The sequence below is a fragment of the Tenrec ecaudatus genome (assembly GCF_050624435.1).
Source record: "Tenrec ecaudatus isolate mTenEca1 chromosome 5 unlocalized genomic scaffold, mTenEca1.hap1 SUPER_5_unloc_4, whole genome shotgun sequence".
Taxonomy (NCBI): domain Eukaryota; kingdom Metazoa; phylum Chordata; class Mammalia; order Afrosoricida; family Tenrecidae; genus Tenrec; species Tenrec ecaudatus.
The window spans coordinates 94291-671006 of record NW_027457602.1 but is presented as its reverse complement, the minus strand read 5'-3'; the positions used below and the strand labels follow the sequence as shown (position 1 = coordinate 671006).

Below are 576716 nucleotides of genomic sequence, written 5' to 3'. Positions count from 1 at the left end.
TGGTAAGGGCATAGGTCAGGGGTTGAACCTACAAACTTCTCCTTGGTAGAAAGATAAAACTGTTCTCATAAAAGACTTGTAGGCTGGCTTTGAGTTGGAATTTTGGGGTCATTTAGGATTTTTTTGTGGCATGTGATTTTTAGGGCTTTAAGGTCATTTGGGGTCATTTAATTTTTTTGCGCATTAGGGTGGTTTGGGCTTTAAGGGTGTTTTATAAGGTTTAAGGGAGTTTTTAAGGGATTTAGGGGTGATTTTTTGGAGTGTATAGGTATTTTTTAGCAGGTAGGGGTGTTTTTAGTGATCTTACAGGGTTTCTTAGAGATTTTAGGGTATTTTAAAATATTTTATGTGTTTTTCCCCAGCATTTTATGTTTTGTTGGGGCTTTCATGTTGTCTTCAGGGCATTTATGTGGTTTTGGAAGTTCATGGTTTGGGAATCTTCTAGGGATATGATTTGGAAGTTCCACATGTTTTGGGAGGCATTTAGTGTGTTATTTGTGGCTTCAGAGTGTTATTTGAATTTTAGGGAATATTATGGCTTTTCAGACATTTTAAGGCTTTTAGGGTGATTTTAGTGTTTAAGGGTGTTTATTAGGCTTATATGTGTTTTTATGGCTTTTAGTGTTTTGTTAAAATTTTAGGGTGCTTCTTAAGGCCTTAGAGTGTTTGGGGGGATTAGGTTTTGGTTTTCAGGGCTTTAGGGTTTTGTTGGATTATTTTTTGCTTTCATGGTGAATTCATGTCTATTAGGCTGTTGGACTTTTACAGGGTTTTATAGTGCTTCGGGTTGCTTTGTAGGGATGTTCTTGGGGTTTTAAAAGACTTTTAGCATGTTTTTAGGGCTTCACGTGTTCTTTATTTTGCGTTTTAAGGCATTTGCATAATATTAGGGCATTTATTATGTTTTCGGGACGTAAGGAGTTTTTTTTTAAGACTTATGGCGCATTAGGGTGTTTTAGAAAGCCTTTTACCATGTATTTAATGGTCTTAAGATGTTTTAGAGAGTCTTTAGGTGTGGTCTTAGCATTTTAGAAATATTTTAGACGTTTTAGGGTTTTTAAGGCATTTATAGTGTTTTTACGACTTTTAAGGTGTTTTTAGAACACGCCTGACAGGTACACACTATTTCAATCAGGCTCTGGTTAGTGCCTCTCAATCAATTGGTGACATGGGAGTCTGGATAATGGATTACCTTTACTCTGCAGATGAGAAAACTCACTCAAAAAGACACAGGTGTTGACCCACAGGCACACAACTGGTTAACAACAAAGACATATTCACAACCAGTGTTGGGAGCCAGAGCCCTAAGCCCCACATACCTGTCCCCAGCCGAACAGTCAATCTATCCTGAACCATCAAATGATCTGAGCAGATCCTCCCACCCAACTCACCTTCCCATGCCAAATATTTTATTTCAGAAGGTGGCAGTGAATCTGCAGCTCTGAGAGAGGGACATATCTGATCGGAGCACATGGAGCAGATGAAGGGGGAGGAGGGGAATGTGGAGCACATCCAGGCACACCAGGACTTGAGGATGATGTTCCCACTCAGAGAATCCAGTCCACATAGAAGACCACATGGCCAGCCCCACGATGAGACAAGACACCCCTCAAAGACCCATAGCCTTAGAGGGGACAACACTGAAGACACAGTGTGGGAAATGCGCCCGAACTAATCCTGCCACACCGAGGCATAACACTAAGGGGGTACAGCAGAAGAGCAAGAAAACGAAGCATCGAGGTCCCCAGGGAATGCCAAAGGATGACTTTGGGGCCAGTACTTGGTACACCAACAGACTGGACTGGAAAACACTCTTAAAGGCCAACAAACCGACCTTGAACTAACGATGAGCCACTTCTTTCTTGTTGAGTTGTTTTCATTCATTGTCATTGGATTTTGGTTGTTTTGTTGCTTTTAGTGCTTGGTTTTGCTCTGTCTTGTTTTGTGTATGTTATTACATCTACAGGTCTGTCTAAATAAGATAGGCTGGATGAACAATCTGGAGGAGAGAAAACAGGACCAACACTTCTGGGGAGACATGGGAGAGAGGGAGGTGTGGGGAAAGGTAGTGGTGTTAAGAAACCCAGAGAAAAGGGAAGAACAGGTGATGCAAATCGGTGGTGAGGGGGATGTAGGAGGCCTGGTAGGGAGTGATCAAGGGAAATGGAACCAATGGAACCAAGAGGAATTACTGAATTACTGAAGCACAAATGAAAAGTGAGCATGGCAGTGGGCCCAAGAGGCAAATCAAAGGGAATAGAAAAGCAAGCTAGGAAGCAAGGGTCAATTATAGAGGTTTAAAAAAAGGCATGTACATATTTAAATATATGAGCATGGGGAAATAGATCTATGTCCCTATATTTATAGGTTTTGTATTAAGGTAGCAGATGGACATTGGGCCACTGCTCAAGGACTCCCTCGTTGCAAAAATACTGTTCTATTAAATTGGCATTCTATGATGCTCACCTTCCCTACACGATCACTGAACACAAAGCAGGTACATAAGCAAATGTGGTGAAGAAAGCTAATGGTGCCCAGCTATCAAATATATAGCATGTGAGGTCTTAAAGGCTTAAAGGAAAACAAGCGCCCATCTAGCTCAGAAGAAACAAAGCCCACATGGAAGAAGCACACCAGCTTGTGTGATCATGAGGTTTTGAAAAGATTTGGTAGCAGGCATCATCAGAACAAAAAAAATCTTATCATTGCGAATGAGCGGGGAGTGCTGGGTACAGACACAAAGCCCATTTACAGTCCTCTGGACATCCCTAACAGAAGGGTGTCAGGGAGGAGATAAACCAAGACAGGTACCAGATAATAACGATGAAACACAGCTTTCCCCTAGTTCCTACATGTTTCCTCTCTCCCACTATCATGATCCCAAGTCTAATTTACAAATCAGGCTAGACTAGAGAATGTACACTTGGACAGATAGGAACAGGAAACATGGGGAATCCAGGGTGGATGAGCCCTTGAGGACCAGTGTTATGAGTGCAGACTCGGGAAGGGTGGAGGGAGGGTAGGTTGGAAAACGGAAACCGTATACAGGGATCTACATTTAACCTCAACAGAAAAGTGGGTGAAGGAACACCAGACAGTGCAAGATATGAGAAAATAATTAGTAAATTATCAAGGGTAGCTCGAATGGAGGGGGAAAAATGAGGAGCTGAGGCCAGGGGCTTGGGTGGGGTGGAGAGTGGATATTTTGAGAATAATGAGGGCAATGAATGTACAAATGTGCTTTACACAACCGATGTATATATGCATTGTGGTTAGTGTTGCATGAACAATTTAAAAAAAGGTCTGGACAGAGGGCACATGCAAGGATGATCTCAGGCTGGATTAGATCAGCAAAATCACCTACTGGAGTTGCCTCACCCTGTGTCTATTCCTGAGTCAGGCATGAAGCTTAGGGCCCATAGTCCCAGGAGCTGGACAGGGAGGGAGGCGGGGTTCTGAGGTCATTCCATAGGGGCAATGGCCCTCCTGTCCTGCCCGGCCCACCCTCCTTTGTAATCCTGCTGGCTGGAGCACGGCTTTCATGGAGTCCACACCATGGGAGCTCTACTACTCATGGGGGATTGGCAGGAAGCCTCTGCTTATGCGCACACACCACCACCTAGCTGGAGGATCTCTGTGAACAATGCCTGAGGCAGACAACAAGCCCACTAATTGATGCTGTAAGAGATACAATCAGCATCCAGAAACCTGCAACTGGGAGTAAGAGGCAGCATACTTGGCCCCAGCCACTCCCACTGCCATCTTCAAGGAGTGACATTCTAAAGCAGAGGGTTTTCAAAAGGCACTGCCAGGACTGTGGAATGAGCAGCTCATTTGTGGACATGGATACTGTGTGATCCAGAAGTATTACCTCTTCCTTTCCATTCAGGTGAGACAAAAAAAAGTTCCAAATAGAAAGCCATGCATCTAAACAGTATCCAATAGCCACTCATGTGCAGTGCTGCCGCCTCCAAAGAGCTTTCCTAGGTTTTTCTCTCTGTGGACAGATATACCTTGGTCCTTGGCTCTGCATGAGAAAGAATTCACGCCAAAGCCAGGTTTGTGATCCAATTGTGTTTTAGGAGAGATAGGGAGGTATGGTAGGCAACCCTGGTGGACCCCAGTGGCTGAATTGAATTTACTTGGCCTAGGTGGGTCAATGTGGGTGCAGCACCCACCCAGGTGTACCTGGCCTTCCTGACTGGAAACCTGGACCTCTGAGCACGCTCGGTGTGCCACTCTTTCCTGGGTGGCTAGCTTGGCCCTCTGAGCATGCATCATGGACAACCTAGTCCCTATGCTAGCTACCTAAAATTTACACCCTGAAGAGATATGGACCCAAATCTTTGGGGTACAAGGCGACGACATCTTTAGGTACTTCCTGCTGGCAAAAGGGTGAAGTCCATACCCTTTCTACTCTGCTGGGAGGGGTTGTCCATTCAGGTCTAGGATGGATAAGGTTGAGGTGGTCCAGGAGATGGTGGTCCTAGAGGTGGCACACTTGGTTCAGAGGGCTTGGTAACTTGAGAACTTCTGGAAAAACAAACAAACGGACAAAAGGGTGAACAGTTTAACTGAGACAAGGCTAGGCTTGTGAGGTGGCAGTGCCCTTGAAATTAGGTGAGTGTCACAGGAAACAAAAAAAATCCTAGGATTATCAGGCATGTGTGTTTGTTCGTTCTAAGTATAGGCACGGGAGTAAAAGCATCCACAATTTCCCCTATGAGGGTACAGGGTTTGGGAACTACTGGGTGCACTGAGATCACTGTTTCATTTATGATCCTAATGTTTGGACCCACTGATAAGAACCATGCTTCTATTTAATCCTATTATCCCTCAATTATTAACTTTGGTCAAACAAATTTTGTTTTCATTAATTACTTTCATAGTTATCTATCTATACACACACATTTAATTGAATGGAATGAAAAGGTCATGCGTTATAGCGTTAAATTGTAATATTGGAATACTACAGCGGGAGTCAACAGGGATCAAAAGAAAGTAAGTGTCTGAGTCATTTTTAATTTTCTTGGCTTCAAATTGAATAAAAGACTTGTAAATTACCCAGAGACCAAATTCCCATGGTGCCTCCTACAACGGGTAGAATGTTCAGGGATGTTTCAGGGCTGGGAGATTAGTAACCCCTAAGTCCAGGATCCCTTAGGGCAGGGGTCCTCAAACTGTTTACACAGGGGGCCAGTTCACTGTCCCTCAGACCGTTGGAGCACCAGACTATAGTTAAAAAAAACCAAACTATGAACAAATTCCTATGCACATTGCACGAATCGGCTACTAAGTAGGACATGCAGAGGCAGCAAAAACACCCTGAGGGTGGGATAAATGTCGTCAGGCCACATGTGCCCCACGGGCCACAGTTTAAGGATGCCTGCCTTAGGGGTTCCTGGGTGCACTGGGGATGAAGGTCTCTACTGCTCCTCAAAAGGAGAAATGCTGTAACTTCTGGCATTTCGGCCCACTTTCCAATCACTTTACAAAACTGTTCCAGGTGAATCAGGGTTAGAAGGGAAAGTGTACCATTCTCTGGCCACCATTCTCCTTTCTCAAATAAAGTTGCATAGTGTATCAGCTTTTGTTTGTCTAGCCTCTGTGTCAACTCTATCCCAATTGGACAGGATTCATGCAAGGGGGCAATTCCTGAGTATGAAGCTGCTAAGTCCCATCTAGAAAGCACAAAAGAAGGCTATGTAGAGCTTGCTGCCTCAAGGTCAATAAACCCCACTTGAGAGCGAGCCCTTTATTGCCCTGAATCTGTTGCCTCAGGAAGATGCCCCAGCAAGAAGTAAGGGATCAAAGACAACTCACTGAGGTCGACTTTAAGTCCAACCATTATTCTAGACAAGCTAGGAGAACCACTGCTTGGGATGGCCCCATGGCCCTCCAAGATGCCTGCTGGCGGGAGCAGACTCTCAAATCTCTGAAGGGAAGGGGCATCTGGAAGCTCAGGGAACCTTAAGGGAATTGGAATTTCTGTCTGGAACATCGTGGCAGTGGAACTGTGTATTAAGAGCTTTCCCCAAAAGTGCCTTAAGCAGCAACACTGAAAGCCTAAAGGTAACAGTTACACAGGAAGGGTTCCATATGCCATTGGCCTAAGCCTGGGCCACGGAAAACCAGCCTGTAACAAGGAACAAACCTACACTGGTAGAACACTAACACTATAACGCCTCAAGTTTTAAATTCAGGAAATAATTTTAAACATTTTTATTCTTTACTTTCATAGTTATCAATATGTATATATGGCATTCAAATATATAAAACGTGCAATGTTTTTGAAATGTAACCAAATTGTCACATTGATAATTTATAAGTTTGGTACCAGATAAGTTTCAATTAAATGCTATAAAAATGTTGTGCTGGGCATTATAGGGCTAAAGCAGCTTGTTTGAAAAGCCAGGAGAAAGGGAATGGAGGGGAAAAGGGAAATATTTGGCTCCCAGGACAAGGCAGGGCTAACTCCCAGGTCTATTCAACCAGCTCCCTAGGCAGTGCCCTTCCACATGTTTGGGCTGGTGGGCACCATCTTGGCCAGGGTCACAGGCCCCGTTTCCCCATGGCCACAATGGCGGCTATATAGGATCTCTGGGAAAAGCTTAAACAGCCTTGACAAGAGTGAAGCCATTATGAGCTGACAGAAGGCACCATGTAAAGTAAATAAAGTAGCTATGAACTGTAAATGAACTAGCTGATGTAGGGGAGGTAGGCTGTGCAGATGTGCCCAAGGGAATGTCCCAAAGGATATGGATGCTCAGAAGATTCGCGAGAGCGACCAGAGCAGTCTTTGTTCAACTAAGAATGACTAACTGCAACACCCTGCTTCCCTACTCTGCCTGCTTGCACACCTGCACATTGCAAAAGTATAAAAACCTTTGGACAATTAGACTGGGGCTGCTCAGGAAAAAAAACTTTTTCTGTTGAACTTGCCAGCGGTCGGAGTAGTTTTCTTTCTGGGAATGGAGACTGGCTACAACATTTCGAGGTGCACCGAGATCCAATTGCCACTGTCTGGGCTTGCTTAGAAAGGAAACCTCCTTAACAGGAGTGCTCTCCCCAGAACTACGGATTTCTGATTTCTCTAGGCCAGGGGTCCTTAAACTCTTTAAACAGGGACCAGTTCACTGTCCCTCTGATCAGTTGGAGGGCCGAACTATCGTTTCAATAAAACTATGAACAAATTCCTATGCTTCCTGCACATACCTTATTTTGAAGTTTAAAAAAAACACACAAACAAACGGGGCACAAACACTCGGCGGACAGGATCAAGGTCCTCGGCTATCCGCATGTGGCTCACAGGCTATTGTTTGAGGACCCCTGCTCTAGGCGCTCACAAAGAGAATGTAGTTTCAGCCCTAAAGCCTGGAGACTCCGCAATTTGTTTAAAGGTGATTGGACAGAAGGAGTTCCTGATTTGCCCATGCAAGACTCGTTTTCCCTTCCCCTATTTCTCAGAGTTCATAGTTATGTTTATGGGGAACCAGGACATCCCTATCTGATCCCTAAAATTGATGCGTGGAATGACATTGCCACTAATAAGCCAGCATAAACAAAAGACTTACTTCCTCCTGCAACAGAAAGGGTTCTTGTTTCAAGATTTCAGGAAACATGGCAGGACCAGAAAAAAAATAGACCCAAGGTCCTAAAACCACTAAGGTGGAGGCTGCCCTTCCCCAACCCCTCCCCATACCCCTCTGTCTCAGCTTTATTCCTTTTTGCAGGAGGACTCTGGAAGTGGGAGAACTAGCTTACGACCTTTCATTATCACTGCCACCCTGTCAGGTGCATGGGGCTGGAGAGAGAGAAATACTCATAACTCCTTTCTGAGTCCACACCCCAACATACACTAGGGCTGGTAGGGGATCTCGACCGCCCCAACCCCCAAGAAGGATAATTCGGCAGCAGCCATTCTACACTCAAGGCAAGCAGCCCCAACACCTGGGGAAGACCCCTGAGTCCCTTTTTGGGTATATATCCCCTTGTATTCCAGTGATTTGTATAATTGGAATCAACAAAATCCCTTTTTCTGACAAAGCAGGTCTGATTCCTTGATAGAAACGGTTTTCCATATGCATTAGCCCACCTCCAGAAATTGCCAGCAACTTCTCCAGGTGCTGTTCACAACACAGGTACAGTAGCCCTGCCAGAGAGAGGCCCAGTAAGCAGTCAATGGACATGATGGTCAGACAGCAGGCACTCCCCATGTGAGGGAAACTCTTTTTGCCACTGCATGAAAAATGTGAGATCCAAACTCCTAGCAAGGCACAGAAGGCCTAACCAGGTATCACCAGTTTCTCTTGCAGGCCCTCAGTGGAACAGCTAGAAAACCTATGAATTTATCTAAGGTCAGTGAGAATTTTCAGGCTCTTACAAGAGAATGTCTGCGTGCCTTTTTAGAGTGACTGATGGAAGCCTACGGGCTTTATATCCCTAACGGCCTGGAGGCCCTGAGAACAGGAGGGCAATAAGTATTGCCTTTATTACTCAGTCTGCCTCAGACATGAAAAAGAAGTGGGAAGGGTTTGACGGGAAAAATCTTAGTGATTTGGTACAAGTGGCTCAGCGGGTGTGTAACAACAGAGATGATCCTACCACGACAGAGACAAAGAAACTAGTTAAAATACTAGGAATTGCCATGAGAGACCCCAGAGACTCAGGAAAAGGAGAGCATGGCCCACTTACGGAGAGACTGACCTGTGGGCACCGCCAAGCCATGGGGCAGGATCAATGTGCCTACTGCAGGAAAGAAGGACATTGGAAAAATCAGTGCCTTGAATACCCCAGGAGAAGCAGACAACCCTCCAATAGAGAGGACGGGCCTCATCCACACCTAGAAAATCCCAAGCAAGAGACAATAATGCTTGAAGAAGCTGAATGAAGGTGTCCGTGCTCTGTTTCACTTGGTCCCCAGGATCCCAGGCTAACTGTCCAAGTAGGAGGCCAGCCAGTCAATTTCTTAGTGGACACAGGGATTACCTTCTCAGGTTCAGAAAAGAGTACAGGCAAATTGTCAAAAGGAAAGATTTGAATTACTGTCAGCATATGATTGCTTCCAAAAATAACTCACACCAGAAGATTTGCATGGAGGTTAGGTGGGTTTCTCAAGACATCATGATAAAAAATATCTGTCTGCCCTTTGTCCCAGTTAGCCATATGATTTTTATGGCACTGGCCCCTGGCTTGGCTGTTGAGCCAGGGAAACTGTTTTTGCAGGACGTGAGGCGGTGGCCTGTGGCCATCAGTGGAAGGACAAAATCTCCACAGTGGTCTTCCTGTTTCAATATGGAGCCACCTATATCACCTCTCGGACATTATTGTTGTCCTGGGCTCAGAATCGCCACCCCAGGTCTAGAAGGCACCTAACAGATCCACACTATTTGAATCAGGCTCTGGTTAGCCCCTATCAATCACTTGGTGACATGGGAGTCTGGACAATGGAGTACCTTTACTTTTCGGATCAGAAAACTAACTCAAAAAAACACAGGTGTTGACCCAGAGGCACACAACTGGTTAAAAACAAAGCCAAACTTACAACCATTTTCTGGAGCCAGAGTTCTGAGCCCCTCGTGGCTGTGCCCAGCCGAGCAGTCCCTCTCTCCTGGACCCACCAAAGATCTGAGCAGATATTCCCCACAACCCCTCCCAAAGATTTTATTTCAGAGGATAGCATTGAATTTGCATCTCCTGGACAGAGACATTATCTGATCAGAGCACACAGAGATGAAGGGGAGAAGGGGAGAGTGGAGCACATCCTGTCCCACCAGACCTTGAGGATGATGTTCCCACTCAGAGAAGTCAGTTCACATAGAAGACCACATGGCCAGCCCCACGATGAGACACAATGTCCCTCAAAGACCCATAGCCCTAGAGGGGACAACACTGGAGACACAGTGTGGGAATTACCCCCAAACTGATCTCGCTACACCGAGGCATAACACTAAGGGGGTACAGCAGAAGAGCAAGTAAAAGGAGCAGCAAGATCCCAAGGAAATGCTAAAGGTGGACTTTAGGGTCAGGGTTTGGTGCCCCAAAAGACTGGACTAGAAAACACTCCTAAAGGCCAACACATAGTCCTTAAACTGTCTATGAGCTTTTCTATCTTGTTGACCTTTGTTTTCTTTTATTGTCATTGGATTTTTGTTGTTTTGTTTATTTTGCTGCTTGGTTTTGTTCTTTCTTGTTTTTGTGCATGTTATTGCCTCTACAGGTCTGTCTAAATAAGATAGGCTGAACGAACAATCTGGAGGAGAAAAAAAAAACGGGACTAGCACATCCTGGAGGACATGCGAGAGAGGGAGGTGGGAAGAAAGGTAGTGGTGTTAAGAATTCCAGAGACAAGGGAACAACAAGTGATGGAAATCGGTGGTGAGGGGGATGTAGGAGGCCTGGTAGGGCGTGATCAAGGGTAATGTAACCAAGAGTAATTACTGAAACCCAAAGGAAGACTGAGCATGGCAGTGGGCACAAGAGGAAAATCAAAGGGTATAGAAGAGTGAGCTGGGAAGCAAGGGCCAGTTATACACGTCTAAATAAAGGCATGTACATATGTCCATATATTAACAAAGGGGCATGGGGAAATAAATCTATGTACAGATGTGTAAAGATTTAGTATTAAGGTAGCAGATGGACATTGGGCCTCTGCTCAAGGACTCCCTCATTGCAAGAACACTGTTCTATTAAATTGGTATTCTATGATGCTCACCTTCACTACACGATCACTGACCACAAAGCGGCTGCATAAGCAAATGTGGTGAAGAAAGCCGATGGTGCCCAGCTACCAAATGATATAGCGTGTGGGGTCTTAAAGGCTTGAAGGTAAAGAAGCGGCCATCTAGCTCAGAAGCAACAGAGCCCACATGGAGGAAGCATACCAGCCTGTGTGATCACAAAGTTTCAAAGGGATAAGGCAACAGGCATCATGAGAACAAAAATATCTCATCATGGAGAATGAGAGGGGACTGCCGGGTATAGACCCAAAACCTATTTGCAGTGCACTGGACATCCCCTTACAGAAGGATCTCAGAGAGGAGATGAACCAAGACAGGGTATGAAACAGCAAAGATGAAACACAACTTTCCTCTAGTTCTTAATGCTTCCTCTTACCCCACTATTATGATCCCAATTCTACCATACAAATCTGGTCTAACTAGAGAAGATACTCTAATACCGATAGGAATTTCAAACACGGGGAATCCAGGGTGGATGGGCCCTTTAGGACCAGTGTTATGAATGGAGATACTGGGAGGGTGGAGGATGGAAAGTGGGAACCGATTACAAGGATCTTCATTGATCTAAAAGAAAGGTGGGTTAAGGGGGACACCAGACAGTGAAAGATATGACAAAAGTATTACTACATTTCCAAGGATTGATGAGGGATGGGTGGCGGGCATTGAGGGGGCGGGGAATGAGGAGCTGAAGCCAGGGGCTTGGGTGGAGAGTGGATATTTTGAGAATAATGAAGGCAATTAATGGTCAGATGTGCTTCCAACAGCTGATGTATATATGGATTGTGGTTAGTGTTGTAGGAGCCACTAATAAAAAGATCATAAAAGAAACAAAAATAATCTGGGCAGAGGGCTCATGCAAGGATGATCTCAGGCTGAATTAGACCAGTCAAAACAGCTACTGGAGTCCCCTCACCCTGTGTCTATTCCTGAGTCAGGTATGAAGCTTAGGGCCCACAGCCCCAGCAGGTGGCCAGTGAGGGAGGTGGGGCTCTGAGGTCATTCAACAGGGGGAATGGTCCTCTGTCCTGCAGGGCCCACGCTCCTTTGTACACCTGCTCTCTAGGGCACGGCTTTCATGGAGTCCACACCATGGGAGCTCTACTACTCATGGGGGGTTGGCAGAGGGCCTCTGCTCATGCGCTCACACCACCACCTAGCTGGAGGATCTCTGTGAACAAAGCCTGAGGTAGAAAACAAGCCCACTAACTGATGCTGTAAGAGATACAATCAGCATCCAGAAACCAGCAACTGGGAGTAAGAGGCAGCATACCCTGGTCCCAGCCCCTTCATAAAGCACTGCCAGGACTGTGGAATGGATACTCTGTGATCCAGACGTAGTACCTCCTCCCTTCCAGGCAGCTGAGACAAAAACCCTTGCAAGCAGAAAGCCATGCATCTGAACAGTATCCACCAGCCACTCATGTGCAGCCCTGCTGCCTCCAAAGAGCCTTCTTGAGTGAGAGAGAAATCACGCAGAAGCCTGGTCTGTCACTCAAGTGAGTTTTTTGAGCGCTAGGGAGGCGTGGTGGACAAGTCTAGCCGACCCCAGTGGCTGAATTGAATTTCTATGGCCTAGGTTGGTCACTCCAGGTACAGGACCCACCCAGGTGTACCTCCCCTTCATGGCCAGAAACCTTTAACTCTGAGCATGCACAGGGTGCCTCTCCTAACTGGGCTCTTATCTTGGCCCTATGGGCATGCATAACGGATGCCCCAGTCCCTAGGATAGCTACTTAACATTTGTCCACCTGAAGAGATATGGACCCAAATCTTTGGGGTACTGGGCGACGACATCTCTAGCTAATTCCTGCTGGCGAAAGGGGCGTAGCGGGGCTTTGGATCCACACCCTTCCTACACTGCTGGGAGGGGTTGTCCATTGAGGGCAACTTAATACAGGATGGATAAGGTTGAGGTGGTCCAGGAGGTGGTAGTCGTGGACCTGGCACACTTGGTTCAGAAGCTTTAGTCACCCGATAACTTCTGGGAAAAACAAACGGTCTAAAAGGTGAACAGTTTGACTTCGACAAGGGTAAGCTGCTGTGGTGGCAGTGGCCTTGAAATTAGATGAGTGTCACAGGAAACAAAAAAAAATCTTAGGTTTACCAGACATGTGTGTTTGTTCATTGGAAGTACAGGAAAAGGGATAAAATCATTCACACTTTCCCCTAGGAGGGCACAGGTTTGAACACTACTAGGTGCAGTGCGATCACTGATTCATTTATGATGCCAAGTCTTGGAACCGCTTATAAGACCCATCCTTCTTTTTAACCCTATAACGCTTCAATTTTAATTTTGGGAAAAAATTATTTTCTTTTTGTTGTGGACTTTCATAATTATAAATATATATACACATATTAATATATACATTTTTTAAATGTTATGAAAACATCATGCTCCGCGTTATAGAGTTAAATGGAAATAATGGGCTAGTACAGGAGGAGTCAAAATTGACCAAAATAGTGTAACTACCTCAGTCATTTTGAATTTTATTGGGTTCAATTGGAATAAAGGCTTGTAAATTTCCCGGGGTCGAAATTCCCTTGGTGCCTCCTACAACGGGTAGAATGTTCAGGAATGTTTCAGGGCTGGGCGATTAGTAACACCTAAGTCCAGGATACCTTAGGGCAGGGTCCTAAAACTGTTTACCCAGGGGGCTAGTTCACTGTCCCTCAGGCCATTGGAGGGACAGACTATAGTTTAAAAGAAAAACAAAAATTACAAACAAATTCATGTGCACACTGCACATCTTCATTTGAAGTTCAAAAAATAAATAAATGGGGCACATACACCCGGCAGAAAGGATCAATGACCTCGGCTGTCTGCATGTGGCCCACAGGCTGTAGTTTGAGGACCCCTGCTCTAGGCGTTCACCAAGAGGATGTGGTTTCAACCCAAAACTTGGAGACTCTACAATTTGTTTAAAAGTGATGGGGCAGAAGGAGTCCTGATTGACCCACGCAAGACTAGCTATCCCATCCCCAATTACTAAGAGTTCATAGTTATGGTTATGGGGAACCAGGACATCCCGATGTGATCCCTTTAATTCAAGTGTGGGCTGAAATTGCCACTAAGAAGCCTGCAAATATAAAAGACTTACTCCCTCCCTCAAAGAAAGGGTCCTTGTTTCCAAGGTTTCAGGATATATGGCAGGACCGGAAAAACAAACGATCCAAGTTCCCAAAACCACATAGGTGGAGGCCATCCCTCCCAGTCCCCCTCCCTCACTCCCTCCCTCACCCCCTCACTTCCCCTCCCCTCCCCTCCCGATCTCTCTCCCCTAATCGGCTTTATCCCATTTTGCAGGAGAACTCTGGGAGTGGGAGAGGTGGCTTCAGACCCTTTGGTTCCACCCCCGCCCTATAAGGTTTCTAGGGGCCAGGAATAGAAAACTTCTAACAGGCCCTTATTGAGTCACTCCCACCCCCACCGGGCCCCCAACCTCACTCCTACCCCAACCAGTAGCCCCCCTACACACACTAGTACTGGTATGTCTTCCATACTCATCAGCCCACCTGGAATGATTGCCAGCAACTTCTCCAGGTGCTGTTCACAACCGAGGACGGGTAGCCCTTCCAGACAGAGGCCCTGTAAGCAGTCAGTGAACCCGATGGTGAGTGAGCGGGCACTCCCCACTTGAGAGAAACTCTTTTGGCCACTACATGAACAATGTGGGATCTCAATTCCTAGCAAGGCCCAGAGGGCTTTACCAGGTATCACCCGTTGATCTTACACGACCCTCTGCCTAAGAGCTAGGAAACCTATGAATTTATCAAAGGTTAGTGAGAATTTTCAGGCTCTCATAAGAGATCATCCGCCTGCCTTTCTAGAGTGGCTGATGGAAGCCTACGGGCTTTATACCCCTAAAGGCCTGGAGGCCACGAGAACAGGAGGGCAATAATTATTGCCTTTATGACTCAGTCAGTCTGCCTCAGCCATGAAAAAGAAGTGGGAATGGTTTGAAGGGAAAAATGTTAGTGATTTGGTACAAGTGGCTAATTGAGTATATAACAACAGAGATGACCCTAGCACGACAGAGACAAAGAAACTAGCTAAAATAATAGTAATTGCCATGAGAGACACCAGAGACTCAGGAAAAGGAGAGCATGGCCCACTCACAGAGAGAATAACATGTGGGCACCGCCAAGCCATGGGGAAGGATCAATGTGCCTACTGCAGGAAAGAAGGACACTGGAATAATCAGTGCCTTGAAAATCCCAGGAGAGGTGCACGACCCTCCACTAGAGTGGACGGGCCTCATCTGCACCAACAAAGACCCAAGCAGGAGACAATAATGCTTGAAGAAGCTGAATGAAGGGGTCAGGGCTCTGTTTCACTTCGCCGCCAAGAGCCCAGGCTAACTCTCCATGTAGGAGGCCAGCCAGTAAATTTCTTGGTGGACACAGGGTCCACCTTCTCAGGTTCAGAAAGAAAGGCGGGCACATTTTCAAAAAGAAAGATGTGAATTATTGTGAGCCTATGATTCCTTCCACAGATAACTCACACCAGAAGGTTTGCATGGAAGGTAGGTGGGCTTCCCAAGACAACAAGATAACAAATATCTATCTGCCCTTTGTCCCCGCTAGCCACCTGGTTATGATGGCACTGGCTCCTGGCTCAGCTGCTGAGCCAGTGAAGCAGTTATAGCAGGAGAAGACTAGGTGGCCGATGGCCATCAACGGAAGGACCAAATCTCCACAGTGGGCTTCCTGTTTCAATATGGAGCCACGTATGTTACCTGCTGGACACCATCTCTATCCTGAGCTCATAATTACCATCCGAGGTCTAAAATGCAGCTCGCAGGTACACACTATATGAAACAGTCTCTGATTAACCCCTCTCGATAACTTGCTGACATGGGAGTCTGGATAATCCGGTACATTTACTTTCCAGGTGAGAAAACTCACTCAAAAACACACAGGAGTAGACCCAGAGACACACAACTGGTTAACAACAAAGTCATATTCACAACCAGCATCTGGACCAAGAGCACGGTGCCCAAGAGAACTGTGCCCATCGAGCAGTCAATATCTCCTGGACTCTCAAAAGATCTGAGCTGATACCCACCCCCCCCCACATCCTTGCAGCCTCCAAAGACTGTATTTCACAGGATGGCACCGGATCTGCAGCTCGCGGAGGGGGACATATCTGATCAGAGAACACAAGGCAGAACAAGGGGGAGGAGGGGAGAATGGAGCACATCCTGGCTCAATACACCTTGAGGATGATGTTCCCAATCAGAGAAGCCAGTCCACAGAGAAGACCACATGGGCAGCCCCACGATGAGAAACGTCCCTCAAAGACCCATAGCCCTAGAGGGGACAACACTGGACACACACTGTGGGAACTGTGCCCGAACTGATCCTGCCACATGGAGGCATGACACTAAGAGAGTGCAGCAGAAGAGAAAGAAAACGGAGCATCAAAGCCCCCGGGGAATGCCAAAGGTGGACTTTGTGGTCAGGGCTCGGTGCCCCAACAGACTGGACTGGAAAACACCCCTAAACTTCACCACACAGTCCTTGTACTTTTCTTTCTTGGTTAGTGTTGTTTTCTTTTAGTGTCATTGGATTTGGGTTGGGTTTTGTTTTCATTTTTGTTTGTTTGTTTTCTTTTTGCAGCTTGGTTTTGCTCAGTCTTGTTTTGTGCATGTTATTACCTTTATAAGTCTGTCTAATTAAGAGAGGCTGGATGAACAATCTGGAGGAGTAAACATGTGACCGGCCCTTTCTATGGGGCATGGGAGTGAGCACGGTGGGGGGAAAGGAAGTGGTGTCAAGAAACCCAGAGACAGGGGAACAACAAGTGATGGAAATCGGTGGTGAGGGGGATGTAGGAGGCCTGGTAGGGCGTGATCAAGGATAATGTAACCCAGAGGAATTACTGAAACAAAAAGGAAGTCTGAGCATGGCAGTGGGCACAAGAGGAAAATCAAAGGGTATAGAAGAGTGAGCTGGGATTCAAGGGCCAGTTATAAACGTCTAAATAAAGGCATGTACATATTTCCATATATTAACAAAGGGGCATGGGGAAATAGATCTATGTCCATATGTTTATAGATTTAGTATTAAGGTAGCAGATGGACATAGGGCCTCCGCTCAATGAATCCCTCATTGCAAGAACACTGTTTTATAAAATAGGCATTCTACGATGCTCACCTTCCCTACACGATCACTGACCACAAACGGTTGCATAAGAAAATGGGGTGAAGAAAGCCGATGGTGTCCAGCTACGAAAAGATAAAGCGTGTGGGGTCTTAAAGGCTTGAAGGTAAAGAAGCGGCCATCTAGCTCAGAAACAACAGAGCCCACATGGAGGAAGCATACCAGCCTGTGTGATCACAAAGTTTCAAAGGGATAAGGCAACAGGCATCATGAGAACAAAAAAATCTTATCATGGAAAATGAGAGGGGATTGCCGGGTTTATACCCAAAACCTATTTGCAGTGCACTGGACATCCCCTTACAGAAGGAGCTCAGAGAGGAGATTAAGGAATACAGGGTATGAGACAGCAAAGATGAAACACTACTTTCCTCTAGTACTTAATGCTTCCTCTTGCCCCACTGTCATGATCCCAGTTCTACCATACTAATCTGGCCAAATTAGAGAAGGTATTCTAGTACCGATAGGAATTTCAAACACGGGGAATTCAGGGTGGTTGGGCCCTTTAGGACCAGTGTTATGAGTGGAGATACTGGGAGGGTGGAGGAAGGGCAGGATGGAAAGTGGGAACTGATTACAAGGATCTTCATTGACCTCAAAAGAAAGGTGGGTGAAGATATGACAAAAGAATTAGTACATTTCCAAGGATTGATGAGGGATGGGTGGCGGGCATTGATGGGGGGAAAATGAGGAGCTGAGGCCAGGAGCTTGGGTTGAGAGTGGATATTTTGAGAATAATATGGGCAATTAATGGTCAGATGTGCTTCAAACAGGTGATGTATATATGTTTTCTGGGTAGTGTTGTAGGAGCCCATAATAAGAAGATCATAAAAGAAACAAAAATAATCTGGGCAGAGGGCTCATGCAAGGATGATCTCAGTCTGCATTAGACCAGTCAAAACAGCTACTGGAGTCGCCTCACCCTGTGTCTATTCCTGAGTTAGGCATGAAGCTTAGGGCCCACAGCCCCAGCAGCTGGCCAGTGAGGGACGTGGGTCTCTGAGGCCATTCCACAGGGGGAATGGTCCTCCATCCTGCAGGACCCACCCTCCTTTGTAAGCGTGCTGTCTGGGGCACGGCTTTCATGGAGTCCACACCATGGGAGCTCTACTATTCATGGGGGATTGGCAGGAAGCCTCTGCTCATGCGCACACACCACCAACTACCTGGAGGATCTCCGTGAACAAAGTTTGAGGCAGACAACAAGCCCACTAACTGATGCTGTAAGAGAAACAATCAGCATCCAGAAACCTGCAAGTGGGAGTAAGAGGCAGCATACCTTGGTCCCAGCCCCTCCCACTCTAATCTACAAGGAGTGACATTGCAAAGCAGAGGGTTTTCATAAAGCACTGCCAGGTCTGTGGAATGAGCAGCCTCATTTGTGGACATGGATACTCTGTGATCCAGACGTACTACCTCCTCCCTTCCAGTCAGCTGAGACAAAAACCCTTGCAAGCAGGAAGCCATGCATCTGAACAGTATCCACCAGCCACTCATGTGCAGCCCTGCTGCCTCCAAAGAGCCTTCCTGAGTGAGAGAGAAATCACGAAGAAGCCTGGTCTGTCACTCAAGTGAGTTTTATGAGCGTTAGGGAGGCGTGGTGGGCAAGTCTGGCCGACCCCATTGGCTGAATTGAATTTACATGGCCTAGGTTAGTCAATCCAGGTACAGGACCCACCCAGGTGTACCTCCCCTTCATGGCCAGAAACCTGGACCTCTGAGCATGCACAGGGTGCCTCTCCTAACTGGGCTCTTATCTTGGCCCTATGGGCATGCATAACGGATGCCCCAGTCACTAGGAGAGCTACCTAACCTTTGCCCCCCTGAAGAGATATGGACCCAAATCTTTGGGGTACTGGGCGACGACATCTCTAGTTACTTCCTTCTGGCAAAAGGGGCGAAGTGGGGCTTTGGTTCCATACCCTTCCTACACTGCTGGGAGGGGTTGTCCATTGAGGGCAACTTTATCCTGGATGGATAAGGTTGAGGTGGTCAAGGAGGTGGTAGTCGTCAACCTGACACACTTGTTTCAGAAGCTTTGGTCACCCGATAACTTCTGGGAAAAACAAATGGTCTAAAAGGTGAACAGTTTGACTCCGAGAAGGCTAAGCTTGTGTGATAGCAGTGACCTTGATTTTAGGTGAGTGTCACAGGAAACAAAAAAAAAATCTTAGGATTACCAGACATGTGTGTTTGTTCATTGGAAGTACAGGAAGAGGGATAAAATCATTCACACTTTCCCCTAGGAGGGCACAGGTTTGGGCACTACTAGGTGCAGTGGGAACACTGATTCATTTATGATGCTAAGGTCTTGGAACCGCTGATAAGACCCATCCTTCTTTTTACCCTATAAAGCTTCAATTTTAATTTTGTGAAATAATTATTTTCTTTTATGTGGACTTTCATAGTTATAAATATATATATATATGTATTAATATATATATTTTAAATGTTATGAAAACATCATGCTCCGTGTTATAGAGTTAAATGGAAATAATGGGCTAGTACAGGAGGAGTCAAAAGTGACCAAAATAGAGGAACTGCCTAAGTAATTTTGAATTTTCTTGGGTTCAATTGCAGTAAGGCTTGTAAATTACCCGGGGTCCAAATTCTCATGGTGCCTCCCAAAACGGGTAGAATGTTCACGGATGTTTCAGTGCTGGGAGATTAGTAATCGCTAAGTCCAGGATACCTTAGGGCAGGGGTCCTGAAACTGTTTACTCAGGGGGCCAGTTCTCTGTCCCTCAGGCCATTGGAGGGACAGACTATAGTTTAAAAAAAAACAAAAATTACCTACAAATTTATGTGCATACTGCACATCTTGTTTTGCAGTTCAAAAAAAATAAAGGGGGCACATACACCCGGCAGAAAGGATCAATATCCTCGACTGTCTGTATGTGTCCCACAGGTTGTAGTTTGAGGACCCCTGCTCTAAGCGTTCACCAAGAGGATGTGGTTTCAACCCAAAAGCTTGGAGACTCTACAATTTGTTTAAAAGTGACGGGGCAGAAGGAGTCCCTGATTGACCCACGCAAGACTAATTTTCCCATCCCCTATTACTAAGAGTTCATAGTTATGGTTATGGGGAACCAGGACACCCCGATCTGATCCCTTTAATTCAAGTGTGGGCTGACATTGCCACTAAGAATCCTACAAATATAAAAGACTTACTCCCTCCCTCAAAGAAAGGGTCCTTGTTTCCAAGGTTTCAGGAAACATGGCAGGACCGGAAAAACAAACGGTCCAAGTTCCCAAAACCACATAGATGGAGGCCATTCGTCCCCCATCCCCTCCCCCTCCCACTCCCTTTCCCACCCCTGCCCTCCTGATTTCTCTCACCTAATCGGCTTTATTTCATTTTGCAGGAGAACTCTGGGAGTGGGAGAGCTGGCTTCAGACCCCTTGGTTTCACCCCCGCCCTATAAGGTTTCTAGGGGCCAGAAATAAAAAACTTCTAACAGGCCCTCATTGAGTCACTCCCTGCCCACCCGGCCCCCCAAATTCACATCCACCCCCAAACAGCAGCCACACCCACACACTAGTACTGGTATGTCTTCCATACTCATCAGCCCACCTGAAATGATTGCCAGCAAATTCTCCAGGTGCTGTTCACAACCGAGGAAGGGTAGCCCTTCCAGACAAAGGCCCAGTAAACAGTCAGTGAACCTGATGGTCAGCGAGCGGGCACTCCCCACATTAGAAAATCTCTTTTAGCCACTACACGAACAATATGGAATCTCAATTCCTAGCAAGGCCCAGAGGGCTTTACCAGGTATCACCCGTTGATCTTACATGACCCTCTGCGGAAGAGCTAGGAAACCTATGAATTTATCGAAGGTCAGTGAGAATTTTCAGTCTCTTACATGAGAATGTACGCCTGCCTTTCCAGAGTGGCTGATTGAAGCCTAAGGGCGTTATACCGCTAACGGCCCAGAGCCCCCGAGAACAGGAGGGCAATAAGTATTGCCTTTATGACTCAGTCAGTCTGCCTCAGACATGATAAAGAGGTGGGAAGAGTTTGAAGGGAAAAATCTTAGTGATTTGGTACAAGTGGCTCATTGAGTGTATAACAACAGAGATGACCCTAGCACGACAGAGACAAATAAACTAGCTAAAATACTGGTAAGTGCCATGAGAGACCCCAGAGACTCAGGAAAAGGAGAGCATGGCCCACTCACGGAGAGACTAACCTGTGGGCACTGGCAAGCCATGGGGAAGGATCAATGTGCCTATTGCAGGAAAGAAGGACACTGGAAAAATCAGTGCCTTGAAAACCCCAGGAGAGGTGCACGACCCTAAACTAGAGTGGACGGGCCTCATCTGCACCTAGAAAGACCCAAGCAAGAGTCAATAATGCTTGAAGAAGCTAAATGAAGTGGTCACGGCACTGTTTCCCTTCGCCGCCAAAAGCCCAGGCTAACTCTCCATGTAGAAGGCCAGGCAGTAAATTTCTTGGTGGACACAGCGGCCACCTTCTCAGGTTCAGAAAGGAATACGGGCACATTTTCAAGAAGAAAGATGTGAATTATTGTGAGCCTATGATTCCTTTCACAGATAACTCACACCAGAAAGTTTGCATGGAGGTTAGGTGGGCTTCCCAAGACAAAAAGATAACAAATATCTATCTGGCAATTGTACCAGTTAGCCACCTGGTTATGATGGCACTGGCTCCTGGCTCAGCTGCTGAGCCAGTGAAGCAGTTATAGCAGGAGAAGGCTAGGTGGCCAGTGGCCATCGACGGAAGGACCAAATCTCCACAGTGGGCTTCCTGTTTCAATATGGAGCCAAGTCTGTCACCTGCTGGACACCATCTCTATTCTGAGCTCAGAATTGCCACCCCAGGTCTAGAATGCAGCTCGCAGGTACACACTATATGAAACAGTCTCTGATTAAGCCCTCTCGATAACTTGCTGACATGGGAGTCTGGATAATCCAATACATTTACTTTCCAGATGAGAAAACTCACTCAAAAACACACGGGAGTTGACCCAGAGACACACAACTGGCTAACAACAAAGTCATATTCAAAAGCAGCGTCGGGTCCAAGAGCACGGCGCCCCACAGAACTGTGCCCATCGAGCATTCAATATCTCCTGGACTCCCAAAAGATCTGAGCTGACACCCACCCACCCACATCCTTGCAGCCCCCAAAGATTGTATTTCACAGGATGGCACCGGATCTGCAGCTCGCGAAGAAGGACATATCTGATCAGAGAACACAGGGCTGAACAAGGGGGAGGAGGGGAGAGCGGAGCACATCCTGGCCCTCTACACCTTGAGGATGATGTTCCCAATCAGAGAAGCCAGTCCACAGAGAAGACCACATGGGCAGCCCCACGATGAGAAACGTCCCTCAAAGACCCATAGCCCTAGAGTGGACAACACTGGAGACACAGTGTGGGAACTGCGCCCGAACTGATCCTGCCACATCAAGGCATGACACTAAGAGAGTGCAGCGGAAGAGTAAGAAAACGGAGCATCAAAGTCCTCGGGGAATGCCAAAGGTGGACTTTGTGTTCAGGGCTCTGTGCCCCAACAGACTGGACTGGAAAACACTCCTAAATTTCACAACACAGTCCTTGTACTTTTCTTTCTTGGTTAATGTTGTTTTCTTTTAGTGTCATTGGATTTGGGTTGGGTTTTGTTTTCATTTTTGTTTGTTTTTTTTCTTTTTGCTGCTTGGTTTTGCTCAGTCTTGTTTTGTGCATGTTATTACCTTTACAGGTCTGTCTAATTAAGAGAGGCTGGATGAACAATCTGGAGGAGTAAACATGTGACCGGCCCTTTCCATTGGGCATGGGAGTGAGGACGGTGGGGGGAAAGGAAGTGGTGTCAAGAAACCCAGAGACAAGGGAACAACAAGTGATGGAAATCGGTGGTGAGGGAGATGTAGGAGGCCTGGAAGGGCGTGATCAAGGGTAATGTAACAAAGAGTAATTACTGAAACCCAAAGGCAGATTGAGCATGGCAGTGGGCACAAGAGGAAAATCAAACGGTATAGAAGAGTGAGCTGGGAAGCAAGGGCCAGTTATAGACGTCTAAATAAAGGCATGTACATATGTACATATATTTACAAAGGGGCATAGGGAAATAGATCTATGAACATATGTTTATAGATTTAGTATTAAGGTAGCAGATGGACATAGGGATTCCGCTCAAGGACTCCCTCATTGCAAGAACACTGTTCTATTAAATTGGCATTCTACGATGCTCACCTTCCCTACACGATCACTGACCACAAAGCGGCTGCATAAGCAATTGTGGTGAAGAAAGCCGATGGTGTCCAGCTACCAAAGATATAGCGTGTGGGGTCTTAAAGGCTTGAAAGTAAAGAAGCAGTCATCTGGCTCAGAAGCAACAGAGCCCATAAGGAGGAAGCATACCAGCCTGGGTGATCACAAAGTTTCAAAGGGATAAGGCAACAGGCATCATGAGAACAAAAAAATCTTATCATGGAGAATGAGAGGGGACTGCCGGGTATAGACCCAAAACGTATTTGCAGTGCACTGGACATCCGCTTACAAAAGGAGCTCAGAGAGAAGATTAAAGAATACAGGGTATGAGACAGCAAAGATGAAACACAACTTTCCTCTATTTCTTAATGCTTCCTCTTGCCCCACTATCATGATCCCAGTTCTACCATACTAATCTGGCCAAACTAGAGAAGGTATTCTAGTACAGATAGGAATTTCAAACACGGGGAATCCAGGGTGGATGGGCCCTTTAGGACCAGTGTTATGAGTGGAGATACTGGGAGGGTGAAGGAATGCCAAGATGGAAAGTGGGAATCGATTACAAGGATCTTCATTGACCTCAAAAGAAAGGTGGGTGAAGATATGACAAAAGAATTAGTACATTTCCAAGGATTGATGAGGGATGGGTGGCGGGCATTGAGGGGGGAAAAATGAGGAGCTGGGGTCAGGGGCTTGGGTGGAGGGTGGAGATTTTGAGAATAATGAGGGCAATTAATGTACAGATGTGCTTCAAACAGCTGTTGTATATATGGATTGTGGTTAGTTTTGTAGGAGCCACTAATGAAAATATCATACAAGAAACAAAAATAATCTTGGCAGAGGGCTCATGCAAGGATGATCTCAGGCTGGATTAGACCAGACAAAACAGCTACTGGAGTCTCCTCACCCTGTGTCTATTCCTGAGTCAGGCATGAAGCTTAGGGTCCACAGCCCCAGCAGCTGGCCAGTGAAGGACCTGGGTCTCTGAGGCGATTCCACAGGGGGAATGGTCATCTGTCCTGCAGGGCCCACCCTCCTTTGTAAGCGTGCTGTCTGGGGCACGGATTTCATGGAGTCCACAACATGGGAGCTCTACTACTCATGGGGGATTGGCAGGAAGCCTCTGCTCATGCGCACACACCACCAACTAGCTGGAGGATCTCCGTGAACAAAGCCTGAGGCAGACAGCAAGCCCACTAACTGATGCTGTAAGAGATACAATCAGCATCCAGAAACCTGCAACAGGGAGTAAGAGGCAGCATACGTTGGTCCCAGCGCCTCCCACTCTAATCTACAAGGAGTGACATTGCAAAGCAGAGGGTTTTCATAAAGCACTGCCAGGACTGTCGAATGAGCAGCCACATTTGTGGACATGGATACCCTGTGATCCAGACGTACTACCTCCTCCCTTCCAGGCAGCTGAGACAAAAACGCTTGCAAGCAGAAAGACATGCATCTGAACAGTATCTACCAGCCACTCATGTGCAGCCCTGCTGCCTCCAAAGAGCCTTCCCGAGTGAGAGAGAAATCAAGCAGAAGCCTGGTCTGTCACTCAAGTGAGTTTTATGAGCGTTAGTGAGGCATGGTGGGCAATTCTGGCCAACCCCAGTGGCTGAATTGAATTTACATGGCCTTGGTTGGTCAATCCAGGTACAGGACCCACCCAGGTGTACCTCCCCTTCATGGCCAGAAACCTGGACCTCTGAGCATGCACAGGGTGCCTCTCCTAACTGGGCTCTTATCTTGGCCCTATGGGCATGCATAACGGATGCCCCAGTCCCTAGGATAGCTACCTAACATTTGCCCCCCTGAAGAGATATGGATCCAAATCTTTGGGCTACTGGGCAACAACATCTCTAGCTACCTCCTGCTGGAAAAACCGGCGAGGTGGGGCTTTGGGTCCATACCCTTCCTACAATGCAGGGAGGGTTTGTCCATTGAGGGCAACTTTATCCAGGATGGATAAGGTTGAGGTAGTCCAGGAGGTGGTAGTCATGGACCTGGCACACTTGGTTCAGAAGTTTTAGTCACCCGATAACTTCTGGGAAAAACAAACGGTAGAAAAGGTGAACAGTTTGACTACGACAAGGCTAAGCTTCTGAGGTGGCAGTGGCCTTGAAATTAGGTGAGTGTCACAGGAAACAAAAAAAATCTTAGAATTACCAGACATGTGTGTTTGTTCATTGGAAGTATAGGAAGAGGGATAAAAGCATTCACACTTTCCCCTAGATGGGCACAGGTTTGGGCACTACTAGGTGCAGTGGGATCACTGATTCATTTATGATGCTAAGGTCTTTGACTCGCTTATAAGACCCATCTTCCTTTTTAACCCAATAACACTTCAATTTTAATTTGGGGAAAATATTATTTTATTTTTGTTGTGGACATTCATAGTTATAAATATATATATATGAATATATACATTTTTATATGTTATGAAAACATCATGCTCCACGTTATAGAGTTAAATGGAAATAATGGGCTAGTACAGGAAGAGTCCAAAGTGACCAAAATAGAGTAACTGCCTAAGTCATTTTGAATTTTCTTGGGTTCAATTGGAGTAAAGGCTTGTAAATTACCCAGGGTCCAAATTCCCATGGTGCCTCCTACAACGGGTAGAATGTTCAGGGATGTTTCAGGGCTGGGAGATTAGTAACCCCTAAGTCCAGGATACCTTAAGGCAGGGGTCCTGAAACTGTTTACCCAGGGGGCCAGTTCACTGTCCCTCAGGCCATTGGAGGGACAGACTATAGGTTAAAAAAAAATTACGAACAAATTCATGTGCACACTGCACATCTTGATTTGAAGCTCAAAAATAAATGGGGCACATACAAACGGCAGAAAGGAACAATGTCCTCGGCTGTCTGCATGTGGCCCACAGGTTGTAGTTTTAGGTCCCCTGCTATAGGCATTCACCAAGAGGATGTGGTTTCAACCCAAAAGCTTGGAGACTCTACAATTTGTTTAAAAGTGATGGGGCAGAAGGAGTCCCTGATTGACCCATGCAAGACTAGTTTTCCCATCCCCTATTACTAAGAGTTCATAGTTATGGTTAAGGGGAACCAGGACATCCCGATCTGATTCTTTTAATTCAAGTGTGGGCTGACATTGCCACGAAGAAGCCTGCAAATATAAGACTTACTCCATCCCTCAAAGAAAGGGTCCTTGTTTCCAAGGTTTCAGGAAACATGGCAGGACCGGAAAAACAAACGGTCCAAGTTCCCAAAACCACATATGTGGAGGCCATCCCTCCACGCCCACCTCCCCCACCCCCTCTTCTCCCTTCCTTTCCCTCCCCTCCCCTTCCGATCTCTCTCCCCTAATCAGCTTTATCTCATTTTGCACAAGAACTCTGGGAGAGGGAGAGCTGGCTTCAGACCCTTTGGATCCACCCCCGCCCTATAAGGTTTCTAAGGGCCAGAAATAGAAAACTTCTAACAGGCCCTAATTGAGTCACTCTCTCCCCCACCGGCCCCCCAAACTCACCCCTACCACCAACCAGCAGCCCACCACACACACTAGTTCTGGTATTTCTTCCATACTCATCAGCCCACCTGGACTGATGGCCAGCAACTTCTCCAGGTGGTGTTCACAACGGAGGAAGGGTAGCCCTTCCAGACAGAGGCCCAGTAAGCAGTCAGTGAACCAGATGGTCAGCGAGTGGGCACTCCCCACTTGAGAGAAACTCTTTTGGCCACTACACCAACAATGTGGGATCTCAATTCCTAGCAAGGCCCAGAGGGCTTTACCAGGTATCAACCATTGCTCTTACATGACCCTCTGCAGAAGAGCTAGGAAACATATGAATTTATCTAAGGTCAGTGAGAATTTTCAGGTTCCTATAAGAGAATGTCCGCCTGCCTTTCTAGAGTGGCTGAGGGAAGCCTACGGGCTTTATACCCCTAACGGCCCGGAGGCACTGAAAACAGGAGGGCAATAAGTACTGCCTTTATTACTCAGTCAGTCTGCCTCAGACATGACAAAGAAATGGGAAGGGTTTGAAGGGAAAAATCTTAGCGATTTGGTACAAGTGGCTCATTGAGTGTATACCAACAGAGATGACCCTAGCACGACAGAGACAAAGAAGCTAGCTAAAATAATCGTAATTGCCATGAGATACCCCAGAGACTCAGGAAAAGGAGAGCATGGCCCACTCACGGAGAGACTAACCTGTGGGCACTGCCAAGCCATGGGGAAGGACCAATGTCCCTACTGCAGGAAAGAAGGACACTGGAAAAATCAGTGCCTTGAAAACCCCAGGAGAGGTGCACGACCCTCCACTAGAGTGGATGGGCCTCATCTGCACGTAGAAAAACCCAAGCAAGAGACAATAATGCTTGAAGAAGCTCAATGAAGGGGTCAGGGCTCTGTTTCACTTCGCCGCCAAAAGCCCAGGCTAACTCTCCAAGTAGGAGGCCAGGCAGTAAATTTCTTGGTGGACACAGGGGCCACCTTGTCAGGTTCAGAAAGGAATATGGGCACATTTTCAAGAAGAAAGATGTGAATTACTGTGAGCCTATGATTCCTTCCACAGATAACTCACACCAGAAGGTTTGCATGGAGGGTAGGTGGGTTTCCCAAGACAACAAGATAACAAATATCTATCAGCCCTTTGGCCCAGTTAGCCACCTGGTTATGATATCACTGGCTTCTGGATCAGCTGCTGAGCCAGTGAAGCAGTTATAGCAGGAGAAGACTAGGTGGCCGGTGGCCATCAACGGAAGGACCAAATCTCCACAGTGGGCTTCCTGTTTCAATATGGAGCCACGTATGTTACCTGCTGGACACCATCTCTATCCTGAGCTCATAATTGCCATCGCAGGTCTAGAATGCGGCGCGCAGGTACACACTATATGAAACAGTCTCTGATTAACCCCTCTCGATAACTTGCTGACATGGGAGTCTGGATAATCCTGTACATTTACTTTGCAGATTAGAAAACTTACTCAAAAACACACGGGAGTTGACCCAGAGACACACAACTGGTTAACAACAAAGTCATATTCACAACCAGCGTCTGGACCAAGAGCACGGTGCCCCACAGAACTGTGCCCATCGAGCAGTCAATATCTCCTGGACTCTCAAAAGATCTGAGCTGATACCCACCCCCCCACATCCTTGCAGCACCAAAAGATTGTATTTCACAGGATGGCACCGGATCTGCAGCTCACGGAGAGGGACATATCTGATCAGAGAACACAGGGCAGAACAAGGGGGAGGAGGGGAGAATGGAGCACACCCTGGCCCAATACACCTTGAGGGTGTTGTTCCCAATCAGAGAAGCCAATCCACAGAGAAGACCACATGGGCAGCCCCACGATGAGAAACGTCCCTCAAAGACCCATAGCCTTAGAGGGGACAACACTGGACACACAGTGTGGGAACTGCGCCCGAACTGATCCTGCCACTTCGATGCATGACACTAAGAGAGTGCAGCGGAAGAGTAAGAAAACGGAGCATCAAAGTCCCCGGGGAATGCCAAAGGTGGACTTTGTGGTCAGGGTTCGGTGCCCCCACAGACTGGACTGGAAAACACTCCTAAAGTTCACCACACAGTCCTTGTACTTTTCTTTCTGGTTAGTGTTGTTTTCTTTTAGTGTCATTGGATTTGGGTTGGGTTTTGTTTTCATTTTTTTTTGTTTTTTTTTCTTTTTGCTGCTTGGTTTAGCTTAGTCTTGTTTTGTGCATGTTATTACCTTTACAGGTCTGTCTAATTAAGAGAGGCTGGATGAACAATCTGGAGGAGTAAACATGTGACCGGCCCTTTCCATTGGGTATGGAAGTGAGCACGGTGGGGGGAAAGGAAGTGGTGTAAAGAAACCCAGAGACAAGGGTACAACAAGTGATGGAAAATGGTAGTGAGGGGGATGTAGGAGGCCTGGTAGGGCGTGATCAAAGGTAATGTAACCAAGAGGAATTACTGAAACCCAAAGGAAGACTGAGCATGGCACTGGGCAGAAGAGGAAAATCAAAGGGTATAGAAGAGTGAGCTGGGAAGCAAGGGCCAGTTATAGACATCTAAATAAAGGCATGTACATATGTACATATATTTACAAAGGGGCATGGGGAAATAGATCTATGTCCATATGTTTATAGATTTAGTATTAAGGTAGCAGATGGACATAGGGCCTCCGCTCAAGGACTCCCTCATTGCAATAACACTGTTCTATTAAATTGGCATTCTAAGATGCTCACCTTCCCTACACAATCACTGACCACAAAGCGGCTGCATAAGCAAATGTGGTGAAGAAAGCCGATGGTGTCCAGCTACCTAAAGATATAGCGTGTGGGGTCTTAAAGGCCTGAGGGCAAAGAAACAGCCATCTGGCTCTGAAGCAACAGAGCCCACATGGAGAAAGCATACCAGCCTGTGTGATCACAAAGTTTTAAAGGGATAAGGCAACAGGCATCATGAGAACAAAAAAATCTTATCAAGGAGAATGAGAGGGGACGGCCGGGTTTAGGCCCAAAACCTATTTGCAGTGCACTGGACATCCCCTTACAGAAGGATCTCAGAGTGGAGATTAAAGAATACAGGGTATGAGACAGCAAAGATGAAACACAACTTTCCTCTAGTTCTTAATGCTTTCTCTTGCCCCACTATCATGATCCCAGTTCTACCATACTAATCTGGCCAAACTAGAGAAAGTATTCTAGTACCGATAGGAATTTCAAACAAGGGGAATCCAGAGTGGATGGGCCCTTTACCAGTGTTATGAGTGGAGATACTGGGAGGGTGGAGGAAGGGCAGGATGGAAAGTGGGAACCGATTACAAGGATCTTCATTGACCTCAAAAGAAAGGTGGGTGAAGATAAGGCAAAAGAATTAGTACATTTCCAAGGATTGATGAGGGATGGGTGGCGGGCATTGAGGGGGGAAAAATGAGGAGCTGAGGCCAGGGGCTTGGGTGGAGAGTGGATATTTTGTGAATAAGGAGGGCAATTAATGTACAGATGTGCTTCAAACAGCTGATGTATTTATGGATTGTGGTTAGTGTTGTAGGAGCCACTAATGAAAAGATCATAAAAGAAACAAAAATAATCTTGGCAGAGGGCTCATGCAAGGATGATCTCAGGCTGGATTAGACCAGTCAAAACAGCTACTGGAGTCGCCTCACCCTGTGTCTATTACTGAGTCAGCCATGATGCTTAGGACCCACAGCCCCAGCAGCTGGCCAGAGAGGGAGGTGGATCTCTGAGGCCATTCCACAGGGGGAATGGTCCTCTGTCCTGCAGGGCCCACCCTCCTTTGTAAGCGTGCTGCCTGGGGCAAGGCTTTCATGGAGTCCACACCATGGGAGCTCTACTACTCATGGGGGATTGGCAGGAAGCCTCTGCTCATGCGCACACACCACCAACTAGCTGGAGGATCTCCGTGAACAAAGCCTGAGGCAGACAACAAGCCCACTAACTGATGCTGTAAGAGATACAATCAGCATCCAGAAACCTGCAAGTGGGAGTAAGAGGCAGCATACCTTGGTCCCAGCCCCTCCCACTCTAATCTACAAGGAGTGACATTGCAAAGCAGAGGGTTTTCATAAAGCACTTCCAGGACTGTGGAATGAGCAGCCTCGTTTGTGGACATGGATACTCTGTGATCCAGACGTACTACCTCCTCCCTTACAGTCAGCTGAGACAAAAACCCTTGCAAGCAGAAAGCCATGCATCTGAACAGTATCCACCAGCCACTCATGTGCAGCACAGCTGCCTCCAAAGAGCCTTCCTGAGTGAGAGAGAAATCATGCAGAAGCCTGGTCTGCACTCAAGAGAGTTTTATGAGCGTTAGGGAGGCGTGATGGGCAAGTCTGGCCGACCCCAGTGGCTGAATTGAATTTACATGGCCTAGATTGGTCAATCCAGGTACAGGAACCACCCAGGTGACCTCCCCTTCATGGCCAGAAATCTGGACCTCTGAGCATGCACAGGGTGCCTCTCCTAACTGGGCTCTTATCTTGGCCCTATGGGCATGCATAACGGATGCCCCAGTCCCTAGCATAGCTACCTAACATTTGCCCCCCTGAAGAGATATGGACCCAAATCTTTGGGGTACTGGGCGACGACATCTCTAGCTACTTCCTGCTGGCAAAACGGGCGAAGTGGGGCTTTGGGTCCATACCCTTCCTACACTGCTGGGAGGGGTTGTCCATTGAGGGCAACTTTATCCAGGATGGATAAGGTTGAGGTGGTCCAGGAGATGGTAATCGTGGACCTGGCACACTTGGTTCAGAAGCTTTAATCACCCCATAACTTCTGAGAAAAACAAACGGTCTAAAAGGTGAACAGTTTGACTACGACAAGGCTAAGCTTGTGAGGTGGCAGTGGCCTTGAAATTAGGTGAGTGTCACAGGAAACAAAAATAATCTTAGGATTACCAGACATGTGTGTTTGTTCATTGGAAGTACAGGAAGAGGGATAAAAGCATTCACATTTTCCCCTAGGAGGGCACAGGTTTGGGCACTACTAGGTGCAGTCGGATCACTGATTCATTTATGATGCTAAGCTCTTGGACCCGCTGATAAGACCCATCCTTCTTTTTAACCCTATAACGCTTCAATTTTAATTTTGGGAAAAAATTTTCTTTTTGTTGTGGACTTTCATAGTTATAAATATATATATATGTATTAATATATACATTTTTAATGTTATGAAAACATCATGCTTCGCGTTATAGAGTTAAATGGAAATAATGGGCTAGTGCAGGACGAGTCAAAAGTGACCAAAATAGAGTAACTGCCTAAGCCATTTTGAATTTTCTTGGGTTCAATTGGAGTAAAGGCTTGTAAATTACCCGGGGTCCAAATTCCCATGGTGCCTCCTACAACGCGTAGAATGTTCAGGGATGTTTCAGGGCTGGGAGATTAATAACCCCTAAGTCCAGGATACCTTAGGGCAGGGGTCCTTAAACTGTTTACCCAAGGGGCCAGTTCACTATACCTCAGGCCTTTTGAAGGAAAGACTATAGTTTAAAAAAACAAATATTACGAACAAATTCATGTGCACACTGCACATCTTGATTTGAAGTTCAAAAAAAAAATAAATGGGGCACATACACCCGGCAGAAAGGATCAACGTCCTCGGCTGTCTGCATGTGGCCCACAGGTTGTAGTTTGAGGACCCCTGCTCTCGGCATTCACCAAGAGGATGTGGTTTCAACCCAAAAGCTTGGAGACTCTACAATTTGTTTAAAAGTGATGGGGCAGAAGGAGTCCCTGATTGACCCACGCAAGACTAGTTTTCCCATCCCCTATTACTAAGAGTTCATAGTTATGGTTAAAGGGAACCAGGATATCCCGATCTGATCCCTTTACTTCAAGTGTGGGCTGACATTGCCACTAAGAAGCCTGCAAATATAAAAGACTTACTCCCTCCTGCAAAGAAAGGGCCCTTGTTTCCAAGGTTTCAGGAAACATGGAAGGACCGGAAAAACAAACGGTCCAAGTTCCCAAAACCACATAGGTGGAGGCCATCCCTCCCCATCACCCTCCCCCGCCCCTCCCCTCCCCCACCCCTCCCCTCCCTCACCCCTCCCTTCCCTCACCTCTCCCCTCCCCTACCCCTCTCCCCTCCCCTACCCCTCCCCCCTCCCCTCCCCTCCCCTCCCCTCCCCTCCCCTCCCCTCCCCTCCCCTCCCCATCACTCTCCCCTAATCGGCTTTATCCCATTTTGCAGGAGAACTCTGGGAGTGGGAGAGCTGGCTTCAAACCCTTTCTTTCAACCCCCGCCCCATAAGGTTTCTAGGGTCCAGAAATAGAAAACTTCTAACAGGCCCTTATTGAGTCACTCCCTCCCCCACCGGCCCCCCAAATTCACCCCCACCCCTAACAAGCAGCCCCCCACACACACTAGTACTGGTATGACTTCCATACTCATCAGCCCACCTGGAATGCTTGCCAACAACTTCTCCAGGTGCTGTTCACAACGGAGGAGGGTAGCCCTTCCAGACAGAGGCCCAGTAAGCAGTCAGTGAACCTGATGGTCAGCGAGCGGGCACTCCCCACTTGAGAGAAACTCTTTTGGCCACTACACCAACAATGTGGGATCTCAATTCCTAGCAAGGCCCAGAGGGCTTTACCAGGTATCAACCATTGCTCTTACATGACCCTCTGCAGAAGAGCTAGGAAACCTATGAATTTATCTAAGGTCAGTGAGAATTTTCAGGTTCCTATAAGAGAATGTCCGCCTGCCTTTCTAGAGTGGCTGAGGGAAGCCTACGGGCTTTATACCCCTAACGGCCCGGAGGCACTGAAAACAGGAGGGCAATAAGTACTGCCTTTATTACTCAGTCAGTCTGCCTCAGACATGACAAAGAAGTGGGAAGGGTTTGAAGGGAAAAATCTTAGCGATTTGGTACAAGTGGCTCATTGAGTGTATACCAACAGAGATGACCCTAGCACGACAGAGACAAAGAAGCTAGCTAAAATAATCGTAATTGCCATGAGATACCCCAGAGACTCAGGAAAAGGAGAGCATGGCCCACTCACGGAGAGACTAACCTCTGGGCACCGCCAAGCCATGGGGAAGGACCAATGTGCCTACTGCAGGAAAGAAGGACACTGGAAAAATCAGTGCCTTGAAAACCCCAGGAGAGGTGCACGACCCTCCACTAGAGTGGATGGGCCTCATCTGCACGTAGAAAGACCCAAGCAAGAGACAATAATGCTTGAAGAAGCTCAATGAAGGGGTCAGGGCTCTGTTTCACTTCGCCGCCAAAAGCCCAGGCTAACTCTCCAAGTAGGAGGCCAGGCAGTAAATTTCTTGGTGGACACAGGGGCCACCTTGTCAGGTTCAGAAAGGAATATGGGCACATTTTCAAGAAGAAAGATGTGAATTACTGTGAGCCTATGATTCCTTCCACAGATAACTCACACCAGAAGGTTTGCATGGAGGGTAGGTGGGTTTCCCAAGACAACAAGATAACAAATATCTATCAGCCCTTTGGCCCAGTTAGCCACCTGGTTATGATATCACTGGCTTCTGGCTCAGCTGCTGAGCCAGTGAAGCAGTTATAGCGGGAGAAGACTAGGTGGCCGGTGGCCATCAACGGAAGGACCAAGTCTACACAGTGGGCTTCCTGTTTCAATATGGAGCCACGTATGTTACCTGCTGGACACCATCTCTATCCTGAGCTCATAATTGCCATCGCAGGTCTAGAATGCGGCGCGCAGGTACACACTATATGAAACAGTCTCTGATTAACCCCTCTCGATAACTTGCTGACATGGGAGTCTGGATAATCCTGTACATTTACTTTGCAGATTAGAAAACTCACTCAAAAACACACGGGAGTTGACCCAGAGACACACAACTGGTTAACAACAAAGTCATATTCACAACCAGCGTCTGGACCAAGAGCACGGTGCCCCACAGAACTGTGCCCATCGAGCAGTCAATATCTCCTGGACTCTCAAAAGATCTGAGCTGATACCCACCCCCCCACATCCTTGCAGCACCAAAAGATTGTATTTCACAGGATGGCACCGGATCTGCAGCTCACGGAGAGGGACATATCTGATCAGAGAACACAGGGCAGAACAAGGGGGAGGAGGGGAGAATGGAGCACACCCTGGCCCAATACACCTTGAGGATGATGTTCCCAATCAGAGAAGCCAATCCACAGAGAAGACCACATGGGCAGCCCCACGATGAGAAACGTCCCTCAAAGACCCATAGCCTTAGAGGGGACAACACTGGACACACAGTGTGGGAACTGCGCCCGAACTGATCCTTCCACTTCGATGCATGACACTAAGAGAGTGCAGCGGAAGAGTAAGAAAACGGAGCATCAAAGTCCCCGGGGAATGCCAAAGGTGGACTTTGTGGTCAGGGTTCGGTGCCCCCACAGACTGGACTGGAAAACACTCCTAAAGTTCACCACACAGTCCTTGTACTTTTCTTTCTGGTTAGTGTTGTTTTCTTTTAGTGTCATTGGATTTGGGTTGGGTTTTGTTTTCATTTTTGTTTTTGTTTTTTTTCTTTTTGCTGCTTGGTTTAGCTCAGTCTTGTTTTGTGCATGTTATTACCTTTACAGGTCTGTCTAATTAAGAGAGGCTGGATGAACAATCTGGAGGAGTAAACATGTGACCGGCCCTTTCCATTGGGCATGGGAGTGAGGACGGTGGGGGGAAAGGAAGTGGTGTAAAGAAACCCAGAGACAAGGGTACAACAAGTGATGGAAAATGGTAGTGAGGGGGATGTAGGAGGCCTGGTAGGGCGTGATCAAAGGTAATGTAACCAAGAGGAATTACTGAAACCCAAAAGAAGACTGAGCATGGCAGTGGGCACAAGAGGAAAATCAAAGGGTATAGAAGAGTGAGCTGGGAAGCAAGGGCCAGTTATAGACGTCTAAATAAAGGCATGTACATATGTACATATATTTACAAAGGGGCATGGGGAAATAGATCTATGTCCATATGTTTATAGATTTAGTATTAAGGTAGCAGATGGACATAGGGCCTCCGCTCAAGGACTCCCTCATTGCAATAACACTGTTCTATTAAATTGGCATTCTAAGATGCTCACCTTCCCTACACAATCACTGACCACAAAGCGGCTGCATAAGCAAATGTGGTGAAGAAAGCCGATGGTGTCCAGCTACCTAAAGATATAGCGTGTGGGGTCTTAAAGGCCTGAGGGCAAAGAAACAGCCATCTGGCTCTGAAGCAACAGAGCCCACAGGGAGAAAGCATACCAGCCTGTGTGATCACAAAGTTTTAAAGGGATAAGGCAACAGGCATCATGAGAACAAAAAAATCTTATCATGGAGAATGAGAGGGGACTGCCGGGTATAGACCCAAAACCTATTTGCAGTGCACTGGACATCCCCTTACAGAAGGATCTCAGAGTGGGGATTAAAGAATACAGGGTATGAGACAGCAAAGATGAAACACAACTTTCCTCTAGTTCTTAATGCTTTCTCTTGCCCCACTATCATGATCCCAGTTCTACCATACTAATCTGGCCAAACTAGAGAAAGTATTCTAGTACCGATAGGAATTTCAAACAAGGGGAATCCAGAGTGGATGGGCCCTTTACCAGTGTTATGAGTGGAGATACTGGGAGGGTGGAGGAAGGGCAGGATGGAAAGTGGGAACCGATTACAAGGATCTTCATTGACCTCAAAAGAAAGGTGGGTGAAGATAAGGCAAAAGAATTAGTACATTTCCAAGGATTGATGAGGGATGGGTGGCGGGCATTGAGGGGGGAAAAATGAGGAGCTGAGGCCAGGGGCTTGGGTGGAGAGTGGATATTTTGTGAATAAGGAGGGCAATTAATGTACAGATGTGCTTCAAACAGCTGATGTATTTATGGATTGTGGTTAGTGTTGTAGGAGCCACTAATGAAAAGATCATAAAAGAAACAAAAATAATCTTGGCAGAGGGCTCATGCAAGGATGATCTCAGGCTGGATTAGACCAGTCAAAACAGCTACTGGAGTCGCCTCACCCTGTGTCTATTACTGAGTCAGCCATGATGCTTAGGACCCACAGCCCCAGCAGCTGGCCAGAGAGGGAGGTGGATCTCTGAGGCCATTCCACAGGGGGAATGGTCCTCTGTCCTGCAGGGCCCACCCTCCTTTGTAAGCGTGCTGCCTGGGGCAAGGCTTTCATGGAGTCCACACCATGGGAGCTCTACTACTCATGGGGGATTGGCAGGAAGCCTCTGCTCATGCGCACACACCACCAACTAGCTGGAGGATCTCCGTGAACAAAGCCTGAGGCAGACAACAAGCCCACTAACTGATGCTGTAAGAGATACAATCAGCATCCAGAAACCTGCAAGTGGGAGTAAGAGGCAGCATACCTTGGTCCCAGCCCCTCCCACTCTAATCTACAAGGAGTGACATTGCAAAGCAGAGGGTTTTCATAAAGCACTTCCAGGACTGTGGAATGAGCAGCCTCGTTTGTGGACATGGATACTCTGTGATCCAGACGTACTACCTCCTCCCTTACAGTCAGCTGAGACAAAAACCCTTGCAAGCAGAAAGCCATGCATCTGAACAGTATCCACCAGCCACTCATGTGCAGCACAGCTGCCTCCAAAGAGCCTTCCTGAGTGAGAGAGAAATCATGCAGAAGCCTGGTCTGCACTCAAGAGAGTTTTATGAGCGTTAGGGAGGCGTGATGGGCAAGTCTGGCCGACCCCAGTGGCTGAATTGAATTTACATGGCCTAGATTGGTCAATCCAGGTACAGGAACCACCCAGGTGACCTCCCCTTCATGGCCAGAAATCTGGACCTCTGAGCATGCACAGGGTGCCTCTCCTAACTGGGCTCTTATCTTGGCCCTATGGGCATGCATAACGGATGCCCCAGTCCCTAGCATAGCTACCTAACATTTGCCCCCCTGAAGAGATATGGACCCAAATCTTTGGGGTACTGGGCGACGACATCTCTAGCTACTTCCTGCTGGCAAAACGGGCGAAGTGGGGCTTTGGGTCCATACCCTTCCTACACTGCTGGGAGGGGTTGTCCATTGAGGGCAACTTTATCCAGGATGGATAAGGTTGAGGTGGTCCAGGAGATGGTAATCGTGGACCTGGCACACTTGGTTCAGAAGCTTTAATCACCCCATAACTTCTGAGAAAAACAAACGGTCTAAAAGGTGAACAGTTTGACTACGACAAGGCTAAGCTTGTGAGGTGGCAGTGGCCTTGAAATTAGGTGAGTGTCACAGGAAACAAAAATAATCTTAGGATTACCAGACATGTGTGTTTGTTCATTGGAAGTACAGGAAGAGGGATAAAAGCATTCACATTTTCCCCTAGGAGGGCACAGGTTTGGGCACTACTAGGTGCAGTCGGATCACTGATTCATTTATGATGCTAAGTTCTTGGACCCGCTGATAAGACCCATCCTTCTTTTTAACCCTATAACGCTTCAATTTTAATTTTGGGAAAAAATTTTCTTTTTGTTGTGGACTTTCATAGTTATAAATATATATATATGTATTAATATATACATTTTTAATGTTATGAAAACATCATGCTTCGCGTTATAGAGTTAAATGGAAATAATGGGCTAGTGCAGGACGAGTCAAAAGTGACCAAAATAGAGTAACTGCCTAAGCCATTTTGAATTTTCTTGGGTTCAATTGCAGTAAAGGCTTGTAAATTACCCGGGGTCCAAATTCCCATGGTGCCTCCTACAACGCGTAGAATGTTCAGGGATGTTTCAGGGCTGGGAGATTAATAACCCCTAAGTCCAGGATACCTTAGGGCAGGGGTCCTTAAACTGTTTACCCAAGGGGCCAGTTCACTATCCCTCAGGCCTTTTGAAGGAAAGACTATAGTTTAAAAAAACAAATATTACGAACAAATTCATGTGCACACTGCACATCTTGATTTGAAGTTCAAAAAAAAATAAATGGGGCACATACACCCGGCAGAAAGGATCAACGTCCTCGGCTGTCTGCATGTGGCCCACAGGTTGTAGTTTGAGGACCCCTGCTCTCGGCATTCACCAAGAGGATGTGGTTTCAACCCAAAAGCTTGGAGACTCTACAATTTGTTTAAAAGTGATGGGGCAGAAGGAGTCCCTGATTGACCCACGCAAGACTAGTTTTCCCATCCCCTATTACTAAGAGTTCATAGTTATGGTTAAAGGGAACCAGGATATCCCGATCTGATCCCGTTACTTCAAGTGTGGGCTGACATTGCCACTAAGAAGCCTGCAAATACAAAAGACTTACTCCCTCCTGCAAAGAAAGGGCCCTTGTTTCCAAGGTTTCAGGAAACATGGAAGGACCGGAAAAACAAACGGTCCAAGTTCCCAAAACCACATAGGTGGAGGCCATCCCTCCACATCACCCTCCCCCGCCCCTCCCCACCCCCACCCCTCCCCTCCCTCACCCCTCCCTTCCCTCACCTCTCCCCTCCCCTACCCATCTCCCCTCCCCTACCCCTCCCCCCTCCCCTCCCTCCCCTCCCCTCCCCTCCCCTCCCCATCACTCTCCCCTAATCGGCTTTATCCCATTTTGCAGGAGATCTCTGGGATTGGGAGAGCTGGCTTCAAACCCTTTCTTTCAACCCCCGCCCCATAAGGTTTCTAGGGTCCAGAAATAGAAAACTTCTAACAGGCCCTTATTGAGTCACTCCCTCCCCCACCGGCCCCCCAAATTCACCCCCACCCCTAACAAGCAGCCCCCCACACACACTAGTACTGGTATGACTTCCATACTCATCAGCCCACCTGGAATGCTTGCCAACAACTTCTCCAGGTGCTGTTCACAACGGAGGAGGGTAGCCCTTCCAGACAGAGGCCCAGTAAGCAGTCAGTTAACCAGATGGTCAGCGAGCGGGCACTCCCCACTTGAGAGAAACTCTTTTGGCCACTACACCAACAATGTGGGATCTCAATTCCTAGCAAGGCCCAGAGGGCTTTACCAGGTATCAACCATTGCTCTTACATGACCCTCTGCAGAAGAGCTAGGAAACCTATGAATTTATCTAAGGTCAGTGAGAATTTTCAGGTTCCTATAAGAGAATGTCCGCCTGCCTTTCTAGAGTGGCTGAGGGAAGCCTACGGGCTTTATACCCCTAACGGCCCGGAGGCACTGAAAACAGGAGGGCAATAAGTACTGCCTTTATTACTCAGTCAGTCTGCCTCAGACATGACAAAGAAGTGGGAAGGGTTTGAAGGGAAAAATCTTAGCGATTTGGTACAAGTGGCTCATTGAGTGTATACCAACAGAGATGACCCTAGCACGACAGAGACAAAGAAGCTAGCTAAAATAATCGTAATTGCCATGAGATACCCCAGAGACTCAGGAAAAGGAGAGCATGGCCCACTCACGGAGAGACTAACCTCTGGGCACCGCCAAGCCATGGGGAAGGACCAATGTGCCTACTGCACGAAAGAAGGACACTGGAAAAATCAGTGCCTTGAAAACCCCAGGAGAGGTGCACGACCCTCCACTAGAGTGGATGGGCCTCATCTGCAACGAGAAAGACCCAAGCAAGAGACAATAATGCTTGAAGAAGCTCAATGAAGGGGTCAGGGCTCTGTTTCACTTCGCCGCCAAAAGCCCAGGCTAACTCTCCAAGTAGGAGGCCAGGCAGTAAATTTCTTGGTGGACACAGGGGCCACCTTGTCAGGTTCAGAAAGGAATATGGGCACATTTTCAAGAAGAAAGATGTGAATTACTGTGAGCCTATGATTCCTTCCACAGATAACTCACACCAGAAGGTTTGCATGGAGGGTAGGTGGGTTTCCCAAGACAACAAGATAACAAATATCTATCAGCCCTTTGGCCCAGTTAGCCACCTGGTTATGATATCACTGGCTTCTGGCTCAGCTGCTGAGCCAGTGAAGCAGTTATAGCGGGAGAAGACTAGGTGGCCGGTGGCCATCAACGGAAGGACCAAATCTACACAGTGGGCTTCCTGTTTCAATATGGAGCCACGTATGTTACCTGCTGGACACCATCTCTATCCTGAGCTCATAATTGCCATCGCAGGTCTAGAATGCGGCGCGCAGGTACACACTATATGAAACAGTCTCTGATTAACCCCTCTCGATAACTTGCTGACATGGGAGTCTGGATAATCCTGTACATTTACTTTGCAGATTAGAAAACTCACTCAAAAACACACGGGAGTTGACCCAGAGACACACAACTGGTTAACAACAAAGTCATATTCACAACCAGCGTCTGGACCAAGAGCACGGTGCCCCACAGAACTGTGCCCATCGAGCAGTCAATATCTCCTGGACTCTCAAAAGATCTGAGCTGATACCCACCCCCCCACATCCTTGCAGCACCAAAAGATTGTATTTCACAGGATGGCACCGGATCTGCAGCTCACGGAGAGGGACATATCTGATCAGAGAACACAGGGCAGAACAAGGGGGAGGAGGGGAGAATGGAGCACACCCTGGCCCAATACACCTTGAGGATGATGTTCCCAATCAGAGAAGCCAATCCACAGAGAAGACCACATGGGCAGCCCCACGATGAGAAACGTCCCTCAAAGACCCATAGCCTTAGAGGGGACAACACTGGACACACAGTGTGGGAACTGCGCCCGAACTGATCCTGCCACTTCGATGCATGACACTAAGAGAGTGCAGCGGAAGAGTAAGAAAACGGAGCATCAAAGTCCCCGGGGAATGCCAAAGGTGGACTTTGTGGTCAGGGTTCGGTGCCCCCACAGACTGGACTGGAAAACACTCCTAAAGTTCACCACACAGTCCTTGTACTTTTCTTTCTGGTTAGTGTTGTTTTCTTTTAGTGTCATTGAATTTGGGTTGGGTTTTGTTTTCATTTTTGTTTTTTTTCTTTTTGCTGCTTGGTTTAGCTCAGTCTTGTTTTGTGCATGTTATTACCTTTACAGGTCTGTCTAATTAAGAGAGGCTGGATGAACAATCTGGAGGAGTAAACATGTGACCGGCCCTTTCCATTGGGCATGGGAGTGAGCACGGTGGGGGGAAAGGAAGTGGTGTAAAGAAACCCAGAGACAAGGGTACAACAAGTGATGGAAAATGGTAGTGAGGGGGATGTAGGAGGCCTGGTAGGGCGTGATCAAAGGTAATGTAACCAAGAGGAATTACTGAAACCCAAAAGAAGACTGAGCATGGCAGTGGGCACAAGAGGAAAATCAAAGGGTATAGAAGAGTGAGCTGGGAAGCAAGGGCCAGTTATAGACGTCTAAATAAAGGCATGTACATATGTACATATATTTACAAAGGGGCATGGGGAAATAGATCTATGTCCATATGTTTATAGATTTAGTATTAAGGTAGCAGATGGACATAGGGCCTCCGCTCAAGGACTCCCTCATTGCAATAACACTGTTCTATTAAATTGGCATTCTAAGATGCTCACCTTCCCTACACAATCACTGACCACAAAGCGGCTGCATAAGCAAATGTGGTGAAGAAAGCCGATGGTGTCCAGCTACCTAAAGATATAGCGTGTGGGGTCTTAAAGGCCTGAGGGCAAAGAAACAGCCATCTGGCTCTGAAGCAACAGAGCCCACATGGAGAAAGCATACCAGCCTGTGTGATCACAAAGTTTTAAAGGGATAAGGCAACAGGCATCATGAGAACAAAAAAATCTTATCATGGAGAATGAGAGGGGACTGCCGGGTATAGACCCAAAACCTATTTGCAGTGCACTGGACATCCCCTTACAGAAGGATCTCAGAGTGGAGATTAAAGAATACAGGGTATGGGACAGCAAAGATGAAACACAACTTTCCTCTAGTTCTTAATGCTTTCTCTTGCCCCACTATCATGATCCCAGTTCTACCATACTAATCTGGCCAAACTAGAGAAAGTATTCTAGTACCGATAGGAATTTCAAACAAGGGGAATCCAGAGTGGATGGGCCCTTTACCAGTGTTATGAGTGGAGATACTGGGAGGGTGGAGGAAGGGCAGGATGGAAAGTGGGAACCGATTACAAGGATCTTCATTGACCTCAAAAGAAAGGTGGGTGAAGATAAGGCAAAAGAATTAGTACATTTCCAAGGATTGATGAGGGATGGGTGGCGGGCATTGAGGGGGGAAAAATGAGGAGCTGAGGCCAGGGGCTTGGGTGGAGAGTGGATATTTTGTGAATAAGGAGGGCAATTAATGTACAGATGTGCTTCAAACAGCTGATGTATTTATGGATTGTGGTTAGTGTTGTAGGAGCCACTAATGAAAAGATCATAAAAGAAACAAAAATAATCTTGGCAGAGGGCTCATGCAAGGATGATCTCAGGCTGGATTAGACCAGTCAAAACAGCTACTGGAGTCGCCTCACCCTGTGTCTATTACTGAGTCAGCCATGATGCTTAGGACCCACAGCCCCAGCAGCTGGCCAGAGAGGGAGGTGGATCTCTGAGGCCATTCCACAGGGGGAATGGTCCTCTGTCCTGCAGGGCCCACCCTCCTTTGTAAGCGTGCTGCCTGGGGCAAGGCTTTCATGGAGTCCACACCATGGGAGCTCTACTACTCATGGGGGATTGGCAGGAAGCCTCTGCTCATGCGCACACACCACCAACTAGCTGGAGGATCTCCGTGAACAAAGCCTGAGGCAGACAACAAGCCCACTAACTGATGCTGTAAGAGATACAATCAGCATCCAGAAACCTGCAAGTGGGAGTAAGAGGCAGCATACCTTGGTCCCAGCCCCTCCCACTCTAATCTACAAGGAGTGACATTGCAAAGCAGAGGGTTTTCATAAAGCACTTCCAGGACTGTGGAATGAGCAGCCTCGTTTGTGGACATGGATACTCTGTGATCCAGACGTACTACCTCCTCCCTTACAGTCAGCTGAGACAAAAACCCTTGCAAGCAGAAAGCCATGCATCTGAACGGTATCCACCAGCCACTCATGTGCAGCACAGCTGCCTCCAAAGAGCCTTCCTGAGTGAGAGAGAAATCATGCAGAAGCCTGGTCTGCACTCAAGAGAGTTTTATGAGCGTTAGGGAGGCGTGATGGGCAAGTCTGGCCGACCCCAGTGGCTGAATTGAATTTACATGGCCTAGATTGGTCAATCCAGGTACAGGAACCACCCAGGTGACCTCCCCTTCATGGCCAGAAATCTGGACCTCTGAGCATGCACAGGGTGCCTCTCCTAACTGGGCTCTTATCTTGGCCCTATGGGCATGCATAACGGATGCCCCAGTCCCTAGCATAGCTACCTAACATTTGCCCCCCTGAAGAGATATGGACCCAAATCTTTGGGGTACTGGGCGACGACATCTCTAGCTACTTCCTGCTGGCAAAACGGGCGAAGTGGGGCTTTGGGTCCATACCCTTCCTACACTGCTGGGAGGGGTTGTCCATTGAGGGCAACTTTATCCAGGATGGATAAGGTTGAGGTGGTCCAGGAGATGGTAATCGTGGACCTGGCACACTTGGTTCAGAAGCTTTAATCACCCCATAACTTCTGAGAAAAACAAACGGTCTAAAAGGTGAACAGTTTGACTACGACAAGGCTAAGCTTGTGAGGTGGCAGTGGCCTTGAAATTAGGTGAGTGTCACAGGAAACAAAAATAATCTTAGGATTACCAGACATGTGTGTTTGTTCATTGGAAGTACAGGAAGAGGGATAAAAGCATTCACATTTTCCCCTAGGAGGGCACAGGTTTGGGCACTACTAGGTGCAGTCGGATCACTGATTCATTTATGATGCTAAGTTCTTGGACCCGCTGATAAGACCCATCCTTCTTTTTAACCCTATAACGCTTCAATTTTAATTTTGGGAAAAAATTTTCTTTTTGTTGTGGACTTTCATAGTTATAAATATATATATATATGTATTAATATATACATTTTTAATGTTATGAAAACATCATGCTTCGCGTTATAGAGTTAAATGGAAATAATGGGCTAGTGCAGGACGAGTCAAAAGTGACCAAAATAGAGTAACTGCCTAAGCCATTTTGAATTTTCTTGGGTTCAATTGGAGTAAATGCTTGTAAATTACCCGGGGTCCAAATTCCCATGGTGCCTCCTACAACGCGTAGAATGTTCAGGGATGTTTCAGGGCTGGGAGATTAATAACCCCTAAGTCCAGGATACCTTAGGGCAGGGGTCCTTAAACTGTTTACCCAAGGGGCCAGTTCACTATCCCTCAGGCCTTTTGAAGGAAAGACTATAGTTTAAAAAAACAAATATTACGAACAAATTCATGTGCACACTGCACATCTTGATTTGAAGTTCAAAAAAAAAAATAAATGGGGCACATACACCCGGCAGAAAGGATCAACGTCCTCGGCTGTCTGCATGTGGCCCACAGGTTGTAGTTTGAGGACCCCTGCTCTCGGCATTCACCAAGAGGATGTGGTTTCAACCCAAAAGCTTGGAGACTCTACAATTTGTTTAAAAGTGATGGGGCAGAAGGAGTCCCTGATTGACCCACGCAAGACTAGTTTTCCCATCCCCTATTACTAAGAGTTCATAGTTATGGTTAAAGGGAACCAGGATATCCCGATCTGATCCCGTTACTTCAAGTGTGGGCTGACATTGCCACTAAGAAGCCTGCAAATACAAAAGACTTACTCCCTCCTGCAAAGAAAGGGCCCTTGTTTCCAAGGTTTCAGGAAACATGGAAGGACCGGAAAAACAAACGGTCCAAGTTCCCAAAACCACATAGGTGGAGGCCATCCCTCCCCATCACCCTCCCCCGCCCCTCCCCTCCCCTCCCCTCCCCTCCCCTCCCTCACCCCTCCCTTCCCTCACCTCTCCCCTCCCCTACCCCTCTCCCCTCCCCTACCCCTCCCCCCTCCCCTCCCCTCCCCTCCCCTCCCCTCCCCATCACTCTCCCCTAATCGGCTTTATCCCATTTTGCAGGAGAACTCCGGGAGTGGGAGAGCTGGCTTCAAACCCTTTCTTTCAACCCCCGCCCCATAAGGTTTCTAGGGTCCAGAAATAGAAAACTTCTAACAGGCCCTTATTGAGTCACTCCCTCCCCCACAGGCCCCCCAAATTCACCCCCACCCCTAACAAGCAGCCCCCCACACACACTAGTACTGGTATGACTTCCATACTCATCAGCCCACCTGGAATGCTTGCCAACAACTTCTCCAGGTGCTGTTCACAACGGAGGAGGGTAGCCCTTCCAGACAGAGGCCCAGTAAGCAGTCAGTGAACCTGATGGTCAGCGAGCGGGCACTCCCCACTTGAGAGAAACTCTTTTGGCCACTACACCAACAATGTGGGATCTCAATTCCTAGCAAGGCCCAGAGGGCTTTACCAGGTATCAACCATTGCTCTTACATGACCCTCTGCAGAAGAGCTAGGAAACCTATGAATTTATCTAAGGTCAGTGAGAATTTTCAGGTTCCTATAAGAGAATGTCCGCCTGCCTTTCTAGAGTGGCTGAGGGAAGCCTACGGGCTTTATACCCCTAACGGCCCGGAGGCACTGAAAACAGGAGGGCAATAAGTACTGCCTTTATTACTCAGTCAGTCTGCCTCAGACATGACAAAGAAGTGGGAAGGGTTTGAAGGGAAAAATCTTAGCGATTTGGTACAAGTGGCTCATTGAGTGTATACCAACAGAGATGACCCTAGCACGACAGAGACAAAGAAGCTAGCTAAAATAATCGTAATTGCCATGAGATACCCCAGAGACTCAGGAAAAGGAGAGCATGGCCCACTCACGGAGAGACTAACCTCTGGGCACCGCCAAGCCATGGGGAAGGACCAATGTGCCTACTGCAGGAAAGAAGGACACTGGAAAAATCAGTGCCTTGAAAACCCCAGGAGAGGTGCACGACCCTCCACTAGAGTGGATGGGCCTCATCTGCAACGAGAAAGACCCAAGCAAGAGACAATAATGCTTGAAGAAGCTCAATGAAGGGGTCAGGGCTCTGTTTCACTTCGCCGCCAAAAGCCCAGGCTAACTCTCCAAGTAGGAGGCCAGGCAGTAAATTTCTTGGTGGACACAGGGGCCACCTTGTCAGGTTCAGAAAGGAATATGGGCACATTTTCAAGAAGAAAGATGTGAATTACTGTGAGCCTATGATTCCTTCCACAGATAACTCACACCAGAAGGTTTGCATGGAGGGTAGGTGGGTTTCCCAAGACAACAAGATAACAAATATCTATCAGCCCTTTGGCCCAGTTAGCCACCTGGTTATGATATCACTGGCTTCTGGCTCAGCTGCTGAGCCAGTGAAGCAGTTATAGCGGGAGAAGACTAGGTGGCCGGTGGCCATCAACGGAAGGACCAAATCTACACAGTGGGCTTCCTGTTTCAATATGGAGCCACGTATGTTACCTGCTGGACACCATCTCTATCCTGAGCTCATAATTGCCATCGCAGGTCTAGAATGCGGCGCGCAGGTACACACTATATGAAACAGTCTCTGATTAACCCCTCTCGATAACTTGCTGACATGGGAGTCTGGATAATCCTGTACATTTACTTTGCAGATTAGAAAACTCACTCAAAAACACACGGGAGTTGACCCAGAGACACACAACTGGTTAACAACAAAGTCATATTCACAACCAGCGTCTGGACCAAGAGCACGGTGCCCCACAGAACTGTGCCCATCGAGCAGTCAATATCTCCTGGACTCTCAAAAGATCTGAGCTGATACCCACCCCCCCACATCCTTGCAGCACCAAAAGATTGTATTTCACAGGATGGCACCGGATCTGCAGCTCACGGAGAGGGACATATCTGATCAGAGAACACAGGGCAGAACAAGGGGGAGGAGGGGAGAATGGAGCACACCCTGGCCCAATACACCTTGAGGATGATGTTCCCAATCAGAGAAGCCAATCCACAGAGAAGACCACATGGGCAGCCCCACGATGAGAAACGTCCCTCAAAGACCCATAGCCTTAGAGGGGACAACACTGGACACACAGTGTGGGAACTGCGCCCGAACTGATCCTGCCACTTCGATGCATGACACTAAGAGAGTGCAGCGGAAGAGTAAGAAAACGGAGCATCAAAGTCCCCGGGGAATGCCAAAGGTGGACTTTGTGGTCAGGGTTCGGTGCCCCCACAGACTGGACTGGAAAACACTCCTAAAGTTCACCACACAGTCCTTGTACTTTTCTTTCTGGTTAGTGTTGTTTTCTTTTAGTGTCATTGGATTTGGGTTGGGTTTTGTTTTCATTTTTGTTTGTTTTTTTTTTCTTTTTGCTGCTTGGTTTAGCTCAGTCTTGTTTTGTGCATGTTATTACCTTTACAGGTCTGTCTAATTAAGAGAGGCTGGATGAACAATCTGGAGGAGTAAACATGTGACTGGCCCTTTCCATTGGGCATGGGAGTGAGCACGGTGGGGGGAAAGGAAGTGGTGTAAAGAAACCCAGAGACAAGGGTACAACAAGTGATGGAAAATGGTAGTGAGGGGGATGTAGGAGGCCTGGTAGGGCGTGATCAAAGGTAATGTAACCAAGAGGAATTACTGAAACCCAAAAGAAGACTGAGCATGGCAGTGGGCACAAGAGGAAAATCAAAGGGTATAGAAGAGTGAGCTGGGAAGCAAGGGCCAGTTATAGACGCCTAAATAAAGGCATGTACATATGTACATATATTTACAAAGGGGCATGGGGAAATAGATCTATGTCCATATGTTTATAGATTTAGTATTAAGGTAGCAGATGGACATAGGGCCTCCGCTCAAGGACTCCCTCATTGCAATAACACTGTTCTATTAAATTGGCATTCTAAGATGCTCACCTTCCCTACACAATCACTGACCACAAAGCGGCTGCATAAGCAAATGTGGTGAAGAAAGCCGATGGTGTCCAGCTACCTAAAGATATAGCGTGTGGGGTCTTAAAGGCCTGAGGGCAAAGAAACAGCCATCTGGCTCTGAAGCAACAGAGCCCACATGGAGAAAGCATACCAGCCTGTGTGATCACAAAGTTTTAAAGGGATAAGGCAACAGGCATCATGAGAACAAAAAAATCTTATCATGGAGAATGAGAGGGGACTGCCGGGTATAGACCCAAAACCTATTTGCAGTGCACTGGACATCCCCTTACAGAAGGATCTCAGAGTGGAGATTAAAGAATACAGGGTATGAGACAGCAAAGATGAAACACAACTTTCCTCTAGTTCTTAATGCTTTCTCTTGCCCCACTATCATGATCCCAGTTCTACCATACTAATCTGGCCAAACTAGAGAAAGTATTCTAGTACCGATAGGAATTTCAAACAAGGGGAATCCAGAGTGGATGGGCCCTTTACCAGTGTTATGAGTGGAGATACTGGGAGGGTGGAGGAAGGGCAGGATGGAAAGTGGGAACCGATTACAAGGATCTTCATTGACCTCAAAAGAAAGGTGGGTGAAGATAAGGCAAAAGAATTAGTACATTTCCAAGGATTGATGAGGGATGGGTGGCGGGCATTGAGGGGGGAAAAATGAGGAGCTGAGGCCAGGGGCTTGGGTGGAGAGTGGATATTTTGTGAATAAGGAGGGCAATTAATGTACAGATGTGCTTCAAACAGCTGATGTATTTATGGATTGTGGTTAGTGTTGTAGGAGCCACTAATGAAAAGATCATAAAAGAAACAAAAATAATCTTGGCAGAGGGCTCATGCAAGGATGATCTCAGGCTGGATTAGACCAGTCAAAACAGCTACTGGAGTCGCCTCACCCTGTGTCTATTACTGAGTCAGCCATGATGCTTAGGACCCACAGCCCCAGCAGCTGGCCAGAGAGGGAGTTGGATCTCTGAGGCCATTCCACAGGGGGAATGGTCCTCTGTCCTGCAGGGCCCACCCTCCTTTGTAAGCGTGCTGCCTGGGGCAAGGCTTTCATGGAGTCCACACCATGGGAGCTCTACTACTCATGGGGGATTGGCAGGAAGCCTCTGCTCATGCGCACACACCACCAACTAGCTGGAGGATCTCCGTGAACAAAGCCTGAGGCAGACAACAAGCCCACTAACTGATGCTGTAAGAGATACAATCAGCATCCAGAAACCTGCAAGTGGGAGTAAGAGGCAGCATACCTTGGTCCCAGCCCCTCCCACTCTAATCTACAAGGAGTGACATTGCAAAGCAGAGGGTTTTCATAAAGCACTTCCAGGACTTTGGAATGAGCAGCCTCGTTTGTGGACATGGATACTCTGTGATCCAGACGTACTACCTCCTCCCTTACAGTCAGCTGAGACAAAAACCCTTGCAAGCAGAAAGCCATGCATCTGAACAGTATCCACCAGCCACTCATGTGCAGCACAGCTGCCTCCAAAGAGCCTTCCTGAGTGAGAGAGAAATCATGCAGAAGCCTGGTCTGCACTCAAGAGAGTTTTATGAGCGTTAGGGAGGCGTGATGGGCAAGTCTGGCCGACCCCAGTGGCTGAATTGAATTTACATGGCCTAGATTGGTCAATCCAGGTACAGGAACCACCCAGGTGACCTCCCCTTCATGGCCAGAAATCTGGACCTCTGAGCATGCACAGGGTGCCTCTCCTAACTGGGCTCTTATCTTGGCCCTATGGGCATGCATAACGGATGCCCCAGTCCCTAGCATAGCTACCTAACATTTGCCCCCCTGAAGAGATATGGACCCAAATCTTTGGGGTACTGGGCGACGACATCTCTAGCTACTTCCTGCTGGCAAAACGGGCGAAGTGGGGCTTTGGGTCCATACCCTTCCTACACTGCTGGGAGGGGTTGTCCATTGAGGGCAACTTTATCCAGGGTGGATAAGGTTGAGGTGGTCCAGGAGATGGTAATCGTGGACCTGGCACACTTGGTTCAGAAGCTTTAATCACCCCATAACTTCTGAGAAAAACAAACGGTCTAAAAGGTGAACAGTTTGACTACGACAAGGCTAAGCTTGTGAGGTGGCAGTGGCCTTGAAATTAGGTGAGTGTCACAGGAAACAAAAATAATCTTAGGATTACCAGACATGTGTGTTTGTTCATTGGAAGTACAGGAAGAGGGATAAAAGCATTCACATTTTCCCCTAGGAGGGCACAGGTTTGGGCACTACTAGGTGCAGTCGGATCACTGATTCATTTATGATGCTAAGTTCTTGGACCCGCTGATAAGACCCATCCTTCTTTTTAACCCTATAACGCTTCAATTTTAATTTTGGGAAAAAATTTTCTTTTTGTTGTGGACTTTCATAGTTATAAATATATATATATGTATTAATATATACATTTTTAATGTTATGAAAACATCATGCTTCGCGTTATAGAGTTAAATGGAAATAATGGGCTAGTGCAGGACGAGTCAAAAGTGACCAAAATAGAGTAACTGCCTAAGCCATTTTGAATTTTCTTGGGTTCAATTGGAGTAAAGGCTTGTAAATTACCCGGGGTCCAAATTCCCAAGGTGCCTCCTACAACGGGTAGAATGTTCAGGGCTGTTTCAGGGCTGGGAGATTAATAACCCCTAAGTCCAGGATACCTTAGGGCAGGGGTCCTTAAACTGTTTACCCAAGGGGCCAGTTCACTATCCCTCAGGCCTTTTGAAGGAAAGACTATAGTTTAAAAAAACAAATATTACGAACAAATTCATGTGCACACTGCACATCTTGATTTGAAGTTCAAAAAAAAAATAATAAATGGGGCACATACACCCGGCAGAAAGGATCAACGTCCTCGGCTGTCTGCATGTGGCCCACAGGTTGTAGTTTGAGGACCCCTGCTCTCGGCATTCACCAAGAGGATGTGGTTTCAACCCAAAAGCTTGGAGACTCTACAATTTGTTTAAAAGTGATGGGGCAGAAGGAGTCCCTGATTGACCCACGCAAGACTAGTTTTCCCATCCCCTATTACTAAGAGTTCATAGTTATGGTTAAAGGGAACCAGGATATCCCGATCTGATCCCGTTACTTCAAGTGTGGGCTGACATTGCCACTAAGAAGCCTGCAAATACAAAAGACTTACTCCCTCCTGCAAAGAAAGGGCCCTTGTTTCCAAGGTTTCAGGAAACATGGAAGGACCGGAAAAACAAACGGTCCAAGTTCCCAAAACCACATAGGTGGAGGCCATCCCTCCCCATCACCCTCCCCCGCCCCTCCCCTCCCCCACCCCTCCCCTCCCTCACCCCTCCCTTCCCTCACCTCTCCCCTCCCCTACCCCTCTCCCCTCCCCTACCCCTCCCCCCTCCCCTCCCCTCCCCTCCCCTCCCCTCCCCTCCCCATCACTCTCCCCTAATCGGCTTTATCCCATTTTGCAGGAGAACTCCGGGAGTGGGAGAGCTGGCTTCAAACCCTTTCTTTCAACCCCCGCCCCATAAGGTTTCTAGGGTCCAGAAATAGAAAACTTCTAACAGGCCCTTATTGAGTCACTCCCACCCCCACCGGCCCCCCAAATTCACCCCCACCCCTAACAAGCAGCCCCCCACACACTAGTACTGGTATGACTTCCATACTCATCAGCCCACCTGGAATGCTTGCCAACAACTTCTCCAGGTGCTGTTCACAACGGAGGAGGGTAGCCCTTCCAGACAGAGGCCCAGTAAGCAGTCAGTGAACCTGATGGTCAGCGAGCGGGCACTCCCCACTTGAGAGAAACTCTTTTGGCCACTACACCAACAATGTGGGATCTCAATTCCTAGCAAGGCCCAGAGGGCTTTACCAGGTATCAACCATTGCTCTTACATGACCCTCTGCAGAAGAGCTAGGAAACCTATGAATTTATCTAAGGTCAGTGAGAATTTTCAGGTTCCTATAAGAGAATGTCCGCCTGCCTTTCTAGAGTGGCTGAGGGAAGCCTACGGGCTTTATACCCCTAACGGCCCGGAGGCACTGAAAACAGGAGGGCAATAAGTACTGCCTTTATTACTCAGTCAGTCTGCCTCAGACATGACAAAGAAGTGGGAAGGGTTTGAAGGGAAAAATCTTAGCGATTTGGTACAAGTGGCTCATTGAGTGTATACCAACAGAGATGACCCTAGCACGACAGAGACAAAGAAGCTAGCTAAAATAATCGTAATTGCCATGAGATACCCCAGAGACTCAGGAAAAGGAGAGCATGGCCCACTCACGGAGAGACTAACCTCTGGGCACCGCCAAGCCATGGGGAAGGACCAATGTGCCTACTGCAGGAAAGAAGGACACTGGAAAAATCAGTGCCTTGAAAACCCCAGGAGAGGTGCACGACCCTCCACTAGAGTGGATGGGCCTCATCTGCAACGAGAAAGACCCAAGCAAGAGACAATAATGCTTGAAGAAGCTCAATGAAGGGGTCAGGGCTCTGTTTCACTTCGCCGCCAAAAGCCCAGGCTAACTCTCCAAGTAGGAGGCCAGGCAGTAAATTTCTTGGTGGACACAGGGGCCACCTTGTCAGGTTCAGAAAGGAATATGGGCACATTTTCAAGAAGAAAGATGTGAATTACTGTGAGCCTATGATTCCTTCCACAGATAACTCACACCAGAAGGTTTGCATGGAGGGTAGGTGGGTTTCCCAAGACAACAAGATAACAAATATCTATCAGCCCTTTGGCCCAGTTAGCCACCTGGTTATGATATCACTGGCTTCTGGCTCAGCTGCTGAGCCAGTGAAGCAGTTATAGCGGGAGAAGACTAGGTGGCCGGTGGCCATCAACGGAAGGACCAAGTCTACACAGTGGGCTTCCTGTTTCAATATGGAGCCACGTATGTTACCTGCTGGACACCATCTCTATCCTGAGCTCATAATTGCCATCGCAGGTCTAGAATGCGGCGCGCAGGTACACACTATATGAAACAGTCTCTGATTAACCCCTCTCGATAACTTGCTGACATGGGAGTCTGGATAATCCTGTACATTTACTTTGCAGATTAGAAAACTCACTCAAAAACACACGGGAGTTGACCCAGAGACACACAACTGGTTAACAACAAAGTCATATTCACAACCAGCGTCTGGACCAAGAGCACGGTGCCCCACAGAACTGTGCCCATCGAGCAGTCAATATCTCCTGGACTCTCTCTCAAAAGATCTGAGCTGATACCCACCCCCCCACATCCTTGCAGCACCAAAAGATTGTATTTCACAGGATGGCACCGGATCTGCAGCTCACGGAGAGGGACATATCTGATCAGAGAACACAGGGCAGAACAAGGGGGAGGAGGGGAGAATGGAGCACACCCTGGCCCAATACACCTTGAGGATGATGTTCCCAATCAGAGAAGCCAATCCACAGAGAAGACCACATGGGCAGCCCCACGATGAGAAACGTCCCTCAAAGACCCATAGCCTTAGAGGGGACAACACTGGACACACAGTGTGGGAACTGCGCCCGAACTGATCCTGCCACTTCGATGCATGACACTAAGAGAGTGCAGCGGAAGAGTAAGAAAACGGAGCATCAAAGTCCCCGGGGAATGCCAAAGGTGGACTTTGTGGTCAGGGTTCGGTGCCCCCACAGACTGGACTGGAAAACACTCCTAAAGTTCACCACACAGTCCTTGTACTTTTCTTTCTGGTTAGTGTTGTTTTCTTTTAGTGTCATTGAATTTGGGTTGGGTTTTGTTTTCATTTTTGTTTTTGTTTTTTTTCTTTTTGCTGCTTGGTTTAGCTCAGTCTTGTTTTGTGCATGTTATTACCTTTACAGGTCTGTCTAATTAAGAGAGGCTGGATGAACAATCTGGAGGAGTAAACATGTGACCGGCCCTTTCTATTGGGCATGGGAGTGAGCACGGTGGGGGGAAAGGAAGTGGTGTAAAGAAACCCAGAGACAAGGGTACAACAAGTGATGGAAAATGGTAGTGAGGGGGATGTAGGAGGCCTGGTAGGGCGTGATCAAAGGTAATGTAACCAAGAGGAATTACTGAAACCCAAAAGAAGACTGAGCATGGCAGTGGGCACAAGAGGAAAATCAAAGGGTATAGAAGAGTGAGCTGGGAAGCAAGGGCCAGTTATAGACGCCTAAATAAAGGCATGTACATATGTACATATATTTACAAAGGGGCATGGGGAAATAGATCTATGTCCATATGTTTATAGATTTAGTATTAAGGTAGCAGATGGACATAGGGCCTCCGCTCAAGGACTCCCTCATTGCAATAACACTGTTCTATTAAATTGGCATTCTAAGATGCTCACCTTCCCTACACAATCACTGACCACAAAGCGGCTGCATAAGCAAATGTGGTGAAGAAAGCCGATGGTGTCCAGCTACCTAAAGATATAGCGTGTGGGGTCTTAAAGGCCTGAGGGTAAAGAAACAGCCATCTGGCTCTGAAGCAACAGAGCCCACATGGAGAAAGCATACCAGCCTGTGTGATCACAAAGTTTTAAAGGGATAAGGCAACAGGCATCATGAGAACAAAAAAATCTTATCATGGAGAATGAGAGGGGACTGCCGGGTATAGACCCAAAACCTATTTGCAGTGCACTGGACATCCCCTTACAGAAGGATCTCAGAGTGGAGATTAAAGAATACAGGGTATGAGACAGCAAAGATGAAACACAACTTTCCTCTAGTTCTTAATGCTTTCTCTTGCCCCACTATCATGATCCCAGTTCTACCATACTAATCTGGCCAAACTAGAGAAAGTATTCTAGTACCGATAGGAATTTCAAACAAGGGGAATCCAGAGTGGATGGGCCCTTTACCAGTGTTATGAGTGGAGATACTGGGAGGGTGGAGGAAGGGCAGGATGGAAAGTGGGAACCGATTACAAGGATCTTCATTGACCTCAAAAGAAAGGTGGGTGAAGATAAGGCAAAAGAATTAGTACATTTCCAAGGATTGATGAGGGATGGGTGGCGGGCATTGAGGGGGGAAAAATGAGGAGCTGAGGCCAGGGGCTTGGGTGGAGAGTGGATATTTTGTGAATAAGGAGGGCAATTAATGTACAGATGTGCTTCAAACAGCTGATGTATTTATGGATTGTGGTTAGTGTTGTAGGAGCCACTAATGAAAAGATCATAAAAGAAACAAAAATAATCTTGGCAGAGGGCTCATGCAAGGATGATCTCAGGCTGGATTAGACCAGTCAAAACAGCTACTGGAGTCGCCTCACCCTGTGTCTATTACTGAGTCAGCCATGATGCTTAGGACCCACAGCCCCAGCAGCTGGCCAGAGAGGGAGGTGGAACTCTGAGGCCATTCGACAGGGGGAATGGTCCTCTGTCCTGCAGGGCCCACCCTCCTTTGTAAGCGTGCTGCCTGGGGCAAGGCTTTCATGGAGTCCACACCATGGGAGCTCTACTACTCATGGGGGATTGGCAGGAAGCCTCTGCTCATGCGCACACACCACCAACTAGCTGGAGGATCTCCGTGAACAAAGCCTGAGGCAGACAACAAGCCCACTAACTGATGCTGTAAGAGATACAATCAGCATCCAGAAACCTGCAAGTGGGAGTAAGAGGCAGCATACCTTGGTCCCAGCCCCTCCCACTCTAATCTACAAGGAGTGACATTGCAAAGCAGAGGGTTTTCATAAAGCACTTCCAGGACTGTGGAATGAGCAGTCTCGTTTGTGGACATGGATACTCTGTGATCCAGACGTACTACCTCCTCCCTTACAGTCAGCTGAGACAAAAACCCTTGCAAGCAGAAAGCCATGCATCTGAACAGTATCCACCAGCCACTCATGTGCAGCACAGCTGCCTCCAAAGAGCCTTCCTGAGTGAGAGAGAAATCATGCAGAAGCCTGGTCTGCACTCAAGAGAGTTTTATGAGCGTTAGGGAGGCGTGATGGGCAAGTCTGGCCGACCCCAGTGGCTGAATTGAATTTACATGGCCTAGATTGGTCAATCCAGGTACAGGAACCACCCAGGTGACCTCCCCTTCATGGCCAGAAATCTGGACCTCTGAGCATGCACAGGGTGCCTCTCCTAACTGGGCTCTTATCTTGGCCCTATGGGCATGCATAACGGATGCCCCAGTCCCTAGCATAGCTACCTAACATTTGCCCCCCTGAAGAGATATGGACCCAAATCTTTGGGGTACTGGGCGACGACATCTCTAGCTACTTCCTGCTGGCAAAACGGGCGAAGTGGGGCTTTGGGTCCATACCCTTCCTACACTGCTGGGAGGGGTTGTCCATTGAGGGCAACTTTATCCAGGATGGATAAGGTTGAGGTGGTCCAGGAGATGGTAATCGTGGACCTGGCACACTTGGTTCAGAAGCTTTAATCACCCCATAACTTCTGAGAAAAACAAACGGTCTAAAAGGTGAACAGTTTGACTACGACAAGGCTAAGCTTGTGAGGTGGCAGTGGCCTTGAAATTAGGTGAGTGTCACAGGAAACAAAAATAATCTTAGGATTACCAGACATGTGTGTTTGTTCATTGGAAGTACAGGAAGAGGGATAAAAGCATTCACATTTTCCCCTAGGAGGGCACAGGTTTGGGCACTACTAGGTGCAGTCGGATCACTGATTCATTTATGATGCTAAGCTCTTGGACCCGCTGATAAGACCCATCCTTCTTTTTAACCCTATAACGCTTCAATTTTAATTTTGGGAAAAAATTTTCTTTTTGTTGTGGACTTTCATAGTTATAAATATATATATATGTATTAATATATACATTTTTAATGTTATGAAAACATCATGCTTCGCGTTATAGAGTTAAATGGAAATAATGGGCTAGTGCAGGACGAGTCAAAAGTGACCAAAATAGAGTAACTGCCTAAGCCATTTTGAATTTTCTTGGGTTCAATTGGAGTAAAGGCTTGTAAATTACCCGGGGTCCAAATTCCCAAGGTGCCTCCTACAACGGGTAGAATGTTCAGGGCTGTTTCAGGGATGGGAGATTAATAACCCCTAAGTCCAGGATACCTTAGGGCAGGGGTCCTTAAACTGTTTACCCAAGGGGCCAGTTCACTATCCCTCAGGCCTTTTGAAGGAAAGACTATAGTTTAAAAAAACAAATATTACGAACAAATTCATGTGCACACTGCACATCTTGATTTGAAGTTCAAAAAAAAAAATAAATGGGGCACATACACCCGGCAGAAAGGATCAACGTCCTCGGCTGTCTGCATGTGGCCCACAGGTTGTAGTTTGAGGACCCCTGCTCTCGGCATTCACCAAGAGGATGTGGTTTCAACCCAAAAGCTTGGAGACTCTACAATTTGTTTAAAAGTGATGGGGCAGAAGGAGTCCCTGATTGACCCACGCAAGACTAGTTTTCCCATCCCCTATTACTAAGAGTTCATAGTTATGGTTAAAGGGAACCAGGATATCCCGATCTGATCCCGTTACTTCAAGTGTGGGCTGACATTGCCACTAAGAAGCCTGCAAATACAAAAGACTTACTCCCTCCTGCAAAGAAAGGGCCCTTGTTTCCAAGGTTTCAGGAAACATGGAAGGACCGGAAAAACAAACGGTCCAAGTTCCCAAAACCACATAGGTGGAGGCCATCCCTCCCCATCACCCTCCCCCGCCCCTCCCCTCCCCCACCCCTCCCCTCCCTCACCCCTCCCTTCCCTCACCTCTCCCCTCCCCTACCCCTCCCCCCTCCCCTCCCCTCCCCTCCCCTCCCCTCCCCTCCCCATCACTCTCCCCTAATCGGCTTTATCCCATTTTGCAGGAGAACTCTGGGAGTGGGAGAGCTGGCTTCAAACCCTTTCTTTCAACCCCCGCCCCATAAGGTTTCTAGGGTCCAGAAATAGAAAACTTCTAACAGGCCCTTATTGAGTCACTCCCTCCCCCACCGGCCCCCCAAATTCACCCCCACCCCTAACAAGCAGCCCCCCACACACACTAGTACTGGTATGACTTCCATACTCATCAGCCCACCTGGAATGCTTGCCAACAACTTCTCCAGGTGCTGTTCACAACGGAGGAGGGTAGCCCTTCCAGACAGAGGCCCAGTAAGCAGTCAGTGAACCTGATGGTCAGCGAGCGGGCACTCCCCACTTGAGAGAAACTCTTTTGGCCACTACACCAACAATGTGGGATCTCAATTCCTAGCAAGGCCCAGAGGGCTTTACCAGGTATCAACCATTGCTCTTACATGACCCTCTGCAGAAGAGCTAGGAAACCTATGAATTTATCTAAGGTCAGTGAGAATTTTCAGGTTCCTATAAGAGAATGTCCGCCTGCCTTTCTAGAGTGGCTGAGGGAAGCCTACGGGCTTTATACCCCTAACGGCCCGGAGGCACTGAAAACAGGAGGGCAATAAGTACTGCCTTTATTACTCAGTCAGTCTGCCTCAGACATGACAAAGAAGTGGGAAGGGTTTGAAGGGAAAAATCTTAGCGATTTGGTACAAGTGGCTCATTGAGTGTATACCAACAGAGATGACCCTAGCACGACAGAGACAAAGAAGCTAGCTAAAATAATCGTAATTGCCATGAGATACCCCAGAGACTCAGGAAAAGGAGAGCATGGCCCACTCACGGAGAGACTAACCTCTGGGCACCGCCAAGCCATGGGGAAGGACCAATGTGCCTACTGCAGGAAAGAAGGACACTGGAAAAATCAGTGCCTTGAAAACCCCAGGAGAGGTGCACGACCCTCCACTAGAGTGGATGGGCCTCATCTGCACGTAGAAAGACCCAAGCAAGAGACAATAATGCTTGAAGAAGCTCAATGAAGGGGTCAGGGCTCTGTTTCACTTCGCCGCCAAAAGCCCAGGCTAACTCTCCAAGTAGGAGGCCAGGCAGTAAATTTCTTGGTGGACACAGGGGCCACCTTGTCAGGTTCAGAAAGGAATATGGGCACATTTTCAAGAAGAAAGATGTGAATTACTGTGAGCCTATGATTCCTTCCACAGATAACTCACACCAGAAGGTTTGCATGGAGGGTAGGTGGGTTTCCCAAGACAACAAGATAACAAATATCTATCAGCCCTTTGGCCCAGTTAGCCACCTGGTTATGATATCACTGGCTTCTGGCTCAGCTGCTGAGCCAGTGAAGCAGTTATAGCGGGAGAAGACTAGGTGGCCGGTGGCCATCAACGGAAGGACCAAATCTACACAGTGGGCTTCCTGTTTCAATATGGAGCCACGTATGTTACCTGCTGGACACCATCTCTATCCTGAGCTCATAATTGCCATCGCAGGTCTAGAATGCGGCGCGCAGGTACACACTATATGAAACAGTCTCTGATTAACCCCTCTCGATAACTTGCTGACATGGGAGTCTGGATAATCCTGTACATTTACTTTGCAGATTAGAAAACTCACTCAAAAACACACGGGAGTTGACCCAGAGACACACAACTGGTTAACAACAAAGTCATATTCACAACCAGCGTCTGGACCAAGAGCACGGTGCCCCACAGAACTGTGCCCATCGAGCAGTCAATATCTCCTGGACTCTCTCTCAAAAGATCTGAGCTGATACCCACCCCCCCACATCCTTGCAGCACCAAAAGATTGTATTTCACAGGATGGCACCGGATCTGCAGCTCACGGAGAGGGACATATCTGATCAGAGAACACAGGGCAGAACAAGGGGGAGGAGGGGAGAATGGAGCACACCCTGGCCCAATACACCTTGAGGATGATGTTCCCAATCAGAGAAGCCAATCCACAGAGAAGACCACATGGGCAGCCCCACGATGAGAAACGTCCCTCAAAGACCCATAGCCTTAGAGGGGACAACACTGGACACACAGTGTGGGAACTGCGCCCGAACTGATCCTGCCACTTCGATGCATGACACTAAGAGAGTGCAGCGGAAGAGTAAGAAAACGGAGCATCAAAGTCCCCGGGGAATGCCAAAGGTGGACTTTGTGGTCAGGGTTCGGTGCCCCCACAGACTGGACTGGAAAACACTCCTAAAGTTCACCACACAGTCCTTGTACTTTTCTTTCTGGTTAGTGTTGTTTTCTTTTAGTGTCATTGGATTTGGGTTGGGTTTTGTTTTCATTTTTGTTTGTTTTTTTTCTTTTTGCTGCTTGGTTTAGCTCAGTCTTGTTTTGTGCATGTTATTACCTTTACAGGTCTGTCTAATTAAGAGAGGCTGGATGAACAATCTGGAGGAGTAAACATGTGACCGGCCCTTTCCATTGGGCATGGGAGTGAGCACGGTGGGGGGAAAGGAAGTGGTGTAAAGAAACCCAGAGACAAGGGTACAACAAGTGATGGAAAATGGTAGTGAGGGGGATGTAGGAGGCCTGGTAGGGCGTGATCAAAGGTAATGTAACCAAGAGGAATTACTGAAACCCAAAAGAAGACTGAGCATGGCAGTGGGCACAAGAGGAAAATCAAAGGGTATAGAAGAGTGAGCTGGGAAGCAAGGGCCAGTTATAGACGTCTAAATAAAGGCATGTACATATGTACATATATTTACAAAGGGGCATGGGGAAATAGATCTATGTCCATATGTTTATAGATTTAGTATTAAGGTAGCAGATGGACATAGGGCCTCCGCTCAAGGACTCCCTCATTGCAATAACACTGTTCTATTAAATTGGCATTCTAAGATGCTCACCTTCCCTACACAATCACTGACCACAAAGCGGCTGCATAAGCAAATGTGGTGAAGAAAGCCGATGGTGTCCAGCTACCTAAAGATATAGCGTGTGGGGTCTTAAAGGCCTGAGGGTAAAGAAACAGCCATCTGGCTCTGAAGCAACAGAGCCCACATGGAGAAAGCATACCAGCCTGTGTGATCACAAAGTTTTAAAGGGATAAGGCAACAGGCATCATGAGAACAAAAAAATCTTATCATGGAGAATGAGAGGGGACTGCCGGGTATAGACCCAAAACCTATTTGCAGTGCACTGGACATCCCCTTACAGAAGGATCTCAGAGTGGAGATTAAAGAATACAGGGTATGAGACAGCAAAGATGAAACACAACTTTCCTCTAGTTCTTAATGCTTTCTCTTGCCCCACTATCATGATCCCAGTTCTACCATACTAATCTGGCCAAACTAGAGAAAGTATTCTAGTACCGATAGGAATTTCAAACAAGGGGAATCCAGAGTGGATGGGCCCTTTACCAGTGTTATGAGTGGAGATACTGGGAGGGTGGAGGAAGGGCAGGATGGAAAGTGGGAACCGATTACAAGGATCTTCATTGACCTCAAAAGAAAGGTGGGTGAAGATAAGGCAAAAGAATTAGTACATTTCCAAGGATTGATGAGGGATGGGTGGCGGGCATTGAGGGGGGAAAAATGAGGAGCTGAGGCCAGGGGCTTGGGTGGAGAGTGGATATTTTGTGAATAAGGAGGGCAATTAATGTACAGATGTGCTTCAAACAGCTGATGTATTTATGGATTGTGGTTAGTGTTGTAGGAGCCACTAATGAAAAGATCATAAAAGAAACAAAAATAATCTTGGCAGAGGGCTCATGCAAGGATGATCTCAGGCTGGATTAGACCAGTCAAAACAGCTACTGGAGTCGCCTCACCCTGTGTCTATTACTGAGTCAGCCATGATGCTTAGGACCCACAGCCCCAGCAGCTGGCCAGAGAGGGAGGTGGAACTCTGAGGCCATTCCACAGGGGGAATGGTCCTCTGTCCTGCAGGGCCCACCCTCCTTTGTAAGCGTGCTGCCTGGGGCAAGGCTTTCATGGAGTCCACACCATGGGAGCTCTACTACTCATGGGGGATTGGCAGGAAGCCTCTGCTCATGCGCACACACCACCAACTAGCTGGAGGATCTCCGTGAACAAAGCCTGAGGCAGACAACAAGCCCACTAACTGATGCTGTAAGAGATACAATCAGCATCCAGAAACCTGCAAGTGGGAGTAAGAGGCAGCATACCTTGGTCCCAGCCCCTCCCACTCTAATCTACAAGGAGTGACATTGCAAAGCAGAGGGTTTTCATAAAGCACTTCCAGGACTGTGGAATGAGCAGTCTCGTTTGTGGACATGGATACTCTGTGATCCAGACGTACTACCTCCTCCCTTACAGTCAGCTGAGACAAAAACCCTTGCAAGCAGAAAGCCATGCATCTGAACAGTATCCACCAGCCACTCATGTGCAGCACAGCTGCCTCCAAAGAGCCTTCCTGAGTGAGAGAGAAATCATGCAGAAGCCTGGTCTGCACTCAAGAGAGTTTTATGAGCGTTAGCGAGGCGTGATGGGCAAGTCTGGCCGACCCCAGTGGCTGAATTGAATTTACATGGCCTAGATTGGTCAATCCAGGTACAGGAACCACCCAGGTGACCTCCCCTTCATGGCCAGAAATCTGGACCTCTGAGCATGCACAGGGTGCCTCTCCTAACTGGGCTCTTATCTTGGCCCTATGGGCATGCATAACGGATGCCCCAGTCCCTAGCATAGCTACCTAACATTTGCCCCCCTGAAGAGATATGGACCCAAATCTTTGGGGTACTGGGCGACGACATCTCTAGCTACTTCCTGCTGGCAAAACGGGCGAAGTGGGGCTTTGGGTCCATACCCTTCCTACACTGCTGGGAGGGGTTGTCCATTGAGGGCAACTTTATCCAGGATGGATAAGGTTGAGGTGGTCCAGGAGATGGTAATCGTGGACCTGGCACACTTGGTTCAGAAGCTTTAATCACCCCATAACTTCTGAGAAAAACAAACGGTCTAAAAGGTGAACAGTTTGACTACGACAAGGCTAAGCTTGTGAGGTGGCAGTGGCCTTGAAATTAGGTGAGTGTCACAGGAAACAAAAATAATCTTAGGATTACCAGACATGTGTGTTTGTTCATTGGAAGTACAGGAAGAGGGATAAAAGCATTCACATTTTCCCCTAGGAGGGCACAGGTTTGGGCACTACTAGGTGCAGTCGGATCAATGATTCATTTATGATGCTAAGCTCTTGGACCCGCTGATAAGACCCATCCTTCTTTTTAACCCTATAACGCTTCAATTTTAATTTTGGGAAAAAATTTTCTTTTTGTTGTGGACTTTCATAGTTATAAATATATATATATGTATTAATATATACATTTTTAATGTTATGAAAACATCATGCTTCGCGTTATAGAGTTAAATGGAAATAATGGGCTAGTGCAGGACGAGTCAAAAGTGACCAAAATAGAGTAACTGCCTAAGCCATTTTGAATTTTCTTGGGTTCAATTGCAGTAAAGGCTTGTAAATTACCCGGGGTCCAAATTCCCATGGTGCCTCCTACAACGGGTAGAATGTTCAGGGATGTTTCAGGGCTGGGAGATTAATAACCCCTAAGTCCAGGATACCTTAGGGCAGGGGTCCTTAAACTGTTTACCCAGGGGGCCAGTTCACTATCCCTCAGGCCTTTTGAAGGAAAGACTATAGTTTAAAAAAACAAATATTACGAACAAATTCAGGTGCACACTGCACATCTTGATTTGAAGTTCAAAAAAAAAATAATAAATGGGGCACATACACCCGGCAGAAAGGATCAACGTCCTCGGCTGTCTGCATGTGGCCCACAGGTTGTAGTTTGAGGACCCCTGCTCTCGGCATTCACCAAGAGGATGTGGTTTCAACCCAAAAGCTTGGAGACTCTAAAATTTGTTTAAAAGTGATGGGGCAGAAGGAGTCCCTGATTGACCCACGCAAGACTAGTTTTCCCATCCCCTATTACTAAGAGTTCATAGTTATGGTTAAAGGGAACCAGGATATCCCGATCTGATCCCGTTACTTCAAGTGTGGGCTGACATTGCCACTAAGAAGCCTTCAAATATAAAAGACTTACTCCCTCCCGCAAAGAAAGGGCCCTTGTTTCCAAGGTTTCAGGAAACATGGAAGGACCGGAAAAACAAACGGTCCAAATTCCCAAAACCACATAGGTGGAGGCCATCCCTTCCCATCACCCTCCCACGCCCCTCCCCTCCCTCAACCCTCCCCTCCCCCACCCCTCCCCTCCCTCACCCCTCCCCTCCCCCTCCCCTCCCCTACCCCTACCCGCTCCTCACCCCCCTCCCCTCCCCTCCCCTCCCCATCTCTCTCCCCTAATCGGCTTTATCCCATTTTGCAGGAGATCTCTGGGATTGGGAGAGCTGGCTTCAAACCCTTTCTTTCAACCCCCGCCCCATAAGGTTTCTAGGGTCCAGAAATAGAAAACTTCTAACAGGCCCTTATTGAGTCACTCCCTCCCCCACCGGCCCCCCAAATTCACCCCCACCCCTAACAAGCAGCCCCCCACACACACTAGTACTGGTATGACTTCCATACTCATCAGCCCACCTGGAATGCTTGCCAACAACTTCTCCAGGTGCTGTTCACAACGGAGGAGGGTAGCCCTTCCAGACAGAGGCCCAGTAAGCAGTCAGTGAACCTGATGGTCAGCGAGCGGGCACTCCCCACTTGAGAGAAACTCTTTTGGCCACTACACCAACAATGTGGGATCTCAATTCCTAGCAAGGCCCAGAGGGCTTTACCAGGTATCACCCATTGCTCTCACATGACCCTCTGCGGAAGAGCTAGGAAACCTATAAATTTATCTAAGGTCAGTGAGAATTTTCAGGCTAAGAGAATGTCCGCCTGCCTTTCTAGAGTGGCTGATGGAAGCCTACAGGCTTTATACCCCTATCAGCCCGGAGGCCCCGAGAACAGGAGGGCAATATATATTGCCTTTATGACTCAGTCAGTCTGCCTCAGACCTGAAAAAGAAGTGGGAAGGGTTCAAGGGAAAAATCTTAGTGATTTGATACAAGTGGTTCATTGAGTGTATAACAACAGAGATACCCTAGCACGACAGAGACAAAGAAACTAGCTAAAATACTAGGAATTGCCATGAGATACCCCAGAGACTCAGGAAAAGGAGAGCATGGCCCACTCACGGAGAGACTAACCTCTGGGCACCGCCAAGCCATGGGGAAGGATCAATGTGCCTACTGCAGGAAAGAAGGACACTGGAAAAATCAGTGCCTTGAAAACCCCAGGAGAGGTGCACGACCCTCCACTAGAGTGGATGGGCCTCATCTGCAACGAGAAAGACCCAAGCAAGAGACAATAAGGCTTGAAGAGCTGCATGAAGTGGTCAGGGCTCTGTTTCACTTCGCCGCCAAAAGCCCAGGCTAACTCTCCAAGTAGGAGGCCAGGCAGTAAATTTCTTGGTGGACACAGGGGCCACCTTGTCAGGTTCAGAAAGGAATAGGGGCACATTTACAAAAAGAACGATGTGTATTACTGTGAGCCTATGATTCCTTCCACAGATAACTCACACCAGAAGGTTTGCATGGAGGTTAGGTGGGCTTACCAAGACAACAAGATGACAAATATCTATCTGCCCTTTCTCCCAGTTAGCCACCTGGTTATGATGGCACTGGCTCCTGGCTCAGCTGCTGAGTCAGTGAAGCAGTTATAGCAGGAGAATACTAGGTGGCCGGTGGTCATCAACGGAAGGACCAAATCTCCACAGGGGGCTTCCTGTTTCAATATGGAGCCACGTCTGTCACCTACTGGACACCATCTCTATTCTGAGCTCATAATTGCCACCCCTGGTCTCGAATGCAGCGCGCAGATACAAACTATATGAAACAGTCTCCGATTAACCCCTCTCAATAACTTGCTGACATCGGCTTCTGGATAATCCAGTACATTTACTTTCCAGATGAGAAAACTCCCTCAAAAACACACAGGAGTTGACCCAGAGACACACAACTGGTTAACAACAAAGTCATATTCACAACCAGCGTCTGGACCAAGAGCACGGTGCCCCACAGAACTGTGCCCATCGAGAAGTCAATATCTCCTGGACTCCCAAAAGATCTGAGCTGATGCCCCCCCTCCCACCTCCTTGCAGCCCCCAAAGATTGTATTACACAGGATGGCACCGGAGCTGCAGCTCGCGGAGAGGGACATATCTGATCAGAGAACACAGAGCAGATAAGGGGGAGGAGGGGAGAATGGAGCACATCCTGGCCCACTACACCTTGAGGATGATGTTCCCAATCAGAGAAGCCAATCCACAGAGAAGACCACATGGGCAGCCCCACGATGAGAAACGTCCCTCAAAGACCCATTGCACTAGAGGGGACAACACTGGAGACACAGTGTGGGAACTGCGCCCGAACTGATCTGGCTACATCGAGGCATGACACTAAGGGAGGGCAGCGGAAGCGCTAGAAAACGGAGCATCAAAGTTCCCGGGGAATGCCAAAGGTGGACTTTGTGGTCAGGGCTCGGTGCCCCAACAGACTGGACTGGAAAACACTCCTAAAGTTCACCACACAGTCCTTGTACTAACTATGAGCTTTTCTTTCTTGGTTAGTTTTGTTTTCTTTTAGTGTCATTGGATTTTTGTTGTCTTGGTTTTTTTGGGTTGCTTGTCTTGGTTTTGTGCATGTTATTACCTTTTCTGGTCTGTCTAAATTAGATAGGCTGGATGTCCAATCTGGAGGACAAAACCCAGGACCAACACTTCTGGGGTGTGGGGCATGGGAAAGAGGGAGGTGGGCGTAAAGGAAGCGGTGTTAAGAAACCCAGAAACAAGAGAACAGGAAGTCATGCATATCCGTGGTGAGGTAGATGTAGGAGGCCTGGTAGGGCGGGATCAAGGGTAATGGAACCAAGAAGAATTACTGAAACCCAAAGGAAGACTGAGCATGGCAGTGGGCACAAGAGGAAAATGAAAGGGAAATAGAAGAGCAAGCGAGGAAGCAAGGGCCTGTTATAGAGGTCTTTAAAAAAGTATGTCCATATGTAAATATATTCATATATGAGCATGGGGAAATAGACCTACGTCCATATATTTATAGGTTTCGTATTAAGGTAGCAGGTGGACTCTGGGCCTCCACTCAAGTACTCCCTCATTGCAAGAATACTTTCTTTGTTCTATTAAACTGGCATTCTATGGTGCTCACCTTCCCCACAGGTACACTGAAGACAAAGCTGATGGTGCCCAGCTGTCAAAAGATATAGTGTCTGAGGTCTTAAAAGCTTGAATGTAAACAAGCGGCCACCTAGCTCAGAAGCAACAAAGCCCACATGGAATAATCACACCAGCCTATGAGATCACGAGGTTTCGAAGGGATCAGGTGTCAGGCATCATCAGAACAAAAACATTTTATTGGGAATGAGAAGAGTGCTTGGTAGAGACCCAAAGCCCATTTCCAGACCACTGGACAATACCTTACAGAAGGGTCTCAGAGAGGAGATGAGCCAAGACTAGGTATGAGATAGCAATGATGAAACACAACTTTCCTCTAGTTGCTAAATGCTTTCTCTCCCCCCATTATCATGACCCCAATTCTACCTTACAAATCTGGCTAGACCAGAGAATGTACACTGGTACAGATAGCAACTGGAAACACAGGGAATCCAGGGTGGATGAGTCCTTTAGGACCAGTATTATGAGTGAAGACACTGAGAGGGTAAGAGGGAGGGCAGTTTGGAAACGGGGAACTGATTACAAGGATGTACATTTTACTTCAACAGAAAAGTGGGTGAAGGGGGATATCAGACAGTGCAAGATATGACAAAAATCAGTAAATTACCAAGGATTGATGAGCGAGGGGTAGCGCACATGGGGGGTGGGGATGGGAATGAGGAGCTGAGGCCATGGGCTTGGGTGGAGAGTGGATATTTTGAGAATGAGGGAAATGAATGTACAAATGTGCTTTACACAACTGATGTATGCATAGAATGTGTTTAGTGTTGTATGAGCCCCTAATAAAACGTTAAAAAAAAAGATCTGTGCAGAGGACTCATTCAAGGATCATCTCAGGCTGGATTAGACCCTTCTAAGTAGAAAGTCCTGCATCTGAACAGTATCCACCAGCCATTCATGTCCAGTTCTGCTGCCTCCAAAGAGCCTTCCTGGGTTTGTCAGATCTCTCTGGGGACAGACAGACCTCGGTCCTCTGCTCTGCGTGAGAAAGAATGCATGTAGAAGCCTGATTGTCATCCAAGTGGGTTTTATGAGCATTAGGGAGGCATGGTGGGCAACCCTGGTCAACCCCAGCAGCTGAATTTAATTTACTTGGCCTTGGTGGTTCAATCAAGTTGCAGCACTCACCCAGGTGTACCTCCTCTTCCTGGCCGGAAACCTGAACCTCTGAGCACGCACAGTGTGCCACTCCTTCTTGGGCTGCTACCTTGGCCCTCTGGGCATGCATAATGGACACCCCAGTCCCTAGGATAGCTACCTAACATTTGCCCCCTGAAGAGGTATGGACCCAAATCTTTGGGGTACTGGGCGACGACATCTCTAAGTACTTCCTGCTGCAAAAGGGGCAAATGGGGCTCAGAAGGGATTGTCCACTCAGGTCCCAGGATGGATAAAGTTGAGGTTGTTCAGGAAATCGTGGTCCTGCAGCTGGCACACTTGATTTTGAGGCCTTGGTAACCTGAGAACTTCTGGAAAAACAAACAAAAAGACAAAAGGTTGAAGAGTTTAAGTGAGACAAGTCTAAGATTCGGAGGAGGTAGTTCCCTTCAAGTTAGGTGAGTGTCACAAGAAATAAGTATACTTAGGATTATCAGGCATGTGTTTGTTCACTCTAAGTACAGGAACGGGGATTAAAGCATTCACAATTTCCCTAGGAGGGCACAGGGTTTGGGCACTACTAGGTGCAGTGGGATCACTGCTTCATTTATGATCCTAAGGTCTTACACCTGCTGATAAGACCCATCCTTTTTAACCCTATAAGGGCTCAATTTTCAATTTGGGGGAAATGTTTTTGTTTTTATTCTTTATTTTCAAAGTTATCTATCTATTTATCTGTCTGTTTATCTATCTATCTATTAATATATACATTTCTTTATATGTTATGGAAATATGCTCAGCGTTATAGAGTTAAATGGTAATATTGGGGTACTACAGGGGGAGTCAACAGTAATCAAAAGTAGAGTAACTGCCTAAGTCATTTTTAATTTTCTTGGCTTCAATTTGAATAAAAGGCTGGTAAATTATCCAGGGACCAAATTTCCCTGGTGCCTCTACTATGGGTAGAATGATCAGGGGTGTGTCAGGGCTGCGAGAATAGTAACCCCTAAGTCCAGGATCCCTTAGGGCAGGGGTCCTCAAACTGTTTACCTAGGGGACCAGTTCTGTCCCTCAGATCATTGCAGGGTCAGACTATAGTTTTTTAAAAACCTATGAACAAGTTCCTATGCACACTGCACGAGTCGGCTGCTAAGCAGGACAGGCAGAGGCAGCAAAAACACCCTGAGGGTGGAATAAATGTCGTCAGGCCACACATGTGCCCCACGGGCCACAGTTTGAGGACGCCTGCCTTAGGGGTTCCTGTGTGCACTGGGGATGAAGGTCTCTACTGCTCCTCAAAAGGAGAAATGCTCTAACTTCTGGCATCTCCGCCCATTTCCCATCACTCTACAGAACTGTTCCAGGTGAATCAGGGTTGGAAGGAAAAGTGTGCCATTCTCTGGCCACCATTCTCCTTTCTCAAATAAAGTTGCATAGTGTATCAGCTTTTGTTTGTCTAGCCTCTGTGTCAACTCTATCCCAATTGGACAGGATTCATGCAAGGGGGCAATTCCTGAGTATGAAGCTGCTAAGTCCCATCTGGAAAGCACAAAACAAGGCTATTTAGAGCTTGCTGCCTCAAGGTCAATAACCCCGCTTCAGAGCAGACCCCTGGTGTGCTATTAAACTGATGCCTCTGACAGGTGCCCCCACCATAGACAAAGGGTCAAAGAGCAGTCGCTGTGGGCGACTTTAGGTCCAACCATTTTCTAGACAATAAGCTAGGAGGACCACTGCTTGGGATGGCCCCACAGCCTTCCAAGATGCCTGCTGGCAGGAGCAGACTCTCAAATCTCTGAAGGGAAGGGGCATCTGGCAGCTCAGGGAACCTTTAGGAAAATTGGAATTTCTGGCTGGAACATCATGGCAGCTGAGCTATATTAAGAGCTGTCCCCAAAAGTGCGTGAAGAAACACCACTGAAAGCCTAAAAGTAAGGGTTACCCAGGCTAGGCTTCTGAACGCCTTTGTCTTAAGACTGAGCAACGGAAAACCAGCCAGTAACAAGGAACAAACCTACACTGGTAGAACACTAACCCTAGAACACCTGAAGTTTTCAATGCAGGAAATAATATTTTTTTGTTTTTATTCTTTACTTTCATTGTTATCAATATATATGACAACCAAAGTATATTTTAAAAGTATAAATTTTCAAAAATATAACCAAATTGTCATATTTATAATATATAATTTTGGTACCAGATACATTTTAATTAAATGTTACAAAAAAGTCCTGCTCAGTGTTATAGGGCTCAAGCAGCTTGTTTTAAAAACCAGGAGAAAGGCAAAGGGAACGGAGGGTAAAAGGGAAACATTTGGCTGCCGGGACAAGGCAGGGCTATCTCCCAGGCCTAAATCAACCAGCTCCCGAGGCAGTGCCCTTCCACGTGTTTGGACTGGTGGGCACCATTTTGGCCAGGGTCATAGGCCCTGTTTCCCCATGGCGGCTATGTAGGTTCTCTGGGAAAACCATAAAGAGCCTTGATAATGGTGAAGCCATTCTGAACTGACAGAAGCCACCATGAAAGGTAAATAAAGTAGCTATGAACTGTCAATGAACTAGCTGATATTGGGGTGGTAGGCCGTGCAGACGTAGCCCAAGGGAATGTCCCAAAGGAAATGGATGTTCAGAAGGCTTTTGAGAACAAGAGCAGTTTTTGTTCAACTAAGAATGGCTAACCGCAACACCCCACTTCTCTACTCTGCCTGCTTGCACACCTGCACATTGCACAAGTATAAAAACCTTTGGAAAATTCAACTGGGGGCTGCTCAGTCTCCTCTCAAGAGGGCTGACAGACCCTGTGCAGAAAATAAAACTTTTTCTGTTGAACTTGCCGGTGGTCGGAGATGCTTTCTTTCTGGGAATGGACAGTAGCTACAACATTTCGAGGTGCACCGAGATCCGAGTGCCACTGTCGGAGCCTGCTTAGAAAGGGGAACCAAGACATCCTGATCTGATCCCTTAAATTCATGTGTGGATTGACATTGCCACTAAGAAGCCAACATATATAAAAGACTTACTTCGTCCCCCAACATAAAGAGTTCTTGTTTCCAAGATTTCAGTAAACATGGCAGGACCGGAAAAACAACCTGTCCAAGTTCCTAAAACCACCAAGGTGGAGGCTGTCCCTGTCCCTCCCCCTCCCTTCCCCCTTTCCCTCCCTGTCTGATTTATCCCATTTTGCAAGAGGACTCTGGGAGCAGGAGAGCTGGCTTCCGACCCTTGGTGCCGCTGCCACCCTATCAGGTTCCCAAGGGGCCGGAGAGAGGGATACTCACAGCCTCTTTTTGAGCCCCCCCACCCCACAACAAATACACTAGGGCAGGCATGTCTTAACAACCCCCAGAGAAAGATCACTCAGCAGCAGCCATTCTCCCCTTAAGGCAAGCAGCCCCCAAACCTGGGAAGACTCCCGAATCCCTTTTTCAGTATATGTTCCCTTTTGTTCCAGGGATTTGTATAATTGGAACCAACAACACCCCTTTTTTCTGACAAACCATAAGGTCTGATTTCTTTGCTAGATATGGTTTTCCATACTCATCAGCCCACCTGAGGTGATTTCCTGCAACTTCTCCAGGTGCTGTTCATATCAGAGGAATGGGACCCCTTCCAGAGAGGCCCAGAAGGCAGTCAAGGGACCTAATGGTCAGCCAGCGGGCACTCCCCACTTGAGAGAAATTTTTTTCCCCACTGCACAACCAATGTGGGATCCAAACTCCTAGCAAGGCCCAGAGGGCTTAAGCAGATATCACCAGTTGCTCTTGCAGGGCCTCCGCTTAACCACTAGGAAGCCTATAAATTTATCTAAGGTCAGTGAGAATTCTCAGGCTCCTACAAGAGAATGTCCGCCTGCCTTTTTAGAGTGGCTGATGGACGCCTACGGGCTTTATACCCCTATTGACCTGAAAGCCCCCTGAGAACAGGAGGGAAGTAAGTATTGCCTGTGTTATTCAGTCAGTCTGCCTCAGACATGAAAAAGAAGTGGGAAGGGTTTGAAGGGAAAAATCCTAGTGATTTGGTAGAAGTGGCTCATTGAGTGTATAACAACAGAGACAAAGAAACTAGCTAAAATACTAGTAATTGCCATGAGAGACCCCAGATGCTCAGGAAAACGAGAGCATGGCCCATTCACGGAGAGACTAACCTGTGGGCACCACCAAGCCCCGAAGAAGGATCAATGTGCCTACTGCAGGAAAGAAGGACATTGGAAACATCAGTCCCTTGAAAACGCCAGGAGAGGTGCACGACCCTCCACTAGAGAGGACGGGCCTCATTCACACCTAGAAAGACCCAAGCAAGAGACAATAATGCTTGAAGAAGCTGAATGAAGGTGTCAGGGCTGTTTCACTTGGCCTCCAGGATCCCACGCTAACACTCCAAAAAGGGGGCCAGCCAGTAAATTTCTTGGTGGACACAGGGGCCACCTTCTTGGTTTTGGAAAAGACTACAGGTGCATTGTCAAAAGGAAAGATTTTAATTACAGGTGCCACATGGCAGACCCAAGCATACCCATGGACAACGGCCAGAATAACAGATTTAGCACAAGAGACAGTTCCACACTCCTTCCTGGTAATGCCTCAGGGCCCCTTTCCCCTAATTGGTCGGGATTTATTACGATAAATGGTGGCCATGATTACTTTCTCATCTGCTGCAACCACCTTAACCCTTGAACTTGAAAAGGCAAAGGTTTTGCTCACCGCTCCACTGCCAGAGGGATATGTGTTTTATCAAAGAGCAGAAGAAACCTCCTCAAAGGAACTTCTTGATAAATGGCTAAAAGATATTCCTTTTGTTTGGGCAGAGAACAACCTGCCAGACCTTGCTGAACATCAGGTGCCTGCGGTCGTACAACTTCTGAGCTCAGCCACACTGGTGAGTGTCAAGCAAAACCCTACTCCCTGGAAAGCACAGGTGGGTATTGCTGTTCACATATGCAGACTAAAGAGGACAGGCATTTTGGTGCCCTGCAAGTCCACATGGAACGCTCCCCTGCTGCCCATGCCGAAACCGGGAACTGAGGACTTCCAAATGGTGCAGGATCTCGGAGAGGTAAATGCGAGGGTAGAAACTGTCCACTCCACGGTACCAAACTCCGAGACCCTCCTGAGTACTATCCCGTCAAACTGAATTTGTTATACTGTTTTGGACTTAAAGGATGCTTTGTTCTCCATACCCTTGTCCTCTGTACGTCAACCCAATGAAGACTTACAGGAATACAAGGAGGAACACCCCCAAACCCCCTTGCTCCAGTATGCAGATGACCTCCTCCTGGCCTCCGAAACCCTGGAGGAATGCCCAAGTGCTACCGAGGACCTGTTAATAGTCCTTGGCCAATTGGGGTCCAGGGAATCTGAAAGAGAGGCTCAACTGTGTGTCAATAAAGCTGTATACCTAGGCTACCAACTGGAGGAGGGAAAACAGACCTTGTCCCCCAGCCGCACTGAGGTAATCCTCAAAATCCCAGTCCCTGAGACTAAGAGGCAGGTGTGAGAGTTTCTAGGATTTGTGGGGTACTGTCCATTGTGGAATTTGGGATTTGAGGGATTAGCCAAACTCCTATATGCAAGTACTGGGGAAAGGAAAAAACTTCAATGGACTGAAGTAGAACAGCAAGCCTTTGAATCCTTAAAAACGTCGTTCATATGGGCACCCTCTCTTCCCCTTCCAGACATAGAAAATCCCTTCCAATTGTCTATGAGGCCAGGGGCACAGCAAAAGGAATGCTAACTCAGAACCTGCAGCCATGAAAGAGACCTGTGGCCGATCTTTCAATCACACTAGACTCTGTAACTGCAGGATGGCCGAGCTGCATGCGAGCTGAGGCTGCCACGGCCATCCTAGTTATAGAAGCTAGGAAGCTTACACTGGGGCAGGATATTGCTGGGGTAGGGGGACCTATGGTTGAGCCCCTCCTAACAAGTCCCCTGGACCGGTGGATCTCGAATGCCAGGATTATACCACAAATCCCCAAGGTAATGGCCATGACCATGCCATCCCCAGTGTTTACTGCCACAACCTACATACTCGGAAAATGATCTAAAGGTAAGCCAAGAGCTGGGCTGCCAAAGAAACTCGGAGCATCCAGGTGGCTGCTCCATCCTGATGGAAGAAGATTCATGCCAGAAGCTCTGGGAGAGATCTGATTCAAGGACTACATGAAGGTATGCACTCAGGATCCTCTAAATGGTCTCAGTTGCTCCTCAGGTACTTTTACATACCCAGGCTTGGACACTGGGTGGCAGATGACACCACTGTTGCTTGCACTGTGCTCGCTCGGGGAAACATCCCTAGAAAAGAAAAGGAGCAACCCCAACCACGAGCTCGAGGTAGTACTCCTGGAGAATTCTGGGAGGTGGACTTTATGGATATCAAACTTAGAAAGTATGGCTACGGGTATTTGCTGGTGCTAGTGGACACCTATTTTGGATGGGTGGGAGCCTTCCCAACGAAGAAGGACACTGCTGCCACTGGGTGTAAATTATTAGTAACTAAAATTGTCCCTAGATTTGGCTTCCCACCACCTTGGGGTCCAACAATGGCCCAGTATTCATTGCTCAAATTACTAAAGTATTAGCAATGCTTCTAAATATTAACTGGAAGCTCTACTGGGCTTATAGGCCCCAAAGTTCAAGGCAAGTAGAAAGAATAAACAGAACCCTAAAGGAATTGTTAGTTAAGTTGCATTTAGAAACTGGCGAGAACTGGATTGATCCTTTCTTTACCTTTTGCCCTACTTCGAGTCCGATGCACTCCCTATGTGAAAAGCACGACCCCGTTTGAATTTAAGTTTGGCAGACCTTCCCCAATCCTCCCAAGACTGAAGGAAGTAGAAGTAATGGAAGTCACTACTTGTTCCTTCATGAAGTGCCTGCAGGCTGTCCAGCAGGTGAGACAAATCATCTGCTCCGACACCTTCATTTTGGGCCCAACCAAGGGCAAGGTGAAGAGGCAGCCCACAACTTGCAACCTGGAGACTGAACGTGGGTAAAGAAGCACTGACCCGAGACCTTAGAACCTAGGGGGACTGGCCCATACTAGGTGATACTTATAACACCAACTGCTATTAAAGTAGTGGGGAAGGGGCCGTGGATTCATCAGTCACAAGTCAAAAAAAGCCCTCCCTGAGCATATCCTGAAAAGATGAACACTCAGAAAGACAGAAAAACCCTCAAAATTAAGGCTTTACAGAACTTAATTGTTTTTGTCTGAGCATTGCTGTCAGCACCCGCCATTTCGCCCAACCACAAACACATCTGTGGACTGCTACTCGAACCTCCAACAGTGAATATGTAACTTCTTACACTGGGTCTGACCCCCGTTTCCGCTTTGATTTGTTTGATTTGCTAGGAAAGAGCTGGCATTCCGGATCCTTTAAAGGTAAAGGGCACAATGGGGCCCATAACCGGAATCCCGTCCTATGGGTGCGGAATACCCTCTTTAGAAAGAAGGCTCCAAACACACCATTTCTATAGATGCCCGGCTCATGGGCTCCCTAACTGCCAAGGGGAGGGACATTGCCATTGTGCAGCTTAGGGTTGTGAAACTATCATCTTCAGGGTGGAAACTTGTTAAAGACGACCCTATTGTTTTTACAAGAATGGGACTCAAGTCGGAGGGGTTTGATCCCACCACGTGTATGGTTTCCAAATGTAACCCAATAAGAACTGGATTCAAGCGTTATTGGGTTCACTGGGAACACATGGGAATTCAGTATTATGTAAATGATAGAGATCCCGGGACAACCTTTACTATGCAGCAAAGTAAAATATGGCAACTTCCTGTCCATAAATAGGCCCAAACCTGGTGATAAATCCTGAAGAGCCACAGCTGGGTGTCATTAAGATTCCTTTGCCGCACCCTCCAGACTCTTCAGTAACTTTCCCGTTCACTGCCAGCCCAACTCAAAGGGCCCTTCCCATTCAGGAGCCACCTCAAGGTTCTGTGTTTGATACTCTGGATGCTGTATTCCAATTTATGAACTCAAATCCTAACCTCGCAACTGATTGTTGGCTTTGTCTGAACCCTGCTCCCCCTTACTCGGTAGGCACGGCTACAAATAGCACTATTGGTGCAGAGCGTAATCCAATTAGAAATGTTAGTAAGAAGGATTACACGAAGCAGCAGTCTGTAGGTGAGGTTAGAGTGGACTCAACTCTAGCTCACTTTAAAAGATTACCAAGGGCGAAGACTGTTTTTATTCATCTAATTATCCCTTTAATATATCAAAATATCAAGATTTTTGCCTTCAAGCTGTTCCTATTGAACCAAATGGTGATCCTTATTTGTTATCTGCCCCAACGGGTACTTGCTTTACTTGTTCCACAGGACTAGCACCCTGTCTCCTTTCCCCAGTATTAGCAGCAGACCCGGGTATTTGTGTCCTAGTGCATGTTATTCCTCAAGTGTACCTGTGTTCTGGTGAAGGAGGTAGGGATAACTTTGGAATTTCTGGATGAGCTAAAAGAGCCCCAATGTCAGTCCCACTGTTAACGGGGCTTGGGATATGGGATTAGCTGCAGTCGGGTCAGTTGCTTTAATACAAGGAAACTTAAACTATCAGACTCTTAGTCAGCAAATTGCTTTAGATTTACAGGGATAAAAATACCATGTTTCCCATTTAGAAAGATCCTTAGACTCCCTTGTAGAAGTGTGTTGCCAAACCGCCGAGGGCTTGACTTGCTCCTTTTGAAACAAGGAGTGTTGTGCATGGCATTAGGAGAAACTTGTTTTATGCAAACCATTCAGGAATCATTAAAGATAGTTTAGCCCTGGTTAGGAAAAGATTAGAGGAAAGAGTCAAGAAAAGAAATGAAGAAACCAATTGGTTTGAAAAGCTACTTAATTGGGCAACCTGGCGAACCACCCTAGTAACGCCCCTAGCCGGACCCCTAATCCTCCTCCTGCTAAACCTCACGTTTGGACCAATAATAACCAATAAGCTAGTGGCAGTCCTCACACAGAAAGTACAAACCATAAAACTCTTAGTGCTGAGCCCACCATACACTGGGCTGGCTACCGCAGATTCAATGATTTGAACTCGGCTAAGAAGAGGAGGGAATGTAGCAGCTCTGGGCAAAGCTTAAACAGCCTTGACAAGAGAAGTCATTTTGAGCTGATAGAAGCCATTATGAACAGTAAATAAACTAGCTATGAACTGTCAACGAACTAGCTGATATTGGGGAGGTAGGCTGTGCAGACGTAGCCCAAGGGAACGTACAGAAGGAAAGACCAGAGCAGGTAATGTTCAACTAAGAATGGCTAACTGCAACACCCTGCTTCTCTACTCTACCTGCTTGCACACCTGCACATTGCAAAAGTATAAAAACCTTTGGAAAATTAGACTGGGGGCCACTCAGTCTCCTCTCAAGAGAGCTGACAGTCTCTGCGCAGAAAATAAAACTTGTTCTGTTGAACTTGCCCGCGGTCTGGGTGGCTTTCTTTCTGGGAAGAGACAGTAGCTACAACAGACACAGGTGGCGCCATTCTGCCTGGGAGTGGAGTCATGTGGCTGGGAAAATGGAAGCCGCAGATTGTGGCCTAGCCGAAAGCCAGCCTGGAGCCAACCACCCAGCCAGAGACCTGCCCAAACCAACAGGGTAGATGTGGGCGCTCCCAGCCATCCTGCTTGGCGGAGCCACAGCACACCACTGTGTCCCAGTCTTGGTGCAACAGACTCCATTTTGAGGCCTGCACCTCCATCTTAGCTCTCAAGACTGACCCCTAACCGACCTCCCCTCCCCTGCTCTACCCCAAATTCCTGGAACCAGCTCGTCCCAAAGCCAGAATGTTTTCTGAATATATGATCACTCCACCCCTCCCTCACATATAGATAAGATTAACGACCCCTCTGAAGCACCTATGTGCGCAGATCCTCCCCAGCCATGATCGAAATACTCTACGGACAACCTTTTCTTTTCTCGCCTCTTCCTGCAACTGATTGCCCTCTGCTAGCTTCGTACCTTCCATACTTGTCCTTGCTCCGCAACCTTCTTAGACAACACGAAAACTCCCCCATCCCTGAACCATCTCCGACCTCTGCTGATCACCAAAAACCAGTGCATCCTGGAAATGCTGTGTTAATTAAATCCCTAGCACCCAGACCCTTAGCACCCCGGTGGGAAGGCCCTTACACCGTAGTGCTCACTACTCCCTTGGCAGTCAAGGGTCTTGGAATAGATTCCTGGGTACATTTGTCCCGAGTCAAGGCAGCAGTGAACTCTGACCATGGCTCCCAGTGGTCTGGCTCAGTCTACTGGTCCTATGTCTCTCCGCCTCACTCGCCTCACCAAGCCAGCCAGCTAAACCTAATATAATTTCCCCTTTTGCTAGCGATTTTACTTGACTGAAAACTATACCAATTACGCCCGCACTAAGCGTTATGATTATTTGCTGGCCACCGCTGACTGCCCACCCACAGGGTGCAGAACACCCATATACTTAAATTTCCCTGACTTTAAGCGGCATCAAGGAAAAGCTGATCCCATTATTTGCTACCTGTATGACCAGAAGGCAACTACCCAATGTGCAAAAGGTGAATACAGAAAAATGTAGGGTGTCCTTGGTCTTCCTGCCAGATACTTTACCTTTCCCTTTGTCCCCAGGGATGATTCTACTACCATAAATCTAAATACACTCTCACAATCCCAGACCCCTGGGATAGCCGCTGGACACCTCTGGTTCCAGGAGCGTGGTGCGCCACTCGCCGAGAGAAATTTCCAGACGCCAAACTCTATGTATGGAGGTCGCTACTCCAGGTCCAATCCACCATCCACTGTAATATTCAGATCCAAGACCTTCAACTCACTAAGCAAATTTCTAAACCTTCTGAGTCTCCCTTCTCCCAGCTTACCCTGCTACAGCAGGGACTGGCCATCGCCACTTTGCTGGACTAGCCAACCTCTCCACCTGCTGCATGCGTGCAGCCCTAGAACGCCCTCCTCTGGTAGCAGTACCAGGTCCTGCCCTGTCATTTTCATCCAACGTAAAGACCACAAAACCCATAACCATCCCCAATATTCCTCTGTACATCCAACCAGAAAACACTCAAGTGCCCTTTTGCTACTCCAATCCATCGACACAGACATGTAATGTCACCCAAATCCCCTCCAAACCACTAACAGCGCCAGAAAAAAATTTTCTTTTGGTGCAACTATACACTAAGCATTTAAACATCAGTTCTACCTTACCCTTTTGTGCCTGCCCGTCACTCTGGTTCCGAAGCTCACTACATACACTCCGGCTGAGGTCCAGGACAAATACATCCAGGTATACAGTCGCCAAACTAAAAGAGCAGTTTTTCTTCCGATAGCAGTGAGAATCTCCTTAGCCTCAGCAGCAGGTGCAGTAGGACTCAGCGGCGGGACCCTTAGACCCTCTATCACCACAGCAGACAAGTTATCCACACGCTTCCAGCTGGCAGTCGATGCCTCTGCCAAATCTCTAGCCTCCCTGCAGAAACAAACAACCTCTGTTGCCCAAGTTGCCTTGCAGAGCCGCTGCACTTTAGACCTCATCACTGCTGAAAAAGGAGGAACCTGCTAATTCCTCCAGGAGGAATGCCGTTATTACATCAATAAGCTGGGAATTGTGGAAACTAGAGTCCAGACCCTCAACAAGCTAAACCGTGAGCTGCAAAACAACAGATTCAGAACAGACGGATCCTCTTCCTGGTGGAACTCTTCTCTGTACTCCTTCCTAGCCCCCATACTAGAACCCATAATTTTAGTAGTAATTTTGCTCTTAATTGCTCCTTGTCTCATTCAGCTCCTGCAAAGTTGACTCCGTGAAATCACCCGTATAGCAGTCCACCAGCAACAACAACCTCTCCACCCTGTGCCAGGCCGCAACTCCCAGTACTCTGCCTGGAAAAGCCCCTCCCCTTGCTCTTCGCCCACTACCCACAGGAAGCAGTTACAGAAATGGACTAATGTTGTCCCTTTTCCCTATAGGGTCAGTCTAAAACGTCCTGTCTTGGCACAACAGACTCCATTTTAGCTCTCAAGACTGACCCCTAACTGACCTCCCCTCCTCTGCTCAACCCCAAATTCCTGGAACCAGCTCCTCCCAAAGCCAGAAGGTTTTCTGAAGATATGGTCACTCCACGCGTCCCTGACATATGTAGGTAAGATTAACGACCTTCTCCCTTCGGAAGCACCTGTGTGCGCAGATCCACCACCCCCCCCCAAGCTATGATTCTCTCCAGCTGTGCCTGCCAGCAGTGGGCATAAAAACGCCGCCAGGATTTTTTCCCTGGCGTGGCTTCAATAGCTCAATACCCTGAGTTGCTGAACCCGCCACAAGTTCGCAATAAAGCCTGCTTCTAAAACTTAATTAATTGGGTCTTTGATTCTGTTTTCGAGTCCAAATAAACTTTTACACTGAGCCTCGAGAAGGCTTTGGGAGTCAAAATCCTCCCAGCCTCCAGGCAGCAGCGTCCCAGCCCCCACCCAAATGCAGCCCGGGAAGGCAGGCACAGAGAGGCACATCAAGTCCCGCACACCAGCAAGAAACGGCGCAAAGACCGACACCAGCAAGAAACGGCGCAAAGACCGACACCAGCAAGAAATGGCGCAAAGACAGACACCAGCAAGAAACGGCGCAAAGACCGACACCAGCAAGAAACGGCGCAAAGACCGACACCAGCAAGAAACGGCGGAAAGTCCGACACCAGCAAGAAACGGCGCAAAGACCGACACCAGCAAGAAACGGCGCAAAGACCGACACCAGCAAGAAACGGCGCAAAGACCGACACCAGCAAGAAACGGCGCAAAGACCGACACCAGCAGGAAACGGCGCAAAGACTGACACCAGCAAGAAATGGCGCAAAGACCGACACAAAAGGCTGGGGCTGCGGCAATACGCTACAAGCGTCCCCAGGGACCTCCACTGTATTGGGTGGGGCGCCACTTGGATTGGCTCACCTAGGCCAGGTGAACTCAACCCAACAATTCTCCCAAGGGTGGTGAGGTGAAAGGAGCCCAGAGGGGCCCACAACCCGTGAGACCAGCATGGGAAGGCCCACTCCTGGGGCCGGCTTACCTCATAGCTTCCAGTCACACAGCACCGCTTCTGTTCGAACATCACCGCTTCTGTTGGACCTCACCTGGGGCAGGTGTGCCTCGGTCCTCGGCTCCACGCCAGAAACAGCTCACGCCGAGGCCTGGTTTGGGATCCTCTTGAGTTTTATGAGCGGTTAGGGAGGCGTGGTCGATGACGTAGTTCGACCTCATTGGCTGTGTTGTTGAATTGAATTCACCTGGCCTAGGTGAGCCAATGCAGGTACAGCGCCCACCCAGGCGTAGCTCCTCCTGCTGGCTGGAAACCTGAACTTCTGAGCATGCAGTGAGCCTCTACTTCATGAGCCGGTAGCTCAGACCTCTGAGCTTGTGTAATGGGCCTGCCAGTCCCTATGCTAGCTCCCTAACAGGTTTTCCAGCCAAAGGTCTGCCTTCTGGGGCTGTTCTACAGAAAGCACTTGGTTCCTGACCCCTACGCATTCGGGGTGGTGGATGCCCTTGCTTCCATGCTTGCTTCTATGTAATTCTGGAATGGTCCTTGTTTCACACGGTCGGCGAGGTCAGGAATTCTGGGCTGGTTGGCTACCAGGCACAAAATAAATAGCCAACGGATTGAAATCTCAACCCCTATATTGGTTTATTATGGACCACACAGACTTGTCTTCTGGAACTTCCCTCCTCAATTTCTGAACCCTTGAACTCCTTGCCACCTCTACGTGGAAAACAAGGATTCCAAACTCCGATCACCACATCTGCCTGCCCCCCCCAGTCCCTCTGTGGTCCCCCTTGTCTTCCAGAGGTGCACTGTCAACCAGCAAAGTCGGGCCTCTCCATTTCTCAGAAGCTGCAGATTGTTACGTGACATCACCCTGTGTTTAAATGTTAGTGATTATGCTATCTAAAAAACAAATCTGAGCCAACTGGGGACAAACAAAACTCATTTCAAACACCAGCTCTGTCTCCCATAAGGTCCCGTGTACAACTGCTACAACACAACAGTGGGTCCTGCTGGGTCTCCACTAGCATCTGGGAGGAAGGCTATTTATTACCGGGAATCCTACCTTGGTCCCTTGGTGTTAATTGCAGACTCACTGGGTGACAGATTGTATGTGACACGCACCATGTTTCCCGCAGCAAACACAACACTTTGTCAAACTCCGTTTGGTATTGCTCCATCCCTCCATCATTCTCCCTAATGACAAAAATAATTAACACATTCATATAAAAGCACAGGATGAGGAGAGCTTTAATTTATTCATCTAGTTCAGGGTCCTCCCTGTTATCAATATATGACAAGTTAATGTCATATATTAATTAAAAAGCAACAGTGAAGCAATTTAGGAAACTGAGGGATTGTCATGGGTCCTGGTTGTGACAGCATGTTTTGGGCATCATGGAAGATTACAGATTTGCCTTCTGTGGTATCTCATATCCATCATCCAAAAACTACCTGCTCTTAAGGGTAGAGAGAGCGAGCTTGTCTTTGAAAAAGGTGCCTGGGTCTCTTTTCCGGTTGCCGCAGCGCTAGGAACCATGAGTACCAAAGTCTCTCGCGACACCCTCTACGAGGCGGTGCGGGAAGTCCTGCACAGGAACCAGCGCAAGCGCCGGAAGTTTTTGGAGACGGTGGAGCTGCAGATCAGCCTGAAGAACTACGACCCTCAGAAGGACAAACGCTTCTCTGGCACCGTCAGGCTTAAGTCCACCCCGCGCCCCAAGTTCTCAGTGTGTGTCCTTGGGGACCAGCAGCACTGCGACAAGCGAAGGCCGTGGAGATCCCTCACATGGACATCGAGGCGCTCAAGAAGCTCAACAAGAATAAGAAGTTGGTCAAAAAGCTGGCCAAGAAGTATGATGCCTTTTTGGCCTCAGAGACCCTGATCAAGCAGATTCCTCGAATTCTGGGCCCGGGCCTGAACAAGGCCGGGAAATTCCCTTCCCTGCTGACCCACAATGAGAACATGGTGGCCAAGGTCGACGAGGTGAAGTCCACCTTCAAGTTCCAGATGAAGAAGGTGCTGTGTCTGGCAGTGGCAGTTGGCCATGTGAAGATGACAGATGATGAACTCGTGTACAACATCCACTTGGCTGTCAACTTTTTGGTTTCGCTGCTGAAGAAGAATTGGCAGAATATCCGTGCTTTGTACATTAAGAGCACCGTGGGGAAACCCCAGCGCCTGTACTAAGCTACGGTTCAATAAACTTTATTGTTCCTGTTAAAAAAAAAAAAAAGAAAGAAAAAAGTGCCTGGGTTTGGTAGCTGCTCACAGGATGGCAGGTGTAACGTATTATGAGAATTTAACAAGGCTCTGAGAAGACGGTTATTGGAAGTTCTGGCTGGAGGGCAAGGCCATGACTCCTGAAAGATTCTGGATCCAAAAGTCAAGTCAGAACTGGATGCCACAGACTTTCTCAATCCAGCCCTCTTTGCCCCTCCCCTAAGGCCAATACATTTCTTTTTTTTTTCTTTCATTATTTATTTATTTATTTTAATCGTTTTATTGGGGCTCATAAGGCTCTTATCACAATCTGTACATACATCAATTGAGCAAAGCACCCTTATACATTCGTTGCACTCATCACTCTCATAATTCACCTTCCACTTGGGTTCCTGGAATCAGCTCGGTTTCCCTTTTTTTCCCCCCATCCCCCTCCCTCCCCGATCCCACCCCTGGTCCCTTGATAATTTATAAATAATTATTACATCTTATCTTACACTCCCCGGCGTCTCCCCTCACCCACCTCCCCCTTGCCAATCTCCCAGAGAGGAGGTTACAAATAGATCTCTGAGATCGGTTCTCCCTTTCTACATGCCCTTCCCTCCTGGTGTCGCCACTCCCACAGCTGGTGTTGAGGGGTTCGTCTGTCCTAGATTCCCTGTGCCTCCAGATCCCCACTGCACCGCTGTACATCCTCTGGTATAACCAGGTCCGCAAGGCAAGGTAGGATTGGGGTCATGATGATTGGGAGGGGAGGAAGCGTTCAGGAACTAGAGGAAGGTTTTGAGTTTCATTGTTGCTACACTGAACCCTGAGTGGCCCATCTCCTCCTCACTACCCCTCTGGAAGGGGGTCCAGCTGTCTACAGGTGGGCGTTGGGTCCCCATCATGCACTCCCCCTCTTTCACGGTGATGTGATTCTCACCACCACCCCACCTTTGATGTTGGAGACCTGGTCTCCTCTGTCCTTCATGATCACCTATGTTGGTGTGCTGCTTCCGTGTGGGCTCGGTTGCTTCTGGGCTAGATGGCCGCTTGTTTGCGTTCAAGCCTTTAAGTCCCCAGACGCTACATCTCTCAGTAGCCGGGCACCATCCGCCTTCTTCACCACACTTGCTTATGCACACTTTCGTCTTCAGCCATTATGTGAGAGAGGTGATCACACAATGATTGTTTTTGTTCCTTTGTATCTGCTACATGGTCCATTCAACACCTTGTATTCGCTTAGGCCGTGTGCTTCTTCTCTGTGGGCTTTGTTGCTTCTGAGCTAGATGGCCGCTTATTTGCCTTCAAGCCTTTAAGACCCCAGACGCTATATCTTTTTTTGATAAGCCGGGCACCATCAGCTTTCTTCACCACATTTGCTTACACACACGGCTGTCTTCAGTGATCATGTCGGGAAGATGGGTATCCTGCAATGGCTGCTTAGCAGGGCGAGGTGCTATTGTATTGGGGGATTATGCATGAGGAGGCCCAATGTCCATCTGCTACCCTACTACTGAACCTATAAATATATGCATATAAATCTATTGCCCCCATAATCATAAATATGTTTACATATGTACATGTCTGTATTTAGGCTTCTCTGTATGCACTTTGCCTCCTACTCCTTTCCTCTATTTCCTTTCGCTTTCCTCCCGACCCATTACCATGTTTAGCCTTCATTCTGGATTCAGTAGTTCCTCTCAGTTACCTTGCTCTTGGTCACTCCCTTCCAGTCCTCCCCTCCCCTCCCTCCTCTGGTTTTGAACCATTCGCTGTTCCCTTGTCCCTGTGTTGGGCGACACCTCCTCCCTTCCCCTACCTCCCACGCTCTCATGTCCCTCCAGGACCGTTGGTCCTGTTGTTTTCTTCTCTCATTATTTGTCCAGCCTATCTTGTCTAGGTGGACCTGCTGACATAGTAATACGTGCATACAAATGGATATGACTTTGACTGCGCCCAAGTGGCCCATAAGAACATGGCTTTGACAGAAGCAACATCGACACGCTGATAAGCAGAAAAGCCACTAACATACAAAATTTACTGGGTAAAAAAACAAAACAAGTTTAAAAAGACTAAACAAAAAGATAGCAAATATTAAAAGAAAAAATTGCTAGTAGTTCAAGGTCCTTTCATTGGCCTTCAGGAGTGTTTTCTAGGTGTAGCTTGTGAGGCGCCACGTCCTGGCCCAGAAGGCCATCCTTTCTACTCCCTCGGGCTCCCTTTGCTCTGCTTCCTCCGCTGCTCCATTGCATGTCCCCAGTGTTTGCCTCAGTGTGGCGGGGTCAGCTCAGTTGCCCATCCCCCATTGTGTCTCAGGTGCTGTCCCGCGTAGGGCCATGTGTTGGTGCAGGATGTCATATCTCGTAGTGTGGTCAGCTGAATGGTCCTCTCTGTATGATGGGCTCTTCTAGCTGGTCTATCGACTTTGGGCTTGGTGGACCCAGGTGTACTCCACTATGTCCTTTCTCCTTCTTTTGTTTCAGCTTCCTTCTGGATGTGGTGTGGTGGGTCAGTTCCTTTCCCACTCCAGACGATCTATTTTTGTTTTCTGTGGTATTCCCTTCGAGTGTGGGGGTCGGCCTAATTCTGGTTTGGGCCGGCTTGTCGTCCAGCCTCTTTGTGTAGACCTCTGTACTTTGCGTTGTCCTCCTTGTTTGGTGTGTCGTGTTGGGGTCCGTATGCATGTTCCAAATCTGTGGGGACATAACCGATACTCTCCCCCGAGTGGGTTAGTACCCTGCCCCCCCCATACCATCCATTCGGATTCTCCCCCTCCCGGTTCTCCCTCTCCCTACCCCACTACCCCTTCTTTATGCTGGGCTCTTATGTACCTCCCTAGGTGTGGCCTGTCCTCCCTCCAACTATCTATGCTTCCTCCCGTTTATTGTGGGATGGATGTTTATTCTTCTATTTCTGTCATGCTGATTGTACTTACCTCAGGGGACTCATGTTGTACCTGTCCCTTTGGGTCTGGCTTACCTCGCTTAACATAATTCCTTCCAGCTCTTCCCATGAAATAACGTGTTTCATGTGCTCATCGGTGCTTTTCAGTGCTGCATAATACTCCATTGTGTGTATGTGCCAAAGTTTGCTAATCCACTCGTCTGTCGATGGAAACTTAGGCTGTTTCAAAGTCTTTGCCATTGTGAATTGTGCCGCAATAAACATTAGAGCGCATATGACTGGTCGTGTTTTATTTGCTGCTTCAACCGGGTATATGCCCAGTAGAGGGATGGCTGGGTCATGAGGTAGATCAATTTCCATTTTCTTTAGGTATCGCCAGATTGCTTTCCACAGTGGCTGTACAAATGTACACGACCACCAGCAGTGGAGGAGGGTTCCTACTTCACCACAGCCCCTCCAACACTTGTTGCTCTCTGATTTACTGATCTGGGCTAGCCTCAGGGGTGTTAGGTGGTATCTCATGGTTGTTTTGATTTGCATTTCTCTTATGGCAAGGGACTTCGAGCACTTTCTCATATGTTTATTGGCCATATTGATCTCCTCTCTAGTGAAAGTTCTTCTCATTTCTTTTGCCCACTTCCTTAGGGGGTTAACTGTTTTCCTCTTTTTGCAGGTCACGATGGTGTTGTAGATTTTAGTAATGAGCCCTTTGTCTGATGTGTCATTACTAAAAATCTTCTCCCAGTCTGTGGGTTGCCTTGTCACCCTCTTGGCAAAGTCTTTCGAGGTGCACATGCATTTTATTCTTATTAGATCCCATTTGTCGATTTCCAATTCACCTGTGTGTGTCCCCTTCCCTGTTGCAGTGAGCCTATGTGCTCCCTGGGCCAGTACTCTGAGATTAGTCCCAATTCCCTCCTTAATGGTCCTGATGGTTTGGGGTTTGACTTCTAGATCTGTGATCCACCTTGAGTGTATTCTTGTGCATGGGGTGAGGTAGACGTCTTATTTCAACTTTCTACATGTGGATATCCATTGTTTCCAGCACCACTTATTAAAGAGGGCATCTGCTTCCCACTTGACATTTTTGGAACCCTTGTCGAAGATCAGTTGTCTATATGCTGATGATTTTACTCCTGGGCTTTCTATTCTTTTCCACTGGTCTGAGTGTCTATCATTGTGCCAGTACCATGCTGTTTTGACCACTGTAGCTGTGTAGTAGGCATTGAAATCAGGTAGGGCGAGTCCTCCAATTGTGTCCTTCTTCTTGAGGAGTTCTCTGCTAATTCTGGGTTTCTTCCCTCTCCATATGAAGTTGGTGGTCAGTTTTTCCAATTCTTTGAAGAAGGTTGAGGGTAATTGGATTGGTATAGCAGGCCAATACATTTCTAAGGGTTATGGATTCTACTTCAGAATCGTTCTCAATCTCAATCCCAGGGCCCTCTTCACCATTGCTGGCTAGACCTGTTCACCTCTTGCCATATATGTGTGTGTGTGTGTGTGTGTGTGTGTGTATCACACACACACACACACACACACACACATATGGGTTTATTGTAAGTCTGGGTCTGTAGGTTTCTCGGGTGGGAAATGTCTCGGTCCTTGGCTACACACTAGAAAGAAATTCACACCAAAGCCTGGTTGGTGATCCGAGTGGGTTTATATACAGGAGAGAAGAAGGTTCCGGCGTTACAGTAAACTGAACACGGGCACCCTCATGACACTGCACACCCAGCCCTGCTGAGCGGAAGGCAGAGAAGCAGCTGAAGGGAAGGTTCCAGCCTTTTAAGGGCTTTCAGCTGTGAGGCGTCAATTAAGCTCTCCTGGCTTGGCCTTGAATTGGTGCATGCCCTTTAGCCTGCATTGGCTTCCAACCTCCTGTAGGGGGCCCCCTAAGCATGGAGAGGAACAACCCCTTGTCTTGCTACCTAACAGGTCTACATTCCTGTATGGTTACATTGAGATGGAAGTAGCCCCTTTAGACAGCCTGTGAGGTTCACCAGGAGCCACAGGCCCCAGCGTTCCCTGTTACCACCTTAAACCTTAAACTACTGTTGGAGTTTATATTATTTGTGCGGGTCTGTGGACATGGAATGTTTCCATGCCAGACCCTGAAGTTGCACAAATAAGCATCCAGAACAGAACTCATACAGGCTCTAATAAGATGCTCAGATGCTTCTTGCTAGGATGAGAATTCATCGAAGTTTGTGAGCAGTTCAGATCTTGTAAGGGAGAACAGGTCAGTAGTGTATCCAGAGAAGAGAGCAAAGGTCAGGGGAAAGGGAGGAGGCCCACAGACATCTGTGCTCTGTGTTTGGCCACAAGACAAGAAACCAGGTCTCCCTGAAAAAGAAAGCAGAACAGCAAGTCCCTCGGAACTAGGACATCTTTAAACCTGACCTATACAACACTCGGCTCAGGGAGGCGCCTTGGAAAACCGTAAAAGCCCGAAAAGAGGGACAAGGAGGAAGCCCAAGTCTTTGGTTTTCCCTGCTGTGCTTTCAGTGTTGAAATGTCTGTGCACGGAGCCTTTGAAATTTCAGAATCAGAGAGTGGATTCATAAGCCAAGCTCCTGCTTTATTCTTCAATGCATTTTAGCCCAACTCCTCCTTGGTGACACATGCAACAGAAATTCTGGACTTAGGAGCCACTTGGTCCTTGGACACTAGGAGATTACAGTGGAATCTGAAATAGGGCTCTAACCACCAACTGGACTGGCCTAGGAAGCCCAAGTATTCAGTCTCCCAAACACCAACCTCCCGTTGCTCTTCATCTGCCTCCACCTTGTTCAGCTTTAGTTGTCCGTGGAAGCGTTTGGCACCCATCTGATGCTTCAGAACCCAGAAAGGTAAAACTGGGATTCAAATGAAACAAGATGTGCCCGGGGCTCCTCATGGCATTTGTCACCTTCAGTTCCCTCTTCGGACGCAGATGTGGCAAGGTTCACAAACAAGCTTTACCAGAAAGAACAGCCTGCTTCCAAGTGAGAAAAAGCCCTTTACACATGAGTTCCTGAGGTCAGCCCAGCCCTGTGCGCCCCCCACCCCTCCCAGAGTCCCCTGCTCTCCGGCGAAGCATTAAAGCAAGTGGAAGCAGAGATTTGCTCAGAATAAAAAATCATTTTTCACAATAGCATGCCACATTCTGGATGGCAATCACGGCTGCACAAACCGTATCCATCCCCAGTCATAATGTTGCCGCCTCAGTGACCACACACACACATTGTGTGGCGAGACTCAGAGTCTATTCCATTTGTGATCAATTGTTTCCTCCCTCTCCACACTTGGCACTTAGGAGACATGCTCTCTGGAGGCGATTAAGGCTTGTCTTGTGGCCAATAATCATCTCCTACGCCTTCCTTTCCAGTCACTAATTTGATGTCTTCACTCAAAGAAATGCCCATAAGTTGAGGTTTCAGAGGAGAGCTCCTTGAGCTCCCCAGACAACAAGGGGGCCGAGTGTCACCGTCATTATCCTGAGCTGGGAGGGAACACTAGTGTTCCGGAGGCTGGGAATCCGTCACTGCCTGCCCATCGCACAGACAGAGCAGGTGCTGGTTATAATTGCTTCTAGACGTCCTGCCATGCTCAGTTGAACGTCAAAGCCATAAACGCTGCCAGACTACAATAAAACTGGAGTACGCAGACATTTCTGCATCACTGCCGGGTGAAAATACACTGAGTGGAGTTGGATGAGATGGCAGCAAGCGCTTAAGGAGGGGGTGCTGTGGGAATACCAACAAGATGACTGCCAGTCTCCGTTTCCTCCTCTCCTCTGCTTTGTGTTTTCTTTCAGGACCAGAAGAAATGATGCATATGTAAGGATAAAAAATTTTCCATTTCCAGAGGAGTTTTCCACCCCCCAATCTACCCGCAGCCTCCTTTGAGCAAGCCAGTAAAAGCTTTTTTTTAATTTTTTTAAACCTGCCTTCTCACTATGGCAATTTCCGGAGCTGCTATGTGGCTGTGTTTAAAAGTCCCCCTTGGGATCCAGAGTGCAATCCATATCACAAAGGCATCCTCCCAGTCCCAAATAGCAATGCAACCTCAATTCAGAAGGTTGTTCTTGTTTCCATAGACCCAGAATGGAGTTTAAGCTGTTGATCTTGACTGTGGTTGTCGCGTCAGCCTCTCATGGGCACCTCATGGGCAGTGGAGCAAACTGTGCCTATCTGTGCTACCACCAGGACTGGGAGAGGAAGCCAACAGTGGTGGGCCATAGGTCAATGTGTGGATGGGGATGATCAGGTCTTTCTTCATTATTCTGTTTCAGTCTGGAAACACCACTGAAGCCTGCTCAGTGTCATAGCAACACACAAACCTTCACTGACAGTCTCGGGCACATTGGCTGCAAATCAAACCCGGGTCTTCCCGGTGAAAGTCGATGAGAGGTCTACCACTGAAGCACCGTGGCCCTCACCTCAAACCAGGGCAGTCATTTCCGGAGTTCAAACCAGACCACAATGCAGGATGACTGAGATTGCCACCAGAATCTGATACTGATGCAGAAAAAAACCTAACTACCATTTTATTGACTCCCAATAGGACAAAGATCTGCCCCTTTGGGGTTTTGAGACTTTAAATCCTTACAGCAGGGGTCGCAACCTGTGGGTCGCGACCCCTTTGGGGATCAAATAACCCTTTAACAGGGGTCATCCAATTCATAACGATAGCAAAATTACAGTTATAAAGTAGCAATGAAAATAATTTTATGGTTGCAGGTGACCACAACATGAACTGTATTAAAGGGTGGCGGCATTCAGAAGGTTGAGAACCATTGCCTTACAGAAATAGACAACCTCATATTTCTCCCACGGACGGGCTAGTCAGTTCAAACCCTTGACCTTGCGATTAGCAGGTTAATGCATAGTCCACTACACCACCAGGGCTCCTAATGATATAATAAGAGATACTATTGTTAGATCTCTCGTGGGAGAAATATACCTCAGTCCTTGGCTTCGCGAGAGAAAGAATTCACTCCGCAGCCTGGATTGTGATCCAAGTGAGTTTTTTGAGAGAAGAAGTTTCAGGTTTACACAGGCACCTCAGGGCCCCTCACCCCTGCACAGCTTGCCTAGAAGCTGCTGGAGAGAAAGTCACTACGTGGGCTCCAGGATCCTGCCTTTTCTTTTTTTTTTTTTTTTTGAAATCGTTTTATTAGGGGCTCATACAATTCTTATCACAATCCATACATACATCAATTGTGTAAAGCACATTGTACACTCACTGCCCTCATTATTCTCAAAACATTTGCCTCCACATAAGCCCTTGGCATCAATCAAGTCCTCATTTTTACCCCTTCCTCCCCGCTCCCCCATCCCTCAAGAAACCTTGATAATTTGTGAGTGGTGATATTGGGAGGGTAGCGGGAGGGTGGATTGGAAAGAGGGAACCGATTACAAGTATCTACATGTGACCTCCTCCCTGGGGGACGGACAACAGAAAAGTGGGTGAAGGGAGACATCGGAGAGGTCAAGATCCTGCCTTTTCAATTCCTCCATAGGGAGGCATGGTTGATGGTCCTGGTCAACCCCATTGGCTGGATTGAATTCACCTGGCCCAGATGGGCCAATCCAGATGTAACACCCACCTAGGTGTACCACCCCTTCCTGGCCGGAAGTTTGAACCTGAGCATATGTAATGGATGACCCAGTCCCTATGCTAAGCTACCTAACAGTATTTGCAAGATGCCGAGCAATGTTCTAAGCTTTTTGTATATAATAATTCAATTATTTCACTTAACAAGCCTATGTGTGGACTCTATTCTTGCCTCATTTTACAGATGAAAAATCAGTGGCACAGGATGATAAAGTCATGAGCCTATGACCACACAGTGAGGAAGTGGAAAGGAGAGATTTGAACCCAGGCTGCAGAGCCCATGCCTTGGGTGCCTACAGCGCCACATAGGACACAGGAAAGCATGGAGCAGACTCGGCATAAGACCTTAGGGAGTTGGGAGGACTGTGCATGCATGTATGTGCTAGGACTGCATGAGAGTAGCTGCTACTCAGATCCAGAAGAGAATACAAGGCTATTGCAAAAATTATTTTTGCCAAAAGAGGGTGGAATTCTGCATCTTGTGCGAAATCCCCCAACCTGCACATGGCACAGCTACTTCAGAAGGTTCCCAACAATGTGTGCTGTGCGGCAAACCAAACTGAGCTCAGGGGGAGCTGGTCTGTGGGTTTTGTTAGCCAGAAGGTGAGCAGTTTGAACTCACCAGCCACCACTCCAAGGGAGAAAGAGGAGGCTTTCTGCTCCCATGGACTTACAGTCTTTGAAGTGGCAGAGAGCATTTCCAAGCGGCCTATGATTAGGATCTAGGAGGGTGAGGGTGGATGGAGTTGGTTGAGACCTGGCTTCAGGGCATTTCCCAGAAGGGCTTCCTGCAGTGACTCTGCCTTCAGGAATATCTGGTGACCCTGAGGGCAGCAAAGTCCTAAGCACACTCAGGCAGTGGTTCTCAACCTTCCTAATATAGGTCCTCTTGTTGTGGTGACCCCCTGACCATTAAATGATTTTCTTGCTACTTCATCACTGTAATTTTGCTACAGTTATGAATTGGACGAGCCCTGTGAAAGGGTCATATGACTCCCAAAGGGGTCGCAACCCACAGGGTGAGAACCACTGCACTAAGGGTTCCCCTTCCGGGCAGCTCTACCAGTGTCTGATGTGCATAGTTCTGTGAGGTGAGAGAAATGAACTTAGTGTCTGCTTCTGGTGACAGTTGATGTGGGTGGGCTTTCTCCCTATGTCAAATCCCTCTCAAGCCATTTGTCACCACAACATAAAGCAAGAAGAGGAGGCAGCATAGCAGGACGGCAAGCAGAACAAAGATTGAATAAACACAATTCACTTCAATCATGAATCGGGTGCCCTTGAGATGTGAGGAAGACCCCAGTCTAGTGACATTAGATCAGGTTTAGGGATTGAGTGATGGGACCCTCTTGGCTCCCCTCAGCCCCTATCTTGCTTTCCCACTGACCCTGCCCCTTACATCGTGATTGGTCCTTATTCCAGCATGATGGTTGGTTTCATAATCACGACATGTGGGAATGTGTTAGTCGATAGGTTATACAGGCACAGTCTCTGGAATGGGTAAGTGAGGAGGCGCGACTGGTGACATGACTGGTGGAATGGATCATGTGAAGTGATTTGAGATCGTTGTTCAGACCTAATAGGTCATCCAGGCCTCTAGTTGATCCTGGCAGTACTCTAGTTTAAGGAAACAGAATGTTAGGCATTTAAGTCATATTTGAGCTTAAATTTTGAGCAATAGGCTGTGGCTCACAGTGAGAGTCTATGTGGAGACCCTAAATCCATTTTGAGGGGCCACACATTCAGCCACCATTGAGTTCCTTCCTACTGCTGACTGGCAGTAGAAAGCTTGTCCATCAGGCAGTGTGCTTGCGTCCACTCCCCGGGCCAGACTCAGCGATATACGGTCGTGTGCACATCCCAATGAAGGTCCCGCTCATGCTCTCACAGGCCCTCCCGCAACTCCATGAATTGATCCGTCTTCAGGGACAGTTTTGTGACAAAGGTGTTTGTTTTCCATGTCTCATTTAAGCTTTCAGGAGCTCAGGTGGTGATGCTGGATAGTGTTGGACTATTAACAGCAAGGTCGCTGGTTCAAAGCCACTAGTCATTCCACAGGAGAAAGATGAGGTTATTGCTTCCTGTAAAAGTAGCAACTTCAGGATCCCTACACAGAGTCACTATGAGTCAGAGTCAGCAGGACAGAATGGGTGTCATTTTATTTAAGTAACTGTGGCTGTGGGTCCTTCCGACACCATTGGGGCCTCATGCGGATGCTCTCCTTCATCCAGAACAGCGGTTTGTGCCTTTTTCTTGTGTAAAACATAGCAAAGGAGTTCCTAATAAAATATAGTTGAATTGGGAGTCTTTTTTCCCTCAAACAAAGTAAATCCATAAATAGAAATGAGACTATGGTGCTAATAACCAGTTGGAGAGTTGAGAGAGCTGAACTCTCAATCCTGGTAGAAACCCATTGTGACTTTAAAAACTTGCTCAAGGTCATCCATAGCCTATGAGGTTGAGTTGAGCAGACACAAAACAGATGTGTTGGGGAGTAATTGTGTACATTAAGTAAACAATTTATCTTTCTAAAGATTCTGTCTAAAACTTACTTTAAATAGTAAGTTTTCCCCTGGGCTAGGGAAAGGTCAGGGAGCTTAACCCCCTAGTATCCACCCCCTCTCAGCATTCATCATGTTAGGCCAGAGGAGCCAAATCACACCCACTACCCAGGGAGCACTGCTTCCAAAAGCCCATTGCCTGTGCCGGGGCAGAGGGCAGGTACCCGGACCAGAAATGCTGACGGAGTGGAACCAGCGGGCTCAGCCCCCAGCTTCCTGAGAGAGCAGCTGTGATGGTTCACTTTTGGAAAAATGTCAATGCATGACTTGGGCAGCACGAAAAGCAGATGTGCAGAGGTTGTTCGCTGTATTCCAGAAGTTCCCACACTCTCCGGAGGCTCCTTGGCTCAATGGCAGGAAGCCGTTGGTGGCTTCCACCTTCAATCCCAAAAGGCCACTGCCGTCCAGTGGATTCCAACCACAGTGACCCTATATGGAGTTTTCAAGACTGTAAATCTTCATGGGAGCCAGCAGTCTCATTGTCCTCCTTGGGACAGGGAGCTAGCAGCCCGTTTCACCTCCAGCACCCCTTCCTCTCTAATTCTGGATCCAGTCCCTCCAAATATCCTGCCCTGCCCTTGTCTAGGCTTCTTAAATGCGTTCCATGCTGCTTATGTTAGTCTGGGTGCCTTAGCGAAACAAATCCACAGAAACGCGTATGTATAAGAGAGAGTTTTATGTAAAGGGTGAGTGCACATCAAGAAAACATGCCCACATTTGCTTATGCACCCGCTTTGTCTTCAGCGATCATGTTGGGGTAGGCTGGTGTGCTTTTTCCATGTGGGCTTTGTTGTTTCTTAGCTAGATGGCCCCTTGTTTATCTTCCAGTCTTTAAGACCCTGGACACTATATCTTTTGATAGCCGGGCCCCAGGGTGCTTAACCAATACACCACAAGGGTTCATTAGCATGTGACTTATCTCCTGCCATTCACACTAGATGCTCAAAATAGCAGGAAACCAGGTTTCTCCTTTGTGGACACACCAGGTACTGACAGAACCAAGAACAGAGACATGCTTAGTTATATATCTTGACTATCATTAGCATATTATATGCCAGGCAATCTGTAAGCCTTCGCTCCCCTGACCTCTCACAGCCTCGGTAAATTGAAGCTAATAAAAGTAGTGCTCTCACAAGCTTGGTAGGAGATTAAACAACTCACATAAGGGTACACAGCCTATCAACGAGGAGGCGAGATGAGGCAGTGTGTGGCTGCTGAACCCACACCCTTCACAACACCTCCATTAAAATGACTGAGGGCTATGAGGAACCAGACAGAAGCAGGTTCACAGCCCAGATTGAGTCAATTTAACTGCCTATTGTGCCTGACCCTTCTATCTCTGATCTTAGAAATGGGGTTAACAACAACAAAACACTGTAGAAGAAATGTCCAGCAGATGACAGGCACGCGATTAAACAACAAAAAATAAATCACTTAAGTTGAAATTCGAGCTCCTGGAAACCCCTCACATGCGTGCAGAGAAGGATTGGGCCCCATGTGGTGTTTCCAGTGCCCCCGTCCTTCCCCCCTAAAATGAGCAGTTGATAAGGTAATGCCTGGATTGTCCCAAGCCCCAGACTGTGGAGAACTAAAGGAAAACCCAGCATTATGAATCTTTGAGCACAGCCCTGCTGGGAAACCGCCCTGCAGTCACTTGTTGAAGACTGGAGGAGGGACAAGAGTAGGGAGAAGAACGAGGACTGAATGTGACACATAAGCAGGGGTGGCCTACATTCCATAAAGGAAAAAACTCAAGGTCTGCTTTTCTGGTGCCGGAAAGTTAAAACCCATCTGGTGCAGTTGAAAAGGTGTGTGTGTGTAGTGGGGGGGGGGGGTGTTAGGGAGGAGGGGCGATGAGTCCAAAGGATGAACTCCATCTGCAATTGTGTCCTCAACTGCTTTCCCCTGCTAGCCACACGATATTTGTGGCTGGCCTGCCCTGCTTTTGTTATCAAGCCCAGAGAGGGCAAGAGACTAGCTCGAAGTCACACTGCAAGTTGGCAGCAGAATCAGGCCGAGAACTCTGGATGCTTAGAAAGCTTCACACAGACCTGAGAAAGTACCAAGGGAAGACCTGTTCGCTAACTGGGCAGCACTCACTGCATGCCAGCGCTGTTCCAGTGCCCCAGCCAGGGCATTGCTCCCTGTGTCCGTGTGTCTTCAGTGATGCACACAGGTGACGGATTGGCTTTTAATAGCATGCTTGGAAGGTTGAGGCCACCCAGCGGCACGTAGAAAGAAGGGCCTGCAAATCTACTTCAGACCAAGCAGCCTTTCAAGACCCTGGGGAGCACAGTTCTTCTTGGACACACAAGGAGGCCAGGAGTTGAAGTTGATTCCATGATGTAGTTGATTCCATGGTTCTAGCTATACCTAGAGTCACATCCACATTCATGTTTATATCTCTTCACTCCATGGGGTGTTCATGGCTCCAACTCTTCTGAAGCAGACCACCAGGATTTTGTTTAAGAGGCCTCTGGATAGGTTTGAACTGCCAACCTTTTAGTTTGTAGCTGAGTGCTAAACAACTTGTGCCATGCAGGGTGCTAAGCTCAGAAACTCAGTCGGTGCTTCATGATCTCAGTTGGAATTATAGAGAGGGTCAGTGATGACCCATTGACTGCTGGGTAATTGTTGATGTAGTCTCCCTGTGCAGACATGTAAAGTACCTGAAAACTTAAAATCCAACTCATTGAGTGCATCATCCTGCCGTGCGCCAGCCCAGCAGCATGCTCTGCTGGGGACATTTGGCCATGCCTGGAGACATTCTGAAGAAGGGAGTCCCACTGCCATCTAGTGGGCTGAGACCAGGGATGCTCGCTTAGCATCCTGGTGCAGGGAACAACACAGCCCCACAAGAAGGATGTTGGCCAAAATGTCAGCAGAGCTGCCACTGGGAAAATGGTCTAGTCCAAGCGCTGACCTTCGTAGGGGAAGAAAGCCAATCCAGAGCAGCTAAGTGACCTGCTGTGGGTTGCACAGCCTGATTCCAAGCCCAGTACTATACCCAAAGCTGTTACCACGCCCAAAATTAAACAGCAATAGCTGCCCAAAGGCCTCTTAGTTTGAGGACCAAGTAAGACAGTAAATGAGAAAGCCCTTTGACAAATGTGGCATGCTGCACAAACATGAGATGTTATTACCCAGGATCTTTTGATATATGTAAATAGATCTTGTACCAGGTCAGTTAATTTTCCAACTGCTCTATCTGAGCTTTCAGATGGCAGCACCTCTGTCCAACCCAGGAAAGGACTCCTGTGCATGCTGAGCAGCCCTGGAAAGCCTCATGCCTGGCTTCTCCCACCCCTCAGCTAATCTCCAAATGATTAATAAGGGCTCTCACTATGTTGTGGCTCCCAGCTGACAGATACTAGGCTATCAATGCATTCGTATCACCTCCTTCATGCCAGAGGGACTCAGTTATTCGAGGGGTTCCAAGGAGGACCCAGCCTGAAAGAGAAACGGGCGAGAGAGAGGAGCGAGACCAAGCAGATTCTTGTCAAGGTCTGAGTTTATTGCTACACAAGCCTCTCTATAAAGGGTGAGGCAAACAAGGGAGTTCAAAGGGGAGATAAAAAAAAGGAAGGGCGGGGGTGTAGAGCACACAGGGCAGGCGGCCGCAAGTCTGCAGTTGGAATGTCCGGTGCTGGAGCAGACAAGGGTGGGCCATCTGGTGTGTGTCAGGGTAGAGATAAGGTTGAGGTGACGTGGCTTTAGCCCTGCTGGGCAGGCAATATGGCCTTGGTTTTGTCAGGCTGATTATGTCCGGTTCCCAACATGAGAGAAGCCAGGAATATCTCCTCTCACAACTGTGCAGCAAACGAGATCAGATCTCCCAATCTGATTTTCAGCCCTCCTGTCTTTCCAAGTGAAGTGGATGGTCCATTTCACGTTGTCTCAAGTCTTTGCACATTGCATGCCAACATTGCGACACAGGGCGCGGCTGTGGGTCTTAGTAGACAAAGCCCCCACCCAGAACCCTGCCCCCAGAGCTCCTTAGTCACCCTTCACAACGCAGGTCCAGGCCGGGCTCCACACTGCAAGGCGATCAACCCTGACCCTCCAGTGTGGCCGTCCTCACACGCTCCCACATCCACCTAGAAGGACTGGAGATGAGAGATTCCGGAAGCTCCCTGCCTCATCTGCCTCCCTCCCCAGAGTGACAGAGCAACTGTAACTGATTAGGCAGGATGCAGCCTCATTCCCAGTCCCCACCCTCTCTGGGAAAGCAGGGCTGTCTGGCACGTCATCCAAGGCCTTTCCCCTGTGATCTCATTACTGAGTAGCTGCTCCTCTACCACCCACCTCCGTCACCTCATCTAAATACAGGGGAGATGAGTATGTCTTCTTTGCTGCTCCTTCCCTGAGTCCACCCCAGGAGCTCCCTGAACAGATCATCAATCACTTCTCATTACACCTGCAGCAGCCGTCAGATACTGCTGAACAGAGACAGGCGCCTCCCCTGCTGCTGCCAGGCTCCAGTGCACATGTGCACACACACGTGCACACACATTGTACAGGCCCACTCACATGGACACACAAGCATGCACACCCATGTGCACAAACTTTGTTCAGAGGTGGGAATTCTGCCCATTTTAGCCTCTAATATTGCAATCAGAGAGTGATAGAACAATGAAAGATGAAGGTGGATGAAGGAAGATCTATTTATTCCCTTACTTGTTACATAACCATTCAGGGCTCTTTTTTTATCCGTACAAACACACCACCACCACCATCAACAATCATCAAGTAGCTGTCATGTATGCAGTGCTGCCCTATTCAAGGCGGTGCTGAGTATGTGAGGAGGATTCTCTCTAAAGCACAGCTCTGAGGAAGTCTGTCTCCTTCGCACTTTTACACACGCTGGGAGAGGAGCCTGCAGGAGGCTCCGTGCGTTGGGTGAAGCCACACGATGAGTGAGGAGACCGAGTGTGAAGCCAGGGGAATGAGAGCGCAGAGTTCACCACTTCACCACCATGCTGGTGTGCACAATCGATGAAAGGGTGGCTGCCAGCTGCAGGACAGAAAAAAAGTAAAGCATGTAACTTGTGGTTTTAGCTCTGGCTTACTTCCAAAAGGAATTGTTTTTGTTGTTCTAAAAAGCTTTATACCAAAAAAAAAAGAAAGCTTTTTACCTCTATAAAAACAAAAGGCTACTGCTGTCAAGCACCTTCAGACTCAAGCCAGAGGAGAGCTCTCCCAGTGGGCTTCCAAGCTGTAAATCTTCACAGAAACACAGTACCTCCTGTGGAGTAGCTGGTTGGTTCAAGCCAGCAACCTGGCAGTTAACAAGTATGTCCCTTGTACCTGTAATACCTGTATAAAGTGTATTAAATATGAACTACTCCTGGTGTGTAATTTTAAATTGAATTATTGTGCCTGGAACTTTTTTTTTAATAGCTAAGAACGGTGAAATCAGACTCCTTTAGATGTTATGAGAAGAATAGACACTACACAGGGCTTGGACCCAACCCAGCTTAATTCAAAGGAAGGCAGATTTATTTTCTTCTGCTTCCCAGAAGGTTCCTCAGCAGAACGTTTAGCTATGGAAATTGTTTAGCTATGGAAAAGAGCAATCTCCTCTTGGGAAGATTCTGGTAGAAAGGGGCTTTGGTTACATATCCAGCTCAACCCAGCCCCAGAGCCCTCGTCATGTTTTATTTTGTTTTGCCCTTGACACTGATTGTCTTGGGAACTGTGGCCCCCGAGCAATGGCCAGGAAGTCAGGTCTTCTTGATGTAAATCCTCTAATATCCCCTACAATGATTTTCAGTGCCAATGGTAAGGCCCGCCTAGTGGCTGCCACATGCCCCTGAGCAGACACGTCAGAGCAGATGAGAGCATGAGACAGCATTTAAGAGAATGGTAGGCTGGCCTTGACTTAGCTGTTTGGCCTCTCCTCAGAAGTCATTTGTGACACTGACTGTCATGGGTTTCATTAAGAACAAGTCTATCTCTACCAAAGAAAACTGCAAGGTAAGAGGACTTTCAGCTCCAGCTACATATGTCTCCAAACTTACTTACATATTGTCCTGTTTTCAGAAGAAAAAAAATTTACTCAGTGCCTCCCGGGCAAATAAAAACTTTGGTACTACAACCTACAATCCCAGATAAAGTGTAGGTATCTGCTTTGGCAGCTCCCCTGGATCGAGCTGCTCCAGTAGCTCTCCACAAAAACCCTGTGAAGAGATGATCAGGCAGGATAGCCTAGTCTGTTCTGCAGAAAGAAGCTACCCCTGGAACCTCAGGGGCTTAAAATCTAGAAGTTTATTCTTGTTCATGCAAATTCTGACACTGGAAGGGCAATTCTACAGGGTGTTTGTCCTGCACACCGTCCGTCAGTGATTCGGGCTGCTTCACAAATATGGTGCCACCAGATCAAAAGGTGGATTCCAGGTCATCACAGAAGAGGAAGAGAGAAGTGGGGGTTGTGGATCAGTCTTTACATGCTTTGACACTTTAGTTGACATAGATCGCTGGATAGGGCTGCTTATATAAAGGTTATCAGTTCAAACCACCTAGCTGTACCACAAAAGGAAGGAGTCATCTGTTTTCATAAAGGGTACAGCCTAGCCAACCTCGTGCAACAATTGTACTCTGTACCACAAGGGGTGAGCATGAGTCAGAACTGACTTGAAGGCAACAGGATTTGGGTTTTTTTTTGTTTGTTTGTTTGTTTGTTTGTTTGGTTGGTTGATTGGTTTGGTTTGGTGAGTGGGAGGTGGTTCTACCTACAGCATATTAGTCTGAAGTAGTCACTTTAGGTTTTTTTGTTTGTTTTTTGAGAGATGTGGAAAAGCTCATTGGCTTTAATGGGGAGTTAACTCTGCCGCAGACGGCCTCCTCAAAATTTCCCTCCCGCTTCAGAAACTAGCAGAGATTTTCAATGAAGGAGCCTGCTGGCACCCGCTGGACATCTCCTTGCAAGATCAGTCCTTTGGAGCCATTGGGAGGGAGAAAAAAGAGACTTTTATTCCTGTAAAGAATTCCAGCCCCAGAAATCCTGAGGGGGAAATTCTGCCCTGTCCTCTCGGGTCACTATGAGTCCGAATTGAATTTATGGCTATGAGTTGAGTTGTAATTCCATTCACTTACTGCTATTGACAGGTTGCTAGATTAGGGCTTGTCTTCCCAAATGCCAGCACTAAACGAAATTGAGCTGTCCAGGCCACAACAAAGGGGTTGGAAATACATCAGGCACACTCATTAGACACCTATGGCAAAATTCAGAACTGAGCATGCTCTGACCCAAGTCATGTAGACCCAGGTGGAAGGTCCACCTGGTCATACAGAATAGGACTTCACAAAAGTGCACCGAAATCAACCAATACGATCGACCAATGTCCTCCAGTGGTGTTGGGAGGTGATAGAAGTAGGCCTGGGCTCCTTGTCACCCTCCCTTGTTCACGTGCTCTGCAAGTGGAGGGTGAGGCCCTTGGGGGTTCCTGCCGTGGCTCCTCAGCTGGTTCTGCACTCCTGCTCAGGTATTCCTCCCATGAAACCGCCATATTCAGCTGCAAACTTTCCCCACCCCTGCCATGCAGCCCGGCGTGCTTTCCGGAGATACTGGGGACTTTTGGGGACTGCGATACCTGAAACTTTCTTCCATAACATTCACTTGGATTTACAAAACTGCTTCTGCCATATGAATTCTTTCAGCGTTGCTAAGCAAGAACTGAGGTCAACCACCCCAGAAACCTAACACTATCAAGTCAATTCTGACTTATATCAATCTAGGGGGTCCTCAAACTATGGCCTGCGGGCCGCATGGCCCTCAGAGGACATTTATTCAGCACGCCGGGTGTTTTTGCCCCGTTTTTTTAAACTTCAAATTAGGTATGTGCAGTGCGCATAGGCATTTGTGCATAGTTTTATTTTTAAACTATCATCCGGCCCTCCAGCGGGTTTGAGGGACAATGAACTGGCCTGCTGTTTAAAAAGTTTGAGGACCCCTGAAAGGACAACGTAGAACTATGCCTGTGGGTTCCCGAAGTTCTAAATCTTTACAGGAGCTGAGAACCGCATCTTTCTCTGTGAGCCACTAGCGGATTCCAACTGGCCGGCCTCATGGTCACACACATTCCACCAGGCTCCTTGAGCCTTAACTTGATAATTTAATGAAATGATACTTCTCCAAGTCACACTGTATCATGGTCTATAATCTTGCTATTCTAATATCAAATTTAAAATAAGGAATATAGTTAAGCTCCAAATCCATAAGCAATAAGATCATTGAATCTCTTTGGACACTATTACTTAAAAAAAGAAAAAACTCTGTTCAATTATTTTCAGCACAGAAAAGCTTCCAGCGTTTACAGCTTAGTATTTAATTGCTTTTTCTCTTCTTCTTTTGCATTGGTGAATCATTTTGAGCTTATAATAATGTCAAAATAATAGTTTCCAGAGCCTCCAGGCATTCACTGTGTAATGATCATTTAAAAGATTTCTTGGTTAGAGGGTCCTCAAAAGAATAAAAAGCGTGTCCGCATCCCTGGTCATTTCTATATTCAAAAGAAGAAATTGCTCATCAAATGCTACAAGCCAATTTCTTTCTTCAGCCAAACTGCCCATTTTAGCATCACTGAATTAAGCAAATGGTTCTACATTTCAAAGTCAACAATGATACTCTTTTCCCTTTAACACGAGCATCTTAAACAGCTCAAAAAGTAGTCGAGCTCTTTATTATGGCTTTTCCTGAGAAAGCTGTTTCGTTGTTTATTTTATTTATTCATCTAGACTTTCATGTTAAGATTTGTGTATTTTAAGTTCTGCTAGTCAGGACATTTTAAACGGAGCCAGATTTTTTTTTTATACTTTGTCTTTTAAAATATAATGAGACTGAGCAGTACATCCCTTAATAAAATATAAAGTCTTCCTATTTCTGTTTGTTTGTAATTTCCCTAAGGATAACTCTTAAAGTAGTAAAACCAAAACCCCCCATAATGAATTACATTTGGTCTACTGGGGGTTGTGGCCAACCTTTAGATAGAAAAATCCAGAGACTCCCTTCTGCATCTCCTTTCCCAACCAAACCCCGGTGGCTGGAGGCCGGAAGGAAGAAAGAGGCTGGGCTGCTGGGGCAGGGTGGGGAAGGGGTAACCTTGCAGATTATTTCAAATTCTACTCTGAAGGCAGAAAGTTATCCCAATGAGATAGCTAGAGATTCACTTCCTTAGAAAAAGATTGAAATTAATGTGTCCCTTAGAAAAGCCAAAGGAAAAAAGTCGTTATTAATTTAGGCAATTGAAGAACTTTGAAAGCCATGTCTAGTACATAAAAACACCTGTCCCTAGAGCCCATCGGCCTAGGAAACTGAATTTTTATACCATGTAAAATAAAGGAAGGTCATTTCTTAGACTTGCTCAACAGAAGATTGTCATTTTAAACCGGTTACTGTAATGAGAAGCTGGGTTTTCGTAAAAAGGACTGAATGCTTGAGTCAGTGTGAAATGAAATTAGAGATGCATGTTCTGCGCATGGCAGCATTTCCGGAGGAGTCTGTGTTCCCGTGACTGCTCTCAATCTGTCTCGTGCCTTCTGGGAAACTCACAGCGTGGTGCCCACATCTAGTCTCTCGGACTTTCTTGCCAGCTTTGGAAAGGTGTTGAGTCTGTTGGATCTACTGCACAGAGACAGCATGCAAGTGGACCCTTCCCACATTCCTCAGAGAGCAGCCCCCCAGTGTAAAGCTGTGGGTGAGGTTTGATGACCTTTGCCCCTTCATCATCCCGCATTCTTTGACGGACCCAAGCGCTCCCCCGAGGCATTACCGGAGAAGCAGCTACCCCATAGTTTCCAGATGGTGGGTATCAGCCTGTGTGCTCATTGGGATTGCCAGAGAGCTGTCCAAAAGACATCTTTGTCCCATCTCCACTGAGTCCGATTTTATTGGTCTGGAATGCAGCCTAGGTGCTTGGATTTTTTTCTCTCTCATAAGTTTTTATTGTGAATTGGGTGAAGGTTTACCAAGATCATCAGTTTTTTATTCAACAATTCATACACATTGTGTTTTATGCCACTTATTGCAATCTCCACAATATAATATGACTTATTCCACTCCCTACTTATGTCTTCTGTTTCCCTTCCTCCTCTCTTCCTACCCTTCTGAACTTGGGCCTTGGATTAATACTGCCCTTTTGAGATCAAATGGTTTGCTGTTTTCAGGTTTGTGTGCCTCACTTGTGTAATTGCTCCCATTATAGACCAATCTATTATTTGGCTGAATATTGAACCACAGGTAGGAGTTCATTTTCAAACTTAGTGAATAAGGACCATCATTTCAGAGGTTCTGTTAGTCCCTATCCAGCCAATAAGCCTGGTCTCTTTTATGACTGTGAATTTTGCTTCACTATCTAGGACCTTTTGATGTGATCCCTTTCAAAGAAGTTGGAATTGATAGTTGGAGATCATCTAGTTATTCTGTGCTCAGAGTCATGAAGTCTAATGTTCATGTGGTCCACTCACCACTCTTTCCTCCAGAGTGAGGGTGACAATACTTGCCACCTAGATGGCCACTTGTGAGCTTCTGAGATCCAGCTGCTACTCACCAGCGTGGATGTCGACCATAGTCTTTACAGTCTAGGTAATGACAATTGTCCTTGGTGTCCTTCACAACTATAATCCCCAGCCCCCAAGCCCAATAAAGCACTCCCTCCAGTTGTTCGGTTATGCCTAAGGAGTTTTGATAACTTCATCTTCTGTGTGCTCCGGAATATTCAATTCCCTGGATGATCAGAATGGTCAGTCAGGGCTCAGAATCTTGGTGTTAAGGCTCCTGGTGAGATCCTGGCACATCAGACACAGAGGTTGTGAGGCTAGAGGATGGGCAGAAGGGGATCATACTGAGTCTAACAAGGAAAGAAAAGGAAATGAAGGATATAAGCAATTAAAAGCAAGCGCATAAATAGATACAAATACACAGATGGCCCTTGCAACATTATTCCCAATCTCGCAAACGTGTCAACGGTCTAAATACCCATCAATAGGTGAATGGATAAGTCAAACATGTTGCCTATGGTATATACAATGGACTACTACTCAGCCATAAAGAGAAATGAACTCTTGACACAGGCTACAAGAGGAATGAACCTCATAAGCATTATGCTGAGTGAAATAAATCAGCTTCAAAAAGGACACATTTTGCTTAATTCCACTTACAAGAAATATCTAGGCTAGGAAAATGAATAGAGACAAACATATCCCAATTGTTTCCAGGGATAGGTAGGAAGGTAAGTATGGTTGTTACATAATGCCATGTCAATTGGACAAATAAGTGAGGTGGAGTCTTTCTTATACCTATATGAGTGTCCTTGGATTTATTTCTCTAGTCAACCCAGCCTAACCCAGTAGGGCCTGGAGGGGAAGTGCCATCCCTGAGACGATACTGAGCTTCCATAAGGGTGATGACATAATTTTGGAATGGGTAAGGATGATAATATGAACAACATGCAGAATGCCACTTAGTTATAATCTTGTAGAGCGTGGAAGTGACGAATGTTTTGATGCATGTATATTTAGTACGATTTTTAAAGAGTGTACGCAAAAGAGCAATATGGCAAGTCTGTGTTGCCATTTGCTGTTGCTCAGCTAAAAGCGATTCGGGCCTGTGTAGTCCAAAGGGAACCACAGAGGCTCAGGAGGAAAGCTGGTACCATCTCCAACTAAGACTTGTCTGACCAAATGCAGAGTCTCCCTTCAAGTAACTGACAGGTCAGAGGCAGCTCATCTCTGCTGCAGAAGCAATGATTTGTCTCAATTCCCAGACCACTGTCACAACCATGTCTTGTTGCCCTCGGTGCCCCCCTTCCCCACCACAATAAGTCACTAGAAAGCCATGCTTCATTTAAAAACAAACAAATAAACCCCTTCTGCCTCCATCCTGGCACTGTTTCAGCTTATTTAGCATCATAACATATGTCATCTGTTTCCCTAAACAATCTAACATGGACATGGCACGATGGGACTGATGAGTTAGGCAAATGAGAACCAGCCTGCCCTCTGAACACACACGATGGCATTTGACTTGCTGTCAGTAGATGCTGTCGCGTTTCTTCTCCTCTTTCCTGGAAAATAAATACAGAAAAGAAAGAGGACATGAAAAGGGCTGCAAGATGTTTAGCTCTGGTCTTTCTAGAAAGTGTAGAAAAAAAGTATGTGACCCCTGCCTGCCTTTAGATGCCCCACTCCTCTGGCTAACAAGGATTGCGCACTGACCATGGACAAGACATCTGGATCTGGGGGGAGGATATAACAATTGCCCCCACCAGCAAAGAGTTTCCAGATTTACGGGACTGCACAGGCCAGGGAGCAGCTCATAAAAAGAACAAGAAGAATCGCAAAGGAGGGTGTGCTCCAGCACCACTTCGTCCAGCTGCAGACACATGAAGGCAAAGTTTCCTTTGCTTTCAGTCAAGTTTATGATTTCCGCGGCATCCCTTACCAACACCTTCACAAAGATCTAGGTTCTTGGGTTGTTTCGTTCCAGGGCGGACATCACCTTGGTAAAGCCACACTCTAAGGACAGCTCATGGTCCAAGAATTCCACCTATATGTTTTGAAAGGGGCCATGTTAAAACCCCTGGCTCAGACTTTCAGGACTGGGCACAATACAGCAAACCCACCATGGGGACAGCAGGATTTGGTAACACTCTCATCTCCATCACAACCTGGACCTGGCAAAGCTATTTTCTTCCACTCACCATCTTTCAATCAATATTTACTCAGCTATTAGTTGCTCCCCAGGCTCAGCATCAGAAAAGTGTTCAAACGTTACCTAATTGTCCATCTAATGGTAGAGGTCTGTGCAAGGGATATGAGAGCAAGAGGCTCAGAGATGATCAGTGGGTAACGAGAGAGGGATTCACCTTTATCATTTGTAGAAAGCCCCTGGCAGACTTTCCCTGGAGCAAGCAAATAAAGCTGCTCCCGGCTCAGCTCCATTCCTGATCTGGTCTTGCCATGAGACTATCCAGGCTTTGTCCCAACCCCACGTTCTGGAAACCACGAGTGGAAGGAGGTGGATCTTGGGGATACCATGGAAAAGAATGGGCATTGCACAACACTTCATTGTACTCATATGGAGCTTATACAAAGGCCAAGAGATAGAACCAGGTGAGACTGTGAACAGGACAAGGTGATACTGCATGGTTTAAAATCAGAAAAGGTGTGCATCAGGGTTGTATCCTTTCACTGTTTTTATTCCATCTGTATGCTGAGCAATTTATACAAGAAGCTGGCCTATGTGAAAAAGAACATGGCATCAGGATTAGAGGAAGACCCAAGTAATGTCATTAGGAACATTTTCTCACTAAAAATTTTAGGTCATGGCATCAAAAAAGTGTCATTTTAACCTAAATGGGTTTTTAGACCAGTGAAATAACAGCGAGAGTGAGTCAGCATTGTGCACAGAATTGAGCGATACTGGTTCTTTGGGAAATTCATAATCCAACACTGACACTGCTGAGATAAAGGATGACAGTGAGGAAGATTCTACACCTGAGCTCTGTGATGGGCCAACGTGGTGCTCTACTCTCTTCAGGAATGGATGAGCCAGCTCCACCAAGATTCCCCTTTACTGGAGCACCTGCTATGTATGTAGACGTTGAACACAAGAACGCTTTGGCGTTCCTACAATGATTTCTGACCGATGAGGTCATCGAAAAATTGATTATGATAGCCCGGAGGTTTACTTTCAGGTTTTAACCCCTCTTCAGTTAATTTCTGTGCATGGGGGAAGGTTTGGGGCTTGCTTCATTTTCCTACATACGGTATCTCAGTTTGTCCAACACCATTTGTTGAGCAAGCAGAATTTGTCCCTTTGGATATTTCTGTGTCCTTTTTCGAAGGCTAGTTTCCTGTTGACTGGTGAATATATGTGTAGCTTTTCTGTTCGAATCCATTGATCTATATACCTCTCAGTGTACCAATACACTGCTCTCCCTTAGGGAAAAACAACAACAAAAGTTGTATGAGCCCCTATATAATGATTTTTTTTAATGGACGATGAACTATTTTCCAGGCCAGCACTATCCTATGTTTGAGCACATTGCTGCAGCCACTGTGTCAATCCATCATGCCTTATAGCCTGCGGTACTCATGTTCAGGTATAGTGTTCTGCCATTCACAAGGTTCACACTGGCCAGTTCTTTCAGAAGTGGAAGACCAGGTCCTCCTCCCTCGTCTCTCTGTCTGGAAACTGCTGAAGTCTACCTGCAGTGAGTGACCCAGCAGGCATTTGAACTACTGGCTGCAAAATTTCCACCATTACAGCCAAATGCAGGCCACCATAGTACAACAGACAGTAATAGCATCTTAACACCACACAAAGGCTCCTCCCTGGGGAGACCACGTGTTCAGGCAATTGCTGCTGTTACACATGTAAGTGGGGGCTACATGAAGTCGCACCATCTCCTGTGGCCCTTCCAGGAACAGGCCATTCTGCTGTTGTTTCTACTGGACTTAGGCTCAGCTGCCAACCTGCCCTCTGCACGCATTCTTCTCCTTACCCTTCCATGTCACCTTCTCTTTGCCCAAGTCAATACTGCTGGTCAGTCACCTACTGGTGGATGCTTGCTTCTGAAGTTTCTGAACCACATTTCCCCATGGTTATGAGACATTGCTGCTGCCACTGCGAGCATTTAACAGGTTACTTTACACCTTCAATGAGAAATCTAGGGGAATAGAAAGAAAGCTTCTTCTTTCTCCCAAGGAGTGGGTGGTGGTTTTGAACCGTTTCCCTTGAGGTTAGCAGCCCAATGTGTAACCCACTACACCAGTAGAGCCTTGGTGGCACTGTCCAGCAATTATTAGACTGCTAAATATGAGGTCAGGGTTTCAAACCTACCAACTTCTCCTTGGGAGAACGATAAAGCTGTTCCCATAAAAGGCTGACAGCTCCAGAAGCCCTCTATAGGGTGGCTATGAGTTGGAATTTTGCGGTCATTTAGGGCTTTTTGGTGGCATGTGATTTTTTAGGGCTTTTAGGTTGTTTGTGGACGTTCAAGGTGTGTTTGGGGCATTCGGGTGGTTTGGGGTTTTTAGGGTGTTTTATAAGATTTTAGGGAGTGTTTAAGGGATTTAGGGGTGGTTTTTTAGAGTGTATAGGTATTTTTCAGCACAATAGGGTGTTTTTAGTGATGTTGCAGAGTTCCTTAGGGATTTTAGGGTATTTTTAATATTATATGTGTTTTTTTCCCCCAGCATTTTAGGTTTTCTTAGGGCTTTCATGGTGTTTTCAGGGCATATATGGGGTTTAGGAATGTTTAGGGTTTGGGAATCTTCTAAGGATGATTTTTGGAAGTTTCACATGTTTGGGTGGGCATTTGGTGTTTTTTTGTGGCTTTAGAGTGTTTATGGGATCCTGTCAATTTGCAGCTTTAATTCCGCAAAGAAAAGTCAGACAGCAAGCCAGAAAGGAGCAGGAAATGAAGGGGAAGCCCAGGCCACATGTTACAGCTGCCAAGTCCGGAGAACCTAGGTGTGGTCGTTGGCTACCTGGGACCGGGAGTGGGGCTGTGCTCCTGCCCAAGGGTGCTAGGGAGTAAACCAATCTCAGCTGGACGTTTGGCTTTTCTACTAATTAGCCGACTCCATGAACTTTCCCAAGGGCAGCTGGCGAATTGCCAGGGGAACCCAGCTAGACCCCCCACACAAAAGCACAGGGATGGTTACAGGAACAGGAGGTTTCACACAGTGGATGTGCAGGGCTTGGGGGCCAAGGTGAGGAAGGGGCAGCAATAAGGCCTGGTCCCAAATAATCAGACACTGAGCAATAAAAGTACAAGGACTGCCAAGAGAACATGGGGACAAAGGATGGCTGGACTTCATTTGATATCTTTGGACGTGCTGTCAGGAGAGACCAGTCCCTGAAGGGACATCAAGTCCATGAAGGACATGATGCTTGGCAAAAAGTGGAGGACGGGCAATAAAACAGCTCGAACCAGTGGCTACACCAGTGGGCATAGTAACAATGGTGAGGATGGTTCGAGACCTGGCAGTGTTTTATTTTACTGCTTGTGTTTTTCTAGAACTGTCTTTCCTGGATGCACGAGGAAGGATAACTGTGCTTGTGGGAAGCAAATGCACAGTGGGCAGCGCTTTGGCCAACATAGGTACACCACCGGCACACAGTGCCCCCTTACTTGGCATCCAAAGTGACAGGGTTTGTCTTTCCCCAGAGCTCTCCAGCCCTGGGGGAAGCGGCCCTGCCTTCGGCGCACCGCCAGGGGGCAGCACTGCTGCTCTCTCACTGGCTACATCTGTGAGGACCCAGAGAGCAGCTCCTTTCTGCTGCTCTCCTCTCAGACTTCTGCCAGAAGCCTTGGCTCGTCCTGGATCCTCCCTTGATTCCCACTCTGCACCTTTGGGGATGCCCAGCCCATTAACTCTCTCCCATCCTTCCTTGCTGCCTCTTGTCCAGATGCCTGAGCTGGGCTTCAAGTAGTTGTAATGTTATGCTTAGGTGAGATGTGTTCAGCTTGTTTACTGTCTGTATACAAGAAAAGAGTGCAGCCCAAGACATCCACCCTTTTGTTCCTCTATGGAAAGCCTGTTACGTGTCATCGTCTTCTCTCTGTGCAGTGCTTTCCTCTGCTGCTGATGCTTTTACATGAAATAGGACTCGGTGTGTCACCGCTACAGGAAATTATCTCTGAAAAAATAATATGCCCAGAACTCAGAAACAGTGTCAGCTTGCATCTGGCATCATGGAAGCATCATGGGTGTGTTTCCATTCATTCGCTCCTGAGTGTCACATGTTAAACTCAGTGCATAGCATAAACAGCAGCAGGCACAAACTGAGACAAAGCACACCCTTTGCTGTGAAGCACATTCCGACTCCTGGCTGCCCCTGTGCCACAGAGTAGAACTGCCCCGCAGGGGCTCCCTAGCTGTCATCTTTACAGAGGCACATGGCCACACCTCCCTTTTGGGAAGCCACTGGGTAGGTTTGAACTTCAGGGTTGTAGTAGTTGATGTTGTAGAGCCCTGGAGTCAGTTCGGATTCATAGGGGCCTGTGCACTAGAGAGAGAAACAAAGCCCAGTCCTGCGCCATCCTCGCACTTGTTACTGTATTTGAGCCGATTCTCGCAGCCACGGTGTCAATCCACCTAAGTAAGGGTCTTCCTCTTGTTTGCTAACCCTCTGCCAAAAATGACGCCCTTCTTGCAGGACTGGTTCCACCATAGTAATATGTCCAAAGTACCTGAGACAACGTCTCCGCATCCTCTTTCAGATCTCCTGCCTTTAGTTTGTCAGCTCACTTCGATGAAGTCGATGCTGAGCCATAGCGACTCTATGAGATCAGAGCAGAACTATCTCTGTGGGTTTCCCAAAGGCTAACTCTATGGGAGTAGAACGCCTCATCCTTTTCTTCTGAGGACTGACTGGTGGTTCCCCACTGCTGACATTACAGTTGACACCCAAGGCATAAGGTACTATGCCACCAGAAGTCCCTTGCCCCTGTGCAATAACCAACACCACCTACACACAAAACCCACCCCTTCTCTGTCAGTTGGATGTATGGTGATGGCTTGAGTTGCTATGAAATTGGAAGCTACTAGGGGGAACCCGACAAAAACTACAATTTTTTCAAAACTATGCATTTAAATTTTTTATCCCCTTCATAGTACTCTCCATTACACTTCACACATTTGTCTAATCTGTGATTACATTCTTGGAAACATTTTTCAAACTCAGCAGTTTGGGTGACACCCTTGTTTTTTCTCCCCCTCTTCTGTGTTGTCAAACCACTGTCCTTCATTCATGGAAACAGAAAGAAGTCACATGGAGTGAGTTCAGGTGATTAGGATATGAGGGACAAGAGAGGCATGCTTTTTGGGGGGATGTTTTCATACTGTTATTTCTTTTCTCTTTTTTTATAATCAATTTTTGGGGCCTCATACAACTCTTATCACAATTGATACATACATCATATTTGTACATTCATTGCCCTCATCATTCTGAAAACATTTGCTCTCCACTTAATCCGCTGGCATCAGCTGATAATTATTCCCCATCCCTCATGAACCCTGAATAATTTCTAAATTATTATTTTGTCATATCTTACACTATACAATATCTCCCTTCAGCCACTTTTCTGTTGTCTGTCCCCCAGGGAGATGGTTATATGTAGATCCTTGTAATCCGTTTCCCCTTTCCATTCCTCCCTCCCTCTACCCTCCTCGTATCGCCACTCTCACCACTGGTCCTGAAGGGATCATCCGCCCTGGATTCCCTGTGTTTCCAGTTCCTATCTGTACCAGTGTACATCCTCAGGTCTAGCTAGATTTGTAAGGTAGAATGGGGATCATTTTAGTTGTGGGGGAAGAAGCATTTAGGAGCTAGAGGAAAGTTGTATGTTTCATTGTTGCTACAGTGCACCCTGACTGGCTCCTCTCCTCCCTGCTACCCTTCTGTAAGGGGATGTCCAATTATCTACAAATGAGCTTTGGGTTTTCACTCCACACTCCCCCGTATTCACAAAGATATTTTTTTGTTCCGATGATGTCTGATACCTGATTCTTCCGACACCTCGTGATCACACATGCTGGTGTGCTTCTTTCATGTGGGCTTTGTTGCTTCTCAGCGACATGACCACTTGTTTAACTTCAAGCTTTTAAGACCCCAGAATGTATAACTTTTGATAGTCGACCACCATCAACTTCAGTCACCACATTTGCTTATGCACCCATTTGCCTCCAGCAATTGTGTTGGGGAGGTGAGCATCACGGAATGCCACTTTAATACAACAAAGTATTTTTGCATTGAGGGAGTACTTGAATGGAGGCCCAATGTACATCTGTTACCTTAATACTAAACCTATAAATATATGCATATAGATCTATTTCCCCATCGTTATACATAAATATATTTACATATGCACATGCCTTTATTTAGACCTCTATAAATGCCCTTTGCTTCCTACCTCTTTCCTTGATTTCCTTTTACTTTCTGATTGTCCCACTCTCATGTTCAGCCTTCATTTGTGTTTCAGTAATTCCTCTAGGTTACATTACTCTTGGTTACACTCTACCAAGCCTCCTACACCCTCCTCACCATCTGTTTGGATCACTTGGTGTTCCCTTGTCCCTGGGTTTGTTAACAGCACTTCCTTTTTCCCTACACCCCCCTTTCCCATCTCCCTCCCCCAGCTGTCAGTCCCATTGTTTTCTCCTCCAGATTGTTCATCCAGCCTATCTCATTTAGACAGACCTGTGGAAATCATAGCATGCACAAAAACGAGACAGAGCAAACCCAAGCAACAAAATGAAACAAAAGAACAACACCACCACCAACAAGCCAATGACAAAAAGCAAAACAAAACACAAGAAAGAAAAGCTTTTAGTTAGTTCAAGGACTGTTTGTTGGCCTTTAGGAGTGCTTTCTCATAGAGTATGATGGGTCAGCTAGCCCTGGCCCCAAAGTCTATTTTTGGTATTCCCTGGGGACTTCGTTGCTCTGTTCCCCTTCCTGTTCTGTTGTACACCCTTAGTATTTTGCCTCGGTGTGCTGGGATCAGATCGGGCGATAGAGGCATGCTGTTTTTTGTGTGTGAGCAGGTGCACTGTCATGGTGGCAAAACCAGTCCCCTGTCTACCACTAATCAGTCCTTTTTATTTTAAATAAATCATTTTATTGGGGGATCTTACAGCTCTTGTAACAATTCATACACCAATTTGTATGAAGCACATTTGTACATACATTGCTATCATCATTTCCAAACATGTTCTTTCTCCTTGAGCTCCTTTTTTCCCCTCCTCCCACCCACGTGAACCACTGATACTTTATACATACTTTTTATTTTTATATTTTACGCCTCTGCTGTATCCCTTCACCCAAACTTCTGCTGTTTGTTCCCCTGGGTGGTGGAGTGGGGCTGTATGTCCATCATTGAGATTGGTTTCCCCTTTCTTCTGCTTCTCCCCCCTACCTTCCCTCGTGGTGTTGCTACTCTCAGTATTGGTCCTGAGGGGTTTATCTGTCCTGGATTCTGTGTGTCGGAACTTCTAGTCAATAGCAGTGTGCAAGCTCTGGTCTAGCCAGACAACTCAGACCTTCTTACACAATATCTTCAGAACCTCTATATAGGAAGCTTGATTAACAGTCTGACCTAGTGCAATGACTAAACTCCAAATGCACTATCACCCTCACATCAACAAAACCAAACAAATGAGCATCTTCTTGAAGTTTGAGTTCACTTGACGAGGTGTATTTGAGTGAGGTGATGATGGCGTCTTACACTGACTTGATTTATGTTTGCATTCTGGCTTGTGAGAAGAGCACAAGGTCTTGTCACCAGCAATGACCTTGGGAAAAAAGTGTGGGTGCACTAGCTCAGAGCAAGTTGCCAGATGCCTGCCCAAACAGGAGAATGTATATTTTGAAATGTGTACCCAGTGGAGCTTTGTACCGCTTGGTTTTTTGGCGGGGGTGGGGTGGGGGTGGGTGGAAGGCCGGCTACTCCTTTGTAGGTTAGATAATCTGAGATGTGCTATTTGAAATTTCCTGGGGCCAGTTTTAGACAAAACTAGAAAAGTTAATTTTGCTGTATGGAAAAATCTGACAGTCTGGAAGTATCTAATTTTCCTCACATGCCATCATTCCCCTAGTAGCATTATTCTTAGTTAAAGCTCTCCTCTGTTCCTCCTTAGGGTTTCCCCCACTACCTGATGTTCCTTTTCTCCTACTCATCATCAAGGGACTTGTGTCCAAAGTGAGGACAGCAAATAATTAAGAGACCCTCCTGACTCTCTGTTAAGAAGGGTGGTCTGGTGCATGCGTGTGTTTATGTGTGCACATACAATCGCATTTGAATTTTGTTGGAAGAGGCTTCATAGAGACAGAGGGTGACATGATTAGAGCTGCTGCACATGTAGAGCACTGTACTCTATGGTGTTCTAATTCAAATGCATGTAAGGTCCAAGAGAGGTAATAGAAGCAAGTGACCAGGGTCAGGGAAGGCAGCAGGAGGAACTGAGGGAGCCTGAATGCCTCACACCCTGCCAGTTTCACTGATTCTTGGATGGGAGAGTACCAACCTAGTGCTGTGAAATCTTCGCAGTTTTCAGAGGTTTGGGAGATTTAAATTTTGTATGTAAAAAATAGACATCAAAAATGCTTGTAATTTATTGATTTCGATAAACACACTGAATGCCAGTACTCAAGTCAAACAAACCAAACTGACAGCCATCGAGTCTTTGCCAACTCATAGTGACCCTATTAGACAGGGTAGAACTGCCCCTCAGTTCAGCTCCCAGCCCTGGAAGCCCACCAGTTCCTCGTTATTATCATGAGGAATACTATTTTCACAAGAGCATTACATACCCCTAGAGACTAAACCATAAAGCCATATAGGCTTTGACCATCAATTCTGATATGCTTTTTCCTCAAACTGATGGGTCATTTGATGGAATCCTTGTATTACTTCCCTAACATAAAAATTAATCAAGCAAAGGAGATTCAGTGCTCAGTACTACAGCCCCCTATTTAGAGATTAACTCTTAAAAACCACCACCACCACCACCACCACCACCGCCACCTTATCTATGTTGATAAAACTTGAGTAGGCTGTATAAATATCTCAAGTATTTAGGATAAAATGGATTCTTATTCTACTGTCACATATTTAGTTTGAGTTATGTGTTTCCATCTGAACACAAATTAAATAGACCTCATTGACATCTTTTCAAAATGCCATAAAAATTAAATGATTACCTTAAAAGATACTCAGTATAATTAGGCATCAGAAAAATGTACATCAACACTAGAGCGAGATAGTGTTTCAACCCATCAAGATGACACTAGCCAAGAATATTAAAAATACCATTGAGTGCTGGAAGAATGAACAGATTTGTGTCAGAAGAACAGTCTGAGAGGTCCTTAGAAGCAAGCACGGGGAGACTTCACATGCTTTGGGTATGTTATCAGGAGATGCCAGTCCCTGGAAAAGGCTGAAATGTTAGGTTCAAGTATAACAACAGTTTTGAAGATGGTGTAGGACTGCGCAGTGGTTCATTCTGCCTTGAGTTGGAACTGACTCAATAGCACCTAATGCTAAAAGCTAGATGCTTTTGATCCTAAATGAAAAGTGGATGGTCCAGCCTCCATACCAGCTACGTGGACAACTGCCCCTCCCCCCAGAAGAATTTACTTTAGAAGACGGCACTGAACCTGTAGCTAGGGGAGATGGACATGTCTGATCAGAGCACACAGGGGCAAATGAAGGGGGAGGAAGAGAGTGGAGCACACACTGGTCCACCAGGCTTGGAGGATGATTTTGGCACTCTGAACAGCCAATGTACAGAGTGGACCATATGGCTGATCCCACTATGAGACATGCCATCCCTTGCTGGCCCAGGGCCCTATGGGGACAATACCGGAGACTCTGTGTTGGGACTGACCCGACTGGCCCTCCAACACGGAGGCAAATCACTAAAAGCATGCAGCAGAGCAACCATGGGAGCAGAGCGGGTAGCCCCTGAGGGAGTACAAAGGACAGACTCTGGGGCCAGAGCATGATACGCCATCAGACCTGACTGAAGGACACACCTATAGAAAAAAAAAATCAGACCTTGATCTATTTACAGGTTTTTCTTTCTTAAAAATTTTTTTTGTCTTTTAATTAATTTACTCTTTTATTGATCATTGGTTTTCTGTTGTTGTTTTTTTGTCATCACTGTGTTCTCACCCATCGCCTATCTTGCTATGGTTTGATTTTTGGTGCATATTATTATCTCAACAGATCTATCTAGATAAGATAGGCTGGAAGAATAGGCTGGAGGAGAAAACAACAGGACCAATGGTTCCCGGGGACATGGGAGAGAGAGAGGAGGGGGTAAGGAGGTGATGCTGACCAATCCAGCGACAGGGGAGCAACAAGTAATCCAAAATCCGTCGCAAGGAGGGTGTGAGAAGCCTGGTAGGTATTCAGCAAGGGCAATGTAACCAAGAGAAATTACTCAAACCCAAGTGAAAGCTGAGCATGATAGTCGGACAAGAGGAAAGTAAAAGTAAATAGAGGAAAGAACTAGGTGACAAAGGGTATTTCTAGAGGTCTACATACTGGCATGTACATATGTAAATATATTTATACAGGAGGGTTCGTAAATAGATCAACGTGCATATATTTATAGACTTAGTATTAAGGCAGTAGATGGACATTGCCAAATACTTACTCAATGCAAGAACACGTTATATTAAATTGGCATTCCATGATGAACACCTTTCCAACATGATGGTTGAAGAAAAATGTGTGCACTAGCAAATGTGGTGAAGAAAGCTGATGGTGCCTGGCTATCAAAAGTTATAGCATCTGGGATCTTACAGGCTTGAAAATAAAGAAGCGGCCATCTAGCTCAGAAGCAACAAAGCCCACATGGAGGAAGCACACCAGCCTGTGTGACCATGAACTGTTGAAGGGATCAGATATCAAGCATCAAAGAACACAAAAATCATGTCATTGTAAATGAGGGTGAGTGCAGAGTGGAGACTCAAAGCCCATTGGTAGGTAACTGGACACCCCCTTCCTGAAGGGATGTGGGGACGAGATAAGCCAGTCAGGGTGCAGGGTAGCAACAATGAAACATGTTTCCTCTAGTTCCTAAATGCTTCCTCCCCCCACTATCATGATCCAAATTCTACTTTACAAATCTGGCTAGACAAGGGGATGTACAGAGAGATCGCCTTGGAGATTGGGTGGATGTTCCCACAGTAGCGTGGAGCCTCACAAGTGGTGGTCAGGCGTTTCCCACAGTCACTTGTAGGACCTCAGGATTTAGGCTGGGGATGCCCCCACTTTTTATAGGGGAGAACAACCTGTGGCTTAGTGTGTGGGAGAGGACCAGCGTGAATTCCCCAGCTGCTTGCCACACCAATAAGTGGGGGGTGGGAGCTCCCTCAGTTGGGCCTTCAGGTTTGCCCTAGGCAGAGGGGAGTGGCCTGGAGACAGCTATTGTCTTGTGATGGGAAAGAGAGTGAAAGGAGAGGAAAAAGAGAGAAAGAGGAAGACACAGACTGGGGCAATAATGCCAACCAGACTGACAACCACTCACCCACAGACAACTAAAATGCACAGAGTAAACAAAGGTGACAACAGTAAAAAAAAAAAAAAAGAAAACAACTAAAAAGGAGAACCAAATCTGTGGAGGCTGTGGTAGGAAGTAGAGAAGAGCTAGATGGAGCGGAGAAAAGCAGAACACCTTTAAGAAGAGCCCAATAAAAGGAAAAAGAGAGAAGAGAAAAGGAAGGAGGAGGAGAGAGTATTTTTTTAAATGGTTAAAGAAATAACTGACCCTGTGTTATGCTGTGTGTAGCTCTGACTCGTCCTGTGTGCAGTACTGTCTTAGGGGTCAGGCTGCCCACTAGGAGGACAGGGTTGCCCTAGGCAGAGTGTAGGGCTCTGGAAACCAGCAGTGGTATGTGCAAGCAATGAGAGGGAGCAGAGAGAATCGTACAAGCTAAGAGAGAGGTGAAGAAAGCAAAGACAGAAAGAGGAAAGAAAGAAAAAGAGAATAAAGAGAAAGAAGGAAATAAATCCAACTGAGTTCACTAAGGTTGGCTGTGATGGTAAAGAGCAAGGAGAGAGAGAAGGAGGAAATAAAGTATAAAGTAGTAGCTGATCCCTGATTGCTTGGATGAGGGGCCAGAGGGGTTTAGACACTGCTCCAACATGGCAGGTCAGTGTGCCCTTTTAATGCCGGGACCCAGTGGTGCTGGGCAGAATTGCCCTAGTTGACGAGATCACCTTAGGGGCATGACGGAGGTTTCTTCAACGGTGCAGCGCACTGTAGGTGTTTGTCCCAGGTGCCTTGTGTGGTGTACAGCACTCCCACACAGGGCAGGCTGGAGTGCCTCCTGCTATTTGGGTTGATTTGCCCTAAGCGGAGGGAAGTGACCTGGAAGCCTTTAGTGGCATATGAGAGGAGAGAGTGGGAGAGAAGAGGAAAAAGAGGGGAAAAGGGGAAAAAAAGAGGGATAAAGAAGAAAGCGAGTAAATAAAAGCCCAACACCAACCTGAGCACGTTGAAACTGAGTGCGGTGGAAAAGTTAGAAGGGCTAGTGAATAAAGTGAGAATAAGTAGAGCAGTGGGTAAGGAGGTAATGATACTTGATCACCTGTCCTTGAGGCCAGAGGAATTCCAACTCTTCCTCAAGGTCACAGGGTCATGGACTTGTAAGGTCTCTCTCTCTGGCCTAAATTCCAACCCCAGTCCTTGGCTCCCCGCGAGAAAAATTTCATGCGGAAGCCGGGCTCGTGATCCAAGTGAATTTAATGAGAGTTAAAAGAAGCTTCAGGTTTTACAAGGCACCCATAGGATTCCTTTGACCATGGGGCCTGGCAGAGACTGCCTCAGGTCATGCAAGGATCTCTCTCCTCCCAGGAAGACGACCTGGACCACCCGTCTCCCTTCTGGTTCCTGCCTTTTCAAGGGTTCCCGGGGAGGCTGGTGAAGGACCCCAGGTCAATCCCATTGGCTGAACTGCAATCATCTGGCCCAGGTGGGCTGCTCCAGGTGCAACATCCATCGGAGCCCACGGGCAGGAAAATCCAGCTTTCCTATGCTGGCTCTCCTGGGCATGCGTTAATGGACTTTCCCATCCCTGATGTAGGGTTCCACAGATGCTGTGTGAGATTACTTCAAAAGCAAGATCGCGCCCGTGGCCAGGGGTCACTTGGGTGCTGGAGTACCTGCCTTGTGCTGCATGTAGCACTGCAGCAGGGGCTGGGAGGGGGCACTGGGGGGCTCCCTCAGCCCCGTCTAGGGCTCCAAGACCGGCAGGGCCTCCCCAGCTATGTGTAGAATCACTGAGAGGGAAGCTTGTTGTCCTATCTAGACTGCTGATGCTTCCTAGATCAGAGGATTTTCTTTTTTATCCCTCTGGCCAGCTAGAATGAAATTGTCTCCCACAGTCTCTGGGCTACAGCTCAGTGCTGTTTAAGGCTGACACTGCTACAGCGGGTCTTTGTTATGGTAAAAGCTGCCAGGCCCTGTGGCTGAGTTCTGGCATTCCTTAGCTAGGTTGCTTCTTATGCTGATTTATGTTAAGGGACTCCCCATGTGGTGCTTGGAGCTGAGCAACCAGACTTGGGTTTGAGTTTTAAACCAATCATTTATGTTTCACCCTTAAAAAAAATTCTACTTGTGATGTGCTCAGATTTGGTGGCTGTCAAGCTGACCCCCAGAGGGGGAGATGCAGCTTATCAGGGGGGTTGTTTACTAGTCGGCCAATTGGAACTAAATTTGCTCCCTGGACTCCCGACTTTCTGCCTTTTTCTCCCACACCATGATCTTCCTAAGGTAATAATATATTTTTTCTTCTACTCTAAATTATGGCTACCCACCACCAACCCCTGACCGTGAGCTCAAGGCATCCAACCGCATGGAGAGCTCAGTGTGGGGTTCCCCTCGTGTCTGAGATTCTGCCCCCTCTCAGGGCGTCCACCTGCAGGGATCCCTGCTCCAGGCAAGGGCATATCTGGCGCCTGCCACTTCGTCAAAATTATAGTGCTGCTTTAAAGCATTCTTGGTTTGCTTTGTGAGTGGAAATCCCACAAAAGAAGGGGTTCAGGAGAAACCCTGTTACCCTAGTTCTAATTTCAGAACTCCACCTCCCCGTTTCCTTCACCTAATTTCCTATTTTTCTGGTCTGGCAGCAGGAGCTCCAGATAGATGGGTCCTATCTGGTTGCCATTTTCTCTGAATCCCTCCATCTATTTTTTTTACACTCTTAAAAAGTACAAAACATTTACTCTACAAGCGCAAAAAGATTTTCAAAAGCAGGGAAAAACCTGAACGTTCAGTACATGGTTCAATCGTCTTTTCATCTCTGCGCCCTAACTATGCTGAGCTCCATGGAACTGCATGGAGGGGAGCTATTCTGGCGTCATCGAGCCAAGTGAGTGTTTTGAATTACCTCAAGTGAATATTTGACTGGAAAGCATAGGGTGTAAAAAAAACCCTGAAATCAGATGGTGCACATCTATCACAAAGAACAGGGCCTTGTACTTAAACCTTTTTTCTGAAAATAAGCAGCCATCTAAGTGAGATGTCAACTAAGTCCGCCCAGAACAAGCAGCACAGCCAGTGTGATGCCAGGGTGATAAATAATAGAATCTCAATCTGCAGGTATGAACAAGAATCAGAGCTTAAGTTCGGAACACCCAGTTTGCAAAAGGACTCAAATGCACATGCGGGGTGAATTCCCTCTGACCACAGCCCATGGACATGAACAGATACAGTTAAGTTCAAATGTAACACCTGATCATTTGATCTCTTCAGACTAATTTTAATTTGGTTCCAGTTTTTAGTATTTTTCACTTTCTGTTCGATTGAGGTTTTTCTCTCTTTTATCATTGTTAGTTTTTCTTTTCTACTTGTTTCTTGATTTTGTTTTGTATTTTTTTTTAATACATATGAAATCCAGGAGAGGCAAATTCAGAGAGACACTAACAGAATTAACAATCTCCTAGGGACAGGCAGGGAAGATTTGGGGGAGTGAGGGGGGGGCTAACAAAAATGAATATAAAAGAAGGAAATGATGTAAACCTGATTGTGGTGAGGATTACACAAATCTTAATATGACTGAAGTATTGAATGATATATGTGAATTATATGAGAATTAAAATAAAACAAAAGCTGAGGTCAGAGATAGGGCAGCAATTTAGCCCTGAATCTCTTGGTGAAGATTGAATGTCATTTTGTGCCAAGAGCCCATTTTTCCACTCATGAAGTTTGGGGAACCGGCCATGCTCCTTCATCACTTTTCTTACCTCAATAAATGGGTACAGTTCCCTCTTCTCCCTTTTCTTCTCTGTCACATACTTTGCAGCAGTCAGGGGAACAGAACTTACAGTCCTGAAAGGGATCCATGAGTGTTAGTCCAGGTAGACTAGAGAAACAAATCCACACTCATATGTGTATAGGAAAGACCTTTATATACAAGAACAGTTGTATATTGAGAAAGCATTCCAGCCCAACCAAGATCAAGTCCATAAGTCCAATATTAGCCCATGTCTGATATCAATCTATAATGTTCTCTTCAGACTCATGAAACACCTTCAATGACCCCAAATGCAGGAAGATCACAGGTCAGTAGTTGCAAAGTCTTCTGCATCCAGTGGTGGTAGAAGCATCTCAGCTTTGGCAGGGTCTCCATGTGGCTCCTCCAGTTCCCAGGGCATGGGTTCTATCAGTGTGGTGCCATGTGTCTTGTTAGTAGGACATCTCTCAGGGAATGAGCAGAAAGATAGTCTCCTGCCTCCAAGGAGGAAATACCAGATTTCCCAGAACCCTGACGGGAAGGCCAGGCCCACAAAGAGGCCTCATTGGCCATAACCCAATAGAGAGACTAGAGTCTACCCCTTCACTCTTAATCCTCTCAAGTCCCAAATTGACACCAGATTGTATAACTACAACAGACCACCCCTTGTCCATTTGACATTTTCACAAAATTCTTTAGCCGTATATAATTTCAAAACAATAATAGAATCATATCAGTATATCTAACAGTACAATATGAAAATGCATACATTTCACTCCGTGACACCCTCCTTTAAACATAATATTCTGTAAGTGATGAAACAAAAATATCCTATGCTTAACAATTGCAGGTAAGGTACACCCACATATTAATCCTATAATTCTATGAATATATTCCAGTATCTATGAAAACTTGTAAGCTAGCCACTTCACGCCTTTATCTGGCCCATTTTGGCTATCCAGTTTCTCTACTGCCTACTTCCATCAACCCAGTGCTCTGAGGAGACAATCATATTCTTCAATATAAAGAGTCTTCATGCCAGTTGGAACCTTGTGAAGTCCACATCCACAAGAAAGTCAAAGCAGGACAGTTCGTCTATACAGTCTGCAGCAGTATACACCAGTGCACAGGCTCAACATTCTTCTCTTCATCTGGTCGGGTTCGGGTCAAGTCAATGTGGGCTCCCTCTCTTGGCCTCACCTCAGTGTCCATTGGTCGCATTGCCTTTAGGCCTTGGCCCCATCACCAATTCTCTACAACTCTAGTCCCCTCAGAGTAGGTCATGGACTTCAAACGAGTCAACCTGCTCTCATCTTCTTCTCTACTGCCTGTAAACCAGGTCCACGAGTGTCAGTGGTCAGAATGAACCCGCTGCTCTATTGCTGCTATTATGCCACTTTCACTCAACAAGCAGATCCAGGTGGTCACCTAGCAATCATTTCAGGCTTCTACAGGCTCCCTTGAATGTTCAGTACTAGAAAGGAATTTCTTCAGGCTTTGAGATTTTTTCCAGTTTCTGACAAAGACCACTATTCAAAATTCAAATATTACAAAAGTTCCCTTTTAATGCACATGAAGCTCTTCCTCACAGTGAGAGCAGTGCACAGAAACGGACCTTGATGCTGGGCTGCTCTGTGCGTGCTTTGGTCAGTTGGGAGCTGCTGATTCACAGATTCACTTCATGTGGATGAAGATGCTTGTTTGCTTCCCCGTGAGTTTATCGCGCTTCAACAGAGAAGAACCCTGTTCTTGGGTTTTGCCTCTGCCTTGCTCCTAGCACCGCTGGAATAGAAAGATTACAAATGATTTTTTTGTTGTTGTTTTAAAAAACAGAAAAGAAATGCCGTGTACCTGTTAGGTAAGTAGAGGCAGAACTGAGGGTGGTTGCTGTGCATGCCAAACCTCCTCCCCATCACAGACAGTTGAAAGCTGCTTCAGGCTGGAAAGATGCACACATTTAGGTCCTTGTGACAGGAAGCAGGTCAACCTGGGTGGGCCCCCATCTAGACCAGGTGGGCTTAATTCAGTCAATGGGGTCAAACAGTACCGTCAGCCATGCCTACTAACAGGGTATGGGTGGGGGCCTCAAACCAGCTGTCATGCAACCCAGCGCGCGTGGGCTGTCCAGTCCGCCCCCACCCCCCACGAGCATATTTGCCTCTTCTATCCTTTATAAAGTCACTTGGATCACAAACTAGGTTTCTGCGTCAATTGGTTCTTGTGTGAAGCCAAGGACAGAGGTACATTTCTCCCAGAGAGAGCCCTCACATAACCAAATCAGATTATAGCCTTCAGTGTTAGGGTTCCAACGAATTTTGGGGGAATATCTCAAGTGGTAGTGGTAAGGACACAACTCAATCCATATTATCTCTTTATTTTGCTCAGCCAGATGCTTGCCCTTTGAGCCTGAATTGTTGCAAGGCTTATTACCCCATCAAGTGTTCCCAGAGCAAGCCCTAAATGGGCAGTAGTCACACACAAGGAAGATTTACAGGGGACACTGTTAAGAATGATTAATGCTTAAGTGTTCCTTGTCTCCCCAAATGTACCATGTGGCAGAAAATTTGTTAGATCACTCTCCTGGGAGAGATATACCTCAGCTCTTGAATAACTCTCCTGGTCATAGAAGTCAAATTCCAAGCTTTTCATCCAACATTCATAAAGCTAAATAAATGTTACATAAACCTAAGTTCTCTACCTTGGATAAGACAAAGTAAAACCATGACTTGAGAAGGTTTTCATTGAGGACAGAGACAACTTCAGATATTCTAAGCCTATGAAATTGGTCATGATTCAGGCAACTTGCCAAGGAAGCACGTAATACCAAGGTGGGAGGTGGAATGAATAAGAACTTGCACTAAGATTCCATTCCATCAGGTGCAGCTGGTGACTTTGGAGGCCCAGAGCAGGCAGTGGGAGAGAGAAGACCAGAGCAGGGGAGGGATGTGATGAGCTGGAGGGTAGAGGGAGGGATTATGTGTTGTCCTGCTGTCACCTCCCACCCCACTGTGACCCTTTAGTGATGTGGGCCCAGGTTTGTGATGCAAGTGGGTTTGAAGCCAGAGGGGACTCAGAGTGCTCAGTTGCCTGAGTGCAACTGCTGTATCCAGAAGATGGAGGAGATTCTCTTTCTGCTGGAACTGAAAAGTGCTTCCTGGCTGACCTACCAATACCCCACCTGGTTCACTGTTTTGACCTTGGGCATCCTGTATGGAGTGGGTTGCTTCTTCCTGGTCCTCCCCTTCCTTCCAAATACTCCACCTGTGCGACCACCCAGGAAAAGGATAAAGGTAAGAAATTCTCAACCCAGCCATAGGAGAGATTGATTTTACCTTGTTTTATAAATTTTTCCTTTCGTAATTAATTTCCTGATAGGGGAAATCTCAAGAAAGAAGAGACCATCAGCCCTGGCTTTGGAATGTTGATGAGGGCTGGTGCGTCCTTACTCACTGTTAGGACTTTGTTCACTGCATTGGTATCATTTTATCCTTGCCGGCTTATGTTGATTTTCATTATTTCTGTTGGCTTTCCCTGTTTGTGAAGCACAGGAGGCGTGGATGCATCATGATCATGGACACAAGGGTTGACAGAGTTGCAGGTGGAGAGATCTCATGGCAGAGGGAGGGATTGTGAGATCAGCAGTGTGGAGAACTTCCCCATCGGGAAGCTAGGGAGTGAAGGGGGATTGATTTCAAGACGAAAAAATGAAGGAGGCCAGAGGGGACAGAGAGCTTTAGACCTGACTGTGATTACACAACTCCTTTTGAAGGCAATTTAACCATGGAGGGGGGGCGGGGTGTTGTTCTAAAATGGATATGGTAATCATTGATTGTACCATTGCCCTTGATCTGATTGAACGACTGAACTATTGACTCGTATGATATGTAAATCATTTGCCAGTAAGATGAGCATTCAAAAATATTTCTCTTTGAAGATCTCAGACCTCCCATCTCTAGTTGTTATAGAGGGCAATAGGTAAAAATCCCCAATATAGTGACGCAGTGGCTAAGGACTAGATGACTAGACATTTCAAAGGGCAGCTCTCATTACTGGTCCTCAGTCTCTTTCCTTGAGCTCCAGTCTCTGGGCCAAGGCTCCTTTTCTGTCTGGGCTAATTGAGAAAGCATGGCTGACCCCGGGGAGGAAGTGGTCAAGGGCTGGCCCAGAGCTTCAGCCTCCATAATCAAAATCTTGCCCACCAGAACACTGAGTGCTGAGAGTGTGTGCTCTCCGTGAGCAGAGGAAGGCTGACGGAAGAAATGCACTCTAGGTCTCACACAGAAGCTGGTTTCTGGGCTTTAGTCATTCCATGGAGATTGTCATTCTTCTAATCACCAGTAAATGCCTGCAGTTTGTCACAAAGAACAGACGCAGGATTGGATTCCAGCCTGACTTCCTCTCTTGTGCCCCAGCCTCAGGTGGAGACAAGGAGAAGCAGCAGGTCAAGGGACAAAGGTGACGCTCTGAAAGGTAAGGTTCTGCCCATTCAACCAAGCTCTGTAAGCTCTCCTGTCCCCTCCTCTGCAGGATGCCAGTGGCAACAGCCCGTCTCTCTCAGGTAATAATCCTGAACAAAAGGATACTGTGGATGGAAACAGAACCCAGATATTTCCCAGATGTACAGGAGGGGCCTAGGATGGGATGAAGGCTGGCCAAGGTAGGACCCAGTAGGGAGCAGTGGGGGTGTCAGGAGCAGATTCTGGTGGATTTGGAGGTGGAACATTGAGGGGTAACTGCGATAAGCTGTGTAACTTTGTCAAGGTTCAGATTGCTCACTGAGACCCCACAGACAATATTGGAAACCGATGCTCCTTGAAATGCCAAAGCACCTCCTGCCCGTGGGAGTAAGCTATCATTTGACCTTGAGCTCTGGAGAGTCCAACGTCCTAAGTGCACAGCCCGTGTGACATTCCTTTCGGTCCTCTGGGAGGGCTGCACCATAACGGTTCTCTTGATTTCCAGTTTTCCGAAGCTTCCTGCAAGAACTATATGGCGCTCAGAACCTGCGTTTGCGTCTTAGGCAGAAGTAAGTAACCTTCCTGCTTCAACGCGGGGTGCATCTTCCAACCAGGGTGCCTGTGTGGCCTCGGGCTGCAGAGCAGCTGGGATGCGCTGGTTTGGGGGACACTTTCAGGGATGGGCAGAGAATGACAGGAGTCCCAGGCAGTGGGGTGGGGCAGGAAGAGCAGGCCATCAAGGCTTGGGGAGGGGCTGAGCTTGCACCGACCCTTGCTAGCCTGCTAGGTCTCTTGCCCCTTCAGTCCTGGCAGTAATCTGGTCCTTCTGTCTCCTGCAGCCACTTGGGAAACCCACTTGACACTGGCAGCTTTGGTCAACAGAAAGCTCAAGCCCTCTCTGGTAGCTGGCGAAATAGAGGTACGGCTGAAGTCCACGTCGGTACGCGCGCCCCACACGGTTCTGCGGCTCATCCATTCCGGACACCTAGGTCTCAGAACTCCACCCTTCCACGGGCCCAGATGTGCATCTCAACTTCTCATGTCTTACCCGCCTTGAGTCAATCACCAGACTGCGCACATTCCCGTGAACCTGACAGTCTTTCACCCACACCACTGGCTCTTCCCTCACCCAGTGCCAAACCCCCGGATTCAAAGGCCTACCTGCAGCCTCCAAGCACTCTCTGGGACTCACCAGCCCCGCACCCCACAGGGACTCCTTCTCAGAATGACTTGTTGGCAAGGCCCAGGCAGAGCCCATCTCCACACAACCGCTGCTCCACACCTGCCATGGCAGCCATCACAAGTCAGGATCCCACAGGCCTCCCTACTGCCTCCCCACCCCAGTGTTGGGCAGCTGCCAAGAACTTACAGCTTCCCTCCTTGGAATACTTTGGGTCTCTGAAAGAGCACTCTACCTGGCACCCCCAAGAAGACACCTTTCGGGAAGGACCCACAAAGAGGCAGGGGGAAGTAGGGAGGCCCACCTTGCTCAACCCCAATGTCCACAAGCTGCTGGAAATAGAAATCACAAAGGCAGAGAAATGGAATATTTGGGAAGAAAAAGGAAAGGGTGTATCAGAATACCATCTGCAGGCCTTAAATATGTTGAAGGCACTCGATGGGGAGCAGATCACTGCACCTCCCCAGCCCTTCTGGAATGCCAGCATCAAAGCAGAGCAGATACCCAGCCCTCAGAAGCATTTTCCACAAAAATTCAGTGAGTTTTTCTGGGGTCTACCTTTTCTGCACAGGGAGTCTCTGGCAGCTGCTCTCAGGGTCTCTGGATCCACCCTAGAGTTTCCCACTGTCTTATTTAATGAAATTCCTAATGCCTTACCCGCTCAAATGCATGCTAAAGAGTACCCACTCTTGTTGCAACGTCACTCCTTGCCCTACACTGAAGGCCGATTCCAACTTTTACTTCCAACTGCATGCCAAGCCCAGGCCCCACCGCCGGCTACAGTCCTGACTCCGCCCGGTCCACAGCCCCGTGGCCCACTCGCAGTACCTTTTCCTCCTCCTCACAAGAGTCCCTGTGATGAATCCTGTCTTACCGTCCACACTAAGTCCCAATCACGCATTCCAAATTCACTTCAACAGCTGGAAAGCCATTTTTTAAAGAAACAACAGGAAAGTGAGAGTTCTTTACCCTTTATGATGCCACGACCCCAGGAAGCTTTTTGTCTTCGCAAACCCACTCATCCCCAGGACAATCAGAAGGTGCAGACCCCAAAGACAGACCCCAAGCTTCCTGGCTGCTTGAAGCAATCGGAGCTCCACCGCCAAGAGAACTTCCCTCAATTGCAGGGGCCCCTCGGCAATGGGACTCTTGAGTCTCTGACACTAAAGCAGCCTCAGGAAAAATGGCCAGGGACTTGTCTGGATATGAAGCAGCCCGAATGCTCCTGCTCAACACCTGGAGACAAGCAGGGGAAGAATGTAATGAAGACGGTGTCCCCAGGAAGATGCACACACCCTGGACCGTCGCTTGCGTGCTGCAGAGCCGGTGTCCAGCTGAGGAACAACTCGGTCAATGGACAAGGGAATTACTTGAGGAAAATATCCAAATGTAATCTATCTCTCTGTGGATCAGGAAACTACTGCCCAAAAGGAACTCCGGGAGCCGACTCAAAGGAGTTAAGTGATTTGAGGATACACAAGGGGATTAACGCAGGAACTTACACCCTAAGGGGTCCAAATAAAATCCTACTGGAAAACACCCTGAATGTCCACATGTGCAGGAAGGTGGAGCAGATTAGAAAGGATCAGATCCCTGGCATTGTTTGCCGTTCATGTCTTGCGACGACCACGCACGCTTTGTCTATTTCCCTGACCCACCCACATGTTGTCAATGTGGCCTCCTGGGGAGAGCTGGAAGATCTGAACACAACGCAGAGCCTTTCCTTTCTCAGCCCGGGCACTCAACAGGTGCTGGACTCGCATATCGTAAGGCTCCAAATGAGGCAGAGGTGGTGCATGCCCCTCAAAGTCCTTGAGCCCACAAACCTCTGTAGGACAAGAAAAGACAACGCAATGTCCTTTCCAAAGTCCACCTGCTTAGCCACCCCTAAGTATTGAACTAACCTAGTAACTGAGGCTGTCAAGGTCCTGGGAGAACCCTGTCAGGCAGACTGGGGAGAGAGAGTGACCCCAAAGAAATCAAGCCCTACCCTGGAGAGTCCTTTTGCTGATTGCTCCCCTACAGAGGAGCCTGTTCAGGGAACCCCAGCCTACCCCCCACTTGATAATGACAGTGGATGCTCATTGGCCCTCAGGCAGCCGTTTCCAGCCTTCATGCCCAGTATCCTTGGCAGAACCTTCCAGAATGAAAGTGTCCAGAGAGAGAGCCTAGAGCAAACCTCAAATCCAGTACTGACCAGCAAGGGGTCAAGGAAAGAGGGTGCTAGTTGTGCCCCAGGAGGCCCCAGATTGGAAGTGAACTCTGAATGTCCATCTTCAAGAGCCAAAGAGACAGGGTTGGTGGTGGTCAAGAAGTCCTCTTCAATAGAGCTAGACGATAGAGACACTTTCAAAACCAGTGTGCTGGCAAAATCTCAAACCAATGATGTGGACCGGGGGTGCTTCGAGGCTCTAGGATGTAGTAAAAGGTTCCTGCTACCTGGAAAGTGTGCTCCAGTTCCTGAAAAGCCAAGCCTTACAGCACGAGTGTGCAGTGAGATTAAGCTCCAGGTGGAGGTAGAGGCAGAGGATGGTTCTCCATGCTGTCCTGTTGACGGGCTCCTTCAGGACTGCACCACTGATGTGCTCACTGCCACCAATGTTTTGCCTTCTCAGGTGGTCCATTGCCGCCCCCAGCATTTGTTCACTGGGGATAAGCCAATATGTCAAGGGCCAAGTGGCTTCGTGGTGGCTAGAGCAAGTTACATGGGGCAGCAGAAGCTCAAAAGCCCCAACCTTCAGGACCCCTCGACAAGGAGAAGGAAGGATGCTGTTCCCACTGACAAGAGGGAGACTCATAAATGGCCCAATCCAGAAGAGCATGGAAAAGGATTAGCGGGAAGAGGCATCTCCCAAGTCTGTGGGTTAAGCCAGCCTGTGCAAGACAAGGCATTGGCTGAGTGCCTTGAGATCAAGTCCTCACAGCTCCCACCAGAGAAGGGACAGCTTCCTGCTGAGGGCCACAGCAAAAAATGGAGGAAGCACTTTGTCCAGTGGATTTGCTCCAGCAAAAAATCTACAGGACACGGTGATCCTTTGCAAAAAGGAAAGCCCGTATTACCCTGTGGTCACAGCCTTGGGCCCCTTCAAAGACAACCAGTGTCTCCTAACAAGGTCACGGAGGCTCAGGTGCTCACGACAGATGTTGGCCAAGTCCTAGAGGGGACACCAGGCTGTCATCAGGAGTATCTTGCGTCAACGTTATGTCCACGAAAAGAAGCGCAGGCCTCAGTTAATGGATGTTCCTCCAGCTGCAGGGCTCCTTTCTTTGTAGAACACAGGAGAGTGGCAAGTGTGAGACCCTGCCTCCACCAGGCGATACCTGACTGCCAGAGCCTTCCCACCACGAGCACCTGTATCAGGGATGTATTCACAAATTTCTGTCCGTTCAGGGGATTCAGTGTCAGAAGCCACACTCAGCCATTGCCCCCCAGGGTGTTTGTGTGCCCAGTCAGCTTGCAGCAGCAGAGGCGGAGGAGGTGGGCTTACTCCAGTTACCCTTACCACTGCCCACGTCACTGTCTTCGAGAATATGTCTTATCTGGCAAATTAGAAGACGCTTCTTCTGCTCTGATTAGTAGGAAAGTATCCATGCCAGCCACTTTAGCCTGTTCTGCACAGGCTAATGGCTTCTCTCAGCCATGATATTCATTGTTCCAAATTGAGATTTTCCCCCTCCTACATTAAAGTGTGACTTCTGTGCTGCATGGCGGGATCTAGAGGGGGTGTCATGTGTGTTAGTCTGTGTAGACTAGAGAAACAAAATTCATACACTCATATTTTATGAGTTTTATATAAAGGTTAAGTGAACATTGAAAAGCATCCCAACCCAGTTCAATCTAAGACCACCAGTCCAATAGTATCCCATGTGTCTGACACCAATCTACAAAGTCCTCCTCACAATCCAAAAACACACGGGGAGACAAGGACTGCAGGAGGAAATTGTAGTCCGTGCGCTGGCAGGTTCTCCATGAGGCTGCTGCAGAAACCAGGGCTGCAACAGGGTAGGTCCATGCGGCTTCTCCTCAGGGATCTCCCAGGAAATGAGTCTTTCCAGCTGCTTTAGGGACCTAACAAATGCATATCCACCCTGGTGGCACTATCAGAGAGCAAGAGACCAGAAAGGCTAGGCTCACAGAGCCATTGATCTCCCTGCCCTTCAATTAACCCCACATGAGTTCATTGACGAGGTTGGCATAATATACCTTTAACTATGTTAGATACTGCGTCTCCTTCTCTGAGTGCTAGCTTTGACTTCTCAAAGGGCAGGGCTCTGGAGGAGGTTTTCAGCAGTGTTTCCCACCCACTTCCATCCCAAGTTCTTCATTTTGCACCTCTTATGATTTATGGTAACACCCCTACTGTGAAAACCTCAGAAGGTCCCAACACAGTGAAGAATGTTCCCTGGTGCCATTACTTTGTCTTCAACGTTATGTGGCTGCAGTTGATAGGTTTTGAGAGGCGCAATCCAGCCAAGAAATTCCATCGAGGGTCCAGAAGAGGTTTAGACCAAAGTAGCGTCTCATGGTACCAAGCAGGCATGAGACATGTGGCGGCCTGTCTAAGTCCCACATGTGCATTTGATGAAGGCTGCCAAGTTTGGCATGGAGGTTCCGCCTCAATACACCTGTCACAAAATGGGAAATGACATATTTTGCTACCTTTGCCTCTCTCCCAGCCTAGGGTAACCTCCAGGATGGAAGTCCCAGGTCTGACACATGTGGGTGGGAACTGCTAGGGAGGCTGCCAGCGGGGGACTCTGCTCACCCACTGCACCAAGGGAAAATCCGGTTCACAGCTCACATGCCTTCCTCTGTATATAAACCCGGAGAAGGAGCAACAGCTTAGGCTGAGTGGTACAGGATGAGCGTCTGTGTAATAACCACTAATGGTTAGGCACCATGGACACAGGGTAGGGAAGGATACAGTGAAGAAGAATATGAAGCGTTGGACGTAGCAAAGGAGGCCAAAGAGCATGAGGATCCCCAGAAATGATGCAAGACACAAGCGGAGCTAACACAGGCTTACAAAGGGGAATCGGCCAGGTGCTTCACCCCAGCTTTAGCTAGCTGCCCCCACAGCAGAACTTTATCTCCTACAGAGAGCACTGGGTTGTATAGCAAAGGCACAGCTTTCAAGCAGGGAAGGTTACTTTCTCAATACTATCTTTAGTGGGGCGACAAACTGTTATTTTACTTGATTTCCATCTCCTGACTGGGGGAAGGATGAGTTGATAGCCAGGGTGGGGTAGAGTGGGGATGAGTCAATAACAGGGTGCCAGGACTCAGGAAACATGACCCCAGGCTTTTGGGCTTCACACATGCATACACACACGCGTCCGCGCTCTAGGAATGTTCTCACGAAACAGGACCCCAGGCTGGTGGTCTTCACATGCACACACACGCGTGTGCACACACACACATACATGCTCTAGGAATGTTCTCAGCAAACATGACCCCAGGCTGGTGGTCTTCACACACACACACACACACACACACACATGCACACACACACACACACGCTCTAGGAATGTTCTCAGGAAACATGATCCCAGGCTGGTGGTTTTCACACACACACTAACGCGCACACTCTAGGAATGTTCTCAGGAAACATGACCCCAGGCTGGTGATCTTCACACACACGCACACACACACACACACACGCGTGCACGTGCTCTAGGAATGTTCTCTGGAGAGAGTGGCTTCTAAGGACTGAGTGCTGCAAAGAAAGTCACAACTGGGAGCAGCCTTCCCTTCCCCTAGAGACTCCTGGGAAATCAGGATGTGCATGGAGATTAGACATCACCTGTCTTGATAAGGGAAACCAGTTCAATAGTGGTCAGTGTTTCCTCTGTGCTTCTAACACAGGGTTTTATTTCCTGGGCACCAGATTATAGAAGAAGGCAGGAAGGCCCCCCAAAATATGATTAGTTGATCCGCTAGAGTAAATTCTCATGTGCTTAAAAGAACACCCCTGGTGGGCCAGGGTTTACTGTTTACTGAACTAAACAGTAAAGGATGGCGAGGAAGACATCCACTGAGCCTTGACCTCCATGCCTCAGTCAGGACACCAAGTGTGTGTGTGGGGTGGGTGGGGACTGACACCAGTGGTGGAGGAGGGAAGTGGACATAGGCCCCAGAGACTGCTGGTACAGCAGCATGATGTTGTTTCTGGAGTCCTGATTGTGCCAAGGCAGCCTCTGGAGTGACTGTGGCAGTAAAAAATCAGATTCTGGATCTGCAGAGCCTGGATCTGGGGCCTCTTGGGTAGCAGGTAGCTTGGGTGTGTTCCTAGAGAGTGAAGAGCTGGACACCGGACTACCCGCTGCTGAACCCTACCGTTCGTGCTAGGTAAGTGCACGGAGATGGAGAGAAGACCCTGAAAGAACAGCAAGGGGTGCATGGACCAAGCCCCTTCCCTTTCCCCTGCCACCAGGTCCTCTTATATGGTGCTGTGAGGTCAAACAAAGGGAAGCCCACTCAGACCTGCAGAGACCTCAGCGAAACACCTGCCCCCCACCCCCCACAATTCAGCAGACATCTCACAAGGACACTCACACATACCCGAGAGAGAAACCTCACACACATACTTCCTTGGAGACTTCCAGAGAGACTCAGAGGCCTCGCACAGAGACTTCATATGAAGTTCTCAGCATCCTTTATGGAGACTTCTCAGAGACCCCACAGGGACCTCACACAAAGCCCTCCCACATAGCTCACTGCCAGCACGGGAGAATTAGCAGCCGCTGTCCACCCCTGAGCTCCTGGAAACTTTCACACATTGTCTGCAGTGCCCCCCATGCTTGTGCATCTTTGTCCTCATAGCCTTGCTTGGGAACAACAGAATCACAAACTGCACGTAGTTGTGTGCAAATTTTTTCCACTGAAACGTTTTCACTAGCCTGAACTCTGAAGTGTAGTTTACAATTGAAATACAAGTAAAACTGCCAACACCAAATGAGAGTGTGATTTTAGATGGTGTGCAGTCAAATGTCGTACGCCACACTTTTACTTTTGCTTCGGACAAATTCTCTAATTGGTGGGGAAGTGACTGACTACTTTGGAAGCAACAGAACAGTCCATCAAATGGGCTTCAGGACTCAAATATATAAATAGACATCTGATCTGAACTCAAACTCATTCCCCAAGGGGCTCATGAACCTCATTTTTTTGGAAGAGTGAAGGAACCCACATGAAAATAACAAAATTTACATCACATTGTGTCTGTCTGGCTTAATTTCTCAATGAAACAGCTGTCATATCTGAAGATATGCAGGGCAACATTCCTTTTATAGCTCTGTCGACATAATTAATATGATTTTTCTGTGAAATGTAATATTTCTAAGTTATGCAAAGTCCTAATGTTTATCTACCACAACAAACTGATAATATTTCGAAGGATGAAGAAATAGATCAAGAAATAATAATTAATGAAATACACATTTTCAGGCAGTACCATTTACAATAGCCAAGCGTAAATGAAAATATCTATATCTATACTTGAATAAAAAAACAACAGATTTATATGAGGAAAACTTCAGAAATTACAAGAAATCAAGAGTGACCTCAGCAAATGGGATAATATCCCATGCTCTTTGACCAGACGACTCAATGTAGTACAGTTATCAGTTCTACTCAAGGCACTAGACAAGTTTAATTCACTCCTGATAAAATTACCCTCATCTTTCTTCAAAGAATTGCAAAACCACTGATTACTAACTTCATATGGTAAGGGCATAGGTCAGGGGTTGAACCTACAAACTTCTCCTTGGTAGAAAGATAAAACTGTTCTCATAAAAGACTTGTAGGCTGGCTTTGAGTTGGAATTTTGGGGTCATTTAGGATTTTTTTGTGGCATGTGATTTTTAGGGCTTTAAGGTCATTTGGGGTCATTTAATTTTTTTGCGCATTAGGGTGGTTTGGGCTTTAAGGGTGTTTTATAAGGTTTAAGGGAGTTTTTAAGGGATTTAGGGGTGATTTTTTGGAGTGTATAGGTATTTTTTAGCAGGTAGGGGTGTTTTTAGTGATCTTACAGGGTTTCTTAGAGATTTTAGGGTATTTTAAAATATTTTATGTGTTTTTCCCCAGCATTTTATGTTTTGTTGGGGCTTTCATGTTGTCTTCAGGGCATTTATGTGGTTTTGGAAGTTCATGGTTTGGGAATCTTCTAGGGATATGATTTGGAAGTTCCACATGTTTTGGGAGGCATTTAGTGTGTTATTTGTGGCTTCAGAGTGTTATTTGAATTTTAGGGAATATTATGGCTTTTCAGACATTTTAAGGCTTTTAGGGTGATTTTAGTGTTTAAGGGTGTTTATTAGGCTTATATGTGTTTTTATGGCTTTTAGTGTTTTGTTAAAATTTTAGGGTGCTTCTTAAGGCCTTAGAGTGTTTGGGGGGATTAGGTTTTGGTTTTCAGGGCTTTAGGGTTTTGTTGGATTATTTTTTGCTTTCATGGTGAATTCATGTCTATTAGGCTGTTGGACTTTTACAGGGTTTTATAGTGCTTCGGGTTGCTTTGTAGGGATGTTCTTGGGGTTTTAAAAGACTTTTAGCGTGTTTTTAGGGCTTCACGTGTTCTTTATTTTGCGTTTTAAGGCATTTGCATAATATTAGGGCATTTATTATGTTTTCGGGACGTAAGGAGTTTTTTTTTAAGACTTATGGCGCATTAGGGTGTTTTAGAAAGCCTTTTACCATGTATTTAATGGTCTTAAGATGTTTTAGAGAGTCTTTAGGTGTGGTCTTAGCATTTTAGAAATATTTTAGACGTTTTAGGGTTTTTAAGGCATTTATAGTGTTTTTACGACTTTTAAGGTGTTTTTAGAACACGCCTGACAGGTACACACTATTTCAATCAGGCTCTGGTTAGTGCCTCTCAATCAATTGGTGACATGGGAGTCTGGATAATGGATTACCTTTACTCTGCAGATGAGAAAACTCACTCAAAAAGACACAGGTGTTGACCCACAGGCACACAACTGGTTAACAACAAAGACATATTCACAACCAGTGTTGGGAGCCAGAGCCCTAAGCCCCACATACCTGTCCCCAGCCGAACAGTCAATCTATCCTGAACCATCAAATGATCTGAGCAGATCCTCCCACCCAACTCACCTTCCCATGCCAAATATTTTATTTCAGAAGGGGGCAGTGAATCTGCAGCTCTGAGAGAGGGACATATCTGATCGGAGCACATGGAGCAGATGAAGGGGGAGGAGGGGAATGTGGAGCACATCCTGGCACACCAGGACTTGAGGATGATGTTCCCACTCAGAGAATCCAGTCCACATAGAAGACCACATGGCCAGCCCCACGATGAGACAAGACACCCCTCAAAGACCCATAGCCTTAGAGGGGACAACACTGAAGACACAGTGTGGGAAATGCGCCCGAACTAATCCTGCCACACCGAGGCATAACACTAAGGGGGTACAGCAGAAGAGCAAGAAAACGAAGCATCAAGGTCCCCAGGGAATGCCAAAGGATGACTTTGGGGCCAGTACTTGGTACACCAACAGACTGGACTGGAAAACACTCTTAAAGGCCAACAAACCGACCTTGAACTAACGATGAGCCACTTCTTTCTTGTTGAGTTGTTTTCATTCATTGTCATTGGATTTTGGTTGTTTTGTTGCTTTTAGTGCTTGGTTTTGCTCTGTCTTGTTTTGTGTATGTTATTACATCTACAGGTCTGTCTAAATAAGATAGGCTGGATGAACAATCTGGAGGAGAGAAAACAGGACCAACACTTCTGGGGAGACATGGGAGAGAGGGAGGTGTGGGGAAAGGTAGTGGTGTTAAGAAACCCAGAGAAAAGGGAAGAACAGGTGATGCAAATCGGTGGTGAGGGGGATGTAGGAGGCCTGGTAGGGAGTGATCAAGGGAAATGGAACCAATGGAACCAAGAGGAATTACTGAATTACTGAAGCACAAATGAAAAGTGAGCATGGCAGTGGGCCCAAGAGGCAAATCAAAGGGAATAGAAAAGCAAGCTAGGAAGCAAGGGTCAATTATAGAGGTTTAAAAAAAGGCATGTACATATTTAAATATATGAGCATGGGGAAATAGATCTATGTCCCTATATTTATAGGTTTTGTATTAAGGTAGCAGATGGACATTGGGCCACTGCTCAAGGACTCCCTCGTTGCAAAAATACTGTTCTATTAAATTGGCATTCTATGATGCTCACCTTCCCTACACGATCACTGAACACAAAGCAGGTACATAAGCAAATGTGGTGAAGAAAGCTAATGGTGCCCAGCTATCAAATATATAGCATGTGAGGTCTTAAAGGCTTAAAGGAAAACAAGCGCCCATCTAGCTCAGAAGAAACAAAGCCCACATGGAAGAAGCACACCAGCTTGTGTGATCATGAGGTTTTGAAAAGATTTGGTAGCAGGCATCATCAGAACAAAAAAAATCTTATCATTGCGAATGAGCGGGGAGTGCTGGGTACAGACACAAAGCCCATTTACAGTCCTCTGGACATCCCTAACAGAAGGGTGTCAGGGAGGAGATAAACCAAGACAGGTACCAGATAATAACGATGAAACACAGCTTTCCCCTAGTTCCTACATGTTTCCTCTCTCCCACTATCATGATCCCAAGTCTAATTTACAAATCAGGCTAGACTAGAGAATGTACACTTGGACAGATAGGAACAGGAAACATGGGGAATCCAGGGTGGATGAGCCCTTGAGGACCAGTGTTATGAGTGCAGACTCGGGAAGGGTGGAGGGAGGGTAGGTTGGAAAACGGAAACCGTATACAGGGATCTACATTTAACCTCAACAGAAAAGTGGGTGAAGGAACACCAGACAGTGCAAGATATGAGAAAATAATTAGTAAATTATCAAGGGTAGCTCGAATGGAGGGGGAAAAATGAGGAGCTGAGGCCAGGGGCTTGGGTGGGGTGGAGAGTGGATATTTTGAGAATAATGAGGGCAATGAATGTACAAATGTGCTTTACACAACCGATGTATATATGCATTGTGGTTAGTGTTGCATGAACAATTTAAAAAAAGGTCTGGACAGAGGGCACATGCAAGGATGATCTCAGGCTGGATTAGATCAGCAAAATCACCTACTGGAGTTGCCTCACCCTGTGTCTATTCCTGAGTCAGGCATGAAGCTTAGGGCCCATAGTCCCAGGAGCTGGACAGGGAGGGAGGCGGGGTTCTGAGGTCATTCCATAGGGGCAATGGCCCTCCTGTCCTGCCCGGCCCACCCTCCTTTGTAATCCTGCTGGCTGGAGCACGGCTTTCATGGAGTCCACACCATGGGAGCTCTACTACTCATGGGGGATTGGCAGGAAGCCTCTGCTTATGCGCACACACCACCACCTAGCTGGAGGATCTCTGTGAACAAAGCCTGAGGCAGACAACAAGCCCACTAATTGATGCTGTAAGAGATACAATCAGCATCCAGAAACCTGCAACTGGGAGTAAGAGGCAGCATACTTGGCCCCAGCCACTCCCACTGCCATCTTCAAGGAGTGACATTCTAAAGCAGAGGGTTTTCAAAAGGCACTGCCAGGACTGTGGAATGAGCAGCTCATTTGTGGGCATGGATACTGTGTGATCCAGAAGTATTACCTCTTCCTTTCCATTCAGGTGAGACAAAAAAAAGTTCCAAATAGAAAGCCATGCATCTAAACAGTATCCAATAGCCACTCATGTGCAGTGCTGCTGCCTCCAAAGAGCTTTCCTAGGTTTTTCTCTCTGTGGACAGATATACCTTGGTCCTTGGCTCTGCATGAGAAAGAATTCACGCCAAAGCCAGGTTTGTGATCCAATTGTGTTTTAGGAGAGATAGGGAGGTATGGTAGGCAACCCTGGTGGACCCCAGTGGCTGAATTGAATTTACTTGGCCTAGGTGGGTCAATGTGGGTGCAGCACCCACCCAGGTGTACCTGGCCTTCCTGACTGGAAACCTGGACCTCTGAGCACGCTCGGTGTGCCACTCTTTCCTGGGTGGCTAGCTTGGCCCTCTGAGCATGCATCATGGACAACCTAGTCCCTATGCTAGCTACCTAAAATTTACACCCTGAAGAGATATGGACCCAAATCTTTGGGGTACAAGGCGACGACATCTTTAGGTACTTCCTGCTGGCAAAAGGGTGAAGTCCATACCCTTTCTACTCTGCTGGGAGGGGTTGTCCATTCAGGTCTAGGATGGATAAGGTTGAGGTGGTCCAGGAGATGGTGGTCCTAGAGGTGGCACACTTGGTTCAGAGGGCTTGGTAACTTGAGAACTTCTGGAAAAACAAACAAACGGACAAAAGGGTGAACAGTTTAACTGAGACAAGGCTAGGCTTGTGAGGTGGCAGTGCCCTTGAAATTAGGTGAGTGTCACAGGAAACAAAAAAAATCCTAGGATTATCAGGCATGTGTGTTTGTTCGTTCTAAGTATAGGCACGGGAGTAAAAGCATCCACAATTTCCCCTATGAGGGTACAGGGTTTGGGAACTACTGGGTGCACTGAGATCACTGTTTCATTTATGATCCTAATGTTTGGACCCACTGATAAGAACCATGCTTCTATTTAATCCTATTATCCCTCAATTATTAACTTTGGTCAAACAAATTTTGTTTTCATTAATTACTTTCATAGTTATCTATCTATCTATCTATACACACACATTTAATTGAATGGAATGAAAAGGTCATGCGTTATAGCGTTAAATTGTAATATTGGAATACTACAGCGGGAGTCAACAGGGATCAAAAGAAAGTAAGTGTCTGAGTCATTTTTAATTTTCTTGGCTTCAAATTGAATAAAAGACTTGTAAATTACCCAGAGACCAAATTCCCATGGTGCCTCCTACAACGGGTAGAATGTTCAGGGATGTTTCAGGGCTGGGAGATTAGTAACCCCTAAGTCCAGGATCCCTTAGGGCAGGGGTCCTCAAACTGTTTACACAGGGGGCCAGTTCACTGTCCCTCAGACCGTTGGAGCACCAGACTATAGTTAAAAAAAACCAAACTATGAACAAATTCCTATGCACATTGCACGAATCGGCTACTAAGTAGGACATGCAGAGGCAGCAAAAACACCCTGAGGGTGGGATAAATGTCGTCAGGCCACATGTGCCCCACGGGCCACAGTTTGAGGATGCCTGCCTTAGGGGTTCCTGGGTGCACTGGGGATGAAGGTCTCTACTGCTCCTCAAAAGGAGAAATGCTGTAACTTCTGGCATTTCGGCCCACTTTCCAATCACTTTACAAAACTGTTCCAGGTGAATCAGGGTTAGAAGGGAAAGTGTACCATTCTCTGGCCACCATTCTCCTTTCTCAAATAAAGTTGCATAGTGTATCAGCTTTTGTTTGTCTAGCCTCTGTGTCAACTCTATCCCAATTGGACAGGATTCATGCAAGGGGGCAATTCCTGAGTATGAAGCTGCTAAGTCCCATCTAGAAAGCACAAAAGAAGGCTATGTAGAGCTTGCTGCCTCAAGGTCAATAAACCCCACTTGAGAGCGAGCCCTTTGTTGCCCTGAATCTGTTGCCTCAGGAAGATGCCCCAGCAAGAAGTAAGGGATCAAAGACAACTCACTGAGGTCGACTTTAAGTCCAACCATTATTCTAGACAAGCTAGGAGAACCACTGCTTGGGATGGCCCCATGGCCCTCCAAGATGCCTGCTGGCGGGAGCAGACTCTCAAATTTCTGAAGGGAAGGGGCATCTGGAAGCTCAGGGAACCTTAAGGGAATTGGAATTTCTGTCTGGAACATCGTGGCAGTGGAACTGTGTATTAAGAGCTTTCCCCAAAAGTGCCTTAAGCAGCAACACTGAAAGCCAAAAGGTAACAGTTACACAGGAAGGGTTCCATATGCCATTGGCCTAAGCCTGGGCCACGGAAAACCAGCCTGTAACAAGGAACAAACCTACACTGGTAAGAACACTAACACTATAACGCCTCAAGTTTTAAATTCAGGAAATAATTTTAAACATTTTTATTCTTTACTTTCATAGTTATCAATATGTATATATGGCATTCAAATATATAAAACGTGCAATGTTTTTGAAATGTAACCAAATTGTCACATTGATAATTTATAAGTTTGGTACCAGATAAGTTTCAATTAAATGTTATAAAAATGTTGTGCTGGGCATTATAGGGCTAAAGCAGCTTGTTTGAAAAGCCAGGAGAAAGGGAATGGAGGGGAAAAGGGAAATATTTGGCTCCCAGGACAAGGCAGGGCTAACTCCCAGGTCTATTCAACCAGCTCCCTAGGCAGTGCCCTTCCACATGTTTGGGCTGGTGGGCACCATCTTGGCCAGGGTCACAGGCCCCGTTTCCCCATGGCCACAATGGCGGCTATATAGGATCTCTGGGAAAAGCTTAAACAGCCTTGACAAGAGTGAAGCCATTATGAGCTGACAGAAGGCACCATGTAAAGTAAATAAAGTAGCTATGAACTGTAAATGAACTAGCTGATGTAGGGGAGGTAGGCTGTGCAGATGTGCCCAAGGGAATGTCCCAAAGGATATGGATGCTCAGAAGATTCGCGAGAGCGACCAGAGCAGTCTTTGTTCAACTAAGAATGACTAACTGCAACACCCTGCTTCTCTACTCTGCCTGCTTGCACACCTGCACATTGCAAAAGTATAAAAACCTTTGGACAATTAGACTGGGGCTGCTCAGGAAAAAAAACTTTTTCTGTTGAACTTGCCAGCGGTCGGAGTAGTTTTCTTTCTGGGAATGGAGACTGGCTACAACATTTCGAGGTGCACCGAGATCCAATTGCCACTGTCTGGGCTTGCTTAGAAAGGAAACCTCCTTAACAGGAGTGCTCTCCCCAGAACTACGGATTTCTGATTTCTCTAGGCCAGGGGTCCTTAAACTCTTTAAACAGGGACCAGTTCACTGTCCCTCTGATCAGTTGGAGGGCCGAACTATCGTTTCAATAAAACTATGAACAAATTCCTATGCTTCCTGCACATACCTTATTTTGAAGTTTAAAAAAAACACACAAACAAACGGGGCACAAACACTCGGCGGACAGGATCAAGGTCCTCGGCTATCCGCATGTGGCTCACAGGCTATTGTTTGAGGACCCCTGCTCTAGGCGCTCACAAAGAGAATGTAGTTTCAGCCCTAAAGCCTGGAGACTCCGCAATTTGTTTAAAGGTGATTGGACAGAAGGAGTTCCTGATTTGCCCATGCAAGACTCGTTTTCCCTTCCCCTATTTCTCAGAGTTCATAGTTATGTTTATGGGGAACCAGGACATCCCTATCTGATCCCTAACATTGATGCGTGGAATGACATTTCCACTAATAAGCCAGCATAAACAAAAGACTTAGTTCCTCCTGCAACAGAAAGGGTTCTTGTTTCAAGATTTCAGGAAACATGGCAGGACCAGAAAAAAAATAGACCCAAGGTCCTAAAACCACTAAGGTGGAGGCTGCCCTTCCCCAACCCCTCCCCATACCCCTCTGTCTCGGCTTTATTCCTTTTTGCAGGAGGATTCTGGGAGTGGGAGAACTAGCTTACGACCCTTCATTATCACTGCCACCCTGTCAGGTGCATGGGGCTGGAGAGAGAGAAATACTCATAACTCCTTTCTGAGTCCACACCCCAACATACACTTGGGCTGGTATGGGATCTCGACCGCCCCACCCCCCAAGAAGGATGATTCGGCAGCAGCCATTCTACACTCAAGGCAAGCAGCCCCAACACCTGGGGAAGACCCCTGAGTCCCTTTTTGGGTATATATCCCCTTGTATTCCAGTGATTTGTATAATTGGAATCAACAAAATCCCTTTTCCTGACAAAGCAGGTCTGATTCCTTGATAGAAACGGTTTTCCATATGCATTAGCCCACCTCCAGAAATTGCCAGCAACTTCTCCAGGTGCTGTTCACAACACAGGTACAGTAGCCCTGCCAGAGAGAGGCCCAGTAAGCAGTCAATGGACATGATGGTCAGACAGCAGGCACTCCCCATGTGAGGGAAACTCTTTTTGCCACTGCATGAAAAATGTGAGATCCAAACTCCTAGCAAGGCACAGAAGGCCTAACCAGGTATCACCAGTTTCTCTTGCAGGCCCTCAGTGGAACAGCTAGAAAACCTATGAATTTATCTAAGGTCAGTGAGAATTTTCAGGCTCTTACAAGAGAATGTCTGCGTGCCTTTTTAGAGTGACTGATGGAAGCCTACGGGCTTTATATCCCTAAAGGCCTGGAGGCCCTGAGAACAGGAGGGCAATAAGTATTGCCTTTATTACTCAGTCTGCCTCAGACATGAAAAAGAAGTGGGAAGGGTTTGACGGGAAAAATCTTAGTGATTTGGTACAAGTGGCTCAGCGGGTGTGTAACAACAGAGATGATCCTACCACGACAGAGACAAAGAAACTAGTTAAAATACTAGGAATTGCCATGAGAGACCCCAGAGACTCAGGAAAAGGAGAGCATGGCCCACTTACGGAGAGACTGACCTGTGGGCACCGCCAAGCCATGGGGCAGGATCAATGTGCCTACTGCAGGAAAGAAGGACATTGGAAAAATCAGTGCCTTGAATACCCCAGGAGAAGCAGACAACCCTCCAATAGAGAGGACGGGCCTCATCCACACCTAGAAAATCCCAAGCAAGAGACAATAATGCTTGAAGAAGCTGAATGAAGGTGTCCGTGCTCTGTTTCACTTGGTCCCCAGGATCCCAGGCTAACTGTCCAAGTAGGAGGCCAGCCAGTCAATTTCTTAGTGGACACAGGGATTACCTTCTCAGGTTCAGAAAAGAGTACAGGCAAATTGTCAAAAGGAAAGATTTGAATTACTGTCAGCATATGATTGCTTCCAAAAATAACTCACACCAGAAGATTTGCATGGAGGTTAGGTGGGTTTCTCAAGACATCATGATAAAAAATATCTGTCTGCCCTTTGTCCCAGTTAGCCATATGATTTTTATGGCACTGGCCCCTGGCTTGGCTGTTGAGCCAGGGAAACTGTTTTTGCAGGACGTGAGGCGGTGGCCTGTGGCCATCAGTGGAAGGACAAAATCTCCACAGTGGTCTTCCTGTTTCAATATGGAGCCACCTATATCACCTCTCGGACATTATTGTTGTCCTGGGCTCAGAATCGCCACCCCAGGTCTAGAAGGCACCTAACAGATCCACACTATTTGAATCAGGCTCTGGTTAGCCCCTATCGATCACTTGGTGACATGGGAGTCTGGACAATGGAGTACCTTTACTTTTCGGATCAGAAAACTAACTCAAAAAAACACAGGTGTTGACCCAGAGGCACACAACTGGTTAAAAACAAAGCCAAACTTACAACCATTTTCTGGAGCCAGAGTTCTGAGCCCCTCGTGGCTGTGCCCAGCCGAGCAGTCCCTCTCTCCTGGACCCACCAAAGATCTGAGCAGATATTCCCCACAACCCCTCCCAAAGATTTTATTTCAGAGGATAGCATTGAATTTGCATCTCCTGGACAGAGACATTATCTGATCAGAGCACACAGAGATGAAGGGGAGAAGGGGAGAGTGGAGCACATCCTGTCCCACCAGACCTTGAGGATGATGTTCCCACTCAGAGAAGTCAGTTCACATAGAAGACCACATGGCCAGCCCCACGATGAGACACAATGTCCCTCAAAGACCCATAGCCCTAGAGGGGACAACACTGGAGACACAGTGTGGGAATTACCCCCAAACTGATCTCGCTACACCGAGGCATAACACTAAGGGGGTACAGCAGAAGAGCAAGTAAAAGGAGCAGCAAGATCCCAAGGAAATGCTAAAGGTGGACTTTAGGGTCAGGGTTTGGTGCCCCAAAAGACTGGACTAGAAAACACTTCTAAAGGCCAACACATAGTCCTTAAACTATCTATGAGGTTTTCTATCTTGTTGACCTTTGTTTTCTTTTATTGTAATTGGATTTTTGTTGTTTTGTTTATTTTGCTGCTTGGTTTTGTTCTTTATTGTTTTTGTGCATGTTATTGCCTCTACAGGTCTGTCTAAATAAGATAGGCTGAACGAACAATCTGGAGGAGAAAAAAAAAACGGGACTAGCACATCCTGGAGGACATGCGAGAGAGGGAGGTGGGAAGAAAGGTAGTGGTGTTAAGGATTCCAGAGACAAGGGAACAAAAAGTGATGGAAATCGGTGGTGAGGGGGATGTAGGAGGCCTGGTAGGGCGTGATCAAGGGTAATGTAACCAAGAGTAATTACTGAAACCCAAAGGAAGACTGAGCATGGCAGTGGGCACAAGAGGAAAATCAAAGGGTATAGAAGAGTGAGCTGGGAAGCAAGGGCCAGTTATAGATGTCTAAATAAAGGCATGTACATATATTTACAAAGGGGCATGGGGAAATAGATCTATGTCCATATGTTTATAGATTTAGTATTAAGGTAGTAGATGGACATAGGGCCTCCGCTCAAGGACTCCTTCATTGCAAGAACATTGTTCTCTTAAATTGGCATTAAACGATGCTCACCTTCCCTACACGATCACTGACCACAAAGCGGCTGCATAAGCAAATGTGATGAAGAAAGCCGATGGTGTCCAGCTACCAAAAGATATAGCGTGTGGGGTCTTAAAGGCTTGAAGGTAAAGAAGCAACCATCTAGCTCAGAAGCAACAGAGCCCACATGGAGGAAGCATACCAGCCTGTGTGATCACAAAGTTTCAAAGGGATAAGGCAACAGGCATCATGAGAACAAAAAAATCTTATCATGGAGAATGAGAGGGGACGGCCGGGTATAGACCCAAAACCTATTTGCAGTGCACTGGACATCCCCTTACAGAAGGATCTCAGAGAGGAGATAAAAGAATACAGGGTATGAGACAACAAAGAAAAACAAAACTTTCCTCAAGTTCTTTTTTTTTTGTTTTTTTGCGCACCCCGCGGGCGCCCGGGGCCGCCCCCTCCCCGGTCCCGCGGCGGCGGCGGCTCGGGGCTGGGGGGGGGGGCGCCAGGGGAGGGGGCAGACACCAGGGGCAGCGGTGGCGGCGGTGGCGGCTCGGGGCGGGGGGGGGGGGGGCGCCAGGGGAGGGGGCAGACACCAGGAGCAGCGGTGGCGGCGGTGGCGGCGGCGGCTCGGGGCCGGGGGGGGGGGGGGTGGGCGCCAGGGGAGGGGGCAGACACCAGGAGCAGCGGTGGCAGCGGCGGCTCCCGGCGCCATCTTGGGCTGATCGATGAATTGAACAAAGAGGATCAATTTCCGATCAAGCGAGTTATCAATGGGGGCCGGGGAGTGAGAGGGACTTGTCCCCGAGTCGGCCCCGCTTTTCCCGGCACCCCCCTCCTCCCCTCCGCCGCGGCCCCCCGGCGGCGAGGCAGCCCGGCGCCCCCGGGGAGGCCGCGACCGCCCGCAGCCCCCACCCCCGAGCGAGAGGCCGAGAGAGGAGAAGCCTGACCTGCAGCTGCTGTAAATCAAAGCGCTTCCAATATTGAAACATCGATCCCACATTGGCCGCCATCTTGAGACATATTGAGACGGAGTGAGAGGCTGATAGAGAGGGGGCTGGAGTTCAGGAGCCGCCAGGAGGCAGCAGGCGGGCGGCGCCAAAACCCGGCCTGGAGCCGGCCGCCGCCGCCGCCGCCACAGAGGAGAGCGGACTCCTCCTCACGGCGCCACCGCCGCCAGGGCGAGCAGAGCCGGAGCCGGAGTCGGAGGCCGAGGGTGCGGCGGCAGCTGGCCCGGCCTCGCGCGCGGCCGCCCGGCCCCCGCCCCCCGCCAGCGGCCGAACGAGCGACCCGCCTGCGACCCCCGCCCCTCCCAACCCCCAGCCCCGGCCGGCGGCCGCCCGGCTCGGCGCGGCCCGGCCCCGAGGGGGCGCTGGAGGGCGGCGAGAGGGCAGCCCCGCGGCCCGCCGAGGCCCAGGCCCGGCTCACCTGGCGCGGGGGGGCGCGGAGGGAGGGGGCCCTGGCGGCGGCGGAGCGCAGCCCCCCCGCCCGCCTCTACGCCCGGGCGCTGGGTGCCGGCGACGCGCCGGGGGTCGTCGGTCGTCCTGCTGGGCGCCCGCCCGCCCGCGGAGCCGCCGCGACCACCTGCCTGAGCCCAGACCCCCGCACGGCGCAGGCCTCAGCGCACCCGCGCGTGTGCCCGAAGCCTTGACCGTGGGCGGCCCCGCCAGCCGGGGCCTCAAGGACCCAGCACCCCAGAGCGCCCTTGCTGGGGGAGGGCAGGGGCGTGGGGAGGCATCAGCCCCTGACCCTCTTGAACTTGCACCCGCCAGCGTCCCAGGCCGGGGCCCCAGAGTCCCCGCTCAACACCACCCGGTGACCCAGGGCCCCCAGCTGTCGCCGCCGACTTTTCACGACCGGAAAAGTCTCGACGCGCAGTCCTTGCAGCCCCCGAGGCGCGTCTGGGGAACAGCCCCGGAAACTTCCAGGGCTGCGGACCCCCTGGTTGGGTATTCGTTTTGAGGCAGACATTTGGGAAACCGAATTCAAAAACAGAAAGCAAGGCGAAAACGGCGACATGGGGACCGAATCCGAATAGCACGATCCCTCTTGATTGGCTTCCTCACGGACACCTGGCAAAAGCATGTTTGGGGATGGTCCTAAGTGTTGACACGCACGTGTGGCTCGGCGCTTCCAGTGGGACACCGCGCCGCGCTGGCTCGCACTGCAAGTAAAGTGCAGTTAGATCAAACCAATCCCCATCTCCAGGACTCGGGGTACATAAACCCTGTAGGGACTCCAAACTAAAATGCATATACGTGGGAGAGCATTCCTTTTCCCACTGGGCTGGGTGTGTGCCACTGATCAGGCGAGCGGGGTCGGCCTGCGTGAATGGATGGAGGAACCAGAAATGAGACGACGCAACATTCGAGGAGCCGCGCGTCCCCACGGTCTCGCGCTGCTGACCAAGGGGGGTCTCTCGTTTTATCCAGCCGCAGGTCCTGCGACACCCCCGCTCGCAGCCCCTCGGGGGGGCCCCGCGGGCAGGAAGACGGTGGGGTGCGCGAGGGCGTCGAGGGGCGCGTCCCGAGTCCCCGCCTGCAAGGCCGCCCGTGCGCCCTGCGGGGCGCTCCCAGCCTCCGCCTGCGCTGGGCGGCCCGTAGCGCGCAACGCCCGGGCCCGCGCACCCAGCGGGCGGGTGGCCGCCTCCTCAAGTTCTTAATGCTTCCTCTTGCCCCACTAACCTGAACCCAGTTCTACCATACTAATCTGGCCAAACTAGAGAAGGTATTGTAGTACAGATAGGAATTTCAAACACGGGGAATCCAGGGTGGATGGGCCTGTGAGGACCAGTGTTATGAGTGGAGATACTGGGAGGGTGGAGGAAGGGCAGGATGGAAAGTGGGAACCGATTACAAGGATCTTCATTGACCTCAAAAGAAAGGTGGGTGAAGATATGACAAAAGAATTAGTACATTTCCAAGGATTGATGAGGGATGGGTGGCGGGCATTGAGGGGGGAAAAAATGAGGAGCTGAGGCCAGGGGCTTGGGTGAAGAGTGGAGATTTTGAGAATAATGAGGGCAATTAATGGTCAGATGTGCTTCAAACAGCTGATGTATATATGGATTGTGGTTAGTGTTGTAAGAGCCCCTAATAAAATGATCATAAAAGAAACAAAAATAATCTGGGCAGAGGGCTCATGCAAGGATGATCTCAGGCTGGATTAGACCAGTCAAAACAGCTACTGGAGTCGCCTCACCCTGTGTCAATTCCTGAGTCAGGCATGAAGCTTAGGGCCCACAGCCCCAGGGGGAATGGTCCTCTGTGCTGCAGGGCCCACCCTCCTATGTAAGCGTGCTGTCTGGGACAGGGCTTACATGGAGTCCACACCATGGGAGCTCTACTACTCATGGGGGATTGGCAGGAAGCCTCTGCTCATGCGCACACACCACCAACTAGCTGGAGGATCTCCGTGAACAAAGCCTGAGGCAGACAACAAGCCCACTAACTGATGCTGTAAGAGATACAGCGAGAGTGAGTCAGCATTGTGCACATAATTGAGCGATACTGGTTCTTTGGGAAATTCATAATCCAACACTGACACTGCTGAGATAAAGGATGACAGTGAGGAAGATTCTACACCTGAGCTCTGTGATGGGCCAACGTGGTGCTCTACTCTCTTCAGGAATGGATGAGCCAGCTCCACCAAGATTCCCCTTTACTGGAGCACCTGCTATGTATGTAGACGTTGAACACAAGAACGCTTTGGCGTTCCTACAATGATTTCTGACCGATGAGGTCATCGAAAAATTGATTATGATAGCCCGGAGGTTTACTTTCAGGTTTTAACCCCTCTTCAGTTAATTTCTGTGCATGGGGGAAGGTTTGGGGCTTGCTTCATTTTCCTACATACGGTATCTCAGTTTGTCCAACACCATTTGTTGAGCAAGCAGAATTTGTCCCTTTGGATATTTCTGTGTCCTTTTTCGAAGGCTAGTTTCCTGTTGACTGGTGAATATATGTGTAGCTTTTCTGTTCGAATCCATTGATCTATATACCTCTCAGTGTACCAATACACTGCTCTCCCTTAGGGAAAAACAACAACAAAAGTTGTATGAGCCCCTATATAATGATTTTTTTTAATGGACGATGAACTATTTTCCAGGCCAGCACTATCCTATGTTTGAGCACATTGCTGCAGCCACTGTGTCAATCCATCATGCCTTATAGCCTGCGGTACTCATGTTCAGGTATAGTGTTCTGCCATTCACAAGGTTCACACTGGCCAGTTCTTTCAGAAGTGGAAGACCAGGTCCTCCTCCCTCGTCTCTCTGTCTGGAAACTGCTGAAGTCTACCTGCAGTGAGTGACCCAGCAGGCATTTGAACTACTGGCTGCAAAATTTCCACCATTACAGCCAAATGCAGGCCACCACAGTACAACAGACAGTAACAGCATCTTAACACCACACAAAGGCTCCTCCCTGGGGAGACCACGTGTTCAGGCAATTGCTGCTGTTACACATGTAAGTGGGGGCTACATGAAGTCGCACCATCTCCTGTGGCCCTTCCAGGAACAGGCCATTCTGCTGTTGTTTCTACTGGACTTAGGCTCAGCTGCCAACCTGCCCTCTGCACGCATTCTTCTCCTTACCCTTCCATGTCACCTTCTCTTTGCCCAAGTCAATACTGCTGGTCAGTCACCTACTGGTGGATGCTTGCTTCTGAAGTTTCTGAACCACATTTCCCCATGGTTATGAGACATTGCTGCTGCCACTGCGAGCATTTAACAGGTTACTTTACACCTTCAATGAGAAATCTAGGGGAATAGAAAGAAAGCTTCTTCTTTCTCCCAAGGAGTGGGTGGTGGTTTTGAACCGTTTCCCTTGAGGTTAGCAGCCCAATGTGTAACCCACTACACCAGTAGAGCCTTGGTGGCACTGTCCAGCAATTATTAGACTGCTAAATATGAGGTCAGGGTTTCAAACCTACCAACTTCTCCTTGGGAGAACGATAAAGCTGTTCCCATAAAAGACTGACAGCTCCAGAAGCCCTCTATAGGGTGGCTATGAGTTGGAATTTTGCGGTCATTTAGGGCTTTTTGGTGGCATGTGATTTTTTAGGGCTTTTAGGTTGTTTGTGGACGTTCAAGGTGTGTTTGGGGCATTCGGGTGGTTTGGGGTTTTTAGGGTGTTTTATAAGATTTTAGGGAGTGTTTAAGGGATTTAGGGGTGGTTTTTTAGAGTGTATAGGTATTTTTCAGCACAATAGGGTGTTTTTAGTGATGTTGCAGAGTTCCTTAGGGATTTTAGGGTATTTTTAATATTATATGTGTTTTTTTCCCCCAGCATTTTAGGTTTTCTTAGGGCTTTCATGGTGTTTTCAGGGCATATATGGGGTTTAGGAATGTTTAGGGTTTGGGAATCTTCTAAGGATGATTTTTGGAAGTTTCACATGTTTGGGTGGGCATTTGGTGTTTTTTTGTGGCTTTAGAGTGTTTATGGGATCCTGTCAATTTGCAGCTTTAATTCCGCAAAGAAAAGTCAGACAGCAAGCCAGAAAGGAGCAGGAAATGAAGGGGAAGCCCAGGCCACATGTTACAGCTGCCAAGTCCGGAGAACCTAGGTGTGGTCGTTGGCTACCTGGGACCGGGAATGGGGCTGTGCTCCTGCCCAAGGGTGCTAGGGAGTAAACCAATCTCAGCTGGACGTTTGGCTTTTCTACTAATTAGCCGACTCCATGAACTTTCCCAAGGGCAGCTGGCGAATTGCCAGGGGAACCCAGCTAGACCCCCCACACAAAAGCACAGGGATGGTTACAGGAACAGGAGGTTTCACACAGTGGATGTGCAGGGCTTGGGGTCGGGATTGGGGGCCAAGGTGAGGAAGGGGCAGCAATAAGGCCTGGTCCCAAATAATCAGACACTGAGCAATAAAAGTACAAGGACTGCCAAGAGAACATGGGGACGAAGGATGGCTGGACTTCATTTGATATCTTTGGACGTGCTGTCAGGAGAGACCAGTCCCTGAAGGGACATCAAGTCCATGAAGGACATGATGCTTGGCAAAAAGTGGAGGACGGGCAATAAAACAGCTCGAACCAGTGGCTACACCAGTGGGCATAGTAACAATGGTGAGGATGGTTCGAGACCTGGCAGTGTTTTATTTTACTGCTTGTGTTTTTCTAGAACTGTCTTTCCTGGATGCACGAGGAAGGATAACTGTGCTTGTGGGAAGCAAATGCACAGTGGGCAGCGCTTTGGCCAACATAGGTACACCACCGGCACACAGTGCCCCCTTACTTGGCATCCAAAGTGACAGGGTTTGTCTTTCCCCAGAGCTCTCCAGCCCTGGGGGAAGCGGCCCTGCCTTCGGCGCACCGCCAGGGGGCAGCACTGCTGCTCTCTCACTGGCTACATCTGTGAGGACCCAGAGAGCAGCTCCTTTCTGCTGCTCTCCTCTCAGACTTCTGCCAGAAGCCTTGGCTCGTCCTGGATCCTCCCTTGATTCCCACTCTGCACCTTTGGGGACGCCCAGCCCATTAACTCTCTCCCATCCTTCCTTGCTGCCTCTTGTCCAGATGCCTGAGCTGGGCTTCAAGTAGTTGTAATGTTATGCTTAGGTGAGATGTGTTCAGCTTGTTTACTGTCTGTATACAAGAAAAGAGTGCAGCCCAAGACATCCACCCTTTTGTTCCTCTATGGAAAGCCTGTTACGTGTCATAGTCTTCTCTCTGTGCAGTGCTTTCCTCTGCTGCTGATGCTTTTACATGAAATAGGACTCGGTGTGTCACCGCTACAGGAAATTATCTCTGAAAAAATAATATGCCCAGAACTCAGAAACAGTGTCAGCTTGCATCTGGCATCATGGAAGCATCATGGGTGTGTTTCCATTCATTCGCTCCTGAGTGTCACATGTTAAACTCAGTGCATAGCATAAACAGCAGCAGGCACAAACTGAGACAAAGCACACCCTTTGCTGTGAAGCACATTCCGACTCCTGGCTGCCCCTGTGCCACAGAGTAGAACTGCCCCGCAGGGGCTCCCTAGCTGTCATCTTTACAGAGGCACATGGCCACACCTCCCTTTTGGGAAGCCACTGGGTAGGTTTGAACTTCAGGGTTGTAGTAGTTGATGTTGTAGAGCCCTGGAGTCAGTTCGGATTCATAGGGGCCTGTGCACTAGAGAGAGAAACAAAGCCCAGTCCTGCGCCATCCTCGCACTTGTTACTGTATTTGAGCCGATTCTCGCAGCCACGGTGTCAATCCACCTAAGTAAGGGTCTTCCTCTTGTTTGCTAACCCTCTGCCAAAAATGACGCCCTTCTTGCAGGACTGGTTCCACCATAGTAATATGTCCAAAGTACCTGAGACAACGTCTCCGCATCCTCTTTCAGATCTCCTGCCTTTAGTTTGTCAGCTCACTTCGATGGAGTCGATGCTGAGCCGTAGCGACTCTATGAGATCAGAGCAGAACTATCTCTGTGGGTTTCCCAAAGGCTAACTCTATGGGAGTAGAACGCCTCATCCTTTTCTTCTGAGGACTGACTGGTGGTTCCCCACTGCTGACATTACAGTTGACACCCAAGGCATAAGGTACTATGCCACCAGAAGTCCCTTGCCCCTGTGCAATAACCAACACCACCTACACACAAAACCCACCCCTTCTCTGTCAGTTGGATGTATGGTGATGGCTTGAGTTGCTATGAAATTGGAAGCTACTAGGGGGAACCCGACAAAAACTACAATTTTTTCAAAACTATGCATTTAAATTTTTTATCCCCTTCATAGTACTCTCCATTACACTTCACACATTTGTCTAATCTGTGATTACATTCTTGGAAACATTTTTCAAACTCAGCAGTTTGGGTGACACCCTTGTTTTTTCCCCCCCCTCTTCTGTGTTGTCAAACCACTGTCCTTCATTCATGGAAACAGAAAGAAGTCACATGGAGTGAGTTCAGGTGATTAGGATATGAGGGACAAGAGAGGCATGCTTTTTTGGGGGATGTTTTCATACTGTTATTTCTTTTCTCTTTTTTTATAATCAATTTTTGGGGCCTCATACAACTCTTATCACAATTGATACATACATCATATTTGTACATTCATTGCCCTCATCATTCTGAAAACATTTGCTCTCCACTTAATCCGCTGGCATCAGCTGATAATTATTCCCCATCCCTCATGAACCCTGAATAAATTCTAAATTATTATTTTGTCATATCTTACACTATACAATATCTCCCTTCAGCCACTTTTCTGTTGTCTGTCCCCCAGGGAGATGGTTATATGTAGATGCTTGTAATCGGTTTCCCCTTTCCATTCCTCCCTCCCTCTACCCTCCTCGTATCGCCACTCTCACCACTGGTCGTGAAGGGATCATCGGCCCTGGATTCCCTGTGTTTCCAGTTCCTATCTGTACCAGTGTACATCCTCAGGTCTAGCTAGATTTGTAAGGTAGAATGGGGATCATTTTAGTTGTGGGGGAAGAAGCATTTAGGAGCTAGAGGAAAGTTGTATGTTTCATTGTTGCTACAGTGCACCCTGACTGGCTCCTCTCCTCCCTGCTACCCTTCTGTAAGGGGATGTCCAATTATCTACAAATGAGCTTTGGGTTTTCACTCCACACTCCCCCGTATTCACAAAGATATGATTTTTTTGTTCCGATGATGTCTGATACCTGATTCTTCCGACACCTCGTGATCACACATGCTGGTGTGCTTCTTTCATGTGGGCTTTGTTGCTTCTCAGCTACATGACCACTTGTTTAACTTCAAGCTTTGAAGACCCCAGAATGTATAACTTTTGATAGCCGACCACCATCAACTTCAGTCACCACATTTGCTTATGCACCCATTTGCCTCCAGCAATTGTGTCGGGGAGGTGAGCATCACGGAATGCCACTTTAATACAACAAAGTATTTTTGCATTGAGGGAGTACTTGAATGGAGGCCCAATGTACATCTGTTACCTTAATACTAAACCTATAAATATATGCATATAGATCTATATCCCCATCGTTATACATAAATATATTTACATATGCACATGCCTTTATTTAGACCTCTATAAATGCCCTTTGCTTCCTACCTCTTTCCTTGATTTCCTTTTACTTTCTGATTGTCCCACTCTCATGTTCAGCCTTCATTTGTGTTTCAGTAATTCCTCTAGGTTACATTACTCTTGGTCACACTCTACCAAGCTTCCTACACCCTCCTCACCATCTATTTGGATCACTTGGTGTTCCCTTGTCCCTGGGTTTGTTAACAGCACTTCCTTTTTCCCTACACCCCCCTTTCCCATCTCCCTCCCCCAGCTGTCAGTCCCATTGTTTTCTCCTCCAGATTGTTCATCCAGCCTATCTCATTTAGACAGACCTGTGGAAATCATAGCATGCACAAAAACGAGACAGAGCAAACCCAAGCAACAAAATGAAACAAAAGAACAACACCACCACCAACAAGCCAATGACAAAAAGCAAAACAAAACACAAGAAAGAAAAGCTTTTAGTTAGTTCAAGGACTGTTTGTTGGCCTTTAGGAGTGCTTTCTCATAGAGTATGATGGGTCAGCTAGCCCTGGCCCCAAAGTCTATTTTTGGTATTCCCTGGGGACTTCGTTGCTCTGTTCCCCTTCCTGTTCTGTTGTACACCCTTAGTATTTTGCCTCGGTGTGCTGGGATCAGATCGGGCGATAGAGGCATGCTGTTTTTTGTGTGTGAGCAGGTGCACTGTCATGGTGGCAAAACCAGTCCCCTGTCTACCACTAATCAGTCCTTTTTATTTTAAATAAATCATTTTATTGGGGGATCTTACAGCTCTTGTAACAATTCATACACCAATTTGTATGAAGCACATTTGTACATACATTGCTATCATCATTTCCAAACATGTTCTTTCTCCTTGAGCTCCTTTTTTCCCCTCCTCCCACCCACGTGAACCACTGATACTTTATACATACTTTTTATTTTTATATTTTACGCCTCTGCTGTATCCCTTCACCCAAACTTCTGCTGTTTGTTCCCCTGGGTGGTGGAGTGGGGCTGTATGTCCATCATTGAGATTGGTTTCCCCTTTCTTCTGCTTCTCCCCCCTACCTTCCCTCGTGGTGTTGCTACTCTCAGTATTGGTCCTGAGGGGTTTATCTGTCCTGGATTCTGTGTGTCGGAACTTCTAGTCAATAGCAGTGTGCAAGCTCTGGTCTAGCCAGACAACTCAGACCTTCTTACACAATATCTTCAGAACCTCTATATAGGAAGCTTGATTAACAGTCTGACCTAGTGCAATGACTAAACTCCAAATGCACTATCACCCTCACATCAACAAAACCAAACAAATGAGCATCTTCTTGAAGTTTGAGTTCACTTGACGAGGTGTATTTGAGTGAGGTGATGATGGCGTCTTACACTGACTTGATTTATGTTTGCATTCTGGCTTGTGAGAAGAGCACAAGGTCTTGTCACCAGCAATGACCTTGGGAAAAAAGTGTGGGTGCACTAGCTCAGAGCAAGTTGCCAGATGCCTGCCCAAACAGGAGAATGTATATTTTGAAATGTGTACCCAGTGGAGCTTTGTACCGCTTGGTTTTTTGGCGGGGGTGGGGTGGGGGTGGGTGGAAGGCCGGCTACTCCTTTGTAGGTTAGATAATCTGAGATGTGCTATTTGAAATTTCCTGGGGCCAGTTTTAGACAAAACTAGAAAAGTTAATTTTGCTGTATGGAAAAATCTGACAGTCTGGAAGTATCTAATTTTCCTCACATGCCATCATTCCCCTAGTAGCATTATTCTTAGTTAAAGCTCTCCTCTGTTCCTCCTTAGGGTTTCCCCCACTACCTGATGTTCCTTTTCTCCTACTCATCATCAAGGGAATTGTGTCCAAAGTGAGGACAGCAAATAATTAAGAGACCCTCCTGACTCTCTGTTAAGAAGGGTGCTCTGGTGCATGCGTGTGATATGTGTGCACATACAATCACATTTGAATTTTGTTGGAAGAGGCTTCATAGAGACAGAGAGTGACATGGTTAGAGCTGCTGCACATGTAGAGCACTGTACTCTATGGTGTTCTAATTCAAATGCATGTAAGGTCCAAGAGAGGTAATAGAAGCAAGTGACCAGGGTCAGGGAAGGCAGCAGGAGGAACTGAGGGAGCCTGAATGCCTCACACCCTGCCAGTTTCACTGATTCTTGGATGGGAGAGTACCAACCTAGTGCTGTGAAATCTTCGCAGTTTTCAGAGGCTTGGGGGATTTAAATTTTGTATGTAAAAAATAGACATCAAAAATGCTTGTAATTTATTGATTTCGATAAACACACTGAATGCCAGTACTCAAGTCAAACAAACCAAACTGACAGCCATCGAGTCTTTGCCAACTCATAGTGACCCTATTAGACAGGGTAGAACTGCCCCTCAGTTCAGCTCCCAGCCCTGGAAGCCCACCAGTTCCTCGTTATTATCATGAGGAATACTATTTTCACAAGAGCATTACATACCCCTAGAGACTAAACCATAAAGCCATATAGGCTTTGACCATGAATTCTGATATGCTTTTTCCTCAAACTGATGGGTCATTTGATGGAATCCTCGTATTACTTCCCTAACATAAAAATTAATCAAGCAAAGGAGATTCAGTGCTCAGTACTACAGCCCCCTATTTAGAGATTAACTCTTAAAAACCACCACCACCACCACCACCACCACCACCACCACCACCACCACCACCACCACCACCACCACCGCCACCTTATCTGTGTTGATAAAAACTTGAGTAGGCTGTATAAATATCTCAAGTATTTAGGATAAAATGGATTCTTATTCTACTGTCACATATATTAGTTTGAGTTATGTGTTTCCATCTGAACACAAATTAAATAGACCTCATTGACATCTTTTCAAAATGCCATAAAAATTAAATGATTACCTTAAAAGATACTCAGTATAATTAGGCATCAGAAAAATGTACATCAACACTAGAGCGAGATAGTGTTTCAACCCATCAAGATGACACTAGCCAAGAATATTAAAAATACCATTGAGTGCTGGAAGAATGAACAGATTTGTGTCAGAAGAACAGTCTGAAAGGTCCTTAGAAGCAAGCACGGGGAGACTTCACATGCTTTGGGTATGTTATCAGGAGATGCCAGTCCCTGGAAAAGGCTGAAATGTTAGGTTCAAGTATAACAACAGTTTTGAAGATGGTGTAGGACTGCGCAGTGGTTCATTCTGCCTTGAGTTGGAACTGACTCAATAGCACCTAATGCTAAAAGCTAGATGCTTTTGATCCTAAATGAAAAGTGGATGGTCCAGCCTCCATACCAGCTACGTGGACAACTGCCCCTCCCCCCAGAAGAATTTACTTTAGAAGACGGCACTGAACCTGTAGCTAGGGGAGATGGACATGTCTGATCAGAGCACACAGGGGCAAATGAAGGGGGAGGAAGAGAGTGGAGCACACACTGGTCCACCAGGCTTGGAGGATGATTTTGGCACTCTGAACAGCCAATGTACAGAGTGGACCATATGGCTGATCCCACTATGAGACATGCCATCCCTTGCTGGCCCAGGGCCCTATGGGGACAATACCGGAGATTCTGTGTTGGGACTGACCCGACTGGCCCTCCAACACGGAGGCAAATCACTAAAAGCATGCAGCAGAGCAACCATGGGAGCAGAGCGGGTAGCCCCTGAGGGAGTACAAAGGACAGACTCTGGGGCCAGAGCATGATACGCCATCAGACCTGACTGAAGGACACACCTATAGAAAAAAAAAAAATCAGACCTTGATCTATTTACAGGTTTTTCTTTCTTAAAAATTTTTTTTGTCTTTTAATTAATTTACTCTTTTATTGATCATTGGTTTTCTGTTGTTGTTTTTTTGTCATCACTGTGTTCTCACCCATCGCCTATCCTGCTATGGTTTGATTTTTGGTGCATATTATTATCTCAAGAGATCTATCTAGATAAGATAGGCTGGAAGAATAGGCTGGAGGAGAAAACAACAGGACCAATGGTTCCCGGGGACATGTGAGAGGGAGAGGAGGGGGTAAGGAGGTGATGCTGACCAATCCAGCGACAGGGGAGCAACAAGTAATCCAAAATCCGTCGCAAGGAGGGTGTGAGAAGCCTGGTAGGTATTCAGCAAGGGCAATGTAACCAAGAGAAATTACTCAAACCCAAGTGAAAGCTGAGCATGATAGTCGGACAAGAGGAAAGTAAAAGTAAATAGAGGAAAGAACTAGGTGACAAAGGGTATTTCTAGAGGTCTACATACTGGCATGTACATATGTAAATATATTTATACAGGAGGGTTCGTAAATAGATCAACGTGCATATATTTATAGACTTAGTATTAAGGCAGTAGATGGACATTGCCAAATACTTACTCAATGCAAGAACACGTTATATTAAATTGGCATTCCATGATGAACACCTTCCCAACATGATGGTTGAAGAAAAATGTGTGCACTAGCAAATGTGGTGAAGAAAGCTGATGGTGCCTGGCTATCAAAAGTTATAGCATCTGGGATCTTACAGGCTTGAAAATAAAGAAGCGGCCATCTAGCTCAGAAGCAACAAAGCCCACATGGAGGAAGCACACCAGCCTGTGTGACCATGAACTGTTGAAGGGATCAGATATCAAGCATCAAAGAACACAAAAATCATGTCATTGTAAATGAGGGTGAGTGCAGAGTGGAGACTCAAAGCCCATTGGTAGGTAACTGGACACCCCCTTCCTGAAGGGATGTGGGGACGAGATAAGCCAGTCAGGGTGCAGGGTAGCAACAATGAAACATGTTTCCTCTAGTTCCTAAATGCTTCCTCCCCCCACTATCATGATCCAAATTCTACTTTACAAATCTGGCTAGACAAGGGGATGTACAGAGAGATCGCCTTGGAGATTGGGTGGATGTTCCCACAGTAGCGTGGAGCCTCACAAGTGGTGGTCAGGCGTTTCCCCCAGTCACTTGTAGGACCTCAGGATTTAGGCTGGGGATGCCCCCACTTTTTATAGGGGAGAACAACCTGTGGCTTAGTGTGTGGGAGAGGACCAGCGTGAATTCCCCAGCTGCTTGCCACACCAATAAGTGGGGGGTGGGAGCTCCCTCAGTTGGGCCTTCAGGTTTGCCCTAGGCAGAGGGGAGTGGCCTGGAGACAGCTATTGTCTTGTGATGGGAAAGAGAGTGAAAGGAGAGGAAAAAGAGAGAAAGAGGAAGACACAGACTGGGGCAATAATGCCAACCAGACTGACAACCACTCACCCACAGACAACTAAAATGCACAGAGTAAACAAAGGTGACAACAGTAAAAAAAAAAAAAAAAGAAAACAACTAAAAAGGAGAACCAAATCTGTGGAGGCTGTGGTAGGAAGTAGAGAAGAGCTAGATGGAGCGGAGAAAAGCAGAACACCTTTAAGAAGAGCCCAATAAAAGGAAAAAGAGAGAAGAGAAAAGGAAGGAGGAGGAGAGAGTATTTTTTTAAATGGTTAAAGAAATAACTGACCCTGTGTTATGCTGTGTGTAGCTCTGACTCGTCCTGTGTGCAGTACTGTCTTAGGGGTCAGGCTGCCCACTAGGAGGACAGGGTTGCCCTAGGCAGAGTGTAGGGCTCTGGAAACCAGCAGTGGTATGTGCAAGCAATGAGAGGGAGCAGAGAGAATCGTACAAGCTAAGAGAGAGGTGAAGAAAGCAAAGACAGAAAGAGGAAAGAAAGAAAAAGAGAATAAAGAGAAAGAAGGAAATAAATCCAACTGAGTTCACTAAGGTTGGCTGTGATGGTAAAGAGCAAGGAGAGAGAGAAGGAGGAAATAAAGTATAAAGTAGTAGCTGATCCCTGATTGCTTGGATGAGGGGCCAGAGGGGTTTAGACACTGCTCCAACATGGCAGGTCAGTGTGCCCTTTTAATGCCGGGACCCAGTGGTGCTGGGCAGAATTGCCCTAGTTGACGAGATCACCTTAGGGGCATGACGGAGGTTTCTTCAACGGTGCAGCGCACTGTAGGTGTTTGTCCCAGGTGCCTTGTGTGGTGTACAGCACTCCCACACAGGGCAGGCTGGAGTGCCTCCTGCTATTTGGGTTGATTTGCCCTAAGCGGAGGGAAGTGACCTGGAAGCCTTTAGTGGCATATGAGAGGAGAGAGTGGGAGAGAAGAGGAAAAAGAGGGGAAAAGGGGAAAAAAAGAGGGATAAAGAAGAAAGCGAGTAAATAAAAGCCCAACACCAACCTGAGCACGTTGAAACTGAGTGCGGTGGAAAAGTTAGAAGGGCTAGTGAATAAAGTGAGAATAAGTAGAGCAGTGGGTAAGGAGGTAATGATACTTGATCACCTGTCCTTGAGGCCAGAGGAATTCCAACTCTTCCTCAAGGTCACAGGGTCATGGACTTGTAAGGTCTCTCTCTCTGGCCTAAATTCCAACCCCAGTCCTTGGCTCCCCGCGAGAAAAATTTCATGCGGAAGCCGGGCTCGTGATCCAAGTGAATTTAATGAGAGTTAAAAGAAGCTTCAGGTTTTACAAGGCACCCATAGGATTCCTTTGACCATGGGGCCTGGCAGAGACTGCCTCAGGTCATGCAAGGATCTCTCTCCTCCCAGGAAGACGACCTGGACCACCCCTCTCCCTTCTGGTTCCTGCCTTTTCAAGGGTTCCCGGGGAGGCTGGTGAAGGACCCCAGGTCAATCCCATTGGCTGAACTGCAATCATCTGGCCCAGGTGGGCTGCTCCAGGTGCAACATCCATCGGAGCCCACGGGCAGGAAAATCCAGCTTTCCTATGCTGGCTCTCCTGGGCATGCGTTAATGGACTTTCCCATCCCTGATGTAGGGTTCCACAGATGCTGTGTGAGATTACTTCAAAAGCAAGATCGCGCCCGTGGCCAGGGGTCACTTGGGTGCTGGAGTACCTGCCTTGTGCTGCATGTAGCACTGCAGCAGGGGCTGGGAGGGGGCACTGGGGGGCTCCCTCAGCCCCGTCTAGGGCTCCAAGACCGGCAGGGCCTCCCCAGCTATGTGTAGAATCACTGAGAGGGAAGCTTGTTGTCCTATCTAGACTGCTGATGCTTCCTAGATCAGAGGATTTTCTTTTTTATCCCTCTGGCCAGCTAGAATGAAATTGTCTCCCACAGTCTCTGGGCTACAGCTCAGTGCTGTTTAAGGCTGACACTGCTACAGCGGGTCTTTGTTATGGTAAAAGCTGCCAGGCCCTGTGGCTGAGTTCTGGCATTCCTTAGCTAGGTTGCTTCTTATGCTGATTTATGTTAAGGGACTCCCCATGTGGTGCTTGGAGCTGAGCAACCAGACTTGGGTTTGAGTTTTAAACCAATCATTTATGTTTCACCCTTAAAAAAAATTCTACTTGTGATGTGCTCAGATTTGGTGGCTGTCAAGCTGACCCCCAGAGGGGGAGATGCAGCTTATCAGGGGGGTTGTTTACTAGTCGGCCAATTGGAACTAAATTTGCTCCCTGGACTCCCGACTTTCTGCCTTTTTCTCCCACACCATGATCTTCCTAAGGTAATAATATATTTTTTCTTCTACTCTAAATTATGGCTACCCACCACCAACCCCTGACCGTGAGCTCAAGGCATCCAACCGCATGGAGAGCTCAGTGTGGGGTTCCCCTCGTGTCTGAGATTCTGCCCCCTCTCAGGGCGTCCACCTGCAGGGATCCCTGCTCCAGGCAAGGGCATATCTGGCGCCTGCCACTTCGTCAAAATTATAGTGCTGCTTTAAAGCATTCTTGGTTTGCTTTGTGAGTGGAAATCCCACAAAAGAAGGGGTTCAGGAGAAACCCTGTTACCCTAGTTCTAATTTCAGAACTCCACCTCCCCGTTTCCTTCACCTAATTTCCTATTTTTCTGGTCTGGCAGCAGGAGCTCCAGATAGATGGGTCCTATCTGGTTGCCATTTTCTCTGAATCCCTCCATCTATTTTTTTTACACTCTTAAAAAGTACAAAACATTTACTCTACAAGCGCAAACAGATTTTCAAAAGCAGGGAAAAACCTGAACGTTCAGTACATGGTTCAATCGTCTTTTCATCTCTGCGCCCTAACTATGCTGAGCTCCATGGAACTGCATGGAGGGGAGCTATTCTGGCGTCATCGAGCCAAGTGAGTGTTTTGAATTACCTCAAGTGAATATTTGACTGGAAAGCATAGGGTGTAAAAAAACCCTGAAATCAGATGGTGCACATCTATCACAAAGAACAGGGCCTTGTACTTAAACCTTTTTTCTGAAAATAAGCAGCCATCTAAGTGAGATGTCAACTAAGTCCGCCCAGAACAAGCAGCACAGCCAGTGTGATGCCAGGGTGATAAATAATAGAATCTCAATCTGCAGGTATGAACAAGAATCAGAGCTTAAGTTCGGAACACCCAGTTTGCAAAAGGACTCAAATGCACATGCGGGGTGAATTCCCTCTGACCACAGCCCATGGACATGAACAGATACAGTTAAGTTCAAATGTAACACCTGATCATTTGATCTCTTCAGACTAATTTTAATTTGGTTCCAGTTTTTAGTATTTTTCACTTTCTGTTCGATTGAGGTTTTTCTCTCTTTTATCATTGTTAGTTTTTCTTTTCTACTTGTTTCTTGATTTTGTTTTGTATTTTTTTTTAATACATATGAAATCCAGGAGAGGCAAATTCAGAGAGACACTAACAGAATTAACAATCTCCTAGGGACAGGCAGGGAAGATTTGGGGGAGTGAGGGGGCGGCTAACAAAAATGAATATAAAAGAAGGAAATGATGTAAACCTGATTGTGGTGAGGATTACACAAATCTTAATATGACTGAAGTATTGAATGATATATGTGAATTATATGAGAATTAAAATAAAACAAAAGCTGCGGTCAGAGATAGGGCAGCAATTTAGCCCTGAATCTCTTGGTGAAGATTGAATGTCATTTTGTGCCAAGAGCCCATTTTTCCACTCATGAAGTTTGGGGAACCGGCGGCGGCGGCGGCTCGGGACGGGGGTGGGGGGGGCGCCAGGGGAGGGGGCAGACACCAGGGGCAGCGATGGCGGCGGTGGCGGCGGCGGCTCGGGGCCGGGGGGGGGGGGGGTGCGCCAGGGGAGGGGGCAGACACCAGGGGCAGCGGTGGCGGCGGTGGCGGCGGCGGCTCGGGGCCGGGGGGGGGGGGGGGGCGCCAGGGGAGGGGGCAGACACCAGGAGCAGCGGTGGCAGCGGCGGCTCCCGGCGCCATCTTGGGCTGATCGATGAATTGAACAAAGAGGATCAATTTCCGATCAAGCGAGTTATCAATGGGGGCCGGGGAGTGAGAGGGACTTGTCCCCGAGTCGGCCCCGCTTTTCCCGGCACCCCCCTCCTCCCCTCCGCCGCGGCCCCCCGGCGGCGAGGCAGCCCGGCGCCCCCGGGGAGGCCGCGACCGCCCGCAGCCCCCACCCCCGAGCGAGAGGCCGAGAGAGGAGAAGCCTGACCTGCAGCTGCTGTAAATCAAAGCGCTTCCAATATTGAAACATCGATCCCACATTGGCCGCCATCTTGAGACATATTGAGACGGAGTGAGAGGCTGATAGAGAGGGGGCTGGAGTTCAGGAGCCGCCAGGAGGCAGCAGGCGGGCGGCGCCAAAACCCGGCCTGGAGCCGGCCGCCGCCGCCGCCGCCACAGAGGAGCGCGGACTCCTCCTCACGGCGCAACCGCCGCCAGGGCGAGCCGAGCCGGAGCCGGAGTCGGAGGCCGAGGGCGGGGCGGCAGCTGGCCCGGCCTCGCGCGCGGCCGCCCGGCGCCCGCCCCCCGCCAGCGGCCGAACAAGCCACCCGCCCGCGACCCCCGCCCCTCCCAACCCCCAGCCCCGGCCGGCGGCCGCCCGGCTCGGCGCGGCCCGGCCCCGAGGGGGCGCTGGAGGGCGGCGAGAGGGCAGCCCCGCGGCCCGCCGAGGCCCAGGCCCGGCTCACCTGGCGCGGGGGGGCGCGGAGGGAGGGGGCCCTGGCGGCGGCGGAGCGCAGCCCCCCGCCCGCCTCTACGCCCGGGCGCTGGGTGCCGGCGACGCGCCGGGGGTCGTCGGTCGTCCTGCTGGGCGCCCGCCCGCCCGCGGAGCCGCCGCGACCACCTGCCTGAGCCCAGACCCCCGCACGGCGCAGGCCTCAGCGCACCCGCGCGTGTGCCCGAAGCCTTGACCGTGGGCGGCCCCGCCAGCCGGGGCCTCAAGGACCCAGCACCCCAGAGCGCCCTTGCTGGGGGAGGGCAGGGGCGTGGGGAGGCATCAGCCCCTGACCCTCTTGAACTTGCACCCGCCAGCGTCCCACGCCGGGGCCCAAGAGTCCCCGCTCAACACCACCCGGTGACCCAGGGCCCCCAGCTGTCGCCGCCGACTTTTCACGACCGGAAAAGTCTCGACGCGCAGTCCTTGCAGCCCCCGAGGCGCGTCTGGGGAACAGCCCCGGAAACTTCCAGGGCTGCGGACCCCCTGGTTGGGTATTCCTTTTTGAGGCAGACATTTGGGAAACCGAATTCAAAAACAGAAAGCAAGGCGAAAACGGCGACATGGGGACCGAATCCGAATAGCACGATCCCTCTTGATTGGCTTCCTCACGGACACCTGGCAAAAGCATGTTTGGGGATGGTCCTAAGTGTTGACACGCACGTGTGGCTCGGCGCTTCCAGTGGGACACCGCGCCGCGCTGGCTCGCACTGCAAGTAAAGTGCAGTTAGATCAAACCAATCCCCATCTCCAGGACTCGGGGTACATAAACCCTGTAGGGACTCCAAACTAAAATGCATATACGTGGGAGAGCATTCCTTTTCCCACTGGGCTGGGTGTGTGCCACTGATCAGGCGAGCGGGGTCGGCCTGCGTGAATGGATGGAGGAACCAGAAATGAGACGACGCAACATTCGAGGAGCCGCGCGTCCCCACGGTCTCGCGCTGCTGACCAAGGGGGGTCTCTCGTTTTATCCAGCCGCAGGTCCTGCGACACCCCCGCTCGCAGCCCGTCGGGGGGCCCCGCGGACAGGAAGACGGTGGGGTGCGCGAGGGCGTCGAGGGGCGCGTCCCGAGTCCCCGCCTGCAAGGCCGCCCGTGCACCCTGCGGGGCGCTCCCAGCCTCCGCCTGCGCTGGGCGGCCCGTAGCACGCGACGCCCGGGCCCGCCCACCCAGCGGGCGGGTGGCCGCCTCCTCAAGTTCTTAATGCTTCCCCACTAACCTGAACCCAGTTCTAATCTGGCCAAACTAGAGAAGGTATTGTAGTACAGATAGGAATTTCAAACACGGGGAATCCAGGGTGGATGGGCCTGTGAGGACCAGTGTTATGAGTGGAGATACTGGGAGGGTGGAGGAAGGGCAGGATGGAAAGTGGGAACCGATTACAAGGATCTTCATTGACCTCAAAAGAAAGGTGGGTGAAGATATGACAAAAGAATTAGTACATTTCCAAGGATTGATGAGGGATGGGTGGCGGGCATTGAGGGGGGAAAAAATGAGGAGCTGAGGCCAGGGGCTTGGGTGAAGAGTGGAGATTTTGAGAATAATGAGGGCAATTAATGGTCAGATGTGCTTCAAACAGCTGATGTATATATGGATTGTGGTTAGTGTTGTAAGAGCCCCTAATAAAATGATCATAAAAGAAACAAAAATAATCTGGGCAGAGGGCTCATGCAAGGATGATCTCAGGCTGGATTAGACCAGTCAAAACAGCTACTGGAGTCGCCTCACCCTGTGTCAATTCCTGAGTCAGGCATGAAGCTTAGGGCCCACAGCCCCAGCAGCTGGCCAGTGAGGGACGTGGGTCTCTGAGGCCATTCCACAGGGGGAATGGTCCTCTGTGCTGCAGGGCCCACCCTCCTATGTAAGCGTGCTGTCTGGGACAGGGCTTACATGGAGTCCACACCATGGGAGCTCTACTACTCATGGGGGATTGGCAGGAAGCCTCTGCTCATGCGCACACACCACCAACTAGCTGGAGGATCTCCGTGAACAAAGCCTGAGGCAGACAACAAGCCCACTAACTGATGCTGTAAGAGATACAGCGAGAGTGAGTCAGCATTGTGCACAGAATTGAGCGATACTGGTTCTTTGGGAAATTCATAATCCAACACTGACACTGCTGAGATAAAGGATGACAGTGAGGAAGATTCTACACCTGAGCTCTGTGATGGACCAACGTGGTGCTCTACTCTCTTCAGGAATGGATGAGCCAGCTCCACCAAGATTCCCCTTTACTGGAGCACCTGCTATGTATGTAGACGTTGAACACAAGAACGCTTTGGCGTTCCTACAATGATTTCTGACCGATGAGGTCATCGAAAAATTGATTATGATAGCCCGGAGGTTTACTTTCAGGTTTTAACCCCTCTTCAGTTAATTTCTGTGCATGGGGGAAGGTTTGGGGCTTGCTTCATTTTCCTACATACGGTATCTCAGTTTGTCCAACACCATTTGTTGAGCAAGCAGAATTTGTCCCTTTGGATATTTCTGTGTCCTTTTTCGAAGGCTAGTTTCCTGTTGACTGGTGAATATATGTGTAGCTTTTCTGTTCGAATCCATTGATCTATATACCTCTCAGTGTACCAATACACTGCTCTCCCTTAGGGAAAAACAACAACAAAAGTTGTATGAGCCCCTATATAATGATTTTTTTTAATGGACGATGAACTATTTTCCAGGCCAGCACTATCCTATGTTTGAGCACATTGCTGCAGCCACTGTGTCAATCCATCATGCCTTATAGCCTGCGGTACTCATGTTCAGGTATAGTGTTCTGCCATTCACAAGGTTCACACTGGCCAGTTCTTTCAGAAGTGGAAGACCAGGTCCTCCTCCCTCGTCTCTCTGTCTGGAAACTGCTGAAGTCTACCTGCAGTGAGTGACCCAGCAGGCATTTGAACTACTGGCTGCAAAATTTCCACCATTACAGCCAAATGCAGGCCACCACAGTACAACAGACAGTAACAGCATCTTAACACCACACAAAGGCTCCTCCCTGGGGAGACCACGTGTTCAGGCAATTGCTGCTGTTACACATGTAAGTGGGGGCTACATGAAGTCGCACCATCTCCTGTGGCCCTTCCAGGAACAGGCCATTCTGCTGTTGTTTCTACTGGACTTAGGCTCAGCTGCCAACCTGCCCTCTGCACGCATTCTTCTCCTTACCCTTCCATGTCACCTTCTCTTTGCCCAAGTCAATACTGCTGGTCAGTCACCTACTGGTGGATGCTTGCTTCTGAAGTTTCTGAACCACATTTCCCCATGGTTATGAGACATTGCTGCTGCCACTGCGAGCATTTAACAGGTTACTTTACACCTTCAATGAGAAATCTAGGGGAATAGAAAGAAAGCTTCTTCTTTCTCCCAAGGAGTGGGTGGTGGTTTTGAACCGTTTCCCTTGAGGTTAGCAGCCCAATGTGTAACCCACTACACCAGTAGAGCCTTGGTGGCACTGTCCAGCAATTATTAGACTGCTAAATATGAGGTCAGGGTTTCAAACCTACCAACTTCTCCTTGGGAGAACGATAAAGCTGTTCCCATAAAAGACTGACAGCTCCAGAAGCCCTCTATAGGGTGGCTATGAGTTGGAATTTTGCGGTCATTTAGGGCTTTTTGGTGGCATGTGATTTTTTAGGGCTTTTAGGTTGTTTGTGGACGTTCAAGGTGTGTTTGGGGCATTCGGGTGGTTTGGGGTTTTTAGGGTGTTTTATAAGATTTTAGGGAGTGTTTAAGGGATTTAGGGGTGGTTTTTTAGAGTGTATAGGTATTTTTCAGCACAATAGGGTGTTTTTAGTGATGTTGCAGAGTTCCTTAGGGATTTTAGGGTATTTTTAATATTATATGTGTTTTTTTCCCCCAGCATTTTAGGTTTTCTTAGGGCTTTCATGGTGTTTTCAGGGCATATATGGGGTTTAGGAATGTTTAGGGTTTGGGAATCTTCTAAGGATGATTTTTGGAAGTTTCACATGTTTGGGTGGGCATTTGGTGTTTTTTTGTGGCTTTAGAGTGTTTATGGGATCCTGTCAATTTGCAGCTTTAATTCCGCAAAGAAAAGTCAGACAGCAAGCCAGAAAGGAGCAGGAAATGAAGGGGAAGCCCAGGCCACATGTTACAGCTGCCAAGTCCGGAGAACCTAGGTGTGGTCGTTGGCTACCTGGGACCGGGAATGGGGCTGTGCTCCTGCCCAAGGGTGCTAGGGAGTAAACCAATCTCAGCTGGACGTTTGGCTTTTCTACTAATTAGCCGACTCCATGAACTTTCCCAAGGGCAGCTGGCGAATTGCCAGGGGAACCCAGCTAGACCCCCCACACAAAAGCACAGGGATGGTTACAGGAACAGGAGGTTTCACACAGTGGATGTGCAGGGCTTGGGGTCGGGATTGGGGGCCAAGGTGAGGAAGGGGCAGCAATAAGGCCTGGTCCCAAATAATCAGACACTGAGCAATAAAAGTACAAGGACTGCCAAGAGAACATGGGGACGAAGGATGGCTGGACTTCATTTGATATCTTTGGACGTGCTGTCAGGAGAGACCAGTCCCTGAAGGGACATCAAGTCCATGAAGGACATGATGCTTGGCAAAAAGTGGAGGACGGGCAATAAAACAGCTCGAACCAGTGGCTACACCAGTGGGCATAGTAACAATGGTGAGGATGGTTCGAGACCTGGCAGTGTTTTATTTTACTGCTTGTGTTTTTCTAGAACTGTCTTTCCTGGATGCACGAGGAAGGATAACTGTGCTTGTGGGAAGCAAATGCACAGTGGGCAGCGCTTTGGCCAACATAGGTACACCACCGGCACACAGTGCCCCCTTACTTGGCATCCAAAGTGACAGGGTTTGTCTTTCCCCAGAGCTCTCCAGCCCTGGGGGAAGCGGCCCTGCCTTCGGCGCACCGCCAGGGGGCAGCACTGCTGCTCTCTCACTGGCTACATCTGTGAGGACCCAGAGAGCAGCTCCTTTCTGCTGCTCTCCTCTCAGACTTCTGCCAGAAGCCTTGGCTCGTCCTGGATCCTCCCTTGATTCCCACTCTGCACCTTTGGGGACGCCCAGCCCATTAACTCTCTCCCATCCTTCCTTGCTGCCTCTTGTCCAGATGCCTGAGCTGGGCTTCAAGTAGTTGTAATGTTATGCTTAGGTGAGATGTGTTCAGCTTGTTTACTGTCTGTATACAAGAAAAGAGTGCAGCCCAAGACATCCACCCTTTTGTTCCTCTATGGAAAGCCTGTTACGTGTCATCGTCTTCTCTCTGTGCAGTGCTTTCCTCTGCTGCTGATGCTTTTACATGAAATAGGACTCGGTGTGTCACCGCTACAGGAAATTATCTCTGAAAAAATAATATGCCCAGAACTCAGAAACAGTGTCAGCTTGCATCTGGCATCATGGAAGCATCATGGGTGTGTTTCCATTCATTCGCTCCTGAGTGTCACATGTTAAACTCAGTGCATAGCATAAACAGCAGCAGGCACAAACTGAGACAAAGCACACCCTTTGCTGTGAAGCACATTCCGACTCCTGGCTGCCCCTGTGCCACAGAGTAGAACTGCCCCGCAGGGGCTCCCTAGCTGTCATCTTTACAGAGGCACATGGCCACACCTCCCTTTTGGGAAGCCACTGGGTAGGTTTGAACTTCAGGGTTGTAGTAGTTGATGTTGTAGAGCCCTGGAGTCAGTTCGGATTCATAGGGGCCTGTGCACTAGAGAGAGAAACAAAGCCCAGTCCTGCGCCATCCTCGCACTTGTTACTGTATTTGAGCCGATTCTCGCAGCCACGGTGTCAATCCACCTAAGTAAGGGTCTTCCTCTTGTTTGCTAACCCTCTGCCAAAAATGACGCCCTTCTTGCAGGACTGGTTCCACCATAGTAATATGTCCAAAGTACCTGAGACAACGTCTCCGCATCCTCTTTCAGATCTCCTGCCTTTAGTTTGTCAGCTCACTTCGATGGAGTCGATGCTGAGCCATAGCGACTCTATGAGATCAGAGCAGAACTATCTCTGTGGGTTTCCCAAAGGTTAACTCTATGGGAGTAGAACGCCTCATCCTTTTCTTCTGAGGACTGACTGGTGGTTCCCCACTGCTGACATTACAGTTGACACCCAAGGCATAAGGTACTATGCCACCAGAAGTCCCTTGCCCCTGTGCAATAACCAACACCACCTACACACAAAACCCACCCCTTCTCTGTCAGTTGGATGTATGGTGATGGCTTGAGTTGCTATGAAATTGGAAGCTACTAGGGGGAACCCGACAAAAACTACAATTTTTTCAAAACTATGCATTTAAATTTTTTATCCCCTTCATAGTACTCTCCATTACACTTCACACATTTGTCTAATCTGTGATTACATTCTTGGAAACATTTTTCAAACTCAGCAGTTTGGGTGACACCCTTGTTTTTTTCCCCCCCTCTTCTGTGTTGTCAAACCACTGTCCTTCATTCATGGAAACAGAAAGAAGTCACATGGAGTGAGTTCAGGTGATTAGGATATGAGGGACAAGAGAGGCATGCTTTTTTGGGGGATGTTTTCATACTGTTATTTCTTTTCTCTTTTTTTATAATCAATTTTTGGGGCCTCATACAACTCTTATCACAATTGATACATACATCATATTTGTACATTCATTGCCCTCATCATTCTGAAAACATTTGCTCTCCACTTAATCCGCTGGCATCAGCTGATAATTATTCCCCATCCCTCATGAACCCTGAATAAATTCTAAATTATTATTTTGTCATATCTTACACTATACAATATCTCCCTTCAGCCACTTTTCTGTTGTCTGTCCCCCAGGGAGATGGTTATATGTAGATGCTTGTAATCGGTTTCCCCTTTCCATTCCTCCCTCCCTCTACCCTCCTCGTATCGCCACTCTCACCACTGGTCGTGAAGGGATCATCGGCCCTGGATTCCCTGTGTTTCCAGTTCCTATCTGTACCAGTGTACATCCTCAGGTCTAGCTAGATTTGTAAGGTAGAATGGGGATCATTTTAGTTGTGGGGGAAGAAGCATTTAGGAGCTAGAGGAAAGTTGTATGTTTCATTGTTGCTACAGTGCACCCTGACTGGCTCCTCTCCTCCCTGCTACCCTTCTGTAAGGGGATGTCCAATTATCTACAAATGAGCTTTGGGTTTTCACTCCACACTCCCCCGTATTCACAAAGATATGATTTTTTTGTTCCGATGATGTCTGATACCTGATTCTTCCGACACCTCGTGATCACACATGCTGGTGTGCTTCTTTCATGTGGGCTTTGTTGCTTCTCAGCTACATGACCACTTGTTTAACTTCAAGCTTTTAAGACCCCAGAATGTATAACTTTTGATAGCCGACCACCATCAACTTCAGTCACCACATTTGCTTATGCACCCATTTGCCTCCAGCAATTGTGTCGGGGAGGTGAGCATCACGGAATGCCACTTTAATACAACAAAGTATTTTTGCATTGAGGGAGTACTTGAATGGAGGCCCAATGTACATCTGTTACCTTAATACTAAACCTATAAATATATGCATATAGATCTATATCCCCATCGTTATACATAAATATATTTACATATGCACATGCCTTTATTTAGACCTCTATAAATGCCCTTTGCTTCCTACCTCTTTCCTTGATTTCCTTTTACTTTCTGATTGTCCCACCCTCATGTTCAGCCTTCATTTGTGTTTCAGTAATTCCTCTAGGTTACATTACTCTTGGTCACACTCTACCAAGCTTCCTACACCCTCCTCACCATCTATTTGGATCACTTGGTGTTCCCTTGTCCCTGGGTTTGTTAACAGCACTTCCTTTTTCCCTACACCCCCCTTTCCCATCTCCCTCCCCCAGCTGTCAGTCCCATTGTTTTCTCCTCCAGATTGTTCATCCAGCCTATCTCATTTAGACAGACCTGTGGAAATCATAGCATGCACAAAAACGAGACAGAGCAAACCCAAGCAACAAAATGAAACAAAAGAACAACACCACCACCAACAAGCCAATGACAAAAAGCAAAACAAAACACAAGAAAGAAAAGCTTTTAGTTAGTTCAAGGACTGTTTGTTGGCCTTTAGGAGTGCTTTCTCATAGAGTATGATGGGTCAGCTAGCCCTGGCCCCAAAGTCTATTTTTGGTATTCCCTGGGGACTTCGTTGCTCTGTTCCCCTTCCTGTTCTGTTGTACACCCTTAGTATTTTGCCTCGGTGTGCTGGGATCAGATCGGGCGATAGAGGCATGCTGTTTTTTGTGTGTGAGCAGGTGCACTGTCATGGTGGCAAAACCAGTCCCCTGTCTACCACTAATCAGTCCTTTTTATTTTAAATAAATCATTTTATTGGGGGATCTTACAGCTCTTGTAACAATTCATACACCAATTTGTATGAAGCACATTTGTACATACATTGCTATCATCATTTCCAAACATGTTCTTTCTCCTTGAGCTCCTTTTTTCCCCTCCTCCCACCCACGTGAACCACTGATACTTTATACATACTTTTTATTTTTATATTTTACGCCTCTGCTGTATCCCTTCACCCAAACTTCTGCTGTTTGTTCCCCTGGGTGGTGGAGTGGGGCTGTATGTCCATCATTGAGATTGGTTTCCCCTTTCTTCTGCTTCTCCCCCCTACCTTCCCTCGTGGTGTTGCTACTCTCAGTATTGGTCCTGAGGGGTTTATCTGTCCTGGATTCTGTGTGTCGGAACTTCTAGTCAATAGCAGTGTGCAAGCTCTGGTCTAGCCAGACAACTCAGACCTTCTTACACAATATCTTCAGAACCTCTATATAGGAAGCTTGATTAACAGTCTGACCTAGTGCAATGACTAAACTCCAAATGCACTATCACCCTCACATCAACAAAACCAAACAAATGAGCATCTTCTTGAAGTTTGAGTTCACTTGACGAGGTGTATTTGAGTGAGGTGATGATGGCGTCTTACACTGACTTGATTTATGTTTGCATTCTGGCTTGTGAGAAGAGCACAAGGTCTTGTCACCAGCAATGACCTTGGGAAAAAAGTGTGGGTGCACTAGCTCAGAGCAAGTTGCCAGATGCCTGCCCAAACAGGAGAATGTATATTTTGAAATGTGTACCCAGTGGAGCTTTGTACCGCTTGGTTTTTTGGCGGGGGTGGGGTGGGGGTGGGTGGAAGGCCGGCTACTCCTTTGTAGGTTAGATAATCTGAGATGTGCTATTTGAAATTTCCTGGGGCCAGTTTTAGACAAAACTAGAAAAGTTAATTTTGCTGTATGGAAAAATCTGACAGTCTGGAAGTATCTAATTTTCCTCACATGCCATCATTCCCCTAGTAGCATTATTCTTAGTTAAAGCTCTCCTCTGTTCCTCCTTAGGGTTTCCCCCACTACCTGATGTTCCTTTTCTCCTACTCATCATCAAGGGAATTGTGTCCAAAGTGAGGACAGCAAATAATTAAGAGACCCTCCTGACTCTCTGTTAAGAAGCGTGCTCTGGTGCATGCGTGTGATATGTGTGCACATACAATCACATTTGAATTTTGTTGGAAGAGGCTTCATAGAGACAGAGAGTGACATGGTTAGAGCTGCTGCACATGTAGAGCACTGTACTCTATGGTGTTCTAATTCAAATGCATGTAAGGTCCAAGAGAGGTAATAGAAGCAAGTGACCAGGGTCAGGGAAGGCAGCAGGAGGAACTGAGGGAGCCTGAATGCCTCACACCCTGCCAGTTTCACTGATTCTTGGATGGGAGAGTACCAACCTAGTGCTGTGAAATCTTCGCAGTTTTCAGAGGCTTGGGGGATTTAAATTTTGTATGTAAAAAATAGACATCAAAAATGCTTGTAATTTATTGATTTCGATAAACACACTGAATGCCAGTACTCAAGTCAAACAAACCAAACTGACAGCCATCGAGTCTTTGCCAACTCATAGTGACCCTATTAGACAGGGTAGAACTGCCCCTCAGTTCAGCTCCCAGCCCTGGAAGCCCACCAGTTCCTCGTTATTATCATGAGGAATACTATTTTCACAAGAGCATTACATACCCCTAGAGACTAAACCATAAAGCCATATAGGCTTTGACCATGAATTCTGATATGCTTTTTCCTCAAACTGATGGGTCATTTGATGGAATCCTCGTATTACTTCCCTAACATAAAAATTAATCAAGCAAAGGAGATTCAGTGCTCAGTACTACAGCCCCCTATTTAGAGATTAACTCTTAAAAACCACCACCACCACCACCACCACCACCACCACCACCACCACCACCACCACCACCACCACCACCACCTTATCTGTGTTGATAAAAACTTGAGTAGGCTGTATAAATATCTCAAGTATTTAGGATAAAATGGATTCTTATTCTACTGTCACATATATTAGTTTGAGTTATGTGTTTCCATCTGAACACAAATTAAATAGACCTCATTGACATCTTTTCAAAATGCCATAAAAATTAAATGATTACCTTAAAAGATACTCAGTATAATTAGGCATCAGAAAAATGTACATCAACACTAGAGCGAGATAGTGTTTCAACCCATCAAGATGACACTAGCCAAGAATATTAAAAATACCATTGAGTGCTGGAAGAATGAACAGATTTGTGTCAGAAGAACAGTCTGAAAGGTCCTTAGAAGCAAGCACGGGGAGACTTCACATGCTTTGGGTATGTTATCAGGAGATGCCAGTCCCTGGAAAAGGCTGAAATGTTAGGTTCAAGTATAACAACAGTTTTGAAGATGGTGTAGGACTGCGCAGTGGTTCATTCTGCCTTGAGTTGGAACTGACTCAATAGCACCTAATGCTAAAAGCTAGATGCTTTTGATCCTAAATGAAAAGTGGATGGTCCAGCCTCCATACCAGCTACGTGGACAACTGCCCCTCCCCCCAGAAGAATTTACTTTAGAAGACGGCACTGAACCTGTAGCTAGGGGAGATGGACATGTCTGATCAGAGCACACAGGGGCAAATGAAGGGGGAGGAAGAGAGTGGAGCACACACTGGTCCACCAGGCTTGGAGGATGATTTTGGCACTCTGAACAGCCAATGTACAGAGTGGACCATATGGCTGATCCCACTATGAGACATGCCATCCCTTGCTGGCCCAGGGCCCTATGGGGACAATACCGGAGACTCTGTGTTGGGACTGACCCGACTGGCCCTCCAACACGGAGGCAAATCACTAAAAGCATGCAGCAGAGCAACCATGGGAGCAGAGCGGGTAGCCCCTGAGGGAGTACAAAGGACAGACTCTGGGGCCAGAGCATGATACGCCATCAGACCTGACTGAAGGACACACCTATAGAAAAAAAAAAAATCAGACCTTGATCTATTTACAGGTTTTTCTTTCTTAAAAATTTTTTTTGTCTTTTAATTAATTTACTCTTTTATTGATCATTGGTTTTCTGTTGTTGTTTTTTTGTCATCACTGTGTTCTCACCCATCGCCTATCCTGCTATGGTTTGATTTTTGGTGCATATTATTATCTCAACAGATCTATCTAGATAAGATAGGCTGGAAGAATAGGCTGGAGGAGAAAACAACAGGACCAATGGTTCCCGGGGACATGGGAGAGAGAGAGGAGGGGGTAAGGAGGTGATGCTGACCAATCCAGCGACAGGGGAGCAACAAGTAATCCAAAATCCGTCGCAAGGAGGGTGTGAGAAGCCTGGTAGGTATTCAGCAAGGGCAATGTAACCAAGAGAAATTACTCAAACCCAAGTGAAAGCTGAGCATGATAGTCGGACAAGAGGAAAGTAAAAGTAAATAGAGGAAAGAACTAGGTGACAAAGGGTATTTCTAGAGGTCTACATACTGGCATGTACATATGTAAATATATTTATACAGGAGGGTTCGTAAATAGATCAACGTGCATATATTTATAGACTTAGTATTAAGGCAGTAGATGGACATTGCCAAATACTTACTCAATGCAAGAACACGTTATATTAAATTGGCATTCCATGATGAACACCTTCCCAACATGATGGTTGAAGAAAAATGTGTGCACTAGCAAATGTGGTGAAGAAAGCTGATGGTGCCTGGCTATCAAAAGTTATAGCATCTGGGATCTTACAGGCTTGAAAATAAAGAAGCGGCCATCTAGCTCAGAAGCAACAAAGCCCACATGGAGGAAGCACACCAGCCTGTGTGACCATGAACTGTTGAAGGGATCAGATATCAAGCATCAAAGAACACAAAAATCATGTCATTGTAAATGAGGGTGAGTGCAGAGTGGAGACTCAAAGCCCATTGGTAGGTAACTGGACACCCCCTTCCTGAAGGGATGTGGGGACGAGATAAGCCAGTCAGGGTGCAGGGTAGCAACAATGAAACATGTTTCCTCTAGTTCCTAAATGCTTCCTCCCCCCACTATCATGATCCAAATTCTACTTTACAAATCTGGCTAGACAAGGGGATGTACAGAGAGATCGCCTTGGAGATTGGGTGGATGTTCCCACAGTAGCGTGGAGCCTCACAAGTGGTGGTCAGGCGTTTCCCACAGTCACTTGTAGGACCTCAGGATTTAGGCTGGGGATGCCCCCACTTTTTATAGGGGAGAACAACCTGTGGCTTAGTGTGTGGGAGAGGACCAGCGTGAATTCCCCAGCTGCTTGCCACACCAATAAGTGGGGGGTGGGAGCTCCCTCAGTTGGGCCTTCAGGTTTGCCCTAGGCAGAGGGGAGTGGCCTGGAGACAGCTATTGTCTTGTGATGGGAAAGAGAGTGAAAGGAGAGGAAAAAGAGAGAAAGAGGAAGACACAGACTGGGGCAATAATGCCAACCAGACTGACAACCACTCACCCACAGACAACTAAAATGCACAGAGTAAACAAAGGTGACAACAGTAAAAAAAAAAAAAAAAGAAAACAACTAAAAAGGAGAACCAAATCTGTGGAGGCTGTGGTAGGAAGTAGAGAAGAGCTAGATGGAGCGGAGAAAAGCAGAACACCTTTAAGAAGAGCCCAATAAAAGGAAAAAGAGAGAAGAGAAAAGGAAGGAGGAGGAGAGAGTATTTTTTTAAATGGTTAAAGAAATAACTGACCCTGTGTTATGCTGTGTGTAGCTCTGACTCGTCCTGTGTGCAGTACTGTCTTAGGGGTCAGGCTGCCCACTAGGAGGACAGGGTTGCCCTAGGCAGAGTGTAGGGCTCTGGAAACCAGCAGTGGTATGTGCAAGCAATGAGAGGGAGCAGAGAGAATCGTACAAGCTAAGAGAGAGGTGAAGAAAGCAAAGACAGAAAGAGGAAAGAAAGAAAAAGAGAATAAAGAGAAAGAAGGAAATAAATCCAACTGAGTTCACTAAGGTTGGCTGTGATGGTAAAGAGCAAGGAGAGAGAGAAGGAGGAAATAAAGTATAAAGTAGTAGCTGATCCCTGATTGCTTGGATGAGGGGCCAGAGGGGTTTAGACACTGCTCCAACATGGCAGGTCAGTGTGCCCTTTTAATGCCGGGACCCAGTGGTGCTGGGCAGAATTGCCCTAGTTGACGAGATCACCTTAGGGGCATGACGGAGGTTTCTTCAACGGTGCAGCGCACTGTAGGTGTTTGTCCCAGGTGCCTTGTGTGGTGTACAGCACTCCCACACAGGGCAGGCTGGAGTGCCTCCTGCTATTTGGGTTGATTTGCCCTAAGCGGAGGGAAGTGACCTGGAAGCCTTTAGTGGCATATGAGAGGAGAGTGGGAGAGAAGAGGAAAAAGAGGGGAAAAGGGGAAAAAAAGAGGGATAAAGAAGAAAGCGAGTAAATAAAAGCCCAACACCAACCTGAGCACGTTGAAACTGAGTGCGGTGAAAAAGTTAGAAGGGCTAGTGAATAAAGTGAGAATAAGTAGAGCAGTGGGTAAGGAGGTAATGATACTTGATCACCTGTCCTTGAGGCCAGAGGAATTCCAACTCTTCCTCAAGGTCACAGGGTCATGGACTTGTAAGGTCTCTCTCTCTGGCCTAAATTCCAACCCCAGTCCTTGGCTCCCCGCGAGAAAAATTTCATGCGGAAGCCGGGCTCGTGATCCAAGTGAATTTAATGAGAGTTAAAAGAAGCTTCAGGTTTTACAAGGCACCCATAGGATTCCTTTGACCATGGGGCCTGGCAGAGACTGCCTCAGGTCATGCAAGGATCTCTCTCCTCCCAGGAAGACGACCTGGACCACCCCTCTCCCTTCTGGTTCCTGCCTTTTCAAGGGTTCCCGGGGAGGCTGGTGAAGGACCCCAGGTCAATCCCATTGGCTGAACTGCAATCATCTGGCCCAGGTGGGCTGCTCCAGGTGCAACATCCATCGGAGCCCACGGGCAGGAAAATCCAGCTTTCCTATGCTGGCTCTCCTGGGCATGCGTTAATGGACTTTCCCATCCCTGATGTAGGGTTCCACAGATGCTGTGTGAGATTACTTCAAAAGCAAGATCGCGCCCGTGGCCAGGGGTCACTTGGGTGCTGGAGTACCTGCCTTGTGCTGCATGTAGCACTGCAGCAGGAGCTGGGAGGGGGCACTGGGGGGCTCCCTCAGCCCCGTCTAGGGCTCCAAGACCGGCAGGGCCTCCCCAGCTATGTGTAGAATCACTGAGAGGGAAGCTTGTTGTCCTATCTAGACTGCTGATGCTTCCTAGATCAGAGGATTTTCTTTTTTATCCCTCTGGCCAGCTAGAATGAAATTGTCTCCCACAGTCTCTGGGCTACAGCTCAGTGCTGTTTAAGGCTGACACTGCTACAGCGGGTCTTTGTTATGGTAAAAGCTGCCAGGCCCTGTGGCTGAGTTCTGGCATTCCTTAGCTAGGTTGCTTCTTATGCTGATTTATGTTAAGGGACTCCCCATGTGGTGCTTGGAGCTGAGCAACCAGACTTGGGTTTGAGTTTTAAACCAATCATTTATGTTTCACCCTTAAAAAAAATTCTACTTGTGATGTGCTCAGATTTGGTGGCTGTCAAGCTGACCCCCAGAGGGGGAGATGCAGCTTATCAGGGGGGTTGTTTACTAGTCGGCCAATTGGAACTAAATTTGCTCCCTGGACTCCCGACTTTCTGCCTTTTTCTCCCACACCATGATCTTCCTAAGGTAATAATATATTTTTTCTTCTACTCTAAATTATGGCTACCCACCACCAACCCCTGACCGTGAGCTCAAGGCATCCAACCGCATGGAGAGCTCAGTGTGGGGTTCCCCTCGTGTCTGAGATTCTGCCCCCTCTCAGGGCGTCCACCTGCAGGGATCCCTGCTCCAGGCAAGGGCATATCTGGCGCCTGCCACTTCGTCAAAATTATAGTGCTGCTTTAAAGCATTCTTGGTTTGCTTTGTGAGTGGAAATCCCACAAAAGAAGGGGTTCAGGAGAAACCCTGTTACCCTAGTTCTAATTTCAGAACTCCACCTCCCCGTTTCCTTCACCTAATTTCCTATTTTTCTGGTCTGGCAGCAGGAGCTCCAGATAGATGGGTCCTATCTGGTTGCCATTTTCTCTGAATCCCTCCATCTATTTTTTTTTACACTCTTAAAAAATACAAAACATTTACTCTACAAGCGCAAACAGATTTTCAAAAGCAGGGAAAAACCTGAACGTTCAGTACATGGTTCAATCGTCTTTTCATCTCTGCGCCCTAACTATGCTGAGCTCCATGGAACTGCATGGAGGGGAGCTATTCTGGCGTCATCGAGCCAAGTGAGTGTTTTGAATTACCTCAAGTGAATATTTGACTGGAAAGCATAGGGTGTAAAAAAACCCTGAAATCAGATGGTGCACATCTATCACAAAGAACAGGGCCTTGTACTTAAACCTTTTTTCTGAAAATAAGCAGCCATCTAAGTGAGATGTCAACTAAGTCCGCCCAGAACAAGCAGCACAGCCAGTGTGATGCCAGGGTGATAAATAATAGAATCTCAATCTGCAGGTATGAACAAGAATCAGAGCTTAAGTTCGGAACACCCAGTTTGCAAAAGGACTCAAATGCACATGCGGGGTGAATTCCCTCTGACCAAAGCCCATGGACATGAACAGATACAGTTAAGTTCAAATGTAACACCTGATCATTTGATCTCTTCAGACTAATTTTAATTTGGTTCCAGTTTTTAGTATTTTTCACTTTCTGTTCGATTGAGGTTTTTCTCTCTTTTATCATTGTTAGTTTTTCTTTTCTACTTGTTTCTTGATTTTGTTTTGTATTTTTTTTTAATACATATGAAATCCAGGAGAGGCAAATCCAGAGAGACACTAACAGAATTAACAATCTCCTAGGGACAGGCAGGGAAGATTTGGGGGAGTGAGGGGGGGGGGGGGGCTAACAAAAATGAATATAAAAGAAGGAAATGATGTAAACCTGATTGTGGTGAGGATTACACAAATCTTAATATGACTGAAGTATTGAATGATATATGTGAATTATATGAGAATTAAAATAAAACAAAAGCTGAGGTCAGAGATAGGGCAGCAATTTAGCCCTGAATCTCTTGGTGAAGATTGAATGTCATTTTGTGCCAAGAGCCCATTTTTCCACTCATGAAGTTTGGGGAACCGGCGGCGGCGGCGGCTCGGGACGGGGGTGGGGGGTGCGCCAGGGGAGGGGGCAGACACCAGGGGCAGCGATGGCGGCGGTGGCGGAGGCGGCTCGGGGCCGGGGGGGGGGGGTGCGCCAGGGGAGGGGGCAGACACCAGGGGCAGCGGTGGCGGCGGTGGCGGCGGCGGCTCGGGGCGGGGGGGGGGGGGCGCCAGGGGAGGGGGCAGACACCAGGAGCAGCGGTGGCAGCGGCGGCTCCCGGCGCCATCTTGGGCTGATCGATGAATTGAACAAAGAGGATCAATTTCCGATCAAGCGAGTTATCAATGGGGGCCGGGGAGTGAGAGGGACTTGTCCCCGAGTCGGCCCCGCTTTTCCCGGCACCCCCCTCCTCCCCTCCGCCGCGGCCCCCCGGCGGCGAGGCAGCCCGGCGCCCCCGGGGAGGCCGCGACCGCCCGCAGCCCCCACCCCCGAGCGAGAGGCCGAGAGAGGAGAAGCCTGACCTGCAGCTGCTGTAAATCAAAGCGCTTCCAATATTGAAACATCGATCCCACATTGGCCGCCATCTTGAGACATATTGAGACGGAGTGAGAGGCTGATAGAGAGGGGGCTGGAGTTCAGGAGCCGCCAGGAGGCAGCAGGCGGGCGGCGCCAAAACCCGGCCTGGAGCCGGCCGCCGCCGCCACAGAGGAGCGCGGACTCCTCCTCACGGCGCCACCGCCGCCAGGGCGAGCCGAGCCGGAGCCGGAGTCGGAGGCCGAGGGCGCGGCGGCAGCTGGCCCGGCCTCGCGCGCGGCCGCCCGGCCCCCGCCCCCCGCCAGCGGCCGAACGAGCGACCCGCCCGCGACCCCCGCCCCTCCCAACCCCCAGCCCCAGCCGGCGGCCGCCCGGCTCGGCGCGGCCCGGCCCCGAGGGGGCGCTGGAGGGCGGCGAGAGGGCAGCCCCGCGGCCCGCCGAGGCCCAGGCCCGGCTCACCTGGCGCGGGGGGGCGCGGAGGGAGGGGGCCCTGGCGGCGGCAGAGCGCAGCCCCCCCGCCCGCCTCTACGCCCGGGCGCTGGGTGCCGGCGACGCGCCGGGGGTCGTCGGTCGTCCTGCTGGGCGCCCGCCCGCCCGCGGAGCCGCCGCGACCACCTGCCTGAGCCCAGACCCCCGCACGGCGCAGGCCTCAGCGCACCCGCGCGTGTGCCCGAAGCCTTGACCGTGGGCGGCCCCGCCAGCCGGGGCCTCAAGGACCCAGCACCCCAGAGCGCCCTTGCTGGGGGAGGGCAGGGGCGTGGGGAGGCATCAGCCCCTGACCCTCTTGAACTTGCACCCGCCAGCGTCCCACGCCGGGGCCCAAGAGTCCCCGCTCAACACCACCCGGTGACCCAGGGCCCCCAGCTGTCGCCGCCGACTTTTCACGACCGGAAAAGTCTCGACGCGCAGTCCTTGCAGCCCCCGAGGCGCGTCTGGGGAACAGCCCCGGAAACTTCCAGGGCTGCGGACCCCCTGGTTGGGTATTCCTTTTTGAGGCAGACATTTGGGAAACCGAATTCAAAAACAGAAAGCAAGGCGAAAACGGCGACATGGGGACCGAATCCGAATAGCACGATCCCTCTTGATTGGCTTCCTCACGGACACCTGGCAAAAGCATGTTTGGGGATGGTCCTAAGTGTTGACACGCACGTGTGGCTCGGCGCTTCCAGTGGGACACCGCGCCGCGCTGGCTCGCACTGCAAGTAAAGTGCAGTTAGATCAAACCAATCCCCATCTCCAGGACTCGGGGTACATAAACCCTGTAGGGACTCCAAACTAAAATGCATATACGTGGGAGAGCATTCCTTTTCCCACTGGGCTGGGTGTGTGCCACTGATCAGGCGAGCGGGGTCGGCCTGCGTGAATGGATGGAGGAACCAGAAATGAGACGACGCAACATTCGAGGAGCCGCGCGTCCCCACGGTCTCGCGCTGCTGACCAAGGGGGGTCTCTCGTTTTATCCAGCCGCAGGTCCTGCGACACCCCCGCTCGCAGCCCGTCGGGGGGCCCCGCGGACAGGAAGACGGTGGGGTGCGCGAGGGCGTCGAGGGGCGCGTCCCGAGTCCCCGCCTGCAAGGCCGCCCGTGCACCCTGCGGGGCGCTCCCAGCCTCCGCCTGCGCTGGGCGGCCCGTAGCACGCGACGCCCGGGCCCGCCCACCCAGCGGGCGGGTGGCCGCCTCCTCAAGTTCTTAATGCTTCCCCACTAACCTGAACCCAGTTCTAATCTGGCCAAACTAGAGAAGGTATTGTAGTACAGATAGGAATTTCAAACACGGGGAATCCAGGGTGGATGGGCCTGTGAGGACCAGTGTTATGAGTGGAGATACTGGGAGGGTGGAGGAAGGGCAGGATGGAAAGTGGGAACCGATTACAAGGATCTTCATTGACCTCAAAAGAAAGGTGGGTGAAGATATGACAAAAGAATTAGTACATTTCCAAGGATTGATGAGGGATGGGTGGCGGGCATTGAGGGGGGAAAAAATGAGGAGCTGAGGCCAGGGGCTTGGGTGAAGAGTGGAGATTTTGAGAATAATGAGGGCAATTAATGGTCAGATGTGCTTCAAACAGCTGATGTATATATGGATTGTGGTTAGTGTTGTAAGAGCCCCTAATAAAATGATCATAAAAGAAACAAAAATAATCTGGGCAGAGGGCTCATGCAAGGATGATCTCAGGCTGGATTAGACCAGTCAAAACAGCTACTGGAGTCGCCTCACCCTGTGTCAATTCCTGAGTCAGGCATGAAGCTTAGGGCCCACAGCCCCAGCAGCTGGCCAGTGAGGGACGTGGGTCTCTGAGGCCATTCCACAGGGGGAATGGTCCTCTGTGCTGCAGGGCCCACCCTCCTATGTAAGCGTGCTGTCTGGGACAGGGCTTACATGGAGTCCACACCATGGGAGCTCTACTACTCATGGGGGATTGGCAGGAAGCCTCTGCTCATGCGCACACACCACCAACTAGCTGGAGGATCTCCGTGAACAAAGCCTGAGGCAGACAACAAGCCCACTAACTGATGCTGTAAGAGATACAGCGAGAGTGAGTCAGCATTGTGCACAGAATTGAGCGATACTGGTTCTTTGGGAAATTCATAATCCAACACTGACACTGCTGAGATAAAGGATGACAGTGAGGAAGATTCTACACCTGAGCTCTGTGATGGACCAACGTGGTGCTCTACTCTCTTCAGGAATGGATGAGCCAGCTCCACCAAGATTCCCCTTTACTGGAGCACCTGCTATGTATGTAGACGTTGAACACAAGAACGCTTTGGCGTTCCTACAATGATTTCTGACCGATGAGGTCATCGAAAAATTGATTATGATAGCCCGGAGGTTTACTTTCAGGTTTTAACCCCTCTTCAGTTAATTTCTGTGCATGGGGGAAGGTTTGGGGCTTGCTTCATTTTCCTACATACGGTATCTCAGTTTGTCCAACACCATTTGTTGAGCAAGCAGAATTTGTCCCTTTGGATATTTCTGTGTCCTTTTTCGAAGGCTAGTTTCCTGTTGACTGGTGAATATATGTGTAGCTTTTCTGTTCGAATCCATTGATCTATATACCTCTCAGTGTACCAATACACTGCTCTCCCTTAGGGAAAAACAACAACAAAAGTTGTATGAGCCCCTATATAATGATTTTTTTTAATGGACGATGAACTATTTTCCAGGCCAGCACTATCCTATGTTTGAGCACATTGCTGCAGCCACTGTGTCAATCCATCATGCCTTATAGCCTGCGGTACTCATGTTCAGGTATAGTGTTCTGCCATTCACAAGGTTCACACTGGCCAGTTCTTTCAGAAGTGGAAGACCAGGTCCTCCTCCCTCGTCTCTCTGTCTGGAAACTGCTGAAGTCTACCTGCAGTGAGTGACCCAGCAGGCATTTGAACTACTGGCTGCAAAATTTCCACCATTACAGCCAAATGCAGGCCACCACAGTACAACAGACAGTAACAGCATCTTAACACCACACAAAGGCTCCTCCCTGGGGAGACCACGTGTTCAGGCAATTGCTGCTGTTACACATGTAAGTGGGGGCTACATGAAGTCGCACCATCTCCTGTGGCCCTTCCAGGAACAGGCCATTCTGCTGTTGTTTCTACTGGACTTAGGCTCAGCTGCCAACCTGCCCTCTGCACGCATTCTTCTCCTTACCCTTCCATGTCACCTTCTCTTTGCCCAAGTCAATACTGCTGGTCAGTCACCTACTGGTGGATGCTTGCTTCTGAAGTTTCTGAACCACATTTCCCCATGGTTATGAGACATTGCTGCTGCCACTGCGAGCATTTAACAGGTTACTTTACACCTTCAATGAGAAATCTAGGGGAATAGAAAGAAAGCTTCTTCTTTCTCCCAAGGAGTGGGTGGTGGTTTTGAACCGTTTCCCTTGAGGTTAGCAGCCCAATGTGTAACCCACTACACCAGTAGAGCCTTGGTGGCACTGTCCAGCAATTATTAGACTGCTAAATATGAGGTCAGGGTTTCAAACCTACCAACTTCTCCTTGGGAGAACGATAAAGCTGTTCCCATAAAAGACTGACAGCTCCAGAAGCCCTCTATAGGGTGGCTATGAGTTGGAATTTTGCGGTCATTTAGGGCTTTTTGGTGGCATGTGATTTTTTAGGGCTTTTAGGTTGTTTGTGGACGTTCAAGGTGTGTTTGGGGCATTCGGGTGGTTTGGGGTTTTTAGGGTGTTTTATAAGATTTTAGGGAGTGTTTAAGGGATTTAGGGGTGGTTTTTTAGAGTGTATAGGTATTTTTCAGCACAATAGGGTGTTTTTAGTGATGTTGCAGAGTTCCTTAGGGATTTTAGGGTATTTTTAATATTATATGTGTTTTTTTCCCCCAGCATTTTAGGTTTTCTTAGGGCTTTCATGGTGTTTTCAGGGCATATATGGGGTTTAGGAATGTTTAGGGTTTGGGAATCTTCTAAGGATGATTTTTGGAAGTTTCACATGTTTGGGTGGGCATTTGGTGTTTTTTTGTGGCTTTAGAGTGTTTATGGGATCCTGTCAATTTGCAGCTTTAATTCCGCAAAGAAAAGTCAGACAGCAAGCCAGAAAGGAGCAGGAAATGAAGGGGAAGCCCAGGCCACATGTTACAGCTGCCAAGTCCGGAGAACCTAGGTGTGGTCGTTGGCTACCTGGGACCGGGAGTGGGGCTGTGCTCCTGCCCAAGGGTGCTAGGGAGTAAACCAATCTCAGCTGGACGTTTGGCTTTTCTACTAATTAGCCGACTCCATGAACTTTCCCAAGGGCAGCTGGCGAATTGCCAGGGGAACCCAGCTAGACCCCCCACACAAAAGCACAGGGATGGTTACAGGAACAGGAGGTTTCACACAGTGGATGTGCAGGGCTTGGGGTCGGGATTGGGGGCCAAGGTGAGGAAGGGGCAGCAATAAGGCCTGGTCCCAAATAATCAGACACTGAGCAATAAAAGTACAAGGACTGCCAAGAGAACATGGGGACGAAGGATGGCTGGACTTCATTTGATATCTTTGGACGTGCTGTCAGGAGAGACCAGTCCCTGAAGGGACATCAAGTCCATGAAGGACATGATGCTTGGCAAAAAGTGGAGGACGGGCAATAAAACAGCTCGAACCAGTGGCTACACCAGTGGGCATAGTAACAATGGTGAGGATGGTTCGAGACCTGGCAGTGTTTTATTTTACTGCTTGTGTTTTTCTAGAACTGTCTTTCCTGGATGCACGAGGAAGGATAACTGTGCTTGTGGGAAGCAAATGCACAGTGGGCAGCGCTTTGGCCAACATAGGTACACCACCGGCACACAGTGCCCCCTTACTTGGCATCCAAAGTGACAGGGTTTGTCTTTCCCCAGAGCTCTCCAGCCCTGGGGGAAGCGGCCCTGCCTTCGGCGCACCGCCAGGGGGCAGCACTGCTGCTCTCTCACTGGCTACATCTGTGAGGACCCAGAGAGCAGCTCCTTTCTGCTGCTCTCCTCTCAGACTTCTGCCAGAAGCCTTGGCTCGTCCTGGATCCTCCCTTGATTCCCACTCTGCACCTTTGGGGACGCCCAGCCCATTAACTCTCTCCCATCCTTCCTTGCTGCCTCTTGTCCAGATGCCTGAGCTGGGCTTCAAGTAGTTGTAATGTTATGCTTAGGTGAGATGTGTTCAGCTTGTTTACTGTCTGTATACAAGAAAAGAGTGCAGCCCAAGACATCCACCCTTTTGTTCCTCTATGGAAAGCCTGTTACGTGTCATAGTCTTCTCTCTGTGCAGTGCTTTCCTCTGCTGCTGATGCTTTTACATGAAATAGGACTCGGTGTGTCACCGCTACAGGAAATTATCTCTGAAAAAATAATATGCCCAGAACTCAGAAACAGTGTCAGCTTGCATCTGGCATCATGGAAGCATCATGGGTGTGTTTCCATTCATTCGCTCCTGAGTGTCACATGTTAAACTCAGTGCATAGCATAAACAGCAGCAGGCACAAACTGAGACAAAGCACACCCTTTGCTGTGAAGCACATTCCGACTCCTGGCTGCCCCTGTGCCACAGAGTAGAACTGCCCCGCAGGGGCTCCCTAGCTGTCATCTTTACAGAGGCACATGGCCACACCTCCCTTTTGGGAAGCCACTGGGTAGGTTTGAACTTCAGGGTTGTAGTAGTTGATGTTGTAGAGCCCTGGAGTCAGTTCGGATTCATAGGGGCCTGTGCACTAGAGAGAGAAACAAAGCCCAGTCCTGCGCCATCCTCGCACTTGTTACTGTATTTGAGCCGATTCTCGCAGCCACGGTGTCAATCCACCTAAGTAAGGGTCTTCCTCTTGTTTGCTAACCCTCTGCCAAAAATGACGCCCTTCTTGCAGGACTGGTTCCACCATAGTAATATGTCCAAAGTACCTGAGACAACGTCTCCGCATCCTCTTTCAGATCTCCTGCCTTTAGTTTGTCAGCTCACTTCGATGGAGTCGATGCTGAGCCATAGCGACTCTATGAGATCAGAGCAGAACTATCTCTGTGGGTTTCCCAAAGGTTAACTCTATGGGAGTAGAACGCCTCATCCTTTTCTTCTGAGGACTGACTGGTGGTTCCCCACTGCTGACATTACAGTTGACACCCAAGGCATAAGGTACTATGCCACCAGAAGTCCCTTGCCCCTGTGCAATAACCAACACCACCTACACACAAAACCCACCCCTTCTCTGTCAGTTGGATGTATGGTGATGGCTTGAGTTGCTATGAAATTGGAAGCTACTAGGGGGAACCCGACAAAAACTACAATTTTTTCAAAACTATGCATTTAAATTTTTTATCCCCTTCATAGTACTCTCCATTACACTTCACACATTTGTCTAATCTGTGATTACATTCTTGGAAACATTTTTCAAACTCAGCAGTTTGGGTGACACCCTTGTTTTTTTCCCCCCCTCTTCTGTGTTGTCAAACCACTGTCCTTCATTCATGGAAACAGAAAGAAGTCACATGGAGTGAGTTCAGGTGATTAGGATATGAGGGACAAGAGAGGCATGCTTTTTTGGGGGATGTTTTCATACTGTTATTTCTTTTCTCTTTTTTTATAATCAATTTTTGGGGCCTCATACAACTCTTATCACAATTGATACATACATCATATTTGTACATTCATTGCCCTCATCATTCTGAAAACATTTGCTCTCCACTTAATCCGCTGGCATCAGCTGATAATTATTCCCCATCCCTCATGAACCCTGAATAAATTCTAAATTATTATTTTGTCATATCTTACACTATACAATATCTCCCTTCAGCCACTTTTCTGTTGTCTGTCCCCCAGGGAGATGGTTATATGTAGATGCTTGTAATCGGTTTCCCCTTTCCATTCCTCCCTCCCTCTACCCTCCTCGTATCGCCACTCTCACCACTGGTCGTGAAGGGATCATCGGCCCTGGATTCCCTGTGTTTCCAGTTCCTATCTGTACCAGTGTACATCCTCAGGTCTAGCTAGATTTGTAAGGTAGAATGGGGATCATTTTAGTTGTGGGGGAAGAAGCATTTAGGAGCTAGAGGAAAGTTGTATGTTTCATTGTTGCTACAGTGCACCCTGACTGGCTCCTCTCCTCCCTGCTACCCTTCTGTAAGGGGATGTCCAATTATCTACAAATGAGCTTTGGGTTTTCACTCCACACTCCCCCGTATTCACAAAGATATGATTTTTTTGTTCCGATGATGTCTGATACCTGATTCTTCCGACACCTCGTGATCACACATGCTGGTGTGCTTCTTTCATGTGGGCTTTGTTGCTTCTCAGCTACATGACCACTTGTTTAACTTCAAGCTTTGAAGACCCCAGAATGTATAACTTTTGATAGCCGACCACCATCAACTTCAGTCACCACATTTGCTTATGCACCCATTTGCCTCCAGCAATTGTGTCGGGGAGGTGAGCATCACGGAATGCCACTTTAATACAACAAAGTATTTTTGCATTGAGGGAGTACTTGAATGGAGGCCCAATGTACATCTGTTACCTTAATACTAAACCTATAAATATATGCATATAGATCTATATCCCCATCGTTATACATAAATATATTTACATATGCACATGCCTTTATTTAGACCTCTATAAATGCCCTTTGCTTCCTACCTCTTTCCTTGATTTCCTTTTACTTTCTGATTGTCCCACTCTCATGTTCAGCCTTCATTTGTGTTTCAGTAATTCCTCTAGGTTACATTACTCTTGGTCACACTCTACCAAGCTTCCTACACCCTCCTCACCATCTATTTGGATCACTTGGTGTTCCCTTGTCCCTGGGTTTGTTAACAGCACTTCCTTTTTCCCTACACCCCCCTTTCCCATCTCCCTCCCCCAGCTGTCAGTCCCATTGTTTTCTCCTCCAGATTGTTCATCCAGCCTATCTCATTTAGACAGACCTGTGGAAATCATAGCATGCACAAAAACGAGACAGAGCAAACCCAAGCAACAAAATGAAACAAAAGAACAACACCACCACCAACAAGCCAATGACAAAAAGCAAAACAAAACACAAGAAAGAAAAGCTTTTAGTTAGTTCAAGGACTGTTTGTTGGCCTTTAGGAGTGCTTTCTCATAGAGTATGATGGGTCAGCTAGCCCTGGCCCCAAAGTCTATTTTTGGTATTCCCTGGGGACTTCGTTGCTCTGTTCCCCTTCCTGTTCTGTTGTACACCCTTAGTATTTTGCCTCGGTGTGCTGGGATCAGATCGGGCGATAGAGGCATGCTGTTTTTTGTGTGTGAGCAGGTGCACTGTCATGGTGGCAAAACCAGTCCCCTGTCTACCACTAATCAGTCCTTTTTATTTTAAATAAATCATTTTATTGGGGGATCTTACAGCTCTTGTAACAATTCATACACCAATTTGTATGAAGCACATTTGTACATACATTGCTATCATCATTTCCAAACATGTTCTTTCTCCTTGAGCTCCTTTTTTCCCCTCCTCCCACCCACGTGAACCACTGATACTTTATACATACTTTTTATTTTTATATTTTACGCCTCTGCTGTATCCCTTCACCCAAACTTCTGCTGTTTGTTCCCCTGGGTGGTGGAGTGGGGCTGTATGTCCATCATTGAGATTGGTTTCCCCTTTCTTCTGCTTCTCCCCCCTACCTTCCCTCGTGGTGTTGCTACTCTCAGTATTGGTCCTGAGGGGTTTATCTGTCCTGGATTCTGTGTGTCGGAACTTCTAGTCAATAGCAGTGTGCAAGCTCTGGTCTAGCCAGACAACTCAGACCTTCTTACACAATATCTTCAGAACCTCTATATAGGAAGCTTGATTAACAGTCTGACCTAGTGCAATGACTAAACTCCAAATGCACTATCACCCTCACATCAACAAAACCAAACAAATGAGCATCTTCTTGAAGTTTGAGTTCACTTGACGAGGTGTATTTGAGTGAGGTGATGATGGCGTCTTACACTGACTTGATTTATGTTTGCATTCTGGCTTGTGAGAAGAGCACAAGGTCTTGTCACCAGCAATGACCTTGGGAAAAAAGTGTGGGTGCACTAGCTCAGAGCAAGTTGCCAGATGCCTGCCCAAACAGGAGAATGTATATTTTGAAATGTGTACCCAGTGGAGCTTTGTACCGCTTGGTTTTTTGGCGGGGGTGGGGTGGGGGTGGGTGGAAGGCCGGCTACTCCTTTGTAGGTTAGATAATCTGAGATGTGCTATTTGAAATTTCCTGGGGCCAGTTTTAGACAAAACTAGAAAAGTTAATTTTGCTGTATGGAAAAATCTGACAGTCTGGAAGTATCTAATTTTCCTCACATGCCATCATTCCCCTAGTAGCATTATTCTTAGTTAAAGCTCTCCTCTGTTCCTCCTTAGGGTTTCCCCCACTACCTGATGTTCCTTTTCTCCTACTCATCATCAAGGGAATTGTGTCCAAAGTGAGGACAGCAAATAATTAAGAGACCCTCCTGACTCTCTGTTAAGAAGGGTGCTCTGGTGCATGCGTGTGATATGTGTGCACATACAATCACATTTGAATTTTGTTGGAAGAGGCTTCATAGAGACAGAGAGTGACATGGTTAGAGCTGCTGCACATGTAGAGCACTGTACTCTATGGTGTTCTAATTCAAATGCATGTAAGGTCCAAGAGAGGTAATAGAAGCAAGTGACCAGGGTCAGGGAAGGCAGCAGGAGGAACTGAGGGAGCCTGAATGCCTCACACCCTGCCAGTTTCACTGATTCTTGGATGGGAGAGTACCAACCTAGTGCTGTGAAATCTTCGCAGTTTTCAGAGGCTTGGGGGATTTAAATTTTGTATGTAAAAAATAGACATCAAAAATGCTTGTAATTTATTGATTTCGATAAACACACTGAATGCCAGTACTCAAGTCAAACAAACCAAACTGACAGCCATCGAGTCTTTGCCAACTCATAGTGACCCTATTAGACAGGGTAGAACTGCCCCTCAGTTCAGCTCCCAGCCCTGGAAGCCCACCAGTTCCTCGTTATTATCATGAGGAATACTATTTTCACAAGAGCATTACATACCCCTAGAGACTAAACCATAAAGCCATATAGGCTTTGACCATGAATTCTGATATGCTTTTTCCTCAAACTGATGGGTCATTTGATGGAATCCTCGTATTACTTCCCTAACATAAAAATTAATCAAGCAAAGGAGATTCAGTGCTCAGTACTACAGCCCCCTATTTAGAGATTAACTCTTAAAAACCACCACCACCACCACCACCACCACCACCACCACCACCACCACCACCACCACCACCGCCACCTTATCTGTGTTGATAAAAACTTGAGTAGGCTGTATAAATATCTCAAGTATTTAGGATAAAATGGATTCTTATTCTACTGTCACATATATTAGTTTGAGTTATGTGTTTCCATCTGAACACAAATTAAATAGACCTCATTGACATCTTTTCAAAATGCCATAAAAATTAAATGATTACCTTAAAAGATACTCAGTATAATTAGGCATCAGAAAAATGTACATCAACACTAGAGCGAGATAGTGTTTCAACCCATCAAGATGACACTAGCCAAGAATATTAAAAATACCATTGAGTGCTGGAAGAATGAACAGATTTGTGTCAGAAGAACAGTCTGAAAGGTCCTTAGAAGCAAGCACGGGGAGACTTCACATGCTTTGGGTATGTTATCAGGAGATGCCAGTCCCTGGAAAAGGCTGAAATGTTAGGTTCAAGTATAACAACAGTTTTGAAGATGGTGTAGGACTGCGCAGTGGTTCATTCTGCCTTGAGTTGGAACTGACTCAATAGCACCTAATGCTAAAAGCTAGATGCTTTTGATCCTAAATGAAAAGTGGATGGTCCAGCCTCCATACCAGCTACGTGGACAACTGCCCCTCCCCCCAGAAGAATTTACTTTAGAAGACGGCACTGAACCTGTAGCTAGGGGAGATGGACATGTCTGATCAGAGCACACAGGGGCAAATGAAGGGGGAGGAAGAGAGTGGAGCACACACTGGTCCACCAGGCTTGGAGGATGATTTTGGCACTCTGAACAGCCAATGTACAGAGTGGACCATATGGCTGATCCCACTATGAGACATGCCATCCCTTGCTGGCCCAGGGCCCTATGGGGACAATACCGGAGACTCTGTGTTGGGACTGACCCGACTGGCCCTCCAACACGGAGGCAAATCACTAAAAGCATGCAGCAGAGCAACCATGGGAGCAGAGCGGGTAGCCCCTGAGGGAGTACAAAGGACAGACTCTGGGGCCAGAGCATGATACGCCATCAGACCTGACTGAAGGACACACCTATAGAAAAAAAAAAAAATCAGACCTTGATCTATTTACAGGTTTTTCTTTCTTAAAAATTTTTTTTGTCTTTTAATTAATTTACTCTTTTATTGATCATTGGTTTTCTGTTGTTGTTTTTTTGTCATCACTGTGTTCTCACCCATCGCCTATCCTGCTATGGTTTGATTTTTGGTGCATATTATTATCTCAACAGATCTATCTAGATAAGATAGGCTGGAAGAATAGGCTGGAGGAGAAAACAACAGGACCAATGGTTCCCGGGGACATGGGAGAGAGAGAGGAGGGGGTAAGGAGGTGATGCTGACCAATCCAGCGACAGGGGAGCAACAAGTAATCCAAAATCCGTCGCAAGGAGGGTGTGAGAAGCCTGGTAGGTATTCAGCAAGGGCAATGTAACCAAGAGAAATTACTCAAACCCAAGTGAAAGCTGAGCATGATAGTCGGACAAGAGGAAAGTAAAAGTAAATAGAGGAAAGAACTAGGTGACAAAGGGTATTTCTAGAGGTCTACATACTGGCATGTACATATGTAAATATATTTATACAGGAGGGTTCGTAAATAGATCAACGTGCATATATTTATAGACTTAGTATTAAGGCAGTAGATGGACATTGCCAAATACTTACTCAATGCAAGAACACGTTATATTAAATTGGCATTCCATGATGAACACCTTCCCAACATGATGGTTGAAGAAAAATGTGTGCACTAGCAAATGTGGTGAAGAAAGCTGATGGTGCCTGGCTATCAAAAGTTATAGCATCTGGGATCTTACAGGCTTGAAAATAAAGAAGCGGCCATCTAGCTCAGAAGCAACAAAGCCCACATGGAGGAAGCACACCAGCCTGTGTGACCATGAACTGTTGAAGGGATCAGATATCAAGCATCAAAGAACACAAAAATCATGTCATTGTAAATGAGGGTGAGTGCAGAGTGGAGACTCAAAGCCCATTGGTAGGTAACTGGACACCCCCTTCCTGAAGGGATGTGGGGACGAGATAAGCCAGTCAGGGTGCAGGGTAGCAACAATGAAACATGTTTCCTCTAGTTCCTAAATGCTTCCTCCCCCCACTATCATGATCCAAATTCTACTTTACAAATCTGGCTAGACAAGGGGATGTACAGAGAGATCGCCTTGGAGATTGGGTGGATGTTCCCACAGTAGCGTGGAGCCTCACAAGTGGTGGTCAGGCGTTTCCCACAGTCACTTGTAGGACCTCAGGATTTAGGCTGGGGATGCCCCCACTTTTTATAGGGGAGAACAACCTGTGGCTTTGTGTGTGGGAGAGGACCAGCGTGAATTCCCCAGCTGCTTGCCACACCAATAAGTGGGGGGTGGGAGCTCCCTCAGTTGGGCCTTCAGGTTTGCCCTAGGCAGAGGGGAGTGGCCTGGAGACAGCTATTGTCTTGTGATGGGAAAGAGAGTGAAAGGAGAGGAAAAAGAGAGAAAGAGGAAGACACAGACTGGGGCAATAATGCCAACCAGACTGACAACCACTCACCCACAGACAACTAAAATGCACAGAGTAAACAAAGGTGACAACAGTAAAAAAAAAAAAAAAGAAAACAACTAAAAAGGAGAACCAAATCTGTGGAGGCTGTGGTAGGAAGTAGAGAAGAGCTAGATGGAGCGGAGAAAAGCAGAAAACCTGTAAGAAGAGCCCAATAAAAGGAAAAAGAGAGAAGAGAAAAGGAAGGAGGAGGAGAGAGTATTTTTTTAAATGGTTAAAGAAATAACTGACCCTGTGTTATGCTGTGTGTAGCTCTGACTCGTCCTGTGTGCAGTACTGTCTTAGGGGTCAGGCTGCCCACTAGGAGGACAGGGTTGCCCTAGGCAGAGTGTAGGGCTCTGGAAACCAGCAGTGGTATGTGCAAGCAATGAGAGGGAGCAGAGAGAATCGTACAAGCTAAGAGAGAGGTGAAGAAAGCAAAGACAGAAAGAGGAAAGAAAGAAAAAGAGAATAAAGAGAAAGAAGGAAATAAATCCAACTGAGTTCACTAAGGTTGGCTGTGATGGTAAAGAGCAAGGAGAGAGAGAAGGAGGAAATAAAGTATAAAGTAGTAGCTGATCCCTGATTGCTTGGATGAGGGGCCAGAGGGGTTTAGACACTGCTCCAACATGGCAGGTCAGTGTGCCCTTTTAATGCCGGGACCCAGTGGTGCTGGGCAGAATTGCCCTAGTTGACGAGATCACCTTAGGGGCATGACGGAGGTTTCTTCAACGGTGCAGCGCACTGTAGGTGTTTGTCCCAGGTGCCTTGTGTGGTGTACAGCACTCCCACACAGGGCAGGCTGGAGTGCCTCCTGCTATTTGGGTTGATTTGCCCTAAGCGGAGGGAAGTGACCTGGAAGCCTTTAGTGGCATATGAGAGGAGAGAGTGGGAGAGAAGAGGAAAAAGAGGGGAAAAGGGGAAAAAAAGAGGGATAAAGAAGAAAGCGAGTAAATAAAAGCCCAACACCAACCTGAGCACGTTGAAACTGAGTGCGGTGGAAAAGTTAGAAGGGCTAGTGAATAAAGTGAGAATAAGTAGAGCAGTGGGTAAGGAGGTAATGATACTTGATCACCTGTCCTTGAGGCCAGAGGAATTCCAACTCTTCCTCAAGGTCACAGGGTCATGGACTTGTAAGGTCTCTCTCTCTGGCCTAAATTCCAACCCCAGTCCTTGGCTCCCCGCGAGAAAAATTTCATGCGGAAGCCGGGCTCGTGATCCAAGTGAATTTAATGAGAGTTAAAAGAAGCTTCAGGTTTTACAAGGCACCCATAGGATTCCTTTGACCATGGGGCCTGGCAGAGACTGCCTCAGGTCATGCAAGGATCTCTCTCCTCCCAGGAAGACGACCTGGACCACCCCTCTCCCTTCTGGTTCCTGCCTTTTCAAGGGTTCCCGGGGAGGCTGGTGAAGGACCCCAGGTCAATCCCATTGGCTGAACTGCAATCATCTGGCCCAGGTGGGCTGCTCCAGGTGCAACATCCATCGGAGCCCACGGGCAGGAAAATCCAGCTTTCCTATGCTGGCTCTCCTGGGCATGCGTTAATGGACTTTCCCATCCCTGATGTAGGGTTCCACAGATGCTGTGTGAGATTACTTCAAAAGCAAGATCGCGCCCGTGGCCAGGGGTCACTTGGGTGCTGGAGTACCTGCCTTGTGCTGCATGTAGCACTGCAGCAGGAGCTGGGAGGGGGCACTGGGGGGCTCCCTCAGCCCCGTCTAGGGCTCCAAGACCGGCAGGGCCTCCCCAGCTATGTGTAGAATCACTGAGAGGGAAGCTTGTTGTCCTATCTAGACTGCTGATGCTTCCTAGATCAGAGGATTTTCTTTTTTATCCCTCTGGCCAGCTAGAATGAAATTGTCTCCCACAGTCTCTGGGCTACAGCTCAGTGCTGTTTAAGGCTGACACTGCTACAGCGGGTCTTTGTTATGGTAAAAGCTGCCAGGCCCTCTGGCTGAGTTCTGGCATTCCTTAGCTAGGTTGCTTCTTATGCTGATTTATGTTAAGGGACTCCCCATGTGGTGCTTGGAGCTGAGCAACCAGACTTGGGTTTGAGTTTTAAACCAATCATTTATGTTTCACCCTTAAAAAAAATTCTACTTGTGATGTGCTCAGATTTGGTGGCTGTCAAGCTGACCCCCAGAGGGGGAGATGCAGCTTATCAGGGGGGTTGTTTACTAGTCGGCCAATTGGAACTAAATTTGCTCCCTGGACTCCCGACTTTCTGCCTTTTTCTCCCACACCATGATCTTCCTAAGGTAATAATATATTTTTTCTTCTACTCTAAATTATGGCTACCCACCACCAACCCCTGACCGTGAGCTCAAGGCATCCAACCGCATGGAGAGCTCAGTGTGGGGTTCCCCTCGTGTCTGAGATTCTGCCCCCTCTCAGGGCGTCCACCTGCAGGGATCCCTGCTCCAGGCAAGGGCATATCTGGCGCCTGCCACTTCGTCAAAATTATAGTGCTGCTTTAAAGCATTCTTGGTTTGCTTTGTGAGTGGAAATCCCACAAAAGAAGGGGTTCAGGAGAAACCCTGTTACCCTAGTTCTAATTTCAGAACTCCACCTCCCCGTTTCCTTCACCTAATTTCCTATTTTTCTGGTCTGGCAGCAGGAGCTCCAGATAGATGGGTCCTATCTGGTTGCCATTTTCTCTGAATCCCTCCATCTATTTTTTTTTACACTCTTAAAAAATACAAAACATTTACTCTACAAGCGCAAACAGATTTTCAAAAGCAGGGAAAAACCTGAACGTTCAGTACATGGTTCAATCGTCTTTTCATCTCTGCGCCCTAACTATGCTGAGCTCCATGGAACTGCATGGAGGGGAGCTATTCTGGCGTCATCGAGCCAAGTGAGTGTTTTGAATTACCTCAAGTGAATATTTGACTGGAAAGCATAGGGTGTAAAAAAACCCTGAAATCAGATGGTGCACATCTATCACAAAGAACAGGGCCTTGTACTTAAACCTTTTTTCTGAAAATAAGCAGCCATCTAAGTGAGATGTCAACTAAGTCCGCCCAGAACAAGCAGCACAGCCAGTGTGATGCCAGGGTGATAAATAATAGAATCTCAATCTGCAGGTATGAACAAGAATCAGAGCTTAAGTTCGGAACACCCAGTTTGCAAAAGGACTCAAATGCACATGCGGGGTGAATTCCCTCTGACCAAAGCCCATGGACATGAACAGATACAGTTAAGTTCCAATGTAACACCTGATCATTTGATCTCTTCAGACTAATTTTAATTTGGTTCCAGTTTTTAGTATTTTTCACTTTCTGTTCGATTGAGGTTTTTCTCTCTTTTATCATTGTTAGTTTTTCTTTTCTACTTGTTTCTTGATTTTGTTTTGTATTTTTTTTTAATACATATGAAATCCAGGAGAGGCAAATCCAGAGAGACACTAACAGAATTAACAATCTCCTAGGGACAGGCAGGGAAGATTTGGGGGAGTGAGGGGGGGGGGCTAACAAAAATGAATATAAAAGAAGGAAATGATGTAAACCTGATTGTGGTGAGGATTACACAAATCTTAATATGACTGAAGTATTGAATGATATATGTGAATTATATGAGAATTAAAATAAAACAAAAGCTGAGGTCAGAGATAGGGCAGCAATTTAGCCCTGAATCTCTTGGTGAAGATTGAATGTCATTTTGTGCCAAGAGCCCATTTTTCCACTCATGAAGTTTGGGGAACCGGCGGCGGCGGCGGCTCGGGACGGGGGTGGGGGGGGCGCCAGGGGAGGGGGCAGACACCAGGGGCAGCGATGGCGGCGGTGGCGGCAGCGGCTCGGGGCCGGGGGGGGGGGCGCCAGGGGAGGGGGCAGACACCAGGAGCAGCGGTGGCAGCGGCGGCTCCCGGCGCCATCTTGGGCTGATCGATGAATTGAACAAAGAGGATCAATTTCCGATCAAGCGAGTTATCAATGGGGGCCGGGGAGTGAGAGGGACTTGTCCCCGAGTCGGCCCCGCTTTTCCCGGCACCCCCCTCCTCCCCTCCGCCGCGGCCCCCCGGCGGCGAGGCAGCCCGGCGCCCCCGGGGAGGCCGCGACCGCCCGCAGCCCCCACCCCCGAGCGAGAGGCCGAGAGAGGAGAAGCCTGACCTGCAGCTGCTGTAAATCAAAGCGCTTCCAATATTGAAACATCGATCCCACATTGGCCGCCATCTTGAGACATATTGAGACTTCATTTGATATCTTTGGACGTGCTGTCAGGAGAGACCAGTCCGTGAAGGGACATCAAGTCCATGAAGGACATGATGCTTGGCAAAAAGTGGAGGACGGGCAATAAAACAGCTTGAACCAGTGGCTACATCAGTGGGCATAGTAACAATGGTGAGGATGGTTCGAGACCTGGCAGTGTTTTATTTTACTGCTTGTGTTTTTCTAGAACTGTCTTTCCTGGATGCACGAGGAAGGATAACTGTGCTTGTGGGAAGCAAATGCACAGTGGGCAGCGCTTTGGCCAACATAGGTACACCACCGGCACACAGTGCCCCCTTACTTGGCATCCAAAGTGACAGGGTTTGTCTTTCCCCAGAGCTCTCCAGCCCTGGGGGAAGCGGCCCTGCCTTCGGCGCACCGCCAGGGGGCAGCACTGCTGCTCTCTCACTGGCTACATCTGTGAGGACCCAGAGAGCAGCTCCTTTCTGCTGCTCTCCTCTCAGACTTCTGCCAGAAGCCTTGGCTCGTCCTGGATCCTCCCTTGATTCCCACTCTGCACCTTTGGGGACGCCCAGGCCATTAACTCTCTCCCATCCTTCCTTGTGGTGAAGAAAGCCGATGGTGTCCAGCTACCTAAAGATATAGCGTGTGGGGTCTTAAAGGCCTGAGGGCAAAGAAACAGCCATCTGGCTCTGAAGCAACAGAGCCCACATGGAGAAAGCATACCAGCCTGTATGATCACAAAGTTTTAAAGGGATAAGGCAACAGGCATCATGAGAACAAAAAAATCTTATCATGGAGAATGAGAGGGGACTGCCGGGTATAGACCCAAAACCTATTTGCAGTGCACTGGACATCCCCTTACAGAAGGATCTCAGAGTGGAGATTAAAGAATACAGGGTATGAGACAGCAAAGATGAAACACAACTTTCCTCTAGTTCTTAATGCTTTCTCTTGCCCCACTATCATGATCCCAGTTTTACCATACTAATCTGGCCAAACTAGAGAAAGTATTCTAGTACCGATAGGAATTTCAAACAAGGGGAATCCAGAGTGGATGGGCCCTTTACCAGTGTTATGAGTGGAGATACTGGGAGGGTGGAGGAAGGGCAGGATGGAAAGTGGGAACCGATTACAAGGATCTTCATTGACCTCAAAAGAAAGGTGGGTGAAGATAAGGCAAAAGAATTAGTACATTTCCAAGGATTGATGAGGGATGGGTGGCGGGCATTGAGGGGGGAAAAATGAGGAGCTGAGGCCAGGGGCTTGGGTGGAGAGTGGATATTTTGTGAATAAGGAGGGCAATTAATGTACAGATGTGCTTCAAACAGCTGATGTATTTATGGATTGTGGTTAGTGTTGTAGGAGCCACTAATGAAAAGATCATAAAAGAAACAAAAATAATCTTGGCAGAGGGCTCATGCAAGGATGATCTCAGGCTGGATTAGACCAGTCAAAACAGCTACTGGAGTCGCCTCACCCTGTGTCTATTACTGAGTCAGCCATGATGCTTAGGACCCACAGCCCCAGCAGCTGGCCAGAGAGGGAGGTGGATCTCTGAGGCCATTCCACAGGGGGAATGGTCCTCTGTCCTGCAGGGCCCACCCTCCTTTGTAAGCGTGCTGCCTGGGGCAAGGCTTTCATGGAGTCCACACCATGGGAGCTCTACTACTCATGGGGGATTGGCAGGAAGCCTCTGCTCATGCGCACACACCACCAACTAGCTGGAGGATCTCCGTGAACAAAGCCTGAGGCAGACAACAAGCCCACTAACTGATGCTGTAAGAGATACAATCAGCATCCAGAAACCTGCAAGTGGGAGTAAGAGGCAGCATACCTTGGTCCCAGCCCCTCCCACTCTAATCTACAAGGAGTGACATTGCAAAGCAGAGGGTTTTCATAAAGCACTTCCAGGGCTGTGGAATGAGCAGCCTCGTTTGTGGACATGGATACTCTGTGATCCAGACGTACTACCTCCTCCCTTACAGTCAGCTGAGACAAAAACCCTTGCAAGCAGAAAGCCATGCATCTGAACAGTATCCACCAGCCACTCATGTGCAGCACAGCTGCCTCCAAAGAGCCTTCCTGAGTGAGAGAGAAATCATGCAGAAGCCTGGTCTGCACTCAAGAGAGTTTTATGAGCGTTAGGGAGGCGTGATGGGCAAGTCTGGCCGACCCCAGTGGCTGAATTGAATTTACATGGCCTAGATTGGTCAATCCAGGTACAGGAACCACCCAGGTGACCTCCCCTTCATGGCCAGAAATCTGGACCTCTGAGCATGCACAGGGTGCCTCTCCTAACTGGGCTCTTATCTTGGCCCTATGGGCATGCATAACGGATGCCCCAGTCCCTAGCATAGCTACCTAACATTTGCCCCCCTGAAGAGATATGGACCCAAATCTTTGGGGTACTGGGCGACGACATCTCTAGCTACTTCCTGCTGGCAAAACGGGAGAAGTGGGGCTTTGGGTCCATACCCTTCCTACACTGCTGGGAGGGGTTGTCCATTGAGGGCAACTTTATCCAGGATGGATAAGGTTGAGGTGGTCCAGGAGATGGTAGTCGTGGACCTGGCACACTTGGTTCAGAAGCTTTAATCACCCCATAACTTCTGAGAAAAACAAACGGTCTAAAAGGTGAACAGTTTGACTACGACAAGGCTAAGCTTGTGAGGTGGCAGTGGCCTTGAAATTAGGTGAGTGTCACAGGAAACAAAAATAATCTTAGGATTACCAGACATGTGTGTTTGTTCATTGGAAGTACAGGAAGAGGGATAAAAGCATTCACATTTTCCCCTAGGAGGGCACAGGTTTGGGCACTACTAGGTGCAGTCGGATCACTGATTCATTTATGATGCTAAGCTCTTGGACCCGCTGATAAGACCCATCCTTCTTTTTAACCCTATAACGCTTCAATTTTAATTTTGGGAAAAAATTTTCTTTTTGTTGTGGACTTTCATAGTTATAAATATATATGTATTAATATATACATTTTTAATGTTATGAAAACATCATGCTTCGCGTTATAGAGTTAAATGGAAATAATGGGCTAGTGCAGGACGAGTCAAAAGTGACCAAAATAGAGTAACTGCCTAAGCCATTTTGAATTTTCTTGGGTTCAATTGGAGTAAAGGCTTGTAAATTACCCGGGGTCCAAATTCCCATGGTGCCTCCTACAACGCGTAGAATGTTCAGGGATGTTTCAGGGCTGGGAGATTAATAACCCCTAAGTCCAGGATACCTTAGGGCAGGGGTCCTTAAACTGTTTACCCAAGGGGCCAGTTCACTATCCCTCAGGCCTTTTGAAGGAAAGACTATAGTTTAAAAAAACAAATATTACGAACAAATTCATGTGCACACTGCACATCTTGATTTGAAGTTCAAAAAAAAAATAAATGGGGCACATACACCCGGCAGAAAGGATCAACGTCCTCGGCTGTCTGCATGTGGCCCACAGGTTGTAGTTTGAGGACCCCTGCTCTCGGCATTCACCAAGAGGATGTGGTTTCAACCCAAAAGCTTGGAGACTCTACAATTTGTTTAAAAGTGATGGGGCAGAAGGAGTCCCTGATTGACCCACGCAAGACTAGTTTTCCCATCCCCTATTACTAAGAGTTCATAGTTATGGTTAAAGGGAACCAGGATATCCCGATCTGATCCCGTTACTTCAAGTGTGGGCTGACATTGCCACTAAGAAGCCTGCAAATACAAAAGACTTACTCCCTCCTGCAAAGAAAGGGCCCTTGTTTCCAAGGTTTCAGGAAACATGGAAGGACCGGAAAAACAAACGGTCCAAGTTCCCAAAACCACATAGGTGGAGGCCATCCCTCCCCATCACCCTCCCCCGCCCCTCCCCTCCCCCACCCCTCCCCTCCCTCACCCCTCCCTTCCCTCACCTCTCCCCTCCCCTACCCCTCTCCCCTCCCCTACCCCTCCCCCCTCCCCTCCCCTCCCCTCCCCTCCCCTCCCCTCCCCATCACTCTCCCCTAATCGGCTTTATCCCATTTTGCAGGAGAACTCTGGGAGTGGGAGAGCTGGCTTCAAACCCTTTCTTTCAACCCCCGCCCCATAAGGTTTCTAGGGTCCAGAAATAGAAAACTTCTAACAGGCCCTTATTGAGTCACTCCCTCCCCCACCGGCCCCCCAAATTCACCCCCACCCCTAAAAAGCAGCCCCCCACACACACTAGTACTGGTATGACTTCCATACTCATCAGCCCACCTGGAATGCTTGCCAACAACTTCTCCAGGTGCTGTTCACAACGGAGGAGGGTAGCCCTTCCAGACAGAGGCCCAGTAAGCAGTCAGTGAACCTGATGGTCAGCGAGCGGGCACTCCCCACTTGAGAGAAACTCTTTTGGCCACTACACCAACAATGTGGGATCTCAATTCCTAGCAAGGCCCAGAGGGCTTTACCAGGTATCAACCATTGCTCTTACATGACCCTCTGCAGAAGAGCTAGGAAACCTATGAATTTATCTAAGGTCAGTGAGAATTTTCAGGTTCCTATAAGAGAATGTCCGCCTGCCTTTCTAGAGTGGCTGAGGGAAGCCTACGGGCTTTATACCCCTAACGGCCCGGAGGCACTGAAAACAGGAGGGCAATAAGTACTGCCTTTATTACTCAGTCAGTCTGCCTCAGACATGACAAAGAAGTGGGAAGGGTTTGAAGGGAAAAATCTTAGCGATTTGGTACAAGTGGCTCATTGAGTGTATATCAACAGAGATGACCCTAGCACGACAGAGACAAAGAAGCTAGCTAAAATAATCGTAATTGCCATGAGATACCCCAGAGACTCAGGAAAAGGAGAGCATGGCCCACTCACGGAGAGACTAACCTCTGGGCACCGCCAAGCCATGGGGAAGGACCAATGTGCCTACTGCAGGAAAGAAGGACACTGGAAAAATCAGTGCCTTGAAAACCCCAGGAGAGGTGCACGACCCTCCACTAGAGTGGATGGGCCTCATCTGCAACGAGAAAGACCCAAGCAAGAGACAATAAGGCTTGAAGAAGCTCAATGAAGGGGTCAGGGCTCTGTTTCACTTCGCCGCCAAAAGCCCAGGCTAACTCTTCAAGTAGGAGGCCAGGCAGTAAATTTCTTGGTGGACACAGGGGCCACCTTGTCAGGTTCAGAAAGGAATATGGGCACATTTTCAAGAAGAAAGATGTGAATTACTGTGAGCCTATGATTCCTTCCACAGATAACTCACACCAGAAGGTTTGCATGGAGGGTAGGTGGGTTTCCCAAGACAACAAGATAACAAATATCTATCAGCCCTTTGGCCCAGTTAGCCACCTGGTTATGATATCACTGGCTTCTGGCTCAGCTGCTGAGCCAGTGAAGCAGTTATAGCGGGAGAAGACTAGGTGGCCGGTGGCCATCAACGGAAGGACCAAATCTACACAGTGGGCTTCCTGTTTCAATATGGAGCCACGTATGTTACCTGCTGGACACCATCTCTATCCTGAGCTCATAATTGCCATCGCAGGTCTAGAATGCGGCGCGCAGGTACACACTATATGAAACAGTCTCTGATTAACCCCTCTCGATAACTTGCTGACATGGGAGTCTGGATAATCCTGTACATTTACTTTGCAGATTAGAAAACTCACTCAAAAACACACGGGAGTTGACCCAGAGACACACAACTGGTTAACAACAAAGTCATATTCACAACCAGCGTCTGGACCAAGAGCACGGTGCCCCCACAGAACTGTGCCCATCGAGCAGTCAATATCTCCTGGACTCTCAAATGATCTGAGCTGATACCCACGCCCCCACATCCTTGCAGCACCAAAAGATTGTATTTCACAGGATGGCACCGGATCTGCAGCTCACGGAGAGGGACATATCTGATCAGAGAACACAGGGCAGAACAAGGGGGAGGAGGGGAGAATGGAGCACACCCTGGCCCAATACACCTTGAGGATGATGTTCCCAATCAGAGAAGCCAATCCACAGAGAAGACCACATGGGCAGCCCCACGATGAGAAACGTCCCTCAAAGACCCATAGCCTTAGAGGGGACAACACTGGACACACAGTGTGGGAACTGCGCCCGAACTGATCCTGCCACTTCGATGCATGACACTAAGAGAGTGCAGCGGAAGAGTAAGTAAACGGAGCATCAAAGTCCCCGGGGAATGCCAAAGGTGGACTTTGTGGTCAGGGTTCGGTGCCCCCACAGACTGGACTGGAAAACACTCCTAAAGTTCACCACACAGTCCTTGTACTTTTCTTTCTGGTTAGTGTTGTTTTCTTTTAGTGTCATTGGATTTGGGTTGGGTTTTGTTTTCATTTTTGTTTTTGTTTTTTTTCTTTTTGCTGCTTGGTTTAGCTCAGTCTTGTTTTGTGCATGTTATTACCTTTACAGGTCTGTCTAATTAAGAGAGGCTGGATGAACAATCTGGAGGAGTAAACATGTGACCGGCCCTTTCCATTGGGCATGGGAGTGAGCACGGTGGGGGAAAGGAAGTGGTGTAAAGAAACCCAGAGACAAGGGTACAACAAGTGATGGAAAATGGTAGTGAGGGGGATGTAGGAGGCCTGGTAGGGCGTGATCAAAGGTAATGTAACCAAGAGGAATTACTGAAACCCAAAAGAAGACTGAGCATGGCAGTGGGCACAAGAGGAAAATCAAAGGGTATAGAAGAGTGAGCTGGGAAGCAAGGGCCAGTTATAGACGTCTAAATAAAGGCATGTACATATGTACATATATTTACAAAGGGGCATGGGGAAATAGATCTATGTCCATATGTTTATAGATTTAGTATTAAGGTAGCAGATGGACATAGGGCCTCCGCTCAAGGACTCCCTCATTGCAATAACACTGTTCTATTAAATTGGCATTCTAAGATGCTCACCTTCCCTACACAATCACTGACCACAAAGCGGCTGCATAAGCAAATGTGGTGAAGAAAGCCGATGGTGTCCAGCTACCTAAAGATATAGCGTGTGGGGTCTTAAAGGCCTGAGGGCAAAGAAACAGCCATCTGGCTCTGAAGCAACAGAGCCCACATGGAGAAAGCATACCAGCCTGTATGATCACAAAGTTTTAAAGGGATAAGGCAACAGGCATCATGAGAACAAAAAAATCTTATCATGGAGAATGAGAGGGGACTGCCGGGTATAGACCCAAAACCTATTTGCAGTGCACTGGACATCCCCTTACAGAAGGATCTCAGAGTGGAGATTAAAGAATACAGGGTATGAGACAGCAAAGATGAAACACAACTTTCCTCTCGTTCTTAATGCTTTCTCTTGCCCCACTATCATGATCCCAGTTCTACCATACTAATCTGGCCAAACTAGAGAAAGTATTCTAGTACCGATAGGAATTTCAAACAAGGGGAATCCAGAGTGGATGGGCCCTTTACCAGTGTTATGAGTGGAGATACTGGGAGGGTGGAGGAAGGGCAGGATGGAAAGTGGGAACCGATTACAAGGATCTTCATTGACCTCAAAAGAAAGGTGGGTGAAGATAAGGCAAAAGAATTAGTACATTTCCAAGGATTGATGAGGGATGGGTGGCGGGCATTGAGGGGGGAAAAATGAGGAGCTGAGGCCAGGGGCTTGGGTGGAGAGTGGATATTTTGTGAATAAGGAGGGCAATTAATGTACAGATGTGCTTCAAACAGCTGATGTATTTATGGATTGTGGTTAGTGTTGTAGGAGCCACTAATGAAAAGATCATAAAAGAAACAAAAATAATCTTGGCAGAGGGCTCATGCAAGGATGATCTCAGGCTGGATTAGACCAGTCAAAACAGCTACTGGAGTCGCCTCACCCTGTGTCTCTTACTGAGTCAGCCATGATGCTTAGGACCCACAGCCCCAGCAGCTGGCCAGAGAGGGAGGTGGATCTCTGAGGCCATTCCACAGGGGGAATGGTCCTCTGTCCTGCAGGGCCCACCCTCCTTTGTAAGCGTGCTGCCTGGGGCAAGGCTTTCATGGAGTCCACACCATGGGAGCTCTACTACTCATGGGGGATTGGCAGGAAGCCTCTGCTCATGCGCACACACCACCAACTAGCTGGAGGATCTCCGTGAACAAAGCCTGAGGCAGACAACAAGCCCACTAACTGATGCTGTAAGAGATACAATCAGCATCCAGAAACCTGCAAGTGGGAGTAAGAGGCAGCATACCTTGGTCCCAGCCCCTCCCACTCTAATCTACAAGGAGTGACATTGCAAAGCAGAGGGTTTTCATAAAGCACTTCCAGGACTGTGGAATGAGCAGCCTCGTTTGTGGACATGGATACTCTGTGATCCAGACGTACTACCTCCTCCCTTACAGTCAGCTGAGACAAAAACCCTTGCAAGCAGAAAGCCATGCATCTGAACAGTATCCACCAGCCACTCATGTGCAGCACAGCTGCCTCCAAAGAGCCTTCCTGAGTGAGAGAGAAATCATGCAGAAGCCTGGTCTGCACTCAAGAGAGTTTTATGAGCGTTAGGGAGGCGTGATGGGCAAGTCTGGCCGACCCCAGTGGCTGAATTGAATTTACATGGCCTAGATTGGTCAATCCAGGTACAGGAACCACCCAGGTGACCTCCCCTTCATGGCCAGAAATCTGGACCTCTGAGCATGCACAGGGTGCCTCTCCTAACTGGGCTCTTATCTTGGCCCTATGGGCATGCATAACGGATGCCCCAGTCCCTAGCATAGCTACCTAACATTTGCCCCCCTGAAGAGATATGGACCCAAATCTTTGGGGTACTGGGCGACGACATCTCTAGCTACTTCCTGCTGGCAAAACGGGCGAAGTGGGGCTTTGGGTCCATACCCTTCCTACACTGCTGGGAGGGGTTGTCCATTGAGGGCAACTTTATCCAGGATGGATAAGGTTGAGGTGGTCCAGGAGATGGTAGTCGTGGACCTGGCACACTTGGTTCAGAAGCTTTAATCACCCCATAACTTCTGAGAAAAACAAACGGTCTAAAAGGTGAACAGTTTGACTACGACAAGGCTAAGCTTGTGAGGTGGCAGTGGCCTTGAAATTAGGTGAGTGTCACAGGAAACAAAAATAATCTTAGGATTACCAGACATGTGTGTTTGTTCATTGGAAGTACAGGAAGAGGGATAAAAGCATTCACATTTTCCCCTAGGAGGGCACAGGTTTGGGCACTACTAGGTGCAGTCGGATCACTGATTCATTTATGATGCTAAGCTCTTGGACCCGCTGATAAGACCCATCCTTCTTTTTAACCCTATAACGCTTCAATTTTAATTTTGGGAAAAAATTTTCTTTTTGTTGTGGACTTTCATAGTTATAAATATATATATATGTATTAATATATACATTTTTAATGTTATGAAAACATCATGCTTCGCGTTATAGAGTTAAATGGAAATAATGGGCTAGTGCAGGACGAGTCAAAAGTGACCAAAATAGAGTAACTGCCTAAGCCATTTTGAATTTTCTTGGGTTCAATTGGAGTAAAGGCTTGTAAATTACCCGGGGTCCAAATTCCCATGGTGCCTCCTACAACGGGTAGAATGTTCAGGGATGTTTCAGGGCTGGGAGATTAATAACCCCTAAGTCCAGGATACCTTAGGGCAGGGGTCCTTAAACTGTTTACCCAAGGGGCCAGTTCACTATCCCTCAGGCCTTTTGAAGGAAAGACTATAGTTTAAAAAAACAAATATTACGAACAAATTCATGTGCACACTGCACATCTTGATTTGAAGTTCAAAAAAAAAATAAATGGGGCACATACACCCGGCAGAAAGGATCAACGTCCTCGGCTGTCTGCATGTGGCCCACAGGTTGTAGTTTGAGGACCCCTGCTCTCGGCATTCACCAAGAGGATGTGGTTTCAACCCAAAAGCTTGGAGACTCTACAATTTGTTTAAAAGTGATGGGGCAGAAGGAGTCCCTGATTGACCCACGCAAGACTAGTTTTCCCATCCCCTATTACTAAGAGTTCATAGTTATGGTTAAAGGGAACCAGGATATCCCGATCTGATCCCGTTACTTCAAGTGTGGGCTGACATTGCCACTAAGAAGCCTGCAAATACAAAAGACTTACTCCCTCCTGCAAAGAAAGGGCCCTTGTTTCCAAGGTTTCAGGAAACATGGAAGGACCGGAAAAACAAACGGTCCAAGTTCCCAAAACCACATAGGTGGAGGCCATCCCTCCCCATCACCCTCCCCCGCCCCTCCCCTCCCCCACCCCTCCCCTCCCTCACCCCTCCCTTCCCTCACCTCTCCCCTCCCCTACCCCTCTCCCCTCCCCTCCCCTCCCCTCCCCTCCCCTCCCCTCCTCTCCCCTCCCCTCCCCATCACTCTCCCCTAATCGGCTTTATCCCATTTTGCAGGAGAACTCTGGGAGTGGGAGAGCTGGCTTCAAACCCTTTCTTTCAACCCCCGCCCCATAAGGTTTCTAGGGTCCAGAAATAGAAAACTTCTAACAGGCCCTTATTGAGTCACTCCCTCCCCCACCGGCCCCCCAAATTCACCCCCACCCCTAAAAAGCAGCCCCCCACACACACTAGTACTGGTATGACTTCCATACTCATCAGCCCACCTGGAATGCTTGCCAACAACTTCTCCAGGTGCTGTTCACAACGGAGGAGGGTAGCCCTTCCAGACAGAGGCCCAGTAAGCAGTCAGTGAACCTGATGGTCAGCGAGCGGGCACTCCCCACTTGAGAGAAACTCTTTTGGCCACTACACCAACAATGTGGGATCTCAATTCCTAGCAAGGCCCAGAGGGCTTTACCAGGTATCAACCATTGCTCTTACATGACCCTCTGCAGAAGAGCTAGGAAACCTATGAATTTATCTAAGGTCAGTGAGAATTTTCAGGTTCCTATAAGAGAATGTCCGCCTGCCTTTCTAGAGTGGCTGAGGGAAGCCTACGGGCTTTATACCCCTAACGGCCCGGAGGCACTGAAAACAGGAGGGCAATAAGTACTGCCTTTATTACTCAGTCAGTCTGCCTCAGACATGACAAAGAAGTGGGAAGGGTTTGAAGGGAAAAATCTTAGCGATTTGGTACAAGTGGCTCATTGAGTGTATATCAACAGAGATGACCCTAGCACGACAGAGACAAAGAAGCTAGCTAAAATAATCGTAATTGCCATGAGATACCCCAGAGACTCAGGAAAAGGAGAGCATGGCCCACTCACGGAGAGACTAACCTCTGGGCACCGCCAAGCCATGGGGAAGGACCAATGTGCCTACTGCAGGAAAGAAGGACACTGGAAAAATCAGTGCCTTGAAAACCCCAGGAGAGGTGCACGACCCTCCACTAGAGTGGATGGGCCTCATCTGCAACGAGAAAGACCCAAGCAAGAGACAATAAGGCTTGAAGAAGCTCAATGAAGGGGTCAGGGCTCTGTTTCACTTCGCCGCCAAAAGCCCAGGCTAACTCTTCAAGTAGGAGGCCAGGCAGTAAATTTCTTGGTGGACACAGGGGCCACCTTGTCAGGTTCAGAAAGGAATATGGGCACATTTTCAAGAAGAAAGATGTGAATTACTGTGAGCCTATGATTCCTTCCACAGATAACTCACACCAGAAGGTTTGCATGGAGGGTAGGTGGGTTTCCCAAGACAACAAGATAACAAATATCTATCAGCCCTTTGGCCCAGTTAGCCACCTGGTTATGATATCACTGGCTTCTGGCTCAGCTGCTGAGCCAGTGAAGCAGTTATAGCGGGAGAAGACTAGGTGGCCGGTGGCCATCAACGGAAGGACCAAATCTACACAGTGGGCTTCCTGTTTCAATATGGAGCCACGTATGTTACCTGCTGGACACCATCTCTATCCTGAGCTCATAATTGCCATCGCAGGTCTAGAATGCGGCGCGCAGGTACACACTATATGAAACAGTCTCTGATTAACCCCTCTCGATAACTTGCTGACATGGGAGTCTGGATAATCCTGTACATTTACTTTGCAGATTAGAAAACTCACTCAAAAACACACGGGAGTTGACCCAGAGACACACAACTGGTTAACAACAAAGTCATATTCACAACCAGCGTCTGGACCAAGAGCACGGTGCCCCCACAGAACTGTGCCCATCGAGCAGTCAATATCTCCTGGACTCTCAAATGATCTGAGCTGATACCCACGCCCCCACATCCTTGCAGCACCAAAAGATTGTATTTCACAGGATGGCACCGGATCTGCAGCTCACGGAGAGGGACATATCTGATCAGAGAACACAGGGCAGAACAAGGGGGAGGAGGGGAGAATGGAGCACACCCTGGCCCAATACACCTTGAGGATGATGTTCCCAATCAGAGAAGCCAATCCACAGAGAAGACCACATGGGCAGCCCCACGATGAGAAACGTCCCTCAAAGACCCATAGCCTTAGAGGGGACAACACTGGACACACAGTGTGGGAACTGCGCCCGAACTGATCCTGCCACTTCGATGCATGACACTAAGAGAGTGCAGCGGAAGAGTAAGTAAACGGAGCATCAAAGTCCCCGGGGAATGCCAAAGGTGGACTTTGTGGTCAGGGTTCGGTGCCCCCACAGACTGGACTGGAAAACACTCCTAAAGTTCACCACACAGTCCTTGTACTTTTCTTTCTGGTTAGTGTTGTTTTCTTTTAGTGTCATTGGATTTGGGTTGGGTTTTGTTTTCATTTTTGTTTTTGTTTTTTTTCTTTTTGCTGCTTGGTTTAGCTCAGTCTTGTTTTGTGCATGTTATTACCTTTACAGGTCTGTCTAATTAAGAGAGGCTGGATGAACAATCTGGAGGAGTAAACATGTGACCGGCCCTTTCCATTGGGCATGGGAGTGAGCACGGTGGGGGAAAGGAAGTGGTGTAAAGAAACCCAGAGACAAGGGTACAACAAGTGATGGAAAATGGTAGTGAGGGGGATGTAGGAGGCCTGGTAGGGCGTGATCAAAGGTAATGTAACCAAGAGGAATTACTGAAACCCAAAAGAAGACTGAGCATGGCAGTGGGCACAAGAGGAAAATCAAAGGGTATAGAAGAGTGAGCTGGGAAGCAAGGGCCAGTTATAGACGTCTAAATAAAGGCATGTACATATGTACATATATTTACAAAGGGGCATGGGGAAATAGATCTATGTCCATATGTTTATAGATTTAGTATTAAGGTAGCAGATGGACATAGGGCCTCCGCTCAAGGACTCCCTCATTGCAATAACACTGTTCTATTAAATTGGCATTCTAAGATGCTCACCTTCCCTACACAATCACTGACCACAAAGCGGCTGCATAAGCAAATGTGGTGAAGAAAGCCGATGGTGTCCAGCTACCTAAAGATATAGCGTGTGGGGTCTTAAAGGCCTGAGGGCAAAGAAACAGCCATCTGGCTCTGAAGCAACAGAGCCCACATGGAGAAAGCATACCAGCCTGTATGATCACAAAGTTTTAAAGGGATAAGGCAACAGGCATCATGAGAACAAAAAAATCTTATCATGGAGAATGAGAGGGGACTGCCGGGTATAGACCCAAAACCTATTTGCAGTGCACTGGACATCCCCTTACAGAAGGATCTCAGAGTGGAGATTAAAGAATACAGGGTATGAGACAGCAAAGATGAAACACAACTTTCCTCTCGTTCTTAATGCTTTCTCTTGCCCCACTATCATGATCCCAGTTCTACCATACTAATCTGGCCAAACTAGAGAAAGTATTCTAGTACCGATAGGAATTTCAAACAAGGGGAATCCAGAGTGGATGGGCCCTTTACCAGTGTTATGAGTGGAGATACTGGGAGGGTGGAGGAAGGGCAGGATGGAAAGTGGGAACCGATTACAAGGATCTTCATTGACCTCAAAAGAAAGGTGGGTGAAGATAAGGCAAAAGAATTAGTACATTTCCAAGGATTGATGAGGGATGGGTGGCGGGCATTGAGGGGGGAAAAATGAGGAGCTGAGGCCAGGGGCTTGGGTGGAGAGTGGATATTTTGTGAATAAGGAGGGCAATTAATGTACAGATGTGCTTCAAACAGCTGATGTATTTATGGATTGTGGTTAGTGTTGTAGGAGCCACTAATGAAAAGATCATAAAAGAAACAAAAATAATCTTGGCAGAGGGCTCATGCAAGGATGATCTCAGGCTGGATTAGACCAGTCAAAACAGCTACTGGAGTCGCCTCACCCTGTGTCTCTTACTGAGTCAGCCATGATGCTTAGGACCCACAGCCCCAGCAGCTGGCCAGAGAGGGAGGTGGATCTCTGAGGCCATTCCACAGGGGGAATGGTCCTCTGTCCTGCAGGGCCCACCCTCCTTTGTAAGCGTGCTGCCTGGGGCAAGGCTTTCATGGAGTCCACACCATGGGAGCTCTACTACTCATGGGGGATTGGCAGGAAGCCTCTGCTCATGCGCACACACCACCAACTAGCTGGAGGATCTCCGTGAACAAAGCCTGAGGCAGACAACAAGCCCACTAACTGATGCTGTAAGAGATACAATCAGCATCCAGAAACCTGCAAGTGGGAGTAAGAGGCAGCATACCTTGGTCCCAGCCCCTCCCACTCTAATCTACAAGGAGTGACATTGCAAAGCAGAGGGTTTTCATAAAGCACTTCCAGGACTGTGGAATGAGCAGCCTCGTTTGTGGACATGGATACTCTGTGATCCAGACGTACTACCTCCTCCCTTACAGTCAGCTGAGACAAAAACCCTTGCAAGCAGAAAGCCATGCATCTGAACAGTATCCACCAGCCACTCATGTGCAGCACAGCTGCCTCCAAAGAGCCTTCCTGAGTGAGAGAGAAATCATGCAGAAGCCTGGTCTGCACTCAAGAGAGTTTTATGAGCGTTAGGGAGGCGTGATGGGCAAGTCTGGCCGACCCCAGTGGCTGAATTGAATTTACATGGCCTAGATTGGTCAATCCAGGTACAGGAACCACCCAGGTGACCTCCCCTTCATGGCCAGAAATCTGGACCTCTGAGCATGCACAGGGTGCCTCTCCTAACTGGGCTCTTATCTTGGCCCTATGGGCATGCATAACGGATGCCCCAGTCCCTAGCATAGCTACCTAACATTTGCCCCCCTGAAGAGATATGGACCCAAATCTTTGGGGTACTGGGCGACGACATCTCTAGCTACTTCCTGCTGGCAAAACGGGCGAAGTGGGGCTTTGGGTCCATACCCTTCCTACACTGCTGGGAGGGGTTGTCCATTGAGGGCAACTTTATCCAGGATGGATAAGGTTGAGGTGGTCCAGGAGATGGTAGTCGTGGACCTGGCACACTTGGTTCAGAAGCTTTAATCACCCCATAACTTCTGAGAAAAACAAACGGTCTAAAAGGTGAACAGTTTGACTACGACAAGGCTAAGCTTGTGAGGTGGCAGTGGCCTTGAAATTAGGTGAGTGTCACAGGAAACAAAAATAATCTTAGGATTACCAGACATGTGTGTTTGTTCATTGGAAGTACAGGAAGAGGGATAAAAGCATTCACATTTTCCCCTAGGAGGGCACAGGTTTGGGCACTACTAGGTGCAGTCGGATCACTGATTCATTTATGATGCTAAGCTCTTGGACCCGCTGATAAGACCCATCCTTCTTTTTAACCCTATAACGCTTCAATTTTAATTTTGGGAAAAAATTTTCTTTTTGTTGTGGACTTTCATAGTTATAAATATATATATATGTATTAATATATACATTTTTAATGTTATGAAAACATCATGCTTCGCGTTATAGAGTTAAATGGAAATAATGGGCTAGTGCAGGACGAGTCAAAAGTGACCAAAATAGAGTAACTGCCTAAGCCATTTTGAATTTTCTTGGGTTCAATTGGAGTAAAGGCTTGTAAATTACCCGGGGTCCAAATTCCCATGGTGCCTCCTACAACGGGTAGAATGTTCAGGGATGTTTCAGGGCTGGGAGATTAATAACCCCTAAGTCCAGGATACCTTAGGGCAGGGGTCCTTAAACTGTTTACCCAAGGGGCCAGTTCACTATCCCTCAGGCCTTTTGAAGGAAAGACTATAGTTTAAAAAAACAAATATTACGAACAAATTCATGTGCACACTGCACATCTTGATTTGAAGTTCAAAAAAAAAATAAATGGGGCACATACACCCGGCAGAAAGGATCAACGTCCTCGGCTGTCTGCATGTGGCCCACAGGTTGTAGTTTGAGGACCCCTGCTCTCGGCATTCACCAAGAGGATGTGGTTTCAACCCAAAAGCTTGGAGACTCTACAATTTGTTTAAAAGTGATGGGGCAGAAGGAGTCCCTGATTGACCCACGCAAGACTAGTTTTCCCATCCCCTATTACTAAGAGTTCATAGTTATGGTTAAAGGGAACCAGGATATCCAGATCTGATCCCGTTACTTCAAGTGTGGGCTGACATTGCCACTAAGAAGCCTTCAAATATAAAAGACTTACTCCCTCCCGCAAAGAAAGGGCCCTTGTTTCCAAGGTTTCAGGAAACATGGAAGGACCGGAAAAACAAAAGGTCCAAATTCCCAAAACCACATAGGTGGAGGCTATCCCTTCCCATCACCATCCCACGCCCCTCCCCTCCCTCACCCCTCCCCTCCCCCACCCCTCCCCTCCCTCACCCCTCCCCTCCCTCTCCCCACCCCCATCCCCTCCCCTCCCCTCCCCATCTCTCTCCCCTAATCGGCTTTATCCCATTTTGAAGGAGAACCATGGGAGTGGGAGAGCTGGCTTCAAACCCTTTCTTTCAACCCCCGCCCCATAAGGTTTCTAGGGTCCAGAAATAGAAAACTTCTAACAGGCCCTTATTGAGTCACTCCCTCCCCCACCGGCCCCCCAAATTCACCCCCACCCCTAACAAGCAGCCCCCCACACACACTAGTACTGGTATGACTTCCATACTCATCAGCCCACCTGGAATGCTTGCCAACAACTTCTCCAAGTGCTGTTCACAACGGAGGAGGGTAGCCCTTCCAGACAGAGGCCCAGTAAGCAGTCAGTGAACCTGATGGTCAGCGAGCGGGCACTCCCCACTTGAGAGAAACTCTTTTGGCCACTACACCAACAATGTGGGATCTCAATTCCTAGCAAGGCCCAGAGGGCTTTACCAGGTATCACCCATTGCTCTCACATGACCCTCTGCGGGAGAGCTAGGAAACCTATAAATTTATCTAAGGTCAGTGAGAATTTTCAGGCTAAGAGAATGTCCGCCTGCCTTTCTAGAGTGGCTGATGGAAGCCTACAGGCTTTATACCCCTATCAGCCCGGAAGCCCCGAGAACAGGAGGGCAATATATATTGCCTTTATGACTCAGTCAGTCTGCCTCAGACCAGAAAAAGAAGTGGGAAGGGTTCAAGGGAAAAATCTTAGTGATTTGATACAAGTGGTTCATTGAGTGTATAACAACAGAGATACCCTAGCACGACAGAGACAAAGAAGCTAGCTAAAATAATCGTAATTGCCATGAGATACCCCAGAGACTCAGGAAAAGGAGAGCATGGCCCACTCACGGAGAGACTAACCTCTGGGCACCGCCAAGCCATGGGGAAGGATCAATGTGCCTACTGCAGGAAAGAAGGACACTGGAAAAATCAGTGCCTTGAAAACCCCAGGAGAGGTGCACGACCCTCCACTAGAGTGGATGGGCCTCATCTGCAACGAGAAAGACCCAAGCAAGAGACAATAAGGCTTGAAGAGCTGCATGAAGGGGTCAGGGCTCTGTTTCACTTCGCCGCCAAAAGCCCAGGCTAACTCTCCAAGTAGGAGGCCAGGCAGTAAATTTCTTGGTGGACACAGGGGCCACCTTGTCAGGTTCAGAAAGGAATAGGGGCACATTTACAAAAAGAACGATGTGTATTACTGTGAGCCTATGATTCCTTCCACAGATAACTCACACCAGAAGGTTTGCATGGAGGTTAGGTGGGCTTACCAAGACAACAAGATGACAAATATCTATCTGCCCTTTCTCCCAGTTAGCCACCTGGTTATGATGGCACTGGCTCCTGGCTCAGCTGCTGAGTCAGTGAAGCAGTTATAGCAGGAGAATACTAGGTGGCCGGTGGTCATCAACGGAAGGACCAAATCTCCACAGGGGGCTTCCTGTTTCAATATGGAGCCACGTCTGTCACCTACTGGACACCATCTCTATTCTGAGCTCATAATTGCCATCGCAGGTCTCGAATGCAGCGCGCAGATACAAACTATATGAAACAGTCTCTGATTAACCCCTCTCAATAACTTGTTGACATGGGCTTCTGGATAATCCAGTACATTTACTTTCCAGATGAGAAAACTCCCTCAAAAACACACAGGAGTAGACCCAGAGACACACAACTGGTTAACAACAAAGTCATATTCACAACCAGCGTCTGGACCAAGAGCACGGTGCCCCACAGAACTGTGCCCATCGAGAAGTCAATATCTCCTGGACTCCCAAAAGATCTGAGCTGATGCCCCCCCTCCCACCTCCTTGCAGCCCCCAAAGATTGTATTACACAGGATGGCACCGGAGCTGCAGCTCGCGGAGAGGGACATATCTGATCAGAGAACACAGAGCAGAACAAGGGGGAGGAGGGGAGAATGGAGCACATCCTGGCCCACTACACCTTGAGGATGATGTTCCCAATCAGAGAAGCCAGTCCACAGAAAAGACCACATGGGCAGCCCCACGATGAGAAACGTCCCTCAAAGACCCATTGCCCTAGAGGGGACAACACTGGAGACACAGTGTGGGAACTGCGCCCGAACTGATCTTGCTACATCAAGGCATGACACTAAGGGAGGGCAGCGGAAGCGCTAGAAAACGGAGCATCAAAGTCCCCGGGGAATGCCAAAGGTGGACTTTGTGGTCAGGGTTCGGTGCCCCAACAGACTGGACTGGAAAACACTCCTAAAGTTCACCACACAGTCCTTGTACTAACTATGAGCTTTTCTTTCTTGGTTAGTTTTGTTTTCTTTTAGTGTCATTGGATTTTTGTTGTCTTGGTTTTTTTGGGTTGCTTGTCTTGGTTTTGTGCATGTTATTACCTTTTCTGGTCTGTCTAAATTAGATAGGCTGGATGTCCAATCTGGAGGACAAAACCCAGGACCAACACTTCTGGGGTGTGGGGCATGGGAAAGAGGGAGGTGGGCGTAAAGGAAGCGGTGTTAAGAAACCCAGAAACAAGAGAACAGGAAGTCATGCATATCCGTGGTGAGGTAGATGTAGGAGGCCTGGTAGGGCGGGATCAAGGGTAATGGAACCAAGAAGAATTACTGAAACCCAAAGGAAGACTGAGCATGGCAGTGGGCACAAGAGGAAAATGAAAGGGAAATAGAAGAGCAAGCGAGGAAGCAAGGGCCTGTTATAGAGGTCTTTAAAAAAGTATGTCCATATGTAAATATATTCATATATGAGCATGGGGAAATAGACCTACGTCCATATATTTATAGGTTTCGTATTAAGGTAGCAGGTGGACTCTGGGCCTCCACTCAAGTACTCCCTCATTGCAAGAATACTTTCTTTGTTCTATTAAACTGGCATTCTATGGTGCTCACCTTCCCCACAGGTACACTGAAGACAAAGCTGATGGTGCCCAGCTGTCAAAAGATATAGTGTCTGAGGTCTTAAAAGCTTGAATGTAAACAAGCGGCCACCTAGCTCAGAAGCAACAAAGCCCACATGGAATAATCACACCAGCCTATGAGATCACGAGGTTTCGAAGGGATCAGGTGTCAGGCATCATCAGAACAAAAACATTTTATTGGGAATGAGAAGAGTGCTTGGTAGAGACCCAAAGCCCATTTCCAGACCACTGGACAATACCTTACAGAAGGGTCTCAGAGAGGAGATGAGCCAAGACTAGGTATGAGATAGCAATGATGAAACACAACTTTCCTCTAGTTGCTAAATGCTTTCTCTCCCCCCATTATCATGACCCCAATTCTACCTTACAAATCTGGCTAGACCAGAGAATGTACACTGGTACAGATAGCAACTGGAAACACAGGGAATCCAGGGTGGATGAGTCCTTTAGGACCAGTATTATGAGTGAAGACACTGAGAGGGTAAGAGGGAGGGCAGTTTGGAAACGGGGAACTGATTACAAGGATGTACATTTTACTTCAACAGAAAAGTGGGTGAAGGGGGATATCAGACAGTGCAAGATATGACAAAAATCAGTAAATTACCAAGGATTGATGAGCGAGGGGTAGCGCACATGGGGGGTGGGGATGGGAATGAGGAGCTGAGGCCATGGGCTTGGGTGGAGAGTGGATATTTTGAGAATGAGGGAAATGAATGTACAAATGTGCTTTACACAACTGATGTATGCATAGAATGTGTTTAGTGTTGTATGAGCCCCTAATAAAACGTTAAAAAAAAAGATCTGTGCAGAGGACTCATTCAAGGATCATCTCAGGCTGGATTAGACCCTTCTAAGTAGAAAATCCTGCATCTGAACAGTATCCACCAGCCATTCATGTCCAGTTCTGCTGCCTCCAAAGAGCCTTCCTGGGTTTGTCAGATCTCTCTGGGGACAGACAGACCTCGGTCCTCTGCTCTGCGTGAGAAAGAATGCATGTAGAAGCCTGATTGTCATCCAAGTGGGTTTTATGAGCATTAGGGAGGCATGGTGGGCAACCCTGGTCAACCCCAGCAGCTGAATTTAATTTACTTGGCCTTGGTGGTTCAATCAAGTTGCAGCACTCACCCAGGTGTACCTCCTCTTCCTGGCCGGAAACCTGAACCTCTGAGCACGCACAGTGTGCCACTCCTTCTTGGGCTGCTACCTTGGCCCTCTGGGCATGCATAATGGACACCCCAGTCCCTAGGATAGCTACCTAACATTTGCCCCCTGAAGAGGTATGGACCCAAATCTTTGGGGTACTGGGCGACGACATCTCTAAGTACTTCCTGCTGCAAAAGGGGCAAATGGGGCTCAGAAGGGATTGTCCACTCAGGTCCCAGGATGGATAAAGTTGAGGTTGTTCAGGAAATCGTGGTCCTGCAGCTGGCACACTTGATTTGGAGGCCTTGGTAACCTGAGAACTTCTGGAAAAACAAACAAAAAGACAAAAGGTTGAAGAGTTTAAGTGAGACAAGTCTAAGATTCGGAGGAGGTAGTTCCCTTCAAGTTAGGTGAGTGTCACAAGAAATAAGTATACTTAGGATTATCAGGCATGTGTTTGTTCACTCTAAGTACAGGAACGGGGATTAAAGCATTCACAATTTCCCTAGAAGGGCACAGGGTTTGGGCACTACTAGGTGCAGTGGGATCACTGCTTCATTTATGATCCTAAGGTCTTACACCTGCTGATAAGACCCATCCTTTTTAACCCTATAAGGGCTCAATTTTCAATTTGGGGGAAATGTTTTTGTTTTTATTCTTTATTTTCAAAGTTATCTATCTATTTATATGTCTGTTTATCTATCTATCTATTAATATATACATTTCTTTATATGTTATGGAAATATGCTCAGCGTTATAGAGTTAAATGGTAATATTGGGGTACTACAGGGGGAGTCAACAGTAATCAAAAGTAGAGTAACTGCCTAAGTCATTTTTAATTTTCTTGGCTTCAATTTGAATAAAAGGCTGGTAAATTATCCAGGGACCAAATTTCCCTGGTGCCTCTACTATGGGTAGAATGATCAGGGGTGTGTCAGGGCTGCGAGAATAGTAACCCCTAAGTCCAGGATCCCTTAGGGCAGGGGTCCTCAAACTGTTTACCTAGGGGACCAGTTCTGTCCCTCAGATCATTGCAGGGTCAGACTATAGTTTTTTAAAAACCTATGAACAAGTTCCTATGCACACTGCACGAGTCGGCTGCTAAGCAGGACAGGCAGAGGCAGCAAAAACACCCTGAGGGTGGAATAAATGTCGTCAGGCCACACATGTGCCCCACGGGCCACAGTTTGAGGACGCCTGCCTTAGGGGTTCCTGTGTGCACTGGGGATGAAGGTCTCTACTGCTCCTCAAAAGGAGAAATGCTCTAACTTCTGGCATCTCCGCCCATTTCCCATCACTCTACAGAACTGTTCCAGGTGAATCAGGGTTGGAAGGAAAAGTGTGCCATTCTCTGGCCACCATTCTCCTTTCTCAAATAAAGTTGCATAGTGTATCAGCTTTTGTTTGTCTAGCCTCTGTGTCAACTCTATCCCAATTGGACAGGATTCATGCAAGGGGGCAATTCCTGAGTATGAAGCTGCTAAGTCCCATCTGGAAAGCACAAAACAAGGCTATTTAGAGCTTGCTGCCTCAAGGTCAATAACCCCGCTTCAGAGCAGACCCCTGGTGTGCTATTAAACTGATGCCTCTGACAGGTGCCCCCACCATAGACAAAGGGTCAAAGAGCAGTCGCTGTGGGCGACTTTAGGTCCAACCATTTTCTAGACAATAAGCTAGGAGGACCACTGCTTGGGATGGCCCCACAGCCTTCCAAGATGCCTGCTGGCAGGAGCAGACTCTCAAATCTCTGAAGGGAAGGGGCATCTGGCAGCTCAGGGAACCTTTAGGAAAATTGGAATTTCTGGCTGGAACATCATGGCAGCTGAGCTATATTAAGAGCTGTCCCCAAAAGTGCGTGAAGAAACACCACTGAAAGCCTAAAAGTAAGGGTTACCCAGGCTAGGCTTCTGAACGCCTTTGTCTTAAGACTGAGCAACGGAAAACCAGCCAGTAACAAGGAACAAACCTACACTGGTAGAACACTAACCCTAGAACACCTGAAGTTTTCAATGCAGGAAATAATATTTTTTTGTTTTTATTCTTTACTTTCATTGTTATCAATATATATGACAACCAAAGTATATTTTAAAAGTATAAATTTTCAAAAATATAACCAAATTGTCATATTTATAATATATAATTTTGGTACCAGATACATTTTAATTAAATGTTACAAAAAAGTCCTGCTCAGTGTTATAGGGCTCAAGCAGCTTGTTTTAAAAACCAGGAGAAAGGCAAAGGGAACGGAGGGTAAAAGGGAAACATTTGGCTGCCGGGACAAGGCAGGGCTATCTCCCAGGCCTAAATCAACCAGCTCCCGAGGCAGTGCCCTTCCACGTGTTTGGACTGGTGGGCACCATTTTGGCCAGGGTCATAGGCCCTGTTTCCCCATGGCGGCTATGTAGGTTCTCTGGGAAAACCATAAAGAGCCTTGATAATGGTGAAGCCATTCTGAACTGACAGAAGCCACCATGAAAGGTAAATAAAGTAGCTATGAACTGTCAATGAACTAGCTGATATTGGGGTGGTAGGCCGTGCAGACGTAGCCCAAGGGAATGTCCCAAAGGAAATGGATGTTCAGAAGGCTTTTGAGAACAAGAGCAGTTTTTGTTCAACTAAGAATGGCTAACCGCAACACCCCACTTCTCTACTCTGCCTGCTTGCACACCTGCACATTGCACAAGTATAAAAACCTTTGGAAAATTCAACTGGGGGCTGCTCAGTCTCCTCTCAAGAGGGCTGACAGACCCTGTGCAGAAAATAAAACTTTTTCTGTTGAACTTGCCGGTGGTCGGAGATGCTTTCTTTCTGGGAATGGACAGTAGCTACAACATTTCGAGGTGCACCGAGATCCGAGTGCCACTGTCGGAGCCTGCTTAGAAAGGGGAACCAGGACATCCTGATCTGATCCCTTAAATTCATGTGTGGATTGACATTGCCACTAAGAAGCCAACATATATAAAAGACTTACTTCGTCCCCCAACATAAAGAGTTCTTGTTTCCAAGATTTCAGTAAACATGGCAGGACCGGAAAAACAACCTGTCCAAGTTCCTAAAACCACCAAGGTGGAGGCTGTCCCTGTCCCTCCCCCTCCCTTCCCCCTTTCCCTCCCTGTCTGATTTATCCCATTTTGCAAGAGGACTCTGGGAGCAGGAGAGCTGGCTTCCGACCCTTGGTGCCGCTGCCACCCTATCAGGTTCCCAAGGGGCCGGAGAGAGGGATACTCACAGCCTCTTTTTGAGCCCCCCCACCCCACAACAAATACACTAGGGCAGGCATGTCTTAACAACCCCCAGAGAAAGATCACTCAGCAGCAGCCATTCTCCCCTTAAGGCAAGCAGCCCCCAAACCTGGGAAGACTCCCGAATCCCTTTTTCAGTATATGTTCCCTTTTGTTCCAGGGATTTGTATAATTGGAACCAACAACACCCCTTTTTTCTGACAAACCATAAGGTCTGATTTCTTTGCTAGATATGGTTTTCCATACTCATCAGCCCACCTGAGGTGATTTCCTGCAACTTCTCCAGGTGCTGTTCATATCAGAGGAATGGGACCCCTTCCAGAGAGGCCCAGAAGGCAGTCAAGGGACCTAATGGTCAGCCAGCGGGCACTCCCCACTTGAGAGAAATTTTTTTCCCCACTGCACAACCAATGTGGGATCCAAACTCCTAGCAAGGCCCAGAGGGCTTAAGCAGATATCACCAGTTGCTCTTGCAGGGCCTCCGCTTAACCACTAGGAAGCCTATAAATTTATCTAAGGTCAGTGAGAATTCTCAGGCTCCTGCAAGAGAATGTCCGCCTGCCTTTTTAGAGTGGCTGATGGACGCCTACGGGCTTTATACCCCTATTGACCTGAAAGCCCCCTGAGAACAGGAGGGAAGTAAGTATTGCCTGTGTTATTCAGTCAGTCTGCCTCAGACATGAAAAAGAAGTGGGAAGGGTTTGAAGGGAAAAATCCTAGTGATTTGGTAGAAGTGGCTCATTGAGTGTATAACAACAGAGACAAAGAAACTAGCTAAAATACTAGTAATTGCCATGAGAGACCCCAGATGCTCAGGAAAACGAGAGCATGGCCCATTCACGGAGAGACTAACCTGTGGGCACCACCAAGCCCCGAAGAAGGATCAATGTGCCTACTGCAGGAAAGAAGGACATTGGAAACATCAGTCCCTTGAAAACGCCAGGAGAGGTGCACGACCCTCCACTAGAGAGGACGGGCCTCATTCACACCTAGAAAGACCCAAGCAAGAGACAATAATGCTTGAAGAAGCTGAATGAAGGTGTCAGGGCTGTTTCACTTGGCCTCCAGGATCCCACGCTAACACTCCAAAAAGGGGGCCAGCCAGTAAATTTCTTGGTGGACACAGGGGCCACCTTCTTGGTTTTGGAAAAGACTACAGGTGCATTGTCAAAAGGAAAGATTTTAATTACAGGTGCCACATGGCAGACCCAAGCATACCCATGGACAACGGCCAGAATAACAGATTTAGCACAAGAGACAGTTCCACACTCCTTCCTGGTAATGCCTCAGGGCCCCTTTCCCCTAATTGGTCGGGATTTATTACGATAAATGGTGGCCATGATTACTTTCTCATCTGCTGCAACCACCTTAACCCTTGAACTTGAAAAGGCAAAGGTTTTGCTCACCGCTCCACTGCCAGAGGGATATGTGTTTTATCAAAGAGCAGAAGAAACCTCCTCAAAGGAACTTCTTGATAAATGGCTAAAAGATATTCCTTTTGTTTGGGCAGAGAACAACCTGCCAGACCTTGCTGAACATCAGGTGCCTGCGGTCGTACAACTTCTGAGCTCAGCCACACTGGTGAGTGTCAAGCAAAACCCTACTCCCTGGAAAGCACAGGTGGGTATTGCTGTTCACATATGCAGACTAAAGAGGACAGGCATTTTGGTGCCCTGCAAGTCCACATGGAACGCTCCCCTGCTGCCCATGCCGAAACCGGGAACTGAGGACTTCCAAATGGTGCAGGATCTCGGAGAGGTAAATGCGAGGGTAGAAACTGTCCACTCCACGGTACCAAACTCCGAGACCCTCCTGAGTACTATCCCGTCAAACTGAATTTGTTATACTGTTTTGGACTTAAAGGATGCTTTGTTCTCCATACCCTTGTCCTCTGTACGTCAACCCAATGAAGACTTACAGGAATACAAGGAGGAACACCCCCAAACCCCCTTGCTCCAGTATGCAGATGACCTCCTCCTGGCCTCCGAAACCCTGGAGGAATGCCCAAGTGCTACCGAGGACCTGTTAATAGTCCTTGGCCAATTGGGGTCCAGGGAATCTGAAAGAGAGGCTCAACTGTGTGTCAATAAAGCTGTATACCTAGGCTACCAACTGGAGGAGGGAAAACAGACCTTGTCCCCCAGCCGCACTGAGGTAATCCTCAAAATCCCAGTCCCTGAGACTAAGAGGCAGGTGTGAGAGTTTCTAGGATTTGTGGGGTACTGTCCATTGTGGAATTTGGGATTTGAGGGATTAGCCAAACTCCTATATGCAAGTACTGGGGAAAGGAAAAAACTTCAATGGACTGAAGTAGAACAGCAAGCCTTTGAATCCTTAAAAACGTCGTTCATATGGGCACCCTCTCTTCCCCTTCCAGACATAGAAAATCCCTTCCAATTGTCTATGAGGCCAGGGGCACAGCAAAAGGAATGCTAACTCAGAACCTGCAGCCATGAAAGAGACCTGTGGCCGATCTTTCAATCACACTAGACTCTGTAACTGCAGGATGGCCGAGCTGCATGCGAGCTGAGGCTGCCACGGCCATCCTAGTTATAGAAGCTAGGAAGCTTACACTGGGGCAGGATATTGCTGGGGTAGGGGGACCTATGGTTGAGCCCCTCCTAACAAGTCCCCTGGACCGGTGGATCTCGAATGCCAGGATTATACCACAAATCCCCAAGGTAATGGCCATGACCATGCCATCCCCAGTGTTTACTGCCACAACCTACATACTCGGAAAATGATCTAAAGGTAAGCCAAGAGCTGGGCTGCCAAAGAAACTCGGAGCATCCAGGTGGCTGCTCCATCCTGATGGAAGAAGATTCATGCCAGAAGCTCTGGGAGAGATCTGATTCAAGGACTACATGAAGGTATGCACTCAGGATCCTCTAAATGGTCTCAGTTGCTCCTCAGGTACTTTTACATACCCAGGCTTGGACACTGGGTGGCAGATGACACCACTGTTGCTTGCACTGTGCTCGCTCGGGGAAACATCCCTAGAAAAGAAAAGGAGCAACCCCAACCACGAGCTCGAGGTAGTACTCCTGGAGAATTCTGGGAGGTGGACTTTATGGATATCAAACTTAGAAAGTATGGCTACGGGTATTTGCTGGTGCTAGTGGACACCTATTTTGGATGGGTGGGAGCCTTCCCAACGAAGAAGGACACTGCTGCCACTGGGTGTAAATTATTAGTAACTAAAATTGTCCCTAGATTTGGCTTCCCACCACCTTGGGGTCCAACAATGGCCCAGTATTCATTGCTCAAATTACTAAAGTATTAGCAATGCTTCTAAATATTAACTGGAAGCTCTACTGGGCTTATAGGCCCCAAAGTTCAAGGCAAGTAGAAAGAATAAACAGAACCCTAAAGGAATTGTTAGTTAAGTTGCATTTAGAAACTGGCGAGAACTGGATTGATCCTTTCTTTACCTTTTGCCCTACTTCGAGTCCGATGCACTCCCTATGTGAAAAGCACGACCCCGTTTGAATTTAAGTTTGGCAGACCTTCCCCAATCCTCCCAAGACTGAAGGAAGTAGAAGTAATGGAAGTCACTACTTGTTCCTTCATGAAGTGCCTGCAGGCTGTCCAGCAGGTGAGACAAATCATCTGCTCCGACACCTTCATTTTGGGCCCAACCAAGGGCAAGGTGAAGAGGCAGCCCACAACTTGCAACCTGGAGACTGAACGTGGGTAAAGAAGCACTGACCCGAGACCTTAGAACCTAGGGGGACTGGCCCATACTAGGTGATACTTATAACACCAACTGCTATTAAAGTAGTGGGGAAGGGGCCGTGGATTCATCAGTCACAAGTCAAAAAAAGCCCTCCCTGAGCATATCCTGAAAAGATGAACACTCAGAAAGACAGAAAAACCCTCAAAATTAAGGCTTTACAGAACTTAATTGTTTTTGTCTGAGCATTGCTGTCAGCACCCGCCATTTCGCCCAACCACAAACACATCTGTGGACTGCTACTCGAACCTCCAACAGTGAATATGTAACTTCTTACACTGGGTCTGACCCCCGTTTCCGCTTTGATTTGTTTGATTTGCTAGGAAAGAGCTGGCATTCTGGATCCTTTAAAGGTAAAGGGCACAATGGGGCCCATAACCGGAATCCCGTCCTATGGGTGCGGAATACCCTCTTTAGAAAGAAGGCTCCAAACACACCATTTCTATAGATGCCCGGCTCATGGGCTCCCTAACTGCCAAGGGGAGGGACATTGCCATTGTGCAGCTTAGGGTTGTGAAACTATCATCTTCAGGGTGGAAACTTGTTAAAGACGACCCTATTGTTTTTACAAGAATGGGACTCAAGTCGGAGGGGTTTGATCCCACCACGTGTATGGTTTCCAAATGTAACCCAATAAGAACTGGATTCAAGCGTTATTGGGTTCACTGGGAACACATGGGAATTCAGTATTATGTAAATGATAGAGATCCCGGGACAACCTTTACTATGCAGCAAAGTAAAATATGGCAACTTCCTGTCCATAAATAGGCCCAAACCTGGTGATAAATCCTGAAGAGCCACAGCTGGGTGTCATTAAGATTCCTTTGCCGCACCCTCCAGACTCTTCAGTAACTTTCCCGTTCACTGCCAGCCCAACTCAAAGGGCCCTTCCCATTCAGGAGCCACCTCAAGGTTCTGTGTTTGATACTCTGGATGCTGTATTCCAATTTATGAACTCAAATCCTAACCTCGCAACTGATTGTTGGCTTTGTCTGAACCCTGCTCCCCCTTACTCGGTAGGCACGGCTACAAATAGCACTATTGGTGCAGAGCGTAATCCAATTAGAAATGTTAGTAAGAAGGATTACACGAAGCAGCAGTCTGTAGGTGAGGTTAGAGTGGACTCAACTCTAGCTCACTTTAAAAGATTACCAAGGGCGAAGACTGTTTTTATTCATCTAATTATCCCTTTAATATATCAAAATATCAAGATTTTTGCCTTCAAGCTGTTCCTATTGAACCAAATGGTGATCCTTATTTGTTATCTGCCCCAACGGGTACTTGCTTTACTTGTTCCACAGGACTAGCACCCTGTCTCCTTTCCCCAGTATTAGCAGCAGACCCGGGTATTTGTGTCCTAGTGCATGTTATTCCTCAAGTGTACCTGTGTTCTGGTGAAGGAGGTAGGGATAACTTTGGAATTTCTGGATGAGCTAAAAGAGCCCCAATGTCAGTCCCACTGTTAACGGGGCTTGGGATATGGGATTAGCTGCAGTCGGGTCAGTTGCTTTAATACAAGGAAACTTAAACTATCAGACTCTTAGTCAGCAAATTGCTTTAGATTTACAGGGATAAAAATACCATGTTTCCCATTTAGAAAGATCCTTAGACTCCCTTGTAGAAGTGTGTTGCCAAACCGCCGAGGGCTTGACTTGCTCCTTTTGAAACAAGGAGTGTTGTGCATGGCATTAGGAGAAACTTGTTTTATGCAAACCATTCAGGAATCATTAAAGATAGTTTAGCCCTGGTTAGGAAAAGATTAGAGGAAAGAGTCAAGAAAAGAAATGAAGAAACCAATTGGTTTGAAAAGCTACTTAATTGGGCAACCTGGCGAACCACCCTAGTAACGCCCCTAGCCGGACCCCTAATCCTCCTCCTGCTAAACCTCACGTTTGGACCAATAATAACCAATAAGCTAGTGGCAGTCCTCACACAGAAAGTACAAACCATAAAACTCTTAGTGCTGAGCCCACCATACACTGGGCTGGCTACCGCAGATTCAATGATTTGAACTCGGCTAAGAAGAGGAGGGAATGTAGCAGCTCTGGGCAAAGCTTAAACAGCCTTGACAAGAGAAGTCATTTTGAGCTGATAGAAGCCATTATGAACAGTAAATAAACTAGCTATGAACTGTCAACGAACTAGCTGATATTGGGGAGGTAGGCTGTGCAGACGTAGCCCAAGGGAACGTACAGAAGGAAAGACCAGAGCAGGTAATGTTCAACTAAGAATGGCTAACTGCAACACCCTGCTTCTCTACTCTACCTGCTTGCACACCTGCACATTGCAAAAGTATAAAAACCTTTGGAAAATTAGACTGGGGGCCACTCAGTCTCCTCTCAAGAGAGCTGACAGTCTCTGCGCAGAAAATAAAACTTGTTCTGTTGAACTTGCCCGCGGTCTGGGTGGCTTTCTTTCTGGGAAGAGACAGTAGCTACAACAGACACAGGTGGCGCCATTCTGCCTGGGAGTGGAGTCATGTGGCTGGGAAAATGGAAGCCGCAGATTGTGGCCTAGCCGAAAGCCAGCCTGGAGCCAACCACCCAGCCAGAGACCTGCCCAAACCAACAGGGTAGATGTGGGCGCTCCCAGCCATCCTGCTTGGCGGAGCCGCAGCACACCACTGTGTCCCAGTCTTGGTGCAACAGACTCCATTTTGAGGCCTGCACCTCCATCTTAGCTCTCAAGACTGACCCCTAACCGACCTCCCCTCCCCTGCTCTACCCCAAATTCCTGGAACCAGCTCGTCCCAAAGCCAGAATGTTTTCTGAATATATGATCACTCCACCCCTCCCTCACATATAGATAAGATTAACGACCCCTCTGAAGCACCTATGTGCGCAGATCCTCCCCAGCCATGATCGAAATACTCTACGGACAACCTTTTCTTTTCTCGCCTCTTCCTGCAACTGATTGCCCTCTGCTAGCTTCGTACCTTCCATACTTGTCCTTGCTCCGCAACCTTCTTAGACAACACGAAAACTCCCCCATCCCTGAACCATCTCCGACCTCTGCTGATCACCAAAAACCAGTGCATCCTGGAAATGCTGTGTTAATTAAATCCCTAGCACCCAGACCCTTAGCACCCCGGTGGGAAGGCCCTTACACCGTAGTGCTCACTACTCCCTTGGCAGTCAAGGGTCTTGGAATAGATTCCTGGGTACATTTGTCCCGAGTCAAGGCAGCAGTGAACTCTGACCATGGCTCCCAGTGGTCTGGCTCAGTCTACTGGTCCTATGTCTCTCCGCCTCACTCGCCTCACCAAGCCAGCCAGCTAAACCTAATATAATTTCCCCTTTTGCTAGCGATTTTACTTGACTGAAAACTATACCAATTACGCCCGCACTAAGCGTTATGATTATTTGCTGGCCACCGCTGACTGCCCACCCACAGGGTGCAGAACACCCATATACTTAAATTTCCCTGACTTTAAGCGGCATCAAGGAAAAGCTGATCCCATTATTTGCTACCTGTATGACCAGAAGGCAACTACCCAATGTGCAAAAGGTGAATACAGAAAAATGTAGGGTGTCCTTGGTCTTCCTGCCAGATACTTTACCTTTCCCTTTGTCCCCAGGGATGATTCTACTACCATAAATCTAAATACACTCTCACAATCCCAGACCCCTGGGATAGCCGCTGGACACCTCTGGTTCCAGGAGCGTGGTGCGCCACTCGCCGAGAGAAATTTCCAGACGCCAAACTCTATGTATGGAGGTCGCTACTCCAGGTCCAATCCACCATCCACTGTAATATTCAGATCCAAGACCTTCAACTCACTAAGCAAATTTCTAAACCTTCTGAGTCTCCCTTCTCCCAGCTTACCCTGCTACAGCAGGGACTGGCCATCGCCACTTTGCTGGACTAGCCAACCTCTCCACCTGCTGCATGCGTGCAGCCCTAGAACGCCCTCCTCTGGTAGCAGTACCAGGTCCTGCCCTGTCATTTTCATCCAACGTAAAGACCACAAAACCCATAACCATCCCCAATATTCCTCTGTACATCCAACCAGAAAACACTCAAGTGCCCTTTTGCTACTCCAATCCATCGACACAGACATGTAATGTCACCCAAATCCCCTCCAAACCACTAACAGCGCCAGAAAAAAATTTTCTTTTGGTGCAACTATACACTAAGCATTTAAACATCAGTTCTACCTTACCCTTTTGTGCCTGCCCGTCACTCTGGTTCCGCAGCTCACTACATACACTCCGGCTGAGGTCCAGGACAAATACATCCAGGTATACAGTCGCCAAACTAAAAGAGCAGTTTTTCTTCCGATAGCAGTGAGAATCTCCTTAGCCTCAGCAGCAGGTGCAGTAGGACTCAGCGGCGGGACCCTTAGACCCTCTATCACCACAGCAGACAAGTTATCCACACGCTTCCAGCTGGCAGTCGATGCCTCTGCCAAATCTCTAGCCTCCCTGCAGAAACAAACAACCTCTGTTGCCCAAGTTGCCTTGCAGAGCCGCTGCACTTTAGACCTCATCACTGCTGAAAAAGGAGGAACCTGCTAATTCCTCCAGGAGGAATGCCGTTATTACATCAATAAGCTGGGAATTGTGGAAACTAGAGTCCAGACCCTCAACAAGCTAAACCGTGAGCTGCAAAACAACAGATTCAGAACAGACGGATCCTCTTCCTGGTGGAACTCTTCTCTGTACTCCTTCCTAGCCCCCATACTAGAACCCATAATTTTAGTAGTAATTTTGCTCTTAATTGCTCCTTGTCTCATTCAGCTCCTGCAAAGTTGACTCCGTGAAATCACCCGTATAGCAGTCCACCAGCAACAACAACCTCTCCACCCTGTGCCAGGCCGCAACTCCCAGTACTCTGCCTGGAAAAGCCCCTCCCCTTGCTCTTCACCCACTACCCACAGGAAGCAGTTACAGAAATGGACTAATGTTGTCCCTTTTCCCTATAGGGTCAGTCTAAAACGTCCTGTCTTGGCACAACAGACTCCATTTTAGCTCTCAAGACTGACCCCTAACTGACCTCCCCTCCTCTGCTCAACCCCAAATTCCTGGAACCAGCTCCTCCCAAAGCCAGAAGGTTTTCTGAAGATATGGTCACTCCACGCGTCCCTGACATATGTAGGTAAGATTAACGACCTTCTCCCTTCGGAAGCACCTGTGTGCGCAGATCCACCACCCACCCCCAAGCTATGATTCTCTCCAGCTGTGCCTGCCAGCAGTGGGCATAAAAACGCCGCCAGGATTTTTTCCCTGGCGTGGCTTCAATAGCTCAATACCCTGAGTTGCTGAACCCGCCACAAGTTCGCAATAAAGCCTGCTTCTAAAACTTAATTAATTGGGTCTTTGATTCTGTTTTCGAGTCCAAATAAACTTTTACACTGAGCCTCGAGAAGGCTTTGGGAGTCAAAATCCTCCCAGCCTCCAGGCAGCAGCGTCCCAGCCCCCACCCAAATGCAGCCCGGGAAGGCAGGCACAGAGAGGCACATCAAGTCCCGCACACCAGCAAGAAACGGCGCAAAGACCGACACCAGCAAGAAACGGCGCAAAGACCGACACCAGCAAGAAATGGCGCAAAGACAGACACCAGCAAGAAACGGCGCAAAGACCGACACCAGCAAGAAACGGCGCAAAGACCGACACCAGCAAGAAACGGCGGAAAGTCCGACACCAGCAAGAAACGGCGCAAAGACCGACACCAGCAAGAAACGGCGCAAAGACCGACACCAGCAAGAAACGGCGCAAAGACCGACACCAGCAAGAAACGGCGCAAAGACCGACACCAGCAGGAAACGGCGCAAAGACTGACACCAGCAAGAAATGGCGCAAAGACCGACACAAAAGGCTGGGGCTGCGGCAATACGCTACAAGCGTCCCCAGGGACCTCCACTGTATTGGGTGGGGCGCCACTTGGATTGGCTCACCTAGGCCAGGTGAACTCAACCCAACAATTCTCCCAAGGGTGGTGAGGTGAAAGGAGCCCAGAGGGGCCCACAACCCGTGAGACCAGCATGGGAAGGCCCACTCCTGGGGCCGGCTTACCTCATAGCTTCCAGTCACACAGCACCGCTTCTGTTCGAACATCACCGCTTCTGTTGGACCTCACCTGGGGCAGGTGTGCCTCGGTCCTCGGCTCCACGCCAGAAACAGCTCACGCCGAGGCCTGGTTTGGGATCCTCTTGAGTTTTATGAGCGGTTAGGGAGGCGTGGTCGATGACGTAGTTCGACCTCATTGGCTGTGTTGTTGAATTGAATTCACCTGGCCTAGGTGAGCCAATGCAGGTACAGCGCCCACCCAGGCGTAGCTCCCCCTGCTGGCTGGAAACCTGAACTTCTGAGCATGCAGTGAGCCTCTACTTCATGAGCCGGTAGCTCAGACCTCTGAGCTTGTGTAATGGGCCTGCCAGTCCCTATGCTAGCTCCCTAACAGGTTTTCCAGCCAAAGGTCTGCCTTCTGGGGCTGTTCTACAGAAAGCACTTGGTTCCTGACCCCTACGCATTCGGGGTGGTGGATGCCCTTGCTTCCATGCTTGCTTCTATGTAATTCTGGAATGGTCCTTGTTTCACACGGTCGGCGAGGTCAGGAATTCTGGGCTGGTTGGCTACCAGGCACAAAATAAATAGCCAACGGATTGAAATCTCAACCCCTATATTGGTTTATTATGGACCACACAGACTTGTCTTCTGGAACTTCCCTCCTCAATTTCTGAACCCTTGAACTCCTTGCCACCTCTACGTGGAAAACAAGGATTCCAAACTCCGATCACCACATCTGCCTGCCCCCCCCCAGTCCCTCTGTGGTCCCCCTTGTCTTCCAGAGGTGCACTGTCAACCAGCAAAGTCAGGCCTCTCCATTTCTCAGAAGCTGCAGATTGTTACGTGACATCACCCTGTGTTTAAATGTTAGTGATTATGCTATCTAAAAAACAAATCTGAGCCAACTGGGGACAAACAAAACTCATTTCAAACACCAGCTCTGTCTCCCATAAGGTCCCGTGTACAACTGCTACAACACAACAGTGGGTCCTGCTGGGTCTCCACTAGCATCTGGGAGGAAGGCTATTTATTACCGGGAATCCTACCTTGGTCCCTTGGTGTTAATTGCAGACTCACTGGGTGACAGATTGTATGTGACACGCACCATGTTTCCCGCAGCAAACACAACACTTTGTCAAACTCCGTTTGGTATTGCTCCATCCCTCCATCATTCTCCCTAATGACAAAAATAATTAACACATTCATATAAAAGCACAGGATGAGGAGAGCTTTAATTTATTCATCTAGTTCAGGGTCCTCCCTGTTATCAATATATGACAAGTTAATGTCATATATTAATTAAAAAGCAACAGTGAAGCAATTTAGGAAACTGAGGGATTGTCATGGGTCCTGGTTGTGACAGCATGTTTTGGGCATCATGGAAGATTACAGATTTGCCTTCTGTGGTATCTCATATCCATCATCCAAAAACTACCTGCTCTTAAGGGTAGAGAGAGCGAGCTTGTCTTTGAAAAAGGTGCCTGGGTCTCTTTTCCGGTTGCCGCAGCGCTAGGAACCATGAGTACCAAAGTCTCTCGCGACACCCTCTACGAGGCGGTGCGGGAAGTCCTGCACAGGAACCAGCGCAAGCGCCGGAAGTTTTTGGAGACGGTGGAGCTGCAGATCAGCCTGAAGAACTACGACCCTCAGAAGGACAAACGCTTCTCTGGCACCGTCAGGCTTAAGTCCACCCCGCGCCCCAAGTTCTCAGTGTGTGTCCTTGGGGACCAGCAGCACTGCGACAAGCGAAGGCCGTGGAGATCCCTCACATGGACATCGAGGCGCTCAAGAAGCTCAACAAGAATAAGAAGTTGGTCAAAAAGCTGGCCAAGAAGTATGATGCCTTTTTGGCCTCAGAGACCCTGATCAAGCAGATTCCTCGAATTCTGGGCCCGGGCCTGAACAAGGCCGGGAAATTCCCTTCCCTGCTGACCCACAATGAGAACATGGTGGCCAAGGTCGACGAGGTGAAGTCCACCTTCAAGTTCCAGATGAAGAAGGTGCTGTGTCTGGCAGTGGCAGTTGGCCATGTGAAGATGACAGATGATGAACTCGTGTACAACATCCACTTGGCTGTCAACTTTTTGGTTTCGCTGCTGAAGAAGAATTGGCAGAATATCCGTGCTTTGTACATTAAGAGCACCGTGGGGAAACCCCAGCGCCTGTACTAAGCTACGGTTCAATAAACTTTATTGTTCCTGTTAAAAAAAAAAAAAAAGAAAGAAAAAAGTGCCTGGGTTTGGTAGCTGCTCACAGGATGGCAGGTGTAACGTATTATGAGAATTTAACAAGGCTCTGAGAAGACGGTTATTGGAAGTTCTGGCTGGAGGGCAAGGCCATGACTCCTGAAAGATTCTGGATCCAAAAGTCAAGTCAGAACTGGATGCCACAGACTTTCTCAATCCAGCCCTCTTTGCCCCTCCCCTAAGGCCAATACATTTCTTTTTTTTTTCTTTCATTATTTATTTATTTATTTTAATCGTTTTATTGGGGCTCATAAGGCTCTTATCACAATCTGTACATACATCAATTGAGCAAAGCACCCTTATACATTCGTTGCACTCATCACTCTCATAATTCACCTTCCACTTGGGTTCCTGGAATCAGCTCGGTTTCCCTTTTTTTCCCCCCATCCCCCTCCCTCCCCGATCCCACCCCTGGTCCCTTGATAATTTATAAATAATTATTACATCTTATCTTACACTCCCCGGCGTCTCCCCTCACCCGCCTCCCCCTTGCCAATCTCCCAGAGAGGAGGTTACACATAGATCTCTGAGATCGGTTCTCCCTTTCTACATGCCCTTCCCTCCTGGTGTCGCCACTCCCACAGCTGGTGTTGAGGGGTTCGTCTGTCCTAGATTCCCTGTGCCTCCAGATCCCCACTGCACCGCTGTACATCCTCTGGTATAACCAGGTCCGCAAGGCAAGGTAGGATTGGGGTCATGATGATTGGGAGGGGAGGAAGCGTTCAGGAACTAGAGGAAGGTTTTGAGTTTCATTGTTGCTACACTGAACCCTGAGTGGCCCATCTCCTCCTCACTACCCCTCTGGAAGGGGGTCCAGCTGTCTACAGGTGGGCGTTGGGTCCCCATCATGCACTCCCCCTCTTTCACGGTGATGTGATTCTCACCACCACCCCACCTTTGATGTTGGAGACCTGGTCTCCTCTGTCCTTCATGATCACCTATGTTGGTGTGCTGCTTCCGTGTGGGCTCGGTTGCTTCTGGGCTAGATGGCCGCTTGTTTGCGTTCAAGCCTTTAAGTCCCCAGACGCTACATCTCTCGGTAGCCGGGCACCATCCGCCTTCTTCACCACACTTGCTTATGCACACTTTCGTCTTCAGCCATTATGTGAGAGAGGTGATCACACAATGATTGTTTTTGTTCCTTTGTATCTGCTACATGGTCCATTCAACACCTTGTATTCGCTTAGGCCGTGTGCTTCTTCTCTGTGGGCTTTGTTGCTTCTGAGCTAGATGGCCGCTTATTTGCCTTCAAGCCTTTAAGACCCCAGACGCTATATCTTTTTTTGATAAGCCGGGCACCATCAGCTTTCTTCACCACATTTGCTTACACACACGGCTGTCTTCAGTGATCATGTCGGGAAGATGGGTATCCTGCAATGGCTGCTTAGCAGGGCGAGGTGCTATTGTATTGGGGGATTATGCATGAGGAGGCCCAATGTCCATCTGCTACCCTACTACTGAACCTATAAATATATGCATATAAATCTATTGCCCCCATAATCATAAATATGTTTACATATGTACATGTCTGTATTTAGGCTTCTCTGTATGCACTTTGCCTCCTACTCCTTTCCTCTATTTCCTTTCGCTTTCCTCCCGACCCATTACCATGTTTAGCCTTCATTCTGGATTCAGTAGTTCCTCTCAGTTACCTTGCTCTTGGTCACTCCCTTCCAGTCCTCCCCTCCCCTCCCTCCTCTGGTTTTGAACCATTCGCTGTTCCCTTGTCCCTGTGTTGGGCGACACCTCCTCCCTTCCCCTACCTCCCACGCTCTCATGTCCCTCCAGGACCGTTGGTCCTGTTGTTTTCTTCTCTCATTATTTGTCCAGCCTATCTTGTCTAGGTGGACCTGCTGACATAGTAATACGTGCATACAAATGGATATGACTTTGACTGCGCCCAAGTGGCCCATAAGAACATGGCTTTGACAGAAGCAACATCGACACGCTGATAAGCAGAAAAGCCACTAACATACAAAATTTACTGGGTAAAAAAACAAAACAAGTTTAAAAAGACTAAACAAAAAGATAGCAAATATTAAAAGAAAAAATTGCTAGTAGTTCAAGGTCCTTTCATTGGCCTTCAGGAGTGTTTTCTAGGTGTAGCTTGTGAGGCGCCACGTCCTGGCCCAGAAGGCCATCCTTTCTACTCCCTCGGGCTCCCTTTGCTCTGCTTCCTCCGCTGCTCCATTGCATGTCCCCAGTGTTTGCCTCAGTGTGGCGGGGTCAGCTCAGTTGCCCATCCCCCATTGTGTCTCAGGTGCTGTCCCGTGTAGGGCCATGTGTTGGTGCAGGATGTCATATCTCGTAGTGTGGTCAGCTGAATGGTCCTCTCTGTATGATGGGCTCTTCTAGCTGGTCTATCGACTTTGGGCTTGGTGGACCCAGGTGTACTCCACTATGTCCTTTCTCCTTCTTTTGTTTCAGCTTCCTTCTGGATGTGGTGTGGTGGGTCAGTTCCTTTCCCACTCCAGACGATCTATTTTTGTTTTCTGTGGTATTCCCTTCGAGTGTGGGGGTCGGCCTAATTCTGGTTTGGGCCGGCTTGTCGTCCAGCCTCTTTGTGTAGACCTCTGTACTTTGCGTTGTCCTCCTTGTTTGGTGTGTCGTGTTGGGGTCCGTATGCATGTTCCAAATCTGTGGGGACATAACCGATACTCTCCCCCGGGTGGGTTAGTACCCTGCCCCCCCCATACCATCCATTCGGATTCTCCCCCTCCCGGTTCTCCCTCTCCCTACCCCACTACCCCTTCTTTATGCTGGGCTCTTATGTACCTCCCTAGGTGTGGCCTGTCCTCCCTCCAACTATCTATGCTTCCTGCCGTTTATTGTGGGATGGATGTTTATTCTTCTATTTCTGTCATGCTGATTGTACTTACCTCAGGGGACTCATGTTGTACCTGTCCCTTTGGGTCTGGCTTACCTCGCTTAACATAATTCCTTCCAGCTCTTCCCATGAAATAACGTGTTTCATGTGCTCATCGGTGCTTTTCAGTGCTGCATAATACTCCATTGTGTGTATGTGCCAAAGTTTGCTAATCCACTCGTCTGTCGATGGAAACTTAGGCTGTTTCAAAGTCTTTGCCATTGTGAATTGTGCCGCAATAAACATTAGAGCGCATATGACTGGTCGTGTTTTATTTGCTGCTTCAACCGGGTATATGCCCAGTAGAGGGATGGCTGGGTCATGAGGTAGATCAATTTCCATTTTCTTTAGGTATCGCCAGATTGCTTTCCACAGTGGCTGTACAAATGTACACGACCACCAGCAGTGGAGGAGGGTTCCTACTTCACCACAGCCCCTCCAACACTTGTTGCTCTCTGATTTACTGATCTGGGCTAGCCTCAGGGGTGTTAGGTGGTATCTCATGGTTGTTTTGATTTGCATTTCTCTTATGGCAAGGGACTTCGAGCACTTTCTCATATGTTTATTGGCCATATTGATCTCCTCTCTAGTGAAAGTTCTTCTCATTTCTTTTGCCCACTTCCTTAGGGGGTTAACTGTTTTCCTCTTTTTGCAGGTCATGATGGTGTTGTAGATTTTAGTAATGAGCCCTTTGTCTGATGTGTCATTACTAAAAATCTTCTCCCAGTCTGTGGGTTGCCTTGTCACCCTCTTGGCAAAGTCTTTCGAGGTGCACATGCATTTTATTCTTATTAGATCCCATTTGTCGATTTCCAATTCACCTGTGTGTGTCCCCTTCCCTGTTGCAGTGAGCCTATGTGCTCCCTGGGCCAGTACTCTGAGATTAGTCCCAATTCCCTCCTTAATGGTCCTGATGGTTTGGGGTTTGACTTCTAGATCTGTGATCCACCTTGAGTGTATTCTTGTGCATGGGGTGAGGTAGACGTCTTATTTCAACTTTCTACATGTGGATATCCATTGTTTCCAGCACCACTTATTAAAGAGGGCATCTGCTTCCCACTTGACATTTTTGGAACCCTTGTCGAAGATCAGTTGTCTATATGCTGATGATTTTACTCCTGGGCTTTCTATTCTTTTCCACTGGTCTGAGTGTCTATCATTATGCCAGTACCATGCTGTTTTGACCACTGTAGCTGTGTAGTAGGCATTGAAATCAGGTAGGGCGAGTCCTCCAATTGTGTCCTTCTTCTTGAGGAGTTCTCTGCTAATTCTGGGTTTCTTCCCTCTCCATATGAAGTTGGTGGTCAGTTTTTCCAATTCTTTGAAGAAGGTTGAGGGTAATTGGATTGGTATAGCAGGCCAATACATTTCTAAGGGTTATGGATTCTACTTCAGAATCGTTCTCAATCTCAATCCCAGGGCCCTCTTCACCATTGCTGGCTAGACCTGTTCACCTCTTGCCATATATGTGTGTGTGTGTGTGTGTGTGTATCACACACACACACACACACACACACACACACACACACATATGGGTTTATTGTAAGTCTGGGTCTGTAGGTTTCTCGGGTGGGAAATGTCTCGGTCCTTGGCTACACACTAGAAAGAAATTCACACCAAAGCCTGGTTGGTGATCCGAGTGGGTTTATATACAGGAGAGAAGAAGGTTCCGGCGTTACAGTAAACTGAACACGGGCACCCTCATGACACTGCACACCCAGCCCTGCTGAGCGGAAGGCAGAGAAGCAGCTGAAGGGAAGGTTCCAGCCTTTTAAGGGCTTTCAGCTGTGAGGCGTCAATTAAGCTCTCCTGGCTTGGCCTTGAATTGGTGCATGCCCTTTAGCCTGCATTGGCTTCCAACCTCCTGTAGGGGGCCCCCTAAGCATGGAGAGGAACAACCCCTTGTCTTGCTACCTAACAGGTCTACATTCCTGTATGGTTACATTGAGATGGAAGTAGCCCCTTTAGACAGCCTGTGAGGTTCACCAGGAGCCACAGGCCCCAGCGTTCCCTGTTACCACCTTAAACCTTAAACTACTGTTGGAGTTTATATTATTTGTGCGGGTCTGTGGACATGGAATGTTTCCATGCCAGACCCTGAAGTTGCACAAATAAGCATCCAGAACAGAACTCATACAGGCTCTAATAAGATGCTCAGATGCTTCTTGCTAGGATGAGAATTCATCGAAGTTTGTGAGCAGTTCAGATCTTGTAAGGGAGAACAGGTCAGTAGTGTATCCAGAGAAGAGAGCAAAGGTCAGGGGAAAGGGAGGAGGCCCACAGACATCTGTGCTCTGTGTTTGGCCACAAGACAAGAAACCAGGTCTCCCTGAAAAAGAAAGCAGAACAGCAAGTCCCTCGGAACTAGGACATCTTTAAACCTGACCTATACAACACTCGGCTCAGGGAGGCGCCTTGGAAAACCGTAAAAGCCCGAAAAGAGGGACAAGGAGGAAGCCCAAGTCTTTGGTTTTCCCTGCTGTGCTTTCAGTGTTGAAATGTCTGTGCACGGAGCCTTTGAAATTTCAGAATCAGAGAGTGGATTCATAAGCCAAGCTCCTGCTTTATTCTTCAATGCATTTTAGCCCAACTCCTCCTTGGTGACACATGCAACAGAAATTCTGGACTTAGGAGCCACTTGGTCCTTGGACACTAGGAGATTACAGTGGAATCTGAAATAGGGCTCTAACCACCAACTGGACTGGCCTAGGAAGCCCAAGTATTCAGTCTCCCAAACACCAACCTCCCGTTGCTCTTCATCTGCCTCCACCTTGTTCAGCTTTAGTTGTCCGTGGAAGCGTTTGGCACCCATCTGATGCTTCAGAACCCAGAAAGGTAAAACTGGGATTCAAATGAAACAAGATGTGCCCGGGGCTCCTCATGGCATTTGTCACCTTCAGTTCCCTCTTCGGACGCAGATGTGGCAAGGTTCACAAACAAGCTTTACCAGAAAGAACAGCCTGCTTCCAAGTGAGAAAAAGCCCTTTACACATGAGTTCCTGAGGTCAGCCCAGCCCTGTGCGCCCCCCACCCCTCCCAGAGTCCCCTGCTCTCCGGCGAAGCATTAAAGCAAGTGGAAGCAGAGATTTGCTCAGAATAAAAAATCATTTTTCACAATAGCATGCCACATTCTGGATGGCAATCACGGCTGCACAAACCGTATCCATCCCCAGTCATAATGTTGCCGCCTCAGTGACCACACACACACATTGTGTGGCGAGACTCAGAGTCTATTCCATTTGTGATCAATTGTTTCCTCCCTCTCCACACTTGGCACTTAGGAGACATGCTCTCTGGAGGCGATTAAGGCTTGTCTTGTGGCCAATAATCATCTCCTACGCCTTCCTTTCCAGTCACTAATTTGATGTCTTCACTCAAAGAAATGCCCATAAGTTGAGGTTTCAGAGGAGAGCTCCTTGAGCTCCCCAGACAACAAGGGGGCCGAGTGTCACCGTCATTATCCTGAGCTGGGAGGGAACACTAGTGTTCCGGAGGCTGGGAATCCGTCACTGCCTGCCCATCGCACAGACAGAGCAGGTGCTGGTTATAATTGCTTCTAGACGTCCTGCCATGCTCAGTTGAACGTCAAAGCCATAAACGCTGCCAGACTACAATAAAACTGGAGTACGCAGACATTTCTGCATCACTGCCGGGTGAAAATACACTGAGTGGAGTTGGATGAGATGGCAGCAAGCGCTTAAGGAGGGGGTGCTGTGGGAATACCAACAAGATGACTGCCAGTCTCCGTTTCCTCCTCTCCTCTGCTTTGTGTTTTCTTTCAGGACCAGAAGAAATGATGCATATGTAAGGATAAAAAATTTTCCATTTCCAGAGGAGTTTTCCACCCCCCAATCTACCCGCAGCCTCCTTTGAGCAAGCCAGTAAAAGCTTTTTTTAAATTTTTTTAAACCTGCCTTCTCACTATGGCAATTTCCGGAGCTGCTATGTGGCTGTGTTTAAAAGTCCCCCTTGGGATCCAGAGTGCAATCCATATCACAAAGGCATCCTCCCAGTCCCAAATAGCAATGCAACCTCAATTCAGAAGGTTGTTCTTGTTTCCATAGACCCAGAATGGAGTTTAAGCTGTTGATCTTGACTGTGGTTGTCGCGTCAGCCTCTCATGGGCACCTCATGGGCAGTGGAGCAAACTGTGCCTATCTGTGCTACCACCAGGACTGGGAGAGGAAGCCAACAGTGGTGGGCCATAGGTCAATGTGTGGATGGGGATGATCAGGTCTTTCTTCATTATTCTGTTTCAGTCTGGAAACACCACTGAAGCCTGCTCAGTGTCATAGCAACACACAAACCTTCACTGACAGTCTCGGGCACATTGGCTGCAAATCAAACCCGGGTCTTCCCGGTGAAAGTCGATGAGAGGTCTACCACTGAAGCACCGTGGCCCTCACCTCAAACCAGGGCAGTCATTTCCGGAGTTCAAACCAGACCACAATGCAGGATGACTGAGATTGCCACCAGAATCTGATACTGATGCAGAAAAAAACCTAACTACCATTTTATTGACTCCCAATAGGACAAAGATCTGCCCCTTTGGGGTTTTGAGACTTTAAATCCTTACAGCAGGGGTCGCAACCTGTGGGTCGCGACCCCTTTGGGGATCAAATAACCCTTTAACAGGGGTCATCCAATTCATAACGATAGCAAAATTACAGTTATAAAGTAGCAATGAAAATAATTTTATGGTTGCAGGTGACCACAACATGAACTGTATTAAAGGGTGGCGGCATTCAGAAGGTTGAGAACCATTGCCTTACAGAAATAGACAACCTCATATTTCTCCCACGGACGGGCTAGTCAGTTCAAACCCTTGACCTTGCGATTAGCAGGTTAATGCATAGTCCACTACACCACCAGGGCTCCTAATGATATAATAAGAGATACTATTGTTAGATCTCTCGTGGGAGAAATATACCTCAGTCCTTGGCTTCGCGAGAGAAAGAATTCACTCCGCAGTCTGGATTGTGATCCAAGTGAGTTTTTTGAGAGAAGAAGTTTCAGGTTTACACAGGCACCTCAGGGCCCCTCACCCCTGCACAGCTTGCCTAGAAGCTGCTGGAGAGAAAGTCACTACGTGGGCTCCAGGATCCTGCCTTTTCTTTCTTTTCTTTTTTTTTGAAATCGTTTTATTAGGGGCTCATACAATTCTTATCACAATCCATACATACATCAATTGTGTAAAGCACATTGTACACTCACTGCCCTCATTATTCTCAAAACATTTGCCTCCACATAAGCCCTTGGCATCAATCAAGTCCTCATTTTTACCCCTTCCTCCCCGCTCCCCCATCCCTCAAGAAACCTTGATAATTTGTGAGTGGTGATATTGGGAGGGTAGCGGGAGGGTGGATTGGAAAGAGGGAACCGATTACAAGTATCTACATGTGACCTCCTCCCTGGGGGACGGACAACAGAAAAGTGGGTGAAGGGAGACATCGGAGAGGTCAAGATCCTGCCTTTTCAATTCCTCCATAGGGAGGCATGGTTGATGGTCCTGGTCAACCCCATTGGCTGGATTGAATTCACCTGGCCCAGATGGGCCAATCCAGATGTAACACCCACCTAGGTGTACCACCCCTTCCTGGCCGGAAGTTTGAACCTGAGCATATGTAATGGATGACCCAGTCCCTATGCTAAGCTACCTAACAGTATTTGCAAGATGCCGAGCAATGTTCTAAGCTTTTTGTATATAATAATTCAATTATTTCACTTAACAAGCCTATGTGTGGACTCTATTCTTGCCTCATTTTACAGATGAAAAATCAGTGGCACAGGATGATAAAGTCATGAGCCTATGACCACACAGTGAGGAAGTGGAAAGGAGAGATTTGAACCCAGGCTGCAGAGCCCATGCCTTGGGTGCCTACAGCGCCACATAGGACACAGGAAAGCATGGAGCAGACTCGGCATAAGACCTTAGGGAGTTGGGAGGACTGTGCATGCATGTATGTGCTAGGACTGCATGAGAGTAGCTGCTACTCAGATCCAGAAGAGAATACAAGGCTATTGCAAAAATTATTTTTGCCAAAAGAGGGTGGAATTCTGCATCTTGTGCGAAATCCCCCAACCTGCACATGGCACAGCTACTTCAGAAGGTTCCCAACAATGTGTGCTGTGCGGCAAACCAAACTGAGCTCAGGGGGAGCTGGTCTGTGGGTTTTGTTAGCCAGAAGGTGAGCAGTTTGAACTCACCAGCCACCACTCCAAGGGAGAAAGAGGAGGCTTTCTGCTCCCATGGACTTACAGTCTTTGAAGTGGCAGAGAGCATTTCCAAGCGGCCTATGATTAGGATCTAGGAGGGTTAGGGTGGATGGAGTTGGTTGAGACCTGGCTTCAGGGCATTTCCCAGAAGGGCTTCCTGCAGTGACTCTGCCTTCAGGAATGTCTGGTGACCCTGAGGGCAGCAAAGTCCTAAGCACACTCAGGCAGTGGTTCTCAACCTTCCTAATATAGGTCCTCTTGTTGTGGTGACCCCCTGACCATTAAATGATTTTCTTGCTACTTCATCACTGTAATTTTGCTACAGTTATGAATTGGACGAGCCCTGTGAAAGGGTCATATGACTCCCAAAGGGGTCGCAACCCACAGGGTGAGAACCACTGCACTAAGGGTTCCCCTTCCGGGCAGCTCTACCAGTGTCTGATGTGCATAGTTCTGTGAGGTGAGAGAAATGAACTTAGTGTCTGCTTCTGGTGACAGTTGATGTGGGTGGGCTTTCTCCCTATGTCAAATCCCTCTCAAGCCATTTGTCACCACAACATAAAGCAAGAAGAGGAGGCAGCATAGCAGGACGGCAAGCAGAACAAAGATTGAATAAACACAATTCACTTCAATCATGAATCGGGTGCCCTTGAGATGTGAGGAAGACCCCAGTCTAGTGACATTAGATCAGGTTTAGGGATTGAGTGATGGGACCCTCTTGGCTCCCCTCAGACCCTATCTTGCTTTCCCACTGACCCTGCCCCTTACATCGTGATTGGTCCTTATTCCAGCATGATGGTTGGTTTCATAATCACGACATGTGGGAATGTGTTAGTCGATAGGTTATACAGGCACAGTCTCTGGAATGGGTAAGTGAGGAGGCGCGACTGGTGACATGACTGGTGGAATGGATCATGTGAAGTGATTTGAGATCGTTGTTCAGACCTAATAGGTCATCCAGGCCTCTAGTTGATCCTGGCAGTACTCTAGTTTAAGGAAACAGAATGTTAGGCATTTAAGTCATATTTGAGCTTAAATTTTGAGCAATAGGCTGTGGCTCACAGTGAGAGTCTATGTGGAGACCCTAAATCCATTTTGAGGGGCCACACATTCAGCCACCATTGAGTTCCTTCCTACTGCTGACTGGCAGTAGAAAGCTTGTCCATCAGGCAGTGTGCTTGCGTCCACTCCCCGGGCCAGACTCAGCGATATACGGTCGTGTGCACATCCCAATGAAGGTCCCGCTCATGCTCTCACAGGCCCTCCCGCAACTCCATGAATTGATCTGTCTTCAGGGACAGTTTTGTGACAAAGGTGTTTGTTTTCCATGTCTCATTTAAGCTTTCAGGAGCTCAGGTGGTGATGCTGGATAGTGTTGGACTATTAACAGCAAGGTCGCTGGTTCAAAGCCACTAGTCATTCCACAGGAGAAAGATGAGGTTATTGCTTCCTGTAAAGGTAGCAACTTCAGGATCTCTACACAGAGTCACTATGAGTCAGAGTCAGCAGGACAGAATGGGTGTCATTTTATTTAAGTAACTGTGGCTGTGGGTCCTTCCGACACCATTGGGGCCTCATGCGGATGCTCTCCTTCATCCAGAACAGCGGTTTGTGCCTTTTTCTTGTGTAAAACATAGCAAAGGAGTTCCTAATAAAATATAGTTGAATTGGGAGTCTTTTTTCCCTCAAACAAAGTAAATCCATAAATAGAAATGAGACTATGGTGCTAATAACCAGTTGGAGAGTTGAGAGAGCTGAACTCTCAATCCTGGTAGAAACCCATTGTGACTTTAAAAACTTGCTCAAGGTCATCCATAGCCTATGAGGTTGAGTTGAGCAGACACAAAACAGATGTGTTGGGGAGTAATTGTGTACATTAAGTAAACAATTTATCTTTCTAAAGATTCTGTCTAAAACTTACTTTAAATAGTAAGTTTTCCCCTGGGCTAGGGAAAGGTCAGGGAGCTTAACCCCCTAGTATCCACCCCCTCTCAGCATTCATCATGTTAGGCCAGAGGAGCCAAATCACACCCACTACCCAGGGAGCACTGCTTCCAAAAGCCCATTGCCTGTGCCGGGGCAGAGGGCAGGTACCCGGACCAGAAATGCTGACGGAGTGGAACCAGCGGGCTCAGCCCCCAGCTTCCTGAGAGAGCAGCTGTGATGGTTCACTTTTGGAAAAATGTCAATGCATGACTTGGGCAGCACGAAAAGCAGATGTGCAGAGGTTGTTCGCTGTATTCCAGAAGTTCCCACACTCTCCGGAGGCTCCTTGGCTCAATGGCAGGAAGCCGTTGGTGGCTTCCACCTTCAATCCCAAAAGGCCACTGCCGTCCAGTGGATTCCAACCACAGTGACCCTATATGGAGTTTTCAAGACTGTAAATCTTCATGGGAGCCAGCAGTCTCATTGTCCTCCTTGGGACAGGGAGCTAGCAGCCCGTTTCACCTCCAGCACCCCTTCCTCTCTAATTCTGGATCCAGTCCCTCCAAATATCCTGCCCTGCCCTTGTCTAGGCTTCTTAAATGCGTTCCATGCTGCTTATGTTAGTCTGGGTGCCTTAGCGAAACAAATCCACAGAAACGCGTATGTATAAGAGAGAGTTTTATGTAAAGGGTGAGTGCACATCAAGAAAACATGCCCACATTTGCTTATGCACCCGCTTTGTCTTCAGCGATCATGTTGGGGTAGGCTGGTGTGCTTTTTCCATGTGGGCTTTGTTGTTTCTTAGCTAGATGGCCCCTTGTTTATCTTCCAGTCTTTAAGACCCTGGACACTATATCTTTTGATAGCCGGGCCCCAGGGTGCTTAACCAATACACCACAAGGGTTCATTAGCATGTGACTTATCTCCTGCCATTCACACTAGATGCTCAAAATAGCAGGAAACCAGGTTTCTCCTTTGTGGACACACCAGGTACTGACAGAACCAAGAACAGAGACATGCTTAGTTATATATCTTGACTATCATTAGCATATTATATGCCAGGCAATCTGTAAGCCTTCGCTCCCCTGACCTCTCACAGCCTCGGTAAATTGAAGCTAATAAAAGTAGTGCTCTCACAAGCTTGGTAGGAGATTAAACAACTCACATAAGGGTACACAGCCTATCAACGAGGAGGCGAGATGAGGCAGTGTGTGGCTGCTGAACCCACACCCTTCACAACACCTCCATTAAAATGACTGAGGGCTATGAGGAACCAGACAGAAGCAGGTTCACAGCCCAGATTGAGTCAATTTAACTGCCTATTGTGCCTGACCCTTCTATCTCTGATCTTAGAAATGGGGTTAACAACAACAAAACACTGTAGAAGAAATGTCCAGCAGATGACAGGCACGCGATTAAACAACAAAAAATAAATCACTTAAGTTGAAATTCGAGCTCCTGGAAACCCCTCACATGCGTGCAGAGAAGGATTGGGCCCCATGTGGTGTTTCCAGTGCCCCCGTCCTTCCCCCCTAAAATGAGCAGTTGATAAGGTAATGCCTGGATTGTCCCAAGCCCCAGACTGTGGAGAACTAAAGGAAAACCCAGCATTATGAATCTTTGAGCACAGCCCTGCTGGGAAACCGCCCTGCAGTCACTTGTTGAAGACTGGAGGAGGGACAAGAGTAGGGAGAAGAACGAGGACTGAATGTGACACATAAGCAGGGGTGGCCTACATTCCATAAAGGAAAAAACTCAAGGTCTGCTTTTCTGGTGCCGGAAAGTTAAAACCCATCTGGTGCAGTTGAAAAGGTGTGTGTGTGTAGTGGGGGGGGGGTGTTAGGGAGGAGGGGCGATGAGTCCAAAGGATGAACTCCATCTGCAATTGTGTCCTCAACTGCTTTCCCCTGCTAGCCACACGATATTTGTGGCTGGCCTGCCCTGCTTTTGTTATCAAGCCCAGAGAGGGCAAGAGACTAGCTCGAAGTCACACTGCAAGTTGGCAGCAGAATCAGGCCGAGAACTCTGGATGCTTAGAAAGCTTCACACAGACCTGAGAAAGTACCAAGGGAAGACCTGTTCGCTAACTGGGCAGCACTCACTGCATGCCAGCGCTGTTCCAGTGCCCCAGCCAGGGCATTGCTCCCTGTGTCCGTGTGTCTTCAGTGATGCACACAGGTGACGGATTGGCTTTTAATAGCATGCTTGGAAGGTTGAGGCCACCCAGCGGCACGTAGAAAGAAGGGCCTGCAAATCTACTTCAGACCAAGCAGCCTTTCAAGACCCTGGGGAGCACAGTTCTTCTTGGACACACAAGGAGGCCAGGAGTTGAAGTTGATTCCATGATGTAGTTGATTCCATGGTTCTAGCTATACCTAGAGTCACATCCACATTCATGTTTATATCTCTTCACTCCATGGGGTGTTCATGGCTCCAACTCTTCTGAAGCAGACCACCAGGATTTTGTTTAAGAGGCCTCTGGATAGGTTTGAACTGCCAACCTTTTAGTTTGTAGCTGAGTGCTAAACAACTTGTGCCATTCAGGGTGCTAAGCTCAGAAACTCAGTCGGTGCTTCATGATCTCAGTTGGAATTATAGAGAGGGTCAGTGATGACCCATTGACTGCTGGGTAATTGTTGATGTAGTCTCCCTGTGCAGACATGTAAAGTACCTGAAAACTTAAAATCCAACTCATTGAGTGCATCATCCTGCCGTGCGCCAGCCCAGCAGCATGCTCTGCTGGGGACATTTGGCCATGCCTGGAGACATTCTGAAGAAGGGAGTCCCACTGCCATCTAGTGGGCTAAGACCAGGGATGCTCGCTTAGCATCCTGGTGCAGGGAACAACACAGCCCCACAAGAAGGATGTTGGCCAAAATGTCAGCAGAGCTGCCACTGGGAAAATGGTCTAGTCCAAGCGCTGACCTTCGTAGAGGAAGAAAGCCAATCCAGAGCAGCTAAGTGACCTGCTGTGGGTTGCACAGCCTGATTCCAAGCCCAGTACTATACCCAAAGCTGTTACCACGCCCAAAATTAAACAGCAATAGCTGCCCAAAGGCCTCTTAGTTTGAGGACCAAGTAAGACAGTAAATGAGAAAGCCCTTTGACAAATGTGGCATGCTGCACAAACATGAGATGTTATTACCCAGGATCTTTTGATATATGTAAATAGATCTTGTACCAGGTCAGTTAATTTTCCAACTGCTCTATCTGAGCTTTCAGATGGCAGCACCTCTGTCCAACCCAGGAAAGGACTCCTGTGCATGCTGAGCAGCCCTGGAAAGCCTCATGCCTGGCTTCTCCCACCCCTCAGCTAATCTCCAAATGATTAATAAGGGCTCTCACTATGTTGTGGCTCCCAGCTGACAGATACTAGGCTATCAATGCATTCGTATCACCTCCTTCATGCCAGAGGGACTCAGTTATTCGAGGGGTTCCAAGGAGGACCCAGCCTGAAAGAGAAACGGGCGAGAGAGAGGAGCGAGACCAAGCAGATTCTTGTCAAGGTCTGAGTTTATTGCTACACAAGCCTCTCTATAAAGGGTGAGGCAAACAAGGGAGTTCAAAGGGGAGATAAAAAAAAGGAAGGGCGGGGGTGTAGAGCACACAGGGCAGGCGGCCGCAAGTCTGCAGTTGGAATGTCCGGTGCTGGAGCAGACAAGGGTGGGCCATCTGGTGTGTGTCAGGGTAGAGATAAGGTTGAGGTGACGTGGCTTTAGCCCTGCTGGGCAGGCAATATGGCCTTGGTTTTGTCAGGCTGATTATGTCCGGTTCCCAACATGAGAGAAGCCAGGAATATCTCCTCTCACAACTGTGCAGCAAACGAGATCAGATCTCCCAATCTGATTTTCAGCCCTCCTGTCTTTCCAAGTGAAGTGGATGGTCCATTTCACGTTGTCTCAAGTCTTTGCACATTGCATGCCAACATTGCGACACAGGGCGCGGCTGTGGGTCTTAGTAGACAAAGCCCCCACCCAGAACCCTGCCCCCAGAGCTCCTTAGTCACCCTTCACAACGCAGGTCCAGGCCGGGCTCCACACTGCAAGGCGATCAACCCTGACCCTCCAGTGTGGCCGTCCTCACACGCTCCCACATCCACCTAGAAGGACTGGAGATGAGAGATTCCGGAAGCTCCCTGCCTCATCTGCCTCCCTCCCCAGAGTGACAGAGCAACTGTAACTGATTAGGCAGGATGCAGCCTCATTCCCAGTCCCCACCCTCTCTGGGAAAGCAGGGCTGTCTGGCACCTCATCCAAGGCCTTTCCCCTGTGATCTCATTACTGAGTAGCTGCTCCTCTACCACCCACCTCCGTCACCTCATCTAAATACAGGGGAGATGAGTATGTCTTCTTTGCTGCTCCTTCCCTGAGTCCACCCCAGGAGCTCCCTGAACAGATCATCAATCACTTCTCATTACACCTGCAGCAGCCGTCAGATACTGCTGAACAGAGACAGGCGCCTCCCCTGCTGCTGCCACGCTCCAGTGCACATGTGCACACACACGTGCACACACATTGTACAGGCCCACTCACATGGACACACAAGCATGCACACCCATGTGCACAAACTTTGTTCAGAGGTGGGAATTCTGCCCATTTTAGCCTCTAATATTGCAATCAGAGAGTGATAGAACAATGAAAGATGAAGGTGGATGAAGGAAGATCTATTTATTCCCTTACTTGTTACATAACCATTCAGGGCTCTTTTTTTATCCGTACAAACACACCACCACCACCATCAACAATCATCAAGTAGCTGTCATGTATGCAGTGCTGCCCTATTCAAGGCGGTGCTGAGTATGTGAGGAGGATTCTCTCTAAAGCACAGCTCTGAGGAAGTCTGTCTCCTTCGCACTTTTACACACGCTGGGAGAGGAGCCTGCAGGAGGCTCCGTGCGTTGGGTGAAGCCACACGATGAGTGAGGAGACCGAGTGTGAAGCCAGGGGAATGAGAGCGCAGAGTTCACCACTTCACCACCATGCTGGTGTGCACAATCGATGAAAGGGTGGCTGCCAGCTGCAGGACAGAAAAAAAGTAAAGCATGTAACTTGTGGTTTTAGCTCTGGCTTACTTCCAAAAGGAATTGTTTTTGTTGTTCTAAAAAGCTTTATACCAAAAAAAAAAAGAAAGCTTTTTACCTCTATAAAAACAAAAGGCTACTGCTGTCAAGCACCTTCAGACTCAAGCCAGAGGAGAGCTCTCCCAGTGGGCTTCCAAGCTGTAAATCTTCACAGAAACACAGTACCTCCTGTGGAGTAGCTGGTTGGTTCAAGCCAGCAACCTGGCAGTTAACAAGTATGTCCCTTGTACCTGTAATACCTGTATAAAGTGTATTAAATATGAACTACTCCTGGTGTGTAATTTTAAATTGAATTATTGTGCCTGGAACTTTTTTTTTAATAGCTAAGAATGGTGAAATCAGACTCCTTTAGATGTTATGAGAAGAATAGACACTACACAGGGCTTGGACCCAACCCAGCTTAATTCAAAGGAAGGCAGATTTATTTTCTTCTGCTTCCCAGAAGGTTCCTCAGCAGAACGTTTAGCTATGGAAATTGTTTAGCTATGGAAAAGAGCAATCTCCTCTTGGGAAGATTCTGGTAGAAAGGGGCTTTGGTTACATATCCAGCTCAACCCAGCCCCAGAGCCCTCGTCATGTTTTATTTTGTTTTGCCCTTGACACTGATTGTCTTGGGAACTGTGGCCCCCGAGCAATGGCCAGGAAGTCAGGTCTTCTTGATGTAAATCCTCTAATATCCCCTACAATGATTTTCAGTGCCAATGGTAAGGCCCGCCTAGTGGCTGCCACATGCCCCTGAGCAGACACGTCAGAGCAGATGAGAGCATGAGACAGCATTTAAGAGAATGGTAGGCTGGCCTTGACTTAGCTGTTTGGCCTCTCCTCAGAAGTCATTTGTGACACTGACTGTCATGGGTTTCATTAAGAACAAGTCTATCTCTACCAAAGAAAACTGCAAGGTAAGAGGACTTTCAGCTCCAGCTACATATGTCTCCAAACTTACTTACATATTGTCCTGTTTTCAGAAGAAAAAAAATTTACTCAGTGCCTCCCGGGCAAATAAAAACTTTGGTACTACAACCTACAATCCCAGATAAAGTGTAGGTATCTGCTTTGGCAGCTCCCCTGGATCGAGCTGCTCCAGTAGCTCTCCACAAAAACCCTGTGAAGAGATGATCAGGCAGGATAGCCTAGTCTGTTCTGCAGAAAGAAGCTACCCCTGGAACCTCAGTGGCTTAAAATCTAGAAGTTTATTCTTGTTCATGCAAATTCTGACACTGGAAGGGCAATTCTACAGGGTGTTTGTCCTGCACACCGTCCGTCAGTGATTCGGGCTGCTTCACAAATATGGTGCCACCAGATCAAAAGGTGGATTCCAGGTCATCACAGAAGAGGAAGAGAGAAGTGGGGGTTGTGGATCAGTCTTTACATGCTTTGACACTTTAGTTGACATAGATCGCTGGATAGGGCTGCTTATATAAAGGTTATCAGTTCAAACCACCTAGCTGTACCACAAAAGGAAGGAGTCATCTGTTTTCATAAAGGGTACAGCCTAGCCAACCTCATGCAACAATTGTACTCTGTACCACAAGGGGTGAGCATGAGTCAGAACTGACTTGAAGGCAACAGGATTTGGGTTTTTTTTTTTTGTTTGTTTGTTTGTTTGTTTGGTTGGTTGATTGGTTTGGTTTGGTGAGTGGGAGGTGGTTCTACCTACAGCATATTAATCTGAAGTAGTCACTTTAGGTTTTTTTGTTTGTTTTTTGAGAGATGTGGAAAAGCTCATTGGCTTTAATGGGGAGTTAACTCTGCCGCAGACGGCCTCCTCAAAATTTCCCTCCCGCTTCAGAAACTAGCAGAGATTTTCAATGAAGGAGCCTGCTGGCACCCGCTGGACATCTCCTTGCAAGGTCAGTCCTTTGGAGCCATTGGGAGGGAGAAAAAAGAGACTTTTATTCCTGTAAAGAATTCCAGCCCCAGAAATCCTGAGGGGGAAATTCTGCCCTGTCCTCTCGGGTCACTATGAGTCCGAATTGAATTTATGGCTATGAGTTGAGTTGTAATTCCATTCACTTACTGCTATTGACAGGTTGCTAGATTAGGGCTTGTCTTCCCAAATGCCAGCACTAAACGAAATTGAGCTGTCCAGGCCACAACAAAGGGGTTGGAAATACATCAGGCACACTCATTAGACACCTATGGCAAAATTCAGAACTGAGCATGCTCTGACCCAAGTCATGTAGACCCAGGTGGAAGGTCCACCTGGTCATACAGAATAGGACTTCACAAAAGTGCACCGAAATCAACCAATACGATCGACCAATGTCCTCCAGTGGTGTTGGGAGGTGATAGAAGTAGGCCTGGGCTCCTTGTCACCCTCCCTTGTTCACGTGCTCTGCAAGTGGAGGGTGAGGCCCTTGGGGGTTCCTGCCGTGGCTCCTCAGCTGGTTCTGCACTCCTGCTCAGGTATTCCTCCCATGAAACCGCCATATTCAGCTGCAAACTTTCCCCACCCCTGCCATGCAGCCCGGCGTGCTTTCCGGAGATACTGGGGACTTTTGGGGACTGCGATACCTGAAACTTTCTTCCATAACATTCACTTGGATTTACAAAACTGCTTCTGCCATATGAATTCTTTCAGCGTTGCTAAGCAAGAACTGAGGTCAACCACCCCAGAAACCTAACACTATCAAGTCAATTCTGACTTATATCAATCTAGGGGGTCCTCAAACTATGGCCTGCGGGCCGCATGGCCCTCAGAGGACATTTATTCAGCACGCCGGGTGTTTTTGCCCCGTTTTTTTAAACTTCAAATTAGGTATGTGCAGTGCGCATAGGCATTTGTGCATAGTTTTATTTTTAAACTATCATCCGGCCCTCCAGCGGGTTTGAGGGACAATGAACTGGCCTGCTGTTTAAAAAGTTTGAGGACCCCTGAAAGGACAACGTAGAACTATGCCTGTGGGTTCCCGAAGTTCTAAATCTTTACAGGAGCTGAGAACCGCATCTTTCTCTGTGAGCCACTAGCGGATTCCAACTGGCCGGCCTCATGGTCACACACATTCCACCAGGCTCCTTGAGCCTTAACTTGATAATTTAATGAAATGATACTTCTCCAAGTCACACTGTATCATGGTCTATAATCTTGCTATTCTAATATCAAATTTAAAATAAGGAATATAGTTAAGCTCCAAATCCATAAGCAATAAGATCATTGAATCTCTTTGGACACTATTACTTAAAAAAAGAAAAAACTCTGTTCAATTATTTTCAGCACAGAAAAGCTTCCAGCGTTTACAGCTTAGTATTTAATTGCTTTTTCTCTTCTTCTTTTGCATTGGTGAATCATTTTGAGCTTATAATAATGTCAAAATAATAGTTTCCAGAGCCTCCAGGCATTCACTGTGTAATGATCATTTAAAAGATTTCTTGGTTAGAGGGTCCTCAAAAGAATAAAAAGCGTGTCCGCATCCCTGGTCATTTCTATATTCAAAAGAAGAAATTGCTCATCAAATGCTACAAGCCAATTTCTTTCTTCAGCCAAACTGCCCATTTTAGCATCACTGAATTAAGCAAATGGTTCTACATTTCAAAGTCAACAATGATACTCTTTTCCCTTTAACACGAGCATCTTAAACAGCTCAAAAAGTAGTCGAGCTCTTTATTATGGCTTTTCCTGAGAAAGCTGTTTCGTTGTTTATTTTATTTATTCATCTAGACTTTCATGTTAAGATTTGTGTATTTTAAGTTCTGCTAGTCAGGACATTTTAAACGGAGCCAGATTTTTTTTTATACTTTGTCTTTTAAAATATAATGAGACTGAGCAGTACATCCCTTAATAAAATATAAAGTCTTCCTATTTCTGTTTGTTTGTAATTTCCCTAAGGATAACTCTTAAAGTAGTAAAACCAAAACCCCCCATAATGAATTACATTTGGTCTACTGGGGGTTGTGGCCAACCTTTAGATAGAAAAATCCAGAGACTCCCTTCTGCATCTCCTTTCCCAACCAAACCCCGGTGGCTGGAGGCCGGAAGGAAGAAAGAGGCTGGGCTGCTGGGGCAGGGTGGGGAAGGGGTAACCTTGCAGATTATTTCAAATTCTACTCTGAAGGCAGAAAGTTATCCCAATGAGATAGCTAGAGATTCACTTCCTTAGAAAAAGATTGAAATTAATGTGTCCCTTAGAAAAGCCAAAGGAAAAAAGTCGTTATTAATTTAGGCAATTGAAGAACTTTGAAAGCCATGTCTAGTACATAAAAACACCTGTCCCTAGAGCCCATCGGCCTAGGAAACTGAATTTTTTTACCATGTAAAATAAAGGAAGGTCATTTCTTAGACTTGCTCAACAGAAGATTGTCATTTTAAACCGGTTACTGTAATGAGAAGCTGGGTTTTCGTAAAAAGGACTGAATGCTTGAGTCAGTGTGAAATGAAATTAGAGATGCATGTTCTGCGCATGGCAGCATTTCCGGAGGAGTCTGTGTTCCCGTGACTGCTCTCAATCTGTCTCGTGCCTTCTGGGAAACTCACAGCGTGGTGCCCACATCTAGTCTCTCGGACTTTCTTGCCAGCTTTGGAAAGGTGTTGAGTCTGTTGGATCTGCTGCACAGAGACAGCATGCAAGTGGACCCTTCCCACATTCCTCAGAGAGCAGCCCCCCAGTGTAAAGCTGTGGGTGAGGTTTGATGACCTTTGCCCCTTCATCATCCCGCATTCTTTGACGGACCCAAGCGCTCCCCCGAGGCATTACCGGAGAAGCAGCTACCCCATAGTTTCCAGATGGTGGGTATCAGCCTGTGTGCTCATTGGGATTGCCAGAGAGCTGTCCAAAAGACATCTTTGTCCCATCTCCACTGAGTCCGATTTTATTGGTCTGGAATGCAGCCTAGGTGCTTGGATTTTTTTCTCTCTCATAAGTTTTTATTGTGAATTGGGTGAAGGTTTACCAAGATCATCAGTTTTTTATTCAACAATTCATACACATTGTGTTTTATGCCACTTATTGCAATCTCCACAATATAATATGACTTATTCCACTCCCTACTTATGTCTTCTGTTTCCCTTCCTCCTCTCTTCCTACCCTTCTGAACTTGGGCCTTGGATTAATACTGCCCTTTTGAGATCAAATGGTTTGCTGTTTTCAGGTTTGTGTGCCTCACTTGTGTAATTGCTCCCATTATAGACCAATCTATTATTTGGCTGAATATTGAACCACAGGTAGGAGTTCATTTTCAAACTTAGTGAATAAGGACCATCATTTCAGAGGTTCTGTTAGTCCCTATCCAGCCAATAAGCCTGGTCTCTTTTATGACTGTGAATTTTGCTTCACTATCTAGGACCTTTTGATGTGATCCCTTTCAAAGAAGTTGGAATTGATAGTTGGAGATCATCTAGTTATTCTGTGCTCAGAGTCATGAAGTCTAATGTTCATGTGGTCCACTCACCACTCTTTCCTCCAGAGTGAGGGTGACAATACTTGCCACCTAGATGGCCACTTGTGAGCTTCTGAGATCCAGCTGCTACTCACCAGCGTGGATGTCGACCATAGTCTTTACAGTCTAGGTAATGACAATTGTCCTTGGTGTCCTTCACAACTATAATCCCCAGCCCCCAAGCCCAATAAAGCACTCCCTCCAGTTGTTCGGTTATGCCTAAGGAGTTTTGATAACTTCATCTTCTGTGTGCTCCGGAATATTCAATTCCCTGGATGATCAGAATGGTCAGTCAGGGCTCAGAATCTTGGTGTTAAGGCTCCTGGTGAGATCCTGGCACATCAGACACAGAGGTTGTGAGGCTAGAGGATGGGCAGAAGGGGATCATACTGAGTCTAACAAGGAAAGAAAAGGAAATGAAGGATATAAGCAATTAAAAGCAAGCGCATAAATAGATACAAATACACAGATGGCCCTTGCAACATTATTCCCAATCTCGCAAACGTGTCAACGGTCTAAATACCCATCAATAGGTGAATGGATAAGTCAAACATGTTGCCTATGGTATATACAATGGACTACTACTCAGCCATAAAGAGAAATGAACTCTTGACACAGGCTACAAGAGGAATGAACCTCATAAGCATTATGCTGAGTGAAATAAATCAGCTTCAAAAAGGACACATTTTGCTTAATTCCACTTACAAGAAATATCTAGGCTAGGAAAATGAATAGAGACAAACATATCCCAATTGTTTCCAGGGATAGGTAGGAAGGTAAGTATGGTTGTTACATAATGCCATGTCAATTGGACAAATAAGTGAGGTGGAGTCTTTCTTATACCTATATGAGTGTCCTTGGATTTATTTCTCTAGTCAACCCAGCCTAACCCAGTAGGGCCTGGAGGGGAAGTGCCATCCCTGAGACGATACTGAGCTTCCATAAGGGTGATGACATAATTTTGGAATGGGTAAGGATGATAATATGAACAACATGCAGAATGCCACTTAGTTATAATCTTGTAGAGCGTGGAAGTGACGAATGTTTTGATGCATGTATATTTAGTACGATTTTTAAAGAGTGTACGCAAAAGAGCAATATGGCAAGTCTGTGTTGCCATTTGCTGTTGCTCAGCTAAAAGCGATTCGGGCCTGTGTAGTCCAAAGGGAACCACAGAGGCTCAGGAGGAAAGCTGGTACCATCTCCAACTAAGACTTGTCTGACCAAATGCAGAGTCTCCCTGCAAGTAACTGACAGGTCAGAGGCAGCTCATCTCTGCTGCAGAAGCAATGATTTGTCTCAATTCCCAGACCACTGTCACAACCATGTCTTGTTGCCCTCGGTGCCCCCCTTCCCCACCACAATAAGTCACTAGAAAGCCATGCTTCATTTAAAAACAAACAAATAAACCCCTTCTGCCTCCATCCTGGCACTGTTTCAGCTTATTTAGCATCATAACATATGTCATCTGTTTCCCTAAACAATCTAACATGGACATGGCACGATGGGACTGATGAGTTAGGCAAATGAGAACCAGCCTGCCCTCTGAACACACACGATGGCATTTGACTTGCTGTCAGTAGATGCTGTCGCGTTTCTTCTCCTCTTTCCTGGAAAATAAATACAGAAAAGAAAGAGGACATGAAAAGGGCTGCAAGATGTTTAGCTCTGGTCTTTCTAGAAAGTGTAGAAAAAAAGTATGTGACCCCTGCCTGCCTTTAGATGCCCCACTCCTCTGGCTAACAAGGATTGCGCACTGACCATGGACAAGACATCTGGATCTGGGGGGAGGATATAACAATTGCCCCCACCAGCAAAGAGTTTCCAGATTTACGGGACTGCACAGGCCAGGGAGCAGCTCATAAAAAGAACAAGAAGAATCGCAAAGGAGGGTGTGCTCCAGCACCACTTCGTCCAGCTGCAGACACATGAAGGCAAAGTTTCCTTTGCTTTCAGTCAAGTTTATGATTTCCGCGGCATCCCTTACCAACACCTTCACAAAGATCTAGGTTCTTGGGTTGTTTCGTTCCAGGGCGGACATCACCTTGGTAAAGCCACACTCTAAGGACAGCTCATGGTCCAAGAATTCCACCTATATGTTTTGAAAGGGGCCATGTTAAAACCCCTGGCTCAGACTTTCAGGACTGGGCACAATACAGCAAACCCACCATGGGGACAGCAGGATTTGGTAACACTCTCATCTCCATCACAACCTGGACCTGGCAAAGCTATTTTCTTCCACTCACCATCTTTCAATCAATATTTACTCAGCTATTAGTTGCTCCCCAGGCTCAGCATCAGAAAAGTGTTCAAACGTTACCTAATTGTCCATCTAATGGTAGAGGTCTGTGCAAGGGATATGAGAGCAAGAGGCTCAGAGATGATCAGTGGGTAACGAGAGAGGGATTCACCTTTATCATTTGTAGAAAGCCCCTGGCAGACTTTCCCTGGAGCAAGCAAATAAAGCTGCTCCCGGCTCAGCTCCATTCCTGATCTGGTCTTGCCATGAGACTATCCAGGCTTTGTCCCAACCCCACGTTCTGGAAACCACGAGTGGAAGGAGGTGGATCTTGGGGATACCATGGAAAAGAATGGGCATTGCACAACACTTCATTGTACTCATATGGAGCTTATACAAAGGCCAAGAGATAGAACCAGGTGAGACTGTGAACAGGACAAGGTGATACTGCATGGTTTAAAATCAGAAAAGGTGTGCATCAGGGTTGTATCCTTTCACTGTTTTTATTCCATCTGTATGCTGAGCAATTTATACAAGAAGCTGGCCTATGTGAAAAAGAACATGGCATCAGGATTAGAGGAAGACCCAAGTAATGTCATTAGGAACATTTTCTCACTAAAAATTTTAGGTCATGGCATCAAAAAAGTGTCATTTTAACCTAAATGGGTTTTTAGACCAGTGAAATAACAGCGAGAGTGAGTCAGCATTGTGCACAGAATTGAGCGATACTGGTTCTTTGGGAAATTCATAATCCAACACTGACACTGCTGAGATAAAGGATGACAGTGAGGAAGATTCTACACCTGAGCTCTGTGATGGGCCAACGTGGTGCTCTACTCTCTTCAGGAATGGATGAGCCAGCTCCACCAAGATTCCCCTTTACTGGAGCACCTGCTATGTATGTAGACGTTGAACACAAGAACGCTTTGGCGTTCCTACAATGATTTCTGACCGATGAGGTCATCGAAAAATTGATTATGATAGCCCGGAGGTTTACTTTCAGGTTTTAACCCCTCTTCAGTTAATTTCTGTGCATGGGGGAAGGTTTGGGGCTTGCTTCATTTTCCTACATACGGTATCTCAGTTTGTCCAACACCATTTGTTGAGCAAGCAGAATTTGTCCCTTTGGATATTTCTGTGTCCTTTTTCGAAGGCTAGTTTCCTGTTGACTGGTGAATATATGTGTAGCTTTTCTGTTCGAATCCATTGATCTATATACCTCTCAGTGTACCAATACACTGCTCTCCCTTAGGGAAAAACAACAACAAAAGTTGTATGAGCCCCTATATAATGATTTTTTTTAATGGACGATGAACTATTTTCCAGGCCAGCACTATCCTATGTTTGAGCACATTGCTGCAGCCACTGTGTCAATCCATCATGCCTTATAGCCTGCGGTACTCATGTTCAGGTATAGTGTTCTGCCATTCACAAGGTTCACACTGGCCAGTTCTTTCAGAAGTGGAAGACCAGGTCCTCCTCCCTCGTCTCTCTGTCTGGAAACTGCTGAAGTCTACCTGCAGTGAGTGACCCAGCAGGCATTTGAACTACTGGCTGCAAAATTTCCACCATTACAGCCAAATGCAGGCCACCACAGTACAACAGACAGTAACAGCATCTTAACACCACACAAAGGCTCCTCCCTGGGGAGACCACGTGTTCAGGCAATTGCTGCTGTTACACATGTAAGTGGGGGCTACATGAAGTCGCACCATCTCCTGTGGCCCTTCCAGGAACAGGCCATTCTGCTGTTGTTTCTACTGGACTTAGGCTCAGCTGCCAACCTGCCCTCTGCACGCATTCTTCTCCTTACCCTTCCATGTCACCTTCTCTTTGCCCAAGTCAATACTGCTGGTCAGTCACCTACTGGTGGATGCTTGCTTCTGAAGTTTCTGAACCACATTTCCCCATGGTTATGAGACATTGCTGCTGCCACTGCGCGCATTTAACAGGTTACTTTACACCTTCAATGAGAAATCTAGGGGAATAGAAAGAAAGCTTCTTCTTTCTCCCAAGGAGTGGGTGGTGGTTTTGAACCGTTTCCCTTGAGGTTAGCAGCCCAATGTGTAACCCACTACACCAGTAGAGCCTTGGTGGCACTGTCCAGCAATTATTAGACTGCTAAATATGAGGTCAGGGTTTCAAACCTACCAACTTCTCCTTGGGAGAACGATAAAGCTGTTCCCATAAAAGACTGACAGCTCCAGAAGCCCTCTATAGGGTGGCTATGAGTTGGAATTTTGCGGTCATTTAGGGCTTTTTGGTGGCATGTGATTTTTTAGGGCTTTTAGGTTGTTTGTGGACGTTCAAGGTGTGTTTGGGGCATTCGGGTGGTTTGGGGTTTTTAGGGTGTTTTATAAGATTTTAGGGAGTGTTTAAGGGATTTAGGGGTGGTTTTTTAGAGTGTATAGGTATTTTTCAGCACAATAGGGTGTTTTTAGTGATGTTGCAGAGTTCCTTAGGGATTTTAGGGTATTTTTAATATTATATGTGTTTTTTTCCCCCAGCATTTTAGGTTTTCTTAGGGCTTTCATGGTGTTTTCAGGGCATATATGGGGTTTAGGAATGTTTAGGGTTTGGGAATCTTCTAAGGATGATTTTTGGAAGTTTCACATGTTTGGGTGGGCATTTGGTGTTTTTTTGTGGCTTTAGAGTGTTTATGGGATCCTGTCAATTTGCAGCTTTAATTCCGCAAAGAAAAGTCAGACAGCAAGCCAGAAAGGAGCAGGAAATGAAGGGGAAGCCCAGGCCACATGTTACAGCTGCCAAGTCCGGAGAACCTAGGTGTGGTCGTTGGCTACCTGGGACCGGGAGTGGGGCTGTGCTCCTGCCCAAGGGTGCTAGGGAGTAAACCAATCTCAGCTGGACGTTTGGCTTTTCTACTAATTAGCCGACTCCATGAACTTTCCCAAGGGCAGCTGGCGAATTGCCAGGGGAACCCAGCTAGACCCCCCACACAAAAGCACAGGGATGGTTACAGGAACAGGAGGTTTCACACAGTGGATGTGCAGGGCTTGGGGTCGGGATTGGGGGCCAAGGTGAGGAAGGGGCAGCAATAAGGCCTGGTCCCAAATAATCAGATACTGAGCAATAAAAGTACAAGGACTGCCAAGAGAACATGGGGACAAAGGATGGCTGGACTTCATTTGATATCTTTGGACGTGCTGTCAGGAGAGACCAGTCCCTGAAGGGACATCAAGTCCATGAAGGACATGATGCTTGGCAAAAAGTGGAGGACGGGCAATAAAACAGCTCGAACCAGTGGCTACACCAGTGGGCATAGTAACAATGGTGAGGATGGTTCGAGACCTGGCAGTGTTTTATTTTACTGCTTGTGTTTTTCTAGAACTGTCTTTCCTGGATGCACGAGGAAGGATAACTGTGCTTGTGGGAAGCAAATGCACAGTGGGCAGCGCTTTGGCCAACATAGGTACACCACCGGCACACAGTGCCCCCTTACTTGGCATCGAAAGTGACACGGTTTGTCTTTCCCCAGAGCTCTCCAGCCCTGGGGGAAGCGGCCCTGCCTTCGGCGCACCGCCAGGGGGCAGCACTGCTGCTCTCTCACTGGCTACATCTGTGAGGACCCAGAGAGCAGCTCCTTTCTGCTGCTCTCCTCTCAGACTTCTGCCAGAAGCCTTGGCTCGTCCTGGATCCTCCCTTGATTCCCACTCTGCACCTTTGGGGACGCCCAGCCCATTAACTCTCTCCCATCCTTCCTTGCTGCCTCTTGTCCAGATGCCTGAGCTGGGCTTCAAGTAGTTGTAATGTTATGCTTAGGTGAGATGTGTTCAGCTTGTTTACTGTCTGTATACAAGAAAAGAGTGCAGCCCAAGACATCCACCCTTTTGTTCCTCTATGGAAAGCCTGTTACGTGTCATAGTCTTCTCTCTGTGCAGTGCTTTCCTCTGCTGCTGATGCTTTTACATGAAATAGGACTCGGTGTGTCACCGCTACAGGAAATTATCTCTGAAAAAATAATATGCCCAGAACTCAGAAACAGTGTCAGCTTGCATCTGGCATCATGGAAGCATCATGGGTGTGTTTCCATTCATTCGCTCCTGAGTGTCACATGTTAAACTCAGTGCATAGCATAAACAGCAGCAGGCACAAACTGAGACAAAGCACACCCTTTGCTGTGAAGCACATTCCGACTCCTGGCTGCCCCTGTGCCACAGAGTAGAACTGCCCCGCAGGGGCTCCCTAGCTGTCATCTTTACAGAGGCACATGGCCACACCTCCCTTTTGGGAAGCCACTGGGTAGGTTTGAACTTCGGGGTTGTAGTAGTTGATGTTGTAGAGCCCTGGAGTCAGTTCGGATTCATAGGGGCCTGTGCACTAGAGAGAGAAACAAAGCCCAGTCCTGCGCCATCCTCGCACTTGTTACTGTATTTGAGCCGATTCTCGCAGCCACGGTGTCAATCCACCTAAGTAAGGGTCTTCCTCTTGTTTGCTAACCCTCTGCCAAAAATGACGCCCTTCTTGCAGGACTGGTTCCACCATAGTAATATGTCCAAAGTACCTGAGACAACGTCTCCGCATCCTCTTTCAGATCTCCTGCCTTTAGTTTGTCAGCTCACTTCGATGGAGTCGATGCTGAGCCATAGCGACTCTATGAGATCAGAGCAGAACTATCTCTGTGGGTTTCCCAAAGGCTAACTCTATGGGAGTAGAACGCCTCATCCTTTTCTTCTGAGGACTGACTGGTGGTTCCCCACTGCTGACATTACAGTTGACACCCAAGGCATAAGGTACTATGCCACCAGAAGTCCCTTGCCCCTGTGCAATAACCAACACCACCTACACACAAAACCCACCCCTTCTCTGTCAGTTGGATGTATGGTGATGGCTTGAGTTGCTATGAAATTGGAAGCTACTAGGGGGAACCCGACAAAAACTACAATTTTTTCAAAACTATGCATTTAAATTTTTTATCCCCTTCATAGTACTCTCCATTACACTTCACACATTTGTCTAATCTGTGATTACATTCTTGGAAACATTTTTCAAACTCAGCAGTTTGGGTGACACCCTTGTTTTTTCTCCCCCTCTTCTGTGTTGTCAAACCACTGTCCTTCATTCATGGAAACAGAAAGAAGTCACATGGAGTGAGTTCAGGTGATTAGGATATGAGGGACAAGAGAGGCATGCTTTTTTGGGGGATGTTTTCATACTGTTATTTCTTTTCTCTTTTTTTATAATCAATTTTTGGGGCCTCATACAACTCTTATCACAATTGATACATACATCATATTTGTACATTCATTGCCCTCATCATTCTGAAAACATTTGCTCTCCACTTAATCCGCTGGCATCAGCTGATAATTATTCCCCATCCCTCATGAACCCTGAATAATTTCTAAATTATTATTTTGTCATATCTTACACTATACAATATCTCCCTTCAGCCACTTTTCTGTTGTCTGTCCCCCAGGGAGATGGTTATATGTAGATCCTTGTAATCCGTTTCCCCTTTCCATTCCTCCCTCCCTCTACCCTCCTCGTATCGCCACTCTCACCACTGGTCCTGAAGGGATCATCGGCCCTGGATTCCCTGTGTTTCCAGTTCCTATCTGTACCAGTGTACATCCTCAGGTCTAGCTAGATTTGTAAGGTAGAATGGGGATCATTTTAGTTGTGGGGGAAGAAGCATTTAGGAGCTAGAGGAAAGTTGTATGTTTCATTGTTGCTACAGTGCACCCTGACTGGCTCCTCTCCTCCCTGCTACCCTTCTGTAAGGGGATGTCCAATTATCTACAAATGAGCTTTGGGTTTTCACTCCATACTCCCCCGTATTCACAAAGATATGATTTTTTTGTTCCGATGATGTCTGATACCTGATTCTTCCGACACCTCGTGATCACACATGCTGGTGTGCTTCTTTCATGTGGGCTTTGTTGCTTCTCAGCTACATGACCACTTGTTTAACTTCAAGCTTTTAAGACCCCAGAATGTATAACTTTTGATAGCCGACCACCATCAACTTCAGTCACCACATTTGCTTATGCACCCATTTGCCTCCAGCAATTGTGTTGGTGAGGTGAGCATCACGGAATGCCACTTTAATACAACAAAGTATTTTTGCATTGAGGGAGTACTTGAATGGAGGCCCAATGTACATCTGTTACCTTAATACTAAACCTATAAATATATGCATATAGATCTATTTCCCCATCGTTATACATAAATATATTTACATATGCACATGCCTTTATTTAGACCTCTATAAATGCCCTTTGCTTCCTACCTCTTTCCTTGATTTCCTTTTACTTTCTGATTGTCCCACTCTCATGTTCAGCCTTCATTTGTGTTTCAGTAATTCCTCTAGGTTACATTACTCTTGGTTACACTCTACCAAGCCTCCTACACCCTCCTCACCATCTATTTGGATCACTTGGTGTTCCCTTGTCCCTGGGTTTGTTAACAGCACTTCCTTTTTCCCTACACCCCCCTTTCCCATCTCCCTCCCCCAGCTGTCAGTCCCATTGTTTTCTCCTCCAGATTGTTCATCCAGCCTATCTCATTTAGACAGACCTGTGGAAATCATAGCATGCACAAAAACGAGACAGAGCAAACCCAAGCAACAAAATGAAACAAAAGAACAACACCACCACCAACAAGCCAATGACAAAAAGCAAAACAAAACACAAGAAAGAAAAGCTTTTAGTTAGTTCAAGGACTGTTTGTTGGCCTTTAGGAGTGCTTTCTCATAGAGTATGATGGGTCAGCTAGCCCTGGCCCCAAAGTCTATTTTTGGTATTCCCTGGGGACTTCGTTGCTCTGTTCCCCTTCCTGTTCTGTTGTTCACCCTTAGTATTTTGCCTCGGTGTGCTGGGATCAGATCGGGCGATAGAGGCATGCTGTTTTTTGTGTGTGAGCAGGTGCACTGTCATGGTGGCAAAACCAGTCCCCTGTCTACCACTAATCAGTCCTTTTTATTTTAAATAAATCATTTTATTGGGGGATCTTACAGCTCTTGTAACAATTCATACACCAATTTGTATGAAGCACATTTGTACATACATTGCTATCATCATTTCCAAACATGTTCTTTCTCCTTGAGCTCCTTTTTTCCCCTCCTCCCACCCACGTGAACCACTGATACTTTATACATACTTTTTATTTTTATATTTTACGCCTCTGCTGTATCCCTTCACCCAAACTTCTGCTGTTTGTTCCCCTGGGTGGTGGAGTGGGGCTGTATGTCCATCATTGAGATTGGTTTCCCCTTTCTTCTGCTTCTCCCCCCTACCTTCCCTCGTGGTGTTGCTACTCTCAGTATTGGTCCTGAGGGGTTTATCTGTCCTGGATTCTGTGTGTCGGAACTTCTAGTCAATAGCAGTGTGCAAGCTCTGGTCTAGCCAGACAACTCAGACCTTCTTACACAATATCTTCAGAACCTCTATATAGGAAGCTTGATTAACAGTCTGACCTAGTGCAATGACTAAACTCCAAATGCACTATCACCCTCACATCAACAAAACCAAACAAATGAGCATCTTCTTGAAGTTTGAGTTCACTTGACGAGGTGTATTTGAGTGAGGTGATGATGGCGTCTTACACTGACTTGATTTATGTTTGCATTCTGGCTTGTGAGAAGAGCACAAGGTCTTGTCACCAGCAATGACCTTGGGAAAAAAGTGTGGGTGCACTAGCTCAGAGCAAGTTGCCAGATGCCTGCCCAAACAGGAGAATGTATATTTTGAAATGTGTACCCAGTGGAGCTTTGTACCGCTTGGTTTTTTGGCGGGGGTGGGGTGGGGGTGGGTGGAAGGCCGGCTACTCCTTTGTAGGTTAGATAATCTGAGATGTGCTATTTGAAATTTCCTGGGGCCAGTTTTAGACAAAACTAGAAAAGTTAATTTTGCTGTATGGAAAAATCTGACAGTCTGGAAGTATCTAATTTTCCTCACATGCCATCATTCCCCTAGTAGCATTATTCTTAGTTAAAGCTCTCCTCTGTTCCTCCTTAGGGTTTCCCCCACTACCTGATGTTCCTTTTCTCCTACTCATCATCAAGGGACTTGTGTCCAAAGTGAGGACAGCAAATAATTAAGAGACCCTCCTGACTCTCTGTTAAGAAGGGTGCTCTGGTGCATGCGTGTGTTTATGTGTGCACATACAATCGCATTTGAATTTTGTTGGAAGAGGCTTCATAGAGACAGAGAGTGACATGGTTAGAGCTGCTGCACATGTAGAGCACTGTACTCTATGGTGTTCTAATTCAAATGCATGTAAGGTCCAAGAGAGGTAATAGAAGCAAGTGACCAGGGTCAGGGAAGGCAGCAGGAGGAACTGAGGGAGCCTGAATGCCTCACACCCTGCCAGTTTCACTGATTCTTGGATGGGAGAGTACCAACCTAGTGCTGTGAAATCTTCGCAGTTTTCAGAGGCTTGGGGGATTTAAATTTTGTATGTAAAAAATAGACATCAAAAATGCTTGTAATTTATTGATTTCGATAAACACACTGAATGCCAGTACTCAAGTCAAAAAAAACCAAACTGACAGCCATCGAGTCTTTGCCAACTCATAGTGACCCTATTAGACAGGGTAGAACTGCCCCTCAGTTCAGCTCCCAGCCCTGGAGGCCCACCAGTTCCTCGTTATTATCATGAGGAATACTATTTTCACAAGAGCATTACATACCCCTAGAGACTAAACCATAAAGCCATATAGGCTTTGACCATCAATTCTGATATGCTTTTTCCTCAAACTGATGGGTCATTTGATGGAATCCTTGTATTATTTCCCTAACATAAAAATTAATCAAGCAAAGGAGATTCAGTGCTCAGTACTACAGCCCCTTATTTAGAGATTAACTCTTAAAAACCACCACCACCACCACCACCACCACCACCACCACCACCACCGCCACCTTATCTATGTTGATAAAAACTTGAGTAGGCTGTATAAATATCTCAAGTATTTAGGATAAAATGGATTCTTATTCTACTGTCACATATTTAGTTTGAGTTATGTGTTTCCATCTGAACACAAATTAAATAGACCTCATTGACATCTTTTCAAAATGCCATAAAAATTAAATGATTACCTTAAAAGATACTCAGTATAATTAGGCATCAGAAAAATGTACATCAACACTAGAGCGAGATAGTGTTTCAACCCATCAAGATGACACTAGCCAAGAATATTAAAAATACCATTGAGTGCTGGAAGAATGAACAGATTTGTGTCAGAAGAACAGTCTGAGAGGTCCTTAGAAGCAAGCACGGGGAGACTTCACATGCTTTGGGTATGTTATCAGGAGATGCCAGTCCCTGGAAAAGGCTGAAATGTTAGGTTCAAGTATAACAACAGTTTTGAAGATGGTGTAGGACTGCGCAGTGGTTCATTCTGCCTTGAGTTGGAACTGACTCAATAGCACCTAATGCTAAAAGCTAGATGCTTTTGATCCTAAATGAAAAGTGGATGGTCCAGCCTCCATACCAGCTACGTGGACAACTGCCCCTCCCCCCAGAAGAATTTACTTTAGAAGACGGCACTGAACCTGTAGCTAGGGGAGATGGACATGTCTGATCAGAGCACACAGGGGCAAATGAAGGGGGAGGAAGAGAGTGGAGCACACACTGGTCCACCAGGCTTGGAGGATGATTTTGGCACTCTGAACAGCCAATGTACAGAGTGGACCATATGGCTGATCCCACTATGAGACATGCCATCCCTTGCTGGCCCAGGGCCCTATGGGGACAATACCGGAGACTCTGTGTTGGGACTGACCCGACTGGCCCTCCAACACGGAGGCAAATCACTAAAAGCATGCAGCAGAGCAACCATGGGAGCAGAGCGGGTAGCCCCTGAGGGAGTACAAAGGACAGACTCTGGGGCCAGAGCATGATACGCCATCAGACCTGACTGAAGGACACACCTATAGAAAAAAAAAAAAATCAGACCTTGATCTATTTACAGGTTTTTCTTTCTTAAAAATTTTTTTTGTCTTTTAATTAATTTACTCTTTTATTGATCATTGGTTTTCTGTTGTTGTTTTTTTGTCATCACTGTGTTCTCACCCATCGCCTATCTTGCTATGGTTTGATTTTTGGTGCATATTATTATCTCAACAGATCTATCTAGATAAGATAGGCTGGAAGAATAGGCTGGAGGAGAAAACAACAGGACCAATGGTTCCCGGGGACATGGGAGAGAGAGAGGAGGGGGTAAGGAGGTGATGCTGACCAATCCAGCGACAGGGGAGCAACAAGTAATCCAAAATCCGTCGCAAGGAGGGTGTGAGAAGCCTGGTAGGTATTCAGCAAGGGCAATGTAACCAAGAGAAATTACTCAAACCCAAGTGAAAGCTGAGCATGATAGTCGGACAAGAGGAAAGTAAAAGTAAATAGAGGAAAGAACTAGGTGACAAAGGGTATTTCTAGAGGTCTACATACTGGCATGTACATATGTAAATATATTTATACAGGAGGGTTCGTAAATAGATCAACGTGCATATATTTATAGACTTAGTATTAAGGCAGTAGATGGACATTGCCAAATACTTACTCAATGCAAGAACACGTTATATTAAATTGGCATTCCATGATGAACACCTTTCCAACATGATGGTTGAAGAAAAATGTGTGCACTAGCAAATGTGGTGAAGAAAGCTGATGGTGCCTGGCTATCAAAAGTTATAGCATCTGGGATCTTACAGGCTTGAAAATAAAGAAGCGGCCATCTAGCTCAGAAGCAACAAAGCCCACATGGAGGAAGCACACCAGCCTGTGTGACCATGAACTGTTGAAGGGATCAGATATCAAGCATCAAAGAACACAAAAATCATGTCATTGTAAATGAGGGTGAGTGCAGAGTGGAGACTCAAAGCCCATTGGTAGGTAACTGGACACCCCCTTCCTGAAGGGATGTGGGGACGAGATAAGCCAGTCAGGGTGCAGGGTAGCAACAATGAAACATGTTTCCTCTAGTTCCTAAATGCTTCCTCCCCCCACTATCATGATCCAAATTCTACTTTACAAATCTGGCTAGACAAGGGGATGTACAGAGAGATCGCCTTGGAGATTGGGTGGATGTTCCCACAGTAGCGTGGAGCCTCACAAGTGGTGGTCAGGCGTTTCCCACAGTCACTTGTAGGACCTCAGGATTTAGGCTGGGGATGCCCCCACTTTTTATAGGGGAGAACAACCTGTGGCTTAGTGTGTGGGAGAGGACCAGCGTGAATTCCCCAGCTGCTTGCCACGCCAATAAGTGGGGGGTGGGAGCTCCCTCAGTTGGGCCTTCAGGTTTGCCCTAGGCAGAGGGGAGTGGCCTGGAGACAGCTATTGTCTTGTGATGGGAAAGAGAGTGAAAGGAGAGGAAAAAGAGAGAAAGAGGAAGACACAGACTGGGGCAATAATGCCAACCAGACTGACAACCACTCACCCACAGACAACTAAAATGCACAGAGTAAACAAAGGTGACAACAGTAAAAAAAAAAAAAGAAAGAAAGAAAAGAAAAGAAAACAACTAAAAAGGAGAACCAAATCTGTGGAGGCTGTGGTAGGAAGTAGAGAAGAGCTAGATGGAGCGGAGAAAAGCAGAACACCTTTAAGAAGAGCCCAATAAAAGGAAAAAGAGAGAAGAGAAAAGGAAGGAGGAGGAGAGAGTATTTTTTAAATGGTTAAAGAAATAACTGACCCTGTGTTATGCTGTGTGTAGCTCTGACTCGTCCTGTGTGCAGTACTGTCTTAGGGGTCAGGCTGCCCACTAGGAGGACAGGGTTGCCCTAGGCAGAGTGTAGGGCTCTGGAAACCAGCAGTGGTATGTGCAAGCAATGAGAGGGAGCAGAGAGAATCGTACAAGCTAAGAGAGAGGTGAAGAAAGCAAAGACAGAAAGAGGAAAGAAAGAAAAAGAGAATAAAGAGAAAGAAGGAAATAAATCCAACTGAGTTCACTAAGGTTGGCTGTGATGGTAAAGAGCAAGGAGAGAGAGAAGGAGGAAATAAAGTATAAAGTAGTAGCTGATCCCTGATTGCTTGGATGAGGGGCCAGAGGGGTTTAGACACTGCTCCAACATGGCAGGTCAGTGTGCCCTTTTAATGCCGGGACCCAGTGGTGCTGGGCAGAATTGCCCTAGTTGACGAGATCACCTTAGGGGCATGACGGAGGTTTCTTCAACGGTGCAGCGCACTGTAGGTGTTTGTCCCAGGTGCCTTGTGTGGTGTACAGCACTCCCACACAGGGCAGGCTGGAGTGCCTCCTGCTATTTGGGTTGATTTGCCCTAAGCGGAGGGAAGTGACCTGGAAGCCTTTAGTGGCATATGAGAGGAGAGAGTGGGAGAGAAGAGGAAAAAGAGGGGAAAAGGGGAAAAAAAGAGGGATAAAGAAGAAAGCGAGTAAATAAAAGCCCAACACCAACCTGAGCACGTTGAAACTGAGTGCGGTGGAAAAGTTAGAAGGGCTAGTGAATACAGTGAGAATAAGTAGAGCAGTGGGTAAGGAGGTAATGATACTTGATCACCTGTCCTTGAGGCCAGAGGAATTCCAACTCTTCCTCAAGGTCACAGGGTCATGGACTTGTAAGGTCTCTCTCTCTGGCCTAAATTCCAACCCCAGTCCTTGGCTCCCCGCGAGAAAAATTTCATGCGGAAGCCGGGCTCGTGATCCAAGTGAATTTAATGAGAGTTAAAAGAAGCTTCAGGTTTTACAAGGCACCCATAGGATTCCTTTGACCATGGGGCCTGGCAGAGACTGCCTCAGGTCATGCAAGGATCTCTCTCCTCCCAGGAAGACGACCTGGACCACCCCTCTCCCTTCTGGTTCCTGCCTTTTCAAGGGTTCCCGGGGAGGCTGGTGAAGGACCCCAGGTCAATCCCATTGGCTGAACTGCAATCATCTGGCCCAGGTGGGCTGCTCCAGGTGCAACATCCATCGGAGCCCACGGGCAGGAAAATCCAGCTTTCCTATGCTGGCTCTCCTGGGCATGCGTTAATGGACTTTCCCATCCCTGATGTAGGGTTCCACAGATGCTGTGTGAGATTACTTCAAAAGCAAGATCGCGCCCGTGGCCAGGGGTCACTTGGGTGCTGGAGTACCTGCCTTGTGCTGCATGTAGCACTGCAGCAGGGGCTGGGAGGGGGCACTGGGGGGCTCCCTCAGCCCCGTCTAGGGCTCCAAGACCGGCAGGGCCTCCCCAGCTATGTGCAGAATCACTGAGAGGGAAGCTTGTTGTCCTATCTAGACTGCTGATGCTTCCTAGATCAGAGGATTTTCTTTTTTATCCCTCTGGCCAGCTAGAATGAAATTGTCTCCCACAGTCTCTGGGCTACAGCTCAGTGCTGTTTAAGGCTGACACTGCTACAGCGGGTCTTTGTTATGGTAAAAGCTGCCAGGCCCTGTGGCTGAGTTCTGGCATTCCTTAGCTAGGTTGCTTCCTATGCTGATTTATGTTAAGGGACTCCCCATGTGGTGCTTGGAGCTGAGCAACCAGACTTGGGTTTGAGTTTTAAACCAATCATTTATGTTTCACCCTTAAAAAAAATTCTACTTGTGATGTGCTCAGATTTGGTGGCTGTCAAGCTGACCCCCAGAGGGGGAGATGCAGCTTATCAGGGGGGTTGTTTACTAGTCGGCCAATTGGAACTAAATTTGCTCCCTGGACTCCCGACTTTCTGCCTTTTTCTCCCACACCATGATCTTCCTAAGGTAATAATATATTTTTTCTTCTACTCTAAATTATGGCTACCCACCACCAACCCCTGACCGTGAGCTCAAGGCATCCAACCGCATGGAGAGCTCAGTGTGGGGTTCCCCTCGTGTCTGAGATTCTGCCCCCTCTCAGGGCGTCCACCTGCAGGGATCCCTGCTCCAGGCAAGGGCATATCTGGCGCCTGCCACTTCGTCAAAATTATAGTGCTGCTTTAAAGCATTCTTGGTTTGCTTTGTGAGTGGAAATCCCACAAAAGAAGGGGTTCAGGAGAAACCCTGTTACCCTAGTTCTAATTTCAGAACTCCACCTCCCCGTTTCCTTCACCTAATTTCCTATTTTTCTGGTCTGGCAGCAGGAGCTCCAGATAGATGGGTCCTATCTGGTTGCCATTTTCTCTGAATCCCTCCATCTATTTTTTTTTTACACTCTTAAAAAGTACAAAACATTTACTCTACAAGCGCAAACAGATTTTCAAAAGCAGGGAAAAACCTGAACGTTCAGTACATGGTTCAATCGTCTTTTCATCTCTGCACCCTAACTATGCTGAGCTCCATGGAACTGCATGGAGGGGAGCTATTCTGGCGTCATCGAGCCAAGTGAGTGTTTTGAATTACCTCAAGTGAATATTTGACTGGAAAGCATAGGGTGTAAAAAAACCCTGAAATCAGATGGTGCACATCTATCACAAAGAACAGGGCCTTGTACTTAAACCTTTTTTCTGAAAATAAGCAGCCATCTAAGTGAGATGTCAACTAAGTCCGCCCAGAACAAGCAGCACAGCCAGTGTGATGCCAGGGTGATAAATAATAGAATCTCAATCTGCAGGTATGAACAAGAATCAGAGCTTAAGTTCGGAACACTCAGTTTGCAAAAGGACTCAAATGCACATGCGGGGTGAATTCCCTCTGACCACAGCCCATGGACATGAACAGATACAGTTAAGTTCAAATGTAACACCTGATCATTTGATCTCTTCAGACTAATTTTAATTTGGTTCCAGTTTTTAGTATTTTTCACTTTCTGTTCGATTGAGGTTTTTCTCTCTTTTATCATTGTTAGTTTTTCTTTTCTACTTGTTTCTTGATTTTGTTTTGTATTTTTTTTTAATACATATGAAATCCAGGAGAGGCAAATCCAGAGAGACACTAACAGAATTAACAATCTCCTAGGGACAGGCAGGGAAGATTTGGGGGAGTGAGGGGGGGGCTAACAAAAATGAATATAAAAGAAGGAAATGATGTAAACCTGATTGTGGTGAGGATTACACAAATCTTAATATGACTGAAGTATTGAATGATATATGTGAATTATATGAGAATTAAAATAAAACAAAAGCTGAGGTCAGAGATAGGGCAGCAATTTAGCCCTGAATCTCTTGGTGAAGATTGAATGCCATTTTGTGCCAAGAGCCCATTTTTCCACTCATGAAGTTTGGGGAACCGGCGGCGGCGGCGGCTCGGGACGGGGGGGGGGCGCCAGGGGAGGGGGCAGACACCAGGGGCAGCGGTGGCGGCGGTGGCGGCTCGGGGCCGGGGGGGGGGGGCGCCAGGGGAGGGGGCAGACACCAGGAGCAGCGGTGGCAGCGGTGGCTCCCGGCGCCATCTTGGGCTGATCGATGAATTGAACAAAGAGGATCAATTTCCGATCAAGCGAGTTATCAATGGGGGCCGGGGAGTGAGAGGGACTTGTCCCCGAGTCGGCCCCGCTTTTCCCGGCACTCCCCTCCTCCCCTCCGCCGCGGCCCCCCGGCGGCGAGGCAGCCCGGCGCCCCCGGGGAGGCCGCGACCGCCCGCAGCCCCCACCCCCGAGCGAGAGGCCGAGAGAGGAGAAGCCTGACCTGCAGCTGCTGTAAATCAAAGCGCTTCCAATATTGAAACATCGATCCCACATTGGCCGCCATCTTGAGACATATTGAGACGGAGTGAGAGGCTGATAGAGAGGGGGCTGGAGTTCAGGAGCCGCCAGGAGGCAGCAGGCGGGCGGCGCCAAAACCCGGCCTGGAGCCGGCCGCCGCCGCCGCCGCCACAGAGGAGAGCGGACTCCTCCTCACGGCGCCACCGCCGCCAGGGCGAGCCGAGCCGGAGCCGGAGTCGGAGGCCGAGGGCGCGGCGGCAGCTGGCCCGGCCTCGCGCGCGGCCGCCCGTCCCCCGCCCCCCGCCAGCGGCCGAACGAGCGACCCGCCCGCGACCCCCGCCACTCCCAACCCCCAGCCCCGGCCGGCGGCCGCCCGGCTCGGCGCGGCCCGGCCCCGAGGGGGCGCTGGAGGGCGGCGAGAGGGCAGCCCCGCGGCCCGCCGAGGCCCATGCCCGGCTCACCTGGCGCGGGGGGGCGCGGAGGGAGGGGGCCCTGGCGGCGGCGGAGCGCAGCCCCCCGCCCGCCTCTACGCCCGGGCGCTGGGTGCCGGCGACGCGCCGGGGGTCGTCGGTCGTCCTGCTGGGCGCCCGCCCGCCCGCGGAGCCGCCGCGACCACCTGCCTGAGCCCAGACCCCCGCACGGCGCAGGCCTCAGCGCACCCGCGCGTGTGCCCGAAGCCTTGACCGTGGGCGGCCCCGCCAGCCAGGGCCTCAAGGACCCAGCACCCCAGAGCGCCCTTGCTGGGGGAGGGCAGGGGCGTGGGGAGGCATCAGCCCCTGACCCTCTTGAACTTGCACCCGCCAGCGTCCCACGCCGGGGCCCCAGAGTCCCCGCTCAACACCACCCGGTGACCCAGGGCCCCCGAGCTGTCGCCGCCGACTTTTCACGACCGGAAAAGTCTCGAGGCGCAGTCCTTGCAGCCCCAGAGGCGCGTCTGGGGAACAGCCCCGGAAACTTCCAGGGCTGCGGACCCCCTGGTTGGGTATTCGTTTGGAGGCAGACATTTGGGAAACCGAATTCAAAAACAGAAAGCAAGGCGAAAACGGCGACATGGGGACCGAATCCGAATAGCACGATCCCTCTTGATTGGCTTCCTCACGGACACCTGGCAAAAGCATGTTTGGGGATGGTCCTAAGTGTTGACACGCACGTGTGGCTCGGCGCTTCCAGTGGGACACCGCGCCGCGCTGGCTCGCACTGCAAGTAAAGTGCAGTTAGATCAAACCAATCCCCATCTCCAGGACTCGGGGTACATAAACCCTGTAGGGACTCCAAACTAAAATGCATATACGTGGGAGAGCATTCCTTTTCCCACTGGGCTGGGTGTGTGCCACTGATCAGGCGAGCGGGGTCGGCCTGCGTGAATGGATGGAGGAACCAGAAACGAGACGACGCAACATTCGAGGAGCCGCGCGTCCCCACGGTCTCGCGCTGCTGACCAAGGGGGGTCTCTCGTTTTATCCAGCCGCAGGTCGTGCGACACCCCCGCTCGCAGCCCCTCGGGGGGGCCCCGCGGGCAGGAAGACGGTGGGGTGCGCGAGGGCGTCGAGGGGCGCGTCCCGAGTCCCCGCCTGCAAGGCCGCCCGTGCGCCCTGCGGGGCGCTCCCAGCCTCCAGCTGCGCTGGGCGGCCCGTAGCGCGCGACGCCCGGGCCCGTGCACCCAGCGGGCGGGTGGCCGCCTCCTCAAGTTCTTAATGCTTCCTCTTGCCCCACTAACCAGAACCCAGTTCTACCATACTAATCTGGCCAAACTAGAGAAGGTATTGTAGTACCGATAGGAATTTCAAACACGGGGAATCCAGGGTGGATGGGCCTGTGAGGACCAGTGTTATGAGTGGAGATACTGGGAGGGTGGAGGAAAGGCAGGATGGAAAGTGGGAACCGATTACAAGGATCTTCATTGACCTCAAAAGAAAGGTGGGTGAAGATATGACAAAAGAATTAGTACATTTCCAAGGATTGATGAGGGATGGGTGGCGGGCATTGAGGGGGGGAAAAATGAGGAGCTGAGGCCAGGGGCTTGGGTGAAGAGTGGAGATTTTGAGAATAATGAGGGCAATTAATGGTCAGATGTGCTTCAAACAGCTGATGTATATATGGATTGTGGTTAGTGTTGTAAGAGCCCCTAATAAAATGATCATAAAAGAAACAAAAATAATCTGGGCAGAGGGCTCATGCAAGGATGATCTCAGGCTGGATTAGACCAGTCAAAACAGCTACTGGAGTCGCCTCACCCTGTGTCAATTCCTGAGTCAGGCATGAAGCTTAGGGCCCACAGCCCCAGCAGCTGGCCAGTGAGGGACGTGGGTCTCTGAGGCCATTCCACAGGGGGAATGGTCCTCTGTGCTGCAGGGCCCACCCTCCTATGTAAGCGTGCTGTCTGGGACAGGGCTTACATGGAGTCCACACCATGGGAGCTCTACTATTCATGGGGGATTGGCAGGAAGCCTCTGCTCATGCGCACACACCACCAACTAGCTGGAGGATCTCCGTGAACAAAGCCTGAGGCAGACAACAAGCCCACTAACTGATGCTGTAAGAGATACAGCGAGAGTGAGTCAGCATTGTGCACAGAATTGAGCGATACTGGTTCTTTGGGAAATTCATAATCCAACACTGACACTGCTGAGATAAAGGATGACAGTGAGGAAGATTCTACACCTGAGCTCTGTGATGGGCCAACGTGGTGCTCTACTCTCTTCAGGAATGGATGAGCCAGCTCCACCAAGATTCCCCTTTACTGGAGCACCTGCTATGTATGTAGACGTTGAACACAAGAACGCTTTGGCGTTCCTACAATGATTTCTGACCGATGAGGTCATCGAAAAATTGATTATGATAGCCCGGAGGTTTACTTTCAGGTTTTAACCCCTCTTCAGTTAATTTCTGTGCATGGGGGAAGGTTTGGGGCTTGCTTCATTTTCCTACATACGGTATCTCAGTTTGTCCAACACCATTTGTTGAGCAAGCAGAATTTGTCCCTTTGGATATTTCTGTGTCCTTTTTCGAAGGCTAGTTTCCTGTTGACTGGTGAATATATGTGTAGCTTTTCTGTTCGAATCCATTGATCTATATACCTCTCAGTGTACCAATACACTGCTCTCCCTTAGGGAAAAACAACAACAAAAGTTGTATGAGCCCCTATATAATGATTTTTTTTTAATGGACGATGAACTATTTTCCAGGCCAGCACTATCCTATGTTTGAGCACATTGCTGCAGCCACTGTGTCAATCCATCATGCCTTATAGCCTGCGGTACTCATGTTCAGGTATAGTGTTCTGCCATTCACAAGGTTCACACTGGCCAGTTCTTTCAGAAGTGGAAGACCAGGTCCTCCTCCCTCGTCTCTCTGTCTGGAAACTGCTGAAGTCTACCTGCAGTGAGTGACCCAGCAGGCATTTGAACTACTGGCTGCAAAATTTCCACCATTACAGCCAAATGCAGGCCACCACAGTACAACAGACAGTAACAGCATCTTAACACCACACAAAGGCTCCTCCCTGGGGAGACCACGTGTTCAGGCAATTGCTGCTGTTACACATGTAAGTGGGGGCTACATGAAGTCGCACCATCTCCTGTGGCCCTTCCAGGAACAGGCCATTCTGCTGTTGTTTCTACTGGACTTAGGCTCAGCTGCCAACCTGCCCTCTGCACGCATTCTTCTCCTTACCCTTCCATGTCACCTTCTCTTTGCCCAAGTCAATACTGCTGGTCAGTCACCTACTGGTGGATGCTTGCTTCTGAAGTTTCTGAACCACATTTCCCCATGGTTATGAGACATTGCTGCTGCCACTGCGAGCATTTAACAGGTTACTTTACACCTTCAATGAGAAATCTAGGGGAATAGAAAGAAAGCTTCTTCTTTCTCCCAAGGAGTGGGTGGTGGTTTTGAACCGTTTCCCTTGAGGTTAGCAGCCCAATGTGTAACCCACTACACCAGTAGAGCCTTGGTGGCACTGTCCAGCAATTATTAGACTGCTAAATATGAGGTCAGGGTTTCAAACCTACCAACTTCTCCTTGGGAGAACGATAAAGCTGTTCCCATAAAAGACTGACAGCTCCAGAAGCCCTCTATAGGGTGGCTATGAGTTGGAATTTTGCGGTCATTTAGGGCTTTTTGGTGGCATGTGATTTTTTAGGGCTTTTAGGTTGTTTGTGGACGTTCAAGGTGTGTTTGGGGCATTCGGGTGGTTTGGGGTTTTTAGGGTGTTTTATAAGATTTTAGGGAGTGTTTAAGGGATTTAGGGGTGGTTTTTTAGAGTGTATAGGTATTTTTCAGCACAATAGGGTGTTTTTAGTGATGTTGCAGAGTTCCTTAGGGATTTTAGGGTATTTTTAATATTATATGTGTTTTTTTCCCCCAGCATTTTAGGTTTTCTTAGGGCTTTCATGGTGTTTTCAGGGCATATATGGGGTTTAGGAATGTTTAGGGTTTGGGAATCTTCTAAGGATGATTTTTGGAAGTTTCACATGTTTGGGTGGGCATTTGGTGTTTTTTTGTGGCTTTAGAGTGTTTATGGGATCCTGTCAATTTGCAGCTTTAATTCCGCAAAGAAAAGTCAGACAGCAAGCCAGAAAGGAGCAGGAAATGAAGGGGAAGCCCAGGCCACATGTTACAGCTGCCAAGTCCGGAGAACCTAGGTGTGGTCGTTGGCTACCTGGGACCGGGAGTGGGGCTGTGCTCCTGCCCAAGGGTGCTAGGGAGTAAACCAATCTCAGCTGGACGTTTGGCTTTTCTACTAATTAGCCGACTCCATGAACTTTCCCAAGGGCAGCTGGCGAATTGCCAGGGGAACCCAGCTAGACCCCCCACACAAAAGCACAGGGATGGTTACAGGAACAGGAGGTTTCACACAGTGGATGTGCAGGGCTTGGGGTCGGGATTGGGGGCCAAGGTGAGGAAGGGGCAGCAATAAGGCCTGGTCCCAAATAATCAGACACTGAGCAATAAAAGTACAAGGACTGCCAAGAGAACATGGGGACAAAGGATGGCTGGACTTCATTTGATATCTTTGGACGTGCTGTCAGGAGAGACCAGTCCCTGAAGGGACATCAAGTCCATGAAGGACATGATGCTTGGCAAAAAAGTGGAGGACGGGCAATAAAACAGCTCGAACCAGTGGCTACACCAGTGGGCATAGTAACAATGGTGAGGATGGTTCGAGACCTGGCAGTGTTTTATTTTACTGCTTGTGTTTTTCTAGAACTGTCTTTCCTGGATGCACGAGGAAGGATAACTGTGCTTGTGGGAAGCAAATGCACAGTGGGCAGCGCTTTGGCCAACATAGGTACACCACCGGCACACAGTGCCCCCTTACTTGGCATCCAAAGTGACACGGTTTGTCTTTCCCCAAAGCTCTCCAGCCCTGGGGGAAGCGGCCCTGCCTTCGGCGCACCGCCAGGGGGCAGCACTGCTGCTCTCTCACTGGCTACATCTGTGAGGACCCAGAGAGCAGCTCCTTTCTGCTGCTCTCCTCTCAGACTTCTGCCAGAAGCCTTGGCTCGTCCTGGATCCTCCCTTGATTCCCACTCTGCACCTTTGGGGACGCCCAGCCCATTAACTCTCTCCCATCCTTCCTTGCTGCCTCTTGTCCAGATGCCTGAGCTGGGCTTCAAGTAGTTGTAATGTTATGCTTAGGTGAGATGTGTTCAGCTTGTTTACTGTCTGTATACAAGAAAAGAGTGCAGCCCAAGACATCCACCCTTTTGTTCCTCTATGGAAAGCCTGTTACGTGTCATCGTCTTCTCTCTGTGCAGTGCTTTCCTCTGCTGCTGATGCTTTTACATGAAATAGGACTCGGTGTGTCACCGCTACAGGAAATTATCTCTGAAAAAATAATATGCCCAGAACTCAGAAACAGTGTCAGCTTGCATCTGGCATCATGGAAGCATCATGGGTGTGTTTCCATTCATTCGCTCCTGAGTGTCACATGTTAAACTCAGTGCATAGCATAAACAGCAGCAGGCACAAACTGAGACAAAGCACACCCTTTGCTGTGAAGCACATTCCGACTCCTGGCTGCCCCTGTGCCACAGAGTAGAACTGCCCCGCAGGGGCTCCCTAGCTGTCATCTTTACAGAGGCACATGGCCACACCTCCCTTTTGGGAAGCCACTGGGTAGGTTTGAACTTCAGGGTTGTAGTAGTTGATGTTGTAGAGCCCTGGAGTCAGTTCGGATTCATAGGGGCCTGTGCACTAGAGAGAGAAACAAAGCCCAGTCCTGCGCCATCCTCGCACTTGTTACTGTATTTGAGCCGATTCTCGCAGCCACGGTGTCAATCCACCTAAGTAAGGGTCTTCCTCTTGTTTGCTAACCCTCTGCCAAAAATGACGCCCTTCTTGCAGGACTGGTTCCACCATAGTAATATGTCCAAAGTACCTGAGACAACGTCTCCGCATCCTCTTTCAGATCTCCTGCCTTTAGTTTGTCAGCTCACTTCGATGGAGTCGATGCTGAGCCATAGCGACTCTATGAGATCAGAGCAGAACTATCTCTGTGGGTTTCCCAAAGGCTAACTCTATGGGAGTAGAACGCCTCATCCTTTTCTTCTGAGGACTGACTGGTGGTTCCCCACTGCTGACATTACAGTTGACACCCAAGGCATAAGGTACTATGCCACCAGAAGTCCCTTGCCCCTGTGCAATAACCAACACCACCTACACACAAAACCCACCCCTTCTCTGTCAGTTGGATGTATGGTGATGGCTTGAGTTGCTATGAAATTGGAAGCTACTAGGGGGAACCCGACAAAAACTACAATTTTTTCAAAACTATGCATTTAAATTTTTTATCCCCTTCATAGTACTCTCCATTACACTTCACACATTTGTCTAATCTGTGATTACATTCTTGGAAACATTTTTCAAACTCAGCAGTTTGGGTGACACCCTTGTTTTTTCTCCCCCTCTTCTGTGTTGTCAAACCACTGTCCTTCATTCATGGAAACAGAAAGAAGTCACATGGAGTGAGTTCAGGTGATTAGGATATGAGGGACAAGAGAGGCATGCTTTTTGGGGGGATGTTTTCATACTGTTATTTCTTTTCTCTTTTTTTATAATCAATTTTTGGGGCCTCATACAACTCTTATCACAATTGATACATACATCATATTTGTACATTCATTGCCCTCATCATTCTGAAAACATTTGCTCTCCACTTAATCCGCTGGCATCAGCTGATAATTATTCCCCATCCCTCATGAACCCTGAATAATTTCTAAATTATTATTTTGTCATATCTTACACTATACAATATCTCCCTTCAGCCACTTTTCTGTTGTCTGTCCCCCAGGGAGATGGTTATATGTAGATCCTTGTAATCCGTTTCCCCTTTCCATTCCTCCCTCCCTCTACCCTCCTCGTATCGCCACTCTCACCACTGGTCCTGAAGGGATCATCGGCCCTGGATTCCCTGTGTTTCCAGTTCCTATCTGTACCAGTGTACATCCTCAGGTCTAGCTAGATTTGTAAGGTAGAATGGGGATCATTTTAGTTGTGGGGGAAGAAGCATTTAGGAGCTAGAGGAAAGTTGTATGTTTCATTGTTGCTACAGTGCACCCTGACTGGCTCCTCTCCTCCCTGCTACCCTTCTGTAAGGGGATGTCCAATTATCTACAAATGAGCTTTGGGTTTTCACTCCACACTCCCCCGTATTCACAAAGATATGATTTTTTTGTTCCGATGATGTCTGATACCTGATTCTTCCGACACCTCGTGATCACACATGCTGGTGTGCTTCTTTCATGTGGGCTTTGTTGCTTCTCAGCTACATGACCACTTGTTTAACTTCAAGCTTTTAAGACCCCAGAATGTATAACTTTTGATAGCCGACCACCATCAACTTCAGTCACCACATTTGCTTATGCACCCATTTGCCTCCAGCAATTGTGTTGGGGAGGTGAGCATCACGGAATGCCACTTTAATACAACAAAGTATTTTTGCATTGAGGGAGTACTTGAATGGAGGCCCAATGTACATCTGTTACCTTAATACTAAACCTATAAATATATGCATATAGATCTATTTCCCCATCGTTATACATAAATATATTTACATATGCACATGCCTTTATTTAGACCTCTATAAATGCCCTTTGCTTCCTACCTCTTTCCTTGATTTCCTTTTACTTTCTGATTGTCCCACTCTCATGTTCAGCCTTCATTTGTGTTTCAGTAATTCCTCTAGGTTACATTACTCTTGGTTACACTCTACCAAGCCTCCTACACCCTCCTCACCATCTATTTGGATCACTTGGTGTTCCCTTGTCCCTGGGTTTGTTAACAGCACTTCCTTTTTCCCTACACCCCCCTTTCCCATCTCCCTCCCCCAGCTGTCAGTCCCATTGTTTTCTCCTCCAGATTGTTCATCCAGCCTATCTCATTTAGACAGACCTGTGGAAATCATAGCATGCACAAAAACGAGACAGAGCAAACCCAAGCAACAAAATGAAACAAAAGAACAACACCACCACCAACAAGCCAATGACAAAAAGCAAAACAAAACACAAGAAAGAAAAGCTTTTAGTTAGTTCAAGGACTGTTTGTTGGCCTTTAGGAGTGCTTTCTCATAGAGTATGATGGGTCAGCTAGCCCTGGCCCCAAAGTCTATTTTTGGTATTCCCTGGGGACTTCGTTGCTCTGTTCCCCTTCCTGTTCTGTTGTACACCCTTAGTATTTTGCCTCGGTGTGCTGGGATCAGATCGGGCGATAGAGGCATGCTGTTTTTTGTGTGTGAGCAGGTGCACTGTCATGGTGGCAAAACCAGTCCCCTGTCTACCACTAATCAGTCCTTTTTATTTTAAATAAATCATTTTATTGGGGGATCTTACAGCTCTTGTAACAATTCATACACCAATTTGTATGAAGCACATTTGTACATACATTGCTATCATCATTTCCAAACATGTTCTTTCTCCTTGAGCTCCTTTTTTCCCCTCCTCCCACCCACGTGAACCACTGATACTTTATACATACTTTTTATTTTTATATTTTACGCCTCTGCTGTATCCCTTCACCCAAACTTCTGCTGTTTGTTCCCCTGGGTGGTGGAGTGGGGCTGTATGTCCATCATTGAGATTGGTTTCCCCTTTCTTCTGCTTCTCCCCCCTACCTTCCCTCGTGGTGTTGCTACTCTCAGTATTGGTCCTGAGGGGTTTATCTGTCCTGGATTCTGTGTGTCGGAACTTCTAGTCAATAGCAGTGTGCAAGCCCTGGTCTAGCCAGACAACTCAGACCTTCTTACACAATATCTTCAGAACCTCTATATAGGAAGCTTGATTAACAGTCTGACCTAGTGCAATGACTAAACTCCAAATGCACTATCACCCTCACATCAACAAAACCAAACAAATGAGCATCTTCTTGAAGTTTGAGTTCACTTGACGAGGTGTATTTGAGTGAGGTGATGATGGCGTCTTACACTGACTTGATTTATGTTTGCATTCTGGCTTGTGAGAAGAGCACAAGGTCTTGTCACCAGCAATGACCTTGGGAAAAAAGTGTGGGTGCACTAGCTCAGAGCAAGTTGCCAGATGCCTGCCCAAACAGGAGAATGTATATTTTGAAATGTGTACCCAGTGGAGCTTTGTACCGCTTGGTTTTTTGGCGGGGGTGGGGTGGGGGTGGGTGGAAGGCCGGCTACTCCTTTGTAGGTTAGATAATCTGAGATGTGCTATTTGAAATTTCCTGGGGCCAGTTTTAGACAAAACTAGAAAAGTTAATTTTGCTGTATGGAAAAATCTGACAGTCTGGAAGTATCTAATTTTCCTCACATGCCATCATTCCCCTAGTAGCATTATTCTTAGTTAAAGCTCTCCTCTGTTCCTCCTTAGGGTTTCCCCCACTACCTGATGTTCCTTTTCTCCTACTCATCATCAAGGGACTTGTGTCCAAAGTGAGGACAGCAAATAATTAAGAGACCCTCCTGACTCTCTGTTAAGAAGGGTGCTCTGGTGCATGCGTGTGTTTATGTGTGCACATACAATCGCATTTGAATTTTGTTGGAAGAGGCTTCATAGAGACAGAGAGTGACATGGTTAGAGCTGCTGCACATGTAGAGCACTGTACTCTATGGTGTTCTAATTCAAATGCATGTAAGGTCCAAGAGAGGTAATAGAAGCAAGTGACCAGGGTCAGGGAAGGCAGCAGGAGGAACTGAGGGAGCCTGAATGCCTCACACCCTGCCAGTTTCACTGATTCTTGGATGGGAGAGTACCAACCTAGTGCTGTGAAATCTTCGCAGTTTTCAGAGGCTTGGGGGATTTAAATTTTGTATGTAAAAAATAGACATCAAAAATGCTTGTAATTTATTGATTTCGATAAACACACTGAATGACAGTACTCAAGTCAAACAAACCAAACTGACAGCCATCGAGTCTTTGCCAACTCATAGTGACCCTATTAGACAGGGTAGAACTGCCCCTCAGTTCAGCTCCCAGCCCTGGAGGCCCACCAGTTCCTCGTTATTATCATGAGGAATACTATTTTCACAAGAGCATTACATACCCCTAGAGACTAAACCATAAAGCCATATAGGCTTTGACCATCAATTCTGATATGCTTTTTCCTCAAACTGATGGGTCATTTGATGGAATCCTTGTATTATTTCCCTAACATAAAAATTAATCAAGCAAAGGAGATTCAGTGCTCAGTACTACAGCCCCTTATTTAGAGATTAACTCTTAAAAACCACCACCACCACCACCACCACCACCACCACCACCACCACCGCCACCTTATCTATGTTGATAAAAACTTGAGTAGGCTGTATAAATATCTCAAGTATTTAGGATAAAATGGATTCTTATTCTACTGTCACATATTTAGTTTGAGTTATGTGTTTCCATCTGAACACAAATTAAATAGACCTCATTGACATCTTTTCAAAATGCCATAAAAATTAAATGATTACCTTAAAAGATACTCAGTATAATTAGGCATCAGAAAAATGTACATCAACACTAGAGCGAGATAGTGTTTCAACCCATCAAGATGACACTAGCCAAGAATATTAAAAATACCATTGAGTGCTGGAAGAATGAACAGATTTGTGTCAGAAGAACAGTCTGAGAGGTCCTTAGAAGCAAGCACGGGGAGACTTCACATGCTTTGGGTATGTTATCAGGAGATGCCAGTCCCTGGAAAAGGCTGAAATGTTAGGTTCAAGTATAACAACAGTTTTGAAGATGGTGTAGGACTGCGCAGTGGTTCATTCTGCCTTGAGTTGGAACTGACTCAATAGCACCTAATGCTAAAAGCTAGATGCTTTTGATCCTAAATGAAAAGTGGATGGTCCAGCCTCCATACCAGCTACGTGGACAACTGCCCCTCCCCCCAGAAGAATTTACTTTAGAAGACGGCACTGAACCTGTAGCTAGGGGAGATGGACATGTCTGATCAGAGCACACAGGGGCAAATGAAGGGGGAGGAAGAGAGTGGAGCACACACTGGTCCACCAGGCTTGGAGGATGATTTTGGCACTCTGAACAGCCAATGTACAGAGTGGACCATATGGCTGATCCCACTATGAGACATGCCATCCCTTGCTGGCCCAGGGCCCTATGGGGACAATACCGGAGACTCTGTGTTGGGACTGACCCGACTGGCCCTCCAACACGGAGGCAAATCACTAAAAGCATGCAGCAGAGCAACCATGGGAGCAGAGCGGGTAGCCCCTGAGGGAGTACAAAGGACAGACTCTGGGGCCAGAGCATGATACGCCATCAGACCTGACTGAAGGACACACCTATAGAAAAAAAAAAAAATCAGACCTTGATCTATTTACAGGTTTTTCTTTCTTAAAAATTTTTTTTGTCTTTTAATTAATTTACTCTTTTATTGATCATTGGTTTTCTGTTGTTGTTTTTTTGTCATCACTGTGTTCTCACCCATCGCCTATCTTGCTATGGTTTGATTTTTGGTGCATATTATTATCTCAACAGATCTATCTAGATAAGATAGGCTGGAAGAATAGGCTGGAGGAGAAAACAACAGGACCAATGGTTCCCGGGGACATGGGAGAGAGAGAGGAGGGGGTAAGGAGGTGATGCTGACCAATCCAGCGACAGGGGAGCAACAAGTAATCCAAAATCCGTCGCAAGGAGGGTGTGAGAAGCCTGGTAGGTATTCAGCAAGGGCAATGTAACCAAGAGAAATTACTCAAACCCAAGTGAAAGCTGAGCATGATAGTCGGACAAGAGGAAAGTAAAAGTAAATAGAGGAAAGAACTAGGTGACAAAGGGTATTTCTAGAGGTCTACATACTGGCATGTACATATGTAAATATATTTATACAGGAGGGTTCGTAAATAGATCAACGTGCATATATTTATAGACTTAGTATTAAGGCAGTAGATGGACATTGCCAAATACTTACTCAATGCAAGAACACGTTATATTAAATTGGCATTCCATGATGAACACCTTTCCAACATGATGGTTGAAGAAAAATGTGTGCACTAGCAAATGTGGTGAAGAAAGCTGATGGTGCCTGGCTATCAAAAGTTATAGCATCTGGGATCTTACAGGCTTGAAAATAAAGAAGCGGCCATCTAGCTCAGAAGCAACAAAGCCCACATGGAGGAAGCACACCAGCCTGTGTGACCATGAACTGTTGAAGGGATCAGATATCAAGCATCAAAGAACACAAAAATCATGTCATTGTAAATGAGGGTGAGTGCAGAGTGGAGACTCAAAGCCCATTGGTAGGTAACTGGACACCCCCTTCCTGAAGGGATGTGGGGACGAGATAAGCCAGTCAGGGTGCAGGGTAGCAACAATGAAACATGTTTCCTCTAGTTCCTAAATGCTTCCTCCCCCCACTATCATGATCCAAATTCTACTTTACAAATCTGGCTAGACAAGGGGATGTACAGAGAGATCGCCTTGGAGATTGGGTGGATGTTCCCACAGTAGCGTGGAGCCTCACAAGTGGTGGTCAGGCGTTTCCCACAGTCACTTGTAGGACCTCAGGATTTAGGCTGGGGATGCCCCCACTTTTTATAGGGGAGAACAACCTGTGGCTTAGTGTGTGGGAGAGGACCAGCGTGAATTCCCCAGCTGCTTGCCACGCCAATAAGTGGGGGGTGGGAGCTCCCTCAGTTGGGCCTTCAGGTTTGCCCTAGGCAGAGGGGAGTGGCCTGGAGACAGCTATTGTCTTGTGATGGGAAAGAGAGTGAAAGGAGAGGAAAAAGAGAGAAAGAGGAAGACACAGACTGGGGCAATAATGCCAACCAGACTGACAACCACTCACCCACAGACAACTAAAATGCACAGAGTAAACAAAGGTGACAACAGTAAAAAAAAAAAAAAAGAAAACAACTAAAAAGGAGAACCAAATCTGTGGAGGCTGTGGTAGGAAGTAGAGAAGAGCTAGATGGAGCGGAGAAAAGCAGAACACCTTTAAGAAGAGCCCAATAAAAGGAAAAAGAGAGAAGAGAAAAGGAAGGAGGAGGAGAGAGTATTTTTTAAATGGTTAAAGAAATAACTGACCCTGTGTTATGCTGTGTGTAGCTCTGACTCGTCCTGTGTGCAGTACTGTCTTAGGGGTCAGGCTGCCCACTAGGAGGACAGGGTTGCCCTAGGCAGAGTGTAGGGCTCTGGAAACCAGCAGTGGTATGTGCAAGCAATGAGAGGGAGCAGAGAGAATCGTACAAGCTAAGAGAGAGGTGAAGAAAGCAAAGACAGAAAGAGGAAAGAAAGAAAAAGAGAATAAAGAGAAAGAAGGAAATAAATCCAACTGAGTTCACTAAGGTTGGCTGTGATGGTAAAGAGCAAGGAGAGAGAGAAGGAGGAAATAAAGTATAAAGTAGTAGCTGATCCCTGATTGCTTGGATGAGGGGCCAGAGGGGTTTAGACACTGCTCCAACATGGCAGGTCAGTGTGCCCTTTTAATGCCGGGACCCAGTGGTGCTGGGCAGAATTGCCCTAGTTGACGAGATCACCTTAGGGGCATGACGGAGGTTTCTTCAACGGTGCAGCGCACTGTAGGTGTTTGTCCCAGGTGCCTTGTGTGGTGTACAGCACTCCCACACAGGGCAGGCTGGAGTGCCTCCTGCTATTTGGGTTGATTTGCCCTAAGCGGAGGGAAGTGACCTGGAAGCCTTTAGTGGCATATGAGAGGAGAGAGTGGGAGAGAAGAGGAAAAAGAGGGGAAAAGGGGAAAAAAAGAGGGATAAAGAAGAAAGCGAGTAAATAAAAGCCCAACACCAACCTGAGCACGTTGAAACTGAGTGCGGTGGAAAAGTTAGAAGGGCTAGTGAATACAGTGAGAATAAGTAGAGCAGTGGGTAAGGAGGTAATGATACTTGATCACCTGTCCTTGAGGCCAGAGGAATTCCAACTCTTCCTCAAGGTCACAGGGTCATGGACTTGTAAGGTCTCTCTCTCTGGCCTAAATTCCAACCCCAGTCCTTGGCTCCCCGCGAGAAAAATTTCATGCGGAAGCCGGGCTCGTGATCCAAGTGAATTTAATGAGAGTTAAAAGAAGCTTCAGGTTTTACAAGGCACCCATAGGATTCCTTTGACCATGGGGCCTGGCAGAGACTGCCTCAGGTCATGCAAGGATCTCTCTCCTCCCAGGAAGACGACCTGGACCACCCCTCTCCCTTCTGGTTCCTGCCTTTTCAAGGGTTCCCGGGGAGGCTGGTGAAGGACCCCAGGTCAATCCCATTGGCTGAACTGCAATCATCTGGCCCAGGTGGGCTGCTCCAGGTGCAACATCCATCGGAGCCCACGGGCAGGAAAATCCAGCTTTCCTATGCTGGCTCTCCTGGGCATGCGTTAATGGACTTTCCCATCCCTGATGTAGGGTTCCACAGATGCTGTGTGAGATTACTTCAAAAGCAAGATCGCGCCCGTGGCCAGGGGTCACTTGGGTGCTGGAGTACCTGCCTTGTGCTGCATGTAGCACTGCAGCAGGGGCTGGGAGGGGGCACTGGGGGGCTCCCTCAGCCCCGTCTAGGGCTCCAAGACCGGCAGGGCCTCCCCAGCTATGTGCAGAATCACTGAGAGGGAAGCTTGTTGTCCTATCTAGACTGCTGATGCTTCCTAGATCAGAGGATTTTCTTTTTTATCCCTCTGGCCAGCTAGAATGAAATTGTCTCCCACAGTCTCTGGGCTACAGCTCAGTGCTGTTTAAGGCTGACACTGCTACAGCGGGTCTTTGTTATGGTAAAAGCTGCCAGGCCCTGTGGCTGAGTTCTGGCATTCCTTAGCTAGGTTGCTTCCTATGCTGATTTATGTTAAGGGACTCCCCTATGTGGTGCTTGGAGCTGAGCAACCAGACTTGGGTTTGAGTTTTAAACCAATCATTTATGTTTCACCCTTAAAAAAAATTCTACTTGTGATGTGCTCAGATTTGGTGGCTGTCAAGCTGACCCCCAGAGGGGGAGATGCAGCTTATCAGGGGGGTTGTTTACTAGTCGGCCAATTGGAACTAAATTTGCTCCCTGGACTCCCGACTTTCTGCCTTTTTCTCCCACACCATGATCTTCCTAAGGTAATAATATATTTTTTCTTCTACTCTAAATTATGGCTACCCACCACCAACCCCTGACCGTGAGCTCAAGGCATCCAACCGCATGGAGAGCTCAGTGTGGGGTTCCCCTCGTGTCTGAGATTCTGCCCCCTCTCAGGGCGTCCACCTGCAGGGATCCCTGCTCCAGGCAAGGGCATATCTGGCGCCTGCCACTTCGTCAAAATTATAGTGCTGCTTTAAAGCATTCTTGGTTTGCTTTGTGAGTGGAAATCCCACAAAAGAAGGGGTTCAGGAGAAACCCTGTTACCCTAGTTCTAATTTCAGAACTCCACCTCCCCGTTTCCTTCACCTAATTTCCTATTTTTCTGGTCTGGCAGCAGGAGCTCCAGATAGATGGGTCCTATCTGGTTGCCATTTTCTCTGAATCCCTCCATCTATTTTTTTTTTACACTCTTAAAAAGTACAAAACATTTACTCTACAAGCGCAAACAGATTTTCAAAAGCAGGGAAAAACCTGAACGTTCAGTACATGGTTCAATCGTCTTTTCATCTCTGCACCCTAACTATGCTGAGCTCCATGGAACTGCATGGAGGGGAGCTATTCTGGCGTCATCGAGCCAAGTGAGTGTTTTGAATTACCTCAAGTGAATATTTGACTGGAAAGCATAGGGTGTAAAAAAACCCTGAAATCAGATGGTGCACATCTATCACAAAGAACAGGGCCTTGTACTTAAACCTTTTTTCTGAAAATAAGCAGCCATCTAAGTGAGATGTCAACTAAGTCCGCCCAGAACAAGCAGCACAGCCAGTGTGATGCCAGGGTGATAAATAATAGAATCTCAATCTGCAGGTATGAACAAGAATCAGAGCTTAAGTTCGGAACACCCAGTTTGCAAAAGGACTCAAATGCACATGCGGGGTGAATTCCCTCTGACCACAGCCCATGGACATGAACAGATACAGTTAAGTTCAAATGTAACACCTGATCATTTGATCTCTTCAGACTAATTTTAATTTGGTTCCAGTTTTTAGTATTTTTCACTTTCTGTTCGATTGAGGTTTTTCTCTCTTTTATCATTGTTAGTTTTTCTTTTCTACTTGTTTCTTGATTTTGTTTTGTATTTTTTTTTAATACATATGAAATCCAGGAGAGGCAAATCCAGAGAGACACTAACAGAATTAACAATCTCCTAGGGACAGGCAGGGAAGATTTGGGGGAGTGAGGGGGGGGCTAACAAAAATGAATATAAAAGAAGGAAATGATGTAAACCTGATTGTGGTGAGGATTGCACAAATCTTAATATGACTGAAGTATTGAATGATATATGTGAATTATATGAGAATTAAAATAAAACAAAAGCTGAGGTCAGAGATAGGGCAGCAATTTAACCCTGAATCTCTTGGTGAAGATTGAATGTCATTTTGTGCCAAGAGCCCATTTTTCCACTCATGAAGTTTGGGGAACCGGCCATGCTCCTTCATCACTTTTCTTACCTCAATAAATGGGTACAGTTCCCTCTTCTCCCTTTTCTTCTCTGTCACATACTTTGCAGCAGTCAGGGGAACAGAACTTACAGTCCTGAAAGGGATCCATGAGTGTTAGTCCAGGTAGACTAGAGAAACAAATCCACACTCATATGTGTATAGGAAAGACCTTTATATACAAGAACAGTTGTATATTGAGAAAGCATTCCAGCCCAACCAAGATCAAGTCCATAAGTCCAATATTAGCCCATGTCTGATATCAATCTATAATGTTCTCTTCAGACTCATGAAACACCTTCAATGACCCCAAATGCAGGAAGATCACAGGTCAGTAGTTGCAAAGTCTTCTGCATCCAGTGGTGGTAGAAGCATCTCAGCTTTGGCAGGGTCTCCATGTGGCTCCTCCAGTTCCCAGGGCATGGGTTCTATCAGTGTGGTGCCATGTGTCTTGTTAGTAGGACATCTCTCAGGGAATGAGCAGAAAGATAGTCTGCTGCCTCCAAGGAGGAAAGACCAGATTTCCCAGAACCCTGACGGGAAGGCCAGGCCCACAAAGAGGCCTCATTGGCCATAACCCAATAGAGAGACTAGAGTCTACCCCTTCACTCTTAATCCTCTCAAGTCCCAAATTGACACCAGATTGTATAACTACAACAGACTACCCCTTGTCCATTTGACATTTTCACAAAATTCTTTAGCCGTATATAATTTCAAAACAATAATAGAATCATATCAGTATCTAACAGTATAATATGAAAATGCATACATTTCACTCCGTGCCACCCTCCTTTAAACATAATATTCTGTAAGTGATGAAACAAAAATATCCTATGCTTAACAATTGCAGGTAAGGTACACCCACATATTAATCCTATAATTCTATGAATATATTCCAGTATCTATGAAATCTTGTAAGCTAGCCACTTCACGCCTTTATCTGGCCCATTTTGGCTATCCAGTTTCTCTACTGCCTACTTCCATCAACCCAGTGCTCTGAGGAGACAATCATATTCTTCAATATAAAGAGTCTTCATGCCAGTTGGAACCTTGTGAAGTCCACATCCACAAGAAAGTCAAAGCAGGACAGTTCGTCTATACAGTCTGCAGCAGTATACACCAGTGCACAGGCTCAACATTCTTCTCTTCATCTGGTCGGGTTCGGGTCAAGTCAATGTGGGCTCCCTCTCTTGGCCTCACCTCAGTGTCCATTGGTCGCATTGCCTTTAGGCCTTGGCCCCATCACCAATTCTCTACAACTCTAGTCCCCTCAGAGTAGGTCATGGACTTCAAACGAGTCAACCTGCTCTCATCTTCTTCTCTACTGCCTGTAAACCAGGTCCACGAGTGTCAGTGGTCAGAATGAACCCGCTGCTCTATTGCTGCTATTCTGCCACTTTCACTCAACAAGCAGATCCAGGTGGTCACCTAGCAATCATTTCAGGCTTCTACAGGCTCCCTTGAATGTTCAGTACTAGAAAGGAATTTCTTCAGGCTTTGAGATTTTTTCCAGTTTCTGACAAAGACCACTATTCAAAATTCAAATATTACAAAAGTTCCCTTTTAATGCACATGAAGCTCTTCCTCACAGTGGGAGCAGTGCACAGAAACGGACCTTGATGCTGGGCTGCTGTGTGCGTGCTTTGGTCAGTTGGGAGCTGCTGATTCACAGATTCACTTCATGTGGATGAAGATGCTTGTTTGCTTCCCCGTGAGTTTATCGCGCTTCAACAGAGAAGAACCCTGTTCTTGGGTTTTGCCTCTGCCTTGCTCCTAGCACCGCTGGAATAGAAAGATTACAAATGATTTTTTTTTTGTTGTTTTAAAAAACAGAAAAGAAATGCCGTGTACCTGTTAGGTAAGTAGAGGCAGAACTGAGGGTGGTCGCTGTGCATGCCAAACCTCCTCCCCATCACAACAGTTGAAAGCTGCTTCAGGCTGGAAAGATGCACACATTTAGGTCCTTGTGACAGGAAGCAGGTCAACCTGGGCGGGCCCCCATCTAGACCAGGTGGGCTTAATTCAGTCAATGGGGTCAAACAGTACTGTCAGCCATGCCTACTAACAGGGTATGGGTGGGGGCCTCAAACCAGCTGTCATGCAACCCAGCGCGCGTGGGCTGTCCAGTCCGCCCCCACCCCCCACGAGCATATTTGCCTCTTCTATCCTTTATAAAGTCACTTGGATCACAAACTAGGTTTCTGCGTCAATTGGTTCTTGTGTGAAGCCAAGGACAGAGGTACATTTCTCCCAGAGAGAGCCCTCACATAACCAAATCAGATTATAGCCTTCAGTGTTAGGGTTCCAACGAATTTTGGGGGAATATCTCAAGTGGTAGTGGTAAGGACACAACTCAAACCATATTATCTCTTTATTTTGCTCAGCCAGATGCTTGCCCTTTGAGCCTGAATTGTTGCAAGGCTTATTACCCCATCAAGTGTTCCCAGAGCAAGCCCTAAATGGGCAGTAGTCACACACAAGGAAGATTTACAGGGGACACTGTTAAGAATGATTAATGCTTAAGTGTTCCTTGTCTCCCCAAATGTACCATGTGGCAGAAAATTTGTTAGATCACTCTCCTGGGAGAGATATACCTCAGCTCTTGAATAACTCTCCTGGTCATAGAAGTCAAATTCCAAGCTTTTCATCCAACATTCATAAAGCTAAATAAATGTTACATAAACCTAAGTTCTCTACCTTGGATAAGACAAAGTAAAACCATGACTTGAGAAGGTTTACATTGAGGACAGAGACAACTTCAGATATTCTAAGCCTATGAAATTGGTCATGATTCAGGCAACTTGCCAAGGAAGCACGTAATACCAAGGTGGGAGGTGGAATGAATAAGAACTTGCACTAAGATTCCATTCCATCAGGTGCAGCTGGTGACTTTGGAGGCCCAGAGCAGGCAGTGGGAGAGAGAAGACCAGAGCAGGGGAGGGATGTGATGAGCTGGAGGGTAGAGGGAGGGATTATGTGTTGTCCTGCTGTCACCTCCCACCCCACTGTGACCCTTTAGTGATGTGGGCCCAGGTTTGTGATGCAAGTGGGTTTGAAGCCAGAGGGGACTCAGAGTGCTCAGTTGCCTGAGTGCAACTGCTGTATCCAGAAGATGGAGGAGATTCTCTTTCTGCTGGAACTGAAAAGTGCTTCCTGGCTGACCTACCAATACCCCACCTGGTTCACTGTTTTGACCTTGGGCATCCTGTATGGAGTGGGTTGCTTCTTCCTGGTCCTCCCCTTCCTTCCAAATACTCCACCTGTGCGACCACCCAGGAAAAGGATAAAGGTAAGAAATTCTCAACCCAGCCATAGGAGAGATTGATTTTACCTTGTTTTATAAATTTTTCCTTTCGTAATTAATTTCCTGATAGGGGAAATCTCAAGAAAGAAGAGACCATCAGCCCTGGCTTTGGAATGTTGATGAGGGCTGGTGCGTCCTTACTCACTGTTAGGACTTTGTTCACTGCATTGGTATCATTTTATCCTTGCCGGCTTATGTTGATTTTCATTATTTCTGTTGGCTTTCCCTGTTTGTGAAGCACAGGAGGCGTGGATGCATCATGATCATGGACACAAGGGTTGACAGAGTTGCAGGTGGAGAGATCTCATGGCAGAGGGAGGGATTGTGAGATCAGCAGTGTGGAGAACTTCCCCATCGGGAAGCTAGGGAGTGAAGGGGGATTGATTTCAAGACGAAAAAATGAAGGAGGCCAGAGGGGACAGAGAGCTTTAGACCTGACTGTGATTACACAACTCCTTTTGAAGGCAATTTAACCATGGAGGGGGGGCGGGGTGTTGTTCTAAAATGGATATGGTAATCATTGATTGTACCATTGCCCTTGATCTGATTGAACGACTGAACTATTGACTCGTATGATATGTAAATCATTTGCCAGTAAGATGAGCATTCAAAAATATTTCTCTTTGAAGATCTCAGACCTCCCATCTCTAGTTGTTATAGAGGGCAATAGGTAAAAATCCCCAATATAGTGACGCAGTGGCTAAGGACTAGATGACTAGACATTTCAAAGGGCAGCTCTCATCACTGGGTCCTCAGTCTCTTTCCTTGAGCTCCAGTCTCTGGGCCAAGGCTCCTTTTCTGTCTGGGCTAATTGAGAAAGCATGGCTGACCCCGGGGAGGAAGTGGTCAAGGGCTGGCCCAGAGCTTCAGCCTCCATAATCAAAATCTTGCCCACCAGAACACTGAGTGCTGAGAGTGTGTGCTCTCCGTGAGCAGAGGAAGGCTGACGGAAGAAATGCACTCTAGGTCTCACACAGAAGCTGGTTTCTGGGCTTTAGTCATTCCATGGAGATTGTCATTCTTCTAATCACCAGTAAATGCCTGCAGTTTGTCACAAAGAACAGACGCAGGATTGGATTCCAGCCTGACTTCCTCTCTTGTGCCCCAGCCTCAGGTGGAGACAAGGAGAAGCAGCAGGTCAAGGGACAAAGGTGACGCTCTGAAAGGTAAGGTTCTGCCCATTCAACCAAGCTCTGTAAGCTCTCCTGTCCCCTCCTCTGCAGGATGCCAGTGGCAACAGCCCGTCTCTCTCAGGTAATAATCCTGAACAAAAGGATACTGTGGATGGAAACAGAACCCAGATATTTCCCAGATGTACAGGAGGGGCCTAGGATGGGATGAAGGCTGGCCAAGGTAGGACCCAGTAGGGAGCAGTGGGGGTGTCAAGAGCAGATTCTGGTGGATTTGGAGGTGGAACATTGAGGGGTAACTGCGATAAGCTGTGTAACTTTGCCAAGGTTCAGATTGCTCACTGAGACCCCACAGACAATATTGGAAACCGATGCTCCTTGAAATGCCAAAGCACCTCCTGCCCGTGGGAGTAAGCTATCATTTGACCTTGAGCTCTGGAGAGTCCAACGTCCTAAGTGCACAGCCCGTGTGACATTCCTTTCGGTCCTCTGGGAGGGCTGCACCATAACGGTTCTCTTGATTTCCAGTTTTCCGAAGCTTCCTGCAAGAACTATATGGCGCTCAGAACCTGCGTTTGCGTCTTAGGCAGAAGTAAGTAACCTTCCTGCTTCAACGCGGGGTGCATCTTCCAACCAGGGTGCCTGTGTGGCCTCGGGCTGCAGAGCAGCTGGGATGCGCTGGTTTGGGGGACACTTTCAGGGATGGGCAGAGAATGACAGGAGTCCCAGGCAGTGGGGTGGGGCAGGAAGAGCAGGCCATCAAGGCTTGGGGAGGGGCTGAGCTTGCACCGACCCTTGCTAGCCTGCTAGGTCTCTTGCCCCTTCAGTCCTGGCAGTAATCTGGTCCTTCTGTCTCCTGCAGCCACTTGGGAAACCCACTTGACACTGGCAGCTTTGGTCAACAGAAAGCTCAAGCCCTCTCTGGTAGCTGGCGAAATAGAGGTACGGCTGAAGTCCACGTCGGTACGCGCGCCCCACACGGTTCTGCGGCTCATCCATTCCGGACACCTAGGTCTCAGAACTCCACCCTTCCACGGGCCCAGATGTGCATCTCAACTTCTCATGTCTTACCCGCCTTGAGTCAATCACCAGACTGCGCACATTCCCGTGAACCTGACAGTCTTTCACCCACACCACTGGCTCTTCCCTCACCCAGTGCCAAACCCCCGGATTCAAAGGCCTACCTGCAGCCTCCAAGCACTCTCTGGGACTCACCAGCCCCGCACCCCACAGGGACTCCTTCTCAGAATGACTTGTTGGCAAGGCCCAGGCAGAGCCCATCTCCACACAACCGCTGCTCCACACCTGCCATGGCAGCCATCACAAGTCAGGATCCCACAGGCCTCCCTACTGCCTCCCCACCCCAGTGTTGGGCAGCTGCCAAGAACTTACAGCTTCCCTCCTTGGAATACTTTGGGTCTCTGAAAGAGCACTCTACCTGGCACCCCCAAGAAGACACCTTTCGGGAAGGACCCACAAAGAGGCAGGGGGAAGTAGGGAGGCCCACCTTGCTCAACCCCAATGTCCACAAGCTGCTGGAAATAGAAATCACAAAGGCAGAGAAATGGAATATTTGGGAAGAAAAAGGAAAGGGTGTATCAGAATACCATCTGCAGGCCTTAAATATGTTGAAGGCACTCGATGGGGAGCAGATCACTGCACCTCCCCAGCCCTTCTGGAATGCCAGCATCAAAGCAGAGCAGATACCCAGCCCTCAGAAGCATTTTCCACAAAAATTCAGTGAGTTTTTCTGGGGTCTACCTTTTCTGCACAGGGAGTCTCTGGCAGCTGCTCTCAGGGTCTCTGGATCCACCCTAGAGTTTCCCACTGTCTTATTTAATGAAATTCCTAATGCCTTACCCGCTCAAATGCATGCTAAAGAGTACCCACTCTTGTTGCAACGTCACTCCTTGCCCTACACTGAAGGCCGATTCCAACTTTTACTTCCAACTGCATGCCAAGCCCAGGCCCCACCGCCGGCTACAGTCCTGACTCCGCCCGGTCCACAGCCCCGTGGCCCACTCGCAGTACCTTTTCCTCCTCCTCACAAGAGTCCCTGTGATGAATCCTGTCTTACCGTCCACACTAAGTCCCAATCACGCATTCCAAATTCACTTCAACAGCTGGAAAGCCATTTTTTAAAGAAACAACAGGAAAGTGAGAGTTCTTTACCCTTTATGATGCCACGACCCCAGGAAGCTTTTTGTCTTCGCAAACCCACTCATCCCCAGGACAATCAGAAGGTGCAGACCCCAAAGACAGACCCCAAGCTTCCTGGCTGCTTGAAGCAATCGGAGCTCCACCGCCAAGAGAACTTCCCTCAATTGCAGGGGCCCCTCGGCAATGGGACTCTTGAGTCTCTGACACTAAAGCAGCCTCAGGAAAAATGGCCAGGGACTTGTCTGGATATGAAGCAGCCCGAATGCTCCTGCTCAACACCTGGAGACAAGCAGGGGAAGAATGTAATGAAGACGGTGTCCCCAGGAAGATGCACACACCCTGGACCGTCGCTTGCGTGCTGCAGAGCCGGTGTCCAGCTGAGGAACAACTCGGTCAATGGACAAGGGAATTACTTGAGGAAAATATCCAAATGTAATCTATCTCTCTGTGGATCAGGAAACTACTGCCCAAAAGGAACTCCGGGAGCCGACTCAAAGGAGTTAAGTGATTTGAGGATACACAAGGGGATTAACGCAGGAACTTACACCCTAAGGGGTCCAAATAAAATCCTACTGGAAAACACCCTGAATGTCCACATGTGCAGGAAGGTGGAGCAGATTAGAAAGGATCAGATCCCTGGCATTGTTTGCCGTTCATGTCTTGCGACGACCACGCACGCTTTGTCTATTTCCCTGACCCACCCACATGTTGTCAATGTGGCCTCCTGGGGAGAGCTGGAAGATCTGAACACAACGCAGAGCCTTTCCTTTCTCAGCCCGGGCACTCAACAGGTGCTGGACTCGCATATCGTAAGGCTCCAAATGAGGCAGAGGTGGTGCATGCCCCTCAAAGTCCTTGAGCCCACAAACCTCTGTAGGACAAGAAAAGACAACGCAATGTCCTTTCCAAAGTCCACCTGCTTAGCCACCCCTAAGTATTGAACTAACCTAGTAACTGAGGCTGTCAAGGTCCTGGGAGAACCCTGTCAGGCAGACTGGGGAGAGAGAGTGACCCCAAAGAAATCAAGCCCTACCCTGGAGAGTCCTTTTGCTGATTGCTCCCCTACAGAGGAGCCTGTTCAGGGAACCCCAGCCTACCCCCCACTTGATAATGACAGTGGATGCTCATTGGCCCTCAGGCAGCCGTTTCCAGCCTTCATGCCCAGTATCCTTGGCAGAACCTTCCAGAATGAAAGTGTCCAGAGAGAGAGCCTAGAGCAAACCTCAAATCCAGTACTGACCAGCAAGGGGTCAAGGAAAGAGGGTGCTAGTTGTGCCCCAGGAGGCCCCAGATTGGAAGTGAACTCTGAATGTCCATCTTCAAGAGCCAAAGAGACAGGGTTGGTGGTGGTCAAGAAGTCCTCTTCAATAGAGCTAGACGATAGAGACACTTTCAAAACCAGTGTGCTGGCAAAATCTCAAACCAATGATGTGGACCGGGGGTGCTTCGAGGCTCTAGGATGTAGTAAAAGGTTCCTGCTACCTGGAAAGTGTGCTCCAGTTCCTGAAAAGCCAAGCCTTACAGCACGAGTGTGCAGTGAGATTAAGCTCCAGGTGGAGGTAGAGGCAGAGGATGGTTCTCCATGCTGTCCTGTTGACGGGCTCCTTCAGGACTGCACCACTGATGTGCTCACTGCCACCAATGTTTTGCCTTCTCAGGTGGTCCATTGCCGCCCCCAGCATTTGTTCACTGGGGATAAGCCAATATGTCAAGGGCCAAGTGGCTTCGTGGTGGCTAGAGCAAGTTACATGGGGCAGCAGAAGCTCAAAAGCCCCAACCTTCAGGACCCCTCGACAAGGAGAAGGAAGGATGCTGTTCCCACTGACAAGAGGGAGACTCATAAATGGCCCAATCCAGAAGAGCATGGAAAAGGATTAGCGGGAAGAGGCATTTCCCAAGTCTGTGGGTTAAGCCAGCCTGTGCAAGACAAGGCATTGGCTGAGTGCCTTGAGATCAAGTCCTCACAGCTCCCACCAGAGAAGGGACAGCTTCCTGCTGAGGGCCACAGCAAAAAATGGAGGAAGCACTTTGTCCAGTGGATTTGCTCCAGCAAAAAATCTACAGGACACGGTGATCCTTTGCAAAAAGGAAAGCCCGTATTACCCTGTGGTCACAGCCTTGGGCCCCTTCAAAGACAACCAGTGTCTCCTAACAAGGTCACGGAGGCTCAGGTGCTCACGACAGATGTTGGCCAAGTCCTAGAGGGGACACCAGGCTGTCATCAGGAGTATCTTGCGTCAACGTTATGTCCACGAAAAGAAGCGCAGGCCTCAGTTAATGGATGTTCCTCCAGCTGCAGGGCTCCTTTCTTTGTAGAACACAGGAGAGTGGCAAGTGTGAGACCCTGCCTCCACCAGGCGATACCTGACTGCCAGAGCCTTCCCACCACGAGCACCTGTATCAGGGATGTATTCACAAATTTCTGTCCGTTCAGGGGATTCAGTGTCAGAAGCCACACTCAGCCATTGCCCCCCAGGGTGTTTGTGTGCCCAGTCAGCTTGCAGCAGCAGAGGCGGAGGAGGTGGGCTTACTCCAGTTACCCTTACCACTGCCCACGTCACTGTCTTCGAGAATATGTCTTATCTGGCAAATTAGAAGACGCTTCTTCTGCTCTGATTAGTAGGAAAGTATCCATGCCAGCCACTTTAGCCTGTTCTGCACAGGCTAATGGCTTCTCTCAGCCATGATATTCATTGTTCCAAATTGAGATTTTCCCCCTCCTACATTAAAGTGTGACTTCTGTGCTGCATGGCGGGATCTAGAGGGGGTGTCATGTGTGTTAGTCTGTGTAGACTAGAGAAACAAAATTCATACACTCATATTTTATGAGTTTTATATAAAGGTTAAGTGAACATTGAAAAGCATCCCAACCCAGTTCAATCTAAGACCACCAGTCCAATAGTATCCCATGTGTCTGACACCAATCTACAAAGTCCTCCTCACAATCCAAAAACACACGGGGAGACATGGACTGCAGGAGGAAATTGTAGTCCGTGCGCTGGCAGGTTCTCCATGAGGCTGCTGCAGAAACCAGGGCTGCAACAGGGTAGGTCCATGCGGCTTCTCCTCAGGGATCTCCCAGGAAATGAGTCTTTCCAGCTGCTTTAGGGACCTAACAAATGCATATCCACCCTGGTGGCACTATCAGAGAGCAAGAGACCAGAAAGGCTAGGCTCACAGAGCCATTGATCTCCCTGCCCTTCAATTAACCCCACATGAGTTCATTGACGAGGTTGGCATAATATACCTTTAACTATGTTAGATACTGCGTCTCCTTCTCTGAGTGCTAGCTTTGACTTCTCAAAGGGCAGGGCTCTGGAGGAGGTTTTCAGCAGTGTTTCCCACCCACTTCCATCCCAAGTTCTTCATTTTGCACCTCTTATGATTTATGGTAACACCCCTACTGTGAAAACCTCAGAAGGTCCCAACACAGTGAAGAATGTTCCCTGGTGCCATTACTTTGTCTTCAACGTTATGTGGCTGCAGTTGATAGGTTTTGAGAGGCGCAATCCAGCCAAGAAATTCCATCGAGGGTCCAGAAGAGGTTTAGACCAAAGTAGCGTCTCATGGTACCAAGCAGGCATGAGACATGTGGCGGCCTGTCTAAGTCCCACATGTGCATTTGATGAAGGCTGCCAAGTTTGGCATGGAGGTTCCGCCTCAATACACCTGTCACAAAATGGGAAATGACATATTTTGCTACCTTTGCCTCTCTCCCAGCCTAGGGTAACCTCCAGGATGGAAGTCCCAGGTCTGACACATGTGGGTGGGAACTGCTAGGGAGGCTGCCAGCGGGGGACTCTGCTCACCCACTGCACCAAGGGAAAATCCGGTTCACAGCTCACATGCCTTCCTCTGTATATAAACCCGGAGAAGGAGCAACAGCTTAGGCTGAGTGGTACAGGATGAGCGTCTGTGTAATAACCACTAATGGTTAGGCACCATGGACACAGGGTAGGGAAGGATACAGTGAAGAAGAATATGAAGCGTTGGACGTAGCAAAGGAGGCCAAAGAGCATGAGGATCCCCAGAAATGATGCAAGACACAAGCGGAGCTAACACAGGCTTACAAAGGGGAATCGGCCAGGTGCTTCACCCCAGCTTTAGCTAGCTGCCCCCACAGCAGAACTTTATCTCCTACAGAGAGCACTGGGTTGTATAGCAAAGGCACAGCTTTCAAGCAGGGAAGGTTACTTTCTCAATACTATCTTTATTGGGGCGACAAACTGTTATTTTACTTGATTTCCATCTCCTGACTGGGGGAAGGATGAGTTGATAGCCAGGGTGGGGTAGAGTGGGGATGAGTCAATAACAGGGTGCCAGGACTCAGGAAACATGACCCCAGGCTTTTGGGCTTCACACATGCATACACACACGCGTCCGCGCTCTAGGAATGTTCTCACGAAACAGGACCCCAGGCTGGTGGTCTTCACATGCACACACACGCGTGTGCACACACACACATACATGCTCTAGGAATGTTCTCAGCAAACATGACCCCAGGCTGGTGGTCTTCACACACACACACACACACACACACATGCACACACACACACACACACGCTCTAGGAATGTTCTCAGGAAACATGATCCCAGGCTGGTGGTTTTCACACACACACTAACGCGCACACTCTAGGAATGTTCTCAGGAAACATGACCCCAGGCTGGTGATCTTCACACACACGCACACACACACACACACACGCGTGCACGTGCTCTAGGAATGTTCTCTGGAGAGAGTGGCTTCTAAGGACTGAGTGCTGCAAAGAAAGTCACAACTGGGAGCAGCCTTCCCTTCCCCTAGAGACTCCTGGGAAATCAGGATGTGCATGGAGATTAGACATCACCTGTCTTGATAAGGGAAACCAGTTCAATAGTGGTCAGTGTTTCCTCTGTGCTTCTAACACAGGGTTTTATTTCCTGGGCACCAGATTATAGAAGAAGGCAGGAAGGCCCCCCAAAATATGATTAGTTGATCCGCTAGAGTAAATTCTCATGTGCTTAAAAGAACACCCCTGGTGGGCCAGGGTTTACTGTTTACTGAACTAAACAGTAAAGGATGGCGAGGAAGACATCCACTGAGCCTTGACCTCCATGCCTCAGTCAGGACACCAAGTGTGTGTGTGGGGTGGGTGGGGACTGACACCAGTGGTGGAGGAGGGAAGTGGACATAGGCCCCAGAGACTGCTGGTACAGCAGCATGATGTTGTTTCTGGAGTCCTGATTGTGCCAAGGCAGCCTCTGGAGTGACTGTGGCAGTAAAAAATCAGATTCTGGATCTGCAGAGCCTGGATCTGGGGCCTCTTGGGTAGCAGGTAGCTTGGGTGTGTTCCTAGAGAGTGAAGAGCTGGACACCGGACTACCCGCTGCTGAACCCTACCGTTCGTGCTAGGTAAGTGCACGGAGATGGAGAGAAGACCCTGAAAGAACAGCAAGGGGTGCATGGACCAAGCCCCTTCCCTTTCCCCTGCCACCAGGTCCTCTTATATGGTGCTGTGAGGTCAAACAAAGGGAAGCCCACTCAGACCTGCAGAGACCTCAGCGAAACACCTGCCCCCCACCCCCCACAATTCAGCAGACATCTCACAAGGACACTCACACATACCCGAGAGAGAAACCTCACACACATACTTCCTTGGAGACTTCCAGAGAGACTCAGAGGCCTCGCACAGAGACTTCATATGAAGTTCTCAGCATCCTTTATGGAGACTTCTCAGAGACCCCACAGGGACCTCACACAAAGCCCTCCCACATAGCTCACTGCCAGCACGGGAGAATTAGCAGCCGCTGTCCACCCCTGAGCTCCTGGAAACTTTCACACATTGTCTGCAGTGCCCCCCATGCTTGTGCATCTTTGTCCTCATAGCCTTGCTTGGGAACAACAGAATCACAAACTGCACGTAGTTGTGTGCAAATTTTTTCCACTGAAACGTTTTCACTAGCCTGAACTCTGAAGTGTAGTTTACAATTGAAATACAAGTAAAACTGCCAACACCAAATGAGAGTGTGATTTTAGATGGTGTGCAGTCAAATGTCGTACGCCACACTTTTACTTTTGCTTCGGACAAATTCTCTAATTGGTGGGGAAGTGACTGACTACTTTGGAAGCAACAGAACAGTCCATCAAATGGGCTTCAGGACTCAAATATATAAATAGACATCTGATCTGAACTCAAACTCATTCCCCAAGGGGCTCATGAACCTCATTTTTTTGGAAGAGTGAAGGAACCCACATGAAAATAACAAAATTTACATCACATTGTGTCTGTCTGGCTTAATTTCTCAATGAAACAGCTGTCATATCTGAAGATATGCAGGGCAACATTCCTTTTATAGCTCTGTCGACATAATTAATATGATTTTTCTGTGAAATGTAATATTTCTAAGTTATGCAAAGTCCTAATGTTTATCTACCACAACAAACTGATAATATTTCGAAGGATGAAGAAATAGATCAAGAAATAATAATTAATGAAATACACATTTTCAGGCAGTACCATTTACAATAGCCAAGCGTAAATGAAAATATCTATATCTATACTTGAATAAAAAAACAACAGATTTATATGAGGAAAACTTCAGAAATTACAAGAAATCAAGAGTGACCTCAGCAAATGGGATAATATCCCATGCTCCTTGACCAGACGACTCAATGTAGTACAGTTATCAGTTCTACTCAAGGCACTAGACAAGTTTAATTCACTCCTGATAAAATTACCCTCATCTTTCTTCAAAGAATTGCAAAACCACTGATTACTAACTTCATATGGTAAGGGCATAGGTCAGGGGTTGAACCTACAAACTTCTCCTTGGTAGAAAGATAAAACTGTTCTCATAAAAGACTTGTAGGCTGGCTTTGAGTTGGAATTTTGGGGTCATTTAGGATTTTTTTGTGGCATGTGATTTTTAGGGCTTTAAGGTCATTTGGGGTCATTTAATTTTTTTGCGCATTAGGGTGGTTTGGGCTTTAAGGGTGTTTTATAAGGTTTAAGGGAGTTTTAAAGGGATTTAGGGGTGATTTTTTGGAGTGTATAGGTATTTTTTAGCAGGTAGGGGTGTTTTTAGTGATCTTACAGGGTTTCTTAGAGATTTTAGGGTATTTTAAAATATTTTATGTGTTTTTCCCCAGCATTTTATGTTTTGTTGGGGCTTTCATGTTGTCTTCAGGGCATTTATGTGGTTTTGGAAGTTCATGGTTTGGGAATCTTCTAGGGATATGATTTGGAAGTTCCACATGTTTTGGGAGGCATTTAGTGTGTTATTTGTGGCTTCAGAGTGTTATTTGAATTTTAGGGAATATTATGGCTTTTCAGACATTTTAAGGCTTTTAGGGTGATTTTAGTGTTTAAGGGTGTTTATTAGGCTTATATGTGTTTTTATGGCTTTTAGTGTTTTGTTAAAATTTTAGGGTGCTTCTTAAGGCCTTAGAGTGTTTGGGGGGATTAGGTTTTGGTTTTCAGGGCTTTAGGGTTTTGTTGGATTATTTTTTGCTTTCATGGTGAATTCATGTCTATTAGGCTGTTGGACTTTTACAGGGTTTTATAGTGCTTCGGGTTGCTTTGTAGGGATGTTCTTGGGGTTTTAAAAGACTTTTAGCGTGTTTTTAGGGCTTCACGTGTTCTTTATTTTGCGTTTTAAGGCATTTGCATAATATTAGGGCATTTATTATGTTTTCGGGACGTAAGGAGTTTTTTTTAAGACTTATGGCGCATTAGGGTGTTTTAGAAAGCCTTTTACCATGTATTTAATGGTCTTAAGATGTTTTAAAGAGTCTTTAGGTGTGGTCTTAGCATTTTAGAAATATTTTAGACGTTTTAGGGTTTTTAAGGCATTTATAGTGTTTTTACGACTTTTAAGGTGTTTTTAGAACACGCCTGACAGGTACACACTATTTCAATCAGGCTCTGGTTAGTGCCTCTCAATCAATTGGTGACATGGGAGTCTGGATAATGGATTACCTTTACTCTGCAGATGAGAAAACTCACTCAAAAAGACACAGGTGTTGACCCACAGGCACACAACTGGTTAACAACAAAGACATATTCACAACCAGTGTTGGGAGCCAGAGCCCTAAGCCCCACATACCTGTCCCCAGCCGAACAGTCAATCTATCCTGAACCATCAAATGATCTGAGCAGATCCTCCCACCCAACTCACCTTCCCATGCCAAATATTTTATTTCAGAAGGTGGCAGTGAATCTGCAGCTCTGAGAGAGGGACATATCTGATCGGAGCACATGGAGCAGATGAAGGGGGAGGAGGGGAATGTGGAGCACATCCTGGCACACCAGGACTTGAGGATGATGTTCCCACTCAGAGAATCCAGTCCACATAGAAGACCACATGGCCAGCCCCACGATGAGACAAGACACCCCTCAAAGACCCATAGCCTTAGAGGGGACAACACTGAAGACACAGTGTGGGAAATGCGCCCGAACTAATCCTGCCACACCGAGGCATAACACTAAGGGGGTACAGCAGAAGAGCAAGAAAACGAAGCATCAAGGTCCCCAGGGAATGCCAAAGGATGACTTTGGGGCCAGTACTTGGTACACCAACAGACTGGACTGGAAAACACTCTTAAAGGCCAACAAACCGACCTTGAACTAACGATGAGCCACTTCTTTCTTGTTGAGTTGTTTTCATTCATTGTCATTGGATTTTGGTTGTTTTGTTGCTTTTAGTGCTTGGTTTTGCTCTGTCTTGTTTTGTGTATGTTATTACATCTACAGGTCTGTCTAAATAAGATAGGCTGGATGAACAATCTGGAGGAGAGAAAACAGGACCAACACTTCTGGGGAGACATGGGAGAGAGGGAGGTGTGGGGAAAGGTAGTGGTGTTAAGAAACCCAGAGAAAAGGGAAGAACAGGTGATGCAAATCGGTGGTGAGGGGGATGTAGGAGGCCTGGTAGGGAGTGATCAAGGGAAATGGAACCAATGGAACCAAGAGGAATTACTGAATTACTGAAGCACAAATGAAAAGTGAGCATGGCAGTGGGCCCAAGAGGCAAATCAAAGGGAATAGAAAAGCAAGCTAGGAAGCAAGGGTCAATTATAGAGGTTTAAAAAAAGGCATGTACATATTTAAATATATGAGCATGGGGAAATAGATCTATGTCCCTATATTTATAGGTTTTGTATTAAGGTAGCAGATGGACATTGGGCCACTGCTCAAGGACTCCCTCGTTGCAAAAATACTGTTCTATTAAATTGGCATTCTATGATGCTCACCTTCCCTACACGATCACTGAACACAAAGCAGGTACATAAGCAAATGTGGTGAAGAAAGCTAATGGTGCCCAGCTATCAAATATATAGCATGTGAGGTCTTAAAGGCTTAAAGGAAAACAAGCGCCCATCTAGCTCAGAAGAAACAAAGCCCACATGGAAGAAGCACACCAGCTTGTGTGATCATGAGGTTTTGAAAAGATTTGGTAGCAGGCATCATCAGAACAAAAAAAATCTTATCATTGCGAATGAGCGGGGAGTGCTGGGTACAGACACAAAGCCCATTTACAGTCCTCTGGACATCCCTAACAGAAGGGTGTCAGGGAGGAGATAAACCAAGACAGGTACCAGATAATAACGATGAAACACAGCTTTCCCCTAGTTCCTACATGTTTCCTCTCTCCCACTATCATGATCCCAAGTCTAATTTACAAATCAGGCTAGACTAGAGAATGTACACTTGGACAGATAGGAACAGGAAACATGGGGAATCCAGGGTGGATGAGCCCTTGAGGACCAGTGTTATGAGTGCAGACTCGGGAAGGGTGGAGGGAGGGTAGGTTGGAAAACGGAAACCGTATACAGGGATCTACATTTAACCTCAACAGAAAAGTGGGTGAAGGAACACCAGACAGTGCAAGATATGAGAAAATAATTAGTAAATTATCAAGGGTAGCTCGAATGGAGGGGGAAAAATGAGGAGCTGAGGCCAGGGGCTTGGGTGGGGTGGAGAGTGGATATTTTGAGAATAATGAGGGCAATGAATGTACAAATGTGCTTTACACAACCGATGTATATATGCATTGTGGTTAGTGTTGCATGAACAATTTAAAAAAAGGTCTGGACAGAGGGCACATGCAAGGATGATCTCAGGCTGGATTAGATCAGCAAAATCACCTACTGGAGTTGCCTCACCCTGTGTCTATTCCTGAGTCAGGCATGAAGCTTAGGGCCCATAGTCCCAGGAGCTGGACAGGGAGGGAGGCGGGGTTCTGAGGTCATTCCATAGGGGCAATTGCCCTCCTGTCCTGCCCGGCCCACCCTCCTTTGTAATCCTGCTGGCTGGAGCACGGCTTTCATGGAGTCCACACCATGGGAGCTCTACTACTCATGGGGGATTGGCAGGAAGCCTCTGCTTATGCGCACACACCACCACCTAGCTGGAGGATCTCTGTGAACAAAGCCTGAGGCAGACAACAAGCCCACTAATTGATGCTGTAAGAGATACAATCAGCATCCAGAAACCTGCAACTGGGAGTAAGAGGCAGCATACTTGGCCCCAGCCACTCCCACTGCCATCTTCAAGGAGTGACATTCTAAAGCAGAGGGTTTTCAAAAGGCACTGCCAGGACTGTGGAATGAGCAGCTCATTTGTGGACATGGATACTGTGTGATCCAGAAGTATTACCTCTTCCTTTCCATTCAGGTGAGACAAAAAAAAGTTCCAAATAGAAAGCCATGCATCTAAACAGTATCCAATAGCCACTCATGTGCAGTGCTGCCGCCTCCAAAGAGCTTTCCTAGGTTTTTCTCTCTGTGGACAGATATACCTTGGTCCTTGGCTCTGCATGAGAAAGAATTCACGCCAAAGCCAGGTTTGTGATCCAATTGTGTTTTAGGAGAGATAGGGAGGTATGGTAGGCAACCCTGGTGGACCCCAGTGGCTGAATTGAATTTACTTGGCCTAGGTGGGTCAATGTGGGTGCAGCACCCACCCAGGTGTACCTGGCCTTCCTGACTGGAAACCTGGACCTCTGAGCACGCTCGGTGTGCCACTCTTTCCTGGGTGGCTAGCTTGGCCCTCTGAGCATGCATCATGGACAACCTAGTCCCTATGCTAGCTACCTAAAATTTACACCCTGAAGAGATATGGACCCAAATCTTTGGGGTACAAGGCGACGACATCTTTAGGTACTTCCTGCTGGCAAAAGGGTGAAGTCCATACCCTTTCTACTCTGCTGGGAGGGGTTGTCCATTCAGGTCTAAGATGGATAATGTTGAGGTGGTCCAGGAGATGGTGGTCCTAGAGGTGGCACACTTGGTTCAGAGGGCTTGGTAACTTGAGAACTTCTGGAAAAACAAACAAACGGACAAAAGGGTGAACAGTTTAACTGAGACAAGGCTAGGCTTGTGAGGTGGCAGTGCCCTTGAAATTAGGTGAGTGTCACAGGAAACAAAAAAAATCCTAGGATTATCAGGCATGTGTGTTTGTTCGTTCTAAGTATAGGCACGGGAGTAAAAGCATCCACAATTTCCCCTATGAGGGTACAGGGTTTGGGAACTACTGGGTGCACTGAGATCACTGTTTCATTTATGATCCTAATGTTTGGACCCACTGATAAGAACCATGCTTCTATTTAATCCTATTATCCCTCAATTATTAACTTTGGTCAAACAAATTTTGTTTTCATTAATTACTTTCATAGTTATCTATCTATCTATCTATACACACACATTTAATTGAATGGAATGAAAAGGTCATGCGTTATAGCGTTAAATTGTAATATTGGAATACTACAGCGGGAGTCAACAGGGATCAAAAGAAAGTAAGTGTCTGAGTCATTTTTAATTTTCTTGGCTTCAAATTGAATAAAAGACTTGTAAATTACCCAGAGACCAAATTCCCATGGTGCCTCCTACAACGGGTAGAATGTTCAGGGATGTTTCAGGGCTGGGAGATTAGTAACCCCTAAGTCCAGGATCCCTTAGGGCAGGGGTCCTCAAACTGTTTACACAGGGGGCCAGTTCACTGTCCCTCAGACCGTTGGAGCACCAGACTATAGTTAAAAAAAACCAAACTATGAACAAATTCCTATGCACATTGCACGAATCGGCTACTAAGTAGGACATGCAGAGGCAGCAAAAACACCCTGAGGATGGGATAAATGTCGTCAGGCCACATGTGCCCCACGGGCCACAGTTTGAGGATGCCTGCCTTAGGGGTTCCTGGGTGCACTGGGGATGAAGGTCTCTACTGCTCCTCAAAAGGAGAAATGCTGTAACTTCTGGCATTTCGGCCCACTTTCCAATCACTTTACAAAACTGTTCCAGGTGAATCAGGGTTAGAAGGGAAAGTGTACCATTCTCTGGCCACCATTCTCCTTTCTCAAATAAAGTTGCATAGTGTATCAGCTTTTGTTTGTCTAGCCTCTGTGTCAACTCTATCCCAATTGGACAGGATTCATGCAAGGGGGCAATTCCTGAGGATGAAGCTGCTAAGTCCCATCTAGAAAGCACAAAAGAAGGCTATGTAGAGCTTGCTGCCTCAAGGTCAATAAACCCCACTTGAGAGCGAGCCCTTTGTTGCCCTGAATCTGTTGCCTCAGGAAGATGCCCCAGCAAGAAGTAAGGGATCAAAGACAACTCACTGAGGTCGACTTTAAGTCCAACCATTATTCTAGACAAGCTAGGAGAACCACTGCTTGGGATGGCCCCATGGCCCTCCAAGATGCCTGCTGGCGGGAGCAGACTCTCAAATCTCTGAAGGGAAGGGGCATCTGGAAGCTCAGGGAACCTTAAGGGAATTGGAATTTCTGTCTGGAACATCGTGGCAGTGGAACTGTGTATTAAGAGCTTTCCCCAAAAGTGCCTTAAGCAGCAACACTGAAAGCCTAAAGGTAACAGTTACACAGGAAGGGTTCCATATGCCATTGGCCTAAGCCTGGGCCACGGAAAACCAGCCTGTAACAAGGAACAAACCTACACTGGTAGAACACTAACACTATAACGCCTCAAGTTTTAAATTCAGGAAATAATTTTAAACATTTTTATTCTTTACTTTCATAGTTATCAATATGTATATATGGCATTCAAATATATAAAACGTGCAATGTTTTTGAAATGTAACCAAATTGTCACATTGATAATTTATAAGTTTGGTACCAGATAAGTTTCAATTAAATGCTATAAAAATGTTGTGCTGGGCATTATAGGGCTAAAGCAGCTTGTTTGAAAAGCCAGGAGAAAGGGAATGGAGGGGAAAAGGGAAATATTTGGCTCCCAGGACAAGGCAGGGCTAACTCCCAGGTCTATTCAACCAGCTCCCTAGGCAGTGCCCTTCCACATGTTTGGGCTGGTGGGCACCATCTTGGCCAGGGTCACAGGCCCCGTTTCCCCATGGCCACAATGGCGGCTATATAGGATCTCTGGGAAAAGCTTAAACAGCCTTGACAAGAGTGAAGCCATTATGAGCTGACAGAAGGCACCATGTAAAGTAAATAAAGTAGCTATGAACTGTAAATGAACTAGCTGATGTAGGGGAGGTAGGCTGTGCAGATGTGCCCAAGGGAATGTCCCAAAGGATATGGATGCTCAGAAGATTCGCGAGAGCGACCAGAGCAGTCTTTGTTCAACTAAGAATGACTAACTGCAACACCCTGCTTCCCTACTCTGCCTGCTTGCACACCTGCACATTGCAAAAGTATAAAAACCTTTGGACAATTAGACTGGGGCTGCTCAGGAAAAAAAACTTTTTCTGTTGAACTTGCCAGCGGTCGGAGTAGTTTTCTTTCTGGGAATGGAGACTGGCTACAACATTTCGAGGTGCACCGAGATCCAATTGCCACTGTCTGGGCTTGCTTAGAAAGGAAACCTCCTTAACAGGAGTGCTCTCCCCAGAACTACGGATTTCTGATTTCTCTAGGCCAGGGGTCCTTAAACTCTTTAAACAGGGACCAGTTCACTGTCCCTCTGATCAGTTGGAGGGCCGAACTATCGTTTCAATAAAACTATGAACAAATTCCTATGCTTCCTGCACATACCTTATTTTGAAGTTTAAAAAAAACACACAAACAAACGGGGCACAAACACTCGGCGGACAGGATCAAGGTCCTCGGCTATCCGCATGTGGCTCACAGGCTATTGTTTGAGGACCCCTGCTCTAGGCGCTCACAAAGAGAATGTAGTTTCAGCCCTAAAGCCTGGAGACTCCGCAATTTGTTTAAAGGTGATTGGACAGAAGGAGTTCCTGATTTGCCCATGCAAGACTCGTTTTCCCTTCCCCTATTTCTCAGAGTTCATAGTTATGTTTATGGGGAACCAGGACATCCCTATCTGATCCCTAAAATTGATGCGTGGAATGATATTGCCACTAATAAGCCAGCATAAACAAAAGACTTACTTCCTCCTGCAACAGAAAGGGTTCTTGTTTCAAGATTTCAGGAAACATGGCAGGACCAGAAAAAAAATAGACCCAAGGTCCTAAAACCACTAAGGTGGAGGCTGCCCTTCCCCAACCCCTCCCCATACCCCTCTGTCTCAGCTTTATTCCTTTTTGCAGGAGGACTCTGGGAGTGGGAGAACTAGCTTACGACCCTTCATTATCACTGCCACCCTGTCAGGTGCATGGGGCTGGAGAGAGAGAAATACTCATAACTCCTTTCTGAGTCCACACCCCAACATACACTAGGGCTGGTATGGGATCTCGACCGCCCCACCCCCCAAGAAGGATGATTTGGCAGCACCCATTCTACACTCAAGGCAAGCAGCCCCAACACCTGGGGAAGACCCCTGAGTCCCTTTTTGGGTATCTATCCCCTTGTATTCCAGTGATTTGTATAATTGGAATCAACAAAATCCCTTTTTCTGACAAAGCAGGTCTGATTCCTTGATAGAAACGGTTTTCCATATGCATTAGCCCACCTCCAGAAATTGCCAGCAACTTCTCCAGGTGCTGTTCACAACACAGGTACAGTAGCCCTGCCAGAGAGAGGCCCAGTAAGCAGTCAATGGACATGATGGTCAGACAGCAGGCACTCCCCATGTGAGGGAAACTCTTTTTGCCACTGCATGAAAAATGTGAGATCCAAACTCCTAGCAAGGCACAGAAGGCCCAACCAGGTATCACCAGTTTCTCTTGCAGGCCCTCAGTGGAACAGCTAGAAAACCTATGAATTTATCTAAGGTCAGTGAGAATTTTCAGGCTCTTACAAGAGAATGTCTGCGTGCCTTTTTAGAGTGACTGATGGAAGCCTACGGGCTTTATATCCCTAAAGGCCTGGAGGCCCTGAGAACAGGAGGGCAATAAGTATTGCCTTTATTACTCAGTCTGCCTCAGACATGAAAAAGAAGTGGGAAGGGTTTGACGGGAAAAATCTTAGTGATTTGGTACAAGTGGCTCAGCGGGTGTGTAACAACAGAGATGATCCTACCACGACAGAGACAAAGAAACTAGTTAAAATACTAGGAATTGCCATGAGAGACCCCAGAGACTCAGGAAAAGGAGAGCATGGCCCACTTACGGAGAGACTGACCTGTGGGCACCGCCAAGCCATGGGGCAGGATCAATGTGCCTACTGCAGGAAAGAAGGACATTGGAAAAATCAGTGCCTTGAATACCCCAGGAGAAGCAGACAACCCTCCAATAGAGAGGACGGGCCTCATCCACACCTAGAAAATCCCAAGCAAGAGACAATAATGCTTGAAGAAGCTGAATGAAGGTGTCCGTGCTCTGTTTCACTTGGTCCCCAGGATCCCAGGCTAACTGTCCAAGTAGGAGGCCAGCCAGTCAATTTCTTAGTGGACACAGGGATTACCTTCTCAGGTTCAGAAAAGAGTACAGGCAAATTGTCAAAAGGAAAGATTTGAATTACTGTCAGCATATGATTGCTTCCAAAAATAACTCACACCAGAAGATTTGCATGGAGGTTAGGTGGGTTTCTCAAGACATCATGATAAAAAATATCTGTCTGCCCTTTGTCCCAGTTAGCCATATGATTTTTATGGCACTGGCCCCTGGCTTGGCTGTTGAGCCAGGGAAACTGTTTTTGCAGGACGTGAGGCGGTGGCCTGTGGCCATCAGTGGAAGGACAAAATCTCCACAGTGGTCTTCCTGTTTCAATATGGAGCCACCTATATCACCTCTCGGACATTATTGTTGTCCTGGGCTCAGAATCGCCACCCCAGGTCTAGAAGGCACCTAACAGATCCACACTATTTGAATCAGGCTCTGGTTAGCCCCTATCGATCACTTGGTGACATGGGAGTCTGGACAATGGAGTACCTTTACTTTTCGGATCAGAAAACTAACTCAAAAAAACACAGGTGTTGACCCAGAGGCACACAACTGGTTAAAAACAAAGCCAAACTTACAACCATTTTCTGGAGCCAGAGTTCTGAGCCCCTCGTGGCTGTGCCCAGCCGAGCAGTCCCTCTCTCCTGGACCCACCAAAGATCTGAGCAGATATTCCCCACAACCCCTCCCAAAGATTTTATTTCAGAGGATAGCATTGAATTTGCATCTCCTGGACAGAGACATTATCTGATCAGAGCACACAGAGATGAAGGGGAGAAGGGGAGAGTGGAGCACATCCTGTCCCACCAGACCTTGAGGATGATGTTCCCACTCAGAGAAGTCAGTTCACATAGAAGACCACATGGCCAGCCCCACGATGAGACACAACGTCCCTCAAAGACCCATAGCCCTAGAGGGGACAACACTGGAGACACAGTGTGGGAATTACCCCCAAACTGATCTCGCTACACCGAGGCATAACACTAAGGGGGTACAGCAGAAGAGCAAGTAAAAGGAGCAGCAAGATCCCAAGGAAATGCTAAAGGTGGACTTTAGGGTCAGGGTTTGGTGCCCCAAAAGACTGGACTAGAAAACACTTCTAAAGGCCAACACATAGTCCTTAAACTATCTATGAGCTTTTCTATCTTGTTGACCTTTGTTTTCTTTTATTGTAATTGGATTTTTGTTGTTTTGTTTATTTTGCTGCTTGGTTTTGTTCTTTCTTGTTTTTGTGCATGTTATTGCCTCTACAGGTCTGTCTAAATAAGATAGGCTGAACGAACAATCTGGAGGAGAAAAAAAAACGGGACTAGCACATCCTGGAGGACATGCGAGAGAGGGAGGTGGGAAGAAAGGTAGTGGTGTTAAGAATTCCAGAGACAAGGGAAGAAAAAGTGATGGAAATCGGTGGTGAGGGGGATGTAGGAGGCCTGGTAGGGCGTGATCAAGGGTAATGTAACCAAGAGTAATTACTGAAACCCAAAGGAAGACTGAGCATGGCAGTGGGCACAAGAGGAAAATCAAAGGGTATAGAAGAGTGAGCTGGGAAGCAAGGGCCAGTTATAGATGTCTAAATAAAGGCATGTACATATATTTACAAAGGGGCATGGGGAAATAGATCTATGTCCATATGTTTATAGATTTAGTATTAAGGTAGCAGATGGACATAGAGCCTCCGCTCAAGGACTCCTTCATTGCAAGAACATTGTTCTATTAAATTGGCATTAAACGATGCTCACCTTCCCTACACGATCACTGACCGCAAAGCGGCTGCATAAGCAAATGTGATGAAGAAAGCCGATGGTGTCCAGCTACCAAAAGATATAGCGTGTGGGGTCTTAAAGGCTTGAAGGTAAAGAAGCAACCATCTAGCTCAGAAGCAACAGAGCCCACATGGAGGAAGCATACCAGCCTGTGTGATCACAAAGTTTCAAAGGGATAAGGCAACAGGCATCATGAGAACAAAAAAATCTTATCATGGAGAATGAGAGGGGACGGCCGGGTATAGACCCAAAACCTAATTGCAGTGCACTGGACATCCCCTTACAGAAGGATCTCAGAGAGGAGATAAAAGAATACAGGGTATGAGAAAGCAAAGAAAAACACAACTTTCCTCAAGTTCTTTTTTTTTTGTTTTTTTTGCGCACCCTGCGGGCGCCCGGGACCGCCCCCGGGCCGCCCCCTCCCCGGTCCCGCGGCGGCGGCGGCTCGGGGCCGGGGGAGGGGGGGGGGCGCCAGGGGAGGGGGCAGACACCAGGAGCAGCGGTGGCAGCGGTGGCTCCCGGCGCCATCTTGGGCTGATCGATGAATTGAACAAAGAGGATCAATTTCCGATCAAGCGAGTTATCAATGGGGGCCGGGGAGTGAGAGGGACTTGTCCCCGAGTCGGCCCCGCTTTTCCCGGCACGCCCCTCCTCCCCTCCGCCGCGGCCCCCTGGCGGCGAGGCAGCCCGGCGCCCCCGGGGAGGGCGCGACCGCCCGCAGCCCCCACCCCCGAGCGAGAGGCCGAGAGAGGAGAAGCCTGACCTGCAGCTGCTGTAAATCAAAGCGCTTCCAATATTGAAACATCGATCCCACATTGGCCGCCATCTTGAGACATATTGAGAAGGAGTGAGAGGCTGATAGAGAGGGGGCTGGAGTTCAGGAGCCGCCAGGAGGCAGCAGGCGGGCGGCGCCAAAACCCGGCCTGGAGCCGGCCGCCGCCGCCGCCGCCACAGAGGAGCGCGGACTCCTCCTCACGGCGCCACCGCCGCCAGGGCGAGCCGAGCCAGAGCCGGAGTCGGAGGCCGAGGGTGCGGCTGCAGCTGGCCCGGCCTCGCGCGCGGCCGCCCGGCCCCCGCCCCCCGCCAGCGGCCGAACGAGCGACCCGCCCGCGACCCCCGCCCCTCCCAACCCCCAGCCCCGGCCGGCGGCCGCCCGGCTCGGCGCGGCCCGGCCCCGAGGGGGCGCTGGAGGGCGGCGAGAGGGCAGCCCCGCGGCCCGCCGAGGCCCAGGCCCGGCTCACCTGGCGCGGGGGGGCGCGGAGGGAGGGGGCCCTGGCGGCGGCGGAGCGCAGCCCCCCCCCCCCGCCCGCCTCTACGCCCGGGCGCTGGGTGCCGGCGACGCGCCGGGGGTCGTCGGTCGTCCTGCTGGGCGCCCGTCCGCCCGCGGAGCCACCGCGACCACCTGCCTGAGCCCAGATCCCCGCACGGCGCAGGCCTCAGCGCACCCGCGCGTGTGCCCGAAGCCTTGACCGTGGGCGGCCCCGCCAGCCGGGGCCTCAAGGACCCAGCACCCCAGAGCGCCCTTGCTGGGGGAGGGCAGGGGCGTGGGGAGGCATCAGCCCCTGACCCTCTTGAACTTGCACCCGCCAGCGTCCCACGCCGGGGCCCCAGAGTCCCCGCTCAACACCACCCGGTGACCCAGGGCCCCCGAGCTGTCGCCGCCAACTTTTCACGACCGGAAAAGTCTCGAGGCGCAGTCCTTGCAGCCCCAGAGGCGCGTCTGGGGAACAGCCCCGGAAACTTCCAGGGCTGCGGACCCCCTGGTTGGGTATTCGTTTGGAGGCAGACATTTGGGAAACCGAATTCAAAAACAGAAAGCAAGGCGAAAACGGCGACATGGGGACCGAATCCGAATAGCACGATCCCTCTTGATTGGCTTCCTCACGGACACCTGGCAAAAGCATGTTTGGGGATGGTCCTAAGTGTTGACACGCACGTGTGGCTCGGCGCTTCCAGTGGGACCCCGCGTCGCGCTGGCTCGCACTGCAAGTAAAGTGCAGTTAGATCAAACCAATCCCCATCTCCAGGACTCGGGGTACATAAACCCTGTAGGGACTCCAAACTAAAATGCATATACGTGGGAGAGCATTCCTTTTCCCACTGGGCTGGGTGTGTGCCACTGATCAGGCGAGCGGGGTCGGCCTGCGTGAATGGATGGAGGAACCAGAAATGAGACGACGCAACATTCGAGGAGCCGCGCGTCCCCACGGTCTCGCGCTGCTGACCAAGGGGGGTCTCTCGTTTTATCCAGCCGCAGGTCCTGCGACACCCCCGCTCACAGCCCCTCGGGGGGCCCCGCTGGCAGGAAGACGGTGGGGTGCGCGAGGGCGTCGAGGGGCGCGTCCCGAGTCCCCGCCTGCAAGGCCGCCCGTGCGCCCTGCGGGGCGCTCCAAGCCTCCGGCTGCGCTGGGCGGCCCGTAGCGCGCGACGCCCGGGCCCGCGCACCCAGCGGGCGGGTTGCCGCCTCCTCAAGTTCTTAATGCTTCCTCTTGCCCCACTAACCTGAACCCAGTTCTACCATACTAATCTGGCCAAACTAGAGAAGGTATTGTAGTACCGATAGGAATTTCAAACACGGGGAATCCAGGGTGGATGGGCCTGTGAGGACCAGTGTTATGAGTGGAGATACTGGGAGGGTGGAGGAAGGGCAGGATGGAAAGTGGGAACCGATTACAAGGATCTTCATTGACCTCAAAAGAAAGGTGGGTGAAGATATGACAAAAGAATTAGTACATTTCCAAGGATTGATGAGGGATGGGTGGCGGGCATTGAGGGGGGGAAAAATGAGGAGCTGAGGCCAGGGGCTTGGGTGAAGAGTGGAGATTTTGAGAATAATGAGGGCAATTAATGGTCAGATGTGCTTCAAACAGCTGATGTATATATGGATTGTGGTTAGTGTTGTAAGAGCCCCTAATAAAATGATCATAAAAGAAACAAAAATAATCTGGGCAGAGGGCTCATGCAAGGATGATCTCAGGCTGGATTAGACCAGTCAAAACAGCTACTGGAGTCGCCTCACCCTGTGTCAATTCCTGAGTCAGGCATGAAGCTTAGGGCCCACAGCCCCAGCAGCTGGCCAGTGAGGGACGTGGGTCTCTGAGGCCATTCCACAGGGGGAATGGTCCTCTGTGCTGCAGGGCCCACCCTCCTATGTAAGCGTGCTGTCTGGGACAGGGCTTACATGGAGTCCACACCATGGGAGCTCTACTACTCATGGGGGATTGGCAGGAAGCCTCTGCTCATGCGCACACACCACCAACTAGCTGGAGGATCTCCGTGAACAAAGCCTGAGGCAGACAACAAGCCCACTAACTGATGCTGTAAGAGATACAGCGAGAGTGAGTCAGCATTGTGCACATAATTGAGCGATACTGGTTCTTTGGGAAATTCATAATCCAACACTGACACTGCTGAGATAAAGGATGACAGTGAGGAAGATTCTACACCTGAGCTCTGTGATGGGCCAACGTGGTGCTCTACTCTCTTCAGGAATGGATGAGCCAGCTCCACCAAGATTCCCCTTTACTGGAGCACCTGCTATGTATGTAGACGTTGAACACAAGAACGCTTTGGCGTTCCTACAATGATTTCTGACCGATGAGGTCATCGAAAAATTGATTATGATAGCCCGGAGGTTTACTTTCAGGTTTTAACCCCTCTTCAGTTAATTTCTGTGCATGGGGGAAGGTTTGGGGCTTGCTTCATTTTCCTACATACGGTATCTCAGTTTGTCCAACACCATTTGTTGAGCAAGCAGAATTTGTCCCTTTGGATATTTCTGTGTCCTTTTTCGAAGGCTAGTTTCCTGTTGACTGGTGAATATATGTGTAGCTTTTCTGTTCGAATCCATTGATCTATATACCTCTCAGTGTACCAATACACTGCTCTCCCTTAGGGAAAAACAACAACAAAAGTTGTATGAGCCCCTATATAATGATTTTTTTTAATGGACGATGAACTATTTTCCAGGCCAGCACTATCCTATGTTTGAGCACATTGCTGCAGCCACTGTGTCAATCCATCATGCCTTATAGCCTGCGGTACTCATGTTCAGGTATAGTGTTCTGCCATTCACAAGGTTCACACTGGCCAGTTCTTTCAGAAGTGGAAGACCAGGTCCTCCTCCCTCGTCTCTCTGTCTGGAAACTGCTGAAGTCTACCTGCAGTGAGTGACCCAGCAGGCATTTGAACTACTGGCTGCAAAATTTCCACCATTACAGCCAAATGCAGGCCACCACAGTACAACAGACAGTAACAGCATCTTAACACCACACAAAGGCTCCTCCCTGGGGAGACCACGTGTTCAGGCAATTGCTGCTGTTACACATGTAAGTGGGGGCTACATGAAGTCGCACCATCTCCTGTGGCCCTTCCAGGAACAGGCCATTCTGCTGTTGTTTCTACTGGACTTAGGCTCAGCTGCCAACCTGCCCTCTGCACGCATTCTTCTCCTTACCCTTCCATGTCACCTTCTCTTTGCCCAAGTCAATACTGCTGGTCAGTCACCTACTGATGGATGCTTGCTTCTGAAGTTTCTGAACCACATTTCCCCATGGTTATGAGACATTGCTGCTGCCACTGCGCGCATTTAACAGGTTACTTTACACCTTCAATGAGAAATCTAGGGGAATAGAAAGAAAGCTTCTTCTTTCTCCCAAGGAGTGGGTGGTGGTTTTGAACCGTTTCCCTTGAGGTTAGCAGCCCAATGTGTAACCCACTACACCAGTAGAGCCTTGGTGGCACTGTCCAGCAATTATTAGACTGCTAAATATGAGGTCAGGGTTTCAAACCTACCAACTTCTCCTTGGGAGAACGATAAAGCTGTTCCCATAAAAGGCTGACAGCTCCAGAAGCCCTCTATAGGGTGGCTATGAGTTGGAATTTTGCGGTCATTTAGGGCTTTTTGGTGGCATGTGATTTTTTAGGGCTTTTAGGTTGTTTGTGGACGTTCAAGGTGTGTTTGGGGCATTCGGGTGGTTTGGGGTTTTTAGGGTGTTTTATAAGATTTTAGGGAGTGTTTAAGGGATTTAGGGGTGGTTTTTTAGAGTGTATAGGTATTTTTCAGCACAATAGGGTGTTTTTAGTGATGTTGCAGAGTTCCTTAGGGATTTTAGGGTATTTTTAATATTATATGTGTTTTTTTCCCCCAGCATTTTAGGTTTTCTTAGGGCTTTCATGGTGTTTTCAGGGCATATATGGGGTTTAGGAATGTTTAGGGTTTGGGAATCTTCTAAGGATGATTTTTGGAAGTTTCACATGTTTGGGTGGGCATTTGGTGTTTTTTTGTGGCTTTAGAGTGTTTATGGGATCCTGTCAATTTGCAGCTTTAATTCCGCAAAGAAAAGTCAGACAGCAAGCCAGAAAGGAGCAGGAAATGAAGGGGAAGCCCAGGCCACATGTTACAGCTGCCAAGTCCGGAGAACCTAGGTGTGGTCGTTGGCTACCTGGGACCGGGAGTGGGGCTGTGCTCCTGCTCAAGGGTGCTAGGGAGTAAACCAATCTCAGCTGGACGTTTGGCTTTTCTACTAATTAGCCGACTCCATGAACTTTCCCAAGGGCAGCTGGCGAATTGCCAGGGGAACCCAGCTAGACCCCCCCACACAAAAGCACAGGGATGGTTACAGGAACAGGAGGTTTCACACAGTGGATGTGCAGGGCTTGGGGTCGGGATTGGGGGCCAAGGTGAGGAAGGGGCAGCAATAAGGCCTGGTCCCAAATAATCAGACACTGAGCAATAAAAGTACAAGGACTGCCAAGAGAACATGGGGACAAAGGATGGCTGGACTTCATTTGATATCTTTGGACGTGCTGTCAGGAGAGACCAGTCCCTGAAGGGACATCAAGTCCATGAAGGACATGATGCTTGGCAAAAAAGTGGAGGACGGGCAATAAAACAGCTCGAACCAGTGGCTACACCAGTGGGCATAGTAACAATGGTGAGGATGGTTCGAGACCTGGCAGTGTTTTATTTTACTGCTTGTGTTTTTCTAGAACTGTCTTTCCTGGATGCACGAGGAAGGATAACTGTGCTTGTGGGAAGCAAATGCACAGTGGGCAGCGCTTTGGCCAACATAGGTACACCACCGGCACACAGTGCCCCCTTACTTGGCATCCAAAGTGACACGGTTTGTCTTTCCCCAGAGCTCTCCAGCCCTGGGGGAAGCGGCCCTGCCTTCGGCGCACCGCCAGGGGGCAGCACTGCTGCTCTCTCACTGGCTACATCTGTGAGGACCCAGAGAGCAGCTCCTTTCTGCTGCTCTCCTCTCAGACTTCTGCCAGAAGCCTTGGCTCGTCCTGGATCCTCCCTTGATTCCCACTCTGCACCTTTGGGGACGCCCAGCCCATTAACTCTCTCCCATCCTTCCTTGCTGCCTCTTGTCCAGATGCCTGAGCTGGGCTTCAAGTAGTTGTAATGTTATGCTTAGGTGAGATGTGTTCAGCTTGTTTACTGTCTGTATACAAGAAAAGAGTGCAGCCCAAGACATCTACCCTTTTGTTCCTCTATGGAAAGCCTGTTACGTGTCATAGTCTTCTCTCTGTGCAGTGCTTTCCTCTGCTGCTGATGCTTTTACATGAAATAGGACTCGGTGTGTCACCGCTACAGGAAATTATCTCTGAAAAAATAATATGCCCAGAACTCAGAAACAGTGTCAGCTTGCATCTGGCATCATGGAAGCATCATGGGTGTGTTTCCATTCATTCGCTCCTGAGTGTCACATGTTAAACTCAGTGCATAGCATAAACAGCAGCAGGCACAAACTGAGACAAAGCACACCCTTTGCTGTGAAGCACATTCCGACTCCTGGCTGCCCCTGTGCCACAGAGTAGAACTGCCCCGCAGGGGCTCCCTAGCTATCATCTTTACAGAGGCACATGGCCACACCTCCCTTTTGGGAAGCCACTGGGTAGGTTTGAACTTCAGGGTTGTAGTAGTTGATGTTGTAGAGCCCTGGAGTCAGTTCGGATTCATAGGGGCCTGTGCACTAGAGAGAGAAACAAAGCCCAGTCCTGCGCCATCCTCGCACTTGTTACTGTATTTGAGCCGATTCTCGCAGCCACGGTGTCAATCCACCTAAGTAAGGGTCTTCCTCTTGTTTGCTAACCCTCTGCCAAAAATGATGCCCTTCTTGCAGGACTGGTTCCACCATAGTAATATGTCCAAAGTACCTGAGACAACGTCTCCGCATCCTCTTTCAGATCTCCTGCCTTTAGTTTGTCAGCTCACTTCGATGGAGTCGATGCTGAGCCATAGCGACTCTATGAGATCAGAGCAGAACTATCTCTGTGGGTTTCCCAAAGGCTAACTCTATGGGAGTAGAACGCCTCATCCTTTTCTTCTGAGGACTGACTGGTGGTTCCCCACTGCTGACATTACAGTTGACACCCAAGGCATAAGGTACTATGCCACCAGAAGTCCCTTGCCCCTGTGCAATAACCAACACCACCTACACACAAAACCCACCCCTTCTCTGTCAGTTGGATGTATGGTGATGGCTTGAGTTGCTATGAAATTGGAAGCTACTAGGGGGAACCCGACAAAAACTACAATTTTTTCAAAACTATGCATTTAAATTTTTTATCCCCTTCATAGTACTCTCCATTACACTTCACACATTTGTCTAATCTGTGATTACATTCTTGGAAACATTTTTCAAACTCAGCAGTTTGGGTGACACCCTTGTTTTTTTCCCCCCCTCTTCTGTGTTGTCAAACCACTGTCCTTCATTCATGGAAACAGAAAGAAGTCACATGGAGTGAGTTCAGGTGATTAGGATATGAGGGACAAGAGAGGCATGCTTTTTCGGGGGATGTTTTCATACTGTTATTTCTTTTCTCTTTTTTTATAATCAATTTTTGGGGCCTCATACAACTCTTATCACAATTGATACATACATCATATTTGTACATTCATTGCCCTCATCATTCTGAAAACATTTGCTCTCCACTTAATCCGCTGGCATCAGCTGATAATTATTCCCCATCCCTCATGAACCCTGAATAAATTCTAAATTATTATTTTGTCATATCTTACACTATACAATATCTCCCTTCAGCCACTTTTCTGTTGTCTGTCCCCCAGGGAGATGGTTATATGTAGATGCTTGTAATCGGTTTCCCCTTTCCATTCCTCCCTCCCTCTACCCTCCTCGTATCGCCACTCTCACCACTGGTCCTGAAGGGATCATCGGCCCTGGATTCCCTGTGTTTCCAGTTCCTATCTGTACCAGTGTACATCCTCAGGTCTAGCTAGATTTGTAAGGTAGAATGGGGATCATTTTAGTTGTGGGGGAAGAAGCATTTAGGAGCTAGAGGAAAGTTGTATGTTTCATTGTTGCTACAGTGCACCCTGACTGGCTCCTCTCCTCCCTGCTACCCTTCTGTAAGGGGATGTCCAATTATCTACAAATGAGCTTTGGGTTTTCACTCCACACTCCCCCGTATTCACAAAGATATGATTTTTTTGTTCCGATGATGTCTGATACCTGATTCTTCCGACACCTCGTGATCACACATGCTGGTGTGCTTCTTTCATGTGGGCTTTGTTGCTTCTCAGCTACATGACCACTTGTTTAACTTCAAGCTTTTAAGACCCCAGAATGTATAACTTTTGATAGCCGACCACCATCAACTTCAGTCACCACATTTGCTTATGCACCCATTTGCCTCCAGCAATTGTGTTGGGGAGGTGAGCATCACGGAATGCCACTTTAATACAACAAAGTATTTTTGCATTGAGGGAGTACTTGAATGGAGGCCCAATGTACATCTGTTACCTTAATACTAAACCTATAAATATATGCATATAGATCTATTTCCCCATCGTTATACATAAATATATTTACATATGCACATGCCTTTATTTAGACCTCTATAAATGCCCTTTGCTTCCTACCTCTTTCCTTGATTTCCTTTTACTTTCTGATTGTCCCACTCTCATGTTCAGCCTTCATTTGTGTTTCAGTAATTCCTCTAGGTTACATTACTCTTGGTTACACTCTACCAAGCCTCCTACACCCTCCTCACCATCTATTTGGATCACTTGGTGTTCCCTTGTCCCTGGGTTTGTTAACAGCACTTCCTTTTTCCCTACACCCCCCTTTCCCATCTCCCTCCCCCAGCTGTCAGTCCCATTGTTTTCTCCTCCAGATTGTTCATCCAGCCTATCTCATTTAGACAGACCTGTGGAAATCATAGCATGCACAAAAACGAGACAGAGCAAACCCAAGCAACAAAATGAAACAAAAGAACAACACCACCACCAACAAGCCAATGACAAAAAGCAAAACAAAACACAAGAAAGAAAAGCTTTTAGTTAGTTCAAGGACTGTTTGTTGGCCTTTAGGAGTGCTTTCTCATAGAGTATGATGGGTCAGCTAGCCCTGGCCCCAAAGTCTATTTTTGGTATTCCCTGGGGACTTCGTTGCTCTGTTCCCCTTCCTGTTCTGTTGTACACCCTTAGTATTTTGCCTCGGTGTGCTGGGATCAGATCGGGCGATAGAGGCATGCTGTTTTTTGTGTGTGAGCAGGTGCACTGTCATGGTGGCAAAACCAGTCCCCTGTCTACCACTAATCAGTCCTTTTTATTTTAAATAAATCATTTTATTGGGGGATCTTACAGCTCTTGTAACAATTCATACACCAATTTGTATGAAGCACATTTGTACATACATTGCTATCATCATTTCCAAACATGTTCTTTCTCCTTGAGCTCCTTTTTTCCCCTCCTCCCACCCACGTGAACCACTGATACTTTATACATACTTTTTATTTTTATATTTTACGCCTCTGCTGTATCCCTTCACCCAAACTTCTGCTGTTTGTTCCCCTGGGTGGTGGAGTGGGGCTGTATGTCCATCATTGAGATTGGTTTCCCCTTTCTTCTGCTTCTCCCCCCTACCTTCCCTCGTGGTGTTGCTACTCTCAGTATTGGTCCTGAGGGGTTTATCTGTCCTGGATTCTGTGTGTCGGAACTTCTAGTCAATAGCAGTGTGCAAGCTCTGGTCTAGCCAGACAACTCAGACCTTCTTACACAATATCTTCAGAACCTCTATATAGGAAGCTTGATTAACAGTCTGACCTAGTGCAATGACTAAACTCCAAATGCACTATCACCCTCACATCAACAAAACCAAACAAATGAGCATCTTCTTGAAGTTTGAGTTCACTTGACGAGGTGTATTTGAGTGAGGTGATGATGGCGTCTTACACTGACTTGATTTATGTTTGCATTCTGGCTTGTGAGAAGAGCACAAGGTCTTGTCACCAGCAATGACCTTGGGAAAAAAGTGTGGGTGCACTAGCTCAGAGCAAGTTGCCAGATGCCTGCCCAAACAGGAGAATGTATATTTTGAAATGTGTACCCAGTGGAGCTTTGTACCGCTTGGTTTTTTGGCGGGGGTGGGGTGGGGGTGGGTGGAAGGCCGGCTACTCCTTTGTAGGTTAGATAATCTGAGATGTGCTATTTGAAATTTCCTGGGGCCAGTTTTAGACAAAACTAGAAAAGTTAATTTTGCTGTATGGAAAAATCTGACAGTCTGGAAGTATCTAATTTTCCTCACATGCCATCATTCCCCTAGTAGCATTATTCTTAGTTAAAGCTCTCCTCTGTTCCTCCTTAGGGTTTCCCCCACTACCTGATGTTCCTTTTCTCCTACTCATCATCAAGGGATTTGTGTCCAAAGTGAGGACAGCAAATAATTAAGAGACCCTCCTGACTCTCTGTTAAGAAGGGTGCTCTGGTGCATGCGTGTGTTTATGTGTGCACATACAATCGCATTTGAATTTTGTTGGAAGAGGCTTCATAGAGACAGAGAGTGACATGGTTAGAGCTGCTGCACATGTAGAGCACTGTACTCTATGGTGTTCTAATTCAAATGCATGTAAGGTCCAAGAGAGGTAATAGAAGCAAGTGACCAGGGTCAGGGAAGGCAGCAGGAGGAACTGAGGGAGCCTGAATGCCTCACACCCTGCCAGTTTCACTGATTCTTGGATGGGAGAGTACCAACCTAGTGCTGTGAAATCTTCGCAGTTTTCAGAGGCTTGGGGGATTTAAATTTTGTATGTAAAAAATAGACATCAAAAATGCTTGTAATTTATTGATTTCGATAAACACACTGAATGCCAGTACTCAAGTCAAACAAACCAAACTGACAGCCATCGAGTCTTTGCCAACTCATAGTGACCCTATTAGACAGGGTAGAACTGCCCCTCAGTTCAGCTCCCAGCCCTGGAAGCCCACCAGTTCCTCGTTATTATCATGAGGAATACTATTTTCACAAGAGCATTACATACCCCTAGAGACTAAACCATAAAGCCATATAGGCTTTGACCATCAATTCTGATATGCTTTTTCCTCAAACTGATGGGTCATTTGATGGAATCCTTGTATTACTTCCCTAACATAAAAATTAATCAAGCAAAGGAGATTCAGTGCTCAGTACTACAGCCCCCTATTTAGAGATTAACTCTTAAAAACCACCACCACCACCACCACCACCACCACCACCACCACCGCCACCTTATCTATGTTGATAAAAACCTGAGTAGGCTGTATAAATATCTCAAGTATTTAGGATAAAATGGATTCTTATTCTACTGTCACATATATTAGTTTGAGTTATGTGTTTCCATCTGAACACAAATTAAATAGACCTCATTGACATCTTTTCAAAATGCCATAAAAATTAAATGATTACCTTAAAAGATACTCAGTATAATTAGGCATCAGAAAAATGTACATCAACACTAGAGCGAGATAGTGTTTCAACCCATCAAGATGACACTAGCCAAGAATATTAAAAATACCATTGAGTGCTGGAAGAATGAACAGATTTGTGTCAGAAGAACAGTCTGAAAGGTCCTTAGAAGCAAGCACGGGGAGACTTCACATGCTTTGGGTATGTTATCAGGAGATGCCAGTCCCTGGAAAAGGCTGAAATGTTAGGTTCAAGTATAACAACAGTTTTGAAGATGGTGTAGGACTGCGCAGTGGTTCATTCTGCCTTGAGTTGGAACTGACTCAATAGCACCTAATGCTAAAAGCTAGATGCTTTTGATCCTAAATGAAAAGTGGATGGTCCAGCCTCCATACCAGCTACGTGGACAACTGCCCCTCCCCCCAGAAGAATTTACTTTAGAAGACGGCACTGAACCTGTAGCTAGGGGAGATGGACATGTCTGATCAGAGCACACAGGGGCAAATGAAGGGGGAGGAAGAGAGTGGAGCACACACTGGTCCACCAGGCTTGGAGGATGATTTTGGCACTCTGAACAGCCAATGTACAGAGTGGACCATATGGCTGATCCCACTATGAGACATGCCATCCCTTGCTGGCCCAGGGCCCTATGGGGACAATACCGGAGACTCTGTGTTGGGACTGACCCGACTGGCCCTCCAACCCGGAGGCAAATCACTAAAAGCATGCAGCAGAGCAACCATGGGAGCAGAGCGGGTAGCCCCTGAGGGAGTACAAAGGACAGACTCTGGGGCCAGAGCATGATACGCCATCAGACCTGACTGAAGGACACACCTATAGAAAAAAAAAATCAGACCTTGATCTATTTACAGGTTTTTCTTTCTTAAAAATTTTTTTTGTCTTTTAATTAATTTACTCTTTTATTGATCATTGGTTTTCTGTTGTTGTTTTTTTGTCATCACTGTGTTCTCACCCATCGCCTATCTTGCTATGGTTTGATTTTTGGTGCATATTATTATCTCAACAGATCTATCTAGATAAGATAGGCTGGAAGAATAGTCTGGAGGAGAAAACAACAGGACCAATGGTTCCCGGGGACATGGGAGAGAGAGAGGAGGGGGTAAGGAGGTGATGCTGACCAATCCAGCGACAGGGGAGCAACAAGTAATCCAAAATCCGTCGCAAGGAGGGTGTGAGAAGCCTGGTAGGTATTCAGCAAGGGCAATGTAACCAAGAGAAATTACTCAAACCCAAGTGAAAGCTGAGCATGATAGTCGGACAAGAGGAAAGTAAAAGTAAATAGAGGAAAGAACTAGGTGACAAAGGGTATTTCTAGAGGTCTACATACTGGCATGTACATATGTAAATATATTTATACAGGAGGGTTCGTAAATAGATCAACGTGCATATATTTATAGACTTAGTATTAAGGCAGTAGATGGACATTGCCAAATACTTACTCAATGCAAGAACACGTTATATTAAATTGGCATTCCATGATGAACACCTTTCCAACATGATGGTTGAAGAAAAATGTGTGCACTAGCAAATGTGGTGAAGAAAGCTGATGGTGCCTGGCTATCAAAAGTTATAGCATCTGGGATCTTACAGGCTTGAAAATAAAGAAGCGGCCATCTAGCTCAGAAGCAACAAAGCCCACATGGAGGAAGCACACCAGCCTGTGTGACCATGAACTGTTGAAGGGATCAGATATCAAGCATCAAAGAACACAAAAATCATGTCATTGTAAATGAGGGTGAGTGCAGAGTGGAGACTCAAAGCCCATTGGTAGGTAACTGGACACCCCCTTCCTGAAGGGATGTGGGGAGGAGATAAGCCAGTCAGGGTGCAGGGTAGCAACAATGAAACATGTTTCCTCTAGTTCCTAAATGCTTCCTCCCCCCACTATCATGATCCAAATTCTACTTTACAAATCTGGCTAGACAAGGGGATGTACAGAGAGATCGCCTTGGAGATTGGGTGGATGTTCCCACAGTAGCGTGGAGCCTCACAAGTGGTGGTCAGGCGTTTCCCACAGTCACTTGTAGGACCTCAGGATTTAGGCTGGGGATGCCCCCACTTTTTATAGGGGAGAACAACCTGTGGCTTAGTGTGTGGGAGAGGACCAGCGTGAATTCCCCAGCTGCTTGCCACACCAATAAGTGGGGGGTGGGAGCTCCCTCAGTTGGGCCTTCAGGTTTGCCCTAGGCAGAGGGGAGTGGCCTAGAGACAGCTATTGTCTTGTGATGGGAAAGAGAGTGAAAGGAGAGGAAAAAGAGAGAAAGAGGAAGACACAGACTGGGGCAATAATGCCAACCAGACTGACAACCACTCACCCACAGACAACTAAAATGCACAGAGTAAACAAAGGTGACAACAGTAAAAAAAAAAAAAAAAAAAGAAAGAAAAGAAAACAACTAAAAAGGAGAACCAAATCTGTGGAGGCTGTGGTAGGAAGTAGAGAAGAGCTTGATGGAGCGGAGAAAAGCAGAAAACCTGTAAGAAGAGCCCAATAAAAGGAAAAAGAGAGAAGAGAAAAGGAAGGAGGAGGAGAGAGTATTTTTTTAAATGGTTAAAGAAATAACTGACCCTGTGTTATGCTGTGTGTAGCTCTGACTCGTCCTGTGTGCAGTACTGTCTTAGGGGTCAGGCTGCCCACTAGGAGGACAGGGTTGCCCTAGGCAGAGTGTAGGGCTCTGGAAACCAGCAGTGGTATGTGCAAGCAATGAGAGGGAGCAGAGAGAATCGTACAAGCTAAGAGAGAGGTGAAGAAAGCAAAGACAGAAAGAGGAAAGAAAGAAAAAGAGAATAAAGAGAAAGAAGGAAATAAATCCAACTGAGTTCACTAAGGTTGGCTGTGATGGTAAAGAGCAAGGAGAGAGAGAAGGAGGAAATAAAGTATAAAGTAGTAGCTGATCCCTGATTGCTTGGATGAGGGGCCAGAGGGGTTTAGACACTGCTCCAACATGGCAGGTCAGTGTGCCCTTTTAATGCCGGGACCCAGTGGTGCTGGGCAGAATTGCCCTAGTTGACGAGATCACCTTAGGGGCATGACGGAGGTTTCTTCAACGGTGCAGCGCACTGTAGGTGTTTGTCCCAGGTGCCTTGTGTGGTGTACAGCACTCCCACACAGGGCAGGCTGGAGTGCCTCCTGCTATTTGGGTTGATTTGCCCTAAGCGGAGGGAAGTGACCTGGAAGCCTTTAGTGGCATATGAGAGGAGAGAGTGGGAGAGAAGAGGAAAAAGAGGGGAAAAGGGGAAAAAAAGAGGGATAAAGAAGAAAGCGAGTAAATAAAAGCCCAACACCAACCTGAGCACGTTGAAACTGAGTGCGGTGGAAAAGTTAGAAGGGCTAGTGAATAAAGTGAGAATAAGTAGAGCAGTGGGTAAGGAGGTAATGATACTTGATCACCTGTCCTTGAGGCCAGAGGAATTCCAACTCTTCCTCAAGGTCACAGGGTCATGGACTTGTAAGGTCTCTCTCTCTGGCCTAAATTCCAACCCCAGTCCTTGGCTCCCCGCGAGAAAAATTTCATGCGGAAGCCGGGCTCGTGATCCAAGTGAATTTAATGAGAGTTAAAAGAAGCTTCAGGTTTTACAAGGCACCCATAGGATTCCTTTGACCATGGGGCCTGGCAGAGACTGCCTCAGGTCATGCAAGGATCTCTCTCCTCCCAGGAAGACGACCAGACCACCCCTCTCCCTTCTGGTTCCTGCCTTTTCAAGGGTTCCCGGGGAGGCTGGTGAAGGACCCCAGGTCAATCCCATTGGCTGAACTGCAATCATCTGGCCCAGGTGGGCTGCTCCAGGTGCAACATCCATCGGAGCCCACGGGCAGGAAAATCCAGCTTTCCTATGCTGGCTCTCCTGGGCATGCGTTAATGGACTTTCCCATCCCTGATGTAGGGTTCCACAGATGCTGTGTGAGATTACTTCAAAAGCAAGATCGCGCCCGTGGCCAGGGGTCACTTGGGTGCTGGAGTACCTGCCTTGTGCTGCATGTAGCACTGCAGCAGGGGCTGGGAGGGGGCACTGGGGGGCTCCCTCAGCCCCGTCTAGGGCTCCAAGACCGACAGGGCCTCCCCAACTATGTGTAGAATCACTGAGAGGGAAGCTTGTTGTCCTATCTAGACTGCTGATGCTTCCTAGATCAGAGGATTTTCTTTTTTATCCCTCTGGCCAGCTAGAATGAAATTGTCTCCCACAGTCTCTGGGCTACAGCTCAGTGCTGTTTAAGGCTGACACTGCTACAGCGGGTCTTTGTTATGGTAAAAGCTGCCAGGCCCTGTGGCTGAGTTCTGGCATTCCTTAGCTAGGTTGCTTCTTATGCTGATTTATGTTAAGGGACTCCCCTATGTGGTGCTTGGAGCTGAGCAACCAGACTTGGGTTTGAGTTTTAAACCAATCATTTATGTTTCACCCTTAAAAAAAATTCTACTTGTGATGTGCTCAGATTTGGTGGCTGTCAAGCTGACCCCCAGAGGGGGAGATGCAGCTTATCAGGGGGGTTGTTTACTAGTCGGCCAATTGGAACTAAATTTGCTCCCTGGACTCCCGACTTTCTGCCTTTTTCTCCCACACCATGATCTTCCTAAGGTAATAATATATTTTTTCTTCTACTCTAAATTATGGCTACCCACCACCAACCCCTGACCGTGAGCTCAAGGCATCCAACCGCATGGAGAGCTCAGTGTGGGGTTCCCCTCGTGTCTGAGATTCTGCCCCCTCTCAGGGCGTCCACCTGCAGGGATCCCTGCTCCAGGCAAGGGCATATCTGGCGCCTGCCACTTCGTCAAAATTATAGTGCTGCTTTAAAGCATTCTTGGTTTGCTTTGTGAGTGGAAATCCCACAAAAGAAGGGGTTCAGGAGAAACCCTGTTACCCTAGTTCTAATTTCAGAACTCCACCTCCCCGTTTCCTTCACCTAATTTCCTATTTTTCTGGTCTGGCAGCAGGAGCTCCAGATAGATGGGTCCTATCTGGTTGCCATTTTCTCTGAATCCCTCCATCTATTTTTTTTACACTCTTAAAAAGTACAAAACATTTACTCTACAAGCGCAAACAGATTTTCCAAAGCAGGGAAAAACCTGAACGTTCAGTACATGGTTCAATCGTCTTTTCATCTCTGCGCCCTAACTATGCTGAGCTCCATGGAACTGCATGGAGGGGAGCTATTCTGGCGTCATCGAGCCAAGTGAGTGTTTTGAATTACCTCAAGTGAATATTTGACTGGAAAGCATAGGGTGTAAAAAAACCCTGAAATCAGATGGTGCACATCTATCACAAAGAACAGGGCCTTGTACTTAAACCTTTTTTCTGAAAATAAGCAGCCATCTAAGTGAGATGTCAACTAAGTCCGCCCAGAACAAGCAGCACAGCCAGTGTGATGCCAGGGTGATAAATAATAGAATCTCAATCTGCAGGTATGAACAAGAATCAGAGCTTAAGTTCGGAACACCCAGTTTGCAAAAGGACTCAAATGCACATGCGGGGTGAATTCCCTCTGACCACAGCCCATGGACATGAACAGATACAGTTAAGTTCAAATGTAACAGCTGATCATTTGATCTCTTCAGACTAATTTTAATTTGGTTCCAGTTTTTAGTATTTTTCACTTTCTGTTCGATTGAGGTTTTTCTCTCTTTTATCATTGTTAGTTTTTCTTTTCTACTTGTTTCTTGATTTTGTTTTGTATTTTTTTTAATACATATGAAATCCAGGAGAGGTAAATCCAGAGAGACACTAACAGAATTAACAATCTCCTAGGGACAGGCAGGGAAGATTTGGGGGAGTGAGGGGGGGGCTAACAAAAATGAATATAAAAGAAGGAAATGTTGTAAACCTGATTGTGGTGACGATTACACAAATCTTAATATGACTGAAGTATTGAATGATATATGTGAATTATATGAGAATTAAAATAAAACAAAAGCTGAGGTCAGAGATAGGGCAGCAATTTAACCCTGAATCTCTTGGTGAAGATTGAATGTCATTTTGTGCCAAGAGCCCATTTTTCCACTCATGAAGTTTGGGGAACCGGCCATGCTCCTTCATCACTGTTCTTACCTCAATAAATGGGTACAGTTCACTCTTCTCCCTTTTCTTCTCTGTCACATACTTTGCAGCAGTCAGGGGAACAGAACTTACAGTCCTGAAAGTGATCCATGAGTGTTAATCCAGGTAGACTAGAGAAACAAATCCACACTCATATGTGTATAGGAAAGACCTTTATATACAAGAACAGTTGTATATTGAGAAAGCATTCCAGCCCAACCAAGATCAAGTCCATAAGTCCAATATTAGCCCATGTCTGATATCAATCTATAATGTTCTCTTCAGACTCATGAAACACCTTCAATGACCCCAAATGCAGGAAGATCACAGGTCAGTAGTTGCAAAGTCTTCTGCATCCAGTGGTGGTAGAAGCATCTCAGCTTTGGCAGGGTCTCCATGTGGCTCCTCCAGTTCCCAGGGCATGGGTTCTATCAGTGTGGTGCCATGTGTCTTGTTAGTAGGACATCTCTCAGGGAATGAGCAGAAAGATAGTCTGCTGCCTCCAAGGAGGAAAGACCAGATTTCCCAGAACCCTGACGGGAAGGCCAGGCCCACAAAGAGGCCTCATTGGCCATAACCCAATAGAGAGACTAGAGTCTACCCCTTCACTCTTAATCCTCTCAAGTCCCAAATTGACACCAGATTGTATAACTACAACAGACTACCCCTTGTCCATTTGACATTTTCACAAAATTCTTTAGCCGTATATAATTTCAAAACAATAATAGAATCATATCAGTATCTAACAGTATAATATGAAAATGCATACATTTCACGCCGTGCCACCCTCCTTTAAACATAATATTCTGTAAGTGATGAAACAAAAATATCCTATGCTTAACAATTGCAGGTAAGGTACACCCACATATTAATCCTATAATTCTATGAATATATTCCAGTATCTATGAAATCTTGTAAGCTAGCCACTTCACGCCTTTATCTGGCCCATTTTGGCTATCCAGTTTCTCTACTGCCTACTTCCATCAACCCAGTGCTCTGAGGAGACAATCATATTCTTCAATATAAAGAGTCTTCATGCCAGTTGGAACCTTGTGAAGTCCACATCCACAAGAAAGTCAAAGCAGGACAGTTCGTCTATACAGTCTGCAGCAGTATGTACCAGTGCACAGGCTCAACATTCTTCTCTTCATCTGGTCGGGTTCGGGTCAAGTCAATGTGGGCTCCCTCTCTTGGCCTCACCTCAGTGTCCATTGGTCGCATTGCCTTTAGGCCTTGGCCCCATCACCAATTCTCCACAACTCTAGTCCCCTCAGAGTAGGTCATGGACTTCAAACGAGTCAACCTGCTCTCATCTTCTTCTCTACTGCCTGTAAACCAGGTCCACGAGTGTCAGTGGTCAGAATGGACCCGCTGCTCTATTGCTGCTATTCTGCCACTTTCACTCAACAAGCAGATCCAGGTGGTCACCTAGCAATCATTTCAGGCTTCTACAGGCTCCCTTGAATGTTCAGTACTAGAAAGGAGTTTCTTCAGGCTTTGAGATTTTTTCCAGTTTCTGACAAAAACCACTATTCAAAATTCAAATATTACAAAAGTTCCCTATTAATGCACATGAAGCTCTTCCTCACAGTGGGAGCAGTGCACAGAAACGGACCTTGATGCTGGGCTGCTCTGTGCGTGCTTTGGTCAGTTGGGAGCTGCTGATTCACAGATTCACTTCACGTGGATGAAGATGCTTGTTTGCTTCCCCGTGAGTTTATCGCGCTTCAACAGAGAAGAACCCTGTTCTTGGGTTTTGCCTCTGCCTTGCTCCTAGCACCGCTGGAATAGAAAGATTACAAATGATTTTTTTGTTGTTGTTTTAAAAAACAGAAAAGAAATGCCGTGTACCTGTTAGGTAAGTAGAGGCAGAACTGAGGGTGGTCGCTGTGCATGCCAAACCTCCTCCCCATCACAGACAGTTGAAAGCTGCTTCAGGCTGGAAAGATGCACACATTTAGGTCCTTGTGACAGGAAGCAGGTCAACCTGGGCGGGCCCCCATCTAGACCAGGTGGGCTTAATTCAGTCAATGGGGTCAAACAGTACCGTCAGCCATGCCTACCAACAGGGTATGGGTGGGAGCCTCAAACCAGCTGTCATGCAACCCAGCGCGCGTGGGCTGTCCAGTCCGCCCCCACCCCCCACGAGCATATTTGCCTCCTCTATCCTTTATAAAGTCACTTGGATCACAAACTAGGTTTCTGCGTCAATTGGTTCTTGTGTGAAGCCAAGGACAGAGGTACATTTCTCCCAGAGAGAGCCCTCACATAACCAAATCAGATTATAGCCTTCAGTGTTAGGGTTCCAACGAATTTTGGGGGAATATCTCAAGTGGTAGTGGTAAGGACACAACTCAATCCATATTATCTCTTTATTTTGCTCAGCCAGATGCTTGCCCTTTGAGCCTGAATTGTTGCAAGGCTTATTACCCCATCAAGTGTTCCCAGAGCAAGCCCTAAATGGGCAGTAGTCACACACAAGGAAGATTTACAGGGGACACTGTTAAGAATGATTAATGCTTAAGTGTTCCTTGTCTCCCCAAATGTACCATCTGGCAGAAAATTTGTTAGATCTCTCTCCTGGGAGAGATATACCTCAGCTCTTGAATAACTCTCCTGGTCATAGAAGTCAAATTCCAAGCTTTTCATCCAACATTCATAAAGCTAAATAAATGTTACATAAACCTAAGTTCTCTATCTTGGATAAGACAAAGTAAAATCATGACTTGGGAAGGTTTTCATTGAGGACAGAGACAACTTCAGATATTCTAAGCCTATGAAATTGGTCATGATTCAGGCAACTTGCCAAGGAAGCAGGTAATACCTAGGTGGGAGGTGGAATGAATAAGAACTTGCACTAAGATTCCATTCCATCAGGTGCAGCTGGTGACTTTGGAGGCCCAGAGCAGGCAGTGGGAGAGAGAAGACCAGAGCAGGGGAGGGATGTGATGAGCTGGAGGGTAGAGGGAGGGATTATGTGTTGTCCTGCTGTCACCTCCCACCCCACTGTGACCCTTTAGTGATGTGGGCCCAGGTTTGTGATGCAAGTGGGTTTGAAGCCAGAGGGGACTCAGAGTGCTCAGTTGCCTGAGTGCAACCGCTGTATCCAGAAGATGGAGGAGATTCTCTTTCTGCTGGAACAGAAAAGTGCTTCCTGGCTGACCTACCAATACCCCACCTGGTTCACTGTTTTGACCTTGGCCATCCTGTATGGAGTGGGTTGCTTCTTCCTGGTCCTCCCCTTCCTTCCAAATACTCCACCTGTGCGACCACCCAGGAAAAGGATAAAGGTAAGAAATTCTCAACCCAGCCATAGGAGAGATTGATTTTTCCTCGTTTTATAAATTTTTCCTTTCGTAATTAATTTCCTGATAGGGGAAATCTCAAGAAAGAAGAGACCATCAGCCCTGGCTTTGGAATGTTGATGAGGGCTGGTGCGTCCTTACTCACTGTTAGGACTTTGTTCACTGCATTGGTATCATTTTATCCTTGCCGGCTTATGTTGATTTTCATTATTTCTGTTGGCTTTCCCTGTTTGTGAAGCTCAGGAGGCGTGGATGCATCATGATCATGGACACAAGGGTTGACAGAGTTGCAGGTGGAGAGATCTCATGGCAGAGGGAGGGATTGTGAGATCAGCAGTGTGGAGAACTCCCCCATCGGGAAGCTAGGGAGTGAAGGGGGATTGATTTCAAGACGAAAAAATGAAGGAGGCCAGAGGGGACAGAGAGCTTTAGACCTGACTGTGATTACACAACTCCTTTTGAAGGCAATTTAACCATGGAGGGGGGGGGGTGTTGTTCTAAAATGGATATGGTAATCATTGATTGTACCATTGCCCTTGATCTGATTGAACGACTGAACTATTGACTCGTATGATATGTAAATCATTTGCCAGTAAGGTGAGCATTCAAAAATATTTCTCTTTGAAGATCTCAGACCTCCCATCTCTAGTTGTTATAGAGGGCAATAGGTAAAAAACCCCAATATAGTGACGCAGTGGCTAAGGACTAGATGACTAGACATTTCAAAGGGCAGCTCTCATCACTGGGTCCTCAGTCTCTTTCCTTGAGCTCCAGTCTCTGGGCCAAGGCTCCTTTTCTGTCTGGGCTAATTGAGAAAGCATGGCTGACCCCGGGGAGGAAGTGGTCAAGGGCTGGCCCAGAGCTTCAGCCTCCATAATCAAAATCTTGCCCACCAGAACACTGAGTGCTGAGAGTGTGTGCTCTCCGTGAGCAGAGGAAGGCTGACGGAAGAAATGCACTCTAGGTCTCACACAGAAGCTGGTTTCTGGGCTTTAGTCATTCCATGGAGATTGTCATTCTTCTAATCACCAGTAAATGCCTGCAGTTTGTCACAAAGAACAGACGCAGGATTGGATTCCAGCCTGACTTCCTCTCTTGTGCCCCAGCCTCAGGTGGAGACAAGGAGAAGCAGCAGGTCAAGGGACAAAGGTGACGCTCTGAAAGGTAAGGTTCTGCCCATTCAACCAAGCTCTGTAAGCTCTCCTGTCCCCTCCTCTGCAGGATGCCAGTGGCAACAGCCCGTCTCTCTCAGGTAATAATCCTGAACAAAAGGATATTGTGGATGGAAACAGAACCCAGATATTTCCCAGATGTACAGGAGGGGCCTAGGATGGGATGAAGGCTGGCCAAGGTAGGACCCAGTAGGGAGCAGTGGGGGTGTCAGGAGCAGATTCTGGTGGATTTGGAGGTGGAACATTGAGGGGTAACTGCGATAAGCTGTGTAACTTTGCCAAGGTTCAGATTGCTCACTGAGACCCCACAGACAATATTGGAAACCGATGCTCCTTGAAATGCCAAAGCACCTCCTGCCCGTGGGAGTAAGCTATCATTTGACCTTGAGCTCTGGAGAGTCCAACGTCCTAAGTGCACAGCCCGTGTGACATTCCTTTCGGTCCTCTGGGAGGGCTGCACCATAACGGTTCTCTTGATTTCCAGTTTTCCGAAGCTTCCTGCAAGAACTATATGGCGCTCAGAACCTGCGTTTGCGTCTTAGGCAGAAGTAAGTAACCTTCCTGCTTCAACGCGGGGTGCATCTTCCAACCAGGGTGCCTGTGTGGCCTCGGGCTGCAGAGCAGCTGGGATGCGCTGGTTTGGGGGACACTTTCAGGGATGGGCAGAGAATGACAGGAGTCACGGGCAGTGGGGTGGGGCAGGAAGAGCAGGCCATCAAGGCTTGGGGAGGGGCTGAGCTTGCACCGACCCTTGCTAGCCTGCTAGGTCTCTTGCCCCTTCAGTCCTGGCAGTAATCTGGTCCTTCTGTCTCCTGCAGCCACTTGGGAAACCCACTTGACACTGGCAGCTTTGGTCAACAGAAAGCTCAAGCCCTCTCTGGTAGCTGGCGAAATAGAGGTACGGCTGAAGTCCACGTCGGTACGCGCGCCCCACACGGTTCTGCGGCTCATCCATTCCGGACACCTAGGTCTCAGAACTCCACCCTTCCACGGGCCCAGATGTGCATCTCAACTTCTCATGTCTTACCCGCCTTGAGTCAATCACCAGACTGCGCACATTCCCGTGAACCTGACAGTCTTTCACCCACACCACTGGCTCTTCCCTCACCCAGTGCCAAACCCCCGGATTCAAAGGCCTACCTGCAGCCTCCAAGCACTCTCTGGGACTCACCAGCCCCGCACCCCACAGGGACTCCTTCTCAGAATGACTTGTTGGCAAGGCCCAGGCAGAGCCCATCTCCACACAACCGCTGCTCCACACCTGCCATGGCAGCCATCACAAGTCAGGATCCCACAGGCCTCCCTACTGCCTCCCCACCCCAGTGTTGGGCAGCTGCCAAGAACTTACAGCTTCCCTCCTTGGAATACTTTGGGTCTCTGAAAGAGCACTCTACCTGGCACCCCCAAGAAGACACCTTTCGGGAAGGACCCACAAAGAGGCAGGGGGAAGTAGGGAGGCCCACCTTGCTCAACCCCAATGTCCACAAGCTGCTGGAAATAGAAATCACAAAGGCAGAGAAATGGAATATTTGGGAAGAAAAAGGAAAGGGTGTATCAGAATACCATCTGCAGGCCTTAAATATGTTGAAGGCACTCGATGGGGAGCAGATCACTGCACCTCCCCAGCCCTTCTGGAATGCCAGCATCAAAGCAGAGCAGATACCCAGCCCTCAGAAGCATTTTCCACAAAAATTCAGTGAGTTTTTCTGGGGTCTACCTTTTCTGCACAGGGAGTCTCTGGCAGCTGCTCTCAGGGTCTCTGGATCCACCCTAGAGTTTCCCACTGTCTTATTTAATGAAATTCCTAATGCCTTACCAGCTCAAATGCAAGCTAAAGAGTACCCACTCTTGTTGCAACGTCACTCCTTGCCCTACACTGAAGGCCGATTCCAACTTTTACTTCCAACTGCATGCCAAGCCCAGGCCCCACCGCCGGCTACAGTCCTGACTCCGCCCGGTCCACAGCCCCGTGGCCCACTCGCAGTACCTTTTCCTCCTCCTCACAAGAGTCCCTGTGATGAATCCTGTCTTACCGTCCACACTAAGTCCCAATCACGCATTCCAAATTCACTTCAACAGCTGGAAAGCCATTTTTTAAAGAAACAACAGGAAAGTGAGAGTTCTTTACCCTTTATGATGCCACGACCCCAGGAAGCTTTTTGTCTTCGCAAACCCACTCATCCCCAGGACAATCAGAAGGTGCAGACCCCAAAGACAGACCCCAAGCTTCCTGGCTGCTTGAAGCAATCGGAGCTCCACCGCCAAGAGAACTTCCCTCAATTGCAGGGGCCCCTCGGCAATGGGACTCTTGAGTCTCTGACACTAAAGCAGCCTCAGGAAAAATGGCCAGGGACTTGTCTGGATATGAAGCAGCCCGAATGCTCCTGCTCAACACCTGGAGACAAGCAGGGGAAGAATGTAATGAAGACGGTGTCCCCAGGAAGATGCACACACCCTGGACCGTCGCTTGCGTGCTGCAGAGCCGGTGTCCAGCTGAGGAACAACTCGGTCAATGGACAAGGGAATTACTTGAGGAAAATATCCAAATGTAATCTATCTCTCTGTGGATCAGGAAACTACTGCCCAAAAGGAACTCCGGGAGCCGACTCAAAGGAGTTAAGTGATTTGAGGATACACAAGGGGATTAACGCAGGAACTTACACCCTAAGGGGTCCAAATAAAATCCTACTGGAAAACACCCTGAATGTCCACATGTGCAGGAAGGTGGAGCAGATTAGAAAGGATCAGATCCCTGGCATTGTTTGCCGTTCATGTCTTGCGATGACCACGCACGCTTTGTCTATTTCCCTGACCCACCCACATGTTGTCAATGTGGCCTCCTGGGGAGAGCTGGAAGATCTGAACACAACGCAGAGCCTTTCCTTTCTCAGCCCGGGCACTCAACAGGTGCTGGACTCGCATATCGTAAGGCTCCAAATGAGGCAGAGGTGGTGCATGCCCCTCAAAGTCCTTGAGCCCACAAACCTCTGTAGGACAAGAAAAGACAACGCAATGTCCTTTCCAAAGTCCACCTGCTTAGCCACCCCTAAGTATTGAACTAACCTAGTAACTGAGGCTGTCAAGGTCCTGGGAGAACCCTGTCAGGCAGACTGGGGAGAGAGAGTGACCCCAAAGAAATCAAGCCCTACCCTGGAGAGTCCTTTTGCTGATTGCTCCCCTACAGAGGAGCCTGTTCAGGGAACCCCAGCCTACCCCCCACTTGATAATGACAGTGGATGCTCATTGGCCCTCAGGCAGCCGTTTCCAGCCTTCATGCCCAGTATCCTTGGCAGAACCTTCCAGAATGAAAGTGTCCAGAGAGAGAGCCTAGAGCAAACCTCAAATCTAGTACTGACCAGCAAGGGTTCAAGGAAAGAGGGTGCTAGTTGTGCCCCAGATTGGAAGTGAACTCTGAATGTCCATCTTCAAGAGCCAAAGAGACAGGGTTGGTGGTGGTCAAGAAGTCCTCTTCAATAGAGCTAGACGATAGAGACACTTTCAAAACCAGTGTGCTGGCAAAATCTCAAACCAATGATGTGGACCGGGGGTGCTTCGAGGCTCTAGGATGTAGTAAAAGGTTCCTGCTACCTGGAAAGTGTGCTCCAGTTCCTGAAAAGCCAAGCCTTACAGCACGAGTGTGCAGTGAGATTAAGCTCCAGGTGGAGGTAGAGGCAGAGGATGGTTCTCCATGCTGTCCTGTTGACGGGCTCCTTCAGGACTGCACCACTGATGTGCTCACTGCCACCAATGTTTTGCCTTCTCAGGTGGTCCATTGCCGCCCCCAGCATTTGTTCACTGGGGATAAGCCAATATGTCAAGGGCCAAGTGGCTTCGTGGTGGCTAGAGCAAGTTACATGGGGCAGCAGAAGCTCAAAAGCCCCAACCTTCAGGACCCCTCGACAAGGAGAAGGAAGGATGCTGTTCCCACTGACAAGAGGGAGACTCATAAATGGCCCAATCCAGAAGAGCATGGAAAAGGATTAGCGGGAAGAGGCATCTCCCAAGTCTGTGGGTTAAGCCAGCCTGTGCAAGACAAGGCATTGGCTGAGTGCCTTGAGATCAAGTCCTCACAGCTCCCACCAGAGAAGGGACAGCTTCCTGCTGAGGGCCACAGCAAAAAATGGAGGAAGCACTTTGTCCAGTGGATTTGCTCCAGCAAAAAATCTACAGGACACAGTGATCCTTTGCAAAAAGGAAAGCCCGTATTACCCTGTGGTCACAGCCTTGGGCCCCTTCAAAGACAACCAGTGTCTCCTAACAAGGTCACGGAGGCTCAGGTGCTCACGACAGATGTTGGCCAAGTCCTAGAGGGGACACCAGGCTGTCATCAGGAGTATCTTGCGTCAACGTTATGTCCACGAAAAGAAGCGCAGGCCTCAGTTAATGGATGTTCCTCCAGCTGCAGGGCTCCTTTCTTTGTAGAACACAGGAGAGTGGCAAGTGTGAGACCCTGCCTCCACCAGGCGATACCTGACTGCCAGAGCCTTCCCACCACGAGCACCTGTATCAGGGATGTATTCACAAATTTCTGTCCGTTCAGGGGATTCATTGTCAGAAGCCACACTCAGCCATTGCCCCCCAGGGTGTTTGTGTGCCCAGTCAGCTTGCAGCAGCAGAGGCGGAGGAGGTGGGCTTACTCCAGTTACCCTTACCACTGCCCACGTCACTGTCTTCGAGAATATGTCTTATCTGGCAAATTAGAAGACGCTTCTTCTGCTCTGATTAGTAGGAAAGTATCCATGCCAGCCACTTTAGCCTGTTCTGCACAGGCTAATGGCTTCTCTCAGCCATGATATTCATTGTTCCAAATTGAGATTTTCCACCTCCTACATTAAAGTGTGACTTCTGTGCTGCATGGCGGGATCTAGAGGGGGTGTCATGTGTGTTAGTCTGTGTAGACTAGAGAAACAAAATTCATACACTCATATTTTATGAGTTTTATATAAAGGTTAAGTGAACATTGAAAAGCATCCCAACCCAGTTCAATCTAAGACCACCAGTCCAATAGTATCCCATGTGTCTGACACCAATCTACAAAGTCCTCCTCACAATCCAAAAACACACGGGGAGACATGGACTGCAGGAGGAAATTGTAGTCCGTGCGCTGGCAGGTTCTCCATGAGGCTGCTGCAGAAACCAGGGCTGCAACAGGGTAGGTCCATGCGGCTTCTCCTCAGGGATCTCCCAGGAAATGAGTCTTTCCAGCTGCTTTAGGGACCTAACAAATGCATATCCACCCTGGTGGCACTATCAGAGAGCAAGAGACCAGAAAGGCTAGGCTCACAGAGCCATTGATCTCCCTGCCCTTCAATTAACCCCACATGAGTTCATTGACGAGGTTGGCATAATATACCTTTAACTATGTTAGATACTGCGTCTCCTTCTCTGAGTGCTAGCTTTGACTTCTCAAAGGGCAGGGCTCTGGAGGAGGTTTTCAGCAGTGTTTCCCACCCACTTCCATCCCAAGTTCTTCATTTTGCACCTCTTATGATTTATGGTAACACCCCTACTGTGAAAACCTCAGAAGGTCCCAACACAGTGAAGAATGTTCCCTGGTGCCATTACTTTGTCTTCAACGTTATGTGGCTGCAGTTGATAGGTTTTGAGAGGCGCAATCCAGCCAAGAAATTCCATCGAGGGTCCAGAAGAGGTTTAGACCAAAGTAGCGTCTCATGGTACCAAGCAGGCATGAGACATGTGGCGGCCTGTCTAAGTCCCACATGTGCATTTGATGAAGGCTGCCAAGTTTGGCATGGAGGTTCCGCCTCAATACACCTGTCACAAAATGGGAAATGACATATTTTGCTACCTTTGCCTCTCTCCCAGCCTAGGGTAACCTCCAGGATGGAAGTCCCAGGTCTGACACATGTGGGTGGGAACTGCTAGGGAGGCTGCCAGCGGGGGACTGTGCTCACCCACTGCACCAAGGGAAAATCCGGTTCACAGCTCACATGCCTTCCTCTGTATATAAACCCGGAGAAGGAGCAACAGCTAAGGCTGAGTGGTACAGGATGAGCGTCTGTGTAATAACCACTAATGGTTAGGCACCATGGACACAGGGTAGGGAAGGATACAGTGAAGAAGAATATGAAGCGTTGGACGTAGCAAAGGGGGCCAAAGAGCATGAGGATCCCCAGAAATGATGCAAGACACAAGCGGAGCTAACACAGGCTTACAAAGGGGAATCGGCCAGGTGCTTCACCCCAGCTTTAGCTAGCTGCCCCCACAGCAGAACTTTATCTCCTACAGAGAGCACTGGGTTGTATAGCAAAGGCACAGCTTTCAAGCAGGGAAGGTTACTTTCTCAATACTATCTTTAGTGGGGCGACAAACTGTTATTTTACTTGATTTCCATCTCCTGACTGGGGGAAGGATGAGTTGATAGCCAGGGTGGGGTAGAGTGGGGATGAGTCAATAACAGGGTGCCAGGACTCAGGAAACATGACCCCAGGCTTTTGGGCTTCACACATGCATACACACACGCGTCCGCGCTCTAGGAATGTTCTCACGAAACATGACCCCAGGCTGGTGGTCTTCACATGCACACACACGCGTGTGCACACACACACATACATGCTCTAGGAATGTTCTCAGCAAACATGACCCCAGGCTGGTGGTCTTCACACACACACACACACACACACGCACACACACACACACACACACGCTCTAGGAATGTTCTCAGGAAACATGACCCCAGGCTGGTGGTTTTCACACACACACTAACGCGCACACTCTAGGAATGTTCTCAGGAAACATGACCCCAGGCTGGTGATCTTCACACACACACGCACACACACACACACACACACGCGTGCACGTGCTCTAGGAATGTTCTCCGGAGAGAGTGGCTTCTAAGGACTGAGTGCTGCAAAGAAAGTCACAACTGGGAGCAGCCTTCCCTTCCCCTAGAGACTCCTGGGAAATCAGGATGTGCACGGAGATTAGACATCACCTGTCTTGATAAGGGAAACCAGTTCAATAGTGGTCAGTGTTTCCTCTGTGCTTCTAACACAGGGTTTTATTTCCTGGGCACCAGATTATAGAAGAAGGCAGGAGGGCCCCCCAAAATATGATTAGTTGATCCGCTAGAGTAAATTCTCATGTGCTTAAAAGAACACCCCTGGTGGGCCAGGGTTTACTGTTTACTGAACTAAACAGTAAAGGATGGCGAGGAAGACATCCACTGAGCCTTGACCTCCATGCCTCAGTCAGGACACCAAGTGTGTGTGTGGGGTGGGTGGGGACTGACACCAGTGGTGGAGGAGGGAAGTGGACATAGGCCCCAGAGACTGCTGGTACAGCAGCATGATGTTGTTTCTGGAGTCCTGATTGTGCCAAGGCAGCCTCTGGAGTGACTGTGGCAGTAAAAAATCAGATTCTGGATCTGCAGAGCCTGGATCTGGGGCCTCTTGGGTAGCAGGTAGCTTGGGTGTGTTCCTAGAGAGAGTGAAGAGCTGGACACCGGACTACCCGCTGCTGAACCCTACCGTTCGTGCTAGGTAAGTGCACGGAGATGGAGAGAAGACCCTGAAAGAACAGCAAGGGGTGCATGGACCAAGCCCCTTCCCTTTCCCCTGCCACCAGGTCCTCTTATATGGTGCTGTGAGGTCAAACAAAGGGAAGCCCACTCAGACCTGCAGAGACCTCAGCGAAACACCTGCCCCCCACCCCCCACAATTCAGCAGACATCTCACAAGGACACTCACACATACCCGAGAGAGAAACCTCACACACATACTTCCTTGGAGACTTCCAGAGAGACTCAGAGGCCTCGCAGAGAGACTTCATATGAAGTTCTCAGCATCCTTTATGGAGACTTCTCAGAGACCCCACAGGGACCTCACACAAAGCCCTCCCACATAGCTCACTGCCAGCACGGGAGAATTAGCAGCCGCTGTCCACCCCTGAGCTCCTGGAAACTTTCACACATTGTCTGCAGTGCCCCCCATGCTTGTGCATCTTTGTCCTCATAGCCTTGCTTGGGAACAACAGAATCACAAACTGCACGTAGTTGTGTGCAAATTTTTTCCACTGAAACATTTTCACTAGCCTGAACTCTGAAGTGTAGTTTACAATTGAAATACAAGTAAAACTGCCAACACCAAATGAGAGTGTGATTTTAGATGGTGTGCAGTCAAATGTCGCACGCCACACTTTTACTTTTGCTTCGGACAAATTCTCTAATTGGTGGGGAAGTGACTGACTACTTTGGAAGCAACAGAACAGTCCATCAAATGGGCTTCAGGACTCAAATATATAAATAGACATCTGATCTGAACTCAAACTCATTCCCCAAGGGGCTCATGAACCTAATTTTTTTGGAAGAGTGAAGGAACCCACATGAAAATAACAAAATTTACATCACATTGTGTCTGTCTGGCTTAATTTCTCAATGAAACAGCTGTCATATCTGAAGATATTCAGGGCAACATTCCTTTTATAGCTCTGTCGACATAATTAATATGATTTTTCTGTGAAATGTAATATTTCTAAGTTATGCAAAGTCCTAATGTTTATCTACCACAACAAACTGATAATATTTCGAAGGATGAAGAAATAGATCAAGAAATAATAATTAATGAAATACACATTTTCAGGTAGTACCATTTACAATAGCCAAGCGTAAATGAAAATATCTATATCTATACTTGAATAAAAAAACAACAGATTTATATGAGGAAAACTACAGAAATTACAAGAAATCAAGAGTGACCTCAGCAAATGGGATAATATCCCATGCTCCTTGACCAGACGACTCAATGTAGTACAGTTATCAGTTCTACTCAAGGCACTAGACAAGTTTAATTCACTCCTGATAAAATTACCCTCATCTTTCTTCAAAGAATTGCAAAACCACTGATTACTAACTTCATATGGTAAGGGCATAGGTCAGGGGTTGAACCTACAAACTTCTCCTTGGTAGAAAGATAAAACTGTTCTCATAAAAGACTTGTAGGCTGGCTTTGAGTTGGAATTTTGGGGTCATTTAGGATTTTTTTGTGGCATGTGATTTTTAGGGCTTTAAGGTCATTTGGGGTCATTTAATTTTTTTGCGCATTAGGGTGGTTTGGGCTTTAAGGGTGTTTTATAAGGTTTAAGGGAGTTTTTAAGGGATTTAGGGGTGATTTTTTGGAGTGTATAGGTATTTTTTAGCAGGTAGGGGTGTTTTTAGTGATCTTACAGGGTTTCTTAGAGATTTTAGGGTATTTTAAAATATTTTATGTGTTTTTCCCCAGCATTTTATGTTTTGTTGGGGCTTTCATGTTGTCTTCAGGGCATTTATGTGGTTTTGGAAGTTCATGGTTTGGGAATCTTCTAGGGATATGATTTGGAAGTTCCACATGTTTTGGGAGGCATTTAGTGTGTTATTTGTGGCTTCAGAGTGTTATTTGAATTTTAGGGAATATTATGGCTTTTCAGACATTTTAAGGCTTTTAGGGTGATTTTAGTGTTTAAGGGTGTTTATTAGGCTTATATGTGTTTTTATGGCTTTTAGTGTTTTGTTAAAATTTTAGGGTGCTTCTTAAGGCCTTAGAGTGTTTGGGGGGATTAGGTTTTGGTTTTCAGGGCTTTAGGGTTTTGTTGGATTATTTTTTGCTTTCATGGTGAATTCATGTCTATTAGGCTGTTGGACTTTTACAGGGTTTTATAGTGCTTCGGGTTGCTTTGTAGGGATGTTCTTGGGGTTTTAAAAGACTTTTAGCATGTTTTTAGGGCTTCACGTGTTCTTTATTTTGCGTTTTAAGGCATTTGCATAATATTAGGGCATTTATTATGTTTTCGGGACGTAAGGAGTTTTTTTTTAAGACTTATGGCGCATTAGGGTGTTTTAGAAAGCCTTTTACCATGTATTTAATGGTCTTAAGATGTTTTAGAGAGTCTTTAGGTGTGGTCTTAGCATTTTAGAAATATTTTAGACGTTTTAGGGTTTTTAAGGCATTTATAGTGTTTTTACGACTTTTAAGGTGTTTTTAGAACACGCCTGACAGGTACACACTATTTCAATCAGGCTCTGGTTAGTGCCTCTCAATCAATTGGTGACATGGGAGTCTGGATAATGGATTACCTTTACTCTGCAGATGAGAAAACTCACTCAAAAAGACACAGGTGTTGACCCACAGGCACACAACTGGTTAACAACAAAGACATATTCACAACCAGTGTTGGGAGCCAGAGCCCTAAGCCCCACATACCTGTCCCCAGCCGAACAGTCAATCTATCCTGAACCATCAAATGATCTGAGCAGATCCTCCCACCCAACTCACCTTCCCATGCCAAATATTTTATTTCAGAAGGTGGCAGTGAATCTGCAGCTCTGAGAGAGGGACATATCTGATCGGAGCACATGGAGCAGATGAAGGGGGAGGAGGGGAATGTGGAGCACATCCAGGCACACCAGGACTTGAGGATGATGTTCCCACTCAGAGAATCCAGTCCACATAGAAGACCACATGGCCAGCCCCACGATGAGACAAGACACCCCTCAAAGACCCATAGCCTTAGAGGGGACAACACTGAAGACACAGTGTGGGAAATGCGCCCGAACTAATCCTGCCACACCGAGGCATAACACTAAGGGGGTACAGCAGAAGAGCAAGAAAACGAAGCATCGAGGTCCCCAGGGAATGCCAAAGGATGACTTTGGGGCCAGTACTTGGTACACCAACAGACTGGACTGGAAAACACTCTTAAAGGCCAACAAACCGACCTTGAACTAACGATGAGCCACTTCTTTCTTGTTGAGTTGTTTTCATTCATTGTCATTGGATTTTGGTTGTTTTGTTGCTTTTAGTGCTTGGTTTTGCTCTGTCTTGTTTTGTGTATGTTATTACATCTACAGGTCTGTCTAAATAAGATAGGCTGGATGAACAATCTGGAGGAGAGAAAACAGGACCAACACTTCTGGGGAGACATGGGAGAGAGGGAGGTGTGGGGAAAGGTAGTGGTGTTAAGAAACCCAGAGAAAAGGGAAGAACAGGTGATGCAAATCGGTGGTGAGGGGGATGTAGGAGGCCTGGTAGGGAGTGATCAAGGGAAATGGAACCAATGGAACCAAGAGGAATTACTGAATTACTGAAGCACAAATGAAAAGTGAGCATGGCAGTGGGCCCAAGAGGCAAATCAAAGGGAATAGAAAAGCAAGCTAGGAAGCAAGGGTCAATTATAGAGGTTTAAAAAAAGGCATGTACATATTTAAATATATGAGCATGGGGAAATAGATCTATGTCCCTATATTTATAGGTTTTGTATTAAGGTAGCAGATGGACATTGGGCCACTGCTCAAGGACTCCCTCGTTGCAAAAATACTGTTCTATTAAATTGGCATTCTATGATGCTCACCTTCCCTACACGATCACTGAACACAAAGCAGGTACATAAGCAAATGTGGTGAAGAAAGCTAATGGTGCCCAGCTATCAAATATATAGCATGTGAGGTCTTAAAGGCTTAAAGGAAAACAAGCGCCCATCTAGCTCAGAAGAAACAAAGCCCACATGGAAGAAGCACACCAGCTTGTGTGATCATGAGGTTTTGAAAAGATTTGGTAGCAGGCATCATCAGAACAAAAAAAATCTTATCATTGCGAATGAGCGGGGAGTGCTGGGTACAGACACAAAGCCCATTTACAGTCCTCTGGACATCCCTAACAGAAGGGTGTCAGGGAGGAGATAAACCAAGACAGGTACCAGATAATAACGATGAAACACAGCTTTCCCCTAGTTCCTACATGTTTCCTCTCTCCCACTATCATGATCCCAAGTCTAATTTACAAATCAGGCTAGACTAGAGAATGTACACTTGGACAGATAGGAACAGGAAACATGGGGAATCCAGGGTGGATGAGCCCTTGAGGACCAGTGTTATGAGTGCAGACTCGGGAAGGGTGGAGGGAGGGTAGGTTGGAAAACGGAAACCGTATACAGGGATCTACATTTAACCTCAACAGAAAAGTGGGTGAAGGAACACCAGACAGTGCAAGATATGAGAAAATAATTAGTAAATTATCAAGGGTAGCTCGAATGGAGGGGGAAAAATGAGGAGCTGAGGCCAGGGGCTTGGGTGGGGTGGAGAGTGGATATTTTGAGAATAATGAGGGCAATGAATGTACAAATGTGCTTTACACAACCGATGTATATATGCATTGTGGTTAGTGTTGCATGAACAATTTAAAAAAAGGTCTGGACAGAGGGCACATGCAAGGATGATCTCAGGCTGGATTAGATCAGCAAAATCACCTACTGGAGTTGCCTCACCCTGTGTCTATTCCTGAGTCAGGCATGAAGCTTAGGGCCCATAGTCCCAGGAGCTGGACAGGGAGGGAGGCGGGGTTCTGAGGTCATTCCATAGGGGCAATGGCCCTCCTGTCCTGCCGGGCCCACCCTCCTTTGTAATCCTGCTGGCTGGAGCACGGCTTTCATGGAGTCCACACCATGGGAGCTCTACTACTCATGGGGGATTGGCAGGAAGCCTCTGCTTATGCGCACACACCACCACCTAGCTGGAGGATCTCTGTGAACAAAGCCTGAGGCAGACAACAAGCCCACTAATTGATGCTGTAAGAGATACAATCAGCATCCAGAAACCTGCAACTGGGAGTAAGAGGCAGCATACTTGGCCCCAGCCACTCCCACTGCCATCTTCAAGGAGTGACATTCTAAAGCAGAGGGTTTTCAAAAGGCACTGCCAGGACTGTGGAATGAGCAGCTCATTTGTGGACATGGATACTGTGTGATCCAGAAGTATTACCTCTTCCTTTCCATTCAGGTGAGACAAAAAAAAGTTCCAAATAGAAAGCCATGCATCTAAACAGTATCCAATAGCCACTCATGTGCAGTGCTGCTGCCTCCAAAGAGCTTTCCTAGGTTTTTCTCTCTGTGGACAGATATACCTTGGTCCTTGGCTCTGCATGAGAAAGAATTCACGCCAAAGCCAGGTTTGTGATCCAATTGTGTTTTAGGAGAGATAGGGAGGTATGGTAGGCAACCCTGGTGGACCCCAGTGGCTGAATTGAATTTACTTGGCCTAGGTGGGTCAATGTGGGTGCAGCACCCACCCAGGTGTACCTGGCCTTCCTGACTGGAAACCTGGACCTCTGAGCACGCTCGGTGTGCCACTCTTTCCTGGGTGGCTAGCTTGGCCCTCTGAGCATGCATCATGGACAACCTAGTCCCTATGCTAGCTACCTAAAATTTACACCCTGAAGAGATATGGACCCAAATCTTTGGGGTACAAGGCGACGACATCTTTAGGTACTTCCTGCTGGCAAAAGGGTGAAGTCCATACCCTTTCTACTCTGCTGGGAGGGGTTGTCCATTCAGGTCTAGGATGGATAAGGTTGAGGTGGTCCAGGAGATGGTGGTCCTAGAGGTGGCACACTTGGTTCAGAGGGCTTGGTAACTTGAGAACTTCTGGAAAAACAAACAAACGGACAAAAGGGTGAACAGTTTAACTGAGACAAGGCTAGGCTTGTGAGGTGGCAGTGCCCTTGAAATTAAGTGAGTGTCACAGGAAACAAAAAAAATCCTAGGATTATCAGGCATGTGTGTTTGTTCGTTCTAAGTATAGGCACGGGAGTAAAAGCATCCACAATTTCCCCTATGAGGGTACAGGGTTTGGGAACTACTGGGTGCACTGAGATCACTGTTTCATTTATGATCCTAATGTTTGGACCCACTGATAAGAACCATGCTTCTATTTAATCCTATTATCCCTCAATTATTAACTTTGGTCAAACAAATTTTGTTTTCATTAATTACTTTCATAGTTATCTATCTATACACACACATTTAATTGAATGGAATGAAAAGGTCATGCGTTATAGCGTTAAATTGTAATATTGGAATACTACAGCGGGAGTCAACAGGGATCAAAAGAAAGTAAGTGTCTGAGTCATTTTTAATTTTCTTGGCTTCAAATTGAATAAAAGACTTGTAAATTACCCAGAGACCAAATTCCCATGGTGCCTCCTACAACGGGTAGAATGTTCAGGGATGTTTCAGGGCTGGGAGATTAGTAACCCCTAAGTCCAGGATCCCTTAGGGCAGGGGTCCTCAAACTGTTTACACAGGGGGCCAGTTCACTGTCCCTCAGACCGTTGGAGCACCAGACTATAGTTAAAAAAAACCAAACTATGAACAAATTCCTATGCACATTGCACGAATCGGCTACTAAGTAGGACATGCAGAGGCAGCAAAAACACCCTGAGGGTGGGATAAATGTCGTCAGGCCACATGTGCCCCACGGGCCACAGTTTGAGGATGCCTGCCTTAGGGGTTCCTGGGTGCACTGGGGATGAAGGTCTCTACTGCTCCTCAAAAGGAGAAATGCTGTAACTTCTGGCATTTCGGCCCACTTTCCAATCACTTTACAAAACTGTTCCAGGTGAATCAGGGTTAGAAGGGAAAGTGTACCATTCTCTGGCCACCATTCTCCTTTCTCAAATAAAGTTGCATAGTGTATCAGCTTTTGTTTGTCTAGCCTCTGTGTCAACTCTATCCCAATTGGACAGGATTCATGCAAGGGGGCAATTCCTGAGTATGAAGCTGCTAAGTCCCATCTAGAAAGCACAAAAGAAGGCTATGTAGAGCTTGCTGCCTCAAGGTCAATAAACCCCACTTGAGAGCGAGCCCTTTATTGCCCTGAATCTGTTGCCTCAGGAAGATGCCCCAGCAAGAAGTAAGGGATCAAAGACAACTCACTGAGGTCGACTTTAAGTCCAACCATTATTCTAGACAAGCTAGGAGAACCACTGCTTGGGATGGCCCCATGGCCCTCCAAGATGCCTGCTGGCGGGAGCAGACTCTCAAATCTCTGAAGGGAAGGGGCATCTGGAAGCTCAGGGAACCTTAAGGGAATTGGAATTTCTGTCTGGAACATCGTGGCAGTGGAACTGTGTATTAAGAGCTTTCCCCAAAAGTGCCTTAAGCAGCAACACTGAAAGCCTAAAGGTAACAGTTACACAGGAAGGGTTCCATATGCCATTGGCCTAAGCCTGGGCCACGGAAAACCAGCCTGTAACAAGGAACAAACCTACACTGGTAGAACACTAACACTATAACGCCTCAAGTTTTAAATTCAGGAAATAATTTTAAACATTTTTATTCTTTACTTTCATAGTTATCAATATGTATATATGGCATTCAAATATATAAAACGTGCAATGTTTTTGAAATGTAACCAAATTGTCACATTGATAATTTATAAGTTTGGTACCAGATAAGTTTCAATTAAATGCTATAAAAATGTTGTGCTGGGCATTATAGGGCTAAAGCAGCTTGTTTGAAAAGCCAGGAGAAAGGGAATGGAGGGGAAAAGGGAAATATTTGGCTCCCAGGACAAGGCAGGGCTAACTCCCAGGTCTATTCAACCAGCTCCCTAGGCAGTGCCCTTCCACATGTTTGGGCTGGTGGGCACCATCTTGGCCAGGGTCACAGGCCCCGTTTCCCCATGGCCACAATGGCGGCTATATAGGATCTCTGGGAAAAGCTTAAACAGCCTTGACAAGAGTGAAGCCATTATGAGCTGACAGAAGGCACCATGTAAAGTAAATAAAGTAGCTATGAACTGTAAATGAACTAGCTGATGTAGGGGAGGTAGGCTGTGCAGATGTGCCCAAGGGAATGTCCCAAAGGATATGGATGCTCAGAAGATTCGCGAGAGCGACCAGAGCAGTCTTTGTTCAACTAAGAATGACTAACTGCAACACCCTGCTTCCCTACTCTGCCTGCTTGCACACCTGCACATTGCAAAAGTATAAAAACCTTTGGACAATTAGACTGGGGCTGCTCAGGAAAAAAAACTTTTTCTGTTGAACTTGCCAGCGGTCGGAGTAGTTTTCTTTCTGGGAATGGAGACTGGCTACAACATTTCGAGGTGCACCGAGATCCAATTGCCACTGTCTGGGCTTGCTTAGAAAGGAAACCTCCTTAACAGGAGTGCTCTCCCCAGAACTACGGATTTCTGATTTCTCTAGGCCAGGGGTCCTTAAACTCTTTAAACAGGGACCAGTTCACTGTCCCTCTGATCAGTTGGAGGGCCGAACTATCGTTTCAATAAAACTATGAACAAATTCCTATGCTTCCTGCACATACCTTATTTTGAAGTTTAAAAAAAACACACAAACAAACGGGGCACAAACACTCGGCGGACAGGATCAAGGTCCTCGGCTATCCGCATGTGGCTCACAGGCTATTGTTTGAGGACCCCTGCTCTAGGCGCTCACAAAGAGAATGTAGTTTCAGCCCTAAAGCCTGGAGACTCCGCAATTTGTTTAAAGGTGATTGGACAGAAGGAGTTCCTGATTTGCCCATGCAAGACTCGTTTTCCCTTCCCCTATTTCTCAGAGTTCATAGTTATGTTTATGGGGAACCAGGACATCCCTATCTGATCCCTAAAATTGATGCGTGGAATGACATTGCCACTAATAAGCCAGCATAAACAAAAGACTTACTTCCTCCTGCAACAGAAAGGGTTCTTGTTTCAAGATTTCAGGAAACATGGCAGGACCAGAAAAAAAATAGACCCAAGGTCCTAAAACCACTAAGGTGGAGGCTGCCCTTCCCCAACCCCTCCCCATACCCCTCTGTCTCAGCTTTATTCCTTTTTGCAGGAGGACTCTGGAAGTGGGAGAACTAGCTTACGACCCTTCATTATCACTGCCACCCTGTCAGGTGCATGGGGCTGGAGAGAGAGAAATACTCATAACTCCTTTCTGAGTCCACACCCCAACATACACTAGGGCTGGTAGGGGATCTCGACCGCCCCAACCCCCAAGAAGGATAATTCGGCAGCAGCCATTCTACACTCAAGGCAAGCAGCCCCAACACCTGGGGAAGACCCCTGAGTCCCTTTTTGGGTATATATCCCCTTGTATTCCAGTGATTTGTATAATTGGAATCAACAAAATCCCTTTTTCTGACAAAGCAGGTCTGATTCCTTGATAGAAACGGTTTTCCATATGCATTAGCCCACCTCCAGAAATTGCCAGCAACTTCTCCAGGTGCTGTTCACAACACAGGTACAGTAGCCCTGCCAGAGAGAGGCCCAGTAAGCAGTCAATGGACATGATGGTCAGACAGCAGGCACTCCCCATGTGAGGGAAACTCTTTTTGCCACTGCATGAAAAATGTGAGATCCAAACTCCTAGCAAGGCACAGAAGGCCTAACCAGGTATCACCAGTTTCTCTTGCAGGCCCTCAGTGGAACAGCTAGAAAACCTATGAATTTATCTAAGGTCAGTGAGAATTTTCAGGCTCTTACAAGAGAATGTCTGCGTGCCTTTTTAGAGTGACTGATGGAAGCCTACGGGCTTTATATCCCTAACGGCCTGGAGGCCCTGAGAACAGGAGGGCAATAAGTATTGCCTTTATTACTCAGTCTGCCTCAGACATGAAAAAGAAGTGGGAAGGGTTTGACGGGAAAAATCTTAGTGATTTGGTACAAGTGGCTCAGCGGGTGTGTAACAACAGAGATGATCCTACCACGACAGAGACAAAGAAACTAGTTAAAATACTAGGAATTGCCATGAGAGACCCCAGAGACTCAGGAAAAGGAGAGCATGGCCCACTTACGGAGAGACTGACCTGTGGGCACCGCCAAGCCATGGGGCAGGATCAATGTGCCTACTGCAGGAAAGAAGGACATTGGAAAAATCAGTGCCTTGAATACCCCAGGAGAAGCAGACAACCCTCCAATAGAGAGGACGGGCCTCATCCACACCTAGAAAATCCCAAGCAAGAGACAATAATGCTTGAAGAAGCTGAATGAAGGTGTCCGTGCTCTGTTTCACTTGGTCCCCAGGATCCCAGGCTAACTGTCCAAGTAGGAGGCCAGCCAGTCAATTTCTTAGTGGACACAGGGATTACCTTCTCAGGTTCAGAAAAGAGTACAGGCAAATTGTCAAAAGGAAAGATTTGAATTACTGTCAGCATATGATTGCTTCCAAAAATAACTCACACCAGAAGATTTGCATGGAGGTTAGGTGGGTTTCTCAAGACATCATGATAAAAAATATCTGTCTGCCCTTTGTCCCAGTTAGCCATATGATTTTTATGGCACTGGCCCCTGGCTTGGCTGTTGAGCCAGGGAAACTGTTTTTGCAGGACGTGAGGCGGTGGCCTGTGGCCATCAGTGGAAGGACAAAATCTCCACAGTGGTCTTCCTGTTTCAATATGGAGCCACCTATATCACCTCTCGGACATTATTGTTGTCCTGGGCTCAGAATCGCCACCCCAGGTCTAGAAGGCACCTAACAGATCCACACTATTTGAATCAGGCTCTGGTTAGCCCCTATCAATCACTTGGTGACATGGGAGTCTGGACAATGGAGTACCTTTACTTTTCGGATCAGAAAACTAACTCAAAAAAACACAGGTGTTGACCCAGAGGCACACAACTGGTTAAAAACAAAGCCAAACTTACAACCATTTTCTGGAGCCAGAGTTCTGAGCCCCTCGTGGCTGTGCCCAGCCGAGCAGTCCCTCTCTCCTGGACCCACCAAAGATCTGAGCAGATATTCCCCACAACCCCTCCCAAAGATTTTATTTCAGAGGATAGCATTGAATTTGCATCTCCTGGACAGAGACATTATCTGATCAGAGCACACAGAGATGAAGGGGAGAAGGGGAGAGTGGAGCACATCCTGTCCCACCAGACCTTGAGGATGATGTTCCCACTCAGAGAAGTCAGTTCACATAGAAGACCACATGGCCAGCCCCACGATGAGACACAATGTCCCTCAAAGACCCATAGCCCTAGAGGGGACAACACTGGAGACACAGTGTGGGAATTACCCCCAAACTGATCTCGCTACACCGAGGCATAACACTAAGGGGGTACAGCAGAAGAGCAAGTAAAAGGAGCAGCAAGATCCCAAGGAAATGCTAAAGGTGGACTTTAGGGTCAGGGTTTGGTGCCCCAAAAGACTGGACTAGAAAACACTCCTAAAGGCCAACACATAGTCCTTAAACTGTCTATGAGCTTTTCTATCTTGTTGACCTTTGTTTTCTTTTATTGTCATTGGATTTTTGTTGTTTTGTTTATTTTGCTGCTTGGTTTTGTTCTTTCTTGTTTTTGTGCATGTTATTGCCTCTACAGGTCTGTCTAAATAAGATAGGCTGAACGAACAATCTGGAGGAGAAAAAAAAAAACGGGACTAGCACATCCTGGAGGACATGCGAGAGAGGGAGGTGGGAAGAAAGGTAGTGGTGTTAAGAATTCCAGAGACAAGGGAACAACAAGTGATGGAAATCGGTGGTGAGGGGGATGTAGGAGGCCTGGTAGGGCGTGATCAAGGGTAATGTAACCAAGAGTAATTACTGAAACCCAAAGGAAGATTGAGCATGGCAGTGGGCACAAGAGGAAAATCAAAGGGTATAGAAGAGTGAGCTGGGAAGCAAGGGCCAGTTATACACGTCTAAATAAAGGCATGTACATATGTCCATATATTAACAAAGGGGCATGGGGAAATAAATCTATGTACAGATGTGTAAAGATTTAGTATTAAGGTAGCAGATGGACATTGGGCCTCTGCTCAAGGACTCCCTCATTGCAAGAACACTGTTCTATTAAATTGGTATTCTATGATGCTCACCTTCACTACACGATCACTGACCACAAAGCGGCTGCATAAGCAAATGTGGTGAAGAAAGCCGATGGTGCCCAGCTACCAAATGATATAGCGTGTGGGGTCTTAAAGGCTTGAAGGTAAAGAAGCGGCCATCTAGCTCAGAAGCAACAGAGCCCACATGGAGGAAGCATACCAGCCTGTGTGATCACAAAGTTTCAAAGGGATAAGGCAACAGGCATCATGAGAACAAAAATATCTCATCATGGAGAATGAGAGGGGACTGCCGGGTATAGACCCAAAACCTATTTGCAGTGCACTGGACATCCCCTTACAGAAGGATCTCAGAGAGGAGATGAACCAAGACAGGGTATGAAACAGCAAAGATGAAACACAACTTTCCTCTAGTTCTTAATGTTTCCTCTTACCCCACTATTATGATCCCAATTCTACCATACAAATCTGGTCTAACTAGAGAAGATACTCTAATACCGATAGGAATTTCAAACACGGGGAATCCAGGGTGGATGGGCCCTTTAGGACCAGTGTTATGAATGGAGATACTGGGAGGGTGGAGGATGGAAAGTGGGAACCGATTACAAGGATCTTCATTGATCTAAAAGAAAGGTGGGTTAAGGGGGACACCAGACAGTGAAAGATATGACAAAAGTATTACTACATTTCCAAGGATTGATGAGGGATGGGTGGCGGGCATTGAGGGGGCGGGGAATGAGGAGCTGAAGCCAGGGGCTTGGGTGGAGAGTGGATATTTTGAGAATAATGAAGGCAATTAATGGTCAGATGTGCTTCCAACAGCTGATGTATATATGGATTGTGGTTAGTGTTGTAGGAGCCACTAATAAAAAGATCATAAAAGAAACAAAAATAATCTGGGCAGAGGGCTCATGCAAGGATGATCTCAGGCTGAATTAGACCAGTCAAAACAGCTACTGGAGTCCCCTCACCCTGTGTCTATTCCTGAGTCAGGTATGAAGCTTAGGGCCCACAGCCCCAGCAGCTGGCCAGTGAGGGAGGTGGGGCTCTGAGGTCATTCAACAGGGGGAATGGTCCTCTGTCCTGCAGGGCCCACGCTCCTTTGTACACCTGCTCTCTAGGGCACGGCTTTCATGGAGTCCACACCATGGGAGCTCTACTACTCATGGGGGGTTGGCAGAGGGCCTCTGCTCATGCGCTCACACCACCACCTAGCTGGAGGATCTCTGTGAACAAAGCCTGAGGTAGAAAACAAGCCCACTAACTGATGCTGTAAGAGATACAATCAGCATCCAGAAACCAGCAACTGGGAGTAAGAGGCAGCATACCCTGGTCCCAGCCCCTTCATAAAGCACTGCCAGGACTGTGGAATGGATACTCTGTGATCCAGACGTAGTACCTCCTCCCTTCCAGGCAGCTGAGACAAAAACCCTTGCAAGCAGAAAGCCATGCATCTGAACAGTATCCACCAGCCACTCATGTGCAGCCCTGCTGCCTCCAAAGAGCCTTCTTGAGTGAGAGAGAAATCACGCAGAAGCCTGGTCTGTCACTCAAGTGAGTTTTATGAGCGCTAGGGAGGCGTGGTGGACAAGTCTAGCCGACCCCAGTGGCTGAATTGAATTTCTATGGCCTAGGTTGGTCACTCCAGGTACAGGACCCACCCAGGTGTACCTCCCCTTCATGGCCAGAAACCTTTACCTCTGAGCATGCACAGGGTGCCTCTCCTAACTGGGCTCTTATCTTGGCCCTATGGGCATGCATAACGGATGCCCCAGTCCCTAGGATAGCTACTTAACATTTGTCCACCTGAAGAGATATGGACCCAAATCTTTGGGGTACTGGGCGACGACATCTCTAGCTAATTCCTGCTGGCGAAAGGGGCGTAGCGGGGCTTTGGATCCACACCCTTCCTACACTGCTGGGAGGGATTGTCCATTGAGGGCAACTTAATACAGGATGGATAAGGTTGAGGTGGTCCAGGAGGTGGTAGTCGTGGACCTGGCACACTTGGTTCAGAAGCTTTAGTCACCCGATAACTTCTGGGAAAAACAAACGGTCTAAAAGGTGAACAGTTTGACTTCGACAAGGGTAAGCTGCTGTGGTGGCAGTGGCCTTGAAATTAGATGAGTGTCACAGGAAACAAAAAAAAATCTTAGGATTACCAGACATGTGTGTTTGTTCATTGGAAGTACAGGAAAAGGGATAAAATCATTCACACTTTCCCCTAGGAGGGCACAGGTTTGAACACTACTAGGTGCAGTGCGATCACTGATTCATTTATGATGCCAAGTCTTGGAACCGCTTATAAGACCCATCCTTTTTTTTAACCCTATAACGCTTCAATTTTAATTTTGGGAAAAAATTATTTTCTTTTTGTTGTGGACTTTCATAATTATAAATATATATACACATATTAATATATACATTTTTAAATGTTATGAAAACATCATGCTCCGCGTTATAGAGTTAAATGGAAATAATGGGCTAGTACAGGAGGAGTCAAAATTGACCAAAATAGTGTAACTACCTCAGTCATTTTGAATTTTATTGGGTTCAATTGGAATAAAGGCTTGTAAATTTCCCGGGGTCCAAATTCCCTTGGTGCCTCCTATAACGGGTAGAATGTTCAGGAATGTTTCAGGGCTGGGCGATTAGTAACACCTAAGTCCAGGATACCTTAGGGCAGGGTCCTAAAACTGTTTACCCAGGGGGCTAGTTCACTGTCCCTCAGGCCATTGGAGGGACAGACTATAGTTTAAAAGAAAAACAAAAATTACAAACAAATTCATGTGCACACTGCACATCTTCATTTGAAGTTCAAAAAATAAATAAATGGGGCACATACACCCGGCAGAAAGGATCAATGACCTCGGCTGTCTGCATGTGGCCCACAGGCTGTAGTTTGAGGACCCCTGCTCTAGGCGTTCACCAAGAGGATGTGGTTTCAACCCAAAACTTGGAGACTCTACAATTTGTTTAAAAGTGATGGGGCAGAAGGAGTCCTGATTGACCCACGCAAGACTAGCTATCCCATCCCCAATTACTAAGAGTTCATAGTTATGGTTATGGGGAACCAGGACATCCCGATGTGATCCCTTTAATTCAAGTGTGGGCTGAAATTGCCACTAAGAAGCCTGCAAATATAAAAGACTTACTCCCTCCCTCAAAGAAAGGGTCATTGTTTCCAAGGTTTCAGGATATATGGCAGGACCGGAAAAACAAACGATCCAAGTTCCCAAAACCACATAGGTGGAGGCCATCCCTCCCAGTCCCCCTCCCTCACTCCCTCCCTCACCCCCTCACTTCCCCTCCTCTCCCCTCCCGATCTCTCTCCCCTAATCGGCTTTATCCCATTTTGCAGGAGAACTCTGGGAGTGGGAGAGGTGGCTTCAGACCCTTTGGTTCCACCCCCGCCCTATAAGGTTTCTAGGGGCCAGGAATAGAAAACTTCTAACAGGCCCTTATTGAGTCACTCCCACCCCCACCGGGCCCCCAACCTCACTCCTACCCCAACCAGTAGCCCCCCTACACACACTAGTACTGGTATGTCTTCCATACTCATCAGCCCACCTGGAATGATTGCCAGCAACTTCTCCAGGTGCTGTTCACAACCGAGGACGGGTAGCCCTTCCAGACAGAGGCCCTGTAAGCAGTCAGTGAACCCGATGGTGAGTGAGCGGGCACTCCCCACTTGAGAGAAACTCTTTTGGCCACTACATGAACAATGTGGGATCTCAATTCCTAGCAAGGCCCAGAGGGCTTTACCAGGTATCACCCGTTGATCTTACACGACCCTCTGCCTAAGAGCTAGGAAACCTATGAATTTATCAAAGGTTAGTGAGAATTTTCAGGCTCTTATAAGAGATCATCCGCCTGCCTTTCTAGAGTGGCTGATGGAAGCCTACGGGCTTTATACCCCTAAAGGCCTGGAGGCCACGAGAACAGGAGGGCAATAATTATTGCCTTTATGACTCAGTCAGTCTGCCTCAGCCATGAAAAAGAAGTGGGAATGGTTTGAAGGGAAAAATGTTAGTGATTTGGTACAAGTGGCTAATTGAGTATATAACAACAGAGATGACCCTAGCACGACAGAGACAAAGAAACTAGCTAAAATAATAGTAATTGCCATGAGAGACACCAGAGACTCAGGAAAAGGAGAGCATGGCCCACTCACAGAGAGAATAACATGTGGGCACCGCCAAGCCATGGGGAAGGATCAATGTGCCTACTGCAGGAAAGAAGGACACTGGAATAATCAGTGCCTTGAAAATCCCAGGAGAGGTGCACGACCCTCCACTAGAGTGGACGGGCCTCATCTGCACCAACAAAGACCCAAGCGGGAGACAATAATGCTTGAAGAAGCTGAATGAAGGGGTCAGGGCTCTGTTTCACTTCGCCGCCAAGAGCCCAGGCTAACTCTCCATGTAGGAGGCCAGCCAGTAAATTTCTTGGTGGACACAGGGTCCACCTTCTCAGGTTCAGAAAGAAAGGCGGGCACATTTTCAAAAAGAAAGATGTGAATTATTGTGAGCCTATGATTCCTTCCACAGATAACTCACACCAGAAGGTTTGCATGGAAGGTAGGTGGGCTTCCCAAGACAACAAGATAACAAATATCTATCTGCCCTTTGTCCCCGCTAGCCACCTGGTTATGATGGCACTGGCTCCTGGCTCAGCTGCTGAGCCAGTGAAGCAGTTATAGCAGGAGAAGACTAGGTGGCCGATGGCCATCAACGGAAGGACCAAATCTCCACAGTGGGCTTCCTGTTTCAATATGGAGCCACGTATGTTACCTGCTGGACACCATCTCTATCCTGAGCTCATAATTACCATCCGAGGTCTAAAATGCAGCTCGCAGGTACACACTATATGAAACAGTCTCTGATTAACCCCTCTCGATAACTTGCTGACATGGGAGTCTGGATAATCCGGTACATTTACTTTCCAGGTGAGAAAACTCACTCAAAAACACACAGGAGTAGACCCAGAGACACACAACTGGTTAACAACAAAGTCATATTCACAACCAGCATCTGGACCAAGAGCACGGTGCCCAAGAGAACTGTGCCCATCGAGCAGTCAATATCTCCTGGACTCTCAAAAGATCTGAGCTGATACCCACCCCCCCCCCACATCCTTGCAGCCTCCAAAGACTGTATTTCACAGGATGGCACCGGATCTGCAGCTCGCGGAGGGGGACATATCTGATCAGAGAACACAAGGCAGAACAAGGGGGAGGAGGGGAGAATGGAGCACATCCTGGCTCAATACACCTTGAGGATGATGTTCCCAATCAGAGAAGCCAGTCCACAGAGAAGACCACATGGGCAGCCCCACGATGAGAAACGTCCCTCAAAGACCCATAGCCCTAGAGGGGACAACACTGGACACACACTGTGGGAACTGTGCCCGAACTGATCCTGCCACATGGAGGCATGACACTAAGAGAGTGCAGCAGAAGAGAAAGAAAACGGAGCATCAAAGTCCCCGGGGAATGCCAAAGGTGGACTTTGTGGTCAGGGCTCGGTGCCCCAACAGACTGGACTGGAAAACACCCCTAAACTTCACCACACAGTCCTTGTACTTTTCTTTCTTGGTTAGTGTTGTTTTCTTTTAGTGTCATTGGATTTGGGTTGGGTTTTGTTTTCATTTTTGTTTGTTTGTTTTCTTTTTGCAGCTTGGTTTTGCTCAGTCTTGTTTTGTGCATATTATTACCTTTATAAGTCTGTCTAATTAAGAGAGGCTGGATGAACAATCTGGAGGAGTAAACATGTGACCGGCCCTTTCTATGGGGCATGGGAGTGAGCACGGTGGGGGGAAAGGAAGTGGTGTCAAGAAACCCAGAGACAGGGGAACAACAAGTGATGGAAATCGGTGGTGAGGGGGATGTAGGAGGCCTGGTAGGGCGTGATCAAGGATAATGTAACCCAGAGGAATTACTGAAACAAAAAGGAAGTCTGAGCATGGCAGTGGGCACAAGAGGAAAATCAAAGGGTATAGAAGAGTGAGCTGGGATTCAAGGGCCAGTTATAAACGTCTAAATAAAGGCATGTACATATTTCCATATATTAACAAAGGGGCATGGGGAAATAGATCTATGTCCATATGTTTATAGATTTAGTATTAAGGTAGCAGATGGACATAGGGCCTCCGCTCAATGAATCCCTCATTGCAAGAACACTGTTTTATAAAATAGGCATTCTACGATGCTCACCTTCCCTACACGATCACTGACCACAAACGGTTGCATAAGAAAATGGGGTGAAGAAAGCCGATGGTGTCCAGCTACGAAAAGATATAGCGTGTGGGGTCTTAAAGGCTTGAAGGTAAAGAAGCGGCCATCTAGCTCAGAAACAACAGAGCCCACATGGAGGAAGCATACCAGCCTGTGTGATCACAAAGTTTCAAAGGGATAAGGCAACAGGCATCATGAGAACAAAAAAATCTTATCATGGAAAATGAGAGGGGATTGCCGGGTTTATACCCAAAACCTATTTGCAGTGCACTGGACATCCCCTTACAGAAGGAGCTCAGAGAGGAGATTAAGGAATACAGGGTATGAGACAGCAAAGATGAAACACTACTTTCCTCTAGTACTTAATGCTTCCTCTTGCCCCACTGTCATGATCCCAGTTCTACCATACTAATCTGGCCAAATTAGAGAAGGTATTCTAGTACCGATAGGAATTTCAAACACGGGGAATCCAGGGTGGTTGGGCCCTTTAGGACCAGTGTTATGAGTGGAGATACTGGGAGGGTGGAGGAAGGGCAGGATGGAAAGTGGGAACTGATTACAAGGATCTTCATTGACCTCAAAAGAAAGGTGGGTGAAGATATGACAAAAGAATTAGTACATTTCCAAGGATTGATGAGGGATGGGTGGCGGGCATTGATGGGGGGAAAATGAGGAGCTGAGGCCAGGAGCTTGGGTTGAGAGTGGATATTTTGAGAATAATATGGGCAATTAATGGTCAGATGTGCTTCAAACAGGTGATGTATATATGTTTTCTGGGTAGTGTTGTAGGAGCCCATAATAAGAAGATCATAAAAGAAACAAAAATAATCTGGGCAGAGGGCTCATGCAAGGATGATCTCAGTCTGCATTAGACCAGTCAAAACAGCTACTGGAGTCGCCTCACCCTGTGTCTATTCCTGAGTTAGGCATGAAGCTTAGGGCCCACAGCCCCAGCAGCTGGCCAGTGAGGGACGTGGGTCTCTGAGGCCATTCCACAGGGGGAATGGTCCTCCATCCTGCAGGACCCACCCTCCTTTGTAAGCGTGCTGTCTGGGGCACGGCTTTCATGGAGTCCACACCATGGGAGCTCTACTATTCATGGGGGATTGGCAGGAAGCCTCTGCTCATGCGCACACACCACCAACTAGCTGGAGGATCTCCGTGAACAAAGTTTGAGGCAGACAACAAGCCCACTAACTGATGCTGTAAGAGAAACAATCAGCATCCAGAAACCTGCAAGTGGGAGTAAGAGGCAGCATACCTTGGTCCCAGCCCCTCCCACTCTAATCTACAAGGAGTGACATTGCAAAGCAGAGGGTTTTCATAAAGCACTGCCAGGTCTGTGGAATGAGTAGCCTCATTTGTGGACATGGATACTCTGTGATCCAGACGTACTACCTCCTCCCTTCCAGTCAGCTGAGACAAAAACCCTTGCAAGCAGGAAGCCATGCATCTGAACAGTATCCACCAGCCACTCATGTGCAGCCCTGCTGCCTCCAAAGAGCCTTCCTGAGTGAGAGAGAAATCACGAAGAAGCCTGGTCTGTCACTCAAGTGAGTTTTATGAGCGTTAGGGAGGCGTGGTGGGCAAGTCTGGCCGACCCCATTGGCTGAATTGAATTTACATGGCCTAGGTTAGTCAATCCAGGTACAGGACCCACCCAGGTGTACCTCCCCTTCATGGCCAGAAACCTGGACCTCTGAGCATGCACAGGGTGCCTCTCCTAACTGGGCTCTTATCTTGGCCCTATGGGCATGCATAACGGATGCCCCAGTCACTAGGAGAGCTACCTAACCTTTGCCCCCCTGAAGAGATATGGACCCAAATCTTTGGGGTACTGGGCGACGACATCTCTAGTTACTTCCTTCTGGCAAAAGGGGCGAAGTGGGGCTTTGGTTCCATACCCTTCCTACACTGCTGGGAGGGGTTGTCCATTGAGGGCAACTTTATCCTGGATGGATAAGGTTGAGGTGGTCAAGGAGGTGGTAGTCGTCAACCTGACACACTTGTTTCAGAAGCTTTGGTCACCCGATAACTTCTGGGAAAAACAAATGGTCTAAAAGGTGAACAGTTTGACTCCGAGAAGGCTAAGCTTGTGTGATAGCAGTGACCTTGATTTTAGGTGAGTGTCACAGGAAACAAAAAAAAAATCTTAGGATTACCAGACATGTGTGTTTGTTCATTGGAAGTACAGGAAGAGGGATAAAATCACTCACACTTTCCCCTAGGAGGGCACAGGTTTGGGCACTACTAGGTGCAGTGGGAACACTGATTCATTTATGATGCTAAGGTCTTGGAACCGCTGATAAGACCCATCCTTCTTTTTACCCTATAAAGCTTCAATTTTAATTTTGTGAAATAATTATTTTCTTTTATGTGGACTTTCATAGTTATAAATATATATATATATATGTATTAATATATATATTTTAAATGTTATGAAAACATCATGCTCCGTGTTATAGAGTTAAATGGAAATAATGGGCTAGTACAGGAGGAGTCAAAAGTGACCAAAATAGAGGAACTGCCTAAGTAATTTTGAATTTTCTTGGGTTCAATTGCAGTAAGGCTTGTAAATTACCCGGGGTCCAAATTCTCATGGTGCCTCCCAAAACGGGTAGAATGTTCACGGATGTTTCAGTGCTGGGAGATTAGTAATCGCTAAGTCCAGGATACCTTAGGGCAGGGGTCCTGAAACTGTTTACTCAGGGGGCCAGTTCTCTGTCCCTCAGGCCATTGGAGGGACAGACTATAGTTTTAAAAAAAACAAAAATTACCTACAAATTTATGTGCATACTGCACATCTTGTTTTGCAGTTCAAAAAAAATAAAGGGGGCACATACACCCGGCAGAAAGGATCAATATCCTCGACTGTCTGTATGTGTCCCACAGGTTGTAGTTTGAGGACCCCTGCTCTAAGCGTTCACCAAGAGGATGTGGTTTCAACCCAAAAGCTTGGAGACTCTACAATTTGTTTAAAAGTGACGGGGCAGAAGGAGTCCCTGATTGACCCACGCAAGACTAATTTTCCCATCCCCTATTACTAAGAGTTCATAGTTATGGTTATGGGGAACCAGGACACCCCGATCTGATCCCTTTAATTCAAGTGTGGGCTGACATTGCCACTAAGAATCCTACAAATATAAAAGACTTACTCCCTCCCTCAAAGAAAGGGTCCTTGTTTCCAAGGTTTCAGGAAACATGGCAGGACCGGAAAAACAAACGGTCCAAGTTCCCAAAACCACATAGACGGAGGCCATTCGTCCCCCATCCCCTCCCCCTCCCACTCCCTTTCCCACCCCTGCCCTCCTGATTTCTCTCACCTAATCGGCTTTATTTCATTTTGCAGGAGAACTCTGGGAGTGGGAGAGCTGGCTTCAGACCCCTTGGTTTCACCCCCGCCCTATAAGGTTTCTAGGGGCCAGAAATAAAAAACTTCTAACAGGCCCTTATTGAGTCACTCCCTGCCCACCCGGCCCCCCAAATTCACATCCACCCCCAAACAGCAGACACACCCACACACTAGTACTGGTATGTCTTCCATACTCATCAGCCCACCTGAAATGATTGCCAGCAAATTCTCCAGGTGCTGTTCACAACCGAGGAAGGGTAGCCCTTCCAGACAAAGGCCCAGTAAGCAGTCAGTGAACCTGATGGTCAGCGAGCGGGCACTCCCCACATTAGAAAATCTCTTTTAGCCACTACACGAACAATATGGAATCTCAATTCCTAGCAAGGCCCAGAGGGCTTTACCAGGTATCACCCGTTGATCTTACATGACCCTCTGCGGAAGAGCTAGGAAACCTATGAATTTATCGAAGGTCAGTGAGAATTTTCAGTCTCTTACATGAGAATGTACGCCTGCCTTTCCAGAGTGGCTGATTGAAGCCTAAGGGCGTTATACCGCTAACGGCCCAGAGCCCCCGAGAACAGGAGGGCAATAAGTATTGCCTTTATGACTCAGTCAGTCTGCCTCAGACATGATAAAGAGGTGGGAAGAGTTTGAAGGGAAAAATCTTAGTGATTTGGTACAAGTGGCTCATTGAGTGTATAACAACAGAGATGACCCTAGCACGACAGAGACAAATAAACTAGCTAAAATACTGGTAAGTGCCATGAGAGACCCCAGAGACTCAGGAAAAGGAGAGCATGGCCCACTCACGGAGAGACTAACCTGTGGGCACTGGCAAGCCATGGGGAAGGATCAATGTGCCTATTGCAGGAAAGAAGGACACTGGAAAAATCAGTGCCTTGAAAACCCCAGGAGAGGTGCACGACCCTAAACTAGAGTGGACGGGCCTCATCTGCACCTAGAAAGACCCAAGCAAGAGTCAATAATGCTTGAAGAAGCTAAATGAAGTGGTCACGGCACTGTTTCCCTTCGCCGCCAAAAGCCCAGGCTAACTCTCCATGTAGAAGGCCAGGCAGTAAATTTCTTGGTGGACACAGCGGCCACCTTCTCAGGTTCAGAAAGGAATACGGGCACATTTTCAAGAAGAAAGATGTGAATTATTGTGAGCCTATGATTCCTTTCACAGATAACTCACACCAGAAAGTTTGCATGGAGGTTAGGTGGGCTTCCCAAGACAAAAAGATAACAAATATCTATCTGGCAATTGTAGCAGTTAGCCACCTGGTTATGATGGCACTGGCTCCTGGCTCAGCTGCTGAGCCAGTGAAGCAGTTATAGCAGGAGAAGGCTAGGTGGCCAGTGGCCATCAACGGAAGGACCAAATCTCCGCAGTGGGCTTCCTGTTTCAATATGGAGCCAAGTCTGTCACCTGCTGGACACCATCTCTATTCTGAGCTCAGAATTGCCACCCCAGGTCTAGAATGCAGCTCGCAGGTACACACTATATGAAACAGTCTCTGATTAAGCCCTCTCGATAACTTGCTGACATGGGAGTCTGGATAATCCAATACATTTACTTTCCAGATGAGAAAACTCACTCAAAAACACACGGGAGTTGACCCAGAGACACACAACTGGCTAACAACAAAGTCATATTCAAAAGCAGCGTCGGGTCCAAGAGCACGGCGCCCCACAGAACTGTGCCCATCGAGCATTCAATATCTCCTGGACTCCCAAAAGATCTGAGCTGACACCCACCCACCCACATCCTTGCAGCCCCCAAAGATTGTATTTCACAGGATGGCACCGGATCTGCAGCTCGCGAAGAAGGACATATCTGATCAGAGAACACAGGGCTGAACAAGGGGGAGGAGGGGAGAGCGGAGCACATCCTGGCCCTCTACACCTTGAGGATGATGTTCCCAATCAGAGAAGCCAGTCCACAGAGAAGACCACATGGGCAGCCCCACGATGAGAAACGTCCCTCAAAGACCCATAGCCCTAGAGTGGACAACACTGGAGACACAGTGTGGGAACTGCGCCCGAACTGATCCTGCCACATCAAGGCATGACACTAAGAGAGTGCAGCGGAAGAGTAAGAAAACGGAGCATCAAAGTCCTCGGGGAATGCCAAAGGTGGACTTTGTGTTCAGGGCTCTGTGCCCCAACAGACTGGACTGGAAAACACTCCTAAATTTCACAACACAGTCCTTTTACTTTTCTTTCTTGGTTAATGTTGTTTTCTTTTAGTGTCATTGGATTTGGGTTGGGTTTTGTTTTCATTTTTGTTTGTTTTTTTTCTTTTTGCTGCTTGGTTTTGCTCAGTCTTGTTTTGTGCATGTTATTACCTTTACAGGTCTGTCTAATTAAGAGAGGCTGGATGAACAATCTGGAGGAGTAAACATGTGACCGGCCCTTTCCATTGGGCATGGGAGTGAGGACGGTGGGGGGAAAGGAAGTGGTGTCAAGAAACCCAGAGACAAGGGAACAACAAGTGATGGAAATCGGTGGTGAGGGAGATGTAGGAGGCCTGGAAGGGCGTGATCAAGGGTAATGTAACAAAGAGTAATTACTGAAACCCAAAGGCAGATTGAGCATGGCAGTGGGCACAAGAGGAAAATCAAACGGTATAGAAGAGTGAGCTGGGAAGCAAGGGCCAGTTATAGACGTCTAAATAAAGGCATGTACATATGTACATATATTTACAAAGGGGCATAGGGAAATGGATCTATGAACATATGTTTATAGATTTAGTATTAAGGTAGCAGATGGACATAGGGATTCCGCTCAAGGACTCCCTCATTGCAAGAACACTGTTCTATTAAATTGGCATTCTACGATGCTCACCTTCCCTACACGATCACTGACCACAAAGCGGCTGCATAAGCAATTGTGGTGAAGAAAGCCGATGGTGTCCAGCTACTAAAGATATAGCGTGTGGGGTCTTAAAGGCTTGAAAGTAAAGAAGCAGTCATCTGGCTCAGAAGCAACAGAGCCCATAAGGAGGAAGCATACCAGCCTGGGTGATCACAAAGTTTCAAAGGGATAAGGCAACAGGCATCATGAGAACAAAAAAATCTTATCATGGAGAATGAGAGGGGACTGCCGGGTATAGACCCAAAACGTATTTGCAGTGCACTGGACATCCGCTTACAAAAAGAGCTCAGAGAGAAGATTAAAGAATACAGGGTATGAGACAGCAAAGATGAAACACAACTTTCCTCTATTTCTTAATGCTTCCTCTTGCCCCACTATCATGATCCCAGTTCTACCATACTAATCTGGCCAAACTAGAGAAGGTATTCTAGTACAGATAGGAATTTCAAACACGGGGAATCCAGGGTGGATGGGCCCTTTAGGACCAGTGTTATGAGTGGAGATACTGGGAGGGTGAAGGAATGCCAAGATGGAAAGTGGGAATCGATTACAAGGATCTTCATTGACCTCAAAAGAAAGGTGGGTGAAGATATGACAAAAGAATTAGTACATTTCCAAGGATTGATGAGGGATGGGTGGCGGGCATTGAGGGGGGAAAAATGAGGAGCTGGGGTCAGGGGCTTGGGTGGAGGGTGGAGATTTTGAGAATAATGAGGGCAATTAATGTACAGATGTGCTTCAAACAGCTGTTGTATATATGGATTGTGGTTAGTTTTGTAGGAGCCACTAATGAAAATATCATACAAGAAACAAAAATAATCTTGGCAGAGGGCTCATGCAAGGATGATCTCAGGCTGGATTAGACCAGACAAAACAGCTACTGGAGTCTCCTCACCCTGTGTCTATTCCTGAGTCAGGCATGAAGCTTAGGGTCCACAGCCCCAGCAGCTGGCCAGTGAAGGACCTGGGTCTCTGAGGCGATTCCAAAGGGGGAATGGTCATCTGTCCTGCAGGGCCCACCCTCCTTTGTAAGCGTGCTGTCTGGGGCACGGATTTCATGGAGTCCACAACATGGGAGCTCTACTACTCATGGGGGATTGGCAGGAAGCCTCTGCTCATGCGCACACACCACCAACTAGCTGGAGGATCTCCGTGAACAAAGCCTGAGGCAGACAGCAAGCCCACTAACTGATGTTGTAAGAGATACAATCAGCATCCAGAAACCTGCAACAGGGAGTAAGAGGCAGCATACGTTGGTCCCAGCGCCTCCCACTCTAATCTACAAGGAGTGACATTGCAAAGCAGAGGGTTTTCATAAAGCACTGCCAGGACTGTCGAATGAGCAGCCACATTTGTGGACATGGATACTCTGTGATCCAGACGTACTACCTCCTCCCTTCCAGGCAGCTGAGACAAAAACGCTTGCAAGCAGAAAGACATGCATCTGAACAGTATCTACCAGCCACTCATGTGCAGCCCTGCTGCCTCCAAAGAGCCTTCCCGAGTGAGAGAGAAATCAAGCAGAAGCCTGGTCTGTCACTCAAGTGAGTTTTATGAGCGTTAGTGAGGCATGGTGGGCAATTCTGGCCAACCCCAGTGGCTGAATTGAATTTACATGGCCTTGGTTGGTCAATCCAGGTACAGGACCCACCCAGGTGTACCTCCCCTTCATGGCCAGAAACCTGGACCTCTGAGCATGCACAGGGTGCCTCTCCTAACTGGGCTCTTATCTTGGCCCTATGGGCATGCATAACGGATGCCCCAGTCCCTAGGATAGCTACCTAACATTTGCCCCCCTGAAGAGATATGGATCCAAATCTTTGGGCTACTGGGCAACAACATCTCTAGCTACTTCCTGCTGGAAAAACCGGCGAGGTGGGGCTTTGGGTCCATACCCTTCCTACAATGCAGGGAGGGTTTGTCCATTGAGGGCAACTTTATCCAGGATGGGTAAGGTTGAGGTAGTCCAGGAGGTGGTAGTCGTGGACCTGGCACACTTGGTTCAGAAGTTTTAGTCACCCGATAACTTCTGGGAAAAACAAACGGTAGAAAAGGTGAACAGTTTGACTACGACAAGGCTAAGCTTCTGAGGTGGCAGTGGCCTTGAAATTAGGTGAGTGTCACAGGAAACAAAAAAAATCTTAGAATTACCAGACATGTGTGTTTGTTCATTGGAAGTATAGGAAGAGGGATAAAAGCATTCACACTTTCCCCTAGATGGGCACAGGTTTGGGCACTACTAGGTGCAGTGGGATCACTGATTCATTTATGATGCTAAGGTCTTTGACTCGCTTATAAGACCCATCTTCCTTTTTAACCCAATAACACTTCAATTTTAATTTGGGGAAAATATTATTTTATTTTTGTTGTGGACATTCATAGTTATAAATATATATATATGAATATATACATTTTTATATGTTATGAAAACATCATGCTCCACGTTATAGAGTTAAATGGAAATAATGGGCTAGTACAGGAAGAGTCCAAAGTGACCAAAATAGAGTAACTGCCTAAGTCATTTTGAATTTTCTTGGGTTCAATTGGAGTAAAGGCTTGTAAATTACCCAGGGTCCAAATTCCCATGGTGCCTCCTACAACGGGTAGAATGTTCAGGGATGTTTCAGGGCTGGGAGATTAGTAACCCCTAAGTCCAGGATACCTTAAGGCAGGGGTCCTGAAACTGTTTACCCAGGGGGCCAGTTCACTGTCCCTCAGGCCATTGGAGGGACAGACTATAGGTTAAAAAAAAATTACGAACAAATTCATGTGCACACTGCACATCTTGATTTGAAGCTCAAAAATAAATGGGGCACATACAAACGGCAGAAAGGATCAATGTCCTCGGCTGTCTGCATGTGGCCCACAGGTTGTAGTTTTAGGTCCCCTGCTATAGGCATTCACCAAGAGGATGTGGTTTCAACCCAAAAGCTTGGAGACTCTACAATTTGTTTAAAAGTGATGGGGCAGAAGGAGTCCCTGATTGACCCATGCAAGACTAGTTTTCCCATCCCCTATTACTAAGAGTTCATAGTTATGGTTAAGGGGAACCAGGACATCCCGATCTGATTCTTTTAATTCAAGTGTGGGCTGACATTGCCACGAAGAAGCCTGCAAATATAAGACTTACTCCATCCCTCAAAGAAAGGGTCCTTGTTTCCAAGGTTTCAGGAAACATGGCAGGACCGGAAAAACAAACGGTCCAAGTTCCCAAAACCACATATGTGGAGGCCATCCCTCCACGCCCACCTCCCCCACCCCCTCTTCTCCCTTCCTTTCCCTCCCCTCCCCTTCCGATCTCTCTCCCCTAATCAGCTTTATCTCATTTTGCACAAGAACTCTGGGAGAGGGAGAGCTGGCTTCAGACCCTTTGGATCCACCCCCGCCCTATAAGGTTTCTAAGGGCCAGAAATAGAAAACTTCTAACAGGCCCTAATTGAGTCACTCTCTCCCCCACCGGCCCCCCAAACTCACCCCTACCACCAACCAGCAGCCCACCACACACACTAGTTCTGGTATTTCTTCCATACTCATCAGCCCACCTGGACTGATGGCCAGCAACTTCTCCAGGTGCTGTTCACAACGGAGGAAGGGTAGCCCTTCCAGACAGAGGCCCAGTAAGCAGTCAGTGAACCAGATGGTCAGCGAGTGGGCACTCCCCACTTGAGAGAAACTCTTTTGGCCACTACACCAACAATGTGGGATCTCAATTCCTAGCAAGGCCCAGAGGGCTTTACCAGGTATCAACCATTGCTCTTACATGACCCTCTGCAGAAGAGCTAGGAAACCTATGAATTTATCTAAGGTCAGTGAGAATTTTCAGGTTCCTATAAGAGAATGTCCGCCTGCCTTTCTAGAGTGGCTGAGGGAAGCCTACGGGCTTTATACCCCTAACGGCCCGGAGGCACTGAAAACAGGAGGGCAATAAGTACTGCCTTTATTACTCAGTCAGTCTGCCTCAGACATGACAAAGAAATGGGTAGGGTTTGAAGGGAAAAATCTTAGCGATTTGGTACAAGTGGCTCATTGAGTGTATACCAACAGAGATGACCCTAGCACGACAGAGACAAAGAAGCTAGCTAAAATAATCGTAATTGCCATGAGATACCCCAGAGACTCAGGAAAAGGAGAGCATGGCCCACTCACGGAGAGACTAACCTGTGGGCACTGCCAAGCCATGGGGAAGGCCCAATGTCCCTACTGCAGGAAAGAAGGACACTGGAAAAATCAGTGCCTTGAAAACCCCAGGAGAGGTGCACGACCCTCCACTAGAGTGGATGGGCCTCATCTGCACGTAGAAAAACCCAAGCAAGAGACAATAATGCTTGAAGAAGCTCAATGAAGGGGTCAGGGCTCTGTTTCACTTCGCCGCCAAAAGCCCAGGCTAACTCTCCAAGTAGGAGGCCAGGCAGTAAATTTCTTGGTGGACACAGGGGCCACCTTGTCAGGTTCAGAAAGGAATATGGGCACATTTTCAAGAAGAAAGATGTGAATTACTGTGAGCCTATGATTCCTTCCACAGATAACTCACACCAGAAGGTTTGCATGGAGGGTAGGTGGGTTTCCCAAGACAACAAGATAACAAATATCTATCAGCCCTTTGGCCCAGTTAGCCACCTGGTTATGATATCACTGGCTTCTGGCTCAGCTGCTGAGCCAGTGAAGCAGTTATAGCAGGAGAAGACTAGGTGGCCGGTGGCCATCAACGGAAGGACCAAATCTCCACAGTGGGCTTCCTGTTTCAATATGGAGCCACGTATGTTACCTGCTGGACACCATCTCTATCCTGAGCTCATAATTGCCATCGCAGGTCTAGAATGCGGCGCGCAGGTACACACTATATGAAACAGTCTCTGATTAACCCCTCTCGATAACTTGCTGACATGGGAGTCTGGATAATCCTGTACATTTACTTTGCAGATTAGAAAACTCACTCAAAAACACACGGGAGTTGACCCAGAGACACACAACTGGTTAACAACAAAGTCATATTCACAACCAGCGTCTGGACCAAGAGCACGGTGCCCCACAGAACTGTGCCCATCGAGCAGTCAATATCTCCTGGACTCTCAAAAGATCTGAGCTGATACCCACCCCCCCACATCCTTGCAGCACCAAAAGATTGTATTTCACAGGATGGCACCGGATCTGCAGCTCACGGAGAGGGACATATCTGATCAGAGAACACAGGGCAGAACAAGGGGGAGGAGGGGAGAATGGAGCACACCCTGGCCCAATACACCTTGAGGGTGATGTTCCCAATCAGAGAAGCCAATCCACAGAGAAGACCACATGGGCAGCCCCACGATGAGAAACGTCCCTCAAAGACCCATAGCCTTAGAGGGGACAACACTGGACACACAGTGTGGGAACTGCGCCCGAACTGAACCTGCCACTTCGATGCATGACACTAAGAGAGTGCAGCGGAAGAGTAAGAAAACGGAGCATCAAAGTCCCCGGGGAATGCCAAAGGTGGACTTTGTGGTCAGGGTTCGGTGCCCCCACAGACTGGACTGGAAAACACTCCTAAAGTTCACCACACAGTCCTTGTACTTTTCTTTCTGGTTAGTGTTGTTTTCTTTTAGTGTCATTGGATTTGGGTTGGGTTTTGTTTTCATTTTTGTTTGTTTTTTTTTTCTTTTTGCTGCTTGGTTTAGCTCAGTCTTGTTTTGTGCATGTTATTACCTTTACAGGTCTGTCTAATTAAGAGAGGCTGGATGAACAATCTGGAGGAGTAAACATGTGACCGGCCCTTTCCATTGGGTATGGAAGTGAGCACGGTGGGGGGAAAGGAAGTGGTGTAAAGAAACCCAGAGACAAGGGTACAACAAGTGATGGAAAATGGTAGTGAGGGGGATGTAGGAGGCCTGGTAGGGCGTGATCAAAGGTAATGTAACCAAGAGGAATTACTGAAACCCAAAGGAAGACTGAGCATGGCAGTGGGCACAAGAGGAAAATCAAAGGGTATAGAAGAGTGAGCTGGGAAGCAAGGGCCAGTTATAGACATCTAAATAAAGGCATGTACATATGTACATATATTTACAAAGGGGCATGGGGAAATAGATCTATGTCCATATGTTTATAGATTTAGTATTAAGGTAGCAGATGGACATAGGGCCTCCGCTCAAGGACTCCCTCATTGCAATAACACTGTTCTATTAAATTGGCATTCTAAGATGCTCACCTTCCCTACACAATCACTGACCACAAAGCGGCTGCATAAGCAAATGTGGTGAAGAAAGCCAATGGTGTCCAGCTACCTAAAGATATAGCGTGTGGGGTCTTAAAGGCCTGAGGGCAAAGAAACAGCCATCTGGCTCTGAAGCAACAGAGCCCACATGGAGAAAGCATACCAGCCTGTGTGATCACAAAGTTTTAAAGGGATAAGGCAACAGGCATCATGAGAACAAAAAAATCTTATCAAGGAGAATGAGAGGGGACTGCCGGGTTTAGGCCCAAAACCTATTTGCAGTGCACTGGACATCCCCTTACAGAAGGATCTCAGAGTGGAGATTAAAGAATACAGGGTATGAGACAGCAAAGATGAAACACTACTTTCCTCTAGTTCTTAATGCTTTCTCTTGCCCCACTATCATGATCCCAGTTCTACCATACTAATCTGGCCAAACTAGAGAAAGTATTCTAGTACCGATAGGAATTTCAAACAAGGGGAATCCAGAGTGGATGGGCCCTTTACCAGTGTTATGAGTGGAGATACTGGGAGGGTGGAGGAAGGGCAGGATGGAAAGTGGGAACCGATTACAAGGATCTTCATTGACCTCAAAAGAAAGGTGGGTGAAGATAAGGCAAAAGAATTAGTACATTTCCAAGGATTGATGAGGGATGGGTGGCGGGCATTGAGGGGGGAAAAATGAGGAGCTGAGGCCAGGGGCTTGGGTGGAGAGTGGATATTTTGTGAATAAGGAGGGCAATTAATGTACAGATGTGCTTCAAACAGCTGATGTATTTATGGATTGTGGTTAGTGTTGTAGGAGCCACTAATGAAAAGATCATAAAAGAAACAAAAATAATCTTGGCAGAGGGCTCATGCAAGGATGATCTCAGGCTGGATTAGACCAGTCAAAACAGCTACTGGAGTCGCCTCACCCTGTGTCTATTACTGAGTCAGCCATGATGCTTAGGACCCACAGCCCCAGCAGCTGGCCAGAGAGGGAGGTGGATCTCTGAGGCCATTCCACAGGGGGAATGGTCCTCTGTCCTGCAGGGCCCACCCTCCTTTGTAAGCGTGCTGCCTGGGGCAAGGCTTTCATGGAGTCCACACCATGGGAGCTCTACTACTCATGGGGGATTGGCAGGAAGCCTCTGCTCATGCGCACACACCACCAACTAGCTGGAGGATCTCCGTGAACAAAGCCTGAGGCAGACAACAAGCCCACTAACTGATGCTGTAAGAGATACAATCAGCATCCAGAAACCTGCAAGTGGGAGTAAGAGGCAGCATACCTTGGTCCCAGCCCCTCCCACTCTAATCTACAAGGAGTGACATTGCAAAGCAGAGGGTTTTCATAAAGCACTTCCAGGACTGTGGAATGAGCAGCCTCGTTTGTGGACATGGATACTCTGTGATCCAGACGTACTACCTCCTCCCTTACAGTCAGCTGAGACAAAAACCCTTGCAAGCAGAAAGCCATGCATCTGAACAGTATCCACCAGCCACTCATGTGCAGCACAGCTGCCTCCAAAGAGCCTTCCTGAGTGAGAGAGAAATCATGCAGAAGCCTGGTCTGCACTCAAGAGAGTTTTATGAGCGTTAGGGAGGCGTGATGGGCAAGTCTGGCCGACCCCAGTGGCTGAATTGAATTTACATGGCCTAGATTGGTCAATCCAGGTACAGGAACCACCCAGGTGACCTCCCCTTCATGGCCAGAAATCTGGACCTCTGAGCATGCACAGGGTGCCTCTCCTAACTGGGCTCTTATCTTGGCCCTATGGGCATGCATAACGGATGCCCCAGTCCCTAGCATAGCTACCTAACATTTGCCCCCCTGAAGAGATATGGACCCAAATCTTTGGGGGTACTGGGCGACGACATCTCTAGCTACTTCCTGCTGGCAAAACGGGCGAAGTGGGGCTTTGGGTCCATACCCTTCCTACACTGCTGGGAGGGGTTGTCCATTGAGGGCAACTTTATCCAGGATGGATAAGGTTGAGGTGGTCCAGGAGATGGTAATCGTGGACCTGGCACACTTGGTTCAGAAGCTTTAATCACCCCATAACTTCTGAGAAAAACAAACGGTCTAAAAGGTGAACAGTTTGACTACGACAAGGCTAAGCTTGTGAGGTGGCAGTGGCCTTGAAATTAGGTGAGTGTCACAGGAAACAAAAATAATCTTAGGATTACCAGACATGTGTGTTTGTTCATTGGAAGTACAGGAAGAGGGATAAAAGCATTCACATTTTCCCCTAGGAGGGCACAGGTTTGGGCACTACTAGGTGCAGTCGGATCACTGATTCATTTATGATGCTAAGCTCTTGGACCCGCTGATAAGACCCATCCTTCTTTTTAACCCTATAACGCTTCAATTTTAATTTTGGGAAAAAATTTTCTTTTTGTTGTGGACTTTCATAGTTATAAATATATATATATGTATTAATATATACATTTTTAATGTTATGAAAACATCATGCTTCGCGTTATAGAGTTAAATGGAAATAATGGGCTAGTGCAGGACGAGTCAAAAGTGACCAAAATAGAGTAACTGCCTAAGCCATTTTGAATTTTCTTGGGTTCAATTGCAGTAAAGGCTTGTAAATTACCCGGGGTCCAAATTCCCATGGTGCCTCCTACAACGCGTAGAATGTTCAGGGATGTTTCAGGGCTGGGAGATTAATAACCCCTAAGTCCAGGATACCTTAGGGCAGGGGTCCTTAAACTGTTTACCCAAGGGGCCAGTTCACTATCCCTCAGGCCTTTTGAAGGAAAGACTATAGTTTAAAAAAACAAATATTACGAACAAATTCATGTGCACACTGCACATCTTGATTTGAAGTTCAAAAAAAAAATAAATGGGGCACATACACCCGGCAGAAAGGATCAACGTCCTCGGCTGTCTGCATGTGGCCCACAGGTTGTAGTTTGAGGACCCCTGCTCTCGGCATTCACCAAGAGGATGTGGTTTCAACCCAAAAGCTTGGAGACTCTACAATTTGTTTAAAAGTGATGGGGCAGAAGGAGTCCCTGATTGACCCACGCAAGACTAGTTTTCCCATCCCCTATTACTAAGAGTTCATAGTTATGGTTAAAGGGAACCAGGATATCCCGATCTGATCCCGTTACTTCAAGTGTGGGCTGACATTGCCACTAAGAAGCCTTCAAATATAAAAGACTTACTCCCTCCTGCAAAGAAAGGGCCCTTGTTTCCAAGGTTTCAGGAAACATGGAAGGACCGGAAAAACAAACGGTCCAAGTTCCCAAAACCACATAGGTGGAGGCCATCCCTCCCCATCACCCTCCCCCGCCCCTCCCCTCCCCCACCCCTCCCCTCCCTCACCCCTCCCCTCCCTCACCCCTCCCTTCCCTCACCTCTCCCCTCCCCTACCCCTCTCCCCTCCCCTACCCCTCCCTCTTCCCCTCCCCTCCCCTCCCCTCCCCTCCCCTCCACTCCCCTCCCCATCACTCTCCCCTAATCGGCTTTATCCCATTTTGCAGGAGAACTCTGGGAGTGGGAGAGCTGGCTTCAAACCCTTTCTTTCAACCCCCGCCCCATAAGGTTTCTAGGGTCCAGAAATAGAAAACTTCTAACAGGCCCTTATTGAGTCACTCCCTCCCCCACCGGCCCCCCAAATTCACCCCCACCCCTAACAAGCAGCCCCCCACACACACTAGTACTGGTATGACTTCCATACTCATCAGCCCACCTGGAATGCTTGCCAACAACTTCTCCAGGTGCTGTTCACAACGGAGGAGGGTAGCCCTTCCAGACAGAGGCCCAGTAAGCAGTCAGTGAACCTGATGGTCAGCGAGCGGGCACTCCCCACTTGAGAGAAACTCTTTTGGCCACTACACCAACAATGTGGGATCTCAATTCCTAGCAAGGCCCAGAGGGCTTTACCAGGTATCAACCATTGCTCTTACATGACCCTCTGCAGAAGAGCTAGGAAACCTATGAATTTATCTAAGGTCAGTGAGAATTTTCAGGTTCCTATAAGAGAATGTCCGCCTGCCTTTCTAGAGTGGCTGAGGGAAGCCTACGGGCTTTATACCCCTAACGGCCCGGAGGCACTGAAAACAGGAGGGCAATAAGTACTGCCTTTATTACTCAGTCAGTCTGCCTCAGACATGACAAAGAAGTGGGAAGGGTTTGAAGGGAAAAATCTTAGCGATTTGGTACAAGTGGCTCATTGAGTGTATACCAACAGAGATGACCCTAGCACGACAGAGACAAAGAAGCTAGCTAAAATAATCGTAATTGCCATGAGATACCCCAGAGACTCAGGAAAAGGAGAGCATGGCCCACTCACGGAGAGACTAACCTCTGGGCACCGCCAAGCCATGGGGAAGGACCAATGTGCCTACTGCAGGAAAGAAGGACACTGGAAAAATCAGTGCCTTGAAAACCCCAGGAGAGGTGCACGACCCTCCACTAGAGTGGATGGGCCTCATCTGCAACGAGAAAGACCCAAGCAAGAGACAATAAGGCTTGAAGAAGCTCAATGAAGGGGTCAGGGCTCTGTTTCACTTCGCCGCCAAAAGCCCAGGCTAACTCTCCAAGTAGGAGGCCAGGCAGTAAATTTCTTGGTGGACACAGGGGCCACCTTGTCAGGTTCAGAAAGGAATATGGGCACATTTTCAAGAAGAAAGATGTGAATTACTGTGAGCCTATGATTCCTTCCACAGATAACTCACACCAGAAGGTTTGCATGGAGGGTAGGTGGGTTTCCCAAGACAACAAGATAACAAATATCTATCAGCCCTTTGGCCCAGTTAGCCACCTGGTTATGATATCACTGGCTTCTGGCTCAGCTGCTGAGCCAGTGAAGCAGTTATAGCGGGAGAAGACTAGGTGGCCGGTGGCCATCAACGGAAGGACCAAGTCTACACAGTGGGCTTCCTGTTTCAATATGGAGCCACGTATGTTACCTGCTGGACACCATCTCTATCCTGAGCTCATAATTGCCATCGCAGGTCTAGAATGCGGCGCGCAGGTACACACTATATGAAACAGTCTCTGATTAACCCCTCTCGATAACTTGCTGACATGGGAGTCTGGATAATCCTGTACATTTACTTTGCAGATTAGAAAACTCACTCAAAAACACACGGGAGTTGACCCAGAGACACACAACTGGTTAACAACAAAGTCATATTCACAACCAGCGTCTGGACCAAGAGCACGGTGCCCCACAGAACTGTGCCCATCGAGCAGTCAATATCTCCTGGACTCTCAAAAGATCTGAGCTGATACCCACCCCCCCACATCCTTGCAGCACCAAAAGATTGTATTTCACAGGATGGCACCGGATCTGCAGCTCACGGAGAGGGACATATCTGATCAGAGAACACAGGGCAGAACAAGGGGGAGGAGGGGAGAATGGAGCACACCCTGGCCCAATACACCTTGAGGATGATGTTCCCAATCAGAGAAGCCAATCCACAGAGAAGACCACATGGGCAGCCCCACGATGAGAAACGTCCTTCAAAGACCCATAGCCTTAGAGGGGACAACACTGGACACACAGTGTGGGAACTGCGCCCGAACTGATCCTGCCACTTCGATGCATGACACTAAGAGAGTGCAGCGGAAGAGTAAGAAAACGGAGCATCAAAGTCCCCGGGGAATGCCAAAGGTGGACTTTGTGGTCAGGGTTCGGTGCCCCCACAGACTGGACTGGAAAACACTCCTAAAGTTCACCACACAGTCCTTGTACTTTTCTTTCTGGTTAGTGTTGTTTTCTTTTAGTGTCATTGGATTTGGGTTGGGTTTTGTTTTCATTTTTGTTTTTGTTTTTTTTCTTTTTGCTGCTTGGTTTAGCTCAGTCTTGTTTTGTGCATGTTATTACCTTTACAGGTCTGTCTAATTAAGAGAGGCTGGATGAACAATCTGGAGGAGTAAACATGTGACCGGCCCTTTCCATTGGGCATGGGAGTGAGCACGGTGGGGGGAAAGGAAGTGGTGTAAAGAAACCCAGAGACAAGGGTACAACAAGTGATGGAAAATGGTAGTGAGGGGGATGTAGGAGGCCTGGTAGGGCGTGATCAAAGGTAATGTAACCAAGAGGAATTACTGAAACCCAAAAGAAGACTGAGCATGGCAGTGGGCACAAGAGGAAAATCAAAGGGTATAGAAGAGTGAGCTGGGAAGCAAGGGCCAGTTATAGACGTCTAAATAAAGGCATGTACATATGTACATATATTTACAAAGGGGCATGGGGAAATAGATCTATGTCCATATGTTTATAGATTTAGTATTAAGGTAGCAGATGGACATAGGGCCTCCGCTCAAGGACTCCCTCATTGCAATAACACTGTTCTATTAAATTGGCATTCTAAGATGCTCACCTTCCCTACACAATCACTGACCACAAAGCGGCTGCATAAGCAAATGTGGTGAAGAAAGCCGATGGTGTCCAGCTACCTAAAGATATAGCGTGTGGTGTCTTAAAGGCCTGAGGGTAAAGAAACAGCCATCTGGCTCTGAAGCAACAGAGCCCACATGGAGAAAGCATACCAGCCTGTGTGATCACAAAGTTTTAAAGGGATAAGGCAACAGGCATCATGAGAACAAAAAAATCTTATCATGGAGAATGAGAGGGGACTGCCGGGTATAGACCCAAAACCTATTTGCAGTGCACTGGACATCCCCTTACAGAAGGATCTCAGAGTGGGGATTAAAGAATACAGGGTATGAGACAGCAAAGATGAAACACAACTTTCCTCTAGTTCTTAATGCTTTCTCTTGCCCCACTATCATGATCCCAGTTCTACCATACTAATCTGGCCAAACTAGAGAAAGTATTCTAGTACCGATAGGAATTTCAAACAAGGGGAATCCAGAGTGGATGGGCCCTTTACCAGTGTTATGAGTGGAGATACTGGGAGGGTGGAGGAAGGGCAGGATGGAAAGTGGGAACCGATTACAAGGATCTTCATTGACCTCAAAAGAAAGGTGGGTGAAGATAAGGCAAAAGAATTAGTACATTTCCAAGGATTGATGAGGGATGGGTGGCGGGCATTGAGGGGGGAAAAATGAGGAGCTGAGGCCAGGGGCTTGGGTGGAGAGTGGATATTTTGTGAATAAGGAGGGCAATTAATGTACAGATGTGCTTCAAACAGCTGATGTATTTATGGATTGTGGTTAGTGTTGTAGGAGCCACTAATGAAAAGATCATAAAAGAAACAAAAATAATCTTGGCAGAGGGCTCATGCAAGGATGATCTCAGGCTGGATTAGACCAGTCAAAACAGCTACTGGAGTCGCCTCACCCTGTGTCTATTACTGAGTCAGCCATGATGCTTAGGACCCACAGCCCCAGCAGCTGGCCAGAGAGGGAGGTGGATCTCTGAGGCCATTCCACAGGGGGAATGGTCCTCTGTCCTGCAGGGCCCACCCTCCTTTGTAAGCGTGCTGCCTGGGGCAAGGCTTTCATGGAGTCCACACCATGGGAGCTCTACTACTCATGGGGGATTGGCAGGAAGCCTCTGCTCATGCGCACACACCACCAACTAGCTGGAGGATCTCCGTGAACAAAGCCTGAGGCAGACAACAAGCCCACTAACTGATGCTGTAAGAGATACAATCAGCATCCAGAAACCTGCAAGTGGGAGTAAGAGGCAGCATACCTTGGTCCCAGCCCCTCCCACTCTAATCTACAAGGAGTGACATTGCAAAGCAGAGGGTTTTCATAAAGCACTTCCAGGACTTTGGAATGAGCAGCCTCGTTTGTGGACATGGATACTCTGTGATCCAGACGTACTACCTCCTCCCTTACAGTCAGCTGAGACAAAAACCCTTGCAAGCAGAAAGCCATGCATCTGAACAGTATCCACCAGCCACTCATGTGCAGCACAGCTGCCTCCAAAGAGCCTTCCTGAGTGAGAGAGAAATCATGCAGAAGCCTGGTCTGCACTCAAGAGAGTTTTATGAGCGTTAGGGAGGCGTGATGGGCAAGTCTGGCCGACCCCAGTGGCTGAATTGAATTTACATGGCCTAGATTGGTCAATCCAGGTACAGGAACCACCCAGGTGACCTCCCCTTCATGGCCAGAAATCTGGACCTCTGAGCATGCACAGGGTGCCTCTCCTAACTGGGCTCTTATCTTGGCCCTATGGGCATGCATAACGGATGCCCCAGTCCCTAGCATAGCTACCTAACATTTGCCCCCCTGAAGAGATATGGACCCAAATCTTTGGGGTACTGGGCGACGACATCTCTAGCTACTTCCTGCTGGCAAAAGGGGCGAAGTGGGGCTTTGGTTCCATACCCTTCCTACACTGCTGGGAGGGGTTGTCCATTGAGGGCAACTTTATCCAGGATGGATAAGGTTGAGGTGGTCCAGGAGATGGTAATCGTGGACCTGGCACACTTGGTTCAGAAGCTTTAATCACCCCATAACTTCTGAGAAAAACAAACGGTCTAAAAGGTGAACAGTTTGACTACGACAAGGCTAAGCTTGTGAGGTGGCAGTGGCCTTGAAATTAGGTGAGTGTCACAGGAAACAAAAATAATCTTAGGATTACCAGACATGTGTGTTTGTTCATTGGAAGTACAAGAAGAGGGATAAAAGCATTCACATTTTCCCCTAGGAGGGCACAGGTTTGGGCACTACTAGGTGCAGTCGGATCACTGATTCATTTATGATGCTAAGTTCTTGGACCCGCTGATAAGACCCATCCTTCTTTTTAACCCTATAACGCTTCAATTTTAATTTTGGGAAAAAATTTTCTTTTTGTTGTGGACTTTCATAGTTATAAATATATATATATGTATTAATATATACATTTTTAATGTTATGAAAACATCATGCTTCGCGTTATAGAGTTAAATGGAAATAATGGGCTAGTGCAGGACGAGTCAAAAGTGACCAAAATAGAGTAACTGCCTAAGCCATTTTGAATTTTCTTGGGTTCAATTGCAGTAAAGGCTTGTAAATTACCCGGGGTCCAAATTCCCATGGTGCCTCCTACAACGCGTAGAATGTTCAGGGATGTTTCAGGGCTGGGAGATTAATAACCCCTAAGTCCAGGATACCTTAGGGCAGGGGTCCTTAAACTGTTTACCCAAGGGGCCAGTTCACTATCCCTCAGGCCTTTTGAAGGAAAGACTATAGTTTAAAAAAACAAATATTACGAACAAATTCATGTGCACACTGCACATCTTGATTTGAAGTTCAAAAAAAAAATAAATGGGGCACATACACCCGGCAGAAAGGATCAACGTCCTCGGCTGTCTGCATGTGGCCCACAGGTTGTAGTTTGAGGACCCCTGCTCTCGGCATTCACCAAGAGGATGTGGTTTCAACCCAAAAGCTTGGAGACTCTACAATTTGTTTAAAAGTGATGGGGCAGAAGGAGTCCCTGATTGACCCACGCAAGACTAGTTTTCCCATCCCCTATTACTAAGAGTTCATAGTTATGGTTAAAGGGAACCAGGATATCCCGATCTGATCCCGTTACTTCAAGTGTGGGCTGACATTGCCACTAAGAAGCCTTCAAATACAAAAGACTTACTCCCTCCTGCAAAGAAAGGGCCCTTGTTTCCAAGGTTTCAGGAAACATGGAAGGACCGGAAAAACAAACGGTCCAAGTTCCCAAAACCACATAGGTGGAGGCCATCCCTCCCCATCACCCTCCCCCGCCCCTCCCCTCCCCCACCCCTCCCCTCCCTCACCCCTCCCTTCCGTCACCTCTCCCCTCCCCTACCCATCTCCCCTCCCCTACCCCTCCCCCCTCCCCTCCCTCCCCTCCACTCCCCTCCCCTCCCCATCACTCTCCCCTAATCGGCTTTATCCCATTTTGCAGGAGATCTCTGGGATTGGGAGAGCTGGCTTCAAACCCTTTCTTTCAACCCCCGCCCCATAAGGTTTCTAGGGTCCAGAAATAGAAAACTTCTAACAGGCCCTTATTGAGTCACTCCCTCCCCCACCGGCCCCCCAAATTCACCCCCACCCCTAACAAGCAGCCCCCCACACACACTAGTACTGGTATGACTTCCATACTCATCAGCCCACCTGGAATGCTTGCCAACAACTTCTCCAGGTGCTGTTCACAACGGAGGAGGGTAGCCCTTCCAGACAGAGGCCCAGTAAGCAGTCAGTGAACCAGATGGTCAGCGAGCGGGCACTCCCCACTTGAGAGAAACTCTTTTGGCCACTACACCAACAATGTGGGATCTCAATTCCTAGCAAGGCCCAGAGGGCTTTACCAGGTATCAACCATTGCTCTTACATGACCCTCTGCAGAAGAGCTAGGAAACCTATGAATTTATCTAAGGTCAGTGAGAATTTTCAGGTTCCTATAAGAGAATGTCCGCCTGCCTTTCTAGAGTGGCTGAGGGAAGCCTACGGGCTTTATACCCCTAACGGCCCGGAGGCACTGAAAACAGGAGGGCAATAAGTACTGCCTTTATTACTCAGTCAGTCTGCCTCAGACATGACAAAGAAGTGGGAAGGGTTTGAAGGGAAAAATCTTAGCGATTTGGTACAAGTGGCTCATTGAGTGTATACCAACAGAGATGACCCTAGCACGACAGAGACAAAGAAGCTAGCTAAAATAATCGTAATTGCCATGAGATACCCCAGAGACTCAGGAAAAGGAGAGCATGGCCCACTCACGGAGAGACTAACCTCTGGGCACCGCCAAGCCATGGGGAAGGACCAATGTGCCTACTGCAGGAAAGAAGGACACTGGAAAAATCAGTGCCTTGAAAACCCCAGGAGAGGTGCACGACCCTCCACTAGAGTGGATGGGCCTCATCTGCACGTAGAAAGACCCAAGCAAGAGACAATAATGCTTGAAGAAGCTCAATGAAGGGGTCAGGGCTCTGTTTCACTTCGCCGCCAAAAGCCCAGGCTAACTCTCCAAGTAGGAGGCCAGGCAGTAAATTTCTTGGTGGACACAGGGGCCACCTTGTCAGGTTCAGAAAGGAATATGGGCACATTTTCAAGAAGAAAGATGTGAATTACTGTGAGCCTATGATTCCTTCCACAGATAACTCACACCAGAAGGTTTGCATGGAGGGTAGGTGGGTTTCCCAAGACAACAAGATAACAAATATCTATCAGCCCTTTGGCCCAGTTAGCCACCTGGTTATGATATCACTGGCTTCTGGCTCAGCTGCTGAGCCAGTGAAGCAGTTATAGCGGGAGAAGACTAGGTGGCCGGTGGCCATCAACGGAAGGACCAAATCTACACAGTGGGCTTCCTGTTTCAATATGGAGCCACGTATGTTACCTGCTGGACACCATCTCTATCCTGAGCTCATAATTGCCATCGCAGGTCTAGAATGCGGCGCGCAGGTACACACTATATGAAACAGTCTCTGATTAACCCCTCTCGATAACTTGCTGACATGGGAGTCTGGATAATCCTGTACATTTACTTTGCAGATTAGAAAACTCACTCAAAAACACACGGGAGTTGACCCAGAGACACACAACTGGTTAACAACAAAGTCATATTCACAACCAGCGTCTGGACCAAGAGCACGGTGCCCCACAGAACTGTGCCCATCGAGCAGTCAATATCTCCTGGACTCTCAAAAGATCTGAGCTGATACCCACCCCCCCACATCCTTGCAGCACCAAAAGATTGTATTTCACAGGATGGCACCGGATCTGCAGCTCACGGAGAGGGACATATCTGATCAGAGAACACAGGGCAGAACAAGGGGGAGGAGGGGAGAATGGAGCACACCCTGGCCCAATACACCTTGAGGATGATGTTCCCAATCAGAGAAGCCAATCCACAGAGAAGACCACATGGGCAGCCCCACGATGAGAAACGTCCCTCAAAGACCCATAGCCTTAGAGGGGACAACACTGGATACACAGTGTGGGAACTGCGCCCGAACTGATCCTGCCACTTCGATGCATGACACTAAGAGAGTGCAGCGGAAGAGTAAGAAAACGGAGCATCAAAGTCCCCGGGGAATGCCAAAGGTGGACTTTGTGGTCAGGGTTCGGTGCCCCCACAGACTGGACTGGAAAACACTCCTAAAGTTCACCACACAGTCCTTGTACTTTTCTTTCTGGTTAGTGTTGTTTTCTTTTAGTGTCATTGAATTTGGGTTGGGTTTTGTTTTCATTTTTGTTTTTGTTTTTTTTCTTTTTGCTGCTTGGTTTAGCTCAGTCTTGTTTTGTGCATGTTATTACCTTTACAGGTCTGTCTAATTAAGAGAGGCTGGATGAACAATCTGGAGGAGTAAACATGTGACCGGCCCTTTCCATTGGGCATGGGAGTGAGCACGGTGGGGGGAAAGGAAGTGGTGTAAAGAAACCCAGAGACAAGGGTACAACAAGTGATGGAAAATGGTAGTGAGGGGGATGTAGGAGGCCTGGTAGGGCGTGATCAAAGGTAATGTAACCAAGAGGAATTACTGAAACCCAAAAGAAGACTGAGCATGGCAGTGGGCACAAGAGGAAAATCAAAGGGTATAGAAGAGTGAGCTGGGAAGCAAGGGCCAGTTATAGACGTCTAAATAAAGGCATGTACATATGTACATATATTTACAAAGGGGCATGGGGAAATAGATCTATGTCCATATGTTTATAGATTTAGTATTAAGGTAGCAGATGGACATAGGGCCTCCGCTCAAGGACTCCCTCATTGCAATAACACTGTTCTATTAAATTGGCATTCTAAGATGCTCACCTTCCCTACACAATCACTGACCACAAAGCGGCTGCATAAGCAAATGTGGTGAAGAAAGCCGATGGTGTCCAGCTACCTAAAGATATAGCGTGTGGTGTCTTAAAGGCCTGAGGGCAAAGAAACAGCCATCTGGCTCTGAAGCAACAGAGCCCACATGGAGAAAGCATACCAGCCTGTGTGATCACAAAGTTTTAAAGGGATAAGGCAACAGGCATCATGAGAACAAAAAAATCTTATCATGGAGAATGAGAGGGGACTGCCGGGTATAGACCCAAAACCTATTTGCAGTGCACTGGACATCCCCTTACAGAAGGATCTCAGAGTGGAGATTAAAGAATACAGGGTATGGGACAGCAAAGATGAAACACAACTTTCCTCTAGTTCTTAATGCTTTCTCTTGCCCCACTATCATGATCCCAGTTCTACCATACTAATCTGGCCAAACTAGAGAAAGTATTCTAGTACCGATAGGAATTTCAAACAAGGGGAATCCAGAGTGGATGGGCCCTTTACCAGTGTTATGAGTGGAGATACTGGGAGGGTGGAGGAAGGGCAGGATGGAAAGTGGGAACCGATTACAAGGATCTTCATTGACCTCAAAAGAAAGGTGGGTGAAGATAAGGCAAAAGAATTAGTACATTTCCAAGGATTGATGAGGGATGGGTGGCGGGCATTGAGGGGGGAAAAATGAGGAGCTGAGGCCAGGGGCTTGGGTGGAGAGTGGATATTTTGTGAATAAGGAGGGCAATTAATGTACAGATGTGCTTCAAACAGCTGATGTATTTATGGATTGTGGTTAGTGTTGTAGGAGCCACTAATGAAAAGATCATAAAAGAAACAAAAATAATCTTGGCAGAGGGCTCATGCAAGGATGATCTCAGGCTGGATTAGACCAGTCAAAACAGCTACTGGAGTCGCCTCACCCTGTGTCTATTACTGAGTCAGCCATGATGCTTAGGACCCACAGCCCCAGCAGCTGGCCAGAGAGGGAGGTGGATCTCTGAGGCCATTCCACAGGGGGAATGGTCCTCTGTCCTGCAGGGCCCACCCTCCTTTGTAAGCGTGCTGCCTGGGGCAAGGCTTTCATGGAGTCCACACCATGGGAGCTCTACTACTCATGGGGGATTGGCAGGAAGCCTCTGCTCATGCGCACACACCACCAACTAGCTGGAGGATCTCCGTGAACAAAGCCTGAGGCAGACAACAAGCCCACTAACTGATGCTGTAAGAGATACAATCAGCATCCAGAAACCTGCAAGTGGGAGTAAGAGGCAGCATACCTTGGTCCCAGCCCCTCCCACTCTAATCTACAAGGAGTGACATTGCAAAGCAGAGGGTTTTCATAAAGCACTTCCAGGACTGTGGAATGAGCAGCCTCGTTTGTGGACATGGATACTCTGTGATCCAGACGTACTACCTCCTCCCTTACAGTCAGCTGAGACAAAAACCCTTGCAAGCAGAAAGCCATGCATCTGAACAGTATCCACCAGCCACTCATGTGCAGCACAGCTGCCTCCAAAGAGCCTTCCTGAGTGAGAGAGAAATCATGCAGAAGCCTGGTCTGCACTCAAGAGAGTTTTATGAGCGTTAGGGAGGCGTGATGGGCAAGTCTGGCCGACCCCAGTGGCTGAATTGAATTTACATGGCCTAGATTGGTCAACCCAGGTACAGGAACCACCCAGGTGACCTCCCCTTCATGGCCAGAAATCTGGACCTCTGAGCATGCACAGGGTGCCTCTCCTAACTGGGCTCTTATCTTGGCCCTATGGGCATGCATAACGGATGCCCCAGTCCCTAGCATAGCTACCTAACATTTGCCCCCCTGAAGAGATATGGACCCAAATCTTTGGGGTACTGGGCGACGACATCTCTAGCTACTTCCTGCTGGCAAAACGGGCGAAGTGGGGCTTTGGGTCCATACCCTTCCTACACTGCTGGGAGGGGTTGTCCATTGAGGGCAACTTTATCCAGGATGGATAAGGTTGAGGTGGTCCAGGAGATGGTAATCGTGGACCTGGCACACTTGGTTCAGAAGCTTTAATCACCCCATAACTTCTGAGAAAAACAAACGGTCTAAAAGGTGAACAGTTTGACTACGACAAGGCTAAGCTTGTGAGGTGGCAGTGGCCTTGAAATTAGGTGAGTGTCACAGGAAACAAAAATAATCTTAGGATTACCAGACATGTGTGTTTGTTCATTGGAAGTACAGGAAGAGGGATAAAAGCATTCACATTTTCCCCTAGGAGGGCACAGGTTTGGGCACTACTAGGTGCAGTCGGATCACTGATTCATTTATGATGCTAAGTTCTTGGACCCGCTGATAAGACCCATCCTTCTTTTTAACCCTATAACGCTTCAATTTTAATTTTGGGAAAAAATTTTCTTTTTGTTGTGGACTTTCATAGTTATAAATATATATATATATGTATTAATATATACATTTTTAATGTTATGAAAACATCATGCTTCGCGTTATAGAGTTAAATGGAAATAATGGGCTAGTGCAGGACGAGTCAAAAGTGACCAAAATAGAGTAACTGCCTAAGCCATTTTGAATTTTCTTGGGTTCAATTGGAGTAAAGGCTTGTAAATTACCCGTGGTCCAAATTCCCAAGGTGCCTCCTACAACGGGTAGAATGTTCAGGGCTGTTTCAGGGATGGGAGATTAATAACCCCTAAGTCCAGGATACCTTAGGGCAGGGGTCCTTAAACTGTTTACCCAAGGGGCCAGTTCACTATCCCTCAGGCCTTTTGAAGGAAAGACTATAGTTTAAAAAAACAAATATTACGAACAAATTCATGTGCACACTGCACATCTTGATTTGAAGTTCAAAAAAAAAAATAAATGGGGCACATACACCCGGCAGAAAGGATCAACGTCCTCGGCTGTCTGCATGTGGCCCACAGGTTGTAGTTTGAGGACCCCTGCTCTCGGCATTCACCAAGAGGATGTGGTTTCAACCCAAAAGCTTGGAGACTCTACAATTTGTTTAAAAGTGATGGGGCAGAAGGAGTCCCTGATTGACCCACGCAAGACTAGTTTTCCCATCCCCTATTACTAAGAGTTCATAGTTATGGTTAAAGGGAACCAGGATATCCCGATCTGATCCCGTTACTTCAAGTGTGGGCTGACATTGCCACTAAGAAGCCTGCAAATACAAAAGACTTACTCCCTCCTGCAAAGAAAGGGCCCTTGTTTCCAAGGTTTCAGGAAACATGGAAGGACCGGAAAAACAAACGGTCCAAGTTCCCAAAACCACATAGGTGGAGGCCATCCCTCCCCATCACCCTCCCCCGCCCCTCCCCTCCCCTCCCCTCCCCTCCCCTCCCTCACCCCTCCCTTCCCTCACCTCTCCCCTCCCCTACCCATCTCCCCTCCCCTACCCCTCCCCCCTCCCCTCCCCTCCCCTCCCCTCCCCTCCCCTCCCCATCACTCTCCCCTAATCGGCTTTATCCCATTTTGCAGGAGAACTCCAGGAGTGGGAGAGCTGGCTTCAAACCCTTTCTTTCAACCCCCGCCCCATAAGGTTTCTAGGGTCCAGAAATAGAAAACTTCTAACAGGCCCTTATTGAGTCACTCCCTCCCCCACCGGCCCCCCAAATTCACCCCCACCCCTAACAAGCAGCCCCCCACACACACTAGTACTGGTATGACTTCCATACTCATCAGCCCACCTGGAATGCTTGCCAACAACTTCTCCAGGTGCTGTTCACAACGGAGGAGGGTAGCCCTTCCAGACAGAGGCCCAGTAAGCAGTCAGTGAACCTGATGGTCAGCGAGCGGGCACTCCCCACTTGAGAGAAACTCTTTTGGCCACTACACCAACAATGTGGGATCTCAATTCCTAGCAAGGCCCAGAGGGCTTTACCAGGTATCAACCATTGCTCTTACATGACCCTCTGCAGAAGAGCTAGGAAACCTATGAATTTATCTAAGGTCAGTGAGAATTTTCAGGTTCCTATAAGAGAATGTCCGCCTGCCTTTCTAGAGTGGCTGAGGGAAGCCTACGGGCTTTATACCCCTAACGGCCCGGAGGCACTGAAAACAGGAGGGCAATAAGTACTGCCTTTATTACTCAGTCAGTCTGCCTCAGACATGACAAAGAAGTGGGAAGGGTTTGAAGGGAAAAATCTTAGCGATTTGGTACAAGTGGCTCATTGAGTGTATACCAACAGAGATGACCCTAGCACGACAGAGACAAAGAAGCTAGCTAAAATAATCGTAATTGCCATGAGATACCCCAGAGACTCAGGAAAAGGAGAGCATGGCCCACTCACGGAGAGACTAACCTCTGGGCACCGCCAAGCCATGGGGAAGGACCAATGTGCCTACTGCAGGAAAGAAGGACACTGGAAAAATCAGTGCCTTGAAAACCCCAGGAGAGGTGCACGACCCTCCACTAGAGTGGATGGGCCTCATCTGCACGTAGAAAGACCCAAGCAAGAGACAATAATGCTTGAAGAAGCTCAATGAAGGGGTCAGGGCTCTGTTTCACTTCGCCGCCAAAAGCCCAGGCTAACTCTCCAAGTAGGAGGCCAGGCAGTAAATTTCTTGGTGGACACAGGGGCCACCTTGTCAGGTTCAGAAAGGAATATGGGCACATTTTCAAGAAGAAAGATGTGAATTACTGTGAGCCTATGATTCCTTCCACAGATAACTCACACCAGAAGGTTTGCATGGAGGGTAGGTGGGTTTCCCAAGACAACAAGATAACAAATATCTATCAGCCCTTTGGCCCAGTTAGCCACCTGGTTATGATATCACTGGCTTCTGGCTCAGCTGCTGAGCCAGTGAAGCAGTTATAGCGGGAGAAGACTAGGTGGCCGGTGGCCATCAACGGAAGGACCAAATCTACACAGTGGGCTTCCTGTTTCAATATGGAGCCACGTATGTTACCTGCTGGACACCATCTCTATCCTGAGCTCATAATTGCCATCGCAGGTCTAGAATGCGGCGCGCAGGTACACACTATATGAAACAGTCTCTGATTAACCCCTCTCGATAACTTGCTGACATGGGAGTCTGGATAATCCTGTACATTTACTTTGCAGATTAGAAAACTCACTCAAAAACACACGGGAGTTGACCCAGAGACACACAACTGGTTAACAACAAAGTCATATTCACAACCAGTGTCTGGACCAAGAGCACGGTGCCCCACAGAACTGTGCCCATCGAGCAGTCAATATCTCCTGGACTCTCAAAAGATCTGAGCTGATACCCACCCCCCCACATCCTTGCAGCACCAAAAGATTGTATTTCACAGGATGGCACCGGATCTGCAGCTCACGGAGAGGGACATATCTGATCAGAGAACACAGGGCAGAACAAGGGGGAGGAGGGGAGAATGGAGCACACCCTGGCCCAATACACCTTGAGGATGATGTTCCCAATCAGAGAAGCCAATCCACAGAGAAGACCACATGGGCAGCCCCACGATGAGAAACGTCCCTCAAAGACCCATAGCCTTAGAGGGGACAACACTGGACACACAGTGTGGGAACTGCGCCCGAACTGATCCTGCCACTTCGATGCATGACACTAAGAGAGTGCAGCGGAAGAGTAAGAAAACGGAGCATCAAAGTCCCCGGGGAATGCCAAAGGTGGACTTTGTGGTCAGGGTTCGGTGCCCCCACAGACTGGACTGGAAAACACTCCTAAAGTTCACCACACAGTCCTTGTACTTTTCTTTCTGGTTAGTGTTGTTTTCTTTTAGTGTCATTGGATTTGGGTTGGGTTTTGTTTTCATTTTTGTTTTTGTTTTTTTTCTTTTTGCTGCTTGGTTTAGCTCAGTCTTGTTTTGTGCATGTTATTACCTTTACAGGTCTGTCTAATTAAGAGAGGCTGGATGAACAATCTGGAGGAGTAAACATGTGACCGGCCCTTTCCATTGGGCATGGGAGTGAGCACGGTGGGGGGAAAGGAAGTGGTGTAAAGAAACCCAGAGACAAGGGTACAACAAGTGATGGAAAATGGTAGTGAGGGGGATGTAGGAGGCCTGGTAGGGCGTGATCAAAGGTAATGTAACCAAGAGGAATTACTGAAACCCAAAAGAAGACTGAGCATGGCAGTGGGCACAAGAGGAAAATCAAAGGGTATAGAAGAGTGAGCTGGGAAGCAAGGGCCAGTTATAGACGCCTAAATAAAGGCATGTACATATGTACATATATTTACAAAGGGGCATGGGGAAATAGATCTATGTCCATATGTTTATAGATTTAGTATTAAGGTAGCAGATGGACATAGGGCCTCCGCTCAAGGACTCCCTCATTGCAATAACACTGTTCTATTAAATTGGCATTCTAAGATGCTCACCTTCCCTACACAATCACTGACCACAAAGCGGCTGCATAAGCAAATGTGGTGAAGAAAGCCGATGGTGTCCAGCTACCTAAAGATATAGCGTGTGGGGTCTTAAAGGCCTGAGGGCAAAGAAACAGCCATCTGGCTCTGAAGCAACAGAGCCCACATGGAGAAAGCATACCAGCCTGTGTGATCACAAAGTTTTAAAGGGATAAGGCAACAGGCATCATGAGAACAAAAAAATCTTATCATGGAGAATGAGAGGGGACTGCCGGGTATAGACCCAAAACCTATTTGCAGTGCACTGGACATCCCCTTACAGAAGGATCTCAGAGTGGAGATTAAAGAATACAGGGTATGAGACAGCAAAGATGAAACACAACTTTCCTCTCGTTCTTAATGCTTTCTCTTGCCCCACTATCATGATCCCAGTTCTACCATACTAATCTGGCCAAACTAGAGAAAGTATTCTAGTACCGATAGGAATTTCAAACAAGGGGAATCCAGAGTGGATGGGCCCTTTACCAGTGTTATGAGTGGAGATACTGGGAGGGTGGAGGAAGGGCAGGATGGAAAGTGGGAACCGATTACAAGGATCTTCATTGACCTCAAAAGAAAGGTGGGTGAAGATAAGGCAAAAGAATTAGTACATTTCCAAGGATTGATGAGGGATGGGTGGCGGGCATTGAGGGGGGAAAAATGAGGAGCTGAGGCCAGGGGCTTGGGTGGAGAGTGGATATTTTGTGAATAAGGAGGGCAATTAATGTACAGATGTGCTTCAAACAGCTGATGTATTTATGGATTGTGGTTAGTGTTGTAGGAGCCACTAATGAAAAGATCATAAAAGAAACAAAAATAATCTTGGCAGAGGGCTCATGCAAGGATGATCTCAGGCTGGATTAGACCAGTCAAAACAGCTACTGGAGTCGCCTCACCCTGTGTCTATTACTGAGTCAGCCATGATGCTTAGGACCCACAGCCCCAGCAGCTGGCCAGAGAGGGAGGTGGATCTCTGAGGCCATTCCACAGGGGGAATGGTCCTCTGTCCTGCAGGGCCCACCCTCCTTTGTAAGCGTGCTGCCTGGGGCAAGGCTTTCATGGAGTCCACACCATGGGAGCTCTACTACTCATGGGGGATTGGCAGGAAGCCTCTGCTCATGCGCACACACCACCAACTAGCTGGAGGATCTCCGTGAACAAAGCCTGAGGCAGACAACAAGCCCACTAACTGATGCTGTAAGAGATACAATCAGCATCCAGAAACCTGCAAGTGGGAGTAAGAGGCAGCATACCTTGGTCCCAGCCCCTCCCACTCTAATCTACAAGGAGTGACATTGCAAAGCAGAGGGTTTTCATAAAGCACTTCCAGGACTTTGGAATGAGCAGCCTCGTTTGTGGACATGGATACTCTGTGATCCAGACGTACTACCTCCTCCCTTACAGTCAGCTGAGACAAAAACCCTTGCAAGCAGAAAGCCATGCATCTGAACAGTATCCATGAGCCACTCATGTGCAGCACAGCTGCCTCCAAAGAGCCTTCCTGAGTGAGAGAGAAATCATGCAGAAGCCTGGTCTGCACTCAAGAGAGTTTTATGAGCGTTAGGGAGGCGTGATGGGCAAGTCTGGCCGACCCCAGTGGCTGAATTGAATTTACATGGCCTAGATTGGTCAATCCAGGTACAGGAACCACCCAGGTGACCTCCCCTTCATGGCCAGAAATCTGGACCTCTGAGCATGCACAGGGTGCCTCTCCTAACTGGGCTCTTATCTTGGCCCTATGGGCATGCATAACGGATGCCCCAGTCCCTAGCATAGCTACCTAACATTTGCCCCCCTGAAGAGATATGGACCCAAATCTTTGGGGTACTGGGCGACGACATCTCTAGCTACTTCCTGCTGGCAAAACGGGCGAAGTGGGGCTTTGGGTCCATACCCTTCCTACACTGCTGGGAGGGGTTGTCCATTGAGGGCAACTTTATCCAGGATGGATAAGGTTGAGGTGGTCCAGGAGATGGTAATCGTGGACCTGGCACACTTGGTTCAGAAGCTTTAATCACCCCATAACTTCTGAGAAAAACAAACGGTCTAAAAGGTGAACAGTTTGACTACGACAAGGCTAAGCTTGTGAGGTGGCAGTGGCCTTGAAATTAGGTGAGTGTCACAGGAAACAAAAATAATCTTAGGATTACCAGACATGTGTGTTTGTTCATTGGAAGTACAGGAAGAGGGATAAAAGCATTCACATTTTCCCCTAGGAGGGCACAGGTTTGGGCACTACTAGGTGCAGTCGGATCACTGATTCATTTATGATGCTAAGTTCTTGGACCCGCTGATAAGACCCATCCTTCTTTTTAACCCTATAACGCTTCAATTTTAATTTTGGGAAAAAATTTTCTTTTTGTTGTGGACTTTCATAGTTATAAATATATATATATGTATTAATATATACATTTTTAATGTTATGAAAACATCATGCTTCGCGTTATAGAGTTAAATGGAAATAATGGGCTAGTGCAGGACGAGTCAAAAGTGACCAAAATAGAGTAACTGCCTAAGCCATTTTGAATTTTCTTGGGTTCAATTGGAGTAAAGGCTTGTAAATTACCCGGGGTCCAAATTCCCAAGGTGCCTCCTACAACGGGTAGAATGTTCAGGGCTGTTTCAGGGCTGGGAGATTAATAACCCCTAAGTCCAGGATACCTTAGGGCAGGGGTCCTTAAACTGTTTACCCAAGGGGCCAGTTCACTATCCCTCAGGCCTTTTGAAGGAAAGACTATAGTTTAAAAAAACAAATATTACGAACAAATTCATGTGCACACTGCACATCTTGATTTGAAGTTCAAAAAAAAAATAAATGGGGCACATACACCCGGCAGAAAGGATCAACGTCCTCGGCTGTCTGCATGTGGCCCACAGGTTGTAGTTTGAGGACCCCTGCTCTCGGCATTCACCAAGAGGATGTGGTTTCAACCCAAAAGCTTGGAGACTCTACAATTTGTTTAAAAGTGATGGGGCAGAAGGAGTCCCTGATTGACCCACGCAAGACTAGTTTTCCCATCCCCTATTACTAAGAGTTCATAGTTATGGTTAAAGGGAACCAGGATATCCCGATCTGATCCCGTTACTTCAAGTGTGGGCTGACATTGCCACTAAGAAGCCTGCAAATACAAAAGACTTACTCCCTCCTGCAAAGAAAGGGCCCTTGTTTCCAAGGTTTCAGGAAACATGAAAGGACCGGAAAAACAAACGGTCCAAGTTCCCAAAACCACATAGGTGGAGGCCATCCCTCCCCATCACCCTCCCCGCCCCTCCCGTCCCCCACCCCTCCCCTCCCTCACCCCTCCCTTCCCTCACCTCTCCCCTCCCCTACCCCTCTCCCCTCCCCTACCCCTCCCCCCTCCCCTCCCCTCCCCTCCCCTCCCCTCCCCTCCCCATCACTCTCCCCTAATCGGCTTTATCCCATTTTGCAGGAGAACTCCGGGAGTGGGAGAGCTGGCTTCAAACCCTTTCTTTCAACCCCCGCCCCATAAGGTTTCTAGGGTCCAGAAATAGAAAACTTCTAACAGGCCCTTATTGAGTCACTCCCTCCCCCACCGGCCCCCCAAATTCACCCCCACCCCTAACAAGCAGCCCCCCACACACACTAGTACTGGTATGACTTCCATACTCATCAGCCCACCTGGAATGCTTGCCAACAACTTCTCCAGGTGCTGTTCACAACGGAGGAGGGTAGCCCTTCCAGACAGAGGCCCAGTAAGCAGTCAGTGAACCTGATGGTCAGCGAGCGGGCACTCCCCACTTGAGAGAAACTCTTTTGGCCACTACACCAACAATGTGGGATCTCAATTCCTAGCAAGGCCCAGAGGGCTTTACCAGGTATCAACCATTGCTCTTACATGACCCTCTGCAGAAGAGCTAGGAAACCTATGAATTTATCTAAGGTCAGTGAGAATTTTCAGGTTCCTATAAGAGAATGTCCGCCTGCCTTTCTAGAGTGGCTGAGGGAAGCCTACGGGCTTTATACCCCTAACGGCCCGGAGGCACTGAAAACAGGAGGGCAATAAGTACTGCCTTTATTACTCAGTCAGTCTGCCTCAGACATGACAAAGAAGTGGGAAGGGTTTGAAGGGAAAAATCTTAGCGATTTGGTACAAGTGGCTCATTGAGTGTATACCAACAGAGATGACCCTAGCACGACAGAGACAAAGAAGCTAGCTAAAATAATCGTAATTGCCATGAGATACCCCAGAGACTCAGGAAAAGGAGAGCATGGCCCACTCACGGAGAGACTAACCTCTGGGCACCGCCAAGCCATGGGGAAGGACCAATGTGCCTACTGCAGGAAAGAAGGACACTGGAAAAATCAGTGCCTTGAAAACCCCAGGAGAGGTGCACGACCCTCCACTAGAGTGGATGGGCCTCATCTGCAACGAGAAAGACCCAAGCAAGAGACAATAATGCTTGAAGAAGCTCAATGAAGGGGTCAGGGCTCTGTTTCACTTCGCCGTCAAAAGCCCAGGCTAACTCTCCAAGTAGGAGGCCAGGCAGTAAATTTCTTGGTGGACACAGGGGCCACCTTGTCAGGTTCAGAAAGGAATATGGGCACATTTTCAAGAAGAAAGATGTGAATTACTGTGAGCCTATGATTCCTTCCACAGATAACTCACACCAGAAGGTTTGCATGGAGGGTAGGTGGGTTTCCCAAGACAACAAGATAACAAATATCTATCAGCCCTTTGGCCCAGTTAGCCACCTGGTTATGATATCACTGGCTTCTGGCTCAGCTGCTGAGCCAGTGAAGCAGTTATAGCGGGAGAAGACTAGGTGGCCGGTGGCCATCAACGGAAGGACCAAATCTACACAGTGGGCTTCCTGTTTCAATATGGAGCCACGTATGTTACCTGCTGGACACCATCTCTATCCTGAGCTCATAATTGCCATCGCAGGTCTAGAATGCGGCGCGCAGGTACACACTATATGAAACAGTCTCTGATTAACCCCTCTCGATAACTTGCTGACATGGGAGTCTGGATAATCCTGTACATTTACTTTGCAGATTAGAAAACTCATTCAAAAACACACGGGAGTTGACCCAGAGACACACAACTGGTTAACAACAAAGTCATATTCACAACCAGCGTCTGGACCAAGAGCACGGTGCCCCACAGAACTGTGCCCATCGAGCAGTCAATATCTCCTGGACTCTCTCTCAAAAGATCTGAGCTGATACCCACCCCCCCACATCCTTGCAGCACCAAAAGATTGTATTTCACAGGATGGCACCGGATCTGCAGCTCACGGAGAGGGACATATCTGATCAGAGAACACAGGGCAGAACAAGGGGGAGGAGGGGAGAATGGAGCACACCCTGGCCCAATACACCTTGAGGATGATGTTCCCAATCAGAGAAGCCAATCCACAGAGAAGACCACATGGGCAGCCCCACGATGAGAAACGTCCCTCAAAGACCCATAGCCTTAGAGGGGACAACACTGGACACACAGTGTGGGAACTGCGCCCGAACTGATCCTGCCACTTCGATGCATGACACTAAGAGAGTGCAGCGGAAGAGTAAGAAAACGGAGCATCAAAGTCCCCGGGGAATGCCAAAGGTGGACTTTGTGGTCAGGGTTCGGTGCCCCCACAGACTGGACTGGAAAACACTCCTAAAGTTCACCACACAGTCCTTGTACTTTTCTTTCTGGTTAGTGTTGTTTTCTTTTAGTGTCATTGGATTTGGGTTGGGTTTTGTTTTCATTTTTGTTTTTGTTTTTTTTCTTTTTGCTGCTTGGTTTAGCTCAGTCTTGTTTTGTGCATGTTATTACCTTTACAGGTCTGTCTAATTAAGAGAGGCTGGATGAACAATCTGGAGGAGTAAACATGTGACCGGCCCTTTCCATTGGGCATGGGAGTGAGCACGGTGGGGGGAAAGGAAGTGGTGTAAAGAAACCCAGAGACAAGGGTACAACAAGTGATGGAAAATGGTAGTGAGGGGGATGTAGGAGGCCTGGTAGGGCGTGATCAAAGGTAATGTAACCAAGAGGAATTACTGAAACCCAAAAGAAGACTGAGCATGGCAGTGGGCACAAGAGGAAAATCAAAGGGTATAGAAGAGTGAGCTGGGAAGCAAGGGCCAGTTATAGACGCCTAAATAAAGGCATGTACATATGTACATATATTTACAAAGGGGCATGGGGAAATAGATCTATGTCCATATGTTTATAGATTTAGTATTAAGGTAGCAGATGGACATAGGGCCTCCGCTCAAGGACTCCCTCATTGCAATAACACTGTTCTATTAAATTGGCATTCTAAGATGCTCACCTTCCCTACACAATCACTGACCACAAAGCGGCTGCATAAGCAAATGTGGTGAAGAAAGCCGATGGTGTCCAGCTACCTAAAGATATAGCGTGTGGGGTCTTAAAGGCCTGAGGGCAAAGAAACAGCCATCTGGCTCTGAAGCAACAGAGCCCACATGGAGAAAGCATACCAGCCTGTGTGATCACAAAGTTTTAAAGGGATAAGGCAACAGGCATCATGAGAACAAAAAAATCTTATCATGGAGAATGAGAGGGGACTGCCGGGTATAGACCCAAAACCTATTTGCAGTGCACTGGACATCCCCTTACAGAAGGATCTCAGAGTGGAGATTAAAGAATACAGGGTATGAGACAGCAAAGATGAAACACAACTTTCCTCTAGTTCTTAATGCTTTCTCTTGCCCCACTATCATGATCCCAGTTCTACCATACTAATCTGGCCAAACTAGAGAAAGTATTCTAGTACCGATAGGAATTTCAAACAAGGGGAATCCAGAGTGGATGGGCCCTTTACCAGTGTTATGAGTGGAGATACTGGGAGGGTGGAGGAAGGGCAGGATGGAAAGTGGGAACCGATTACAAGGATCTTCATTGACCTCAAAAGAAAGGTGGGTGAAGATAAGGCAAAAGAATTAGTACATTTCCAAGGATTGATGAGGGATGGGTGGCGGGCATTGAGGGGGGAAAAATGAGGAGCTGAGGCCAGGGGCTTGGGTGGAGAGTGGATATTTTGTGAATAAGGAGGGCAATTAATGTACAGATGTGCTTCAAACAGCTGATGTATTTATGGATTGTGGTTAGTGTTGTAGGAGCCACTAATGAAAAGATCATAAAAGAAACAAAAATAATCTTGGCAGAGGGCTCATGCAAGGATGATCTCAGGCTGGATTAGACCAGTCAAAACAGCTACTGGAGTCGCCTCACCCTGTGTCTATTACTGAGTCAGCCATGATGCTTAGGACCCACAGCCCCAGCAGCTGGCCAGAGAGGGAGGTGGATCTCTGAGGCCATTCCACAGGGGGAATGGTCCTCTGTCCTGCAGGGCCCACCCTCCTTTGTAAGCGTGCTGCCTGGGGCAAGGCTTTCATGGAGTCCACACCATGGGAGCTCTACTACTCATGGGGGATTGGCAGGAAGCCTCTGCTCATGCGCACACACCACCAACTAGCTGGAGGATCTCCGTGAACAAAGCCTGAGGCAGACAACAAGCCCACTAACTGATGCTGTAAGAGATACAATCAGCATCCAGAAACCTGCAAGTGGGAGTAAGAGGCAGCATACCTTGGTCCCAGCCCCTCCCACTCTAATCTACAAGGAGTGACATTGCAAAGCAGAGGGTTTTCATAAAGCACTTCCAGGACTGTGGAATGAGCAGCCTCGTTTGTGGACATGGATACTCTGTGATCCAGACGTACTACCTCCTCCCTTACAGTCAGCTGAGACAAAAACCCTTGCAAGCAGAAAGCCATGCATCTGAACGGTATCCACCAGCCACTCATGTGCAGCACAGCTGCCTCCAAAGAGCCTTCCTGAGTGAGAGAGAAATCATGCAGAAGCCTGGTCTGCACTCAAGAGAGTTTTATGAGCGTTAGGGAGGCGTGATGGGCAAGTCTGGCCGACCCCAGTGGCTGAATTGAATTTACATGGCCTAGATTGGTCAATCCAGGTACAGGAACCACCCAGGTGACCTCCCCTTCATGGCCAGAAATCTGGACCTCTGAGCATGCACAGGGTGCCTCTCCTAACTGGGCTCTTATCTTGGCCCTATGGGCATGCATAACGGATGCCCCAGTCCCTAGCATAGCTACCTAACATTTGCCCCCCTGAAGAGATATGGACCCAAATCTTTGGGGTACTGGGCGACGACATCTCTAGCTACTTCCTGCTGGCAAAACGGGCGAAGTGGGGCTTTGGGTCCATACCCTTCCTACACTGCTGGGAGGGGTTGTCCATTGAGGGCAACTTTATCCAGGATGGATAAGGTTGAGGTGGTCCAGGAGATGGTAATCTTGGACCTGGCACACTTGGTTCAGAAGCTTTAATCACCCCATAACTTCTGAGAAAAACAAACGGTCTAAAAGGTGAACAGTTTGACTACGACAAGGCTAAGCTTGTGAGGTGGCAGTGGCCTTGAAATTAGGTGAGTGTCACAGGAAACAAAAATAATCTTAGGATTACCAGACATGTGTGTTTGTTCATTGGAAGTACAGGAAGAGGGATAAAAGCATTCACATTTTCCCCTAGGAGGGCACAGGTTTGGGCACTACTAGGTGCAGTCGGATCACTGATTCATTTATGATGCTAAGCTCTTGGACCCGCTGATAAGACCCATCCTTCTTTTTAACCCTATAACGCTTCAATTTTAATTTTGGGAAAAAATTTTCTTTTTGTTGTGGACTTTCATAGTTATAAATATATATATATGTATTAATATATACATTTTTAATGTTATGAAAACATCATGCTTCGCGTTATAGAGTTAAATGGAAATAATGGGCTAGTGCAGGACGAGTCAAAAGTGACCAAAATAGAGTAACTGCCTAAGCCATTTTGAATTTTCTTGGGTTCAATTGGAGTAAAGGCTTGTAAATTACCCGTGGTCCAAATTCCCAAGGTGCCTCCTACAACGGGTAGAATGTTCAGGGCTGTTTCAGGGATGGGAGATTAATAACCCCTAAGTCCAGGATACCTTAGGGCAGGGGTCCTTAAACTGTTTACCCAAGGGGCCAGTTCACTATCCCTCAGGCCTTTTGAAGGAAAGACTATAGTTTAAAAAAACAAATATTACGAACAAATTCATGTGCACACTGCACATCTTGATTTGAAGTTCAAAAAAAAAAATAAATGGGGCACATACACCCGGCAGAAAGGATCAACGTCCTCGGCTGTCTGCATGTGGCCCACAGGTTGTAGTTTGAGGACCCCTGCTCTCGGCATTCACCAAGAGGATGTGGTTTCAACCCAAAAGCTTGGAGACTCTACAATTTGTTTAAAAGTGATGGGGCAGAAGGAGTCCCTGATTGACCCACGCAAGACTAGTTTTCCCATCCCCTATTACTAAGAGTTCATAGTTATGGTTAAAGGGAACCAGGATATCCCGATCTGATCCCGTTACTTCAAGTGTGGGCTGACATTGCCACTAAGAAGCCTGCAAATACAAAAGACTTACTCCCTCCTGCAAAGAAAGGGCCCTTGTTTCCAAGGTTTCAGGAAACATGGAAGGACCGGAAAAACAAACGGTCCAAGTTCCCAAAACCACATAGGTGGAGGCCATCCCTCCCCATCACCCTCCCCCGCCCCTCCCCTCCCCCACCCCTCCCCTCCCTCACCCCTCCCTTCCCTCACCTCTCCCCTCCCCTACCCCTCTCCCCTCCCCTACCCCTCCCCCCTCCCCTCCCTCCCCTCCCCTCCCCTCCCCTCCCCATCACTCTCCCCTAATCGGCTTTATCCCATTTTGCAGGAGATCTCTGGGATTGGGAGAGCTGGCTTCAAACCCTTTCTTTCAACCCCCGCCCCATAAGGTTTCTAGGGTCCAGAAATAGAAAACTTCTAACAGGCCCTTATTGAGTCACTCCCTCCCCCACCAGCCCCCCAAATTCACCCCCACCCCTAACAAGCAGCCCCCCACACACACTAGTACTGGTATGACTTCCATACTCATCAGTCCACCTGGAATGCTTGCCAACATCTTCTCCAGGTGCTGTTCACAACGGAGGAGGGTAGCCCTTCCAGACAGAGGCCCAGTAAGCAGTCAGTGAACCTGATGGTCAGCGAGCGGGCACTCCCCACTTGAGAGAAACTCTTTTGGCCACTACACCAACAATGTGGGATCTCAATTCCTAGCAAGGCCCAGAGGGCTTTACCAGGTATCAACCATTGCTCTTACATGACCCTCTGCAGAAGAGCTAGGAAACCTATGAATTTATCTAAGGTCAGTGAGAATTTTCAGGTTCCTATAAGAGAATGTCCGCCTGCCTTTCTAGAGTGGCTGAGGGAAGCCTACGGGCTTTATACCCCTAACGGCCCGGAGGCACTGAAAACAGGAGGGCAATAAGTACTGCCTTTATTACTCAGTCAGTCTGCCTCAGACATGACAAAGAAGTGGGAAGGGTTTGAAGGGAAAAATCTTAGCGATTTGGTACAAGTGGCTCATTGAGTGTATACCAACAGAGATGACCCTAGCACGACAGAGACAAAGAAGCTAGCTAAAATAATCGTAATTGCCATGAGATACCCCAGAGACTCAGGAAAAGGAGAGCATGGCCCACTCACGGAGAGACTAACCTCTGGGCACCGCCAAGCCATGGGGAAGGACCAATGTGCCTACTGCAGGAAAGAAGGACACTGGAAAAATCAGTGCCTTGAAAACCCCAGGAGAGGTGCACGACCCTCCACTAGAGTGGATGGGCCTCATCTGCACGTAGAAAGACCCAAGCAAGAGATAATAATGCTTGAAGAAGCTCAATGAAGGGGTCAGGGCTCTGTTTCACTTCGCCGCCAAAAGCCCAGGCTAACTCTCCAAGTAGGAGGCCAGGCAGTAAATTTCTTGGTGGACACAGGGGCCACCTTGTCAGGTTCAGAAAGGAATATGGGCACATTTTCAAGAAGAAAGATGTGAATTACTGTGAGCCTATGATTCCTTCCACAGATAACTCACACCAGAAGGTTTGCATGGAGGGTAGGTGGGTTTCCCAAGACAACAAGATAACAAATATCTATCAGCCCTTTGGCCCAGTTAGTCACCTGGTTATGATATCACTGGCTTCTGGCTCAGCTGCTGAGCCAGTGAAGCAGTTATAGCGGGAGAAGACTAGGTGGCCGGTGGCCATCAACGGAAGGACCAAATCTACACAGTGGGCTTCCTGTTTCAATATGGAGCCACGTATGTTACCTGCTGGACACCATCTCTATCCTGAGCTCATAATTGCCATCGCAGGTCTAGAATGCGGCGCGCAGGTACACACTATATGAAACAGTCTCTGATTAACCCCTCTCGATAACTTGCTGACATGGGAGTCTGGATAATCCTGTACATTTACTTTGCAGATTAGAAAACTCACTCAAAAACACACGGGAGTTGACCCAGAGACACACAACTGGTTAACAACAACGTCATATTCACAACCAGCGTCTGGACCAAGAGCACGGTGCCCCACAGAACTGTGCCCATCGAGCAGTCAATATCTCCTGGACTCTCAAAAGATCTGAGCTGATACCCACCCCCCCACATCCTTGCAGCACCAAAAGATTGTATTTCACAGGATGGCACCGGATCTGCAGCTCACGGAGAGGGACATATCTGATCAGAGAACACAGGGCAGAACAAGGGGGAGGAGGGGAGAATGGAGCACACCCTGGCCCAATACACCTTGAGGATGATGTTCCCAATCAGAGAAGCCAATCCACAGAGAAGACCACATGGGCAGCCCCACGATGAGAAACGTCCCTCAAAGACCCATAGCCTTAGAGGGGACAACACTGGACACACAGTGTGGGAACTGCGCCCGAACTGATCCTGCCACTTCGATGCATGACACTAAGAGAGTGCAGCGGAAGAGTAAGAAAACGGAGCATCAAAGTCCCCGGGGAATGCCAAAGGTGGACTTTGTGGTCAGGGTTCGGTGCCCCCACAGACTGGACTGGAAAACACTCCTAAAGTTCACCACACAGTCCTTGTACTTTTCTTTCTGGTTAGTGTTGTTTTCTTTTAGTGTCATTGGATTTGGGTTGGGTTTTGTTTTCATTTTTGTTTTTGTTTTTTTTCTTTTTGCTGCTTGGTTTAGCTCAGTCTTGTTTTGTGCATGTTATTACCTTTACAGGTCTGTCTAATTAAGAGAGGCTGGATGAACAATCTGGAGGAGTAAACATGTGACCGGCCCTTTCTATTGGGCATGGGAGTGAGCACGGTGGGGGGAAAGGAAGTGGTGTAAAGAAACCCAGAGACAAGGGTACAACAAGTGATGGAAAATGGTAGTGAGGGGGATGTAGGAGGCCTGGTAGGGCGTGATCAAAGGTAATGTAACCAAGAGGAATTACTGAAACCCAAAAGAAGACTGAGCATGGCAGTGGGCACAAGAGGAAAATCAAAGGGTATAGAAGAGTGAGCTGGGAAGCAAGGGCCAGTTATAGACGTCTAAATAAAGGCATGTACATATGTACATATATTTACAAAGGGGCATGGGGAAATAGATCTATGTCCATATGTTTATAGATTTAGTATTAAGGTAGCAGATGGACATAGGGCCTCCGCTCAAGGACTCCCTCATTGCAATAACACTGTTCTATTAAATTGGCATTCTAAGATGCTCACCTTCCCTACACAATCACTGACCACAAAGCGGCTGCATAAGCAAATGTGGTGAAGAAAGCCGATGGTGTCCAGCTACCTAAAGATATAGCGTGTGGGGTCTTAAAGGCCTGAGGGCAAAGAAACAGCCATCTGGCTCTGAAGCAACAGAGCCCACATGGAGAAAGCATACCAGCCTCTGTGATCACAAAGTTTTAAAGGGATAAGGCAACAGGCATCATGAGAACAAAAAAATCTTATCATGGAGAATGAGAGGGGACTGCCGGGTATAGACCCAAAACCTATTTGCAGTGCACTGGACATCCCCTTACAGAAGGATCTCAGAGTGGAGATTAAAGAATACAGGGTATGAGACAGCAAAGATGAAACACAACTTTCCTCTAGTTCTTAATGCTTTCTCTTGCCCCACTATCATGATCCCAGTTCTACCATACTAATCTGGCCAAACTAGAGAAAGTATTCTAGTACTGATAGGAATTTCAAACAAGGGGAATCCAGAGTGGATGGGCCCTTTACCAGTGTTATGAGTGGAGATACTGGGAGGGTGGAGGAAGGGCAGGATGGAAAGTGGGAACCGATTACAAGGATCTTCATTGACCTCAAAAGAAAGGTGGGTGAAGATAAGGCAAAAGAATTAGTACATTTCCAAGGATTGATGAGGGATGGGTGGCGGGCATTGAGGGGGGAAAAATGAGGAGCTGAGGCCAGGGGCTTGGGTGGAGAGTGGATATTTTGTGAATAAGGAGGGCAATTAATGTACAGATGTGCTTCAAACAGCTGATGTATTTATGGATTGTGGTTAGTGTTGTAGGAGCCACTAATGAAAAGATCATAAAAGAAACAAAAATAATCTTGGCAGAGGGCTCATGCAAGGATGATCTCAGGCTGGATTAGACCAGTCAAAACAGCTACTGGAGTCGCCTCACCCTGTGTCTATTACTGAGTCAGCCATGATGCTTAGGACCCACAGCCCCAGCAGCTGGCCAGAGAGGGAGGTGGATCTCTGAGGCCATTCCACAGGGGGAATGGTCCTCTGTCCTGCAGGGCCCACCCTCCTTTGTAAGCGTGCTGCCTGGGGCAAGGCTTTCATGGAGTCCACACCATGGGAGCTCTACTACTCATGGGGGATTGGCAGGAAGCCTCTGCTCATGCGCACACACCACCAACTAGCTGGAGGATCTCCGTGAACAAACCCTGAGGCAGACAACAAGCCCACTAACTGATGCTGTAAGAGATACAATCAGCATCCAGAAACCTGCAAGTGGGAGTAAGAGGCAGCATACCTTGGTCCCAGCCCCTCCCACTCTAATCTACAAGGAGTGACATTGCAAAGCAGAGGGTTTTCATAAAGCACTTCCAGGACTGTGGAATGAGCAGCCTCGTTTGTGGACATGGATACTCTGTGATCCAGACGTACTACCTCCTCCCTTACAGTCAGCTGAGACAAAAACCCTTGCAAGCAGAAAGCCATGCATCTGAACAGTATCCACCAGCCACTCATGTGCAGCACAGCTGCCTCCAAAGAGCCTTCCTGAGTGAGAGAGAAATCATGCAGAAGCCTGGTCTGCACTCAAGAGAGTTTTATGAGCGTTAGGGAGGCGTGATGGGCAAGTCTGGCCGACCCCAGTGGCTGAATTGAATTTACATGGCCTAGATTGGTCAATCCAAGTACAGGAACCACCCAGGTGACCTCCCCTTCATGGCCAGAAATCTGGACCTCTGAGCATGCACAGGGTGCCTCTCCTAACTGGGCTCTTATCTTGGCCCTATGGGCATGCATAACGGATGCCCCAGTCCCTAGCATAGCTACCTAACATTTGCCCCCCTGAAGAGATATGGACCCAAATCTTTGGGGTACTGGGCGACGACATCTCTAGCTACTTCCTGCTGGCAAAACGGGCGAAGTGGGGCTTTGGGTCCATACCCTTCCTACACTGCTGGGAGGGGTTGTCCATTGAGGGCAACTTTATCCAGGATGGATAAGGTTGAGGTGGTCCAGGAGATGGTAATCGTGGACCTGGCACACTTGGTTCAGAAGCTTTAATCACCCCATAACTTCTGAGAAAAACAAACGGTCTAAAAGGTGAACAGTTTGACTACGACAAGGCTAAGCTTGTGAGGTGGCAGTGGCCTTGAAATTAGGTGAGTGTCACAGGAAACAAAAATAATCTTAGGATTACCAGACATGTGTGTTTGTTCATTGGAAGTACAGGAAGAGGGATAAAAGCATTCACATTTTCCCCTAGGAGGGCACAGGTTTGGGCACTACTAGGTGCAGTCGGATCACTGATTCATTTATGATGCTAAGCTCTTGGACCCGCTGATAAGACCCATCCTTCTTTTTAACCCTATAACGCTTCAATTTTAATTTTGGGAAAAAATTTTCTTTTTGTTGTGGACTTTCATAGTTATAAATATATATATATGTATTAATATATACATTTTTAATGTTATGAAAACATCATGCTTCGCGTTATAGAGTTAAATGGAAATAATGGGCTAGTGCAGGACGAGTCAAAAGTGACCAAAATAGAGTAACTGCCTAAGCCATTTTGAATTTTCTTGGGTTCAATTGCAGTAAAGGCTTGTAAATTACCCGGGGTCCAAATTCCCATGGTGCCTCCTACAACGCGTAGAATGTTCAGGGATGTTTCAGGGCTGGGAGATTAATAACCCCTAAGTCCAGGATACCTTAGGGCAGGGGTCCTTAAACTGTTTACCCAAGGGGCCAGTTCACTATCCCTCAGGCCTTTTGAAGGAAAGACTATAGTTTAAAAAAACAAATAATACGAACAAATTCATGTGCACACTGCACATCTTGATTTGAAGTTCAAAAAAAAATAAATGGGGCACATACACCCGGCAGAAAGGATCAACGTCCTCGGCTGTCTGCATGTGGCCCACAGGTTGTAGTTTGAGGACCCCTGCTCTCGGCATTCACCAAGAGGATGTGGTTTCAACCCAAAAGCTTGGAGACTCTACAATTTGTTTAAAAGTGATGGGGCAGAAGGAGTCCCTGATTGACCCACGCAAGACTAGTTTTCCCATCCCCTATTACTAAGAGTTCATAGTTATGGTTAAAGGGAACCAGGATATCCCGATCTGATCCCGTTACTTCAAGTGTGGGCTGACATTGCCACTAAGAAGCCTGCAAATACAAAAGACTTACTCCCTCCTGCAAAGAAAGGGCCCTTGTTTCCAAGGTTTCAGGAAACATGGAAGGACCGGAAAAACAAACGGTCCAAATTCCCAAAACCACATAGGTGGAGGCCATCCCTCCCCATCACCCTCCCCCGCCCATCCCCTCCCCCACCCCTCCCCTCCCTCACCCCTCCCTTCCCTCACCTCTCCCCTCCCCTACCCCTCTCCCCTCCCCTACCCCTCTCCCCTCCCCTACCCCTCTCCCCTCCCCTCCCCTCCCCCCTCCCCTCCCCTCCCCTCCCCTCCCCATCACTCTCCCCTAATCGGCTTTATCCCATTTTGCAGGAGAACTCTGGGAGTGGGAGAGCTGGCTTCAAACCCTTTCTTTCAACCCCCGCCCCATAAGGTTTCTAGGGTCCAGAAATAGAAAACTTCTAACAGGCCCTTATTGAGTCACTCCCTCCCCCACCGGCCCCCCAAATTCACCCCCACCCCTAACAAGCAGCCCCCCACACACACTAGTACTGGTATGACTTCCATACTCATCAGCCCACCTGGAATGCTTGCCAACAACTTCTCCAGGTGCTGTTCACAACGGAGGAGGGTAGCCCTTCCAGACAGAGGCCCAGTAAGCAGTCAGTGAACCTGATGGTCAGCGAGCGGGCACTCCCCACTTGAGAGAAACTCTTTTGGCCACTACACCAACAATGTGGGATCTCAATTCCTAGCAAGGCCCAGAGGGCTTTACCAGGTATCAACCATTGCTCTTACATGACCCTCTGCAGAAGAGCTAGGAAACCTATGAATTTATCTAAGGTCAGTGAGAATTTTCAGGTTCCTATAAGAGAATGTCCGCCTGCCTTTCTAGAGTGGCTGAGGGAAGCCTACGGGCTTTATACCCCTAACGGCCCGGAGGCACTGAAAACAGGAGGGCAATAAGTACTGCCTTTATTACTCAGTCAGTCTGCCTCAGACATGACAAAGAAGTGGGAAGGGTTTGAAGGGAAAAATCTTAGCGATTTGGTACAAGTGGCTCATTGAGTGTATACCAACAGAGATGACCCTAGCACGACAGAGACAAAGAAGCTAGCTAAAATAATCGTAATTGCCATGAGATACCCCAGAGACTCAGGAAAAGGAGAGCATGGCCCACTCACGGAGAGACTAACCTCTGGGCACCGCCAAGCCATGGGGAAGGACCAATGTGCCTACTGCAGGAAAGAAGGACACTGGAAAAATCAGTGCCTTGAAAACCCCAGGAGAGGTGCACGACCCTCCACTAGAGTGGATGGGCCTCATCTGCACGTAGAAAGACCCAAGCAAGAGACAATAATGCTTGAAGAAGCTCAATGAAGGGGTCAGGGCTCTGTTTCACTTCGCCGCCAAAAGCCCAGGCTAACTCTCCAAGTAGGAGGCCAGGCAGTAAATTTCTTGGTGGACACAGGGGCCACCTTGTCAGGTTCAGAAAGGAATATGGGCACATTTTCAAGAAGAAAGATGTGAATTACTGTGAGCCTATGATTCCTTCCACAGATAACTCACACCAGAAGGTTTGCATGGAGGGTAGGTGGGTTTCCCAAGACAACAAGATAACAAATATCTATCAGCCCTTTGGCCCAGTTAGCCACCTGGTTATGATATCACTGGCTTCTGGCTCAGCTGCTGAGCCAGTGAAGCAGTTATAGCGGGAGAAGACTAGGTGGCCGGTGGCCATCAACGGAAGGACCAAATCTACACAGTGGGCTTCCTGTTTCAATATGGAGCCACGTATGTTACCTGCTGGACACCATCTCTATCCTGAGCTCATAATTGCCATCGCAGGTCTAGAATGCGGCGCGCAGGTACACACTATATGAAACAGTCTCTGATTAACCCCTCTCGATAACTTGCTGACATGGGAGTCTGGATAATCCTGTACATTTACTTTGCAGATTAGAAAACTCACTCAAAAACACACGGGAGTTGACCCAGAGACACACAACTGGTTAACAACAAAGTCATATTCACAACCAGCGTCTGGACCAAGAGCACGGTGCCCCACAGAACTGTGCCCATCGAGCAGTCAATATCTCCTGGACTCTCAAAAGATCTGAGCTGATACCCACCCCCCCACATCCTTGCAGCACCAAAAGATTGTATTTCACAGGATGGCACCGGATCTGCAGCTCACGGAGAGGGACATATCTGATCAGAGAACACAGGGCAGAACAAGGGGGAGGAGGGGAGAATGGAGCACACCCTGGCCCAATACACCTTGAGGATGATGTTCCCAATCAGAGAAGCCAATCCACAGAGAAGACCACATGGGCAGCCCCACGATGAGAAACGTCCCTCAAAGACCCATAGCCTTAGAGGGGACAACACTGGACACACAATGTGGGAACTGCGCCCGAACTGATCCTGCCACTTCGATGCATGACACTAAGAGAGTGCAGCGGAAGAGTAAGAAAACGGAGCATCAAAGTCCCCGGGGAATGCCAAAGGTGGACTTTGTGGTCAGGGTTCGGTGCCCCCACAGACTGGACTGGAAAACACTCCTAAAGTTCACCACACAGTCCTTGTACTTTTCTTTCTGGTTAGTGTTGTTTTCTTTTAGTGTCATTGAATTTGGGTTGGGTTTTGTTTTCATTTTTGTTTGTTTTTTTTTCTTTTTGCTGCTTGGTTTAGCTCAGTCTTGTTTTGTGCATGTTATTACCTTTACAGGTCTGTCTAATTAAGAGAGGCTGGATGAACAATCTGGAGGAGTAAACATGTGACCGGCCCTTTCCATTGGGCATGGGAGTGAGCACGGTGGGGGGAAAGGAAGTGGTGTAAAGAAACCCAGAGACAAGGGTACAACAAGTGATGGAAAATGGTAGTGAGGGGGATGTAGGAGGCCTGGTAGGGCGTGATCAAAGGTAATGTAACCAAGAGGAATTACTGAAACCCAAAAGAAGACTGAGCATGGCAGTGGGCACAAGAGGAAAATCAAAGGGTATAGAAGAGTGAGCTGGGAAGCAAGGGCCAGTTATAGACGTCTAAATAAAGGCATGTACATATGTACATATATTTACAAAGGGGCATGGGGAAATAGATCTATGTCCATATGTTTATAGATTTAGTATTAAGGTAGCAGATGGACATAGGGCCTCCGCTCAAGGACTCCCTCATTGCAATAACACTGTTCTATTAAATTGGCATTCTAAGATGCTCACCTTCCCTACACAATCACTGACCACAAAGCGGCTGCATAAGCAAATGTGGTGAAGAAAGCCGATGGTGTCCAGCTACCTAAAGATATAGCGTGTGGGGTCTTAAAGGCCTGAGGGTAAAGAAACAGCCATCTGGCTCTGAAGCAACAGAGCCCACATGGAGAAAGCATACCAGCCTGTGTGATCACAAAGTTTTAAAGGGATAAGGCAACAGGCATCATGAGAACAAAAAAATCTTATCATGGAGAATGAGAGGGGACTGCCGGGTATAGACCCAAAACCTATTTGCAGTGCACTGGACATCCCCTTACAGAAGGATCTCAGAGTGGAGATTAAAGAATACAGGGTATGAGACAGCAAAGATGAAACACAACTTTCCTCTAGTTCTTAATGCTTTCTCTTGCCCCACTATCATGATCCCAGTTCTACCATACTAATCTGGCCAAACTAGAGAAAGTATTCTAGTACCGATAGGAATTTCAAACAAGGGGAATCCAGAGTGGATGGGCCCTTTACCAGTGTTATGAGTGGAGATACTGGGAGGGTGGAGGAAGGGCAGGATGGAAAGTGGGAACCGATTACAAGGATCTTCATTGACCTCAAAAGAAAGGTGGGTGAAGATAAGGCAAAAGAATTAGTACATTTCCAAGGATTGATGAGGGATGGGTGGCGGGCATTGAGGGGGGAAAAATGAGGAGCTGAGGCCAGGGGCTTGGGTGGAGAGTGGATATTTTGTGAATAAGGAGGGCAATTAATGTACAGATGTGCTTCAAACAGCTGATGTATTTATGGATTGTGGTTAGTGTTGTAGGAGCCACTAATGAAAAGATCATAAAAGAAACAAAAATAATCTTGGCAGAGGGCTCATGCAAGGATGATCTCAGGCTGGATTAGACCAGTCAAAACAGCTACTGGAGTCGCCTCACCCTGTGTCTATTACTGAGTCAGCCATGATGCTTAGGACCCACAGCCCCAGCAGCTGGCCAGAGAGGGAGGTGGAACTCTGAGGCCATTCCACAGGGGGAATGGTCCTCTGTCCTGCAGGGCCCACCCTCCTTTGTAAGCGTGCTGCCTGGGGCAAGGCTTTCATGGAGTCCACACCATGGGAGCTCTACTACTCATGGGGGATTGGCAGGAAGCCTCTGCTCATGCGCACACACCACCAACTAGCTGGAGGATCTCCGTGAACAAAGCCTGAGGCAGACAACAAGCCCACTAACTGATGCTGTAAGAGATACAATCAGCATCCAGAAACCTGCAAGTGGGAGTAAGAGGCAGCATACCTTGGTCCCAGCCCCTCCCACTCTAATCTACAAGGAGTGACATTGCAAAGCAGAGGGTTTTCATAAAGCACTTCCAGGACTGTGGAATGAGCAGTCTCGTTTGTGGACATGGATACTCTGTGATCCAGACGTACTACCTCCTCCCTTACAGTCAGCTGAGACAAAAACCCTTGCAAGCAGAAAGCCATGCATCTGAACAGTATCCACCAGCCACTCATGTGCAGCACAGCTGCCTCCAAAGAGCCTTCCTGAGTGAGAGAGAAATCATGCAGAAGCCTGGTCTGCACTCAAGAGAGTTTTATGAGCGTTAGGGAGGCGTGATGGGCATGTCTGGCCGACCCCAGTGGCTGAATTGAATTTACATGGCCTAGATTGGTCAATCCAGGTACAGGAACCACCCAGGTGACCTCCCCTTCATGGCCAGAAATCTGGACCTCTGAGCATGCACAGGGTGCCTCTCCTAACTGGGCTCTTATCTTGGCCCTATGGGCATGCATAACGGATGCCCCAGTCCCTAGCATAGCTACCTAACATTTGCCCCCCTGAAGAGATATGGACCCAAATCTTTGGGGTACTGGGCGACGACATCTCTAGCTACTTCCTGCTGGCAAAAGGGGCAAATGTCAGGTTCAAAAAGAACGATGTGTATTACTGTGAGCCTATGATTCCTTCCACAGATAACTCACACCAGAAGGTTTGCATGGAGGTTAGGTGGGCTTACCAAGACAACAAGATGACAAATATCTATCTGCCCTTTCTCCCAGTTAGCCACCTGGTTATGATGGCACTGGCTCCTGGCTCAGCTGCTGAGTCAGTGAAGCAGTTATAGCAGGAGAATACTAGGTGGCCGGTGGTCATCAACGGAAGGACCAAATCTCCACAGGGGGCTTCCTGTTTCAATATGGAGCCACGTCTGTCACCTACTGGACACCATCTCTATTCTGAGCTCATAATTGCCACCCCAGGTCTCGAATGCAGCGCGCAGATACAAACTATATGAAACAGTCTCTGATTAACCCCTCTCAATAACTTGCTGACATCGGCTTCTGGATAATCCAGTACATTTACTTTCCAGATGAGAAAACTCCCTCAAAAACACACAGGAGTTGACCCAGAGACACACAACTGGTTAACAACAAAGTCATATTCACAACCAGCGTCTGGACCAAGAGCACGGTGCCCCACAGAACTGTGCCCATCGAGAAGTCAATATCTCCTGGACTCCCAAAAGATCTGAGCTGATGCCCCCCCTCCCACCTCCTTGCAGCCCCCAAAGATTGTATTACACAGGATGGCACCGGAGCTGCAGCTCGCGGAGAGGGACATATCTGATCAGAGAACACAGAGCAGAACAAGGGGGAGGAGGGGAGAATGGAGCACATCCTGGCCCACTACACCTTGAGGATGATGTTCCCAATCAGAGAAGCCAATCCACAGAGAAGACCACATGGGCAGCCCCACGATGAGAAACGTCCCTCAAAGACCCATTGCACTAGAGGGGACAACACTGGAGACACAGTGTGGGAACTGCGCCCGAACTGATCTTGCTACATCGAGGCATGACACTAAGGGAGGGCAGCGGAAGCGCTAGAAAACGGAGCATCAAAGTTCCCGGGGAATGCCAAAGGTGGACTTTGTGGTCAGGGCTCGGTGCCCCAACAGACTGGACTGGAAAACACTCCTAAAGTTCACCACACAGTCCTTGTACTAACTATGAGCTTTTCTTTCTTGGTTAGTTTTGTTTTCTTTTAGTGTCATTGGATTTTTGTTGTCTTGGTTTTTTTGGGTTGCTTTTCTTGGTTTTGTGCATGTTATTACCTTTTCTGGTCTGTCTAAATTAGATAGGCTGGATGTCCAATCTGGAGGACAAAACCCAGGACCAACACTTCTGGGGTGTGGGGCATGGGAAAGAGGGAGGTGGGCGTAAAGGAAGCGGTGTTAAGAAACCCAGAAACAAGAGAACAGGAAGTCATGCATATCCGTGGTGAGGTAGATGTAGGAGGCCTGGTAGGGCGGGATCAAGGGTAATGGAACCAAGAAGAATTACTGAAACCCAAAGGTAGACTGAGCATGGCAGTGGGCACAAGAGGAAAATGAAAGGGAAATAGAAGAGCAAGCGAGGAAGCAAGGGCCTGTTATAGAGGTCTTTAAAAAAGTATGTCCATATGTAAATATATTCATATATGAGCATGGGGAAATAGACCTACGTCCATATATTTATAGGTTTCGTATTAAGGTAGCAGGTGGACTCTGGGCCTCCACTCAAGTACTCCCTCATTGCAAGAATACTTTCTTTGTTCTATTAAACTGGCATTCTATGGTGCTCACCTTCCCCACAGGTACACTGAAGACAAAGCTGATGGTGCCCAGCTGTCAAAAGATATAGTGTCTGAGGTCTTAAAAGCTTGAATGTAAACAAGCGGCCACCTAGCTCAGAAGCAACAAAGCCCACATGGAATAATCACACCAGCCTATGAGATCACGAGGTTTCGAAGGGATCAGGTGTCAGGCATCATCAGAACAAAAACATTTTATTGGGAATGAGAAGAGTGCTTGGTAGAGACCCAAAGCCCATTTCCAGACCACTGGACAATACCTTACAGAAGGGTCTCAGAGAGGAGATGAGCCAAGACTAGGTATGAGATAGCAATGATGAAACACAACTTTCCTCTAGTTGCTAAATGCTTTCTCTCCCCCCATTATCATGACCCCAATTCTACCTTACAAATCTGGCTAGACCAGAGAATGTACACTGGTACAGATAGCAACTGGAAACACAGGGAATCCAGGGTGGATGAGTCCTTTAGGACCAGTATTATGAGTGAAGACACTGAGAGGGTAAGAGGGAGGGCAGTTTGGAAACGGGGAACTGATTACAAGGATGTACATTTTACTTCAACAGAAAAGTGGGTGAAGGGGGATATCAGACAGTGCAAGATATGACAAAAATCAGTAAATTACCAAGGATTGATGAGCGAGGGGTAGCGCACATGGGGGGTGGGGATGGGAATGAGGAGCTGAGGCCATGGGCTTGGGTGGAGAGTGGATATTTTGAGAATGAGGGAAATGAATGTACAAATGTGCTTTACACAACTGATGTATGCATAGAATGTGTTTAGTGTTGTATGAGCCCCTAATAAAACGTTAAAAAAAAAGATCTGTGCAGAGGACTCATTCAAGGATCATCTCAGGCTGGATTAGACCCTTCTAAGTAGAAAGTCCTGCATCTGAACAGTATCCACCAGCCATTCATGTCCAGTTCTGCTGCCTCCAAAGAGCCTTCCTGGGTTTGTCAGATCTCTCTGGGGACAGACAGACCTCGGTCCTCTGCTCTGCGTGAGAAAGAATGCATGTAGAAGCCTGATTGTCATCCAAGTGGGTTTTATGAGCATTAGGGAGGCATGGTGGGCAACCCTGGTCAACCCCAGCAGCTGAATTTAATTTACTTGGCCTTGGTGGTTCAATCAAGTTGCAGCACTCACCCAGGTGTACCTCCTCTTCCTGGCCGGAAACCTGAACCTCTGAGCACGCACAGTGTGCCACTCCTTCTTGGGCTGCTACCTTGGCCCTCTGGGCATGCATAATGGACACCCCAGTCCCTAGGATAGCTACCTAACATTTGCCCCCTGAAGAGGTATGGACCCAAATCTTTGGGGTACTGGGCGACGACATCTCTAAGTACTTCCTGCTGCAAAAGGGGCAAATGGGGCTCAGAAGGGATTGTCCACTCAGGTCCCAGGATGGATAAAGTTGAGGTTGTTCAGGAAATCGTGGTCCTGCAGCTGGCACACTTGATTTTGAGGCCTTGGTAACCTGAGAACTTCTGGAAAAACAAACAAAAAGACAAAAGGTTGAAGAGTTTAAGTGAGACAAGTCTAAGATTCGGAGGAGGTAGTTCCCTTCAAGTTAGGTGAGTGTCACAAGAAATAAGTATACTTAGGATTATCAGGCATGTGTTTGTTCACTCTAAGTACAGGAACGGGGATTAAAGCATTCACAATTTCCCTAGGAGGGCACAGGGTTTGGGCACTACTAGGTGCAGTGGGATCACTGCTTCATTTATGATCCTAAGGTCTTACACCTGCTGATAAGACCCATCCTTTTTAACCCTATAAGGGCTCAATTTTCAATTTGGGGGAAATGTTTTTGTTTTTATTCTTTATTTTCAAAGTTATCTATCTATTTATCTGTCTGTTTATCTATCTATCTATTAATATATACATTTCTTTATATGTTATGGAAATATGCTCAGCGTTATAGAGTTAAATGGTAATATTGGGGTACTACAGGGGGAGTCAACAGTAATCAAAAGTAGAGTAACTGCCTAAGTCATTTTTAATTTTCTTGGCTTCAATTTGAATAAAAGGCTGGTAAATTATCCAGGGACCAAATTTCCCTGGTGCCTCTACTATGGGTAGAATGATCAGGGGTGTGTCAGGGCTGCGAGAATAGTAACCCCTAAGTCCAGGATCCCTTAGGGCAGGGGTCCTCAAACTGTTTACCTAGGGGACCAGTTCTGTCCCTCAGATCATTGCAGGGTCAGACTATAGTTTTTTAAAAACCTATGAACAAGTTCCTATGCACACTGCACGAGTCGGCTGCTAAGCAGGACAGGCAGAGGCAGCAAAAACACCCTGAGGGTGGAATAAATGTCGTCAGGCCACACATGTGCCCCACGGGCCACAGTTTGAGGACGCCTGCCTTAGGGGTTCCTGTGTGCACTGGGGATGAAGGTCTCTACTGCTCCTCAAAAGGAGAAATGCTCTAACTTCTGGCATCTCCGCCCATTTCCCATCACTCTACAGAACTGTTCCAGGTGAATCAGGGTTGGAAGGAAAAGTGTGCCATTCTCTGGCCACCATTCTCCTTTCTCAAATAAAGTTGCATAGTGTATCAGCTTTTGTTTGTCTAGCCTCTGTGTCAACTCTATCCCAATTGGACAGGATTCATGCAAGGGGGCAATTCCTGAGTATGAAGCTGCTAAGTCCCATCTGGAAAGCACAAAACAAGGCTATTTAGAGCTTGCTGCCTCAAGGTCAATAACCCCGCTTCAGAGCAGACCCCTGGTGTGCTATTAAACTGATGCCTCTGACAGGTGCCCCCACCATAGACAAAGGGTCAAAGAGCAGTCGCTGTGGGCGACTTTAGGTCCAACCATTTTCTAGACAATAAGCTAGGAGGACCACTGCTTGGGATGGCCCCACAGCCTTCCAAGATGCCTGCTGGCAGGAGCAGACTCTCAAATCTCTGAAGGGAAGGGGCATCTGGCAGCTCAGGGAACCTTTAGGAAAATTGGAATTTCTGGCTGGAACATCATGGCAGCTGAGCTATATTAAGAGCTGTCCCCAAAAGTGCGTGAAGAAACACCACTGAAAGCCTAAAAGTAAGGGTTACCCAGGCTAGGCTTCTGAACGCCTTTGTCTTAAGACTGAGCAACGGAAAACCAGCCAGTAACAAGGAACAAACCTACACTGGTAGAACACTAACCCTAGAACACCTGAAGTTTTCAATGCAGGAAATAATATTTTTTTGTTTTTATTCTTTACTTTCATTGTTATCAATATATATGACAACCAAAGTATATTTTAAAAGTATAAATTTTCAAAAATATAACCAAATTGTCATATTTATAATATATAATTTTGGTACCAGATACATTTTAATTAAATGTTACAAAAAAGTCCTGCTCAGTGTTATAGGGCTCAAGCAGCTTGTTTTAAAAACCAGGAGAAAGGCAAAGGGAACGGAGGGTAAAAGGGAAACATTTGGCTGCCGGGACAAGGCAGGGCTATCTCCCAGGCCTAAATCAACCAGCTCCCGAGGCAGTGCCCTTCCACGTGTTTGGACTGGTGGGCACCATTTTGGCCAGGGTCATAGGCCCTGTTTCCCCATGGCGGCTATGTAGGTTCTCTGGGAAAACCATAAAGAGCCTTGATAATGGTGAAGCCATTCTGAACTGACAGAAGCCACCATGAAAGGTAAATAAAGTAGCTATGAACTGTCAATGAACTAGCTGATATTGGGGTGGTAGGCCGTGCAGACGTAGCCCAAGGGAATGTCCCAAAGGAAATGGATGTTCAGAAGGCTTTTGAGAACAAGAGCAGTTTTTGTTCAACTAAGAATGGCTAACCGCAACACCCCACTTCTCTACTCTGCCTGCTTGCACACCTGCACATTGCACAAGTATAAAAACCTTTGGAAAATTCAACTGGGGGCTGCTCAGTCTCCTCTCAAGAGGGCTGACAGACCCTGTGCAGAAAATAAAACTTTTTCTGTTGAACTTGCCGGTGGTCGGAGATGCTTTCTTTCTGGGAATGGACAGTAGCTACAACATTTCGAGGTGCACCGAGATCCGAGTGCCACTGTCGGAGCCTGCTTAGAAAGGGGAACCAGGACATCCTGATCTGATCCCTTAAATTCATGTGTGGATTGACATTGCCACTAAGAAGCCAACATATATAAAAGACTTACTTCGTCCCCCAACATAAAGAGTTCTTGTTTCCAAGATTTCAGTAAACATGGCAGGACCGGAAAAACAACCTGTCCAAGTTCCTAAAACCACCAAGGTGGAGGCTGTCCCTGTCCCTCCCCCTCCCTTCCCCCTTTCCCTCCCTGTCTGATTTATCCCATTTTGCAAGAGGACTCTGGGAGCAGGAGAGCTGGCTTCCGACCCTTGGTGCCGCTGCCACCCTATCAGGTTCCCAAGGGGCCGGAGAGAGGGATACTCACAGCCTCTTTTTGAGCCCCCCCACCCCACAACAAATACACTAGGGCAGGCATGTCTTAACAACCCCCAGAGAAAGATCACTCAGCAGCAGCCATTCTCCCCTTAAGGCAAGCAGCCCCCAAACCTGGGAAGACTCCCGAATCCCTTTTTCAGTATATGTTCCCTTTTGTTCCAGGGATTTGTATAATTGGAACCAACAACACCCCTTTTTTCTGACAAACCATAAGGTCTGATTTCTTTGCTAGATATGGTTTTCCATACTCATCAGCCCACCTGAGGTGATTTCCTGCAACTTCTCCAGGTGCTGTTCATATCAGAGGAATGGGACCCCTTCCAGAGAGGCCCAGAAGGCAGTCAAGGGACCTAATGGTCAGCCAGCGGGCACTCCCCACTTGAGAGAAATTTTTTTCCCCACTGCACAACCAATGTGGGATCCAAACTCCTAGCAAGGCCCAGAGGGCTTAAGCAGATATCACCAGTTGCTCTTGCAGGGCCTCCGCTTAACCACTAGGAAGCCTATAAATTTATCTAAGGTCAGTGAGAATTCTCAGGCTCCTACAAGAGAATGTCCGCCTGCCTTTTTAGAGTGGCTGATGGACGCCTACGGGCTTTATACCCCTATTGACCTGAAAGCCCCCTGAGAACAGGAGGGAAGTAAGTATTGCCTGTGTTATTCAGTCAGTCTGCCTCAGACATGAAAAAGAAGTGGGAAGGGTTTGAAGGGAAAAATCCTAGTGATTTGGTAGAAGTGGCTCATTGAGTGTATAACAACAGAGACAAAGAAACTAGCTAAAATACTAGTAATTGCCATGAGAGACCCCAGATGCTCAGGAAAACGAGAGCATGGCCCATTCACGGAGAGACTAACCTGTGGGCACCACCAAGCCCCGAAGAAGGATCAATGTGCCTACTGCAGGAAAGAAGGACATTGGAAACATCAGTCCCTTGAAAACGCCAGGAGAGGTGCACGACCCTCCACTAGAGAGGACGGGCCTCATTCACACCTAGAAAGACCCAAGCAAGAGACAATAATGCTTGAAGAAGCTGAATGAAGGTGTCAGGGCTGTTTCACTTGGCCTCCAGGATCCCACGCTAACACTCCAAAAAGGGGGCCAGCCAGTAAATTTCTTGGTGGACACAGGGGCCACCTTCTTGGTTTTGGAAAAGACTACAGGTGCATTGTCAAAAGGAAAGATTTTAATTACAGGTGCCACATGGCAGACCCAAGCATACCCATGGACAACGGCCAGAATAACAGATTTAGCACAAGAGACAGTTCCACACTCCTTCCTGGTAATGCCTCAGGGCCCCTTTCCCCTAATTGGTCGGGATTTATTACGATAAATGGTGGCCATGATTACTTTCTCATCTGCTGCAACCACCTTAACCCTTGAACTTGAAAAGGCAAAGGTTTTGCTCACCGCTCCACTGCCAGAGGGATATGTGTTTTATCAAAGAGCAGAAGAAACCTCCTCAAAGGAACTTCTTGATAAATGGCTAAAAGATATTCCTTTTGTTTGGGCAGAGAACAACCTGCCAGACCTTGCTGAACATCAGGTGCCTGCGGTCGTACAACTTCTGAGCTCAGCCACACTGGTGAGTGTCAAGCAAAACCCTACTCCCTGGAAAGCACAGGTGGGTATTGCTGTTCACATATGCAGACTAAAGAGGACAGGCATTTTGGTGCCCTGCAAGTCCACATGGAACGCTCCCCTGCTGCCCATGCCGAAACCGGGAACTGAGGACTTCCAAATGGTGCAGGATCTCGGAGAGGTAAATGCGAGGGTAGAAACTGTCCACTCCACGGTACCAAACTCCGAGACCCTCCTGAGTACTATCCCGTCAAACTGAATTTGTTATACTGTTTTGGACTTAAAGGATGCTTTGTTCTCCATACCCTTGTCCTCTGTACGTCAACCCAATGAAGACTTACAGGAATACAAGGAGGAACACCCCCAAACCCCCTTGCTCCAGTATGCAGATGACCTCCTCCTGGCCTCCGAAACCCTGGAGGAATGCCCAAGTGCTACCGAGGACCTGTTAATAGTCCTTGGCCAATTGGGGTCCAGGGAATCTGAAAGAGAGGCTCAACTGTGTGTCAATAAAGCTGTATACCTAGGCTACCAACTGGAGGAGGGAAAACAGACCTTGTCCCCCAGCCGCACTGAGGTAATCCTCAAAATCCCAGTCCCTGAGACTAAGAGGCAGGTGTGAGAGTTTCTAGGATTTGTGGGGTACTGTCCATTGTGGAATTTGGGATTTGAGGGATTAGCCAAACTCCTATATGCAAGTACTGGGGAAAGGAAAAAACTTCAATGGACTGAAGTAGAACAGCAAGCCTTTGAATCCTTAAAAACGTCGTTCATATGGGCACCCTCTCTTCCCCTTCCAGACATAGAAAATCCCTTCCAATTGTCTATGAGGCCAGGGGCACAGCAAAAGGAATGCTAACTCAGAACCTGCAGCCATGAAAGAGACCTGTGGCCGATCTTTCAATCACACTAGACTCTGTAACTGCAGGATGGCCGAGCTGCATGCGAGCTGAGGCTGCCACGGCCATCCTAGTTATAGAAGCTAGGAAGCTTACACTGGGGCAGGATATTGCTGGGGTAGGGGGACCTATGGTTGAGCCCCTCCTAACAAGTCCCCTGGACCGGTGGATCTCGAATGCCAGGATTATACCACAAATCCCCAAGGTAATGGCCATGACCATGCCATCCCCAGTGTTTACTGCCACAACCTACATACTCGGAAAATGATCTAAAGGTAAGCCAAGAGCTGGGCTGCCAAAGAAACTCGGAGCATCCAGGTGGCTGCTCCATCCTGATGGAAGAAGATTCATGCCAGAAGCTCTGGGAGAGATCTGATTCAAGGACTACATGAAGGTATGCACTCAGGATCCTCTAAATGGTCTCAGTTGCTCCTCAGGTACTTTTACATACCCAGGCTTGGACACTGGGTGGCAGATGACACCACTGTTGCTTGCACTGTGCTCGCTCGGGGAAACATCCCTAGAAAAGAAAAGGAGCAACCCCAACCACGAGCTCGAGGTAGTACTCCTGGAGAATTCTGGGAGGTGGACTTTATGGATATCAAACTTAGAAAGTATGGCTACGGGTATTTGCTGGTGCTAGTGGACACCTATTTTGGATGGGTGGGAGCCTTCCCAACGAAGAAGGACACTGCTGCCACTGGGTGTAAATTATTAGTAACTAAAATTGTCCCTAGATTTGGCTTCCCACCACCTTGGGGTCCAACAATGGCCCAGTATTCATTGCTCAAATTACTAAAGTATTAGCAATGCTTCTAAATATTAACTGGAAGCTCTACTGGGCTTATAGGCCCCAAAGTTCAAGGCAAGTAGAAAGAATAAACAGAACCCTAAAGGAATTGTTAGTTAAGTTGCATTTAGAAACTGGCGAGAACTGGATTGATCCTTTCTTTACCTTTTGCCCTACTTCGAGTCCGATGCACTCCCTATGTGAAAAGCACGACCCCGTTTGAATTTAAGTTTGGCAGACCTTCCCCAATCCTCCCAAGACTGAAGGAAGTAGAAGTAATGGAAGTCACTACTTGTTCCTTCATGAAGTGCCTGCAGGCTGTCCAGCAGGTGAGACAAATCATCTGCTCCGACACCTTCATTTTGGGCCCAACCAAGGGCAAGGTGAAGAGGCAGCCCACAACTTGCAACCTGGAGACTGAACGTGGGTAAAGAAGCACTGACCCGAGACCTTAGAACCTAGGGGGACTGGCCCATACTAGGTGATACTTATAACACCAACTGCTATTAAAGTAGTGGGGAAGGGGCCGTGGATTCATCAGTCACAAGTCAAAAAAAGCCCTCCCTGAGCATATCCTGAAAAGATGAACACTCAGAAAGACAGAAAAACCCTCAAAATTAAGGCTTTACAGAACTTAATTGTTTTTGTCTGAGCATTGCTGTCAGCACCCGCCATTTCGCCCAACCACAAACACATCTGTGGACTGCTACTCGAACCTCCAACAGTGAATATGTAACTTCTTACACTGGGTCTGACCCCCGTTTCCGCTTTGATTTGTTTGATTTGCTAGGAAAGAGCTGGCATTCCGGATCCTTTAAAGGTAAAGGGCACAATGGGGCCCATAACCGGAATCCCGTCCTATGGGTGCGGAATACCCTCTTTAGAAAGAAGGCTCCAAACACACCATTTCTATAGATGCCCGGCTCATGGGCTCCCTAACTGCCAAGGGGAGGGACATTGCCATTGTGCAGCTTAGGGTTGTGAAACTATCATCTTCAGGGTGGAAACTTGTTAAAGACGACCCTATTGTTTTTACAAGAATGGGACTCAAGTCGGAGGGGTTTGATCCCACCACGTGTATGGTTTCCAAATGTAACCCAATAAGAACTGGATTCAAGCGTTATTGGGTTCACTGGGAACACATGGGAATTCAGTATTATGTAAATGATAGAGATCCCGGGACAACCTTTACTATGCAGCAAAGTAAAATATGGCAACTTCCTGTCCATAAATAGGCCCAAACCTGGTGATAAATCCTGAAGAGCCACAGCTGGGTGTCATTAAGATTCCTTTGCCGCACCCTCCAGACTCTTCAGTAACTTTCCCGTTCACTGCCAGCCCAACTCAAAGGGCCCTTCCCATTCAGGAGCCACCTCAAGGTTCTGTGTTTGATACTCTGGATGCTGTATTCCAATTTATGAACTCAAATCCTAACCTCGCAACTGATTGTTGGCTTTGTCTGAACCCTGCTCCCCCTTACTCGGTAGGCACGGCTACAAATAGCACTATTGGTGCAGAGCGTAATCCAATTAGAAATGTTAGTAAGAAGGATTACACGAAGCAGCAGTCTGTAGGTGAGGTTAGAGTGGACTCAACTCTAGCTCACTTTAAAAGATTACCAAGGGCGAAGACTGTTTTTATTCATCTAATTATCCCTTTAATATATCAAAATATCAAGATTTTTGCCTTCAAGCTGTTCCTATTGAACCAAATGGTGATCCTTATTTGTTATCTGCCCCAACGGGTACTTGCTTTACTTGTTCCACAGGACTAGCACCCTGTCTCCTTTCCCCAGTATTAGCAGCAGACCCGGGTATTTGTGTCCTAGTGCATGTTATTCCTCAAGTGTACCTGTGTTCTGGTGAAGGAGGTAGGGATAACTTTGGAATTTCTGGATGAGCTAAAAGAGCCCCAATGTCAGTCCCACTGTTAACGGGGCTTGGGATATGGGATTAGCTGCAGTCGGGTCAGTTGCTTTAATACAAGGAAACTTAAACTATCAGACTCTTAGTCAGCAAATTGCTTTAGATTTACAGGGATAAAAATACCATGTTTCCCATTTAGAAAGATCCTTAGACTCCCTTGTAGAAGTGTGTTGCCAAACCGCCGAGGGCTTGACTTGCTCCTTTTGAAACAAGGAGTGTTGTGCATGGCATTAGGAGAAACTTGTTTTATGCAAACCATTCAGGAATCATTAAAGATAGTTTAGCCCTGGTTAGGAAAAGATTAGAGGAAAGAGTCAAGAAAAGAAATGAAGAAACCAATTGGTTTGAAAAGCTACTTAATTGGGCAACCTGGCGAACCACCCTAGTAACGCCCCTAGCCGGACCCCTAATCCTCCTCCTGCTAAACCTCACGTTTGGACCAATAATAACCAATAAGCTAGTGGCAGTCCTCACACAGAAAGTACAAACCATAAAACTCTTAGTGCTGAGCCCACCATACACTGGGCTGGCTACCGCAGATTCAATGATTTGAACTCGGCTAAGAAGAGGAGGGAATGTAGCAGCTCTGGGCAAAGCTTAAACAGCCTTGACAAGAGAAGTCATTTTGAGCTGATAGAAGCCATTATGAACAGTAAATAAACTAGCTATGAACTGTCAACGAACTAGCTGATATTGGGGAGGTAGGCTGTGCAGACGTAGCCCAAGGGAACGTACAGAAGGAAAGACCAGAGCAGGTAATGTTCAACTAAGAATGGCTAACTGCAACACCCTGCTTCTCTACTCTACCTGCTTGCACACCTGCACATTGCAAAAGTATAAAAACCTTTGGAAAATTAGACTGGGGGCCACTCAGTCTCCTCTCAAGAGAGCTGACAGTCTCTGCGCAGAAAATAAAACTTGTTCTGTTGAACTTGCCCGCGGTCTGGGTGGCTTTCTTTCTGGGAAGAGACAGTAGCTACAACAGACACAGGTGGCGCCATTCTGCCTGGGAGTGGAGTCATGTGGCTGGGAAAATGGAAGCCGCAGATTGTGGCCTAGCCGAAAGCCAGCCTGGAGCCAACCACCCAGCCAGAGACCTGCCCAAACCAACAGGGTAGATGTGGGCGCTCCCAGCCATCCTGCTTGGCGGAGCCGCAGCACACCACTGTGTCCCAGTCTTGGTGCAACAGACTCCATTTTGAGGCCTGCACCTCCATCTTAGCTCTCAAGACTGACCCCTAACCGACCTCCCCTCCCCTGCTCTACCCCAAATTCCTGGAACCAGCTCGTCCCAAAGCCAGAATGTTTTCTGAATATATGATCACTCCACCCCTCCCTCACATATAGATAAGATTAACGACCCCTCTGAAGCACCTATGTGCGCAGATCCTCCCCAGCCATGATCGAAATACTCTACGGACAACCTTTTCTTTTCTCGCCTCTTCCTGCAACTGATTGCCCTCTGCTAGCTTCGTACCTTCCATACTTGTCCTTGCTCCGCAACCTTCTTAGACAACACGAAAACTCCCCCATCCCTGAACCATCTCCGACCTCTGCTGATCACCAAAAACCAGTGCATCCTGGAAATGCTGTGTTAATTAAATCCCTAGCACCCAGACCCTTAGCACCCCGGTGGGAAGGCCCTTACACCGTAGTGCTCACTACTCCCTTGGCAGTCAAGGGTCTTGGAATAGATTCCTGGGTACATTTGTCCCGAGTCAAGGCAGCAGTGAACTCTGACCATGGCTCCCAGTGGTCTGGCTCAGTCTACTGGTCCTATGTCTCTCCGCCTCACTCGCCTCACCAAGCCAGCCAGCTAAACCTAATATAATTTCCCCTTTTGCTAGCGATTTTACTTGACTGAAAACTATACCAATTACGCCCGCACTAAGCGTTATGATTATTTGCTGGCCACCGCTGACTGCCCACCCACAGGGTGCAGAACACCCATATACTTAAATTTCCCTGACTTTAAGCGGCATCAAGGAAAAGCTGATCCCATTATTTGCTACCTGTATGACCAGAAGGCAACTACCCAATGTGCAAAAGGTGAATACAGAAAAATGTAGGGTGTCCTTGGTCTTCCTGCCAGATACTTTACCTTTCCCTTTGTCCCCAGGGATGATTCTACTACCATAAATCTAAATACACTCTCACAATCCCAGACCCCTGGGATAGCCGCTGGACACCTCTGGTTCCAGGAGCGTGGTGCGCCACTCGCCGAGAGAAATTTCCAGACGCCAAACTCTATGTATGGAGGTCGCTACTCCAGGTCCAATCCACCATCCACTGTAATATTCAGATCCAAGACCTTCAACTCACTAAGCAAATTTCTAAACCTTCTGAGTCTCCCTTCTCCCAGCTTACCCTGCTACAGCAGGGACTGGCCATCGCCACTTTGCTGGACTAGCCAACCTCTCCACCTGCTGCATGCGTGCAGCCCTAGAACGCCCTCCTCTGGTAGCAGTACCAGGTCCTGCCCTGTCATTTTCATCCAACGTAAAGACCACAAAACCCATAACCATCCCCAATATTCCTCTGTACATCCAACCAGAAAACACTCAAGTGCCCTTTTGCTACTCCAATCCATCGACACAGACATGTAATGTCACCCAAATCCCCTCCAAACCACTAACAGCGCCAGAAAAAAATTTTCTTTTGGTGCAACTATACACTAAGCATTTAAACATCAGTTCTACCTTACCCTTTTGTGCCTGCCCGTCACTCTGGTTCCGAAGCTCACTACATACACTCCGGCTGAGGTCCAGGACAAATACATCCAGGTATACAGTCGCCAAACTAAAAGAGCAGTTTTTCTTCCGATAGCAGTGAGAATCTCCTTAGCCTCAGCAGCAGGTGCAGTAGGACTCAGCGGCGGGACCCTTAGACCCTCTATCACCACAGCAGACAAGTTATCCACACGCTTCCAGCTGGCAATCGATGCCTCTGCCAAATCTCTAGCCTCCCTGCAGAAACAAACAACCTCTGTTGCCCAAGTTGCCTTGCAGAGCCGCTGCACTTTAGACCTCATCACTGCTGAAAAAGGAGGAACCTGCTAATTCCTCCAGGAGGAATGCCGTTATTACATCAATAAGCTGGGAATTGTGGAAACTAGAGTCCAGACCCTCAACAAGCTAAACCGTGAGCTGCAAAACAACAGATTCAGAACAGACGGATCCTCTTCCTGGTGGAACTCTTCTCTGTACTCCTTCCTAGCCCCCATACTAGAACCCATAATTTTAGTAGTAATTTTGCTCTTAATTGCTCCTTGTCTCATTCAGCTCCTGCAAAGTTGACTCCGCGAAATCACCCGTATAGCAGTCCACCAGCAACAACAACCTCTCCACCCTGTGCCAGGCCGCAACTCCCAGTACTCTGCCTGGAAAAGCCCCTCCCCTTGCTCTTCACCCACTACCCACAGGAAGCAGTTACAGAAATGGACTAATGTTGTCCCTTTTCCCTATAGGGTCAGTCTAAAACGTCCTGTCTTGGCACAACAGACTCCATTTTAGCTCTCAAGACTGACCCCTAACTGACCTCCCCTCCTCTGCTCAACCCCAAATTCCTGGAACCAGCTCCTCCCAAAGCCAGAAGGTTTTCTGAAGATATGGTCACTCCACGCGTCCCTGACATATGTAGGTAAGATTAACGACCTTCTCCCTTCGGAAGCACCTGTGTGCGCAGATCCACCCCCCCCCCCCCAAGCTATGATTCTCTCCAGCTGTGCCTGCCAGCAGTGGGCATAAAAACGCCGCCAGGATTTTTTCCCTGGCGTGGCTTCAATAGCTCAATACCCTGAGTTGCTGAACCCGCCACAAGTTCGCAATAAAGCCTGCTTCTAAAACTTAATTAATTGGGTCTTTGATTCTGTTTTCGAGTCCAAATAAACTTTTACACTGAGCCTCGAGAAGGCTTTGGGAGTCAAAATCCTCCCAGCCTCCAGGCAGCAGCGTCCCAGCCCCCACCCAAATGCAGCCCGGGAAGGCAGGCACAGAGAGGCACATCAAGTCCCGCACACCAGCAAGAAACGGCGCAAAGACCGACACCAGCAAGAAACGGCGCAAAGACCGACACCAGCAAGAAATGGCGCAAAGACAGACACCAGCAAGAAACGGCGCAAAGACCGACACCAGCAAGAAACGGCGCAAAGACCGACACCAGCAAGAAACGGCGGAAAGTCCGACACCAGCAAGAAACGGCGCAAAGACCGACACCAGCAAGAAACGGCGCAAAGACCGACACCAGCAAGAAACGGCGCAAAGACCGACACCAGCAAGAAACGGCGCAAAGACCGACACCAGCAGGAAACGGCGCAAAGACTGACACCAGCAAGAAATGGCGCAAAGACCGACACAAAAGGCTGGGGCTGCGGCAATACGCTACAAGCGTCCCCAGGGACCTCCACTGTATTGGGTGGGGCGCCACTTGGATTGGCTCACCTAGGCCAGGTGAACTCAACCCAACAATTCTCCCAAGGGTGGTGAGGTGAAAGGAGCCCAGAGGGGCCCACAACCCGTGAGACCAGCATGGGAAGGCCCACTCCTGGGGCCGGCTTACCTCATAGCTTCCAGTCACACAGCACCGCTTCTGTTCGAACATCACCGCTTCTGTTGGACCTCACCTGGGGCAGGTGTGCCTCGGTCCTCGGCTCCACGCCAGAAACAGCTCACGCCGAGGCCTGGTTTGGGATCCTCTTGAGTTTTATGAGCGGTTAGGGAGGCGTGGTCGATGACGTAGTTCGACCTCATTGGCTGTATTGTTGAATTGAATTCACCTGGCCTAGGTGAGCCAATGCAGGTACAGCGCCCACCCAGGCGTAGCTCCCCCTGCTGGCTGGAAACCTGAACTTCTGAGCATGCAGTGAGCCTCTACTTCATGAGCCGGTAGCTCAGACCTCTGAGCTTGTGTAATGGGCCTGCCAGTCCCTATGCTAGCTCCCTAACAGGTTTTCCAGCCAAAGGTCTGCCTTCTGGGGCTGTTCTACAGAAAGCACTTGGTTCCTGACCCCTACGCATTCGGGGTGGTGGATGCCCTTGCTTCCATGCTTGCTTCTATGTAATTCTGGAATGGTCCTTGTTTCACACGGTCGGCGAGGTCAGGAATTCTGGGCTGGTTGGCTACCAGGCACAAAATAAATAGCCAACGGATTGAAATCTCAACCCCTATATTGGTTTATTATGGACCACACAGACTTGTCTTCTGGAACTTCCCTCCTCAATTTCTGAACCCTTGAACTCCTTGCCACCTCTACGTGGAAAACAAGGATTCCAAACTCCGATCACCACATCTGCCTGCCCCCCCCAGTCCCTCTGTGGTCCCCCTTGTCTTCCAGAGGTGCACTGTCAACCAGCAAAGTCGGGCCTCTCCATTTCTCAGAAGCTGCAGATTGTTACGTGACATCACCCTGTGTTTAAATGTTAGTGATTATGCTATCTAAAAAACAAATCTGAGCCAACTGGGGACAAACAAAACTCATTTCAAACACCAGCTCTGTCTCCCATAAGGTCCCGTGTACAACTGCTACAACACAACAGTGGGTCCTGCTGGGTCTCCACTAGCATCTGGGAGGAAGGCTATTTATTACCGGGAATCCTACCTTGGTCCCTTGGTGTTAATTGCAGACTCACTGGGTGACAGATTGTATGTGACACGCACCATGTTTCCCGCAGCAAACACAACACTTTGTCAAACTCCGTTTGGTATTGCTCCATCCCTCCATCATTCTCCCTAATGACAAAAATAATTAACACATTCATATAAAAGCACAGGATGAGGAGAGCTTTAATTTATTCATCTAGTTCAGGGTCCTCCCTGTTATCAATATATGACAAGTTAATGTCATATATTAATTAAAAAGCAACAGTGAAGCAATTTAGGAAACTGAGGGATTGTCATGGGTCCTGGTTGTGACAGCATGTTTTGGGCATCATGGAAGATTACAGATTTGCCTTCTGTGGTATCTCATATCCATCATCCAAAAACTACCTGCTCTTAAGGGTAGAGAGAGCGAGCTTGTCTTTGAAAAAGGTGCCTGGGTCTCTTTTCCGGTTGCCGCAGCGCTAGGAACCATGAGTACCAAAGTCTCTCGCGACACCCTCTACGAGGCGGTGCGGGAAGTCCTGCACAGGAACCAGCGCAAGCGCCGGAAGTTTTTGGAGACGGTGGAGCTGCAGATCAGCCTGAAGAACTACGACCCTCAGAAGGACAAACGCTTCTCTGGCACCGTCAGGCTTAAGTCCACCCCGCGCCCCAAGTTCTCAGTGTGTGTCCTTGGGGACCAGCAGCACTGCGACAAGCGAAGGCCGTGGAGATCCCTCACATGGACATCGAGGCGCTCAAGAAGCTCAACAAGAATAAGAAGTTGGTCAAAAAGCTGGCCAAGAAGTATGATGCCTTTTTGGCCTCAGAGACCCTGATCAAGCAGATTCCTGGAATTCTGGGCCCGGGCCTGAACAAGGCCGGGAAATTCCCTTCCCTGCTGACCCACAATGAGAACATGGTGGCCAAGGTCGACGAGGTGAAGTCCACCTTCAAGTTCCAGATGAAGAAGGTGCTGTGTCTGGCAGTGGCAGTTGGCCATGTGAAGATGACAGATGATGAACTCGTGTACAACATCCACTTGGCTGTCAACTTTTTGGTTTCGCTGCTGAAGAAGAATTGGCAGAATATCCATGCTTTGTACATTAAGAGCACCGTGGGGAAACCCCAGCGCCTGTACTAAGCTACGGTTCAATAAACTTTATTGTTCCTGTTAAAAAAAAAAAAAAGAAAGAAAAAAGTGCCTGGGTTTGGTAGCTGCTCACAGGATGGCAGGTGTAACGTATTATGAGAATTTAACAAGGCTCTGAGAAGACGGTTATTGGAAGTTCTGGCTGGAGGGCAAGGCCATGACTCCTGAAAGATTCTGGATCCAAAAGTCAAGTCAGAACTGGATGCCACAGACTTTCTCAATCCAGCCCTCTTTGCCCCTCCCCTAAGGCCAATACATTTCTTTTTTTTTTTTCTTTCATTATTTATTTATTTATTTTAATCGTTTTATTGGGGCTCATAAGGCTCTTATCACAATCTGTACATACATCAATTGAGCAAAGCACCCTTATACATTCGTTGCACTCATCACTCTCATAATTCACCTTCCACTTGGGTTCCTGGAATCAGCTCGGTTTCCCTTTTTTTCCCCCCATCCCCCTCCCTCCCCGATCCCACCCCTGGTCCCTTGATAATTTATAAATAATTATTACATCTTATCTTACACTCCCCGGCGTCTCCCCTCACCCGCCTCCCCCTTGCCAATCTCCCAGAGAGGAGGTTACAAATAGATCTCTGAGATCGGTTCTCCCTTTCTACATGCCCTTCCCTCCTGGTGTCGCCACTCCCACAGCTGGTGTTGAGGGGTTCGTCTGTCCTAGATTCCCTGTGCCTCCAGATCCCCACTGCACCGCTGTACATCCTCTGGTATAACCAGGTCCGCAAGGCAAGGTAGGATTGGGGTCATGATGATTGGGAGGGGAGGAAGCGTTCAGGAACTAGAGGAAGGTTTTGAGTTTCATTGTTGCTACACTGAACCCTGAGTGGCCCATCTCCTCCTCACTACCCCTCTGGAAGGGGGTCCAGCTGTCTACAGGTGGGCGTTGGGTCCCCATCATGCACTCCCCCTCTTTCACGGTGATGTGATTCTCACCACCACCCCACCTTTGATGTTGGAGACCTGGTCTCCTCTGTCCTTCATGATCACCTATGTTGGTGTGCTGCTTCCGTGTGGGCTCGGTTGCTTCTGGGCTAGATGGCCGCTTGTTTGCGTTCAAGCCTTTAAGTCCCCAGACGCTACATCTCTCAGTAGCCGGGCACCATCCGCCTTCTTCACCACACTTGCTTATGCACACTTTCGTCTTCAGCCATTATGTGAGAGAGGTGATCACACAATGATTGTTTTTGTTCCTTTGTATCTGCTACATGGTCCATTCAACACCTTGTATTCGCTTAGGCCGTGTGCTTCTTCTCTGTGGGCTTTGTTGCTTCTGAGCTAGATGGCCGCTTATTTGCCTTCAAGCCTTTAAGACCCCAGACGCTATATCTTTTTTTGATAAGCCGGGCACCATCAGCTTTCTTCACCACATTTGCTTACACACACGGCTGTCTTCAGTGATCATGTCGGGAAGATGGGTATCCTGCAATGGCTGCTTAGCAGGGCGAGGTGCTATTGTATTGGGGGATTATGCATGAGGAGGCCCAATGTCCATCTGCTACCCTACTACTGAACCTATAAATATATGCATATAAATCTATTGCCCCCATAATCATAAATATGTTTACATATGTACATGTCTGTATTTAGGCTTCTCTGTATGCACTTTGCCTCCTACTCCTTTCCTCTATTTCCTTTCGCTTTCCTCCCGACCCATTACCATGTTTAGCCTTCATTCTGGATTCAGTAGTTCCTCTCAGTTACCTTGCTCTTGGTCACTCCCTTCCAGTCCTCCCCTCCCCTCCCTCCTCTGGTTTTGAACCATTCGCTGTTCCCTTGTCCCTGTGTTGGGCGACACCTCCTCCCTTCCCCTACCTCCCACGCTCTCATGTCCCTCCAGGACCGTTGGTCCTGTTGTTTTCTTCTCTCATTATTTGTCCAGCCTATCTTGTCTAGGTGGACCTGCTGACATAGTAATACGTGCATACAAATGGATATGACTTTGACTGCGCCCAAGTGGCCCATAAGAACATGGCTTTGACAGAAGCAACATCGACACGCTGATAAGCAGAAAAGCCACTAACATACAAAATTTACTGGGTAAAAAAACAAAACAAGTTTAAAAAGACTAAACAAAAAGATAGCAAATATTAAAAGAAAAAATTGCTAGTAGTTCAAGGTCCTTTCATTGGCCTTTAGGAGTGTTTTCTAGGTGTAGCTTGTGAGGCGCCACGTCCTGGCCCAGAAGACCATCCTTTCTACTCCCTCGGGCTCCCTTTGCTCTGCTTCCTCCGCTGCTCCATTGCATGTCCCCAGTGTTTGCCTCAGTGTGGCGGGGTCAGCTCAGTTGCCCATCCCCCATTGTGTCTCAGGTGCTGTCCCGCGTAGGGCCATGTGTTGGTGCAGGATGTCATATCTCGTAGTGTGGTCAGCTGAATGGTCCTCTCTGTATGATGGGCTCTTCTAGCTGGTCTATCGACTTTGGGCTTGGTGGACCCAGGTGTACTCCACTATGTCCTTTCTCCTTCTTTTGTTTCAGCTTCCTTCTGGATGTGGTGTGGTGGGTCAGTTCCTTTCCCACTCCAGACGATCTATTTTTGTTTTCTGTGGTATTCCCTTCGAGTGTGGGGGTCGGCCTAATTCTGGTTTGGGCCGGCTTGTCGTCCAGCCTCTTTGTGTAGACCTCTGTACTTTGCGTTGTCCTCCTTGTTTGGTGTGTCGTGTTGGGGTCCGTATGCATGTTCCAAATCTGTGGGGACATAACCGATACTCTCCCCCGGGTGGGTTAGTACCCTGCCCCCCCATACCATCCATTCGGATTCTCCCCCTCCCGGTTCTCCCTCTCCCTACCCCACTACCCCTTCTTTATGCTGGGCTCTTATGTACCTCCCTAGGTGTGGCCTGTCCTCCCTCCAACTATCTATGCTTCCTCCCGTTTATTGTGGGATGGATGTTTATTCTTCTATTTCTGTCATGCTGATTGTACTTACCTCAGGGGACTCATGTTGTACCTGTCCCTTTGGGTCTGGCTTACCTCGCTTAACATAATTCCTTCCAGCTCTTCCCATGAAATAACGTGTTTCATGTGCTCATCGGTGCTTTTCAGTGCTGCATAATACTCCATTGTGTGTATGTGCCAAAGTTTGCTAATCCACTCGTCTGTCGATGGAAACTTAGGCTGTTTCAAAGTCTTTGCCATTGTGAATTGTGCCGCAATAAACATTAGAGCGCATATGACTGGTCGTGTTTTATTTGCTGCTTCAACCGGGTATATGCCCAGTAGAGGGATGGCTGGGTCATGAGGTAGATCAATTTCCATTTTCTTTAGGTATCGCCAGATTGCTTTCCACAGTGGCTGTACAAATGTACACGACCACCAGCAGTGGAGGAGGGTTCCTACTTCACCACAGCCCCTCCAACACTTGTTGCTCTCTGATTTACTGATCTGGGCTAGCCTCAGGGGTGTTAGGTGGTATCTCATGGTTGTTTTGATTTGCATTTCTCTTATGGCAAGGGACTTCGAGCACTTTCTCATATGTTTATTGGCCATATTGATCTCCTCTCTAGTGAAAGTTCTTCTCATTTCTTTTGCCCACTTCCTTAGGGGGTTAACTGTTTTCCTCTTTTTGCAGGTCACGATGGTGTTGTAGATTTTAGTAATGAGCCCTTTGTCTGATGTGTCATTACTAAAAATCTTCTCCCAGTCTGTGGGTTGCCTTGTCACCCTCTTGGCAAAGTCTTTCGAGGTGCACATGCATTTTATTCTTATTAGATCCCATTTGTCGATTTCCAATTCACCTGTGTGTGTCCCCTTCCCTGTTGCAGTGAGCCTATGTGCTCCCTGGGCCAGTACTCTGAGATTAGTCCCAATTCCCTCCTTAATGGTCCTGATGGTTTGGGGTTTGACTTCTAGATCTGTGATCCACCTTGAGTGTATTCTTGTGCATGGGGTGAGGTAGACGTCTTATTTCAACTTTCTACATGTGGATATCCATTGTTTCCAGCACCACTTATTAAAGAGGGCATCTGCTTCCCACTTGACATTTTTGGAACCCTTGTCGAAGATCAGTTGTCTATATGCTGATGATTTTACTCCTGGGCTTTCTATTCTTTTCCACTGGTCTGAGTGTCTATCATTGTGCCAGTACCATGCTGTTTTGACCACTGTAGCTGTGTAGTAGGCATTGAAATCAGGTAGGGCGAGTCCTCCAATTGTGTCCTTCTTCTTGAGGAGTTCTCTGCTAATTCTGGGTTTCTTCCCTCTCCATATGAAGTTGGTGGTCAGTTTTTCCAATTCTTTGAAGAAGGTTGAGGGTAATTGGATTGGTATAGCAGGCCAATACATTTCTAAGGGTTATGGATTCTACTTCAGAATCGTTCTCAATCTCAATCCCAGGGCCCTCTTCACCATTGCTGGCTAGACCTGTTCACCTCTTGCCATATATGTGTGTGTGTGTGTGTGTGTGTGTGTATCACACACACACACACACACACACACACACACACACACATATGGGTTTATTGTAAGTCTGGGTCTGTAGGTTTCTCGGGTGGGAAATGTCTCGGTCCTTGGCTACACACTAGAAAGAAATTCACACCAAAGCCTGGTTGGTGATCCGAGTGGGTTTATATACAGGAGAGAAGAAGGTTCCGGCGTTACAGTAAACTGAACACGGGCACCCTCATGACACTGCACACCCAGCCCTGCTGAGCGGAAGGCAGAGAAGCAGCTGAAGGGAAGGTTCCAGCCTTTTAAGGGCTTTCAGCTGTGAGGCGTCAATTAAGCTCTCCTGGCTTGGCCTTGAATTGGTGCATGCCCTTTAGCCTGCATTGGCTTCCAACCTCCTGTAGGGGGGCCCCTAAGCATGGAGAGGAAAAACCCCTTGTCTTGCTACCTAACAGGTCTACATTCCTGTATGGTTACATTGAGATGGAAGTAGCCCCTTTAGACAGCCTGTGAGGTTCACCAGGAGCCACAGGCCCCAGCGTTCCCTGTTACCACCTTAAACCTTAAACTACTGTTGGAGTTTATATTATTTGTGCGGGTCTGTGGACATGGAATGTTTCCATGCCAGACCCTGAAGTTGCACAAATAAGCATCCAGAACAGAACTCATACAGGCTCTAATAAGATGCTCAGATGCTTCTTGCTAGGATGAGAATTCATCGAAGTTTGTGAGCAGTTCAGATCTTGTAAGGGAGAACAGGTCAGTAGTGTATCCAGAGAAGAGAGCAAAGGTCAGGGGAAAGGGAGGAGGCCCACAGACATCTGTGCTCTGTGTTTGGCCACAAGACAAGAAACCAGGTCTCCCTGAAAAAGAAAGCAGAACAGCAAGTCCCTCGGAACTAGGACATCTTTAAACCTGACCTATACAACACTCGGCTCAGGGAGGCGCCTTGGAAAACCGTAAAAGCCCGAAAAGAGGGACAAGGAGGAAGCCCAAGTCTTTGGTTTTCCCTGCTGTGCTTTCAGTGTTGAAATGTCTGTGCACGGAGCCTTTGAAATTTCAGAATCAGAGAGTGGATTCATAAGCCAAGCTCCTGCTTTATTCTTCAATGCATTTTAGCCCAACTCCTCCTTGGTGACACATGCAACAGAAATTCTGGACTTAGGAGCCACTTGGTCCTTGGACACTAGGAGATTACAGTGGAATCTGAAATAGGGCTCTAACCACCAACTGGACTGGCCTAGGAAGCCCAAGTATTCAGTCTCCCAAACACCAACCTCCCGTTGCTCTTCATCTGCCTCCACCTTGTTCAGCTTTAGTTGTCCGTGGAAGCGTTTGGCACCCATCTGATGCTTCAGAACCCAGAAAGGTAAAACTGGGATTCAAATGAAACAAGATGTGCCCGGGGCTCCTCATGGCATTTGTCACCTTCAGTTCCCTCTTCGGACGCAGATGTGGCAAGGTTCACAAACAAGCTTTACCAGAAAGAACAGCCTGCTTCCAAGTGAGAAAAAGCCCTTTACACATGAGTTCCTGAGGTCAGCCCAGCCCTGTGCGCCCCCCACCCCTCCCAGAGTCCCCTGCTCTCCGGCGAAGCATTAAAGCAAGTGGAAGCAGAGATTTGCTCAGAATAAAAAATCATTTTTCACAATAGCATGCCACATTCTGGATGGCAATCACGGCTGCACAAACCGTATCCATCCCCAGTCATAATGTTGCCGCCTCAGTGACCACACACACACATTGTGTGGCGAGACTCAGAGTCTATTCCATTTGTGATCAATTGTTTCCTCCCTCTCCACACTTGGCACTTAGGAGACATGCTCTCTGGAGGCGATTAAGGCTTGTCTTGTGGCCAATAATCATCTCCTACGCCTTCCTTTCCAGTCACTAATTTGATGTCTTCACTCAAAGAAATGCCCATAAGTTGAGGTTTCAGAGGAGAGCTCCTTGAGCTCCCCAGACAACAAGGGGGCCGAGTGTCACCGTCATTATCCTGAGCTGGGAGGGAACACTAGTGTTCCGGAGGCTGGGAATCCGTCACTGCCTGCCCATCGCACAGACAGAGCAGGTGCTGGTTATAATTGCTTCTAGACGTCCTGCCATGCTCAGTTGAACGTCAAAGCCATAAACGCTGCCAGACTACAATAAAACTGGAGTACGCAGACATTTCTGCATCACTGCCGGGTGAAAATACACTGAGTGGAGTTGGATGAGATGGCAGCAAGCGCTTAAGGAGGGGGTGCTGTGGGAATACCAACAAGATGACTGCCAGTCTCCGTTTCCTCCTCTCCTCTGCTTTGTGTTTTCTTTCAGGACCAGAAGAAATGATGCATATGTAAGGATAAAAAATTTTCCATTTCCAGAGGAGTTTTCCACCCCCCAATCTACCCGCAGCCTCCTTTGAGCAAGCCAGTAAAAGCTTTTTTTTAATTTTTTTAAACCTGCCTTCTCACTATGGCAATTTCCGGAGCTGCTATGTGGCTGTGTTTAAAAGTCCCCCTTGGGATCCAGAGTGCAATCCATATCACAAAGGCATCCTCCCAGTCCCAAATAGCAATGCAACCTCAATTCAGAAGGTTGTTCTTGTTTCCATAGACCCAGAATGGAGTTTAAGCTGTTGATCTTGACTGTGGTTGTCGCGTCAGCCTCTCATGGGCACCTCATGGGCAGTGGAGCAAACTGTGCCTATCTGTGCTACCACCAGGACTGGGAGAGGAAGCCAACAGTGGTGGGCCATAGGTCAATGTGTGGATGGGGATGATCAGGTCTTTCTTCATTATTCTGTTTCAGTCTGGAAACACCACTGAAGCCTGCTCAGTGTCATAGCAACACACAAACCTTCACTGACAGTCTCGGGCACATTGGCTGCAAATCAAACCCGGGTCTTCCTGGTGAAAGTCGATGAGAGGTCTACCACTGAAGCACCGTGGCCCTCACCTCAAACCAGGGCAGTCATTTCCGGAGTTCAAACCAGACCACAATGCAGGATGACTGAGATTGCCACCAGAATCTGATACTGATGCAGAAAAAAACCTAACTACCATTTTATTGACTCCCAATAGGACAAAGATCTGCCCCTTTGGGGTTTTGAGACTTTAAATCCTTACAGCAGGGGTCGCAACCTGTGGGTCGCGACCCCTTTGGGGATCAAATAACCCTTTAACAGGGGTCATCCAATTCATAACGATAGCAAAATTACAGTTATAAAGTAGCAATGAAAATAATTTTATGGTTGCAGGTGACCACAACATGAACTGTATTAAAGGGTGGCGGCATTCAGAAGGTTGAGAACCATTGCCTTACAGAAATAGACAACCTCATATTTCTCCCACGGACGGGCTAGTCAGTTCAAACCCTTGACCTTGCGATTAGCAGGTTAATGCATAGTCCACTACACCACCAGGGCTCCTAATGATATAATAAGAGATACTATTGTTAGATCTCTCGTGGGAGAAATATACCTCAGTCCTTGGCTTCGCGAGAGAAAGAATTCACTCCGCAGCCTGGATTGTGATCCAAGTGAGTTTTTTGAGAGAAGAAGTTTCAGGTTTACACAGGCACCTCAGGGCCCCTCACCCCTGCACAGCTTGCCTAGAAGCTGCTGGAGAGAAAGTCACTACGTGGGCTCCAGGATCCTGCCTTTTCTTTCTTTTCTTTTTTTTTGAAATCGTTTTATTAGGGGCTCATACAATTCTTATCACAATCCATACATACATCAATTGTGTAAAGCACATTGTACACTCACTGCCCTCATTATTCTCAAAACATTTGCCTCCACATAAGCCCTTGGCATCAATCAAGTCCTCATTTTTACCCCTTCCTCCCCGCTCCCCCATCCCTCAAGAAACCTTGATAATTTGTGAGTGGTGATATTGGGAGGGTAGCGGGAGGGTGGATTGGAAAGAGGGAACCGATTACAAGTATCTACATGTGACCTCCTCCCTGGGGGACGGACAACAGAAAAGTGGGTGAAGGGAGACATCGGAGAGGTCAAGATCCTGCCTTTTCAATTCCTCCATAGGGAGGCATGGTTGATGGTCCTGGTCAACCCCATTGGCTGGATTGAATTCACCTGGCCCAGATGGGCCAATCCAGATGTAACACCCACCTAGGTGTACCACCCCTTCCTGGCCGGAAGTTTGAACCTGAGCATATGTAATGGATGACCCAGTCCCTATGCTAAGCTACCTAACAGTATTTGCAAGATGCCGAGCAATGTTCTAAGCTTTTTGTATATAATAATTCAATTATTTCACTTAACAAGCCTATGTGTGGACTCTATTCTTGCCTCATTTTACAGATGAAAAATCAGTGGCACAGGATGATAAAGTCATGAGCCTATGACCACACAGTGAGGAAGTGGAAAGGAGAGATTTGAACCCAGGCTGCAGAGCCCATGCCTTGGGTGCCTACAGCGCCACATAGGACACAGGAAAGCATGGAGCAGACTCGGCATAAGACCTTAGGGAGTTGGGAGGACTGTGCATGCATGTATGTGCTAGGACTGCATGAGAGTAGCTGCTACTCAGATCCAGAAGAGAATACAAGGCTATTGCAAAAATTATTTTTGCCAAAAGAGGGTGGAATTCTGCATCTTGTGCGAAATCCCCCAACCTGCACATGGCACAGCTACTTCAGAAGGTTCCCAACAATGTGTGCTGTGCGGCAAACCAAACTGAGCTCAGGGGGAGCTGGTCTGTGGGTTTTGTTAGCCAGAAGGTGAGCAGTTTGAACTCACCAGCCACCACTCCAAGGGAGAAAGAGGAGGCTTTCTGCTCCCATGGACTTACAGTCTTTGAAGTGGCAGAGAGCATTTCCAAGCGGCCTATGATTAGGATCTAGGAGGGTGAGGGTGGATGGAGTTGGTTGAGACCTGGCTTCAGGGCATTTCCCAGAAGGGCTTCCTGCAGTGACTCTGCCTTCAGGAATATCTGGTGACCCTGAGGGCAGCAAAGTCCTAAGCACACTCAGGCAGTGGTTCTCAACCTTCCTAATATAGGTCCTCTTGTTGTGGTGACCCCCTGACCATTAAATGATTTTCTTGCTACTTCATCACTGTAATTTTGCTACAGTTATGAATTGGACGAGCCCTGTGAAAGGGTCATATGACTCCCAAAGGGGTCGCAACCCACAGGGTGAGAACCACTGCACTAAGGGTTCCCCTTCCGGGCAGCTCTACCAGTGTCTGATGTGCATAGTTCTGTGAGGTGAGAGAAATGAACTTAGTGTCTGCTTCTGGTGACAGTTGATGTGGGTGGGCTTTCTCCCTATGTCAAATCCCTCTCAAGCCATTTGTCACCACAACATAAAGCAAGAAGAGGAGGCAGCATAGCAGGACGGCAAGCAGAACAAAGATTGAATAAACACAATTCACTTCAATCATGAATCGGGTGCCCTTGAGATGTGAGGAAGACCCCAGTCTAGTGACATTAGATCAGGTTTAGGGATTGAGTGATGGGACCCTCTTGGCTCCCCTCAGCCCCTATCTTGCTTTCCCACTGACCCTGCCCCTTACATCGTGATTGGTCCTTATTCCAGCATGATGGTTGGTTTCATAATCACGACATGTGGGAATGTGTTAGTCGATAGGTTATACAGGCACAGTCTCTGGAATGGGTAAGTGAGGAGGCGCGACTGGTGACATGACTGGTGGAATGGATCATGTGAAGTGATTTGAGATCGTTGTTCAGACCTAATAGGTCATCCAGGCCTCTAGTTGATCCTGGCAGTACTCTAGTTTAAGGAAACAGAATGTTAGGCATTTAAGTCATATTTGAGCTTAAATTTTGAGCAATAGGCTGTGGCTCACAGTGAGAGTCTATGTGGAGACCCTAAATCCATTTTGAGGGGCCACACATTCAGCCACCATTGAGTTCCTTCCTACTGCTGACTGGCAGTAGAAAGCTTGTCCATCAGGCAGTGTGCTTGCGTCCACTCCCCGGGCCAGACTCAGCGATATACGGTCGTGTGCACATCCCAATGAAGGTCCCGCTCATGCTCTCACAGGCCCTCCCGCAACTCCATGAATTGATCCGTCTTCAGGGACAGTTTTGTGACAAAGGTGTTTGTTTTCCATGTCTCATTTAAGCTTTCAGGAGCTCAGGTGGTGATGCTGGATAGTGTTGGACTATTAACAGCAAGGTCGCTGGTTCAAAGCCACTAGTCATTCCACAGGAGAAAGATGAGGTTATTGCTTCCTGTAAAGGTAGCAACTTCAGGATCCCTACACAGAGTCACTATGAGTCAGAGTCAGCAGGACAGAATGGGTGTCATTTTATTTAAGTAACTGTGGCTGTGGGTCCTTCCGACACCATTGGGGCCTCATGCGGATGCTCTCCTTCATCCAGAACAGCGGTTTGTGCCTTTTTCTTGTGTAAAACATAGCAAAGGAGTTCCTAATAAAATATAGTTGAATTGGGAGTCTTTTTTCCCTCAAACAAAGTAAATCCATAAATAGAAATGAGACTATGGTGCTAATAACCAGTTGGAGAGTTGAGAGAGCTGAACTCTCAATCCTGATAGAAACCCATTGTGACTTTAAAAACTTGCTCAAGGTCATCCATAGCCTATGAGGTTGAGTTGAGCAGACACAAAACAGATGTGTTGGGGAGTAATTGTGTACATTAAGTAAACAATTTATCTTTCTAAAGATTCTGTCTAAAACTTACTTTAAATAGTAAGTTTTCCCCTGGGCTAGGGAAAGGTCAGGGAGCTTAACCCCCTAGTATCCACCCCCTCTCAGCATTCATCATGTTAGGCCAGAGGAGCCAAATCACACCCACTACCCAGGGAGCACTGCTTCCAAAAGCCCATTGCCTGTGCCGGGGCAGAGGGCAGGTACCCGGACCAGAAATGCTGACGGAGTGGAACCAGCGGGCTCAGCCCCCAGCTTCCTGAGAGAGCAGCTGTGATGGTTCACTTTTGGAAAAATGTCAATGCATGACTTGGGCAGCACGAAAAGCAGATGTGCAGAGGTTGTTCGCTGTATTCCAGAAGTTCCCACACTCTCCGGAGGCTCCTTGGCTCAATGGCAGGAAGCCGTTGGTGGCTTCCACCTTCAATCCCAAAAGGCCACTGCCGTCCAGTGGATTCCAACCACAGTGACCCTATATGGAGTTTTCAAGACTGTAAATCTTCATGGGAGCCAGCAGTCTCATTGTCCTCCTTGGGACAGGGAGCTAGCAGCCCGTTTCACCTCCAGCACCCCTTCCTCTCTAATTCTGGATCCAGTCCCTCCAAATATCCTGCCCTGCCCTTGTCTAGGCTTCTTAAATGCGTTCCATGCTGCTTATGTTAGTCTGGGTGCCTTAGCGAAACAAATCCACAGAAACGCGTATGTATAAGAGAGAGTTTTATGTAAAGGGTGAGTGCACATCAAGAAAACATGCCCACATTTGCTTATGCACCCGCTTTGTCTTCAGCGATCATGTTGGGGTAGGCTGGTGTGCTTTTTCCATGTGGGCTTTGTTGTTTCTTAGCTAGATGGCCCCTTGTTTATCTTCCAGTCTTTAAGACCCTGGACACTATATCTTTTGATAGCCGGGCCCCAGGGTGCTTAACCAATACACCACAAGGGTTCATTAGCATGTGACTTATCTCCTGCCATTCACACTAGATGCTCAAAATAGCAGGAAACCAGGTTTCTCCTTTGTGGACACACCAGGTACTGACAGAACCAAGAACAGAGACATGCTTAGTTATATATCTTGACTATCATTAGCATATTATATGCCAGGCAATCTGTAAGCCTTCGCTCCCCTGACCTCTCACAGCCTCGGTAAATTGAAGCTAATAAAAGTAGTGCTCTCACAAGCTTGGTAGGAGATTAAACAACTCACATAAGGGTACACAGCCTATCAACGAGGAGGCGAGATGAGGCAGTGTGTGGCTGCTGAACCCACACCCTTCACAACACCTCCATTAAAATGACTGAGGGCTATGAGGAACCAGACAGAAGCAGGTTCACAGCCCAGATTGAGTCAATTTAACTGCCTATTGTGCCTGACCCTTCTATCTCTGATCTTAGAAATGGGGTTAACAACAACAAAACACTGTAGAAGAAATGTCCAGCAGATGACAGGCACGCGATTAAACAACAAAAAATAAATCACTTAAGTTGAAATTCGAGCTCCTGGAAACCCCTCACATGCGTGCAGAGAAGGATTGGGCCCCATGTGGTGTTTCCAGTGCCCCCGTCCTTCCCCCCTAAAATGAGCAGTTGATAAGGTAATGCCTGGATTGTCCCAAGCCCCAGACTGTGGAGAACTAAAGGAAAACCCAGCATTATGAATCTTTGAGCACAGCCCTGCTGGGAAACCGCCCTGCAGTCACTTGTTGAAGACTGGAGGAGGGACAAGAGTAGGGAGAAGAACGAGGACTGAATGTGACACATAAGCAGGGGTGGCCTACATTCCATAAAGGAAAAAACTCAAGGTCTGCTTTTCTGGTGCCGGAAAGTTAAAACCCATCTGGTGCAGTTGAAAAGGTGTGTGTGTGTAGTGGGGGGGGGGTGTTAGGGAGGAGGGGCGATGAGTCCAAAGGATGAACTCCATCTGCAATTGTGTCCTCAACTGCTTTCCCCTGCTAGCCACACGATATTTGTGGCTGGCCTGCCCTGCTTTTGTTATCAAGCCCAGAGAGGGCAAGAGACTAGCTCGAAGTCACACTGCAAGTTGGCAGCAGAATCAGGCCGAGAACTCTGGATGCTTAGAAAGCTTCACACAGACCTGAGAAAGTACCAAGGGAAGACCTGTTCGCTAACTGGGCAGCACTCACTGCATGCCAGCGCTGTTCCAGTGCCCCAGCCAGGGCATTGCTCCCTGTGTCCGTGTGTCTTCAGTGATGCACACAGGTGACGGATTGGCTTTTAATAGCATGCTTGGAAGGTTGAGGCCACCCAGCGGCACGTAGAAAGAAGGGCCTGCAAATCTACTTCAGACCAAGCAGCCTTTCAAGACCCTGGGGAGCACAGTTCTTCTTGGACACACAAGGAGGCCAGGAGTTGAAGTTGATTCCATGATGTAGTTGATTCCATGGTTCTAGCTATACCTAGAGTCACATCCACATTCATGTTTATATCTCTTCACTCCATGGGGTGTTCATGGCTCCAACTCTTCTGAAGCAGACCACCAGGATTTTGTTTAAGAGGCCTCTGGATAGGTTTGAACTGCCAACCTTTTAGTTTGTAGCTGAGTGCTAAACAACTTGTGCCATGCAGGGTGCTAAGCTCAGAAACTCAGTCGGTGCTTCATGATCTCAGTTGGAATTATAGAGAGGGTCAGTGATGACCCATTGACTGCTGGGTAATTGTTGATGTAGTCTCCCTGTGCAGACATGTAAAGTACCTGAAAACTTAAAATCCAACTCATTGAGTGCATCATCCTGCCGTGCGCCAGCCCAGCAGCATGCTCTGCTGGGGACATTTGGCCATGCCTGGAGACATTCTGAAGAAGGGAGTCCCACTGCCATCTAGTGGGCTGAGACCAGGGATGCTCGCTTAGCATCCTGGTGCAGGGAACAACACAGCCCCACAAGAAGGATGTTGGCCAAAATGTCAGCAGAGCTGCCACTGGGAAAATTGTCTAGTCCAAGCGCTGACCTTCGTAGGGGAAGAAAGCCAATCCAGAGCAGCTAAGTGACCTGCTGTGGGTTGCACAGCCTGATTCCAAGCCCAGTACTATACCCAAAGCTGTTACCACGCCCAAAATTAAACAGCAATAGCTGCCCAAAGGCCTCTTAGTTTGAGGACCAAGTAAGACAGTAAATGAGAAAGCCCTTTGACAAATGTGGCATGCTGCACAAACATGAGATGTTATTACCCAGGATCTTTTGATATATGTAAATAGATCTTGTACCAGGTCAGTTAATTTTCCAACTGCTCTATCTGAGCTTTCAGATGGCAGCACCTCTGTCCAACCCAGGAAAGGACTCCTGTGCATGCTGAGCAGCCCTGGAAAGCCTCATGCCTGGCTTCTCCCACCCCTCAGCTAATCTCCAAATGATTAATAAGGGCTCTCACTATGTTGTGGCTCCCAGCTGACAGATACTAGGCTATCAATGCATTCGTATCACCTCCTTCATGCCAGAGGGACTCAGTTATTCGAGGGGTTCCAAGGAGGACCCAGCCTGAAAGAGAAACGGGCGAGAGAGAGGAGCGAGACCAAGCAGATTCTTGTCAAGGTCTGAGTTTATTGCTACACAAGCCTCTCTATAAAGGGTGAGGCAAACAAGGGAGTTCAAAGGGGAGATAAAAAAAAGGAAGGGCGGGGGTGTAGAGCACACAGGGCAGGCGGCCGCAAGTCTGCAGTTGGAATGTCCGGTGCTGGAGCAGACAAGGGTGGGCCATCTGGTGTGTGTCAGGGTAGAGATAAGGTTGAGGTGACGTGGCTTTAGCCCTGCTGGGCAGGCAATATGGCCTTGGTTTTGTCAGGCTGATTATGTCCGGTTCCCAACATGAGAGAAGCCAGGAATATCTCCTCTCACAACTGTGCAGCAAACGAGATCAGATCTCCCAATCTGATTTTCAGCCCTCCTGTCTTTCCAAGTGAAGTGGATGGTCCATTTCACGTTGTCTCAAGTCTTTGCACATTGCATGCCAACATTGCGACACAGGGCGCGGCTGTGGGTCTTAGTAGACAAAGCCCCCACCCAGAACCCTGCCCCCAGAGCTCCTTAGTCACCCTTCACAACGCAGGTCCAGGCCGGGCTCCACACTGCAAGGCGATCAACCCTGACCCTCCAGTGTGGCCGTCCTCACACGCTCCCACATCCACCTAGAAGGACTGGAGATGAGAGATTCCGGAAGCTCCCTGCCTCATCTGCCTCCCTCCCCAGAGTGACAGAGCAACTGTAACTGATTAGGCAGGATGCAGCCTCATTCCCAGTCCCCACCCTCTCTGGGAAAGCAGGGCTGTCTGGCACCTCATCCAAGGCCTTTCCCCTGTGATCTCATTACTGAGTAGCTGCTCCTCTACCACCCACCTCCGTCACCTCATCTAAATACAGGGGAGATGAGTATGTCTTCTTTGCTGCTCCTTCCCTGAGTCCACCCCAGGAGCTCCCTGAACAGATCATCAATCACTTCTCATTACACCTGCAGCAGCCGTCAGATACTGCTGAACAGAGACAGGCGCCTCCCCTGCTGCTGCCAGGCTCCAGTGCACATGTGCACACACACGTGCACACACATTGTACAGGCCCACTCACATGGACACACAAGCATGCACACCCATGTGCACAAACTTTGTTCAGAGGTGGGAATTCTGCCCATTTTAGCCTCTAATATTGCAATCAGAGAGTGATAGAACAATGAAAGATGAAGGTGGATGAAGGAAGATCTATTTATTCCCTTACTTGTTACATAACCATTCAGGGCTCTTTTTTTATCCGTACAAACACACCACCACCACCATCAACAATCATCAAGTAGCTGTCATGTATGCAGTGCTGCCCTATTCAAGGCGGTGCTGAGTATGTGAGGAGGATTCTCTCTAAAGCACAGCTCTGAGGAAGTCTGTCTCCTTCGCACTTTTACACACGCTGGGAGAGGAGCCTGCAGGAGGCTCCGTGCGTTGGGTGAAGCCACACGATGAGTGAGGAGACCGAGTGTGAAGCCAGGGGAATGAGAGCGCAGAGTTCACCACTTCACCACCATGCTGGTGTGCACAATCGATGAAAGGGTGGCTGCCAGCTGCAGGACAGAAAAAAAGTAAAGCATGTAACTTGTGGTTTTAGCTCTGGCTTACTTCCAAAAGGAATTGTTTTTGTTGTTCTAAAAAGCTTTATACCAAAAAAAAAAGAAAGCTTTTTACCTCTATAAAAACAAAAGGTTACTGCTGTCAAGCACCTTCAGACTCAAGCCAGAGGAGAGCTCTCCCAGTGGGCTTCCAAGCTGTAAATCTTCACAGAAACACAGTACCTCCTGTGGAGTAGCTGGTTGGTTCAAGCCAGCAACCTGGCAGTTAACAAGTATGTCCCTTGTACCTGTAATACCTGTATAAAGTGTATTAAATATGAACTACTCCTGGTGTGTAATTTTAAATTGAATTATTGTGCCTGGAACTTTTTTTTTAATAGCTAAGAACGGTGAAATCAGACTCCTTTAGATGTTATGAGAAGAATAGACACTACACAGGGCTTGGACCCAACCCAGCTTAATTCAAAGGAAGGCAGATTTATTTTCTTCTGCTTCCCAGAAGGTTCCTCAGCAGAACGTTTAGCTATGGAAATTGTTTAGCTATGGAAAAGAGCAATCTCCTCTTGGGAAGATTCTGGTAGAAAGGGGCTTTGGTTACATATCCAGCTCAACCCAGCCCCAGAGCCCTCGTCATGTTTTATTTTGTTTTGCCCTTGACACTGATTGTCTTGGGAACTGTGGCCCCCGAGCAATGGCCAGGAAGTCAGGTCTTCTTGATGTAAATCCTCTAATATCCCCTACAATGATTTTCAGTGCCAATGGTAAGGCCCGCCTAGTGGCTGCCACATGCCCCTGAGCAGACACGTCAGAGCAGATGAGAGCATGAGACAGCATTTAAGAGAATGGTAGGCTGGCCTTGACTTAGCTGTTTGGCCTCTCCTCAGAAGTCATTTGTGACACTGACTGTCATGGGTTTCATTAAGAACAAGTCTATCTCTACCAAAGAAAACTGCAAGGTAAGAGGACTTTCAGCTCCAGCTACATATGTCTCCAAACTTACTTACATATTGTCCTGTTTTCAGAAGAAAAAAAATTTACTCAGTGCCTCCCGGGCAAATAAAAACTTTGGTACTACAACCTACAATCCCAGATAAAGTGTAGGTATCTGCTTTGGCAGCTCCCCTGGATCGAGCTGCTCCAGTAGCTCTCCACAAAAACCCTGTGAAGAGATGATCAGGCAGGATAGCCTAGTCTGTTCTGCAGAAAGAAGCTACCCCTGGAACCTCAGGGGCTTAAAATCTAGAAGTTTATTCTTGTTCATGCAAATTCTGACACTGGAAGGGCAATTCTACAGGGTGTTTGTCCTGCACACCGTCCGTCAGTGATTCGGGCTGCTTCACAAATATGGTGCCACCAGATCAAAAGGTGGATTCCAGGTCATCACAGAAGAGGAAGAGAGAAGTGGGGGTTGTGGATCAGTCTTTACATGCTTTGACACTTTAGTTGACATAGATCGCTGGATAGGGCTGCTTATATAAAGGTTATCAGTTCAAACCACCTAGCTGTACCACAAAAGGAAGGAGTCATCTGTTTTCATAAAGGGTACAGCCTAGCCAACCTCATGCAACAATTGTACTCTGTACCACAAGGGGTGAGCATGAGTCAGAACTGACTTGAAGGCAACAGGATTTGGGTTTTTTTTTGTTTGTTTGTTTGGTTGGTTGGTTGATTGGTTTGGTTTGGTGAGTGGGAGGTGGTTCTACCTACAGCATATTAATCTGAAGTAGTCACTTTAGGTTTTTTTGTTTGTTTTTTGAGAGATGTGGAAAAGCTCATTGGCTTTAATGGGGAGTTAACTCTGCCGCAGACGGCCTCCTCAAAATTTCCCTCCCGCTTCAGAAACTAGCAGAGATTTTCAATGAAGGAGCCTGCTGGCACCCGCTGGACATCTCCTTGCAAGATCAGTCCTTTGGAGCCATTGGGAGGGAGAAAAAAGAGACTTTTATTCCTGTAAAGAATTCCAGCCCCAGAAATCCTGAGGGGGAAATTCTGCCCTGTCCTCTCGGGTCACTATGAGTCCGAATTGAATTTATGGCTATGAGTTGAGTTGTAATTCCATTCACTTACTGCTATTGACAGGTTGCTAGATTAGGGCTTGTCTTCCCAAATGCCAGCACTAAACGAAATTGAGCTGTCCAGGCCACAACAAAGGGGTTGGAAATACATCAGGCACACTCATTAGACACCTATGGCAAAATTCAGAACTGAGCATGCTCTGACCCAAGTCATGTAGACCCAGGTGGAAGGTCCACCTGGTCATACAGAATAGGACTTCACAAAAGTGCACCGAAATCAACCAATACGATCGACCAATGTCCTCCAGTGGTGTTGGGAGGTGATAGAAGTAGGCCTGGGCTCCTTGTCACCCTCCCTTGTTCACGTGCTCTGCAAGTGGAGGGTGAGGCCCTTGGGGGTTCCTGCCGTGGCTCCTCAGCTGGTTCTGCACTCCTGCTCAGGTATTCCTCCCATGAAACCGCCATATTCAGCTGCAAACTTTCCCCACCCCTGCCATGCAGCCCGGCGTGCTTTCCGGAGATACTGGGGACTTTTGGGGACTGCGATACCTGAAACTTTCTTCCATAACATTCACTTGGATTTACAAAACTGCTTCTGCCATATGAATTCTTTCAGCGTTGCTAAGCAAGAACTGAGGTCAACCACCCCAGAAACCTAACACTATCAAGTCAATTCTGACTTATATCAATCTAGGGGGTCCTCAAACTATGGCCTGCGGGCCGCATGGCCCTCAGAGGACATTTATTCAGCACGCCGGGTGTTTTTGCCCCGTTTTTTTTTAACTTCAAATTAGGTATGTGCAGTGCGCATAGGCATTTGTGCATAGTTTTATTTTTAAACTATCATCCGGCCCTCCAGCGGGTTTGAGGGACAATGAACTGGCCTGCTGTTTAAAAAGTTTGAGGACCCCTGAAAGGACAACGTAGAACTATGCCTGTGGGTTCCCGAAGTTCTAAATCTTTACAGGAGCTGAGAACCGCATCTTTCTCTGTGAGCCACTAGCGGATTCCAACTGGCCGGCCTCATGGTCACACACATTCCACCAGGCTCCTTGAGCCTTAACTTGATAATTTAATGAAATGATACTTCTCCAAGTCACACTGTATCATGGTCTATAATCTTGCTATTCTAATATCAAATTTAAAATAAGGAATATAGTTAAGCTCCAAATCCATAAGCAATAAGATCATTGAATCTCTTTGGACACTATTACTTAAAAAAAGAAAAAACTCTGTTCAATTATTTTCAGCACAGAAAAGCTTCCAGCGTTTACAGCTTAGTATTTAATTGCTTTTTCTCTTCTTCTTTTGCATTGGTGAATCATTTTGAGCTTATAATAATGTCAAAATAATAGTTTCCAGAGCCTCCAGGCATTCACTGTGTAATGATCATTTAAAAGATTTCTTGGTTAGAGGGTCCTCAAAAGAATAAAAAGCGTGTCCGCATCCCTGGTCATTTCTATATTCAAAAGAAGAAATTGCTCATCAAATGCTACAAGCCAATTTCTTTCTTCAGCCAAACTGCCCATTTTAGCATCACTGAATTAAGCAAATGGTTCTACATTTCAAAGTCAACAATGATACTCTTTTCCCTTTAACACGAGCATCTTAAACAGCTCAAAAAGTAGTCGAGCTCTTTATTATGGCTTTTCCTGAGAAAGCTGTTTCGTTGTTTATTTTATTTATTCATCTAGACTTTCATGTTAAGATTTGTGTATTTTAAGTTCTGCTAGTCAGGACATTTTAAACGGAGCCAGATTTTTTTTTATACTTTGTCTTTTAAAATATAATGAGACTGAGCAGTACATCCCTTAATAAAATATAAAGTCTTCCTATTTCTGTTTGTTTGTAATTTCCCTAAGGATAACTCTTAAAGTAGTAAAACCAAAACCCCCCATAATGAATTACATTTGGTCTACTGGGGGTTGTGGCCAACCTTTAGATAGAAAAATCCAGAGACTCCCTTCTGCATCTCCTTTCCCAACCAAACCCCGGTGGCTGGAGGCCGGAAGGAAGAAAGAGGCTGGGCTGCTGGGGCAGGGTGGGGAAGGGGTAACCTTGCAGATTATTTCAAATTCTACTCTGAAGGCAGAAAGTTATCCCAATGAGATAGCTAGAGATTCACTTCCTTAGAAAAAGATTGAAATTAATGTGTCCCTTAGAAAAGCCAAAGGAAAAAAGTCGTTATTAATTTAGGCAATTGAAGAACTTTGAAAGCCATGTCTAGTACATAAAAACACCTGTCCCTAGAGCCCATCGGCCTAGGAAACTGAATTTTTATACCATGTAAAATAAAGGAAGGTCATTTCTTAGACTTGCTCAACAGAAGATTGTCATTTTAAACCGGTTACTGTAATGAGAAGCTGGGTTTTCGTAAAAAGGACTGAATGCTTGAGTCAGTGTGAAATGAAATTAGAGATGCATGTTCTGCGCATGGCAGCATTTCCGGAGGAGTCTGTGTTCCCGTGACTGCTCTCAATCTGTCTCGTGCCTTCTGGGAAACTCACAGCGTGGTGCCCACATCTAGTCTCTCGGACTTTCTTGCCAGCTTTGGAAAGGTGTTGAGTCTGTTGGATCTGCTGCACAGAGACAGCATGCAAGTGGACCCTTCCCACATTCCTCAGAGAGCAGCCCCCCAGTGTAAAGCTGTGGGTGAGGTTTGATGACCTTTGCCCCTTCATCATCCCGCATTCTTTGACGGACCCAAGCGCTCCCCCGAGGCATTACCGGAGAAGCAGCTACCCCATAGTTTCCAGATGGTGGGTATCAGCCTGTGTGCTCATTGGGATTGCCAGAGAGCTGTCCAAAAGACATCTTTGTCCCATCTCCACTGAGTCCGATTTTATTGGTCTGGAATGCAGCCTAGGTGCTTGGATTTTTTTCTCTCTCATAAGTTTTTATTGTGAATTGGGTGAAGGTTTACCAAGATCATCAGTTTTTTATTCAACAATTCATACACATTGTGTTTTATGCCACTTATTGCAATCTCCACAATATAATATGACTTATTCCACTCCCTACTTATGTCTTCTGTTTCCCTTCCTCCTCTCTTCCTACCCTTCTGAACTTGGGCCTTGGATTAATACTGCCCTTTTGAGATCAAATGGTTTGCTGTTTTCAGGTTTGTGTGCCTCACTTGTGTAATTGCTCCCATTATAGACCAATCTATTATTTGGCTGAATATTGAACCACAGGTAGGAGTTCATTTTCAAACTTAGTGAATAAGGACCATCATTTCAGAGGTTCTGTTAGTCCCTATCCAGCCAATAAGCCTGGTCTCTTTTATGACTGTGAATTTTGCTTCACTATCTAGGACCTTTTGATGTGATCCCTTTCAAAGAAGTTGGAATTGATAGTTGGAGATCATCTAGTTATTCTGTGCTCAGAGTCATGAAGTCTAATGTTCATGTGGTCCACTCACCACTCTTTCCTCCAGAGTGAGGGTGACAATACTTGCCACCTAGATGGCCACTTGTGAGCTTCTGAGATCCAGCTGCTACTCACCAGCGTGGATGTCGACCATAGTCTTTACAGTCTAGGTAATGACAATTGTCCTTGGTGTCCTTCACAACTATAATCCCCAGCCCCCAAGCCCAATAAAGCACTCCCTCCAGTTGTTCGGTTATGCCTAAGGAGTTTTGATAACTTCATCTTCTGTGTGCTCCGGAATATTCAATTCCCTGGATGATCAGAATGGTCAGTCAGGGCTCAGAATCTTGGTGTTAAGGCTCCTGGTGAGATCCTGGCACATCAGACACAGAGGTTGTGAGGCTAGAGGATGGGCAGAAGGGGATCATACTGAGTCTAACAAGGAAAGAAAAGGAAATGAAGGATATAAGCAATTAAAAGCAAGCGCATAAATAGATACAAATACACAGATGGCCCTTGCAACATTATTCCCAATCTCGCAAACGTGTCAACGGTCTAAATACCCATCAATAGGTGAATGGATAAGTCAAACATGTTGCCTATGGTATATACAATGGACTACTACTCAGCCATAAAGAGAAATGAACTCTTGACACAGGCTACAAGAGGAATGAACCTCATAAGCATTATGCTGAGTGAAATAAATCAGCTTCAAAAAGGACACATTTTGCTTAATTCCACTTACAAGAAATATCTAGGCTAGGAAAATGAATAGAGACAAACATATCCCAATTGTTTCCAGGGATAGGTAGGAAGGTAAGTATGGTTGTTACATAATGCCATGTCAATTGGACAAATAAGTGAGGTGGAGTCTTTCTTATACCTATATGAGTGTCCTTGGATTTATTTCTCTAGTCAACCCAGCCTAACCCAGTAGGGCCTGGAGGGGAAGTGCCATCCCTGAGACGATACTGAGCTTCCATAAGGGTGATGACATAATTTTGGAATGGGTAAGGATGATAATATGAACAACATGCAGAATGCCACTTAGTTATAATCTTGTAGAGCGTGGAAGTGACGAATGTTTTGATGCATGTATATTTAGTACGATTTTTAAAGAGTGTACGCAAAAGAGCAATATGGCAAGTCTGTGTTGCCATTTGCTGTTGCTCAGCTAAAAGCGATTCGGGCCTGTGTAGTCCAAAGGGAACCACAGAGGCTCAGGAGGAAAGCTGGTACCATCTCCAACTAAGACTTGTCTGACCAAATGCAGAGTCTCCCTTCAAGTAACTGACAGGTCAGAGGCAGCTCATCTCTGCTGCAGAAGCAATGATTTGTCTCAATTCCCAGACCACTGTCACAACCATGTCTTGTTGCCCTCGGTGCCCCCCTTCCCCACCACAATAAGTCACTAGAAAGCCATGCTTCATTTAAAAACAAACAAATAAACCCCTTCTGCCTCCATCCTGGCACTGTTTCAGCTTATTTAGCATCATAACATATGTCATCTGTTTCCCTAAACAATCTAACATGGACATGGCACGATGGGACTGATGAGTTAGGCAAATGAGAACCAGCCTGCCCTCTGAACACACACGATGGCATTTGACTTGCTGTCAGTAGATGCTGTCGCGTTTCTTCTCCTCTTTCCTGGAAAATAAATACAGAAAAGAAAGAGGACATGAAAAGGGCTGCAAGATGTTTAGCTCTGGTCTTTCTAGAAAGTGTAGAAAAAAAGTATGTGACCCCTGCCTGCCTTTAGATGCCCCACTCCTCTGGCTAACAAGGATTGCGCACTGACCATGGACAAGACATCTGGATCTGGGGGGAGGATATAACAATTGCCCCCACCAGCAAAGAGTTTCCAGATTTACGGGACTGCACAGGCCAGGGAGCAGCTCATAAAAAGAACAAGAAGAATCGCAAAGGAGGGTGTGCTCCAGCACCACTTCGTCCAGCTGCAGACACATGAAGGCAAAGTTTCCTTTGCTTTCAGTCAAGTTTATGATTTCCGCGGCATCCCTTACCAACACCTTCACAAAGATCTAGGTTCTTGGGTTGTTTCGTTCCAGGGCGGACATCACCTTGGTAAAGCCACACTCTAAGGACAGCTCATGGTCCAAGAATTCCACCTATATGTTTTGAAAGGGGCCATGTTAAAACCCCTGGCTCAGACTTTCAGGACTGGGCACAATACAGCAAACCCACCATGGGGACAGCAGGATTTGGTAACACTCTCATCTCCATCACAACCTGGACCTGGCAAAGCTATTTTCTTCCACTCACCATCTTTCAATCAATATTTACTCAGCTATTAGTTGCTCCCCAGGCTCAGCATCAGAAAAGTGTTCAAACGTTACCTAATTGTCCATCTAATGGTAGAGGTCTGTGCAAGGGATATGAGAGCAAGAGGCTCAGAGATGATCAGTGGGTAACGAGAGAGGGATTCACCTTTATCATTTGTAGAAAGCCCCTGGCAGACTTTCCCTGGAGCAAGCAAATAAAGCTGCTCCCGGCTCAGCTCCATTCCTGATCTGGTCTTGCCATGAGACTATCCAGGCTTTGTCCCAACCCCACGTTCTGGAAACCACGAGTGGAAGGAGGTGGATCTTGGGGATACCATGGAAAAGAATGGGCATTGCACAACACTTCATTGTACTCATATGGAGCTTATACAAAGGCCAAGAGATAGAACCAGGTGAGACTGTGAACAGGACAAGGTGATACTGCATGGTTTAAAATCAGAAAAGGTGTGCATCAGGGTTGTATCCTTTCACTGTTTTTATTCCATCTGTATGCTGAGCAATTTATACAAGAAGCTGGCCTATGTGAAAAAGAACATGGCATCAGGATTAGAGGAAGACCCAAGTAATGTCATTAGGAACATTTTCTCACTAAAAATTTTAGGTCATGGCATCAAAAAAGTGTCATTTTAACCTAAATGGGTTTTTAGACCAGTGAAATAACAGCGAGAGTGAGTCAGCATTGTGCACAGAATTGAGCGATACTGGTTCTTTGGGAAATTCATAATCCAACACTGACACTGCTGAGATAAAGGATGACAGTGAGGAAGATTCTACACCTGAGCTCTGTGATGGGCCAACGTGGTGCTCTACTCTCTTCAGGAATGGATGAGCCAGCTCCACCAAGATTCCCCTTTACTGGAGCACCTGCTATGTATGTAGACGTTGAACACAAGAACGCTTTGGCGTTCCTACAATGATTTCTGACCGATGAGGTCATCGAAAAATTGATTATGATAGCCCGGAGGTTTACTTTCAGGTTTTAACCCCTCTTCAGTTAATTTCTGTGCATGGGGGAAGGTTTGGGGCTTGCTTCATTTTCCTACATACGGTATCTCAGTTTGTCCAACACCATTTGTTGAGCAAGCAGAATTTGTCCCTTTGGATATTTCTGTGTCCTTTTTCGAAGGCTAGTTTCCTGTTGACTGGTGAATATATGTGTAGCTTTTCTGTTCGAATCCATTGATCTATATACCTCTCAGTGTACCAATACACTGCTCTCCCTTAGGGAAAAACAACAACAAAAGTTGTATGAGCCCCTATATAATGATTTTTTTTTAATGGACGATGAACTATTTTCCAGGCCAGCACTATCCTATGTTTGAGCACATTGCTGCAGCCACTGTGTCAATCCATCATGCCTTATAGCCTGCGGTACTCATGTTCAGGTATAGTGTTCTGCCATTCACAAGGTTCACACTGGCCAGTTCTTTCAGAAGTGGAAGACCAGGTCCTCCTCCCTCGTCTCTCTGTCTGGAAACTGCTGAAGTCTACCTGCAGTGAGTGACCCAGCAGGCATTTGAACTACTGGCTGCAAAATTTCCACCATTACAGCCAAATGCAGGCCACCACAGTACAACAGACAGTAACAGCATCTTAACACCACACAAAGGCTCCTCCCTGGGGAGACCACGTGTTCAGGCAATTGCTGCTGTTACACATGTAAGTGGGGGCTACATGAAGTCGCACCATCTCCTGTGGCCCTTCCAGGAACAGGCCATTCTGCTGTTGTTTCTACTGGACTTAGGCTCAGCTGCCAACCTGCCCTCTGCACGCATTCTTCTCCTTACCCTTCCATGTCACCTTCTCTTTGCCCAAGTCAATACTGCTGGTCAGTCACCTACTGGTGGATGCTTGCTTCTGAAGTTTCTGAACCACATTTCCCCATGGTTATGAGACATTGCTGCTGCCACTGCGAGCATTTAACAGGTTACTTTACACCTTCAATGAGAAATCTAGGGGAATAGAAAGAAAGCTTCTTCTTTCTCCCAAGGAGTGGGTGGTGGTTTTGAACCGTTTCCCTTGAGGTTAGCAGCCCAATGTGTAACCCACTACACCAGTAGAGCCTTGGTGGCACTGTCCAGCAATTATTAGACTGCTAAATATGAGGTCAGGGTTTCAAACCTACCAACTTCTCCTTGGGAGAACGATAAAGCTGTTCCCATAAAAGACTGACAGCTCCAGAAGCCCTCTATAGGGTGGCTATGAGTTGGAATTTTGCGGTCATTTAGGGCTTTTTGGTGGCATGTGATTTTTTAGGGCTTTTAGGTTGTTTGTGGACGTTCAAGGTGTGTTTGGGGCATTCGGGTGGTTTGGGGTTTTTAGGGTGTTTTATAAGATTTTAGGGAGTGTTTAGGGGATTTAGGGGTGGTTTTTTAGAGTGTATAGGTATTTTTCAGCACAATAGGGTGTTTTTAGTGATGTTGCAGAGTTCCTTAGGGATTTTAGGGTATTTTTAATATTATATGTGTTTTTTCCCCCCAGCATTTTAGGTTTTCTTAGGGCTTTCATGGTGTTTTCAGGGCATATATGGGGTTTAGGAATGTTTAGGGTTTGGGAATCTTCTAAGGATGATTTTTGGAAGTTTCACATGTTTGGGTGGGCATTTGGTGTTTTTTTGTGGCTTTAGAGTGTTTATGGGATCCTGTCAATTTGCAGCTTTAATTCCGCAAAGAAAAGTCAGACAGCAAGCCAGAAAGGAGCAGGAAATGAAGGGGAAGCCCAGGCCACATGTTACAGCTGCCAAGTCCGGAGAACCTAGGTGTGGTCGTTGGCTACCTGGGACCGGGAGTGGGGCTGTGCTCCTGCCCAAGGGTGCTAGGGAGTAAACCAATCTCAGCTGGACGTTTGGCTTTTCTACTAATTAGCCGACTCCATGAACTTTCCCAAGGGCAGCTGGCGAATTGCCAGGGGAACCCAGCTAGACCCCCCACACAAAAGCACAGGGATGGTTACAGGAACAGGAGGTTTCACACAGTGGATGTGCAGGGCTTGGGGTCGGGATTGGGGGCCAAGGTGAGGAAGGGGCAGCAATAAGGCCTGGTCCCAAATAATCAGACACTGAGCAATAAAAGTACAAGGACTGCCAAGAGAACATGGGGACGAAGGATGGCTGGACTTCATTTGATATCTTTGGACGTGCTGTCAGGAGAGACCAGTCCCTGAAGGGACATCAAGTCCATGAAGGACATGATGCTTGGCAAAAAGTGGAGGACGGGCAATAAAACAGCTCGAACCAGTGGCTACACCAGTGGGCATAGTAACAATGGTGAGGATGGTTCGAGACCTGGCAGTGTTTTATTTTACTGCTTGTGTTTTTCTAGAACTGTCTTTCCTGGATGCACGAGGAAGGATAACTGTGCTTGTGGGAAGCAAATGCACAGTGGGCAGCGCTTTGGCCAACATAGGTACACCACCGGCACACAGTGCCCCCTTACTTGGCATCCAAAGTGACAGGGTTTGTCTTTCCCCAGAGCTCTCCAGCCCTGGGGGAAGCGGCCCTGCCTTCGGCGCACCGCCAGGGGGCAGCACTGCTGCTCTCTCACTGGCTACATCTGTGAGGACCCAGAGAGCAGCTCCTTTCTGCTGCTCTCCTCTCAGACTTCTGCCAGAAGCCTTGGCTCGTCCTGGATCCTCCCTTGATTCCCACTCTGCACCTTTGGGGACGCCCAGCCCATTAACTCTCTCCCATCCTTCCTTGCTGCCTCTTGTCCAGATGCCTGAGCTGGGCTTCAAGTAGTTGTAATGTTATGCTTAGGTGAGATGTGTTCAGCTTGTTTACTGTCTGTATACAAGAAAAGAGTGCAGCCCAAGACATCCACCCTTTTGTTCCTCTATGGAAAGCCTGTTACGTGTCATCGTCTTCTCTCTGTGCAGTGCTTTCCTCTGCTGCTGATGCTTTTACATGAAATAGGACTCGGTGTGTCACCGCTACAGGAAATTATCTCTGAAAAAATAATATGCCCAGAACTCAGAAACAGTGTCAGCTTGCATCTGGCATCATGGAAGCATCATGGGTGTGTTTCCATTCATTCGCTCCTGAGTGTCACATGTTAAACTCAGTGCATAGCATAAACAGCAGCAGGCACAAACTGAGACAAAGCACACCCTTTGCTGTGAAGCACATTCCGACTCCTGGCTGCCCCTGTGCCACAGAGTAGAACTGCCCCGCAGGGGCTCCCTAGCTGTCATCTTTACAGAGGCACATGGCCACACCTCCCTTTTGGGAAGCCACTGGGTAGGTTTGAACTTCAGGGTTGTAGTAGTTGATGTTGTAGAGCCCTGGAGTCAGTTCGGATTCATAGGGGCCTGTGCACTAGAGAGAGAAACAAAGCCCAGTCCTGCACCATCCTCGCACTTGTTACTGTATTTGAGCCGATTCTCGCAGCCACGGTGTCAATCCACCTAAGTAAGGGTCTTCCTCTTGTTTGCTAACCCTCTGCCAAAAATGACGCCCTTCTTGCAGGACTGGTTCCACCATAGTAATATGTCCAAAGTACCTGAGACAACGTCTCCGCATCCTCTTTCAGATCTCCTGCCTTTAGTTTGTCAGCTCACTTCGATGGAGTCGATGCTGAGCCATAGCGACTCTATGAGATCAGAGCAGAACTATCTCTGTGGGTTTCCCAAAGGTTAACTCTATGGGAGTAGAACGCCTCATCCTTTTCTTCTGAGGACTGACTGGTGGTTCCCCACTGCTGACATTACAGTTGACACCCAAGGCATAAGGTACTATGCCACCAGAAGTCCCTTGCCCCTGTGCAATAACCAACACCACCTACACACAAAACCCACCCCTTCTCTGTCAGTTGGATGTATGGTGATGGCTTGAGTTGCTATGAAATTGGAAGCTACTAGGGGGAACCCGACAAAAACTACAATTTTTTCAAAACTATGCATTTAAATTTTTATCCCCTTCATAGTACTCTCCATTACACTTCACACATTTGTCTAATCTGTGATTACATTCTTGGAAACATTTTTCAAACTCAGCAGTTTGGGTGACACCCTTGTTTTTTTCCCCCCCTCTTCTGTGTTGTCAAACCACTGTCCTTCATTCATGGAAACAGAAAGAAGTCACATGGAGTGAGTTCAGGTGATTAGGATATGAGGGACAAGAGAGGCATGCTTTTTTGGGGGATGTTTTCATACTGTTATTTCTTTTCTCTTTTTTTATAATCAATTTTTGGGGCCTCATACAACTCTTATCACAATTGATACATACATCATATTTGTACATTCATTGCCCTCATCATTCTGAAAACATTTGCTCTCCACTTAATCCGCTGGCATCAGCTGATAATTATTCCCCATCCCTCATGAACCCTGAATAAATTCTAAATTATTATTTTGTCATATCTTACACTATACAATATCTCCCTTCAGCCACTTTTCTGTTGTCTGTCCCCCAGGGAGATGGTTATATGTAGATGCTTGTAATCGGTTTCCCCTTTCCATTCCTCCCTCCCTCTACCCTCCTCGTATCGCCACTCTCACCACTGGTCGTGAAGGGATCATCGGCCCTGGATTCCCTGTGTTTCCAGTTCCTATCTGTACCAGTGTACATCCTCAGGTCTAGCTAGATTTGTAAGGTAGAATGGGGATCATTTTAGTTGTGGGGGAAGAAGCATTTAGGAGCTAGAGGAAAGTTGTATGTTTCATTGTTGCTACAGTGCACCCTGACTGGCTCCTCTCCTCCCTGCTACCCTTCTGTAAGGGGATGTCCAATTATCTACAAATGAGCTTTGGGTTTTCACTCCACACTCCCCCGTATTCACAAAGATATGATTTTTTTGTTCCGATGATGTCTGATACCTGATTCTTCCGACACCTCGTGATCACACATGCTGGTGTGCTTCTTTCATGTGGGCTTTGTTGCTTCTCAGCTACATGACCACTTGTTTAACTTCAAGCTTTTAAGACCCCAGAATGTATAACTTTTGATAGCCGACCACCATCAACTTCAGTCACCACATTTGCTTATGCACCCATTTGCCTCCAGCAATTGTGTCGGGGAGGTGAGCATCACGGAATGCCACTTTAATACAACAAAGTATTTTTGCATTGAGGGAGTACTTGAATGGAGGCCCAATGTACATCTGTTACCTTAATACTAAACCTATAAATATATGCATATAGATCTATATCCCCATCGTTATACATAAATATATTTACATATGCACATGCCTTTATTTAGACCTCTATAAATGCCCTTTGCTTCCTACCTCTTTCCTTGATTTCCTTTTACTTTCTGATTGTCCCACTCTCATGTTCAGCCTTCATTTGTGTTTCAGTAATTCCTCTAGGTTACATTACTCTTGGTCACACTCTACCAAGCTTCCTACACCCTCCTCACCATCTATTTGGATCACTTGGTGTTCCCTTGTCCCTGGGTTTGTTAACAGCACTTCCTTTTTCCCTACACCCCCCTTTCCCATCTCCCTCCCCCAGCTGTCAGTCCCATTGTTTTCTCCTCCAGATTGTTCATCCAGCCTATCTCATTTAGACAGACCTGTGGAAATCATAGCATGCACAAAAACGAGACAGAGCAAACCCAAGCAACAAAATGAAACAAAAGAACAACACCACCACCAACAAGCCAATGACAAAAAGCAAAACAAAACACAAGAAAGAAAAGCTTTTAGTTAGTTCAAGGACTGTTTGTTGGCCTTTAGGAGTGCTTTCTCATAGAGTATGATGGGTCAGCTAGCCCTGGCCCCAAAGTCTATTTTTGGTATTCCCTGGGGACTTCGTTGCTCTGTTCCCCTTCCTGTTCTGTTGTACACCCTTAGTATTTTGCCTCGGTGTGCTGGGATCAGATCGGGCGATAGAGGCATGCTGTTTTTTGTGTGTGAGCAGGTGCACTGTCATGGTGGCAAAACCAGTCCCCTGTCTACCACTAATCAGTCCTTTTTATTTTAAATAAATCATTTTATTGGGGGATCTTACAGCTCTTGTAACAATTCATACACCAATTTGTATGAAGCACATTTGTACATACATTGCTATCATCATTTCCAAACATGTTCTTTCTCCTTGAGCTCCTTTTTTCCCCTCCTCCCACCCACGTGAACCACTGATACTTTATACATACTTTTTATTTTTATATTTTACGCCTCTGCTGTATCCCTTCACCCAAACTTCTGCTGTTTGTTCCCCTGGGTGGTGGAGTGGGGCTGTATGTCCATCATTGAGATTGGTTTCCCCTTTCTTCTGCTTCTCCCCCCTACCTTCCCTCGTGGTGTTGCTACTCTCAGTATTGGTCCTGAGGGGTTTATGTGTCCTGGATTCTGTGTGTCGGAACTTCTAGTCAATAGCAGTGTGCAAGCTCTGGTCTAGCCAGACAACTCAGACCTTCTTACACAATATCTTCAGAACCTCTATATAGGAAGCTTGATTAACAGTCTGACCTAGTGCAATGACTAAACTCCAAATGCACTATCACCCTCACATCAACAAAACCAAACAAATGAGCATCTTCTTGAAGTTTGAGTTCACTTGACGAGGTGTATTTGAGTGAGGTGATGATGGCGTCTTACACTGACTTGATTTATGTTTGCATTCTGGCTTGTGAGAAGAGCACAAGGTCTTGTCACCAGCAATGACCTTGGGAAAAAAGTGTGGGTGCACTAGCTCAGAGCAAGTTGCCAGATGCCTGCCCAAACAGGAGAATGTATATTTTGAAATGTGTACCCAGTGGAGCTTTGTACCGCTTGGTTTTTTGGCGGGGGTGGGGTGGGGGTGGGTGGAAGGCCGGCTACTCCTTTGTAGGTTAGATAATCTGAGATGTGCTATTTGAAATTTCCTGGGGCCAGTTTTAGACAAAACTAGAAAAGTTAATTTTGCTGTATGGAAAAATCTGACAGTCTGGAAGTATCTAATTTTCCTCACATGCCATCATTCCCCTAGTAGCATTATTCTTAGTTAAAGCTCTCCTCTGTTCCTCCTTAGGGTTTCCCCCACTACCTGATGTTCCTTTTCTCCTACTCATCATCAAGGGAATTGTGTCCAAAGTGAGGACAGCAAATAATTAAGAGACCCTCCTGACTCTCTGTTAAGAAGGGTGCTCTGGTGCATGCGTGTGATATGTGTGCACATACAATCACATTTGAATTTTGTTGGAAGAGGCTTCATAGAGACAGAGAGTGACATGGTTAGAGCTGCTGCACATGTAGAGCACTGTACTCTATGGTGTTCTAATTCAAATGCATGTAAGGTCCAAGAGAGGTAATAGAAGCAAGTGACCAGGGTCAGGGAAGGCAGCAGGAGGAACTGAGGGAGCCTGAATGCCTCACACCCTGCCAGTTTCACTGATTCTTGGATGGGAGAGTACCAACCTAGTGCTGTGAAATCTTCGCAGTTTTCAGAGGCTTGGGGGATTTAAATTTTGTATGTAAAAAATAGACATCAAAAATGCTTGTAATTTATTGATTTCGATAAACACACTGAATGCCAGTACTCAAGTCAAACAAACCAAACTGACAGCCATCGAGTCTTTGCCAACTCATAGTGACCCTATTAGACAGGGTAGAACTGCCCCTCAGTTCAGCTCCCAGCCCTGGAAGCCCACCAGTTCCTCGTTATTATCATGAGGAATACTATTTTCACAAGAGCATTACATACCCCTAGAGACTAAACCATAAAGCCATATAGGCTTTGACCATGAATTCTGATATGCTTTTTCCTCAAACTGATGGGTCATTTGATGGAATCCTCGTATTACTTCCCTAACATAAAAATTAATCAAGCAAAGGAGATTCAGTGCTCAGTACTACAGCCCCCTATTTAGAGATTAACTCTTAAAAACCACCACCACCACCACCACCACCACCACCACCACCGCCACCTTATCTGTGTTGATAAAAACTTGAGTAGGCTGTATAAATATCTCAAGTATTTAGGATAAAATGGATTCTTATTCTACTGTCACATATATTAGTTTGAGTTATGTGTTTCCATCTGAACACAAATTAAATAGACCTCATTGACATCTTTTCAAAATGCCATAAAAATTAAATGATTACCTTAAAAGATACTCAGTATAATTAGGCATCAGAAAAATGTACATCAACACTAGAGCGAGATAGTGTTTCAACCCATCAAGATGACACTAGCCAAGAATATTAAAAATACCATTGAGTGCTGGAAGAATGAACAGATTTGTGTCAGAAGAACAGTCTGAAAGGTCCTTAGAAGCAAGCACGGGGAGACTTCACATGCTTTGGGTATGTTATCAGGAGATGCCAGTCCCTGGAAAAGGCTGAAATGTTAGGTTCAAGTATAACAACAGTTTTGAAGATGGTGTAGGACTGCGCAGTGGTTCATTCTGCCTTGAGTTGGAACTGACTCAATAGCACCTAATGCTAAAAGCTAGATGCTTTTGATCCTAAATGAAAAGTGGATGGTCCAGCCTCCATACCAGCTACGTGGACAACTGCCCCTCCCCCCAGAAGAATTTACTTTAGAAGACGGCACTGAACCTGTAGCTAGGGGAGATGGACATGTCTGATCAGAGCACACAGGGGCAAATGAAGGGGGAGGAAGAGAGTGGAGCACACACTGGTCCACCAGGCTTGGAGGATGATTTTGGCACTCTGAACAGCCAATGTACAGAGTGGACCATATGGCTGATCCCACTATGAGACATGCCATCCCTTGCTGGCCCAGGGCCCTATGGGGACAATACCGGAGACTCTGTGTTGGGACTGACCCGACTGGCCCTCCAACACGGAGGCAAATCACTAAAAGCATGCAGCAGAGCAACCATGGGAGCAGAGCGGGTAGCCCCTGAGGGAGTACAAAGGACAGACTCTGGGGCCAGAGCATGATACGCCATCAGACCTGACTGAAGGACACACCTATAGAAAAAAAAAAAAATCAGACCTTGATCTATTTACAGGTTTTTCTTTCTTAAAAATTTTTTTTGTCTTTTAATTAATTTACTCTTTTATTGATCATTGGTTTTCTGTTGTTGTTTTTTTGTCATCACTGTGTTCTCACCCATCGCCTATCCTGCTATGGTTTGATTTTTGGTGCATATTATTATCTCAACAGATCTATCTAGATAAGATAGGCTGGAAGAATAGGCTGGAGGAGAAAACAACAGGACCAATGGTTCCCGGGGACATGGGAGAGAGAGAGGAGGGGGTAAGGAGGTGATGCTGACCAATCCAGCGACAGGGGAGCAACAAGTAATCCAAAATCCGTCGCAAGGAGGGTGTGAGAAGCCTGGTAGGTATTCAGCAAGGGCAATGTAACCAAGAGAAATTACTCAAACCCAAGTGAAAGCTGAGCATGATAGTCGGACAAGAGGAAAGTAAAAGTAAATAGAGGAAAGAACTAGGTGACAAAGGGTATTTCTAGAGGTCTACATACTGGCATGTACATATGTAAATATATTTATACAGGAGGGTTCGTAAATAGATCAACGTGCATATATTTATAGACTTAGTATTAAGGCAGTAGATGGACATTGCCAAATACTTACTCAATGCAAGAACACGTTATATTAAATTGGCATTCCATGATGAACACCTTCCCAACATGATGGTTGAAGAAAAATGTGTGCACTAGCAAATGTGGTGAAGAAAGCTGATGGTGCCTGGCTATCAAAAGTTATAGCATCTGGGATCTTACAGGCTTGAAAATAAAGAAGCGGCCATCTAGCTCAGAAGCAACAAAGCCCACATGGAGGAAGCACACCAGCCTGTGTGACCATGAACTGTTGAAGGGATCAGATATCAAGCATCAAAGAACACAAAAATCATGTCATTGTAAATGAGGGTGAGTGCAGAGTGGAGACTCAAAGCCCATTGGTAGGTAACTGGACACCCCCTTCCTGAAGGGATGTGGGGACGAGATAAGCCAGTCAGGGTGCAGGGTAGCAACAATGAAACATGTTTCCTCTAGTTCCTAAATGCTTCCTCCCCCCACTATCATGATCCAAATTCTACTTTACAAATCTGGCTAGACAAGGGGATGTACAGAGAGATCGCCTTGGAGATTGGGTGGATGTTCCCACAGTAGCGTGGAGCCTCACAAGTGGTGGTCAGGCGTTTCCCCCAGTCACTTGTAGGACCTCAGGATTTAGGCTGGGGATGCCCCCACTTTTTATAGGGGAGAACAACCTGTGGCTTAGTGTGTGGGAGAGGACCAGCGTGAATTCCCCAGCTGCTTGCCACACCAATAAGTGGGGGGTGGGAGCTCCCTCAGTTGGGCCTTCAGGTTTGCCCTAGGCAGAGGGGAGTGGCCTGGAGACAGCTATTGTCTTGTGATGGGAAAGAGAGTGAAAGGAGAGGAAAAAGAGAGAAAGAGGAAGACACAGACTGGGGCAATAATGCCAACCAGACTGACAACCACTCACCCACAGACAACTAAAATGCACAGAGTAAACAAAGGTGACAACAGTAAAAAAAAAAAAAAAGAAAACAACTAAAAAGGAGAACCAAATCTGTGGAGGCTGTGGTAGGAAGTAGAGAAGAGCTAGATGGAGCGGAGAAAAGCAGAACACCTTTAAGAAGAGCCCAATAAAAGGAAAAAGAGAGAAGAGAAAAGGAAGGAGGAGGAGAGAGTATTTTTTTAAATGGTTAAAGAAATAACTGACCCTGTGTTATGCTGTGTGTAGCTCTGACTCGTCCTGTGTGCAGTACTGTCTTAGGGGTCAGGCTGCCCACTAGGAGGACAGGGTTGCCCTAGGCAGAGTGTAGGGCTCTGGAAACCAGCAGTGGTATGTGCAAGCAATGAGAGGGAGCAGAGAGAATCGTACAAGCTAAGAGAGAGGTGAAGAAAGCAAAGACAGAAAGAGGAAAGAAAGAAAAAGAGAATAAAGAGAAAGAAGGAAATAAATCCAACTGAGTTCACTAAGGTTGGCTGTGATGGTAAAGAGCAAGGAGAGAGAGAAGGAGGAAATAAAGTATAAAGTAGTAGCTGATCCCTGATTGCTTGGATGAGGGGCCAGAGGGGTTTAGACACTGCTCCAACATGGCAGGTCAGTGTGCCCTTTTAATGCCGGGACCCAGTGGTGCTGGGCAGAATTGCCCTAGTTGACGAGATCACCTTAGGGGCATGACGGAGGTTTCTTCAACGGTGCAGCGCACTGTAGGTGTTTGTCCCAGGTGCCTTGTGTGGTGTACAGCACTCCCACACAGGGCAGGCTGGAGTGCCTCCTGCTATTTGGGTTGATTTGCCCTAAGCGGAGGGAAGTGACCTGGAAGCCTTTAGTGGCATATGAGAGGAGAGTGGGAGAGAAGAGGAAAAAGAGGGGAAAAGGGGAAAAAAAGAGGGATAAAGAAGAAAGCGAGTAAATAAAAGCCCAACACCAACCTGAGCACGTTGAAACTGAGTGCGGTGAAAAAGTTAGAAGGGCTAGTGAATAAAGTGAGAATAAGTAGAGCAGTGGGTAAGGAGGTAATGATACTTGATCACCTGTCCTTGAGGCCAGAGGAATTCCAACTCTTCCTCAAGGTCACAGGGTCATGGACTTGTAAGGTCTCTCTCTCTGGCCTAAATTCCAACCCCAGTCCTTGGCTCCCCGCGAGAAAAATTTCATGCGGAAGCCGGGCTCGTGATCCAAGTGAATTTAATGAGAGTTAAAAGAAGCTTCAGGTTTTACAAGGCACCCATAGGATTCCTTTGACCATGGGGCCTGGCAGAGACTGCCTCAGGTCATGCAAGGATCTCTCTCCTCCCAGGAAGACGACCTGGACCACCCCTCTCCCTTCTGGTTCCTGCCTTTTCAAGGGTTCCCGGGGAGGCTGGTGAAGGACCCCAGGTCAATCCCATTGGCTGAACTGCAATCATCTGGCCCAGGTGGGCTGCTCCAGGTGCAACATCCATCGGAGCCCACGGGCAGGAAAATCCAGCTTTCCTATGCTGGCTCTCCTGGGCATGCGTTAATGGACTTTCCCATCCCTGATGTAGGGTTCCACAGATGCTGTGTGAGATTACTTCAAAAGCAAGATCGCGCCCGTGGCCAGGGGTCACTTGGGTGCTGGAGTACCTGCCTTGTGCTGCATGTAGCACTGCAGCAGGAGCTGGGAGGGGGCACTGGGGGGCTCCCTCAGCCCCGTCTAGGGCTCCAAGACCGGCAGGGCCTCCCCAGCTATGTGTAGAATCACTGAGAGGGAAGCTTGTTGTCCTATCTAGACTGCTGATGCTTCCTAGATCAGAGGATTTTCTTTTTTATCCCTCTGGCCAGCTAGAATGAAATTGTCTCCCACAGTCTCTGGGCTACAGCTCAGTGCTGTTTAAGGCTGACACTGCTACAGCGGGTCTTTGTTATGGTAAAAGCTGCCAGGCCCTGTGGCTGAGTTCTGGCATTCCTTAGCTAGGTTGCTTCTTATGCTGATTTATGTTAAGGGACTCCCCATGTGGTGCTTGGAGCTGAGCAACCAGACTTGGGTTTGAGTTTTAAACCAATCATTTATGTTTCACCCTTAAAAAAAATTCTACTTGTGATGTGCTCAGATTTGGTGGCTGTCAAGCTGACCCCCAGAGGGGGAGATGCAGCTTATCAGGGGGGTTGTTTACTAGTCGGCCAATTGGAACTAAATTTGCTCCCTGGACTCCCGACTTTCTGCCTTTTTCTCCCACACCATGATCTTCCTAAGGTAATAATATATTTTTTCTTCTACTCTAAATTATGGCTACCCACCACCAACCCCTGACCGTGAGCTCAAGGCATCCAACCGCATGGAGAGCTCAGTGTGGGGTTCCCCTCGTGTCTGAGATTCTGCCCCCTCTCAGGGCGTCCACCTGCAGGGATCCCTGCTCCAGGCAAGGGCATATCTGGCGCCTGCCACTTCGTCAAAATTATAGTGCTGCTTTAAAGCATTCTTGGTTTGCTTTGTGAGTGGAAATCCCACAAAAGAAGGGGTTCAGGAGAAACCCTGTTACCCTAGTTCTAATTTCAGAACTCCACCTCCCCGTTTCCTTCACCTAATTTCCTATTTTTCTGGTCTGGCAGCAGGAGCTCCAGATAGATGGGTCCTATCTGGTTGCCATTTTCTCTGAATCCCTCCATCTATTTTTTTTTACACTCTTAAAAAATACAAAACATTTACTCTACAAGCGCAAACAGATTTTCAAAAGCAGGGAAAAACCTGAACGTTCAGTACATGGTTCAATCGTCTTTTCATCTCTGCGCCCTAACTATGCTGAGCTCCATGGAACTGCATGGAGGGGAGCTATTCTGGCGTCATCGAGCCAAGTGAGTGTTTTGAATTACCTCAAGTGAATATTTGACTGGAAAGCATAGGGTGTAAAAAAACCCTGAAATCAGATGGTGCACATCTATCACAAAGAACAGGGCCTTGTACTTAAACCTTTTTTCTGAAAATAAGCAGCCATCTAAGTGAGATGTCAACTAAGTCCGCCCAGAACAAGCAGCACAGCCAGTGTGATGCCAGGGTGATAAATAATAGAATCTCAATCTGCAGGTATGAACAAGAATCAGAGCTTAAGTTCGGAACACCCAGTTTGCAAAAGGACTCAAATGCACATGCGGGGTGAATTCCCTCTGACCAAAGCCCATGGACATGAACAGATACAGTTAAGTTCAAATGTAACACCTGATCATTTGATCTCTTCAGACTAATTTTAATTTGGTTCCAGTTTTTAGTATTTTTCACTTTCTGTTCGATTGAGGTTTTTCTCTCTTTTATCATTGTTAGTTTTTCTTTTCTACTTGTTTCTTGATTTTGTTTTGTATTTTTTTTTAATACATATGAAATCCAGGAGAGGCAAATCCAGAGAGACACTAACAGAATTAACAATCTCCTAGGGACAGGCAGGGAAGATTTGGGGGAGTGAGGGGGGGGGGCTAACAAAAATGAATATAAAAGAAGGAAATGATGTAAACCTGATTGTGGTGAGGATTACACAAATCTTAATATGACTGAAGTATTGAATGATATATGTGAATTATATGAGAATTAAAATAAAACAAAAGCTGAGGTCAGAGATAGGGCAGCAATTTAGCCCTGAATCTCTTGGTGAAGATTGAATGTCATTTTGTGCCAAGAGCCCATTTTTCCACTCATGAAGTTTGGGGAACCGGCGGCGGCGGCGGCTCGGGACGGGGGTGGGGGGGGCGCCAGGGGAGGGGGCAGACACCAGGGGCAGCGATGGCGGCGGTGGCGGCGGCGGCTCGGGGCCGGGGGGGGGGGGGTGCGCCAGGGGAGGGGGCAGACACCAGGGGCAGCGGTGGCGGCGGTGGCGGCGGCGGCTCGGGGCCGGGGGGGGGGGGGCGCCAGGGGAGGGGGCAGACACCAGGAGCAGCGGTGGCAGCGGCGGCTCCCGGCGCCATCTTGGGCTGATCGATGAATTGAACAAAGAGGATCAATTTCCGATCAAGCAAGTTATCAATGGGGGCCGGGGAGTGAGAGGGACTTGTCCCCGAGTCGGCCCCGCTTTTCCCGGCACCCCCCTCCTCCCCTCCGCCGCGGCCCCCCGGCGGCGAGGCAGCCCGGCGCCCCCGGGGAGGCCGCGACCGCCCGCAGCCCCCACCCCCGAGCGAGAGGCCGAGAGAGGAGAAGCCTGACCTGCAGCTGCTGTAAATCAAAGCGCTTCCAATATTGAAACATCGATCCCACATTGGCCGCCATCTTGAGACATATTGAGACGGAGTGAGAGGCTGATAGAGAGGGGGCTGGAGTTCAGGAGCCGCCAGGAGGCAGCAGGCGGGCGGCGCCAAAACCCGGCCTGGAGCCGGCCGCCGCCGCCGCCGCCACAGAGGAGCGCGGACTCCTCCTCACGGCGCCACCGCCGCCAGGGCGAGCCGAGCCGGAGCCGGAGTAGGAGGCCGAGGGCGCGGCGGCAGCTGGCCCGGCCTCGCGCGCGGCCGCCCGCCCCCCGCCCCCCGCCAGCGGCCGAACGAGCGACCCGCCCGCGACCCCGCCCCTCCCAACCCCCAGCCCCGGCCGGCGGCCGCCCGGCTCGGCGCGGCCCGGCCCCGAGGGGGCGCTGGAGGGCGGCGAGAGGGCAGCCCCGCGGCCCGCCGAGGCCCAGGCCCGGCTCACCTGGCGCGGGGGGGCGCGGAGGGAGGGGGCCCTGGCGGCGGCGGAGCGCAGCCCCCCCCCCCCGCCCGCCTCTACGCCCGGGCGCTGGGTGCCGGCGACGCGCCGGGGGTCGTCGGTCGTCCTGCTGGGCGCCCGCCCGCCCGCGGAGCCGCCGCGACCACCTGCCTGAGCCCAGACCCCCGCACGGCGCAGGCCTCAGCGCACCCGCGCGTGTGCCCGAAGCCTTGACCGTGGGCGGCCCCGCCAGCCGGGGCCTCAAGGACCCAGCACCCCAGAGCGCCCTTGCTGGGGGAGGGCAGGGGCGTGGGGAGGCATCAGCCCCTGACCCTCTTGAACTTGCACCCGCCAGCGTCCCACGCCGGGGCCCAAGAGTCCCCGCTCAACACCACCCGGTGACCCAGGGCCCCCAGCTGTCGCCGCCGACTTTTCACGACCGGAAAAGTCTCGACGCGCAGTCCTTGCAGCCCCCGAGGCGCGTCTGGGGAACAGCCCCGGAAACTTCCAGGGCTGCGGACCCCCTGGTTGGGTATTCCTTTTTGAGGCAGACATTTGGGAAACCGAATTCAAAAACAGAAAGCAAGGCGAAAACGGCGACATGGGGACCGAATCCGAATAGCACGATCCCTCTTGATTGGCTTCCTCAGGGACACCTGGCAAAAGCATGTTTGGGGATGGTCCTAAGTGTTGACACGCACGTGTGGCTCGGCGCTTCCAGTGGGACACCGCGCCGCGCTGGCTCGCACTGCAAGTAAAGTGCAGTTAGATCAAACCAATCCCCATCTCCAGGACTCGGGGTACATAAACCCTGTAGGGACTCCAAACTAAAATGCATATACGTGGGAGAGCATTCCTTTTCCCACTGGGCTGGGTGTGTGCCACTGATCAGGCGAGCGGGGTCGGCCTGCGTGAATGGATGGAGGAACCAGAAATGAGACGACGCAACATTCCAGGAGCCGCGCGTCCCCACGGTCTCGCGCTGCTGACCAAGGGGGGTCTCTCGTTTTATCCAGCCGCAGGTCCTGCGACACCCCCGCTCGCAGCCCGTCGGGGGGCCCCGCGGACAGGAAGACGGTGGGGTGCGCGAGGGCCTCGAGGGGCGCGTCCCGAGTCCCCGCCTGCAAGGCCGCCCGTGCACCCTGCGGGGCGCTCCCAGCCTCCGCCTGCGCTGGGCGGCCCGTAGCACGCGACGCCCGGGCCCGCCCACCCAGCGGGCGGGTGGCCGCCTCCTCAAGTTCTTAATGCTTCCCCACTAACCTGAACCCAGTTCTAATCTGGCCAAACTAGAGAAGGTATTGTAGTACAGATAGGAATTTCAAACACGGGGAATCCAGGGTGGATGGGCCTGTGAGGACCAGTGTTATGAGTGGAGATACTGGGAGGGTGGAGGAAGGGCAGGATGGAAAGTGGGAACCGATTACAAGGATCTTCATTGACCTCAAAAGAAAGGTGGGTGAAGATATGACAAAAGAATTAGTACATTTCCAAGGATTGATGAGGGATGGGTGGCGGGCATTGAGGGGGGAAAAAATGAGGAGCTGAGGCCAGGGGCTTGGGTGAAGAGTGGAGATTTTGAGAATAATGAGGGCAATTAATGGTCAGATGTGCTTCAAACAGCTGATGTATATATGGATTGTGGTTAGTGTTGTAAGAGCCCCTAATAAAATGATCATAAAAGAAACAAAAATAATCTGGGCAGAGGGCTCATGCAAGGATGATCTCAGGCTGGATTAGACCAGTCAAAACAGCTACTGGAGTCGCCTCACCCTGTGTCAATTCCTGAGTCAGGCATGAAGCTTAGGGCCCACAGCCCCAGCAGCTGGCCAGTGAGGGACGTGGGTCTCTGAGGCCATTCCACAGGGGGAATGGTCCTCTGTGCTGCAGGGCCCACCCTCCTATGTAAGCGTGCTGTCTGGGACAGGGCTTACATGGAGTCCACACCATGGGAGCTCTACTACTCATGGGGGATTGGCAGGAAGCCTCTGCTCATGCGCACACACCACCAACTAGCTGGAGGATCTCCGTGAACAAAGCCTGAGGCAGACAACAAGCCCACTAACTGATGCTGTAAGAGATACAGCGAGAGTGAGTCAGCATTGTGCACAGAATTGAGCGATACTGGTTCTTTGGGAAATTCATAATCCAACACTGACACTGCTGAGATAAAGGATGACAGTGAGGAAGATTCTACACCTGAGCTCTGTGATGGACCAACGTGGTGCTCTACTCTCTTCAGGAATGGATGAGCCAGCTCCACCAAGATTCCCCTTTACTGGAGCACCTGCTATGTATGTAGACGTTGAACACAAGAACGCTTTGGCGTTCCTACAATGATTTCTGACCGATGAGGTTATCGAAAAATTGATTATGATAGCCCGGAGGTTTACTTTCAGGTTTTAACCCCTCTTCAGTTAATTTCTGTGCATGGGGGAAGGTTTGGGGCTTGCTTCATTTTCCTACATACGGTATCTCAGTTTGTCCAACACCATTTGTTGAGCAAGCAGAATTTGTCCCTTTGGATATTTCTGTGTCCTTTTTCGAAGGCTAGTTTCCTGTTGACTGGTGAATATATGTGTAGCTTTTCTGTTCGAATCCATTGATCTATATACCTCTCAGTGTACCAATACACTGCTCTCCCTTAGGGAAAAACAACAACAAAAGTTGTATGAGCCCCTATATAATGATTTTTTTTAATGGACGATGAACTATTTTCCAGGCCAGCACTATCCTATGTTTGAGCACATTGCTGCAGCCACTGTGTCAATCCATCATGCCTTATAGCCTGCGGTACTCATGTTCAGGTATAGTGTTCTGCCATTCACAAGGTTCACACTGGCCAGTTCTTTCAGAAGTGGAAGACCAGGTCCTCCTCCCTCGTCTCTCTGTCTGGAAACTGCTGAAGTCTACCTGCAGTGAGTGACCCAGCAGGCATTTGAACTACTGGCTGCAAAATTTCCACCATTACAGCCAAATGCAGGCCACCACAGTACAACAGACAGTAACAGCATCTTAACACCACACAAAGGCTCCTCCCTGGGGAGACCAAGTGTTCAGGCAATTGCTGCTGTTACACATGTAAGTGGGGGCTACATGAAGTCGCACCATCTCCTGTGGCCCTTCCAGGAACAGGCCATTCTGCTGTTGTTTCTACTGGACTTAGGCTCAGCTGCCAACCTGCCCTCTGCACGCATTCTTCTCCTTACCCTTCCATGTCACCTTCTCTTTGCCCAAGTCAATACTGCTGGTCAGTCACCTACTGGTGGATGCTTGCTTCTGAAGTTTCTGAACCACATTTCCCCATGGTTATGAGACATTGCTGCTGCCACTGCGAGCATTTAACAGGTTACTTTACACCTTCAATGAGAAATCTAGGGGAATAGAAAGAAAGCTTCTTCTTTCTCCCAAGGAGTGGGTGGTGGTTTTGAACCGTTTCCCTTGAGGTTAGCAGCCCAATGTGTAACCCACTACACCAGTAGAGCCTTGGTGGCACTGTCCAGCAATTATTAGACTGCTAAATATGAGGTCAGGGTTTCAAACCTACCAACTTCTCCTTGGGAGAACGATAAAGCTGTTCCCATAAAAGACTGACAGCTCCAGAAGCCCTCTATAGGGTGGCTATGAGTTGGAATTTTGCGGTCATTTAGGGCTTTTTGGTGGCATGTGATTTTTTAGGGCTTTTAGGTTGTTTGTGGACGTTCAAGGTGTGTTTGGGGCATTCGGGTGGTTTGGGGTTTTTAGGGTGTTTTATAAGATTTTAGGGAGTGTTTAAGGGATTTAGGGGTGGTTTTTTAGAGTGTATAGGTATTTTTCAGCACAATAGGGTGTTTTTAGTGATGTTGCAGAGTTCCTTAGGGATTTTAGGGTATTTTTAATATTATATGTGTTTTTTTCCCCCAGCATTTTAGGTTTTCTTAGGGCTTTCATGGTGTTTTCAGGGCATATATGGGGTTTAGGAATGTTTAGGGTTTGGGAATCTTCTAAGGATGATTTTTGGAAGTTTCACATGTTTGGGTGGGCATTTGGTGTTTTTTTGTGGCTTTAGAGTGTTTATGGGATCCTGTCAATTTGCAGCTTTAATTCCGCAAAGAAAAGTCAGACAGCAAGCCAGAAAGGAGCAGGAAATGAAGGGGAAGCCCAGGCCACATGTTACAGCTGCCAAGTCCGGAGAACCTAGGTGTGGTCGTTGGCTACCTGGGACCGGGAGTGGGGCTGTGCTCCTGCCCAAGGGTGCTAGGGAGTAAACCAATCTCAGCTGGACGTTTGGCTTTTCTACTAATTAGCCGACTCCATGAACTTTCCCAAGGGCAGCTGGCGAATTGCCAGGGGAACCCAGCTAGACCCCCCACACAAAAGCACAGGGATGGTTACAGGAACAGGAGGTTTCACACAGTGGATGTGCAGGGCTTGGGGTCGGGATTGGGGGCCAAGGTGAGGAAGGGGCAGCAATAAGGCCTGGTCCCAAATAATCAGACACTGAGCAATAAAAGTACAAGGACTGCCAAGAGAACATGGGGACGAAGGATGGCTGGACTTCATTTGATATCTTTGGACGTGCTGTCAGGAGAGACCAGTCCCTGAAGGGACATCAAGTCCATGAAGGACATGATGCTTGGCAAAAAGTGGAGGACGGGCAATAAAACAGCTCGAACCAGTGGCTACACCAGTGGGCATAGTAACAATGGTGAGGATGGTTCGAGACCTGGCAGTGTTTTATTTTACTGCTTGTGTTTTTCTAGAACTGTCTTTCCTGGATGCACGAGGAAGGATAACTGTGCTTGTGGGAAGCAAATGCACAGTGGGCAGCGCTTTGGCCAACATAGGTACACCACCGGCACACAGTGCCCCCTTACTTGGCATCCAAAGTGACAGGGTTTGTCTTTCCCCAGAGCTCTCCAGCCCTGGGGGAAGCGGCCCTGCCTTCGGCGCACCGCCAGGGGGCAGCACTGCTGCTCTCTCACTGGCTACATCTGTGAGGACCCAGAGAGCAGCTCCTTTCTGCTGCTCTCCTCTCAGACTTCTGCCAGAAGCCTTGGCTCGTCCTGGATCCTCCCTTGATTCCCACTCTGCACCTTTGGGGACGCCCAGCCCATTAACTCTCTCCCATCCTTCCTTGCTGCCTCTTGTCCAGATGCCTGAGCTGGGCTTCAAGTAGTTGTAATGTTATGCTTAGGTGAGATGTGTTCAGCTTGTTTACTGTCTGTATACAAGAAAAGAGTGCAGCCCAAGACATCCACCCTTTTGTTCCTCTATGGAAAGCCTGTTACGTGTCATCGTCTTCTCTCTGTGCAGTGCTTTCCTCTGCTGCTGATGCTTTTACATGAAATAGGACTCGGTGTGTCACCGCTACAGGAAATTATCTCTGAAAAAATAATATGCCCAGAACTCAGAAACAGTGTCAGCTTGCATCTGGCATCATGGAAGCATCATGGGTGTGTTTCCATTCATTCGCTCCTGAGTGTCACATGTTAAACTCAGTGCATAGCATAAACAGCAGCAGGCACAAACTGAGACAAAGCACACCCTTTGCTGTGAAGCACATTCCGACTCCTGGCTGCCCCTGTGCCACAGAGTAGAACTGCCCCGCAGGGGCTCCCTAGCTGTCATCTTTACAGAGGCACATGGCCACACCTCCCTTTTGGGAAGCCACTGGGTAGGTTTGAACTTCAGGGTTGTAGTAGTTGATGTTGTAGAGCCCTGGAGTCAGTTCGGATTCATAGGGGCCTGTGCACTAGAGAGAGAAACAAAGCCCAGTCCTGTGCCATCCTCGCACTTGTTACTGTATTTGAGCCGATTCTCGCAGCCACGGTGTCAATCCACCTAAGTAAGGGTCTTCCTCTTGTTTGCTAACCCTCTGCCAAAAATGACGCCCTTCTTGCAGGACTGGTTCCACCATAGTAATATGTCCAAAGTACCTGAGACAACGTCTCCGCATCCTCTTTCAGATCTCCTGCCTTTAGTTTGTCAGCTCACTTCGATGGAGTCGATGCTGAGCCATAGCGACTCTATGAGATCAGAGCAGAACTATCTCTGTGGGTTTCCCAAAGGTTAACTCTATGGGAGTAGAACGCCTCATCCTTTTCTTCTGAGGACTGACTGGTGGTTCCCCACTGCTGACATTACAGTTGACACCCAAGGCATAAGGTACTATGCCACCAGAAGTCCCTTGCCCCTGTGCAATAACCAACACCACCTACACACAAAACCCACCCCTTCTCTGTCAGTTGGATGTATGGTGATGGCTTGAGTTGCTATGAAATTGGAAGCTACTAGGGGGAACCCGACAAAAACTACAATTTTTTCAAAACTATGCATTTAAATTTTTTATCCCCTTCATAGTACTCTCCATTACACTTCACACATTTGTCTAATCTGTGATTACATTCTTGGAAACATTTTTCAAACTCAGCAGTTTGGGTGACACCCTTGTTTTTTCCCCCCCCTCTTCTGTGTTGTCAAACCACTGTCCTTCATTCATGGAAACAGAAAGAAGTCACATGGAGTGAGTTCAGGTGATTAGGATATGAGGGACAAGAGAGGCATGCTTTTTTGGGGGATGTTTTCATACTGTTATTTCTTTTCTCTTTTTTTATAATCAATTTTTGGGGCCTCATACAACTCTTATCACAATTGATACATACATCATATTTGTACATTCATTGCCCTCATCATTCTGAAAACATTTGCTCTCCACTTAATCCGCTGGCATCAGCTGATAATTATTCCCCATCCCTCATGAACCCTGAATAAATTCTAAATTATTATTTTGTCATATCTTACACTATACAATATCTCCCTTCAGCCACTTTTCTGTTGTCTGTCCCCCAGGGAGATGGTTATATGTAGATGCTTGTAATCGGTTTCCCCTTTCCATTCCTCCCTCCCTCTACCCTCCTCGTATCGCCACTCTCACCACTGGTCGTGAAGGGATCATCGGCCCTGGATTCCCTGTGTTTCCAGTTCCTATCTGTACCAGTGTACATCCTCAGGTCTAGCTAGATTTGTAAGGTAGAATGGGGATCATTTTAGTTGTGGGGGAAGAAGCATTTAGGAGCTAGAGGAAAGTTGTATGTTTCATTGTTGCTACAGTGCACCCTGACTGGCTCCTCTCCTCCCTGCTACCCTTCTGTAAGGGGATGTCCAATTATCTACAAATGAGCTTTGGGTTTTCACTCCACACTCCCCCGTATTCACAAAGATATGATTTTTTTGTTCCGATGATGTCTGATACCTGATTCTTCCGACACCTCGTGATCACACATGCTGGTGTGCTTCTTTCATGTGGGCTTTGTTGCTTCTCAGCTACATGACCACTTGTTTAACTTCAAGCTTTTAAGACCCCAGAATGTATAACTTTTGATAGCCGACCACCATCAACTTCAGTCACCACATTTGCTTATGCACCCATTTGCCTCCAGCAATTGTGTCGGGGAGGTGAGCATCACGGAATGCCACTTTAATACAACAAAGTATTTTTGCATTGAGGGAGTACTTGAATGGAGGCCCAATGTACATCTGTTACCTTAATACTAAACCTATAAATATATGCATATAGATCTATTTCCCCATCGTTATACATAAATATATTTACATATGCACATGCCTTTATTTAGACCTCTATAAATGCCCTTTGCTTCCTACCTCTTTCCTTGATTTCCTTTTACTTTCTGATTGTCCCACTCTCATGTTCAGCCTTCATTTGTGTTTCAGTAATTCCTCTAGGTTACATTACTCTTGGTCACACTCTACCAAGCTTCCTACACCCTCCTCACCATCTATTTGGATCACTTGGTGTTCCCTTGTCCCTGGGTTTGTTAACAGCACTTCCTTTTTCCCTACACCCCCCTTTCCCATCTCCCTCCCCCAGCTGTCAGTCCCATTGTTTTCTCCTCCAGATTGTTCATCCAGCCTATCTCATTTAGACAGACCTGTGGAAATCATAGCATGCACAAAAACGAGACAGAGCAAACCCAAGCAACAAAATGAAACAAAAGAACAACACCACCACCAACAAGCCAATGACAAAAAGCAAAACAAAACACAAGAAAGAAAAGCTTTTAGTTAGTTCAAGGACTGTTTGTTGGCCTTTAGGAGTGCTTTCTCATAGAGTATGATGGGTCAGCTAGCCCTGGCCCCAAAGTCTATTTTTGGTATTCCCTGGGGACTTCGTTGCTCTGTTCCCCTTCCTGTTCTGTTGTACACCCTTAGTATTTTGCCTCAGTGTGCTGGGATCAGATCGGGCGATAGAGGCATGCTGTTTTTTGTGTGTGAGCAGGTGCACTGTCATGGTGGCAAAACCAGTCCCCTGTCTACCACTAATCAGTCCTTTTTATTTTAAATAAATCATTTTATTGGGGGATCTTACAGCTCTTGTAACAATTCATACACCAATTTGTATGAAGCACATTTGTACATACATTGCTATCATCATTTCCAAACATGTTCTTTCTCCTTGAGCTCCTTTTTTCCCCTCCTCCCACCCACGTGAACCACTGATACTTTATACATACTTTTTATTTTTATATTTTACGCCTCTGCTGTATCCCTTCACCCAAACTTCTGCTGTTTGTTCCCCTGGGTGGTGGAGTGGGGCTGTATGTCCATCATTGAGATTGGTTTCCCCTTTCTTCTGCTTCTCCCCCCTACCTTCCCTCGTGGTGTTGCTACTCTCAGTATTGGTCCTGAGGGGTTTATGTGTCCTGGATTCTGTGTGTCGGAACTTCTAGTCAATAGCAGTGTGCAAGCTCTGGTCTAGCCAGACAACTCAGACCTTCTTACACAATATCTTCAGAACCTCTATATAGGAAGCTTGATTAACAGTCTGACCTAGTGCAATGACTAAACTCCAAATGCACTATCACCCTCACATCAACAAAACCAAACAAATGAGCATCTTCTTGAAGTTTGAGTTCACTTGACGAGGTGTATTTGAGTGAGGTGATGATGGCGTCTTACACTGACTTGATTTATGTTTGCATTCTGGCTTGTGAGAAGAGCACAAGGTCTTGTCACCAGCAATGACCTTGGGAAAAAAGTGTGGGTGCACTAGCTCAGAGCAAGTTGCCAGATGCCTGCCCAAACAGGAGAATGTATATTTTGAAATGTGTACCCAGTGGAGCTTTGTACCGCTTGGTTTTTTGGCGGGGGTGGGGTGGGGGTGGGTGGAAGGCCGGCTACTCCTTTGTAGGTTAGATAATCTGAGATGTGCTATTTGAAATTTCCTGGGGCCAGTTTTAGACAAAACTAGAAAAGTTAATTTTGCTGTATGGAAAAATCTGACAGTCTGGAAGTATCTAATTTTCCTCACATGCCATCATTCCCCTAGTAGCATTATTCTTAGTTAAAGCTCTCCTCTGTTCCTCCTTAGGGTTTCCCCCACTACCTGATGTTCCTTTTCTCCTACTCATCATCAAGGGAATTGTGTCCAAAGTGAGGACAGCAAATAATTAAGAGACCCTCCTGACTCTCTGTTAAGAAGGGTGCTCTGGTGCATGCGTGTGATATGTGTGCACATACAATCACATTTGAATTTTGTTGGAAGAGGCTTCATAGAGACAGAGAGTGACATGGTTAGAGCTGCTGCACATGTAGAGCACTGTACTCTATGGTGTTCTAATTCAAATGCATGTAAGGTCCAAGAGAGGTAATAGAAGCAAGTGACCAGGGTCAGGGAAGGCAGCAGGAGGAACTGAGGGAGCCTGAATGCCTCACACCCTGCCAGTTTCACTGATTCTTGGATGGGAGAGTACCAACCTAGTGCTGTGAAATCTTCGCAGTTTTCAGAGGCTTGGGGGATTTAAATTTTGTATGTAAAAAATAGACATCAAAAATGCTTGTAATTTATTGATTTCGATAAACACACTGAATGCCAGTACTCAAGTCAAACAAACCAAACTGACAGCCATCGAGTCTTTGCCAACTCATAGTGACCCTATTAGACAGGGTAGAACTGCCCCTCAGTTCAGCTCCCAGCCCTGGAAGCCCACCAGTTCCTCGTTATTATCATGAGGAATACTATTTTCACAAGAGCATTACATACCCCTAGAGACTAAACCATAAAGCCATATAGGCTTTGACCATGAATTCTGATATGCTTTTTCCTCAAACTGATGGGTCATTTGATGGAATCCTCGTATTACTTCCCTAACATAAAAATTAATCAAGCAAAGGAGATTCAGTGCTCAGTACTACAGCCCCCTATTTAGAGATTAACTCTTAAAAACCACCACCACCACCACCACCACCACCACCACCACCACCACCACCACCGCCACCTTATCTGTGTTGATAAAAACTTGAGTAGGCTGTATAAATATCTCAAGTATTTAGGATAAAATGGATTCTTATTCTACTGTCACATATATTAGTTTGAGTTATGTGTTTCCATCTGAACACAAATTAAATAGACCTCATTGACATCTTTTCAAAATGCCATAAAAATTAAATGATTACCTTAAAAGATACTCAGTATAATTAGGCATCAGAAAAATGTACATCAACACTAGAGCGAGATAGTGTTTCAACCCATCAAGATGACACTAGCCAAGAATATTAAAAATACCATTGAGTGCTGGAAGAATGAACAGATTTGTGTCAGAAGAACAGTCTGAAAGGTCCTTAGAAGCAAGCACGGGGAGACTTCACATGCTTTGGGTATGTTATCAGGAGATGCCAGTCCCTGGAAAAGGCTGAAATGTTAGGTTCAAGTATAACAACAGTTTTGAAGATGGTGTAGGACTGCGCAGTGGTTCATTCTGCCTTGAGTTGGAACTGACTCAATAGCACCTAATGCTAAAAGCTAGATGCTTTTGATCCTAAATGAAAAGTGGATGGTCCAGCCTCCATACCAGCTACGTGGACAACTGCCCCTCCCCCCAGAAGAATTTACTTTAGAAGACGGCACTGAACCTGTAGCTAGGGGAGATGGACATGTCTGATCAGAGCACACAGGGGCAAATGAAGGGGGAGGAAGAGAGTGGAGCACACACTGGTCCACCAGGCTTGGAGGATGATTTTGGCACTCTGAACAGCCAATGTACAGAGTGGACCATATGGCTGATCCCACTATGAGACATGCCATCCCTTGCTGGCCCAGGGCCCTATGGGGACAATACCGGAGACTCTGTGTTGGGACTGACCCGACTGGCCCTCCAACACGGAGGCAAATCACTAAAAGCATGCAGCAGAGCAACCATGGGAGCAGAGCGGGTAGCCCCTGAGGGAGTACAAAGGACAGACTCTGGGGCCAGAGCATGATACGCCATCAGACCTGACTGAAGGACACACCTATAGAAAAAAAAAAAATCAGACCTTGATCTATTTACAGGTTTTTCTTTCTTAAAAATTTTTTTTGTCTTTTAATTAATTTACTCTTTTATTGATCATTGGTTTTCTGTTGTTGTTTTTTTGTCATCACTGTGTTCTCACCCATCGCCTATCCTGCTATGGTTTGATTTTTGGTGCATATTATTATCTCAACAGATCTATCTAGATAAGATAGGCTGGAAGAATAGGCTGGAGGAGAAAACAACAGGACCAATGGTTCCCGGGGACATGGGAGAGAGAGAGGAGGGGGTAAGGAGGTGATGCTGACCAATCCAGCGACAGGGGAGCAACAAGTAATCCAAAATCCGTCGCAAGGAGGGTGTGAGAAGCCTGGTAGGTATTCAGCAAGGGCAATGTAACCAAGAGAAATTACTCAAACCCAAGTGAAAGCTGAGCATGATAGTCGGACAAGAGGAAAGTAAAAGTAAATAGAGGAAAGAACTAGGTGACAAAGGGTATTTCTAGAGGTCTACATACTGGCATGTACATATGTAAATATATTTATACAGGAGGGTTCGTAAATAGATCAACGTGCATATATTTATAGACTTAGTATTAAGGCAGTAGATGGACATTGCCAAATACTTACTCAATGCAAGAACACGTTATATTAAATTGGCATTCCATGATGAACACCTTCCCAACATGATGGTTGAAGAAAAATGTGTGCACTAGCAAATGTGGTGAAGAAAGCTGATGGTGCCTGGCTATCAAAAGTTATAGCATCTGGGATCTTACAGGCTTGAAAATAAAGAAGCGGCCATCTAGCTCAGAAGCAACAAAGCCCACATGGAGGAAGCACACCAGCCTGTGTGACCATGAACTGTTGAAGGGATCAGATATCAAGCATCAAAGAACACAAAAATCATGTCATTGTAAATGAGGGTGAGTGCAGAGTGGAGACTCAAAGCCCATTGGTAGGTAACTGGACACCCCCTTCCTGAAGGGATGTGGGGACGAGATAAGCCAGTCAGGGTGCAGGGTAGCAACAATGAAACATGTTTCCTCTAGTTCCTAAATGCTTCCTCCCCCCACTATCATGATCCAAATTCTACTTTACAAATCTGGCTAGACAAGGGGATGTACAGAGTGATCGCCTTGGAGATTGGGTGGATGTTCCCACAGTAGCGTGGAGCCTCACAAGTGGTGGTCAGGCGTTTCCCCCAGTCACTTGTAGGACCTCAGGATTTAGGCTGGGGATGCCCCCACTTTTTATAGGGGAGAACAACCTGTGGCTTAGTGTGTGGGAGAGGACCAGCGTGAATTCCCCAGCTGCTTGCCACACCAATAGTGGGGGGTGGGAGCTCCCTCAGTTGGGCCTTCAGGTTTGCCCTAGGCAGAGGGGAGTGGCCTGGAGACAGCTATTGTCTTGTGATGGGAAAGAGAGTGAAAGGAGAGGAAAAAGAGAGAAAGAGGAAGACACAGACTGGGGCAATAATGCCAACCAGACTGACAACCACTCACCCACAGACAACTAAAATGCACAGAGTAAACAAAGGTGACAACAGTAAAAAAAGAAAACAACTAAAAAGGAGAACCAAATCTGTGGAGGCTGTGGTAGGAAGTAGAGAAGAGCTAGATGGAGCGGAGAAAAGCAGAACACCTTTAAGAAGAGCCCAATAAAAGGAAAAAGAGAGAAGAGAAAAGGAAGGAGGAGGAGAGAGTATTTTTTTAAATGGTTAAAGAAATAACTGACCCTGTGTTATGCTGTGTGTAGCTCTGACTCGTCCTGTGTGCAGTACTGTCTTAGGGGTCAGGCTGCCCACTAGGAGGACAGGGTTGCCCTAGGCAGAGTGTAGGGCTCTGGAAACCAGCAGTGGTATGTGCAAGCAATGAGAGGGAGCAGAGAGAATCGTACAAGCTAAGAGAGAGGTGAAGAAAGCAAAGACAGAAAGAGGAAAGAAAGAAAAAGAGAATAAAGAGAAAGAAGGAAATAAATCCAACTGAGTTCACTAAGGTTGGCTGTGATGGTAAAGAGCAAGGAGAGAGAGAAGGAGGAAATAAAGTATAAAGTAGTAGCTGATCCCTGATTGCTTGGATGAGGGGCCAGAGGGGTTTAGACACTGCTCCAACATGGCAGGTCAGTGTGCCCTTTTAATGCCGGGACCCAGTGGTGCTGGGCAGAATTGCCCTAGTTGACGAGATCACCTTAGGGGCATGACGGAGGTTTCTTCAACGGTGCAGCGCACTGTAGGTGTTTGTCCCAGGTGCCTTGTGTGGTGTACAGCACTCCCACACAGGGCAGGCTGGAGTGCCTCCTGCTATTTGGGTTGATTTGCCCTAAGCGGAGGGAAGTGACCTGGAAGCCTTTAGTGGCATATGAGAGGAGAGTGGGAGAGAAGAGGAAAAAGAGGGGAAAAGGGGAAAAAAAGAGGGATAAAGAAGAAAGCGAGTAAATAAAAGCCCAACACCAACCTGAGCACGTTGAAACTGAGTGCGGTGAAAAAGTTAGAAGGGCTAGTGAATAAAGTGAGAATAAGTAGAGCAGTGGGTAAGGAGGTAATGATACTTGATCACCTGTCCTTGAGGCCAGAGGAATTCCAACTCTTCCTCAAGGTCACAGGGTCATGGACTTGTAAGGTCTCTCTCTCTGGCCTAAATTCCAACCCCAGTCCTTGGCTCCCCGCGAGAAAAATTTCATGCGGAAGCCGGGCTCGTGATCCAAGTGAATTTAATGAGAGTTAAAAGAAGCTTCAGGTTTTACAAGGCACCCATAGGATTCCTTTGACCATGGGGCCTGGCAGAGACTGCCTCAGGTCATGCAAGGATCTCTCTCCTCCCAGGAAGACGACCTGGACCACCCCTCTCCCTTCTGGTTCCTGCCTTTTCAAGGGTTCCCGGGGAGGCTGGTGAAGGACCCCAGGTCAATCCCATTGGCTGAACTGCAATCATCTGGCCCAGGTGGGCTGCTCCAGGTGCAACATCCATCGGAGCCCACGGGCAGGAAAATCCAGCTTTCCTATGCTGGCTCTCCTGGGCATGCGTTAATGGACTTTCCCATCCCTGATGTAGGGTTCCACAGATGCTGTGTGAGATTACTTCAAAAGCAAGATCGCGCCCGTGGCCAGGGGTCACTTGGGTGCTGGAGTACCTGCCTTGTGCTGCATGTAGCACTGCAGCAGGAGCTGGGAGGGGGCACTGGGGGGCTCCCTCAGCCCCGTCTAGGGCTCCAAGACCGGCAGGGCCTCCCCAGCTATGTGTAGAATCACTGAGAGGGAAGCTTGTTGTCCTATCTAGACTGCTGATGCTTCCTAGATCAGAGGATTTTCTTTTTTATCCCTCTGGCCAGCTAGAATGAAATTGTCTCCCACAGTCTCTGGGCTACAGCTCAGTGCTGTTTAAGGCTGACACTGCTACAGCGGGTCTTTGTTATGGTAAAAGCTGCCAGGCCCTGTGGCTGAGTTCTGGCATTCCTTAGCTAGGTTGCTTCTTATGCTGATTTATGTTAAGGGACTCCCCATGTGGTGCTTGGAGCTGAGCAACCAGACTTGGGTTTGAGTTTTAAACCAATCATTTATGTTTCACCCTTAAAAAAAATTCTACTTGTGATGTGCTCAGATTTGGTGGCTGTCAAGCTGACCCCCAGAGGGGGAGATGCAGCTTATCAGGGGGGTTGTTTACTAGTCGGCCAATTGGAACTAAATTTGCTCCCTGGACTCCCGACTTTCTGCCTTTTTCTCCCACACCATGATCTTCCTAAGGTAATAATATATTTTTTCTTCTACTCTAAGGTTACATTGAGATGGAAGTAGCCCCTTTAGACAGCCTGTGAGGTTCACCAGGAGCCACAGGCCCCAGCGTTCCCTGTTACCACCTTAAACCTTAAACTACTGTTGGAGTTTATATTATTTGTGCGGGTCTGTGGACATGGAATGTTTCCATGCCAGACCCTGAAGTTGCACAAATAAGCATCCAGAACAGAACTCATACAGGCTCTAATAAGATGCTCAGATGCTTCTTGCTAGGATGAGAATTCATCGAAGTTTGTGAGCAGTTCAGATCTTGTAAGGGAGAACAGGTCAGTAGTGTATCCAGAGAAGAGAGCAAAGGTCAGGGGAAAGGGAGGAGGCCCACAGACATCTGTGCTCTGTGTTTGGCCACAAGACAAGAAACCAGGTCTCCCTGAAAAAGAAAGCAGAACAGCAAGTCCCTCGGAACTAGGACATCTTTAAACCTGACCTATACAACACTCGGCTCAGGGAGGCGCCTTGGAAAACCGTAAAAGCCCGAAAAGAGGGACAAGGAGGAAGCCCAAGTCTTTGGTTTTCCCTGCTGTGCTTTCAGTGTTGAAATGTCTGTGCACGGAGCCTTTGAAATTTCAGAATCAGAGAGTGGATTCATAAGCCAAGCTCCTGCTTTATTCTTCAATGCATTTTAGCCCAACTCCTCCTTGGTGACACATGCAACAGAAATTCTGGACTTAGGAGCCACTTGGTCCTTGGACACTAGGAGATTACAGTGGAATCTGAAATAGGGCTCTAACCACCAACTGGACTGGCCTAGGAAGCCCAAGTATTCAGTCTCCCAAACACCAACCTCCCGTTGCTCTTCATCTGCCTCCACCTTGTTCAGCTTTAGTTGTCCGTGGAAGCGTTTGGCACCCATCTGATGCTTCAGAACCCAGAAAGGTAAAACTGGGATTCAAATGAAACAAGATGTGCCCGGGGCTCCTCATGGCATTTGTCACCTTCAGTTCCCTCTTCGGACGCAGATGTGGCAAGGTTCACAAACAAGCTTTACCAGAAAGAACAGCCTGCTTCCAAGTGAGAAAAAGCCCTTTACACATGAGTTCCTGAGGTCAGCCCAGCCCTGTGCGCCCCCCACCCCTCCCAGAGTCCCCTGCTCTCCGGCGAAGCATTAAAGCAAGTGGAAGCAGAGATTTGCTCAGAATAAAAAATCATTTTTCACAATAGCATGCCACATTCTGGATGGCAATCACGGCTGCACAAACCGTATCCATCCCCAGTCATAATGTTGCCGCCTCAGTGACCACACACACACATTGTGTGGCGAGACTCAGAGTCTATTCCATTTGTGATCAATTGTTTCCTCCCTCTCCACACTTGGCACTTAGGAGACATGCTCTCTGGAGGCGATTAAGGCTTGTCTTGTGGCCAATAATCATCTCCTACGCCTTCCTTTCCAGTCACTAATTTGATGTCTTCACTCAAAGAAATGCCCATAAGTTGAGGTTTCAGAGGAGAGCTCCTTGAGCTCCCCAGACAACAAGGGGGCCGAGTGTCACCGTCATTATCCTGAGCTGGGAGGGAACACTAGTGTTCCGGAGGCTGGGAATCCGTCACTGCCTGCCCATCGCACAGACAGAGCAGGTGCTGGTTATAATTGCTTCTAGACGTCCTGCCATGCTCAGTTGAACGTCAAAGCCATAAACGCTGCCAGACTACAATAAAACTGGAGTACGCAGACATTTCTGCATCACTGCCGGGTGAAAATACACTGAGTGGAGTTGGATGAGATGGCAGCAAGCGCTTAAGGAGGGGGTGCTGTGGGAATACCAACAAGATGACTGCCAGTCTCCGTTTCCTCCTCTCCTCTGCTTTGTGTTTTCTTTCAGGACCAGAAGAAATGATGCATATGTAAGGATAAAAAATTTTCCATTTCCAGAGGAGTTTTCCACCCCCCAATCTACCCGCAGCCTCCTTTGAGCAAGCCAGTAAAAGCTTTTTTTTAATTTTTTTAAACCTGCCTTCTCACTATGGCAATTTCCGGAGCTGCTATGTGGCTGTGTTTAAAAGTCCCCCTTGGGATCCAGAGTGCAATCCATATCACAAAGGCATCCTCCCAGTCCCAAATAGCAATGCAACCTCAATTCAGAAGGTTGTTCTTGTTTCCATAGACCCAGAATGGAGTTTAAGCTGTTGATCTTGACTGTGGTTGTCGCGTCAGCCTCTCATGGGCACCTCATGGGCAGTGGAGCAAACTGTGCCTATCTGTGCTACCACCAGGACTGGGAGAGGAAGCCAACAGTGGTGGGCCATAGGTCAATGTGTGGATGGGGATGATCAGGTCTTTCTTCATTATTCTGTTTCAGTCTGGAAACACCACTGAAGCCTGCTCAGTGTCATAGCAACACACAAACCTTCACTGACAGTCTCGGGCACATTGGCTGCAAATCAAACCCGGGTCTTCCCGGTGAAAGTCGATGAGAGGTCTACCACTGAAGCACCGTGGCCCTCACCTCAAACCAGGGCAGTCATTTCCAGAGTTCAAACCAGACCACAATGCAGGATGACTGAGATTGCCACCAGAATCTGATACTGATGCAGAAAAAAACCTAACTACCATTTTATTGACTCCCAATAGGACAAAGATCTGCCCCTTTGGGGTTTTGAGACTTTAAATCCTTACAGCAGGGGTCGCAACCTGTGGGTCGCGACCCCTTTGGGGATCAAATAACCCTTTAACAGGGGTCATCCAATTCATAACGATAGCAAAATTACAGTTATAAAGTAGCAATGAAAATAATTTTATGGTTGCAGGTGACCACAACATGAACTGTATTAAAGGGTGGCGGCATTCAGAAGGTTGAGAACCATTGCCTTACAGAAATAGACAACCTCATATTTCTCCCACGGACGGGCTAGTCAGTTCAAACCCTTGACCTTGCGATTAGCAGGTTAATGCATAGTCCACTACACCACCAGGGCTCCTAATGATATAATAAGAGATACTATTGTTAGATCTCTCGTGGGAGAAATATACCTCAGTCCTTGGCTTCGCGAGAGAAAGAATTCACTCCGCAGTCTGGATTGTGATCCAAGTGAGTTTTTTGAGAGAAGAAGTTTCAGGTTTACACAGGCACCTCAGGGCCCCTCACCCCTGCACAGCTTGCCTAGAAGCTGCTGGAGAGAAAGTCACTACGTGGGCTCCAGGATCCTGCCTTTTCTTTCTTTTCTTTTTTTTTGAAATCGTTTTATTAGGGGCTCATACAATTCTTATCACAATCCATACATACATCAATTGTGTAAAGCACATTGTACACTCACTGCCCTCATTATTCTCAAAACATTTGCCTCCACATAAGCCCTTGGCATCAATCAAGTCCTCATTTTTACCCCTTCCTCCCCGCTCCCCCATCCCTCAAGAAACCTTGATAATTTGTGAGTGGTGATATTGGGAGGGTAGCGGGAGGGTGGATTGGAAAGAGGGAACCGATTACAAGTATCTACATGTGACCTCCTCCCTGGGGGACGGACAACAGAAAAGTGGGTGAAGGGAGACATCGGAGAGGTCAAGATCCTGCCTTTTCAATTCCTCCATAGGGAGGCATGGTTGATGGTCCTGGTCAACCCCATTGGCTGGATTGAATTCACCTGGCCCAGATGGGCCAATCCAGATGTAACACCCACCTAGGTGTACCACCCCTTCCTGGCCGGAAGTTTGAACCTGAGCATATGTAATGGATGACCCAGTCCCTATGCTAAGCTACCTAACAGTATTTGCAAGATGCCGAGCAATGTTCTAAGCTTTTTGTATATAATAATTCAATTATTTCACTTAACAAGCCTATGTGTGGACTCTATTCTTGCCTCATTTTACAGATGAAAAATCAGTGGCACAGGATGATAAAGTCATGAGCCTATGACCACACAGTGAGGAAGTGGAAAGGAGAGATTTGAACCCAGGCTGCAGAGCCCATGCCTTGGGTGCCTACAGCGCCACATAGGACACAGGAAAGCATGGAGCAGACTCGGCATAAGACCTTAGGGAGTTGGGAGAACTGTGCATGCATGTATGTGCTAGGACTGCATGAGAGTAGCTGCTACTCAGATCCAGAAGAGAATACAAGGCTATTGCAAAAATTATTTTTGCCAAAAGAGGGTGGAATTCTGCATCTTGTGCGAAATCCCCCAACCTGCACATGGCACAGCTACTTCAGAAGGTTCCCAACAATGTGTGCTGTGCGGCAAACCAAACTGAGCTCAGGGGGAGCTGGTCTGTGGGTTTTGTTAGCCAGAAGGTGAGCAGTTTGAACTCACCAGCCACCACTCCAAGGGAGAAAGAGGAGGCTTTCTGCTCCCATGGACTTACAGTCTTTGAAGTGGCAGAGAGCATTTCCAAGCGGCCTATGATTAGGATCTAGGAGGGTGAGGGTGGATGGAGTTGGTTGAGACCTGGCTTCAGGGCATTTCCCAGAAGGGCTTCCTGCAGTGACTCTGCCTTCAGGAATGTCTGGTGACCCTGAGGGCAGCAAAGTCCTAAGCACACTCAGGCAGTGGTTCTCAACCTTCCTAATATAGGTCCTCTTGTTGTGGTGACCCCCTGACCATTAAATGATTTTCTTGCTACTTCATCACTGTAATTTTGCTACAGTTATGAATTGGACGAGCCCTGTGAAAGGGTCATATGACTCCCAAAGGGGTCGCAACCCACAGGGTGAGAACCACTGCACTAAGGGTTCCCCTTCCGGGCAGCTCTACCAGTGTCTGATGTGCATAGTTCTGTGAGGTGAGAGAAATGAACTTAGTGTCTGCTTCTGGTGACAGTTGATGTGGGTGGGCTTTCTCCCTATGTCAAATCCCTCTCAAGCCATTTGTCACCACAACATAAAGCAAGAAGAGGAGGCAGCATAGCAGGACGGCAAGCAGAACAAAGATTGAATAAACACAATTCACTTCAATCATGAATCGGGTGCCCTTGAGATGTGAGGAAGACCCCAGTCTAGTGACATTAGATCAGGTTTAGGGATTGAGTGATGGGACCCTCTTGGCTCCCCTCAGACCCTATCTTGCTTTCCCACTGACCCTGCCCCTTACATCGTGATTGGTCCTTATTCCAGCATGATGGTTGGTTTCATAATCACGACATGTGGGAATGTGTTAGTCGATAGGTTATACAGGCACAGTCTCTGGAATGGGTAAGTGAGGAGGCGCGACTGGTGACATGACTGGTGGAATGGATCATGTGAAGTGATTTGAGATCGTTGTTCAGACCTAATAGGTCATCCAGGCCTCTAGTTGATCCTGGCAGTACTCTAGTTTAAGGAAACAGAATGTTAGGCATTTAAGTCATATTTGAGCTTAAATTTTGAGCAATAGGCTGTGGCTCACAGTGAGAGTCTATGTGGAGACCCTAAATCCATTTTGAGGGGCCACACATTCAGCCACCATTGAGTTCCTTCCTACTGCTGACTGGCAGTAGAAAGCTTGTCCATCAGGCAGTGTGCTTGCGTCCACTCCCCGGGCCAGACTCAGCGATATACGGTCGTGTGCACATCCCAATGAAGGTCCCGCTCATGCTCTCACAGGCCCTCCCGCAACTCCATGAATTGATCTGTCTTCAGGGACAGTTTTGTGACAAAGGTGTTTGTTTTCCATGTCTCATTTAAGCTTTCAGGAGCTCAGGTGGTGATGCTGGATAGTGTTGGACTATTAACAGCAAGGTCGCTGGTTCAAAGCCACTAGTCATTCCACAGGAGAAAGATGAGGTTATTGCTTCCTGTAAAGGTAGCCACTTCAGGATCTCTACACAGAGTCACTATGAGTCAGAGTCAGCAGGACAGAATGGGTGTCATTTTATTTAAGTAACTGTGGCTGTGGGTCCTTCCGACACCATTGGGGCCTCATGCGGATGCTCTCCTTCATCCAGAACAGCGGTTTGTGCCTTTTTCTTGTGTAAAACATAGCAAAGGAGTTCCTAATAAAATATAGTTGAATTGGGAGTCTTTTTTCCCTCAAACAAAGTAAATCCATAAATAGAAATGAGACTATGGTGCTAATAACCAGTTGGAGAGTTGAGAGAGCTGAACTCTCAATCCTGGTAGAAACCCATTGTGACTTTAAAAACTTGCTCAAGGTCATCCATAGCCTATGAGGTTGAGTTGAGCAGACACAAAACAGATGTGTTGGGGAGTAATTGTGTACATTAAGTAAACAATTTATCTTTCTAAAGATTCTGTCTAAAACTTACTTTAAATAGTAAGTTTTCCCCTGGGCTAGGGAAAGGTCAGGGAGCTTAACCCCCTAGTATCCACCCCCTCTCAGCATTCATCATGTTAGGCCAGAGGAGCCAAATCACACCCACTACCCAGGGAGCACTGCTTCCAAAAGCCCATTGCCTGTGCCGGGGCAGAGGGCAGGTACCCGGACCAGAAATGCTGACGGAGTGGAACCAGCGGGCTCAGCCCCCAGCTTCCTGAGAGAGCAGCTGTGATGGTTCACTTTTGGAAAAATGTCAATGCATGACTTGGGCAGCACGAAAAGCAGATGTGCAGAGGTTGTTCGCTGTATTCCAGAAGTTCCCACACTCTCCGGAGGCTCCTTGGCTCAATGGCAGGAAGCCGTTGGTGGCTTCCACCTTCAATCCCAAAAGGCCACTGCCGTCCAGTGGATTCCAACCACAGTGACCCTATATGGAGTTTTCAAGACTGTAAATCTTCATGGGAGCCAGCAGTCTCATTGTCCTCCTTGGGACAGGGAGCTAGCAGCCCGTTTCGCCTCCAGCACCCCTTCCTCTCTAATTCTGGATCCAGTCCCTCCAAATATCCTGCCCTGCCCTTGTCTAGGCTTCTTAAATGCGTTCCATGCTGCTTATGTTAGTCTGGGTGCCTTAGCGAAACAAATCCACAGAAACGCGTATGTATAAGAGAGAGTTTTATGTAAAGGGTGAGTGCACATCAAGAAAACATGCCCACATTTGCTTATGCACCCGCTTTGTCTTCAGCGATCATGTTGGGGTAGGCTGGTGTGCTTTTTCCATGTGGGCTTTGTTGTTTCTTAGCTAGATGGCCCCTTGTTTATCTTCCAGTCTTTAAGACCCTGGACACTATATCTTTTGATAGCCGGGCCCCAGGGTGCTTAACCAATACACCACAAGGGTTCATTAGCATGTGACTTATCTCCTGCCATTCACACTAGATGCTCAAAATAGCAGGAAACCAGGTTTCTCCTTTGTGGACACACCAGGTACTGACAGAACCAAGAACAGAGACATGCTTAGTTATATATCTTGACTATCATTAGCATATTATATGCCAGGCAATCTGTAAGCCTTCGCTCCCCTGACCTCTCACAGCCTCGGTAAATTGAAGCTAATAAAAGTAGTGCTCTCACAAGCTTGGTAGGAGATTAAACAACTCACATAAGGGTACACAGCCTATCAACGAGGAGGCGAGATGAGGCAGTGTGTGGCTGCTGAACCCACACCCTTCACAACACCTCCATTAAAATGACTGAGGGCTATGAGGAACCAGACAGAAGCAGGTTCACAGCCCAGATTGAGTCAATTTAACTGCCTATTGTGCCTGACCCTTCTATCTCTGATCTTAGAAATGGGGTTAACAACAACAAAACACTGTAGAAGAAATGTCCAGCAGATGACAGGCACGCGATTAAACAACAAAAAATAAATCACTTAAGTTGAAATTCGAGCTCCTGGAAACCCCTCACATGCGTGCAGAGAAGGATTGGGCCCCATGTGGTGTTTCCAGTGCCCCCGTCCTTCCCCCCTAAAATGAGCAGTTGATAAGGTAATGCCTGGATTGTCCCAAGCCCCAGACTGTGGAGAACTAAAGGAAAACCCAGCATTATGAATCTTTGAGCACAGCCCTGCTGGGAAACCGCCCTGCAGTCACTTGTTGAAGACTGGAGGAGGGACAAGAGTAGGGAGAAGAACGAGGACTGAATGTGACACATAAGCAGGGGTGGCCTACATTCCATAAAGGAAAAAACTCAAGGTCTGCTTTTCTGGTGCCGGAAAGTTAAAACCCATCTGGTGCAGTTGAAAAGGTGTGTGTGTGTAGTGGGGGGGGGGTGTTAGGGAGGAGGGGCGATGAGTCCAAAGGATGAACTCCATCTGCAATTGTGTCCTCAACTGCTTTCCCCTGCTAGCCACACGATATTTGTGGCTGGCCTGCCCTGCTTTTGTTATCAAGCCCAGAGAGGGCAAGAGACTAGCTCGAAGTCACACTGCAAGTTGGCAGCAGAATCAGGCCGAGAACTCTGGATGCTTAGAAAGCTTCACACAGACCTGAGAAAGTACCAAGGGAAGACCTGTTCGCTAACTGGGCAGCACTCACTGCATGCCAGCGCTGTTCCAGTGCCCCAGCCAGGGCATTGCTCCCTGTGTCCGTGTGTCTTCAGTGATGCACACAGGTGACGGATTGGCTTTTAATAGCATGCTTGGAAGGTTGAGGCCACCCAGCGGCACGTAGAAAGAAGGGCCTGCAAATCTACTTCAGACCAAGCAGCCTTTCAAGACCCTGGGGAGCACAGTTCTTCTTGGACACACAAGGAGGCCAGGAGTTGAAGTTGATTCCATGATGTAGTTGATTCCATGGTTCTAGCTATACCTAGAGTCACATCCACATTCATGTTTATATCTCTTCACTCCATGGGGTGTTCATGGCTCCAACTCTTCTGAAGCAGACCACCAGGATTTTGTTTAAGAGGCCTCTGGATAGGTTTGAACTGCCAACCTTTTAGTTTGTAGCTGAGTGCTAAACAACTTGTGCCATGCAGGGTGCTAAGCTCAGAAACTCAGTCGGTGCTTCATGATCTCAGTTGGAATTATAGAGAGGGTCAGTGATGACCCATTGACTGCTGGGTAATTGTTGATGTAGTCTCCCTGTGCAGACATGTAAAGTACCTGAAAACTTAAAATCCAACTCATTGAGTGCATCATCCTGCCCTGCGCCAGCCCAGCAGCATGCTCTGCTGGGGACATTTGGCCATGCCTGGAGACATTCTGAAGAAGGGAGTCCCACTGCCATCTAGTGGGCTAAGACCAGGGATGCTCGCTTAGCATCCTGGTGCAGGGAACAACACAGCCCCACAAGAAGGATGTTGGCCAAAATGTCAGCAGAGCTGCCACTGGGAAAATGGTCTAGTCCAAGCGCTGACCTTCGTAGAGGAAGAAAGCCAATCCAGAGCAGCTAAGTGACCTGCTGTGGGTTGCACAGCCTGATTCCAAGCCCAGTACTATACCCAAAGCTGTTACCACGCCCAAAATTAAACAGCAATAGCTGCCCAAAGGCCTCTTAGTTTGAGGACCAAGTAAGACAGTAAATGAGAAAGCCCTTTGACAAATGTGGCATGCTGCACAAACATGAGATGTTATTACCCAGGATCTTTTGATATATGTAAATAGATCTTGTACCAGGTCAGTTAATTTTCCAACTGCTCTATCTGAGCTTTCAGATGGCAGCACCTCTGTCCAACCCAGGAAAGGACTCCTGTGCATGCTGAGCAGCCCTGGAAAGCCTCATGCCTGGCTTCTCCCACCCCTCAGCTAATCTCCAAATGATTAATAAGGGCTCTCACTATGTTGTGGCTCCCAGCTGACAGATACTAGGCTATCAATGCATTCGTATCACCTCCTTCATGCCAGAGGGACTCAGTTATTCGAGGGGTTCCAAGGAGGACCCAGCCTGAAAGAGAAACGGGCGAGAGAGAGGAGCGAGACCAAGCAGATTCTTGTCAAGGTCTGAGTTTATTGCTACACAAGCCTCTCTATAAAGGGTGAGGCAAACAAGGGAGTTCAAAGGGGAGATAAAAAAAAGGAAGGGCGGGGGTGTAGAGCACACAGGGCAGGCGGCCGCAAGTCTGCAGTTGGAATGTCCGGTGCTGGAGCAGACAAGGGTGGGCCATCTGGTGTGTGTCAGGGTAGAGATAAGGTTGAGGTGACGTGGCTTTAGCCCTGCTGGGCAGGCAATATGGCCTTGGTTTTGTCAGGCTGATTATGTCCGGTTCCCAACATGAGAGAAGCCAGGAATATCTCCTCTCACAACTGTGCAGCAAACGAGATCAGATCTCCCAATCTGATTTTCAGCCCTCCTGTCTTTCCAAGTGAAGTGGATGGTCCATTTCACGTTGTCTCAAGTCTTTGCACATTGCATGCCAACATTGCGACACAGGGCGCGGCTGTGGGTCTTAGTAGACAAAGCCCCCACCCAGAACCCTGCCCCCAGAGCTCCTTAGTCACCCTTCACAACGCAGGTCCAGGCCGGGCTCCACACTGCAAGGCGATCAACCCTGACCCTCCAGTGTGGCCGTCCTCACACGCTCCCACATCCACCTAGAAGGACTGGAGATGAGAGATTCCGGAAGCTCCCTGCCTCATCTGCCTCCCTCCCCAGAGTGACAGAGCAACTGTAACTGATTAGGCAGGATGCAGCCTCATTCCCAGTCCCCACCCTCTCTGGGAAAGCAGGGCTGTCTGGCACCTCATCCAAGGCCTTTCCCCTGTGATCTCATTACTGAGTAGCTGCTCCTCTACCACCCACCTCCGTCACCTCATCTAAATACAGGGGAGATGAGTATGTCTTCTTTGCTGCTCCTTCCCTGAGTCCACCCCAGGAGCTCCCTGAACAGATCATCAATCACTTCTCATTACACCTGCAGCAGCCGTCAGATACTGCTGAACAGAGACAGGCGCCTCCCCTGCTGCTGCCAGGCTCCAGTGCACATGTGCACACACACGTGCACACACATTGTACAGGCCCACTCACATGGACACACAAGCATGCACACCCATGTGCACAAACTTTGTTCAGAGGTGGGAATTCTGCCCATTTTAGCCTCTAATATTGCAATCAGAGAGTGATAGAACAATGAAAGATGAAGGTGGATGAAGGAAGATCTATTTATTCCCTTACTTGTTACATAACCATTCAGGGCTCTTTTTTTATCCGTACAAACACACCACCACCACCATCAACAATCATCAAGTAGCTGTCATGTATGCAGTGCTGCCCTATTCAAGGCGGTGCTGAGTATGTGAGGAGGATTCTCTCTAAAGCACAGCTCTGAGGAAGTCTGTCTCCTTCGCACTTTTACACACGCTGGGAGAGGAGCCTGCAGGAGGCTCCGTGCGTTGGGTGAAGCCACACGATGAGTGAGGAGACCGAGTGTGAAGCCAGGGGAATGAGAGCGCAGAGTTCACCACTTCACCACCATGCTGGTGTGCACAATCGATGAAAGGGTGGCTGCCAGCTGCAGGACAGAAAAAAAGTAAAGCATGTAACTTGTGGTTTTAGCTCTGGCTTACTTCCAAAAGGAATTGTTTTTGTTGTTCTAAAAAGCTTTATACCAAAAAAAAGAGAAAGCTTTTTACCTCTATAAAAACAAAAGGCTACTGCTGTCAAGCACCTTCAGACTCAAGCCAGAGGAGAGCTCTCCCAGTGGGCTTCCAAGCTGTAAATCTTCACAGAAACACAGTACCTCCTGTGGAGTAGCTGGTTGGTTCAAGCCAGCAACCTGGCAGTTAACAAGTATGTCCCTTGTACCTGTAATACCTGTATAAAGTGTATTAAATATGAACTACTCCTGGTGTGTAATTTTAAATTGAATTATTGTGCCTGGAACTTTTTTTTTAATAGCTAAGAATGGTGAAATCAGACTCCTTTAGATGTTATGAGAAGAATAGACACTACACAGGGCTTGGACCCAACCCAGCTTAATTCAAAGGAAGGCAGATTTATTTTCTTCTGCTTCCCAGAAGGTTCCTCAGCAGAACGTTTAGCTATGGAAATTGTTTAGCTATGGAAAAGAGCAATCTCCTCTTGGGAAGATTCTGGTAGAAAGGGGCTTTGGTTACATATCCAGCTCAACCCAGCCCCAGAGCCCTCGTCATGTTTTATTTTGTTTTGCCCTTGACACTGATTGTCTTGGGAACTGTGGCCCCCGAGCAATGGCCAGGAAGTCAGGTCTTCTTGATGTAAATCCTCTAATATCCCCTACAATGATTTTCAGTGCCAATGGTAAGGCCCGCCTAGTGGCTGCCACATGCCCCTGAGCAGACACGTCAGAGCAGATGAGAGCATGAGACAGCATTTAAGAGAATGGTAGGCTGGCCTTGACTTAGCTGTTTGGCCTCTCCTCAGAAGTCATTTGTGACACTGACTGTCATGGGTTTCATTAAGAACAAGTCTATCTCTACCAAAGAAAACTGCAAGGTAAGAGGACTTTCAGCTCCAGCTACATATGTCTCCAAACTTACTTACATATTGTCCTGTTTTCAGAAGAAAAAAAATTTACTCAGTGCCTCCCGGGCAAATAAAAACTTTGGTACTACAACCTACAATCCCAGATAAAGTGTAGGTATCTGCTTTGGCAGCTCCCCTGGATCGAGCTGCTCCAGTAGCTCTCCACAAAAACCCTGTGAAGAGATGATCAGGCAGGATAGCCTAGTCTGTTCTGCAGAAAGAAGCTACCCCTGGAACCTCAGTGGCTTAAAATCTAGAAGTTTATTCTTGTTCATGCAAATTCTGACACTGGAAGGGCAATTCTACAGGGTGTTTGTCCTGCACACCGTCCGTCAGTGATTCGGGCTGCTTCACAAATATGGTGCCACCAGATCAAAAGGTGGATTCCAGGTCATCACAGAAGAGGAAGAGAGAAGTGGGGGTTGTGGATCAGTCTTTACATGCTTTGACACTTTAGTTGACATAGATCGCTGGATAGGGCTGCTTATATAAAGGTTATCAGTTCAAACCACCTAGCTGTACCACAAAAGGAAGGAGTCATCTGTTTTCATAAAGGGTACAGCCTAGCCAACCTCATGCAACAATTGTACTCTGTACCACAAGGGGTGAGCATGAGTCAGAACTGACTTGAAGGCAACAGGATTTGGGTTTTTTTTTGTTTGTTTGTTTGTTTGTTTGGTTGGTTGATTGGTTTGGTTTGGTGAGTGGGAGGTGGTTCTACCTACAGCATATTAATCTGAAGTAGTCACTTTAGGTTTTTTTGTTTGTTTTTTGAGAGATGTGGAAAAGCTCATTGGCTTTAATGGGGAGTTAACTCTGCCGCAGACGGCCTCCTCAAAATTTCCCTCCCGCTTCAGAAACTAGCAGAGATTTTCAATGAAGGAGCCTGCTGGCACCCGCTGGACATCTCCTTGCAAGGTCAGTCCTTTGGAGCCATTGGGAGGGAGAAAAAAGAGACTTTTATTCCTGTAAAGAATTCCAGCCCCAGAAATCCTGAGGGGGAAATTCTGCCCTGTCCTCTCGGGTCACTATGAGTCCGAATTGAATTTATGGCTATGAGTTGAGTTGTAATTCCATTCACTTACTGCTATTGACAGGTTGCTAGATTAGGGCTTGTCTTCCCAAATGCCAGCACTAAACGAAATTGAGCTGTCCAGGCCACAACAAAGGGGTTGGAAATACATCAGGCACACTCATTAGACACCTATGGCAAAATTCAGAACTGAGCATGCTCTGACCCAAGTCATGTAGACCCAGGTGGAATAGAATAGGACTTACAGAATAGGACTTACAGAATAGGACTGAATAGGACTGGTCATACAGAATAGGACTTCACAAAAGTGCACCGAAATCAACCAATACGATCGACCAATGTCCTCCAGTGGTGTTGGGAGGTGATAGAAGTAGGCCTGGGCTCCTTGTCACCCTCCCTTGTTCACGTGCTCTGCAAGTGGAGGGTGAGGCCCTTGGGGGTTCCTGCCGTGGCTCCTCAGCTGGTTCTGCACTCCTGCTCAGGTATTCCTCCCATGAAACCGCCATATTCAGCTGCAAACTTTCCCCACCCCTGCCATGCAGCCCGGCGTGCTTTCCGGAGATACTGGGGACTTTTGGGGACTGCGATACCTGAAACTTTCTTCCATAACATTCACTTGGATTTACAAAACTGCTTCTGCCATATGAATTCTTTCAGCGTTGCTAAGCAAGAACTGAGGTCAACCACCCCAGAAACCTAACACTATCAAGTCAATTCTGACTTATATCAATCTAGGGGGTCCTCAAACTATGGCCTGCGGGCCGCATGGCCCTCAGAGGACATTTATTCAGCACGCCGGGTGTTTTTGCCCCGTTTTTTTGAACTTCAAATTAGGTATGTGCAGTGCGCATAGGCATTTGTGCATAGTTTTATTTTTAAACTATCATCCGGCCCTCCAGCGGGTTTGAGGGACAATGAACTGGCCTGCTGTTTAAAAAGTTTGAGGACCTCTGAAAGGACAACGTAGAACTATGCCTGTGGGTTCCCGAAGTTCTAAATCTTTACAGGAGCTGAGAACCGCATCTTTCTCTGTGAGCCACTAGCGGATTCCAACTGGCCGGCCTCATGGTCACACACATTCCACCAGGCTCCTTGAGCCTTAACTTGATAATTTAATGAAATGATACTTCTCCAAGTCACACTGTATCATGGTCTATAATCTTGCTATTCTAATATCAAATTTAAAATAAGGAATATAGTTAAGCTCCAAATCCATAAGCAATAAGATCATTGAATCTCTTTGGACACTATTACTTAAAAAAAGAAAAAACTCTGTTCAATTATTTTCAGCACAGAAAAGCTTCCAGCGTTTACAGCTTAGTATTTAATTGCTTTTTCTCTTCTTCTTTTGCATTGGTGAATCATTTTGAGCTTATAATAATGTCAAAATAATAGTTTCCAGAGCCTCCAGGCATTCACTGTGTAATGATCATTTAAAAGATTTCTTGGTTAGAGGGTCCTCAAAAGAATAAAAAGCGTGTCCGCATCCCTGGTCATTTCTATATTCAAAAGAAGAAATTGCTCATCAAATGCTACAAGCCAATTTCTTTCTTCAGCCAAACTGCCCATTTTAGCATCACTGAATTAAGCAAATGGTTCTACATTTCAAAGTCAACAATGATACTCTTTTCCCTTTAACACGAGCATCTTAAACAGCTCAAAAAGTAGTCGAGCTCTTTATTATGGCTTTTCCTGAGAAAGCTGTTTCGTTGTTTATTTTATTTATTCATCTAGACTTTCATGTTAAGATTTGTGTATTTTAAGTTCTGCTAGTCAGGACATTTTAAACGGAGCCAGATTTTTTTTTATACTTTGTCTTTTAAAATATAATGAGACTGAGCAGTACATCCCTTAATAAAATATAAAGTCTTCCTATTTCTGTTTGTTTGTAATTTCCCTAAGGATAACTCTTAAAGTAGTAAAACCAAAACCCCCATAATGAATTACATTTGGTCTACTGGGGGTTGTGGCCAACCTTTAGATAGAAAAATCCAGAGACTCCCTTCTGCATCTCCTTTCCCAACCAAACCCCGGTGGCTGGAGGCCGGAAGGAAGAAAGAGGCTGGGCTGCTGGGGCAGGGTGGGGAAGGGGTAACCTTGCAGATTATTTCAAATTCTACTCTGAAGGCAGAAAGTTATCCCAATGAGATAGCTAGAGATTCACTTCCTTAGAAAAAGATTGAAATTAATGTGTCCCTTAGAAAAGCCAAAGGAAAAAAGTCGTTATTAATTTAGGCAATTGAAGAACTTTGAAAGCCATGTCTAGTACATAAAAACACCTGTCCCTAGAGCCCATCGGCCTAGGAAACTGAATTTTTATACCATGTAAAATAAAGGAAGGTCATTTCTTAGACTTGCTCAACAGAAGATTGTCATTTTAAACCGGTTACTGTAATGAGAAGCTGGGTTTTCGTAAAAAGGACTGAATGCTTGAGTCAGTGTGAAATGAAATTAGAGATGCATGTTCTGCGCATGGCAGCATTTCCGGAGGAGTCTGTGTTCCCGTGACTGCTCTCAATCTGTCTCGTGCCTTCTGGGAAACTCACAGCGTGGTGCCCACATCTAGTCTCTCGGACTTTCTTGCCAGCTTTGGAAAGGTGTTGAGTCTGTTGGATCTGCTGCACAGAGACAGCATGCAAGTGGACCCTTCCCACATTCCTCAGAGAGCAGCCCCCCAGTGTAAAGCTGTGGGTGAGGTTTGATGACCTTTGCCCCTTCATCATCCCGCATTCTTTGACGGACCCAAGCGCTCCCCCGAGGCATTACCGGAGAAGCAGCTACCCCATAGTTTCCAGATGGTGGGTATCAGCCTGTGTGCTCATTGGGATTGCCAGAGAGCTGTCCAAAAGACATCTTTGTCCCATCTCCACTGAGTCCGATTTTATTGGTCTGGAATGCAGCCTAGGTGCTTGGATTTTTTTCTCTCTCATAAGTTTTTATTGTGAATTGGGTGAAGGTTTACCAAGATCATCAGTTTTTTATTCAACAATTCATACACATTGTGTTTTATGCCACTTATTGCAATCTCCACAATATAATATGACTTATTCCACTCCCTACTTATGTCTTCTGTTTCCCTTCCTCCTCTCTTCCTACCCTTCTGAACTTGGGCCTTGGATTAATACTGCCCTTTTGAGATCAAATGGTTTGCTGTTTTCAGGTTTGTGTGCCTCACTTGTGTAATTGCTCCCATTATAGACCAATCTATTATTTGGCTGAATATTGAACCACAGGTAGGAGTTCATTTTCAAACTTAGTGAATAAGGACCATCATTTCAGAGGTTCTGTTAGTCCCTATCCAGCCAATAAGCCTGGTCTCTTTTATGACTGTGAATTTTGCTTCACTATCTAGGACCTTTTGATGTGATCCCTTTCAAAGAAGTTGGAATTGATAGTTGGAGATCATCTAGTTATTCTGTGCTCAGAGTCATGAAGTCTAATGTTCATGTGGTCCACTCACCACTCTTTCCTCCAGAGTGAGGGTGACAATACTTGCCACCTAGATGGCCACTTGTGAGCTTCTGAGATCCAGCTGCTACTCACCAGCGTGGATGTCGACCAGTCTTTACAGTCTAGGTAATGACAATTGTCCTTGGTGTCCTTCACAACTATAATCCCCAGCCCCCAAGCCCAATAAAGCACTCCCTCCAGTTGTTCGGTTATGCCTAAGGAGTTTTGATAACTTCATCTTCTGTGTGCTCCGGAATATTCAATTCCCTGGATGATCAGAATGGTCAGTCAGGGCTCAGAATCTTGGTGTTAAGGCTCCTGGTGAGATCCTGGCACATCAGACACAGAGGTTGTGAGGCTAGAGGATGGGCAGAAGGGGATCATACTGAGTCTAACAAGGAAAGAAAAGGAAATGAAGGATATAAGCAATTAAAAGCAAGCGCATAAATAGATACAAATACACAGATGGCCCTTGCAACATTATTCCCAATCTCGCAAACGTGTCAACGGTCTAAATACCCATCAATAGGTGAATGGATAAGTCAAACATGTTGCCTATGGTATATACAATGGACTACTACTCAGCCATAAAGAGAAATGAACTCTTGACACAGGCTACAAGAGGAATGAACCTCATAAGCATTATGCTGAGTGAAATAAATCAGCTTCAAAAAGGACACATTTTGCTTAATTCCACTTACAAGAAATATCTAGGCTAGGAAAATGAATAGAGACAAACATATCCCAATTGTTTCCAGGGATAGGTAGGAAGGTAAGTATGGTTGTTACATAATGCCATGTCAATTGGACAAATAAGTGAGGTGGAGTCTTTCTTATACCTATATGAGTGTCCTTGGATTTATTTCTCTAGTCAACCCAGCCTAACCCAGTAGGGCCTGGAGGGGAAGTGCCATCCCTGAGACGATACTGAGCTTCCATAAGGGTGATGACATAATTTTGGAATGGGTAAGGATGATAATATGAACAACATGCAGAATGCCACTTAGTTATAATCTTGTAGAGCGTGGAAGTGACGAATGTTTTGATGCATGTATATTTAGTACGATTTTTAAAGAGTGTACGCAAAAGAGCAATATGGCAAGTCTGTGTTGCCATTTGCTGTTGCTCAGCTAAAAGCGATTCGGGCCTGTGTAGTCCAAAGGGAACCACAGAGGCTCAGGAGGAAAGCTGGTACCATCTCCAACTAAGACTTGTCTGACCAAATGCAGAGTCTCCCTTCAAGTAACTGACAGGTCAGAGGCAGCTCATCTCTGCTGCAGAAGCAATGATTTGTCTCAATTCCCAGACCACTGTCACAACCATGTCTTGTTGCCCTCGGTGCCCCCCTTCCCCACCACAATAAGTCACTAGAAAGCCATGCTTCATTTAAAAACAAACAAATAAACCCCTTCTGCCTCCATCCTGGCACTGTTTCAGCTTATTTAGCATCATAACATATGTCATCTGTTTCCCTAAACAATCTAACATGGACATGGCACGATGGGACTGATGAGTTAGGCAAATGAGAACCAGCCTGCCCTCTGAACACACACGATGGCATTTGACTTGCTGTCAGTAGATGCTGTCGCGTTTCTTCTCCTCTTTCCTGGAAAATAAATACAGAAAAGAAAGAGGACATGAAAAGGGCTGCAAGATGTTTAGCTCTGGTCTTTCTAGAAAGTGTAGAAAAAAAGTATGTGACCCCTGCCTGCCTTTAGATGCCCCACTCCTCTGGCTAACAAGGATTGCGCACTGACCATGGACAAGACATCTGGATCTGGGGGGAGGATATAACAATTGCCCCCACCAGCAAAGAGTTTCCAGATTTACGGGACTGCACAGGCCAGGGAGCAGCTCATAAAAAGAACAAGAAGAATCGCAAAGGAGGGTGTGCTCCAGCACCACTTCGTCCAGCTGCAGACACATGAAGGCAAAGTTTCCTTTGCTTTCAGTCAAGTTTATGATTTCCGCGGCATCCCTTACCAACACCTTCACAAAGATCTAGGTTCTTGGGTTGTTTCGTTCCAGGGCGGACATCACCTTGGTAAAGCCACACTCTAAGGACAGCTCATGGTCCAAGAATTCCACCTATATGTTTTGAAAGGGGCCATGTTAAAACCCCTGGCTCAGACTTTCAGGACTGGGCACAATACAGCAAACCCACCATGGGGACAGCAGGATTTGGTAACACTCTCATCTCCATCACAACCTGGACCTGGCAAAGCTATTTTCTTCCACTCACCATCTTTCAATCAATATTTACTCAGCTATTAGTTGCTCCCCAGGCTCAGCATCAGAAAAGTGTTCAAACGTTACCTAATTGTCCATCTAATGGTAGAGGTCTGTGCAAGGGATATGAGAGCAAGAGGCTCAGAGATGATCAGTGGGTAACGAGAGAGGGATTCACCTTTATCATTTGTAGAAAGCCCCTGGCAGACTTTCCCTGGAGCAAGCAAATAAAGCTGCTCCCGGCTCAGCTCCATTCCTGATCTGGTCTTGCCATGAGACTATCCAGGCTTTGTCCCAACCCCACGTTCTGGAAACCACGAGTGGAAGGAGGTGGATCTTGGGGATACCATGGAAAAGAATGGGCATTGCACAACACTTCATTGTACTCATATGGAGCTTATACAAAGGCCAAGAGATAGAACCAGGTGAGACTGTGAACAGGACAAGGTGATACTGCATGGTTTAAAATCAGAAAAGGTGTGCATCAGGGTTGTATCCTTTCACTGTTTTTATTCCATCTGTATGCTGAGCAATTTATACAAGAAGCTGGCCTATGTGAAAAAGAACATGGCATCAGGATTAGAGGAAGACCCAAGTAATGTCATTAGGAACATTTTCTCACTAAAAATTTTAGGTCATGGCATCAAAAAAGTGTCATTTTAACCTAAATGGGTTTTTAGACCAGTGAAATAACAGCGAGAGTGAGTCAGCATTGTGCACAGAATTGAGCGATACTGGTTCTTTGGGAAATTCATAATCCAACACTGACACTGCTGAGATAAAGGATGACAGTGAGGAAGATTCTACACCTGAGCTCTGTGATGGGCCAACGTGGTGCTCTACTCTCTTCAGGAATGGATGAGCCAGCTCCACCAAGATTCCCCTTTACTGGAGCACCTGCTATGTATGTAGACGTTGAACACAAGAACGCTTTGGCGTTCCTACAATGATTTCTGACCGATGAGGTCATCGAAAAATTGATTATGATAGCCCGGAGGTTTACTTTCAGGTTTTAACCCCTCTTCAGTTAATTTCTGTGCATGGGGGAAGGTTTGGGGCTTGCTTCATTTTCCTACATACGGTATCTCAGTTTGTCCAACACCATTTGTTGAGCAAGCAGAATTTGTCCCTTTGGATATTTCTGTGTCCTTTTTCGAAGGCTAGTTTCCTGTTGACTGGTGAATATATGTGTAGCTTTTCTGTTCGAATCCATTGATCTATATACCTCTCAGTGTACCAATACACTGCTCTCCCTTAGGGAAAAACAACAACAAAAGTTGTATGAGCCCCTATATAATGATTTTTTTTAATGGACGATGAACTATTTTCCAGGCCAGCACTATCCTATGTTTGAGCACATTGCTGCAGCCACTGTGTCAATCCATCATGCCTTATAGCCTGCGGTACTCATGTTCAGGTATAGTGTTCTGCCATTCACAAGGTTCACACTGGCCAGTTCTTTCAGAAGTGGAAGACCAGGTCCTCCTCCCTCGTCTCTCTGTCTGGAAACTGCTGAAGTCTACCTGCAGTGAGTGACCCAGCAGGCATTTGAACTACTGGCTGCAAAATTTCCACCATTACAGCCAAATGCAGGCCACCACAGTACAACAGACAGTAACAGCATCTTAACACCACACAAAGGCTCCTCCCTGGGGAGACCACGTGTTCAGGCAATTGCTGCTGTTACACATGTAAGTGGGGGCTACATGAAGTCGCACCATCTCCTGTGGCCCTTCCAGGAACAGGCCATTCTGCTGTTGTTTCTACTGGACTTAGGCTCAGCTGCCAACCTGCCCTCTGCACGCATTCTTCTCCTTACCCTTCCATGTCACCTTCTCTTTGCCCAAGTCAATACTGCTGGTCAGTCACCTACTGGTGGATGCTTGCTTCTGAAGTTTCTGAACCACATTTCCCCATGGTTATGAGACATTGCTGCTGCCACTGCGCGCATTTAACAGGTTACTTTACACCTTCAATGAGAAATCTAGGGGAATAGAAAGAAAGCTTCTTCTTTCTCCCAAGGAGTGGGTGGTGGTTTTGAACCGTTTCCCTTGAGGTTAGCAGCCCAATGTGTAACCCACTACACCAGTAGAGCCTTGGTGGCACTGTCCAGCAATTATTAGACTGCTAAATATGAGGTCAGGGTTTCAAACCTACCAACTTCTCCTTGGGAGAACGATAAAGCTGTTCCCATAAAAGACTGACAGCTCCAGAAGCCCTCTATAGGGTGGCTATGAGTTGGAATTTTGCGGTCATTTAGGGCTTTTTGGTGGCATGTGATTTTTTAGGGCTTTTAGGTTGTTTGTGGACGTTCAAGGTGTGTTTGGGGCATTCGGGTGGTTTGGGGTTTTTAGGGTGTTTTATAAGATTTTAGGGAGTGTTTAAGGGATTTAGGGGTGGTTTTTTAGAGTGTATAGGTATTTTTCAGCACAATAGGGTGTTTTTAGTGATGTTGCAGAGTTCCTTAGGGATTTTAGGGTATTTTTAATATTATATGTGTTTTTTCCCCCCAGCATTTTAGGTTTTCTTAGGGCTTTCATGGTGTTTTCAGGGCATATATGGGGTTTAGGAATGTTTAGGGTTTGGGAATCTTCTAAGGATGATTTTTGGAAGTTTCACATGTTTGGGTGGGCATTTGGTGTTTTTTTGTGGCTTTAGAGTGTTTATGGGATCCTGTCAATTTGCAGCTTTAATTCCGCAAAGAAAAGTCAGACAGCAAGCCAGAAAGGAGCAGGAAATGAAGGGGAAGCCCAGGCCACATGTTACAGCTGCCAAGTCCGGAGAACCTAGGTGTGGTCGTTGGCTACCTGGGACCGGGAGTGGGGCTGTGCTCCTGCCCAAGGGTGCTAGGGAGTAAACCAATCTCAGCTGGACGTTTGGCTTTTCTACTAATTAGCCGACTCCATGAACTTTCCCAAGGGCAGCTGGCGAATTGCCAGGGGAACCCAGCTAGACCCCCCACACAAAAGCACAGGGATGGTTACAGGAACAGGAGGTTTCACACAGTGGATGTGCAGGGCTTGGGGTCGGGATTGGGGGCCAAGGTGAGGAAGGGGCAGCAATAAGGCCTGGTCCCAAATAATCAGACACTGAGCAATAAAAGTACAAGGACTGCCAAGAGAACATGGGGACAAAGGATGGCTGGACTTCATTTGATATCTTTGGACGTGCTGTCAGGAGAGACCAGTCCCTGAAGGGACATCAAGTCCATGAAGGACATGATGCTTGGCAAAAAGTGGAGGACGGGCAATAAAACAGCTCGAACCAGTGGCTACACCAGTGGGCATAGTAACAATGGTGAGGATGGTTCGAGACCTGGCAGTGTTTTATTTTACTGCTTGTGTTTTTCTAGAACTGTCTTTCCTGGATGCACGAGGAAGGATAACTGTGCTTGTGGGAAGCAAATGCACAGTGGGCAGCGCTTTGGCCAACATAGGTACACCACCGGCACACAGTGCCCCCTTACTTGGCATCCAAAGTGACACGGTTTGTCTTTCCCCAGAGCTCTCCAGCCCTGGGGGAAGCGGCCCTGCCTTCGGCGCACCGCCAGGGGGCAGCACTGCTGCTCTCTCACTGGCTACATCTGTGAGGACCCAGAGAGCAGCTCCTTTCTGCTGCTCTCCTCTCAGACTTCTGCCAGAAGCCTTGGCTCGTCCTGGATCCTCCCTTGATTCCCACTCTGCACCTTTGGGGACGCCCAGCCCATTAACTCTCTCCCATCCTTCCTTGCTGCCTCTTGTCCAGATGCCTGAGCTGGGCTTCAAGTAGTTGTAATGTTATGCTTAGGTGAGATGTGTTCAGCTTGTTTACTGTCTGTATACAAGAAAAGAGTGCAGCCCAAGACATCCACCCTTTTGTTCCTCTATGGAAAGCCTGTTACGTGTCATAGTCTTCTCTCTGTGCAGTGCTTTCCTCTGCTGCTGATGCTTTTACATGAAATAGGACTCGGTGTGTCACCGCTACAGGAAATTATCTCTGAAAAAATAATATGCCCAGAACTCAGAAACAGTGTCAGCTTGCATCTGGCATCATGGAAGCATCATGGGTGTGTTTCCATTCATTCGCTCCTGAGTGTCACATGTTAAACTCAGTGCATAGCATAAACAGCAGCAGGCACAAACTGAGACAAAGCACACCCTTTGCTGTGAAGCACATTCCGACTCCTGGCTGCCCCTGTGCCACAGAGTAGAACTGCCCCGCAGGGGCTCCCTAGCTGTCATCTTTACAGAGGCACATGGCCACACCTCCCTTTTGGGAAGCCACTGGGTAGGTTTGAACTTCGGGGTTGTAGTAGTTGATGTTGTAGAGCCCTGGAGTCAGTTCGGATTCATAGGGGCTTGTGCACTAGAGAGAGAAACAAAGCCCAGTCCTGCGCCATCCTCGCACTTGTTACTGTATTTGAGCCGATTCTCGCAGCCACGGTGTCAATCCACCTAAGTAAGGGTCTTCCTCTTGTTTGCTAACCCTCTGCCAAAAATGACGCCCTTCTTGCAGGACTGGTTCCACCATAGTAATATGTCCAAAGTACCTGAGACAACGTCTCCGCATCCTCTTTCAGATCTCCTGCCTTTAGTTTGTCAGCTCACTTCGATGGAGTCGATGCTGAGCCATAGCGACTCTATGAGATCAGAGCAGAACTATCTCTGTGGGTTTCCCAAAGGCTAACTCTATGGGAGTAGAACGCCTCATCCTTTTCTTCTGAGGACTGACTGGTGGTTCCCCACTGCTGACATTACAGTTGACACCCAAGGCATAAGGTACTATGCCACCAGAAGTCCCTTGCCCCTGTGCAATAACCAACACCACCTACACACAAAACCCACCCCTTCTCTGTCAGTTGGATGTATGGTGATGGCTTGAGTTGCTATGAAATTGGAAGCTACTAGGGGGAACCCGACAAAAACTACAATTTTTTCAAAACTATGCATTTAAATTTTTTATCCCCTTCATAGTACTCTCCATTACACTTCACACATTTGTCTAATCTGTGATTACATTCTTGGAAACATTTTTCAAACTCAGCAGTTTGGGTGACACCCTTGTTTTTTTCCCCCCCTCTTCTGTGTTGTCAAACCACTGTCCTTCATTCATGGAAACAGAAAGAAGTCACATGGAGTGAGTTCAGGTGATTAGGATATGAGGGACAAGAGAGGCATGCTTTTTTGGGGGATGTTTTCATACTGTTATTTCTTTTCTCTTTTTTTATAATCAATTTTTGGGGCCTCATACAACTCTTATCACAATTGATACATACATCATATTTGTACATTCATTGCCCTCATCATTCTGAAAACATTTGCTCTCCACTTAATCCGCTGGCATCAGCTGATAATTATTCCCCATCCCTCATGAACCCTGAATAAATTCTAAATTATTATTTTGTCATATCTTACACTATACAATATCTCCCTTCAGCCACTTTTCTGTTGTCTGTCCCCCAGGGAGATGGTTATATGTAGATGCTTGTAATCGGTTTCCCCTTTCCATTCCTCCCTCCCTCTACCCTCCTCGTATCGCCACTCTCACCACTGGTCCTGAAGGGATCATCGGCCCTGGATTCCCTGTGTTTCCAGTTCCTATCTGTACCAGTGTACATCCTCAGGTCTAGCTAGATTTGTAAGGTAGAATGGGGATCATTTTAGTTGTGGGGGAAGAAGCATTTAGGAGCTAGAGGAAAGTTGTATGTTTCATTGTTGCTACAGTGCACCCTGACTGGCTCCTCTCCTCCCTGCTACCCTTCTGTAAGGGGATGTCCAATTATCTACAAATGAGCTTTGGGTTTTCACTCCACACTCCCCCGTATTCACAAAGATATGATTTTTTTGTTCCGATGATGTCTGATACCTGATTCTTCCGACACCTCGTGATCACACATGCTGGTGTGCTTCTTTCATGTGGGCTTTGTTGCTTCTCAGCTACATGACCACTTGTTTAACTTCAAGCTTTTAAGACCCCAGAATGTATAACTTTTGATAGCCGACCACCATCAACTTCAGTCACCACATTTGCTTATGCACCCATTTGCCTCCAGCAATTGTGTCGGGGAGGTGAGCATCACGGAATGCCACTTTAATACAACAAAGTATTTTTGCATTGAGGGAGTACTTGAATGGAGGCCCAATGTACATCTGTTACCTTAATACTAAACCTATAAATATATGCATATAGATCTATTTCCCCATCGTTATACATAAATATATTTACATATGCACATGCCTTTATTTAGACCTCTATAAATGCCCTTTGCTTCCTACCTCTTTCCTTGATTTCCTTTTACTTTCTGATTGTCCCACTCTCATGTTCAGCCTTCATTTGTGTTTCAGTAATTCCTCTAGGTTACATTACTCTTGGTTACACTCTACCAAGCCTCCTACACCCTCCTCACCATCTATTTGGATCACTTGGTGTTCCCTTGTCCCTGGGTTTGTTAACAGCACTTCCTTTTTCCCTACACCCCCCTTTCCCATCTCCCTCCCCCAGCTGTCAGTCCCATTGTTTTCTCCTCCAGATTGTTCATCCAGCCTATCTCATTTAGACAGACCTGTGGAAATCATAGCATGCACAAAAACGAGACAGAGCAAACCCAAGCAACAAAATGAAACAAAAGAACAACACCACCACCAACAAGCCAATGACAAAAAGCAAAACAAAACACAAGAAAGAAAAGCTTTTAGTTAGTTCAAGGACTGTTTGTTGGCCTTTAGGAGTGCTTTCTCATAGAGTATGATGGGTCAGCTAGCCCTGGCCCCAAAGTCTATTTTTGGTATTCCCTGGGGACTTCGTTGCTCTGTTCCCCTTCCTGTTCTGTTGTACACCCTTAGTATTTTGCCTCGGTGTGCTGGGATCAGATCGGGCGATAGAGGCATGCTGTTTTTTGTGTGTGAGCAGGTGCACTGTCATGGTGGCAAAACCAGTCCCCTGTCTACCACTAATCAGTCCTTTTTATTTTAAATAAATCATTTTATTGGGGGATCTTACAGCTCTTGTAACAATTCATACACCAATTTGTATGAAGCACATTTGTACATACATTGCTATCATCATTTCCAAACATGTTCTTTCTCCTTGAGCTCCTTTTTTCCCCTCCTCCCACCCACGTGAACCACTGATACTTTATACATACTTTTTATTTTTATATTTTACGCCTCTGCTGTATCCCTTCACCCAAACTTCTGCTGTTTGTTCCCCTGGGTGGTGGAGTGGGGCTGTATGTCCATCATTGAGATTGGTTTCCCCTTTCTTCTGCTTCTCCCCCCTACCTTCCCTCGTGGTGTTGCTACTCTCAGTATTGGTCCTGAGGGGTTTATCTGTCCTGGATTCTGTGTGTCGGAACTTCTAGTCAATAGCAGTGTGCAAGCTCTGGTCTAGCCAGACAACTCAGACCTTCTTACACAATATCTTCAGAACCTCTATATAGGAAGCTTGATTAACAGTCTGACCTAGTGCAATGACTAAACTCCAAATGCACTATCACCCTCACATCAAGAAAACCAAACAAATGAGCATCTTCTTGAAGTTTGAGTTCACTTGACGAGGTGTATTTGAGTGAGGTGATGATGGCGTCTTACACTGACTTGATTTATGTTTGCATTCTGGCTTGTGAGAAGAGCACAAGGTCTTGTCACCAGCAATGACCTTGGGAAAAAAGTGTGGGTGCACTAGCTCAGAGCAAGTTGCCAGATGCCTGCCCAAACAGGAGAATGTATATTTTGAAATGTGTACCCAGTGGAGCTTTGTACCGCTTGGTTTTTTGGCGGGGGTGGGGTGGGGGTGGGTGGAAGGCCGGCTACTCCTTTGTAGGTTAGATAATCTGAGATGTGCTATTTGAAATTTCCTGGGGCCAGTTTTAGACAAAACTAGAAAAGTTAATTTTGCTGTATGGAAAAATCTGACAGTCTGGAAGTATCTAATTTTCCTCACATGCCATCATTCCCCTAGTAGCATTATTCTTAGTTAAAGCTCTCCTCTGTTCCTCCTTAGGGTTTCCCCCACTACCTGATGTTCCTTTTCTCCTACTCATCATCAAGGGACTTGTGTCCAAAGTGAGGACAGCAAATAATTAAGAGACCCTCCTGACTCTCTGTTAAGAAGGGTGCTCTGGTGCATGCGTGTGTTTATGTGTGCACATACAATCGCATTTGAATTTTGTTGGAAGAGGCTTCATAGAGACAGAGAGTGACATGGTTAGAGCTGCTGCACATGTAGAGCACTGTACTCTATGGTGTTCTAATTCAAATGCATGTAAGGTCCAAGAGAGGTAATAGAAGCAAGTGACCAGGGTCAGGGAAGGCAGCAGGAGGAACTGAGGGAGCCTGAATGCCTCACACCCTGCCAGTTTCACTGATTCTTGGATGGGAGAGTACCAACCTAGTGCTGTGAAATCTTCGCAGTTTTCAGAGGTTGGGGGATTTAAATTTTGTATGTAAAAAATAGACATCAAAAATGCTTGTAATTTATTGATTTCGATAAACACACTGAATGCCAGTACTCAAGTCAAACAAACCAAACTGACAGCCATCGAGTCTTTGCCAACTCATAGTGACCCTATTAGACAGGGTAGAACTGCCCCTCAGTTCAGCTCCCAGCCCTGGAGGCCCACCAGTTCCTCGTTATTATCATGAGGAATACTATTTTCACAAGAGCATTACATACCCCTAGAGACTAAACCATAAAGCCATATAGGCTTTGACCATCAATTCTGATATGCTTTTTCCTCAAACTGATGGGTCATTTGATGGAATCCTCGTATTATTTCCCTAACATAAAAATTAATCAAGCAAAGGAGATTCAGTGCTCAGTACTACAGCCCCCTATTTAGAGATTAACTCTTAAAAACCACCACCACCACCACCACCACCACCACCACCACCGCCACCTTATCTATGTTGATAAAAACTTGAGTAGGCTGTATAAATATCTCAAGTATTTAGGATAAAATGGATTCTTATTCTACTGTCACATATATTAGTTTGAGTTATGTGTTTCCATCTGAACACAAATTAAATAGACCTCATTGACATCTTTTCAAAATGCCATAAAAATTAAATGATTACCTTAAAAGATACTCAGTATAATTAGGCATCAGAAAAATGTACATCAACACTAGAGCGAGATAGTGTTTCAACCCATCAAGATGACACTAGCCAAGAATATTAAAAATACCATTGAGTGCTGGAAGAATGAACAGATTTGCGTCAGAAGAACAGTCTGAGAGGTCCTTAGAAGCAAGCACGGGGAGACTTCACATGCTTTGGGTATGTTATCAGGAGATGCCAGTCCCTGGAAAAGGCTGAAATGTTAGGTTCAAGTATAACAACAGTTTTGAAGATGGTGTAGGACTGCGCAGTGGTTCATTCTGCCTTGAGTTGGAACTGACTCAATAGCACCTAATGCTAAAAGCTAGATGCTTTTGATCCTAAATGAAAAGTGGATGGTCCAGCCTCCATACCAGCTACGTGGACAACTGCCCCTCCCCCCAGAAGAATTTACTTTAGAAGACGGCACTGAACCTGTAGCTAGGGGAGATGGACATGTCTGATCAGAGCACACAGGGGCAAATGAAGGGGGAGGAAGAGAGTGGAGCACACACTGGTCCACCAGGCTTGGAGGATGATTTTGGCACTCTGAACAGCCAATGTACAGAGTGGACCATATGGCTGATCCCACTATGAGACATGCCATCCCTTGCTGGCCCAGGACCCTATGGGGACAATACCGGAGACTCTGTGTTGGGACTGACCCGACTGGCCCTCCAACACGGAGGCAAATCACTAAAAGCATGCAGCAGAGCAACCATGGGAGCAGAGCGGGTAGCCCCTGAGGGAGTACAAAGGACAGACTCTGGGGCCAGAGCATGATACGCCATCAGACCTGACTGAAGGACACACCTATAGAAAAAAAAAAAATCAGACCTTGATCTATTTACAGGTTTTTCTTTCTTAAAAATTTTTTTTGTCTTTTAATTAATTTACTCTTTTATTGATCATTGGTTTTCTGTTGTTGTTTTTTTGTCATCACTGTGTTCTCACCCATCGCCTATCCTGCTATGGTTTGATTTTTGGTGCATATTATTATCTCAACAGATCTATCTAGATAAGATAGGCTGGAAGAATAGGCTGGAGGAGAAAACAACAGGACCAATGGTTCCCGGGGACATGTGAGAGGGAGAGGAGGGGGTAAGGAGGTGATGCTGACCAATCCAGCGACAGGGGAGCAACAAGTAATCCAAAATCCGTCGCAAGGAGGGTGTGAGAAGCCTGGTAGGTATTCAGCAAGGGCAATGTAACCAAGAGAAATTACTCAAACCCAAGTGAAAGCTGAGCATGATAGTCGGACAAGAGGAAAGTAAAAGTAAATAGAGGAAAGAACTAGGTGACAAAGGGTATTTCTAGAGGTCTACATACTGGCATGTACATATGTAAATATATTTATACAGGAGGGTTCGTAAATAGATCAACGTGCATATATTTATAGACTTAGTATTAAGGCAGTAGATGGACATTGCCAAATACTTACTCAATGCAAGAACACGTTATATTAAATTGGCATTCCATGATGAACACCTTTCCAACATGATGGTTGAAGAAAAATGTGTGCACTAGCAAATGTGGTGAAGAAAGCTGATGGTGCCTGGCTATCAAAAGTTATAGCATCTGGGATCTTACAGGCTTGAAAATAAAGAAGCGGCCATCTAGCTCAGAAGCAACAAAGCCCACATGGAGGAAGCACACCAGCCTGTGTGACCATGAACTGTTGAAGGGATCAGATATCAAGCATCAAAGAACACAAAAATCATGTCATTGTAAATGAGGGTGAGTGCAGAGTGGAGACTCAAAGCCCATTGGTAGGTAACTGGACACCCCCTTCCTGAAGGGATGTGGGGACGAGATAAGCCAGTCAGGGTGCAGGGTAGCAACAATGAAACATGTTTCCTCTAGTTCCTAAATGCTTCCTCCCCCCACTATCATGATCCAAATTCTACTTTACAAATCTGGCTAGACAAGGGGATGTACAGAGAGATCGCCTTGGAGATTGGGTGGATGTTCCCACAGTAGCGTGGAGCCTCACAAGTGGTGGTCAGGCGTTTCCCCCAGTCACTTGTAGGACCTCAGGATTTAGGCTGGGGATGCCCCCACTTTTTATAGGGGAGAACAACCTGTGGCTTAGTGTGTGGGAGAGGACCAGCGTGAATTCCCCAGCTGCTTGCCACGCCAATAAGTGGGGGGTGGGAGCTCCCTCAGTTGGGCCTTCAGGTTTGCCCTAGGCAGAGGGGAGTGGCCTGGAGACAGCTATTGTCTTGTGATGGGAAAGAGAGTGAAAGGAGAGGAAAAAGAGAGAAAGAGGAAGACACAGACTGGGGCAATAATGCCAACCAGACTGACAACCACTCACCCACAGACAACTAAAATGCACAGAGTAAACAAAGGTGACAACAGTAAAAAAAAAAAAAAAGAAAACAACTAAAAAGGAGAACCAAATCTGTGGAGGCTGTGGTAGGAAGTAGAGAAGAGCTAGATGGAGCGGAGAAAAGCAGAACACCTTTAAGAAGAGCCCAATAAAAGGAAAAAGAGAGAAGAGAAAAGGAAGGAGGAGGAGAGAGTATTTTTTTAAATGGTTAAAGAAATAACTGACCCTGTGTTATGCTGTGTGTAGCTCTGACTCGTCCTGTGTGCAGTACTGTCTTAGGGGTCAGGCTGCCCACTAGGAGGACAGGGTTGCCCTAGGCAGAGTGTAGGGCTCTGGAAACCAGCAGTGGTATGTGCAAGCAATGAGAGGGAGCAGAGAGAATCGTACAAGCTAAGAGAGAGGTGAAGAAAGCAAAGACAGAAAGAGGAAAGAAAGAAAAAGAGAATAAAGAGAAAGAAGGAAATAAATCCAACTGAGTTCACTAAGGTTGGCTGTGATGGTAAAGAGCAAGGAGAGAGAGAAGGAGGAAATAAAGTATAAAGTAGTAGCTGATCCCTGATTGCTTGGATGAGGGGCCAGAGGGGTTTAGACACTGCTCCAACATGGCAGGTCAGTGTGCCCTTTTAATGCCGGGACCCAGTGGTGCTGGGCAGAATTGCCCTAGTTGACGAGATCACCTTAGGGGCATGACGGAGGTTTCTTCAACGGTGCAGCGCACTGTAGGTGTTTGTCCCAGGTGCCTTGTGTGGTGTACAGCACTCCCACACAGGGCAGGCTGGAGTGCCTCCTGCTATTTGGGTTGATTTGCCCTAAGCGGAGGGAAGTGACCTGGAAGCCTTTAGTGGCATATGAGAGGAGAGAGTGGGAGAGAAGAGGAAAAAGAGGGGAAAAGGGGAAAAAAAGAGGGATAAAGAAGAAAGCGAGTAAATAAAAGCCCAACACCAACCTGAGCACGTTGAAACTGAGTGCGGTGGAAAAGTTAGAAGGGCTAGTGAATAAAGTGAGAATAAGTAGAGCAGTGGGTAAGGAGGTAATGATACTTGATCACCTGTCCTTGAGGCCAGAGGAATTCCAACTCTTCCTCAAGGTCACAGGGTCATGGACTTGTAAGGTCTCTCTCTCTGGCCTAAATTCCAACCCCAGTCCTTGGCTCCCCGCGAGAAAAATTTCATGCGGAAGCCGGGCTCGTGATCCAAGTGAATTTAATGAGAGTTAAAAGAAGCTTCAGGTTTTACAAGGCACCCATAGGATTCCTTTGACCATGGGGCCTGGCAGAGACTGCCTCAGGTCATGCAAGGATCTCTCTCCTCCCAGGAAGACGACCTGGACCACCCCTCTCCCTTCTGGTTCCTGCCTTTTCAAGGGTTCCCGGGGAGGCTGGTGAAGGACCCCAGGTCAATCCCATTGGCTGAACTGCAATCATCTGGCCCAGGTGGGCTGCTCCAGGTGCAACATCCATCGGAGCCCACGGGCAGGAAAATCCAGCTTTCCTATGCTGGCTCTCCTGGGCATGCGTTAATGGACTTTCCCATCCCTGATGTAGGGTTCCACAGATGCTGTGTGAGATTACTTCAAAAGCAAGATCGCGCCCGTGGCCAGGGGTCACTTGGGTGCTGGAGTACCTGCCTTGTGCTGCATGTAGCACTGCAGCAGGAGCTGGGAGGGGGCACTGGGGGGCTCCCTCAGCCCCGTCTAGGGCTCCAAGACCGGCAGGGCCTCCCCAGCTATGTGTAGAATCACTGAGAGGGAAGCTTGTTGTCCTATGTAGACTGCTGATGCTTCCTAGATCAGAGGATTTTCTTTTTTATCCCTCTGGCCAGGTAGAATGAAATTGTCTCCCACAGTCTCTGGGCTACAGCTCAGTGCTGTTTAAGGCTGACACTGCTACAGCGGGTCTTTGTTATGGTAAAAGCTGCCAGGCCCTGTGGCTGAGTTCTGGCATTCCTTAGCTAGGTTGCTTCTTATGCTGATTTATGTTAAGGGACTCCCCATGTGGTGCTTGGAGCTGAGCAACCAGACTTGGGTTTGAGTTTTAAACCAATCATTTATGTTTCACCCTTAAAAAAAATTCTACTTGTGATGTGCTCAGATTTGGTGGCTGTCAAGCTGACCCCCAGAGGGGGAGATGCAGCTTATCAGGGGGGTTGTTTACTAGTCGGCCAATTGGAACTAAATTTGCTCCCTGGACTCCCGACTTTCTGCCTTTTTCTCCCACACCATGATCTTCCTAAGGTAATAATATATTTTTTCTTCTACTCTAAATTATGGCTACCCACCACCAACCCCTGACCGTGAGCTCAAGGCATCCAACCGCATGGAGAGCTCAGTGTGGGGTTCCCCTCGTGTCTGAGATTCTGCCCCCTCTCAGGGCGTCCACCTGCAGGGATCCCTGCTCCAGGCAAGGGCATATCTGGCGCCTGCCACTTCGTCAAAATTATAGTGCTGCTTTAAAGCATTCTTGGTTTGCTTTGTGAGTGGAAATCCCACAAAAGAAGGGGTTCAGGAGAAACCCTGTTACCCTAGTTCTAATTTCAGAACTCCACCTCCCCGTTTCCTTCACCTAATTTCCTATTTTTCTGGTCTGGCAGCAGGAGCTCCAGATAGATGGGTCCTATCTGGTTGCCATTTTCTCTGAATCCCTCCATCTATTTTTTTTTTACACTCTTAAAAAATACAAAACATTTACTCTACAAGCGCAAACAGATTTTCAAAAGCAGGGAAAAACCTGAACGTTCAGTACATGGTTCAATCGTCTTTTCATCTCTGCGCCCTAACTATGCTGAGCTCCATGGAACTGCATGGAGGGGAGCTATTCTGGCGTCATCGAGCCAAGTGAGTGTTTTGAATTACCTCAAGTGAATATTTGACTGGAAAGCATAGGGTGTAAAAAAACCCTGAAATCAGATGGTGCACATCTATCACAAAGAACAGGGCCTTGTACTTAAACCTTTTTTCTGAAAATAAGCAGCCATCTAAGTGAGATGTCAACTAAGTCCGCCCAGAACAAGCAGCACAGCCAGTGTGATGCCAGGGTGATAAATAATAGAATCTCAATCTGCAGGTATGAACAAGAATCAGAGCTTAAGTTCGGAACACCCAGTTTGCAAAAGGACTCAAATGCACATGCGGGGTGAATTCCCTCTGACCAAAGCCCATGGACATGAACAGATACAGTTAAGTTCAAATGTAACACCTGATCATTTGATCTCTTCAGACTAATTTTAATTTGGTTCCAGTTTTTAGTATTTTTCACTTTCTGTTCGATTGAGGTTTTTCTCTCTTTTATCATTGTTAGTTTTTCTTTTCTACTTGTTTCTTGATTTTGTTTTGTATTTTTTTTAATACATATGAAATCCAGGAGAGGCAAATCCAGAGAGACACTAACAGAATTAACAATCTCCTAGGGACAGGCAGGGAAGATTTGGGGGAGTGAGGGGGGGGGGCTAACAAAAATGAATATAAAAGAAGGAAATGATGTAAACCTGATTGTGGTGAGGATTACACAAATCTTAATATGACTGAAGTATTGAATGATATATGTGAATTATATGAGAATTAAAATAAAACAAAAGCTGCGGTCAGAGATAGGGCAGCAATTTAGCCCTGAATCTCTTGGTGAAGATTGAATGTCATTTTGTGCCAAGAGCCCATTTTTCCACTCATGAAGTTTGGGGAACCGGCGGCGGCGGCGGCTCGGGACGGGGGTGGGGGGGGCGCCAGGGGAGGGGGCAGACACCAGGGGCAGCGATGGCGGCGGTGGCGGCGGCGGCTCGGGGCCGGGGGGGGGGGGGGGGGTTGCGCCAGGGGAGGGGGCAGACACCAGGGGCAGAGGTGGCGGCGGTGGGGGCGGCGGCTCGGGGCCGGGGGGGGGGGGGCGCCAGGGGAGGGGGCAGACACCAGGAGCAGCGGTGGCAGCGGCGGCTCCCGGCGCCATCTTGGGCTGATCGATGAATTGAACAAAGAGGATCAATTTCCGATCAAGCGAGTTATCAATGGGGGCCGGGGAGTGAGAGGGACTTGTCCCCGAGTCGGCCCCGCTTTTCCCGGCACCCCCCTCCTCCCCTCCGCCGCGGCCCCCCGGCGGCGAGGCAGCCCGGCGCCCCCGGGGAGGCCGCGACCGCCCGCAGCCCCCACCCCCGAGCGAGAGGCCGAGAGAGGAGAAGCCTGACCTGCAGCTGCTGTAAATCAAAGCGCTTCCAATATTGAAACATCGATCCCACATTGGCCGCCATCTTGAGACATATTGAGACGGAGTGAGAGGCTGATAGAGAGGGGGCTGGAGTTCAGGAGCCGCCAGGAGGCAGCAGGCGGGCGGCGCCAAAACCCGGCCTGGAGCCGGCCGCCGCTGCCACAGAGGAGCGCGGACTCCTCCTCACGGCGCCACCGCCGCCAGGGCGAGCCGAGCCGGAGCCGGAGTCGGAGGCCGAGGGCGCGGCGGCAGCTGGCCCGGCCTCGCGCGCGGCCGCCCGGCCCCCGCCCCCCGCCAGCGGCCGAACGAGCGACCCGCCCGCGACCCCCGCCCCTCCCAACCCCCAGCCCCGGCCGGCGGCCGCCCGGCTCGGCGCGGCCCGGCCCCGAGGGGGCGCTGGAGGGCGGCGAGAGGGCAGCCCCGCGGCCCGCCGAGGCCCAGGCCCGGCTCACCTGGCGCGGGGGGGGCGCGGAGGGAGGGGGCCCTGGCGGCGGCGGAGCGCAGCCCCCCCGCCCGCCTCTACGCCCGGGCGCTGGGTGCCGGCGACGCGCCGGGGGTCGTCGGTCGTCCTGCTGGGCGCCCGCCCTCCCGCGGAGCCGCCGCGACCACCTGCCTGAGCCCAGACCCCCGCACGGCGCAGGCCTCAGCGCACCCGCGCGTGTGCCCGAAGCCTTGACCGTGGGCGGCCCCGCCAGCCGGGGCCTCAAGGACCCAGCACCCCAGAGCGCCCTTGCTGGGGGAGGGCAGGGGCGTGGGGAGGCATCAGCCCCTGACCCTCTTGAACTTGCACCCGCCAGCGTCCCACGCCGGGGCCCAAGAGTCCCCGCTCAACACCACCCGGTGACCCAGGGCCCCCAGCTGTCGCCGCCGACTTTTCACGACCGGAAAAGTCTCGACGCGCAGTCCTTGCAGCCCCCGAGGCGCGTCTGGGGAACAGCCCCGGAAACTTCCAGGGCTGCGGACCCCCTGGTTGGGTATTCCTTTTTGAGGCAGACATTTGGGAAACCGAATTCAAAAACAGAAAGCAAGGCGAAAACGGCGACATGGGGACCGAATCCGAATAGCACGATCCCTCTTGATTGGCTTCCTCAGGGACACCTGGCAAAAGCATGTTTGGGGATGGTCCTAAGTGTTGACACGCACGTGTGGCTCGGCGCTTCCAGTGGGACACCGCGCCGCGCTGGCTCGCACTGCAAGTAAAGTGCAGTTAGATCAAACCAATCCCCATCTCCAGGACTCGGGGTACATAAACCCTGTAGGGACTCCAAACTAAAATGCATATACGTGGGAGAGCATTCCTTTTCCCACTGGGCTGGGTGTGTGCCACTGATCAGGCGAGCGGGGTCGGCCTGCGTGAATGGATGGAGGAACCAGAAATGAGACGACGCAACATTCCAGGAGCCGCGCGTCCCCACGGTCTCGCGCTGCTGATCAAGGGGGGTCTCTCGTTTTATCCAGCCGCAGGTCCTGCGACACCCCCGCTCGCAGCCCGTCGGGGGGCCCCGCGGACAGGAAGACGGTGGGGTGCGCGAGGGCGTCGAGGGGCGCGTCCCGAGTCCCCGCCTGCAAGGCCGCCCGTGCACCCTGCGGGGCGCTCCCAGCCTCCGCCTGCGCTGGGCGGCCCGTAGCACGCGACGCCCGGGCCCGCCCACCCAGCGGGCGGGTGGCCGCCTCCTCAAGTTCTTAATGCTTCCCCACTAACCTGAACCCAGTTCTAATCTGGCCAAACTAGAGAAGGTATTGTAGTACAGATAGGAATTTCAAACACGGGGAATCCAGGGTGGATGGGCCTGTGAGGACCAGTGTTATGAGTGGAGATACTGGGAGGGTGGAGGAAGGGCAGGATGGAAAGTGGGAACCGATTACAAGGATCTTCATTGACCTCAAAAGAAAGGTGGGTGAAGATATGACAAAAGAATTAGTACATTTCCAAGGATTGATGAGGGATGGGTGGCGGGCATTGAGGGGGGAAAAAATGAGGAGCTGAGGCCAGGGGCTTGGGTGAAGAGTGGAGATTTTGAGAATAATGAGGGCAATTAATGGTCAGATGTGCTTCAAACAGCTGATGTATATATGGATTGTGGTTAGTGTTGTAAGAGCCCCTAATAAAATGATCATAAAAGAAACAAAAATAATCTGGGCAGAGGGCTCATGCAAGGATGATCTCAGGCTGGATTAGACCAGTCAAAACAGCTACTGGAGTCGCCTCACCCTGTGTCAATTCCTGAGTCAGGCATGAAGCTTAGGGCCCACAGCCCCAGCAGCTGGCCAGTGAGGGACGTGGGTCTCTGAGGCCATTCCACAGGGGGAATGGTCCTCTGTGCTGCAGGGCCCACCCTCCTATGTAAGCGTGCTGTCTGGGACAGGGCTTACATGGAGTCCACACCATGGGAGCTCTACTACTCATGGGGGATTGGCAGGAAGCCTCTGCTCATGCGCACACACCACCAACTAGCTGGAGGATCTCCGTGAACAAAGCCTGAGGCAGACAACAAGCCCACTAACTGATGCTGTAAGAGATACAGCGAGAGTGAGTCAGCATTGTGCACAGAATTGAGCGATACTGGTTCTTTGGGAAATTCATAATCCAACACTGACACTGCTGAGATAAAGGATGACAGTGAGGAAGATTCTACACCTGAGCTCTGTGATGGACCAACGTGGTGCTCTACTCTCTTCAGGAATGGATGAGCCAGCTCCACCAAGATTCCCCTTTACTGGAGCACCTGCTATGTATGTAGACGTTGAACACAAGAACGCTTTGGCGTTCCTACAATGATTTCTGACCGATGAGGTCATCGAAAAATTGATTATGATAGCCCGGAGGTTTACTTTCAGGTTTTAACCCCTCTTCAGTTAATTTCTGTGCATGGGGGAAGGTTTGGGGCTTGCTTCATTTTCCTACATACGGTATCTCAGTTTGTCCAACACCATTTGTTGAGCAAGCAGAATTTGTCCCTTTGGATATTTCTGTGTCCTTTTTCGAAGGCTAGTTTCCTGTTGACTGGTGAATATATGTGTAGCTTTTCTGTTCGAATCCATTGATCTATATACCTCTCAGTGTACCAATACACTGCTCTCCCTTAGGGAAAAACAACAACAAAAGTTGTATGAGCCCCTATATAATGATTTTTTTTAATGGACGATGAACTATTTTCCAGGCCAGCACTATCCTATGTTTGAGCACATTGCTGCAGCCACTGTGTCAATCCATCATGCCTTATAGCCTGCGGTACTCATGTTCAGGTATAGTGTTCTGCCATTCACAAGGTTCACACTGGCCAGTTCTTTCAGAAGTGGAAGACCAGGTCCTCCTCCCTCGTCTCTCTGTCTGGAAACTGCTGAAGTCTACCTGCAGTGAGTGACCCAGCAGGCATTTGAACTACTGGCTGCAAAATTTCCACCATTACAGCCAAATGCAGGCCACCACAGTACAACAGACAGTAACAGCATCTTAACACCACACAAAGGCTCCTCCCTGGGGAGACCACGTGTTCAGGCAATTGCTGCTGTTACACATGTAAGTGGGGGCTACATGAAGTCGCACCATCTCCTGTGGCCCTTCCAGGAACAGGCCATTCTGCTGTTGTTTCTACTGGACTTAGGCTCAGCTGCCAACCTGCCCTCTGCACGCATTCTTCTCCTTACCCTTCCATGTCACCTTCTCTTTGCCCAAGTCAATACTGCTGGTCAGTCACCTACTGGTGGATGCTTGCTTCTGAAGTTTCTGAACCACATTTCCCCATGGTTATGAGACATTGCTGCTGCCACTGCGAGCATTTAACAGGTTACTTTACACCTTCAATGAGAAATCTAGGGGAATAGAAAGAAAGCTTCTTCTTTCTCCCAAGGAGTGGGTGGTGGTTTTGAACCGTTTCCCTTGAGGTTAGCAGCCCAATGTGTAACCCACTACACCAGTAGAGCCTTGGTGGCACTGTCCAGCAATTATTAGACTGCTAAATATGAGGTCAGGGTTTCAAACCTACCAACTTCTCCTTGGGAGAACGATAAAGCTGTTCCCATAAAAGACTGACAGCTCCAGAAGCCCTCTATAGGGTGGCTATGAGTTGGAATTTTGCGGTCATTTAGGGCTTTTTGGTGGCATGTGATTTTTTAGGGCTTTTAGGTTGTTTGTGGACGTTCAAGGTGTGTTTGGGGCATTCGGGTGGTTTGGGGTTTTTAGGGTGTTTTATAAGATTTTAGGGAGTGTTTAAGGGATTTAGGGGTGGTTTTTTAGAGTGTATAGGTATTTTTCAGCACAATAGGGTGTTTTTAGTGATGTTGCAGAGTTCCTTAGGGATTTTAGGGTATTTTTAATATTATATGTGTTTTTTTCCCCCAGCATTTTAGGTTTTCTTAGGGCTTTCATGGTGTTTTCAGGGCATATATGGGGTTTAGGAATGTTTAGGGTTTGGGAATCTTCTAAGGATGATTTTTGGAAGTTTCACATGTTTGGGTGGGCATTTGGTGTTTTTTTGTGGCTTTAGAGTGTTTATGGGATCCTGTCAATTTGCAGCTTTAATTCCGCAAAGAAAAGTCAGACAGCAAGCCAGAAAGGAGCAGGAAATGAAGGGGAAGCCCAGGCCACATGTTACAGCTGCCAAGTCCGGAGAACCTAGGTGTGGTCGTTGGCTACCTGGGACCGGGAGTGGGGCTGTGCTCCTGCCCAAGGGTGCTAGGGAGTAAACCAATCTCAGCTGGACGTTTGGCTTTTCTACTAATTAGCCGACTCCATGAACTTTCCCAAGGGCAGCTGGCGAATTGCCAGGGGAACCCAGCTAGACCCCCCACACAAAAGCACAGGGATGGTTACAGGAACAGGAGGTTTCACACAGTGGATGTGCAGGGCTTGGGGTCGGGATTGGGGGCCAAGGTGAGGAAGGGGCAGCAATAAGGCCTGGTCCCAAATAATCAGACACTGAGCAATAAAAGTACAAGGACTGCCAAGAGAACATGGGGACGAAGGATGGCTGGACTTCATTTGATATCTTTGGACGTGCTGTCAGGAGAGACCAGTCCCTGAAGGGACATCAAGTCCATGAAGGACATGATGCTTGGCAAAAAGTGGAGGACGGGCAATAAAACAGCTCGAACCAGTGGCTACACCAGTGGGCATAGTAACAATGGTGAGGATGGTTCGAGACCTGGCAGTGTTTTATTTTACTGCTTGTGTTTTTCTAGAACTGTCTTTCCTGGATGCACGAGGAAGGATAACTGTGCTTGTGGGAAGCAAATGCACAGTGGGCAGCGCTTTGGCCAACATAGGTACACCACCGGCACACAGTGCCCCCTTACTTGGCATCCAAAGTGACAGGGTTTGTCTTTCCCCAGAGCTCTCCAGCCCTGGGGGAAGCGGCCCTGCCTTCGGCGCACCGCCAGGGGGCAGCACTGCTGCTCTCTCACTGGCTACATCTGTGAGGACCCAGAGAGCAGCTCCTTTCTGCTGCTCTCCTCTCAGACTTCTGCCAGAAGCCTTGGCTCGTCCTGGATCCTCCCTTGATTCCCACTCTGCACCTTTGGGGACGCCCAGCCCATTAACTCTCTCCCATCCTTCCTTGCTGCCTCTTGTCCAGATGCCTGAGCTGGGCTTCAAGTAGTTGTAATGTTATGCTTAGGTGAGATGTGTTCAGCTTGTTTACTGTCTGTATACAAGAAAAGAGTGCAGCCCAAGACATCCACCCTTTTGTTCCTCTATGGAAAGCCTGTTACGTGTCATCGTCTTCTCTCTGTGCAGTGCTTTCCTCTGCTGCTGATGCTTTTACATGAAATAGGACTCGGTGTGTCACCGCTACAGGAAATTATCTCTGAAAAAATAATATGCCCAGAACTCAGAAACAGTGTCAGCTTGCATCTGGCATCATGGAAGCATCATGGGTGTGTTTCCATTCATTCGCTCCTGAGTGTCACATGTTAAACTCAGTGCATAGCATAAACAGCAGCAGGCACAAACTGAGACAAAGCACACCCTTTGCTGTGAAGCACATTCCGACTCCTGGCTGCCCCTGTGCCACAGAGTAGAACTGCCCCGCAGGGGCTCCCTAGCTGTCATCTTTACAGAGGCACATGGCCACACCTCCCTTTTGGGAAGCCACTGGGTAGGTTTGAACTTCAGGGTTGTAGTAGTTGATGTTGTAGAGCCCTGGAGTCAGTTCGGATTCATAGGGGCCTGTGCACTAGAGAGAGAAACAAAGCCCAGTCCTGTGCCATCCTCGCACTTGTTACTGTATTTGAGCCGATTCTCGCAGCCACGGTGTCAATCCACCTAAGTAAGGGTCTTCCTCTTGTTTGCTAACCCTCTGCCAAAAATGACGCCCTTCTTGCAGGACTGGTTCCACCATAGTAATATGTCCAAAGTACCTGAGACAACGTCTCCGCATCCTCTTTCAGATCTCCTGCCTTTAGTTTGTCAGCTCACTTCGATGGAGTCGATGCTGAGCCATAGCGACTCTATGAGATCAGAGCAGAACTATCTCTGTGGGTTTCCCAAAGGTTAACTCTATGGGAGTAGAACGCCTCATCCTTTTCTTCTGAGGACTGACTGGTGGTTCCCCACTGCTGACATTACAGTTGACACCCAAGGCATAAGGTACTATGCCACCAGAAGTCCCTTGCCCCTGTGCAATAACCAACACCACCTACACACAAAACCCACCCCTTCTCTGTCAGTTGGATGTATGGTGATGGCTTGAGTTGCTATGAAATTGGAAGCTACTAGGGGGAACCCGACAAAAACTACAATTTTTTCAAAACTATGCATTTAAATTTTTTATCCCCTTCATAGTACTCTCCATTACACTTCACACATTTGTCTAATCTGTGATTACATTCTTGGAAACATTTTTCAAACTCAGCAGTTTGGGTGACACCCTTGTTTTTTCCCCCCCCTCTTCTGTGTTGTCAAACCACTGTCCTTCATTCATGGAAACAGAAAGAAGTCACATGGAGTGAGTTCAGGTGATTAGGATATGAGGGACAAGAGAGGCATGCTTTTTTGGGGGATGTTTTCATACTGTTATTTCTTTTCTCTTTTTTTATAATCAATTTTTGGGGCCTCATACAACTCTTATCACAATTGATACATACATCATATTTGTACATTCATTGCCCTCATCATTCTGAAAACATTTGCTCTCCACTTAATCCGCTGGCATCAGCTGATAATTATTCCCCATCCCTCATGAACCCTGAATAAATTCTAAATTATTATTTTGTCATATCTTACACTATACAATATCTCCCTTCAGCCACTTTTCTGTTGTCTGTCCCCCAGGGAGATGGTTATATGTAGATGCTTGTAATCGGTTTCCCCTTTCCATTCCTCCCTCCCTCTACCCTCCTCGTATCGCCACTCTCACCACTGGTCGTGAAGGGATCATCGGCCCTGGATTCCCTGTGTTTCCAGTTCCTATCTGTACCAGTGTACATCCTCAGGTCTAGCTAGATTTGTAAGGTAGAATGGGGATCATTTTAGTTGTGGGGGAAGAAGCATTTAGGAGCTAGAGGAAAGTTGTATGTTTCATTGTTGCTACAGTGCACCCTGACTGGCTCCTCTCCTCCCTGCTACCCTTCTGTAAGGGGATGTCCAATTATCTACAAATGAGCTTTGGGTTTTCACTCCACACTCCCCCGTATTCACAAAGATATGATTTTTTTGTTCCGATGATGTCTGATACCTGATTCTTCCGACACCTCGTGATCACACATGCTGGTGTGCTTCTTTCATGTGGGCTTTGTTGCTTCTCAGCTACATGACCACTTGTTTAACTTCAAGCTTTTAAGACCCCAGAATGTATAACTTTTGATAGCCGACCACCATCAACTTCAGTCACCACATTTGCTTATGCACCCATTTGCCTCCAGCAATTGTGTCGGGGAGGTGAGCATCACGGAATGCCACTTTAATACAACAAAGTATTTTTGCATTGAGGGAGTACTTGAATGGAGGCCCAATGTACATCTGTTACCTTAATACTAAACCTATAAATATATGCATATAGATCTATATCCCCATCGTTATACATAAATATATTTACATATGCACATGCCTTTATTTAGACCTCTATAAATGCCCTTTGCTTCCTACCTCTTTCCTTGATTTCCTTTTACTTTCTGATTGTCCCACTCTCATGTTCAGCCTTCATTTGTGTTTCAGTAATTCCTCTAGGTTACATTACTCTTGGTCACACTCTACCAAGCTTCCTACACCCTCCTCACCATCTATTTGGATCACTTGGTGTTCCCTTGTCCCTGGGTTTGTTAACAGCACTTCCTTTTTCCCTACACCCCCCTTTCCCATCTCCCTCCCCCAGCTGTCAGTCCCATTGTTTTCTCCTCCAGATTGTTCATCCAGCCTATCTCATTTAGACAGACCTGTGGAAATCATAGCATGCACAAAAACGAGACAGAGCAAACCCAAGCAACAAAATGAAACAAAAGAACAACACCACCACCAACAAGCCAATGACAAAAAGCAAAACAAAACACAAGAAAGAAAAGCTTTTAGTTAGTTCAAGGACTGTTTGTTGGCCTTTAGGAGTGCTTTCTCATAGAGTATGATGGGTCAGCTAGCCCTGGCCCCAAAGTCTATTTTTGGTATTCCCTGGGGACTTTGTTGCTCTGTTCCCCTTCCTGTTCTGTTGTACACCCTTAGTATTTTGCCTCAGTGTGCTGGGATCAGATCGGGCGATAGAGGCATGCTGTTTTTTGTGTGTGAGCAGGTGCACTGTCATGGTGGCAAAACCAGTCCCCTGTCTACCACTAATCAGTCCTTTTTATTTTAAATAAATCATTTTATTGGGGGATCTTACAGCTCTTGTAACAATTCATACACCAATTTGTATGAAGCACATTTGTACATACATTGCTATCATCATTTCCAAACATGTTCTTTCTCCTTGAGCTCCTTTTTTCCCCTCCTCCCACCCACGTGAACCACTGATACTTTATACATACTTTTTATTTTTATATTTTACGCCTCTGCTGTATCCCTTCACCCAAACTTCTGCTGTTTGTTCCCCTGGGTGGTGGAGTGGGGCTGTATGTCCATCATTGAGATTGGTTTCCCCTTTCTTCTGCTTCTCCCCCCTACCTTCCCTCGTGGTGTTGCTACTCTCAGTATTGGTCCTGAGGGGTTTATGTGTCCTGGATTCTGTGTGTCGGAACTTCTAGTCAATAGCAGTGTGCAAGCTCTGGTCTAGCCAGACAACTCAGACCTTCTTACACAATATCTTCAGAACCTCTATATAGGAAGCTTGATTAACAGTCTGACCTAGTGCAATGACTAAACTCCAAATGCACTATCACCCTCACATCAACAAAACCAAACAAATGAGCATCTTCTTGAAGTTTGAGTTCACTTGACGAGGTGTATTTGAGTGAGGTGATGATGGCGTCTTACACTGACTTGATTTATGTTTGCATTCTGGCTTGTGAGAAGAGCACAAGGTCTTGTCACCAGCAATGACCTTGGGAAAAAAGTGTGGGTGCACTAGCTCAGAGCAAGTTGCCAGATGCCTGCCCAAACAGGAGAATGTATATTTTGAAATGTGTACCCAGTGGAGCTTTGTACCGCTTGGTTTTTTGGCGGGGGTGGGGTGGGGGTGGGTGGAAGGCCGGCTACTCCTTTGTAGGTTAGATAATCTGAGATGTGCTATTTGAAATTTCCTGGGGCCAGTTTTAGACAAAACTAGAAAAGTTAATTTTGCTGTATGGAAAAATCTGACAGTCTGGAAGTATCTAATTTTCCTCACATGCCATCATTCCCCTAGTAGCATTATTCTTAGTTAAAGCTCTCCTCTGTTCCTCCTTAGGGTTTCCCCCACTACCTGATGTTCCTTTTCTCCTACTCATCATCAAGGGAATTGTGTCCAAAGTGAGGACAGCAAATAATTAAGAGACCCTCCTGACTCTCTGTTAAGAAGGGTGCTCTGGTGCATGCGTGTGATATGTGTGCACATACAATCACATTTGAATTTTGTTGGAAGAGGCTTCATAGAGACAGAGAGTGACATGGTTAGAGCTGCTGCACATGTAGAGCACTGTACTCTATGGTGTTCTAATTCAAATGCATGTAAGGTCCAAGAGAGGTAATAGAAGCAAGTGACCAGGGTCAGGGAAGGCAGCAGGAGGAACTGAGGGAGCCTGAATGCCTCACACCCTGCCAGTTTCACTGATTCTTGGATGGGAGAGTACCAACCTAGTGCTGTGAAATCTTCGCAGTTTTCAGAGGCTTGGGGGATTTAAATTTTGTATGTAAAAAATAGACATCAAAAATGCTTGTAATTTATTGATTTCGATAAACACACTGAATGCCAGTACTCAAGTCAAACAAACCAAACTGACAGCCATCGAGTCTTTGCCAACTCATAGTGACCCTATTAGACAGGGTAGAACTGCCCCTCAGTTCAGCTCCCAGCCCTGGAAGCCCACCAGTTCCTCGTTATTATCATGAGGAATACTATTTTCACAAGAGCATTACATACCCCTAGAGACTAAACCATAAAGCCATATAGGCTTTGACCATGAATTCTGATATGCTTTTTCCTCAAACTGATGGGTCATTTGATGGAATCCTCGTATTACTTCCCTAACATAAAAATTAATCAAGCAAAGGAGATTCAGTGCTCAGTACTACAGCCCCCTATTTAGAGATTAACTCTTAAAAACCACCACCACCACCACCACCACCACCACCACCACCACCACCACCACCACCGCCGCCACCTTATCTGTGTTGATAAAAACTTGAGTAGGCTGTATAAATATCTCAAGTATTTAGGATAAAATGGATTCTTATTCTACTGTCACATATATTAGTTTGAGTTATGTGTTTCCATCTGAACACAAATTAAATAGACCTCATTGACATCTTTTCAAAATGCCATAAAAATTAAATGATTACCTTAAAAGATACTCAGTATAATTAGGCATCAGAAAAATGTACATCAACACTAGAGCGAGATAGTGTTTCAACCCATCAAGATGACACTAGCCAAGAATATTAAAAATACCATTGAGTGCTGGAAGAATGAACAGATTTGTGTCAGAAGAACAGTCTGAAAGGTCCTTAGAAGCAAGCACGGGGAGACTTCACATGCTTTGGGTATGTTATCAGGAGATGCCAGTCCCTGGAAAAGGCTGAAATGTTAGGTTCAAGTATAACAACAGTTTTGAAGATGGTGTAGGACTGCGCAGTGGTTCATTCTGCCTTGAGTTGGAACTGACTCAATAGCACCTAATGCTAAAAGCTAGATGCTTTTGATCCTAAATGAAAAGTGGATGGTCCAGCCTCCATACCAGCTACGTGGACAACTGCCCCTCCCCCCAGAAGAATTTACTTTAGAAGACGGCACTGAACCTGTAGCTAGGGGAGATGGACATGTCTGATCAGAGCACACAGGGGCAAATGAAGGGGGAGGAAGAGAGTGGAGCACACACTGGTCCACCAGGCTTGGAGGATGATTTTGGCACTCTGAACAGCCAATGTACAGAGTGGACCATATGGCTGATCCCACTATGAGACATGCCATCCCTTGCTGGCCCAGGGCCCTATGGGGACAATACCGGAGACTCTGTGTTGGGACTGACCCGACTGGCCCTCCAACACGGAGGCAAATCACTAAAAGCATGCAGCAGAGCAACCATGGGAGCAGAGCGGGTAGCCCCTGAGGGAGTACAAAGGACAGACTCTGGGGCCAGAGCATGATACGCCATCAGACCTGACTGAAGGACACACCTATAGAAAAAAAAAAAATCAGACCTTGATCTATTTACAGGTTTTTCTTTCTTAAAAATTTTTTTTGTCTTTTAATTAATTTACTCTTTTATTGATCATTGGTTTTCTGTTGTTGTTTTTTTGTCATCACTGTGTTCTCACCCATCGCCTATCCTGCTATGGTTTGATTTTTGGTGCATATTATTATCTCAACAGATCTATCTAGATAAGATAGGCTGGAAGAATAGGCTGGAGGAGAAAACAACAGGACCAATGGTTCCCGGGGACATGGGAGAGAGAGAGGAGGGGGTAAGGAGGTGATGCTGACCAATCCAGCGACAGGGGAGCAACAAGTAATCCAAAATCCGTCGCAAGGAGGGTGTGAGAAGCCTGGTAGGTATTCAGCAAGGGCAATGTAACCAAGAGAAATTACTCAAACCCAAGTGAAAGCTGAGCATGATAGTCGGACAAGAGGAAAGTAAAAGTAAATAGAGGAAAGAACTAGGTGACAAAGGGTATTTCTAGAGGTCTACATACTGGCATGTACATATGTAAATATATTTATACAGGAGGGTTCGTAAATAGATCAACGTGCATATATTTATAGACTTAGTATTAAGGCAGTAGATGGACATTGCCAAATACTTACTCAATGCAAGAACACGTTATATTAAATTGGCATTCCATGATGAACACCTTCCCAACATGATGGTTGAAGAAAAATGTGTGCACTAGCAAATGTGGTGAAGAAAGCTGATGGTGCCTGGCTATCAAAAGTTATAGCATCTGGGATCTTACAGGCTTGAAAATAAAGAAGCGGCCATCTAGCTCAGAAGCAACAAAGCCCACATGGAGGAAGCACACCAGCCTGTGTGACCATGAACTGTTGAAGGGATCAGATATCAAGCATCAAAGAACACAAAAATCATGTCATTGTAAATGAGGGTGAGTGCAGAGTGGAGACTCAAAGCCCATTGGTAGGTAACTGGACACCCCCTTCCTGAAGGGATGTGGGGACGAGATAAGCCAGTCAGGGTGCAGGGTAGCAACAATGAAACATGTTTCCTCTAGTTCCTAAATGCTTCCTCCCCCCACTATCATGATCCAAATTCTACTTTACAAATCTGGCTAGACAAGGGGATGTACAGAGAGATCGCCTTGGAGATTGGGTGGATGTTCCCACAGTAGCGTGGAGCCTCACAAGTGGTGGTCAGGCGTTTCCCCCAGTCACTTGTAGGACCTCAGGATTTAGGCTGGGGATGCCCCCACTTTTTATAGGGGAGAACAACCTGTGGCTTAGTGTGTGGGAGAGGACCAGCGTGAATTCCCCAGCTGCTTGCCACACCAATAAGTGGGGGGTGGGAGCTCCCTCAGTTGGGCCTTCAGGTTTGCCCTAGGCAGAGGGGAGTGGCCTGGAGACAGCTATTGTCTTGTGATGGGAAAGAGAGTGAAAGGAGAGGAAAAAGAGAGAAAGAGGAAGACACAGACTGGGGCAATAATGCCAACCAGACTGACAACCACTCACCCACAGACAACTAAAATGCACAGAGTAAACAAAGGTGACAACAGTAAAAAAAAAAAAAAAAGAAAACAACTAAAAAGGAGAACCAAATCTGTGGAGGCTGTGGTAGGAAGTAGAGAAGAGCTAGATGGAGCGGAGAAAAGCAGAACACCTTTAAGAAGAGCCCAATAAAAGGAAAAAGAGAGAAGAGAAAAGGAAGGAGGAGGAGAGAGTATTTTTTTAAATGGTTAAAGAAATAACTGACCCTGTGTTATGCTGTGTGTAGCTCTGACTCGTCCTGTGTGCAGTACTGTCTTAGGGGTCAGGCTGCCCACTAGGAGGACAGGGTTGCCCTAGGCAGAGTGTAGGGCTCTGGAAACCAGCAGTGGTATGTGCAAGCAATGAGAGGGAGCAGAGAGAATCGTACAAGCTAAGAGAGAGGTGAAGAAAGCAAAGACAGAAAGAGGAAAGAAAGAAAAAGAGAATAAAGAGAAAGAAGGAAATAAATCCAACTGAGTTCACTAAGGTTGGCTGTGATGGTAAAGAGCAAGGAGAGAGAGAAGGAGGAAATAAAGTATAAAGTAGTAGCTGATCCCTGATTGCTTGGATGAGGGGCCAGAGGGGTTTAGACACTGCTCCAACATGGCAGGTCAGTGTGCCCTTTTAATGCCGGGACCCAGTGGTGCTGGGCAGAATTGCCCTAGTTGACGAGATCACCTTAGGGGCATGACGGAGGTTTCTTCAACGGTGCAGCGCACTGTAGGTGTTTGTCCCAGGTGCCTTGTGTGGTGTACAGCACTCCCACACAGGGCAGGCTGGAGTGCCTCCTGCTATTTGGGTTGATTTGCCCTAAGCGGAGGGAAGTGACCTGGAAGCCTTTAGTGGCATATGAGAGGAGAGTGGGAGAGAAGAGGAAAAAGAGGGGAAAAGGGGAAAAAAAGAGGGATAAAGAAGAAAGCGAGTAAATAAAAGCCCAACACCAACCTGAGCACGTTGAAACTGAGTGCGGTGAAAAAGTTAGAAGGGCTAGTGAATAAAGTGAGAATAAGTAGAGCAGTGGGTAAGGAGGTAATGATACTTGATCACCTGTCCTTGAGGCCAGAGGAATTCCAACTCTTCCTCAAGGTCACAGGGTCATGGACTTGTAAGGTCTCTCTCTCTGGCCTAAATTCCAACCCCAGTCCTTGGCTCCCCGCGAGAAAAATTTCATGCGGAAGCCGGGCTCGTGATCCAAGTGAATTTAATGAGAGTTAAAAGAAGCTTCAGGTTTTACAAGGCACCCATAGGATTCCTTTGACCATGGGGCCTGGCAGAGACTGCCTCAGGTCATGCAAGGATCTCTCTCCTCCCAGGAAGACGACCTGGACCACCCCTCTCCCTTCTGGTTCCTGCCTTTTCAAGGGTTCCCGGGGAGGCTGGTGAAGGACCCCAGGTCAATCCCATTGGCTGAACTGCAATCATCTGGCCCAGGTGGGCTGCTCCAGGTGCAACATCCATCGGAGCCCACGGGCAGGAAAATCCAGCTTTCCTATGCTGGCTCTCCTGGGCATGCGTTAATGGACTTTCCCATCCCTGATGTAGGGTTCCACAGATGCTGTGTGAGATTACTTCAAAAGCAAGATCGCGCCCGTGGCCAGGGGTCACTTGGGTGCTGGAGTACCTGCCTTGTGCTGCATGTAGCACTGCAGCAGGGGCTGGGAGGGGGCACTGGGGGGCTCCCTCAGCCCCGTCTAGGGCTCCAAGACCGGCAGGGCCTCCCCAGCTATGTGTAGAATCACTGAGAGGGAAGCTTGTTGTCCTATGTAGACTGCTGATGCTTCCTAGATCAGAGGATTTTCTTTTTTATCCCTCTGGCCAGCTAGAATGAAATTGTCTCCCACAGTCTCTGGGCTACAGCTCAGTGCTGTTTAAGGCTGACACTGCTACAGCGGGTCTTTGTTATGGTAAAAGCTGCCAGGCCCTGTGGCTGAGTTCTGGCATTCCTTAGCTAGGTTGCTTCTTATGCTGATTTATGTTAAGGGACTCCCCATGTGGTGCTTGGAGCTGAGCAACCAGACTTGGGTTTGAGTTTTAAACCAATCATTTATGTTTCACCCTTAAAAAAAATTCTACTTGTGATGTGCTCAGATTTGGTGGCTGTCAAGCTGACCCCCAGAGGGGGAGATGCAGCTTATCAGGGGGGTTGTTTACTAGTCGGCCAATTGGAACTAAATTTGCTCCCTGGACTCCCGACTTTCTGCCTTTTTCTCCCACACCATGATCTTCCTAAGGTAATAATATATTTTTCCTTCTACTCTAAGGTTACATTGAGATGGAAGTAGCCCCTTTAGACAGCCTGTGAGGTTCACCAGGAGCCACAGGCCCCAGCGTTCCCTGTTACCACCTTAAACCTTAAACTACTGTTGGAGTTTATATTATTTGTGCGGGTCTGTGGACATGGAATGTTTCCATGCCAGACCCTGAAGTTGCACAAATAAGCATCCAGAACAGAACTCATACAGGCTCTAATAAGATGCTCAGATGCTTCTTGCTAGGATGAGAATTCATCGAAGTTTGTGAGCAGTTCAGATCTTGTAAGGGAGAACAGGTCAGTAGTGTATCCAGAGAAGAGAGCAAAGGTCAGGGGAAAGGGAGGAGGCCCACAGACATCTGTGCTCTGTGTTTGGCCACAAGACAAGAAACCAGGTCTCCCTGAAAAAGAAAGCAGAACAGCAAGTCCCTCGGAACTAGGACATCTTTAAACCTGACCTATACAACACTCGGCTCAGGGAGGCGCCTTGGAAAACCGTAAAAGCCCGAAAAGAGGGACAAGGAGGAAGCCCAAGTCTTTGGTTTTCCCTGCTGTGCTTTCAGTGTTGAAATGTCTGTGCACGGAGCCTTTGAAATTTCAGAATCAGAGAGTGGATTCATAAGCCAAGCTCCTGCTTTATTCTTCAATGCATTTTAGCCCAACTCCTCCTTGGTGACACATGCAACAGAAATTCTGGACTTAGGAGCCACTTGGTCCTTGGACACTAGGAGATTACAGTGGAATCTGAAATAGGGCTCTAACCACCAACTGGACTGGCCTAGGAAGCCCAAGTATTCAGTCTCCCAAACACCAACCTCCCGTTGCTCTTCATCTGCCTCCACCTTGTTCAGCTTTAGTTGTCCGTGGAAGCGTTTGGCACCCATCTGATGCTTCAGAACCCAGAAAGGTAAAACTGGGATTCAAATGAAACAAGATGTGCCCGGGGCTCCTCATGGCATTTGTCACCTTCAGTTCCCTCTTCGGACGCAGATGTGGCAAGGTTCACAAACAAGCTTTACCAGAAAGAACAGCCTGCTTCCAAGTGAGAAAAAGCCCTTTACACATGAGTTCCTGAGGTCAGCCCAGCCCTGTGCGCCCCCCACCCCTCCCAGAGTCCCCTGCTCTCCGGCGAAGCATTAAAGCAAGTGGAAGCAGAGATTTGCTCAGAATAAAAAATCATTTTTCACAATAGCATGCCACATTCTGGATGGCAATCACGGCTGCACAAACCGTATCCATCCCCAGTCATAATGTTGCCGCCTCAGTGACCACACACACACATTGTGTGGCGAGACTCAGAGTCTATTCCATTTGTGATCAATTGTTTCCTCCCTCTCCACACTTGGCACTTAGGAGACATGCTCTCTGGAGGCGATTAAGGCTTGTCTTGTGGCCAATAATCATCTCCTACGCCTTCCTTTCCAGTCACTAATTTGATGTCTTCACTCAAAGAAATGCCCATAAGTTGAGGTTTCAGAGGAGAGCTCCTTGAGCTCCCCAGACAACAAGGGGGCCGAGTGTCACCGTCATTATCCTGAGCTGGGAGGGAACACTAGTGTTCCGGAGGCTGGGAATCCGTCACTGCCTGCCCATCGCACAGACAGAGCAGGTGCTGGTTATAATTGCTTCTAGACGTCCTGCCATGCTCAGTTGAACGTCAAAGCCATAAACGCTGCCAGACTACAATAAAACTGGAGTACGCAGACATTTCTGCATCACTGCCGGGTGAAAATACACTGAGTGGAGTTGGATGAGATGGCAGCAAGCGCTTAAGGAGGGGGTGCTGTGGGAATACCAACAAGATGACTGCCAGTCTCCGTTTCCTCCTCTCCTCTGCTTTGTGTTTTCTTTCAGGACCAGAAGAAATGATGCATATGTAAGGATAAAAAATTTTCCATTTCCAGAGGAGTTTTCCACCCCCCAATCTACCCGCAGCCTCCTTTGAGCAAGCCAGTAAAAGCTTTTTTTTAATTTTTTTAAACCTGCCTTCTCACTATGGCAATTTCCGGAGCTGCTATGTGGCTGTGTTTAAAAGTCCCCCTTGGGATCCAGAGTGCAATCCATATCACAAAGGCATCCTCCCAGTCCCAAATAGCAATGCAACCTCAATTCAGAAGGTTGTTCTTGTTTCCATAGACCCAGAATGGAGTTTAAGCTGTTGATCTTGACTGTGGTTGTCGCGTCAGCCTCTCATGGGCACCTCATGGGCAGTGGAGCAAACTGTGCCTATCTGTGCTACCACCAGGACTGGGAGAGGAAGCCAACAGTGGTGGGCCATAGGTCAATGTGTGGATGGGGATGATCAGGTCTTTCTTCATTATTCTGTTTCAGTCTGGAAACACCACTGAAGCCTGCTCAGTGTCATAGCAACACACAAACCTTCACTGACAGTCTCGGGCACATTGGCTGCAAATCAAACCCGGGTCTTCCCGGTGAAAGTCGATGAGAGGTCTACCACTGAAGCACCGTGGCCCTCACCTCAAACCAGGGCAGTCATTTCCGGAGTTCAAACCAGACCACAATGCAGGATGACTGAGATTGCCACCAGAATCTGATACTGATGCAGAAAAAAACCTAACTACCATTTTATTGACTCCCAATAGGACAAAGATCTGCCCCTTTGGGGTTTTGAGACTTTAAATCCTTACAGCAGGGGTCGCAACCTGTGGGTCGCGACCCCTTTGGGGATCAAATAACCCTTTAACAGGGGTCATCCAATTCATAACGATAGCAAAATTACAGTTATAAAGTAGCAATGAAAATAATTTTATGGTTGCAGGTGACCACAACATGAACTGTATTAAAGGGTGGCGGCATTCAGAAGGTTGAGAACCATTGCCTTACAGAAATAGACAACCTCATATTTCTCCCACGGACGGGCTAGTCAGTTCAAACCCTTGACCTTGCGATTAGCAGGTTAATGCATAGTCCACTACACCACCAGGGCTCCTAATGATATAATAAGAGATACTATTGTTAGATCTCTCGTGGGAGAAATATACCTCAGTCCTTGGCTTCGCGAGAGAAAGAATTCACTCCGCAGTCTGGATTGTGATCCAAGTGAGTTTTTTGAGAGAAGAAGTTTCAGGTTTACACAGGCACCTCAGGGCCCCTCACCCCTGCACAGCTTGCCTAGAAGCTGCTGGAGAGAAAGTCACTACGTGGGCTCCAGGATCCTGCCTTTTCTTTCTTTTCTTTTTTTTTGAAATCGTTTTATTAGGGGCTCATACAATTCTTATCACAATCCATACATACATCAATTGTGTAAAGCACATTGTACACTCACTGCCCTCATTATTCTCAAAACATTTGCCTCCACATAAGCCCTTGGCATCAATCAAGTCCTCATTTTTACCCCTTCCTCCCCGCTCCCCCATCCCTCAAGAAACCTTGATAATTTGTGAGTGGTGATATTGGGAGGGTAGCGGGAGGGTGGATTGGAAAGAGGGAACCGATTACAAGTATCTACATGTGACCTCCTCCCTGGGGGACGGACAACAGAAAAGTGGGTGAAGGGAGACATCGGAGAGGTCAAGATCCTGCCTTTTCAATTCCTCCATAGGGAGGCATGGTTGATGGTCCTGGTCAACCCCATTGGCTGGATTGAATTCACCTGGCCCAGATGGGCCAATCCAGATGTAACACCCACCTAGGTGTACCACCCCTTCCTGGCCGGAAGTTTGAACCTGAGCATATGTAATGGATGACCCAGTCCCTATGCTAAGCTACCTAACAGTATTTGCAAGATGCCGAGCAATGTTCTAAGCTTTTTGTATATAATAATTCAATTATTTCACTTAACAAGCCTATGTGTGGACTCTATTCTTGCCTCATTTTACAGATGAAAAATCAGTGGCACAGGATGATAAAGTCATGAGCCTATGACCACACAGTGAGGAAGTGGAAAGGAGAGATTTGAACCCAGGCTGCAGAGCCCATGCCTTGGGTGCCTACAGCGCCACATAGGACACAGGAAAGCATGGAGCAGACTCGGCATAAGACCTTAGGGAGTTGGGAGGACTGTGCATGCATGTATGTGCTAGGACTGCATGAGAGTAGCTGCTACTCAGATCCAGAAGAGAATACAAGGCTATTGCAAAAATTATTTTTGCCAAAAGAGGGTGGAATTCTGCATCTTGTGCGAAATCCCCCAACCTGCACATGGCACAGCTACTTCAGAAGGTTCCCAACAATGTGTGCTGTGCGGCAAACCAAACTGAGCTCAGGGGGAGCTGGTCTGTGGGTTTTGTTAGCCAGAAGGTGAGCAGTTTGAACTCACCAGCCACCACTCCAAGGGAGAAAGAGGAGGCTTTCTGCTCCCATGGACTTACAGTCTTTGAAGTGGCAGAGAGCATTTCCAAGCGGCCTATGATTAGGATCTAGGAGGGTGAGGGTGGATGGAGTTGGTTGAGACCTGGCTTCAGGGCATTTCCCAGAAGGGCTTCCTGCAGTGACTCTGCCTTCAGGAATGTCTGGTGACCCTGAGGGCAGCAAAGTCCTAAGCACACTCAGGCAGTGGTTCTCAACCTTCCTAATATAGGTCCTCTTGTTGTGGTGACCCCCTGACCATTAAATGATTTTCTTGCTACTTCATCACTGTAATTTTGCTACAGTTATGAATTGGACGAGCCCTGTGAAAGGGTCATATGACTCCCAAAGGGGTCGCAACCCACAGGGTGAGAACCACTGCACTAAGGGTTCCCCTTCCGGGCAGCTCTACCAGTGTCTGATGTGCATAGTTCTGTGAGGTGAGAGAAATGAACTTAGTGTCTGCTTCTGGTGACAGTTGATGTGGGTGGGCTTTCTCCCTATGTCAAATCCCTCTCAAGCCATTTGTCACCACAACATAAAGCAAGAAGAGGAGGCAGCATAGCAGGACGGCAAGCAGAACAAAGATTGAATAAACACAATTCACTTCAATCATGAATCGGGTGCCCTTGAGATGTGAGGAAGACCCCAGTCTAGTGACATTAGATCAGGTTTAGGGATTGAGTGATGGGACCCTCTTGGCTCCCCTCAGACCCTATCTTGCTTTCCCACTGACCCTGCCCCTTACATCGTGATTGGTCCTTATTCCAGCATGATGGTTGGTTTCATAATCACGACATGTGGGAATGTGTTAGTCGATAGGTTATACAGGCACAGTCTCTGGAATGGGTAAGTGAGGAGGCGCGACTGGTGACATGACTGGTGGAATGGATCATGTGAAGTGATTTGAGATCGTTGTTCAGACCTAATAGGTCATCCAGGCCTCTAGTTGATCCTGGCAGTACTCTAGTTTAAGGAAACAGAATGTTAGGCATTTAAGTCATATTTGAGCTTAAATTTTGAGCAATAGGCTGTGGCTCACAGTGAGAGTCTATGTGGAGACCCTAAATCCATTTTGAGGGGCCACACATTCAGCCACCATTGAGTTCCTTCCTACTGCTGACTGGCAGTAGAAAGCTTGTCCATCAGGCAGTGTGCTTGCGTCCACTCCCCGGGCCAGACTCAGCGATATACGGTCGTGTGCACATCCCAATGAAGGTCCCGCTCATGCTCTCACAGGCCCTCCCGCAACTCCATGAATTGATCTGTCTTCAGGGACAGTTTTGTGACAAAGGTGTTTGTTTTCCATGTCTCATTTAAGCTTTCAGGAGCTCAGGTGGTGATGCTGGATAGTGTTGGACTATTAACAGCAAGGTCGCTGGTTCAAAGCCACTAGTCATTCCACAGGAGAAAGATGAGGTTATTGCTTCCTGTAAAGGTAGCAACTTCAGGATCTCTACACAGAGTCACTATGAGTCAGAGTCAGCAGGACAGAATGGGTGTCATTTTATTTAAGTAACTGTGGCTGTGGGTCCTTCCGACACCATTGGGGCCTCATGCGGATGCTCTCCTTCATCCAGAACAGCGGTTTGTGCCTTTTTCTTGTGTAAAACATAGCAAAGGAGTTCCTAATAAAATATAGTTGAATTGGGAGTCTTTTTTCCCTCAAACAAAGTAAATCCATAAATAGAAATGAGACTATGGTGCTAATAACCAGTTGGAGAGTTGAGAGAGCTGAACTCTCAATCCTGGTAGAAACCCATTGTGACTTTAAAAACTTGCTCAAGGTCATCCATAGCCTATGAGGTTGAGTTGAGCAGACACAAAACAGATGTGTTGGGGAGTAATTGTGTACATTAAGTAAACAATTTATCTTTCTAAAGATTCTGTCTAAAACTTACTTTAAATAGTAAGTTTTCCCCTGGGCTAGGGAAAGGTCAGGGAGCTTAACCCCCTAGTATCCACCCCCTCTCAGCATTCATCATGTTAGGCCAGAGGAGCCAAATCACACCCACTACCCAGGGAGCACTGCTTCCAAAAGCCCATTGCCTGTGCCGGGGCAGAGGGCAGGTACCCGGACCAGAAATGCTGACGGAGTGGAACCAGCGGGCTCAGCCCCCAGCTTCCTGAGAGAGCAGCTGTGATGGTTCACTTTTGGAAAAATGTCAATGCATGACTTGGGCAGCACGAAAAGCAGATGTGCAGAGGTTGTTCGCTGTATTCCAGAAGTTCCCACACTCTCCGGAGGCTCCTTGGCTCAATGGCAGGAAGCCGTTGGTGGCTTCCACCTTCAATCCCAAAAGGCCACTGCCGTCCAGTGGATTCCAACCACAGTGACCCTATATGGAGTTTTCAAGACTGTAAATCTTCATGGGAGCCAGCAGTCTCATTGTCCTCCTTGGGACAGGGAGCTAGCAGCCCGTTTCACCTCCAGCACCCCTTCCTCTCTAATTCTGGATCCAGTCCCTCCAAATATCCTGCCCTGCCCTTGTCTAGGCTTCTTAAATGCGTTCCATGCTGCTTATGTTAGTCTGGGTGCCTTAGCGAAACAAATCCACAGAAACGCGTATGTATAAGAGAGAGTTTTATGTAAAGGGTGAGTGCACATCAAGAAAACATGCCCACATTTGCTTATGCACCCGCTTTGTCTTCAGCGATCATGTTGGGGTAGGCTGGTGTGCTTTTTCCATGTGGGCTTTGTTGTTTCTTAGCTAGATGGCCCCTTGTTTATCTTCCAGTCTTTAAGACCCTGGACACTATATCTTTTGATAGCCGGGCCCCAGGGTGCTTAACCAATACACCACAAGGGTTCATTAGCATGTGACTTATCTCCTGCCATTCACACTAGATGCTCAAAATAGCAGGAAACCAGGTTTCTCCTTTGTGGACACACCAGGTACTGACAGAACCAAGAACAGAGACATGCTTAGTTATATATCTTGACTATCATTAGCATATTATATGCCAGGCAATCTGTAAGCCTTCGCTCCCCTGACCTCTCACAGCCTCGGTAAATTGAAGCTAATAAAAGTAGTGCTCTCACAAGCTTGGTAGGAGATTAAACAACTCACATAAGGGTACACAGCCTATCAACGAGGAGGCGAGATGAGGCAGTGTGTGGCTGCTGAACCCACACCCTTCACAACACCTCCATTAAAATGACTGAGGGCTATGAGGAACCAGACAGAAGCAGGTTCACAGCCCAGATTGAGTCAATTTAACTGCCTATTGTGCCTGACCCTTCTATCTCTGATCTTAGAAATGGGGTTAACAACAACAAAACACTGTAGAAGAAATGTCCAGCAGATGACAGGCACGCGATTAAACAACAAAAAATAAATCACTTAAGTTGAAATTCGAGCTCCTGGAAACCCCTCACATGCGTGCAGAGAAGGATTGGGCCCCATGTGGTGTTTCCAGTGCCCCCGTCCTTCCCCCCTAAAATGAGCAGTTGATAAGGTAATGCCTGGATTGTCCCAAGCCCCAGACTGTGGAGAACTAAAGGAAAACCCAGCATTATGAATCTTTGAGCACAGCCCTGCTGGGAAACCGCCCTGCAGTCACTTGTTGAAGACTGGAGGAGGGACAAGAGTAGGGAGAAGAACGAGGACTGAATGTGACACATAAGCAGGGGTGGCCTACATTCCATAAAGGAAAAAACTCAAGGTCTGCTTTTCTGGTGCCGGAAAGTTAAAACCCATCTGGTGCAGTTGAAAAGGTGTGTGTGTGTAGTGGGGGGGGGGTGTTAGGGAGGAGGGGCGATGAGTCCAAAGGATGAACTCCATCTGCAATTGTGTCCTCAACTGCTTTCCCCTGCTAGCCACACGATATTTGTGGCTGGCCTGCCCTGCTTTTGTTATCAAGCCCAGAGAGGGCAAGAGACTAGCTCGAAGTCACACTGCAAGTTGGCAGCAGAATCAGGCCGAGAACTCTGGATGCTTAGAAAGCTTCACACAGACCTGAGAAAGTACCAAGGGAAGACCTGTTCGCTAACTGGGCAGCACTCACTGCATGCCAGCGCTGTTCCAGTGCCCCAGCCAGGGCATTGCTCCCTGTGTCCGTGTGTCTTCAGTGATGCACACAGGTGACGGATTGGCTTTTAATAGCATGCTTGGAAGGTTGAGGCCACCCAGCGGCACGTAGAAAGAAGGGCCTGCAAATCTACTTCAGACCAAGCAGCCTTTCAAGACCCTGGGGAGCACAGTTCTTCTTGGACACACAAGGAGGCCAGGAGTTGAAGTTGATTCCATGATGTAGTTGATTCCATGGTTCTAGCTATACCTAGAGTCACATCCACATTCATGTTTATATCTCTTCACTCCATGGGGTGTTCATGGCTCCAACTCTTCTGAAGCAGACCACCAGGATTTTGTTTAAGAGGCCTCTGGATAGGTTTGAACTGCCAACCTTTTAGTTTGTAGCTGAGTGCTAAACAACTTGTGCCATGCAGGGTGCTAAGCTCAGAAACTCAGTCGGTGCTTCATGATCTCAGTTGGAATTATAGAGAGGGTCAGTGATGACCCATTGACTGCTGGGTAATTGTTGATGTAGTCTCCCTGTGCAGACATGTAAAGTACCTGAAAACTTAAAATCCAACTCATTGAGTGCATCATCCTGCCGTGCGCCAGCCCAGCAGCATGCTCTGCTGGGGACATTTGGCCATGCCTGGAGACATTCTGAAGAAGGGAGTCCCACTGCCATCTAGTGGGCTAAGACCAGGGATGCTCGCTTAGCATCCTGGTGCAGGGAACAACACAGCCCCACAAGAAGGATGTTGGCCAAAATGTCAGCAGAGCTGCCACTGGGAAAATGGTCTAGTCCAAGCGCTGACCTTCGTAGAGGAAGAAAGCCAATCCAGAGCAGCTAAGTGACCTGCTGTGGGTTGCACAGCCTGATTCCAAGCCCAGTACTATACCCAAAGCTGTTACCACGCCCAAAATTAAACAGCAATAGCTGCCCAAAGGCCTCTTAGTTTGAGGACCAAGTAAGACAGTAAATGAGAAAGCCCTTTGACAAATGTGGCATGCTGCACAAACATGAGATGTTATTACCCAGGATCTTTTGATATATGTAAATAGATCTTGTACCAGGTCAGTTAATTTTCCAACTGCTCTATCTGAGCTTTCAGATGGCAGCACCTCTGTCCAACCCAGGAAAGGACTCCTGTGCATGCTGAGCAGCCCTGGAAAGCCTCATGCCTGGCTTCTCCCACCCCTCAGCTAATCTCCAAATGATTAATAAGGGCTCTCACTATGTTGTGGCTCCCAGCTGACAGATACTAGGCTATCAATGCATTCGTATCACCTCCTTCATGCCAGAGGGACTCAGTTATTCGAGGGGTTCCAAGGAGGACCCAGCCTGAAAGAGAAACGGGCGAGAGAGAGGAGCGAGACCAAGCAGATTCTTGTCAAGGTCTGAGTTTATTGCTACACAAGCCTCTCTATAAAGGGTGAGGCAAACAAGGGAGTTCAAAGGGGAGATAAAAAAAAGGAAGGGCGGGGGTGTAGAGCACACAGGGCAGGCGGCCGCAAGTCTGCAGTTGGAATGTCCGGTGCTGGAGCAGACAAGGGTGGGCCATCTGGTGTGTGTCAGGGTAGAGATAAGGTTGAGGTGACGTGGCTTTAGCCCTGCTGGGCAGGCAATATGGCCTTGGTTTTGTCAGGCTGATTATGTCCGGTTCCCAACATGAGAGAAGCCAGGAATATCTCCTCTCACAACTGTGCAGCAAACGAGATCAGATCTCCCAATCTGATTTTCAGCCCTCCTGTCTTTCCAAGTGAAGTGGATGGTCCATTTCACGTTGTCTCAAGTCTTTGCACATTGCATGCCAACATTGCGACACAGGGCGCGGCTGTGGGTCTTAGTAGACAAAGCCCCCACCCAGAACCCTGCCCCCAGAGCTCCTTAGTCACCCTTCACAACGCAGGTCCAGGCCGGGCTCCACACTGCAAGGCGATCAACCCTGACCCTCCAGTGTGGCCGTCCTCACACGCTCCCACATCCACCTAGAAGGACTGGAGATGAGAGATTCCGGAAGCTCCCTGCCTCATCTGCCTCCCTCCCCAGAGTGACAGAGCAACTGTAACTGATTAGGCAGGATGCAGCCTCATTCCCAGTCCCCACCCTCTCTGGGAAAGCAGGGCTGTCTGGCACCTCATCCAAGGCCTTTCCCCTGTGATCTCATTACTGAGTAGCTGCTCCTCTACCACCCACCTCCGTCACCTCATCTAAATACAGGGGAGATGAGTATGTCTTCTTTGCTGCTCCTTCCCTGAGTCCACCCCAGGAGCTCCCTGAACAGATCATCAATCACTTCTCATTACACCTGCAGCAGCCGTCAGATACTGCTGAACAGAGACAGGCGCCTCCCCTGCTGCTGCCAGGCTCCAGTGCACATGTGCACACACACGTGCACACACATTGTACAGGCCCACTCACATGGACACACAAGCATGCACACCCATGTGCACAAACTTTGTTCAGAGGTGGGAATTCTGCCCATTTTAGCCTCTAATATTGCAATCAGAGAGTGATAGAACAATGAAAGATGAAGGTGGATGAAGGAAGATCTATTTATTCCCTTACTTGTTACATAACCATTCAGGGCTCTTTTTTTATCCGTACAAACACACCACCACCACCATCAACAATCATCAAGTAGCTGTCATGTATGCAGTGCTGCCCTATTCAAGGCGGTGCTGAGTATGTGAGGAGGATTCTCTCTAAAGCACAGCTCTGAGGAAGTCTGTCTCCTTCGCACTTTTACACACGCTGGGAGAGGAGCCTGCAGGAGGCTCCGTGCGTTGGGTGAAGCCACACGATGAGTGAGGAGACCGAGTGTGAAGCCAGGGGAATGAGAGCGCAGAGTTCACCACTTCACCACCATGCTGGTGTGCACAATCGATGAAAGGGTGGCTGCCAGCTGCAGGACAGAAAAAAAGTAAAGCATGTAACTTGTGGTTTTAGCTCTGGCTTACTTCCAAAAGGAATTGTTTTTGTTGTTCTAAAAAGCTTTATACCAAAAAAAAAAGAAAGCTTTTTACCTCTATAAAAACAAAAGGCTACTGCTGTCAAGCACCTTCAGACTCAAGCCAGAGGAGAGCTCTCCCAGTGGGCTTCCAAGCTGTAAATCTTCACAGAAACACAGTACCTCCTGTGGAGTAGCTGGTTGGTTCAAGCCAGCAACCTGGCAGTTAACAAGTATGTCCCTTGTACCTGTAATACCTGTATAAAGTGTATTAAATATGAACTACTCCTGGTGTGTAATTTTAAATTGAATTATTGTGCCTGGAACTTTTTTTTTAATAGCTAAGAATGGTGAAATCAGACTCCTTTAGATGTTATGAGAAGAATAGACACTACACAGGGCTTGGACCCAACCCAGCTTAATTCAAAGGAAGGCAGATTTATTTTCTTCTGCTTCCCAGAAGGTTCCTCAGCAGAACGTTTAGCTATGGAAATTGTTTAGCTATGGAAAAGAGCAATCTCCTCTTGGGAAGATTCTGGTAGAAAGGGGCTTTGGTTACATATCCAGCTCAACCCAGCCCCAGAGCCCTCGTCATGTTTTATTTTGTTTTGCCCTTGACACTGATTGTCTTGGGAACTGTGGCCCCCGAGCAATGGCCAGGAAGTCAGGTCTTCTTGATGTAAATCCTCTAATATCCCCTACAATGATTTTCAGTGCCAATGGTAAGGCCCGCCTAGTGGCTGCCACATGCCCCTGAGCAGACACGTCAGAGCAGATGAGAGCATGAGACAGCATTTAAGAGAATGGTAGGCTGGCCTTGACTTAGCTGTTTGGCCTCTCCTCAGAAGTCATTTGTGACACTGACTGTCATGGGTTTCATTAAGAACAAGTCTATCTCTACCAAAGAAAACTGCAAGGTAAGAGGACTTTCAGCTCCAGCTACATATGTCTCCAAACTTACTTACATATTGTCCTGTTTTCAGAAGAAAAAAAATTTACTCAGTGCCTCCCGGGCAAATAAAAACTTTGGTACTACAACCTACAATCCCAGATAAAGTGTAGGTATCTGCTTTGGCAGCTCCCCTGGATCGAGCTGCTCCAGTAGCTCTCCACAAAAACCCTGTGAAGAGATGATCAGGCAGGATAGCCTAGTCTGTTCTGCAGAAAGAAGCTACCCCTGGAACCTCAGTGGCTTAAAATCTAGAAGTTTATTCTTGTTCATGCAAATTCTGACACTGGAAGGGCAATTCTACAGGGTGTTTGTCCTGCACACCGTCCGTCAGTGATTCGGGCTGCTTCACAAATATGGTGCCACCAGATCAAAAGGTGGATTCCAGGTCATCACAGAAGAGGAAGAGAGAAGTGGGGGTTGTGGATCAGTCTTTACATGCTTTGACACTTTAGTTGACATAGATCGCTGGATAGGGCTGCTTATATAAAGGTTATCAGTTCAAACCACCTAGCTGTACCACAAAAGGAAGGAGTCATCTGTTTTCATAAAGGGTACAGCCTAGCCAACCTCATGCAACAATTGTACTCTGTACCACAAGGGGTGAGCATGAGTCAGAACTGACTTGAAGGCAACAGGATTTGGGTTTTTTTTTGTTTGTTTGTTTGTTTGTTTGGTTGGTTGATTGGTTTGGTTTGGTGAGTGGGAGGTGGTTCTACCTACAGCATATTAATCTGAAGTAGTCACTTTAGGTTTTTTTGTTTGTTTTTTGAGAGATGTGGAAAAGCTCATTGGCTTTAATGGGGAGTTAACTCTGCCGCAGACGGCCTCCTCAAAATTTCCCTCCCGCTTCAGAAACTAGCAGAGATTTTCAATGAAGGAGCCTGCTGGCACCCGCTGGACATCTCCTTGCAAGGTCAGTCCTTTGGAGCCATTGGGAGGGAGAAAAAAGAGACTTTTATTCCTGTAAAGAATTCCAGCCCCAGAAATCCTGAGGGGGAAATTCTGCCCTGTCCTCTCGGGTCACTATGAGTCCGAATTGAATTTATGGCTATGAGTTGAGTTGTAATTCCATTCACTTACTGCTATTGACAGGTTGCTAGATTAGGGCTTGTCTTCCCAAATGCCAGCACTAAACGAAATTGAGCTGTCCAGGCCACAACAAAGGGGTTGGAAATACATCAGGCACACTCATTAGACACCTATGGCAAAATTCAGAACTGAGCATGCTCTGACCCAAGTCATGTAGACCCAGGTGGAATAGAATAGGACTTACAGAATAGGACTTACAGAATAGGACTGAATAGGACTGGTCATACAGAATAGGACTTCACAAAAGTGCACCGAAATCAACCAATACGATCGACCAATGTCCTCCAGTGGTGTTGGGAGGTGATAGAAGTAGGCCTGGGCTCCTTGTCACCCTCCCTTGTTCACGTGCTCTGCAAGTGGAGGGTGAGGCCCTTGGGGGTTCCTGCCGTGGCTCCTCAGCTGGTTCTGCACTCCTGCTCAGGTATTCCTCCCATGAAACCGCCATATTCAGCTGCAAACTTTCCCCACCCCTGCCATGCAGCCCGGCGTGCTTTCCGGAGATACTGGGGACTTTTGGGGACTGCGATACCTGAAACTTTCTTCCATAACATTCACTTGGATTTACAAAACTGCTTCTGCCATATGAATTCTTTCAGCGTTGCTAAGCAAGAACTGAGGTCAACCACCCCAGAAACCTAACACTATCAAGTCAATTCTGACTTATATCAATCTAGGGGGTCCTCAAACTATGGCCTGCGGGCCGCATGGCCCTCAGAGGACATTTATTCAGCACGCCGGGTGTTTTTGCCCCGTTTTTTTGAACTTCAAATTAGGTATGTGCAGTGCGCATAGGCATTTGTGCATAGTTTTATTTTTAAACTATCATCCGGCCCTCCAGCGGGTTTGAGGGACAATGAACTGACCTGCTGTTTAAAAAGTTTGAGGACCTCTGAAAGGACAACGTAGAACTATGCCTGTGGGTTCCCGAAGTTCTAAATCTTTACAGGAGCTGAGAACCGCATCTTTCTCTGTGAGCCACTAGCGGATTCCAACTGGCCGGCCTCATGGTCACACACATTCCACCAGGCTCCTTGAGCCTTAACTTGATAATTTAATGAAATGATACTTCTCCAAGTCACACTGTATCATGGTCTATAATCTTGCTATTCTAATATCAAATTTAAAATAAGGAATATAGTTAAGCTCCAAATCCATAAGCAATAAGATCATTGAATCTCTTTGGACACTATTACTTAAAAAAAGAAAAAACTCTGTTCAATTATTTTCAGCACAGAAAAGCTTCCAGCGTTTACAGCTTAGTATTTAATTGCTTTTTCTCTTCTTCTTTTGCATTGGTGAATCATTTTGAGCTTATAATAATGTCAAAATAATAGTTTCCAGAGCCTCCAGGCATTCACTGTGTAATGATCATTTAAAAGATTTCTTGGTTAGAGGGTCCTCAAAAGAATAAAAAGCGTGTCCGCATCCCTGGTCATTTCTATATTCAAAAGAAGAAATTGCTCATCAAATGCTACAAGCCAATTTCTTTCTTCAGCCAAACTGCCCATTTTAGCATCACTGAATTAAGCAAATGGTTCTACATTTCAAAGTCAACAATGATACTCTTTTCCCTTTAACACGAGCATCTTAAACAGCTCAAAAAGTAGTCGAGCTCTTTATTATGGCTTTTCCTGAGAAAGCTGTTTCGTTGTTTATTTTATTTATTCATCTAGACTTTCATGTTAAGATTTGTGTATTTTAAGTTCTGCTAGTCAGGACATTTTAAACGGAGCCAGATTTTTTTTTATACTTTGTCTTTTAAAATATAATGAGACTGAGCAGTACATCCCTTAATAAAATATAAAGTCTTCCTATTTCTGTTTGTTTGTAATTTCCCTAAGGATAACTCTTAAAGTAGTAAAACCAAAACCCCCATAATGAATTACATTTGGTCTACTGGGGGTTGTGGCCAACCTTTAGATAGAAAAATCCAGAGACTCCCTTCTGCATCTCCTTTCCCAACCAAACCCCGGTGGCTGGAGGCCGGAAGGAAGAAAGAGGCTGGGCTGCTGGGGCAGGGTGGGGAAGGGGTAACCTTGCAGATTATTTCAAATTCTACTCTGAAGGCAGAAAGTTATCCCAATGAGATAGCTAGAGATTCACTTCCTTAGAAAAAGATTGAAATTAATGTGTCCCTTAGAAAAGCCAAAGGAAAAAAGTCGTTATTAATTTAGGCAATTGAAGAACTTTGAAAGCCATGTCTAGTACATAAAAACACCTGTCCCTAGAGCCCATCGGCCTAGGAAACTGAATTTTTATACCATGTAAAATAAAGGAAGGTCATTTCTTAGACTTGCTCAACAGAAGATTGTCATTTTAAACCGGTTACTGTAATGAGAAGCTGGGTTTTCGTAAAAAGGACTGAATGCTTGAGTCAGTGTGAAATGAAATTAGAGATGCATGTTCTGCGCATGGCAGCATTTCCGGAGGAGTCTGTGTTCCCGTGACTGCTCTCAATCTGTCTCGTGCCTTCTGGGAAACTCACAGCGTGGTGCCCACATCTAGTCTCTCGGACTTTCTTGCCAGCTTTGGAAAGGTGTTGAGTCTGTTGGATCTGCTGCACAGAGACAGCATGCAAGTGGACCCTTCCCACATTCCTCAGAGAGCAGCCCCCCAGTGTAAAGCTGTGGGTGAGGTTTGATGACCTTTGCCCCTTCATCATCCCGCATTCTTTGACGGACCCAAGCGCTCCCCCGAGGCATTACCGGAGAAGCAGCTACCCCATAGTTTCCAGATGGTGGGTATCAGCCTGTGTGCTCATTGGGATTGCCAGAGAGCTGTCCAAAAGACATCTTTGTCCCATCTCCACTGAGTCCGATTTTATTGGTCTGGAATGCAGCCTAGGTGCTTGGATTTTTTTCTCTCTCATAAGTTTTTATTGTGAATTGGGTGAAGGTTTACCAAGATCATCAGTTTTTTATTCAACAATTCATACACATTGTGTTTTATGCCACTTATTGCAATCTCCACAATATAATATGACTTATTCCACTCCCTACTTATGTCTTCTGTTTCCCTTCCTCCTCTCTTCCTACCCTTCTGAACTTGGGCCTTGGATTAATACTGCCCTTTTGAGATCAAATGGTTTGCTGTTTTCAGGTTTGTGTGCCTCACTTGTGTAATTGCTCCCATTATAGACCAATCTATTATTTGGCTGAATATTGAACCACAGGTAGGAGTTCATTTTCAAACTTAGTGAATAAGGACCATCATTTCAGAGGTTCTGTTAGTCCCTATCCAGCCAATAAGCCTGGTCTCTTTTATGACTGTGAATTTTGCTTCACTATCTAGGACCTTTTGATGTGATCCCTTTCAAAGAAGTTGGAATTGATAGTTGGAGATCATCTAGTTATTCTGTGCTCAGAGTCATGAAGTCTAATGTTCATGTGGTCCACTCACCACTCTTTCCTCCAGAGTGAGGGTGACAATACTTGCCACCTAGATGGCCACTTGTGAGCTTCTGAGATCCAGCTGCTACTCACCAGCGTGGATGTCGACCATAGTCTTTACAGTCTAGGTAATGACAATTGTCCTTGGTGTCCTTCACAACTATAATCCCCAGCCCCCAAGCCCAATAAAGCACTCCCTCCAGTTGTTCGGTTATGCCTAAGGAGTTTTGATAACTTCATCTTCTGTGTGCTCCGGAATATTCAATTCCCTGGATGATCAGAATGGTCAGTCAGGGCTCAGAATCTTGGTGTTAAGGCTCCTGGTGAGATCCTGGCACATCAGACACAGAGGTTGTGAGGCTAGAGGATGGGCAGAAGGGGATCATACTGAGTCTAACAAGGAAAGAAAAGGAAATGAAGGATATAAGCAATTAAAAGCAAGCGCATAAATAGATACAAATACACAGATGGCCCTTGCAACATTATTCCCAATCTCGCAAACGTGTCAACGGTCTAAATACCCATCAATAGGTGAATGGATAAGTCAAACATGTTGCCTATGGTATATACAATGGACTACTACTCAGCCATAAAGAGAAATGAACTCTTGACACAGGCTACAAGAGGAATGAACCTCATAAGCATTATGCTGAGTGAAATAAATCAGCTTCAAAAAGGACACATTTTGCTTAATTCCACTTACAAGAAATATCTAGGCTAGGAAAATGAATAGAGACAAACATATCCCAATTGTTTCCAGGGATAGGTAGGAAGGTAAGTATGGTTGTTACATAATGCCATGTCAATTGGACAAATAAGTGAGGTGGAGTCTTTCTTATACCTATATGAGTGTCCTTGGATTTATTTCTCTAGTCAACCCAGCCTAACCCAGTAGGGCCTGGAGGGGAAGTGCCATCCCTGAGACGATACTGAGCTTCCATAAGGGTGATGACATAATTTTGGAATGGGTAAGGATGATAATATGAACAACATGCAGAATGCCACTTAGTTATAATCTTGTAGAGCGTGGAAGTGACGAATGTTTTGATGCATGTATATTTAGTACGATTTTTAAAGAGTGTACGCAAAAGAGCAATATGGCAAGTCTGTGTTGCCATTTGCTGTTGCTCAGCTAAAAGCGATTCGGGCCTGTGTAGTCCAAAGGGAACCACAGAGGCTCAGGAGGAAAGCTGGTACCATCTCCAACTAAGACTTGTCTGACCAAATGCAGAGTCTCCCTTCAAGTAACTGACAGGTCAGAGGCAGCTCATCTCTGCTGCAGAAGCAATGATTTGTCTCAATTCCCAGACCACTGTCACAACCATGTCTTGTTGCCCTCGGTGCCCCCCTTCCCCACCACAATAAGTCACTAGAAAGCCATGCTTCATTTAAAAACAAACAAATAAACCCCTTCTGCCTCCATCCTGGCACTGTTTCAGCTTATTTAGCATCATAACATATGTCATCTGTTTCCCTAAACAATCTAACATGGACATGGCACGATGGGACTGATGAGTTAGGCAAATGAGAACCAGCCTGCCCTCTGAACACACACGATGGCATTTGACTTGCTGTCAGTAGATGCTGTCGCGTTTCTTCTCCTCTTTCCTGGAAAATAAATACAGAAAAGAAAGAGGACATGAAAAGGGCTGCAAGATGTTTAGCTCTGGTCTTTCTAGAAAGTGTAGAAAAAAAGTATGTGACCCCTGCCTGCCTTTAGATGCCCCACTCCTCTGGCTAACAAGGATTGCGCACTGACCATGGACAAGACATCTGGATCTGGGGGGAGGATATAACAATTGCCCCCACCAGCAAAGAGTTTCCAGATTTACGGGACTGCACAGGCCAGGGAGCAGCTCATAAAAAGAACAAGAAGAATCGCAAAGGAGGGTGTGCTCCAGCACCACTTCGTCCAGCTGCAGACACATGAAGGCAAAGTTTCCTTTGCTTTCAGTCAAGTTTATGATTTCCGCGGCATCCCTTACCAACACCTTCACAAAGATCTAGGTTCTTGGGTTGTTTCGTTCCAGGGCGGACATCACCTTGGTAAAGCCACACTCTAAGGACAGCTCATGGTCCAAGAATTCCACCTATATGTTTTGAAAGGGGCCATGTTAAAACCCCTGGCTCAGACTTTCAGGACTGGGCACAATACAGCAAACCCACCATGGGGACAGCAGGATTTGGTAACACTCTCATCTCCATCACAACCTGGACCTGGCAAAGCTATTTTCTTCCACTCACCATCTTTCAATCAATATTTACTCAGCTATTAGTTGCTCCCCAGGCTCAGCATCAGAAAAGTGTTCAAACGTTACCTAATTGTCCATCTAATGGTAGAGGTCTGTGCAAGGGATATGAGAGCAAGAGGCTCAGAGATGATCAGTGGGTAACGAGAGAGGGATTCACCTTTATCATTTGTAGAAAGCCCCTGGCAGACTTTCCCTGGAGCAAGCAAATAAAGCTGCTCCCGGCTCAGCTCCATTCCTGATCTGGTCTTGCCATGAGACTATCCAGGCTTTGTCCCAACCCCACGTTCTGGAAACCACGAGTGGAAGGAGGTGGATCTTGGGGATACCATGGAAAAGAATGGGCATTGCACAACACTTCATTGTACTCATATGGAGCTTATACAAAGGCCAAGAGATAGAACCAGGTGAGACTGTGAACAGGACAAGGTGATACTGCATGGTTTAAAATCAGAAAAGGTGTGCATCAGGGTTGTATCCTTTCACTGTTTTTATTCCATCTGTATGCTGAGCAATTTATACAAGAAGCTGGCCTATGTGAAAAAGAACATGGCATCAGGATTAGAGGAAGACCCAAGTAATGTCATTAGGAACATTTTCTCACTAAAAATTTTAGGTCATGGCATCAAAAAAGTGTCATTTTAACCTAAATGGGTTTTTAGACCAGTGAAATAACAGCGAGAGTGAGTCAGCATTGTGCACAGAATTGAGCGATACTGGTTCTTTGGGAAATTCATAATCCAACACTGACACTGCTGAGATAAAGGATGACAGTGAGGAAGATTCTACACCTGAGCTCTGTGATGGGCCAATGTGGTGCTCTACTCTCTTCAGGAATGGATGAGCCAGCTCCACCAAGATTCCCCTTTACTGGAGCACCTGCTATGTATGTAGACGTTGAACACAAGAACGCTTTGGCGTTCCTACAATGATTTCTGACCGATGAGGTCATCGAAAAATTGATTATGATAGCCCGGAGGTTTACTTTCAGGTTTTAACCCCTCTTCAGTTAATTTCTGTGCATGGGGGAAGGTTTGGGGCTTGCTTCATTTTCCTACATACGGTATCTCAGTTTGTCCAACACCATTTGTTGAGCAAGCAGAATTTGTCCCTTTGGATATTTCTGTGTCCTTTTTCGAAGGCTAGTTTCCTGTTGACTGGTGAATATATGTGTAGCTTTTCTGTTCGAATCCATTGATCTATATACCTCTCAGTGTACCAATACACTGCTCTCCCTTAGGGAAAAACAACAACAAAAGTTGTATGAGCCCCTATATAATGATTTTTTTTAATGGACGATGAACTATTTTCCAGGCCAGCACTATCCTATGTTTGAGCACATTGCTGCAGCCACTGTGTCAATCCATCATGCCTTATAGCCTGCGGTACTCATGTTCAGGTATAGTGTTCTGCCATTCACAAGGTTCACACTGGCCAGTTCTTTCAGAAGTGGAAGACCAGGTCCTCCTCCCTCGTCTCTCTGTCTGGAAACTGCTGAAGTCTACCTGCAGTGAGTGACCCAGCAGGCATTTGAACTACTGGCTGCAAAATTTCCACCATTACAGCCAAATGCAGGCCACCACAGTACAACAGACAGTAACAGCATCTTAACACCACACAAAGGCTCCTCCCTGGGGAGACCACGTGTTCAGGCAATTGCTGCTGTTACACATGTAAGTGGGGGCTACATGAAGTCGCACCATCTCCTGTGGCCCTTCCAGGAACAGGCCATTCTGCTGTTGTTTCTACTGGACTTAGGCTCAGCTGCCAACCTGCCCTCTGCACGCATTCTTCTCCTTACCCTTCCATGTCACCTTCTCTTTGCCCAAGTCAATACTGCTGGTCAGTCACCTACTGGTGGATGCTTGCTTCTGAAGTTTCTGAACCACATTTCCCCATGGTTATGAGACATTGCTGCTGCCACTGCGCGCATTTAACAGGTTACTTTACACCTTCAATGAGAAATCTAGGGGAATAGAAAGAAAGCTTCTTCTTTCTCCCAAGGAGTGGGTGGTGGTTTTGAACCGTTTCCCTTGAGGTTAGCAGCCCAATGTGTAACCCACTACACCAGTAGAGCCTTGGTGGCACTGTCCAGCAATTATTAGACTGCTAAATATGAGGTCAGGGTTTCAAACCTACCAACTTCTCCTTGGGAGAACGATAAAGCTGTTCCCATAAAAGACTGACAGCTCCAGAAGCCCTCTATAGGGTGGCTATGAGTTGGAATTTTGCGGTCATTTAGGGCTTTTTGGTGGCATGTGATTTTTTAGGGCTTTTAGGTTGTTTGTGGACGTTCAAGGTGTGTTTGGGGCATTCGGGTGGTTTGGGGTTTTTAGGGTGTTTTATAAGATTTTAGGGAGTGTTTAAGGGATTTAGGGGTGGTTTTTTAGAGTGTATAGGTATTTTTCAGCACAATAGGGTGTTTTTAGTGATGTTGCAGAGTTCCTTAGGGATTTTAGGGTATTTTTAATATTATATGTGTTTTTTCCCCCCAGCATTTTAGGTTTTCTTAGGGCTTTCATGGTGTTTTCAGGGCATATATGGGGTTTAGGAATGTTTAGGGTTTGGGAATCTTCTAAGGATGATTTTTGGAAGTTTCACATGTTTGGGTGGGCATTTGGTGTTTTTTTGTGGCTTTAGAGTGTTTATGGGATCCTGTCAATTTGCAGCTTTAATTCCGCAAAGAAAAGTCAGACAGCAAGCCAGAAAGGAGCAGGAAATGAAGGGGAAGCCCAGGCCACATGTTACAGCTGCCAAGTCCGGAGAACCTAGGTGTGGTCGTTGGCTACCTGGGACCGGGAGTGGGGCTGTGCTCCTGCCCAAGGGTGCTAGGGAGTAAACCAATCTCAGCTGGACGTTTGGCTTTTCTACTAATTAGCCGACTCCATGAACTTTCCCAAGGGCAGCTGGCGAATTGCCAGGGGAACCCAGCTAGACCCCCCACACAAAAGCACAGGGATGGTTACAGGAACAGGAGGTTTCACACAGTGGATGTGCAGGGCTTGGGGTCGGGATTGGGGGCCAAGGTGAGGAAGGGGCAGCAATAAGGCCTGGTCCCAAATAATCAGATACTGAGCAATAAAAGTACAAGGACTGCCAAGAGAACATGGGGACAAAGGATGGCTGGACTTCATTTGATATCTTTGGACGTGCTGTCAGGAGAGACCAGTCCCTGAAGGGACATCAAGTCCATGAAGGACATGATGCTTGGCAAAAAGTGGAGGACGGGCAATAAAACAGCTCGAACCAGTGGCTACACCAGTGGGCATAGTAACAATGGTGAGGATGGTTCGAGACCTGGCAGTGTTTTATTTTACTGCTTGTGTTTTTCTAGAACTGTCTTTCCTGGATGCACGAGGAAGGATAACTGTGCTTGTGGGAAGCAAATGCACAGTGGGCAGCGCTTTGGCCAACATAGGTACACCACCGGCACACAGTGCCCCCTTACTTGGCATCGAAAGTGACACGGTTTGTCTTTCCCCAGAGCTCTCCAGCCCTGGGGGAAGCGGCCCTGCCTTCGGCGCACCGCCAGGGGGCAGCACTGCTGCTCTCTCACTGGCTACATCTGTGAGGACCCAGAGAGCAGCTCCTTTCTGCTGCTCTCCTCTCAGACTTCTGCCAGAAGCCTTGGCTCGTCCTGGATCCTCCCTTGATTCCCACTCTGCACCTTTGGGGACGCCCAGCCCATTAACTCTCTCCCATCCTTCCTTGCTGCCTCTTGTCCAGATGCCTGAGCTGGGCTTCAAGTAGTTGTAATGTTATGCTTAGGTGAGATGTGTTCAGCTTGTTTACTGTCTGTATACAAGAAAAGAGTGCAGCCCAAGACATCCACCCTTTTGTTCCTCTATGGAAAGCCTGTTACGTGTCATAGTCTTCTCTCTGTGCAGTGCTTTCCTCTGCTGCTGATGCTTTTACATGAAATAGGACTCGGTGTGTCACCGCTACAGGAAATTATCTCTGAAAAAATAATATGCCCAGAACTCAGAAACAGTGTCAGCTTGCATCTGGCATCATGGAAGCATCATGGGTGTGTTTCCATTCATTCGCTCCTGAGTGTCACATGTTAAACTCAGTGCATAGCATAAACAGCAGCAGGCACAAACTGAGACAAAGCACACCCTTTGCTGTGAAGCACATTCCGACTCCTGGCTGCCCCTGTGCCACAGAGTAGAACTGCCCCGCAGGGGCTCCCTAGCTGTCATCTTTACAGAGGCACATGGCCACACCTCCCTTTTGGGAAGCCACTGGGTAGGTTTGAACTTCAGGGTTGTAGTAGTTGATGTTGTAGAGCCCTGGAGTCAGTTCGGATTCATAGGGGCTTGTGCACTAGAGAGAGAAACAAAGCCCAGTCCTGCGCCATCCTCGCACTTGTTACTGTATTTGAGCCGATTCTCGCAGCCACGGTGTCAATCCACCTAAGTAAGGGTCTTCCTCTTGTTTGCTAACCCTCTGCCAAAAATGACGCCCTTCTTGCAGGACTGGTTCCACCATAGTAATATGTCCAAAGTACCTGAGACAACGTCTCCGCATCCTCTTTCAGATCTCCTGCCTTTAGTTTGTCAGCTCACTTCGATGGAGTCGATGCTGAGCCATAGCGACTCTATGAGATCAGAGCAGAACTATCTCTGTGGGTTTCCCAAAGGCTAACTCTATGGGAGTAGAACGCCTCATCCTTTTCTTCTGAGGACTGACTGGTGGTTCCCCACTGCTGACATTACAGTTGACACCCAAGGCATAAGGTACTATGCCACCAGAAGTCCCTTGCCCCTGTGCAATAACCAACACCACCTACACACAAAACCCACCCCTTCTCTGTCAGTTGGATGTATGGTGATGGCTTGAGTTGCTATGAAATTGGAAGCTACTAGGGGGAACCCGACAAAAACTACAATTTTTTCAAAACTATGCATTTAAATCTTTTATCCCCTTCATAGTACTCTCCATTACACTTCACACATTTGTCTAATCTGTGATTACATTCTTGGAAACATTTTTCAAACTCAGCAGTTTGGGTGACACCCTTGTTTTTTTCCCCCCCTCTTCTGTGTTGTCAAACCACTGTCCTTCATTCATGGAAACAGAAAGAAGTCACATGGAGTGAGTTCAGGTGATTAGGATATGAGGGACAAGAGAGGCATGCTTTTTTGGGGGATGTTTTCATACTGTTATTTCTTTTCTCTTTTTTTATAATCAATTTTTGGGGCCTCATACAACTCTTATCACAATTGATACATACATCATATTTGTACATTCATTGCCCTCATCATTCTGAAAACATTTGCTCTCCACTTAATCCGCTGGCATCAGCTGATAATTATTCCCCATCCCTCATGAACCCTGAATAAATTCTAAATTATTATTTTGTCATATCTTACACTATACAATATCTCCCTTCAGCCACTTTTCTGTTGTCTGTCCCCCAGGGAGATGGTTATATGTAGATGCTTGTAATCGGTTTCCCCTTTCCATTCCTCCCTCCCTCTACCCTCCTCGTATCGCCACTCTCACCACTGGTCCTGAAGGGATCATCGGCCCTGGATTCCCTGTGTTTCCAGTTCCTATCTGTACCAGTGTACATCCTCAGGTCTAGCTAGATTTGTAAGGTAGAATGGGGATCATTTTAGTTGTGGGGGAAGAAGCATTTAGGAGCTAGAGGAAAGTTGTATGTTTCATTGTTGCTACAGTGCACCCTGACTGGCTCCTCTCCTCCCTGCTACCCTTCTGTAAGGGGATGTCCAATTATCTACAAATGAGCTTTGGGTTTTCACTCCACACTCCCCCGTATTCACAAAGATATGATTTTTTTGTTCCGATGATGTCTGATACCTGATTCTTCCGACACCTCGTGATCACACATGCTGGTGTGCTTCTTTCATGTGGGCTTTGTTGCTTCTCAGCTACATGACCACTTGTTTAACTTCAAGCTTTTAAGACCCCAGAATGTATAACTTTTGATAGCCGACCACCATCAACTTCAGTCACCACATTTGCTTATGCACCCATTTGCCTCCAGCAATTGTGTCGGGGAGGTGAGCATCACGGAATGCCACTTTAATACAACAAAGTATTTTTGCATTGAGGGAGTACTTGAATGGAGGCCCAATGTACATCTGTTACCTTAATACTAAACCTATAAATATATGCATATAGATCTATTTCCCCATCGTTATACATAAATATATTTACATATGCACATGCCTTTATTTAGACCTCTATAAATGCCCTTTGCTTCCTACCTCTTTCCTTGATTTCCTTTTACTTTCTGATTGTCCCACTCTCATGTTCAGCCTTCATTTGTGTTTCAGTAATTCCTCTAGGTTACATTACTCTTGGTTACACTCTACCAAGCCTCCTACACCCTCCTCACCATCTATTTGGATCACTTGGTGTTCCCTTGTCCCTGGGTTTGTTAACAGCACTTCCTTTTTCCCTACACCCCCCTTTCCCATCTCCCTCCCCCAGCTGTCAGTCCCATTGTTTTCTCCTCCAGATTGTTCATCCAGCCTATCTCATTTAGACAGACCTGTGGAAATCATAGCATGCACAAAAACGAGACAGAGCAAACCCAAGCAACAAAATGAAACAAAAGAACAACACCACCACCAACAAGCCAATGACAAAAAGCAAAACAAAACACAAGAAAGAAAAGCTTTTAGTTAGTTCAAGGACTGTTTGTTGGCCTTTAGGAGTGCTTTCTCATAGAGTATGATGGGTCAGCTAGCCCTGGCCCCAAAGTCTATTTTTGGTATTCCCTGGGGACTTCGTTGCTCTGTTCCCCTTCCTGTTCTGTTGTACACCCTTAGTATTTTGCCTCGGTGTGCTGGGATCAGATCGGGCGATAGAGGCATGCTGTTTTTTGTGTGTGAGCAGGTGCACTGTCATGGTGGCAAAACCAGTCCCCTGTCTACCACTAATCAGTCCTTTTTATTTTAAATAAATCATTTTATTGGGGGATCTTACAGCTCTTGTAACAATTCATACACCAATTTGTATGAAGCACATTTGTACATACATTGCTATCATCATTTCCAAACATGTTCTTTCTCCTTGAGCTCCTTTTTTCCCCTCCTCCCACCCACGTGAACCACTGATACTTTATACATACTTTTTATTTTTATATTTTACGCCTCTGCTGTATCCCTTCACCCAAACTTCTGCTGTTTGTTCCCCTGGGTGGTGGAGTGGGGCTGTATGTCCATCATTGAGATTGGTTTCCCCTTTCTTCTGCTTCTCCCCCCTACCTTCCCTCGTGGTGTTGCTACTCTCAGTATTGGTCCTGAGGGGTTTATCTGTCCTGGATTCTGTGTGTCGGAACTTCTAGTCAATAGCAGTGTGCAAGCTCTGGTCTAGCCAGACAACTCAGACCTTCTTACACAATATCTTCAGAACCTCTATATAGGAAGCTTGATTAACAGTCTGACCTAGTGCAATGACTAAACTCCAAATGCACTATCACCCTCACATCAAGAAAACCAAACAAATGAGCATCTTCTTGAAGTTTGAGTTCACTTGACGAGGTGTATTTGAGTGAGGTGATGATGGCGTCTTACACTGACTTGATTTATGTTTGCATTCTGGCTTGTGAGAAGAGCACAAGGTCTTGTCACCAGCAATGACCTTGGGAAAAAAGTGTGGGTGCACTAGCTCAGAGCAAGTTGCCAGATGCCTGCCCAAACAGGAGAATGTATATTTTGAAATGTGTACCCAGTGGAGCTTTGTACCGCTTGGTTTTTTGGCGGGGGTGGGGTGGGGGTGGGTGGAAGGCCGGCTACTCCTTTGTAGGTTAGATAATCTGAGATGTGCTATTTGAAATTTCCTGGGGCCAGTTTTAGACAAAACTAGAAAAGTTAATTTTGCTGTATGGAAAAATCTGACAGTCTGGAAGTATCTAATTTTCCTCACATGCCATCATTCCCCTAGTAGCATTATTCTTAGTTAAAGCTCTCCTCTGTTCCTCCTTAGGGTTTCCCCCACTACCTGATGTTCCTTTTCTCCTACTCATCATCAAGGGACTTGTGTCCAAAGTGAGGACAGCAAATAATTAAGAGACCCTCCTGACTCTCTGTTAAGAAGGGTGCTCTGGTGCATGCGTGTGTTTATGTGTGCACATACAATCGCATTTGAATTTTGTTGGAAGAGGCTTCATAGAGACAGAGAGTGACATGGTTAGAGCTGCTGCACATGTAGAGCACTGTACTCTATGGTGTTCTAATTCAAATGCATGTAAGGTCCAAGAGAGGTAATAGAAGCAAGTGACCAGGGTCAGGGAAGGCAGCAGGAGGAACTGAGGGAGCCTGAATGCCTCACACCCTGCCAGTTTCACTGATTCTTGGATGGGAGAGTACCAACCTAGTGCTGTGAAATCTTCGCAGTTTTCAGAGGTTGGGGGATTTAAATTTTGTATGTAAAAAATAGACATCAAAAATGCTTGTAATTTATTGATTTCGATAAACACACTGAATGCCAGTACTCAAGTCAAACAAACCAAACTGACAGCCATCGAGTCTTTGCCAACTCATAGTGACCCTATTAGACAGGGTAGAACTGCCCCTCAGTTCAGCTCCCAGCCCTGGAGGCCCACCAGTTCCTCGTTATTATCATGAGGAATACTATTTTCACAAGAGCATTACATACCCCTAGAGACTAAACCATAAAGCCATATAGGCTTTGACCATCAATTCTGATATGCTTTTTCCTCAAACTGATGGGTCATTTGATGGAATCCTCGTATTATTTCCCTAACATAAAAATTAATCAAGCAAAGGAGATTCAGTGCTCAGTACTACAGCCCCCTATTTAGAGATTAACTCTTAAAAACCACCACCACCACCACCACCACCACCACCACCACCACCACCACCGCCACCTTATCTATGTTGATAAAAACTTGAGTAGGCTGTATAAATATCTCAAGTATTTAGGATAAAATGGATTCTTATTCTACTGTCACATATATTAGTTTGAGTTATGTGTTTCCATCTGAACACAAATTAAATAGACCTCATTGACATCTTTTCAAAATGCCATAAAAATTAAATGATTACCTTAAAAGATACTCAGTATAATTAGGCATCAGAAAAATGTACATCAACACTAGAGCGAGATAGTGTTTCAACCCATCAAGATGACACTAGCCAAGAATATTAAAAATACCATTGAGTGCTGGAAGAATGAACAGATTTGCGTCAGAAGAACAGTCTGAGAGGTCCTTAGAAGCAAGCACGGGGAGACTTCACATGCTTTGGGTATGTTATCAGGAGATGCCAGTCCCTGGAAAAGGCTGAAATGTTAGGTTCAAGTATAACAACAGTTTTGAAGATGGTGTAGGACTGCGCAGTGGTTCATTCTGCCTTGAGTTGGAACTGACTCAATAGCACCTAATGCTAAAAGCTAGATGCTTTTGATCCTAAATGAAAAGTGGATGGTCCAGCCTCCATACCAGCTACGTGGACAACTGCCCCTCCCCCCAGAAGAATTTACTTTAGAAGACGGCACTGAACCTGTAGCTAGGGGAGATGGACATGTCTGATCAGAGCACACAGGGGCAAATGAAGGGGGAGGAAGAGAGTGGAGCACACACTGGTCCACCAGGCTTGGAGGATGATTTTGGCACTCTGAACAGCCAATGTACAGAGTGGACCATATGGCTGATCCCACTATGAGACATGCCATCCCTTGCTGGCCCAGGACCCTATGGGGACAATACCGGAGACTCTGTGTTGGGACTGACCCGACTGGCCCTCCAACACGGAGGCAAATCACTAAAAGCATGCAGCAGAGCAACCATGGGAGCAGAGCGGGTAGCCCCTGAGGGAGTACAAAGGACAGACTCTGGGGCCAGAGCATGATACGCCATCAGACCTGACTGAAGGACACACCTATAGAAAAAAAAAAAATCAGACCTTGATCTATTTACAGGTTTTTCTTTCTTAAAAATTTTTTTTGTCTTTTAATTAATTTACTCTTTTATTGATCATTGGTTTTCTGTTGTTGTTTTTTTGTCATCACTGTGTTCTCACCCATCGCCTATCCTGCTATGGTTTGATTTTTGGTGCATATTATTATCTCAACAGATCTATCTAGATAAGATAGGCTGGAAGAATAGGCTGGAGGAGAAAACAACAGGACCAATGGTTCCCGGGGACATGTGAGAGGGAGAGGAGGGGGTAAGGAGGTGATGCTGACCAATCCAGCGACAGGGGAGCAACAAGTAATCCAAAATCCGTCGCAAGGAGGGTGTGAGAAGCCTGGTAGGTATTCAGCAAGGGCAATGTAACCAAGAGAAATTACTCAAACCCAAGTGAAAGCTGAGCATGATAGTCGGACAAGAGGAAAGTAAAAGTAAATAGAGGAAAGAACTAGGTGACAAAGGGTATTTCTAGAGGTCTACATACTGGCATGTACATATGTAAATATATTTATACAGGAGGGTTCGTAAATAGATCAACGTGCATATATTTATAGACTTAGTATTAAGGCAGTAGATGGACATTGCCAAATACTTACTCAATGCAAGAACACGTTATATTAAATTGGCATTCCATGATGAACACCTTTCCAACATGATGGTTGAAGAAAAATGTGTGCACTAGCAAATGTGGTGAAGAAAGCTGATGGTGCCTGGCTATCAAAAGTTATAGCATCTGGGATCTTACAGGCTTGAAAATAAAGAAGCGGCCATCTAGCTCAGAAGCAACAAAGCCCACATGGAGGAAGCACACCAGCCTGTGTGACCATGAACTGTTGAAGGGATCAGATATCAAGCATCAAAGAACACAAAAATCATGTCATTGTAAATGAGGGTGAGTGCAGAGTGGAGACTCAAAGCCCATTGGTAGGTAACTGGACACCCCCTTCCTGAAGGGATGTGGGGACGAGATAAGCCAGTCAGGGTGCAGGGTAGCAACAATGAAACATGTTTCCTCTAGTTCCTAAATGCTTCCTCCCCCCACTATCATGATCCAAATTCTACTTTACAAATCTGGCTAGACAAGGGGATGTACAGAGAGATCGCCTTGGAGATTGGGTGGATGTTCCCACAGTAGCGTGGAGCCTCACAAGTGGTGGTCAGGCGTTTCCCCCAGTCACTTGTAGGACCTCAGGATTTAGGCTGGGGATGCCCCCACTTTTTATAGGGGAGAACAACCTGTGGCTTAGTGTGTGGGAGAGGACCAGCGTGAATTCCCCAGCTGCTTGCCACGCCAATAAGTGGGGGGTGGGAGCTCCCTCAGTTGGGCCTTCAGGTTTGCCCTAGGCAGAGGGGAGTGGCCTGGAGACAGCTATTGTCTTGTGATGGGAAAGAGAGTGAAAGGAGAGGAAAAAGAGAGAAAGAGGAAGACACAGACTGGGGCAATAATGCCAACCAGACTGACAACCACTCACCCACAGACAACTAAAATGCACAGAGTAAACAAAGGTGACAACAGTAAAAAAAAAAAAAAAAGAAAACAACTAAAAAGGAGAACCAAATCTGTGGAGGCTGTGGTAGGAAGTAGAGAAGAGCTAGATGGAGCGGAGAAAAGCAGAACACCTTTAAGAAGAGCCCAATAAAAGGAAAAAGAGAGAAGAGAAAAGGAAGGAGGAGGAGAGAGTATTTTTTTAAATGGTTAAAGAAATAACTGACCCTGTGTTATGCTGTGTGTAGCTCTGACTCGTCCTGTGTGCAGTACTGTCTTAGGGGTCAGGCTGCCCACTAGGAGGACAGGGTTGCCCTAGGCAGAGTGTAGGGCTCTGGAAACCAGCAGTGGTATGTGCAAGCAATGAGAGGGAGCAGAGAGAATCGTACAAGCTAAGAGAGAGGTGAAGAAAGCAAAGACAGAAAGAGGAAAGAAAGAAAAAGAGAATAAAGAGAAAGAAGGAAATAAATCCAACTGAGTTCACTAAGGTTGGCTGTGATGGTAAAGAGCAAGGAGAGAGAGAAGGAGGAAATAAAGTATAAAGTAGTAGCTGATCCCTGATTGCTTGGATGAGGGGCCAGAGGGGTTTAGACACTGCTCCAACATGGCAGGTCAGTGTGCCCTTTTAATGCCGGGACCCAGTGGTGCTGGGCAGAATTGCCCTAGTTGACGAGATCACCTTAGGGGCATGACGGAGGTTTCTTCAACGGTGCAGCGCACTGTAGGTGTTTGTCCCAGGTGCCTTGTGTGGTGTACAGCACTCCCACACAGGGCAGGCTGGAGTGCCTCCTGCTATTTGGGTTGATTTGCCCTAAGCGGAGGGAAGTGACCTGGAAGCCTTTAGTGGCATATGAGAGGAGAGAGTGGGAGAGAAGAGGAAAAAGAGGGGAAAAGGGGAAAAAAAGAGGGATAAAGAAGAAAGCGAGTAAATAAAAGCCCAACACCAACCTGAGCACGTTGAAACTGAGTGCGGTGGAAAAGTTAGAAGGGCTAGTGAATAAAGTGAGAATAAGTAGAGCAGTGGGTAAGGAGGTAATGATACTTGATCACCTGTCCTTGAGGCCAGAGGAATTCCAACTCTTCCTCAAGGTCACAGGGTCATGGACTTGTAAGGTCTCTCTCTCTGGCCTAAATTCCAACCCCAGTCCTTGGCTCCCCGCGAGAAAAATTTCATGCGGAAGCCGGGCTCGTGATCCAAGTGAATTTAATGAGAGTTAAAAGAAGCTTCAGGTTTTACAAGGCACCCATAGGATTCCTTTGACCATGGGGCCTGGCAGAGACTGCCTCAGGTCATGCAAGGATCTCTCTCCTCCCAGGAAGACGACCTGGACCACCCCTCTCCCTTCTGGTTCCTGCCTTTTCAAGGGTTCCCGGGGAGGCTGGTGAAGGACCCCAGGTCAATCCCATTGGCTGAACTGCAATCATCTGGCCCAGGTGGGCTGCTCCAGGTGCAACATCCATCGGAGCCCACGGGCAGGAAAATCCAGCTTTCCTATGCTGGCTCTCCTGGGCATGCGTTAATGGACTTTCCCATCCCTGATGTAGGGTTCCACAGATGCTGTGTGAGATTACTTCAAAAGCAAGATCGCGCCCGTGGCCAGGGGTCACTTGGGTGCTGGAGTACCTGCCTTGTGCTGCATGTAGCACTGCAGCAGGAGCTGGGAGGGGGCACTGGGGGGCTCCCTCAGCCCCGTCTAGGGCTCCAAGACCGGCAGGGCCTCCCCAGCTATGTGTAGAATCACTGAGAGGGAAGCTTGTTGTCCTATCTAGACTGCTGATGCTTCCTAGATCAGAGGATTTTCTTTTTTATCCCTCTGGCCAGCTAGAATGAAATTGTCTCCCACAGTCTCTGGGCTACAGCTCAGTGCTGTTTAAGGCTGACACTGCTACAGCGGGTCTTTGTTATGGTAAAAGCTGCCGGGCCCTGTGGCTGAGTTCTGGCATTCCTTAGCTAGGTTGCTTCTTATGCTGATTTATGTTAAGGGACTCCCCATGTGGTGCTTGGAGCTGAGCAACCAGACTTGGGTTTGAGTTTTAAACCAATCATTTATGTTTCACCCTTAAAAAAAATTCTACTTGTGATGTGCTCAGATTTGGTGGCTGTCAAGCTGACCCCCAGAGGGGGAGATGCAGCTTATCAGGGGGGTTGTTTACTAGTCGGCCAATTGGAACTAAATTTGCTCCCTGGACTCCCGACTTTCTGCCTTTTTCTCCCACACCATGATCTTCCTAAGGTAATAATATATTTTTTCTTCTACTCTAAATTATGGCTACCCACCACCAACCCCTGACCGTGAGCTCAAGGCATCCAACCGCATGGAGAGCTCAGTGTGGGGTTCCCCTCGTGTCTGAGATTCTGCCCCCTCTCAGGGCGTCCACCTGCAGGGATCCCTGCTCCAGGCAAGGGCATATCTGGCGCCTGCCACTTCGTCAAAATTATAGTGCTGCTTTAAAGCATTCTTGGTTTGCTTTGTGAGTGGAAATCCCACAAAAGAAGGGGTTCAGGAGAAACCCTGTTACCCTAGTTCTAATTTCAGAACTCCACCTCCCCGTTTCCTTCACCTAATTTCCTATTTTTCTGGTCTGGCAGCAGGAGCTCCAGATAGATGGGTCCTATCTGGTTGCCATTTTCTCTGAATCCCTCCATCTATTTTTTTTTACACTCTTAAAAAATACAAAACATTTACTCTACAAGCGCAAACAGATTTTCAAAAGCAGGGAAAAACCTGAACGTTCAGTACATGGTTCAATCGTCTTTTCATCTCTGCGCCCTAACTATGCTGAGCTCCATGGAACTGCATGGAGGGGAGCTATTCTGGCGTCATCGAGCCAAGTGAGTGTTTTGAATTACCTCAAGTGAATATTTGACTGGAAAGCATAGGGTGTAAAAAAACCCTGAAATCAGATGGTGCACATCTATCACAAAGAACAGGGCCTTGTACTTAAACCTTTTTTCTGAAAATAAGCAGCCATCTAAGTGAGATGTCAACTAAGTCCGCCCAGAACAAGCAGCACAGCCAGTGTGATGCCAGGGTGATAAATAATAGAATCTCAATCTGCAGGTATGAACAAGAATCAGAGCTTAAGTTCGGAACACCCAGTTTGCAAAAGGACTCAAATGCACATGCGGGGTGAATTCCCTCTGACCAAAGCCCATGGACATGAACAGATACAGTTAAGTTCAAATGTAACACCTGATCATTTGATCTCTTCAGACTAATTTTAATTTGGTTCCAGTTTTTAGTATTTTTCACTTTCTGTTCGATTGAGGTTTTTCTCTCTTTTATCATTGTTAGTTTTTCTTTTCTACTTGTTTCTTGATTTTGTTTTGTATTTTTTTTAATACATATGAAATCCAGGAGAGGCAAATCCAGAGAGACACTAACAGAATTAACAATCTCCTAGGGACAGGCAGGGAAGATTTGGGGGAGTGAGGGGGGGGGGCTAACAAAAATGAATATAAAAGAAGGAAATGATGTAAACCTGATTGTGGTGAGGATTACACAAATCTTAATATGACTGAAGTATTGAATGATATATGTGAATTATATGAGAATTAAAATAAAACAAAAGCTGCGGTCAGAGATAGGGCAGCAATTTAGCCCTGAATCTCTTGGTGAAGATTGAATGTCATTTTGTGCCAAGAGCCCATTTTTCCACTCATGAAGTTTGGGGAACCGGCGGCGGCGGCGGCTCGGGACGGGGGTGGGGGGGGCGCCAGGGGAGGGGGCAGACACCAGGGGCAGCGATGGCGGCGGTGGCGGCGGCGGCTCGGGGCCGGGGGGGGGGGGGGTGCGCCAGGGGAGGGGGCAGACACCAGGGGCAGCGGTGGCGGCGGTGGGGGCGGCGGCTCGGGGCCGGGGGGGGGGGGGCGCCAGGGGAGGGGGCAGACACCAGGAGCAGCGGTGGCAGCGGCGGCTCCCGGCGCCATCTTGGGCTGATCGATGAATTGAACAAAGAGGATCAATTTCCGATCAAGCGAGTTATCAATGGGGGCCGGGGAGTGAGAGGGACTTGTCCCCGAGTCGGCCCCGCTTTTCCCGGCACCCCCCTCCTCCCCTCCGCCGCGGCCCCCCGGCGGCGAGGCAGCCCGGCGCCCCCGGGGAGGCCGCGACCGCCCGCAGCCCCCACCCCCGAGCGAGAGGCCGAGAGAGGAGAAGCCTGACCTGCAGCTGCTGTAAATCAAAGCGCTTCCAATATTGAAACATCGATCCCACATTGGCCGCCATCTTGAGACATATTGAGACGGAGTGAGAGGCTGATAGAGAGGGGGCTGGAGTTCAGGAGCTGCCAGGAGGCAGCAGGCGGGCGGCGCCAAAACCCGGCCTGGAGCCGGCCGCCGCCGCCGCCGCCACAGAGGAGCGCGGACTCCTCCTCACGGCGCCACCGCCGCCAGGGCGAGCCGAGCCGGAGCCGGAGTCGGAGGCCGAGGGCGCGGCGGCAGCTGGCCCGGCCTCGCGCGCGGCCGCCCGGCCCCCGCCCCCCGCCAGCGGCCGAACGAGCGACCCGCCCGCGACCCCCGCCCCTCCCAACCCCCAGCCCCGGCCGGCGGCCGCCCGGCTCGGCGCGGCCCGGCCCCGAGGGGGCGCTGGAGGGCGGCGAGAGGGCAGCCCCGCGGCCCGCCGAGGCCCAGGCCCGGCTCACCTGGCGCGGGGGGGCGCGGAGGGAGGGGGCCCTGGCGGCGGCGGAGCGCAGCCCCCCGCCCGCCTCTACGCCCGGGCGCTGGGTGCCCGCGACGCGCCGGGGGTCGTCGGTCGTCCTGCTGGGCGCCCGCCCGCCCGCGGAGCCGCCGCGACCACCTGCCTGAGCCCAGACCCCCGCACGGCGCAGGCCTCAGCGCACCCGCGCGTGTGCCTGAAGCCTTGACCGTGGGCGGCCCCGCCAGCCGGGGCCTCAAGGACCCAGCACCCCAGAGCGCCCTTGCTGGGGGAGGGCAGGGGCGTGGGGAGGCATCAGCCCCTGACCCTCTTGAACTTGCACCCGCCAGCGTCCCACGCCGGGGCCCAAGAGTCCCCGCTCAACACCACCCGGTGACCCAGGGCCCCCAGCTGTCGCCGCCGACTTTTCACGACCGGAAAAGTCTCGACGCGCAGTCCTTGCAGCCCCCGAGGCGCGTCTGGGGAACAGCCCCGGAAACTTCCAGGGCTGCGGACCCCCTGGTTGGGTATTCCTTTTTGAGGCAGACATTTGGGAAACCGAATTCAAAAACAGAAAGCAAGGCGAAAACGGCGACATGGGGACCGAATCCGAATAGCACGATCCCTCTTGATTGGCTTCCTCAGGGACACCTGGCAAAAGCATGTTTGGGGATGGTCCTAAGTGTTGACACGCACGTGTGGCTCGGCGCTTCCAGTGGGACACCGCGCCGCGCTGGCTCGCACTGCAAGTAAAGTGCAGTTAGATCAAACCAATCCCCATCTCCAGGACTCGGGGTACATAAACCCTGTAGGGACTCCAAACTAAAATGCATATACGTGGGAGAGCATTCCTTTTCCCACTGGGCTGGGTGTGTGCCACTGATCAGGCGAGCGGGGTCGGCCTGCGTGAATGGATGGAGGAACCAGAAATGAGACGACGCAACATTCGAGGAGCCGCGCGTCCCCACGGTCTCGCGCTGCTGACCAAGGGGGGTCTCTCGTTTTATCCAGCCGCAGGTCCTGCGACACCCCCGCTCGCAGCCCGTCGGGGGGCCCCGCGGACAGGAAGACGGTGGGGTGCGCGAGGGCGTCGAGGGGCGCGTCCCGAGTCCCCGCCTGCAAGGCCGCCCGTGCACCCTGCGGGGCGCTCCCAGCCTCCGCCTGCGCTGGGCGGCCCGTAGCACGCGACGCCCGGGCCCGCCCACCCAGCGGGCGGGTGGCCGCCTCCTCAAGTTCTTAATGCTTCCCCACTAACCTGAACCCAGTTCTAATCTGGCCAAACTAGAGAAGGTATTGTAGTACAGATAGGAATTTCAAACACGGGGAATCCAGGGTGGATGGGCCTGTGAGGACCAGTGTTATGAGTGGAGATACTGGGAGGGTGGAGGAAGGGCAGGATGGAAAGTGGGAACCGATTACAAGGATCTTCATTGACCTCAAAAGAAAGGTGGGTGAAGATATGACAAAAGAATTAGTACATTTCCAAGGATTGATGAGGGATGGGTGGCGGGCATTGAGGGGGGAAAAAATGAGGAGCTGAGGCCAGGGGCTTGGGTGAAGAGTGGAGATTTTGAGAATAATGAGGGCAATTAATGGTCAGATGTGCTTCAAACAGCTGATGTATATATGGATTGTGGTTAGTGTTGTAAGAGCCCCTAATAAAATGATCATAAAAGAAACAAAAATAATCTGGGCAGAGGGCTCATGCAAGGATGATCTCAGGCTGGATTAGACCAGTCAAAACAGCTACTGGAGTCGCCTCACCCTGTGTCAATTCCTGAGTCAGGCATGAAGCTTAGGGCCCACAGCCCCAGCAGCTGGCCAGTGAGGGACGTGGGTCTCTGAGGCCATTCCACAGGGGGAATGGTCCTCTGTGCTGCAGGGCCCACCCTCCTATGTAAGCGTGCTGTCTGGGACAGGGCTTACATGGAGTCCACACCATGGGAGCTCTACTACTCATGGGGGATTGGCAGGAAGCCTCTGCTCATGCGCACACACCACCAACTAGCTGGAGGATCTCCGTGAACAAAGCCTGAGGCAGACAACAAGCCCACTAACTGATGCTGTAAGAGATACAGCGAGAGTGAGTCAGCATTGTGCACAGAATTGAGCGATACTGGTTCTTTGGGAAATTCATAATCCAACACTGACACTGCTGAGATAAAGGATGACAGTGAGGAAGATTCTACACCTGAGCTCTGTGATGGACCAACGTGGTGCTCTACTCTCTTCAGGAATGGATGAGCCAGCTCCACCAAGATTCCCCTTTACTGGAGCACCTGCTATGTATGTAGACGTTGAACACAAGAACGCTTTGGCGTTCCTACAATGATTTCTGACCGATGAGGTCATCGAAAAATTGATTATGATAGCCCGGAGGTTTACTTTCAGGTTTTAACCCCTCTTCAGTTAATTTCTGTGCATGGGGGAAGGTTTGGGGCTTGCTTCATTTTCCTACATACGGTATCTCAGTTTGTCCAACACCATTTGTTGAGCAAGCAGAATTTGTCCCTTTGGATATTTCTGTGTCCTTTTTCGAAGGCTAGTTTCCTGTTGACTGGTGAATATATGTGTAGCTTTTCTGTTCGAATCCATTGATCTATATACCTCTCAGTGTACCAATACACTGCTCTCCCTTAGGGAAAAACAACAACAAAAGTTGTATGAGCCCCTATATAATGATTTTTTTTAATGGACGATGAACTATTTTCCAGGCCAGCACTATCCTATGTTTGAGCACATTGCTGCAGCCACTGTGTCAATCCATCATGCCTTATAGCCTGCGGTACTCATGTTCAGGTATAGTGTTCTGCCATTCACAAGGTTCACACTGGCCAGTTCTTTCAGAAGTGGAAGACCAGGTC

At 47.6% G+C, this 576716-nt stretch overlaps 5 long non-coding RNA genes across 11 annotated transcripts; all 5 read right to left on the bottom strand.

The window, feature by feature from the left end:
• Window positions 1-98051: 98051 nt before the first annotated feature.
• On the bottom strand, window positions 98052-473439 carry LOC142435873 (uncharacterized). 5 transcript variants are annotated; one of them, XR_012781625.1, is made up of 9 exons: window positions 473316-473439; window positions 336628-336710; window positions 335301-335388; window positions 333462-333546; window positions 309371-309495; window positions 291615-293384; window positions 122326-124097; window positions 106566-106620; window positions 98052-105405 (listed from the first exon to the last, which is right to left on the bottom strand). It is a non-coding gene; the product is annotated as an uncharacterized LOC142435873 (long non-coding RNA). The 5 variants fall into 5 exon arrangements; XR_012781626.1 differs by lacking the exon at window positions 336628-336710 and having other exon boundaries at window positions 473316-473430; XR_012781627.1 differs by lacking the exons at window positions 333462-333546; window positions 335301-335388; window positions 336628-336710; window positions 473316-473439 and adding exons at window positions 293454-293540; window positions 316463-316560 and having other exon boundaries at window positions 291615-291699.
• Window positions 249935-258624, bottom strand: LOC142435874 (uncharacterized). Its single transcript, XR_012781629.1, has 3 exons — window positions 258448-258624; window positions 251578-257287; window positions 249935-251455 (listed from the first exon to the last, which is right to left on the bottom strand). It is a non-coding gene; the product is annotated as an uncharacterized LOC142435874 (long non-coding RNA).
• LOC142435877 (uncharacterized) lies at window positions 448563-458495 on the bottom strand. Its single transcript, XR_012781632.1, has 2 exons — window positions 457069-458495; window positions 448563-455908 (listed from the first exon to the last, which is right to left on the bottom strand). It is a non-coding gene; the product is annotated as an uncharacterized LOC142435877 (long non-coding RNA).
• Window positions 473440-498541: 25102 nt separating the features above from the next.
• Window positions 498542-516947, bottom strand: LOC142435872 (uncharacterized). 2 transcript variants are annotated; one of them, XR_012781623.1, is made up of 4 exons: window positions 516929-516947; window positions 507089-507143; window positions 500184-505928; window positions 498542-500062 (listed from the first exon to the last, which is right to left on the bottom strand). It is a non-coding gene; the product is annotated as an uncharacterized LOC142435872 (long non-coding RNA). The 2 variants fall into 2 exon arrangements; XR_012781622.1 differs by lacking the exon at window positions 516929-516947 and having other exon boundaries at window positions 507089-507316.
• A 31627-nt stretch (window positions 516948-548574) lies between these two features.
• LOC142435870 (uncharacterized) lies at window positions 548575-566991 on the bottom strand. 2 transcript variants are annotated; one of them, XR_012781621.1, is made up of 3 exons: window positions 566973-566991; window positions 557124-557178; window positions 548575-555963 (listed from the first exon to the last, which is right to left on the bottom strand). It is a non-coding gene; the product is annotated as an uncharacterized LOC142435870 (long non-coding RNA). The 2 variants fall into 2 exon arrangements; XR_012781620.1 differs by lacking the exon at window positions 566973-566991 and having other exon boundaries at window positions 557124-558551.
• Between the last annotated feature and the right edge of the window lie 9725 nt (window positions 566992-576716).